Here is a 576,716-nt window from a genome sequence, read left to right on the forward strand (position 1 = left end):
TCCTTACCTGCTCATGTTCCTCAGCCGTTTTCCTTCTGCACCTGCCATCTCTATTCTAAATCAGCTGCCAGTCATGAGGGCCCTTTTGTCTGGCTGTCCCTACAAAGGTCCCTGTGGCTTTGTTACAGCTATCACACCAAGAGCCCAACCCAGATGGCTACTAGCCTCCCATATTATATCCAGTTCACTGCTGTAAATAATTAAAGGAGAATCCACTAACAGAAATCAGCAATAGCTCAGATCACCTTTTCACCAATGCTTTTAAAGGTTTTCAAATAATTAGGAGCCACACCTTGTGCCTATAGTAATTTATACAAACAGTTATCCTTTGCCATTTCTCTGTCTGCTCCACCTTTGCCACATACTCTCCTTCTTCACTATTTTTTCAAAGCCCCAGTATGGGCAAAATGATACCTGCTCAGTTTTTTTTGTTGGTGCTGGTGGGTTTGGTTTTTGTTTGTTTGTTTATATGCAATCTGAAGTAGGTTAAGATCAAGGCTTATGGCCATACAGTGCAAGTAAGTCAGATAAAGCACCACTGCTGATAATAAGGAACACAGTGGTGATATCTGGATGATATTTTGGATGCTTTTTTTTCAAGTATTAACAATCTGAAGGTACCAGACAATTGCAAGATAATAATGTATAGTCATGAGGGGAAATTACAGAACTCTAATAATTAAACAGTCTTTCCAGGGATCTTTATGGCATGGAGGACTCAAGGTTCAAAGATAGTCTATGGCCAGGAGATGAACTCCTTGTACTGCGCACAGGAAAGCACCGTGTGTCCTCTGCAGGCAGCCCTTGCCATGGGGAAGGTCAGCAGAAAAACTGCACATGGATTGTCACTGACAAAGAAAATGATGTACATTTGGATTTCTTCAGGGCTTAAATATAGAAAGTCTTAGATGTGTTTCATTGTTGGACCCTGGCAGGCTGCTTCAGATAGAAGCTGCCAGTGTGGCCTCTTGTGAACTCACTGGCCAGCCGTCCCGCACTCCACAGACTCCTGAAGGCATGCAGGAAGGCAGGGAGCCTCAGGTGTTAACTTTAGCTTCAAGACAGATGTCCAAGGCTCCTAGTTCAAATCACTGATATATCGTTATATTTCAGCTAAGTACTGAAATCTGGGACACTGTGCAGATTAGAGAGCTACGTGTTAGACTGCTGGAATACAGTGTTGATGCTTTGGCAGTATTCTGAGGAGGGTAAAATGCAAGAAAAAATAAGAGATCACTTGTTAAAGTGACTGATTCAATTAACACCGGTGACAAAGTACAAAATCTCCCATTGGAAAAGGAAAATGGGAGGTTAGAAAGTAATTGGGTAATCTAGGTGTGTGCAGATTGGCTGTACCTGGTGAAATCCACCCAGCATGCTGAAGGATGTGGCTGAGATGATACTAAAGCTGTTTTCTTTCATTATAAAAGAGCTGTGGCTGAGCAGTGAACTTCCATGACACTGAAAGGGGGCAAGCCTGCTGCCTACTCAAGAGACAGCAAGTCACCAGTCTGGAAAAATAAACAATCAGACCATTTGTGGCCATCTCAAAGAACACAAAACAGTAACAACTGAGGGAGATTTGAAAAAAAATCTGCTCTCATCCAGCCCAAACAACCTAATTTCACATTACAAGAAGCGGTCAGATTACTGCTGTTTCTCAAGTTGCTGTCAGCAGAGGTGAGTGGCATATGCTTGAGCCACCCCGTTTGCAAAGAAAACGGATGCCTATAAGGAAAGGTATTAATAGTTATATTTTTTCCTTGCAATTTGTAGGAGGTAAAAGGGGCACAGAGAAAAGCTGGTTTTGTTTTATTTTGTTTTGCTGCTCCTTTTACTTTAGAGAACAGAAGATTTTCCATCAGTTGCAGCAAAGAGAAAGGGAATAACCTGATCTCCACATGTACTATTAAAAAGATAAGAATAGCCACAGCTCACTGTAGTTGGGGCTGATCTCTGGTGCCTGTGCTGTAATGAATAAGGCTGAAGGAAGAGGAATTCAGCGCAGTGTACTGCCTGGGGGACGCAGCTCACTACCAGATAAGCACCGAGCTCTCTGGATGCACCGGTAGCCTCCATGCACATTCAGCAAGTGTTGCTTTAGAAAACTCTCCCTGCCTGCTGTACAAGTGCTGCTGGCAGGACAGGGCAGCGGGCTGGAAGCTCGATGTTCTCACCATGCACCTTCAGCACCAGCGTCTTTAGGAAGTTTTGTTGAGCCAACGCTGCTAATGAACAACCTGCCTCGTAAAGAATACAGCCAAGGCAGCTGTAGAGACTGAGCAAGCAATTTGTTTAGTCTGGTACTGATGTTTCCATCCTATTATGAACTACCTTCCTCTCCCCCTGAGTTTCGTGTATCCTTTTCTATGGAGCTCCAGGCTCAGCTGGAGGCAGGAGCTCAGGCAGGGGATGATGCTGTCCTCTGGGGAAATGGTGTAACAGGGAAATGTGTGTGGCAAAACTTGACCTTTTGCATCTACCCTCTATTTTGCTCAGCAAATCTCTGTAAAATCAAATCCACTCTACAGGATTAGCTGGAAACAGTCTCTAGAGCTGACGAAGTCGAGCGTCTCTCAGGAAATTCCAGCTGAGAGCCGTGCAAGTTCTTTCCTATTAGTTTCAACTGGAAATCAGATTGTAAAACAAGAGTAATCCATTTAAAATTAGTCTTTGCAGATTGGTCTTCCAGCAGAAAATAATAGTAGCAACTGTAATCCCCAGAGACCAGCACAGGTTCCTGCAGAGCCTAGTGAAATTTCCATTAAGCAGATGACAATTGTCCTGAATTAGCCGTCTCTGTCATAGGCAGGGAGAAGCTCTTTTTACAGGTGCAGCCCTATCAATTACCAAACAGATCATTCAGAAAGAGGGGTTAGTGACTGGCGTTTAGGTGAGAAGTGGTGCTAAGCAAGCTGGATAGAAGCGCTTTATAGAAGGGAAATTGAAAATACGGAACAGGCTGCACCAAGGGGAAACCTGAAACAGGCAGCTGTAAGCAGCAACGGGCAGGAATAATGAGAGGTGGGAGATGCCAAGGAGCACGTTAATTTCCCATTGCTTGAAGTGTACCTGCTATAGGACTGCCTCAGTAACCCCTTCTGACCCCTACATGATCCCAGGTAACAGCGAGCTTTCTCCACTGAGCTCATTCACTGCTTTAGAGCTCATTCCCTTCTTCTCACCTTCTGCCTTTCAAATTGTTTTCAAAAGGTCTCCCTGAAGGGTGCTCGATCCGTCAGTGTCGTGTATGTTATCCATAGGGAATACCAGAGTGCAAACAGCTGCTTCTGCTCGCGGTATGCTCCTCTCTTCAGGCCTGCTGCTGATGACCTCTACAGTACATGTGTTGAAATCTAAAATATTTATACATTGGGGTGACACTGTTCTTCTAATTAGTGCAAATGATGTTCCGTGTCTTTCATATCATCTCCTGAGACAGCATATGTGATCAGCTGTAGTAATAAATTTGTTCTCTCTCCTTCTGCTGTGCTTAAAGCTGGCTTTATTCTTGCCTGAAAACCCTTCCATTTAGCACTGTCACATTTACTGAGTATCTCAGAGTAAAACTTGATCATGTTCTCTCCAGGGAACCAAGTAAATGTCTTTATAATAAGAGTGTTGCTAAAGCACAAGGAATAGTACAACACCCCCAGTGCTGTTAAGGTGGAAGACGTGCTATTGAGTTTATTTAGGACGCCACTTCTCAGATGCTGTTCCTCCAACTGATCTGTATGACAGCGGGCAGGGCGGTTGGAAATGAAAGCAAAATAAGTGATTGCATTAAGGTTCATGCTCTGGAAGGAGCTCAAAGCTCTGCACCGATTTGGCGTTTCATGAGCTTGAGCTTTCTCTTTGGCTCTGACCCAGGATCTGGCTGAACTCTCTCACTCCTGGCAGCCTGGAGCTCTTCCTTGGGCCCCTGCAAACTCTGTGATCGACCCTGAATAAAATGTGAATGTGCTTAACACTGCCAGGTGTCATGGGTAATATTAAATTCCCATATAACTCTCCAAAAGACCAAGAGAGAAAATAAGCAGACCTCAAGTGGATGCCATTCCAGCTGCTCATTGAAAAGCATTTATAACACTTTCCTCAACACTGTGCAAATACAAAATCCTCCTGTGAGTAGCCCTCAGAGGCTATTGCACGTGGCAGCAGCTGGGTGCTGCTGGTGCCCAGGGGTGGCTTTGATGGGCTGGCATGATGAGGCTGTGCTGCCCTGGGTCTGTGTTGTAGGAGCACAGAGGTGCTTCCAGACCTTTCGTTCTGTGGCAGGCAGTTTGCTGAGGTTGTCTGACTTCATCCAAAATCCATTTTTAAAGGTTGTGGTTGAACAGATGGATTTAAGTCAGCCAGGATTTTGCCAGTGATTCCACTTCTTCCCAGTTTGCCCCAGTTGAAGCTTTATCGGGAAATACAGTCAACCTTTTCCACACCCCAGATCTTTTCAGTCCTGCACTGGTATGTACTGATTGTGTCTTCATGGGTCAGGCCACGTGCAGCCGTAGCTGTGCAGCCCTGCTGGGATGCTCCGGAGGGCACAGGCCAGGGTGAGGAGTCGGGGTCTGGCCGTGTCCCTGCAGGGCCACCACGGGTCCATCTGCGCTGCTGGCACTGCTCACCCCGCTCGCTGTGCCAGGGACAGCTGTCGGGCGGTGGCAGCTTCTGGGCCACTTCCAGCCCAGGCCAGCTCTAAATCGATGATTAGGATCGATTTATTTTTTTTAATTTGGAATTTATTCTGCTTGGCTAGGTGGTGCTGGTGCTGGTTACAGCGACCAGAGAGAGCCAGGCAGGCTGAGCTAACCAGCCCTGCAGGTTTCGCTCTGCACAAATGCCTGTAAATCACAAACACTGGGTGTGTGCAGCAGTTACTCTAAACCACATCCCTGCTCGCTGCAGTCCTGACTGCAAAGGTCACAAAGCATGCAAATGAAGGCTATTTCTAATTATTATCCCTGAGTACAAAAGAAAAAAAAATCATGCACGCAATCATTCATGCAGAAGTGACAGAAGGAAAATATGTCTCATACAGAGTAACAGCTTCGGGATTCGCTTGACTTTGTGTGTGCATATGTAGGTGCAATGCTGGCTGGAAAATGCTTTTTCTGTTGGAATTGGTGTTGTTCATGGATTTGCTTCCTGTTTGTTCTTGACTGGAGGAAAAAAAAAAAAAAAAAAAAAAAGAGAGAGATTTCCAGTAAGTCTGAATGCCTCACTTAGACATCTTCAAAAAGAAGTGTCAAGTTCTCATTTCAAAAGAAAAAGTTTGGTGTGATTATCAGTCAGTCGTTTAAAAAAAAAAAAAAAAAAGAGTTGAAGGGGGGAGGAATAAGAAGCTGAAGAAAAAAAAAAAATCAAAAAAGAAAAAAAAAAAGAAGCAGCTGACCTAAAACTAAATTTGTCAGAATTTCTAAATTTGGCCATCTGACTGACTGATTCCCTCTTTCACACAGCCCCTTCGCAGAGGAGGTGAAGCGTGATCAAGCCATTCAGGGTGAGTCTTTCACTCAGAACTTGCCTGATGGAGAAGCCTCTGCATAGCACTGAGATGAAAGTAGGCCAATCTTTGCCCTTTAGAGAGACACCTGAAGCTATATCACTGAGAATTAAAATCTTCTGGGACTCTTCTCCAAGGTGGACAGATGGCAACTCCAAATAACAATAAAAGCGTCCTTGCCAAATAAATGAAGGACAATTAGTCACCTCCCACATAGCAGGAGACCCTAATCCAAGCAGCCAGCATCTGATGGGGACTGAAGAGAGATCAGACAAGCTGCTCTGAAGCTATACTTTCTCTGCAACATACGGAGGGTGGAATTTAGGGTTGTGCATGCAAATAACATTTTTTTTTTTGTTGTTCTGCAACTGAATAGCAAAATTGAAAATAAGAAATTACAACTTGGGTTGAATTCTAGGTTTTCACCTTTTTTCCTCACTGAAACAAGACTAAAAAATATTTACGTATTTACAACAGATCCCATTTATTTCATTTCACTCTCAGCCATGTAAATACACAGTCCTGCTAAGAAACACTGTTAATGTCCCTCTATCATTGCAATATTAGCAATGACAGTGTTCACTCAGGATGTGAGATACCACCACTGAATTTCCATAGCTACATAAGGGTCTATCAGTGTGCTTTTTCTAGGCAGGGCTCTTACCGTGGGGGTGTCCTGGAGCTTGCCCCACCAACATTGCTCTGTTTATTTGTATTTCTAAGCAGTTGCTCAAGTGCAGACTGCACCCAGCAGGCTCACTGGGAGGGCAGTCCCAGGGCATCGAGGCTGGGTGCTGGTCCATCCTGGTGGCAGCAGGTACATATATATCAGCGGTGCCAGGGTCATGCCACAGCTCTGAGCAGGATGGAGCCTGCAGCCATGTGGCACCACAGCCCACCACAGAAGCACAGAAGGGCTGAGGCTGCCAGGGCCCTCTGCAGCCCATCTGGTCCAATTCCCTGCTCAAGCAGGGCCACCCAGAGCAGGCTGCCCAGGACCATGTCCAGGGAGCTTTTGAAGATCTCCACAACCTCTCTGGGCAGCCTGTTCCTGTGCTGTCACCCCCACAACGAAGCGGTGCTTCCTGATATGCAGACAAAACCTCCTGTGTTCCTGTTATGTCCTTTGCCTCTTGTCCTGGCACTGGGCACTGCTGAAATGAGCCCAGCTCTGTCTTTGCACCCTCCCTTCAAGTATTTGTAGTCTCTTAGAAGTATTTTTAAGATCCCCCCTTAGCCTCCTCTTCTCCAGGCTGACCAGGCCCAGCCCTCTGCCTCCCCTCACAGGAGAGGTGCTCCAGGCCCTCACCATCTCGGTGTCCTCGTGTTGGACTCTCACCAGTATGCACACGTCTCTGCTGTACTGGGAAGCCCAGAACTGGACCCAGCACTGCAGGTGGGACCTCACCAGTGCTGTGTATAGGAGAAGGATCACCTCCCTTGACCTGTGGTGATACTCTGCCTAATGCAGCCCAGGACACATTAGCCTTCTTAGAGGCAAGGGCACGTGGCTAATTCATGTTCAACCTGCTGTCCACCTTCAAGCACCTCTCCCTGCCGAGGGCCACAGTTTTATCCTTGTGCCATACTCCTCCTTTTGCAGCTTCATTCCTTTGCTCTTCTCCAGCCCAAAGCGCTACTACCAAAATTGCTTCAGCTTCAAATTGGTCTGACCACATCACACCTGTAAATCCCTTCAGGCTCCCAGAGGCATCTGCATCAGGTTCATCGAGCCTACTTGTTTTCAGCCAACCTCAGGGCTATTTACACCCTGCTGTTGTGCCTACCCCATCCTTAAAGCATGAGCGCGGTCCCAGAACCCTGCCCCTCACTGCCCTTGGGGTTTTCTTCCATGCTGCTGACCAGGCTTTTCTCCTGCCACAGCTCCTGCTCACATCAGTCTCATGCCTTTCTGCCACAAGTGGCCACATTGCCTCCAGTGCAGTCTCATGGCACAGTTACAGAGACTTGTTTTGTTCCTGCCTCAGGAAGCCTTGAGAATTTCACTTCCTAGAGGACAAATCCTTCCTGTGACTTACCAGGTGCAGGTTAGGGCAGTCAGAAAAATTTTAATACATGTTTCTTGCACACCTCCACCCAGTTTTACTGCACCAACTAGTGCAATTTTGCACCAACTTCTCATGGAAAAATTAATGAGTGAGTGACTTCCCTCTCTGTTTCTTCCCATCTCCAGTTCTTGAGCCTACACACTTACCAGGATGGTGTTGTCTCCCAGTGTAGTGTCTGGCACAAAGGGGCTCTGATCTCCACAGATCTAAGTTCTGCTGTATCAATGGCTAATTAAAGTGGTTTGGTTTTGTTTGTTTGTTTGTTTTTGTTTTGTTTTGTTTTCCCCATATTTAGGACCCTAGGTATCTTGTTACTAACAGACAGCACTGTGAAATCACAGAGATTTTAGAAAATAACTGACCAGACTGAACTCATCAAATATCTTCTGACTTGCTTCACTTTGCCTCCCTTATCTGAACCGCATGGGTGGAATTTAGCTCCTCTATTTTTAATCCTGTAACTCAGACTTTGACCTCTTTACTGCAGTCACCCTGGGTTCCCTTTACAGTCCAAGAAGAGAGAGGCACTTTCTAGGGTGCAGTCTGCTTGGCCTACTTTTGTGGTCTTCTTTAGGGCAAGATGAAAGGGACCCCAGAAAAGTCTCTTCACTGACTATAAAGGGAGCCCTGACAATCATGCCACATGCCTACAATGTCAAGCAAAACTGAACCTAATGGCTACGAGATGCATTTTGTACACTGTTGTGCACACTGTTAGCTCTGAATAAGGGGATTATACATAGCATATGTAGTATGCTATATTACATATGCACTATATGTATATAGTATATAATAGCATGGCCACGCATTCACATATTACTAGGAAGATAATCAACAGTGGCAATTTCCATTGTAACATTTTTTTTACTGTTTCTTAGATGAGAAATCAAACCATTAAAAAGTGTTTACACCAGTCTAGGCTGTGCAGTGTATATATAGATTTGTAGGACCTTGTTCTTGGGGGGGGTCTTTGCAATTATGACGTTGAAACTCAAGTGTCAGCCATAAAGCCAGAACTGCACTCAGGGGAATCTGGCTCATGGCATTTCTTTAGGTCTTACCAGGGCTGCCCAGCAGCTAGCTGGGGAGGACAGCCAGAACTGGAAGCACTCTGTACTTGCAACATCCACCATAAATTCATTCCTTGCCTGGGCACAACTTCCACCGAAACATTTGGAAGCAAGGGCATCATGTGTCAGCGTGAAAAACCAGGCAGCCCCCACCCTTTTGCCATAGCTGACCAAAATGAGGTCTGGAGATTTGAATCTACATTTGACCCTACATGTTGGTCATTTGATGCTGAGATCCACAGTATTCAAAATTAGTAGCCCCTGGATCTGACTGACAGACCCTGTTAGCCACAGGCTACAGTGCAGCTAGTCCAAAGCTGGAGTTGAAATGTGCACAAAAGGGATTAAAAAAAAAAAAAAAAAAAGTACTAAAAATGGTACAGCCTGTGAGAATCAACCATGCTGGTGCGCTTATTGCAGAAGATAAGAGGGTTTTTGAGGAGACAGGCCACTTACACCCAGACAGTATGTGCCCAGACAGTAGCTCTGAAGAAGTTTTAATTTTCCAGTTAAAGTCACTCTGAGAGGAAGTAATTACTTGGCTTCTTCTTTTTTTTTTTTTTTTTTCTTTTTTTCCTTCAGTGTTTGCCTGAGAAGAACCAGGATCCATCATGGCAGGGGACACAGGATGGATTGCACAGGTGAGGGGAGAGTGCAGTCGTGCATCTAAACCAGACACAGGCATCTGGGAGTAGGCTCCGATATCACCAGTCCATGTAATTTATCGACAAGGTAACGAACGAGAATGGACGAGAGAAATCTGCCACAGGCATTTTTCAGCATCAGTAAGCTATTCAGTCCTGAGCACAAGTACTGCAGTAATGCCTGTGGGTGCAAGCAGCACTTTGTGGTAGATGATTCCATTTGTTTCCTTGAATTGGAGCTCTAATTAAATCTGTCAGTGGTTCTCCTGCCAAAGATCTGCTGCTACATCTGTGGGCAAAACCATATTAAATACCTTTCAGAGTCTGTAGCATTTCATTGATCACGTTTATAACGGGAAGGTAACCAGGAAAAATACATCCTGTTATCTTCACACCTAGGAACATGATCTGATAGGCAGATCCTTAAGTGGATCATTTTTTTGGCAGTGGGTCTTTCTGTATGGCAAATGAAAGTATCATGAATAATCTTAATCTTCCAGTGTATCTCTTTCCCACGATGAATTGCATTAAAAATGCATGGCAAAATATTTTCTCTTTCTTCTTAAGAGTCATTGTAGCTGCTTTATTTTATGCTCAGTGAATTCTGCAGAAGCTATTCTGCTATCCTTCATGTGCTGCAGTCCTGGTACTCTCCCGCACCTTTACAAGAAAATTGGCCCAGCTGTACTGCATTTCTTACTGAAAACCCTGGAGATCAGTATTCTCCTGGAGCACCCTCTGGAGATGAACCCAAACCATCCATCAATAGCTCGCTGCAGTTAGGAAGTGGGTTTCTCTTCAGGAGCAGAGCTTCTGGGGCTTATTAGCATTTCCCCTTTCTATACATCTGGCTTTATGCATGGTCTGTGAAAGATGAATAGTTGGTGCTTCCACCTGAATCACTGCGATACGCCGAGCTGCAGCAAAGCTGCTCAAAGGCAGCTCCTGCTTAGGCCTGGGGCTTGCCGAATACTGTCCAGCACTGCACTGCCAGGCACGGAGTAGCCCTGTGTGTGGAGTTAATAACAAGAAGATATGTCACTTCAGTGTCAAACAGAACATTGGCTGAACACTCGGGCTTTAAATCACAAAGGCCTTGGTGAAAAATTGCATGATAAATCTTAGTGATGGGGAGAGCTATGTGGTTAGCATTACAGCTGAAGGCAAGCAGGGCTCGGATTAAAGTGGTTCAAGTCCATGGATGTTAACAGAAGCTTTTCCATGGGCTCCAGAACCCCTCCAGCAGGTCCCATCTTCTCCCTGTACCAACACAGCAGAACATGAGGAATCCTGCAGGGTGACAAGTGTCTGGGCAATAACTCCCTGCCATGCTGGACAAGCAGAGTGACACAGGGCACCTGCACAAATGTTTTTCTTTTGTGAACTGAAAGGTTACTGGCACTTACAGCAAGGCATCCGTGAGTGTAGGCGTTAGACTGTGCCCCATGGTGGTGGTGTTGGGACCACAGCATCCTCAGGAAAGTGCTTGTGCTGTACTTACTGCACTCAGAAGGCTTTTATGTGGCTGAACTTGCACATTATGAGTTACTCCCTTCTTGGGAGCTTGTTTTGTGGCATTGCACAGGCTTTCTGGCTTGCCCATGCACTTTCAGGTTTACAACAACCGTGCAAGCAAAATACATACAACTGGAGCCCAAGGCTGGCCAAGGCGCCGCGGTTGTCTCCTGTATTTAGTACCTCTGGGGATATCAGCACACGCTGGCAGTCCCCAGCATACCCAAGTGCCTGGCACGCTCCTTCTGCCCCTCAGGGTCACCACAGGTCCCACAGGGCCTCCAGAGCAGCACCTGGGGCAGCGGGGGGTGCAGGCTGGGCTGGTACATGGGGAAGGCACACGAGCAGCAAGAGCAAACCCAGCACTCCCACGTGGCCATGGCTCGTCCCCAGCAGTAATTAGCTGCTCTTACGCCGGGCTGTGTGCTTGCATGTGAGCCCAGACGTGCTCTCTCCAGAGCAGCAGGGAGGAGAGAGGCAGTGCTGTGAGCTGGCTCCTGCCAGGGAGAGATGGCAGGTACAGACACACGCCTCCCGCTGCAGCTGAAGAGGCTGCTGATATATAAATAAAAAGATCTCATCTCTTAGGGGGCTGAAAGCATACTGCCAGGTCAGGCTATTTGCAGGGTTAAGGCAGCTTTGCACTGCTCTGGCTGATGCTCAGCTTCCTTGCCACTCCAGCTAGCAAAGCACGAGGATGCCTGGCTATACGAGGTAAAATCCTGCTGGTACCCTATAGCAGGTGCTCTGAGGGCAGCTCTGGGGAGTTCATACTGCCCAGAAATCCTACATTAAGCCAGAGCTATGGTCTGTTAAAGACATCTAAAACACCACGGGGTCCTGAGAGCAAAGGTCTGACCTGAAGGCTGTTATTTTCCCAGTGCAGCAAGCACGATTATTGTTCTTAGCTGGCCATCAACGATGCAGACAATGGATCGGTGTGTCTGGACAGCAGCTGTTACCATGGATGGGACCAATATGCACCTGCCACGGCTCCGTGTTGTATGAGGAACAAGAGCGAGGCACGGAGGGCTGCACGTAACGTGTCCCCTCCCCACCGTTCCCGGTGAGAGGTTACTGGGTTATTTATTCCAGCATCTGACGCATCCCACTAATCCACGGGAAATCAATCGGATCAGCTGGGAGAAGGCATCCAGCGATGACAGATCGAGTTAATGGTCTTGATCGCCGGTTCAGTGGCAGAGGCCTAATCTTGGTGCTTCTGCCCTGACATGCACAATGGAGCACACGTGTGGAGCACCGAGGCAGGCGAGGTAAGCACAAACACGCTTTGAACTTCTCACCCACCTGTCTGGGTGGGCTGGCGCTGGGATAAATGCTTTTACTCCATTTGCTACAGAAGGTCAGGACCGACAGAATGACGTTTATGTCTCCTGCCTCACCTCACCAATAGTGTTAGCAACTTACACACACCTATTTCCTGACCAAGGTACATCCATTTCAATTCCTGAGATGTTCAACCTTCAGTCATGGCTCCAGATATCTCAGGACTTTTCACATTATCACAGGTATCTAAACACCAGTAATGCCAGAGCTCGGTGCTGCCATATTCTGGGTTTCGTGTTATTTAATGTTGTGTTAATTTAAATATTGTTTAAGCTAAATGTTTAATTTTCTTTTTCTCCTTCAGCACTGACACCTTTGTGCAAATGATGTGGTAGAGATCTTTGTAGAAGATGATGTGGTATTACAGTCTGTGTCCTCTATTGCAGACTTCAAGGTTTGTTCCCCAAAGAGCAGAGGAAAATTTTCCAGTCATAACTGGGGATGTCTTGAATCTATTTATTTATTTATTTTTATGGGAAGTTAGGATACAGAACCCCAATCCAGACATTTAAAGTCTCATCTTTTAAAGACTTGATCACTTCCATGCTGCTTTACCTTCAATTTATCCCCACAGCTATTATCCTTCTCTAAAACAGGCCTTTGCATGTGAACAAAAGAAATATTAGTGAGGTAGATGATATGGGGAAGGCTAGCTAGATCAGACCTTAATATTCCATATCTAATCCTGTGAATATTGTGTTTATTAGGTCCCATATGCTCTGCTAATTCCAGCTTTATTCATAATACATGGCTTATTTCTTAGGATTAGGTTTAGATAACGATTGACAGTTCAACAAACAGTGCGCTGAAGCAGCCCAGCCCAGCAGCTAGAAGTGGCTTCTCCTGACTGGATCGTAAGAAAATATTTATCCTGCTTGATCTAAGTAATTGAAGCTCTCTGTGATGAAAGTTTTAGCCTCCTAATGGGACTTGCTTATTTGCAAGGCAATTCCTGATCTGCTCGTGCTGACCGCTTCACCTCGGTGCGGGAGGACAGAGCCCTGCCCTCCCCCCGGGCCCTGGGTGACATCCTCCCCACAGCCATCTGGTCCCCAGCTCCTTCCCTGAGCCCCCTTTAAAGGCTTATTTTATCCTAAAATAAGCTTCTTGGCTCACGGATGCAGCAAGAAAGAGCAAGAACATGGTTATTAAACAAACAGACAAGACACAAGAGCAGATGAAGTATTGGTTCATTTACACATCATCTAATTAGCTCATTTTGTCCTCTGCCATTTCCATCACATGCCCAGGCAGACGTTACGGTGCTGCAGCTTTTTCTTTATATTCATAGCTTGCAGGATGGGTTTTTCCTTCTGCTGGTTCATCTGCAGGACATTCCCACATGCCCACCGCGAGACCTTGTGCATGCTTTGTCCAAGAACAGCCACCACCCTCATAGACAGGGATGGAGGATACAGTAAGGTGGCAGGATAACAAGAATGACAAAAAAGGTGAATATAGAAGTTTTATCCTTAATTCCCATTCCATTAACCCTACTTTTCCTGTCTGCACAGCTGCCTGCTTGGACTTTCACCTTAATTTGCAAGTGCAATTGAAAGACACCCATCAAATTTGTGAGGAGCCTGTTGTGGCCTTGTTCCAAGGGAACTGCTTGATGTGGAGGTGTGTTTTCAAGTTTGACTTATTTATTGACTTTAAGGATTTAGAAAATTATTGAAGTGTTCTGATATCATCTGGTTTGGCTGGTGACAAGGGAATTTGGAAAAGATTAAAATTGAACGAAGGGCTTTTATTATATTATGCAAAGGAAAAGCAAATTAAATTAAATCACAACATGTTGGTGGTTTAAAAACAAAGACAAACAAACAAAAAATCCACCAGAAGTCAGCCTAATCTTTAAATCATATAGATTATACATGTAATATGCTAACAGGGCCTAGCAAATATGTTAATTTCTCATCTCTGTACACCTAAAATACTGATACACAGATGTTGCACACATCACACACTTACAGGGGGACAAAACCACAACGTGATGGAACAGCATTTTGTTTTTTTTGGCATCGCTGCGAGGATTATGGTGGGGATGCTTCCTTTTTGGTCTTTGATAGGGGCGAGCTTTGGCTGCTCTGGTTTCTCAAGCTGATGAATGGTTGGAAAATTCAGTCCTGGAGATCTTTGCGCCTGGGTCTGTAAAAAAGGGAGCTGACGGATGGGTGCCAGAAGGACAGAGACAGTGATGGGTTGTAATCCAGGCCATCCCTCAGTCCTCTCTCAGATTCAGTTTAAACCAGTGGGAAGGCTAAAGATTTACGGTGGGTTGGGACTGAAGCACACTGGTGAAAAGCCACACAGCCAGGGTCTGCACAGAAGACTGATTTCTCTAGGAAACCAGGCTGAAATCATAATTAACCAGGCAGCACTTCCAGGAGAGGCTGTGCCTGTAGGCTCTGCCTGTGCTGAGTGCTGGCTGGATGCCCTGGGGCTTCATTATCATGGAGCAGAGCTGGACCCCCCCACGTGCCCCAGGTACACACACAGGCAGCCGGACACAGATGGCTCCAGCACAGAGTCCAGCACAGGACGAGAGACACAGCAGCCACCGTGACACGGCTGTGACAGTGGCTCGGTGGCCAGGCAGAGCTCTCCACTAGCTCAGGACTGGAGAGGCAGCTGGACCTTACAAGCAGCAGCGTGTTGGTGTGTGGAAGGAGGAGCAAATAAATAAATAAATAAATAAATAAATAATAAAAATAAAAATTAGCAAAGATGTTGTGAACAGGCTGCTCATCAAGCACCCGAACCCTGGAAACGGTTTGCAGTCTCAGCTGACTGGGACAGGATTGACCTGATGGTTTCTGTGTTTGCAAAAGGGCCAGTGAGCACAGCAGGCTGCGGGTCTGAATATTCATGCTCCCCAACCCCTCTGCCTGTCAGCACAACTAGCCTCTTTGGTCGGATGGGCTGGATTTCTTTGCAGTAAGCATCAATGGCAATATGTTGCATTACTATTGGAAAAGGGGGATTGTGGACTTGATGGGGCTTAATATTAGAAGACTACAGTTTAACTTGTTTTATCTCCTATTTTTAATCAGGAAACAAAGCTGTGACCTTCATACATAATGTCACTGCTACCTGAGAATCACAACATCCCAAGGATGACCATGGAGCAGGCATAAATATGTATTACAGGTATTACAACAGCAGCAAGTGCAGACACTTTGATAAGATTCAAAGGCTAAGGATTTCACTGTGGGTTCCTCTCACTCAAGCTTAAGCATGGCTGACAGTGTCCAAACCATCAATTCCAGGAACACTTAGGGCACAATTCATCTGTATTAGACCTGTTTTGGGATAACGTGAATCCCACGTGTCTGTGTGCCTCCTCTAACTGAAGAGACCTTTTAGGTAAGTACCTGAGAGACAGAGCCCACTGGAAATGTCTGACTTTGGCTAGGTGCACCCCACCCCAGGTGGAAAGATAATTTGAGTCCTGATAGCACAAAATCAGGGGAGGAAAGGAAGGTAGGAAGCAGGGTGAGGTTTGGTAGCACTCCTTCAAGCTCTTCTGTTATTGGTTTGCCTGGCTCTGCTTGAGTCAAACACAAAAAGCCTGCAGTGCCCTGGAGAGGAGTTGTCCTCTGCACACAGACCAGGAGATGCCATGAAGTCACTGCCTGGGTTTTTGTGAGCCCCATATCCCCTCAGCCTTCTCACTCATGAGGTTTAAACGAAGGCAATAAGGCTGGGGCATGAACCTGGGGAGGTGCTCACAGATGAACTCATGCTTACTCCAGCCGCTGCTGCTCACTGCTGTGGTCTTCCCAGGATTTCTATGGCTCAGGCACTTCTTGAAAAAGGATTAATTCCCCAGATAGAGCCCAAAGCCTTTTCTTTTAATATACTTTTAAAAATAAATCCTTCTTGCAGTGCAGTCCAACAGCTGCAGGCAGGACTCAACCCTGATCTGACTTTCTGAGGACAGATTCCCCCCTGCAGAATACCTGTAATTCAAGCATTTGATTTTTCCCAGCAGGGCATCATTTCTGCAAATGAAGCCTATTTGTCTAATGAAATATCAAGAAGTTCACACAGGGTTGCAGAGCAGGCATATAAGGAAAGAGCTTTCAAATGAAATGCAGTGCCAAGAAAGATTTAATTGTCATCACTGTACTATACATTAAAAATAAAAATAAAAATAAATAAAAATAAATAAAAATAAAAATAATAAAAATATAAAAGAGAGAGAGAAATCACTGCAGGTACAGGCTGTATTCATTTCCCAGCAATTGCACAACAGCAAGCCTGCCTCAGCACTCAATAAGCTCCACTTGGCACTAATTGGCACCCTTGCTGGCAGCTCTGCACAGAGGGGATGGGGTCTGGTGGCCATGGGGACAGACCCGGTCCCACAGCTCTACAGGGTGCCGACGGAGTGGGGGGCAGCGTCCCAGCCCCCTTGCACCTCTCGGGACTTCTGCAAAGGAATTTTTTCAGATATGGAGGGAACAAGTGCATGCACAACCATGCTGGTATCAGATGGGGGAATGGTGCCAAGAATCTGAATGCAGTTAGGAACTTTGTAATGCTCAGGGACACCTACTCCTTTGGTACAGCAAGCATGTAGATACCTGAATAGCTCTGGGCATATGATCCAGTGCTTTCTTCCAAGGGGGCCTGAAGGAGTGGGCGAGTTCCTCTTTATCTCATCTACTAATAACATCCCAGATGATCACAGGGTTTTCTCATCCTAACCTTTGCACTGGTATTTTCCACATTTACTTCCTGTGACCCTCCCCTTCTCTCTTGCTGTTTGCTACTGCATGTGCTTCTCTTGTCCCTCAGGGAGTTAGAATTTTTCACGTGGAGGTAACGTTATTGCTGTTTCTTGAGTCAATCTTCATTTGGGATCACCTATGTTCTTCGCTTGGCCAGAGATCAAACCAACAACCCCTTCTCTGCACCTTTTCTGTACCAAATGGCAGATGGTCCCAACCCGACATCTAGCATGGTCATTTAATGAAGAAGCCGGGGGATTTTAGAAAATAAATGAATAAAATTGTGAGATTTCTGATTTTATTTATCTTTTTTATTTTTCAATCAATAGCTAACTGAGCTGAAAGGGCTGGTATGGCTTGTACTTTGGTCTCACATTACTTGTATCACCCAGAGGCCCAGGTTTTAGCCAGAAGGCCCTCTGGTTGTAAGGCTCTGGGCTGAGGTCTTACCTCAGACATTCATGATGTTCCCATTCTCATTAGTAGCCAGTTCTTACAATTTCTTACATAATTTGTCTATTCAAGGTATTTTCATTTTCATTTTTCATTCAAGGTGAGTTTTCATTTGGCTTAGCAGTAGTTGCCACAAGCACTGTACCACCAGATAGCCCTCCAAACCCAAATCCTAAAGGAGGCTTATCTGAAACTTATCCAGGGTGGCTGACTTTCTGTTTGTTTGTTTGTTTCTTGGTCTCTGCAAGGTTCAGAGCATGCCCAGCTATATGATTATCTAAACTGACTTAGCAGGTTTTTAGCCCTACCCCCAGCAATGCAACAGGAGGGATGGGAATGCTCCATGGCAAGGCTGTAGTCTTCCCTCTTCAGTTCTTTCTCCATTTTTGCAGAGACTCAACCACTCTTTGGACTATGAAAAGTGGTTCCCTTTATGAAAGGGTTTTTAAAGCTGGGGAATAAGACTGTGAAAGGTGGGGAGGAAAAGAAAGCAGGGCACGTATAAGGGAGTCATTGCTGGAGCTGGCTACAGACTCCTAGTCCAGGTTGCCTTCCAACAGCAACCTCGGCTTTTGGAAGAAGCAGCATCGTGCACACAGAAGCATTCTATCAAAAACGTCAAGCGGTTGCCAAATATTTTCCAGCCAAATCCAGGTTTCGTTTCTGACCTAAATAAATAAATAAATATTGAGAGAAATGTTCTCATGGCTATAAATTATCACTGTGGTAGCTCTATGTAACTGCTGGAAAAGCAAACTTATAGGTGAAGGATATCTGGCTTTGCACAATACTGTCACTTTGTGAAGGTGTCAGCAATAAAAATGCCTGAATTGTAACACAAATTTCTTGCAGCAAGGCAGAGGAGCAAAATCTGATTGCCTACCGGTAAGTAAGCATTTTATTTTTGTTTGGAAATAAGCATTTCCATTCCTAATCACTATGTGTGCAGAAGTGCTGAGAACAGCTAGCTTACTTCTACAATAAGGGGCTTCTCAGGAGTGGACAGTCGGTAGAACAGGAAAACCACTTAGCATGCATTAAGACTTGTCTGTGTGCAGACCTGATGTTTTAGATGGTCAGAAGGGAAGAACCTTGAGAGAGATGGCCTCAGTGTCCCAGCAGTAACAGACTTGTTAAGAAGCAATCAATGGGAGCTGGTTTATTCTTGGTGTCTCAGCATTAGTGGCTCCTCGCTGGCCTTAGCTCTGCCTCGGGTGTCCTGGTGATAGCTCCCAGTTCTGGCAGAGGGCAGCCCCATCCTACTTGGCCACTGTTCTGCAGGAGCTGGAATGTCCCAGCTGCTTTTGGTGGCCTCAGGGAAAGAAAAGGGACAGGCAGGGACCAGACCTCAGCTCTCCCATTCCCAGAGGAGGCTCAAGTCACCAGCAGTGGCGATGACATTTCAAGGCGCTCCTGTCTCCTTGCTTCCCATTTCTGCTCTGCAGTGGGAAGGTCTCTACCGTGTCCTCTGCTGAGCCTCAGGAGCTGCAGTTCAAGGCCAGGTACTGCCTATGAAAAGGTTTAAGATCTTCAGGCCTCTGGTATTGGATGCCTATGCTTTCAATCAGGCATGGTGTGTTGGAAATGATACTAAATAAGCAATGATTTCTTCATAAGTATAATAACCATGCTGGCAAATCATATTTTGCCTTTAAAATTGATAGTAAACACATGTAATGCATGATTAGCTTTATTTATTGCATGTCCGTAGCACTAGATGATACCGAGGCTATTAAAACAGTATCAATCAGACAGTGCAAATAGTTTATATTTAGCACATCTCATTTTAGGTTAAACAGACTCTGCTCTCAATTACCCAGTAATTACCTAGAGGCATGAAGGCATGTATGCGGAGCCACAGCAAAGCGACTATGTGAGCACTGCCTTACTTTGCTGTTGATAAACTTCATTTTGTCAGGATTAATTGGCAAAAAGGCTGGTGATGAACACACAACAAGCACAACACTCAATAATGCTTTAATAAAGCGAGGGAAGCAAATGTTTTCCATCAAACCTCTTCAGCACAGGAAATGTGATTAATTAGGCACATTCATCTAATTACTGTATGAAGTCTCAGGAGGTAAACGTATACTCCAAAGCAGATATGCTGGATGTGATTCCAGGGGCTAGATTCAATTTATTTATTTTTATGTGGCATTTTTATGTAAGCATGAAATAAGCTCTTTTTTTTAAGGAGAGATCTTAACTGTGATGGGTTTCCAGCACCAGATCAAAGCCAGTCTTAATCAGCAGCATTTGTCAGAGTTCTTGCTTCAGAGTAGCCGTCTGGCTTTTCTATTACTTCAGTGTGACAGAGCATTATGAGAAAATGCAACCACCAAAATGCTTGCTGAATGTTAGCTATGTTTTACAAGCCGTCCTTTGCATTAAAAGTGCAAGCAGTGCTAGAGTTGCTTTTCTAATTAGCACCAGCGATCAGACAATATGAGGCTCCAAATTGTGTGCGTAAGAGCCGGGGGGCCGAATCCCCCCCCAGCCGCACAATGCACCTGTGTGTGGGGTCGCATGGAGAAAGGCTGAAGGGGACGGGACATGCAGCATGGACAGTCATGCGACCACAGCAGTGGCTTTCTGTGGAAATATTTGGTGGAGTAAAGGTGGGGAGAGGGAGAACAAAGATATCAGCGAGGGGAAACATCATCTTACATCCCCTCCACCACTATCAGCACTGCTTCCACTTCATCCCCTCTCCCACACCCACAGGAAAACCTATCTGCCTGGCACCTGGAGCATTAAGAAGATCATTGCTGGGCAATCCAGCCCTCCATTAACTACGTAAATACCCACAGTCCAGGGAGCTTTCCTTCCACGCCACTAATGTAACCAACGTCAGCCTTGCTCACCATCACAGGTCCTGCGTTTTTGTCTCACTAAACCCCTCTGTGCCTTGGTCTTCACCAACGTACTCGCTTTAGTGGTTTACAGCAGCCTAGCCCGTAGTGCATTTAAAGTCAATAGAGAGACTCTGCCTGACTTCTGTGGGCTTGGATCAGGTCCAAGGGAAATATTTTCCTACTTAAGTAACTCTAAAACAGGGCGATCACACCAAGGAAAAACCCCTGGAATGTTTCTTTTAAAAATACGTTGTTGACAACAGAGAGCAAAGAAATCCAGGCACTGGGGATATATTTTTTAACGTTGCTTCAATCAAATGCTTGAGAATAATGAGATGCTTGCAAAATAAACCTTTTTGCATTTATGGCCTTCCCTTTTATGGGTTGGGGGCGGTGGGGAGAGTGCTGAGAAATTCTGCTCTGAAGGGCAGAGCTGAGCAAAGCAAGAGCTTTCTCAGGCAGCCTGGCAGCCTGCTAGCTTTCCTTGGGGGGCAAGCAGAGCAGAGGGTGGGGACGCCCCGTGGTGTGATGCTGCTGGTACCTCTCTTTTTGGTTCCACATCACTGTAAGAAGCATCTGCCCCTTTGGTGGGACCTCACTCACGGCAAGACTTGCACCTACCAACGGGCTGGGAACCTGAGTGTTTCAGACACAGCCATGAGGCCACTTAGATGAATAAAGCAGAGGTGTCCCCATGGGAGAAGGCAGGGCTCTGTTTGGCCTCTGCTTGCTGACAGCAGCCTTGGGAGGCTCCCACACACCATGACCAGCTGATTGCAGTGTCGTAAATGCACCACAGGTATACACAGCAGCAGCAGGCAGATATGCCCGTGGGTAGGTGGGTATCTGAGGTGGCTCCCGTAGTCATCCCTCAAGTGTAATCAGTACTCGGTGCGTAATGCTGTGTCGCATAACGCAGGCAGGATAATGAGCACTGCTTCGGCAGAGGGAGCCCAGAGGCCTCGGAGCAGCTGTCCCAGGACGTGTGCTGGGTGGTGCCAGCGACAGCGGCTGGCCTGATGGGGAAACCCCTGTGGTGCTCATCAAGAGGGCAGGGACAGCCCCTGCCGAAGCCCTGTGCTCCTGCACCAGGCCTGAAGTGCTCAGGGTTGGCCTTCAGGCAACATCAGAGAAACGCAGGACTACACAAGTATCACAAGATGTGTAACTACTGGGATTTTTGTTTAGGGTGACTACACAAAAGTCTTGGCATTGGAGAGCCTGAGACCACCTCTCTGTTCTCAGGAAAAGGAGAGGCCTAGCACAAGCTTGTCCACCTTACTTTGTAAATCAAACCCACATGTAGGTCTCCCTCAGGCGTGGTTAAGCTGTTGCCTTCCATTATAGCATGTGTATGTTTGTTTTGGCTGTGTCTTAGGATACCAGATTTTGGTGCATCCTGCTGCGATGTGCAAACCCTCTGACATCTCTGTTCTAAAAATAAGCCTCAGTTGCTGCTTCCCTTTGTGTGCTCGTTGCTGATTTTGTTTTCCACTCTGTCCAGAGGTGGTGGTACTTCATGAGTGGCCAGGGCCTGTAAAGCTCTCTGGGTGGACCTGTGTAACGTGATGGGAAGTACAGACTGGAGTAAAATATGTGAGCTACCTAGGAAACAGCTATGAGAGAGAGTGATCAAATCCCCAAAAACATGTAGTGGGAGGAAAAGTGAAATTGTAGGACAAGATCTGTTGTTCTGAAAGCCAGCACAGGAAACAGTGCTTTGAGATAAATGTTAGGCAGGCACTGTCTGCCTCAGACATGTCTCCATTCTTCTTAGTGGCCTCTTTTGGTCCCAAGGTGAGGACTTTCCTCACAGGAGTTGCCATTGAGCTAGGTCACCAAGAGGGAAGCCAAAGGAAAGAAAATATCGTGGTCCAAGAAACTGGGGCCTGTTGAACATGTAGTAGAATGGAGGGAATTATAACAGAGCAGGTGCTGAAGAACTTGAAAACACCGAAATAGCAGTTGCTATTCCCACCATGGGGACATCAGGTGCAGTCCTGGCCATGAAGGAGGAGTTGAAGGCTTGATTGCAGCCCTGGAAATACTTCAAAGTTGGCCTGCAAGACGTAGGAGATGGTCTATAAACTCAGACAGCAGAGACCAGCTGGTTTCCTGCAGCTGAGGCCTGGCAGTGCTGGGAAGGACGCAGGGGCTGAGAGAACGTGGGCCAGACATGGAGGCCCCTGTCCTGGACTCCAGCTGAGCTCAAAGGCCAGCAGGAAGAGGTCTGGAGAGGAGACACGTCATGTTCAAAACCCATATTCACATTTCTCTGGTTTGCATCAGCTTCCTTTTCACCACAGCTGATGGGGCTGGTCAGTCACTCACACAACAGAAAGCACCCTACCTGTCCTTACAAATGCATCCTCTTTCATTTGTCCATATCCCACTGTCACAGTTTCTGAAATACCCACCAGCATATGGGCAAAATCCCATTCTGATGAAAGAGATTAATACACAGGAGAGCTGTGAACTGAAATCGAGCTGAATGTGGGATTTTGGAATAAATGGAATATCTGAAAAAAGAAAGGATTAGTAAATTCTGCTCATGCCATTGCTAAGGTGTCTAAAGCAGCAAGTTATTTCCCCTGCATTGCTAAAGCATGCTACTTATTAAATATATCCTACCATTTATGTGCAGTGAGAAATGGCTAGAAAAGTGCTTGTTTTCAAAGTGCTGGTCTGAATGAAAAAGGAGCACATTTTCAATAAAAAACATGTCGGAGGTGTCTCACAAAGTCTGGAAACAGATTTATCCTAGAATTAACCACGGGCTACCTGGGGCAGACTCCTACTTTTTGTTCCCTTTTCATGTGGGGCTGAGCAAAGCAGATCTTTGACAGAAGATCTGAGATACTGACAGAATGTGAGGGCCATATGGACCACAACTTGACTAGGAGTTTGAAAAAGGCATCAAGGACTCAGTGCCCAAATCCATGTGATATTTTTGAGATCACTAACCCATAATGTTAATTCCTAAAGCAAGAAAATTACAGAAAGGTGTTTGTGTCTACTGTAGTGCAAAGCCCACATTGCTCATGTAGTTCTTCCCTAGTACAAAAAATGAATAATCATGCCTGGTGGAGCAAACATTTCATGACCATTTGGTAAATACTGAGCTTAGGATAGCAGGGGAAGATATACATACGACAAACTACTTCAAAATCCTAGTGATACATCTGATCCAAAAGTAGACAATGATTTGTCGGGGCTTTCTATTCCCATAAATTCAGAAGGACAGGGATCCATTTCCAGCCCAGCAGTTCAAAGCTGAAGGTGTGCTAAGCTGGCTTTTTGACATTTGAGAACAGAAGCTGTCTTTGACCCAGCACAAGAAACAAGATTAGCCTTTCCAGATTAGAAGGAAAATATTAGTGAAGCACCGGAGGGTTCACTGTGGGGGTCTTTTTAATAGCAGCAGGCTTGGATGATGATGTTGAAAGTATAAGCTGCCAAGTTTAGAAAGGAGGATAGATGAAGTATCAATTTACTTATTGCTTATGTGCCTCAGCTGATGGTGAAATGCTGTTCAGGACAGACTGCTATAAAACAAGAGTTCTTGGAAGAAGGTTGTAACACACAGTGAGAGTATCTAAAAGAATAAAAGGAAAAAAATAAATTCCTGTATGAAAAATTCTGAAGCCTTCAGCTAAATGCATCTGCCAAAAGAATAGGAAACATGAAACTGGGTGATGTGGCCCAAAGGAAAGAGGGGACTATTGCTAATATTGGATGTGCCTCAGCAGAGATATAAGACATAAGCAAAGAGTTTGTTATCATTTGCAGGCCTGTTAGTGCTCAGAAAACAGATTTTCCTCACATTATGGCTGTTTTCTACTGATTCAGTACTTTGCCTTTCACCTACTGCTAGATCTTAGACTAACTAAAGGCAGATTTCTTACAAGGCCACACAACTGTATGTGCACATTAGTCATTAGCTCTGGAACTGCATTGATCTCTTCTTTTACTTTTTTCCTTGAGCTATCTCGCTATCATCCATGGTGAAATTTTAGGACACGTTTTTCCCAAGCATGGTGTCTGTAGAATTTACCTCTATTAATTTCAATTTGTTTGTTCAGTGGAGGATATCAGACACTAGATGTTAGAGATTTAATCCAGCAAATGCTAATCCACCAGATCAGGGTCAGAGAAATCTGCACCACTTTGGCCCGAGCCCTAGAGAGGGCTCAGTTTGAAAACGTGGGCTCCTGGCATCATGCACTGCACAGGGATGTCACCTTCCCTGCTCTGTGATGTGCTGAGCCAGATCTCCCCATAGTTTGGCTATTCTCCCTTCACAGTGGTGGAGCTACACCACTTTAACAGGAAATAAGAATATTGTCTTGTATATGACAATTTGAGCTGTTAAAGGTACACAAGTAAGCAATTAAAAAAAAATCATATATCTAATTTTTGTTGCTTACTTGACTGTGCACATGAAAAAAAAGCAGTATTGGACATCCAGGATGGTAAATAGCAATGTGAAAATTTCCTGGAAAGTCTGCTGTTCTCCTCCCAGAAACCAAACTGACATAATGTTGTACATTTGTGGTCTCTTTTCTTCTTTGCTCAAGAAAAATCAAATGAAGGAAGCACAGTTTGATCTGAAATCATCTACGTTCTTGCTCCATCCAGCAGAGCTCTGGCAGTTCACACAATTGCAGCATCGCTGGTCTTGCCCTGGGTACATGCCCTGCTATGGGAAATGGGCTGAGCTCTGGCTTCATCCTTCGTGTAACTCACATGCAGATGTAGCAGGTTTTGGTGAAATGACTTGAATTCCAAAGAAGCTTTTGCACTGAGGGGCTCCTTTTCCAGAGCACTTTCCAGCAATCAGTTTACAACAGCATCATGGATTGTCATCACTTAATGATATATTTGCAATAGTTTTGCCCTGGAAATAGGGCTGTCTGTACCAGCCCTGGTTTCCCTTTGTACAGCTGCCAGACAACATGCTCCCCTGGCAGCTTTCCAGCCTCGCTCCACTTTCTGAGAGCTGCAGGTATTCAGGCTAAGCCTCGCCTGCTGTGCTCACTTCTCACACTTTATACTCACTCTGCAAGAGTGACTGACCACTAAAATAAACCTGACAGGACTTTTTTTTCTTTTTTCCTGGGAAGTGATTCCGGCCAAATTTCACTTATTGCCTCACAAACATGGCCTTGAACCTTCATCCATCTATTTATTTGGTCAATAGAGGAAGAAAAAGAATAAATAAAATTAATAATAACAAAAAAAATTAGACATCAAGATCGATTCTGCCTTTTTTTTTTTTTATCTTTTCTTTTCAAGATAAATTTATCTCCAAAGTTCAAATAAGCAAGTTTCCTCATGTTATGGAAATAGGGGAGCTGTGCTGAATTGCTCTCTTCTCCCTGCTTGCCGGAGAACAACCCCGGTGTCTCCTGGCCTCTGATAAGAAAGCAAGCTCTAAATCACCAGGTAGCAGTTAAGATAGGTGGATCAGTGATACCATGACTTTCATGTTGCTTTTAATGACACTGACGGCCTTGACTTTCTGTGCCCTCCTCGCGCTGCTGTAAACCAGCTGGGAGCCTGGAAAGCCACGAGCGATAAGAGCCCGGTACAGGGCAGCACCTGCCTGTAAGGCTTGCCCATGTCAGCTCCGGCAGTCACAGCTGGGTTGCTCAAAGAAGTGGGAAAAAGCTGGTCGAGTACTTTCTGACAATGTTTTCATATCTGGAAATATCACTTAGTCATAACCGCAATGTCTGAAGTCGCCGATTCTGAATAAATTTCTTCTGAAAAGCAAATAGAAACGAGGCATTGCTCTAAGATCACTGTGGAAACATATCAGGCTGGAACATTTTGAAATGGAATCTGACATTTTCAAATACTTTGAAAGTGGGAATACAAAACAGAAAAATGAGAGCTATGAGGGAAAAGTTAGATTTCAGATGATGTTGTACAATCCAGAACAAATAACACCAACGTTAGTGTTACCAGAAACTCCAGAATTATTTGTCTTATTATGGTTTTGAATTTTCTTTTAAACCTGAAAATCTTGGGAAACAGCTCTAAAAATGGCCAGGCAGTAACCTCTTTGCATTTGTATAAATATATATATATATATATATATATATAAATGTATTTCTCTTTTATTGCTTTTTTTCATCTGTTTTCCTCTTGCATGCAGAGGATTCCTATTTTCCATGCTGAAAAAATAAATTCAAATTGCAGTTATTTAAGAGAAAACTTACAGGTAACTCTAAATGGAGGCATAAAGTGAAAAACATGATTTTTCTTCAGAACAGTTTGTTTTTTGTCCTCAGTGTATTTCTTTAGATTACTGAGTGAGTAAAAAAGGACATCCAAGGTAAAGGGACAGGGTGACAACACATCTGAAGTATGGCAGTGACAAATCATCTCCAAATTACCTCCTCCTCACAGAATTCGCCTTTGTTTTCCAGTGCCTGGAGAAAGAAGAAATTTGATAACATGAGTAAGTGGGAAAAGATTATCAAACGCACTCCAAAAAAAATGAACTGTGATACCATAACTTGCATGTTAATAGATTTCTGGCCAAAACTGATGCAGTCATGCAATGAATGCTGAAATTTGAGGAAGGCTGCATGTGACAAGGTCACCAAAGGGAGGCTGTTCCATGGGATGCATATTTCCTGTGAGTCCTGGTATGGAAGAGAATTTAAAAAATCTGGTATTTCTGTGGCATTTCCCATCCTGCCCCCAGACTGCTGCTCAGAAAGGAGGAGAGGTGAAAGGAAAGGCAGAGATGGTCTGGCTGGAGGGAGAGTGGATGTTTCTTCCAGCCTTCATCCCACAATGAAAAAAAATTAGTTGAAAGGATGTTATTCAGTCTTTAAAGGGAACTTAGTGCTTACTGTTAGTCACAAAGCAAGCCTGGGAGAATTCAGGTTGCAGACAGAAATGCCATGCAAACTTAGGGTGCCAGAATACAGGCTATCCAGTTTATCAGCTTGTACTCTAGTGGCTGCAGACAGCAAAAAAAAAAATAGCTGCCTGCAGATGTTTCAGCAAGTAGGCAAGTGCCCAGATCAAGTTTTTACTGTGAAATTATAATTTTAAAACCTGCTGTCACATCTATTTGTAGATCATAAACAGTAAGAAAGTCTTCAAAAAAAGAAGAAGAAAAACTGGTGGTATTTCAACCTGCCTACTTATATTTAAAGCAAAATTACAAAGTAAAAAAGGGATTTATCAAAACCATACTGTTGGTCCAATTCCTCTGCCTTTGCTGCACATTCACCATGACATTTTGGGTCACAACTGATCAGTTTTGCCTTTTTGTTTAAGCACAGTTTTCTTGTCCCGCGCTAACCTGTTATTTTCTCAGTAATTTCCCCTGTGTGCCTCAGTCACACTAAAGCAGGCAGAACGCAGACATTTACAAAGCTTGTGTGTCCACCCAGAGGCTTTCACAAGGCAGCTGTTTAAGTGTGAGAACTGAATAAGGGTTTCCAGGAGCAAAGTCATGGACAAAATCCTGCTGTGGTCCCCTTTATCTCATGGGGCCATGGTTGCCCGTGATGGCAATGTGGGGTCCCCCCTTCCACTCTCCCCTTGTCACCTGTGTGCACACTCCTGACCTGATGGGCACCTGGGCTTCAGCTTTGGGGTGGGCTTTGTGGCCAGGCATCAAAGCAATGTCCAAGCCAAGAGGTGTCCCTCCCTGTCCAAACCCTGAGCTAAACTCTTTCCTTCTTCCATGCAAGTGCTGAGCACCACAATCCCTCTGCCTTCCTCTGCACTTGGCAAATGTGATCAGCGTATTTGTATTGATCTGGAGCATTGCTGCAAAAGCAGTTTTGCTAGCAAAGCTCTCCAGATGCAAAGAGCATCTCTCCAGAGGCCTCCTCGTTGCTTCTTTATCAAGCATTGGCAACAGATTTTAACCCTCAGGGCCCTGTTAGCCAAGGCTTCTGTAAAGGCTGTATCAGGACACACAGGCCATCTCTCCTGCTGAAGCGCAGACACATCCTGGCATTCATTTCAGACAGTTCCTAAGCAAAGGCTTCAGAGGTGGCTTTGCAGTTAGGTCCCCATGAGGAGGATGGACACTCCCATTTCCATCTTCACTGGTGGCACATTCTTCATAAAGTGCCCGTGTCTCCTTGCAGCCCCTGGGGAGACTTGGGAAGTTGGCCACCCTAAAACAAATGGTATGAGATGCCGTGCTTCTCCTAGGCAATGAGGTGCTGTACATTGTTAATTATTTTTAGTCATGAACCCTCTCTTAGACTGAAGTTCCAGAGCAGGAGATAAAGAGATAAGAATATACACGTACATCACACCCAGTAGCAACGATGACAATATGAAAGAAATGGTTGGCCCAGGTTCAAATCTCACACTTTTCCTGGTCTGAAGCAGCGATTTTAATCCATATTTCTCTGGTAAGCACTCCAGTCACTGGACCATATAGCCTTTTATGACAGATAAAATTTCCATGATAGTTGCTTCACTGCACATAAAAGAAATAATTACATATTAAGCTGTTAGCATAACAAAAAGACTGTACAGCTAGATGTTTAATCCCCTCAGCTAGGACAGAACAAAGTCTTTGACGTCCTAGCTAGAAGTGTGCATTAATAAACTGTCTGTGTATTTTGGAATGGGGGAGACCTCCACCACTCCTCTCCAACAGACACTGACTTTTTTGGCTACTTCTGCCATCACAGTCAGCTTCTCTTTGCCCTCCAGCACGAAGTAAAAATAATAATTAATTAATGTAATATATTTCTCCCTGTAAATTCACCATGAAACTGCTCTGCTGTTGCCAATGGCCAGCTGAGCACCATTTCAACAGCCAGTGCTGAAACAGCCACCACCTCTGTGGAAGCCAGGAAGGACCATTCTGCAGATCCTAATGTTGCTTACTGTTATTTCATTACAATTGTATGGTTTACCAAAGATAGTGAAGAGTGAAGCTTGAAACGTTCAGAAGAAAATGAGCTCTTTCTCTTACTTGAATTATTCCCGTAGATTATTTCCCGTGCTTGTAGGACTGGTCCCTCTCTGGTCTCAACTACCTGTAAGAGGTGCCCAGGGGCATCACTATCCTTTCTTTCTCAGACCTGCCTCTCTTAGGTTTAGTGCAAAACCTCTGCACTTGGCTCCCACTGCCAACAAGGGCTCCCAGATCCAGCTCTGCCTCCACCAACACATAGGGGAAGGACTCCAGGACTCATGGTGCTCCCAGGAATGTATGAAGCCATCACACAGCCATTTCAGCCAGATTGCTTGGTCAATGAAGACAGAAAAGCTGGAGAGCCCAGAACACAGCAAAGGCAGGGGAGCATGAAACGTGCAGAGGCAGAAATTGCCTAGTGCTCTGCAGCTGATACTCCCTCAGTGACTGCCAGCACCATCCATCTCCCGTGTCATTTCGAGTCCCTCCACATCTGCCCTCCTGCCCCTAGACCAACCACAATCATAACTCCCTTTGTAAAAATAAACTTTAATGAGCAGTTATCAAAGCACGGCAGCCTCGGTTAAAAGAGGAGCAGCTTGGGCATCGCTGTTCGTGGCCGGCCAGACAATTTCCCTGCAGACAGAGAGGCAGAGCCCTGGGCGCTGCACTCACACCGCTGCCCCATGGTTCCAGGAGGTGTGACACTGTGTACCCAGGTGTGCCGGTCACCACTGTGGCCTCAGCTGCTTTGGCATTTCTTTCTAGCAATGTTAGCTTCTAGGGGGGAGGAACAGGGGAGAAACCTGCCTGCTTGCCTTCAGACGTGTCAGTCATTGCCCACAGGCTAGAGATCAGCAGCAGCAATGGCATCCCTATAATCCTGGCAATATTAATGTGAATAAATACCCCAAAAGGCAGAGCTTCAACATAGGGGTGATGCTCAAAGCACCTGTGTCGTGGGTTTGCTTGCGTTTTTTTCCCCATTTTTTAATTTGAAAAAAAATATATATATATACCTTTAAAACTGATTTTCCCTGAATGCCCAAAATAACAACGACCAATGACCATATTCAAATGAGTCCAAAGGGCCAGCTTTCCAGTAAAACCATTTGCAGCTCCTGCTCAGCGTGTAGTCATTAAGATAACTTTTCCAGTCAGTACCTTAGGTCAGTTCCCCTGTAATGGAAAGCAGCATCTGTGTGTAGACAAAGCAGGTTGATAAGTTTGGTCACGTCCTTTGTCCCTTCCAGAGGCAACGATGATCTATGCAAAATTGCAGGCTCTCAGCTGAAGGGCATTTTTGTCAGGCTGACGCAGAAGACCGTACCACAGACCACTGTCTGTCTGAACACTGAGAGAATAGACATATAAAAATGAATAATAAGCTAGGTGTTTTCCTCTCTTTGCATAAATATGTATCCCAGCACCACGGCTCTCGGCACATGGGGACTGCTGATGAATTTACCCTTGCCAGTCAAGCTGACATCCTGTTACACTGGAGGAAATCATTTCAGGATATGTTGAATTGGGGTCCATTCAACTTGAATATGTTACTCATGTTTCAAGACACACTTATATTTACTGATGCTTTTTAGATGGAGAACTACCCAGTTCAAGGCTACCAAAGAAAACGTAGGAAACTCCCCTAGATGCAGTCCAGTACCAGACTCCATCCTCCCCAATACTTCTTGAAGTCCTCCAAATACCTACCACAAGATAAAGAGCAACGTTTCCACTGCCAGTTTACCAAACGACATATCTGAACTCCCACTAACCCTGCGAGCAGAGGAGGAGCCCAGCCCCGTTCCCTGCACACTGAGTCATCGCTTATGATTTTGAACAGGAATGGCCTTTCCCCATTCTAACATGTGAATAATAACATCTGCTTACCTCACAGGCATGACAGCGGAGTTAAAACAGGATTTATTAAGCCTTTCAAAGTCCTTGGAGAATAGGAATTAGAGAACTACATGCTGATCCAGCATCAGGCAGAACATTTATTTTTTGAGGAAAAGAAAACAAGTTTCTCTGTCTTATGGTGACATTAAGAACTCAGCTGAGATGCTGTGAAAGCATGAAATGCACATTTCTCTCCTAACAAAAGTCTTCCATCAAAGGATCATAAAAAGACAGATCACTTTAACCAGTGGATGAGATAAGACAACTGTTATGGGTTACGAGCTTATCTCACAATTTCCTTGGATTTGTGGGTTTAAGCTGGAATTGGAAATGCTTTTGGATGTGTGTGTGTGCAGAAATATGAGCATACTGGCCAGAAAAAGAACATTTAGTGGGAGCTGCCAGCATCTGGATGACAATGCAGCATGCAAGGTACATTGGAACAGATTCATACTCTTGTGCAATAACTTTGTTTGGGGTTAAAAGGGGGCAGAAAAGGTAAACTTCATGGAAACTGTGCTATGTGAGTCCATGAAAAGGTCCTGACAGCCTTGTTTGCAAGCTGCCATTTGAGGTTTGTTTAATACGCCCTGCAGAATACCCACTAGGGTTATTTTGCCTGGGTCTTGCTCTCCCCAGCTGCCTTTAACTTTCTTCAGGTGCTCAGGGAAGAGAGATTTCCTACAGGCAACTTCTTACACCAGGATCCAACATCTCTGGTGTTCTTCCCTTCTCTGCTCTGTCTTCAATCTTGCCTGACTAAGCAAATAATGATAATGTTATGAATATGCATAGCAAAGGCACAGTCGTTCGCCCAAGGTCACCTCACTGCAGACCCTCCTGAGTGCGCTTCTCTTTCCCAAATGTCCCTCGGTTTCTGCAATGTGCTCACCTCTGGGAGGAGAGGCAATGGGACCAGGGTCCGTAGGGATGTCCAGGACTGCTAGGAGGCCAGGCATGTCCACAAGGAGCTTCTGCCATGCAGGCATAGCACAAACCCTACAGAAACCTGGTTTGTGTCCTTAGAGATGGAAACTTTGGATGAAGAGAACTCAGGTAAGGAGTCCCCACTGGGTTCTCCTTAAAACAATGCCCTCACCACTTTAGCCTTAACATAACCTGGTGCAAATCATGCCCAGGGGACCAAAACCTTTTCCAGTGAAACGTGTAACTCCATCTTAGCAACAGGCACCCTGAAACATGCTGTCAGTTCTGCAAAGCTTGGGGCTATCAGCATCAAACTGTACACTGTCCTGGCAACTGCTGAATACCTAAAGACCTACAGGGGAAAAATGGAGGAAGAGGGGCAGAAGTTTGTGAAAAAAATAGAAAATAATAATAATTAAAAAAAAAATAAATCTATTTTGCATAGTTCCTGAAGGGTTTCTATGTGTTTAAGACATGTTCATGCCAAGCTCTCCATCTCCACAGGGCTACCTGTGCTAGCACGCCACAGAGGGGCAGGGGATGGGTTTGATTTGTGCCAGCTAAGGATCTACCTCCACAATATAACCCAATGGACTGGGCGTTTGAAACCAGTCTCAGATCTGATTTTAGTTCTCCATCTGAATTCTCCTTTGTTTCACAGTGCATTATTTTATGATTTCCATCTTCAGCTTGTTATTAAATCAATGAGTTCAATATCTGCTTGTAATACATGTTTGATGCATGTTTCTCATAAAGTTCCATTTACAGCTGTGTAGCATGTAAGGCATCAGTTGTTCTCACTTAGCATGAGGTTCCAGTAAGAGGCAGCCAGGAATACAACATCCATCAAAAAATGTCTTTGATCTCTGCTGGCTGAATCAGTGATATCAGCCTTGAGGGACTGGAGGGACCCTCTACCAACTGAGAGACTCCCAGAGTCACAAAACCTTTGTAAATAAAAGCTCACGCTGTCTGGTGATGATACGGTCTGTGCATGCTTTAGCCACAGTACGAGCGCTGCAAAGAAAAGTCCTTGATGCACAACAGTAATTTTGTGGCTTTCCCGATGGAGACAGCATGGCCAGGGCTGGCCTTACCACATCACTTGCTAGAAATTCCCTCAGGTCAAAGGGACCACGTCGCACAATCTGATGTGGCCATATGTGCTGCACAAAGCCTTTCCTGTTCCTCACAACAAGAGATCGCTGCCCGCAGAGTGGGAGAGGAATGAGAGCAAAACTTCAGGATGAAAGTTGTTTCTCTTCTCCCTCTTTTCCCTGGCAGGGGTTGCTGTGAGCCATTTTGTCATGCAGCACGGTGGGGCAGAGGGTGGCAAACACCCCGGTGAGATTGGTGCTCGTGCGGCTGCAGCACCTGGGAGATGGGCAGGCAGCAGGGATGAGGGCGATGGGGAAGGAGGGACGGGCATGTGCACAAGAACCCAATGGAAAACAAGACATCATCCTGCAGCCAATGCCTATAGCGTCACGCAGGGGCAATTCAAGGGCTGCTGAGAGCTAGTCTCAACTCTTGCATTCCCAGCTATTGAGTAATTGCCTTTTAACATAGCTCAAGAGAGTCTGAACTCTTTTAACACAGATAAGAGTATTCAAGAGCACATGTACTAAACCATTTTCTACAAACTTGCATATGCAATTATATTTAAGCAGCCTGTTTTGCACCTTCTGTTCGAGTGCACAAGTAATCATTTCTGACCAACTCCTCAGACCATGCGAACAACAATTATTTGCATTTCTATAAGCCTTTCCACTTGGGCATGTCTCCACTTGGTCCACAAGTGAAAGTGAAGAACATTTCTATTTACTATATGATGATGCTCAGCAGAGAAATTTTTCCTGAGCTGATCTCAGTTAGACAGAAACAAACTTAAAACCTGAGCAGATCCTAATTTATTTCTCTAAAGCTTTCATATTCTCTGCAGTCACTGACTGAGAGAGAAAGCATTTACTCAATGGAAAAAGGGATTCATTTACATTGATTGGCCTTTCCCTCCCGACATACACATCGTGTAACGTCAGGGTACACTTATTCCACACCAGTAACTCACAGCCCTGCCACAGTCTAAGTGCTCTTTCCCATTTAATTATTCAGGACATCAGGATGGGCAATGAGCTTAAAAAATAAATAAAAAATCAGAACGATCTAAAAAGAAATGAATAGTTTTGTCTTATAGAAAAAAGTAAAAAAAGTTAAAAAAAAAGAAAAAAAAAAAGCCTTGATGTTATTTTTATTTAGAAAGATCTAATTCTGACTATGCAAGCTCAGTCCTTTAATTCGACAGACACCTATAAAAGAAATCAGTGTCATTAACATATAGGCTAATGCTATTTTTTTTCTCCAGAAATCAGACCTGCTTGCTGTAACTGAGGTAAAAAGAGACGTGTGAACTACAAGTTATTTTAAAATGTGAGAACGGAAGTGAGGGATGGGCTGGAACAATAAACGAGCTGCTTGCTTAAAAAATAACACGGGAGGGAGTTCACTGTCTTCGTCTCCCGGTCACATAATCCGGTGGTTGTTTTAAACAAATTAGAGCAGACTGCTTTCTTTCTGCGCGTTCTAGTAAAACAGCGTTTTCAGCCAGCAGATATTCAATTTTCCTGGCTTGTTTTTGGATTCCAGCCATGTGTGATTAGTGACCTATTTTCACTGCAATGAGATCAGCTATGTTTGTAGCACCCTGAATCAGCAGATTTGTCCTTATTCCTGGCTCTGCCTGCCAGGGTGTTGAGCCAGGACAATTCTCTAAGCGTGCTGCCCTGCTGTCTCTGCACAGACCGATACGAAGCGGCATTTAGTCATCGGGGAACCAAACTGGTACCTGCCGGGCCAGGACCGTCAGGATCCATGCTGTACAATCAGCTGATCATGCTGAACTCGAAATTAAGTTTGTCTAATTAAAAGGGACTAAGAATAGAAGAAACCTGTGCTGTTAATGGAAATTATAATCCTTCCTGGATAATTTTGTTAGAAAAAAACAGAAGGAAGAAACAGCAGTCAGAGAAGCATCCTGGGGCTTTAGCTTTAGAGTTGAAGCAATTCTGGTCACAAAGGCCTGTGGCAGACCCTTATGTCTGCACAAAACATGGATCATATTGAATCAGAGAATCATAGGACCAAAAGACCTTCAAGATCATCAAGTCCAACCATTAAACTGATCCACCAAGTCTCATCAGCAAACCATGTCCTTTAATGCCATGTCTATGTCTCTTAAATACCTCCGGGGATGGAGACTTAACCCCTTCCTTGGGTGGGCAGCCCATTCCAGAGTTTAATCAAATATCTCAGAATCTGCCAGTACATCATTAATTACAATTTCCTAATGCAATTTTGAGGTCACCTCCTGAGCCTTCTACTGCTGTTTGCAAATCCTAGCACTGGGTCTGTGCAGGTTTGCTGGTTCTACTTGGACTGACTGAGTCAGGGCTGATCACAACCACACAGGAAAATTCAGACTGGAAGTGACCCCACAAAGGCTGTCAGGTCCCAGCCCCTTTTCAGAGGGAGGACAGCTGAGACTGGGTTGCTGAGGACATCTCCATCCAGTTTTGGTGACTCAAGTACAGATGTTAAGGACACCACATCCAGGACCTGTTCCCCTGGGATGGAGTCTGTTTGGATTAGTGTACTTAAAGATGGGTCTGAAATAAATTATTATATAGAGAGAGCCTTAAAGGAAACCTGACTGCAGCTCCTTTTCACTTAGCCCTGCGTGTGCTGGTGCCAGCAGCAGCGGGTGCTCAGCTCTCCAGGACAAGAGGAGTTGTCAGCGAACAGACAGCCGTCAAAACCCATCCCCAGTGAACAACCACAGCCAAGGGAAGAGAAGGAAATAAAGACAGACAGATTTCCCTCCCAGCAGCCAGGAAAAGGAAGGAGATCAGCAATGGCTCACATCCTGCCTTCGGTCACTTCTTATCCTGCGGCTGTTTGCACAAAAAGAGGCTTCAATGGGATTAGAGGACTGCTCCTCCTCTAAACTTAAACCCAGTGGATCACCTCCAGGTTGCAGTGATGTAATAAAAGCTGAATTTGGTCTCTTGGTCTGAAAATTATCACTGGGCATCACCTGAAGTGTCCTGGCAGTGCTCAGAGGAAAGACGAGATGGAGTCATCCCCAGCAGCTCTGGGGTTTCACCGTGTGGCTGTGTGATAAGGGCCGCCCTGGTGATGGGGCCTCCATCCAGCCCCTGAGGAGAAATTTTTTGCACTTTTTGCTTTCACGGTGAGTGACAGGTTGAAACACTCACCCCCAGGCCTATGCCAACAGCATGGGATACTACGAAAAGCCCAGCTCCTTCAGAAGCAACGGGGATGATTGAATTGAAGGAAAGACCCCACGGACTCACTGAGGCAGATACAGCAGGGAGGGTGATAAGAGCTGTATTTCAGGAGGTGTGCTGCGGGCAGTACACGCAGCATGGACAGATACCTCATGGTTTAAAGCCTTTGCACTGCTCCATGCCACTTCACCTTCCTGCTGCCACAGACCTTGAGGCATGCCCTTGAGCCTTTGCATGCCCTGTACAAGCAGCTTTGTGGTGAGTGACGTGCTCTGGCTTTCCTTTGGGATACGCCGTAACTGCATTTTAGCAATTTCTTTGTTGTTTGCTGCCTCCAACAGGATTACTGGGAAATTTCCCTGGGTGAGTGACAAAAGGCAAGCAACAATAGGAGCAGCTGCTTTTTGTACTCACAGAGGAGGGCAGAGTGGCCCTGGAAAACAGCAGATTTGCAAGGAAGTCAGCTAGAAATCAGCACGGCTCCAAACCAGAAAGTATCTCCCTTCACGGCTGTTTGGGCATTAACGATATCACTGCGTAGAGGCTAATGAGTAACAAGTCGCTTCTTTAAAATAAACCAAGATGACGCCTTCATTCCTCCAAGGTCACTCTTGGAGGCTTCATCCCTGCGAAAGGGCAGAGGGACGAGGAGGAGGCTGCTGGGGCCACCTCCCAGGCCAAACCTCCTCTCCAGGCTGGCTCCGTGTCCTCACACACCTGCCAGCTCCCGATCTCTGGAACCCGAGTGTGAAGTGCTGCTCAGGAGCTTCGCTGAGACCAACGAAACCTGAGCCTGGGCCTGAAGCTTCGGGAAAGGTCAAGCGGATTGCTGGGAGCCAAAAAAGCAGGGGGGTGCTGCTTAACTCGGAGGAGTGCGACTGCTAAGGGCAATTCCTTCACGAGAACCTGCACATGTGGAAGGGCTGGCGTGCACGTGTGTGCTTGCACACATATCCACACGTGAAATGGGGAGATAGATGCAAAGGCTCTAGGCAGGGGCGTGGGCTACCCATTGTCTTCCTTGTGAGGGACGAAGCAGGGAGATAAAATTAAACGGGATTTCTCAGAAGTGGAATAGGAGCAGCAGCCCCTGGATGGATGAGGCCAGCTGCGAGGCTCAGCAGGAGCTACAGCAGTGCCCAACCCCAGCAGCACAGCTCCTGGCCCACGAGACCCATCCGTCACTGCGACGATTCTCCTTCAAAAAAGGTGTTACGTGGAGAAAGGACTTCTTCATTTCTGTATTTAAGTCTGATTTTTCCACTGTGTAAGCAAGCTTGAACCTAGGGAGACGTACTGATCTCAGCATGAAGGTGCCTGAGAGCTGTGTGTTTATACAAGGCTGTATTTAGATTAAAGTTTTATGACCTCTCAACATACACCAGGCTAAAAATAACGTTAAGCATATGTTTTTTATCACGGTTAAAGCTGTTGCAACAAACTCCTTTCCACCCAACATCACACCCAGCTGCTGGCTGTTACGTTACACGGTAACTACATTCGGCAGAAACAAAAAACACTCCTGGTCAAATGGGATGGGAAATGGAGACTGGACGGAAACTCCAAATCTCCATGAAGTCCATGAAGGAGGACACCACGCCAGGGTTGTGACATTTACTCTGCTGAGTGAGACACAGTCAAAAGGCTGATGCCAAGAGGAGATGAAGCCCAGGGCCTGATACCCGGTCAGGGAATGCTGTAGGATGGGATGGGGCGAGATCCTCATCCTGGGGATCACCAAACATGTTTTCTGTCCCTGCACCCTGGCCCAGCCCATTCCACTCAGCAGTAAGGGAAAAACAGCTGCAGTGCTTTCCATGCTGGGAGCTGGGGGACGACTTGTTTCAGGCTATTGCGTGCCTGGGATATTTGGAAGGACAACAGTGAAGAGCAGGAGGAAGAGGAGCAGGTTCTGCCTTCATGGGTGCCTCTTCACACGACTGAAGAGGCATGAAATTATATTAGTGCAATGAAGAATCAGTCCCCAGACCCAAAAGCATCAAAACTTTGGAATCAGTGCAACTTTGGCTAGCACTGCTGGCTGGCCTGCATTGTCAGCATTGCCCAGCTCATGCCCCTGGGTCTGATCACCCCCAAACTCATTTCCAGGAGATGAAATGTTTAGGCTCCGGCCTTCAGCTCTGAGTACCTTTAACTATGTCGTAGTTTATTTTGAACACTGCACAGTAGCAATGAGCCAACTTGCAAGGCTTTCCCGTGTTGCTACTTACCTGGGAAGGGACATTTGTCCCAGAGAAGTAAGAAGTGACTGAGGACTGTACGACAAGCACAGCAAGGCTATAAATGTATGGAGAAAAGGGGTTGAATCCAAGGTCAGACACTCCAAAAAACCTCCAGTGACATGCATTTCAGCATCTGACTTGCAAACTTGGAACACAACCAATGCTTCTGTTTTGTTAGTAGGAACAGAAAAATGCTGTTCTTCACATCTTTCTGTTCAGCTTAGATGTGACAGGACAAGCATTTGACACTTTGGCAGTCAAGCAACAAAAATAAGAAGTTTATAAAGGAACTGCTGACACAACTGCTAGCGGTGCTGCTGGGCATCCCTGTAACATGGGCGTGCATCGTGAGCTGTTGCAAAGGCTGCATCCACCCTGGTGAGGGCCCACTGCTTATGCCCATGTTTAGGCACATTGGCACTATCTTTGTGCTACTGTCAGCTTTGGAAAAGCTGCTGAGAATATCTTTGACCTTAGTGTATCTCAAGTTAGAAGCTAAGTGGAAGCAGGCAGCTAAAGGCTTTCAAGAACCTCTGCCAAGGCTAAACTCACAGCAAGAAGTCAGAAGTGGTTTTGTACCTTTACTGCATTTCCAAACATTACTGGTGCCCCTGACAGTCCTCACACAGTCATTCAGAAACCAGCAGATGAAAGCCAAGTAACACAGCATGAAGAAACCCCTCTGCCCTCAATCATCTCTGAGCTAAAATGCAACAGTTGGGGCATGTTTCCCAGCACCAGCACTGGGACATGCCCTGATTTTCCCCATCAGAAATTTCCTTTTCATAGGAGTGGCTACCAGCTTTGCAATGCACAAGCTTCAAAGGTAATACATATCATTAATCAGATATGTATGTAGCTGCTATTCTGTTCACTTGGGTACCAAGCTGCTTTGTGTCCCCTCCCTGCATCAGCACACCTTGGGTAGTGCAATGTTTGCTGTAGGAAAGGCAAACCTATACCCACAGCAAGCAGTCACCAGGGCCTCTGCCCCACCACGGCACAGAGCAGGGTTGCTGGAGGGAGCAGCAGCCAAAATGGGCACACATGCACAATTTGCTTCAGCCCTAACTGGATTTTGTGTGCCACATTAGCTGGCTGTTTGCTCCATCATTCTCTCAGCACCTCTTCATTTCAGCTCTACTTCATCCCCAGCCCTCCAACTTGCTCTAAGTTATCTCCATCCTTTCCATATTGCACATCTCGTCTAGCCTCCACCTTCCCAGAATAAGAAAAACAACAGGAAAATAGCACAGCCATTACCACTGCCTTGTGATGCCCCTCACTTGGCTGTGTCTCCTCACCCTTGTGCCCGGGTTGTTATTGCAAGGGACAGGAACTGTCTGCAGCACGCTGCTTTTACAGAGGGGTGCAAGCCCAGCTGCTCCCATTGTCGTGTGTATAATAGGCTCTTTACCAGCATTGGTGCTGGATTAATGGCTTTGGGAGTGTTAGTCAGGACAGTCAGCTATTTTTATTATTTTTCTTGCGGTACATGGGAATTCCAGCCCACTCATCAAAGATCCCGTTCGTCGCACAGCTTCCCACACTGAGCAAAGGCAGGCACCGATTCCTGGGCTGCGTGGGTGGAAGCTGTGCTGGAAATTACACGCTCTCTTCACATCCGACTTTTTGTTTTTCCTAGGAAAACAAGAAGAAGCCACAGATTTTTGGTCATTTCTGCACACATAGAGAGAGGCACACATTCAATGAAAGGCCTCAAAAACACCCAGAGTATGGCTGCTGCCTGCTTGGAGCTATCTCTGGTCATACTGATGAAGGCTTTGGTGTGGTTTGGTCCCATGTGCCACCACCTCCCAAGGGCCGAGCAGGAGCCATCAGGACTGAAGACAGCGCTGGGGTTTGTGGGCTCAGAAAGTCTGTGAGAAGATTTCAGGGGGATATTTGTGTGTGTGTCTGCATATACATGCATGTATATATATATGTAACTGTGCCAAATGCTACCTCAAAACCTGATATTGGAACACACCTACTTCAGAGCATGCTTGTAATACACTTCTTTAAAAGAAATCCTCACACTCTCTGTATTAGTCTGTTATTTTTAGCTCTGTAAGTTCAGCTTTTGGTTTTCTAAGGACCTGCGTGGCATTTTCTCTTCCCTCCCCCTCTCTGGGAGCTGATAACACTGAATTATCCAGGATTTAGGTAAAATGCCTGTGTGACACTTTCTGTAAAGCAGCTGGAAGGAACAACCCTGGCTTGTCCTCTGTCAGAGGGCTGTGCCGGCGGGGAGGACAGAGAGATTTTGGGGTGCCACAGCCTCAGCACCTCCTAATCTGCTCCACACCTCTCAGGCTTCGACTGATATGAAACATAGCCTCGATGGGCCCACTGGAGCACAGCTTCCAGCCCCAAACCTCATCTCCATCTTTCCATAAAGTAACCCAGGGAAAAGGGCTGGGTCTCCTCTGTGCTTGCGAACCCAAATGAGGGCTCAGGGCAAGGACCTGCTGCGACCCCAGGAGGCTGCAGGCAGAGAGCAGAAAGGGGAAAAAGACACAGTGAGGGGAAAAACACACAGCCAGGGGGGAAAAACACAGTGAGAGGGGAGAACGGGGCCTTCCCCTGGCTGCTGGAGGCATCCTGCCATCAAAGAGCGCAGCCTCCCGTGGAGAGTAAATGAAAGCCTCCTTCAGAGGGACTGACAAAAAATAATTAAAAAATAAATAAATATGACAAATATCTATCTATCTATCCTCTGCTGCTCTGTTTGGACGTGTTTTATCGCCCGCTTTCCCTCCAGCGCTGGCAGCGGGCGCTAGGGGTCGCCCGGCGCAGCGGGAAGCCCGGGGGTCCCGGGGGGGCTGCGGGTGGGTCAGGGGCTGGCAGCCCCCGGCCTGCTCCTGCAGCACAGGAGGCCAGGAGAGGTGCAGGACCCCCAGCCCAAGCTCTGGGGGCATCGCCGCCTGGGCAGGTGTCTCCGAAGGACAAACCCACCGAAGGTGCTCGTGATTCATGAGGCTTGGACCGCAAAGCAAGGGGCACCTCTATGGGACGCCTTCCCCCACACCATTCCCCCGCTGCTGCAAAGCCAGGGATGCAATTTAAGCCAGGTCTCCAAATGAGGGTCCAGCCGTGCTGCTCGCTTAGGGCTCTGTTTGCCCACAGCCCCCGGCCTGTGCCAGGCCCCGAGGGTGAGGCAGAGGAGGCCGGTGTCATGTATAAGGCGCCTTTCTCACCCCACACCGGCCTGCAGCAGGGATCGTCTCACAGCCCCGTAGTGCCACGACGTCCCCTTGGATCCACAGCCCACTACCTCACACACCACCATCCAGTCCCACCTGGGATTCACCAACCTGCTGAACCATGTGTGGGGCACCAAAGCTGGAAGACGCCACCTGGCTTGGAAAACAGATGATATTCTACATCTGAAGACACCTCATAAGGCCCGCTGGGTGCTAACCCACTACCATCCCATATGGCATGCCATCCACGGGACCAACACCTCCCTGCCTCCAGCCCCATCTACACCCAGCAGCACAGTGCACGCCGGCCACCAGCAGCCCCCCAGGGCACAGCCCTGCGGTCCCTTGACCCTATTTCTAACCCCCAGCCCACACTCGAAGCACTTGCTGGGTTTTATTTCCTTCAGCAACAACACCGACTCAGTTTTGTACCAGTGCAGCACCACACCTATCCCTTCTAATTAAGAGACATATTTTCGTAGAGGGGGTGAAGCAAATTAAAACAGTAATTAACTGAGAAACAACTCGAGTTGTTCTCTTAATTCCCTATGCGCTGGGCTGAAATTGTGTTCTGCCTTCCTACAAAATTACACGTACCACATCAAAAGTAAACACTTAATCTAATATTCTAATTGTGTTTTTAGATAAACATCACAGTTATAAATCATTTTAATGAGCACATAAAAAAGAAGCAAATACCACATTAACTTTTCATTACCTTTTTAACATCCCCCGTGGATAATGCAATTCGTTTATGAGTATAACAGCCCCCACTATTACATGGTGTTGGTACACAGAGGGATGAAATAATGTAGCTTTGGGAGTGGTTAAGGTGTTTTAGAATAAGAAATGGCCACGGCTTGTTGATCCACTGGTTGTAAAAATAAAGGTTATGTATTGTAATGAAGAAGACTGAGAGGGAAGCATGGACAATTTGATCCATTAATTAAAAAGTAAAGTTGTTTTTTTTTTTTTTGTTTTTTTTTTTTTTTTTGTTTGTTTTTTTCTTTTTTTTAATTGCTGCTTTCACACAGGAAAGGATTTAATAAAAGGAAAAGTGAACAGTAGAAACTCAGGGAAGTCAACTTTTCTTGACAAGCTATTACTCTAAAAGACGCTCCTGTTACAGTCACATAATCAAATACATCCAAAAAATCACAGTTCAGGCAAACTAAGCATCCCAATGGGTGGCAACCTCTTAAGCAACAGGAATTCAACTGCCTTCAGAAGTGTAGCCATATGCTTCTGTAAAGAACAGAAACATCTGGGGAAAAATCATGCTGTTCTTTAACTCAGCAGAATTTCGACATTGACTTCAAATATGGTCAGGATCTGGGCGGTGTTTTCAGTCCTCTCATTTAGAAAAAGATCCCTCTTCAGAGTATTTGTTTGATAGTAATAGATATAAAAAAAAATAAAATAAAATGAAAAAAAAATTGGTTATCTGAGCAAAAGTAGCTAAGAAGATTCTCTTTCTTTGGCCTGAAGTAAGTAAATATCCCATGCAGCCTTCCTACAACAGTACATCTATTGTTTCTGATCTTACATAATTTCTTTGTGTCTTACTCTAAAATTTATGTTGCAATATTTGTATGGGCAATAGGATTTCACACAGAGCTTTGCAGTAGCTGTATCAAATAACAGCAATGGTGAAGAAAATAAACTCTTTCACCGTATCCTAATTTATTACGCTTGACTGAAATGGTTTAGAGCCATCTCTGAGCCACACAACCAGTAATTCTCTGCTTCACAGACAAGACATATTTTCCTAGATATAGAGTAAAATTTTTATATAATGCATAGAGCATATGAGCCATCCATTACCTGGTACCTCTGAAACAATAGGATGGAAAGCAGCCAGCATTAATTGATCATCCAACTGTCCAGTTAGTCTGTGTGGGCAATTTATGTCAGCTGCAATATAATCATACTTTGAAACATTTTCCAGAAATAAATCTCCCATATAAAGGGAGGCGGCTGTCTTTGGGAAAACTCTTTATGTGCAGTGATTTTTCCAGCTACAGCACTTGGGCAGGACACGAGCCAGGTTCAGCCCCCACTGAACAGCAGGGCTGGTGCTCACATACAGACGCACCTGGCAGAAGGGCTGAGTTAATAGGGCCCCATATAATGTTCCTAAGATGGGTTTCCAGCAAGGCCTGGGTCTCTGGGACCAGAAGAGTCAGTAATCAAAATTATTGCCAGCCTGTGAAACCAGTGGTTCAAAATCCACCTTTGATGGACTTCCCCACTGCAGTGCCTGGCTCAGCAGGGCTCAGTGGGCAGGTGAGCTTGGGCTCCCCAGGCCTGGTGGCAGCAGCTCATTTGGCTGAACCAGGCACGAACCAGCTGGCACCCTGCTGATCTCCCTCCTGCATCCCAATCCAAGGCTTCTGGGCAACGTCGGCTCCTGCAGCAGGTTGAGATTTTTTTCTTTCCTGTATCTCAACTTTCTAATCCACCAGAGCTAATATATTTACATCAAAGACAAGCTGCCTCTTAAGTTTTCAGCCTTCATCTCAATTGTTTTTCATCTCGAAAGAACTCTTCCTTTTGAGAAGCCAGCCTTGGAGCATTTGTCAAGCTGCAGGGTGACAAAATGCTCTGCACAATGGAAACTGGGTCAATGGTTCAACACTATGTTTTAATGGACACTTGCAGCATGTCCACAGAAAGTCACGGTTTTATCTGCTAGGATGTTATAAATAATATTTTTTACTGCATATGGAAGAATGCAGAAAAAATGGATTTGTTACAACTGCAGCACACATCTTCAGGAAGCCTCAGCAGGAGCGCTTGTGGGGCATACAGAAACTGTGTAATACATGAAAAATAATTACCCTTCTCCAGCTTCTCCTTGCTGCTGCACAAGACCCTGAGAGCCGGTCACCTCGGTAGCCTGAACAATCCCAGCTAAGCCTTTGCAATGACAAACTCATCCTCCCACGTGTGCTGGTAATCCCAGCTCCCTCCCTCCCTTGCACACACTCCTGGTGCAGCACAGCAAAGATGCTGGCTGCGCTGCAGGCAGCATCACCCAGCCCACAGCCTGCCTGCAGGTGAGGGCAGTGGTGGTCGGTGTGCCTGCAGAGCTGCAGGGCTTTACCTGTGAGAACATCAGCCCCCTGACAGCAACCTGCAGGAGACCCCCAGCTGGTGCTTCTCTCTCAGCCCTATGCAAATCCCTGCAGCTCTCCAGATCTGTAGTGGCTGAGAGCCTGCTTGCAGCTCCCTCCAAACCTTCCCAATGTAAAGCTTCACGTGTTTCCCAGCATTGTTATCTAGCGAGCAAGCTGGGGGGCTTTCTGTCAAAACGGCTTTATTTTCTATTTTTAGCCTGGCTCCCTGAGGACACAGGTCTTGAGCAACCATGCTGCAAGTCTGCCTTTTCCCCCTGCATGCACTCCAGCATCTTTTGAAGCTATTAGTTGTTTCAGCTGTCTCTGACAGGAGAGGCCTCAAAGATACCAAATTCCTGTGAACTCTGTGAAAGCAGGCAGCTGGGCTGACCACAGTGACTAAAAGACAACAGGAATCCAATTGTGGTAGTAAGCACCAGAGACTGACTCCACATGGGGCACAGCTACCATGGCAGCCCCAAGGGCAGGGACAGCAAGGACCCAGACTCAAACCTTTCCAGGTGCTCCACTGCCACACACACGCAGGGATAGCAGGCAAACATGGCTCTGCTGCTCTGGGGAGTTGTTCCTTTACCAATGTCTACATAAGCTGCTCCATCCTGGCCTTCAATTTTTAAACTAGCCCATCTTTTCCTGTCTTCTCCCTTTTCCTTGCTTTTTCAAGTCTTTCCATGACTAGTTTTTTCATGTCTTTCCTCCTCTAAACTCTAAATCCTCTAAATTCTGTTCTCTTATTATTTTGTCCTCCTGAAAATCACTTCTTCACCACGCAGTACTGATCACCAGGAGAAAACCTGGTGGTGGCAGGACCATCTTGTTCCTCCAAGACTTCTCCACTGACCCTTTTTCCCCATTAAGATCATTTAAATCTAACAGGAAATTACAATTATGAAACTTAGGTGTAAAATATGACAGTATTTCTTTTCCTTGCACCCTAACTCAGACAGAGGCTTCAGTTTACCAGTGGTTTTGCTGAAGTGCAGGAAGACCTCTACCTTTCCTGGGCCTCCCAAGAAGAAAAGATTGCGCTACACAGAATTACAGTCCCACAGCTCCAGTATACAAAGGCTTGAACATGGGTATTGGTGAGAAGTGCCACTTGAAACAGTACCTGGGGTCTGAAGAGGTCTGCATGAGCATAAAGTTGGACGTGTCCGCATGGATGTGTCTGAATGTTTGATCTCCCTTGGCTCCTGAGATCAAATTGCCACGTGCACTTGCCTTGTGCTGAGCTCATTGGTGGCAGGCAATATTCTGGAGTTAATTCCCTTCCCTCCTCCCATCTCCAACTGTTTGTCAAGCCTTACAGGGATATTTGAGGTATTTTGAGGTTCAAGCAGGAGTGGTGGAGGCCAGGGAGAGCCACCAGCCGAATCTTGTCTGTGCATGAATAAGAACTGCATGGGTTTCCCACCAAGCAAAGCTGAGCAGCAGCCTCTACAGGATGCATCCTTAGTCAGGCTGAGGCTCAGCTCTCCACTGAGTCCAGGAAACAAGCCAGTACCACCCCTGCTTTGCATGGCAAGCTGCAGGCCGTGTTCAGAGTGTGCTCTCCCTGCTCTGAGAGGACATAGTGCAGAGCTGCTTAAATCACTTCTGCATAGGGGAAATCCTACTGGTTTCCAAAACAGCTACTGAATATGCGGTGCCTCTGGACATCACTGGGATCTCCTAAGTGATCTGTTCCCTGCGTGTGCTGAGAGGGTGTGGAGGGTTCAACTGAAAGCCCGTTTCACCATGGCACCAGTGAGAAAGGGGAGAAAGGGTTTGTTCTGCATCCCTTTGCTTACTCCTGTCTTTTGCTACCTCCTCGTGTTGTCCCAGTGAGCTACAGAAAGTGGATGCCTAACTATAAAACCTGCATTTGATCCAGGATTGTTTCCAAATTGTATTTTCTTCATGCTCCTGTCTACAGCAGAGGAATTTTCATACTTTAACAGGGGCTCCTTATCTTTACAGGAGAGCCCAGCTACCTAACTAGCAAAATATAGGGCTGTTATAAAACAGAATAACTGCTTGACTGCTTATCTCAAAAATAATTTACTCTCTCACTAAAGAGGCATATAGATGCAAGATGGGAATTTATTTACAGTTCATGCCTGACCTTTTTAATGTCTGGTAAAGTCATGTTATGGAACTGTTTGAAAATTTATTGTCCCCATTTAGCAACGCTGACATTTTGTGATTATTGGCTCTGCAAAATCTACTGGCACTGTCAGGCAGAGAAAGTTCAGAAATTGCTTCCAGGGAACAACAGACCTCTGATTTTTAGAGTGCTGAACACTAACAGATCCTTTTTATTGCATATTTTTAATCCCCACAAAAAAAAGGGAAAACAAGCTGCAAAGCAAAGCTGAAAAAGGAAAGGAGAAAAATACCCTTGATTAAACGCAAATCAGAGCAGGGCTTCACTCCCAGCTGGTTGAAGTCAATGGTAAAAAGCATCATTACTTCAAAGCAAGGACGACGGTGTCCAGGAATGCTCCGAGACCGGTTCTTGTGCCAGTTGGGCCTGGCGGCAGGTGGAAAATATCTCGGAGAGGGCCAGCTGGCAGCGGAGCAGCCACACGTGAGCTCCAGGCTCATGCGGGCGCTGCAGGCGAGGAGCCCCAGCCCTTAGTGCCTGTGAAACGTCCCAAGTGCTCCAGGCAAGCCAGCAGCCCCCCAGCAGAGAAAGAGATGGGGACAGACCCACGGGGCTCCTCAAATTGCCAACAGCAAGTCATGCTGTCTGTACGTGGCCCCAGGGGGTGCTCCTCAGTGGGTGTCACAGCACTGGTGAGGTCAGGCCACTGCACAAGTGAAATAGCCATAAAATTGTCAGTAGGTAATAGTTTAACATGGCACTCAGGGCAGTGTTGAGAAAGCCTTTGCCAAGACACTTCAGTTGGGTTCATGTACAGCAGCAAAACATTACAGCAACATAAGTACTCCATTAGAAGGTGTTGTTCTTTGTCCTGACACCTAATTTCTCATTTTTTCAAACATTACCAGTCTTACTTTGAAAATTCATCTTTTTCCTTTTATTTTTTTTTCCACTTAAAGCTACAAAATATTGACTTGTTTGCAAAATCAACATGGTTTGGTACAATAGCAAAAAGCTAGCTGTTACATCAAAGTGCCCTTAAAATTCTGATTGATAGTGATTCATAAAACAGGCAAATGCACAGTTAGCTAAACAGCTCGTCATTGGAGGACATGGGGTTTTCAGTACACTTATATTGCTGTAAAACATTTAATGAAACCGGATTTTAAATATATATATATATTTAAGAATTGCAGCTACAAAAAAAAAAAAAAAAAAAAAAAAAAAAAGATTTACAGCCTTTCAAAGACCCCATTTCGAAGCCCACTTTGTTATCACAGTTGCAAACAAAACCACGGGGTACACCAGAGACCGTGGCAGTGTATGACATGAAATATGTAAAACTCTGCAAGTGGAAAAATTGTGCTTTACACTGGTGTGAAAGTTCTTAAACACAGTTATTTAGAGCTAGCCAAGCATCACAGTGATTTCGTTGAATTATAGCGGTCTTTACAGCTGTTCTTTTAAATGTAATGACTGATCTAATAGAGTGATCTTATAAAGTGTATTCAGTCATCTGAGGTCCAATGGTCTAGACTTGGCTGTGCATCCAGTCCATTTACAAGCCGAGTTGTTTTAAGTTAGTCCTTCTGTCTTTCTTTCTTCAGGCTTCAGGAACTCGTAATGGCTCTTTAGTTACTTCTAATTTTATATTGTTACTTGGGATAAGACGCTATGTGTCTCCTTCCAGAGAAGACCACGTCTGACTCCTGTGATTTTGACATTTTAATGACATTTTAATACCTCTCATTATTGCTCCAGAGATCATATAAGTTAACAGAATTATTTCAGCATGTTAAACAATTTTTGATAGCCAAAGAGTTCAAAGAATGTGTAGACAGAGGAGCACAGACTACGGCACGTGGCACGTAGCACTGAAATGTCTTGGCAAAGGCTTTCTCAACACCATCCTGAGTATAATGTAAAACTATGTAACTGTTACCTACTGCTAATCACGTAGCATCTCTGCTGTCTGTATCTTGGCCATGTATCAGCTCTGTCAATGGAAACGAGGAAATGACTTGAGTGGCAATTGGGTTAACACATTCATACATCTCTGAGCACACCGGTGCTGGAGCTGCCATGGAGAGTTTTGCTCACCCTGCTGGGGGCATCGTGACTCTGCCTGGTGGCATCTCAGAACGGCGATGCCATTCTGTGATGCCACCATTTCTAGTGGCAGTCATGCCCTGGTTGGTCTCTCTCGATGCAATGGGACATGAAAGTCACTCTGCTAAGTGCACAGCAGTTGTGTTTCAGTGGCACACAAATACCTGCAGTCTTTAGCATTGTTTCTGCCTCCCTCCCCACTCTGCGATGGCTATTACCTGAAATCACCGAGCAGATTTTATTTGCCTCTAGAAAATTAAAAGGCAAAAGCTGCACTGTACTGTAACAGCCGTGGCGTGATTGAATTAAAATGCAACAGCAGCTAAATAATTATCACGTTACTCCATTAGTCCACATTCATAAAGCAGAGTTATCAGCACTCAGTGACTTCCAACAATTATTTTAAATGTTTTTTTAAATGTGGTAATGGGGAAAATTTATGGAGTGTTTCTAAAGCAGCTTGCTTCTGAAGGACTTATTCATCAACTCTTCATTTATTCCTGTATTAACATTTGCAAGTCAGCTCTTAAGGAAATTTTGCATATTTCCACTCATAATAAATAGCATTTTAGAATATGAACTGCTAATGACTGAATGCTGTTTAGAAGGGAGACGCGTTTCGGGCAGTCACTCAAGGAAAATGCGTGTGTCAAAACCAAAAGAGGGTTCCCGTTTTCAGGGAAAACAGAAAAATGATTTGACCATTTAATGCCAGGGGCAGAGCCAAAGTGGCCGTGAATGAGCGGACTTCTGTGCTTTCAGTTAGCCTGGACACCCCCTAACAGGGAGATCAGAGTTCCTGATCTCCATACGTGAGTTGTAAGAGTAATGCCAGAGTTGCTGCTCTTATAAAAGAGTTGCTGCTTTTATAAATGTCCCTTCTCAGGGGCAGGTAAATGCTGACAGTAGGGCAGCGATCGCCAGCCCAAGGAGGCAGACGCCTGGGTTCTCCAGCTCTGCTTTTGCCCACGGGGAACGAAGCAGAGATCAATGGCAGAGGGGAATCCCAGGCTGTCTGCGATGCACTGCTTACTGCCAGTGCTCCAGGGCCAGGAGAAGCTGAAGGTGATGTGACGGGGCCAGGAGAAGCTGAAGGTGATGCTCCGGCTTGGCTCTGCTGGCTGCCATGGCAGAGGCAGGTGCCAGCTGTGCAGGAAACACTCCCAAGCATGCTCAGTGCCTGAGGACCTGAAAGTGCACAGCATTAACATTTGCTAATTCGCCCTGGCGAGTATCCCTAATGAGCCAGGGAGCTGTTAGAAAATGCCCAGTGCTTCCCGACGGTCCCACCAAACACATCGAGAAGTCCAGATACTTGAAGAACCAGGGAAAAAATGTTACAGGATAAAAAAAAAAAAAAAAAAAAAATCAGTGAGCAAAATACTGTGCATTCACAGAGGCACTGGTGAGTTGTAAACAGGCAGAGATGAAATTCCAGCTTCACACTCAAGTTCGCTGCCATTTCATAAGGTGCACCTATTCTGCACTGCTCTCCACAAGAATTGCTCCTTTTAATGACAAGAATGATGCACGGGTTTTTTTTTTTTTTTTTCTTCATCAATCTATACACTGCACTCCCTTTAATTAGCCGGTATCCTGAATCAAAATACTTGCACTTTGATGAGCAAAAACGTAAGGAGAAACTCGGTAGGTGAAATAGACACAAAAATACAACTAAAGAGCATGTTTTAACCCATTGGTGTTCGAGGAGATGATTACGGATCACAGTGTCACAGGGTTCATCCTGTTACTTTCTACTTTCAATCTCTGAAAGTCAGGCTTGATAGGGAGTTCGGGATTAATGGCAAGTGCTCTTTGCAGAGCTTGATCCTTTTCCCACTGACGAATGACTCAGACACCTCTCACCTTTGAAGGCCTCCATCCTGCATTTGCTATCTTTCATCAGACTGTCCTTGAGCAGGTAGAAGGAGCCCATAGCCATGTTCTTCCTTCTTGAACAGGTGAGACACAAATATGTTATAAATATTTACAGTATTTCATTTCATCAGCAAAACTACAAGGACTGATTTAATTATTTTTTTTTTCAGTATTTTCATTCCAGCCAAAACATCCCAGTTATTTTTTTAAGAGACAGAGGAATTTTTCATCTCATTTGTCATCTGTATTGAGCAAAAAAAGAGATGTTGGTTTATCAACTTAAAGTCTTTCCTATTCACATTTTCTGAATCAAATGTTACTTTTATTCTACAAGCTGACAAATCTCTACTTGGGTTTGTTGCAATGTTGCTTTACTCTAAGATTAATGGAAATCAATCAACGAATTTTCACAAAACAAGAAATCTGCACTTTTGAAAAAATAAAAAAATTAAAAAAAAAGACACTTTCATATGAGGCATGCTACAATTATCCATAAATACTGTAACATACCTGAATGAGTTTTTCTTCATTCACAATAGAGTCAGTTCTATTCTCTGTGTACGTGATGTACCAATGCTATTGATGAAAATCTCAGAACAACACATCCAGGAGAAATTTTGACGCAGCTGCTCTGAAAGCTTAGATTTCAGTGTGGACTATTGCTTGAGTTTTGTTGCTGCTATTTACGCCCACAATAGAAAACTTCAAGCATATTCAGCTGTCCCGTTATGCCTGCTGCAGCGCAGGATCCTTATGGCTTTGTCTACACTCGAACAAGCATGGCCAATAACTTCCGACTTCATGCAAAACCTCAGGAAGCTGTTAATTGTCCAGCATCTGATCAGATACAGGGGCTTGCTCCAGGTCCCACTGCAGGCATGTTTGTCACCATTTTTCAGCAGAGATAAAAGCCATATTCTCTATTTTCACACTATTTTCATTCTTTCTGCAAAACGCACATCTCAAATTGATTGCTCCATTATGAAGGATTAGGGAAGCGGTGCACGGTAATAAATCACTTATCCCATTCACAGAGTAGAAGCAATCATAATAGGCTTAAACTCAGCTAGGGGAACACGACTAAATTTTGTGCAAATGAAAATTTAGAAGCAAGGTATCTAGAAAAGTGAATGTTGTAAGAACTTGTCCAGTTTTACAGAGGGGATCGCAAGGTGTAAGGTCATTACAATTGAAATGCTTTGGTCAATCTTAAAAAGCTGAGCAGTGAAGATTTGGACCTGCTTGTACTTGTCTTTATCTGACTATTGTCAGTCCCACGTGCAGGCAACACTGTGCAATGCCAGCGTGGCCTCTGTGGCTGGCTGGTATGGAGAAAGTGGGGTTTTATTTCAGATAAAACACGATGGAGTCCCCAGAGCTAGCCCAGGGTGGAGGGAACATCCTTCTGGCCAAACACAGACACAAACAGTGCTGGAAATGATGCACCGGTGTGTCTCTGCAAACAAACAAAAAAAAAAAACAGGGACTATTGCACTGCTCATGGAGTATTCACATTAGCCTGCATACAAATACTATTTAAAATATATCTGATGAGGGTCTGTTGTGTAGGGAAGGAGGACAGGCTATGGGGGTCACTGACAAAGCCCTCCCCTCCTTTCTGCTCCAGGAGCCTGGCTCGTTGCTGCCAGCATCCTCAGGGAGGCACGCTTGGTACTGCCCCACGGGCACCGACACATGGCAGCACCACGCAGCAACGTCTCTGAGCATTACAGCAGGGGAGGAAAAATGAGAGGGAGCTGCAAAATAACACTGTATTCAAATTCAGCAGGGAGAGGCACACTGGCTGCCTGGAGATGGACGTTTCCCTCCGAGGCTTGTGGCTCTTCTCAGAGAGGGGCTGTGGGCCAAGCAAGAGCGCAGGGTAAGAGGCTATTGAGTTGTGTTAGTTCATTGGTTTTTAAATCCTTTTTCTTCTAGAGTCAGCCTGTGTTCCTCCTTTTGAAGGAAATAAGCCTGGTTTCAAGCCAGCTGGCTATACACTGCACACCAGAGGTCACAGCTTCCCATGGGAAGGCTGGCACATACCCCCACCCCAAAATGGAGCTTCTTACACACAGTCGGTGTTTATTTTTCCCTCCATTTTTAATTCATCTACTTTTGAGAAGCAATAAATATGCACAGGACAGGAGAGTGATCACCCCTTCTGTTGGGGCATTCGGAGAAGAAGGTTCAAGTCCCAGCTCCTCTCTGTCCAGTATTTAGTACCTAAACACGAGAAGTTAAACAGAGTAGAACAGCTGTAGTAAGGCGTCTTGAGGGATACTCACCTCAGAATAATGTACAATCTCCTGTTTAGGCTGCTAAAACGTAAAATCTTGGTTTGAATCAACAAAACCAGACTCAAGCTCTATGGGATGAAGGAGGTGGTCTCACTACTGGCTGTGACTTGTTTCTGGGGACGTTAATAGAAATGTGACATGCTAAGCTTTATTGCAATGCATGAAAATATGTGAAGCCACAGAAAATAATAAAGAGTTTGGTTTCATTTTCCATCCTTCTCACAGTAAAGATCTTTCAAAGATTATTCTGGATTTTTAGTTTTCTAGCAGAGGCACCAAGTCAGAAAAACATCACATCTCTTTTAGCATTGCAAGAGCCTTTGTGCAATTAAACATGGGATATATTTTCATTTAGTTTGTACAATTAACCACTTTCCACGTGAGAGGTAACAAAATATGTCTCCATTTAGAAAAAAAAAAAAAAAAAGGAAGAAAAAAAAAAAAGAAAAATCATGTAATTAAACATGATAAATTACTTCATGACAAGTGTATCTCAGCCACAGGCGATGCTGTGGAACAACTGACCTTTCTGCCAGTAACACCTACACCTTGCTCCCCTCGCTTTCTTTGGCATGGGTAGGAAGGGGCTGCTTGTCGTTCTCAAGGTTTCCCTGGCAGCCATTACCATTTCAGTTAACAATTTAAAATAATATTTTATCTCCAAATGTTTTTGTTCATAAAGTACTAAAATCCAGCTCTTCTCTTTCTTCAAAGGCTGTCATTAAACCATCGGCAGGTTCCCGACGAAGCAGATGTGGCAGTACCTCTTGTGAGCGACGTCTGAATGAGAGGCTGGGCCCAGCGTTCTTAATTTACTTAATGTGCAATTTGATAAATTCCTATCAGCCAGCTGTCCGGGTTATAAAACAATAGCACTCTGAAGTGATTTTGCAATAGCACAGGGAGAAGCCTATGAAGGAAATTGCAGTAGCAGCTCTGCTAATCAATATTTCCATTACACTAAAGAACAAATAGCTGTCTGATTTTTGTGTGGAAAGTGATTTTTTCGGTTTTACCCTTACTTGCACATGAATTTAATTCTGGACAGGGCAGTCAATTTTCACTTCCAGACACACAAAGTAAAGCTTGGAAAGGAGCTGGGGGTCCTACTGGATGCCAAATTGACCACGAGCCAGCAAAATGCTCTTGTGGTGGAGAATACCAGCGCCTCCCAGGCTGTATCAGAGAGACTGCTGCCAGCAGGTCAGGGCAGGCAAGCCTTCCCCTCTGCTCAGCATGGGGGAAATGCACTTGGAGAGCCTGGTAAAAGAGAGGCATAAACATACCGGAGAGAGCCAAAAGGCCACTGAAATGATTATGAGCTTAGAGCACCTGATGTACACAGGGTGCAGGTGAGAGAACTGGGGCTGTTCAGCCTGGAGATGAGACATCTCAGCTGGATCTCATCTAAATATGTAAATACCTGATGGAGGGAGAAAAGAAGACAAAGCCAGCCTTTTCTCAGTGGTGCTCAGTGACAGGAGAAGGGGCAACTTGTACAAATGGAAATAATTTAGAGCAAAAGAAAAAAAAAATTATTGTGAGGGTAGTCAGGCACTGGAAGAGGTTGCTCAGAGTGATTGTGTGGTCCCCCCATTGGAAAATTATTCTGCAAACTCAGCTGAACACAGCCCTGGGCAACATGCTCGAGCTGTCCCTGCATTGGGACCCTCATTGTCCTCCTCTTTCCACAAGCCTCGCTTTGTTTCAAACAACTAGCACAACAGAAAGAAAAAGGAAGGAGAGGGAGAATAAAAAAAATAAATTTTTAGAAGTTTCATCTTAATAATTAGCATTTCTGGGTTGGAGCATACATGCACAGTTTTCATTACCACCACCAGTTACGCAGCCCTCCAGCGCCGCACACTCATGCTGTGGGTGTGCAGTGCAGCTGTCGGTGCAGATTTAGGGACATAGGAAACACTCTAAGGACTTGATTCTCCACTGTGCCTTGCATGATCCTTGCTGGGGGCTCCACAGAGAATTATTCTTGATGTCCCATTCCCAAAGGACTTGGTATCACCAGTGTGAAGTAGCTCCTTTGCTGGTGATATATGGACATGTCCAGGAGCACCCCATCTCACAGTTCCCCACAGCCACACATGTGAACTTATTAAAACCCCAAAAGCTGCTGTCTGTGGCTCCACAGCAACCTCATACAACCTCAGTGTTTCTCCTCTGGCTGCCTCTCTCCCACCAGTAACTCACCCCCTAATTCAAGATAATCTTTGTTGTCGAGTCAGCGCTGCACAGCTGACTGAGTGGCCCAGGCTGTAAGAGCTGAGCCAGATAACCTCTGCAGAGACAGCAAGGGGAACCACATTTTAGTCTCTAGCTGGTGCAGTTCCTATAACTGTCATGAGATTAAAGCAAACAACTGATTTATAAAGTGAGAGATAATATGGAAATATGATTCTCAGAAATAACCGACACAGTTCACAGAAGGAGCAGGGCCCGTTTGTTACCCATCAGTACACACCGTGTGTATTGATAGCCTCTGTGGCCACACTGGGACATAATCTGTTCAAAGTCACACCGAAGTTAAATCAAAATAGATACGTTGATTAAAGCTTGTCAATATAAATTGAAATTTAAAAGAAAGATTTTTTTGTCCTACCTAGAAAAATTAATAGAATTATGTACTGGATAAATCAGGACTGACCGAGTCAGATGCTCCCTAGAATATGTATTAGCAAGGAACAGACCCTGGAAGTTCATGCTGAGCCCTCACTTACACCCAGGAAACCTCGATTCAGGCAGTAGAACTATAAAAACTGCAAATAAAGGCCCGTTTGGCCACAGCAATGAAACGTAGCCTCTTTGCTATTACAGAAGCAAACTTCTTTCTAAAGGCTGTGATGCAGGCCTTGTCAGAGAGGATAACCACAAAATAGCCTGTTTTTCTGATCCATTATGGCAATTCTGATGTTCCCAAGTGAGAGGAGTGGAGAGCCTGTAAACATGTCATCAAACCAGGGGTTACGTTTGTTCCTTTCATTTCCTAGTTGAACTGCATTCAATTGTTGCCACTGGTTACCAGTGGGAACAGTTTCAAAATGAATGGTAGTTATTAGGAAAGAATTAAAACTTCAAATGGACTGCCTTCCCATTTACTTTTAATGTTACATGAATGTAAGGAGAGTTGGTTTTGTGCTCTTTTTTTTTTTCCATTGCCAGATAGACACAATTTTTAAATAAACAATTTATGTGTATTCTGATATTTGCCATGTCACATAAGACCACCAGGATAAGAGGATACATATGAAGCCTGAAAATGCTCCTCAGTACCTGTTCCTATAGCTAAAGCTGCAGCCAAGAGGCTTCAAGCAAGCCATTTTTATGACATTCCCTGTAGCTCCATATACTTTGCTTCTAGAAACATCAGACATATGCTATTAAATTGTCCTGGTTTCATCTGGGTTAGAGTTAATTTTCTTCCTAGTAGCTGGCATAGTGCTGTGTTTTGGATTTAGGATGCTAACATACCGATGCTGTACTTGTTGCAGAGCAAGGCTTGCACAGAGCCAAGGACTTTTCAGCTTCTCACACCGCCCTGCCAGGGAGGGGGCCGGAGGTGCAGCAGGAGCTGGGAGGGGACAGACCCAGGACAGCTGGCCCAGGCTGGCCACAGGGATGTCCCACGCCGTATGACAACATGCTGAACAATAAAACCGGGAGGGTTGGCCAGGGATGGGTGAGGCATCAGTCAGCAGGTGGTGAGCAATTGCATTGTGCATTGCTTGCTTTGTACATTTTTGTCATCATTATAATAATTAACTTCCCTTCCTTTTCTACCCTGTTAAACTGTCTTTATCTCAACCCATGAGTGTTTACCCTTTTTCCAATTCTCTCCCTCATCCCACTGTGGGGTGGTGGGGAGTGAGCAAAGTGGTTAGCTGCCTGCCAGGTTAAACCACAAATAGAGAACTGGTCCATGGTAAGTACAGACCAGTTAACTACTGCATATTTTATATATACATATGATATACATATGATATCATATGTGTATGATGTATGTATATGTGTGTATATATATATATATAACATTATATATATACACACAGACACATATGTGTGTATATATATATAATTTTCCCTTTTTGAAATAATTCCTCAAAATATTCCAGGTAGTCTTTTCCAGTTCAGGTGCGTCAGGGAGTAGCGCTGGTGCCCTTTGCCTTTTTCATCTTCTGACAAAGGAACAATATTGAGAGAGTTATTTTATGAATTAAAAAAAAATACAGTGTTGTCAAACTGAGCTGTTGTTAACCAGTATGGTTTCAACAACATTTCAGCTAGCATTTTATTCAGCACCATAGAAGTCATCCTTGACAAGCTGTTCATACTTTGGCATGAACAATTGCCTCCATCCAACTTCATTGTAGTTTTGGAGCCTTAAGTCCAGCTTGTTTCTGTGAGGCAAAACTTGTAATTGAAACCAGGTTCCAGCAAAAGCACCAAGTTTTAATAGCAGCTTAAACAAACTGAGCACTGGCAAATCCAGGCAGGAGGACAATCTAAGACTGTATTTGTAATTGTAGTTTAGAAATGTATACAAATACTACTTTTCCTTTCAGTTTCTAATTAAATACATATGTTCCAGCATGCCTTGCCTTTCCTCAGCCCTACCAAAACAATCTCAACAGGCTTGTGAGCTCCTGAAGCTGCTGTTAGCTTACACATGCTGTTGAGTGACAACTGCTAGGCAAGTGTGTTCTCCAGCTGTTCGTATAGTTACGTTGCAGGTTGTGGCTCCTTCGAACTGGGTGCATTTTGCTGTGTAGTATTCCTCTGGGTCAATGCCATTCCAGAAGGGAAGCCCCAGTTCTACGGCATAACCAAATATTAAGGCTGGGGGGTTGTTGGGGTTCTTGTTTGTTTGGTGGCCAAATTCTAAAACAATGTGTGATGAAACTGTGTTGGCTAGACCATTAAAAATAAAAATTAAAAAACCTTGGTAGTCATGTTAACTTACAATAGAAACAAAACTACAAGGGCATTTTACCTGCTTCCCTTCTTTTCCCTCTTAAAAATAAGCAAACAAAAACCACCAACAAAAATAACTCCAGACATGAAAAGCAAACCAGTGTATTATTACCAAATGTTAGCACTTTTAGGAAAGAAATGAATATAACTCTGAAAATGACAAACCCTACTGACATACCAGCCTGGTCCCCAAAACCCGACACCTAGTTTTGGCAGGCCTCTCATGTTAAGAGCCACCATCCCCGTTACAGCTGCGTACTGAAAGTGTGGGAGAAGGGAAATCATGAGCAAGGTAGAGGGAAAATACAGCATTTTGTCATGAAATCTGCTTTATCTGGTGGGGAATGCAGCTGATGGTCCCCTCTGCACCTTGCAACAGTGCCAAGGCCACCAGGCCACCCAGCACCTCACTGCCAGACTGGCATCACCAGGCCCTTCACCCACCTGCACAGACCTGCCCAAACTCTGCAGTACACAAGCGAAGCTTGTAAATGACTCGAAAAAGTTTTGAAAGTCTTCAAAGGGAGCCATTTATAACAGGGAGTTTCCATACTTTGGCAAGAAAATAAAATGACTAGATCCGTTTCAGACTCATTCGTCAAAAACCTGAAGTTTCTTATTTGTGGAGAACTTTTGCTGTACTTTCTCCCCCGTTTGTTTGGCACTTGTTAATGAGGTTTCGGCGCCATCTCCTGGAAGAAAATAAGTAGTTGGAGTTGCTCCTGAAACTCAGCTAATTTTCACCCGTGTCCATAGAGCCAGCCAACACGCAACACGATAAACTGGCTGGACAGGCAATAAACTGTATTATCAACCTTTTTTTTTTTTTTTTTTTCTTAGCAGCCATACTGTAAACTGCCACAATAAACACAGAGAAAGGATGGAGAGGTTAATCTCAGCTATAGCTTAGCCCTTTGAGATGAAATACTTAACACTCCATTTTTAAGACAAAGGCAGGTTCACCATTAGAGAATCAACACTGGGAGAGCAGGGACCCACTCTCACACATTTTGCCATTTGTTGATCCAAAATAAATTAAGGGGTTTCTGTTTAAGCCAGATGATACAAAACCAGAGGGTCCAAAGTACTAATATTATGATGAAATTGAAATACCATAGATAAATCATGTTTTAGATTTACGCTTGATTTCTTTTACAAGAAGACTGATAATTTCATAGCAATCAGGGCATTTTCATATAAAAATGCTCATCAGTATATTATATATATATATATTTAATATTACTCTGTGATTTTATTTAACGCTTAGGAATGGAAAAAATATTCAAGATTAGTCATTCCTTCAGATAACCGAAACAATTACCAGAAGTACAAAACTTGTATCTAAGAAGAACTGTATCTCAAAAAATCAAAATGTTGAAAGACTTTAAAAACAGAACAGCTCACCTGTTCTCAGGTATACACACATACTAATGTGTTGAATTGGAGAGCCACTTGAAAGGATAGAAAATATCTGAATGACTTATTAACAAGCATGTATTTTAATCCTGCATCTATGTATCATGCTAATGCTCTTAGGTACCTCACTATATTCACAGTGCATTCTGAAAACTTTGTTAGGGGGCATAGAGAATGTACTCATCACATGAGGTCAACACTGAAATTATCATGAAGAAACTCTAGTTGTTCCAAGTATATTAACATTATTTGTGAATTATCCCATTGAGTGGGATTGTACCCAGTATACTTATTACAATTCTAAAATTGCCAGAGGAACATTAAAAAATATAGCTACAGGATTAAATACTATAGTTATCTAAAAGAACTTTTATTTCATTAAAAGGCTTCAGGGCTTGATATTTAAAGCTCTTCCTGAAAAAGAGACAAAATTATAGCTTTTTTATGATCTAATCAATGTAAGATGGTAGTCTTGGGGCATCAGGTTTCCCTCTGGAGAAATGGTAGTTTTTGCAATCGCTAACATTTTATTCATAAAACTGTCAAATTGGCAATATGGGACTACAGTAATACCTTATGCACAATGCAGCATCCTGCTTTTGAGCACAGATAACCTTCAGCACTGTGCTGCATTTACCAACACGATAGCATATTCAGTAATACAGCCAAGTGGAAACATTTGGAGTTTTTTGTTGTTGTTGTTGTTTTTAAACAAAGGGCATTGATGGCCAATGAGCAATGAAGACAGACTTCACACAGTAGACTTCTTCAGCCACACCATCAACAAGCTGTAAGAACGGATTTATCCAAAGCTGCTTCTGATGCTCTTCTCAGATACTGTGCTTTTAATAAACCTATTTCTACTATTCTGTCACAGAAATAACTGGTCTGCAAAGCAGAATGCATTAACTATGACATCTTTGTAGTCAAACATATTATTCCGTATGCAGTCCTCAGACATTTCCTACGGCTCCTCTGTTTCTGTAACATCAGCTTTGTCAGAAACGAATTCTGTTTTCATTGCTATAGGCTGAACTGTGGATAAAACCGCAGAAAAGTATGCAAGATTTAACCAAGGCAAGCAAGGCTGTTCTGTAGTGACATAAAGCAAACAAACATTCACAATAAAAGATGTCATCGGTTTACAGTCCTGAAGAGCATGTGTTTGAACATTTCTCCTGTAAACAAACACTGCAGCAGCACAGAAAAAAATGTTGTGACATTTAAGACCAACTTTGTAAATAAATACTTAAATCTTGTATTACATTCTTTGCCCTTTCAAAGCACTACCCAGACAGTTTGCTCCTTCATATGTTCAAATATTAGCTCTAGTCTACAAGAGTAGCAGGGCACTTTCTAAGAAGAGAAAAGTTGTCTCCAACATTTAAACAGGATGCTAAAGTCTGCAAAGAAATCTATTTTTTTAGAGCATAAGCATTCACATTTATCCACCAGATCAAATTAAAATTAAGGAGAGGGACACAAAGTAAATGTCCTCCCTCTTCACCACTTCCAAAAGCAGAAGATAGTCGGTATAAGACTAAATTTCTGCAGAACGTTTTAGTTTATTCTGGTTTTCGCACTAAGGCCTTAGGTGTGCATTTATTTATTTATTTATTTATTTATTTATTTATTTGTTGTTGTTGTTGTTAGTGGTGGTTTTTTACTTGCTTTACACAGCAGCATTTTAAAGTTTCCTTTGTGGAAAATGGATTTAATTTATTGCAACAGTTGAAAGTACTATCAACTCACAGTTTTAGTTATTCCATCCTGTCAGAGGAATCACTTAATTTTATTATTTGAGGTGAATTTTCCAGAATGGAATCAATGAAGCAAGCAACTTCTTAAAACGAGCATTCCCTTGAAAATGTAATTCTGCACTTAGTATAAACATAATTAAAAAATATCAAGAGTACTGCATTCTTGCAGCAAACTGCATAGACCTGCAAATTAGCATAAATCCATTATCTCAGGAAACACAAAGCTCCCTTCCATCTACCTACCTGTTGCAATGGGAATCAAATGATCGAGATGGCATGACCAGAGTTTTTTCTGCATGATGTTGTTCCCATCTTTCAGCAGCATACATGTATTTTGCTTAAAAATCTATTCAACTAGCCTTATTAAACATTTTCCTCCTGGTGTGCACCAAATAACAGGAAAAAAAAATACCGAATTGTTATATTCTGCAGAGTTTTCTTGAACTCCTATAGGAATGCCTAAACCCACCGATGGACCTCATCTTTCCTGTTCTTCAACATGATCAAAGATGCATGGAAAAAAAAATAAACCCAGTCAGCCACCCAACTGCTTCAGCACACCAAATCCTTCTGCAAACTCCTTCTCCTTTAATCAAAGGCAACTCGGATACAGCGGAACACCTGCTTCTGATAGTTAAGCTATGAAAAGCCTCAGAGCAATAAGACTGGTAAGAAAAAAACACAGGCCAATAAATATTAACCATTTGCTAAACAGCAATCTAACACAAATTCACATTCGTACGTGACGGCCTGCCCTTGTGCTCCTTTGTTCATGGTTCAGCCACCTAACAGACCTGAAAGAAATCAGTCATGGAAAACCAGAAATTTTACACTTTCAGAAAATTCTTTGTCCCTATAATAGCCCTTGATGATATCAAACTGTTTCAGCCCTGAATACATTAACTCAAACTTTGAGAAAGCATCATTTTCTATGTATATAAATAACATCCCTTGATTTTTGTGTGTGTGTGTGTAAAAAATAACATAGAACAATTGAATGCACAAGGCTGAAAGCCATTCAACTGCATTTCTGTTCTTGACTGTTTTCTCCGGAAGACTAACAAGGCCAAAAAGAAAGGACAGTCCTACAAAAAAACAAATGTGACAACACTATGGAATTACAGAATTGGAGTATTCCTCTCATTTTAAAAAGCTGGGAGTAAAAGAGAGGAGCAGACCTGAAAAATTGTCAATTTCTTTGAAAAGGACCTGCAATTAAGGTCACTGTTTCTCCACATATACACTCCTAAATAAATAAATAAATAAATAAATAAGAACAGTACTTAATCTTTTACGTCAAACAAATTTTTCATCCTTCACATCTGCCACTCCAGAGATAAAAATATCCTAATATTTTAATGTGTGTTAAATTGCACCTCAGGTTCCAAAGTTGGTACTGAGAAAGCAACAGTTTGGTGTTTTACTTTGGCTTTACTTTGCTTGAGCCAGGGGTAAAGGCTACAGACACTTGGTTTGCCTAGTTTGAAGAAAAGGAGGCAGCCTTGTGGCTCTCTGCAACTTCCCAAGGGGAAACAGCAGCCAAACACTGGAACAGGCTTCCTAGTGGGGTGGTTGATGCCCCGTGCCTGCCAGTGTTCTTGGGGCATTTGGACAGTGCCCCCAGTAATGTGCCTTAACTTACGGCTAGCCCTGAAGTGGTCAGGCAGCTGGATTGGAAAAATCTTTGAAAGTCCTTTCCAGCTGAGCTACTCTATTCAGCTTGCCTTGGCAAGGTACTGAAATCAACTCTCATCCATCTACAACCTCAGTTCCACAATTCTAATGCTGCTGATGAGGTGAGTTTTGTAAACAAGTCAGGATTTCCAATCAGAGATGTGCGCTTTCAGTTTGCAGCATTAGTTAAAAATAGGACTCAGTAATCTTGTTGCTTTAATTTAGCATCTTCCTCCTAATATAGACTCCCTTGATCATCTTTGCATTTAGAAAATTATGCTTAAGTTGATTGACTGCTGAGCTTGACTTTGAAGAATCAGGATCATGGGAAATCCCATTTTTTCTTTTTAAACGTTAGTTAATTCCTACCTACCCTTCTGTCAAATGTGGCCAATGTTGCAAAATCAGTTACCTGTGTGAAAAATCGGTAGCTGCATAGGGAAAAGAATCAAAGCAGCAGTTGCCGTGCATTCCCCCAGCAGGCAGAATTCAGCTGTTGCAACACAAAGCACCTTCTTCTGACCCAGAGCCATAGCAGGTGTGATGCTTTGTGCAGTGCAAGCACTAAGAAATTTAAGGGAGAGGAGAATTTTTTCCATGAGACTCCATGCCTTTAGTTGTGCTGCACATGGAACATGGTTTCATTTTTGCCCTTTGGTATGTTTTTGAATAGGATAACGTGGAAATGTATATTTTTACATATATATATATCACTTGATACTCTAAATTACAGTGAAGTTTAAGTATACTCGTTTTTCAGTGAAGTGGTTTAATTACAAGCTTCCTCAAAAATTGGCTTCAGTTGCATTTAAGCACAGCGTCTCCCTGAGAAATCCCTCCATAAAATGGAGATTACATGCAATTCCTGAAAGAACTATTTCCATGGACAATGGAAGTGCCATAGATATGGGAGATAAACCTGAGCCTTACAGCAAATAATCTGAAAAGACTTCAAGGAAAAAAAAAGTCTTCTAGAGGACCTGAGATTAAAATACTGGGAAGCCCCAGAAGGGTGGCACCAAAATAACAGTAATCAGATGATTAAGAGTCCAGTCTTTTCTCCGCTGAGGAGAAGAAAGGCTGGAGGTTGGAAGGAAAGCAGTCACATGTGAATGTTTTTTTTTTTTTTTTTAATTAAAAAAAATGAGTGAATTGGAAACTTAATGTACTACAGGAATATCTTCACAGCCCTGAACCAAGTGACATGGTTTATCTCCTAAAGCCTACAGCAGCAGTAGTGAACTGCCTCCAAATTACCAGGTGGGAGAAATCCACAGATAAAGTGAAAGAATTTCTTCAGAATAAATATAATATTTAAAATACAATTAAAAGAACTTAAACCTACTAAAAAGGCTTTTGAATATATAATTCTGTAGAAAACCTGTGGAAAACCTTTTATTTTTTTTAAAAGGAAGCAGCAGGGAAAAGAAATTAAACCCCGAAATTCCAGGATCACAGAAGTTCACAGCTTGCTAATTACTTCTTTTCTTCTTCTGTATTTCCTAATCTTCAAAAACAGGATAAAAAGGCAGAAGCTTTTATTATTTTTTTTTAATGAAAATATTTGCACTTTCAGATAATTTTTGTTTTTCTTGGTGTTGCATTTCAGCTGACATCTGCCTTCCAGCCAGCGTCTGTGTGGTTCTCAGAAAAACACTCTTATGTCTTCTCCAGTTCAGGGTTAGGCTCTAAAACACAATACACAGACCGCAGAAATCCCTTTGTTTGTTCTGGGGGACGGATGACCTTTGTGGAAGGCAGTTTTATCCTCAGCAAAGATTAACGTGGAAACATTAAAGCCTCATGCATGGAAAAGAATTTAAAAAAGTCTAACTCCTTACTGAGACCAAACTGCCTGATGCCCACCTCTTGCACAAAACTTCCCCATTTCAACACTAGTCACAAAGATTAATTCACTTCATTATGGCCAAGGAACCAGATTTCCTTCTCCTCCTCAAACTCAAGATACAGTGAGAAATTAAAAAACTCAAGATAAAATGAAAAATCAAAAATTGATACTGATGAAGAAGCTCAGCTTTAGTGTAAAAGAACATTTTTGCTCTAATCCTTGCAGTCACAAAGCCTGCCCGTTCATGTTCAATACAGCAGCAAGCAAAGCTTCCCATCTCACATCAAGGAGTAAACAAGGGCAAAAAGAAAGTAATAAAGTGACCAGCAGTTTTCAATTCTCCAGGATTAATATAAAAAATGGTAACAGCAAAGAAGTACTTTTTACCTGCAGCTTAGGGTAGCAGAGAAATAAAACCCAGAAGCTGCAGGCTTAGCTGTTTTGTCTTTGCAAGGAAGAACAGGGTGAACATAAGGAATTATTCCTCGTGTTATTACTAAGTTACATTCAGCCAAATATAGACACAAATATGAACTTTTAAATCACATTTCTAGTTTGGGTTGATGTTAGAATGATCCTTCATTTGAGAGAACCAGCGCTGCTTACATGCATACGAATGAACCTCATCCAAACAGGAGTCGTATCAGAACTTGTTTCATTTCATTCACGTAAATACAATCTGAAAGCAGTTCAGCTCTGTCAACTGCTATATTAGAGGCAACATTTGGAAGGAAAGTTAAAATCAATTTAGATTAAAGTGCAGCAAAATATATAGCTAAATTATGTATATACGTGAATTGTGGTTTTGTGTTTTAAAGAAAATACCTCCTCCGCAAGGATGGCGAGATTTTTCATAGAAAAATCAGAGCATGCTGAACAACTTTTTCTAGTAAAAACTTTAATTATGCTTGAGATACAAAAATAGTTAATGGCAACAAAGGCCAACCATTTCTATATTATGTGTGAGGTTATTAAATTCTCTTGATTGCGTCTGTTCAAAGTCATGAAAAGTACTGAAGTTCTAACCATACAAGGAATCTTTAAAACAAAACTAAAGTTCTGAAAGGCTGCTCTTAGCATCATTTTGCACTTCATTTTCAGACATTTATTGCCTAAGAAACAGCTAGAGGTATTCCTGACATCACCCTTAGCAGAACTAACTGAACCTAATTGCACTGAAAACATAAATACATCAGATTTACTCAAACACACTTGACAAAGTGGTGGAGAAAAAACTCTGCTCCCCCAAGAACAAACACCTAAAGTGGTCCAGTGAACGTCAATGGAATCTGAGCACCTAACCTAGTTAGATTTTATAAAACCAACAAGCAATTCCAGTAATCATGATGCAGTTAAAACCTTTATAAGGCTCTCTTCCTGCCTTGCTGAAATATCCACAGCTACTTGGTGAGAATCCTATCTTGGAATTTCCATAATTTACAGAAAACTTGAATCAACTTAATTCTTCTGTGGATTAATGTTGATCCTTACATTCCCACCCGCTTCGTAAGTGGTCAAGTAAAAATTACTCTCCTGTAAGAAAGCATTCACCATGTGATACATCTCAACCTTCTGTTCTGTCGTTAAGCTTGCTCCTCTGTACTGTACTGTAAACAAAGCGAGTATTATTTGGATCCACGACACAGGCATTACGGCAGCACTAAGCACACGCATCTCAACCATGAATTTAAGTATCCTGTTTACTTACCATTGCCACCTACTCCTTTTACATGATTTAGCCTCACATCTCATGTTTACCATACCATCCTCACACTTAGCTTTAGGTCTAGAAAACATCTTAATGCACTCTGAAAACTTAACACAAAGGAAATAAGATTAATTTGACAACTAATTAGCACAACAGATTCTTAATTAGAAGGCCTGAATATTGCTGTAATTGAAGTAGATGAGTTATACAGCAGGGGAAAATGCACCTAATTCACAATGCTTTTCTACCATATGGTTTCTCTCTAGAGTCATCCCATACTTTTTCATGACATTTAGATATGTTGGTACAATTAATTTCATTTATTTCTACTTCTAGAAGACAATTGTTACATTAGTACGACGACTTTGGAGACAGAGAAAGCTACAATTTCAAAATTTCTACAGCATTAAAATTGTCACTACTGAATGAGTTCATAGATTTCTTCTTTCATGTCCTTTAATTAAAGTAAAATGCACCAATATCTCCCCTGCGTTCCCCAATCTTTAAGTGTGTGAAAAATTTGCCCCCGAACCCAATGCTCACAGGAAACTCTCTGAAGACATAAAAATGTATGTGTGTTTAGTTCAGTAGCAGCTTCTGCCACATAGCCATGTAACAGGCAGGTTTCCAAAAATGTCAGCTAACCAGAGGAAAACCAAGTTCAGATTTAAGAGAGACAACTAGCCAACTGCATTAACCAAATAATAACAATTTCAAGGCAGTGTTTCCTCATGTTTTGGTATTAAATTCTAAAATCCAGTTTATGGAGGTACTGCTAGCTATTGCATTCTGGTCCCCTTTCAAAATACCTCAGCATATTCACAGCAGATTTTTTTCCCTTTTAGCTTGTTTTCTAACATTTCTCTCTATCTCTCTCGTCTTATGACTATTCCCTGTTCCCTGTCTTCCTAGAATACCAACGACAGTTGCAGCACTGTGATCTACTGCTGCTTCCACGTGCCAGAATACCTTTGGATAGGCACAGAACGATGCTCTGGCAATACTTGCCAGGGTAACGCCATACATTAGTGCCTTAACAAAAACTGTCGCACACAGAACAGGATGTAGAAGGCACTGAAGAAACCTCCTTTCACACTTTTATAACAAAGGCCGAGTTGAATCCAGAGTTCAGCAGCCATTGAACAGCTATTGTTCTTCTCTGCTCATTTTACCTCCAGCTCATCCTATTTCCCTCCGATCTTCTCGTTTGTCCACCTCAGTTCCAGGGGATCCAGCCTTTGAGATTGAAAAACCATGAAAACTGCAGAAGCTGTCATATTTGCTGCGAGTATAATCTGCAGGGTCATGCTATTGGCAGTTCAAAAACCCAGGTTAAAACAACTAACTTTCATTCCTCCCTTCCTGTATGAATGCTTTGTATGTTAAGATACCTGAAAACTGCACTGATACAGTAGCACTTATTTTAACTGGTATTACGAATAAACTGCACATGCTGTTTTACAGACAATATATATATTTGTAAATTTGCTCATGCAAAATTAGTGTGCACAAGGATATTTGTTTTTTAATCCCCACACCTTTAAAAATGACATTTATGTCTGCTTTTTTTGAACTGTGCCCAAGCCCTCTCTTTAATATAATAAATCTTACACAGAATTTATCTGCCACCCAAACCAATTTATGAAGATGAAACAAAACGAAAAAACGAATAAAAAGTTATACAAAAACATGGTGCACCTGGATGCTTGATTCCCACCTTCCCCCACACACACCTTTTTTGTTGTTGTTTACAAGTAGAAAGAGTGAATAAAAGAAAAAAAATCATGGTCACAAAATTTTAACATTTTAATCCTAAATGTTACAGGGCAAATGGATGTTGGAACCTATTTCCATACACCATGCGTCAACTTTTAATTCCCAAATGTGGCCAAATCCACTAAAACAAGAGTGGTTAACAAACTCTGGATTATGGAAATACATTTCTGGAATAAATGCTAGAAAAGCAACAATGGGAAAAGCCAACTGTCTCCATAAAGGTAAATAAAGTGGAACAATGTGTAGATTAGATACTTTTTCTGTTTCTTACTCATAACCTGTCAATTCAGTGCATCTTATGGTTCAACATAATGGTCCCCATTTTGGGCAAACATCTAACTAGTGTCCATTGATTCCAAGTTAGTGGATGATGAATCTTTTTGGATACTTTCAAAGATGGCTGCCAGCTCAGGGTTAGAGCTTATCTGTGACTGAAATTCACTCATTAATGGACTCTTCTCTGCTTCTGGAATGGTTAGAAGCGCTGCTACTGCCCTCATAGCTGATCGTTTGAGTTCATCTTGCTTTTCAAACTCCTGTTTCACTGAATTTGCCTTGACCTACAGAAAAAAAAAAGAAGCTGTTTGAAGATTTAGCTCAACTTTCCCTCTACACCCACCTTAACACAGACAGCTTATGAAGATCTACTTCCTTCCATAGCTTTGGACAACTTTCACAATAGTTTTAAAGGTCTTAAAATGTGTACTTTTTAGCAGACTTTTTACCAGCAGTTTAAAAACAGACTGAAACTTGAACACTGAAAGTAAGCAGAAAAAAAGCTGTGAGTTACCAAGACAATTATCAAATTAAAACAATTCTAGCAGCCAACCTCTAGCTAAGGTCAGTAAACAACATTGAAATGGTATTAACACTTCCAGCCTCCAGAGAATAGAAATTTTTGAAAAGAGTTAACCTTTATTAAAAAATTGATTAGTCTTGTTTGATTTCAGTGATAAAAACAAACTATTGTTAAAAGCAGTCAAATTTCTTGACTCAAAAAATAACAGATTACAGTATTGAAGAAAAGTAAATTAAGCATTAAATCACTATCAGAGTATGTAGCTGGATCAAGACAACAGTAGGTATAGGAGGAGACCAACTGTACCAAGAACCAAGAGTCTCGTAACATAAATGACAAAAGGAGAAAAAAACAGCACCCCTTTACACAGCCTCCATCCTTCAGCACATGATTTTTGACTGCAATAACATCATCAGAAGTCAGAAAAACCCTCGGTACCCTCAATACTTTCACAATTTATAATGAAATGAGACAAGTTGTCCATGTGGCAGCTAGATTTTTAAGGCATAAAAGGAATGTCAAAGAAGTAGAGGATTTTAAAAAGAAGCTTAACAAGTTTACTCTTCAATTTGTAATTTAAGGAAAGGTAACACACATAAGGGCTCATATTATTTGTATTATTTTACCTATTGCAAATTATGAACTGCAATTCAGGAAATGCTGCAGCAATACACCTAGATTCTCAGAATTGTTATTCATACACAAATTTGTTTATACTCCTGTAAGATAATACTAAGTAATTAACAAGCAAAAGTTAACATTTAAAACAATACCTTAGTTGTACATGTAGCACGCAAAGGTTCAACAAGCCTATCCAATCTCTGCAGTACTGCACTTGGACAAAGGGTAGACAGTCTCACCAACATTAAGAAGGTTAGCATCTAGTTTGAGAGAAAAACAATCCCAAAATCAGTTATGCTCAGCATGTGAAGAGAAATTCCTAGAATGCTGTGTAACCTTTCACAGCAACACTTTAAATATTTAGCTATTTAAAACTTCTTTAAACATATCAAGTAGTATTTTTACCATTTCAGTCTATACACTATTTAAAATATTTTTACTGAGTCACTGTGCGTACACACACAAAAAAAAAAAGACAGCTAACCTTAATATCATAGTGGTCCTTCAAGCCATCTTCAACATGGTTCAGGAATTCAAATATATCTAGTCTATCCAAACAGCTATCCAAAAGAGTATACATGCACTCAAAAGCAGCTTTCCTTATGTCCAACCCATCATCAACTGTATGCTTAAATGGTCCCATTTCCACCTGTTGGCAAATTCAAAATTAAAGTTAAGAAGTAATGTATTTAGAATAACTAAGTCTACTTATGTCAGTTTAGCCCTTTTTTTCTTAGTTAACATACCTCTCTGATCAGTTCCTTTCTGACTTTCGTTTCATTGTACAGATGAGGAAGCACAGTATCTAAGAGGTCCCTTATTAATGATGGTTTATTGTGTGCAGCTGAGTTAAACGTCACTAGGGCTACTCTCCTGACATTGAGATCTGGGTCTTCCAATGTTTTCAGAAAATCACCTGCAATTGTGTACAGAAACAGATCAACACATTCCTAAGCTACCAGAAGACAAGCCTACTCAGTACATATAAATGTAACAACACGTCTCTCAGCCCACCCCACACTCAGAGCATTTTCAGACTGGACATTTTGGAGTTCTATAGCACTGCCCTCGTAAAATAAATGCCTGAAAGAATATATCATTTTCATCCCTGATGTTTAAAAGAACTGAAAATTTAAAAAGGAGGAAAACAACAGGCTGTAAACAAGTAAACTCCATAACCACAATAAAAAAAAGGGGGGTAAGAAAACTGAAAATTATTTTTAAACAAAACTAAACAAGATTTTTGCAGTACTACATCCGAATAGTTTTTGACTGTATGAGTATTCAATACTTAGTAAATACTTCCAGAAACCAAAGGGGCATGGCAGCTTTAGTGGAAGAGGAACAGCAGGAGGAGAAACCCACAAGCATAATCAACCAACTTTATATACTATTAAAAACTACTTAAGGTTAGTGATGGAAGTAACATACAACAGCTGACAACCCCTTCACCATAAATAAAAAAGCTGCTCTCTACCAAACTGTTTTTAGAGATGAATCTTCCTCTCCCCAGTACATTCAGCAGTATATGCAGCTTTGTACAGATTTTACAGTGTAATCATATCCACTATAAAACTAACATTCACCATAGCATATTAAACAAATCTACAAGACTATCATACAAATGAGCATTGCAAAGCTCCCTCATAATCAAAGTTCTGGTTACCCAATCCCTGTAATAACTATACATGCTCCCAATAACTTTCAGACCACACAGCATTACAGAATCACAAGGATCCACATTTACAAGTCACCCAGCATTCACATATATACATATTTTAAGTGACAATGTCAAAGATTTCCACAACTACCCTTCTGGTTAAAGACAGTACCTTACTACAACAAACTGCTATAATTCAGCAAGAGCATGGGAAAGGAAATCAGCCGTTAGGCACCATCCTAAATACCCTAGCTCTTTGTATTCTTTGCCCATCGCAGCTTCAATACATACCGCTTTTATCACACATCTTTTACTACTCAGAATTCAAACACACTAGAATTAATACAAACATCCGCCTATTAAGGAAGAACCTGGTAACTGTTGCAACAGCTAACATTAGCAGCTATTTCTGGTACCTACACAATATTTTTTTCTGAAAGCACAAAGAACACATTTTCAATGCAATTTTATCACTGGAAAACTTAGAGGTTGTCACTAAAAGCGAAGAACTTACCTATGCAGTTCTTCAAGAGTGGGTCTATGGGTTGTGGATGATCAGAAATAGTGAACTTAACAGCAGTAACCACTGAACTTCGTGCATATGAGGATCCTAATATGAAATAAAATAATGAGTATGTAACAATAAAACAGCACAACTAAAGCTTTTAATACTAAGAAAGCTGAAAAATAAATGTTACTTATTACTTGCAGTGCCATGTTACTTTCACAGATGCACTGGTGTTGCATTTTAAACAGGGGGCAACAACATAATATTTGTAATAAACATCTTCTGTCACAGAAAACTCAAGTAATGAGCATATTAGGAGACTTTTTTAATTCATCTCACACAAGCCTACAAACAACTTTCCTTTGTGCTTTCTTCATGCACTTCTACTTTACATCATTACAGTTCTTGATGTGAAACTGATTCATGAATTATACACAATGATTCCTCTTAATACTTACAAATTTTAGAATTCTCGTCCAAAATTAGGAATATTGTAGTTTACTTAAAAATGTCAATGCATTATAATTAGTCTATCAAGCACTGCTGTCCCTTTGTTGCCCATGCTCTTCCACTTAAGTTTATAGCTTTGTTGAATGTAACATAATTAAATAAAATACCATACTCATACCAAAAGAAAGATTATAAAGTAATTCCTGTTATGTATGACTAACATCCTAGAGCAAAATGGATCTAAGCTCCATGTTGTTCCTGGTGCGGAAGCAGGGAGAAAGAGCAAAAGTGGAGTATCACAGAACTTATGCAAATCACTTGCAAAAACAAAACAATTTATTAACAGATAGAATAAGGCCATTTGCTACAACATACACAGGAGTTATTACTACTCACCTGATGCCAAGTATCCCTTGAGTCGTGGAAGCAGAGTCTCTGGGTCTATTAAAGTAAGCTTGCCCAAGCATTCAGCAACAACATTCCTTGTACCCTCTTCTGCACATTCGCAGTGTTTCAGAAGTAAGGCCCAGATGTTCTCAACATATGGCTTGAGACCAACCACTGATGCAGAGCTAATTATTTCTTTCAAGGAATGAAGAAGAAGGTATTGCCTCTTAGGTTGGCTGGTTATTTCTTGTAAGACAAATGGCAGATACTCAGGAAGATTGCCAACACTAATACTGCCTAATGCGTAAGATGCTGCTGATTTGACTTCTTCGCTAGGAGAAGAGAATGCTTCTAATATTACAGACTTCAGCTCAATTTGTCCACTTAAGTCAATGTGATGCCCAACTTCCCCAAGAGAAAGCAAAGCCAGAAGCCGAATGGAATCCGTGGACCTTGAGTTCTTGACATCTTGAATGAACTGACCTACAACAGCTGGTCCTTCCTTAGGGCAGGCTCGAGTAAGGGCAGCCACACATTTGGCAATGGAATAGTAAGACTGCTTGTGAGTAAGTGCTGTGCTCTGAGAGTACACTGGACCCGTTAACATGCGCAGTAAATCCATATAGCCTAAATTATTTGTACCAGTCACAACTAAAGCTTGGAAAAATTCTAGCATGGCACTAAGTGCTCCACCCTGGAGTAGAGGCGATCTCACCAGCCCAATAAGTTCGTTGAGAATGGACCCACTAATCTTTGACAAGGAGGAAGGATATACTTTAGCCAGTGTTGTCAGAAAACTGATGGCCATCTGCGACACATGCATATCACTTTCACTAATAAGAGGTGGAAGCTCGTCCAGGACAGCGTCAATCATGGCAGCTGTCAAGCTGTCACTGTAATTCTTAATTAAGATATCTAGAGCAGAAAGAGTACCCAGTTTCAAAGCTCGTTGGTTCTTTCTCAAAAAAGAAGCAAGAATAGGAACTCCTTCCCCAAGGATTGGTCTCAAATCTATCTTCAAAGGAGAACCAGCAATCAGTGTCATGGCCTTCACGGTAGTTAACCGAGTGATCTCATTCTTCAGTCTCTCTAGGAAGATCTGAAGTGTACTAGGCAGGTCTGTACCCAAGCTGTCACCAAGGCTACAAATGATTTGACCCATGCAAGATATTGCCCTTTCTTTCACTTCCTGATCAATGTCAGCAGCCTTTAATCTCTTGATTGTACAAGTAAAGAGATCTTTGATGTAAGGAGTAGCATCAAAGGAAGAAGGCTGGTCTAAAGGACGAATGACCTTCACAAGCTGTTGGGTAACCAGAAGTGCCTCTGATGTTATCTTGTAAAACGGGTCTCCAACACAAGCTACAACTGGAGGTACCAGTGCTTGAACGTGAGGATGAAAGACTTGGGGAGAATGATTGCAGAGGATCACATACAAACAGGACAGAGCATCTATCTTCAGATTAGAAGAACTTGATTTGTCATTCAGTGAAAAAATTATTCCTGGAAGAAAGAAAAATGTACTTTTAGGTTAGGGTATTTATATTCTGTTAGAACACTTCAAAATTTCTGAACGAAGATAGCTGTAACTGTGTCAGGTTGGGTGCAGGAAAACATTTCTTGAATGCTTCTAAGCCCCTTTCACCACTTTATTCAAACAATTACTTTTCAGACTTTCTCTGCACAGAGGACCTGGGCCATTTGATGGTTTGTGATGTCTTTTCTTAATTATAAAGGTAACCTGTACCCTTAACTTTTCCAAATTTACTTTTCCTTTTTACTTCAAAAGTCAGCATTTTAGGCTACAAAAGCTAAAATATGGGCAATATTTTTGATGTAAGAGGGCAGCGTTTGATCTTGCAACAAGAGGCAAATCAACTTTTCATCAAAATATAGAAGAAAAATGTCAAACTTACAGCCAACGCTTGTTTTCAAGATTAATGGATATGTGTCACTAAAATATTTATATGGTTTCACACAGTAGCTGATTATGTTGCCAATTTCTTCAAATAGAAGCAACACTTCAAAGCTTTTGTAAAAAGCAGGGTGAAGATTTTTCTATTTAGAAACTTCATAACCAAGTTGCCAGTAAATCTTTAGGTTAATAGTATGTTTTTCATACCTGGTACAAGTACAGGAACATGTTGTGTTAGGGCTCCAGGTAATACATTTACTAGCTCAGTCAGCATGTTGAAGCAACACTGACGGGTCTTCACACTTTTCTCCTTCATTTGTTTGTGCAAGGCTTTAACAATGTTGGGAACCTGTAACCATCACACATCTGTTAATTGATTCAGTAGCTGACATTTCTTTCACCTTTGATCACTGGGGGATATAGAAGGCTAGGACACATTTTTCTCTATTTCTGATTTCTCCACAGAATCGGAGTTGTTATATAAACAGTAGGAAATGAAGATTCTAAAAGAATTGGTAACCATAAAAACAGCAATTTAACTTCAAAAGGTGAGATGAAACACATGAAAACTAGGTTAGCACTAATAAAACTATATAGAGCAACAACTGAAAATTTAGTCAAATAATTAACTTAAAAAAAGGAAAATGCCATTTGACAACACTACCCTTTTTATTCTGCAAATAAAACGTTGTAGCAAATCAAATTTTATCTTTATCGGTAGACTTTCTGCCTACGTTCTAGAGTGCACAAAAGAACTACTTTGCTTTGGTAAGGTGGCAGAACTACATAGGTCATACAACTTTTACAGGTGAGAGTAAAGAATAAGTCAGCTAAACACATTTGCATGAGCTAGTAATTTTTGTTTCCAAGACTGCTGTACTGTTCTAGGCTAGTTCCCGGGCTTACAAATTATTACTGTAGTACTAAAAGAGAGAGTAATCTACAAATGACAAAAGTATGGCACAGTATATTTCAGGAGCTATCCATACAAACAGGACAACTTCAATGTGTCTTCAACAAGATAACAAAAATGTGATGACCAACCTGACTCTGAAGCATTGTCAAAGGTGTTTCTCCCTGCTCCATTGCATCAGGATCACAAAGCCAACTTTGCACAGGTCGAGTTTGTTTTAAAAGAGAAAGATATGCATGAAAGACATCTGCTTTAACATTCTCTTCACGCTCTTTGAATCTGGCTATTAAAGCAGGAGATACAGTTTTGTAGAATTCTGGAAGCATTTCGTGTCGTGTGCTAACAACAGCATCCAGACATTTAGCAGCTGCACGCCTCACTTTCCAGCTCATGTCATCATCATCACTATATTCATCATCGCTCCCTTAGGAAAAAAAAATGCATATGTTCAAATCTAGACAATCACAGCATCAAGTTTTATTTTAAACAATTAATAAGAACACTCTTTGGTTCTTTGTGTGAGGCACTCCAAAGTAACAGGTGGAAAAGTACGTTACAAACCATACATAAAAGGCTTCTGAACTGCCTAAATCTTAAGACTGATTATTTTCTCTACCATTTTCTCACACTAGTCTTACACATGTATTTATTTAAGCTGCAAACTGGACAAGGTGGTTCCCATCACATTTACAGCCTGACTACTGATTTAAAGCGTGTTCTTCTTTTTCCATGACATAATCAAAAATGCAACAGCTACTAACTGATCAAGATTCAACAAATTATTCTATTCAGTTCTTTCTAGGAATACATCAAACCAAATCATACCCAAAATGACCACAGAAAACATACAATAAGTAATACAAATTGATTAAGGCAACAACTACGCAGCTCATTCAATCTTAAAGTAATAATAATGTTATGCTCTGGGTTCAGATTATATGTATCCAAGTTTTCATAAGCCTTACATATGGCAAAGAATTTAGCCACAATATTAACAATAAATACCTTCTATTTTTCAGTCAAAATCATTTATCCTAACAGAAAAACACCGAGTATCTTTCAATTTTCAATGTATTAGATTGTATGCATTAAATAATGATATTTTATATATTGGAAGTATTAAGAAGTCTTTCCCATGACAAATATGTATTTTCAATTCATTAACCAACACATTTCTTACTTCAGTTCAATCATCCATTTTAGATGCTGCTAGCTTTTACCATCTCATTTTTCCATCTTTCAAAGTATTTTAAAGTATTTCTCTTGTACTTTACATTCACCACTAGAAGTATTTATCTCCAGCAGTAACATCCAGTACTTTTATTGTATATTTATATTTAAATGAGTTCATATGCTGTTTTTAAACATATCTTAAAAAATGAATTCAGAAATATACAAGCCATTCAAATACTTGTACTTATTAGCAATACCACCCATTTTCTCAGACCACTGCAAGTTCACAGGCTCTTTCTCTCCCCCTCACCAAAAACCAAACATACCTTGATCATCATCATCACCACCATCAGCATCCATAGCATTTTCATCTTCGTCTTCATCATCATAATTGTAATTTGGATCATAGGTAAGGTATTTAAGACAAATGTTTATAATAGTAGATACATGAGGATAAACTTCTTTAGGACATCTGCATAGTACAAAAATAAAAGTAAAGTGAAATTACCTACAAGAATTTAAACATTTCTACCTAGAAGATGAAATTATCACATCTTAAACTCTGAAGATGTTATAGCCAAGGCAAGTGTCATCAAATGCATCCATCTGAATCTGTACTTCAGAAAGGACCCAAACTACTAGACTGGAAGATTGCACAAGACCAAGACATGCCTTTGGATATCAAGATTTTGCTTTTATCCCTCATCAGTAGTGGACAGCCTGGCACAGTAGAGTTTATGAAGTGCAGACATACGTGTTAAGCATACTGCTTAACATTTAAGACAGTTATAGGAACAGTTCCAGCTCAAAGCTTGCAAAAATACATTGTACCAAGGAGACTACCAGTTGACACTTAGAAACAAAAAGTACACAACACATAGGTACATCACACAGGTACCTGAGAATTACTTACCTCCTAACAAAGGATTCGAAGGCTTGAATGCAATACTCTCGTAGTTCATCGTCATCTACATTACAAAACTTTACAACCAAAGGAATTATTTTCTCAAGATATTCACCTGATAAAAGAATATTAGCAAAGTCATTATTCTCATCTAAAGAACTTTTTAGTTACAGATAATTTATGTAATTTTCTTACCTATTCTATGACCTGCTTGCCTACTGATAGCAGCAATACACTGTATATAGGTCCTAGTTGTTGACATGGAATCATTTTTAGACAGCTCTGTCAACAGATGTTCAATGAGGTCAACAAAAACCATATTGCCACAACTCATAACCAGGTGACCAAGAGCAATGATGGTTCTTTTCCTCACAGCAAGTCTGGGGCTAGTCAGCTGGGGGAGCAGACAGGTCAGAATTGAAGGATGGAAGTTAACAAGCAGTCCTCCTTGCCTTAAAACAGACAAAACACAAACTCAAACCAATTGAATCTAGGTAACTTTGTTCATATACTCTACCAGAATTATTTTAAATATTTTCAAAACATCACAGAGATTACAATTAAGTTTTTAAACATTCCAAAGGCTTAAACACAACAAAGGAGTTTAAAATATACCTTCAAAGCAACAAGCATTGAAAATTAGCTTAAAGCTACAGTTCTCAGAAGATGAAGCAATAATCAGTTTATCAACCAACTTATCTTCAATACATTAACTTTTTTTTGAAAATGAGGCTTCATCTGTACTTAATATCTTGCCATATTTTTTTTAACTTAAAATAATTTATATTTAATATTTGAAAGATTTCAAAGTTCAAGCTTTAAGGAGTACTTTATCAGCATTCACCAGCATTTCGGAAGAGGGACGTTTACCTGCTCAGCATATCAGCCATGATATCCAGTGCCTCCAGTTGAACAGACACGTCTTCCTGCTTGGCTATAGCACTAGTGAGACGCCCTGTGATCTTTTTGCAAACATTAGCCGCTAATGCAGAACCTGAAAGTACAACAAAACCTCAGCGTTTTCGTAATGAGAAAATACAGGTTTTAAACACCAGATACCCTTTGTCACTATGAGAAGCTGAACATAATATGAAGAAGCTTTCACACCCAACAAAACAAGCTTGAACAGCCAGTTGCTTTGCTAATGTAAAGTATTATGCTCTGCATTAGAACTGGAAGACTACACAGAAACATACTGAGTAGGATAGCTTTAGATTCAGAAGGTGAGCACAACAGAAAGGACACTGCTTTTGGCAGGGCAAGCAAAGGAAAGTGAAGACCAAGACAAGTCTAGAGCAATAAGTAAAAGGAATATAGGTAGAAATAAAGGAGTAACTAAAAGGTAAGGGGAAGCACAGAAGTAGATAAAGCTACTTCTAAAGAACAGCTGTAAAATGAAACAGGATTGTAGAATGATTTTGCATAAGAAGCTACTTAAATCTATTTGAAATACTGCTGCAACATCTGAAAAAAAGGACAAAATATATACCCAATGTATTTTAAAATTCAAGTTAAAATTTCTTCACTGTATCTACGTAGGTTCCCTCCACCATACACGCAACTCCCCGCATCGTTTAGTGTAATATTGGGAAACAGGGAAACATGAACTGCTTCACAACGGCTAGCACTCATCTTCATTTGCATTAAGTTTTCTGTTTTTTTTTTTTAACCCTATTTTTGCAATCTAAATGTGTAATTAATATCAGTCCAACCTGTATTAAATATAGTTTGTTTTTTTTTATACTGAAAGATTTTGCTGTCTTTGAGCCTTACATGCAGCTGAAAATCTGCTTTTGTTTTGTGTGGGCATATAAAAGAATAATAAAAGCTTCAAGTGATTTATTTATTTATAAGTTTTTGCATCTCACCATTACCCGATAAATTCATAATTTCCTTGTGGACTTCCAATAGAGGATGTCAAAATCAGAGGGTTTGGTGTTTTGTTTTTTTTTTTTTTTTTTTTTTAATTTAAGAAACCTCAGCCTCTAAAAATTCATGTCCAAAACCTTTCTAATCACTTTTCTATTCTCATTCATACGGTAACCTACAATATTAGAAAACCACTTGAATAAAAATGTAACACCACGATGATGAGCTATTCATCATTAACATCAGCTTTGGAGTAAAGACTGCACTCATTTAAAACTGCAGGTAAGCACTGCATTAATTTAGCAGGCAATTGTTAGAAACATTGGGTACATTCCAAAACACTTACCTAAACTGAGACAAGAAATCAGATCACTGAAGAAAAATGAGTTACAATCAATTTAAAAGTATACTATCAACCAAAAAGCAAGATGAGATTTAGCTGTGCTAGAGCCTAGAAACATTCCACCACACAATTATTAAGATAGGAGCTTTTACACTTGATTTGTTATACCAATGATTGAATACTGCAAGTTAATTTTCCCCATCCATACAAATCTTCCGTTCAAAAAAAAAAAAAAAAGTTTTTTAAACCAGCAAAATCTGTGAGTACAGTCACAGAAGAAAACTGAAGAATATCTTGAATAGCAAGCTCCTTACCGCTGGAAGCTGGGGGGAGTTCTCCAATCACAGTTTTAAGGCCAATGCTTGAAATGTCACGTAACTGTTCTTTATCTGAAAGCATGTTTGTACAGAGTGTATCTACAATGGTCTCCACTTGATACTCCTTTACTTTACTCACCAAAGGGCCAAGGCTGTATAAACAAAAGAAAGGTATTAGGCTTGTAACCTTAAATAAAACCCTCAATCCTTCATTTTATTTCACTATTTTATTTGAAGTCACAAACTTTTAGATTGGTTTTGGTAGCAATACAAAGCAGAATTTTTAAATCCAAAAACCTTCAACTGGTTAGGCTGAGAAACTCACCTTACATCTAGTAACAAACTACTGGTTTAGTTCATCTGGTTTTTTAATCCATTGATGGAAACAGTTTCTGCGTAACTCTTCTGCTTCACAGTCTCAAAGTCTGAGTCCCTCTTAACTTCATCATACATAATGCCCAGAGTTATAACTAAGTTACCTAGCCAGAGACACCAGTTCATGCGTTTGACCATCAGTGTCCGTCCACACAGTTTGGACAAGTAAGCAAACTTCTCGATTACTGCATCTTTATTCTAGACAACACCTGGGTTCAGTCTGACAGACCCATTCTGTCTCAGAGTGCCTTAACTGAATGCAAACAGTGAAATAAAAATCAATGACTTGGTCTTCATTTACAGACTCCAAGCACCCCTTTACACACTGCACTTGGAGGAACGATAAAAAACATCACCAAACTTGGGGGGTTTAGTTATTCTGTTTGAGAATAAGGACAATTTTTTTTATATCTCTAGTCACGTGTTCCCATTTGTTCAAAACACTGAAGCTGCAGGTCTCTGGTGAAGTCTAGTTCATCTGTCTCTCTGTGGCCTTAGATGCTGCCATCCATCTGCTTTTCTTTGCTTTGTACTGGTATCAAAAGTATTCCCACGTTCTTGCTGTGTTAATGCATTTTCTCACCGTGTTTAATTACTATACAATACATGATCTGATTACATCTATTAGCCACTATGCAATAAAAGTAGTTATGAAAAAAGACATCATTTCAGTACTCAGCAGATCCCATAAATTAATCAAAACTAACATCAAGAACCACAATACAATTAGTTCTTCTCTAACACAAAAGTGGTAGTGTAAGCACTTGGCCACAATCACCAAAGTTATATTAGCAAAACAAGGAACACTACGTTGTAAAAATAAGTTACTTTATAATTCCATTCACCTGTGAAAAGGCTCCATAAGAACAAGACTTCACTCTTTTTCCCTCTCCACTCCAGATTTGCTTACCTGGTTTCTCCCTAAACTTTTAAAACACCTGCCTTCAAACCACCTCAGAAATGGCAAATCAGTTTTGAAAGACTTTACCAATTCTTTTAATTTAATTCCACTCCCCCAAACATGTTACATTAACAACAAACATGTCAAATTCTGCAGAATGAGTATTTTAAGCTGTGTGTTCCATTTAAAAAACAGTAGTCAACTTGCACAAACAGTAACATCTCTGAAAGACACAGCTCCGTTGTTCTACGAGCTTCTGCACGATGATCTTGCCAGCTGCTCTCCCTCTGCAGGGAAATCTATCACATTACACCCAATCAAAGCACGCTTCCTAAGGTAACATCAACACGAGGTGAGATGCAATAGGAAGCTCGAGTTAGTAAGTTTCCGCAGGCTTCAGTTTTGGACTGACCCTGACAAAAGCAAGGGTTGCAGACTAAGGAACTGCATACAAGCCACACAGGAGAACAAGCAACGGCTTGAGGCAAAAATGGAGACAGCAGTAGTGAGGACCATCTACAGAAAACATGGGAACCATGAACTAGAAGTGTAGCTCACCAGCAGAATTCACAGAAACACAGATGCATCTCGAGAAAAGCACTATTTAGTTTTTCTTCCAGGTCAATTAAAGGGATAATGGATAGCACACTGTCTTAATCTGGAGCACAGACCTTCCCCGGGTTATGTTTTATGGCTGATCTAGATGTCCCATCAAGAAAATCCTACAGCCTGATTCACAGCAGCATCTCAATGCTTTTCCACCTATGATACATGCTTCAGCTTGCATCACCATCAAATTCAACCTGAGCTACAATAAGAAGGCACAGAAGGTTTTCAAGAGATTCTACATGCACCCTCAGTGTGAACTTGGATGTGTGAGATGACTTTTGATATGAAGGGCTCACCTAACTGGGTTATGATTTCAGGAAGTGGAAAGACTTGAACAAGGTTATTATTTCAGAAGCATTTTTTAGAAGCTTAAACTTTGTCGCGATGTCGTTTTTGTGTACGTTAGCACCCAACTCGCAGTGCATGATCCAAGCAAGCCTGTGGAAGGGTTTCATCAGGTCTGTGTGGTCTTCTGCTGAGACACCAGAGCGATCAAGTGGCTTCAAGAGCTGCAGCAGCCTCCTGCTGCAACCAACAGAGCCAGAAGCCAGGGATGTTTCTGCAGATCACAAGGGAGGATCCAAATCTTTTTTTTTTTTTTTTTAATCTGCCCTTCAACACCGTACACAATGTACACAGACAACCACTCTACAAACCACAGATATAAAATTGAAGCATATGGAAATAAGTGTATGAACAAATGCAAGAAAAGGAGCATCTTTAAGCCAATTGCAAACCAATTCTATTAGGACTACGTTAAAATACGATGCCTCCATATAGCTTTTTCCCTGCACTGAACTTTAATACTGCATACATCTGCTTTTCGTTAAGATTTATTCTAGCAAAGCTAACAAGAGAATAAAATAATCTCTGCAGGCTTAGTAAACACTAACTTTGGAGAGCTGAAACCAAACTGAAACCCTACAGGAAAAGATGAACAAACTTGTTATCAAAGTAACATTAAGTGTAAGGAAGCAAAGTTTAAGTTTTCAAAAGCCATGCCACCAGTTACTACAAGTACATTGGATTTTTGAGGTTGCAATGATTGAGGGCCATATTATTACTGAAACATCTGAAATATGCATAAGTTTTACAAATAATTGCACCATCTGCTTGTAAAACAGATTAACATAATTAACAACAGAACAACTTCCAACTAGAAGTATTTGTCTAATCTAAATACTTGTCAACTGTCAAGGCAGAACCCTGGAGTAAGACAGACTGTCTTCCCATATTCAGAAAAAAAATAGTATTAAAAAAGTTGTAATGCATTAATTTATAATTCAGTTTTCACTGATCAGAAACCAATAGCAGCTATCAAGCTTTTAGAACAGCTCGGTCACAAGTAAGTTTGAAACAAGGGTAGGTAAATTTCTTCTTCCCTAAATTACCCTCTCAAAGCATTTTACTGAAACAAAACAAAAAAACAAGCCCAAGACACTAGGGAAAAAGGTGGGATGAGAACTTCCAACTTCATAAATGTGATTATCCAATGTAATAATGGAGTTGCCAGATGATGGTAGCGCAAAACCCCGAGTAACAAATAGCAGCATGCAGTGCTAGTAAATGAAGAAGCGCAATACATGATAGTCGAGTTGTACTAGATTACTGGAAGCAAGCAATCTAGATGCAAAGTATTTCCTTTCAGTGATTACAGCAGGGAAAAAAATGCTTTGGCTTTATTTCCTAAGATTCTGAGAGCGATTCTGAATTAAAAGAGCAAGTTTCATATTTAAAAAAAAAAAAAAAACACTGGCACTAAGTCAACCGTACAAAAGAAGAAATAAAAATCAACATGCAAGCAGAAATTCTGTCCAAGATATCTGGCAAGATACTCATCTGTCAATAAAGACTATTACTCTGAAAGCAGATAGTCCAAAATCTAAATCAAGATATGCCACTCAGGCAAAAGCTTCCTTTAAGCCTAAATCATCTAATTCCCACATTACTGTATTATAAAAACCCACAAGTATTTTAAGACTGAAAAAACACCCCTGAGTCTTCATAATCTAAAGGAAAAAGTTGCTGTATATGTATTGAGACAAGCACACAAGACAACAAGCGAAGCAGTCTGTCTTGTTTTACTGGAAATGGGTCTGGAGCTGAAGCCTAAGTCTCCAAGAACACAGCTGGATCCTGGGTTCACCACTAGCTAATAAAACTGTCAGGAAGGCAGCTGCAGGGGAACACGCCAGTGACCCATCGCATTCAGAAGGAAAGGCTCGAGGCAACAGCATTCAGCATACAGGCACTCAAGTCAGTTTAGGAGCTCAGTACTGTATTTGCCAAGACAGAGCAAGACAACCCCACTCTTTTATTACCTTGCTGGTACTGCTGGGGAGACCAATTTCTGGATTGTTTTAGCAGTGAAGATCTGAGGATGCGTACCTCAATTCTGAAGAGCTGTCAACAGCAAAATGTTACCTGCTATTAATTTTACTTGTCAACCTATACATGCTTTGGATTTTCTCACTGAAATGCAACTTGGCCCCTCGGACCTTATTGAATTAACTTCTGAATGTACAGTCAAACATAAATTTATTCATTTTGAAGTTGTATATTTTACTGATTCCTCTTTCTGGATGCAGCTACTGTCCTTTCGACTTTACAAGGGGGGAGAAAAGAACAGTCTAATAAAACAGTTTAGAAGCACCTACAGGGTAAACACAAACTTGTCTGTTCCAAATTCCTCTGAAACTGTCTTCTATCCTGTCTCTGAGCATCAAGTTGTCCACTCCTGCCACAAAAGCTTCCAAACACACTCCAAGTTCCCTACACCTTTCACACTTCTTACTGTCTATGTCCTCTCTGTCACTCCAAAGTCACCCTTTTTCACCACATAGCTCCCACCACAGGATGACTGTGGGCCTTCAAAATCATTGTCCACCTGATCTGGTCACCCATTTTCTCCACTCTTAAAAAAGACCATGTTCCAACAGCCCCAACTAGATGCCAGACACAGATTTTAGAGGGAGCTAGACGGGAAGACTAGGCTTAAACTTCGAAGACTGCAGGCCAGTGACTCCAGCTGGATTGAAAGGCCTGAGATCTACAGCTTTCACTCTAGGATAGCTAGCAAACATGGCTCTATATGAGAGGGCAACAACATACACCTTCCACCCCTAAAGCCTGCTCTACGTGCCCCCCATTACTGTTACCTTTCTTCCCCATGTCCACAAGTCACAGTAGCAAGAGCTAACTGTCATCAAAAATGCCCAACAGAAGCAAAAGGCAGCAAGAAAGTGCAGACATGAAAAGCACGTGCAATAACTTATCTGTTACATAAAGCAAACTTTTGCATTCAAGCACTATGTGTAACTTACGTTATGATAGTAACCACCGAGTAAGTTCCAACGTCTTGGCACCAGTGGTCTGTCACTATGTTAGGCAAACCTATGAGTTTCTCTTTCAGTGGCAATACTCATAACACCCTGCCCCCATGAAATCAAAACGTTGTTAGCACTTGAGGCACAGCACCTACAGAAAAAGCCCTGGAACATGCTTTTGCCAACTCCCAAGAGAATCGTACCTACTCTTTTCCAGGCCTTCCTTCACAAAGTGTAACCTGCATGGTTTCTCTCCTTGCCACCAACACCCTACTCGTGTCATAGAGCCTGCTCAAAATAACTGCAATTTGGGAACTAAAAAAAAAAAAAAAAAAGGCAGCAAAAAGCAGCATAGACGAAGCATATCTACCAAAAACATGCACTGCAATATTACACTTTTTTTTTTTTTCCAGCACAAATCTTCAAACAAATCTGACATGGAGGCCAACTCCCCAAATTAGGTCAAAGACCTTATGATTGCCCCAGTGCCATAAACTGAGGAAGATTGTAAAATGCTCTGCAAAATAGAATGAATTGCAGAGATGCAGCTATCTTAAAAATAACTACATAAAAACTACTTTGGTATAACATTTCTAGAAGGTTCCGCATGCAGGTAATTTCAAGAGAAGTGTTAATTGAGATACCGGCTGATATAGGATGAAAGGCATAAAAAGAAGCTCTTTAAGTGCACAGAAACAAAGATGCAATGGAACGGTTTCTCACCTGCTTCAGCAGGCAAGCTTACTCCTGCAGAAATGAACAACCCTAACAGAGCAGCCTTGGTTAAAAACCTCAAAACTCGAGCCCTAAGCTGGCACCATCCTTTAATTGAGGGCCAGCGGCAGTACCAACATCTTCACATTCCAGCTAACCACCTCCACAGCTGCTAAATCCCAGAAAGTAGGGATTCAGAAGACCATATCCACAACCTTAATCTGGTCATGTTATTGTTTCAATCATGAAAAATGAATACTGCAGTCTTAGGGTAATTTTTAGACACTGCTATGAGCGAGGACAATTTCTCCCCCCCAGTACAAAAGCCCTGGCAAGTTTGTAGATGAGCATCTGCCAACACACAAATTACCACCAAGAATTTTCTCTCAGACACAGATAGGCCAAGCCATCCCTGACTGCATCCCTGGAAGCTGAAACATTTTCTCCAGCTGCTCAAAAAGCTCTCAGATTTCTCCACAACCTGATTTCACTCTTCAACCAAGCCTTCCCATCACTAGCTCCTCTTCCAGAGCACACCGCTGGCAGTCAGTGGCTATGCACAGCACCACTGCACTGCTCTACTCTCACTGCATAACAAACTGTTTTGCAAGCAACGCAAGCACAAAGCACGTAAACAGAAACGATCACAATTCCAAGGTATGGCAACCATCCACAGCAGTCTGAAGAGAGTAAATTCCCTGTGCGTTTCAGTCAAGACTACAGTCCAGAAAGGTGTGACCACAGAATCTGTGGGAACTATTTTGCATCTATAACGCTTCATACCCCAACAAAGTATTGTAAACAGAAGCATAAACAAGCAGATGTACAATTACAGAAACATTAATATAAAACCAAACCTCAGCAACATCTCAAAACTACAGGTAGCCCTCAGAGTAGCAATCCCAAAAGACAGCAAACTCGCTGTCTATTAATCAAAAGCGATCTGGTTGGTGAGATTCCAGGTGGCAATGTCAGCCCTCTTTTTGCTGATATGAAGATCGCGTCTCCTGCTTTTGCAGTTTGCAAAGATTTGCACAGCTCTATGAAAATACACCTCCCACATCCCAGGCATCTGCAGCTGACACCATCTTTTTACGCACCAATGACGGACAGACCGTATTTCCACCAAAAAAAAAAAAAGTTGCTCCAGAAGCGAAAACACCTAAAATAACGGGTAGGATGCTTAGTTTTTCAATGTAAATAAAGAGAAACTAAAATAATCAGCCCAGAAGTTGGTCAGTTAGACACATTAGATTATCAGTTAAGTAAACACTTTTTTTGCCAATGTCTGAAAACGACAAACTACTGAAGTGACATAAGTCACTCACACAAACACTTGAAATTACAGTCCATAGAAGGCGTTAAACCAGACTTAACCTGAATTAGCATCTTCATTTCATTATTCATTCCTCTTAATTCTGATTATGTTCAATAAAGTTGACATAGCATTTGTAAAAAACACTACCTTAATCTTTTCTGGCCTTTCAAATCAGGAGATATCACTTACAGACCTTATTGTTAGCATCAGGTTGCAAACTCAGCTTATCAAAAGGAGAAAAACTACTTCTCCTTTTTTTTTTTTTTAATTGGAGGTACGTTTTCGTTATTAAGTCCTCTTTGATCTTTTCCTTTTCATTGAAAAATCACATTTTCCAATAATTTGCATCCAACTTTCCTTAAAGTCAACAGCCCCTTCAGCTGTCTATGGAAATAAACAGCAACTATAGCAGCATCTCCTTTAAGTTGTATACATCTGAAAATAAAAGTGTTCATAGCATGCCCTCCCTGCTAGGAAGAGGGATGTCATCTCACAACCAAATGTAGGCTGAAATTAGTATGGCTATCAAAGAAACACATTTACTTACAGGGAAGAGTTAAAATTCACAAATGGAAAATAAATGTATTTGATTCAAATCACCAATATAGCAGGATGTATAACAGTGTATTAGCACAGCATCCAAAACACTTTAAAGCTGCTAAACCAGCTCAGCCACACAACATATGTGCATCATCCTGCTCACATTAATGACTCACACTCGCAGCATCAGGCAGGGTTCCCTACGTTGAACTACTGCCCGGAGAAGTCAGGCTGATAAATGCAGATAAACTACAGGATGACAAGGGGAGGAATCACTGGAAGCAGTTACTTCAATCCCACTTTTCTATTTCATATTTTGAGATATATACATATACGATGAATGATTATTTATTTTAAGTTTCAGGAAGCTTTTTAGTGTGAAACAATACAAATGTATCAGTACAGGTTTTAATGGCAGAGTATCACCCCATAAATAGCTACCAGACCGGGAAGCAGTTCATCCTTAAACTGCAGCACTGAACATAAGGAGTGATTAATGGCAGTTTGGGCCAGCAGAGCACTACCAGCAGCGAAGCACAAACAATCCAGCCCACACTCAGGCAAACCACACCGCTTGTCTAATCCAGATGCAGGTAACCTTGGATAGAGCTACAGGCAGTAAAACTCCCGCCACCACAAGGTGCTCAGGGTACCTTTCAGGGCACTACACAACTAGCCTTAAAGCATGAATGGTGTAAGAACATCCAATAGTATTTTTTACATTGGCTGACTGTAAAATAGCTTTTGATCATCAGAACAAAGAAGTCCTTCAGAAAAAAACACAACACACACTAAAATATTCTTAAGACAGACAAGGTGAAAAAACTGACCTAGTTTGCATCTACTGCCTGAAATAACAGAAGTTTGATGACTACACTCCTTTCTTCTCTGTAGGGTCAAAGCTGGCTGATTTTTAATGCAAGAGTATTAAATCAGTTTATTTATTTTCATTTTGATTCAGAGATGAACACCACAACCATCTTGCAAGATAGTTACCCAAGTATCCATGAACTCTCAAGCTGTTCAGCAAAGACAAACATGTTTTATCCTATCCAAAAGCAGTATGATATAGCTGAAAGGTTCAAAAACAAAAACACCAGTGTGCTTTGAAGAGATAATGAGAAACAAGTTCATCAGCATTTTAACCAACAGAGCACTTCCTATCCAAATGTGAAAGAGATTAGTGGATAAGGCAAAACTTACTTGTTACTACACTTGCATAAGAAAAAAAACATTGCTTTATGACTGCTCTGAGTTACTTCAAATCTTCTCTGTTCAGTGGCATCAGTAACCAAACCTTGAAAGAACAATCCTCCTTGAAGAGATTCTTTCCTTTTTAAGGACTGATCAGTAACATTGCCATTCAGTGCTTCCATGGACCTAGCTGGAAGATTCCCCAACGAATTGCAAATCTTTCTTCCCCCCAAAAAAAGCTGTCTCAAATACAAATTCAGCAGGACAGAGCTTTCTGTGTACTGTTAAGGCACTCCTATGAAAGGGAATCTATACTTGAATGGGTCATCAAGCATCAGCCTGATGAAAGTTCCTGCTGATAGTCTCTAAAGAGCACCAGAGCATTTAATTTAATAAGGTAATCTAAACACAGTTTATGCTTTCCTCAGCTGAAAGTGGCAGCAAACACATAACAGAAATACACAAATAAAGAACAGCAACACAAAATATTTTAAAACCAAGAAGTAGGGGAAAATAGACTGGCCAAATCTAAATTAACAAATTAGGTTCCTACCTAGCGTTGTAGCAGATCGAAAATCTAGTTTAGATCATCTTAAACTGCCTTAAACTACAGCTCAGCAGTGCTTCAACCTCTCCTATCCTGTACTCCCAGTATTGTTGCTACCAATGCTCATCTGAATGTAGGAGGAGAGAGCTGAGCCAGAAGAAATCTAACTCCCCGAACCAGTCTACAACAAAACCAGATGCACTCAAGAAAATGGACACAGAGGGGAAGAACATCAGAACAGCAGCAAAATTAGCTTAGACTGGCTTAAAACTGTGACAGAACAATACTGTGAGTCTAAGTTACCTGAATAAAAAAGTGCCTTTTTACAGTGGTGTCACTGGCCCCTCATCCCATCTGCATCCCCTTCCCTCCCACCCCCCAAAAAAGCGTATCTGCAAGTGATGAGAATGCCAAAAAAGTTGATACACTCAAGGTACAAATTCTAGATGAAAGCTCACAATTTCCTGTGAAGTTTTTCATCTTGTTTCTTGTCCCCTTACAAGAAACTTAATGCTGTTCTTTAACGCTGCTTGGATTTTTTCTAAAAGTATTCCAAACTTTAAATTGATTCTGTCATTTTAATTAAATCCAAGCATTTTATCAGTGTGTCAAAGCGAACTTTAAAAATGGAAGAACGGTTAATAAGAAAAGCACAGGCCATGCCCACCTGCACAGGCAGCTATCTATTTTCCTCATTCTCTTTCCTTTGAAGTCTTTAACGTTACCTGCACTTTAGGTCCAAAATCCTAACCTTGTCATTAAAGATTGTTACATATACACTGCGTGCATTAATCTGAATTTCAGGGTAACTTCAGGCTATGCATTGTAGATGAGTGCTGCATGTATGCTGCAACCATTTTTTTCCACAGAACGTTACTTTACAAAAAGCCAGCTCTAAGCCCGAGCCAAGTTTCATAATAATCTACTTAATACTTTTCATGCATGTGTCTCTTCTGACTGAGCACAGGCACCCTGCTTCCAAGCCAAAAAACTTAAGCTGTGCCACAAGGTACTTTGACGTTTTAGGGCTTTACATTCAAAAGCAACATGTTGGTTTGTGTTGTTTAGAAAACCTGGCAGGAGACATGTTTCAACAAAACTGCAACTCTTATAAGAGTAGTGAAAAAGTTGTGATAATTATATTATTTATACAGCTCACAGAACATTAAACTTTGGCTGGAAACTTGCTACTCTCGTATTAGATCCTCTGTGAAAGGTTTTAGTTATCACATAAAATATTTCAGAAGCCAAAGCAAGCGCCTCTTGTAAGTATATAAGCAGATTTATGTACGCACAGGCTTTAATTTTCTGCTTTGTTCATGTGATGGGTCAAATTGTAAAGAACAAGCTGAAACAAACTAACTGAGCTAGTCACAATGTGAAACTTCTTCAAAGCTGTCCCAAACTCTGCAGTGGTACATTTACTTCAACACATGCTTCACAGAACCTGAGACTCAAGTAGATCAGATGGGATATTTAAAAAAAGATCATGAACAAGAAATATTCTTATCGGAACACCAGGAGCTTCTTAACAGAGATGCCCTCCTTATAGGAGGCAAAAGGAGTCAGAAGAATTAAGTACAAAAAGTCATAATAAATGTAGCACCTCTTCAAAGAGGTGGAACACAGCCAGAAACACCACACCACAGGTAAAGTTAAATAAAGGGAGGAAGAAACGCCACTGAACCAACAGAAGCCTCTGAAAAGCAAGTAACTGCACCCTGACCCCATAAAACATCTGCGGTTCCTGTAAAGCACGTAAAACCATTCACACAATATTTCAAATGCTAGTGAAGAGGTAAGTTCTATATTTGATTAAAAGGTAAATACACAGCCTTGGTTATGTTATTTCTGTTTGAGAAAGCAGATCATGGTACTGTAGTATCGGAGTAGTTTTCGCAGTTAAATATCAATGTGGCAACTATCTAGGAACTATGATCTTGAAAATCTATTTAGTATTCAAGATTTATCACCAGAGAACAAGTACATCGTTCATATACCTTCAGCAATGACTGCACACCATATTTGTCCCCTTAAACCCCAAACGTTAAATTGCAACGTTGACAAAAGATAGTTCTGTAAGAAGCTATGATTAATGCAGACAACCTGCAAAGGTTCCTATGTGGACAACAGATTCACGTTTATTTTGCATAGCAGTGGTCCTTTATTTTTTAATTTTTTATGTTTTTCAGTCAACAGATGATTTTTTACATCACAGAGAAAGAATACATACCATTTGACAGCTAAGTTCTGCACCTCACCATTTTTATCTTCCAGTAATTTCAAGATCATCTTCACCACCTTCCTTTCACTGTCATCATCCAGCTTAATAGAATCTTTCTGTAGTTCCGTCATCAAGTCATTAGTAGCCATAAACCTGACAAAAGAGAGTCAGATAATAATTGCTAAAGGATATATATGGGTCATTCAGTGCCCTACAATTCAAGATTCTCAGTTTCCACTATTTGTTACCAAATAAACCACACTTAACATTGGATTAGAGTTACCTGCTTTGTGATACAAGCAGCATTTCTTCTACTTATAAAATAAATAAGGAGAAAATGTCATTTTAAATTACAGTTTAACTTTTGGTCAGATCATCATCTTTCCTTGGTGAAGACAGCTCCACATTTTATTCCCAATGTTTACGCTGCGCTCCAAATAATCTCCAGCAAGAAAACTGACGCTTTCCCAGATTGGAAGTAGTTCTCTCACTAGCTACACAATTTTTTTCTTAAGCAAGAAGAATAATACAGTTTTTCAAACATTCTCCCACAAAAATAATATGCCAGACATCAACAGGGAAATAAAAGCGAAAGCTATGATTTATAAATTTCTCATTTTGTCTGTCCAGACTGGTTTGTTTATAGTCAGACAATGGCCAATGATGTTTATCCAGCCCTCAATCTAGGGCATGACATTAAAGTCTAAAATTAATTTTTGAGAGGTCAAGAAAACAAAATCAGCTTTCCTATCAGTTCATTTAGTATTCAATACCACCATCACACCAACCAATACAAGAACATACTGAGAAATGACTTTCCAAAAATACTTCTTTTATGCCTTTTGTTTCTTTTCCTTCTAAAGTCTGTTTCCCAATCTGTTTTCCTTTCCTAAGCGTCCTTTCTTCTCAAGAAAAGTAATAGAGATGCCTTACTCAATTACAAATCCCAGGGGCTCCAATGTCAATCCCAGCCCCCAGACAAAAATGGTCTGCTAATTACACAACTAGGGTTAACATTTGGGCTTCCGACACATCAGCCTCAAGCAGCCATCGCCTAAGCTCAGGTCATCCTTGGAAGGTTATCTCCACCGCCTGACCTGCTCGATATTTCTTTATTGAGAATGAAAGCCAAGAGCACCTAATCTTAATGTGCATCACAAATGCCAGATGACTCCCCTCAAATAATGGACCCCAACTTATCCCGTCTTGTAACGCGGCCGTTCCAGTCTAACAGTCTCAAGGTGTTTCTAACTAAGATAAGTGAAGCCCTCACTCATTCTTCATTTGCTCCAAGAGTGCCGCCGAAGCAAGCCTGTAATCTGACAGGAACCAGATGTGTGCATAAACAGATGATGGATGTGAAAGGCACCAGCCTGTACAAAGAGCAAGGGAAAAAGCTACTTGAAAAGTAAAGGGAAGGGGCAGATCGGACGGGAATAAGGGCATCCACAAACCAAGCAGCACTAAAACATTTAAAAGCCATCTCCATGACACTGCTGTATTTACCTCTTTTTCTTAAACCTTAACAGCCTCCCCTCACTTCCTTGGGCAATAAATCCCGTTTCCTAGCCTTCTGAGTTCACATGCACTCATCACCTACTTGTGACAACTTCCTCTGCTAAGCAGAGCTTGAACATCCTCAGCTCATCAGCACTTCTAGGCTTGGCTACAACTGAGGAGTCCTCCTGGCGGATTCCTACATTTAAAAAACAAAATACCCGAACCCCACAGTGGCATGGGGAAGACTGGCAACTCTGAATTGAAGGAGCTGGTATTTAGCAACACAGTTTTGAGTGGTGTAGCTGTGGCCTTTGACCAACTTTACGTGGTGCAAAGCAGCAGCGCATCGGTAGCTCCTCGCCCCTTGTACTCGGGGCAGCCATCCTCTTCCTCCTACAGCCCCAAAGTAAACTGCCACCTTACATCACTGCCCACTTCGAACTGAAGTTTCCACACAATAAATGCCACAAACAATTGCATCAGACAAGTTAGTTTATCCAAAAAAAAATGTGGATTAGAATTTACTGTGGAACAGTTACTTGAACTGTGGTTTGCAGTCAGCTCCCTGGTATCAACAACTACACCGAGCCCCTTCAAATACACACAGTCTAAGAATAAATCCACTTATAATTACTAGTACTAAGAACTATTTTATCCATTATGCAAATACATGATACATGCAGAGGTTTCATAAAACATAGTATTGCATAACAGCCAGTTTGTAGAGGTCTATCGTCACCCATTTTACCGTTTCTAATACAGGATTTTAATCTATGTTGTTATGATTTTTAAGTATTTCAGAATCCCAAGGTTGTTCAAAGCCCCTGGAATGGGTGATCTGCAGAGTATGCTCTCCTAAAGCAACTACAAAACAAGTTTTAACTACACGCAGCTTGGAAAACAACTTACTACAACCTCATCTGATAGGCATAGCCTCTCTTTTATGCAAAAAGTTTTAAAATCATTGGAAATCAATACTAAGAAGCAAATCCATCCCAATATTTTGTAAGACATCCTTCCCATAAGCACTAAATGCAAAGCTCACTTATTCACAGAAAAAAATTAGCATGATAAAACTAAAAAAAATATTCAGAAAACAGTTTGAATCTATTTTTAAGCGTAATTTAAATGACTCAGGCAATTCTGGTCTGCATCTTTTCAGACTAATCAGTTTTCGTTGTTTTTCTTTTTCTTCCCCGAAGTTTCTAGCCTAAACTCTCCTGGTAACATCATACTAGAGAACCTGAAAGAGATGGACAGAAAAAATACATACTTTTATCGTGCCTGTGCTTCAACGGTTTTGACAAAAGCCAACCCTATGGGTACTTAATCATGGCCTGTTTTTTTTTAGATTTTAATATATTAACAAGAGGCTGCTTTGGACGTCACTGTGTCCTTTAACTACAAACTAAGAACTGTAAAGGTGCAAAAACAGAAAAAACGCCAAGTGCGTTCTATGACTTTTCCCTACCTGTATTGATCCACTCTCTGTAACAAATGAAAGCTTCATACATGAATTCCTGGGTACGCACAATGCAGGCAAAGAAATTTAATTATCTTTAACCTAATGGTTTGTTAGAGCCACTGTGTAAGTGGTCTCTTTTTTTTAGTTGTTTTTAGTTGTTTAGTTGTTTTAGTTGTGTGGCTTTTAGTTGCTCTGCTATTTCATTACCTGATACACCATCTTTTGCATTTTATCTCCTGTAACCAAACGGTTACTCCAATAAATAGTAACAGTCTGGTGACAGATCCTAAGCTCCAAAATACATATCCCAGTCCCGCCTTCATAAAATTTAACTGGACTCCTCTTTCTGGACACACACAGTTTTAGAGGGGTCCTACAGGAAGGCTGTGGAGGGACTCTTTGTCAGGGGATAGAGGAATAGGACAAGGGGGGATGGCTTTAAAGTAAAAAAAGGTGGGTTTAGATTGGATATAAGGAAGAAATTCTTCACTGTGAGGGTGGTGAGGCCCTGGCACAGGCTGCCCAGAGCAGCTGTGGGTGCCCCATCCCTGGAGGTGCTCAAGGCCAGGCTGGATGGGGCTTTGGGCAACCTGGGCTGGTGGGAGGTGTCCCTGCCATGGCAGGGGGCTGGAGCTGGGTGAGCTTTAAGGCCCCTTCCCACCCCAGGCTCTACACGGCGAGCCCAGCACCCCCCTGCCCACACCCCGCAGCACCCCGGAGCCGTGGGGGTGTGAGAAGCCGAGGCCCAGGGCCCCCCAGGCCCGTCCGTCCCGCACGGCGCCGAGCAGGCCCCGCTCCTGCGGGCTCCGCGGGCCTCGCACCCGCCGCAGGCTGCGGAGGCCGCGGCTCCGCTCCTCAGCGTGAGTGGAGGGAGAGGAGAGGGGAGGGGAGGCCCTGAGGCGAGGCGGGCCGGGCCCGGCGGCGGCTCCCACCTGAAGTCCTTGTCGCTGGACGTCATCTTCTCCAGCAGGTTGGAGATGTGGTACGAGGCGCTCGCCATGTTGACGGGCCCGGCCGGGAGCAGCGGCGGCGGCAGCAGGAGGAGGAGGAGGAGGAGGAGGAAAGGGGAGGGGGGGGGAGGGGGAGGGCGGCGCCTCCCGGCTCCGCTCGCCGGGGCTGGGCCTGGGCCTGGGCCTGCTGGGGCCGCCGCAGCCCCCCGCGCGCCGCCGCCGCCGCCCGCGATTGGCGGCGCCCGCAGCCCCGTGACGCCGCCCGCGGACGTGGCGCCGAGCGGCTGCGCGCCCAGCCCGGGCCGCCGTTGGAGGAGGCGGCGGGAAGGGCGGCCGCGGACTACGAGTCCCAGCGCGCACCGCGCGCGCGGCCCGCCCGGCGCCGTTGGCGGGGCATGGCGGGAGTTGTAGTTTTGTAGTTTGGCTCTGTTGGGGGGGGCGGCTCTCAGCCCTTCAGGCCCTCGCGAAGCCGCGGCTGAGCGCGGGTTTGAATATATCTGGCAGAAGGCAAAAGCAACGACATGAAAACGCGTTTTCCTTGCTGAATAAAAGTGTGTTTCTGTCTGCCCCCCTTGCAGAAAGCTGCCCCAAAAGGTGCTGCGAGTGCTTCCAGGGCCAAACAGAGAGATTTTTTTCATATCTATTCACATCACTTAAACGCTCACAACATAACCTCAGCAGTAACCTAAACACTCGGTTCCCCAGGAACAGCACGGCCTGGCCTCGGGGTCTGCCTTGGCGCAGGCCAGACTGGGCTGTGGTACTAGCACCGTGCCCAGCAGGCCTCCTGGGTACGGGGGAAAACAAGTTTTTGTATCCGTAGCCAAGTCAAAATGCACTTTGTTACTTGTTTTTGCCTCCCTCGCTGCTGTACATGTCAATCTCATTGCTTTTCTGGGCAAAGCCCGTGATCTGTCTGCGTGTGGGTGGCTGATAGGAAGTGGTGGGAGAGCTGAGGAAGTGTTTCCATGTGTAAAACAAGGCAGCCCACTGCAGGCAGCCTCCTCGAGGTTCTTACTGAAATAAAAGAACGTGAAATAATCTTAATCCTCCTTCTCAGTTATGCTTATGTACAGCAAGACTAAAGAAATGCTTTTTTTGTTGTTGTTGGAGGTTGATATTTAAAAAGAAAAAGATTTGAACTAAAAACAAGATGTCCTTAAAATACGCATTTTTAGGTGCAGCTTGCAGGCCACCTTTCACAGCAGCTGAAGGAAGGCACGTGTTCTTCATTAACTGAGCCAAAATCACGAGTGGCTCTGCCATGGCCTGTCACCCAGGCACCTTGTGCAAACAACTGCTTCGGAAGACACAGACACTGCCATTGTCTGGCTGCTGGGCTGGAAAGAGAGCGTGGTGTGCATTGGTCTTATTCCCCAGAGCAGCTTGGTGTCAGCTTAGTGCTGTGCAGCAAAAATAAGGGACATAAGGAGGTGGACAGCGTGGGGGTGGATTGGTGACACTGATGGGGGGTAAGGATGGGTTACAGAAAGTGAGAGTAGTCGGGGAGAGGAAGAGGGAGTCTCAAGGAGAAATGGGGGACCATTGGTATGGGCAGGGGAACTGCAGTGAGGAGAAGCAATCAGAAGGAGAGGTGGCCCTTTCAAATAGGCCATTCACTTATTTGACTTGGGAATGCTTGATTGAGGGTTTACCTTTGGAGAGGAAAATCATTTACTTCCTTTTGCTTGAACACTTAGGCTGGCTATTCAAGGAAGCCAGCTGGAACAGTACAGATGAAGATAGGCTCGCTCCTGACTTGTTTGTGACAGCTGAAAACAGCTTATGATGTCTGAATTGTGATAACACTGTGCCACACACAGAAAAACTGTACAGCTTCTCTTTGAAGCACCAGGACAGAAAAAGTTGAAACACAAATAGTTGTCATTTGGCACATCAATTCATGTTTTGCCATGTGGACGTTAGCACCATTCTAAATCACTTTGGTGACAATGACTTGTGAGCATGTTACAATTACAAGAAATGATTTGTTTCTGAGATGTCACCTTGTCACATCATCGCTTCTCACGCACTGTTGGACAAGACCGTTCTAACCTGTTCTTTATTTACATTCATGACTTTGGTCCTAAGTGGGGATCAGGTGGCTAGGGGGTGGTGAATGATCATCTACTACAAAAATGTTCTGGCTACATAGTTACCACGGTGCATGTTATTGAATAAGCATGTGAAATGAACCAGATGATAAAAAATGCTGTTATGGGAGAGATCTTTTATGTCAGCCCCTATTGTAGAATGAAGTATGGCTGGTGTTCACTGGAAGCAGATCCATGCAAGTTGGGAGTTAAGTTTTTAAATTAATATTGTTTCAAATTAGACACTAAACTGAGATACTTCCCACTTTGGGAATTCTACAAACATTCACTTACAGTAAGGTTATTCATGCTGAGAAGAAAGAAAAAAAAAAAAAAAAAAAAAAAAAGGAAGAAAGAAAAGTAAATAAAAAAGTAAAAAAAAAAAAAACAGTTATACAAAACAATTCTGCTCCAGTTCATGCTTCTGACTGATTTTGTCTTGTCCATCTTTAGGTTATATTCCCCAATTTCCATCTCAGAGATTCTATTCCTGTCAATTTTCATGTTCCCAGAGGTATTTTAGCTTGCTTCCTTCTCTTTATCAATTTTTTTCTGGTTGTTCATGTTGGGGTTTGGCATCCTCATGCACAAATCTCTTCCTTAAAGATTCTTCAAGGGCAGGAGAAAGATAGAAATAAATCCATAGCATGAAAGTCACATCTGCCTTCTACTCAAAGGGATTCTTAGATGGGAAACGATCTGCATATCCTGAGATAATACTAAAAGTAGGAATTTAGTCTTCCATGTGCAAGATGTAAATATAACTGACAGCCTCTAACACATCCAGGATGCTTTGTGATCTCGTACATTTTAAAAATGATTTTTAAATCATTTAAAGTCGTAATTCTGCTACTGGTTTCTGTACCTCAACCAGCTTAGCCTGCCACTACTTAAACCTGGTTTCATATTACTACCAGAAATACAGGTCATCGTGGAGGAAGTCAGAGTATTTTTTTTTGTTGTTCAAGCACAATTATTACAATTGGGATTCAGCTATAGTAGATGCAATGTTCCAGAGGAAGTTAGACACACGTAGAGGCTAATTGAGAAGAGATTTTTTCCAGCTGATAGCAAACAACTTCACAGATGGAGTGGTACTCCTGATCTGTTCCCTGTAGACAAGTGTATTAGATGCTCTTGGTTCATTCACAAAGATAGCTGAAAGCTTAATTAAATGCAGGAACCTGAAAGGATTTATCTTGCTTTATACTTGCAAATGCATTCCCCAAATGCTGAAGATGAGAGAAGAGCACTGTTCGATTAGGCATTCATTCACCTCACCAGAATTTGAGCCCTCACCAATTTGCTCTTTCTCTTCACACAGGAGTTGTGAGCCCACAGCCAGGAGAGGAAATTGGGGATGTGCTGTGTGTTCATATATCAGCATGTAAAGAGCTATACCACACAGCTTCACTAGGCTTAAAGGGACTCCTTTACGATGACGAATTTAAAGCTGGTTATCAGTTTTTACAGCTGGTTTTGGGGAAATAAAAGGAAAATTGCTGTTCCGAGTCAAAAGCTGCACACTGCTGTAAGCAGATATTTTGAGCTAGAGAACCGTACAGTCCTGGTTTATCACTTAAATAGGTGACTGACTTTGTACATCTGAACTATTAATCTTGAAAAAGATACTTGGGAAGGAAGACTTCAAAAATGGAGTTGACTGATTATAGTAACAAACCACAGGTGGAGTCAAAAAAGTGATCTAAAGTAAAACAAGAAAGAAACTTAAAAAGGGATGCTATGACTGTTTAACTATGAGCAAACAAATTGAAAAAACATGCAGTCCATGGCAGACCAGTCATATGGGTGAATGTGTGTTTCAAGCACTGTATTGCATTGTATAAAAGTTTTTAGTTAAGTTTGCTTTTTTAAAGTTGAAAAAATTTTCACATGAAACTTAAGAATCACAAAGCATCTATCCAAAAGCAATTTAAAGCATTGCTACTGTGTTGAATCTCACTTGAGACTGTTTCATTTTGGGACAGCAGAAAACATTGCTGGTCTTATTTATGAGAGATTTCTACATGCTTGCCAAGAAGAATAAGTAATATATGTAGTTGTAAACTGTCTGGCCTTTTCTTCCTAACCCAGATAATCCTCTTTTGTAAATCAAAGTAAAGCAAAGCAAACTGTTTGCGTGTCAGATTCCATCAGCTCTAAGAAGAGAAAGACTGGGAAACAGTGCTGAAAATAATATATGTATCCAGTTAAGTAATGGACTGAAGCAACTGTCAAATGGACTGAAATTGCCTCTCTAAAAGAACAGAGCTCCAATAGCATCTTCATCATAAGATTGTCAGGAAATATAGTATCTTGAAGGAAAAGAAAATAATAATGTAACAGTCTTCTGACTAAAATTGGATAAAAAATGGAGAAAAAAAAAAAAAGCTAAAAGTAATTTACTTTCTGCTTCTTAAACACTGCACAGCTATTTGCAGCATTTGTGGTCAACAGGTTTCAAACATTTGCCACACACTCACAGATAAAAACTAAAATGAAACTTTCAAATAAAATCTGACTTGATATACGAGACAGATATACGAGACTCCCAGATGTTTACCGTTGTATTATTTCCATGCCAAATGAACTCAGCTTAGAAAACAGAAAAAAAGTCATCATGACTACCCCTTCTGAAAATTAGTCTGGGTTGTTTTTCTTTTTGATTGACCATTTGCATTTTCATTCCTTACCATAACTCTAAATGTCTGACTCCTTCAGAGCGAGTTATGTTTCCCTTTATGTCAGCACACCCAGCTTTCTGCACATAATGACCTCAACAATGCTTGTACTGGAGACACTTGTCTCAAGTAAACTTACAAGCACTTGCTTAATCAGAACTTCTGATATTGAACAATACTGTTTGTGTTTCAAAAGTGGTACAAGTAGGAATTATTTGAAGTGTGTTGACTATTTAGGCTTATTAGAACCAGAGACAGCCATGCAATGGATTTTGCTTCCTCTGGATCCCACATGTCAGAAAAACCTTGACTATCGATAATTTAGAAATTTGTATGTTAGCACATTGGTTAATCACAATATGAGCCAAGGTTTGATAAAGAGTACATAAAGGCTCATCTGTTCCATTTCGTAGCATTTTAAAGCACTGCTGTTAGCATGTTGATTATTGCCTAAGAGTGCTTCATTTCAGGACAACAGCACGTGCCATCTCCCTCATGTATGAGACTAGCAGCAAAATTAGCGAAGATGAAGAAATACAAACTTTATTATTCCTCCATGAATCAAGGTGAAAGAAAGGGCTAAAACTAAATCAGAATGAATAAATCTATTGAATAGAGCTTAACTTGACCGAATCTGATTCCTTGGAGCAAGATTGAATCATCCATGGGATCAGCTAAGGTGAAATGACTCAATGATGCTCTTCTCTTGGAGCAGATGATGCCCTTCCTTGACCTCATTAGGGTTTTACTCAAACTCAGCTAGCTCAGCCTCACTCGTTTGGGTCAAGAATATTTTGCACTGGAGGCAAGGCTGCTGAAGGGGCTGGTGTCCTTCAGGCATCCTTCAGGTTTGTTGACTGTTTGGCATACAGGTTGTGGTACCAGAAAAGACATGGACGTGTCTGGTCAGCTCCACACTGAAGGGCTTTGTGGGTGTCAACAACCCCTTGAATAGAAACAAGAATTGTTTTTATTTGCAAATTCTCTGACCATTACCTGTTGAACCTTGGGGCCTAGTTTATTTCAAAACGATTCTCCTCTCTATATAAATGGTTAACTACATGTTTGTGTGCTAAAATTAGTCAACAGAGAGAGATTAGATATATATTTTTAAAATAATACATATTATTAGGCTATTCATATCATTCTAGGATTAGTAGCTATGCGTTGTAACAGCAGGGCATAGTCTAACTTTAGGATCAAATGTTTGAACTTGTTAGAGACACCATTAAAATTTTTAAACCCTCTGGGCATGTGCAATTTCTGTTCTATTCATAATGAATATGTATAAAATTGAGTAGGTCTGACAAGTATCGGTGGCTTGCTTGTGAATTTATGTGTGTGAATAGCAAATACAAAACAAAATATCAAAAGGAGCAAGAATCTCATATATCTCATATGCATTATTCAAGTGGGAGCAGGCTCTTAAAAGAAAACATCCACAATTAGTTTTAATACTTTGGAAATAATTACATGCCAGTAGGAAGACCATATATCGAAAAGAATATGTTTAAATTTCAAAACAATCTTCAGAGATACCTCCTGTTGTTTCGTTATCTCTCTGGGGGTTAATGATGCCAGTACTTCGCAGTGAGAAGGCATTTTTAATAACTTCTATCAGAAAAGTCAACCCATGCTGCTACAGCCTGATCCAGAGGAATGTCATTTCAAAAACAAAAACAGTTCTACAAAACTTTTCAGTCTTTTTATGCATTGAAACGCTCAGTCCTGTTACTTGTGTTAGAAGCATCTCCTGCCAGTCACAGTCAAGGTGACCTACTTGATTTTAATTTATTTTTTTTATTCCATTTTGTGATACTGCCAGTTAAAGGGCAAAATTTCATCTCTGCATTCAGCTGCAGCGATACCAGATCATGGCTTTGTTCTGTTATCATACTGCAGAGGCCAAAATTAGACCTTTTTGGAAGATTTTTATGTTGCTAGCCAGTTCTTCAGAAAGTGTGGAACTAATATATTGTAGAAGCAATGTCATTTGAAAGGATGAGATACAGAGAGACAATTGTCTGCTCACATCTCACAAAATAAAGATGATTTTGTCTCCCAATGCTTTCTAAGAATATCCTCAAATTCCGTTCCTACAATATTTCTGGAGGCAGTGATTTCTTTGCCAATAGAAAGAAATTTGCTTATTTCCTTTTTGTCATGTACCTGATGTTGTCATTTACACCCATGCAGACGCAGTGTGAAAAAGCTGGTGGCATTTTGTGTCCATTTTGTCCTGATGTGAGTTGTGGCACTGTCTGCAGCTGTGGTGGACACGGAGGGAAGGAAGATGCAGTTTTGCAGCATGGCCTCCACCCAGCAGTCATCAAGGTGGGATGAAAAGACAGGATCCCTGTGAAAGCAGGAACTAGCATCCCCCAAGCTCTTCTCCCTCAAAACCTGTGCTGCCAAGAAGCAGAGAAACAGATGGAGAAGCACCTACGGTAATCTGCTAGCCTCGGATGTGGCTGAGTGATGTTCTCTGTTTGAGATACAGGACATTTTTACTTCCACGTTTGCTGTTTTGATTAAACCACGGAGGCTCGTTGCTCTCAGGCCCTCTTCTCACGCTGCCTCCATTCCTTGCACTCTCTTTCACTCCACATGGTGTTAACAGGGTCATACTAGGAATCCAGCAAAGGCCAAGAACAGTATGAGATTTATATTATGTTAAATTTACACAGCATCAGCAGCCGAGCCTGAAAGAGAATTTTCATTATCCCTTAGCAGCACACAGTCTAAGGCATGTAGCTGAGAGGCTCTGATACCATTGTGGAGGAATGGTTTCTACATGCTTCAAGGTCAGCTTGTAAATATAGTTATTTTATTGCAATGGAAATATCCAATTTTAGACAAAGCTCAAGACCAGGACATTACCAGAAGGGCAGGAATACCTAAGATAGTCATTTATTTTTTTCCTGTTGAGAACTGTTTGTCTACAAACCAATGCAAAGTGTGTTTATTTCCAGAAGCCAACTCCAAAATTACATTTCTTTGTGGTGACTCATCTAGAAGTACAGCAGTGCAGTACCTGCAGGGCAGTCAAAGCAGATTGGCAGTGATCCATGGTATCTCATACCTCTGGGAGAGCAGCAAATCGGGTAACGTGGTTGGGTCTTCTGAGCCACCTTGGTTGATTCAAGGATGTCTTAAATAAGCCAAGCAATTAAGCTGTGGAAACTGATCGAATGCAGCATCATATCCCTTTGGTGCTCTTTTATTAGTAACCGCCTGGATGTCCAGATAGATAATTCCAAACAAATTTGCTCCTTTGAGTGATTAGATACTGAACTGGAATGAAAATCCATTTTCACATCAGTTGCTAAACACTGACCAAAAGAGCAAATATTATTCCGAACCATATTCTAATTTGGAGGGGGGTGATAAAAATTGACATTCAATGTAAATGTCTTTCAAGATAAAGCACTGGGTCATGTATGGGCTGCTGTTAGAAGAGAGAGGAGAAAAGAACTGCATGTTGCAATTACTTGCAGGTAGGAATTGCATTTCCTGCCAAGTAAAACATCTCCTCTAAAATTGCTCTGTTTGTAGTTCTGCCTCAAGATAACTTTTGCACCTGCTGCTCAAAGATTAAACTACATCTGTTGAAAGGAAACTGCCACTTGGGGTCACATTTGTTATCAAATGACATTTTTTGTTTATTTGTGTAGTGAGGGCTGCAGATTTAGAAATTCCCTCTCTTCATTTTGAGCTTTGCTGTAGATCTTCATCATAAAATATTTTTGGAGCCAGAAAAATGCTGAGGCTTTACGCTTTATAGCAGAAAATAAGAAAAAAGATGGTGTATTTTTTTTCCTAGATTTCTCTGCAATAATATACCTGTATTATTCATAATTCAGTCATATATATAATAATATTAATTTATAATCCTTATCCCAAGTACCAGTTCAGCATTTTTCTTGATGTGCATAAAATATATCATAAGAACAATACAAAAGTAAGAACCATAGCTATTTTTGAAAAATAGGGTTTATTTATGGAGGTGTTCCCCAACATATGTGTTTTAGAATATTTGCAGAACACTTACAATGTGGGTACTCTTAACATGAAATAATGTTCCTACGGAGAGGTATTTGGTGACAGCTGCAGTTCTTTAACTTTCTACAGGTCCTATTCAAGAATAATTTCTTTATGGAGATGAGCTTGGTAACATTCAGCAGTGGTGAACTGTAGAATTATCTACATTCACAGTTTTTGCTTTAGAGGATTAGCCATTAGAAATGTATCTGCAGGGCTTGGAAATTTTTTAATATGAAAAAGCCAACTAATCAGAGCCTTTCACAAAAAAAGCAAAGGAATAATGGCTGAATACACATCACTATTTTTAACAAACTGATATGAATCACTCAGTCCCTCAGTGCTGATTCCGTAGCGATACGTTCTGTTTTGACAAGATCATTCACTCAAGCTGTCTTTCTTTTGGCACTTACAGTTGGTGGCATACAGAGTCACGCAAGCCTAAGCTTCTGATCCTTTTTTCTATCAGGGTGTAAAATTGCTATGAAAACAGAACCAGGTGAAGATTCAGAATGGAACCTAGTGATTCAATGTTATATATTGTTGGACCCCACAGTCTTGGTATACGTTTGAGTTACTTCCAACTGAAATCCGCTGAACTTGCTATTTCATTTCATGTATTCGTTTTGTTTACCAGTAGTTTTCATGAAAACCTAGTACAAGAGGTTTAGGATGTGTTTACTGTAATTCATATGTTGCTTTAAGAGCCATCGTAATTTGTGCTGAATATAAATGCCTGAATAATAAGACTACGCTTCAAGGAATGGGAGCAAAACAGAGCTTCATCAAAAACTGTTCTCTGGATTGGGTGTCAAACTGTGTAAGAATTTCCAGGGTATTTCCAGTGATTAGGGAATGCAAACGAAGTGCAAAAGAAATGAATGTTGCGCAAAACGCTGAATAATATCAAGAACTGATGGAGTAATCAGCCCGTCTTGTTCCAAAGAGTTATTTTTTAAAAGCAGATGGAGAAAAATGCCACAATCATAGCCTATAATTCAAAGATGGAGGATGCAGTGAGAGCGATACTCCATTACAGTTCATTTTTCCTTTTTCACTGAAGATCAACAAGTTGAACAACAGCTGAAATCAGATTGTTATAGACAGTTATTGTTTCAGCTGTCATTGCTTTTTTATTATTTGCCATCAATTAATATTTTTGAGCAGCGCGTCTAGTCTTGATGTACTAAGACCTACTTAGAAAGGAATTGCTGGATGATTATTTAATAACTAGGGATTTAAACATGGGGAAGAGTTAAAGGAAATAATAAAACCAGTGTGCATGGAATCTCAATTAGGAAGTAGTTTTGTTTTGCTAGCAGGGCCACCCAAAAATAAAGACTGAAAGCAGTGGATGTGTTTTGTGGCCACTTGAGGCTGACAGAGTGAAGGTTCCCAATATGTAAAGTTGAATCACACTGGGTGCCAGTTGTGGTAGTTTTTTCTCTTGCCCATAAAATAATCTTGTGATTCCAATAATAAAAAAAACAATTTTACTCCAGTGCTGCAGTTTTATTCTTATCCCTTCAAACCAAACCTAAGGAGCTAATGGCACAGAAGATACGAGAATTATATATCACATTGGTGCGGAGTGATCTAATTTGCTCTGATGCAGAAGTCCTGAAGAAATATGCTGCTAAGGCGATCCAATCAGCTAGGGTTTATTCTTTTCCTGTTCTAGTTTAGAAAGCAAAAAAAATTATCTGAAAACTAAAGCTATGCCCTCCAGAGAGTTACCTTATCACCAAATCAGTCACGAATGGAATGCAGAAATCTTTCAGGGCAAACAGACATTGAATCCGTCTTGGTGTTATCTTCATTTTAGAGCTTCAGTAATGATATTTCAGAGGAATTCATAACGAACCTGCAAAAAAAGGGAGAGGCATGGATGTTTCACTACAATTTCATACATGAGTTACAACAGTTCCCAGACCGAGACCTTCCTCTCTAATGGTCATAAACAAACCTATGGCTAAAGAACCATGTCAAAAAAATCTTGCCAACACAGAGTGTACCTGAACACCCTGGGAGTTTATTTCAGAGTTCAAGTGCAAAGGTACTGAAGTGTGATGTTTCTTTCAGATGCTAATAATACAACCAAGTAGCAAGGTCTAGAAGTTTCAGTGTGTTCATGATTGGGTACTGTCTCTTGAATGTTTAGGGCAGTGATTTAAATCCAAAATAGGTCAACACAACAGTCTATGAATTTTGTTGCCATCTCAGATGTCAGAGAATTAGATTCAGAGTTTCTGGTAAACTGCTATTATATCACATATAAAATGTCCCACCATAATTGTCACCATTATAAGCCTCAGAGAAAAACATTGTATAGACTGGGGCAGTCATGAAGAACAAAACTCACATTATTCTTTAGGTTGTTCCCCACGGGGCAACAGATTTATGTTAAGGACTTTGGCTTGGAAGAGAAAAATAAATAAACAAATAAGTGAAAAGCCACTTGTAATGCTTCCCTCCTACAGCTTTTAGTACCAGCTTTTTGTTTAGCCAAACTTGGTCAGTTTTGTTTTAATATTCTTCATGAACATTAGAAAAAAACATTTTTGGGGTCTACATAGAATCACTAAATGACAGCTGAAAAGAAGCAACTAAGGAAATTAAAGCAAGAAATCGTTTTTTTTTTCTTTTTCTTCCCACTCAAGAAAATACGTTTTTTCAGATTTCCATTCTCTTCCATTCTTTCTTGGTAATAATTTATTCTTTAGTTTTGTGCAACAGGTCATTAACCTGCTTAACAGCCCTAAATCTAGATGTTTTCCCTTTAGTGAAAAGCAGTGAAAATCAAGTGGGTAAAATACCAAATCTTACTTTCACTTCATTTTATTTGATAGTTTAGGGGAATACATGATCCAGGATTTCTCTCTCACAACAGAAAATGGTAATTTAGCTGGGATTCAGATTCGGGACCCTTACTAAGTCTGCATACAGTCTTATTATCTGCTAGGTCTGATTATGTTCTGATTAATATTATCTGATGACTATGACCACAGGTGAGAAATTTCAATGATATTTTGACTTCCATGGCCACTTGACAGAAAGTAGGCAGAAAGTAGCACCGTGAAATTCTTGTCCATCTTGGTCTTTTTTTGCTAATCAGAAACAAGAGGAAAATCCATAAGAGGAGGATTCAGTTTCTGAGTCTCTGCCTCCCATATTTTATTCTGCAACATAAACCACGTGGGTTCTTAAAAGACAGGTTGTGCAAAGAAAGCAAAAGCTAGAGCTGTGCCTAAAAGCCTGGTGACAGTTCAAAAGCCCTCCTAGGTTTTACCTCTCTCTAATTTTAATCTTTTTTTTTTTTTTTTTTTTTTTTTTAACTAGGAGTTACTATTCTTAAGATATGTTAAGATTTTCTGTGTTTCCCTTGACGTGTTCAGTCTTGCTCTCACCTATATAGATGCTCCTTTTGAAATTCATAACCTGGAGGCGAAGGCCAAAACCTTTCTAGCTGTAGAAGCAAATGTATTCACTTTACTTGAAGGATCATAAAAACCCACCTCTTTGCCAGAGATGCTCACTGAGAGAGATGTCAGCCAGCGTGGCGTTCCAGGATTAATTAAGGAGTTTGTCTGCCAGACATTCTTGAAGTCTGCTTTTTCTTGTCTTATTTTTACTTTTTGGCATGTAGTAGTATTTCCATATTTATTAAATGCACGCTGATAATTACATGCAGAAGAGCAATTAGCAGCAGACAATTTAGTGGCAAAGAATTCATAATTTGAACTGTTTACCATTCAGAGATGACTGGAAGTGATGACAACTTGTTTCCAGCCCATTGGACTTCTCAGCTGTATGAGTGATGGGGCCCTATAAATAGATGCAAAACTGCTCCAAATGAAACTTCATTTCAGTGATATTGTTATAGTAGAACTTCCAGCTGAAGTGGCCATTTTTAATTCTCTGTTTCTCTGGTCTATCTTTGTATGAAACATAAAATCATACCTGTGCAGTAGGCAGTCTATCAGATGTTTTATAATTCAAAACCTAAATTCAAACCAGTGACAGATCCCTGTTCATTGTGGTGTGTTGAGTGACCTGTCCACACACAGCCTCCTGTTCTTACTAGAAAATAATCTGTGTTTCATGAGTGAGCATAAATTAAGTTTCTTAGTCAAAGAAACCCAGTGGTGTCTGAGATCTATGGAGGTTTTCTATACTTGTTTTAATAGAAACTTTAATTATCTGTCTGCAGGAGCATAGTTTTTCTGTTCCAAAAATAATATTGCAATTTCAAGCACAGTCACTAGACCAGAAAATGCAGAACTCCAATCAATCAGCTCATATCTGAAAGAAGGAAAAGATTTGATGAGTATTACAGAGAGCTCTTTCTGAATGAGTAGTTCGAGGAAAGTGTTTGAATGCCTTTGATCATGGACTCACCAGGAACCAGAATGTCTCACTTTCCTGACAGTCCTTTCAGCTTGAAGTGTTTCAGTCCATTTACATACGGACAAGAATAGGCACAGGCACTACCAGTTTTATAAGGGCTATTATCAAGTTCCCTTGTCCCCTGTGATATGCATCAGAGAAAAGATTTGAAAACGGCGCTGGAAAACCAGAAAGAAGGAGAATGCCTGAAAAATGGGAGACACCCCCCAGGTGGTGAGGCATGATTTCTTTCTATTATTAGGTCTTTATACTTTAGTCTGTTACTCTTTTGCTTTGTTTAAATTGCAGTTATGCAAAGTCACGTCTCCAGTGTAAACCTTGCTATCAGTTGTCACTATTTACGGTCATCCAATCCACCAAAAAAAGGCATAGAAAAGTCAGTACATTTCTGATTGAACTCAAGTCATCACAAAGAAATCTGGTACCCGTTTGTATAATAATACTAGGAAAGAAAAGACAGGTAAGGAACCAAGTTCAGAGATGCCTTTAAAACAGGCAGGGACAGAATATAATCATGCCAGCTTTAATACTCCTCTAAAAATCCACATGAATCTCAGCTGTCTATGTCAACCTGAAGACTTGTGGTGGCATCCTGCCCTTTCAAATACTGGTTTAAGGCTCATACGAAAGGGAGTCTGCTACCTACTGAGGAACCATTTCCTTTCAAATGCACCTGCCGTGTCTGTCCAGCCAAGTATTGACCTAATCAAAAGTCACTCAGTTTATGAGACCTGACGTGACTACGGCCTGGCAGGTATGGTTTGTAATACTTCAGAACTCAGCAGAAGAATACAAGTCCACTTTTTATTTTAGACATCCAAGCCTGAGCATGCATTTTGATTCACCATGAACACTGACGTTTATTATAAATAGAAATGCAGAGAAAAGGATCTGTTTTGAGGCTGTGGTGTTTTTTAGATTTATTTGCATGTGTAAGTGATTTTTCAATCTGACATAACAGGAAACTCTTGTTTGCCTTACAGTTCAAGTATAAGTATGATGAAAAGCGTCCCCCAGCATTTGTCATGAATATACACCACAGTGGCTCCATAAAGAGCTTTCAAACCAAAATCGGGGAGCTTGGGAAATCTTTTGTATGTCTGTACCTGCTGCATTGAAGACCTATAGATTGTGCTGCTCTTACCAGTGCTTTTACAGCATCAGAAGGCGTTGTAGCCGTCAATCTGTTGCATAACTATAACTGTGAGCACTTGGTTTAATTCCTCTGAAATCAATGCTCACTTTTAATTTGCTAACCCTAAGTCAAAACAGAAAAATCCAGAAAGACATTCGGGCAAGTTTGTTTTAAAGAGAAAGGGTGTGTTTCTTTAATAAAAATAATAAGAGACAAGCATGCAGTAACACAGTTAATACACCTACACAGAGGCTAGCAAAGCATAGTTAGACAGGCAATATTATTTATATTTTAATAGAGATTCCTGCCCTGTTTCATGGAGCATCCCTTCTGGTGGAGATCCCTGTTCTCCCTCTCACCCCCCAATTAATCTATGTATATAAAAAAAGAAGGGGGGGGGGGGGGAGGAATGGAAATAACAAAGGATCATTTGGGCATTGAAATGCTATGACTTCCCTGTCCTAGCCTGGGAAAAAAAAATTAGTCTTTATGATAGATTGCAGGAGTCCATCTGGTATGTGTGGGGCTAACAATCCTTTTCCCTTTTAGCAGGGAGACGTCTGTCTTTCTACAGAGCTCATTCTTCCCTGCCCGGCTGCCTGCACATTAATAACAAGGAAAAGAATCCGGTGATTCAGTGATTGATACCAGCTTATGCTAAACAATGTCCCCTCCTGTTTCCAATAAACATGGCTGTTCAAATAGATTATAGTGTCTCAGAGCACTCGCTCCCCCCCCAGCCTGCCTTAGATGTCCTTTAGCTGCTCCTTTGTGATGGTAATGAAACTAAACAGCATTTCAAAGCAGGCTTTGATTAGCATGATAACCGTGTAGTAGCTTGATGGTCAGCGAGGAGTGATTATCTAGCCTTCCAACACCAACAGTTTAGAGGGAAAGTTGCACAGAGTGGTAAAATGTATGTGTGTGTGTATAGCTTTATGTATGGGTGTGTTTGCATTCACATACGTACAGGCATAACTCAGGTATCAATAGCTACTGACAAGGTCCATTCATTGATATTCCCCCTTAGAACAATGTTTTCTTGATGCACCAGCTAATTACACCAATTTGCCACAATTTGCCTGGGTACTGCATATGCATTTAAATAGGGGACAGGAGGTGGCATTGCAGCAGAGCTCACTAATTCATTTTATCATGAAGAGCATCATCACACACTGGCCAAGCCACTGGGCATCACTGGAGGTGCTACGTTTGGAAATGGAGAACAGCAGGAAAACTACAGAAAGCCCACTGTCTAGAGAACCACACGGCAGCAGCAGTATTTCAGCATGGGCTGAAATTAAATGCCATGGCACTATTAATATAGTCTTCCAAATCAAATTATTTGAGACGATTTGCTTCAGTTGCAGCAAAGAGTTGCATCTCCACCAAAATGAACAGAGACGTGAGTCCCTGCTGGGAACACACCCCATTCTCCCTTATAATATCTATTCCTTCCCCCTGGAAAATAATTGTAGGACAAAAATTTATATCTGGATTGCATTTATCTGACATAGGTCATCATTTTAGGAGGTTATAATCAAACGAGGTGATGGAATAAGCAGTAGCCCATTGGCCATTTCACACTATTTAGACTTTACAATGCATGACTGACTCCTCTTGTTTCTTTTTCAGTTTCAACTTGCAGTTTCCTTTTTAAAAAAAAAATTATTTGGAGCAAGAACATGAAAAACTGTCTTAATTGAAATAATGTTTCCCCTGGAATTCATTTTTGTAATGTTTGTACATATTTTGGCAGCTCTTCAGGATGCCGCATGTTAAGCAAATATATGACAAGTGAAATTTGGTAGTCTGCAAATACTTAAATGCCAGAACATGGAGAAGCATTGTGCCATCTATATTTGCAGCATATGTATCTGACAATCCAAGCAGAAAGCAAGAGATGAGTAGGTGCTTTACAGAGGCAACACCAGATGAATTCAGCAGCATCAAGGAGCTGATCACTGTGATACAAAGCAGCATGTCATTACTGTAAGTGTGCTCAGCACTGGGGGCTGTGGTTACCACAGAGTAGCAAAAAGCCTTATGAAGAGGTTTATCTGCTTTAACACTAGAAATACAAACAACATGAATCCAATTCACACTTTGTAAATGTTTTTTAATTTATTGCTTATGTGAACGATTTTACAAATTTCAGTGACTAGACATTAAAATAGCAGATACAATTCAAAGTGGGTAAATTTAAGTCCAAGGACAAGAGCATGCCTGGCTGTGTAACGGAGCGCCGTGATCAAGAGATAATATCCCTTTATTCAGCACTAGTTAGACCACTGCTAGAATACTGTGTCCACTTTGGGGCCATACACTACAAAGAAGACATCAGTAAATGGGAGCAAGTTTGATGGAGGGCCACCACAACAGCCAGGGCTGAAGCACTTGCCCCAAAATGATGGATTGAGAGATGATGGCTTCTTTAGCCTGGAAGAAGAATGGCTTTTGGGGGATGTAACAGCAATATCTCCTAACTAGTACCAACTAACCCATACCAGAGCCTGCAGGGAAGTTATTGGGAAGCTGGGGCCATGCTCTTCCTGGTGGTGCATCAGGAGAACAATTGACAGTGGCCTTGAATTGATATAGTGGTAAATCTGACAGGCTATAAAGCAAAATATTTTCCTTATGAGAATAACAAAATGTTGGAACAAGGATGTTGTGCCTTCTCTGTCCATGGAAGTTTTCAAGACCCAACTGGATAAGGTCCTGGGCAGTGTGGTCATGTCTTTTTGGTGACCCAGCTTTCAGGAGAAGGTTGGACTAGAGACCTTCTGAGGTCCCTTCCAGCCTGAATTATCTGGTGATCCTGTGTTTCCCACAACACATAGCTCAGCTGTACAACTCCCTTGCAGGATGCTGCAGACACTGAATGTTAAATATAGGCTTAAGAAGCTGGACAGGGTCACCAAAAGGAAATCCACTGAATACACAGAATCTGTCTGAACCCCAAACACTTGGAGGCTGGGAAGTGTTAAGAGAAATATAGTAAGTTTGCTGTATTCTTCACTGAACAGCAGCTTATGGCCATCATCAGAGATGTTTTAGTGGGCTAGATGGACTGGCTGTCCATCTCCCAAACCATTACAGCTCTTTTTGTGTTCTTACTTCTATAAAATACACCATCAGCATGATCTACTGTTTCAAACCTAAAATTTTGCAGAGCTTTTAATTACAGGGAAGTGCAGTTTTTAGAATGTCATCCACACCCTTGGAAGGAATAGTAAAATAATGAGGCTTTTCAGTATATTTTTCAGTCAATTTTCATAATGACAGTATTTCGGAGGGAAATTGAAGATTGTAGCTTGTTACCAGAAAGTACCAAAAATGTTGCACAGAGATCTATTTTTACTTTTTGATTTTTTTTTAATGTTTTCAAAAGTTCAACAAGTTCATTCCAATCTGCCTCTCAAGGTCAACCATCTGAATCAATGATCTTCTTAGCTCCACCAGTTCTGATTTTTGAATAAAATTGTAATTACCACCCTTTTAAGCACCAGCTGTTCTATTGAAACATGATACTGGTGGTGTGCTCAGTCCTGGTGGAAAATATCAGTGAGCTGCTCTTCACTGAAGCCTCCTGGCTGATTGCAAGGAGCATTTATGGGCACAGAATTAAAGGGGCCACAACTGGGTCCTGAATTTGGAAGCCTTCAGGAGTACAGTCACCTTCCTTCTTTTGTGAATTATCCTGTTCAAACATGGTGTTGAACGACCACTGTACTCATTTCATACAAAATAATGAAAAAGAAAGTGAAATGTAATAGAGTATAATATGCAAAGGGGTAATCTGTCAGTTCATCCACCAAACCTCGAGTGCCAGTCAGTGCACAGAAAGAGAAATGCTTTTGGGAAATGTTTATCTCTAATTATTTAAGAGCACCCAAAATGTGTACCATCTATATCAACAGGAGACCTGGTTAAAACTTAAGGTGAAGGTTACAATATACATAGGGTAGGATACAGTACTGGAGCAGAGATCGGTCTTGGAAAGAAAAGCTTAAGAAGTGCATTTATAGTAGGATTTGAAGGAGAACTGAAAGGCTGATTGGCACAGGAAGTGGCATGGGAAAATAAAAGCAAGAGGTGGAATTTGTCTTGGCAGAAAAGCAATGTTCCACTATTAGGAATGCCTGCAGGCCAAGAAGAAAAAAAAACAACCACCAACACGATGCTGAGACTTAATGTAGCTTTCCCAACTGCTTGAAAGCACAAATCCTACACAAAATATGTCCCAACACAAGGATAGTTTTATCTGTGCAGAGCTTTTCTGTCACAGAGGGGCCAGGCCAGCACTCGCTCATAGACTGGGCAGCACAGGCGGGTGAGGCAAGCGGAGTGGTCAGGCACTGGGGCACTGGCTGCCCTCTCTCCCGCATCAGATTTGTGCTTTAAGTGTCACACAATATTATATTTTCCTTTTTTACCTCTGTTTTTATAAGAGGTGAGCATGGCTGGGGTTAGCAAGGTGCCTGAGGAGCAGCTCCTGCCAGGGCGTGTGGCACTCGGCCTGGAGGACGCGGGGCAGGCCGCTTGCCACATTGCTCACAAAACCTGAGGCACTGCGGCAGTGCCGGCCGACTGGGCACTGCTGTAGTTTCCCATATTAATTATACAGCCTTATCGCTCTCCAAAGCCAGGGAAATGTCCATGCTGTCATAAGCCTTTAGGTAGGAGGACACTCGTCCCTCTGCAGCGCGCTATCTGCAATCGCAGTGCCTGGCGAGCCAATGCGCTCGGTAAGCCTCTCACTTCCACAGCAGACCCGGGGCTGTATTTATTATTCCTGCATGCAGCACACTGCCAGTCGCCCCATTAACTCGTAAGGTCCCAGCTCAGGAAGGCCTTTATGCGCTGAATGAAATCTCTCTTTTCTAATGACAGCATTTAGCATGCAGTCATGATCCCTAAACCTGGCCTGAGGAAGGATTTCTCCCCAAATCAGAGACAAGTGGATGCCTGGATCAAAAAGGCAATACAAAAGGAATCATGAAGGAATGTGAAGAACTATTTTATTTCTTCTTCCTTGTTACTCAGAAATTAATACAGAAAAGGAGAAAAGCAATACACGTATGTTTCACTGGGAAATAAAATTCAACTGAATAGAGCTACCAAGGTTATTTCTTTTGTGCCGTGTCCCTCAGTCCCCAGTTGCAGATATCTGTAGTGAGAATTATGTTTTACTGGTTCTGTGTATAGGACCTTTTACCACAGTAGCTCCTGATCTCATTCAGGATCTCTAGGCATTCCTGCAGGACAGGTAATAGTAATTGGGAACAAGCACGGAAGTTATTAACACCTATTAAGAGGCCTCCTGTTGCTCATCATTAAGACAGCAGTGATGGGAAATTCAGAACGTCTGTATGAATTATTAAACACAGACACACAGGCTGGGGAGCTCAAATTATTGCATTAAAGATCGTGTAAGAGTCAGAGACTGCGTATTTCTTTTTAGAGACGCTCATTTTGTCACTTCCTCAATATTTGTCCTTGCTTTAAACAGTATCTTCAGGGTGTTGTGCTATGATAACAGCGGCTGATCAGACTCTCTTGTCTTGAAATATGCGACTGGTGCCTCACATCTCCAGACGACGCTGCTAGAGCAGCTGAGCACTTTCAGTTCCTATTTCTGCACTACACCTGGCTTCTGCTGGCCAACACTAGGCTATTTAATCTTAATATTTCATTGAATTGGTGTGTTAGTAATACATCAAAGGCTGTGTCTTAATGAAATGCATCAGCAAGACGGAGTCATGGCATTTGAAGGCTACATGAGCAGAAATGGATGTTTACTCCAAATGGAAGAGGAAGCCTGATATCTATGCTGCTGGAAGTTAGAGGCTCCAGCTCTGGAGTAGGCGAAATGCACAATATACATTTGGTGTTATGTGAATTTCAGAGCTGGTGATAGACATGTAGTCCCAGTCATCTGGCAGGGATTCATGGAGCAGGCAGAGGCTGCTGCAACCAAGCAAGCTTCCATATGCTGCCTTGTCTCAAAGCTAGTCTGGAAGCAAGGAGAAAATACTCTGTCGTGGCTTGGCATATTCTCGGCTTCACAGCCAAAAATGCTGGTGGGCTTTGTGATTTGCATCTAATGTGTGGTAGTAGAGTTTTTTTTTTTTTGTCTGGACACTGGGCTGAGACCACCCAAGTCATTCCATATAGGTCACAGGGGGGTCTTTAGGGGCTAGCAGTCCTTGGTCACCATTGAGTAGTGACTGGTGTCAGAAACAGAGTTCAAGGTGAAGGATCTCTGTATGCTGCTGCCTGTGCTTTAGGCTCCTGATATTTTCTCAGAACACCACAGTCCAGAAAAATAAAGACCCCAAATTAACAAGGGGTATTTCATTAACTCTTGTTCATGATTCATTTTTTTTTCTCCATAATAAATCATGATTTGTTTGCAGGAGTGTCCCCCCTGCAGAAGCAATAAAGGGTTCTTGTCATGTTTTATGACAAAATGTGATTACAGGCATACCATATTTTGATTTTTCTCCTTGAGCAGATTTCATACTTTTTTAACCTCTCTTCCTGTTGACGTCATTTGATATCTGTATGCATTTATCTCTGAAAGCAGCTCTCACAGAAATCTAGGAGAACTCTTTTCCTCCAGTGTCTTAGTTTATACATTACTTACAGATGCAATACACAAAGCCTATTCTCAAATGCAATCTGTTAGGCTTGCAGAATGACTGATCAAGCTGTTGGCTCAATTTTCTCTCTGATCATTTAGTTGATAAGGTAAATCTTGACTCAGTCAGATTTTCTGTGGTGGATCGATCGAGTGATGGAAGCTGAATACTGTATTTTCTCACCCAAAGATACCCAGGGAAAAAAATCAGCATCATGACACATCTATTTTGGTAGATAGTTTAAGCTCTGAAGCTTGACTTTTATCAGCTATTAATATCCATGAAGAATAACTGCATATCAGAGTAACAGCATTTACACTCAATCTGCTGTAGTGTAAATAGCTGTATAAAATGCACAGGAGATATGAATTGACCCTGGTGTGTTTTGTGCCAGTGGCCCACTACATCAGTGGGTTTTACTGGTAAGGGATTTTGCATAAGATTGCCTACAAATGACTGACAAGTGAAACACTCAACTAATAATAGAAATCAGTAGAAGAACTTTCTAGCCCGAGAATCACATTTTGACTTTTTCTGTCTAAAATGGATTTGATTTCATCTAGACTAATTCATTCCTTATTAGTAAGAAGAAAATAGAGGAATTACTCTCGAGGAAACATTAAGGAAAAAAAGAAAGAAAGAAAAAGGGGGCTAAATTTCTAAATGTAAAATATACCCTTGGACATGATTATAGTTGGTCTCTTAACAGTAAGAACATGCAAAAAAAAATTGGAGTTCTTTTCAACTCAACAAAACTGAATGGCAATCAAATGAAAATCCTTGACTTCCATATTAATCTACCTCTAGTCTGCCTTAACACAGAATGTGCCATCAACCACTGAAAACACCATTGAAACTGTACATTAAATTCATCAGCTATACTATAAGGCATTTGGAGAGTATTTTTTAAATCACGTTTGCATAGTTTATGCATTATTCTTTTCCTTCTTTAAAAAGTTGGCAAATGACTGACGAATCCAGACATTATCCACTCTTTGCATAACTTCTCACATTTTATTACAAAATATCAGGAATCTTTTGGGTCATTTTGGATCCAAGTTCCTTCTGAAAACAAAACTGTCCTTTTTTGGAAAAGAAAAAAGTTCCTGGAACGTTTTATTAATTGTAATAATTAAAAAAAAAAAAAAAGTTTTTTTTGTTTCCCCAGAGATAATAAGAATTGTGTAAAGATAAAAGACTGCATTTTAAATCTTTTCAGTGAAAATGAAAGAACTTAACCAAATATAGGTTTCAATCCACTGGTTGTGTGTACCATAATAAAGCTTAGCTAGATGTAAAAACTTTCTTTCATTTCCACTTCTGCCTTCTTGAAATGTGACATTAATAAATATAATAACTAAAAATAAATATATATATTAATAAAAGAAACAGCTTGCTTTTTCGTATAGGAAAGATTTCAGAAAATCAAAAATGTGGTTACGCAGTCTGAATTTCTTGATAAGTAAAGGTGCTTGAACTGCTGACCACTCTAAAAATCGCTGAGCCTCTTCTTTAGTAGATATTGCTTCCTCATTCTCTGTTGCTTCTCATCTCAATGACTGCTATGTGCTATTAAATCTGTCAAGGTTGGAGTTGTTGCCAGTAGCTTTTCTGTATCACATCTCAATGTTACCAAAATTAATAATCCTGCCAATCTCAGGCACATTTGCTTTTGTTTACCTCCATGGCCAGTTTTCTTGTATGCATCTTTGTTTAAAAATTCCTCTTAATTTAGAGGGAGCTATGAAATGGCAGTGTATAGTTAAAAAAGATGTAGTACTGATCGAACAGAAAATATATTATTCTGCCTTTAAGTGGAATGAAAAATCACCATTCTTATATCTTACTCTGTACATTACTGACACAGTCTTCTGGTGTGATTATGTTCCAGCAAAACCTCACCCAAATCTACACAAGATTGGTTGTTTATATTTTGAACCTTAATACTGGAAAGGAAATATATATATATATATATATATATAAATATACATTCTTATCATTTTTAGGCATTTGTGGAAGTCTCTGTACAAAATGGAAAGGAGCTCTCTTATCTGCTCAGACTGATGTACGAAAAAGCAATATTGCCTGTGGATATATTATCTGGATAAAATAGCCACTTTCCAATATTGTGGGTAAAGGATGATAGTGGTCATGATATTCACATGCCTGTAATGGCCTGCATTTTGCTGATACCTTTATTTAAGCACCAAGCAGAAAGATGAATCTTCTAGTTTCTAAAACAATGATGCTGTGAAGCGGTTGAGAACTGGTTTTGGCACATTTCTTCCCATCACTCTCTTAAATTAGTCCCAAAGTCTTATGCTTGCTTATTAGGCTTATAAATACAGACTGCTTCCGTTCTACTCTGGCCACTTTCCACAATATTGGCAGGCTTCAAAGGATGGGAAAGAAGAAACATGCTGATGAAGCCTGCACTTTCTGTGAATCTGTTTCACTTATTGTAGCCTTTAGTTCATACAAATTTCAGCTGTGAAACATTTGCTTGTGTAGCCATCATATCACAATTTCTCCTTCTGCCCCAAATCTTTTCCAGCTCCTCCTTTATTTTAAGGTCTTGCTTGTGCCACATCTTCTGTGTGTAGAGTGAGAAACAAAAATAAGTGTTTATTTGCCAGTGTCTTCTGGATTTGAAAGAACTTAGCAGCTAAACCCTGCAGTTATCTGTTGGGAAAATAGTTGCCACATTCATTTAGTTCAGAAACGCCAAGTACCTTTCCTGAACTGGGGGCTCCAAGTGTTTCACAAAAAAAGCAGCTTGGGGGTTGTACGCCGAATCCTTTTTGTGCTGAAACCACTGAGGATGTTATTCACTTCAGAACTAAGATACCCAAACATAGATGTCTGTATATGGATGTCTACATGGATGCCCATGCAGAACTACTTGAGATGTTTTGAGGCATCCACACCATGATGGTAGATAAGAAGTAGGATCTACAGGAGACTGATATCATAGGATCATTTAGGTTGGAGAAGATCTCTAAGATCACTAAGTCCAACCATTAATCATTAGCCAGAGTGGTGTTCTTCCAGAGAAGCATTGGAAGGCCAGGAGAGATGTGCTAATCTATCTTAGCATCATTCCCTTCTGTTTAGCACCTTTCTAGCCCTCTGCTCTGAAATGGGCTGGATTTCCTTCTCACAGCTCTCTGGCTCTGTTGATTATTGAGTGAGATGTGTCTCTCACCTGTGGACACTCACATCTGGGTGTCTACATTTAGGGTTGATAATCTGGAGCTGAATTCCTCCATGGGACTCACCATCGGGCCCCCAGTTTTAGCACTTTGCACCACATTGGGTCTGCCCTGTACCAGTGGTGCAGGACAGGGGGTTCTGGAGTAGCTGTAGTAGCACTGTGTTCAATAGGAAGACTACAAATATACAGTCAAGGAATTTGGTTGTGAAACACGCAGATTTAGAGTATAACCATTGCTTTGAAAAACAGACAAGTCTTAAGGCAGCTGAGTATAAATCGAATGTGAGCAAATCTACCTGGACTGGCTGTTGCAAGTTAGAGGCATCCCTAAAGCAGGTTGGTCCTAAAGATTTGGTGAGAATTATTAGCCACTTTTGACATTTTTGTTTGGTTGGTTTGTGTATTTTTTTTCTCCCCTCTTTCCTCAGAGCCTACACGAAGTACAAATTGCAGCACCCAAAGTCTGGACCAGTGTCCTTCTTCAGTGACTTCAGTGTTATTGAGATAGCAGGCTCTAATGATTAGGAAAGCTATAAATATAAAAATAACCTCTGTCACTGATATATTTAGAAGTATTTATCCTAAATTGGAAGAACTGGAAAGTATATGTTGACTGCCTTGAATAACATTTGACAATATATTTACATTTCCCTTTCACACAATTTAACTTCAAAGTAACGGGTAAGAAATAGCAGCAAGGCTCATCTTGTGACAAGACAGATTTCTGGCCATATGTACACCATCACTCATAGACATCCAAAGGGGCTTTGCTAGAGTTAATCTGACGAGGAAATACAAGAGCCCAGCATGCACAGAGAAAGCCGTTCAGATCTGGAAACGTGTATCTGCACCAGCGTGGCACTGCCCTGAGCTAACATCCTCTGCAAACACGTCTGAACTGCCCTGAGCCTTGAACTGCCGTGTCTGCACTGCCTTGGGGTACGGTTTGGGGACTTGCTAGCTTAGGTTTGCTGTGACTCAGGTGCTCCGTTACGTGGCAGGAACCTGGCCTTCATGTCTAAGCGCAAGCCTACAGAGAAATTTCAGACGTGAGGCTCCCCTCTTCTTTTCTTCAGGACTCTAATTCTCTTTAATAATATATATATTTCAAACAGACTTAATTGCTCTGGTACCAAACTGTACAAATTTTAACATATTCTCTAAGTCGTTTTTTGACACAGACATTTGTCACCACTCTAATGTCCGGATACACAAATGCCTGATGATGTCACATTCACTGTCAATTCATTTAAATATTTTTTATATCTATATTCATAGAAATATGTGTATAAGTAGTTTAAGTAATCTTTCTCTGCCACAACCAGTGTTCTGCTAAGTGTTGTTAACTGATTCAGCACTATTTCCAGGAGATTTTAAAATTCCTTACTTTGTGTAGCAGACTCAACTGATGTGGTCCATTTATTCCCCCTCCAGTACATTATCTCCTGAATGTAAAATGAATTATTACCTCTTCTTCAGCGTAACAGTGCATTATGCTCCACGGAAGACCCAAGACTTTTAGTCTACATTCCCACAAAACATTCTTCCATTACGTCTGGTTGTCTCTAATTATACTTACTTCACTAACTGGTCATTCACGTTGCTCTAACAGTATTAATACTTATATACTTGCACAAAAACTTTATTGGCATGGTTCCCAGGGGATGTTAGACTCTGAGGGCAAAACTCACTCCCATGCAGCTCATTTGCCAGCCAAGAGAATGCAGTTTGTGTGTGATTTATTGATGCATGGCCCAGCTGTTCAGTGTCTGCCTAAGAGATTTTCATCACGATTGCATAAACCCTGGGTGAAACCTAGCTGCTGTCTCGCAGAAGGAGTCCCATCAGCCTTAAAGAGTACTATTTGCGTGTTAAGTGTGTAAAGCTTGTGGCATTTATGTGAGAATCACTTTACTCAGCCCTGAAGTGGGAAACGTTTCTGACAAGACATACAACTGCTACTTAACATTTCAATAGATACTACAGAAAGTTTAAGATGAGGTGTGAAAAATAACATATTCCTATAAAACTGCAGTGCTGTGGTAGACAAGATTATTAGTATCCTCTCTGAAAATACGACTTTATTATGCTAATTTGCAGTAAATATATCCAAGTCCCTCTGAAACTCATGCTGTCATCTGTGAGTCAGAAGAGAGACTTACACCTCTTGAATCATCAGCTGGGTTTCCAATAGCATATGGGTTTTCCCCCTTAAGTACAAGGCAGCCCAATCCTGCTTAGGTTGTGATATCTGATTAAATCACAGCTTAGGGCTTACACAATAATTACTAACAACTTAATTATTTCACCTTATATTTACCACACTGCTGCCTTTCCACTATTTTCTCTACTCATGTTTATTCCTTACCTTTATGGTTAGAAGACAAAACCATCCACAAGCTATCCAGCTTGTGGCCATGAAACCACCCCTGTTGCTTATCCTTTCAAGTTTCTACTTCTGGAGGAGACAGAGGAGTGTTGCTCAACATATGGCTATCATTAAGTTAATAATCTTTTGTTTTGATGATGATGCTGAAGGGGATTGGAAAAACTTTTTTCCAGAGTTTCCAGTTAGCACAGCTGTTGCCTTAGCTACTGTGTTGGTTTATTTGTAAGTAAGTGTATCGATTTTATATTAATCACGTTATTGCACCTATTCAATTAGAAAATCAATACATGTGTTTTGCAGAAGTCACTAACAGTTTGGAAAGGGTGAGCTTTTTGCGAGCCACTTAGAGCTATCTATCATACCCACCTGCTATGCATCGCTTGTTTTGCATTTTATTTACATGATCCTTTCTCCTGCTACCTCCATCCCAGTGTTACCCCAAATGGGAAGGTCTTTTACTGGCTTTTCTCTTTCATATTAACAAAAACTCAAGAGAGAAGAAGTCAGAACAGTATTCTGGTTTGGGATATGTGGTAAGTTGGAAACCATTAACAGGGTGAGGGGCATTAAGCCTAATTTATATGTCAAAGCCCTGATTTGTGCAGCAGGGCAGCACTGAGTTTTACACCATTGTTACTTGCTGGAAAAAAAAACAAAAACAAAAACAAAAAAAACAAACGGTTTCTTTCAATTTCATATCCACATTTGTAAATTCATGCCAAAAATTGAAAATAGCAGGAACTGAAAACAATCTCCTGTTGCTGCTGCTTACTCACACTGTCCTGTAGCACTGGGATATCCCACGTACAGGGCTTAGGGCTCCTTGAGGTGCAGAGCCTGGGAGTTAGGTGGATGTGTGAGTCCCCAAACTGCAGGGGCAGAGATCTGTGATGATCAGCCAGGTGTGGGTGCAGGGTTTCCCTTTCCTACAGATGTAGGAGTTCCTAAGTTCTGGAGGAGGGTCCAGCTTTGCCCAGGACCATCCCATTTTCCCACTTTCCAAGCCTTGGGTGAATGGCAAGCGAAGGCAGATAATGGCCAGGGTAGGGCTATGGACAGTGGACAGTCATTTTAATCCTGTAGAAGACTTTTGCCAGTTTGACATTACAAGAGAACTTGTTCAAAGTTCATTAAGGAGCAGCTCTGTCAAGCTCTGGGCACGTGTGAGGTCCCTGTCAGCTGGGCAGGTAGCAAAGACCACACAGACACCTCCATTTGGGGTCCTCCGGGCATGGCAGCTTGAAGAGGTGGCCATAATTATCTGGGGTCTACCTTCAGGCTGTGGTATCTCTCAGCAAGGAGTGTTCCTTCCCTCTTTGGAGGAGGTGCAGCCACACAGCCCAAGTCTGTCCTGCTCCTCCTGGTGACTGCATTTCTCTAAATACTTTTACCAGCAAAATTACACAGGCTAAGAGTCAATTCACCTTTTGATTTGTATGCATGCATATATAAGAGCCGAGAAGGAAGACAGGGAGAGCCAAACTGTCTGCACACACATTAATTTCTTCTGTCTCCTTACAAAATCCATTTTGCTAACCGTGATCTACCCTTTTAAATCCATGCAGACTGTCACAAGTTGCTTTGTACTTGTCAGCATGCTCTAGCTTGTTGCTGACCAGTGATATCAAATCTTCTGCTGTATCAATGTCAGAGATTAAAAAATCCTCATTTTTCCCCCCTTGAATATCTGCATTTTTTTAGAAAGGTTTTGTTAGCCTATTTTTGGTTCTATTTTTTTTTTTACTCCTCTTTTAGACCATCATTTTGAACGATCTTGTCTTTTTAATGCTCATTCCAATGGAGTAGTATAAATATTTTATCTTAAATGTATTCCAGCAGAAGCAGAGTGAACATTAGCTGTCTATAAGGGTTAACCCATTAGTGAAAAGGATGCCTGATAAATTGAAAGCGTGGCTCTTAGCCAAGAGGGATCACTATATTCTGAGCATTCGTTTTCATCCTTAGGAGTGGCAATTCATGTTGCCTGTATCAGATGTGATACAGCTTCTGAAAGAAGCAACCTTAGAGGCAAATTCAGTGCATTGCTCTTCAGAGAGCTAGCCTCTGACTGTATACGTGAATTAAGGGCATTGCTTACTTACAAAGTTATCATTGTATCTGAAATCATAAATTGTAACTTGGAAACACAGAGAAACTGTAAATAACTTTAAAATAAGTCAGATTCCATTTTCAAGGTATGATGTGGCATGTATATAAATGTGCAATTTTAGGAGGAATTATTTATTCAAGTAATATATTAAGCACTGACATATTTTAAATATTCTCAGCCATAATTTCTTCTGCTCTGAGTGCTAAAATCAGTAATGAAGGCAGGAGCCAGATGCCTTGATGGAGCTGTTAATCCAAAAACATTCCCATAACCTCAGTATGGATAAGAACTGCTAATCAAGATTGTTGGAAGTGAATCTGCCATAGAACAAAATATAATTTAAGGGTAATTAAGCAGCAGTTAACCTTTCTCTTTTAAAATAAAATAAAGATTCCACGCTTTTTTCTTTCTGAACTCACTTTTCTTTATCATGTCTATTGTATAGCTCTCTACCTGCAAACTTTAATTGATGAGCATTGCATTTATTTTCATTGTGTATCATTGACATTGGTGTAAACATCTGCACAAGAGCAAGGAGCAGAATCTGGGGCTTTGACAAAGGCACGTGATAGTGAGCTTATCATCACAATTCTTTCCAAAGAAAAAACATGCAGAGCTCCAGTGCTAGTATTGCGTTGATGTACAGGAATTGATGGCAGATCACGTTGCTTGTGGACTACAGACACAGAAGGTTACAGGGCAGCATTGTTGGGCCTTCATTTTCTTAGCTATGATGTTAAGACCAATTTTTAGACACTTGTTTGGCACATGGAATCGCTTCAATTTTCTCTAGAAAAGCACTTTATAAATTCAAGTATTGCAGAACATGCTCAGACACGAAAATCATAGGATCTGAAACATCTAAACTCTGCATTGCTGACATGAACCTATTGTTCATTACGGAAAAGCTCTTTATATTTTAAAAAATATGGAAAATTAACGTGTGCCTACAGTTATGGGGGATGCATTCACTTATACATATTTCTTATATTTAAATTATATTTGTAGATTAGGTCCAGTAGGTAGGATGTGCTTATTCTGAAATAGGTGAAAGACAACATCAGTATTAATTTCAAGATTTGCTAGTGGATGTTTCCTGTTGTTGAAGGAGGAACACATTTGTTGACACTTTGCAGAATACAAAATAATTTCCCAGCAAATGCTCCTTCTTTGTTCTGTTTTCCTTAAATTTTTCTGGCATGGAGAAAAGCATGTCAGCAGCTCATGTAGAGCATGCAAGTAAGATTTATTTTTCCCAGTGTGATTATGTACTCTTGATATTTCAGCAATCTATGGAGAAACATCCTGTATATTCATGCACTGACTTAGGAAAATTATCATTCTTATTGGTTTCCAGCTGTTCAATAGCAATATAGACAGATCCACAAACAAATTGTAATCACTTTGGGCTTATAATTCATCATTCATTAGAACAGCCTTCTTGTTTTTCTTTCTCTGAGACCAGACGAGATTTGCAAGTTTGGCAAATAAATAGTAACAAAATAGTCTGAAATAAACTGTATTATAGGAGGGAAATGAAAACTCCAGAACTAAAATGCCAGTGACAACAGTTTTCCAAGATGTTTTACATAAATATCTGTTTTCTAATTTATTTTATTTTATTATGCATCCCAAGAGTTGGAGCATTTTCTAGGGAATTTCTGGATATCTGTGATACCTTTCCCATTTATAACAAGACCCCAAAGTGGCCAGAAGCTAGTGATGAATCCATCTTCATCTCCTCTTGGACGAGACCATCCAAGTACACCAAACTGGCTTTCAGCTTTTAAATACAGTATTTTGTTTCAAATGAAACTGCAGCTGTAAACTTTTTCCAAATAGCAAGCTGCTGGCTAAGACAAGGTGTTGGTGCAAGGGTTTGCAGACAGGTTCCCTGTTTTGCCTGCCAAGTGCCTTTTTGCAGTGTGAGAGTTTCCCTTCAGGCCTGCTCGCAGTCCAGCAGAGACCTCCTGGGCTGTAAGAAATCCTGTCAACTCCTCTCCCCCTCAACCCCACCCCACCTGGCCCCTAGAAGAAGAATTTCCTTTGGTAACCTCCCAGTCCTGGATCCCCTAGGGAGCTGCTTCTCCTCCCACAGAGCACTAAAGGGAGATGCCATCCCTGTGAGCAAAGTAAAACAAGTGTCATCTTTCTTGTCTTGAAACAAGCACAATTGCATGCTCATGACATAAGAGTCATCAGAGCTGCACATCTACTACACAGGCAATTGCTTTTTTTGCCAGCTGCCTTTTATCCAACAGCAGAATTCACGACTGGTGTAAGCTACCACAAAGAAAACATGATGCATGCGGCAAAGAAAAAGATGGAATAAGATGTACTCTGAACTTGCTGTACTCCTAAACTTGCTTTATCATGGCAGCTTGTTCACTTTTTATCTTTCATACAGTTACAGTTCCTGTGTGAATTGGCAATTGCGACCAGTGTTTTTTGCAGCAGCACCTTAAAGATTTGTTGTTTCAGTCACAGTAAAGCAAATCCAAAAACCTCAGCTTTGCAAAGCCTCCAAAAATTTATGGCAAGCTTGTGTGCTCTGTTTTTAAACACGGGCAGCAATATCCTTTGGAGCCCTCCTGTACTTAATGTGGGCAGTGACTATTTACTCACAAATGCTCTCTATATGTCTAAGCACAGTAGCTGGTGTGCAGGAGCTTGACAGAGGTGCTCCTATTTGAAAACTAATGTCCAAATTTCATTGGTAAAGGTCTCCTGGGGAGAGGCATGGAAACAAGCAATTCCCTTATTTGTTTCTATAGGTTTTGATCCTGTGTGAAATCGAGAAATCTGTAGCACAGATCACTATCACATAGTCCTGGCAGTGGCTGCTACTGCAGGAGGTGGCTCCTGCCCTCACAGACTAGGGCTAGGGTTAACATCCTCTGCTCTCGTTGAATTCAGCCAGAGGCAGCCAGCAACCTCAGATTCCCCTCCTCAGAAGCCTTGTGTGGTGAACTGTAACGCTGGATTTGTTTCAGAGGTCTCAGAGGCTATTGCTTTGGTAAATCTGGTCTTGAGAAGAGTGTTTTCCCCCAGTGAGATACCAGCCAGGGAGTCATTAGGGTAGACTGAAGCATTGCGTTTGAATTGCTTAATAGCTAATTGGTGGATCTACCCGTAGCCACAAAGGGTTAGCTGCAATTTCTGAGCTGGTCCTATTAGACTTTATTCAATGAGACACTTTATTGCATTATAAAGCCACAGATCCCCCTGTTTGTGAAGTTTCATCTTCTTTGCTCCATTGTTGAGACAGTACCATTACAGTGTTTTGGTGTCTGTAATCTGTTCCATGGGTCACAAATGTGCATCAAAGGCTTTTTTTTTTTTTTTTTTTCTTCCCCAGTCAGTCTTTGTTGTTACAAAGGCTTTGATAGAGTTTATGGTATTTTTGTACAGGAGCCTCATAGGAGAGAAAGCAATGAATAGGCTGGAAAATAAAAAGCTCCTTCCCAGGTAGCATAATATTGTGCTACCCTCAATTTGTTTCACAGTGAAAATTACTAGCTAGGGAGTTTTATTAAAATATTATTTGATATCAATCTCCTTATTATATTATATGAGAGAAAGTTCAAAGTGATGTGTTTGCGTTGGCTGCCATTGAGGTGCCATTTTCTCTGACAGGCACATGTTACTCGATTATCATTACCCTGCATTTCTTCATTTTCTAGGCACTATTATACTAAACAAGCCAACCAACCAACCCTTAATAAGGTTTCCAGCACTGAAAGAGGCTGGGCAGCCTCCTCCTGCTCTTTCTCAAAGGGAACTGAGAGCACCCGGCTCCATGCAGGACTCAGCCTATTCTGAGAAACAACCAAGTAGCCCCTAACTGTTCAAGTTTCTCAAAAGTATATTGCTATTTTAATGCTGTTGGTGGTATTTTTCCCCTAAACATTTCGTCTCTGTCATGGCAACAGCTACTTTTAGTTCTAAGTTTGTTTTCCTATCCTTCAAGTCAAAAAAAAAAAAAAAAAAAAAAGACAAATTTGAAATATACTCCCTATAAATGGTAAGATCACAATTTTTAACTTTTAGTGACTGTGAACAGTTACAGCAGTCATTTGTGAGCTGCTTTGGATTTCATATGCAAAGGTAAACAATTGATCAGACTAATTACAGAAAAAGAATGAAGAGAGGCACCTAAATGTTCAAGACAAGAAGCAGCAAAATTAGCATTCCCACTACCTATTTAAAAATCAAGAAGTAAGCTAAAAATAATCAGATCTTAACTGGGCAACAGGGGATTGATCCTTCAGTTTTCTCTGTACACTTACTTTTAATAGGCTTGCACGAGTGCAAGTCTGTTTGGATACCTGAATGTTCAAAGTCTTGATATTAACAGCTAAATGTTTTATTATCCACATCAGGGCTAAAGGAACAGGCATTTAAGACCCTTAAATGTAACCCTTAACAAATGTACCACAATTAAATATACTGGAAATAAAATATAGTGGATGCAAAAATAGATGTTTCCCAAGTGTAACTGGAGGATTACATACTCTGGTCAAATTAAGAAAAGACTTCGAAGTGCTGTAGAAATCCAATATTTCTTTTCAGAGTGGCCTGATCAGCAAGTAAATTACAGTCAACCAAATTTAAGGAAAAGAATACATGCAAGTCTTTTGCTTATATAAGTAAAGCACAGGATCTTCATGGTTTTTATTAAAGATGTTCCTCCACACAAGTTCTGACTACTGAGTGATTCTTATAAATCTTTATTCAACTTGCATGTATTTATAAGAAAACAGGACAATATTTATACAGAAAATAGTGCAATTGATTCATTTTAGGAAGGAAATGAATATTTGTATGACATTTTTTTGTACCTCCTAAGTCTGAAAAAACAGCAGTACTGCTTAGTAATGTTGAAACTTTACAATGAAGTTGAAAGATGCTGCTGGCTTTAGCTCTGAAGTGGTACTACTTTACGCGGGCTGGTTAAGACAAGGTGTGTACCATCATCTAGCTTAAGAACAAAAGGGTTTATAAATGGATTGTTTTTATTATCCAGAAAACACACCTTACCATGGTCCAGAGGAGAAACATACATAATATACCCAGAAGACAGATATTTCATATTGGTTCACTCTATACCATACGGTTTCTTTTTCTTTTTTTCAGGTAAGTGTATGAATCTCTGAATGTAACTGTGAGCATTGCTTTACATAGAACTTGCTGGATTTCCTAATCCAGGAAAGCACTTTTCACTAATCATATTATTAAAGTTGTGGTTTGTTGCACATCCTCTTCTGGATTGGGGCTGTTAGCATTGATTAATAGTAATAATTAATACTAAACTGCGTGTCTTCTTTGTAGAAGACTCATGATAAAATACTTATCACAAGTCCAATGATCAATAGACTTTCCAATCCTAATGTTATTTGAATGATTTAAGCAATTTATGTAAGACAACAGTGTTTTCTGATTTAAAGTATAATTGTAGGTTTTCTTCCTGGTTTGGTGCAAGGGTTATAAACACATTCTCTAAGATCATTACGTTACCTCAGACACCTTAGGAAAAGCTTCCCCCCGATCAGCTAAGGGTTCTGTATATTGTAGGAAACGCAGAGAATAGTATAATTCACATAAATTTGCATTAATTATACAGAATTCCCTTAAAAAGACTATATTTAATCTACATTTCAAAAAAATGAGTGTGAACAACATTTTTGCTGATGGGTAACCTACTTGAGAATCAGCTTGATGGCTGTTTGTTATGGTATGTAAAAATTAAAAACCTTTTCCCTAAGATTTGGGGCAAAACTTAGAAACTGTAAACACATCTAAGACAGCTGTGGTCCCGTTCTCAAAAGACACTCTGAGGGTGTCTATGTTGCCATGTGTTTTCGTGTACCAACTCACCTGTTTCTGCTGGCACTATACCAAGCTCTTCATGCTTCTAGTGCAGAGCCTGCTCTTACCTTTTGAGAGCTGTCCTCAGAGAATCCCAGGATGGCTCAGGTGGCTTTTGAAGATCTCCAAGAAGGAGACTCCTCAGCCTCTCTGGGCAGCCTGGGCCATGGCTCAGGCATCTGCACATCACAGAAACCTCCTCTGCTCCAGTTTGTGCCCTTCGCCTCTTCCTGGCACTGGGCACCACTGGAAAGAGCCTGGCTCCATTTCTTTGCACCCTCCCTTCAGATATTTATAGACATTGTTAAGATCTTCTCTTCTCCAGGCTGAACAGTCTCAGCTCTCTCAGTCTCAATTCCAAAGATTTGGCTTTAGGGATGCTGGGGTGTGTATTGTGTCAGAGCTTGGATCCATTCTAGGAAGTATTTCTTGGATTATTGTGTAAAACTGAGTCCATCTTTTCTGTCCCTTTTAAGAGTTAATGGCTTTAACTCAGCTATAGCCTTACTCGAGGCACTCCAGAGACTGCACACTGGTTGTTTTCCTTCTTTCCATCTCACTGCTGCTCATTCCAGCTGCCCTCTGTGTTAGCTCAGAGCTCATACAGCAGGCAGATGTTCTGTGAGACGCTGGAAACCTGAGCTACTTTTTGAGTGGTGGAGTTCAGAGAAGGTAACACTACCAGCAATGGGAATTCCCTCACACTGCAATTGTTCTCACACTGCAAAAATTAGCACTTCTTGTACAAGGTGTGTTCAGGAGGGGCACGATCATACCAGCATGGAAACCTGGGATGATCAGCTGTGGCTCCAGGAAGCAAATCTATTTCATGAGCTTGCCCCGAGCCTCCAGGAGTGGGACATTTATGCCCTGCAGTGGAACCAGTTGCCCCACAGAGCTGGCTATGCTTAATTGCTGTAAGTTCATGGCTGGTTCAGCACCAGCGAGTCATTATTTCTCAGCTAGTGGGGATGTGTAAGACAATCAATCGTGTGGCTTGTGTGTGGATAATGGGTATAACTAATGTGCCTGAAATAGCAGCTGGCTTTCCGATAATGGGCTTCCCAAAGTGTGCTGAGTGTCATTAATAGTATTCATGTCTGCAGGTCGCTTGCCAGAAAAAGTAAGTAAATGCATTTATCAGAATTCAACACAGACAAGCATCAAAATGAAACATGCACAAAAGGCATTGAAGAACGTGTATCCACCTTGGGAATTTCAGGGGCCAAACCCAGTTTCTTTTACATGGGCTGTTCTGTTCTGTGAACAAGGAGCACACGACTGCTGGCAGCAGGACTGACACCCTCAAAAGCTCTCTGCCCACACCCAGGCTGTGTGCAGAGAGCAGGAGGAGTGAGCACCCCAAGAAAAATCAGATTGCTGAAGTTTGCCTCTCTCTGCAGCCACCGTGGCTTATAGGCAATGCAGTCTGTGACAGCACACTAATTATATGTTTGGTATAAATCCAAGTCATTCTACCAGTGTGAGTCTGGCTCTACAGAGAGCAGCACTTGCAAAAAAACCCAAACCAAAAAACAACAACAAAAAAAACATGCTTAGGTTACCCATAGCTCTTATCTACATATGCAAGGATTATCAGTTACGTGTCTGCTCGCTCTCTCTCTCTCTCATTTTCCCTGTCCTTCCCAGGAATCTGCCTCAGATCATGGAAGACAATGGGAGACAGAAAATACGTGACTTGTCCCTAAAGAAATGGAAGCAAATCCCATTCCACTATACACAGTATCCTTGACAATAACATTCTCATTGATCTCAATGAAATCAGAAATCATTCCCTGTAATACCTACATCAAAAAATACAATGAAAGTCAGTTGTCACAGCATAGATTTGATTTCTACCAGCCCAGATGTTCTTTAGCCTTTTCCTAAGCCAGCCTCATTCTGGGGTGCCTCCCAGTCCATTATTTCATGCACACCAGTCCTGAGTTTTTAACTCTCCAAGATGTTCCCCAAAATTAATTCCTCTCCTGCTGCAGGCCTTACCTCCTCCCTGTAGAAGAGCTTGACTGTGCTGAGAACCCTGCTTGAGAAATGAAAGTGTCAGGGCACTGAGTTCCAGCACCAAGTGGTGCAGTGAGCCTGGGCCAGGGGTGCAGAGGGCTGGGACCAGGGGCACCATGTTGAGCTGGGGGCCAGGCACCGGTGACCGATACCTCAGGGACTGATACCTTACTGTTTACATATTTAATGACCTGGACGATGGGAGAGTGTGCATCCTCAGCAAATCTGCAGAAACTGGTAGGAGTGGGTGATACACCAAAGGGTTCTTCTTCACTCAGAGGGATCTCGACAGGCTGGAGAAATGGGCTGACAGCAGCCTCATGAAGTGCAGCAAGGAGAAGTGAAGAGTCCTGCCAAGGGGAGGAACAACCCACAGTACAAAAGAGGCATGGACATGCTGGAGAGGGTCACAAAGATGATTATGGGCTTGGAATACCTCACATACAGAGGGTGAGGCTGGCAGAGCTGGGGCTGTTCAGCATGGGGAAAAGGCTCAGGGTGGATCTCATCCACTTCTGTAACTACCTGATAGGAGGGAATAAAGAGGATGGGGCCAAACACTTCACAGTGACAGGACAAGGGACAACGGGCTCCAAGTGAAATGCAGGAAATTCAGTGTAAGCATAAATAACAACTCTCTTTTTCTTACCATGAGGGTGGAGGAACACTGGCACAGGCTCCCTGGACAGGTTGTGGAGTCTCCATCCTGGAAGGTGCTCAAAGCCCGACCAGGCACAGTCCTGGGCAGCCTGCTCGGGTTGATCCTGCTTTGAGCAGGGTGGTTGGACTGGGTGATTTCCAGAGGTACCTTCCAACATCAACTGCTGTGTGATTGATAGTATTTTTCCAGGAACAGGACATATGCAAAAGATACTTTGGTTAGATGCAAATCAGTTTGCCAAGGCTGGGACTGACAACACAAAATACACAACATCCTCATTGCCAGAGGTGGGAATGCCTGCGTATGTCAGTATGTGAGGTCTTTTAGGGATCTTTAGTACTGTCAGTAATTTAGACACATTGCTAATGTGAATGTATTGGTTAGGGCTTAAGTTACATCAAAAATCATTAGGTACCCTCAGATACTCAAAAAACAGATTCCTAAAACCACAGCTACAGCCCATAAAAGTCCCGCCTAGCCTTATGGTTATTTGTAAGGCTGCGTCTACCACAACTCCCACCAACCATCATCTAGGTACCTAAATTTCTGACGCTGAGCCTACACAGAATCCCTGCCAGCTTGCCAGAGCTAATTGTGTGGGTGCACCTCCCTAATTCTTAAACCAGCCTGGGACTGACAGCCCAGGTAGCCTGAGCCTTACCCTTCTTTGGGCCAGGCTCAGGCTTCCTCCTTTTCTGCTGAAGGCTGCCGCTGTGCCAACATTGGAGATCTGGGGCCACAGAAAGAGCAGATAGAAGGAAATTTCCTCTGCTCTGTGTAGGGAGGACATCCCCAGTGAGGCTGGCAGCAAAGGGCCGCAGGTCTGTGGCAGAACGCCTTACTGCCTTTTGTTAGCAGGTGTTAATAGAAGTGTTAAAATGCGTCTAAAAAAATCAATTGTTGGTATGCTTGTGTCTCATCTAGGAACTTTTTGATCTGGTGTTCTGTAACGTGACAAATATCTTTCGAGATAAAGCACCTTTTTCATAAAAGGAAAATAAAGAAAGGAAACATAAGGACAGCGTACAGGGAAGATAACACAGTACAGAGTGCGTCTCCGTTTTGTCTAGTGCTCCGCTCTGACAAGATTGGTATCACATTTTTAATGAAATTACATCACATTTTAATGTGACTTTTAAGCATTTATGCAACCCTCAGCAGGAATGTGCCAGTCTCAGGTATGCATTGGTGACTGGTCTATTTAAAAGGACCAAAACCCACCTCACCTTCCTCCCAGATGGCACAGGTAAATACTACAGAGCTGAGGACAGTGTGGTAGGCTCGGGCGTTTTCCATCTGTTCAGAACAATACGGACATTTCTGGGGCTCGGATGACCAATAACCTATAGAAGCTGCAATCTCTTGTTATTACCACAATTATTTTAAAAGGTCATTTTAGACTCTTAGCACCTTCTCAAACTTTTTGTAACCACAAATATGTACATGAACATGGATAGTGACTTCCAATTACTGAGGGAAAAAAAAAAAAAAAAGAAAAAGCAAAGTTTAAAAACCTAAAAGCTCAGGCATCTCCTGTAATTTAGAGGTAATTACTGGCAAATATTTGCAGATACTGAGAAACTTTCCAGTCCTCCAGCCCTCAGTTCAACCCATCTGTATATTTCTCCTACTAGCTTTTAGGGAATAAATAAGAAAAAAGATATAAAACAAACAAACAAAACAAAAATACAAACAAACAGAAAAATTGAATCTCTTCTTTAGAATGTTTCACAGAGCAAAACCTTCCCTTGGGCACATTGTACTTCTTTTGCTGTTTAATTCCAGTGTGCTTTACATGTGCTTCAGATGACATCCATGCTGCAGTGTCAAGTGAGAAGAAAGGTTGTCTCCTTGAAAATCAAGATTCGACTCATTTAAAATCCTCTGAGGGAAAAAGCTGTGGACAGAAAGGAGCTAGCAGGAAGTTTATATGCTGCTGGTGTGATGTATTCACCATTAAATGCACATCTAAATCAGGTGACCGCTCTCTTCCATTACTAGCATTGGGATATGCAGAAGCAGTTGTTCAGTGTGAAACAGCTCATGTGAGTAACAGAATGCAATTAAATTAACTTGAGCCAGGCACCCATGCAAGCTTTTCCTGTAGCACAGAAATGGGGAATTACAGAGTGTCATTGCTTAAAAGGATTTATCTGCAAGGTCTTGCATAAGAGAAGCATACATACTCCACTCAAAGATGTGAATATTGCTAGTTATTTAACATGTAGTATGCTTATTCCTGAAAAGCCAGCAATATTTAGAAAAAGGAGAGTTTATCCCTCATTTTGAAACACGTTTCTGGAGCAAATTCAGAACAGCAGCTGGAATTTTATGACTCCCCCAGGACCTTGAAGAATCCCACATTCAGTCCTAGAGAATGTTTACTCACTTTAAAAGTGATGGCAATATAAAAAAATAGCTAGAAAATGGCTTGTTGGAGGCTGGAGAGTAGGGCAATCTACTGCTTTATTCCTTTGACCTGCAATTTTGCACAACTCCAATGCTGGCAAAAAGTCGATTGGAGGATCTGAACTACAATGTTAAGGCTCAATGTTTGTATTTTTTTTTTTTCTGTTTATAATGGAAAGGCTAAGAGTAAAAGCTGGACATCAGAGGCAGTGGGTAAGATTTAGGACATGGATGACACACAATCATCTGAAGTTTTATTTAATTCCATAACACTTTAAAGCCCAAGTTTGCTGTAAGAAATGGCACGGGTTAGGAGAATAAGTGTCAGAGCACGTTTTTATAATGCAGCTTCTAAAGCAACACAGCCTCTAACCCACTTCAGTGCTTTGAAAACCATCTCCTTGCTGCGTATACTCCAGAAACCCTTGGGACAATTTTTAGCCCCATATCCTCGTGTGGGTGCTTGCAGTGCTGAGCAGCTGCAGGGTGCTGCAAGCTCGACTCCGGGCCCTGTTTCCTTTGCACCTGCCTTGGGCAGTGCAGCTCTCTGCCAGCACGCCCCAAAGGCATCTTCTGGAAGCTTTGCCCTGCAAGCAACGCATCTGGCTGAAGATCTCTTATTTTAGAGTGCTAAGACATTCACAGGCACACTCACATTTCTTTCTGTAGAAATACCAATGAGAAAAACAACATTTTTTTAAGTAAAGGGATATCAAAAGAAGAATATGACTGTAAATATGTCTCTTCTTGAAGACAAGGCTATGGTTCAAGGATGCAATAAATCCAAATTTAGCACCCCCAGTGACGAGACGAAACATTCACGTGTGCATCCTGATGAAAACTCAGCCTGCCAGCTCTAAGTTGTTAAAATGCTTTCAGTTTGGTAACATTGTGCCACTGGTTTTTGTTTTGATCCGTTATCAGCTGCGCTCTCACAGACAGCAAAACCAGCTCCATGTGGTATACTCCAAAATTCAGCAGGAGCCCAGGATGTGCCTTATCCAGGACATGGATCACACTGGTCCTGCTCGGTGCCCCTGCCACGCACGAATACAGCACTGCTGCTGCTGAAACCTCGGCCTAAGTGCAATCAAAGAAAAGCCAGTCACTGCAGCTCTCATCAGTGGGATTTTAATCAAGAGGCTTTCATGAGCACCAAGACGCACATTTGCTTTATGCACTGGCACCAAGTCAACATGGAAAAATGCTGTGTCAGGAAACTGTCATCATGTTTACAACAGAAATTAAAGTCAGGAAACCCTTCAAATTTTCGTCTGAATGAAGGGCTCGCGGATAGTTGTTTGACCATGTAAAATTACTTAATTTCTATAAATACGAGGAAATGACAGGCAATGCAGAAATAGTCACAACATAACTGGTAGGCACAGTGAAGCTCATATAGCAGTCCACCCCCAGAAGTGCCTTGAAAAAAAATAATTAGGCTTCATTTACACTGCTATCATTATTTAGAAATAAAATTCAAACCCGAGACTTTGAATTTTACAGTAGCTTTAAAAAAAAAATAAAAAATTAAAAAGAATATTTAATTGCTGTAGCATTAGCCTGCTATTAGGACATGGCTGTGTAAGAACCAATTTTGACGGTGAGAGTTGAGGTCTTTTGGTCCAAGGGTTGTAAGGCACCGGCCAGAATAATGCCAGAAACCTGACCTGTCACAACAGCATCCTGAGCCCTGTGTGGTGCAGAGTCTGGGTGGGCCTCAAGTTGCCCCAGGGGAGGTTCAGGTTGGAAATGAGGAGGCATTTATTCTCAGAAAGAGCAGTCAGGCATTGGGACGGGTTGCCCAGGGAGGTGGTGGAGTCACTGTCCCTGGGGGTGTTCAAGGAAAGGTTGGACGTGGTGCTTGGGGACATGGTTTAGTGGGTGACAGTGGTGGTAGGCGGATGGTTGGACCAGATGATCTTGGAGGGCTTTTCCAGCCTCAGTGGCTCTATGATTCTGTGTGACCCAGGGGCTGTGGGTGCTGTTCCATGAGTGCCCGACATTTTGGGAGCCCCGCGGAGGGGCAGGGCCCCCCCCAACCCCTCGTTCCCTCCAACAAGTGACAAGATGGTGCAGGCGGCAGCGGGGCTCCCACCCGCGCCTGGAGCGGGGACAAGGAGCCGGCACAAGGAGCGGGGACAAGCACTGGGGACACGGAGCGGGGCCTCCCCCTCCACCTGGCGGCTCCCCCCGTCCCTCCCCGCGGCCCCACCTGCCGGGGCTCCTCCATTGGGGGCCGGCCGTCCCTCCGCGCCTCCCCCTCCCACAATCCCTCCTCCTCTCGCCCCTCGCCTGTCCCCGGCTGAACCGGGGCGAGCCCTCCCCGCTCCCTTTCCCCTCCATCCCTCCGGCTCCGCCGCCTCCTTCCCCTCCCTCCTTCCCCTCCTTCCCTCCCTCCCTCTGGCGGCGAGGCCGCCGCCCCATCCCCGAGCCGCCGGTGGCCGCCGCCGCCGCGCCCTGCCATGAGCCCCCCGCCGCCGCCGCAGCGCTGAGCAGGACGCGCGGAGCCATGCCGGGCTGGAAGAGGAACATCCCCATCTGCCTGCAAGCCGAGCAGGAGCGGGGTGAGCGCCGGGGGGACGGGGGGAGGAAGGGGAAGAAAGGGAAGGAAGGGAAGGAAAGAGGGAGGGAGCCAGGAGGGCGGGCGGGGGGCTGCCGGTGCCCGCTGCCCCCGGCTCGACGGTGGGCGCCCCGCGGGGACGGGCGACCTCGCGCCTTCCATCTTGTGGGGAGAGCTGGGGCCGTGCCGGGCTGTGCCGAGCCGTGCTGGGCTCTACCGGGCTGTACCGGGCTGTACCGTGCCGCCCCGGCAGCGACAAGTAACTTTTCTCCGCGGTGCCGCCGCCCCCGGGCCGGCCCCCCCCGGGGTGACTCCGTGAAACTTCCCCGCGTGGGGCTGCGAGGGACCCCCCCCGTGTCACCCCCCGTGTCGCCTAGCCCCCCCTGGGGGCACGCAGGGCCGGGGTGGAGGGAGGAGGTGACCCCCAGCAGGGGCATGGCAGAGTCGGGGGGCCCACGCGTGCTTTGGGGGATGGAGGTTGCCCCTTTTGTGCTGAGTGGGTGCGGGGAGCTGGCGTGGGGACCCCACTTCTCTGCCCTGCCGGGGGCTCAAATCCTAATTTTGGGGTTGTGCTGTCAAGAGAAGAAGGTGGGTAGTGGCTGGTTGCTCTTCAGAACCGCTTATGGTGCCAGAAGGGGAACTTTGTCCTCCCCCAAAGAGGGCTTCCACCACCGGAGGTTGTCGTGCCACTGCTTTTTGGCCAGCCTGTAAGTCAGAGGGGAGAAAGGCCAGCTGGTGCCCCACTTGCATGGGGGAACTTTCAGGTATGCCTGTCCTCTGCCGTCACCCGTTTCTGGCTCACTGGGTCCACGACAGTGCGTGGATGAACCATGAAGTAGGACTTTGATTTAGGATTGCCACCTTGCTGGGGAGAGAGCTGTCCTGCTGGGAGCAATAATACCTCCAACGCTAAAAACGAGGGGGTTTTGTTTGCTCTGTGCAAAAGTATTGTGCTTTCATGTTGGAGGTGGAGGTCTGCTTTGGAAGTCCTGCTCCTTGCTGGCAAATCCTGCCCGGAGCGGGAGGCTGATCGCAGGCACATGACGTAATAAAAACAGTGACTGAAGGGGCGCAGGTATTTCGGCTGCGAGAAGCTAGATCTCGCCTCTCTCCTCTGTGAATACAGTCATTGCTTAAATCCCTGGTCATATTTCTCCGTGTCAGGAGTCTATCTGTGTGGCTGAGCAGTCACAGAAAGAGGTTGGAAGGCGGTTGTCGAAACGGATCAGGTGCTTTTACAGATGGGGAAACTTTAAAAAGGGTCTCATCTGTACACGTCAGAAAGTGCAAAGATTTTTTTGCCTTTCATCCCGCATAAAGGTTGTGCCACGAGCTGCACCATGCAGGCTTGTCTTTATTGCAAGTAAAGGGTGGTAATGGTTTTGCTCTGCTGGGTTTAATGCCAGTCAGAATACAGATTTGGTAACAGTTCACGCCTGCTCATATTTTCTATTTAATCTCTTTCATCTGCATTTTGAAGGTGGATAGATTTATATTTTAATACTCTTAGCACTGATGCTTTTCTTTATTGTATTTCCACTGTGCAAATAAAAAAACAAACAAACAAACAAACAAAAAAAAAAAAACAAACCTCTGGTGTGCCTAAGTAAATGATTACTACCTAAAGTATGTTTCACTGTATATTGCTCAAGTTTAGCTAATAATTTAGCAGAATTCCAGTTACGGGAAATCTTCTGCTTTAGACTTGAAAAAATATTGAATGGTCAAAATAGTTAATCAGCACTGAATTTAACTGTCCTTGGGTATAAAGAATTGATGAAATAAAGCTTTCAAACTAGCCAGAAAAATGGCCAGCGCGGTAATGAAATGAAGGTGCATCTTTAGCTAATGTAGGAGTTTAGTATGGCATTGAGTTAAAAGGCAATTACAGATACAGTTAAATTCTGGTTCAAAGCCAGTTGTGCTAACATCCCCCTCTGCTGTTTCTAGAAAATATTTCCATTCAGATGCTCTGCGGAGCACTTTCCGTGTATCCTGCTGTCAGAAGACTTCTGCGAATGTAAATGCTGTTATTTTAGACAAACATCATAGCCAGCTTTTAATGTTCTATGGTTTACATATGGAATAAGATTGGGTATAAAATATTCAGTAATAAAACTTAGCATGCAGCCTTAACTTCAAGCCTGGTTGTAGACGTGGTAGCAGCAGGTTTGGACTGAAAAAGAAGAGTGTGCTGGGAAAAGTGCTATGAAAGGTTCACCACGGTGAGCCACAAGTGGTTTGTACAGACCATCTTTTCTCAGCCAGTCCTTCCTCAAACCTCGCAGGCTTCCTTTTAGCCCTTTCCTGGGAGCTCTGCTTGCTGTGCATGTGCCTTTATAGAGCCCACGGTGCCCCTGGCTGGGGAAAGGAGAGCGGTGATGGGCACTAAGAGGAGAGGTTTGGGAGGCAGGAGGGTTTGCTAGAGGGGCTGTGTGGAAATCTCACTGTACAGTCAAGTGTATCCCTGAGGCACGGCAGCGTAAAGGGCTCTCTTGGTGCTGATGTTCTTGTCTCCATCTCCAAACCAAGGCAGCATTGCCTTGGGGAACATCTCAAATGCTGCTGTATCTCCCTCGGTGCTCAATTCGTCTAGTGCTTTGGAAACAAGACAGTGGAGCTGCTGCAGCAGCATGTGTCTGGTGCTAGGGTTCGATTCAGAAATGTGGAACTCTGTTTTGATGGGAAGAGCTGTCAGGATATCACACAGAGTGATACCTTCTGCAGACACACGAGGTTTGCTCCAAGTAGGGTTATTTTAGTGTATCCTTATCCTTGTTTGCCTTTGCCTTGCTTCGGAGCCTCTTGTCTGTGTTGATGCTTACCTCAAAAAGTCCTTCACTCAGTCCGTCTTTGCTGTTCCTACAAGTCAGGTGCTGAAGTGGAGGTTATCCAAACGCTTGGCAAAACGGGTATTTTGCTAATGGAAATTGGTTGGTTGTGCTGAAATGAAATAAGAGAGCCACAGTCAACACTGTTGGTTCACCTTGGCAAAAATTGGTACCCTGGGTGAAGGAGAATAATACGGGTTAATGTTTCAAGCTTTGCCAGTGTTGGAGATGGAGCACGTGTTCATCTGTGGTGAAGGATTTGTGGGAGCGTTGTGTTATTGAGAAGATTGTTTTCCAAAGCGTGGCAATCAGCGCTATTTCAACGAGTATTTTTAGATGTCTCCACTGCGGAAATTATGTGGAATACTGGTGCCAAATTAAAAAAGTACAATTTCTTGAGATACTCAAACCGTATTTGAAATATGATGTGGATGGCTGCTTTCTGGGCACACCTCAGCGGGTTTCTCCCACTGCCTCCGTGGTGAAGCAGTGCTCTGCAGTGGCTGTGGTGCTCCTGGATGCCACAACCACCGTTATCGCAAGGAATCTTTTCCTTCAGAGTTCGGGAAGAGTGCTCTCTGCTGAGTAATGCAGCTGTTGCATGTGGCTGATGCAGTAAACCCTGTCATTTTGACATGACATGTAAAGGCTCACCGGTTTAAGACTGCCTTTAAAATTCAGGGCACATCACCTCTCCCCCACTCCCCCCATTTTCTGCCTAAGATGCTAAATCAAGTCTTGTTATAAAGCACCTAAACCACTTTTTGAGGTGACATCTGAGCAAATACTTTGAGAAGAAAGATGTTCCTTTAATTAATTTTGTTCAATATCCCTTCCAATCAAGTTAAATGAAGGCATTTTATGGAACTCCTGGTTCAAGCTGATAGCTGATTGAGTTTGACAGGAGTACAGAAAATAATATTTGCATATCTCGTGTTCACTTCAGGGCTGCTTGGTATCCCCTAACATGCGTCGTTATTAATTTTAAGAATGCATCTGAGTATATACTTTAGTCTTGATGATAAAAATAGATTCCAAAAAAAAAAAAAAAAGGATTTACTTTCCATGGCTGTTTTGCCTTTATTCTCAGCACGGCAACCCAGTTATGTTGAGGAAAAAGGGAAGAGTGCTTTTCTATTTTCTGCTCGTCCATCTATCTTCCTGATTCTTGACAGACTGGGAAATGAGGTGAAATTTAGGGAACATTTTAGAAGTGTGGATTTGAGGATTAAAGAGTACGCAAGTAAGTATTTTGTGAATCTCGCCTCCAATACAAAAAACTAGCGTGTTCTTGTGGAAGATGTTCTGACAACACACATCCATCTCTGGGCTTACTGCCGGGTGAGCTTGTCTGCTCGCTTTAAGCTGGAAGAGAATCGGTTCCTCAGATAAGGGAGAGATACAGGCCCATTACTGGCCTTAATTGTGTTATTGTGGTTCAGCAATTTACATCCGATCAAACGAGGCCACTTTAACAGAGGATATGCTTCATCTTCTTTCCGGTTGGAAGTTAAAAAGTAAATATTAGCTTAGATTTCAACAGAAAAAGATGAGGATAATTGTTCCCTGTCTATAATCTGACACGTAATAAGTGGGTCCTCAGAAGCTGAAGAAAGCATGCGGGAGACCCAGCACTTGGATTCAGCTGACAGATTTATAAACTTTGGGATGTCAGGAAAGTTTGGGATTACAGATATTGTACGAAGGCTTTCTGTATTTCTTTATCTGCTTTCTGATATGTGTCATATGCCTCCTGAAACATTGATGTACCGAATTGGATGGCAGAAGATGAGCATACAAGGGCGGCCCTAAGGCTCAGGGCTGGCTGTTGGGGGTGATCCCCACTCTGTGGGGAGAGGTACTTGAAATAAAGCCCCCCAGTGAAGGCAGTGCCTGGTTTTAGAGTCCAGGTACTCCTTGGTACCTACTGAGTGAACAACTGGGGCATTCGGTCAGTTATCCTATGCACAGCATATTGTAATTGCTTCTGTTTAAGGTTATAAAGTCATGAATAATGGTATTAAGGATGAAGAGAACTCGCTGCTCTGGCCAGGTAGGATAAGATGGCACTGCACACCTGGTTTTCATCAGCATGCAGAGGACACAGGCAGTGTTAATTTCTTCATTAATTCCCTCAAAACCAGCCGGGAGGACCGAGAGGGCTCTAACATGGGGATGGGAAAGAGGCAGTGATTGCTCCCTAGTGCCCTCTTAGCATGAAAGGAACTGAGAATAACCAAAAGCCATCTACATCTTTCATGACCTGCCCGGCCCCCTTAACAGCACTGTATGATCTGTGATATTCAAATCATTTGGTTACTTGCAGAATCTTTAGGAAGCTGCAGTCTTCATTGACTGCTGGGAGACAGCCAGCACTTGTCTCTGGGTCATAACCAAGCTTTTTTCCCTCTACAGAAAGCTGATGTGAAGTACTGGTTGCGAATAAAATTTTTTCTTTGTTTTGCCTCTGAAAACAAAAAATGCTTTTGCTAATGTTCATTAAAAATGGAGAGTTAGATGGGGTCTGGGAATTCACTAGCAATGAGCGATGATTTATTGATATGGCTGCAAACAATGTAGCTTTCCTCACAGAACAGTAACACTTAGACTGGGAAGCACTACAGATATTTGCCACTAATGGCAACAGGGTTGCTTTTCCAGGTGCCTGGGAGCTGTGCAGGGTGTAAGCTCTGTGCTGATACTTCACAGCAAAGAGTAACCTGCAGCACAGATGCAGTGTTGGAACCCTCAGCCATTTAGAAGCAGACGGCTTTCCTTGAGTCTCAACACATGCCAATTTAGCTCCACTACGGGCCTTTTTTTTCTATGATTTAAAATTAACTGAGCTCGGAGTCCTCCATGAAGAACTGCCAGGTCTGTGTTGCTGTAAGGTGGCCGAAGTGGGCCAGCCCTGATGGTCCACGTCCTCCGAACTGCTCGTGTCTCATCCCTGTTTAATCATGCTGGTGCTTATGAAAGAGGACGCACTGAGTCAGCGAAGGGTCTTATGATCATGACTGTGAAATTCGATGTTGTTTGAATGTTATTCCCAAGTCATTTGAATTTATTTCTGTCGAAGTGACAGAGCACCGTCTGTCCTGACTCTGCAAAACCAGACTGATGAGATGTGCCAGCATCCTGTGTGGGGACAGGGTCATCACCTGCTCGCTGTTTGTTTGGCAAGATGAGCATAACCCAGTGCAAAATTTGGGGTGAAATTCTAATGCTTATACTGGGTACAAATAATCTTGTTTACTGTGTCACCCTACTGATTTTCCTTTCTTTCTCTTCCCATTGGCACAAGCTGTACTGAGTAGCTGGGCAACACAAACTGTTCTGGCATGCCCTATAGTATGGGCAGCCAGGTTTTCTGGTTCTCAATGATGCTGATGATCTAACACTTCAAAAAAAGTCATTTTCAGTGCTAATTCTTTTTTTTTTCCCCCACTGATTGCCACATTGCAGCTCAATTGTGATGTGCAAAGTTCTTTCCTCACTACTGTAATAATTTAAGAAAACATTAGAAGGAAAAAAAAAAAGTATTTATTTATTTATTTATTTACTTTTGAAAATTACCACAGGAATCGAGGAGGACAGGCATGACTGACACAATCTCCATCTGCTAGGAGCATTCTTTCAATTCTTGTTACCAGTGAAAATCACCACTCTGACTGCACAGGGAAAGCTGCAGGGAATATTTTGGTAGTTTTACTTTTCTCTTTACATATTGGAATCCCACAGATGTTAGTAAGACAACTGTAGAACTCCCTAAAGTTGAACTCTTCTCTTAAAACAACATAATTTCTTTACTCTCTGAGATGTAGTTAAGGAATATGATGTAATAACAAATAACTCTCAACAAAATGTATTCATGAATTGTTTTACCAGTGGGATGAGACTGAAGTTTTTGCCCCATTATTTTGTGGGGAGCCAATGTATTATTGTATAACTGACTGTGATCGTTTCCTTGTTAGCAGACAGTATTTTTGTATGTTGTAAGGTATTGCCAGGATGTGTTCTCCTGGTAACTGTCTTTCACAGGAAGAAAGGCACTACATAAAATGCTTCCTTTCATCCCTAAGAAGCTTTGTGCTAGGTGAAGGTACAGTGAGGTATGGTGTCTCAGTCCCACGCTTTGAAATGTGAGTTAAAACCACCACGCGTACATATAGCAAATAAAATGAAAAACATAATGGTGACTGGAACAGGCGTTTAAGTGAACCAGAACTTAGAAAAGTTTTCACATTTTAAGCTTTTTGTTTCTACGGATATCAGCTAGCACGAGTGAAATGATACCAGGTTTTCTGTAGTTGCCTGCAATGGTATTCCAGAGTCTGAAGTTGTTTGTTTGTCCTCTTCTGCAGCAGGAGAATATTCATGAAAATACCTTTTTCAAGCAAACAAATAGTCCAGTAACATCTATCAGTGTGCAAATCCCTTTACAGTGGTCAAAAATGTCTGTGGGATAACCCCTTGTAGGCAGCAGGAGGGAAGGTGCATCGTGTCCTTGTGAGCAGTGGCTGTGTGTGGCTCAGGGCAGCAGCGTTGGCTGGCAGGGCTTACTGAAAGCTGTTTTTGAAATGTGAGTAATACCTCTGGACTGGTTAGATTATATTTTTCTTTTCTATTTGGTTTATCACCTCTGCGGACCAGATACAGTGTCCTTTGTACTGCTGTTGAAAGACAGAGGCAGCACTGCAAGCTCATCTTTCTCCCCCAGCTGCCAGCTCCTTGTTCACTAAAGGCCTGGTGGTCAGAGGTGCCACCTCTGTCCTGAGAGTTGTTTTTTGGCATCTGAGCTCAGCCAGGATGGCTTCAGCAAGTGAGCAAGTGAACTGCATCAATTTTCCTGCTATCCCTTGCATTTTCAGAATCCACCTTTAAGACACAGCTAACTGGCAGAATAATTGTCCTCGCTTGTCCATCCTTAGGCCAGCGTTGTGACCTGAGCCTGAGATGAGGCTACAGTGGAATTAAAAGACCATTTTGCTACTTGGACACAAATTTTAAGTTCAGTGACAAACAAGTATTTGGCTTGGATTTGAGTCAGGAATTATTTACACAACAGCCGGGCAGAAACTACAGTGACAGTCACACAGAAAATACTCTGGGGAGCGAAATTCAGTGCCTGCCGAATGGATGCGGCTCTCCTGAATTCTGGAGGTTAATTTACTTGTGCCAGCAAATTTATTGAGCCCTTGTGTCTCTTAGTGGAGGCCATTTATTAGTCCAAGGTCTCTTCTGAAAAGTCAGAGAAAAAGAGTGCTAAAAATATGTTGCCTCCTTCACATATATTTCCATGAGTTGTATTTCTTATTCTTACATTTTCTGGTGGCTTTGTAAATATCCTAGTATTTTGGAAAGTGGTAAGATTTGGGCATAAAGCCTTTTCAAAATAATGTATTTGATGAAGTTTCCTGTTTTGTGAGGAATATACCTGTAAATTATTATTATTATTGAAACCAACCAACCAGTGCATGAGATACAGGCTTTAACTAAGTTTTCTTGTAGAGGCTCTATAGATGTGGTGATCTGGTAGGACCAATGAAACGAATCTCCTCTCTTCCCAAAACGCGTTCTGAAATTATAATTTGTTGTGCTTTTAACTTCACCTCTTACTGGGGCTGTTTGCAAAATGTGCAGGAGCCAGATAAACTTGCAGGATTTGCATGTCAAAACTGAAGCAGTTGATGAAAAGCTTTGAGCTGGGGTGTGCGTGTCTGTATGGAGAGGGGAGAGAGTTTTATGGGCATAGAAGAATGAAATGGATGGCATAAGGATAATTCAGTGGCTTTAGTTGTTGCTCTTGTGTGTCAATAACTTACTTAACTCGGGAATATTAGTAGTAGCAAGAACCCCCAAACAAGCCGCTCCTCACACCTCAAGCACTAAGTGCTTAAAACACAGCTGGTGTTTTTTGTTGTTGTTGTTGTTCACGTATGCTTATTAAGTTACACACTTTTAACTTAAATATCTACCATGTTGTCCCCAATTTCAATATTGTATGGTTTCAGTATTCCCAAGGTTTCCTGTCATTACCAATGCTGACAAAAACGCTGCACTAATTCAGGCTTTTCATACGGGCTCTCTTATTTCTTGTCTTATTTGAATGCACTAACCCTAAAGTTTTTGGAATTTCTCATCTGCCTAAGGCCATGCTTTCACATGTCCGCAGATTCAGGCATGCTGTGGTACCTGTGTTTGTATTTGTTTAAAGAAATAAAAACAAGTAAATCCAAGCAAACAAAAAACATCAGGGATGCTATTATATATTGTATTAGCTCATCATTCTGCTTAGTAAACACATCTGAAAATGCATCTGCTATTTGTTTAAATATTTAGTGTGAACTGACTCTTGCTTTTCAGAACTCTTTAATATGAAAAGAGCCTTAATTTTCAGATGACTTACCCTCTGCCATTAAATATAAATTTTTCAAACCAAGGAAAAAGAAGGTTCAGCTGCTGGCTATAGAGCAGTTTATTTTCTGCTTTCATCAAAGATCAGGGTCATAGGAAACTAGTTCCTGAGTCCATACTGCTATATGTATGTTTCTTTTTACTGCTATATGTATATTTCTTTTTTGTAAAGGAATTTAAGTAATTTTAAACAAACACCTCTTGATATTTTTGAGATGATTTCCTTGGTAGGTGGCTTAAATATAGGAAACATATAGTTGAATTATGGAGTTCCAGATCATCTGAAAAAAAAATATCTTAATAGTCTTTCTTTTCCTTCACCTTACAATATACATCAGGTTAGTTTTGTCATTTACTTCCTCTTCCATCACTGTTTGCTTTTTTTGTGATCTTATCAGGGCAGGAAGTCATGTTGTTGTTGTTTTTTTTTTTTTTTCCTGATCTTTTTCTTTGTAACCAGGCATATTTAAATTATTTTTTTTCAAATGCAAAGACAAGTTAGCCTACAAAATAGTATGATGGGCTTGTTCATTGAATCTGAACAACTTTTTGGGGTTTAGGCTGATACTGTAATAAAAAGCACTGAAAAATAGTCTTCAGTTGACTTGTCTCAAGTGTTGCTTATTCTTTCCTTAGTGCTAGCTGCCCTTAATAATGTTGTGGCTTCTGCTTATAATTTGTATGGTTTTGCTTTCTATTACTAAAATGAAAATTCAGTGTATTTGTGTGAAGCTTCTAAATGTTGTAATCAGCAACTTCTGGCTTTTATGTGATTAAGTGAATTTTCCAGGAAGTTTATAGTGCATTGTATATTATTTCTATGCAATTAGGTTACTTGGGGTTGTAAAGCTATACACGTTTCAGAATTTGCAAGGTTCAAGTTATGCATTTTGATTATGTTTAAAAATATACCTTTTTGTGGCACGCTACTGGCAGAGTACAATAGGGAGCATAGGTGAAGTTCTGCTCCTGAAGTAGCTCTGAAGCTGTGGGCTGTGATAGTATTCTTTAAACCGGACAATTTTTAGCATATTGTAATGAATTTGGGCGTTCTGATTCAAGCTCAGAAATCATCTTATTTGCATGTGCATTTTGGTTAATGGTCAAATATTAATCATTTTGCCTCCATACCATGCTAAGGACTAAAAGGGAAAACAAAAAAACTTGTCATGAATTGATAATATGTTGGAGATGTTTATCAGCAAAGTAGGCACTTGAGAGTTTTGAATGAGCAAACACTCTTGCATTGAGTCCCTGATACATCGAAATATTTAAAAATATGTGTTTTTCTGGACCAGATCACAACACTCAGTAAACTGCTAGGCTCTATCTGTAGGAATGGATAATGCACATCAAGGCCAACAACAAGTTCATTTGATGATCTTAAAGCCATGTTTAAGTCAAGGCCACTGAAACTTTTGCTGGTTAAGTGTATAGATACTTGAGATAATCCTTTTGAAGTCAATGGGCTTAAATTTAGGCTTATAACTTACATGCTTAACTGGATCAAAGGGTGATTATAAAAAGAAACACTTTAGTTTGTTTAATTAAAGATCATTCTCCATGATAGGAATGCTGGTGGGGGGGAAAGAGACAGTAAAAAGGATTTAAAATGTCATAAATGGTCTCTCTTTTTAATTAGATGTTTTGTTTATTCTTGTTTTATTTTTCCCCATTGGACACATGTCCTTCTTTGGTATTCCTTCGCTTTTTCCTCATTTTCTCTGTTGGAAGTGAAGTTAAACGTGTTTAACTGTAAGATGCTTCATGTTCTTTGTTTTCTGGTGGAAAAACATCTTTCCATTACCATTCATTGCAAAATGTCACGTTGTGAATGCAGGTAAGAGACACAGAATGTATACCTGGAGCCAGCAGTTTTATTACCAAAGGTGACATGTACCATTTATTACAACAGGTTTGAGATCTTGGTGCATTTTCAGTTGCCTGAGTCATTATCCCAAAAATGATGTTATGTACTGTAACAGGAAGGAAGATCTTTGGCAGAGTGAGAACATTGAAGGTTGTTTTTTCCCAAATTTATCTTCTGTGTGGATCCTAAAAAAACACAAGCATTTTCCCTTTGCCTGTTTAAACTAAATAGCCCTTGGAGCTGTAGTTACCACTTCACAAAATAGGTTAGCATCTTGGTTGAAATCAGTGAGAATTTCCTGTTGAACTTGTTGAAAGTAGGAAGTCACTCAGTTACCTAGGCTGTTGTCATTTGGGATGGCTGCCAGTTTTGCATCATTGTTTTGGTTGCTGGACTATTGCATTGGATGAAATGTGAGGGTAACACGTTGAGAAAGAGGGATTTATACACTGCAGCTGTGGCTGAGAACTGGCCTTGAAGCAATGCTGTTTTGTGCTTTGTATCTTAATTCCTAGGCAGTTTAAAATATATATGGTCTGGGATAATCCTTGCTACTTTGACTTTGCATTCTATTCTCTCTGTTTTGAGAACTTTCAGATGTATTGTGTGTGCTTTGAAAATACTTGCCACCTGGAAAGTGTTACTGATGTCTTAGTAAAAGACGTAGTAAAATTTCCAAAGAAAGTCAAAAAACACCCCCAGACAAATCCGACTGTTCTCTGCTCCGTCTGTTAGAGAGACAAGTTTGGGTTCATTAGTGTGTTCCAGCTTCAGCAGTGGTTTATAAACCCCAGACTTCCTTCCTTACAGCCAGGTAGGTGGCATTTTTGTGAGGAGGAAAAAAAAAAATAAATTTAGACAGAGGCGTTTCATACAAGATCACAGCAGAGGTCTGCTTTGCAGCTTGAACTCTCTCATGCCTTGTTCTTAAGTCAGCAGAGACCTTACACAAACTGCAGTCATTTCTACGTGCAGGAATTCTACGAGAGTTCTCTTTAATAGTTTGTTAGAAAATATGACTAGAAGAAAGAGGCACTTGTTTGGGCAAAAAGCTCTGCCTGTGTGAATTAAATGCATTGTAAGGGTTCTACATCCATTTGCTTATCCTTAGGAGCAGGAAGCCAATGTCAAATGGAAAGTATAAAATTTCCACTCTATATATGGAGTAAGCTGAATAATTATTAAAAAAAAAAAAAGGCAAAAAAAACAATATTGCTCTGCAATATGACACTATTGTAAATCTTTTGTAGTGTTCTCTATCTTTCCAGTCAATTAGAAGAATAATATTCTCTGTAATAGAAAAGGCTTGTGTACATTTGTCTCTAAACAGACTTCAGCGCTGCAGTGGTAAGGCTCATTGGTGTGTAAGTCATTAAGCCATATGCATATTTGTGTGTGTGTGCTAGTTCTCTGCTCTACTAGCACATCTCCGTGTGTTTATTGAAAGATTCCCTGAAAAAAAACTCCTTGAGGAACGTCTTTTGAACTTAAATGCCCAATCAAGGAGGAGAGTGTCATTATTTTCATAATGAAGTCACCTTTCCCCTTGAACAGAGGTGCTGCATAAAAAGCAGACAAAAACAAGAGCGCTTGGGCTTATCTGATCTTCCAAGAGCAAGTTTATGATCTGTCATTGCAGTTTGGGGGCTGATAATCTGTGAGCCCAGGTGCAGAGGTTGAGGAGCCTTACTAATTTATTTTTTCATGTAAAACCAAGCATTTATTTTCAATCCTGTAAAAAAAAAAATAAATCTATTCAACTATTGTTGAGATGTGGATGTTAAGGTGCATAAACAACTACAGCAGAATAATACCAAATTTGTATGCAAGAGATTGATGTAGTTGGTAATGTTCACCCTTCCTCCTGTTGTCCCTGTAATTTGGACTGTGTTGGAGATACTTTGGGAGATTGGTCACAGGCAACTTTGCTGACTGATTTACTGCTGATTTTTTCTTAAGATTCATGCTTTACTGAGCTTCTAGGGCTGTGTTGTCTTGATGGTGATGTACTTAAATACCTCAGCTGCTTCCCCAGTACTGTGTAGCACAATGTATTTGCCATTTGTTTTCTCTCTGACCTGAGCAGGTTGTGCACACTTTCCACATGACCACCTTTCAGCTTTCCTCATGCTCTGTGCATCCTCTGGTATAATAAAGTGAAGCAAATACATATCTATTTTGACATTGGACTCTGCATTCAGCTATCAACATCATGTTCTGCTTCCTTCCCAAAGTGACTTTGGAATGTGTTTTTATATAATTGATCATTTCCTTGGTATCTCAAGGTTGCTGTGAGTTAGGGAAGTTATGGGACGAATTTGGATCTTCAAGGCAAAGTGCACGCTCAATGAAAACACAGGCAGTTGGGCAGAAGCCTTATTAAATTGGGAAAAGAGTATTCCAGATTGAATCATGTTTCTCCATATGAAGCTTTACTATAAAGGGGGGAGGAAGGGGGACAGGAAGGAAAAAAATAAATTAAAAAAAATGAAAAAAAAATTTGAAAAAAGTTATACAGCAAAGAGGGATCATGCTATACAGTATGCAAAGATATGAGCTAATATTTGCCTCTTCAAGGAAATACTAACAAAATGTCACTTTGAGTAGAAAAAAGCACATCTTAAAGGTCTAGTGGTTTCCTCGTTTGCTTCTTTACATAGAGTATAGACTGTGTAAACATAATTTGAGATTCAGTGCATGAGCTGTTTTGCAAAAGTCATGTTTCTAATTTTTATTCACTAAAATTCAAATTAGGTTATTTAAACTTAGGAATCAGCAAAAATTCATGGGGTGAAATTGTTTGAAACTGCTTTAATTATTTCTCATGCCATAATGCAAATGTGATTTTTTTTGTTGTTGTTGTGAAGTATTCTAATAAACATCATCACAGTATACATCTGAATATTTCTAGCTATGTTAAAATGAGGTATTTTAATTTTTTTTCCCCAGTGTTGTAGGTAGCCCTAACTGTACCCCTAATTCATCTGTAATATTTTGTGTTTCTATGTGTTATGTTAACCCTGATGTCTTCCTATGTTACTATTCTTTCTTTAATGGCTTCATAATATTTGTTTCCTTTAACAATCTTCAGCTATTGCAACACATCTTTTGTTTGCTTTCTTTTCTTGTTTTAAGAGAGAGGAGAGAGAGAATAACATTCAAACAGGAACACTTTGTTTTCCACGTTCGCTGGAGCAAAGATCCTTCTGATCTGCTTTGTCCACGACCAAGTCTGTTTTTTGGTGCTTCGAGGCAATAAACTCTGTACTAATAAAGCGCAGGGTAACCTGCCTCTTGGGGATACTGGTTAGAAATTTAATATTGCTCTGAAATGTGAGAATCTGTAGCACATTTGAAGTCTGTTAATATTTTTTTTTTACTATTATAAAGTGGATGTGCTTGTCATGTCTACAAATGCCTGGTATAATTCTGTAAAGTGGTTTTGCATGGGAATGCAATTCAGTGTCCAATTCTGCACTGTGTGAAGAAAGTGCTCGTGTTTTTCCTCGTTAATTCTGGTGAACGGTCTGTTGACCTGTTCTCAAGAAAGCCAGAGGTCATCCACTTGGGTGTGCCCTCACCTTTGTTTGTCTTCATCAGCGTTGTCCGTGCTCTGTGTTGGAGAGGCACGCTCTACGTGCTGCTTAGGCTGCACGTTGCTCAGCCTTTGCTGCCGCCTGTGTGTCTTTTCTGAAGCTGGAGGAACTGAGGGCAGACTTCTCGGTCCCAATCTACCTCCGTTGTACACTTACACTTCTCCAACCTGCTGTTCACAAATCCCTCCTTCCTCCTGCTTTTGGACCACTTGTTCTCCGAGCAGAGCTCTTCACTGGGTTCTCAGCAGAGCCTCTACTGTTGTATTACCCATCTGTTCATTTTCCCAGATACCTGACGTTGCTCTTCTCATTGTTATCCTTTAATACTTTTTGAGTGAGCAGGAAGCGTTTTAATCTCATCAGTTATCCCTCTTTCATGTCGGTTTTCAATGTTTTATGTATTCTTGCTAAAAAGTTCACTTTTTTTTTCTAGTTTAAACACATTCTTAGGCCGTCTCGGTTCCTTTGAGTTGATGAAAACCTAGTTGTGGAGTTGAGGAGAATCTGACTTTATCTATGAACATTTAGTGGAATTTGGTTAAACCACTATAAGGCTAACCTTGTGTTCCCCCTCTCTGTGTCATCTGTGCCTGCTTGTGTATTAACCCCGTAACCTCTTGTGGTCAAAGAGTGTAATTTATGCTGGTCACTTAATATTTTTCTTATCCTTCAAGCTAGAAATTTGCTTTCTGTGGGATGAAAAGTAGATTAATTATTATATTTTAATTTTATCATGGTCAGTTAACTTAGCTGCTCAGAAGATGGGTAAGAGAAGGAGGCAAGAGAAGAAGGAAGTATTTCTGCACATGTATCAGAGCACAGAAAACCTGTAGACCTTTGAGTACTCATCTGTGGGTTCTTGGCTTCCAGATTTCTTGCTGCTAACTTGGAAGTCATTCCAGCCAGAGCTGCAACTCTAGCTGCAGATTTTGAAACTCTCTGGCTGGGAACAGGGAAGCCCTGAAAGCCCAAAATATTTCCAAATCTGAAGCATGAACTCTGGAGTCTCTAGTCCCTGGCTATTCTGGATGGCAGAATATCCTGAAGCTATGGATCCAGCAAGTCAGTGTGGGAATGATCAGAACCCACATGCAGTTGTTTTTTTTTTCTGTAATTTGCTGGATTTTAAACTGTAATTGTAAGCATCAATAATAATGTTAATATCACCATCAGGAGATGGACTTAGTATTTGAACCTGGGAGTCTAAGTTCAGTGGCACTGCAGGGAGGAGACGGTAATAGAAAAAAAAACACAAGGAAACACTTTAGTGTCCACTTTTCTGATATAATCATAATGATGAAGGCATTAACTTATAGTAGGAAAACAAAGTATAAAAGACCACTACTGTTCTAGAAACTGGAGCAGTTGGAGTTGTCCATTTGGTATGTTCTGTGGTCTACTCACTGTAAGCAGGGTAGATGACTTGATGTGCCTTGGAGCAACTTCTAGACTAAGACTGTAGACTGGTCTGGTTGTTATGCTGTAAGCCATCTGTGTGCATCGTGAGTGCAGCAAAATTGTGTGCAGCTGTTGTGAAGCTACTTTTTTGTCTTTAGCTGGAGGTTAACTGCTCTGAAGAACACTCGTGTTCAGTGGTGGATGAAGCTGAGCTGCTCTGGCAGCTTTCCTGGCTTGCACGTTGCTTTGGAACAGCAGGGTGGAAACCCTGTTGCAGCCACAGTATTAAAAGTTTAAAAATTTTTGTGAGTAATTATTCATGGAAATGATTAATAAATCAATGTAGTGGCTTGCATGCATTTTGATTTTACTCTGCAGCTGGTTTCCACTCTGGCCTGGTTTGTAGCCCTAAGGATCTTGCCTGACAGTACTACAACACTGACCTCTTCTTTCAGCAATTTAGTTGGGAAGGAGCACGGCCTTGTTAGCACCCAGCAACAAGAGGATTTTCCAGTAGTAGCCACAAAGCTTCCTGAACAGTTTCAACTGTTGATTAAGATGTCAGAAGGTTGTTTCCAGTTGAGGTTCTGTGCCTATGATTTCTCATCCTGGGACTTTTTTCCTTGCCTTTTTTTTTTTTTTTTTTTGTCTTGCTGCTTGCTAATAGCAAAGGCTGTCTGAGCCTCTCCCCCTTTTCTATCTTACCTGTTCTTTTCTTTCTCTCTTTCTTATCTTTATTTCCCCCACCTCCCTCTATGCTTGTTTCTTCAGGTCTACCTTGTTTCTGAGTTATCCCTTTATACATGCATTATAAACAAATTGCACTGTAATGATGAGAACAACAAGCATACATCTTATTTAGCTTGTTTTCATCTGGATATATCTTATGACTTTTTCCCCACCAGTACAGCAGTTTCTGAGTGTATGGTCAGACTGATGCATCTACGTAGAATCAAATAAAAAAATTTCCAAAAAAGGACTAAAAAGGTCACTTTGTCTGGTGTTATTCAACCTGTGGTACATGAATCACTGCGGGGCCATAGCTGACTACAAAATGGTCCTCAAAACAATTATAAAAAATGCTCCAGGCACACGCTCCCACACTCAGCAGGATTGTGTCAGTGTGTGGGCTGGCACAGTCAGCAGTTGGCTCCCAGCTGCTGTCCAAGACTCATTAAAATGCGTATTGCTGGACAGTCCAGAATTCATCAAAGTGCCGTTGTTTAACTCAGATGTTAGGTATCCCTGGTCTCAACTTCCAGATGCCAGCTCAACAGTTGAATGTCATATATAGTTAATGATCTTTTTGTCAGGTGCTCTTGACGTATGTATGTGACAAAAGGGTAAGTGTGGGTTCCTATCCAGTGCCTTGGCAGAGTGATGCCCCAGCCCATTAGTTTTTTGCATCCCAAAGTTCATGTGTGCGCGATGATGGATTTATGCAAGATCTAGAAAGGCATGTAAGTATTTTTTTTTCCAAGTGTCTGAGTGGTGCTGGTGTTCCACGGAGGACTGCCAAGCCAATGAAGTGCTCCAGAGTCCAGAGACACGCTACGTTTTATCCTAAAGGACCTACCTCCCTTCTATCCAAGTGCTTTGTTTCAGCATGTGTAAAACCAAGTTGGATTTTCAGTAGGCATCTTGCTCAGTGCCTTAACCTGTGTAATGCTAAGGGCCTGCCATCTGTAATTCTGTAGGCTGCCTTTCACTTCCAGCTGTGCAACCTTCCATGTATGTGCTGCCCTAAGGTACTTACTGGCAACGTCTCAAGGGTAGAGTTGTTTTTTCCCAGATACGTGTGTAGTTCTTAAGACTGTATATCTTGGCATGACTGAAAATGAATAATTTCTTTCAGGCCAGCCCGCATTTGTGGTTGTGCTTTGTTATTGTTTTATTTTTCCAACTAAGTATAGCAATGAAAAACTCAAACGCCTTTTTGAAAGGTTGGAAAAGGATGGAAATTTTCAGTGATTGAAAAGGAGCATGTGGTCCTTTGGAACGTAGGGATACTTGAGAACCAGTCTTGGACTGCATACAGATAATGTTTATTTTAACATCATCAGAAACTTGATTTAAACATGGATAAATTGCTGTGTGTAGATTCCAGAGGAAAATTCCAAGTCTTCCCCCCAAAATAAGAGAAGCCAGCAGTTTGTGGGCTAGTGTTTAGACTTGATGCAGATATGAATCAGATAGTAACTAATAAGCTGTTTTTTCACATTGATATGTACCATTAGCTGTACAGTTTAAAAATAAACCATTTCCATCACAGTTCTTTGTGTAGGCTGTGGGGTTAGAGTGCCTGAGGTGTTGGACTTCTCCATGAAATTTCCTAATAGGAAGTTAATTTGCAATGCTTACCACTGTGGTTGATGGTAAGTGTCTTGGCCTGGCAGGTAACTTCAGTTTTCACTAAGTCCTTGTGGAAGGCTTTTTTCCCTGATGTGATAAAGAGTTGTGGTGAAATAGCTTCCTCTGTTGGGCTAGTCTCCTGGAAAGCAAAGACATAAGTCAGGTTTAGGAGGATCTGGTGTGCTTGAGGTGTCCCTGGTCAGGCAGGGCTGGTGCCGCTGCGCTTTAATGTCGCCTGAAGGGCAGACTGTGGCTGTGCACAAAACCAGGCCTGATGATCGTGTGGTGTTTCACATCTGAGGATGTCGTTACTCAGATGTTAAGAGAAGGTCATGGAGTTTGGACAGTCAAGAACTGAAAGGTTGGGACCTGTGAGAATTGACCAGATGGCCTAATTCTGTCCCCCTGCATGCTGTCATTACAACAGTGAGTATATGTGTATGTACGCATTACGATAATTCCCATTCCCCTTCAGCGTTGCAGTTTGCCTCTTGGATGAATAAAGTTCACTACTGATTTCTCATGTCATTCAACATGCAGCAGCAGGCATTTTTTTTCCCCCATTACTGAAACCTCCATCACTATGCACTTGCCTTCAAGATTTTCCATCACTCTCGCTGCTGAATGCTTACCCCTTCTGGGCCTTGTTTCTTCAACTTCAGGTGCTCTCAAAAGTAATTTTCATTAAAGGCATAAGTGTCTGTTATTTTGGCTTGAGACAACTAAGATCATCTGTATTTTTTAAGTATTTTATATTACACAGCTCTTTATGGAATATGAAAACAACGGTGCTGCTGCTGGGTGTATGTGGAGTCTCATTTTCAGGAAAGCAACCTGACTGCTTCAGATTCACAATTTTTTGGATTAAAAAAAAAAAAAAAGTGAGATTGACTTAAATGGCTTACTAATAACTCTAGGACCTCATGGGACATCCTGTTATTCTGTATTGTCTTTCAAAAATATATTGAATTCCAATTTGAAAGCAGATTACTTTCTGTTTGAATCCCATTTAATTCTTCTGGACTCTGATAAATCCCACTGAACTTCCTCACTTGGGGTTTAGGTTCAGTCGCATAGCCTCCTGCATGCTTCTGCCCAAGCAGTGACCTCGGCCTCTCTGTGATGTACATTTGCACAGTAGTGATAGAAAATGTTGTATTTTTCCCCTGGGAGTTTGTTTTGCTAAACAAGCCGAGCCCTTCTAATCTTCTGCATTGCCAGGCTTCTCTTCCATCCTTCTCTGCTCACGCAGGCAGTGGCTGGGGCTGTAAATGCACATGAGATCTAAGCACAGCCTGTAGATCCCTGTTGTCTTCTCACAGCTGCAGAGCTCTCTGGTAGAGGCAGGGCTATGAGCCAGTTCCTCAGGGAAGAATTCAGGCATTTTAACAATGGGAACAATTTTCCCCAGAAGTATGAATAAAAGATATTTTCATAACTGGCAGTTAAAGCAGGCTAACAGTGTGTGTATTTTCATTCACATAGTGGGTGGTGACTCGTTCAGGTGCTATGACCTGATGGTGTGCCCATACCTTGCTAGCAGGGATGTGTTTCTGTCTCTGTGGCCCAATGTGAGAAGGGGATGAGATATTCTGAGAGGAGGTTTAATATCAAGGGGTGAAGTGTTGGAATTCAATTTAGATTTTGGGAGGTATGTGCTGTTGCCTGCTCCTCCAGTACTGGCTCCTGCATTTTGGACTGAAACTTGCCACATGCTGGTTTGCCTTGTTTACACCCCCTGTTCCAGTTGTGTTCCTTCTTTCTGATCCCAATTTCAGTCTTTTCTTAAGTATCCTGGGGCTACTTGGTTAGTCAGAAGAGAAGGCCATTCTCTTTAAGTCACTCAATCTATCTCTTCTAGAGAGAAACCTTTTTCTGACCTTATCTCCAGTACCCATACCTCAGCAACTATCTGCTGCCTTTCTTTGCCTTCCTGTTTGTGCCTCCAGGCCTCCCTTCTCCTACCACCCCACTGTTTTTCCTGTCTTTTCCCAACTCTGTTTTTGCTAGTCCAATGGTAGCTTCTTGCTTGATCGAAGTTTCTCCTTCCTTGCAGCTATTAGTTCCCCATCACCACCCCAAGTCCCAGGTTCCTTGGGCAATCCACCGAATTGTCTGTCTGCTTCTGTCCAGCTCACTGTTTCTTGCTCAAGGAAGTCGCTGCCACCTCTGGCTTGCAGTTCAAGTCTCCTTCTACTGCAAGTTGCAGGTTTCCTTCTAAACAAGCCATTTGTCTACTCTTAAAACAGTTTCAGACCTTCTAGTCCGATAATCAAATTTTCTTTCTATCCCTATACTTCTTTTCCATACTTCATTTCCATCCATGCCTGGTTAATAGTTTTTTCCTTGCCCCTGTCCTGACAGTTCTTGTCCTATATTCTTCATGCTTGCTGTCAAGCTGCTGTTGGTGGTCATAATGATCATCATATTGTGCATGTTTTAACACCTGCTTTCTGCATTATCTGAATGTAAAGCTTTTGGCAGTTAAAAGGAAAAGTCTGTTTTTGTTCTTGTAACCTTGGAATAGGATGTGCTTATTCAGATCAGGGCTAATATTTGCTTATATATATAAGATCGCTGAGAAAATGAAGTGCCAAATTATTTCTAATGAACGTGTACAAATAGCATGTTTTATGATTAGTTTGGTAACTGTAGTTAAATCTGGGTAACTTTCCATGCTATTCTTGTGATGCAAATTTGGAGTCCTTACCTTAAAGTGTGTAAATGGGAGGGCACTTGGAAGAAAAGACACAGGATGCTCTGAAAAAAGAGGACTGCAAGTATATTCACTTACATTTCAAGTATGATGAAGTACTTCTAAATATCTGACCCTTTCAGTTTAAATGAGACCAGTAGGAACAATGGTCGCCCAAAGGCAAATAATTAGCACAGATTTCAGTCCAGTTAAGGTCTGGCAAAGGAACAGACACCTGCTGAAGTCCTGTGCTGTGAGCAAGTAGCAACTGCAATAATAGGTAGTACTAATAAGGAAAGAGTTGCAGTAGAAAATAGTTCCTGCCAAGTGGATAAAAGCTTATCCTTACTGTACTGGAGGGATATAATTGAGAGTGAGGTCAACTGATACAAATCCTACAGTCTGTAGATTTTTTTCCTACATGGTAGGGTGTAGGAGTCAAGTTGCCTCTTCCAAGAAGATCCCCCTCTTAATATTCAACAACATTAAGAAAGCAAACTGCTGTGGAAAAATAACCACACAGGTATTCTTACTTTTATCCTCTTTCAAGGAGAAAGCTATATAATGCAAAAAAAATGCTTTCTGATAAAGGCCAAAAAAATGTAATTAAAATTCTTGACATCCAAAATGAGGAGGAGCTGATAAAGAGCCCTTTTAGTAAATATTTTCCCCTAGGATCCACAAAGGAACCTGGCATTACTCTCTACTTTGCTTTGGGAGGATGTAATTAAAATAGAATGGGAGCTTCTGAATAAAACAGGCAATGCGTGAAACCTTACAGGTTTGAGGAAGAAAAATCCGTTTCATATTCATTTCCCTGAAGTATTTGGAGCAGGGGCTTTGCTCACGAAAGAAGCTGCTATACCAACTGCATGAGCAGGGAAATTTGTTCTAGGAAATAAATAGATAAATATTCAGAAGTTCTCAGGAGAAATCATGTGGTATCAGCTACTCTCTAGACATCATTAAATTCTGCATATTTTTTCAGGGCTCTGAGTCTGGAGTTCATGGCCACGATATACGTGAATGAAGGTGCAGGACAGGATTTTGTTGCTTGGTCCCACCAAGTGGTAGTGCTCACTGACAGTGAACTCTCATCACCCCAGGTGCTTGAATCTTGGCACTGATATAACTAAGTAAAGTTTTGAAGACCTTCAGGCTGGAGTCAACTGTGCTTGAAGGGAGGTGGAAATCTCACAGAAGTTCAGACAAATTTCATGCATATTGGAGACTGCACAGAGCAGATATGCCCAAATTAATACATCTGTAAAGCAGTCATTAATATAACATATTTTATTTGGCAGGCTGATGCCTGGCATGCATGGGCTAGCAGTCAGCATGTACATAGAGCCAAAGAATCGTCTAGGTTGGAAAAGACCTTGAGCATCATTAAGTCCAACCACCAACCTGACCTGCTGAGTCCCATTGCTAAATCATGTCCCTAAGCTGCACATCCACTTGTCTCCTGTGCCTCCAGGGATGGGGACTCCACCACTTCTGGCCGCAGCAGGCACCATCCTGCCCCATGGGGGTGCTAAAAGGGATGTGGAGATGAACTTTGAGTGTGATATGGTGGAGAAGTGTCCATAGTGAGGAGAGGGGCAGAGGGAAATGTGGGGGAGACTTCATCAATGAGGAGGAGAACTCCCCTGGTACAACTGGTGGCGTTACGTCCTACAGCTGCCAGCCAGGTGTGCTCTCTGCCTTTACCACAGGTCTCTGTGGTCTCTCCTTCCTGTTTGGATTCAGTTTGTTCTTTTTTCCCTAAGTTGTTCTTTAATTTAGGATTACGCTTCTAATTGACCATTGTGTTGTGTTTATTGCGTGCGCAGATTTTTATAAAGGGCATAAAGTCAAACTTGCCTTAGCAAATAGCAGTAGTCAGACTGCACTGGGTATGTTCACTACAAGCATTCCTTAATTACCGTATATACTCTTCTTTTTTTCTTTTCTTTTTTTTTTTTTTTTTGTGCATGCTCCCCTTTCTGCTATTCAGAGCAAAGCTGAGTAGTGATTACTTCCTGAACAGTTAATTAATGTCTTTTTTCTTCTCATTGTTCAGGATGTGGCCGGTGCCTCATTTACAGCCAGCTATTCAAATGCTCTTCTTTGAATTCAGAATTACGCATTTTGTCATGAAATCTGTGGCCCTCATTGCAACGTTATGAGACTACTTAATGATATTTTATGAGGCTAGGTAAAACTGTGTGATTGTCCTCATCACATTAGTGGCAAACCGAGGAACAGGCAACTTAAATTTGCCTGCTAATTTGTGTGGCCTTTTCTGAGACTTCCGTTGTGCTTACCAGACTGCAGCATTAGGTACCAGTTTCATTCGCTGCTCCCATTGACCTCAGCTGCAGGCTGTGGCATACTGAATTAGATACTCAGGAAATAAGGACTGCGTAAATACTGATGGATCTGAAAAAAATGGTTTAAGCTACGTAGCAACTTACTACAGGTCAGAGACTCTTCAACCTCTTAAATCCTTTGGCTTCCTCCTGCTACTTATGCACATGCATTTATCAGCCCCCAGAAAATTTCAGCAGCCCAGAAGCTGTGCAAGTGTTTCCCATTCTGCGTGACAAGCACATGCTCATCATTTCCTGCCTTCTCCCACTAGCTCTGTTTTGTTCCTTGTTCCTTCTGACCTGAATTGTTTCTCCAGTGGTTCCCAGAAGCACCAACAGAATGGATTGACCCTTCAGAAACGTTAGCTCGTAGACATCATCAGAGCTTCAATGGAGGTGTGCAAACGGAGAGCTGTGAGAGCTCTGTCTGATTTGTCAGACATTGTCACACAGGGTTTTTGATGTCTGGAAAGTCGACCTGATCTCTAATACAGAGATTAGCTCTGCAGGTTTACAAGTCTCTGAACTTAAGATGAAATATCTGAAATTTTCAAAAGAAAAGGTAGCAGAAAAGAAATTTAATGTCATATGAAACACTCCATTTGCCTCAGAATGCCTATCCTGTATCTAAAAAATAAAAATAGAAAGAATTTGTCATTTAAACCTGAATGCGGTATCATGAGAAGTTTCAGCTTAACCAGTTAAAATCCAGCAAAGTAAGAGGCACATAAAGGCAGTGTCAGATGTAATAATTGGCACTGATGATAATTAGAATAAATACATATATAAATGCTACAGTTTGAAAGACTTTAGTATCTTAGAGTGGATTGGCTTTTCCTGCCACCTGAGGAGCGGATACCCATGACATCTGTCTGGCTTCATAGAAGGAGAGGTGAGGTAGAGTTGGTGTGTCATTTACCAGAAAAAAAAAGGAACAGGGTGCTTCTTACAACAGCATTAATTGCCCCTGCAGAATGCCAGCTGCGTAGATCACAACAGTGCACTTGACAATGTTTCGTGTGAAGTTACTCTCAAAGCTGGTGTATCTTTCTCTGATATATATGTTTCAGGTAGTGGTTTCTGGAAAATGATCCTTCAGGTTCTCCAGCAATGGAGGGTGTGCTGGGAAGCTGAAATAAGGAAGAGGTTGGTAGTAGAAACAAGTGATACTGCTGTAAGGAGAGAGTATGGCTATATAGAAGCTAATGATAATGAAGACGCTTTTTTTTCTGTATTTTTTTTTCGTCCTTGTTATTACTTGAGCAAGCGTAAGCTTTTTATAATATTGCAAAGCAAACTTTCCAAGGTGGTCTTTACACTCAGTGCTTTGGTGTAGGATGGTCAGGCAATCTAACCTCATGGAGGTTAGGCAATCTACATGGCAGGTTAGATTCTTCAGAAAAAAACTTGTTCATTGAAATTGTTTTGGAATCTGGGCTCTCTGTGAAGTGTCACATTTATTTTTCTTCTTTATTGCTTATTTTGTGCAGCACAATGTTTAATAAATTAGATTTCTTTCAAAACAGCATTTATTAAAAAAATGGAGGAAATGCAAAAAAGGAAAACACTTCTTGTATAGATCCTACCCGACTTTCAAACTTTGAACAAAATAGAGCACTGCTACAATTTTGGGGCAGTGAGCTGCTCTGTCATACAGCTAATTTAGCCCATGCATGGGTATTTTGTCTGAGAGCTGTCTGCTTTAACTTTGGCTGTCATCCTTGCTTACTGCTGGTAGTTTGAGACTAGAAAAGCTGCAAACTCAGCGGGCCTTGGGTTTGCGTTCACAGGCTGCAGGTGGATTGCCGTGTTCTTGGACTGGCAGCCAACTGTGTAGCCCGTGTGCTGCTTACAGAGCAAGTTACTCGGTTGAATTAGGTTTTATTTTTGTAGTGGCTAAATGACAGATTCTGCTTCTGACATTTCGATCTCTCCTTTGGGCAGGCTTTCTTGTGCTATTCTACTCCAAATCCTCTTTCCTAGGCTTCTGCTGGGCTTTCTTTCACCTGCCAGCCTTTGTTCTGCTAGGATCTGCTTCGGCAATTCAAATTTTGATTCTTCTCTTTTTCTTCAGGAAAAATAGCTTTGAAATTCATGTTTTCAGCTAACTTTACTTTTTTTCCCCCACCTTTCTATTAAAGTCTGCACTGGAATAATACCTTACTAATTCTTCTCTGCTTTTTTGTAGTTTTTCCATTGCACTAAGGAAAAGACTTAAAATCTGCCAGAAGAGCAACTTTATTAAGATATTAAAGATAATCTGTACGTCACTTGAAAAATAGAGATCTCAAGCTTTAAATCACAATTGTGCTATGGTGAGCTTCTTTCCAATCAAGTTTCCTTTTGATTTGACTTCAACTGCTAACATGTGGCAAAAGTTCACGTTGAATATTTTCTGAAAATGAGCAGCAGAATCGTATTCAGTCAATAGATGATTCCTTTACATTTTAGTTTGTGTACTGGTTGGGTATGTAAAATTGGGTTCAGTTGTGGCCACGAAATCACCTTGTTGCTCTTGTGTTCTTTTAATGTAATTTGAGAGTCCTGTATATTTCTTGGAATTAAGAGGTTTGGGTGGTATTTAGAAGTGATGCCATTCTCCTGCCTCATACATGATTTGATGGGAGTGCTATCTGAGAGTAAAGCCTGCCTGAAATATCAGCTAGTACTACACATTGATAGGATTTATTCTTACATATTCTGAAATCGATTGCTTGCCATTTATAGAGATTCACCTAATCTGAAGACAGAACGGTTCATCAATTCCCAGCTATCTCCATCATCACACTTAATGATAGAGACTGCAAATGAAATGTTTTAGTGTTTTAACACAATGGATAGATTCTCACTTGTGGTCAATATTTGGTCAATTTGAGTATGTGCATGCATGTAATTTTTTTTGTTAAAAGGCTTTTAGTGCAGTACTGCAATAAAAAATAGGATTCTGACTATATATGCAAATAAATGTGTGCTCACATGCACACGTGTAAGTACATATAAAAATTATTTACTTGCGGGGGAAAAAAGCTGCTTCCCAGTTACATTTTTGTTTCTTAGCTAAGAACAAAAATTTACTGGAAATGTAGTGTCAGCAAACTCTATCTGCATTTTAGGATGACATGAACATATTGCTTCTTATAGGAATGACATTGTGCCAAGGCTTAGTCTTGGTGCTAACCTTTTACAGGACTTCCCATGCACTGCTTTGAGGTACATGGTCTTGTGTTTCCCACTTTTTTTTTCTCCCCTGTAAAGTAATGGATATCTCCACAGCTAGTTTGAATTAAGTAAATACTTTGCTGCCCGCGAATACTAGTAAAAGAATTCCAGTCCTCTTGTGTTATCTTCTGTCTGAGTTTTTACAGATGCCTACAGTTACTGACCACCTGAGAAGAAAGTGGAAGTCAAGATGAGAATAACATAAAAAATGTCCAAATGAGGTGCAACATAGTTTAGATCCATACATGCTCCTTTATCGTGCTGAAAGTCCCTGTTATCTGTGTTTGTACTGGAGAACTTTGGAAGATGATTTGTCCCAGGGATAGACATGAGATTAGTAAATATTAGTTCTTGGTTCTGTGAAGCTCTGGAAGCCTGGACCAGCCATGGAAATTAATTTCTCCCAGTTGTTCATCCAATTTTACATGCGGTGAGCTTCAGATTGTATTATAGGGTGTCTTCATTTGGGATTTAGAGTGTTTTGGGGTGTGTGTGTTGTTTGTAGGAAGCTTTATGAACAGTAGGGCCATATTTATTGTTTATTTTAAATTTAAAGATATCTTAATTGCGATTTTGCCTTTATATTTGGAAGTGGGAATGGATTACTTTTCTTAAGATTTCTTATCACGTATGTGTCTTATCTTCTTACCCACTAGAGCTCTTACTTTACCAGACTTGATGTCTGTTTGTTGAAAGCTGGCGTCAATCAGTAGCCATTGTCTTTTAGACATGTTCTTTGAAATGCTGTCATTACTGACAGTGAGTTTTGTGAGTGCATATTTCCAGTTTCAAATACTCATTTTTTTTTCTTTATTACATGTTTACTTGCAGGCATCTGAATTGTCTGACTTCCCTGAACTTGAGTTTGGATTTGCTGATTCTGTGTCTTTGGTCTAGACTCTGTCCTTTTAAATAAAAGTAATGAAGTGCTGCCATGAAGACATGGTTGCTTTCACCAGGATGGGAGAACTCTTCTGCTCCTGGAAGTTTTGCCTGAGGTGGCTCAGGTATAATTGTAACGTTTTAGATCATCGTTTGAAGTTCGTAATGTGCTTTCTACCCCATTTCCCTACGTACTGAGAACTGTTTAAAAAGAAAAAAAAAGTGAAATTCCATCTCTCCCTTCTCTGCTTTATTTGTGGCATTGTCGTACATGATTTGGGGTTTTAAGTGTTTATTGGAACAGACTCCATTTGAGTCATCGTGCTTGACTAAGGTGGATAGGCTGTGTGCAAGGAAGGAGGTTTATCTCACCATATGTTGGTGTGAGAAGCTACAGGCTGGGTTTCTTCCATCACGCAGGAGGTGGGCCTTGGGCAAAGCAGATGTTTTGTTGGAATTAAATCATAGTGATTTTTGACGTTGCTATCAATAATCACCGATTCAGCCATTTGTAGAGTTGAGTTTTGTCTTGCTGTCCAGTACTGTGTAAGGACTATAGGCAACACTGAGGCTTCAAGTCCCTCAGCTGAAAATCTAAGCTATTATGAGTGCACTTGTTTCTACAGGGTTAAAGGAGCTGGACCCCCTGCTATGTAAGTGGGAGTGCAGGAGGATTCCACACATCCGTGCCTCATCTGTTCTTTGCTCTGTCAGCTACATATGCATTAAGAAATCAAAATGACACGTTGGTTCCATGCTGCTGTTCTGTCAATAGCAGAAGTATCCAAACTGGCATTGTTTTTCCATTTCTCATTTCTCCAGCTGCCCCTTTCTGCTTCCCCTGAGAAGGATGTTGGTCTTCCTTGTTGTGGCAGTCCTCATTTTGGCTCTCCTGTCTCTCTCTGCTCCTTTGCAGATGTGTGGACAGGTTTTCTATCACATAACCTAACATGATTATAATCCTGAAATTATACTCGGAATGGTAGCGGTCAGATCAGAGCCCATTATTTCATATGTGACACCAGAGTCATAGAATATCCTGAGTTGGAAGAGGTCCACAGGGATCATAAAGCATGACTCCTGGCTTCACACATGACCACCCAAAAATCAAAACATATTAAGATTTATTCTTTTTTCTCCATGTGCATAGGCTTTCATAAAAATGATTTTTAACTTTTTTTTTTTTTTCAATCAGCCAATATTTTTACTTCCATGACTAATATAAGTATTAAACAAGCCTTGTACTTCACTAGTCATTTTTTTTTCCTCCTGGTTTTATTCAGAATGTGATGAGTGACTTGGGTCTTACCACAGATCTGCAGAACTCTACTGGTGACTCCCCTCTGAAAGCTCATCACCAACCACTTTTTCTTAATCTTTTCAAACAATTTATCCATGTAAGGGTAAATTAGGAACTTTTTTATTTAGCAAATGCAGAGGTTGTCTGTCTTTTTCTGTTGTTGTTTTGTTCACATGGTGTAGCTTGAGGCTTGTGATTGTTAATGATGCTTCTGTAACTTCTGGAAATTGCTTCGTACTCTAATACCTTTTTTATCAGAATCTATGTACGCAGCAGTTTTATTCAGTTATTCATAGTAATTTCCCCAACCCTTGTAATTTCCTGAATTAATCTTTTCTTTCCCTCGTTATAAAGAAGTGCCTATACACCACTGCAGATCAGACTAAACATATTCAGCTTTTCAGGCTTTCCTTTATAAATCCATCTCTTCCCTCACTTCTCCTGTCTTGGAGACTTCTGTCCAGGCTCCAGCAGAGCTGCGTGTCCTCTTCCATTTCCAAGAAATGCATCCCAGGTCAGTATTGCACGATACTCTGGAACAGCAGCAGTGCAGGATGAGTCACCTCGGAGGCTGATGCACTGCCTGCAGTGGCTGGTACCAAAGGCTTCAGGGTTAAAGTCCCCTGGACAAATAAACACACATGCAGGAGGTTTTTCTTTTTTTTTCCTAACCTCAGGCTACTAGTGATCGGTTCCTGTCTGGAGCTTCTGTCATTGGCAGAAATGGAAATGCTTGATCCCTGCCAGAATTGAGCTGGGTGATGAACAAGTTCTGGTATAGGGATCCTATAAACTCTGCCCAGGGCTCTGGAAATAATTGCTGATTAAACTTAACTTAATGGTTCTGTGAGGGTGGCTGAGTATCTGTTGTTTTGTTCTGCCAACCAAAACTTGTATCCCTCCTAATTTGGTTACTGGAGTCGCAGCATGTGTCACCTTTGACATCTTTCAAACACCAGGTTTTTACCTGCAGTTTCTTTAGAGCTCTATTCTGAAGCACAGAAGTTAATCGTGAGTGGAGATAGTGTTGAACCAAAAAGGATTTTGCGTATCAAAATGCTTTGTAAAAGTGGATGATTTGGATGAGCTCCTGCAGAGCTAGAAGTAGATCTCCTACAGGTTCTGCTCATGGGTGTCTTGATGCACCTTGGCAGCTTTTGTCACCTTGCAGCTTTGGGTGGTCCTCTTTGTGGGTGGTGCTGAGCCTGCAAATGCAGGAATTAAGGGTCCTGATCTTCTGTCTCCCCGAGGATTTGGGGAAAAACAAGTGGCAGGGTGGCAGTTCTCTCTTGGAAGCTTTAAGCAAGACCAAACTCACTGTGCCATACATGCAAAAAGAGCCTGTTCCTGCAAACTGGTTACAAAGAGCAGGTAAAGAACAGGCACAAGTTCTGCTACTGCCTTTTGTAAGACAGATGGTTGAAGCAAAGGGTGACCTAAGGATGTGTAGCTTTAGACTGGGAGGCTGTATGAGGGGAACAGAGGAAGCTCCAGCATTCGGTGTTGTAGAACATGACAACGGTAAGCCCAGTCTTTCATGTATCTCCATTACTGGGGAGAAAATAAAGACGTAAATAATTAGCTTTCACTTGAAAGTTATTCTAATGATGTCCCTGCAATGTGAAAGGCAACAAATTCCATGCTTCACAATTAAGAAATATTTTGAGCAGAAGTAGCTGCAGCAGCAGTGTATGTAAGATGCTGTTTTCCAGGCATGGACACTTGTTAGAGGCTAGCTTGGAGCTTGAGGTGTTCGCTGTCTTACATCCTCAGGCTTGGTAGAGAGGGCATGCTTTATTCTCAAGGCAGTAAGGCTGCAGCTACACGAGGTACAGTATGATTTGTCTCTGGGGAAATTAGTCCACTCATCTCATCAAGAATTGATTCTGGCAAGCGACTGGTAAATGTTACGACACATTATTGTCTTTCTAATACATCCTCTCTCTTCCTCTTTTTATGTATCTCTCTCGTTACGTGTGCGTGCCTATAAAATATGTATGGTGATTTGTGTTCCTAAACACGCTGCAAGCTAATGGTATAATTCACAAATGACAAATGAGCATCGGTTCTAAAACGGAACTGATCACTGTGGCAGTAAGGATTTAGGGTGGGAGGCGCCGACATGAATCACTTTGTCGGAAAAGAAGAAATATCTGGATGCAAACAGCATTTGGCAAATGATGAGTGGAAGTACAGCAATCTGAGCGTAGGATAGACGAGGGCTCAGTTATTTTTATTATTTTTTTTTCAAGTTTTCTGAACTGTTCAGCTGCCACTCTTGTAAGATTTCAGAACATCATGAATACTTTGTGTTTTCTCCTTTAGGTTGTTGCCAACAGCATTAAAAGAATCGCTGTCCAAAATTAATTAACTTTTGTTTGTTGAATCTGTGGCGTGGAATACAAATGTCAGTTTTATTCAGACAGAAAGAAAGATTCATCTCCAGGCCATAACTGATTTCACCCTGGTTTAACGAGTCATATATTTCCACTCGACCTGAAAGAGATTTTTTTTTTATAATCGCTTCAGGCCACGTATAACCTCATCGTTTGCAGCAGTGCAATTTAATGGATTTAATGTAAACTACTTGAAGCTGTTTGATGATATGTTTGACCTAAGCACAGGAAAAAAAAAATCACCAAAAAGCCATTTGCCTGGCCTTCAGATAAAGCAAAATAGGAGATACAAGCCAGCACGTATGAAGTAGTCTTGCATGGCAGAGCTTGCCTGCTCTGCACTGGCAAGTGAGCTGCATGGCCACTGCCTCTTGCTTGGAGCGTGTCCTCAACCTCCCTCCTGCGGGGCCACGGCTCCCTTGGGGCAGAGTTTGGGGGACTTTTGGTGGCCCCTGAGCTCAGTGTCCTATTCCCTGGCTCTGCTGCCCTGCTGGGACTCCACACACACTCTCCTTCCCTGCTGGAGACGAGTGACAGATAATTCAGGGTAGCTTTCTGTCCTTTGTTTTTCAAAGCTGTGTGTAATCTTCACCCGGAGGGACAAAGCTGATCAAGATATGTGCTGTGCGCTGCAGGTGGAAAGAGAAAATATATCGTCCCAATAAAACCTGAAAGCTCTCTAAAGCATCGCGCAGGTAGTTTTTCAGTGAAAGTGTGAGGTGTCTGTAGGACATGTGGGCTGCCGGACCCAAACAAGATGAGCTGTGTGCCTCGTGAACACTTAAGTCATGCCACCGTAGAAATGTCTGTATTTGGCACCTCAGCACTTTTTTTTTTTTTTTTTTTTCTGAATCTGAAATTCTAGAAAATATTTTAATTCTGTCCTGTAAGGATGATTCATTCTGCAGTAGTGAGCTGTACATTTATATTATCCATTACTTTAAAACATTTGTTGCGCTATTAACTAAATAAAATACTTAAACATACTGAAGTTTGTCTGAATTCTGTGCTCGTCAGGTACCTGTTGCGGACTGAACACCAATGATAGAAGCTGTGGTACCTACTGCTGCAAGCTATTTTACGTGGACTGTAGGGACTTCTGTGCCTTGCTTGGTTCTCCTCCAGTTGGCAAGACTCATAACATTCTAATCTACTTTAGGAAAAGTCAGGATGATTTACAGCTCAGAGCACTTGGGTTGTAACAGTGCTGTTGCAGCAATGAAAACCTTAAACAGCTGAGTCAACGTACCCAGCCAAAGGGGAGTAGCAGTTGTCTAACGCCATCCACTGCTTCGTGTCTTACACTGTGGAGCCATGGAATATGCAAACACACTAGCTAATGCAGACTAAATTTTCCTGCTTTATTTAACACAGATTTTTAAAAGCGTTTAAAATCCTGTTGTGTTTTTGCTGTTAAGAAATACATTTTCTAAAATGGCAGCAGTGATGCAGCAAAACTTCCAGGCAAGGTAGCTTTTGTGGGGTGTTCATCTTGCTTTTCTGCATTCCCTTTCTCATTAACGAATCCAGAATAACTCCGTTTATTTGGATGAACTTTACATTACCTGGTGTGACTTGAGATCCCTTTTTACTTGTATGTAATTAACATAAAACCTCAAACTGAAAGTATACAATGGAGTGTCTCATCACAAAAGCCAGCTAACTGTAAAAGCTGATAATGTTTGTAAAGCACGTTAAGCTCCCTAGGTGAAAGGTACCATAGAAATGCAAAGTATTAAGTCAGTAGTTTAATTATAAGATAAGAAGTAATTGAAATTTTCCAGCACAGTTGCATGTAGAAGACAGTCTGGTGATTTGCTTTGTAATATTTAGGTCAGTGAATTGAGATGTTTTTCTAAACCCTTTATGAATATTCTCTCGTTTAAGTGCATTGCTCGAAGGTGTCTGATACATTTATTTGGCTGGCTGATGCTGCAGTTTAAAAATACCACATTTCAAGTAGGCAGAGAAGAGCTGCATAGAAACCTTTGAAATAGCCAACCTTCATCCTTCAAAATGACATTTATTGTGCTATAATAATTGTAGAAGTACTGAATTTGCTTCAATTGATTTTTTTTTGAATAGTATACTGCTCGTTTAATACACAATGCTCCTAGAATTTTAATCTCCGTGTCCCTCTTGTGGTTCATGATTTAGTGCAGATTTCCCCGGAGATACTTTTCCTTGCCGTATGTATATCTATATAAAACCCGACCGTTTTATCGCCAGTACTAAATCCCGCTTTGTGGCGCTTACTGTGCTGTCAGAAGGAACAAGTCGTAATTTGAAATCGGCACTTTTATGTGACGTTAGGTCCTGGAAACTTCTGCATTTCCACAGAAGTGGCACGTAACAGCTGGATGGCGTCTTTGCGGTGGGCTGCCCAAGGTAGCCCTGGGTGTCGCACCGTGGCAATGCCCTCCCTGTCACGACAGTTGTGACACCGGGGCCTGCTCTGGAGCCTGCAGCATGCTCTGGCAGACGCAGAGGGAGTTCCCTGTGTGGTCCCTGGCAGCTTTTATCCTCTTGCTGTCATGCCAACACCACAGGGCCAGCCAGGAGCTGTCCTATGTGACCTGGCTGGTGGGAGGCAGAAGCTAAGTGGAGGCCGCGCTCTAAGTGAAGTGTGTCTGCGGTTTGGTTACGCCTTGGTTTGGCTTTGCTAGAAAAAAGTGATAAAAGATTTCAAATTTTCTTTCATTTTGCACAGTAATTCTTTCTTCAGAAGAGGGAAATCTCCTCCTTTTCCTTCCTTATCACATTGCGTTCCCCAGTGATTTAGACGAGCTGTGTCCTGCGGTGCGCGGCTGTGACTTGCTGCTGCAGCACCGGTGTTTGTGAAGGTGTGCCACCAAAGTGAGGCTCCAGAAGGTGCTTTCGTGCACTTCTTGCTGTGGTAAAAAGCCAGTCTCTACACTGCAACAACCCTGAAAGCATTCAGAGTTACAGGGAGGCCTGACTTGGACAAAACTGGGCCTAAACACAACTCTTGTAAATAGTGAAGAGCTTTCCTTTTAAAAATTCTACTCTGGGCAGAGGACTTGTAATTGTGAAACTGGAATTTGAGAACCAGGTGGAGTTATTCCTCTTTGAAAGCTGTCTGTACAGCTGTGGGAATTTATGGATGAATTTAATTTTGAAAAGGAGCATCTCCAGGCTTCTGGAGTAGTGGAGAATTAAACAGACTCGCTGTGTGGTGGTGTTTTTTTTTTTTTTTTTTAAACCTGAAGTAGTAGGACCAAGCGTGCCAATCTTGTTTATTATTTTCGTAGAAAAAGATGATGGCCTCTGTTTCTCCTGGTTGTACTCAGATGCGATTATGCTGGGGAGCATATGCTGCCAACCTCACAGACCTGTTGCAGCTCATTGCCTCTCTTCTGTAGTAGAAAGACTGAGAGGAACATTGATTCTCTGAAATATGGTCTGTGGCGCTGGTTGTCCTCCAAGGGATGCAAAACAACTTGCTTTGTACAACTTCTCTTCTTCTTGGGGATGTTGTAGCATCAACTCTAGGGAGGAGAGTCTGTGTCTTTGGCAGGAGGTTCTTGTTTTCCCAGTGCTCCAAAAAGCTGGGCTAAGAACTTGTAGATCTGAAAGTGTGTGGTTTCGTCCTAAACATGAGCTACCAGGGTTCTTTGTCTCATTCCACTTCCCTTCTTGTCTATGGCAAGGCCACAGGAGTTAAAAACGCATGGCCCTTCGGCATGGCCATGGCTCTTTGGCATGGCACACGGGGAGCGGATAACTGGCAGTCATTGTATTAGGCGTGGAGAGGGCACAGTACTTGTAAGTGTAGATTACTGAGCCTATCAGCAATTTGTGTTTTGCCTTATGACTTAGTAACGGCTTAAAAATATACTTAAACGATCTCTGTTGAATCCTGCAAATTATTTTAAGATGGACTCAAATGTAAGGATGTGGCAGAGGCCCACACTTCAAAGAGGAAATGTATCAAATGCACAAGTCCTGGCTTTAGCCATGGTCAAAGAAAAAAATAAGTTGACAGCAGATTTTTTTTAATGGTAACTTTGCTTTGACAATCTTCTGATTTCTTTCTTACCCCTATATTATGCTTTGAATGACAAATCTTCCATTATTGTCCATGCACTTGAATTATTTGTTTACATGTTCATTTTCCTTAATTTTGTGGTGGCCCTGTGTCAGTAGGCATTCAGGCAGCAGCTGAAATTTTATTGCCTGCATATACAAATGAATACTATCATGCTTCATGGACCGTGAAGTTTGGATTGTATCTAGTAAATGAGTAAATGGTTTTTATAAATAATTAGTCTTCTGCTTAATTACAGGACTAGATTTTCCAGCACATTTCTCATGTGATATATGTATATGGTGATGCTGTTTTTAATTGAATGTGGGAAATAATCAGCTTGCTTGAACTTTTTAGCTGATACCACCTCATCATACAAACTGTAGCTGATGAATTTAATTTGCTGTTTACTGAGGTATTGATTAAATGACTGAGAATTCCTTGGGAGAAAGGAAGTTTTTTGGAAACTTACAGTGGTGCTGGTCTTGATTGTACTGGCGGAAACGGCTTTCTAAATGTTATGATGACTTAAATAGTTTGGTTAGAAATAATAAAGCCAGTTTAATATTACACAGTATTTTTCTGTTGGTGATAGACCCTCTCTACTTTGGCTTTACATTCAATTTACTTGCAAAGTAGCTTCTGCTTTTTGCAGGGTACTGGAAAGCTAAAACGCAATGCATTTACTTGTAGGTGTTTCATCTCAAGTTTTTCATTTATTTAACACCCCTCCACCCCCGTTCAGTTAGGAGCTTTTGCTGAAAGATCTATAGACTGGAAAATGGCTCAGTCTCTTATTTAAAAAAAAAAAAAATAATTACCATTTGTATTATAGAAACTCATGAAAGAATAGCAGCAGCATTCATATCACTAAGAAGCAGGCAGAAATCAAAACATTTCTTCCTCAAGGAGAAATTTTGGGCAGTGTCCATGGCACCTCACTGCTTACAAAGCATGCCAAAAGCCTGGTTTCATAGCTTGTGGAGGCAACCCACAAAGGCAGCTTCTTTGCATCCACCCCGACATCCCATTAGTGTCCCCAGCTTCCAGTGCACACCCAGGTGGCTCTGCCCCATCAGCTCCTTCTTCAGCCAGTGTGTGGTCATCTCGAGATGACCAAGTTTCGTTGTTGTACACCCTGTATGTATTTTTTTTCCTTCCTTTTTTATCTGTCATTTTTGAATGATGGAGTATATGCCTGTAGGATATCTGTTTACGTATGCCAAATAAATCAAGAATCATTTTAAATTAGAGTTGTTCATTAATAACTTTTGCTATAACCTTTGTAATAAATACTAAAGTAGAACTATTTTTTTAAAGGCTATGGTCTCATTTAAAGTTGTGATTTAAAAACAAAAGATTTTAGTATGCTTTACTAAAATAGAATTTTGAAATAGAATTTTGTTTTGTGAATAGATTAGTGTTTCAGGTTTGGGATGTTTTCTTCCTTTAAGTGTCACCTACTGGTACTCATGATGTTTGCATTGGTAAAATTGGCCTGTCTTCAGAAAATGATATGGTAGTAGGTATATGCGTCTGTGGATTGCAACCCCGATAAAGAAAAATGAAAAAAAAAAAAAAAACACAACATGAAGTGAGCATTTTGCTAGTTTATTTTTTGGATAAACTTGTGTCCCATTACTGATCTGCATATCCCCTCCCCCCCCCCAAAAAAAAAAAACAAAAACACACACACAAAAAAAAACCAAAAACACATATTAGAAGGACTTCCTTGTATTTTTTCCCTGTATAATATATATTATACACACATTAGTATTGTATAAATAGTGGGTTTATTTGTTTGTTTGTGTTTTAGTTGCGTAAATGCACTATTGATCCCATGTCTGGTAGAAAAGAAAAAAAGCTGGTTTTCAGGAGGTGCTTGTCTGGCAGTGATTTTACAGTTTGGTTTCACTAGTCCATGGAGTCTTGTGAGTTTGCAATAAGCTGTGAGTTTGCAATTAGGCTGACAGATGCTTTGAAACTGTTTCTGAACTTGCATGCTCTTTACTTTGAGCGAAACTGTACCATTTCAACAGTAAGGGTGCATATTCCTTACGCTAGAAGTGTCTTTTACAGATTTTATTCTGTTTTTCTATGCATCAGGTTTTTTGAAGCTCTAGATCAGACTTTTGTTAGTATCCAGAAACTTTGCCTGTGGATTTAGTGTGCCCTTTCTGTATTAACTTTATTTCTCTCTTTTCTCCACTGCTCCAGATTCATCTCTGTCATCTTCACATCCCTCATATCTGTGTTATCCCTAGGCTTGTGCCTCTGTCTTAACACCGTCAAGCAATCCTGGCTTTGCTTCTGGGGGATTTTCATTGCCCTCTACTCTGCCAGCTGCTAGAAACATTGGCGAAGACCTTGTCTCAGAGACTGTTCACCCCATTATGCAGCACAGGATGAGATTCTTAAGCTGTCAAAACCTATCTGTTAGCACTTGCTGACTGCCTCTTTCAGTGATGCTGCCTAGTCATGGCTAACGGGCTGAAAATGCAAACATTCAGAAAGGTAAATAGCAGTGGTAAAGTGTAACAGTTGGCCATCTGAGCATCACAGCTAATGAAGCCTGATTTCATTAGTTGCTTGTTGCCCCCTACATAACACCCTGGAGGAAGCAAGAGCTCCTTTTCTCCCAGCCACATCCTTTGCACATCCCTTGTACCAGCGGCGGTACCTGGGTACGTGCCTGGCAGTTGGCTGCTGCCAAGCAGTGCTTAATGAGCAACTCTGCAGGGCCTCGTGTTGGGTGGAGGCATTAGCTACTGATACTTCCCAGCAGCTGATTTGCATTAAATTTGTAAGAGCATAATTATTTTGAAGGTGTTTTTTTTTCTTTTTTTTTCCCTTTTAAAATTTGGCTGGAATCAGCTGACAGACTTAAAAAATGAGTGGGCAGATAATGTGATAAAATAAGCTTAATTTCCTTAGGAAATCATATGGATAATTTAATTTCCTTTTTTTTTTTTTTTTTTTTCCTCTAGAGTTCTTAAGTTGTGTAATTCAACTCATGTCACAGTGCCAGCAAAAAGTTCTAGTACTTGGAAGTCCTAATTCACAGGTATGGTGAAAAATTGTTCCACCTCCTAACTAGGTGTGATGTTTTGACCTTTATCATCCATCTTGCTGCTTTCATTGCTCGTTTGAGTAGTCACTGACACAGCTAAGAGTGGAAATGTCCCACTTGGTGAGGTAGAAAATTAGGCAGCCTTTAAGTGCAGATGCATTATATTAAAAAATAAAATCTGCATCCAGCCAAACACCTTGTTCCTCAGGAAGAAGGTATTGCTCATTTGCAGCATATCCCTGCATTTAGTGTATATTTGAGAATTTCTGCTATACCTCATCAGTAGATAAAAATCTTAATGCTGGATGCAGGCAGCAAATCTCATCAGCAGAGCTTTGGAAAGCATCAGGAACAGGCTGGGGTGTAAACCTTGAAGATCTGTACAGCTCAGACTTGAGAGGGAGAGGAAGTCTTCCTGTAACATTTCTGTACTGTGTCTGATAGCCTGATAGAAAATGACATAACCTTCCTTTCATCATCTAAAAGAAGTCAGCCACAATGAAAATGCTTCCCTTGTGGAAGTTGTTTTGTGAAAACAAACTGACAAAAAAAATTGCTTTCATGTATGTTTATCCTCTACATATCCTCAGTGTCCTGATTTGCTCAGTTCAGTAATCACAAGAATTATTCCTGCTGCTTTCTTACTGAGGGTCAAGTTACTTTTTACGAATAGCTGTAAGGAAACTAAGCAACTCTAGCTTCTTACCTTCTGATAAGTATCTATATGTATAGTGTGAAAGTTGCAGCACCCAGATTTTTATTAGTCACTTCACTCATTGACAGCTTTTGATCATAATTTCATTTCCAAGCGGATGCTAATTCACTCTCTCCAGGTGAAGGTAAGGCTGCACAAATATTTAGCTTACACCACAGGACGTTGTATCTTTAAGGTACGTTGCCACTGATGGTAAGTGCCTGTGTGAATAGATTTGACCCAAATGGTAAGAGTAGAGTAACATTATTGTACTTCCTGGTGATATTTATCATCAGTTGCAAATAACACTCTAGTATACTCATAGTTGCTTGTTTTTTTGTGGCTGTAGCGCCAGTATATTGTGGAGTATCCATACCCTGAGATGTTTATGGTCCGTGGGCTCTCTGACAGCATGGACAAGCTGTGATGTGAAGCCTGGCTTTTTGGAAAGAGACTGCAGCTAGTGTGTGACACACTATTCTGACCTTGTATGGCCTGTGGGCAAGTTAACCACACTTGTTATTTCTTTCTTCCTTGAGGGGAAAGCTGTTTTCATCTCTTGGGACGTGAAGTCAGCTTCTGAAAGCTTACATTAACAGCCAGATCTGAACTATAGTTGAAGTGGAACAAAATAATGTGTTTATGAACGACAGAGAACAAATATAAAGGGGGAAAAAAAAAAAGCATTTAAGCTCAAATTGCTCCTATGTTCTGGACGGATGAAGGCACCTTACCAGTATTAGGGCACCAGGGTCAGCGCTCACTGACCTGTAACAACACTGGTGCTTGTAGGGCATGGTGTAAATGCACCTGGTCCAGGGCAATCCCAGACAGGAGGGCAGGCTGGGAGAAGAACTCATTAAGAGTGGCCCTGCAGAGAGGGACTTGGGGGGTCTGGTGGATGAAAAGCTCAACAAGAGCCAGGAGTTTGTGCCTGAAACTCGGAAGGCCGACTGCATCTTGGGCTCCAACAAAAGCAGTGTGTCCAGCAGGGCGAGGGAGGGGATTGAACTGGGTGGGCTTTAAGGTCCCTTCCAACCCAAAGCATTCTGTGAGGCAGCTACACAAGCTTGTTTTTCGCTGTGCATTTTATTGTGAGCTATGGCTCTGGATACTTATCCAAGGCAATAAAGTTTAAGACACAGAACCAGAACAGCTGGTACTGTGGCAGCTGCAAACAAATATTTAGGCCATGAGTTTTTAAACAGCAGCAGCAAACAGGCTGTATTTTGAAAGGAAGGCGCTTAAAACAAAGCATGAGAAAATTGCTCCTAGTTTGCCCAAGGATGACATCCCTGTGTCTCTTGGAAATTGTGCCGTCTGGTCGCAGCTTTTCAAAGCAGTTGGGTTTGCAATGGTTCAGCTGCTCGTGCCTGAGCTGGAACAGCATCCTCAGCCTGGTTTCAGTGGGGAGGAAGCTGCTTTGCCCTCGAGCAGGTCTGTGCACTGCTCCGAGTTCGTGGCCTCCTGAATGTCCCTAAGCAGAGCCTGCTCCACCTCCCATCCCCAGGGGCAACTCGAGGAGCAGCCACAGCAGGGCTGGGTGTGTGCGGGGCCTATGGGCTGTATGGATTTTGGGAGGGTCAGCACCCATGGGGTGTGTGCAGGGCAGGCAGTGCCTTGTCAGCTCCCCCCCAGTTCACTCGCTTGAGCAGATAAGCCCTAATTGCAGAAGTTCAAAAGCAAGGGAGGGATTAAAGCTGCTGTCAAGCTCTGGTTTGTTCACTGTCTGTGTCCATCCCTTGAGCATTTATGTTCTCGTCTTACGACTTCATGGAGGAATAACTTTCTTTATAATCTTATCAGAAGCAATGTGTTGAGTTGTGCTTTTTTTGTTCTCTTTTTTTTTTTGGCAGTATTTCTTAGCAATCACTTTGGATGATGCTTCGGTGTGTGCACAACCACCTCAGTTTTCATCTAATTCAGATGATTGTAGCTGGGGCGTTGCAGAGAGGTTTGACTTGCTTGCAAACTTCAGTTTCCCTTCGGGTTGCAGAAAGCTGTATTTTCTCAGGCAGTTGGGTTTTGTGGCTGTGCAGAGCTGTGTGTATGGCTTCCCTCTTGACCATGGGTAGAACTGTACGATCTGTTGCTTGGGGCTGTACGTGCTTTGTTTTTTATAAAGCACACACCAGCCCATGGGAAGCCTGCATGGGCTCCTACATCTCTCCTGGAGGGCGTTTTGCCAGTAACACTGGCAGAAGTGCCAAGTTGGCAGAGAAACTTAAGGTGAGTGTTTTGAGGAGCAGTTCACCTGCAAAACTCCTATTTTATATGCCAGCTGTAGTCTTAAACCAGTCTGTGGATGTTTTTGAAATTGTTGACCATATGAACTTCCAATAATAAGTGGAAGCACAGGAGACTTTTTTTCCTCTGTTTTATCGGCTCCTATATATTGACAATTCACTTCAGATTGTTTTGGTGAAACTGACTATATTTGATAAACCAATTTGTTTAGGTCTCAGAAATTTGACAAAACTTAAGGGCTATTAATGATGAGCCAAAAGCTCATCTCTTTCTTGTTTTTCAAATCACTTGGCCTGGAGATACAGACCACAGTTTTCAATGTTTGGTGAGACAATCTGGTAGCATAACCACTTCTAAAAAGCCTTTACTAGCTGACATAAGCTCAAGAAGATATGAAGCTTCGTCTCAGTTACATTCAGAAGAGCTTATGGTGGTTTGGAATATGCTGAAAGTGAAGAGCAGAGCTGGTTTTCTCACCGGGTAACACGTACCCAGAGAAGAGAGTGGGGGAGCGTGAGAGAAGACTGCAGGATGGGATACAAAGTATGTATACATTATCATTCAGTTCTGCTTTGGTACTTTTTTATTAGTATTATTTTTGCATGTCATATACTAAATATATGGTAATTACATATTTGGAAATGAAATGTGTTTTAATATCCTGCCTGAAGTTCTCTTTGGAGGAAAAGAAAGAAGGTAATATTGTTAGCATCTTGGTGATTTGGTTTCAGATCTAGGCATTGGGGATATTGCTGCAGAATCAAAGGTAACACACAGAGTAGACAACAATGAAGCAAAATCAGGATTTTCATATTATGGATTTCCTCTTGATGTTCCCTTTATGCAATAAAGCTGAAGAGAAATGAAAAGGTGCTTAAAACTTGATTAGCTAATGCAACACAGCAGTCCAAGTTTACTAGGGTATTTATTCCAGTCTCTGTTTAAGCATGAGAGCACAATGACACTCTTTGGTATTTGCAGTAGAGACAACATTTTGTTCAGTATTTTCGTTTCAGTTTAAGCAAAAACTAATTTTCCATTGGACAATCTAATTTTCCATTAGGCAAAACCTAAAGCGTGTTCAAAGTTATTTCTAATTGAAACAAACTACTTTCTTGTAAACTCCAAAAGGTTGAAAATAGGATAGCATCTACTTTACAAGCTTACTGCTTGCTTTATAAAGCCCCAGGCCAGCATATCTTCCCTGCTCTTCTGCTGTGCTTTGCAGTCACTTGTGCAGACTCACGGGTGAAGCCATATATTTCCCATGGCATGGATGGCGAAGTCATTGATGACACGTTGCTGGCTGCCCTTGGGGAACACGGGCTTGCTCCTACTAGTTGCATTGCAGGGCTGTGCCTCAGTAGCTTTCTTTAAATAAACTTTAAATTTCTTTTAAATAAATATTCAAATTTCCCTTCAGTCCCACTAAGATATTTTTTGTTTGTTTGTAACTGAAACTTTAAAAGTGTTGGGAAAAACTGTATGTATTGTAGCTATGCCTCCTGAGTCTGTGATGGAAACTATTGTTTTTGTCAGCATTTTTGCATTGATTGGTGCTGAGAAACTTCTTATATCCAGCAGACAAGTACCTGGAAGACTGTTTGATTTCTAAGCTTATGATTTTTCCCTCATTTTTTTTCCTTCTTCTCTTAAAATCCAGTCAATGCAAACACTTTTTTTTTTTTTCTTATGTAACCTGTGCCCTTTTGTAAAGTGTACATAATGTAAGGAGTGGGAAGTTCATTAAGGGCCAGATATTTGTACCGCTGTCGGTGTTTTCTAGGATTCTTTGTTTTGTAACCTTTTGCTAGTCTTTGCCTCAAAACATTGCCCCCTCATGGGCATGGGATCTCAAGATTCAAGAGAAAGGTTCACTTTGTGTTTTCTTGGATCCTTTTTAAACTCAGTGACACTCTTCTGCCATTTAATATGTTAAATTTTCCTGTATAATAGGTGCGTATAGCATCGTTATTCTTCTTTGCTGTAGTGCAGCATTTTTGGTTTCACTGTTCTAGCTATCACATAAACTTTCCAGAAAAATGCCTGCGTTGCAGTGTTATTGAGGCAGGTCTGTGCTGACCTGTTAATTTTTGTGTGTTACTGGACTGCATTCAGTTTTTCTCCTAATGGTAAGGAATCACCAGCTGGCCTTCCCATAGTTCATTATTCTTTATGGTACAGTAGCAAAGATTTAACTCCACTGAGAGGGCGAATGCTGGAATTAGATTTGAGTTGTATACTGATAAAGCTTACCGGGGGTGAGAGATTTGTCTTTCTTTTAATAAGGTAAATGCAATTGCCTGATTTTTCATACCTAATTTTTCTGCTTTGTTTGTGGAGGTTGAATTCATGGCCACGATGAGAGGCAGTGTGTGTTAAGTAAACAGCTAATAAGTAGGTGGAAAAGCATATAATTAATTTGGGAAAATCAGAGTTTCAGTAGCACTGAGCCTTGCACACCATCATTTACTGCAGTACACTTGCATGCAAGAGGTAAATAACCATTTAAATTCTCAGAGCCTTGGCTGACACTAGAGAGCCTTCTCCGAGGTCTGGAGGGGAAAAAATTCAGGATGTTGATTTCAAAATACCCCTGTACTGACCAAGGTTGCCTCATCAGTGTTTGGTTTGTTGGCTCCCAGCATTACCAGTGGAAAATCTTGACAGCAACTGGGAGCGTGTAGGTAATGCACCAGAGCCAGTATATGGCATATGTCTCTCTGGTTCTCTCTGAAGACCAGCTGATCAGTTGCACGGTTGTTACTGGGTGAGCTCGGGCAGATTTATCTCCTGTTGCTTCCATTGCTTTGCCAGCAGGGTTTTGCTTCTGGAAAGGGCAACTCCAGGCCTTCCTCCTCGGAGTAGGCCCGGAGCCTGGCTTCCCAGCCCAGCGGGTGCTGACCTGCAGCCCCCACACCATGGCTGTGCCCTGCCAGGAGAGCTTCTGGGCCACAAGCTTCAGTGAAGAGACTGTTCCTTAAAACACCACGGGGATTTGGCATCCCTTTTCCAGGGGGCTGGCTGGAAGAAGGCAGCTTCCTGCCTTTCCTCCATCAGTGTCCTGATGGCTTCACTCAGCAGCTGCATGTCCATCTCTTGATGCTCCCCAAGATGTGGTACAAAGCTGTACCACAGCTTTATAACATATATATAATATATATATATATTATATATACATATATATGTGTGTGTATATTTAAATCTGGTATTTCCCCAAATACTTGAGAAAGTGTCTCAGGTGTTTGATGAGGTGAAGTGGTTGGCAGAACAGCACTGAGAACAAGGTGGGCATCTGTGAACTGTCCTGTTCTTTTGAAGGATTAACAGGGAAGGTGGGAGGTAGAAGAAAGCTCTGTGAATCTCATCCAGCCCTAGATTGCACCATTTCAGTTCTGCTGTATAGTTTTCTTCTTAGCAATTTCTTATGAAGGATCTTTTGCATTTTGTTTGAGCGTATTTCTCATCAGCATTGGTGAAAGTGAAGCATGAGAAGTGACAGGATACCAGATCCCTGACGTAAGTCTATACATAAGGAAAGTCATGTTCTCCACTTTATAGCCATATATAAAATATATGCGGTGTATGTGGAAATTTATTTCTAAAGTGAATAAAGGCATTTACAGTGAATAAAATCTATATTTCCTCTGATAGTAAATTACTATAAATGACTCTCTGAACTGAACTGCATTAGTTTATATCATTTGTTACCAAATAATATGTTCTCCCTTGGTAGAAACGATATCATAAAAGCCCAAATTGGGATAATTTGATAGTCGTGAACCAGAAATAAATTAAACCTGACAAATCTGTCATAAACTATAAGTTTTAATAGAAGCTTAATCTAAGCTTTCATGACTTTGTCAGAACCAATAATGTACAGCGGGGAGTTCTAAAAGTGGCTGTATCATAATGCAGAATTGCAAAGGTTAACAGATCTTTAAGGCCCAGATGTGAAGTTGTGTATGCATTTAAAAATGTCCTTAGCAGAAGACATAGTTTCTCTGACTGATGAAAAATGCTATTTGTTAATGTTTGTTGGAAAGTAATGTTCTTTTACCACTAATTCCATAAAATAATTCCTTTATTGAAATGCAGTACTAGATGACTAGAGAGAATTTTGACCTGAAGCAAGTAACAAACATATTTGAGCTTCTTCCCCCGAAATGTCTGTTGCACTCAGCGTGATGTGTTTTGTGCATCGTATTTGAGAAGCCTCGCTAAAATGCAGTGATTGTAATATGGGTTTGGGAAGCCTGAATGAATTCCCAAGATTTTAATCAATCATCCTCGATCTTTCTGCCCTGTACGTGCTATTTTCAACTCTCTCCCCAGTGGCAACACAGTTCCTTTTTTCTCCTCCCTGTACACCTGTAAAAATTATTTCTGATGAAATGTCAGTGCACCCTCATAATTGATCAGGCAGAAAAAATGTAATTTTAGCAGAATGAGACTTTAAACGTGGCACTAGAATTCTTATTTCATAGATGATACGCGTACAGAATCAAAGGCATATGTGATGGACAATATATAGAGACACTGCGGATATCACACCTCTGTAGCAATCAGATTAACAGAAATATTTCTGCAAAAGGAATGCTGTAGAATTGTGAAAGCTTTGTAAGAACTTTTCTCCCTAAAAGTCAGTACAAATTATTTGACTTCAGGGAGGATTATGCTGAGTTAAGTCAAAAGAATAAATTGTTCTAGTAAAAAAAATTGTGATCCACCCTCCCCATTTGGAGGCATCTCAAAAGAGAAAAAAAGCTCTTTCAAAGAGCAAAGAAGGAAAATGTAGGTCTCATCATGATTCAAGAACAGTGATTGTGTGTGTGTGAGAGAGAGAGAGAGGGAACTAAGAATTGAAGTTTTGTACCAAGTAAATTTGACATCATTCCCTGGTTGCAGTGAAAGTGTTGTTGGTATTGGCTTTTACGCATGGGAGGAATTTTTAAGGCAGTCCTGATTATATTAAAAAAAAAAAAAAAAAAAAAAAGCAAAACATATATATTGTGATTTTATCTGTGAACATTCTACAGTCACTGACACAGTTATATTAATTTAAAGAAAAAAGGTAAAATAAAACTGAAGTAGTAAAAATTAAACTTTTCTGCTAAAGTAGAAGTTAAACATGGTTCAACTTTTCCTCTTTTTTTTTTTTTTTTTTTTTTTTAACAAAAATAAAACCTCTTGTGTACCTCAAGGAGCAGTGTTTGTTCATTTCTTTAAACAGATTAACTTTCTGAACATTTAAACAGCATGTAATTTGCTAAATTTGCTCATGGGGTACACTGTGACAATTACACCCTCTTTTTTTTTTTGTATGTGTGCTGTAGAAAGAACTATGACCATCTTGATTCCCAAATGTGCTTCTTGGAAAGCAAGTAATGTTAGGCATTTAGGAGATTTATCTCTGAATACTGACTAGATACCTGATGTATAAAAAGACTGTGTTTCTTCTTCCTGTTCTCCCAATAATTCTTCTAATGAAAGAAAACTTTCACTCATTAACAATGTTCCATTTGCTCAAGGTAATCAGTTTTGCTAAGGTTGTTCCAGCTCTGGGTAAGATTATTTTATGAGATGTGCTATTGTGTATGTGTATTTTTTTCCCCAGTTGATATATGACCTGAAGCCATAATATTTGTTTTTCCATTTAAAAATAAAATGTCTGAATTTCTTCTGTCAGTAGACTGCTTGTAGCATATTAAAACAGCAATAAATATTTTTTCAGTAGACTTGAAATAGCACAGCAAAATGTAATTCTGTGTTGATCATGACAAAAATGTCAGTATTAGAAAAGAAAAAAAGTATAAAAGTATTTTCTTCTCTTCCCAATAAATAAATAAATAAATAAAGTATCTTAATACCTTTAACTGTAATCGCAGTCCTCTTTGTTTTTTTCACCTTCTGCTTCAAAGGGACCAAAGGCAACTGTAACTATCAGGAAGACATACATGGACCATTTTATTTATTAATTTTTTAAGTGTTTCTTCTGCAGGACCGGGGATAAATTCTGGACTGAGGAGGAGCTTAAATTCTGATGGCTTTAAACTACCTTTGAACGCTTCTGTGTTAAGAAAAGGAGGACGTCAAGAGCAGTTGTGCCCGGGGTTTCAGTTCCTTTTTCCCAGGGTCTGTCTGCAGTGCTGCCTGCAGACTGTGTGCTCTGGTCCTGGCTCAGGGATGCCTCCTAACACCTCCTAGCATCTTTCTGAGCACCTCTTTGTACGATAGACACCATATGGTTGTCTAACACAATATCCATGCTGGTTCACCCCTCATACAACTGGCAAAGCGTCTGTTGGAATGTCTTTACATTGCATTAGCGGCATTGCTGATGGGTGAGGCTAAAACTAACATGAAGGTCACTCCTGACAGGTAGGGTTTGTTGATGCATCTCTTATGGAATCTCAAATGAGAATGCTCCAACTTGGTGAATCTGCTTATTTCAATGTTTTTGTTGTTTTTTTTTTTTTTTTTTTTTTTTGGTAGCTCAAACAAATATGAACTGTATTTCAGATATTCATGTATTCCATGTATTTTGCAATAGCTATTATTGTTTAAACAGAGCACTGAGACCTGTGACCCATGCTTATACATGCTCTTATTGTGGATGCTGCAAAATTACATGGAGTCATTTTGGTGATTTATTCCAGTCACGTGCCCTGCAAGAACTGATGAAAAATATTTTTTGCGAATTGGGCTTAGGGACAGAAGGAAGCACTGGTGGGGAGGTGGGAGGGAGGATGCTTTCTGCTCTGCTCTGTGGGGCTTTGGATAGTTGAGACTGTGAAGAAAGGAAAGATCTGAGGGCAGAGACAATAGCAAGAGCCTGAGACTCTTTGGAGATGCTCTGCAATTAAAATTGGTTCCCATGTTAGTTAAGAAACACCAAGACCTAAAGGAATTAACCTGGTATTTTTTGGAACAAGACTTCATGCTCTTGTACAGATGGGATCTATGTATCAGAACAGAATTTATATATATATATAAATATATAAATATATAATATATAATATATAATATATAAATATGTATATTTATATATTATATAATATTATATATTTATATTTATATATAATATAAATAATATATAATATATATAATATATAATATTATAATATATAATAATATAATAATATATAATTTATATATATAATATAAATAATATATATATATATATATATATATATATATATATATATATATATATATATATATAATTTAACCAGTCATCCTTGGATAACAATAAGTATTAAAGCAGCGTGCTTTAGAATTAAGCTACAAAGCTACAATGGGCTCGAGAGGTCCCTTCAGACCTCAGCCATTCTGGGATATTCTGGCTTTTTACTGTAAAACATACAGTAAGTGGAACTCCACCTCCCTTGGTGTTGGGGAGGAGGAAGGGATGATGATGTATGTTTACTGCAGCCAGTGAAACCAGTCTACTGCTGAGAGCCTTTAGGGGTAGGCTGCATCCTTCTGGTTATAAGGGGACAGAGACATCTACTTACTCTAAAAATGCAGGCATCAGTCCTGGTGTCAGTAGAATAATAGGTGGGACAGATGTTATATTTGTAATAAATTCATAAGGATTTTTTCTTAAACACAAATTTAGTCAAATGACTTGTGAAGCAAACTGTAAAAATCATATATGTCAGACATCTGGCTTGTGCATAACTTTTAGTTTACAGTTGGTGTTTTATGCATGACAGCAAATAGGTGATCATGATTGAGAGGCTTTCAAAAAACATCAGCAAAAATTACAGGTTTCTGAAACTAATGGTAAGGGGATGAGTTATTTATCATAATTGGTGTTTTCTCAAACTCTTTAATGATCATTTCTAACACAGATACTTTACATTTTATTTTAGGCTTTTAAATCTAGTGATTGTGAGGTAGGATGTTAAAAGCTTAAGTTGAAAGGGATGCAAGGGGCATTGGGCTGCTTGATCTTTGTCTTGTTTCCTTGTTTGAGAGTTTGTAACATTCAGTAAGAATGTTGTAGAAATTCATTTGATTTTTGTCACCTGCTTTGATTACCAAGGATATAATGAAAATCTTTACACGATCTGTTCATAATGTCAATGACCAAACTGTTTTTTTTGTAAGTGTCTTGAATAATCATTTCCAGATGGTATTGATGTGACATATTTTAGAGGGAATGGCACCAACTCTGAACTTGACTTTGAGTTTTACAATGTTTGAGAAGAGTTTTGGTAAGGAAGGAGAGAGAGATCCAGATGTCTGTTGAAGAGTGTGATCAGTGTGGGTCTTTTGAGAACACCCAAACTGAACTTTAAAAAAAAAAAAAAAAATCAAGAATTTTCAGTTCTGAAGACTGGAAGTGGTTTAAAAAAGTGATTTAAAGGCTATTCTAAATTACCAAAAATAGTTTCCAATTATCTAAAGACTGTTTTAATGAGAGTTGTCAAGCACACTTAGAAAAGCATTGTCCCAAGGGTTATATTAAGATATAATTCTTGACAAGACTCCAACAATGCATTTCTGTATATGTGGAAACAGAACAGTACTCATTTTTTTCTGTACCTCTTAGAAACATTGACATGAAATGTTTTGGATAAAATCTCAGCTGATGGTTAGACTGTGAACAGAGTAGTTTGCTAAGCAGTATTTAACATAGTTTAGAAGCTTAACTGTTAAACAGTTACAGAATCATAGAATATCCTGAGTTGGAAGGGACCCATAAGGATCGTCAAGTCCAACTCCTGGCATCGCACAGGTCTGCCCAAAAGTTTAGACCATTCAGAATAGATCTTCACTGAACTTGAAGCAACTCAAAAATTAAATAGATAATCACTTGTCAAGTTCCTGTAACTTTATTTGGTGATTTGTCTAGAAACTCTTGTATAGTCTGTGTAGGAAAAACAAATAAACAACCCTTAATCCTTCCCACCTGTATGAAAAAATCCCCTAGAATTTTCATTAATATGCCAATACATAATGGATTTAATAAAAGAAATAACCTATCTGAGGATGAAGAACCAGAGCAAATTTATATCTGATCTATTTAAAAATGTTCCCTAAACATTACTAATGAGAGTAGTGAACAAATAACATGTAAAAAAAATGAGTCGGAAATTCCACTAATGTAAGACAAAATTAAGCAAGTGATTGAGGCACTCTGATTTAGAGCTGCAACAACTGATGACTTCACTGTAACCTTTTAAAAATTGACTTTAAATTTACTGGCTCTGCTACAGCTTAGCTTGTTCAGTTTTGCTTTGGCAAACTTAGATGTATGTCAGTGACGTGACTTGATGTTTCTGCTGGTTTGATAGTCAATGCAAAGAAATGGTGGCTGTTAAGGGTTGCTGGCTATTGCTCTTAAAGGTTTGTCTGCAGTTCTCAGGGAATGAGTTGGGTGCTCTGAGAACTATAAAAGGGAGAAGTCAGGGATTGCTCTCCTGACCTACCTGTTGCTCTCTGCTGACTCACCAAGGTTGGATGTGTGATGGAGAAGAACCATGGGCTGGCTGTCCCTGTGCTGGCCTCCTGAGGAGCTTCAGCCAGTGGGTTTGCTCTCTTGGTATCCAGCATGCTCAGATTTCAATTCAGCACTAAGCATGGCAGGTGCTTCGGGGCTAACTGAAAGTTAAAGCTCATTATTGAAGGCATCGACCAAATGTCTTCTGACCACTGCCAGGCATGAGGCATCGGCCACCTAGACAGTCTGTTCCAGGGTTTGACCACACTCACAGTTAAAATAAATAAATCAATCAATCCTAATTTGTTTGTTTTATTTTTGTATAGGTTAAGCTACATAGGTTATTTATATAATGTAGTGATAGGAAATTTCGGTCTGGAAGGAGAGACTTAAATTCAGTGCCTTTCTCAACAAAAGTGGTTTTACGCTAAGGTGAGGTGCTAGATTGTGGCAGAGTCATTCCTGTCTTCTGATAGCGAAACTGTGCAGGAAAAAGTTACTCAAGATTGATAGAGATGGAGAAAATTTAGGTGTGGAAGAGAATAACTCCTGTAATCTAGTGTTGTAGAGAACTCAGTTGGAGGAGAATTCTCAAATGTTGATATTTTCTTCAGAACTCCATTTACCCGATTATAAGCAGCAGCTGCGTGAATTGTATACATTGTGTTGGGGATTGGTCTCGGGTATCCCCTCTTTCGGCAGAGTGCCTCTGTCACTAAGCTACAAGTTGTACCCTTCTTTGGATTGGCTCTCAGTGGCCCCATAAAGTTTGCATTCCACAGTGGGTCTGAAAGTGTGATATCTTGCTGCAACTGCTACCTGTGCTCAGCTCCTGCCTTCCTTCCAGGTTTGGACAGTAAAGTGGTGGTTGTGACCCTCTTCTGGAATGCCACTGTGTTGAGGTTGGGTTGCCCCATGTTGACCCAAGAGCCATTAGAGGCTCTTGTCCTTGCCCTGATGAGAGTACAATGTGAACCCTTTATTGAATTTAAAAACAAATGAACTAACAACAACAACAAAAAGCCTTAGAATTAATAATAATAATAAACCAGTAACCCACTGTCATTAAATGGGAATAGTCCCATTGCTTTCATTAGGTTTTTAAATGGGCTTGAGAGAGTCATGTTTAATGAACTCCTTGCTGAAGAAGCAGCCTTCCCACAGCAGTGCTGCATGCATACCTTTCTGGAAAGCTCACTCTGGAGACCGTAGCTGCTGGTTTTGGGTTTAATTGTGGTCTGTCTTTAGTAAGCCAGGATGTTAAGGTGATTGGCAGTTGGTTTTAGCATTTTAGCACATTTTGGGTTTTTACATTTTTATAACACACACACCAAAATAAAACAAAACAACAACAAAACAGAAAACTCTGACACACTGATTGCTTTGGAAGGTTTTCTCCCATTTTAATGTCTGCTATACTTGCATATGCTGACAAGTGTCCCCAGGAAAAGGAGAGTGTTAGGAACTGTCTAATTGTGATGTTTCCACAACATGACAAGAAATCAGAACCTATATGGATGCCGGGCCTCGGTGCAGAGCAGTCGGCAAATAGACAGGAGTTGGGATTGTGTTTAGCAGTGATGGGAAAGCAGAAGGTAAATTTTACATGCCCATGAACAATAATATGGGCCAAACCTTTTTGCAGAACCTGGTGGGGGATAGAAATAGTCACTGTCCAAATGTCATCTAGTTTTACTTTCAATCTGCTGGCCGCTTGATTCTGTGTAATTCTCAGCTGCTCTGAGAAGATGAATGAGAAGTGGACGTCACTAATCAGGGTGACTTCTGTGGTTTCAGTGTTTCCCTATTACATTTGAAGCAATGATTTTTGTTTATTTTATTTTTCCCCAGTACTTCTAGCTTAAAAAAATAAATAATAGAAAATGGGTTTTGTATCCTTTGAGGCTCATGGCTTTAGACATCTTGTCACCTTATCTGGAGGGACTTCAGGGCCAGTTATGTGTTTTGAGAGACTCCTGGCAAATCGGAAGTGGAATATGAATGTCAAACTTATTGGTTCTTGATGATATAATTAGCAAGTTAAACTCCACATCTGGGTGGGACTGTGAAGAAACTGAAGTTTCTTCACTGAAATTGTACCAGTTCTGCTAGTTATAGTAGAACTTATTCTTAGAGCAAAGTTGATTGTGTGGGTAACCTGTATCATAACCAAATCCATCCAGTCTTGGCTCAAATTGAGAGTAATGCTCTACTACATGGAGTCGAAACATTCCAGGTACTGAATACAGCAGTTAACAGCTGACTGCATCGAGGGCAAAGCTGAGGAGGCAGGGATAGACTATTTTTATTTATTTGTAAACAAATAGCTCTTGCTCCACCATGTCTGGGTTGCCTGGCTGGTGGACAAAGCTCTCTTTACCTGAAGAATCACAGAATCAGAATCACAGAATTATCTAGGTTGGAAGAGACCTCAAGATCATCGAGTCCAACCTCTGACCTAACACTAACAAGTCCTCCACTAACCCATATCACTAAGTTCAACATCTAAACATCTTTTAAAGACCTCCAGGGATGGTGACTCCTCCACTTCCCTGGGCAGCCCGTTCCAATGCCTCACAACCCTCTCAGTAAAGAAGAGTCTCTCCTAAGAGCTGTCTCAAAGTAAAAAAGCTGTTTCAAAGTAATGGTGGTCTAGAAGACTAGAAGTAACTACTAGAAGTAACTGGGCTGTGAAAAACAGGTAGGGTCTTTGGGGAAGTAGGACTCAGCCTGTCTTGTTTGAGGCAGAAGACACCAGTGGGCTATCAGTGATTCAAGTGCCTTTTATTCATGCTCGTGTCTGACAGAATTGAAAATAGAAACTGTCAGCCTCCTGATTGTCTGATTATGTAAAACCATCAGCAAAACAAAACAGGTATGATAGGATTATGTATGTGCATATATTTTGCTTGGGGATATTTTTATAAGGTTTGTAAGGGAAAAAGTTCACTTTCAGCTTTAGATCTGAGTATTTTGGAGGCAGAGCAAGAAAAATGCTGACAGTGTCTCAAACATATAACGCATGTTTTTGATGCTGTTGCAGATTACAGTGGTCATTTTTGAGGCTGATCAAAATCTTTAAAAATAAAATGCTTCTTAAAAAAAAAGGATTTTTTTTTTATCAGTTCTGGTCTGTCTCTGCAAAATATGTATTAGAAACAATTCATGCTGTTAGGGAGGTACAAATCCACATCACTCTTGTTAACGTTTGGGGCTTGGAACTCCATGTTCAGGTCTAACAGATGAAGAAATAATTACGAGGCTGGCAAGTGGCATTAATATAAATTGGGAGAAGAACTTTTACTTAAAACAACAACAACAACAAAAACCAACAACAAAACAGTGTGTTGTCAGTCAGGAATAATTTTGTGCTGAGTATATAAACTGGCAGCTTTACTTTAGGTACACCATTTAGAATGACTGAGTGATTTCTTGAGTATATGACCCTTAAAATTCTTCAATACCTATGTAAAAATAAGAAAAAGAAAGCTATCACTTCTCACTTTCTATTTATATATTTGTCTGAAATGCAGTTTTAATTTTTTAAAAAAAGTAAAGCTTTTTGAAAGTGAACTTGGGTAAACACAGTGCATTGAAATGCCGCTTGTGAAAGTTCTCCGATCATCAAAATTAAAGCAAAAAACATTTCACAAGTTGTACTTTGCTTATTTATAAATACAAATGACTTTATTTTTTCTCTTTCACTCATCAATAAGATTTAAACCTGGGCACCTTTGTAGCAAAAGTGCATGTTGTTAAACCTGAATTACTATTTTGTATGCACAGCTCTCTTAATGCTGAGTTACTGATGACAGACCTGGCTTGGATGAGCCTGTTTTCCCATAGACTCAGTTTTAATCATTTTTATGAAAATGAAAAAAACAATTTAACATTTCAATACAAAACACCATTTATGCATACTGAGCAGATTTTCCTGGGAATGGGTGTTGAGAGTGATTTTTACTCCCATGACAGCCCAAATGACTGGGCTGTATGTGAGGGCCCAGCTGAGCTCAGTGCTTATTTTGTTGGGGCTGTAGTGCTGTTGTCCTCTGGGAACTTGGATGGGGACCTGGGAAACAGAAGGGTTAGTCCTCTTCCCCTGGACTGTCCTTGGTACAAATGTACACAGCCCCTGCCTTCTCATGAAACGTTTCTGAATTTTAAGCCTGAAAGACTGAGCATGACTGCTACACTCATGACAGCTGTGTTACCATGTGCCACTCTGAAATGTGATGTTTGTTAAAATTAAATTTCCTGAGTATCACTGAAAAATTCCCTGGAAGTTCATAGTGATTTTGGCCTTAAGACATGGGCTTATCTGATCAGAAGTTGTTCAAGGACTTTGGTGAAAGAAGAAATCAATGTGATGGTGTGAGATGGCACTGGGGAATAGAAGCTTTTTTACTTTAAAAAGCAAAACCAAACAAAACACCCAAACCAAAAACCCTCTTCTTACCCTTCCAAAAAAAACAACCAACCATCCAACTAAAAACAAACAACAACAGCAACAAAACCACAAGCAATAAAACCCATGAAACACAAAAACCAGCCTTTTAGTGAGTTAACAGATTTTATTTCTTTAGGGTTGGTCACTTTTTTTTTTATTATTATTTTTTCACTTGTAGTCCTCTTTCGAGCTAATAGATTGCAGCAACTATTTTGTGCAGTGAAGAATCCCAGATCTCCAGCGTTGACTATTTTAGAATACTCTCAAGTGAGGGATTGTTAAGAGTAGGGGCTCAAAGCAGCTGCTCAGCCAACTGCGAATCAATTTCCCTGCAAGTGCTGCCTGGTCCCCAAAGTTATTTCTGTACAATTGCAAAGACACCAATTTCTGCTCTTTAGATAAACTTTTAATATGCTTTTCAAACCACTAGTAACTAAGACAGGAACAGAATTAGTTGGCCACATTGTGCTAACTCTTAATATTAATAGGGAGAAACAGATCATATAGGAAAAAGGAAAGACACAAAGCACAGGGGAAAAAGAAAAAGCAGACCCCATGATTGTCTTCTTTATTTATTTTTTCCTCCCAGAAGTACCAAAGAAGTTTCACATGAGAACCTCAGGAAATCATAATTCAGCTGTTACGTTGTGCAAGCTGAAGATTATTTAATGGATATAGGGCTCTCTTGCAGACCTTTCTGAGTGGAAACGGCTCTTAAGTAAGGTGCCATCTAAACCTTTTAGTTTTACGTTTGTATTTTCTGTTCACTGGCTGAATGATGAAGTTTTGGGATTAACCTCTGCAAAGGATCTAAGACATGAACTTTCTACCTTGCCAACAGAATTCAGCAGTGGATTCCTCTCTTGTTTGAATTAAAGAAGTAATGTTATTCATTAATAGGAGGTTAATTGCTATTATGTACGAGCCATAAAAGGGGACAATTCAGATTGCCGAATGAATGTGTTACTTTCAGGCGAATCTGTATTACAGTGTTTGCAGCTGTGCTTTGTATCAGTAAAAGTGTGATTTTCACAGTTTCAGAGTGGAGAGATTTTGTCGTGTTATTGATTGAAATAACCTTTTTTCAGGAGCTTCGAAGTCAGGATGAATTGCTCATTCTCAAGACCTGCTTGTGCTGGAGAGCAATTCTTTGCTTGGAGAGCAACTGAAAGTCTGCTCAGGCAGACAATGACAGGACAAGGAGGAACGGCTCTAAACTAAAAGAGAGGAGATTAGATATAAGGGAGAAATTCTTTACTCAGAGGGTGGTGAGGCCCTGGCACAGGCTGCCCAGAGCAGCTGTGGCTGCTCCTTCCCTGGAGGTGCTCAAGGCCAGGTTGGATGGGGCTTTGGGCAACCTGGGCTGGTGGGAGGTGTCCCTGCCATGGCAGGGGGGTGGAGCTGGGTGGGCTTTGAGGGCCCTTCCTACCCAAGATATTTTGTGATTCTTTCTAGTCATGTAAGTCCAACTGTGGTCAGTTCTGTGTTTCCACTTACTTTTGCAGGAAAACAGAAGTAGTAAAAACACAGTTAATGCAGACCATATGTGAACTGTGCAGTAAGAAATTAGTATTTAATCCAGTCACCTTTGAAATTTGTAAGCTGGCTTTGGCTAAGAAGTCAGGTTAGCTCTGAGTAACAGTAAGCCAAGCAAAATGTCCTGTGAAGGGATCCATGTCTTGTGCTCACAGGCACGCTTCTTCAACCACAGACTTTGCAGAAAGGTAGGACCTGGTGAAATCATAGCCTTAGGGCTGTCTCCTGTGGGTAATATTTCTGTAGTGCCAGCACACATATATAAAAATGCCAGACTGGGATATCTTTGCATCAGGTTTTCTCACGTGATGGGTTATAGGATGCAATGAAGTGGTCTTAAGTTGCACCAGGGGAGGTTTAGATTGGACATCAGGAAGAATTTCTTCATGGAGAGGATGGTCAGGCATTGGAACTGGCTCTCCAGGGAAGTGGGGGGTCCCTGTCCCTAAAGGTATTTAAGAGACATGTGGACATGACATGACATTAAGGGACGTGGTGTAGCAATAGGACTAGGTAGGTCAGACTGATGGTTGGACTTGATGATCTTGAAGATCTTTTCCTACCTAGACAATTCTTCATTCCACGATTATTACTATTTTAGCCAAAACAGTGGTTTAGTTAACAGAAATGTCTTCTGGAAGAAAACAGCAATACTTGTTTAAACAACTTAGAAAAGTTGGCTTCTCAAATGAACTACAATGTATCAATTTATAAATTTATTTTACAGCTATCCATTTAATTTCCCAGTTGTGTTTCTGAGGCTCAAAGGGGGTATCAGGGCACAATTTGGTAAACGTATCATTGCTCTTTATCGTTTTCATCTACAGGTTTTGTAGAGCAAAGGAAGTACTCTGCACTTTCTAGAGCATTGTTAGTTTCTGTCTTTCTTCAAAACCAGAACTGAGTTCCCTCTTGTGGGTGGCATTTGTGCAATTTTTAGTGACACTGGCTTGAGAGAGGTGTGGAACCTTTGTTTTTTGCTGAAATGCTGCACATGAAGACTTCCAAGAAGTAAAACTCAACTGTGATATTTTTCAACAGAACAATTTAGGTTTATCTATTTTCCTTGCTTTGCTCACAAATTAGCTATTCAAGATGTTTTGCTGCTCTAAAATTTTCTCTGTAGAGAACATTAATTTGCAAGCAGCGTTGGTAATTTAGCAGCATACATTTCATGGTTGGCAGGGCTGGTGTGACTCTGGAGCAATATTTGTACCCTTCTATAGTTATTTCTCCACATGTTCATTTTGTAATTGATGGAATATCACAGTGGGCAAATCAGATGCGTTTAATAAGACAGCAGCATCTTTCATCACTTCATTTTTTTTTTCCCTCAATGCTGGCTGCTGTTGCAGTGCAGACTGGAGAATTCCAACTTCCTCCTCCTTGCAAATCTGAGACTAGATGCAGTTGTTATAGAGTCAGGAGAGTTCAGCTGCAGTGTTATTAACCACATGCAGCATTGCCAAACCTCCAAGCATTCAAAACATTGCAACGTATTGTAAAATTCATTTGCTGTTTGAAATCTATGTACCATTTTCTGAGTGTGAACAACGTTCTTCAACACTGTTGAGAGTGAGAAAATGAAAAGTTAAGGGTCACCTGATCTGATAAGAAATTTGCTTGTGACAAAATTATAAGAATTATCTGAAATACTACAACACAGTCTCCTGGGATATGAACGTTTCAGTTCATTTAACAATGAAAGATGCTGAAAATGCATAAGGCAGTAGACTGAATTCTCCATCCATTTACTGGAAGATATTATGTTTCTAGGGACTAGTTTTCAGAAGACTAAATGCTCCTGACAATGGGTTCACGCATGTGATTTCAGACAGAAAGCAACATGAATGTTGTTGTGGTACTCATTTGCACTAATGAGAACATGTTGGAAGATAAGAATGGACCAATATTGCCCACCAAAAAAGAACAAAACACCTTTGCTTTGTGGCACAGTGGGAGAATTTCACGTCTGGAGGTTGCAGCACTCAAAGGAGCTGCTGCACCCTTGGGAGCTCCCCAGGGTTGTAATGAGACACTGCATTAAAAAGTTGGCTGTGTTTCCTTGGCACTCGCACACTGGTGAGTCATGGAGAGAGGAACTGTGAGAACTCAGGTAGTTTTAATATATGCTTATATGAATAAGTGGTATTTACAGGTGGTTTTATTTTATTTTATTTGTTCATTTTTCTTTATTGGTAGCTCCTTCTAGCCAGTTCTATAGTCTCTCTAGTGGCAAAATCTGAAGTAACACATATATACTGTAGACTAAAATGAATTTTCTAGCCATTCAAAAGGCAGGTCTTCTTAGGTTTTCAAGGAAAGATAAAATTCTCTTGGGGAAAGGAAGGGACATCTCAAGAATCTGGTAGGTCATTTGATAAGGGTAGGGTAGAAGTATCTACAAATAAGGAAAGTGTCTCTCACTGTATTATTAATTTCTGTGCAGTCTGATGAAAGTTATGCTCAGAAGTATTATCCCAAAGAATTACTTGAACATTTCATTGGTTGTCTCCAGGGACAAACACTTTAAAAAAAATAATAAAAAAAACAGGTGTTAATGACTGATGTTGTAAGCTGAACAAGAATAAACTGAAAAGTGGCAGCTTTCTTAGTCTGTGGCATCATTTGTTATTAATGAGGGAATGCAGTACAAACTCTACTAATTTTTAGTTGAAGAAGATTCGTGTAAACTCCAGATGTGACCAAGAAAATCAGCCTTTTTTTTTTTTTTTTTTTAACCTGAGAGCTATAAGCAGTGGTTCCCTATGGTCTTCTTTTATTTCTTTATTCAGCAGCCAGAAATATGTTAGCATACATCTGTATAGCCTTTTAAATACATAAAGAATAGAATATGCAGTTAAACATCAGTGACAAAGTTATGTACTGCAAGACAGCTTATGCTCCAAGTTTTTAAATAGCCATCCTGAGTTTTTTTTTTCTGAGTTACTTTGCTGGTTGGAACAATTGTACATAAATGCGCAGCAGATGGCGCTGTGCTGTAACCGAAGAAAGCGTTTTGGGAAGGAAAAATGTGTTCGTTTAGAGTTTGCACATTTGGACTGAATTCATATGTTCTCATAAACAAGGAAAGAAGATTAGACGGCTGACATGTTTTAAGGCAGACTTGCGTAAACTTGAGTAGCATATATATCAAGGAAAGCGTTGGTGGTTCTGCAGCAATGAAGTTCAGTGCTGCTTTCCCGCTGATCCTTTTTTGCTTTCAGCCAGTTTTTAGCACTAAACGCCTGAAAGCTTAAGGGTTACTGAAGAACAGCAGGGCTGGAGTCATGCAACACACAGAGCTTTCCTCCTCTACCCCAAGGCAGATCAAAGTGCAAAGAAATTTTAATCCTGAGACTCCACAGTGGCTTCATCAGCTGGGTAGGAATTGTCAGGAGATAATGCGGGGAATTTATTGTAAATGGTTGAAAATTAAGCTAAAGCTACCCCAAAAATACACTTCTGTTTTTTTTTGTTTGTTTGTTTGTTTGTTTTTGTTTTGTTTTGTTTTGTTTTTTCTTCTCTCACTTCAACTGTTAAAATCAATCATGAAGATAGCTTTGTTACATCCCTGAGCAATCTAATGGTGTATTGATATATATATCAATATTAGTTGTCTAAATCCCTCACAAAAAATTGTCAAGATAATTACAGTGTAAACTACTTTCTAGCTTTGGGGTGAGACACCTGGTAGATACTGACTTAGTCAAGACTTTTCTTATATTTTAAGACAAATATACTCAGTGACTTAAAATCATACAGACAAAGGAATATGCTGAGGCATAGAAAAATTTTCAGATGCTGGAATTGGCTGTGTCAGACTAGTAATAGAAAACTAATATTACCATTATATGCCTGAATTTTTTGGCTCTAAGAATTGTCATAACACGTGGAAGTGAAATGTCTTCTCATTGTACATGTGTCAAATCATCTGAAAATTTCTATATCTTGCCACTCATCCAGAAATGAGCAAGAAGCTTGTGAAGACCTAAAATCATAGTGTCATCTAGGTTGGAAAAGACCTTCAAGATCATAAAGTCCAACCGTCAGTCTGACATACCTTGTCCCATCACTACACCATGTCCTGTAGTGTCACATCCACACGCCTCTTAAATACGTCCAGGGATGAGGACTCCTACACTTCCCTGGACAGCCTGTTCTAATGCTTGACCGTCCTCAAGCATTGAGGATGACCACGAGATGTGTGGTCTCACCAGTGCCGTGCATAAGGGGCTGATTGCTTCCCTAGTGCAGCTGGCCACGCTGTCTCTGATGCGGGCCAGGGTGCTGCTGGCCCTCTTGGCCACCTGGGCACACGGCTGGCTCATGCTCTGCTGGCTGTTGGCCAGCGCCCCCAGGGCCTTTTCTTCTGACTGAAGTAGTTTCTGCTGACAGCACTGCCAAGAAAACAACACCACGGTGTATGTTGGGAGTGATTTCTACATGACTTATCAGAAGAGGCTTATGCTGTGCATGGAATTACTTCTGTGTGGTAGCCAGAAAGTCAGAGTCTGCTACAGGAAAATAAATAAATAAATAAAAGGTGGACTACTAAATGAACGTGGTGAAAAGCTGTGCTAAAGGACTATTTGGAGATGTGGGAAAAACTGAGGCTCTAAAAATGTGCCAAAGGGTGAGTTTTATCAACAAATGAGAAACAAATTTAGCTGCGAGGACAGACACTATTCTGTGAAGGTGCTATTATCTCCCCTTCAGTCTTTTTCTTCCCACAATCCCAGCCTGTTTGAGAAAACAGACGGATCTCGTTGTTCAGTTCAAAGGAGAGAAGTAAGTGAAATATGGATGGTTAAGAAATGGCAACCCTCAAACTTTACTTATTTGAAATTTAAAGATTTTCCCCACTTATATGTACATAGCGAAGGGGCTTGATAAACCTGGGTAGCTTCACTGAGGATAGTGAAAAATTAGTGTTATCAGGATTCTGTTACCTCACTGGAGTTTGCCCTGTCAACCAAGTGTAGCATTGCCTACCTCTTGTAGTGTGTCAGGCTGGGCTGGTGGCATTTTGTGGTGCAAGGTGACCCATGAAGGATTCAAAAGACTCAGTGGATGCAGGTTTTCTTTGTCATTTACACCTCAAAATTGGGAAAACAATGTCAATATTATGTGTATCCCATACAAACAAACTTTTAGAGGGTTTGGTGACCTCAGAGTAATTTCTATGTGATGCCTTCTCTCTTCCAGAAGTAGACAGCATCCCTGTGAAAACTTGGAGCTACAGCTAATGAGCCCTACATGTGAAGCTTTGTGGTGACGCAGTTCAGCTGCTGCTGCTTTGTTCTGCTGCTTTCTGAGGGGTCTTGAGTCAAGCCTTGAACACGTCTAGATCTTAGCAAGTAGAATTGAAATGAGGGAAAAGTGTCGTTGGTCTCTTCAGAGCTCATGGGCCCCAAGCAGAAATTGTCAGCTGTTTTGAATGCTGTTAAATTTACCAGGTCCCATCCTTTGGTTCATCAGGAACATGCCCTGTGGTCCTGTCTTGGATTTAGGGATAATCTGATTTGGAGGATTTAGAGCTCTTGGTGTACTTTGTAATGTGCTATGGGGTTGTAGTTCTTAAGTTCACTTTAAAGTAGTAATTCTTAAATTTACTAATGAGCAAATCTCTTCATGTTTCTTATGATCCTTCTTAGTGTTATAAGCAGAATTTTAAGCATGTCAATGAAAGGTGTTTGACTCTTGTACATTTAAATATATAGGAGTTAAAAAAAATCATTTTTAAAGATCAGTTTGCTTCTCTGTCATGCTGAAGCAGAAATTTGAAGTGGAACGTGACCAAGAATGTGGTGAATGCAAAGAATTAACTATTTGTCATTGATAATCACGGGGTGGTACAGATACGGTCTTGTAGGCACAGCAGATATTTCTTACGAATGTTTCCTTCTGTGCACCTTAGAGCACTGCTAAAGAGATTGAGTCAGGCTGTGCTTACAGTGAGTTTAATGGCCTTTCTTGTTAACCGAAATGGTGTGTGATGTTAATCACGAAGCACTCCTGAGAACACTTCATTAAAAATTGACAGTGATATACATGGGTAGGTTCTTGTGTGTAAATCTATTAGTGAATTAATCAGCGGCATGATGCTTCGAAGGGACACTAAAATGCTTTATTGGTTTGCTGTTCGTTGCATTGATTATTGGGGCTCTTCTGAATGTATCCCTCCGAGCGCTGCTGCTTCTCACTTTGTCATGGCAGTAGTTAAATGACGTTTTGCTAGTTCAGCGGTCTTTGCCACACTGCATTTGTTGCCTTTAACTGAAGGTGATTCCGTTTTACAAAGTGGACATGATTCACTAGGGAACGGAAGGTACTGATAGCACTGGTGGTCCGCAGTACTTTCATAGTGAACTTGTCTTCACTTGCAATTCCTTCTCATATAAAGTACTGTTCTTTTTGTCTTTGAATGTCCTAGATGATTGACATACCTGATCTTTAGCACATATTTATGTAAATGGGTAACATAAGACATTTTCGGCATGTTTTCTTTTTGAAGGCGTGCCTTGCTGCTGATCAGCTGGCATGCAGAAATCCTGCCCTCAGCAAGTTCTGCCGTTCCTGGACTGGAAAGAGCTGGCGACTTCTGGCGGGGAGGATGTAACACTGTGCATGATGTCTGGGGCATGGGCACTCCTTGAAGCAACCCGAGCAGCAGCCAGATGATGTGATGCGATGCCCCTTTCAGGCTCACCCCTCCTCTCTGAAAACCAGCAGCTCTTGCGTCCCAGAGCAGCAGGCAGGGACAGCTCTGCAGTGTGTGCAAGAACATGCTTTTCCTTGCGGCTACAGAAATGATTTAGGGAGAAGAAAAAAGACCAAAAGTGGCAGAAACAAAGTACCTGTCCACTGTCATTTGTTCAGATGTTTTCTTCTAAACCTCCCAACTCCTTTTGCTGAGGAGCTAAGCGGTGTGCTTTTGTAATTCCTCAGGAGTGTGATGGAAGAGTGCAGTGAAAGGGGCTGGAGCCAGCTGTAGGGTGCCAGAGGGCTCTGAGCAGCTGCTGGGGACCTCCTGTGGATCCCAAGGTTCCCCGTGGATTCCCCTGGTCTTGGGGGAATCCCTCTGATTCAAAGTCGAGTCTCTGGGAGAACATTCTTAAAAGCCCCCTGCTCTTGCTTGTAATATGTGAGCAGACAGCCTCAGCTGTTGTTTTATTTATTAACTGAATATCTTGAGGAGTGGAGTTCCTTTTCTCACACAAAGCAGTATATATTGAACAGCAAGTTAAAAAATAGTAAATGATTTCTGCTGACCATCTGACAGGGACAGGTCATTTATACTGATGTAACTTTGTTTCTTTGTTCAGGGCTCTTCCTCTTTTGAAGAGGCTGTGATACACAATAAATCAGGTCAGCCACATAACTAATCGGCTGTGAATGGAGGCGTAATTTTCTGAAGCAGGAAAAACATACTGAAAGACTGAAGACATTCCCTGCTTGATCTGAGTGGGAATAAAAAAAAAATGCTTTAGTGAAATTTGATATAAAAATTCTGTAGCCTTCCTGCTCTCCCAGTGTTGTTTCCCCAAAGATTTTTAAATGTCTATTAAAATAAAATGCCTGTTTGAATGGAAGCCGATATAGATGCATTAGATACTGTGATGCATAGCATGTAATATATTATTTGAAATCTATGGAGTGATGTCTGGCTTACAACATTGGAAATGTTATATTCACATAGCTGTTATCTCTCCCACCTTTACTATTTTTTTTTTTTTTTGTAACTTGAATTCAGGTTTGTGAGATTTGCATGACATTGATCCTTTCCTTGGGCAATGCACAATTTCATAATTCAAGTGCGACAGCTGCTGTAACCATCATGCCAGCTGTCCCTGCAGATGCTCAAAAATCTACAGCTTCTCAAAGATGTCTGTGTATCCCTGGGGTAAGCTGTTTTTCCATCAAGTAATGTATGAAGCATCTCAAAAGGGTCACTATGCTAGCAGTTCTCTGCGTGTACAAGGCATGCTGCTTGGTTTTTGTCATTGTTGTTGTTTGTTTTGTTTTGTTTTTGTTTTGTTTTTAAGTAACATTTTCCAATCAGGGCACAAAGCTCTGTCCAAGGTAAATGCTTACAGTTTTAATGGGGAAGCCGCACAGCCCCATTGCAGTCCAGTTGGTGATGTTTCCAGTGTGGTGAACTCAGATCACCTCTTTGGGCTGGATGGGTGCTGGTCAGCGATCCTAAAAGTGCAGGCACACTGAGCACCAGGCTGTGTCTGCCTACCTCCCCGGCACAGATCTAGCGAGCTGGGGTCTGGCTGAGCCGAGCATCTCCGTTTCCATCCTTGCACTGAGGGCAGTTGCTCTGCTGCAGTATTTGGATCCCTGAATCAGACCAGTTTCATTGTTGGTTGTGGGAGCTCCGTGAATGATTCATGGTTTATTAAACAGGTCAAAAGACTTTTCGGTTCATTACATTGAGGAGTACCTTGCATTCAGACTAGGCCTGAGGACATAAATGGGTAACCTATGTTACTTGAACTGGTTATTTTGTATGTATGTAACAAAACCATCTTTTGTTTTGGACAATATCCAAAAAACGAGGCAAGCTTTAAAGCATTTGTTTTGTCATGAAAGAATAATAAGTAATGGACACCCTAAAATAGGAAAGCAGTGGGGTTCTAAATCTGCATCCACAGGCTGCGCGTTTTATTGCTTCTGTTCCATTACAAAGAAAGTGTCAGTCATAAAAAGCCATTAATAATGCATGCCTCCAGAGACTAACGTTTGTCAGAACAAAGACTTGGAACAATGATTGTTTTTTCTCCCCTTCCCCTGCTTACTATATGGTTGGAAAGAGGTAAATAGGGATTGTGCCTAAATCTGTCCCATCTGAAGTGGAGATAACAATGGTGGTTGTGAGGCTAAGATAAGTTGGAAAGGCATCCTTCTCTGTGACTTGTGTCCTGTATCCTACTACCTCTAGTGGTTTGATCTTGCTTTGTTTCTTCCTGGTACATCCACTTACCTTTTGGGATCCTGGGAACAGCCAGAAATCATTTTGCTCTGCTGCCAACCACCCGGGCAGTATGGTGGGTGTGGGAAATGGGGTGGTGTTTTTTGGAGTCTGGGTAAGGCTCTGCCTGGAAAACACAATGAGAGAGAAGACAATTTATTTCTCATCAGCCCCAAAATTATAAAAAGGATTATTTTGGAAATGTAATTAGAAAATTAATTGCTTTTATGTTTTTCAAAGTGCCATGCCTAGTTCCAACCATCTGTGCTTTACAAATGTAGGATTTTCATTTGGGCATTCTTGTAGTTGAAGAAATTGTTTATCTAGGTGACAGGTACAGAAATTGGTTATCAAATTATTATACTTCTCTTTCAAAAGGGTTTCAGGGTAATTCATTTCTTCAGGGAAACATGTTTTCATTTTTTTTCTTCTTGAATGAAGTAATTCAGAATCAAAAAAAATATTGATTTTAGAGGAACAGGGAAACAATGTGTGAAAAACCTCAATTTTAATAAAATAAAATAAAATAAAAAATGTATTTTATCATTTGTTCACTCTGTAGAATGGGGGCAAAACTTGACAGTCAGGGCAAGTCTTAATAACTAGATTGTTGTTTTTCTTTCCTACTTTATTAGTAAATTATAGATGTCAGCTGAATTCTTGCTCATTATTTGAAGAGTAGGTTTTGATTTAAAATTTAGAAACAATTCCTTAAGATTGGAGGAAAAAAATCCAGTTTATGAACAGAGGTTAAATTAAGAACAATAAATCACATCCTTAGAATGCTTTTCATCTTAGGACCAATGCAGATCAAAGTGCCACTCTGAAAGATCTTTGTAGCATAGGATAATTATTTTATTAATCAAACTTTGCACTTATGTCAATTCTGCAGTTGGTGATGAAGGTAAAGTAAAACTAGGGTATGAAACAGTAAAATGTATTCTCTTCTGAAAATAAAGCAAATTTTGCCTGAACCTATAAGTAGCTTGGAGCAGGATTGTTAAGATCCAGATCTAAGTTCCTGAAAACTGTGCTGTTTAGCATTTCGCTGTGATGCATTATAGACTGAAGGACCACGTTATAAAGTTTGCCTATTGTTTTGCTTCCAAGTTTTCCTCAAAGGTTTGTGAGTGTTCTTATCAAAGGTGTTGTTTATTGATACACTTCAAATGATGTGGTTCTTTCTAGAATGGAAATAATCAGCCTTTCATTGCAAATGGATGTGAAATAAGCAGCTTTCAGGAATAAACACCTCAATTTTGCTTCAGTTGATTCTAGTTTGCAGCAGCTGTTTGTCTCTTCAGGCAAAATCATTAAGATAATTCACTTTGATTTCCTACACAAGACATATTTTTAGAGTTACACCTTTTGATTCCAGCATTACCATAGGGCTCAATATGTCTGCAATGATTGGCATCCCCTGTATGCTCTCAGCTGCAGCCTGTGGGCCTACAACCTTCCCTGCTCCTCGTGTTCATGGATCTATAAGGTGGAGATGTGTGCTGCTGAGTTCACGTACAGGGCTGTGGGCTGCCCCAGGTGCCGTGCTGGGGGACCTGGAGGATTAAGAGTCTGGAGAGAGCAGTTTGACCATGAGCTCTGATCCCGGTGCACATCTGTCTGTTGTCATAGCTGTGCTAACCAGGGGTTTGTCCTCTCAGAGCCTGGTCTGAGCTCCACTTCCAAACCCCTCATGTACAGCTGCCAAAGTCCAGGCTGCTCTCAGTGGGTTATCACCCATCTCCCCTGCAAAGCCAACCCTACCTTCTCTTCATCATAACCCATCTTAATCACTCATTACTCGTGTTTATCGCTTCCTGCTGGCTGGAAGAATGAAACGACTGCAGATGTTGGCACAGAGAGTTAGATTCGTAGAGGGAAACTTTACTACTGATTAGTGTGATATCAGGCTAATGGGGGAGCTTCTCAGAGTTAAGCTTATTTTTATGGTTTGCTTTCATAAGATGGGATCTTAATTCTGCACCAATCCTTATCTCAGTACTGGAGAGTTGCCATTTGCTCAAATATTGGCTCATAAAGCATAAAAACTGTTTCATAAATCTTCTCATTTGCTTTGTTCTGGGTACTTGTTTTATGACAATAACTAACCTTTATATAGATATTTACGGCAGTGGGCAGGAAGTCAGTTGTGGTATTATTGCCACAGGGACAGCGAAGAAGCCTTTTGATTCCTCTCTTGAATTCTGTGTGAGGGAAGAGAAGTGAAAAGAAAGAACCAGGGCTGCAACCGTAAAGAGAAATGTGAGTTTGGGAGCATTTGACCTTCATGTCATGTGGCATGTGGCAGAAGTGGTGTAATGGGGTTCCTTTAAAAATTCATAACATTGCTACTCGGAGGAGTAATTTGTCAGCTTCTGAAGCCAATATGCCTTCTCTTGTAAGCAGTCTTTGTGTCCCTTCCTAAACAAAGGTAAGCAGTACCTGAAGGAGCAGGAGCATACAGTTCATCTTTCAGGGCTTCCCTGTTTGAGGAGCCCTTCAGAGACTGAATGTACACCTGAAATCAGGTTTTTGACAAGCTGGGAGCTTAATGTCCTGCTGCCTCTGCATCGTGCCCTTCAGGTTGGATTTCTATTCAGGAGAGGCATGTGCTTAAGAAGAAAACCTGTAGTGCTTTGTGTTCCCCATTAGTCGGGTAGCACAGGGGAAGCATTGTCCTGGTACGCTTCAGCAGGCTTCTTGCTGTCCTCAGGGAAAATGCTGCTGCTGTTGCTGCACCAAGGATCCTGCCAACGAGGCTGCATGGAGATCTCAGTGTTAATAATACGAAGGCAATAAGCCCTTGAGATTCAGCTCTGTTGCTGCTCTCTCTGGCTTTAGTGAGGAGCCACTCGTGTATTTGCTGTGACTTCAGAGCTGCCTCAGCATTACTTACGTGCAGAGTTTTCACGGGAGCTTGGGACTTGCAAATGAGGTGGGTTTGCCTCCATCTCCTCTGGACTCATTTTCACCCCAGTTCACCTACCCGTTTGAATTTTATGCGGCTCTCCCCAGAGTATTAACCAGAAGATTTCTGGGTAAATATCTGTGTGAATAAACTGTTTTAGAATCAGTACTCTCCCTAGCTCACCAAAAGCTGATAGCACAGAGCTCTTTCCCCAGTGGGATGCTCATGGAGTTCTGGGAAAAAAAAAAATAAAAAAATAAAAAAATTGTGTCATTTACAGCTGAAGGAAATTCTGTGTCTCTGTGTGGACCACTGTAGTTTCAGGACTGTATGTGCTTTTACAAATCTAGAGTTAATGGAAACAAATGATTGCTTTCCGGATTTGGTGGCTTTGGAATATATGAGAAGTAAACAGCTCATCCAGGTTGGTGAGTCTCTGATAGAGAACTCAGTTTTGTCTGTAACATGCAGCCCAGGTGAAATTTTTGAAGAAATTGTATTATCTTTCAGAAAAAAAAAAAAAAGGCCAACAACCTAGAATTCTACAAGTGCTGCCCCAAATATATCAGATGTGAACAGGAAGCAGAGAGGACTGGGTATTTGTACATACCATAGTGGTACTCCGGGGACCCAGGAGTTGGACTCGATGATCCCTGTGGATCCCTTCCAACTCAGATGTTCTATGATTCTATATATCAGTGCGAGCTTTTGTGTGAAAACAATGATGGCTGAGTACAGCTTAGTCAGATTTTTTTTTTCTTTTTTGCATGTTTTAATACACATATGTATATCTGCTGGAAATTAAATTAAAAAAAAAAAACAAACAAAAAACACAGCACATTGCTTTTGATCACTCAGTGCCTCATTCTACTGCTGTTGATGACAAAAATCACAGGATCGTGCTCTGAACAGCTTTGTTTGGATTCTGTGTGTTCTAGTATAGCTTCTACATAGATTTCTTGGACAAAGGCTGAAGTCTTAAGGTTTTAGCACTTTTAGTTTAATATTAGAAACCTCCAACTTCTTTTGGAAACTTGTACTCTGGTTTAATTGCTTACTTGTAAGCTCTAACTTTAGAATGACATGTTTCAGCCACGTATAAGGGAAATTTCTACCAGGCAAACAAGGTTGTTTGAAAAGGAAAGAAAAAGATGTATTTTTTTTTTTCATCTATGAAGTTTAGTAGAAATGACATTACATAATGGTGGGTGAGAAGTCAGGTGTTTCTGGTATTGTTTCATGCAGTCTTTCCAATGACACCCTTGCAGCAGTGCACAGTGGGCTTTATGTGGTAGATTGGGAGCTGTGGTGAAACTCAGCTAGAAGGACAGTTGAGGTGGTAATTTGGGAGAAGCAAATGAATGTTTAGGTGCTAATTTGAAGCCATGAAGTCCTTTCATACAGACCTTCACCTCTTCTCTCCCAGCACTTGATTTCTTCATGCAGTTCTTACTTTGAGGGCACATTTCTGTGGCTGTGCAGGATGTTCTCCCCATCTTTAGGGGCATTTTGGAGGCACGATGGATGGTCACATAGATGGAATCCAGAAAGCCTCCTGTGGTCCTTCTGCAAGAGCAAAGCCCTCTGAGAAACCCAGGTCTCACACAGTGCAGCTTTCCGGGGGAAATGGCCGCGTGGGATCTGCTCTCTTTTCCTGTAAGCACCAGGGTGGTTCCTGCCAATGATACCATACGTCTCCTTTTAATGTATTTTTGCCCATTCCTGTGCTCTCCCCCTTCGTAATTTACTGTGAGGGCAACTCCCCCAGCCCTGAGCAGACGTGCCCTTTTCTTATCCTGTGGCAGCCATCCTCTGCAGGTGGGCACGTCCTTCCCCTTTCCTCTTTAACCTTCCCTGCTTTATGTTTTTTCCCTGCTCTGCTGATTTTAAGATTGAAGAAAGCACCTGAGTCTGGCAGAGACACTGGGGAACGGGTCAGGCACAAGATCCTGCCTGCTTACGAAGGGCTTTTGCGGCGACAGGGCTTTTGTCTTTTTCTGAGCCACATGCTGTGACTTTCCTTGATGCTGCACTTGATGTCCTTTGTGCAGTCCTGGCTGAGAGCTTTTGGCAAGTTATGACCATTATGCAGGGTGGTGGCAGCCCACCAGAAATGCACTGAATGATGATCCCTGTCCCAAGGAAGCTCAGGGAAAATGCTGTGCACTGGGGGCTCACACAGTGCCCCGTCTTGGCTGCCAGCTTTTCGGCAGCAGCGTGCTGCTCCTCGGGCTGATGGCCACGTGAGTTCCCCGCACTGATGAGATGTGACTTGGCAGGCAGCTACTGGTGCTTGCATCGAGTTTGTCACAGGCAGTGTGCCTCACTGCTAAGCAGGTGCCCCAGCCTGCTCGGCTATCTCAGCAGGCAAACGGAGTGAAAGGAGTAGGAAGAAAACACTTGTGTTACGGTTGTGTTTGTGTATAAGCAAAGGTAGGCACATCACACAATTAATGAGATGAAGGCAAGGCTATGATTTTAATTGTAGTCTGTGCTTATTATGGATGCACACATACCATGCCAGACCTTTGCCACCTTTTCTTCATCCCTGAAGATCTCCACTGGGCCGTGACCCTGGTTTTGGCAGAAACTTCATCTCTGACTTGTTGATTGTGGTTCACTGGGTGTCTTGCTACCCTGAACACTCTTGTGATCCTAGTAGCCACTCCTAAGCAAACTGCCAAACGAAACACTTGAGGCATATGTAGTAGTAACTACAAGGCCAAAGCCAAGCAGATGAGACAGCTGTGGCCAAACCAGAACATGCCCAGGGAATGATGGAGCAGGCATCAGAGAGAAGGGGGATATTAAACTAGCAGTGATGAAGCCCTTTCTTCATATGTATTGGTGCTATTTTAATGTGTCATTGACTTTTTTCTGTGTATTACAGGAAAGCATGTGTTTACAAGCCTAGCAGTGGAGTTTAAAGCTGTTGTTTTTGTACCAAAACGAAGAATGTCAGACATTGTGATTAATTTAAGTTTAATGTATTGCAATCAAACATTTGGAAGATAGGTGCAACCGCTACCTTCTCATTTTAGTAAGTCTCTCAAAATTCAGCATGTTCTCACTTCCTCAGTCTTTTAAAAGCTAGATTTCTATCCAGAAGTCACCTTTTGGCTTTTAACTATAAGCTTCTTGGTTCAGTTTGAGCTGTACTTTTTTTTTTTTCTTTCTTTTCTTCTGTTTGATTCTAGGGTTCATAATCACCACTTGCATCTTCGATACCTATGAAAGAATGAGGGGAGCATTAAGAACATAGTGGGGGGCTGTGTGGTTGTTGGATGGTCAGGTATCATCTTTCAGGAAAAATAACATTAAGTGACAGCGCTCCTATTTTCTTGCTAGAGCAGATTCATGCTGTTAGATGTATCTTTTTTTTTTTTTATTTTCCCCTGTTTTCTTGAACAGTCCTCCTAGATTTTGTATCGTTGTGTCTAAACTCAATTTATAAGGATGTATCAGAACTTCATCTTTTTGTTTTTTTAAATTGGAAAAAAAATACAATTTCTAGAAAACTCCAGAGTGTCTCCCAGTACATGTGTTTTTAATATTTTTTATCATTTTATTTCATAAAGTTTTTTATTTGCTTGTTTTTACATGGAGGTCCTTATATTGAGCTAAATGAGTACCAGGAAATTGGTTATCAATGTTGAAATCTTTGATTTGTGGACTGCTGAATTTGAACAGAATCTGCCTGGACTGGTGCAAATGTCTTGTGGGACTTCTCATTCAATGACTGTGACCTGATTCTTCATGGCTGGACTCATCTTTTGACTTAATTTTACTTCACTCCCTTGTATGATACACTTTTGTGTTCAGCGTAGCCTGTCCTGTGGCTGTAGTCTGGTCTTGAAAAATACCGTCCAAGGTAGAATGGGATGTGAAGCATTTGAACTGCAGCTCCCAATTTGTAGGTGGATGTGCTGGGGGATTCAATGCTGAAGCAAACAGAAGGAAGACACTCTGGAGAAGGAGGTGAAGACTGATGAACCGAGGATGACAAATTTCTCTGCATGGTCTGTGGAGGAAGGCAGAGCTGTCTTGGCTCAGAGCAGACCAGATGAACACCCACTCTGAAGCTAGGTCTAGTGGTGGAGGTGTTCTCTTGTATTAGTCAACTCAGAAAACAGTCATAACTGAACTTATTCTTGCTAAATAAAGTTGTTACCTAAACTAAGGCATCTTTCCACTCTGTCAGAAGTCTGATGAAGTGGACAAAAATAAAATCAACAGTCTCTATTTCAGATATTTCTATGATCAAAAGGTTACTGACTACATCGTTGTTGGAGAAACATATCCAAGCTAGCATTCTGCTGAGTGCAGCTATCTAATAGTTGGCTCTGATGTTACTGCTTCATATTTTTAATGACAATTCTGTATTTATTTTTAAGTGCCAAGACCATTTAGTAAAAATGAACTGCTGGTGTGCTTTTTAACTAAGATGCTCATGGATTTTGCTTAAATGAGATGGTGGTTGCAAGGTTTAGCTCTGCAAGAACAACTGTGATTGAAATTTTTGCAAAAGATTTTTTTTTTTTTTTTTATTCTGGTAAATGAGTTTCTCCAACAGCGATGAAGTCAGTAACCTCTCGATCAAAGAAATATCTGAAATATAGACTGTTGATTTTATTTTTGTCCACTTCATCAGACTTCTGACAGAGTGGAAAGGTGCTTTAGTTTAGATCCTATTTTAATTTTGACAATAATTTAGGAAAGCATCTCCTAGTGATTGTCACCTTTTTCACTGTCAGGAGGGGACAGTATGTCTGACCTACTGGAGAATTTCTGCTCCTGTCTGAGAGTGATTAATTCTGTGTGTGGGCTAAGCAGATGTCTTGGCTGGCAGAGAATGAAGAGATGGCTTGGTTCACCATTGAACAAATATTACATACTTACATTAAGACTGCATTGAAGGAATTTTACTTGATATTTCAAAATGTTAAATATTTTGGCTCCTAATTTTTCAAGAAGAAACCCAGGAAAGCTGGGCCTGTGAGTGGGACGATGTGTCCCCATGCGACCAAGAGGTCTTCGTGAAGAAGGCACACCAGCGAATGCTCTCATGTTCCCCCGGCTTTATTCCCTCAGCAGTTCTGATGAATTTTGTAATGCTCTTTTCCTTCTTCTGTTTCATAATTCATACAGTAAGAAAAAATTCAAGAGCCAAAGTAAAAGTTTCATTGCCTGATGATTTCTGCCTGATAAGTTATGCAGGTGTGCATGGGGATACTGCTACGTTAAGTTGTCTGGGCACATTTGTAGTGTGGGACAGGGGACGCAAGCAGGGAGCTGTGTGTTTCTCAGACATGGTTGTGGCTGGCGGGCACTGCCTTAATGGAGGCTGATTCCTTCTATGTTAGATCAAAGCATTCCTGGACAGGTCCAGAACAGGATTGTCAACCAGCAGTTCTAGTTTTGAGTAAATCTTTTTGTTTAAAAAATCCTTCTATCCCAGCAGAAAATGTCTCAACCTATGGATAACATGCCTGGCTTTGCATGTGCCATCACAAAAGCTTCATTTTGCAGTGCAGGGGTTGGCTGGGGCCTGCCTTGATGAGCCTTTCCTGCTGTAAATTGCATGTAGGCTTGTTTCATATAAGTTCTGATTGATTTGCATCTTAATTCCTGGTACGAAAGCTGTTTGACTTTTGGGAATGAACCTTTCATCTCCATTGCATTACAGTTTAATATTCCTTTGCAAGTTAGTTAGGCATAATAGGTTTTTTTGCTGGTGGCATTTCTGCAGAAAGCCATATGCTCCCTTTTTCCATTTCTTTCTCTCTCAGTGCCCATTTTTGAGGTCAGAAGAGTTTAAATTGGTTCTTTTATGTGTTTACCTGAATCTACAAGTATATGTCGTCATTCTCTTCTGTGTACTGATACACAGAACACCACTTACATTGCAAAGCTATCCAAGTAACTTTTTATTTTTCAATGGTCTTGGGAATCTGGAGAGGTCCCAGTTGGGTTCATGAACCCAGCTGAACATGGGTTGATGAGGGGTAGGTTCTGCTTAACAAATTTAATTTGCTTTTATGATAAGATAACCCATCTAGTTGATCAAGGGAAGCCAGTTGGTGTAATCTTTTTGGATTTCAGTAAAGCTTTCAACACAGTTTCTTATAGGATCCTACTGGACAAAATGTTCAGCATAAAGCTAGATAAAAGCATCATAAGATGGGTGAACAATTGGCTGACAGGTAGGGCTCAAAGGGTTATGGTAAATGGGGCTACATCAGGCTGGTGGCTAGTCACCAGTGAGGTCTGCCAGGGCTCCATTTTAGGGCCAGTTATTTTCAACATTTTCATAAATGATTTGGTTGTAGGACTGGGAGGTGTTTTGAGTAAGTTTGCTAATGATACTAAACTGGGAGGAGCAGTTGACTCTGTTGAGGGTGGAAAGGCCTTGCAGAGAGATCTGGACAGATTGGAGAGCTGGGCAATCACCAACCACATTAAGTTCAACAAGAGAAAGCGCCGGGTCCTGCACCTGGAACAGGGCAACCCTGGCTATATGTACAGACTGGGCGATGACACGCTGGAGAGCAGTCCTACAGAAAGAGATCTGGTGGGTTTGGTTGATAGCAAGCTGAAGATGAGCCAGCAGCGTGCCCTGGCAGCCAGGAGGCCAACCGCACCCTGGGGTGCATCAGGCCCAGCACTGCCAGCCGGGTGAGGGAAGGGATTGTCCCGCTCTGCTCTGCGCTGGGCGGCATCACCTCTGGCACCGTGTGCGGTTTGGGTGCCACAACATGAGAAGGGCATAAAACTGTTAGAGAGTGTCCAAAGGAGGGCAACAAAGGTGGTGCAGGGTCTGGAGGGGAAGGTGTATGAGGAGCAGCTGAGGTCACTGGGCCTGTTCAGCCTGGAAAAGAGGAGGCTGAGGGGAGACCTCATGGTGGCCTGCAGCTTCCTCATGAGGGGGTCGGAGGGGCAGGCGCCGATCTGTTCTCTTTAGTGACCAGTGATAGGACCCAGGGGAATGGTGTCAAGCTGCAGCAGGGGGAGGTTCAGGCTGGACATCAGGAAGAGGTTCTTCACCGGGAGGGTGGTCACCTGTGTAGACTTGTGTGATCCTGACAGCCCCTTCCTCCAAAATCTGCCTTTCAGGTCATCAGGTGCAGCTAGTGCTTCAGACAGACTTCTCTGTTCTTAATAGATCCTTAGACTGAAATTCCTGCCTCCAGTTTGAAGATGCTTTTAATATAATCCCATCCCTGTTGTTAGCCATCAAGAAACTTGCAAACTATGCTTTTTTTTCTTTTTTTTTCTTTTTTTTTTTTCTTCTTCCATCTCTTCTCTTTTAGGGGTGGTGTTATATAACCACCAAGGACAGGATGGATATGCCTGTGTGATAGAATTACAGTTAAAAAGATGAAAAACAAGAGATCATGCCTGAAAGCTTAAAATGGTCTCAAAAAAAAAAAAAAAAAAAAAGGCAATATAACTTTCAAACAAATATTTTTTCCTATACTATATCCTTTCTTCCCTGACAAATTAATTCTTTTTGACAGACTTGGCAAGTGAGCAAGTGTCTCCAAGGCACACACTGAAGCTGCTTCATGAATTCATGTTACAGTTTTTCTGATATTGTTGCTCTGCTCAGATGGTATTTTTAGCTTTATTCACACCTTGATTTAACATTTTTGCGAATAAGATCATTTTGTTACCCAGTCCAAACCAAGTTGCCACTTAGTTTTTGCCAGCATTATTGTTGTCATGTTTCCCTTAAAGAAATGCTTGCAGGAAGGAGGCTTCCTAGAAGGAAGCTCTGATTTCAGAAATATTTAGGTAACAGTCTTTCTCCATAGCTCAGACCTTTTACATTGCAGTTTTATGATATTTATTTTTAATTGGAATCCTTTGTTGAGAGAAGGGTAAAATATATTATTTGGTTGATATTTATTTTGACTTTTGTTGTTGTTGTTATTATTATTTATTTTTTGTCACACAACTTTCCTCACAGAATATGGTTTTGGATCCAAAATTTTAGGTGGGAAGAAATAAGATCCTTCCCTGACCTGCTCACAGTTCTGTCTTGTGTGTAGGACTGTTGAGGAGAATATGTTCTGGTCTAGGGGGGTACTTAGTAGCAAAGATAAAAAGCACATTAAAAATATTGTACAAGGTGGAATTTCAGATAAAATAACTTTTTTTTTTTTCCTTTTTTTCCCAGTGCTAGTAGCACAGTACTTTGTTTCCTGTAAACAGTGTCATCTCAGGCATGTGAGTCCCCAGTTTCCCAGCACCTCAATATCTCCATCCTCTGCAAATCCTCTAACTGATTAGTAAACAGTAACAGATCACAAAGCATCACCAACACTTCCCTGAGATAGCAGGCAATGTAAGTGTTCTCCTGGGGTGTATTACACCTTAGAAGAAGGGAAAAGATGCAAACAGGTAGGATAGGCAGAGAAAGGTTCAGTGGTGCAGACCCCAGCTTTTCCCCAGCTTTGCAATTCATTTTAGGTGTTGTTTGTTCAGATCCTTGTCAAAGCCAAATAATGAGGGGGAAAAAAAAATCTGAGTATTCTGCCTCAGCAATGCATTGAGTTTGAATGTTAAGCACTCCTTTATCTCTCTGAGCAATAGACTGCTGATTGCGTCCAAAAGTGTCAGATGCCTGAAAATTGTTTTTGAATAGTCCTTCCTCCACTGAGGAAGCACAGACAATTTTAGCAGCAGCTGCTCTGTTTTCTGGTAAAATCCCAGCCCTTACTTCAGTTTCTGTCTCGCATGAGTTAGTTCTGCCTTGCTGCCCATGGTGTAGCTCAGCGGAGGTGCAGCAATTTGCCCTGTTTGGTGGTGGTGGTCCCTGTTGCTCCTCTTAGCTCTGTGCTTGTGTGAACTCCCTGCTGATTTTACCTGAAGTTGTTCTTACAGAGCAAGAGCCAAGGAAGCAAAGAAAATGAATCTGCTTCGAAGACCACGCTGAAAATGACCTGAGAGATTTGAGTTGGGCAGCCTTGATAGAGCTTCAGGAAGAAAAAAAGTCTACTCAAGAGGATGTGATAATTGAGAATTTCAGGTTCTTTTTGCAAAGAGCAGGTTGAATTGTGTACGTCAGCTGCAGTGGCAACAGAGAGAAAAATAAAAGAAAATTAATTTAATATAGTAGGTTTCGATGTTCCTTCCAAAATGACTGCAGTCTAATAACAGAGAATGTCTTTTCAAGTGGCAGATGGCCACATTAAAACCACAGCTGTGTCGCCATTTCAGAATTTCTATAAGGCACACGAGAGGAGGGGCCAGCTGCCTATAGCATGGGCAGTGGACTTTTGCAGAAAAGCTTATTTTTAACCTGGGTCTGATCCCTGACCTGGTTTGGGGTGTGACATCCTAGGTGGTTCTCCCAGTTGAGCAAAGGGTGTTGGGATGAGAGCTGTGGGGAGGGAGCGAGGAGCTTGGGCTGCTCCCCCCAACCGTGGCACCCCCAGAAGCACCTGTGGAGCCCGTGGGTCTGATTCAGCATGAGTCAGGAGCTGTTGTCCTGCACCCAGGCGAGACAGGATGCTCAGCAGCATCTCCCAGTTTCTGCTGAGCTTTTATCAGCTTGCTTAACCTTTAACTTGAGAAACACATGTGCAGCTGCATACCACCCTGCTTTGGAAGTTTGCTCACCTCTGCACTAAGGGAATCGGAAGACTTTGAACTAGAGATGCACTTTTCTTGGGCTCAAAACAGCTGTAATTACACTTTCAGAAGCAATGTCCTCATCTAATGAGTACAGTTGTTGTGATATCTGGAATATTTATTCAGGAGTTAAAGTCTTGCTTTGTAAACTTAACTAGCTTATAAGGAAAGTAACCTTTGTGCTCCTTGAGTATGATCTACCATGAGTCTTCTTGAGAAGAAAATACGTGCAGAAATAAAGTTAAGGTAATAAGGAAAGGTAGAGTCTTCTTTTTTATAAAGTTGTATGTCAATACACATACACTCACATATAAAATTTGGGTACCAAGGTTAGGGACAATGAGTCATGGTGGAAAGCAGATTTCAGAGGCAGTGGAGAGCAGAGAAGTAGCAGCATAACAGAAAGAATGAGATGAGGGAAGCGGCAGTGAAGAAGTGAGCACGGAGGAAAGTACAAATGCTGGAGGAAATGCCTAAAACATTGAAAACAGTATGGCCAATTACAAGAGTGAAACTGAGTTTGGAAGGGAAGAAAGATCGCTGAAGGATAAGGAGTAGTCAGGCATTGGGACGGGTTGCCCAGGGAAGTTGGTGGTGTCATCGTCCCTGGGGATGTTCAAGGAACAGTTGGAGTTGGTGCTTAGGGACATGGCTTAGTGGTGACAGTGGTGGTAGGGGGTGGGTGGACCAGGTGATCTTGAAGGTCTTTTCCAACCTTAATGATTCCGTGATTCTATGATCCTATGAAAAGGTAAGGATGGCTGAGAAAGTTTGGAGAATTGAAAGGGAGAAAACAAAAAGATGTCATCTGTAGTCAAGTGAAAGACAAGTGGGATGAACAACACAGGGAAGCAGAAACAAACAGATTTCATATATGAAATGTTAAACAAAATTATTGGAATGCTGAATAGAAAGACAACTGGAGACTATGAAAATTCAAACTATTGTTTCCAAACATGACAAAACATCTTCCAGCGCATGCACTTACTGTTTGTATTTGAATGTGTTTGTAACTATTAGGATTAACTTTTAATGCTTTATATTTCTAGCCTCTTGGGTGGCTTTTTAGGTTCTTGTCTTTTGAATAGACCAAATGCGTAGGCATTTATTTTGATGTTATTTGGAGCCTTGCATTATTTTCCTTGCAAGTAATTTCATATTTTCCATGTTGTTTAAAAGATACTATTCAATGATTTTGCAGTCGCAAGTGTTTGAAGTCACTATAAAAGCACTGCAGATTATTGAGACTGATGGATCAACAGCGTTCTTTTGTCTGAGAAATGAGAACAGCAACAAACCCTCTGATCTATTTCATACCTCTGCAATGCAGAGCTAGCCACAGACTACCTCTGTCTGATGACACTTTTGTTTTTACACTTAGAATATCTATTTAGTAGTCTGGGCAGTTTCTCAGAATTTTCTTTGTGTAAGTAATACAAAAAGTTTTACTGTTGTTAATTTAATCCCACTACTGTTTTCATACCTCTGCTGGTGTAGTAGGATGTTTAGCCAAGACACAAGAACTCATAAATTAACAGGGATATGTAATTAAAGTTTGTTAAACGCTGTGTTCAGAAGAGAAGTGGTATTAGCTTAATCCCTTTGCCAAGCCAGTGCAGCAGCAATTGTCTTGAGTTCCCCGTTTATTAAGGAGTATACTTAAAAATAAGCTAGGCATTGGTATCATCCATCTGCCACATTATGAAAAGCAAACTGATTTTATTAGAATGAACAATGTAAAAATCTAGTTTTTCTTGTTGTCACATGCACAAATTTATCTTTAAATTCTAAAATAAAATAAAGAACAGTAGTTATGTGGTACGTATCATTACTCAGAAAGACTGGGAAGTCTAGCTATAGGCATCGTTCTGTCAGTAACTAAAAGTCATGATCAACACACAAAAAATTTGCATTTACAGGCAAGCCATAGCACAGAGTAGAATACCTCTGGAATTTAGCATCTACAAATATCGTGTTTCCCTTATAAGTTTATGCAGAAATTCCTTGTCTTTAGGTAAATATTCATGCTAGAGAGAGCCTCTGCCAGACCTCTTGGTACTTCATTCCATTTGTTGTGTTTAGAATAATATAATTATTCTTTTCTGTGAACTTCTGAGTGTTATGTTGTTCTCTGTACCGTTATTTAAACTTTTTGTAACTCCTGTATTAGGGAACGGGTGAAATTAAAAGGAAGGCTGCCAGTTGGTCTTCAAAAATAAAACTTACAGAAATGATTGCAGAAGAAGTTATAATAAGCATAAAATAATAAAATGTTTTTCCCATTATATTTAGTGGAGGTAACACGTTTTCACCGTTGAATTATCACCGGCGTCATTAATACATTATTTATAATGATGATGAAATATTTGACTCAGATGTAGGGAATTGAGAGAAAAATGACTCATTTTCAGTGTATGTGGTTTCATCCAAGGCTTCTGAATTTTTGATTTTGCATTGCACATGCATTTGTTCCTGTTTCCTAGGTAACATGTTTTACAAAAGCAATTTTTTACCATAGTAGAAGTAAGAAAAGTTAACCTCAGATAAGTATGGAACTATCAAAACCTTATTAAATCTGAAGCTTTTAAAATCTAGATTTCATATTTCAATCAAAGGTCTCTGTGTGCATGCCTTTAGATACATGTGGATGGGGTATATAGACATACATGTTTGCTTAATTTTAAATTTCAGCAGAATTGTTAATTTCTTTCATGTTATACATGCACACTTCCAAGTTTAAAGAACGTAGCAGTTTATGCCTTTATTCTGTGAGGATAATAAGTATATATGTGTATTTTATATATAGTTTGGTGAGATAGTTTATGTCACTAAAACTAAACAACAGAAAGGAGCTAGATTTGTAATAGATGTTTATATTCATGTGGAGATTTCAGGCTTCTCAAAAGAGAGCATTCTGTTGTTTTCTGCATACATGAAACTGATTTTTTTTTGTCTGGTGAGGTGCGTCTAAAGAACTTTCATCCTAGTTTGAGACTCGTGCTGAAGTATTAAGTATAAATTGAACTGTAAAGTTGAAATACTTTCACCTGCTTCATTGGATGAAGGGGAGTAGTGGCTTTTATAATGAGTGATGAAAGAAGTGTCTTCAAATGAAAAGACACCGCTGGCCACTATTTCACCCAGTATTCATGTATTTTTCTTGCATAAAATGTGACAAAAACTATGGATCTCGATCATACAGGCACTATTTATCCCTTTAAGCTGACAAAATCAGTCACATTGGGTAATTGGTATTACTGTTACCTTTCATGTAACCACTGGGTTAAATGCAATCAGTTCCAAGCTCTTTAATAATATATATGTTTCATGATATGTTTACCAGTGCTTTATTTAGAAGACAAAGTATTGTGTCTTCACCTTAAAGAGAGTCAGCATCAGTCTTAAGTCTGAAGAGGTCCTTTAACTTTTTCTGAGCATTCAAAATGATATCCAGATATGAGAGAGGATGGTACATAACTTTCTGACTTGAGAACGTGTTCAGTTCCTTTATTAGAAGACATCAGTTTAATGCTTTTCCTCTGTATACACCATCAGTGGCCATTAGACTGTGTGAGATACAGTTCAGGGCTTTGTGATCAAACTTCCTGTGTGAAATTAGTTTTAGAAAGCTTATGGGTGATCAGCTGACGGGTACTTTGTCCTCGTGTTTAATCTTTTTGGAAGATCGACAGGCAAATTCTCTATGGGATGTAACCAAACTTCCTCTGTCTTTTGAGATGCTTCCTGGTAAGGCCTTGGAAGTTAAAAAGGGATTTTACAGTTGCTCATGATTACTGTGCACTGTGTATTCCTCTGTCACTATACACCGTAAGTCCAGTATTCAGCAGAGTTTCCAGCTTCGGCTGTCAGCCTCTCTGGGAATTTTGTCAGGGCATATTGGAAAATGTTATTTTTTATGCTGACTATGGTGACCTTCTCCACTCTTTCCCACCCCATTCTTCATCCACTCAGATATCTAAAACAATTTTCTGAGATTCAGTAGCAAATTTCAAAGTATGTAATATCGCACACTTATTTATGATTGCAATCTGTTAGCTAAAATAAGCTGTTCATGCAGAAGAGGAGAAAATGCATATTCTGTCTGAAGATTTCTTAGTACCTTCCAGTCTTCAGAAGTGCGGGAATAAAAGCTGGAATGATCCTCTGGAGATTGTATAGTCCATCTCTTAGCCCAAGGCACTCTCTTTGTCATTCCTCACAGACGCTGTATCACAGAGAATTATGGAATAATTTAGGTTGCAGGAGGTTGCCTAGTCCAGCCCACTGTTCAAGGCAGGGCCACCTTCAAAGTCAGATCAGATTGCTTGGGGCCACATTCAGCTGAATGTTGAATAACTCTGAGGGTGGTAAGTCTTCTCTGAGCAACTTGCTCCAGTGCTTAACCACCATTATTATGAGCTTCTAACCCCTTCCATCTAAATGAAGTAGTTGGAATTTCCCTTTTCAGCTTGTTTGTTGCCTTTTGTCCTTTTGCAGTGAACTTCTGAGAGGAGTCTGATGCTCCCCTGTTTGTATTCTCAAAAACAGCACAGCACCTAGATTCTCCCTTTGTCTTATTTTTTAAGACAAAACAAATCTGGGTCCCTCAGCCTCTCTCCATATATTGCATAATCCATATGCTGTAAATAGATATGTTAATGTTGGAATGGAACATAAAGGGTTGTAGGGTTGTAATGTATAGAAGTGAAAATATTGGATAGCAGTGGATGCAGAAAGATTCACATGATTTGCTTCTCTGTTTGGGCATTGGATCGCTAATTGCAAATCTTAGCATAGCTTTCCAATCAGTTTTGTGCTCACCCTGAGAAAGGTAAGCTTTCTTTGAGTGATATATATTAGTTGTGAGCCTATTCATCATAGGTAGCACATGGCATCGGTTGTGTTCTCTTTGTGTGGTTTGCTGTCTTGCTGCTGATTTCACATGATTTAGCCATGAGAAATCCAGGCTGGCTGTTTTTTTTGTTGTTGTTCTTGTTTTTTTCCCAGTTGTTTTCAAACTGTTCTGTTTCTTTTTTTGCTTTAGTTTTCACATGAATGGAAGTTTAATGCCAATTGTGTAAAGATGCTCTTCTTCCTCTCCTTCCCTCCCTGTCTCTTTCTTTTGCTTTTTTTTTTTTTTAACAGTGTAGTTGACCTTTTCTAGTTGTCTTACATCTCTATGAGTTCTCAAAGGTGACTAATAACATCCTTGAGATTGTTAAATTGTTGTCAGCCAAGTTATCGCTTCTCCATTTGCAACAGTGGGGATGATCTGCCTTCTGCAGATGTAGCAGAATTGCCAGCAAATGTTGAGGTTTTGTCCAGGACATCAGCAGTGTAGCCCCTTCTCTTATGTGAGGGTACCATGGACTCTTTTAATGACCACAAATGATTGATCCTTTGGTTTTAAGTCCAGTTTTAAACTAATAGAAGAAGTCTGAGTCATATTAGCTATAACCGTGAGGGGGCAAAACAAATTCTCTTTGTGCTTAATGGATGTTGATGTGCCCTTTAACAATAAATACGCATGGGTTTGGAAGAAGGCCTGCATGTGGTTTGAATATTGCATTTCTTCACTTGCAGTCAAGCCATTAACATAATTTAAACATCCTTCTGCGTAAATTTTTAAGCAAACACACACAAGCATTAGCATAAACCCATTTCTAGACAACCCCCCGCAACTCTGTGCTGCCAATTTAATGTTGTTTCAAATGCTGTGACTTTGCTAGAACATTCACTACATGCTAACTTGCTGAGAGTGCAAAAAAAAAAAAAGAATAAACAAAAGAAAAACTTGAAAATGTTTTTCCTTGGCAAATAATTGCCAGTCCATGTTCAACTCCTCATGGTGGATTTGGGGTGCAGGTACCCACTGCCACCCCATGAATCAATGTGATGCTTGGCTCAGTGATGTTCTGTCATTCACAGGGCACAGTACAAAGAACAGAGTCCAACATGAGTACTTCAGCTGGTTTTGTGAAGAAATATGGATTGTTTTTTCACCTTGTATTTTGTGAATAGGTATTTATTTTTGTTTTCTTGTCTTTTTCCCCCTACACTTAGAAAAAAGGATCATCATAAATGGTGACCCACTCTGTAGTTTAGCTTTTCAGTGCGCCGAGATTGTAGGACTCTGAACTCAAAACAGTTACTTGATGAACTACAAAATATTGCCATTGTAAGACTTCAAAATATTAACCTAGGTCTCAAAAGCTGCAGAAGTGGAAAAAATGAGGGAGAAACGGTAAGTGCAAAGAGTATGGGAAAGGTCTGGCTTTATTCCAATTTTGCCTATTGACTTGTAGAGTGTCTTTAAATTACATTTTCAAACTTTTGCTCCTAAATTTTGTATGCTATAAACGTATACTGGAACTACAAATTGAGATTCTCATTTGCTGTAGTCCAGCTGGTGTTAGAGCAGCTGGTCAAGTATTATTACACATACAATACATTCAACAATGTAGCTGTGGGCAGCAATGCCTCCAAGTCCGTTCTCAGTATCGTCTTTTCCCTTTAACCTCTTGGAAGTGGCATCAGAAGGGATTCTGGGAAGATTGGCTGCACTGGCCAATACAGGAGACATCTTATTAAATCTAATTTAAATCCTCATTTCATAAACTTAAATGTAACTCGTAATTTTTTATCTTCCCCTCAAGAGGTTATTAAATACACTGTGTAAAATAAAAGATATGACTACTCATAAATCACTAATGCATGTGTGAATGTAGGACTTGATTTCAGCCCAAATGGCACACATAATATTAAAGAATAAAGAATAGTCTTCCAAAACCAGATGGTTAGTCATTTTCCAAAATTAGTGGCTGAAATTCTTCCATTCCTATGTTCCTTAATTTAAAAAAAAAAAGAAAAAAAGAAAAAAAAGAAAAAAAAAAAGGCATGTGATAGTCATCAGTTCAGTAGCACATATACACTGTATTAGAGCTGTCACTTTTTAAAGACAGAGAAATGAGTAGTTTTTCTCCTCCAGCTCTTGTATGCTTTACTTTTGCCTTACCTGCCAAGTCTCAGCTTTTGGACTCTGTGCTCATGTGTAACAGTTGATGACATCAGGAAAAAGAGAATAAAAGAGTGAATCCCCCTAACCTGTCCCTGCTGTGTGGCAGACACGTGATTTCTTGTAGGTTCTTGAAAAGGGTTCCCTGAAGCTTGAATTCAGAATCCAACAAAAAACTCCTTGAAAGTTGATGAAGCTTTTCCTGTTGGCCTAAGTGGCAGGGAGGTTGGAATTAGGTGGTCTTTAAGGTCCCTTCCAACCCAAAACATTGTATAGAATCATAGAAAGTTCACAAAAGTCAATCTGAAGGTCAGAGTAACCAAAATATTATTAATAATAGCATATATATACACTTATTAGTGAACAACAGACAGTCTGGTCCAAATATTTTGCACTTTATGTCTAAAGTCAAACCATGTGTTTTAGAGAGAGGAAAGTCCTGACTGCAGGAATAAAAGGAAGTGTGGGTCAACATGCTGGGCAGTGGTCTTCCTTTGTTAGAACATGGGCAGAATGGACTTCAGTTTAATTGTCTGGGGAGTCTTTATTTCAGTGGAGTTGTATGAAATGTGGGAAGTCACCGATTTGGATGTGTTTGCAGGATAGAGGTGGTAGGGCTTTCGTAATGGAATCACTAGGGATAAAAAATAAATAACCAGGTAATACTCAAAATGAATTTTTGTTTCCTTTTTATGCTTTTTTTTTTTTCTTGAAATATATGAGATGCTTATTTTTAACTTCCTTATTAGTTTACAGTAACTTACAACTGTTTGGAGATCTTAGATCCTTTTTAAAATTTCACAATTTTAATTCAATTATTCTCCTTATTTGACAGTTAGACCAGAGTGCATTTTTATTCTTTGCAAAAATGAGATTGAATGTATTGACTGAGATTTGAAGTGATAATGAATTATGATGTCTTGTAACTGAGCAGAACTTTTAAGCTAAGAGAGCTGGGCCTGGTTAGTGTGGAGAACAGAAGACTGAGAGGGGACATAATCAACGTATACAAATATGTGAAGGGAGGGTGTCAAGAGGATGGAATCGGACTCTTTTCAGTGGTGCCCAGCGACAGAATAAGAGGCAACAGGCACAAACTGAAACACCGGAAAGTCCGTCTGAATATGAGAGAATACATCTTTACTGTGAGTCTGACAGAGCTCTGGCACAAGTTGCCCGGAGAGGTTGTGGAGTCGTCTTCTCTAGAGATATTCAAAACCCACCTGGATGCCATCCTATGCAACGTGCTCTAGGTGATCCTGCTCAGCAGGGGGTTGGACTAGATAATCTCCAGATGTCCCTTCCAACCTCAACCATTCTGTGATTCTCTTATCAGATAATAATAACTATCCCTTGAGTAAATAGAGTTGGAATTTTTCATTTCACTGTGTAGACTCTATTCATGTCAAAAAAAAAAAAAAAAAAAAAGAATAGAATTTGATGTCTGTGTACTGTAACAGTCATTACCTTCACACACAAAGCTGTATATTTCCAGTGGCTTCATAATAGGAAAAATTATGTTAGTTTTGTCAGTGTATTAGAGCCTCCACAAAAATGGCGTATAGGTTTACTTTTTGAGTTTTTGCACTACAAATATTTGTAGGAGTACTAAACACAAAGAAAACAATCCTTAGCTTCTGTATTATCTTTGTATTTTTAATTCCCAAACTGGAATTTTTTCATGGTAATTCAGATGTCTGATCGGTTAATGCACTTTTAGTGACCCTTACTGATGATGCAGTTTGTAAAGTTATTGTAAAGTGGGTGAGGAGTCCTTCCCCCTGAAATTGGAGTAAATGTGACTTAACTTTGCAGTTGTGCAAAATCGGTAACAAAGTGAGTAGCAAATTAAGCAAATTCATCCATCTGTGAAATATTTCAAGGTCAAACCTTTATTGGCTACAAGATTTCTAACTAAAAAGACAGAGGATGACAGTACTTACAGTTTGGTAATGTTTGCTTACTGAGCGTGAAATGAAATTTAACAGCGCGGCATGTCTACATTTGTAAATTTATTGTAGTTGTTTAGACTTCTTGGAAAATGAAATGTCAAGCTATCAGCTTCAGCTTCCACAATGTTGTTTAGGTCCAACGAAGAAGTTTGTTTTCACTTTTTTCTTTTTCACTTTTTTCTTTTTCTTTCCTTTTTTTTTTTTTTCCTTCCCTCCAGCATGAGGGAATTTCACCCATGTTTTTCTTAAGTAAAACAAAACTTGTGGCACAACTGCATCTGTAGTTAGTATGGGACAATACTGCACAGATGTGAGCATCTTACTGGAGCAACTGTTAATAATCATGATATTCACTATTCAGCTCAGTGGACAGTGCATAAATTTGAGCTCTTTGAAGATTTGTAGATTGAAATCCTAAACTGTAGAAGTACAAAAAGGCAGTGATCTGCACTTGGAGATTCCAGGTCCCCTTCCTGGTTGTGCATGAAATAATTTTCAGGCAAACCAATTCCAGGACTAGAGAGTAGGACAGTAGATGGTAAATACCTAAAAGAACCCCTTAACCTCTTTGAAGGGGTTAAACTGAGACCTAAGTTTTTTTGTTGTTGTTTGCTTGTTTGTTTTTTGTTTGTTTTTTAAAGGAGAAAAGAGAATTGCAAATTCCAAAATAGTTTATTAAAGAATCCTAAATGTCAGTCTGTATCGTGTGTTACTTGTGTTAATCTCCGTACAAGATGGTGTAAAACTAGGGAGAATTTATGAGCATTGCTACACAGTTGCTTCAGCGGTTCTGAGCAAAACTTTAATGGTTGAGTATACAAAATAGAAATATTTAACAAATCATCCTGTAAAATCCACATCCAGTCTGAATTTTCATCTTTTAGAAATGCTGTCTATAGATATATACTGTTATATATATATATATTGATATATCAGTATATATCAGTATATAGTATATATATAGTATATATATATATCAGTATCTAGATAGATAGATAGATAGATACTATCTAAAATACTGAAAATGCTTCTCAGCTGCAAAGTCTGCAATAAATTACAAACCTTCGGGATAGTGAAGACAACTGCATTGGTTTTGTACATTGATTGTTATGGTATAAAATTTCCCTTTTTTTTCACCTTTTGGTTAGTGTTGGTGACGACTGAAATCTTGGAGTAGCTTGGTCTTGTATATTGAGGTGAAATTATGAACTCTGCCACTCTGTTATAAGAAATATGGGACTTGCTTTTTGAGCAGTGCGTTCACCTCCTGTGTCTTTCATAATTAAGCAAAAGGAACGCTATATGCTTATTGATATGCACAGTTTTGATTCAGATGTCAAAATACATTGCAAGGAGTTAAAACTTCAGTCATATCAGTAGCAGATTGCCGAAATGATAGTTTGTTGACCATGAAAGAAACAAGATGTGAAGACAAAGATCTGGTAGAAGAGAACAAGGAAGAGAGAGTGAGGAAGAAAATGTTTTACACAGGGGAATAAAATGTTTTTTAGGGATGACTTCTTGAGAAAATTGTGGTGTTTGTATTTACCAATGAAGAGGAGGGCTACAAGAGAGGAATTAAATAAATCCTGAAGTACAAAGCAACATCAAAAGGGAGTTTAAAAAGTTCTGTATGTTGGTTGTTTTCACTTGTTTGTTTGTTTCTTCACTGTTAAGTGCCACGGGACATAAATTTTCAAGTACTCTCTTGTTTGGGGAATGATCAGCTTTCAAGAAGAAGAAACCTCAATTACCCTATCCCTTCTAAAATGTGTGTTAAGGTCAATATCTCATAGCACTTTGCAAACAAAACCAGAAGTATGATATGTCCCGTATCATTGCCCTATGAGTGCTGAACTAGGCACCACTTTATATTTGGCCCCAGAATTTTGTATGGCAAAGTTATTAATGTATGAGTGAATTTTCAGCAGAATTAGCAAAAACTCATGGCAGAAGTGGGCGAGTTTCACCCACTCAAGCTCAAGATGTAATGCATTTTTTTTTTTTTTTTGTCTGTGGTTTGCCTCTTAATGTTCAAAACCAGGAATATCAACCTCATGGAGGAGGACTGAACAGACAGTTTTGGAGCTTGTATAATTGCTTTGTATTTTTTTTTTTAGCCATTTAACAACAGTATAAAGATTTTCTGGTTTTGTTTGTTTGTTTGTTTTTTCCTTGAGTGGATGAAGGTGGATTTACAGTAGGAAACAAATTACAATCTGAACTGTAGAACCTGCTCTGTGCCCTTGGAATGGGGACAGAAGGGAAATCAAAGCTCATCCATAAAGAGGTGTCAGTAGTTCTCATTTTCCAAACTGCTGTTTGGCATGAGGGAGATGAAGTACCACACTAATGCTCAATGGGCCTTGCTATTGTACAGGAGACTTGTGGATGGAAAGTGTGATACTTCAGCTCTGTGGACATGTAATACTCGGGTCTCATTAATGTGAGGTTACATGTGAAGTTGTCCTTTTGCCTTTCAAGTTGCTCTGCTAGTCTTTGTTCTTTACACTCAATAGGTTTTGCAGTTTCAGATTGTGCAAGGATGATAGGAATTATTTAAAGCTCAAGATTCAAAAAGAGAAAGATTGTGTGAAGAGGGTGTTTAGAGAGAAGGAGAAGGGTTAATCCGTCTGAACAACTGGATTCTTCATTGCCTTCATGTTATGTTGGCCTGTGCCTCTAGGGCAGGGGACTCCAGATGGATGGCTTAATTTGCATATATATTTACATATTCTTTAGTCATAAATTCACATGATCATAATGGAAAATTTGCCTGTGGCTGTTTTCTTTTTGTTGTTGTTGTTTGCTTGTTTGTTCTTTGGCAGTTGAACAGAATTTTATTCTTGTTAGAGCTCACCTGCAGTAAAATCTTTCTATTTATCCACTGTATCTTGACCCTGATAAAACACAGGGGGCTCAGGATACAAATCATCTTCTGGGTGCCTTTTTTTTTTTTTTTTTCCCCCAGAGGGGCTTTTTCATTGCTCTAGTTTCCTAGTTGCAGTCTTCCCTGTCAGATTTCTCTCCAGTTGCTCATCATTTGAACCACTCCTTCAATTTACTACACAAATGGAAAAAAAATAAAAATCTTGTTGCAATAACTCATTCTTTGATCGAAGAAATGCACAACTTATTACTGGTAGATGATTTCAATAGTGATGCATAACAAGGTTTTCATTGCTACCAAATGATTACCGCTATTAAATATGAGTAAGAAAAGACGTAGAACACCCATCATGGTGTTCTGTGGGAGAATGGGCATTCCTCTGCACCAAATAGTTCATAGATCTAAATTTTATATGTTATCTCTGATATGAAAAACTGATACCAGACAGAAGATGGATAAAGAGGAGGATTTATATCAAAGGTTATTTCATTTTAATGTTACATATCATGCTGGTCCTTTGTGTTTTAAGATGAAATCTCTCTACACCCTTGGAAGTAGGGTGGGATAATCTGTGGGAATACCTCGTGTGGGTGTGAATGTGTGCTTCCACTCACTGCGCAATGAGACTGGCCCAGGGCTATGGGGAAGAGTCTCAGTAGGATAGGATGCATCTATAGGAGGATGCGCGGGAGTATCTTTCACAACCATTTTTGCTTATCTCCTAAGGTGAAAGAAATGAAACATATTTAATGTTACATAATAAAAAGTTTCTAGCATAAAGTTTCACATGGAAAGAAATGTCCAGGGATGGATTCTTTTTCAGCCTACTGTAATTCTCATGCATCCAGGTTTGGGGCTTCCACTGTCAGCTGAACCTCTGAATCCCACCTACTTCCATCCTATTTGGTGTGGTACCCTATACCTTCTATGTTCTGCAGGTATGCACCTTAAGAAAATATTTTCATGTTTTAATGTGAGAACTTCATTTCACATATCTGCCGGGTATTTTTGTTTTAGTGAGCTGTGATTTAATTAATTATTTTTTTTCCTTTCCAGTATTCTACATAGATTTTAATTATGGTTAGCATTGCATTATGCAGTTTCATAAGACTGGAAAATTAGGAAGATACAGTTTTTACTCAGTGAGGAGGATGCTTTTTTCCATATGTTTTTCATAGGTGGTTTGAGTTGGTTGCATTATACAAAAAGCAGACAGAAGCACAGTATGCAAAACCTTGGTAGTGTTCCCTCTAGCCATTTGCTACGTTTCTTTAGAAAGATGAAAACACCTTTAATTCAGACTTTCTCGGAGAATTATGTTCTAGTTTTAGTATTTTAAAATATCAGTCTACTGCACGAGCCCTTAAGGGGTTTTAAATATAGTTAGAGTAGTACTCTGTTAGCTTTTCTTGTAGAATGACTATTGGTGTCACAGGATGTTAAGCAAACTCAAACTTCTTTTTTGTACTTAATTTTACCTAGGCATTTCTTTCATAGTGGTCAAATTAACATTTGTTTCTGCATATTTGTGTATTCTAATTAGTCACTCATTTCAAGCTAAATAAGCTGGACAGAAAGGAAGAAAAATAGAATGTATGCAAACTGTTTCAGCTGAATTGAAGAAAAAAAAAAGAAAAGCTTCTTTTCCCTGGAGCATACATTCTGCATGAAATTCAACTTGACAAGTGACCCTTTTAAAAGAGTGCTACAAAGATTTCTCAACATTGTCGATATTCGAGAGACAGCCTTCTTCTATTAGACCCACAAGCAGCCCCCCTACTCCCTCTAAATGAATGTAGCTGCTTCTTCTACTCTTTGTGTTCTACTTTATCCTTGTTCACTGCACTGGCATTCATGGTTTTATGTGCACACTTCTACATGAGAGAATGCTTGCAAAAATACAAGCCATTGGGGAATGTTAATGTAATATACAGGTGATACAATACAATGAAATACAATACAATAAAGAACTCCTCCAAGTATTGTTGGCAGGTGCGAGTCTAATGAAAATTTGTGTGTTCATGTAAAGAAAAAAAAAAAGTACAGGAAGATTTGCCAGTTAATTTACGAATTGGTGACAGAAAAGCTGATCTCCAGCTCTTAAGTCTTACATTGGAGAAAGGAAGAGCAGTAAGAAACAATGGTCTGTGACTGTATGCGAGCAATGAATAACTGAGAGTGTGTGAATGGCTTGTGAAACTGAGTGTAATGCATTAAAATCAGAGGAAACAGAGTATTTAACAGATAAAAAGTATCCTGTCTCTAAACTAAGGGTGGTGGATTAGCAGTATTGTATCACCATCCAGTTCTCACATAGCTTTGTTCCACTATGACTATTACTACTATAGTAGTGAAACTATGACTACTACTACTGTAGTAGTGAAACTACTACTAGCTATTCTTCTTTTCTGTTGTCAAATGAGAGATGTACAGGGTAATTCTTAGTGTCCCCCATGGTTTCAGTGGTCTTCACGAGCATCTTTAGGAGGGGCACAAGACTTGTGCTCAGAAGCATGTTTCATACGGGGGTTTCAGGTGGTGCTACAGGATCGCAGCTGTGGTAGGCCGCTCGCTCGTCCTTGCCCACTGTACGTGGCACTGCTTGTACAGATGTGAACCTTATGCTCTTACAGCGCTTAATAGATTGTAAACCACAGGCATTTGATGATTTTCAACTTGAGCAGCTCACATTTTACACCAAGATATTTAGGGCAGATTTTTGAGTGGAAAATTGCAGCCTTAACATGAGCAATTATGACATGTAAACAAACAGCTGCTCTTGGAAAACTAGAAGGTCAGGCAAGATGATACAGTAAGATGAATAAAGGGAGTAGTTTGGGGAAGTTCCTTTGTCTGTTCTTGCTGGTTTCCAGCAGATTATCAAAGACATCTCTCAGTTGAAAGAGATCTAGAGAAGAAAAGGTCTGTTCCTCCCTTTTGAAGTTTGTGGTATCTTTATGGTTAGCAGTTTGAGGGAGGAGGGAAAAGAATCACTTTCTATACTCAGCCAGCCTCCAAAAACTGGTTGTATACAGCATAATTTTTGTGTTTTGTGCTGTGTATAATTCCATGTATTTTCCAAGAGAGTAACCTGAAACAGGTGGGTTTCTCCAGCTGCCTCTGTATGCTCTCGTGGGCGGTCGCATCCCAGAGGGATGCCCCCTGCAGAGAGCTCCCAGGGGCTGCTCAGAGAAGTAGAGACAGGAACAGGAGTGTTCCTCTACCTAAAATAGTTTCTCTATACCAAAACATGATGATGAATGAGATGTAAAATACCTGCTTAATACTGTCAGTATTTGCTGCCAGTTCCATTTTGTATTCCTGGTACTAAATTCTAGAGAGGCTAGCTTCATATTTAGGCTCTGGTTTCAAAGCACCATGTTTGCAAGCCCAGTCAAATGGAAATCCTTGTTAAATATTTACTACCTTAGTGGCTTATCCGTGGATATCAAAACATTTTTCCTTCCTATTGCTTTCCCCAAATGTTGGAAAAGTGCTGTGGATGATGGTTGTGTCATCTGTGAAATTTTACCCAGATAACTGGATAGCTGTATGTGTGCAAGTAAAAAGTTACATGTGGATATTTTAGAAGATGAGAGACTCAGTCTATGCTGTAGACACAAAGGAAAGTCAGTGCTTAAATGATGACATTGTCCATGGCTACAAGAGCATTTATGCCTCAGCATAAGTATTTGTAAGGGACAGTGTCTTAATGGTATATTTGTTTTATTATTGCCGCGAAGTCTTCTCCAGTAGATCAGTGACCTGAGACAGATCCAGTTTGGCAGAGCTTCTTGGTAATACAAATTAAACAAATTACTTATGAGAATGGTGAATGTAAATATTAGCTAAACGGTGTCACTTGGCAAAATGCTTACTAGGCAAATCATGCTGGAGACAGCATGATAATCCTTGCTTCTTCTAATAAAGCCACCTTGGAAGTACCAATAAAGCACTTTCTTTTACTGGAGTAGCTGTATTCACTGAGAATGATGAGCCAAAGAGCTTCAGACATATTTACATTGCACTTCTGTTGTACCACCAGAAAATTGAATCCCCAAATTCTAGTTCAGAGGGAGCTTCAGAATATCAGCTGACACCTAATCTTATGCTCTCTGGGCATCATTATCTTATTCTCTTTGTCATTAAGGGATGAAACTCACTGTCATCTCTGATGTTTTGCATTTAAAAAATTCTAAATCCAATATTTTCTTTCTTTACTCCACCCACAAAATCAAGATGCCTTTTTGAACTGTTGTATGCATCTGGTATGTTTCTGTTCTTTTATTCATTTTCAAGTATGAAGTTGCAAGGTGGCCGTGAAGGAATGAACTGTGTGAATCCTGAGCAATGGGGAGAGCAATCCTTAGCTTTTCTTTAGCTTTCTTTTTTTTTTTTTTTTTTTTTTTTTTAACTACAGTGAACTGTGTTTGTGAAACTGAATTCTCTGCTTATACATCTGAAAGTAGGACTATGATAAAATATTTACAGGTATGACATGAGGAGTAGCTAATGAATGTCTCCAGTGTTCTTAACAAAGCAGTCGAGGCAGTATGTAATGCTTATGAAACATAAGTTTTCAGTAATCTCGGTAGTAAAACAATATTTTGACTGGTATTGATCTGCAATACCATTGCATTCAGTTGAGGTACATCTTTCTTTTTAAATTGCCCTAAACAGCAAAGTGTTTTAGGGAGGGAAAAATCCTATCAAAAGCTCATGCTGTTCTAGGTTTAAAAAGCGAAATGCTGGCATCGTTTGTCTCTGCTGGTTGCAGTCAGACAAAAGGAAGCGGGTGTATAAATTATGTGCTGGTAATACAGCTCATGGGTTAGAAGCCGTGGGCAACACCTGCTTCTGCCCCTTGGGCATGGCAGAGGGAGCCTGACCTCTGCGGAGTGGCAGTGGATGGGCAGAGCTGCAGGGTGCGAGCCGCTGTTCTCAGCCCAGGAGCTGGCTGGTGCCCTACACCATGCCTACATATAATGGGGTGGCAGCTACTGCCTTTGGGACTGTCTGTGTGGTTTTCTTATGACAGAAAGAATGGAGTCTCTTGGGACATACTGAGGACAGGGGAGCCTGTAGCCCCTGCAGGAGCTGCTCGTGCAGCAGCGTGTTGTTCGACCACCGTGGTACCATGCACAGGTGGATGCACTTGGTGATAGCCAAGTGTTTGCATCATTTTATTTATCTGCTCTCATTTACGGGGAGGTTTAAAAGGAAGAAAGTTTTACCTTCTTCTCCCTTGTGAAAAGTAGCTGTACCGCTTTGAATTGAATTTATAATTTAACTTTAGGAAACAGGGATGTCTGCAAGACTTCTCTTATAGCTGAATGTTTCTGACACCTACAAATAACTTTTTGCACAGCTGTCAGGGAGAGCACTCTGCAGGAGCAAATACAGCATCAAAACAACATTTCCATCTCTGCAAAGAGAGATTTCTGTCTCTGCTGTAGGCTAAGTCTTTGTTTGGTTTTCATGTTTCATGATACTAATTTAATGTTTTTGCTGGTTGGTGGCAGAGCGCAGAGAAGACACGTGACTTGAAACCTTCAGAACATACAGTAATCTGCTCTTAAAGATCCACATAAAAAGTTTTATTACTTTTTTTTTTATTATTTTTGGTAATATTTCTGCAAGTTCTTTACTTTTCCAAAGTTGAAAGCTGTATGATAAAAACAGGCACATACTAAAATGTAGCTTCCTTGCAGAAGTTATACTAAAAATAATTCTGTACCTCAGGGTGTTCATCAACTGGCAACAGCGGTGGCATTTTCATAGGGGAAAAACAGGGGCTGGTGAGGTCAGGGAGGATTAGTGCATACTCGCACGGGGAGCTTGGTAGGTGCTTTTGTTGTTTGGTTATTTTTTCTGGCTAAAATGGGTCTTCCTGACTATACTGTTTTAAAATACCCGGGAACCTGGAACAGACCCAAAAGAGCTCCAACTTCTTCAGTGTGTGTTTGTTTTAGGACCTCCAGACAGCAGATCTAGCTTGCCTCTGCTGATAACTTTCACGTGCTTCAAAACCAGAAAATCCCAACTAAATTCTGATCAATCTCTGTCTACTTCTGTTGCAACAATGATAAATCGCAGTCCTGGTTTATGCTTCGCTTCTTTTAAAGCTTTTAAAAAAATAGTTCTGCTGTGCTCTTTGCAAAGTGACAATTCTCACTGAAGGGTCTGCATCACCAGAGACTCATCCCACCTCTGCATGCTGCTCATTTTCCAGGTGATGATCCTGTAAAATGGGTTTCACAGGAGGACTGTCTGATGCCCTCGTGCTCACAGGAGCTGCGTTGCACCTCCTGCCAGCACGGGTGCAGGTGAGGATGGATTGACTGAGGTGACTGATGGATCCCAGGCTTGTGCTGGTGACCAGGAGATGTCCTGCTGGACTGGAGACTTTGCTTGGCTTACAAGACAAACTATGGTAGATGGCACAGTGATGAGATTTGAGCAGGCTCTGCCTTTGTTTTTGAGTGGGAAGGAAATGATATCAGGTGCATGCATGAAATTCCTGCCTTATCTCAGGGAATGCTGTGGAATTGGGACGTGCAGCAGGAAAAAAGAGTGAGTGCCTCATCAGGCTTTTTTCTGGTCTCCTCCTGTGCAAAGCACAGTTTGCCATACCTTAATTTTAAAGTTTTAAAACTCTGCTAGGATTTTAAATGAGTGTGGCACAGTGTGCTCATGATGTGGCTCCCTTTGTTTGCCTATTGCCATAAAGCCCGGCCAGCTCTATAAGAAACCTGTCTGCGAAGCGCATTTTAATGTTTAGATCTAGCAGTGATTAGAATACCCTAATGCCCAGTGGGTATATGTGTCATTTTTTAACAGCTGCCGAGCTTTCTCCCTGCTGCTCCAATTAACACGTTGAGCACACGCTTGCCGGCAGTGGGCTGTGTGTATGGATTAAACCACTCCGCTATTTATCCACCCGATGTGCCTGATGCCAGAAACGGGCCGGCCTCTTTCCCGTCATAGGACAGATGAAATCAAACGGGGTCCCGAGCCCGTGAGGGTGGAAATACGAGGAGGGATTTAACTGGCGGATGAAAACCTGCCTTGCCTGGAGACGTGGTTCAGTCCATTGACTAACATCTCTCCCCGCCTCCCAGCCCCTCTTCAAATGATGGAGACAGAGGGCAGCGAGCTGCCGGTGCTGGGCTGCCTCTGGCTGCCAGGCACAGCTTTCCAACTTTGTTCTGCTTAAAAACTGCTCAGAACCCTGACTTTCTCCTTCCCCTTCATTTTTTCCCTCCCTCACCTATTTCCATGCTGAAATATTCCAGTCGGTAGCTTTGATTAAGTGTCCCTCCTCCCTCCCCCCCCCCTTTTTTTTTGTAAAAAAAAAAAAAGGAAAACAATATGCTTTCTAGTCCTAGCTGAGGTAAGGGTTTTTTAATGGTACCAGAGCAGATGGTTGGAGGTTGCAGCTTTCCTTGAGTGCTTGCTGTTAATTCATGCTCGGGCAGCTCTTCGTGAGGCAGAGGGCAAAGGGGGCTGCTGGTGGGTGCCGCTGAGGAGATGGAGCGCTTCTTGGGCTTCGTCAAGCAGATAAGGAGGTCGAGAAGAAGAAAAGGCAAAAAGTACCGGCCAGAGGAGGATTACCACGAGGGTTACGAGGATGTCTATTATTATGCCTCAGAGCATTTTCGAAGTAAGTGCTTTGCCTAACCTCTTTTTCCTTTAGCTGTGATAAATGCTATGTTGTTAAGATTAAAAAAAAAGGGGGGGAGGGGGAACAACTAAATGCAAAAAGCCCAAACAATATTCCCCATTTGGTGGAATCTGAGCCTTGTGCAAGTATTAAAGCATTGGCTTCCTGTTATAGATTTATCTGCCTGTGACTGCTGATGAACAATGCAAAACAGCTGAAGTGGCACAGCAGCTCCCAAAGTAAGCAGGGTCTCTAAACCTGCTTAATATTTCAGGTGCAGTTAATTGAGGCTGACTGCTGGAAAGCTTTTGTTAAAACACTTTTGTTTTGGAAACTGATCCGCCGGTGGTCGCCCTTGTAGGATGCCTTTGTACCATGGATATTTTTAAAGCAATAGAAAGGCAGCGATCACTCATCGTCGGTTCAAGTTGATGATTAATGCGGGTTGCTGAGCGAGAGTCAGCCCTCTGAGCCTGTGCTGTGACCCAGGCTTTTCAGCAGAAAGTAACTCAAGTGGGCTCCTTTGTTGCAGCGGGTCCAGGCTCACTTAGGAGGCATTGAGGAGTGGGTTTTGTGGGGTTGCAGTCACGTGGCTGCAGCAGCTCGCTGCGAACCAAAATACACCGCCTGCTGCCAAGTCCCTTCCCAAAACGTGCCCGTTCGGGTCTGAGCCATCACCTGCCAGGCTTTGGAGCTCACACCTTGCCATCCGCTTCAGCCAGAGGAAGGGGAATGCCCAAAACTGCCTGTGGGGACACCAGGGGGTGTGGGACCCTGCCCAGTGCACAGCTCTGCCGGTGCAAGGTGTTGACAGCAGAGCCAGCCAGGCACAGAAATGATCTTTCTAAAAGGGTTCTGCTCTTCTGGCCAGTGATTTGGGAGCTTTGCAGTGAAGCCCTGCCTTTTGTTGAGCAGCTGAAGTTTGCTGCACATTTTTTTTTTTTTTTAATGTACTCTAGGAGTAGCTGTCACATCCTTTTTGTGTCATCTGGTTTCATGTCCATTTTATGGAAATAAATCATAAGAACCTCACGTTTGTTTTGAGACAAAATAATGAATGTGACTGCTTTACAGCAAGAGTTCTGCTGTTCTGTGGAAAATACTGAAGGCAAGGGATTTTCCTCTTGGTTTTCTTTGCTTGCCTATCTCTAAAAGTAAACTAAAGTAACGTGATTGATTGTTCACTGGGTTTCTTCCTTATACTCTTTATTTCCTTCCATTTTTAAGAAAATTTACTATGCTGATAATGTTTATGTTGTTAAGACTGAGTTCTTATACGAAAAGACCTATTTTCAGGGGCCACTGCAGTCATAACAGGTAACATTGGCATAAAATACATAAGAACGAAAAATTTAAAATCTGCTTAGCACTGAAAAACATGAAAATGATATAAGTTAATGAAAGCACGTGACTTTTTTTTTGCTTTAATATGCAAATCAAAGGAATGTGTCAAAGCAGGATATCAAAGTATTTCCCTAGCTGATTGTTATTGTTGAAGGTCTTTTAAATAAGAAAGCAAAACCCCTCCAAAAACTGTCACATGTAGTAAGGATTTCTTTAATGTTGATTAATAAATCATTACTCTTGTCTTAATGTAAGGAACTAAGATTGAACCAGATGTCTAATAGGTTTTTCATTTTATTCTACTTTGGAAAAAAAGGATATTACACCCCTCAGCCTGGGGAGGTCAGAGGTATTTTCGACTGGATGACTGTGTGTCAGGTTTTGGAGCGTTGTTATATTAGTGCTCAGAAAAAACAGATTGAACAGCCAACACAGTGCTTGGTCCTGCAGAGTTGGATTCACGAGGAGTTAGCAACTTCTCCCAGTTACTTACACAGAGCACGTCACAGGAGACTCGGGCCGTGGAGATGTGTTTGTTCATCACCCACTGGGGAGCTGGGAGCCCGTACAGAGGCACCACATCGAACACAATCGCTCCTCAGAGGTCCTTTTGTCCGCTCCTTCCCCACGCTGCTAGTGCATCGCTGTTTTGGTCGGATAGGCGTGGTGGCTGCTGAAACCAGCACACAAAATGGGCAAAGAGGCTGCCAGAGCTGCTATAATGCTCCCTTGAAATTGGAGACATTTCACGTAATGGAGACAATGAAATGTTTCATTCGGAATTTAATTATGGTCTGGTGTTATGCTGTTTACAGTGCAAATTTAGAGTAATTGCAGAGCTTTTACTAGCCCTTCCTTCTGTACTCATATGCTTAGAAGGATGTGTGCTTGAGAATAGGGTGGTATTTCTCGGTATGATTCTCAGGATATCAGAGCTAATGAAGTCAAAGACCTGTTGTTCATTCAAGTGCACAGAGTAGGAGCTTTTTCAGATTTTGTTTCCTCTCTCTGCATTGTCATCCGTCCCTCCTGAAGGGTCGTCTTTTATGAGCTGTGTATCCAATTAGCCAGTGCACTTGAAGATTGTCTGAGCCAATTGCTTTATGGGCCTGTTATCCTCTCATCCCCCCATGCGTAGTATTGCTTAGGGTGTTGTAGGGAGACTGAATTAATGTAAAATGCAGAAAGTACATTAGAATAACCAAAGGATCAAACGGAAACAAAACAAAGTTATAAATAGAACAGGCCTCTGGGAATCACAGGAAAAAGGTGACATTAGTTTGTCCTCAGCACAGTTGTGCCTGGGTACTGTAGCTCCTCTCGTTAAGTATACTCTCTTTAATCCTCTGAAGCTTTGCCACGGAGGACCAAAATCACAATAATACTGGGGAGGAGGCAAGAAAGGTGCAGTAATACCTAAAACTCCCTAAGTAGAAGAGACCCCAGCTCTTCAGTCAGACGTCTTTTCGCTCGGGCATTTCATTCATTCATTAAGTGGATAGCCTTGCTTTGACACACAACATCAGCTCTCTTCTCTTCCCTGAGAGCCTCGTACTGTGCTATGTAGTGCTGGAATAACTAAAATACTAATCTCAATACACAAACACTTATTGACATTAGTAGTGCAGGTGTCATACTCCTTTCGCTGGGACTTTGCACAGTGAACATAATGGGCACCAAAAACTGCTGCTGAAGCTACTCGGATAAGTTGGTGCTATCACAGAAAGTGCTTTAAAAAGTGTTATATTTATCTCGTGTGGCATTATGGCACTACCATTCAACCTGTTCCTTTTAATGAGGCTTTGGGTGAACCAGGCCCCTGTTAGACTATTTCCAGGAGTGATAGCAAACGGCGGGACTGTTGTGTGGCAGAGCTGCCTGGCCCATTTCCCAAGACAACATATGTCCTTTCACTGAAGGCAGGATGCTGTGCCAGCACCTTCGAGTTGCAGCCTGGTCTTGAGCAGGAAGGTGTTTTTGGAGCCAGCCTGGTCATCTCTGACCAAAACAAATACAATCCCTCCTTCCCCACTCCAGGCTGATTGTAATGTTAAGTCTTTATTTTGCAAAATGTTTGAAAGGTTTTGGTTTTGTTCCAGTTGAACAGAAACAGATTTTGGAGGCTCACAGGTAATATAAAATATGGTTGTCACAATCTGCTTGGGCGGTTCCAGGGTGTGTTATTTTGAACACGAGCTGGGAATTTTTGTCTCATTTATGTTGCTTCTGGTTTCTGTCATCCATTTCTTCCTGAAAGATACTCAGTTTTCACCTGTTTCTCTTCTGTTATTCTTCCCAGCATGATGTCAGCAGCATATTCCATTGGCATAAAGGTTTTATCTTCTGTCTTGGTCCCATGAAGATACTAAAGAATGACCCCAAAAAACAATGTGTAAACAATTCTACTAGCAAACTCCCACTAACCCAAAAGGTTTTTTTTTTTTTTCTTTAGCTCTACCCCTTAAAATGTTCCATGTAGTCACCCACAGTTAAGCAAATAATTTTATTCTAACCTTTGTCAAGGACTTGTCCATGTCATTTGACAAGATTACTGATATATTAGATGAAGTAGTCTGCCGTAGGGTATCTTTGGTCATGTAGTATTTTTTCTCTCACCCCTTTTATTGCAATTAATGGTTTTATTTTTTTTTTCTTCAGTGTGTTTTGAAGTATACCAAGGTTAGACAAATACAGCTGTTTTCTCAAATCAGTAAATACTTAGCTCACTTTTATCTAGTTGATATGCTATCAGATGTGATAGATTAAAAAAAAATCTTTTAAAATTTATCGTTAGAGCTGTGATGCCTTGTATTAATTCTTCCACACTTCTTCTGTGAGAACCATCTGATTCCTCACTTTTTTTCTTTGAATTTGCCTCCAAAATGTATGTGATAATTTTTCCACTTTCCATTAGTTGTCCCATCTCTGTCCCTGTGTCTTCACTGGAAAGTGAGGGTAAGGTATTTGACTTCCTTTGTGTCCCCCAACTCCTAGCCTAGCAAATCAGGCGGAAAGGAAAACTGAAAGTTTCATATAACTCAGAATTGAAGATGTCCTCTTTGTTGACTGAAATCAAGAACAATTAGTTAAAATTGATGTTGAATGTATGATACCCTGGTTGTGATTATGTCAGCAGAAAAGCACCACTTGCTCAGATTGTGCATTATTCTCCAGCATGACTCAGTGTTATGGTGCGGAAACTCCCACAGCTGCCAAAATCTTCCTAACAAATAGCTTTGCATTTCATAACGTAAGTTGCTTTAAAACTGTGTTGAATACTGATAGAAGAGGCCTGATACTGAAGACAAAACAGCAAGGGAAGTAATACACCTCTGGCTTCTTGATGCTGTGGCCAACAACATTCATACTTGTCAAGATTTTCTCCATTTTGTAAAGTGGCACAAATAGATCTTGTTTGCTCTACTCTCGTAGATTTGATAGAGGTTGTAAAAGAGTTGATGGTTTTATGAGTAGTGTGGTGACAAGGGCACTGAATATTTCTGTCTCAGGTTGCATAGATGGTAATTGATCTGAAGGGTGAGGAATGCAGGATGACAACTGCTTTTCATCTTGCAAACTGTGTGCTGCTGGTCTGCCATACAATTAGATGTCTTGTGGTACCCAGGTGTGCTTCTGGGCCGCTGCTCCTTCCATCACAGATCATGGCAGTACAGTAAAATCTCAGCTTTCATGAGACTAAAGGTAATAAATCCATTTGTTGCAGGCTATAAAAAAAAAAAAAAGCTTGATAACCTGAGTGAGCAGAGTATATGGCATGCCTTGAAACCACAACAAAAATAATCTTTAAGAAAATAACTAAAAATTATTAAAGCTTCTTATTTCCTTGCACTTAATGACTGTTTCATGATTGTTGAACCCTGGAGATTTGTATTAATGGATTATAGTTCATCAATATTTCTGTCTCTTTTCCATATGTCACTTTTTTTCCTGTGGCCTGAGTAGCCCCAGCACCAGCAGTTTAGGTGGGATGGGAAGGGATGGCTGTAGCCACAGAAACTTTTGCTCTGGTCCTGTTGTCAGTTCGCAAGCCGTGTGCAGTGATGAAGGAGATGACTCTATTTGAGCTTTACTGCTAGGGCAGACAGTACCAACTGTCCTGTTCAGAGATCTGTGAATGAATCAAAAGAGGTAGCAAGGTATTGAACTGTTCTCTCTGCATCCACTTGCAGGCTGAAACCTCATCTGTGCAGCTGCCAATTGTAAAATTTTTAATTAGTTAAAATACAGGCACTCTTCAGGTAAAGGTGTTGCACCCTCCTGCTGTTTCTGTTGCTTTTTAATTTTCATGTATATTAAGTTCTGCATTCTTAAGCAGGTGGCCATTGCATCAAACGCAGTTTTGTGTATTTATGACAGCCAACGTCTTGCAAAGGGTCATTTGGCTTCTGATGAACTCTGTGTGTGTTTTGGAGGTGACCACTTCTATTTGCCGTCTTGTTTGTCACGGTCATTAGTGAATGTAACTTTCCTAGAAAAACCCAAGAAGTAGAGAAGAATATTCTCACTTTATGGTTAGGGAATTAATAAGAATGGGTTATAAAAAGGAAAATGATAACAGCTCTTGAGCATCCCTTGAATTAATTCAGGTCTTCCAAGCCTTTAAGAAATATGCATAAATTAAATCTTATTTTACTCATTTCCTGTTTCGCATTAGTTATAAGAGTTTGTAGCTCTTGGGATGGGGCTCGTGTTTGTATACTCAAGCTATTTGGATAGTAGCTTTAGCTGCCTTGTATTGTTTACATAAATTCAAAGAGAATTAAATTGTTTTCTTCACTTGTGCAGCCGCCAGTTGCAGGGTCTGTTGGGGGACACCCAAGCCTCTGCTGCCCTGCAGCACCAGTGCAGTGCATTTGCTCCAGCCAGGCAGATTTGTGCACAAGTGCTGGCTTTGGTGAAATGTTTGTCAACCATGAAACAGGCGATACAGATTTTACATTTTTTTTGGTAAAGCAGTGGTGAAACAGCTGGTTTAAGTTTGGTAGCAGTAGGACTACTTTTTTAAATTACCCTTTGTGGCTCTCCTACAAGTGGCCCTTAGGCTCCTGGGGCAGTGCGGAGCACAGATGGTAAAGCGTTGCTTTAGAGTTACTTGAGCAAAACTTGCTTATTTTACTTTAAGTCACTGAAATCATGAGCCATGAGTTATGTAATTCTTTGCACGAAGTGTAAACTCTTCTCCCTGCTAGCAGCTACAAGTGCAGAATTTCTGTACTACTTTTCTTTTACTTTCAGGTCCTATCCTTTCTTATTTATTAAAGATCTTGACCATCCCTGCTCAAGAAATGTATTCTTTATGGGTCTTTCTCCTCTTCTAGTGGTGGCTGCTATGAGACTGCACCTCCAGTGTTTTAGAATTGAGTAGGCTTTATATTTTAGTGTGTCTGGAATATCTGATATTTTGGGTTCAAACAATGAAACTTAGAGAGACTTCAACAGACATATAGCTTCTTACTTCCTGAAATAATATGTGTAAGTTCATGTGTTTAACCATGGATTCATCAATTTGCATCATGAACATCAAGTGATAAGATTTTGTTCCCCCTTGGTTACTCTGAAGTGAATAAAACATCAGGTTTTATGAAGTAAGATTAAAGAGAGAGGTAAAAGCAACTACTGAGGTGTCTGCTTTAATACTGGCCATCGGTTCCAACAGAAAACTTCAATTAGTGGAACTAAAAAGGAAACAACAATTTAAGCTCCTTGCTGGTGATCTTATAAACAGTTATTGAATTATTGCTGTTTTTATTTTTCAGTAGGCCACCTCAGCAGCTATAATTAATCATCAACATGTATATAAACACCTGCTTACCGTAGCAGTATTTGTAAAAGGCAAATTTTATAGTCATCGTCATATGTGCAGAAGTTATTAAGCAACTTCATTTAATGTTTTTCAGCAGAAAAGAGCAGAGCTGGGAGATGTTCAGAGGTGCAGACACAGGAGGGGTGAGGCTGTAGCTGGCTGCAGGAGTCTATGCCCACTCAGCCCCCATCTCCACCTTCCTCCTTTCCTTGATTTGGAACTGTGCTTGTGATTACCTCTGCATCTGGACACTGCCAAATTTTCTCAGAGGGTTTTGTAGTTTTCCTTTGAAAACCAGACAGTTATACACAAGTCGACATGAAAGACTTGCAGTTTTGAAGACATGCTCAGAATTTAAAAGGCACCAGAATGAAGGTTGCCTACAATACCTTAATTTGGCCTGTCTTAATTAAGGACTGCAAGCTCATTTTTTCACTGTAATTGTGATGGACTGGCATGGCACCGTGCTTGGGCCTTTCCTCCTTTACTTTGTGCCTGGCTCAAGAACTTGAATTTACTGATGTTGGGCACAAGTGGCTGTAGCAGGCCAAGGGAAGCATGGTTTGTATATATGTAAATGATATAAGCCTACCTACTCTGAAATTTCAGCCATAAGGCATCTCAGGCTGGGAGCTTTAAGTTATTGCATGCCTTTGATGATAATCTCCCCGTGCTCTAGTTCTCCACCTGTGAAATGAGGTTAATGGCACCTCTCCTTCACCGGTATGCCATGAAAGTAAATTAATGTTTGCTAAGCCCTCAGATGCTATAGCGATGAGCATCATAGAAGAGCTCAGGAAGAAATTAATGTCTGTCCTGAGAGAAGGGCTTGAATAATGTGTGGGAACTAAGGTATGGAATTATAGTTTGAGCAATGAGGGGAAAACAAGGTCTTGAATAATTTTTCAGGTAGTCAAAGTCATTCATTTGGGGCATTACATGAGACAAGGTCTTGTGAAAGACAGGGAGATGAGGAAGTTAATAGTTATGTTGTAAGGCAAAAGAGGGCAAAACTAAGGTTTGGCACTTGGATTTTTTTATTTATTTTTTTAATATTTTGTGTGTGCACACTTGTGGTAGAGAAAGTAGCGCAGCAGTTTCTTGACTTTTTTTGCATGGAGTGGAAGTTTCACAACAGCATATTATGGGCATAATACTTGCTGTAAATGAACCAAGACCTCCTTGATGTTGTGATGGTGAGTGACATTTGGGTGCGTGGCCTCCAAATCTGCCTGCATGGGTAGCGCTTTGGTGCTGTTTGTCGCAAGACGGGTGGTAGAAGGCAAGGAAGGAGAAGAGAGATTAAAGACAGCTCTGGGGAATATATTGTTTGATTGAAACCACAAAAAAGAAAGCGAAACCAAAAGTAGACAGATGCTGTGGGAAGCATTAACTCAGTAACACGTGTTCTCTGATTTGGTCCCAAATGCACCCTTTGGCTGTGTTTAACAAGCTCTGTGGTTGCTCAGGTCTATGCCTTTTTGATATCCTTGTCCTTCTCCCAGAAGGGGGAAACTCCTCACTCAGCAACATACCTTGCTGTTGTTCTGTCAACTGGTAGCAACGCTATTTAAAAATAAAATAAAATAAAGATTCTCAAAGTACCACAAACAAATGCAGTAAATGATGAATGGTACATGCACAGATAGATATTTTAAATACACAGTGTGACAGGTTTTGTTTTATTTTGTTTTGTTTTCCCTTTTTTTTTTTTTTTTCTGCAGGTTAGAGTAGGAGGTAATTTATAGCTCCGATGACCTGCTACCTGTGCTCCGTTTGTAGAAGCCCAGTAGAAATTGTGTAGTCAGCAGCACCCTTTTACAGCTAAGTCATAGCACAAGCTGTGGACTGCAGTGCCAGCTGTAGTAGCGCTGAATGCTTGGAAATCAAAAGGGATGTGTGCCACGCTGTCTGGGAGGGACATCACATCTGACAGCCTACTTGAGAGGAAATGAGAAGATGCCTGTGAAGGAAAGTTGGGAGGGAGCCTGGATCTCTGGCAGAGCGCTTCAAGCAGAAGCAGTGCTCAGGTCATTTGTCAGGAAATCTAAACACCACGTCCAGTGGCATTTACAGATCAGAAAGCAAGAACACGGGTTTTCCATTGGGTAGTAGTGGAATTTCAGGTGGCAAGTCATCCAGATGTTGCATTTCCTTTCATTGCTAAAAGGAGAATGGGGGTTGCTGCTCAAATGGAAAGACCAAAGCTGCCCATGTGGTTAGAGCTGCCTGTGGATAACTAAATCAAGTGGAGTGCAGAAAGACTGCAGAGCCACTGGTCTCTCTTAAGTCCCTATGAGTTCAGGGACAGTTTGGTTGCCTCTGAAGTGCTTCCTCTGTAACTTGACCACATTTCACCTGAGGTTTCCAGACTTCGAGAGAAGCTGCTCAGGAGTTCCCAGCACATTTCCATCAGTTGCCATTCACTTGTTGCTATACCCTGCTTGGAAAAAAAACAAGTCTTCTCCAGCTTAGTGCATTAATGATTTGCTTACATTTTTCCTTGTATACTCTAAACATAGCTACGAAAATGTAGGTATATTTAAATGTGTGGGATTTTTTGATAACACTCCTCTGCTGTCCCGTTTATCGTGTACATCTCTGGTGGCTTGTTCAGGCAGGGAGTAATGAGCGCTGCGCTACAAGTGATGGAGGAGAGCAGAGAGGGAAGGGTTTCTGTACTCAGAGAAATAACAGCCATCCTTTTAAAATACCACTGCTCCTGAACATAACACGGGGGATTTAGAAGGTACTGAACATTACCACTTTGTTACTGGCTCCTTGATTCGGGTGTCGCAATTCAGTGTTTGCATGGTTCTAGAGCAGATAGAAACCAATGCCTCTTTCTAGCTTTTTTTTTTTTTTTCCTAATTTCCCCTTACTTCACTAAACTTGGACTATTGTAAGGTATCTGAATGGCTGCAGATTTAGCAGGACAAATTAGGCATCACACAAATTGTTTGCAGAGACTTAGCAAAACCACGCAAGGTTGCTGTAGCTGCAGCCCGGAGAGTTGGTGGTCCATTGTGTCTCGCAGATAATTGCATTCCCATGGCCACGTGTCTTTTAACATTGTTTTCTTCATAACAGATAATGATCGAATTTTCTTAGCTGTTGGTTTAAGAGTCTTAAGAAGGTGTAGTGCTGCTCGTATAATTATTCAGAGGCTTACATCAATGGAAGTAGAAAAGGCGGCAGAGGTAGCTCGCTGTTCCATTGTGTAAAAATAACTGAAGTTTAGTTTATGGGAAATGCTCAAACCCTATATCTTGCTCAAAACATTTCATTGTTAAGACAATATTTTAAAGTCTTTGAAAGTAATTGCTTGGAATTAATTATTACAAAGCTTCAGTATGCTGCTATTTTATGTCCTGGTAAATCCTCAGTGGATTTAAAGGTAAGGAAAATGTAGTTTTGATTAGTGGTCTTTCATCTGGTGATAAAATGAAGTCCTGTATGATAATTAATGGATAATAAGAAGCAGCAGTTTTATGGCCTTAGATATATCTAAACTCACTGAAATGGAGACGTGAAAAATAAAGAGAAAAATTGGACCTGATTTTGAGTAACCTACAGAAGGTTATTAGTAAACTCATGATCACTTCTCTGTAAACAGCCAAATTTGTTGTTAAATACAATTCATATTTTGTTGGTATAAATTTGTATTTTTTTAAATGCACAGCTAAATTGAAAAAGAATCTAAGAAACCAGCAATACTTAAAAATCTGTGATAGTTATGTGAATTGTCCTGACTTGATCTTCTGCTTACCATAACAGTGGTAGGAAATGATCACTGCTTCACAGGATAACACTAGTTTTTTTTTTTTGTCTGTCAGGCCCCTGGATTTAGCTTGTGGCATTTGGAAATTTGGAAATTTTAGAAGTCCAGACTAATGTAGTTACAAGAACCACAGTGTATTAGGTGGTCATATTAAAGTGGGAGAACACACACTGGTATTAAATTCAGACACACCTAGATCACCTTGTATTGTGGTATCTTTAATATAGATACATGTGTGTATATTTATTTATTTATTTATTTATTGTCTTGTTTGTTTTCCGGAAGTAGAAATGATTTTTCTGAATTACAAGCCTGGAGCCCTTTCTTTTTTTTACTTATTCTAAATTCCTTTGAAGTACTGAAGTGCAGCTATGGTTAGAGTACATCATGGATTTTCAATATAAGAAAGACTTTTTCCTGCATTTCTGTCATGAAATAATTCAACAGTCATATCACAAAGGGGAGGAAGGTAGCATATCCCATCTGTGACCACTTTAACACTCAGTCAAGCAAGGGAAGTATTATTTTCCCATTCTGAATAAAAATGCTGGATGCATAGAGTTGTGTGTGTCCTGTATTAATACAAAATGGGAAAGTCCTGTTCTTGACCTACAGTATGTCTTTTTCTTTGAAAAAGCACAAGCGACTGGTGTTGTTGCTGCCTGCTGCTCTTTTTCCTTATTTATTTTAGCTGCAATGTGTGTGCTGCTCAGCAAAACGGAAAGAAGATGTGACAGAAAGCCATGAAGGCTGCTGATGTGACAGAAAGGCTCAAGTTTGCAATGTATATGGCCTGCCTTTAGGCATGACCCGAGGCATCTGGGGATGCCTTAACTTAAGGCTAAGTGAAAAAAAAATGTAAATAGGAAGCTGTCCTGGGAAGAAGCCCAGGAAGTGAAATTCAAATAGCCTTTGCATAAGCAAATTCAGCTGTTTTATCCAGTGATTGTGGTTAGATTTTAATGTGTTTTTTTTTTTTTTTTTTTTTTTTTTCCATGCATCTTAAAATGCATGGGGAGATTTATTTGTTTATTTATTTATAACCGCTGTGTGGGAAAACAAAGCACTCTCAAAAATACGTCTGCAGTGATTGCACTTTTCTGGCTGTTGTGTTTATTTTATCAAGAAGATTTGTAGAGTTGGCAGTGGTTTTGCAAGGCTTTATATTGTCTGGATTGTGCCTTGCTGTAGGCCAGCTAAAAACTTGGTCCTGCGAGCACAGGGCCTGTGAGTAATTCTGTTTGCATGAGTAGTCCCGCTGACAAAGGTTAGTTATGTTTATACGGGTCCGTAGCAGTGAACCCTGATGAAAATGATGCATATGGCTGGAATAAAATGGTGATTCTAAGAGGTCAGCAGTTTCTTCCAGATGTTTGTCTTGTGTTTCTGTACTCTGTTCCACTTTCTGGCAAAGAGGATATTTTGACTGCAAGATCAACAACCTTGGATCATTTCCCCTAATATAATTCATAAGCATGTGTTTTTTTCTTCCATTTTGTTTCACAGGTGAAGTTGTTCAGACTTCAGAAACAAAGCCAGTTGATTAGTTCTGCATTATTTCATTTCAATGCATGATTTCAGCCTTGTTCATTAAAGCTGAAGTGGAAGACCTGGATCTGAAGGACCTCTGTTGACAGGAACCACTAGCCTGGAGCACAGAATTCAATAATCATTGATTAATACAGTTTACTGCTGATTTCTTTTCTTTGAAAAAGGCAATTATTCTTGCCAATATCTTTTATACATGAGCCTTCTCTTAGAATTTGAAAATTTTAACCTGTAATAATAAAAACAATGCTTTAAAGTGCAATATTGTGGAGGAGGGGAGAAAAAAACTGAGGCTTATTTAATACCAATCCCCAAATGTTGTTCCACTGAAGCAGAAGGAGTAGATAGATTTATTGTAGTAAATATTAAATGCATTAAACTGCCTGTCAAGTGCATTGATTATTTTATTCATTTGGAGGTAAATGGTTTCAGGTACAGCTTTAGAGAAGACCTGGCTGCTGCTTTGTGCTATATGGCATCCAGTTATTGTTAAAGCATCCAAGAAAGTGAACGTGTGCTTCCTTTGCTACTAGAGGCCAGCAGGGATACTGAAGTTACAGTCTGGGTTTTGGACAGGAGATAAGCCTGTCTTTGTACGGACGTAGAAAATGCATGCACGGCTACATGACAGCTTGAGGTTTTTGACAGAGTGTAAAAGATTGAAAGTGGCAAAAGAAGCTGTATTTTTATTTTGATATTGATCTCTGCTAGAGCAGCTCAGTGTTGTTTCTTCAGATGTGTGAAAGACCAAAAGGCTGTGCAATGAAATGGGCTTCTGAGGTGCTGTCACTGTGGCATAAACCATTTAATTCTGGAGCTTGGGGTCACAACGCAGGCAACAAGACACAAAGGATAGGTCTCTGTGTCTGCAGTCACACTGTAGTTATTCACAGACCTGAGTGAAGGTAGCAGTGATGCTTGGCAGGTGGGTTGTGGCTTGCCTTCCTCTGAGCTTGTATAGTGACAGCAGTTATTAGGGGAAAAAAAACACATCAGACACTTGTTCTTGAAATTTAGACTCACATATGTGTGTCTGTATATGTGATTCAGAAATCTTTACTTTTGAACAGAAATTTACTTCAAGAACTGAATGTACAAAATCCCCTTATGCTGCTCTTCAAGTGTCAATAAGCCACATTTCCAAGCAGGGAGACGATTTGAATAGTAGACGAAAAAAATGAGCAACTTCCCTAACAGGCAAAGTTCCTCTGTCCTCGAGGGCTATGACCACTTCAAACATCTCTGGGTTTGTATCTGCAAATTATTTCCCAGCTCTGATTTTTTTTTTTTTTTTTTTTTTGGCCATAGGGCACAGGAGAATACATGTGTAATCAACACAAAACCATATTGTGTGTGTTGGCGACATCTCCCTCGCAGGCCTGTCCAGCAGCAGGCTGCCTGCTTGTCCTCGGGTAAACACTTCTGTGCCTCCAACGATCTGATGGACAACACTTGGCAGTAATTTCTTCTACTGTTATTTACTAATAGCTGATAAAGAGTAAAAGCAGATCTTAGCCTGTCATGTCTTGAAGAATGAATGAAGCACGGAATAAAGTGATTTATTTATTTATTTATTTATTTACCTCGTATTTTCAAAACTTTACTATTTTACTATTTTATTACTTCCTTGACAGCTTACGTATCTATGTTTATAGTGGGAATTGGGAGCTGAGGGACTGTGCGAGCAGGCCCCATGGATGGGACAGCGCAACCTGCATTGACCAGAGCTGAGGTCCCCATCACTTCTGCCCTCAGCTCTTCCAGGGCCATCCCAGCATTAAATCCTGGGGATTTTTGCTGGGTTTTGGGGGAGGCTTTCTAGGGATGCTTAATCCATGCCCATCTCTGCTCATTAGCAGACATCAGTACTGTTCTCCTGGGTGTACCTTAGCACCACATCTGGCCTCAGGCCACAGTCTCCTTAGGTACCTCAAACACAGCTCTGGTGAAGACAGAATGTTTTGTGGTTTCTGTTTGCTTTAGTTTATCTTGACTTGCTGATGGGTCTGGAGGCTGAGAAGAGTTTTGTCTACATTAGATTTTATGAAGCATTAATTAGTACATTGAAGCTGATTTTATGAAGCATTAATTAGTACAAGGTTAGTACAGAGTAAGAATTATTCCTAGTGAAGATGTCTCTTCAGAAAGTCTCTTTGCTGCAGGGAAGGAATGACTCTTCCCTTTCTCCTTTCCCTTTCAGTCCAGCAGAAACTGGGATGTAGATTTAAGTCCATGCAAATGAATGCAAATAGGCAGGCTTTCTCCCCTCTGTGTAATGTTTTCTGTACTGAACAGAGTGTCTCGATCTCAGGATTGTCAGTCTGCTCTGGGGAAAAGGTTTGTGACTTTTGGATAGCCTTTAACTCTAGAAGCCATTCAAATATGTGTAATTTTGAAATTACTGAAACATGCCAGTTTCTCTGCAATTTGTTTTTAAAATATTCTAAGATTTAAAACTGTCTAAAAATAATCTCAGCATTTTTGGTGGAAACTTTGTTTTTACTAAACCACTACTCTAGAAAATGACAAAGACTTGATTTCACTTCCTCACTTTATTTAATTGGAAACCCACACATGGAAAAATGTGACAGAATGAGATTTGTTTCTAGGAAAATTAAACTAACTGGCCCACATATGTGCTAAGGGGAGATGGTTGGATGGTCTGAAATTAAATGAGTTTGGAGTGCTGCTGTAGCAGACGTAAGCAGTGCCCAGCAAAAGGACAGGGCTTCCTTTCTTCAGCAATGTCACATCTTGGTTCATTAAAGGTCTCTTGGGCCAAGATTTTGTTTTGTGTTGTTTTGTTGTTGTTTTTTCCTAGCTTTTCTTATTGCTTCGAAGCTCAAGGTCCACCAGCTCTTACCCTGCTACAAGTTTGGTCTGTGGCTGCTGCTGAAAATTTTGGTCATTGTATGGCTTGAGCCTGGAGGAGGCTTTGGTGGGCTTGGTGTGCTGGGGGTGAACGTGGCTACTATGTGTGGGTCATGCCTGGGCTGCTACAGCTCGAGTGGCTGCAGGGACTGGGGACAAACTGGATCTGCTCCCAAAACATGTTAGAAGCTTGTGTCCTGGCCTTCAGCATGGCTGTGGGCAGGCCATATCCCATGGCACGGCTGCCTTCTTTGCCATGGCCTGGTCTATGGTCTCTTTCCCCAGAAGCTCTTTTAGAGGGTGGGTGCTGATGACACAACAGTTCCCAATTTTAGTCTTTTTGGGTCAAGTCAGATCCCACACTTACTTAACTGGACTTTTCTTCAAGACAGGGAAGAGTTCATTTAAAAATACTTACAGGAAAAATGAAGTTTCACTGAAAATGATGAAGGGAAAAAAACTAAAGTGGTTAACTTTGAATGCCTGCAAAATATATTTGCTTTTTTGTTTACAGTCATAAAATGTTCACAGCTGTGAGTCTGTTCTTGTCTAATTAATACTGGTTAGATATTGGTTATTTCTACAAAATCACTTTCTTTTTTCTTCTTTTGCAACAGAGGTAACTACTGAACTAAGGGAAAAAAGCAAACAAACCGCTTTGCAATTATTATATTTTTCACCTTGGATATATATTCAGTGTTTTGATTCACTCCATTTCCTCTTACTAAACTGTACTGACTGATTGAGTAGCCTGAATAATTTATACTCATCTGCATGTGTTTGTGCCTGAGTTTTGTCTGTGCTTTTATATTTGTGTATATATAGTTGAATTGTCTTTTTGAGCAGTCTGCATGATTCTTATTTTAACCACAAAAAAAAACAAATCTGGGCATACCAGATGAAAATAAGTGTAAATTCAGTGACTGCACAAAACTGAGATGCTGTTTTTGAAAACTTAATGTCAGGCTACGTAGGGAATACTAAAAATATGTAAATCTGTTGAACCAGGAATAGCTTTATAATTTGGGGGGAAAATAGTTTGGGGTCGGTAGATTAAGTGAAGTATGTCTTAAATAATGTAATTGTTTCCAAGCAACTCATGCCAACCATCAAGGGTAAAGTTAATTTGCTAATGGGAATACTGGACCCTTTGAAAAGCCATTTCAAGCACCAAGTATGTTTCAGAGATTTAATAATTAATCAAAGTGACTATATTAAATGTCAGTGAATATGTCCTTGCGTTGCTATCATACCTCGCTCTCAACATGAGTTTCCAGGCTCTTAACGATAACACAGGGAGATCTGTAATCTGATAGTAATGCTGGTGCACTGCGAGTTAAGATACCATCTTGAATGTTCTTGCTGCAAATTCTTAAGCTTGGACTTCAAGGAGTGCTTAAAACAGGTTAACCCATACCCACATCTTGAATGGAGATTGCTTTTTTTTTTTTTTTTTTTTTTTTTACCTTCGTCAGGGCCAAACCCAGATATATAGGGCCAGATCTCCAACCCTGCTGTCTCTCCCACATTGCCTCTCTAACGCAATAGCAGATGTTGCAAGGAAGATGCCTTGGCTGCAGAGAGCTGCTTTTAGCCTAGCGAGGTTGGCTGATAGAGTTTGGCTTGGAGGTTTCTGGCTGCGAAAGGGGCATCTTGTGCATTAGTTGCATGTTTAACTATTCACGAGGTTCTTCCAGTTATCCTTATGCTCAACTGCAGGGCTACATTTGCTGAGGAAGGGCATAAAACCAATGTAATATAATGTTTGTACACGTGCATAAGTGTGCATTGATCCACCGGGACATCAGACATTGTAGTGCAAGAAATTTCCAATAACTACATGTGATACAATTAATAATCTGAAATTGCAATGTACAGAATGTCTTTCAATGACTACTGTCATGGAAAAGAAGTGGATCTTTTACACTAACAGAGGTCTCTCCATAGTTGTGTCCTGTTAGTGGTAGTTGCTGTGCTGCAGCAAATTACTTGATGTGTGGGTGTACACACATGCACACACTTGAGATATTTTAAGAAAAGTCTTCCGGCCTTCTGGGAAGAAAAAAATCACTCAGCTGCTGAAAATCCACTTACATGCAGGCCAGTGTGCTGTCTAGAGTGGCTTGCAGAGCTCTCTAGAGCAACATTAAATCACTGAACCTTTGTTCCAGCTTCTTTGTAATATCCTGTTTTTGAGAGGGGCAAATATTTGATGTTTTTCAGAGCAAGCATTGAGAGTGAATATTTGTGCAATGAAGCTGGTTTATAATCATGCGGTAGACAGGTGAGAAAGGGCATCAGAATGTAAGATTCGGTAGTGGGCATCACACAAGCTTGTGGTTAGTCCTGCTGCTCGAGGGAAGGTCCTTTGGGCAGCAGGGATACTGTGTTGAGAGGATCTGTGTGGTAATGGGCTAAAGAATGCTAGCAACTCTGCATCAGGAGAGAGCATTGCTTCCTTGGGGACTCGAGTCGCTCAAGGTGAGCTGCCATGTCGTATTTGGTTGTTATTTCCCATAGCTCCTCAAGTCAGAGATGGCAGTCACACAGCTTGAAGCCTGGAAAAAAAGAAAACCCAAAGTTCTAAATGACCAAAATTATCAAAGGTCTGGTATCAAAAAAGACAATGGCTTTTTTGAAAAAGAAAATTAAAAAAAAAAAAAGAAGAAGAGTGTGAAGTTTTTTTAAAAAGGCAAATTATAAGGTAGAATAATCTATGGGGGCTGTGATTCCTTCCTGAGCTACCTTTTGAATTCTCAGAAGCTGTATGCTGCTTTAGAAACAATGTGTGCCTGTGAGTGGTTGTATATAACCTTATATGATTAGTGTTTATTCATTAAGAAGAAAACGGTAATATGTGTAGACATGAGAACAGTAAAACAGCCAACTCATGAAGGGCAATATGGAAAATACCAAAACACAAATAAACAAACAAAAAAAAGTAAAAACCATGAATTACTTTTTTTTCATTACCATACTTACTAGTAGATTGCATTAAATATATTGAAGGTTAGGCTTTTTATATCTAAGAGGATACTAAAAGAAGTGATGTAAAAACCTTTGCAACATAAACGTTGCTTAGACTTAGTGAAAAGATTGCCTGAATAGGAGGACCTTGAACTTGGTTAGAGTTACTGCATTTATTTCTGCAAAGCTTGATGTTCATCACAGATCCAGTTAGTCAATATGCTTAAGTAATGAAATAATTCCTTTGGTTGTACAGCTGTGTGTCCCGTATCTCCCATGAGTTTTTGTTCATAATGTTGATTTTCCAGGGCTTCACAAAGTTGGTGATTGTCTAATAGAAATTCCTGACTACTTTGTATTTTTTAGTAGAGACAATTCAAATATAGAGGTGTGTTTTGTCTTTTAATGGTGAGGCTGAGTCCCTTCTGAGGGAGCCGGTAGCTGCTCATCCCTTAGACGCGGGATCATCCATCGCCTGCTGGTGCACGGACATGGACCAACACGGGGCTGCTGCTGCCCAGCCAAGCTGGCTGGGCTTCGCCCAAGAGGGCCCTGAAGGATGAAAGATGGCCAGGATGGAGCAGCTGGTTGGGTTTATAGGCCTGGCAAGCCAGAGCTTCAGCACTGCTGCACTACTTGAATGTGTTGCTCTACTTGAGCAGTATTCCCATTGTGAAGAACAATTTTGTGGTGTGAGAAATAAGAAGACACAAGACTTTAAGTTAAAAAAAAAAAAAAAAAAGTATGCACATTCAGAGGCAAAGAATAAACAATTCAATTCCACGTATTCTCTATGGTCTTAACGATCAGCTTTTACATAAGTTGAGTTATAGAGATGGACACTGTGAGCAGGTTTGCAGAAACCAAAGCTTTTGTTGGTAATGAGGTAATCTTGCTAGATGGAACAAGAATTTTTAGGGTTTCTTGAACACTAATTTAAATGAAATTATCCAATAAAGAGTAAGAGCCAAGAGACTGCTGTGTATGTATCTCTCTCTAATTGAAAGCAGACTCTGGAGAGGTTTATAAAAATATAAACAATGCAGTGATTTTAATGTTAGTGGGCAAGAATTAGTAGAATGCTGTAAACCAGTATTGTTTTATCACTGAAACTGTGCTGTCACTTCAGGCTTTGAAAGCGTTTTCTGACTGGGGGAAATATTTTTCTTCCTTTGCTGAGAAATGTCTCAACTCTGGAGGCAGTAAGAAAATACACTTAAAAAAGGCAATTAAATATTTTGATGTGACTATTTAACAAACCTAAAATGGAAATAATAGTGTGTGTGTATATATATATATATATATTTTTTTTTTAAGTCTTACTCTGCTAGAATTTCCTATGTTGCAGAGATGTTCAAATTCTTTTCATTTTGCTTTGCTGTAATCTGGGGATAACATCACGTGTTTGTGCAAGATTTCCAGAGTGGTAAAGCAGAGATTCAAAGACTGAAAATTATTGTTTGCTCCTATTTCTGCCCATAATATTCACTTTTCTGTAGTTTTCTTTTGCAGCCACTTAATGAGCTGTCCTTGTTTTTGCCAACCTTTGCTGTAAAATTAAGAGAGAATTAAAAACGGACAAAAGTATCTGTCATATTAGAAGTCTTGGAAGGGATCTTGAAATGGATTTAGAATATTAAGCTATTTTATATTTTATATAGTTGTGTTCAGGTACGTCCACTCGAGGAAGTGCAGCACAAGCAGCCTCATTCTGCCCATGCTGTGCTGATGGATATGTGTGAGCCAGCCTCACTGTGCATGGCTGCGGTGAGCAGGGTCTCAGCAGCATGTGGGGTTTTGCCACTTGGTTTTGCTTTCCACCCACTCCAGCAGATGCATTCAGTGACAGAGCAGAGCCTGGGGCTCTTTGTTCTCATTCAAGTAGCTCTACCCTGGGTTTCCCTTCAAATTTCACCCTTTCTTCCTGTTACTTTTCCTCGTTATGTATATTATTATATCTGTTCTATGTATCTAGATTCTATCTACATGCACATATATATAAAGAGCATTAATACATAAAAACACAGCCTCTCTCCTCTCCCTGTTAGGAGGAGAAGGGAGAGCTGATGGCTGCATGCCCAGCCCCTCAGCAGCACGGTGCTGCCTTGCACTGAAGCGTGAAGTAACAGAGAGGCATCGCCCGAGTCCTGGCTGCCACGCGTGACGGTGGCTTTGCCCTGAGAACATGTCAGAGTGCCTTGAGAGACTCTTCTGTCAGGAAGTCCTCTGGGATTAGTTTCATTTCCTCTGAGCGTTTTTCCTTTCAATCACCTTCATCCCTGCTTCCCACGTTGCAGGTAGAGGAACTGAGTGGGGAGATGAGTTGCCAGGGGTGCTTAAGCTACAGCAGAGCACAACATCCACCTGTGGTCCAGAAGGAGCTTGCAACCCATGGCTCATGTGAGCAGCACCACCTCTGTGGGGACATGTTTTGCATTTGCCAGGTCAAGCTGGGCCGTGGAGCTACAAAACAGAGCCAGGTTCTGTTCAGTGTGGTGCACTGTGACAGGACAAGAGACATTGGGCACAAGCTGGGACACAAAAGGTGTTCAGGCAGCACTTCTGTGCTGTGTGGGTGCCTGAGCGTGGCACAGGCTGCCCAGAGAGGCTGGGGGATCTCCTCCTTGGAGATCTTCAAAAGCTGCCTGGATGTAGCCCTGAGCAGCCTGGGCAGGGGTTGGGCCAGGTGGGCTCCAGAGGGCCCTGCCAGCCTCAGCCATCCTGGGACTCTGGGAAAACAAAGTAAACAAAGTACATTCCCATCCCCATCCTTTTCTACTGAGTGTCAGAAACTGTCAGGGAACACTTTCTCCCTCATCTCCTTAGAGACCTCCCTGGATGTTTACCTGATTTCACAGTAGCCCTGTTGAGTGGTGGCTTTAGAAGTGGTCCAAATAAGCGAGATGCTTCCAGAGGCAGTCAGTCCTTTGTGCCGAGCATTGCTGTAGGGGTTGCTGGCCTCTCTGAGCTTTGAGGGACCCTATTCACCTCACCAACTGAATTGTATGGGCATGAGATGGATTTATACACACAAGTTTACATGTACAATGCAGCTGTGTAAATATGAAACTAATTTTTTCAGTTCTCTGTACAGTGGGGATTGTTTTTTCAAATATGCCACATAAGTTATAAGCTCTTACTCCTTTGCTCTATGGATTCTCCATCAGTTGGGTTTGGCAGTGCAAGTGTAATGCTGGGCTCCCATTGAGCAGTTGTTTCACAGTCTGTTTTGGAGAACCAATGCTTGTTAAAGTGCAAATATTGCTGCTGAACTTGTGTGACTGGCTTTTCAAATAAAACTACAGAGAGTAGAGACTAGCACAGATAAATTCCTGTGCAGTTAAAAGGGGAGTTACTTGTAGGTTTTTGTTTGCTTTTCCCCACATTATAGTCGTTGGATACTACAGCTACCAAAGCGCTCATTACTGCATGCTGAGAATTGAATTCCCTCTTGAACATCCTTCTTCCCCTCCAGTGACCTGTTGGACTTGACCGACTCCTCAATGTTAGCTCCATCAGTAACAAACTTTCTCCCTAACTTGCTAAGTTGTGGAAAAAGTCCTAAATGACAGTGACCACCCACTTCAAAGACAGTGCACTGATGGATATTGCTATAAGTATGACCCAGTAATCCTTGTAGAATAAAAAGTCAGTCAGTCCCTGATGAGTAGTGGCCATTTCCTCCTGAGGATGATCTCAACAGCAGCACCCAGAAAGAAGGTCTCTAGAGTTATTTTCAGACAGAGGAACTGTCCTTAGACACTCAGCTCTGATAATATGGAAGGCTGTTTGTAAGGGGCAGAAGTGAGGAAATGATCAACCAAAATCTTTGTAACTTCTATTTTCTGGAAGCATTGCAAGCCAGCACTTTGACAAGACGCTGGGAGAAAAAAAAACTCACATAGCTGTGGACTCGAAATTCTGACATTTTGAGTTGACACTGAGAATCAAATGGTGTTGTGAACTAGATGCAAATTTCAAAGGATTCCCCAGGTACATTTTTGAAAGAAACTGGAATGTATGCACCTCCTAGTGTGGTTTGTTGGCCTGGAAACAGGACTGGACCCTTTGCCCAGTTGAAGTTTGCCCAGCTTGTCAGTATAGGCAAGCTTCTTAAAGAAGCTTGGGTGAGCTCTAGGGTGTTCATATGGCCTTCATACTCTAGATACTGGGAAGACTCAAGCTATTTTCATACAGTAGGTTAGCCAAATGGTGGACTAGTATGTGCTTGGAATCAGGAGGCTGAAATAGATGATCCCCAAACGTTAGTCTGATGTATAATGTATGTTCCAAGATGCTGCATGCGAGCCTGTGCTTCCCATATCATCTTCCTGTTTGAGGCTAAAAAACGCAGTGCAAGTAATAAGTCTGCTATCACTTGTCAAAACAAACTCCTGCAGGTTTGCTGTCTGTGTGCATTAAATTTCAAGACAACACTGCTACAACCCAGTGGAATTTTAGCTTTTAAATGAATACAGTGAAGAAAAATTTCTCAAGGTATCCCCAGTAGAGCTGTGTTAGCTAAATCCATACAACAAAGAAAGGTAACAATATATTTAAACTTCAGGGGATAGTTCATTTTATATGACACTTAAGGTTGTCTGTCAAAGACATCATAAAATTATTACTGTGGCTGAGAGAGCAGGAAAGTATGTGAGGTTTTTATCCAATTGTAGCAGGACTCTTGAATAAAAATATTAATTTGTTCATGTGTTTGAAACATTGCATGCAAAGACGGAGCATAATGTGGACTTCAGCTCTGATGTCCAGTGTATATGATCACCCATAGTCATTGGGTGCAGGAGGGTGTTATACTGAAGGACTGCCTTCTACAGCCAATTACACTGAAATCCATGGCATTTTCAGTCCTAACAAGCATGAAGAATTTATGCTATTTTCTGTGCTTTCGAACAGTTGAGAAGGGACAGTGTTCTGAATATTTTTATGAGAAAGGGTCCAAGTCTGTTTGTAAGTATCTCTGTCTGAAAGCCTTCATCAGAAATGGGTGATGTGACTGTACAGGTATTATCTCCTGTGTCCCTTTGGGGCATTCAAGTCAAAAGCTGTAAACTGAGGCCTTTGTCAGGACTGCCAGGCATCTTAGTAGTAGCTCACTAACACTTCGCAAACACTGCACCAGGAAGGTGGCTCAGCAATAAGTTAAGTTGGAGAAGCCAATACTGCAAAGGGAAATACCCACTAAAACAAAAATGTTCTTTTTGAAATGCAGAGCAAAACAGATGCTATTTCTCATTCCTTCTGGGCTAGCCATGCCTAGACAGCGTCTCAGTTTAGTGCACTGCCTATCAGATCTAAATATGTTATTTAAAAGACAAAGGATATATAATGTTGTAAACTGAGTCTGACAGAAATATAAAATTAAGAGTTTGTATTTAGGATATCACTTGTAATGTGTTGTTGCTCAGAGAGGGGTGAAAACTGGGAATACCAGAGTAAGGCTGGATGTTTTATTTCTGATTCAGATTAACAGCTGCCCTTCTGACATTGACAGAAAGAGAAACAAAAATAATTGGAACACCTGTTGTTTCAGCTCCTAGAGCTACTTGCCGGTTCCCTAAAATGTTATGTCCAGTTAGCACTTAGTGCCTTGCTTTTTTTCTGAGAAGTGGTGCAAGCTACATCTCTCTTTTGTTAGCTTAACCCAGTTCTCACTTGGCGCTCAAGCTCTATTGCAGCCCATTAAAGGTATTATCCGTGATTCAGTTACTAATGCTAAAGTATCTACCAGTTCTCACAAGAGAACTTAAAAATTGTTAATTTATTAAGTACTCCAGATGAAACACATTTGGGATTAATTTATGACTGGAGAAATGGTTATGCAGTTACAATAGATACAGGCTGGGAAGGCGAAGGGAGGCTGCTGCTCTTCATGTGAGAAAGCTGGGATGCATGGAGCTCTGCCTTTGGAGAGGATCAGTGGGCTGAAAGCTTATGGGTCAGGATTGGAGCACAGACCAATGTGGGTGATGTTTTGGGTGTCTGCTACTTACTGACTGATCAAGAATAAGTAGATGATGCCTTCTTCAAGCAGCTGGAAGAAGCCTCACATTTTCAGTCGCTGGTGCTCAGGGAACTTTAACCACTTTGTTATCCGCTGAAAGGGCAACACAGCAGCACACAAGCATTTCAAGAGGTTTCTGGAGTGTACAAATGATGACTTCCTGGCTTAGGTGGTTGTTAAACTGACAAAGACGGATGCTTTCTTGGAACTCTTACTTTCAAACAAAAAAAGAACTCATCAGGGATGTGAAGGTCAGGGGCTGCAAAGATACGGCGATATGGTAAAGTCAGGGTCATGCGAGGAAGGAACAAGACAAACAGAAACCCAGGCCTGGACATCAGGGGAGCAGATTTGAACCTCTTTGGGGGCCTGCTTGGATTGTGGTACTGGAGAGAAGGGGTACAGTAAATTTTCAAGGATCACCTCCTCCAAGGTCAAGCATAGACCTTCCTGACATGGAGAAAGCCAGGCAAAGGGGGCAAGAAGGCATGCATGGTTGATCAAGGAGCTCCTGACTAAACTGAAACATAAAAAGGAAGTATACAAGAGGGGCAGGAGGGACAAATGACCCCATATATTGTCTGCATTCAGGAATAGGGTTAGGAAAGCAAAAGTCCTTCTGGATTGAATTGGTGAGAGAGGTGAAAGACTACAGGGAGGATTTCTAGAGCTAAGTCAGAAGCATAAATATGATCAGGGAAGATGTGGGGTCTTTACTGCATGTATTAAAGGTGTGACAGGGGGCACAGATAACACTGAGGTACTCAGTGACTTCTTTCTCTGGACTTCTGCTGTCAAGACTTTCCCTCAGGAAATCCAGGCCACTAAGACCAGTGGGAAAATCTGGATCAAGGAAGACATGCTGCTGGTGGAGGAGAATCAGGTTAGGAAACACTGAATGAATTGGATGCACACAAATCATTGGAGTTCTGATTGCATGCACCTATGAATGCTGATGGAGCTGGCCAGTGTCATTGTGAGGCCACTCTCTATTGCCTTTGAAAGGTCACGGCAATTGAGAGAGCTTTGTGGGGACTGGCAAATTAAAAAACGTCACTTTTGTCTTCAAGAAGAGCAAGGTAGAGGTTATGGGGAACTACAGGCTGGTCAGCATCACCTCAGTCCTTGGAAAGGTGGTGGAACAAATAGTCCTGGAAACCATTTTCAAGCATCTGGTGGACAAAAAGGGAGTAGTACGCATGGGTTTAAGAAGGGGAAACAATGCCTGACCTACCTTGATAGCCTGTACTGTGAGGTGGTAGCTTAATGGATGAGCAGAGTGCAGTGGATCTTCCTGGTTTTGCCTTTTTTCTTCCTTATCATCCTCAAGGAGAAACTATTGAGGTATGGATTAAGTAAATGGCCTGCAAGGTGGATTGAAAACTAGCTGAACTGTGGGGCCCAGAGGGTTGGTTCTTCTAATCATCACTGCCAAGTCCAGGGCAAGGTCAGCTGTAAGTGATGAGGCCAATACTGCTTAATGCCTTCAATGACAGGTCAGAGTGCATGCTCAGCACGTTTGCTGCTGACAGCTTGGAGGAGTGATGACTACACCACATGGCTGTCCTCCATTCAGAGGGATCCCCACAGGCTGGAGAAGTGGGCAAAGAGGAATCCCAAGAAGTTCAGCAAGGGGGAGGGCAAAGCCCTGCATATGGGGAGAAGCAGTAACAGGCACCAGTGCACACTGGAGCTGGCCAGCCGGAAAGCAGCTTGGTAGAAAAGGACCTCGGGGTCCTGGTAAAGAGTCCAACAAAGGGCCATAAAAATGACTAAGGGACTGCAGTGTCATTCCTGTGAGGAAAGGCTGAGAGACCTGGGGCTGTCCAGCATCGATAAGAGGAGGCTCAGGGGGATCTTACCAATGTGTGAAAATCCTTCATGTGGGGTGGATGAGGAAGATGGAGATGAGCTCTTCTCAGTGCTGCCCAGTGACTGGACAAGGGGCAATGAGAACAAAGCAAAATACAGAAAGTTTCACTTAAAAGCAAGAAAAACTTCTCTTAAGTATACAATGAGAGATTGCCACAATAAAATATTAACAAATACACAGTAAGTAGACACCTTAATAGTATTGCTATGTACAATTGTGCCTGTAACAATTTATGGAGTGCCTTGTCAAGGACAAGGAAGTTATTAATCATTGTAAGTAGCAAACTGATCTTGGTTTTATAAACTCAACTGAAAATAAACGCTCAGCAGAAAATGGGTTGAATTTTTTTTTTTTTCTTCAATTTTGCTGTTGCGCCAATTTCTGCTGTCATGATTTCAGCAGTGTTTGTCAAAAATGGGAATGATTACATCCTAAATACTGTCTGGAAGAATATAAAATTCAGCAGTCTTGTGACTGAAGGAAATGAAGGTATCTTGTGCTTGTGTGTGTTACTAGCAGAAAAGGAGTACTAACACCCACCAAAACTTATTTTTCAATTGGCTGCTATACATTACATGTACATAGTTGCTACCCTAATTATTATTTAATTTTTATTTGCACTGATTATTTATTTTTAACATGGCAATTTCCTTTAAGTAGTATATATGTACTTCAAAATTACGATTGTGTCATAATGTAGATACGAAGGGTATAATCTCTGTGTGGCAGAGGAAATAATTCTTAGGTCATGTGTAATAAAATGTGAAGAAGAAGGATTAATGTACCTCCATGCCTACAGACTACAAAAATGATTGTAGCAATTTCTAAGCGAAGATGTATAGGAGAAAGCAATTCTTTAGTCTAGGTCGTAAAGTGGCCTGTCTTTTTCTAGGATCTTGACTGCTTAACATAAACACTTTTTTATTGTGTCCATTCAGTAATAAAATCTTGTCTCTTCTAGATGACAGATTGGATGCAGATGATGAACTCCTGGATAAAGTATAATACCAGAAAACACTAACATTTCTTGATGATTTATTTTTCTGCATTGTGTTATGTCTTGTTTTTATGATGTTAGATTGTTAATTATATTCCACTGGTAAATAGGTTACTGTCAGAGCTGTCTGGTACTTATCTTCATTTATCTGTCTTCAGGGTATGAACTCTACTAAAAATGAGTAAAAGAAATTATTTGTTCAATAAGTGTGCGAGTGTGGTATGTGATCATGGTGTGTGGTCTTATATTCTGTCTTTAGAAGATAGGTGAAATAGTGATTGTAAAAATGACATGTAATGCAATCAGGAGAATACAACCAAGGCAGGATTTTATATGCCAAGATCTTCTTGACCGAGGTTGGGTGGGTATGACTTACATTTGGCTGTCAAATGTGACTGGCCTGTGTTTGAATTTCAGTGCAAATGCAGCAGTGGTTGGAATATCCATAAATGCAAACCATAAGAGAAAAACTTGAAAAATGTGTAGCACCTTGACAATAAATGCTTCAGAAAATGAAAACTGGGCATCTATCGCAATTTATTACTGATTTCTGTATTTTGAGTTTGCAAAGCAGAAAAGCCATTTTCTCTTGCCATCCTCCATTGCACATCTGCACCTTCATCTTGGCACAATAAGTAGTTAAAGCTCCAAGTAGCAGGCTACCCATCAGAGCCAGCATTTGTCTTGTTAGGGAATGTAAGCGCCTGCTGTACTACTTTATAATTTATGTCACATGAATAGAAAAGGAAGACTTAGCAAGTTTTAGGGAAAAATGGAAAACAAACCCTTTGGTAATCTGAGAGAATAATGTGTGCTTAGCAGATGGCGATGTCGTTTTTGATTTGTATGTAATTATTATTCAGTTTTAGGTGGTGCTTATGTTCCTTGCTCCTGATGAGAAGATTCATTTGTACGCATCACTATTATCTCTTTTGACGTGCGCATTAGTGACATTAATCTGTGTTTTATTTTCTACAGCAGTAATAATGGGGTTGTCTTTCGCTAGCTTTATTATGTTGTCGTGCTTTCCGAAGTTGTCCCCATAATACAAAGGCAAAGTATAGCGTGGGGATCCATTGTGAGCAGAGTACCACTTAGTGCGCGGTGAGGCACTGAGTCTCATCTTCCCTACTTCCTCTTTGCCAAATTGTGGTGTGCTGTCCTTACTGGTGGGCAGGCAGACGGATGCTTCTTTTCCAAGCAGTGCAATTGAAAAATAGCTTATTAAACCTATTTAGAAAGAGTGCGGCAATAGGAGCTTTATGCTTTTGAAAGGGACATTTAAATCATCTTGGCAGTTTATTCTAGAAATGCAAAAGATTGTTTGGGGGTAGTTAAAGATTTATTCACTTGACGCTGGACTAAAATAGCTTCATTACTTTCGGAATATGAGCTGATAAAATGACTCACTTAGCTGAAATCATCCAAATGGTGTTCTTCGGGAGTCTTGCGATCCTGTTTGCCTTATTACCAGATGCTAATTGGTCTTGTCAGACTGCTGAGGAAAGTTGGGGTGCTCTGCGCGTGTGACACACGCTAGCTAGCACAGTGTGTGTGTGCGTGTTTTGTTTTCCTGTCATCTTGGATTCCTGTTTTTGCCTCCATGTTATACACTGTGTGTATTGAAAGCATTCCTCTGTCTCTAGTCAGAAGCTATTTTGGGAATTTCTATGAATAAATAATATTTAAGCTTACTCATCTGATTGTAATACTAACGTAGCAAAACACATGAGGTGGAACATAAATGGAGGATGGAGGTTCCACCTGGAGTATTTCTACTTCTCTGCTCATGTTCTTTGTCTTCCTGTTTTGATTAAATATTTTATTTGAGGCAAATACTGCAGTGTATGCAGAGTAGCCATATAAAATAAATGTAGTAATATTAAAGGCTGAAAGAATAAAATTCATTATTTTCATTATTTCTAGCCTGCATACTATCCTTCATTTTTCCCCAGCCTCTTTCAGGAGAGACTGAATTTTGTTTCCGTTGTAGTACTTGGAATTCATTCTCCATCAAACTAAACCTCCGTCTTTACACCTGACTGAGTTTGAGTCATGGATACTTATTTGGGGAGAAAAAGGACTTTTCCTTTTCATTGGGATGTTGCTAGAAACATTGTCCATTGCTTACTGGAATTTAAAAAATGAAGGATTGGAGGTTGTGACTCTTACCTGTCAGTGAGTGCTGAAGGTTTTCCATTCCTATTGATAGCTACAAGTCTGTAAATAGGGGTGAAAAAGGGAGTGATCTAGCTTCTATGTGGTCTCAGACCATACTTTTCTTTTCAAGAAAAGAAGCCACAGGATGGTATTTCTCTCTGTCTACTCATTAATATTTTCACATGAACTGTCAAGGAGAAGATTTTGCAGTTAGGATGTGATAATGCCATATATTCTCTTTTTTCAGTGAAGAAACTGAGGGCAAACCTTTTCCTAAATTTAAATGACGTGTGAGTTTTCCTGGACTTCTAAAAATACAATTTAAAAAAAAAATTGTAAAAATACAATGTTTTTTCTTGTTTTTATACATTTTTTTTCTTTTTTTTTTCTTTTTTTCTTTTTTTTTTTTTTTTCTTACTCTCTAGTAAGGCTTCCCAAATCCTTCAGGATTGTATTGAAAATTAAAGCATGATCTTGTTGTTCTTCATTTTTTGCAGCATAGAGTGCAAATGGGAGAAAACAGTTTAGGGTGGTTTTGTTTGTTTGTTTGTTTTGTTTTGTTTTTTGTTTTCTTTTCTCAGACTAAAGAAAGGTCTTTTTATTTTGCAGGCATTCAATCCACAAACAAATAAGTCTAATTACTTGTTCATCCATGTGTTAAACTATGTGGCACACTTTAATGTTCCTGCAGTTTTGAATTTACTTGTCTGTTTAAAAATTGTGATAAACACCTCTTTATATTGTGACTACTTAGGAATAGGGTTATATTCATTTATGGCAAAACCCTATTGACTTCAGTGCTGTCACACCAAGAGTAGTAACTCCTTATATTATTGCAGAATCTCAATTACTGGAGTCTTTGCTTGACAACATTTACTACAGTCATTACTACCTTTACTTACCTTTTATCCTTAATGTTTTGCTTTACTGGAGCAATAATTGGATTTCTTGGAGGCATAAGCAGTTCATCTTTAGTAGAGTAACAGTAGTTTCTAAAAAAAAATTGCTCACTATCTTTCTAGTGGAAGGAGAGCACTATTGCTGTTGTATAGAATGGATCCATCAAAACTATCCCATGTAAAAGCCCTATGACAACCAGCCACAAACAAGAGTAGTAAGGCTTTGTGCTGGATGGAGAAGTACATATTACGACCTAAACGTAGAAAATAATTTGATGTCCTCTAGACGAAAGTATGGCTTTTGGTATTGTGTGTCTAGAAAGATGTTTTAAGCAATTGCCTCAAAGATCATTCTGTATGTTTTGTTTTTCATACAACATGTTTGAATAAGCAGCAGAATCATTAATCTCTCTCTTTTTATTTATTTATTTATTTTTTTTGGTCTTTTGAAAGGAAAAATGCTGTTTTTATTGAAGATCACAGCAGACTGTAATTATTTGCCATCATTGTGCATCATGTGTGCAAACAGTCAGGTACTGAAAACATTATTAGAAGTGAGAGACTATACTGAGGGTTCTTTTTTCCTAAGAAGTAAAATGTGCCAGTACATTTTCACGTAAAAGCAAGTAAAATATGCAAAGTATAAAGAGTCCTTTTGGTTAACAAATAAAAAACAGGCAAAACACAAGTCAAAAAATATCCTATTAGGAAAAAGAAGGTGAAAGGCTTTGCGGGAATAAATTTTCAAGGGCCCAAGAGAATGCACATAAATTCATCATGGAAAGGTCCCATACAGGGGGTCCACTGCTTGGCAGAGTGTTGGGTGCTCAGCTTGCAATGTGCACCCATGCGGGGTGACTGCACAGTGTTGTAGTACTCCAGGTGTGCTCAACCTATCACCCTTGCAGTGTGTTTGCATGTATTTGTGTGAGAAAGCCTGGTCAGAAATACAGACAGATATTACTATCATCTTTACAGTTTCTAGAATGGGTTAGAGTAGAATGTAGGTCCCACAAACAAGGGAAGAGCCATGCAGCACTAAGCTCTGTGTATGTAATTAAACAACAATTACTGCCCTAAAGACATCCTTAGCATCATTTGTGGCATGGGAGAAAAAGAAAAAAGGGAAAGATAACAAAGAGCCACTGTTCTGGTGGAGCTGTAAAGTTTTCAGCTGTAGTTTTGGTACAATTCATGAATGGCTGGTCTGGGGGTGAAGGGTATGTTTCAGACCATGATTGCATGCTTTCATGAGGATAGACTGCAGATGTTGTTACAGAACTGCTGGATGAAGGCTGCCTGTGAACTTACTATCATTAATTATAATTGTACTGACTATCAGTCCGTATCTAATCTTGTCATTTTTGTTGGAAAACTGCTGAGCAACTTCTGGTAAAGCCACTCAGGTAGCTTGAGATGTCCGTGACTAAAGGCTTTGATGGGTGACAGAAGTCTAACTGATAACATTTACGAACTAACTCTTCAGAGTGGTAATAGGAAATGTCTTTTTTTTTTTTTTTTGATAAAGTTTTTCTTCTAATCCATCCTCACTATTATTGCTGTAAAATCTTTTGCCCAGACCCCAGCCTACCGCAAATTATATGAAAATCATCTCTATCTGTAGATTCTTGGTGTCTTTGAAATTCAGGCCACTTGGGCTTTGGCAGCTAGATTTACCACCCCAATTCTAGTCATCCAAAACCAAAACTTACACTCGGATAGTATTTCTTCACTGAAATTCTTGCCCTCGTTTTTAGTCTTTTGGGTACATGCTTTTGAATAATAACAATATTTTAATGGGAGTTGATAATAAACTGAAACCTCTTCTTGGCACGGCATTCCCCTGTGCCCTATTTTCCCCATTGTCTGAAATGAATGGGCCTCCTCTCCTTCCGTGCCCTTGCTGAGTAAGCTGTTGGCTCTGGTGTGCTTCTTACAGATTGCTTCAGCTAAAGGACATGGAAGAGGCACGCTCTCCCCCAGCTGTCTCCTGGGAGAGAATAAAGGGGCTACTGTTGATAAGAAGATGAACTACTTCTGTGTGATCATTGTTTTTTCTCTATGCACACATCTTCAATTGTGCAAACCATAGATAGCCAGAGTTGGTCTGTGGTCTGAATCTAGTTCACAGGGCTTTAACAAGCCATGGCAAGACAAGGTGGGCAAGCCAAACAGAGCGGTTGGTTGGTGTGAGCAGTGATATGGGGCATCCAGCAGGTTCAGGAAACTTCCCACGTTGCCCACCTTTCCTGGTAGGCTTCTTGTTCAAGGATACCACTTGGATAGGAAGGGTGAGTCTGAGCAGGATTGGGGCTGACAAGCAAGTTCCTCAGAGAGGGATGGTCTAGGCTGCAGTAGCAAAACACATTTGTTGCGCTTGGTACCATCTTCAGACCTTTGGTATGTTTTTGTAATGCACAACTATCTTCCTGCACAATTAATTTTTAGCACAAAATTCACTAGTGACTGGATGCTTCTAAGGGTGACATGGGGAGCAATGGTTAAAAGGAAAGATGGAGTTGATTGAGAAAGAAATACTGAGCATGGAAAGCCTCTAACTATTTTGGCTAACCTGTTTTCTGGCTTGAAGTGCCCTCATAGAGCTCTGCTGTGCATACAGCAAAGTTAATATGGCTTTAATGCAAAGCTTGTTTTCCTGAAGCAATAGCAAAAAGCCCACAGTGATAAGGCATTTTATTTTTGTTTGTTGCTGTTCAGCACAGTAGAAAGTCATTTAATCTACGCAACTGAAAATCATTTTAGGCTTAGCAGCATGTTGAGACAAATGATGAAGTCTTTAAAAGCCTCATTTTACTGGAGAATAACCATCCATAACAATTAAAGATATTAAAAAAAGCTTTCCAAGAGGCACAACAGAAATTTAGCTTACAAAATTGATAATAAGTTGGGCTTTTTAGTTATGTACAGTTTTGCAGAGAGTCTCACTGAAACTTCAAAACCACAATGAAGATGAGATAACACTGAAGAAGTTGGCGGGGTTTTTTGTTTTCTTACTCTTCCCTTCCTAGGCTGTCATTTCAAATAGGAGTTATACTTGGCTCTCCCTATTCTTTGTTGCTTTCTCTACTCACTTACATACAAATATCGCAGTTCATTCGATTTTCATTTTGAATATCTCATAACTCTTAATATTGCCTCCATGTTATTTGTTTCTCTGAAAAAGAAAAAAAAGACAAAATGAAATATAAATGCATTTCTTTCTATCATCACGAGGAGTATGGTGCTTGTTAGTCAGACCTATGCTTTGCCTCATAGTTTCTTTTTTTTCTTTTTGTACTACTTGATAGTTTACTACGATGATATGTATGTCGCTATTTTTACTGTTGTGTTAATTAGCTATTCATGTTCATGTGCTTTTATATTTTAATGAATTCCCATGGGTTTTGGGTCACCCCACAGCCATTGGCTATGGCCAGCCTGGTTCATGCTTGCTGTTTGGAAGAGCTGTCATGATGCATTGTTGTGGCCAGATAATAGCTTGCATCTGAGTCTGTTCTGACAAGCAAAACTAGATGGAAACATCCATACTGTAGAAAATAACTTAGAAGTATATATATATATAAACAGCAGCACATTTTATCTAGTATGTTTCTTCAGCTTTCACCATGCCTTATACAGTCTCTCCGATTCATGGTTTTCCCCAGTCCTGCAGTCAACAGAAACTTTTCCAGATCCCTCCTTTAGCATCACTCATGCTTGCTAATTAGAAGGCTCTGTTACGTCGTTTTTATTCATAGCAAGTAATCATCATTATCAGGCCAAAAGCTGCCAAACATTTTATGATGACTGTTTTCTATTTTTACCAGTGTCAATTCCCCAAGTTAAATTTGAGGTCACCCCGAGTTTTCACCTTTCTTTCATCTCTCTTTTTTCTTTTTTTCCCTTCCCCTTTTGGAGGGTTTGTTTAGTTTGAACAGCTACTGGTTCACTATAAATGGCATAAATGTAGACTATGTGTTTGTAAATAATTTCTATAATTTATAGTATACAAGACTGTAGTAATAGTACAATTGTAAGTTTTTGTTGTCTGGTGTGATACTTCACTCAGTTTTAATGTTCCCCCTTTTTCCTCCCTTACACCCTCATCTGGACAGTGTAAGGCACTGTGTACATTTTTTTAAAAATTTATATGTGAGACTTAAAAAAATAATATTAATTCAAGCTTATTGCTTTCATTATTTTGAGAATTATGACTTCCATGAGTAGTTCCAAATTGTTCCCTGTTACACTTACTGAACTCTACGTATTGTGACTTTGTGACTTTACTTAGGTTTATAATAATATAAATTCACAATTTTGAATTTTTGAGCTTTTTCACAGAGTTGTGGAAAAAAAAATCCTTCTTTGCTCTTCACATAAGATGGCTCCTCTCCTCTTGCAGCTCCTTGTAATGTACTTACTTTATTCAGAACTCATCCTGTTTCCCATATACACAGGTCACCCTGATGAAATGATTAAATTGATTTCTTTAAACGTCCTGTCAGTCAGCTCAAAAAATATTAGCCCATTACTGGTTTTTATTTCACTGTCAGATCAGGAAAACTAACTAGGCATATTATGGTGGCTTTCAACACTCTTTAAAATTTAGGATTTTCATGAGAGCCATTGCTGGAGATCTTCAGCATCTCTGTGTTTTATTTCACTGTGGAATTAAATCAATTCCTTCTTCAAGCCATCTAGATTGTTTTTTTTTCAGTATAACTGCAAAATAACACTTCAATTTTTCAGTGTGCTTGATCTTCATAAATGAAATGTTAGATGAGTTTTTGCGTCCTCTTTTTTTTTTTTTTTTTTTTTCAAAAATGAGCTTCTTTGATTTTATTTGAGCTATAAAATAAACCACCTTATAAGTAGACAAAGAGAGAGGGGAAAAACAGATCTCTAAAGGAAACGGGTATTTGGTAAGTTAGTTATGCTCAATTACAGAAGTATGAAAAAATGAAATGCTTTCTTAAAAAAGTTTTGCTGTCTGGTATACAACATGCAATTCAATTCTTTATTAAACGTGAGGAGACAACAACGGGTACTTTGCTTCAGTTTTGTAGAAAGATGGGGACGTTTGCATATAGAAATTAGTTGCATATTTCAAAGCCCTATAATTGTTTTTCAACAGTATTTGTTATTTGTATTATTAGTTAATTTGCCTTATGCTTAAATTATCTATCCACATCTTTGCTAAAAAAAGTAGAAATGCAATTTAAAACCTTCCTGTATTTCAGTTCTGCAAGGCGATATTCCTGATGCGATGGTTCAGGTGTCGGTGAGCTTTCCAGAGTGCTTGGTCCATAGACAACCTGGGACCAGCATTGCCTGGTGGTTTCTTTGCTCTTTCCTGCCCATCCCTGGGTGTCCATTTGCTGTCTCCTGTCTTGCATTATCCTGTGGGCTTGTTGGGGCTTACACACGCTGTATTTTCAGCATAATAGGTTCTGAAACATAATTTGGCTTCTTAGATTCTATGGTTAGCAATAATTAATGATTTTAAATGGTAGTGTAGTTTCATCAGGTGTACTCAACCTTCAGGTGTGGCTTCCCAGAAGTGACCTTCATGCGAATCCCAGCTCTCTTTTCTGGGAAGTGATTTGGCAGTGCTCAGAGTGCCTCGGGTTTGTACCAGTCTGACTGGGCTTTCACCACCAGGACCTGCCTGCACTGTTTTGTGAGGACATCATGGGATGGTGGGCAAAGAGCCCACCAGAACTGCAGCTGTCAGGAGTGGGCCGTGCGATTTTTCTTGTGGAATATATCATTATGCCTTGTGGATGTCCCGAAGTGATGTGCTCGGGGTCACGCAGCTGTGGTGGATGCAGGAATAGAGCTCTGCTCTGTCAGCTGGAGAGTCTTACTCACTTGCCTTTGATGCACAGAAACTAAAAGAAAATTAAAATAGGCTTCAGGAACTGGAGGGGGGAGTGTGAACCAAATCTGGGCTGTTTGTTGTGGGAGAGGGAGAGAGAAGAAAAGCAGAAAGGAAGTAAGAGATGTGCAAGTGAGAGGAGAGGATGGGGCAAGTATCGTGGGGTTGGAGCAGGCCCAAAATGACAGAACTTGGAGACCACAAAAGCTGGAGCAGTCAGCAACATCTGAATTACACCTCAGCAGCTCCTGACATTTGCATGGAGGGCAATGCATTAGTAAAACCCTTGTAAATGAGTAAGTGTACATTTTGTGTGTGCTGTGAGTGGGAATCCTTCAATGCAGACAGCAGCGTACCAAGCTGCTGTGCACCAGATTCAGAGCTGAATGAGGACAATAAATAGAGGCTACCTCAGAAGTAAAGATACGTCCTCAGTCTGCATATTTCAGCAAATGTATGACTGGAGGAGAAATACTGTTTTTTTCCAACATCTTACACCGTAGGATAAGATTTTCTTTATGATGTGTGGTGATAGTTTTGGTCCCCACAATACCAGGATGGCTTACACTGTATCCACCACATTTGCAAGGAAGCAAACAGGCTGTGCTCTCAGTTACAGCAATGTGAAAAACAGATGAGCTGTTTTGGGGTGTCAGTTCCAAGAACTGTGGGGTCTTTCTGTTTGTTTTTATTGTTGTCGTTTGCTTTTAATTATTTCTTTTTTCTTTTTACTAGGAGGTTGGTTTCTACAATCTATCCTTAATGCTTAAAAATGACATTTTCAGCTGCTCAGTTATTTGAAGGTCAGGGTAGTCTGTCAGATGAGCTGCTAAAAGTGACCTGTGACTGATCTCGTGTCAGTTCTACAGGGATACTGTAAGAATTGTGTTTCCACTTTCAAGTCCCAAATCTTAGCACTTCCACTTTTCCAAACAAGAATTAAAACATCCCCAAAGGAAAAAAAAAAAAAAGCCAGCTTTAAAGTCCAATATTTTCATTATTAGTTGCTTGATATTTTATAATGCAGTAGTGTCTGAAGGCATGAATAGGTGGAGATGGCTGGGGCAAAGTGTGCTGCTGGTGTAAGAAATGACAGTCTTTGCTCAGGACAGTCAATTATCTAATGGGCAATCTTTTAGCAGTTTCAGATAGTATCTGTGGAAATGGATGAAAGCAAAAGATGTAGTGTTAAAAGGCAGCATTGCTTAGCCGGTTGGTAGCAGTCCTCTTCACCACCAGTGCTTCTGCTTTGCCAGGCGATGCTTTAGGAAAGTTTCTCTTACTGAGGATGCTGGCAGCCTCAGCCAAGCAACAGGGAGTGAATTGCCTTCACTGACCGGGTCTGGGAGAGCACCAGTAACCGCTTGGGTTCTGTGAGAACAAAGGAGGCAGGAATAGAAGGTGGGAAAGGGGGGAAAGATCCTGGATCCCCAGGATGCCCAAGAAGGGAAGAGCTGACACTAAAAACCATTCTGCAACACAAATGCAAGCCCCAAATGACTTTTTCAAGGGAGACCAGGGGAAGCACTTGCTTTTCCATGGCTGTAGTAGAAGATAGTTTCTTCCTTCCTTTGTCACTAGTACACCTCTGTGATGTGCTGGTTTTGGTTTGGCCATCAGATAAATGAGGGAGGCGTAGGATGGATGTAGGGATTGGCCCTGAGACAGGTCTGCACAGTGTGAGATGGGATGATCTGGGGAGAAAAGGTGAGAAGAGAGAGCATATTTCAGAGGGAGGTGAACATGATGAGAATTTGAAAGAAAGAAAATGAGAAATGCTTGTTCAATTCACACACGATGTGACATGAAAAGAAAGGAAGCACATGGGACAGGAGGAGAGAGTAATGAAAGAAATGTACTAAGTTACATTACAAAAAGAAAAAAAATAATTCAGTTGCTGAGTCTAAGTGTAGTGAACTATAATTCTGTATAAGGCCTGGAAGAAAGAGAATACATGCTTAGAGTTTTAAATATTATTGCTTTTTTATGACTACTGTTTTCTTCAGACAGTTAAATGAAATTATTTGACAAAATAAAAAGTTTCTTTCAGGCTGAGACTTGTGTGCCAGTCTTCACCACAAACGCATTTTTAGAGTTGGGTTATATAGAGAGATAAAAATGAAAATGCTGAGGCAACCTTAGGTATGGTAATGAGAATATGCCTCAAAAATAAAAGAGAGATTTTATCGCACTACATCTTAGGATCTTAATGCATCATGTTTGCTCGTTGAATAATAATTTTTCATTCATATCAGTTCTCTCCTTCCCTCCTCTTCCTGTTTTTCTCCACCTTTCCTCCCAGCCTAAGAGGACTTAACCAGCGCTGCCTGCTTCTATTTCATACAAGTGTCCTCCAGGGCACTTTACGGGAATGGTGCAAGTGCTGCAGTTCCCAGGCTAATTGCTCTTGAGCTGGCATATAGGTCATCACCTAATCATTCCCTTTGTCTTCTTTCCAAAGAGCTGAAAAATGTACATTGCTGCGCTGGGGCTTTCCAATGGCTGCGGAAGGTTTGTCACAAGTCAATGTCAGCTTTCTGCACCTGCAGCGTGGCTTTTTGCTCTTTGCCAGGCATAAATAGCAGGTGGTCTCCCTTATAGGAATATTTTATGTAAGTGAAGCTTTCATGTTTTAACTTTGCTCCTGCCTCATAAATCCCAGTTCAGGCAGTAGGCAGCTCCTGTAACCCCTTCTGCTGGGAGGTATCCTCAGAAACACGCAGCAGTGAAACAGCTTTCTGCAACTGCTGAGAGTAAAACTCATTGCTTAGCTCACATGAGAAAGAGCTTTGTATATGTTGGGAACTAGAACTCTGCTGAATCAGGGCTTGTATGATTGAATATACGTATTTTCTTTCATTTCAACCTCATTCTCTCTAACTTGAGAGAAAAAACTGGATCTACTCTCCTTCACTCAGCAGTCTGAGTGTTCATATGGCCCATGCACTTGAACGAATGAACTAAAATAATATAAAATTTCCTGTTTTAACTGGATTTATGAAAATCACTAGCCACTGTATGTTAGACCGACATTTTCTTTCTTACCACTAAGAGGGAATGAGGTGTTCTTCACTGCTGTTTTGCAACCTGGGCAGCACAGGGGCTGTGTCTACGAGGCTGCAGGTTCAGGTGTTCAGGCATTTATACCAGCTGCACATGGCTGTAGCATGACTGTGCTTTTCCTGATTCTCATTAGCATCCACGGGAAGGCCATGCAAGCTGGTTATCACATCATCTTGGTACTGATAATAGTGAGGCGATACAGGGCTCGACTTGTAACATTGCTTCTGAAGGTGAGTGTTGTTCCTGTTACCATCCTAGTGCCGGCTTTGCGCTGCCAGGGGCTGGCTGTGCCCCTTGGGGCTCTTTCAGGAAAGCACAAACACCTGCAGCAGTGCCCGGCTGGGGACGGGGATGATGTGCTGATTTGGAGTTTATGGCCACCCGCCCTATCCCCACAGGAGGGTTCCCACCACTGCCCTTCCCCAGGGAGGGATTCCTCCAACTCTGGAATACCTTTTTCCATCCAACTGCGTGGAAAAGGAGCCACTTGCAGCCTTTCTCCCCATTTTGTGTCATTGCCACAAAAAGTCTTCCTAATTTAGCAAGGTAGACACAGCAGCTGTGCCTGGCTGCAATGCTTTCATTAAACAAAATCAGAGCTTATGGTATGACATGATCTATCACCGCTGTAAAGCTTTTTATTGAGGAAAAGGTACGCAGGGAGTGGGAAAAACAGAATTGAAAACGGGGAGCTCACATGGTCAGTGTTCAGGGCTTTCTGGTGAGAGCATTTTCTGCTGTGCATCCTCCCCTGAGACAGTTGGACTCAATGGACTTTTGTTATCCCAATCAACCTACTTCCAAGGATTAGGAAGGAAACTAAAAATATGGACAAGAGTGAAAAAGAACAGGTCAAAGGTGTAAATGGTTTCAAGTCAGGAGTGTCTGTTGAAATTTATCTCCGAATATTTAAGGAATTGGCTGAAGCAATCCTTGAATCATTCATGTTTTGTTTTTTAAGAAGAGGAAGAGAGAGAGAGAAAGGACTAGGAAAGGGCAGAGATGAATGCTGTCTCTACCAGGGAAAGAGGAGAGGGTGTTGAGAGTTACAGACCAAACGTGAAAAAGACAGCATAAATTATTAAATAATCTGCAAGTACCTAGAGGGTAGCTAGGGAATACCCAAATGGATTTGTCAAGAACAAATTGCGTCAAGCTATTCCAATGTCCGATTTTGACAGAGTAAGCGGCAGAAATGCTAAGAAAGAAGTACTAGATGTGATCCATTCTGACTTCAGTAAGGCTTTTGACACTATTTCACTTGACATGGTCCTATGTAAACCAGAAAAGTAGTCTAAATGATGTCTCTAAAGCAACTTCTGAAGTACTTGAAAGGCTGCAGTTGAGGTTTAGTTATCAATGACTTGATAGTCTGAGTGGTAGGGGTCAGTTTTCTGAAGGGCTCTGTCATGTGCTTTGGTTTCTTTGATATTTCTTTTAATGATTCACACAATGAATTTGAGTACACTTAAAAAAAAAAAGTGGATGAAACTCAACTGAAAGGGGTTCTGAATGTTTTGGAGACAGGACAGGATGGGAATATAAAATATTCCAGATAAATTAGGATAAGGGTCTGAAATGAGTAAGCTAGAAGTAGTTAAGTGTGGAAGCCACAGCTGGGAAGGAAAAATGAAATGTACAAATGCAAGACAGGAAATAATAAGCTAAGCAGCTGCGCTGCAGAACAGAATCAACGTTCATTTATAGTGGATGACAAATTAAGCAGCTTAGTGGTGTGATGCCATTGCAAGGAACACAAGTTTTGCTGTGCTTTAGAGGGACTGTATGCCCCAGGTGAGGCCACTGTGGATGCTGTCTCCAGTATTTGGGTACCACACTAAGAAAGAGGTAGGCAAACTGAACGCAGGAGTGGAAATGAGGATTGCCTTAGAGGACGTGATGCAAGACAGGTCTGAAGGAATTATATTTTTTTACTTGAGTGTAGGAATTCTCATTTTTTTCTGGACTCATCAGTTCACCTAACATTGCACTGCTCAAATCAAATAATACAGTGTTTCCAGAGCCACTGGACTAGATCCAAGGAGGGGCAGAATTAGCACCATCTGAAATTACAGGCTATGAAGCTGTGGAAAACAAAAAGTACTTCAAAGAGCTGTACAGTTCATGGAAAAACTTTGAAGAGCTTTGGGGTTTGATTGTTTTTTTAGCAGGGGAATTTGAATTCTTAATCCAACACTGCTACTCCTACTACTTCTTCCCCACTGGAATTAATGGCACTACATATAACCTTGCTATTCAAACAACCCCTAATTACGATGTCAGAGTTAGTTTGCCTTCAAGGCTCTCCCATAAGTTGATGCTGTGCTGCCTTCTCTTCCTCTTGCAGAGGAGCCAGTCTCAACCTTTCCCTTGCCAGTTACTCCCTTCAGACACCTAATTCTATCTGGCTTCTCTCTTGGTATTTTCCCTCCTTCTTGTAGTAAAAAATCCAACTCAGATTCCCAAAAGTTGCCATCTTGTTTATGTTCTTTAGAGCTCATACATCGTGAGTCATGGTGCTGTGAGTCGGCACAGGTGAGCCAAGCCCAGTAACAGAAGAGACTTTGCATGAGAAGTTCCTTTCATCCCATCCAGCATGTGAGCTCAGCAGCCGCTGCTGTTGCTTTGTTAATGCACCCGTTTCTTTCTGTGCCACGCTTTGCTTCTGCTTGTTTGCTGTCAAGACCTCAAATTGGTTGGTCATTGAGCAGTTTTCCACCAGGAAAGCCTGGAAGACTTGGACATCATCTACCAGAGCCAAGGGCCAAGGCTTTGGATCTAAGGTCAGCAAAAAGCCAGCTTTATTGCTGGTCAGCCCATCAGATCTCCTGCTGTATGGACTGATGGTGCCTGGTGGAAACCGTCCATCTGACATGCAGGATTTTGAGGCCATGTGCGATTGCCTGCCTTGCAGAGCAGCATGGTATGCACAGCTGCTTTGCACCGCTCTGTTCTACCACGAGATGTGTGGAAAACTCTTCTCTGGTTGTAGCTGAGTTTTTGGGGGTGTTTACTGGCTATGGATTATGTGGGAAGTCTGTGTTCCACTTCCCGGCGTTTTCAATTTTGTTGGGTCTCATGACTCAGAACATTTTTTGTTCTGGGACTGGAAGGATAGTTATTGTATGCTGAAACCTCTGTATGGCATTCTAATGCATTACAGTAATTATTAATAAATAAAGTGAAAAATGTATGGGAAAAAAGAATCTCTTAAGTGCATCTAGCAGGAAAAAAAAAAGAATGACTTTGAAAAGGCAAAATAAAAATGACTTTGAAAAGGCAAAACAAAAATTGATGCACAGTTTAACATCAAAGCAGATTTTTTCCTAGAGTTCCATATAAAATCTACTCCTTCAGTATTTGTTTTCAGAATTTCTAGTTCTATTTCAAACAATACCTTGCTGCATATGAAATACTTGTGGCACATTTTATAATCCTGATATGACCACAGAATGATAACAAGCTGTAGTAACAGCTATATTCTGTAACAGAGAATGAGAGTGAATATTTCAGACGTGTTCAGACTCAGTAAGTTTGAGTGCACCCTCAGTAAGTTTGCAGATGACACCAAGCTAGGTGCATGTGTCGATCTGCTCGAGGGCAGGAAGGCTCTGCAGGAGGATCTGGATAGGCTGCACCGATGGGCTGAGGTCAACTGTATGAAGTTCAACAAGGCCAAGTGCCGGGTCCTGCACCTGGGGCACAATAACCCCAAGCAGAACTACAGGCTGGGAGAGGAATGGTTGGAGAGCTGCCAGGCAGAGAAGGACCTGGGAGTGATGGTGGACAGTCGGCTGAATATGAGCCAGCAGTGTGCTCTGGTGGCCAAGAAGGCCAACGGCATCCTGGCTTGTATCAGAAACACTGTGACCAGCAGGGCCTAGGGAGGTGATCGTCCCCCTGTACTCGGCTCTGGTGAGGCCGCACCTCGAGTACTGTGTTCAGTTTTGGGCCCCTCGCTACAAGAAGGACATCGAGGTGCTTGAGCGGGTCCAAAGAAGGGCGACGAAGCTGGTGAGGGGCCTGGAGAGCAAGTCCTATGAGGAGCGGCTGAGGGAGCTGGGCTTGTTCAGCCTAGAGAAGAGGAGGCTCAGGGGTGACCTTATTGCTCTGTATAAGTACATTAAAGGAGGCTGTAGTGAGGTGGGGGTTGGCCTGTTCTCCCATGTGCCTGGTGACAGGACGAGGGGGAATGGGCTAAAGTTACGCCAGGGGAGTTTTAGGTTAGATGTTAGGAAGAATTTCTTTACTGAAAGGGTTGTTAGGCGCTGGAACGGGCTGCCCAGGGAGGTGGTGGAGTCACCATCCCTGGAAGTCTTCAAAAGACGTTTAGATGTAGAGCTTAGGGATATGGTTTAGTGGGGACTGTTAGTGTTAGGTCAGAGGTTGGACTCGATGATCTTGAGGTCTCTTCCAACCTAGAAATTCTGTGATTCTGTGATTCTGTTTGCTGCGCTCAAAAGTAGTGTTTCTGAACCAGCTGTGACTGAATCACTGTGGCTATGTTTTCTCCCCAAAATAGTACCCCTCTCACCTGCTAGTTCATTTGGGTTTAGTTTAAAACCTCTAGAAGTCTGCCACTGACCCACTGGGAATTGCACAAAAGTAGTAAGTCTCCCAGTGCTGGGAGATGTGGAAGCAGAGAGGTCTCTTATCGAGTGCTAAATGCACAAGAGAGGTGATTAAAAAGCACAAGGGAGAATTTCTGCGTTCACTCTGTCCAACCCTATTTCTGTAATAGCATGCAGCTTGTTTGTTTTGTTGTTGTTATTTTTTTTGCTGTTCTTCCCCCCCTGGGCGGGTGGCAATGGCTGCAGTGTGGCACATTGCCGCGGGGTGTAGTGAGGAGAGCAGGGCCCCATGGCAGCACTGCATGGTCTGGGGGGAAATTTGCTCAGTGCCACTTCCTTGGCTGTGGACACCAGCTCCTTGCAGGAGCTCACCACAGCTAACAGAGGTGGGGACGGGCTCAGATTTCAAGCAGGTGCTCCCTTGGCCTTTCCACTCAGGTGGCATTTGGCCACCCAGGACATGAAAGTGGCTGGGCTGCTTATATGGTTGTATAGGTCCTGTTGTTTTCACCTAGAGAAGAGGTTGCTTTCTTCTGAAGAGAACTTCCTGTAGATGGTATTGGTAAGCCCATATAATATGAATCAGTACTTTCCAGAGTTATAAGTGGTGTTGTTCACTTCTTTGCAGCCAGGTACAGCTGCACAAGCCCAGAGGCTGCGGAGTGGCCAGGTGCCATTTTGTGGGGCCTGGAGGATCTCACTGCTGACTGTGTAGGACACGAGGGAGAGGGGAAAGCCTGGTGCCCACACCTAGAAACAGAAAATGATCATATTTGATACAGAAATTGAGAAAAAAAATCATCAGAGATTCCCTGTGATGCCATTTTATAGTCCATTTCAGAATACACGCTTATATTAAATATCATTTGACAAATGCTGCTTAAGCATTCAAGGGCAGCTGCTTAAGCTGCCCTTGGGATGCTCAGTGTTTACCAATGTAGTTTATTATAGCTAATGGCAATGCAGGTGCCTTTCTAATAAAATTGTAGCACTGCACAGAATTTTCCTTTCTCTCATCTGATTTCTTCAGATTACAACATGCAGTCCTGTTTTCTTAGATTTGGCCTGTCTGTGCTTAAGTCTTTATCCCAAATATTTACCTCAGAGGGGTCTGTCCATCAGCATCATAGCACAGGCAGCGCTGAACCAAAGATGCAGTAAAGGAGAGCTGTCTGTGGTGCAGCATGATGATTGCCATGTCTTGCAGGACTTCTCCGGGTCCTTTGATGCAGAAGGAGCTGCAGAGGTCAGGCAGAGGCCTCGCTGAGGTGGGGCTGCGGGCTTTTAATCTCAGAGTTGAGGCTTCTGTGAAAATTCTTCCCTTAGAAATCCCCTTCTTCTGTCTGTTACCAGGCAGCCACTCTGCTTCTGTTTCTCCAGAGGACACACACGTTAGCATACTTTGAAGGTAACTGACTTCGGTGGGATCACCTTTGGCTTTCTCGGCATCATCCCCGTGAGAGGCCGAGGCCGCCAGCCCAGCCAAGCAGGCAGAAACGCTGAACTTTTCCTGCTGGGGCTTTCCACTACCAAGCAGGACTAAAGGTAAAGGTTGAACCTTCAAACTCGGTTCCTATGGAGTACTTGTGCAGGGAATGACAAGCTGATGGACCTCTGGCTTTAGTAAGGCCCCCTGGGAATGGCGTGGCTGAAATGTTGAAAGTGCACTCCATGTTGCCTTTGCAGAAATCTTATTTATTTTTTTATTTAGTGCCAGAGCTTCCTGCTGCATATAACTAGTTGAAAAAGTGAGCCAACATCTTCCAAGACCTTGCGGCCAAGTTGGCTGCATCCCCTGAATTGCCTTGAAGTGTTTGCAGGGTTTGCTTTTAATCAACACTTTGTGTCACTCTCTTAAATTTACACTTGGGCTTTGACTCTCTCGTGTAGTCCAGGGATGTTCTTTTCAGGGCTAGTCCTTGCATGTCTGTGAAAGGTGACAGCTTTCACTCTGTGTGTTTTAAAATTATTGACATTTACTAGCATAACCTAGAATAGTTTCTAGTTAGTGAGTTACCTCCTTGAACTAAAATTAAATTTGTGAGGCTTCTTGGGTCTTAAATGATCTCACCACTACCCTCAGTCTCCTTTCCCTGTTCCCAACCTCCATTTGCCTTTCTCTATTCATTAATAGCCTTCCATTAACTTGATGATGCTCACAAAGTCTTTGGAGGTTTCGCTGTGCTGACATGTCAAAATAAGAATGGTTTCCGTTCTTTGTGAGCAGGTGGAGTTTTCAAATCCTGGATAAAGCTATGTGAGAAATCACTTCGTATTGTTAATCAAAGGGCAAAGCAGGGTTAATAATTTCTTTTCCATTAGAGTGGATAGATTTCTTTCACTCTTTGACACAAGCAGAAAGGAGAAGGGAATTTTGGTGTAGGGCGCCATTCTCCTGATTTTAAAATCAATGTTTGTGTCTCTTCTCTTTCCCCCTAAACTATTCAGACTTAATTACGTTCTTCAATTAGGAACATAGGATTTATATGCGTTATCAGTTATAATTAAAGAAAAGTCCATGGTAATTACTGCCTAATATGCATTATCATTCTGTGTAAATGTCGAATTCTTGCAGACAGCCGTATAGAGTCAATTTAAATAAAAGATGCTCAAGATTAAATTCTTCAGACTTTTTCAGTTCCACAAATATGAATCATTTTGGCAATATATTTCTTGGATTTAAAAGATGACTGAGCTAGACGAGACAAGTTGTCATTTATAATGCATGTTCTGTTTTCCCCACACTCTGGTTTTCATCATTCCTATGTGTTCCTTCTGCAAAGCTGCTGTGACATTTTGGTGCAGAGTTTTTATTGACTTGAGAAGATTAACATTTACTAGGACCACATCCTAATTTCTTTTATGCTACACAGTGATGCCATCTGTAATGGAACACGTTTTTGAAATCATAAACATAGAAGTAGTCAGCTTCCTTTTTAAATGACTAAGTATCGTCAGGTTTAAAAGTCACCATTACACAAAGATGTTCTCTTAGTGAGAGTGAGATTTTAATTAAAACTGCACACAGCATCGACGCAGTGCTGATGACTGGAGCATGCTGCCCTCTGCCTACAGAATTTAAGAAATGTGCTTTGCTCCTCTGTATCTTCAGCACTGAAGATAAACCACTGCAAAGCTTGCTGGTGTTGCCGTGGTGTAGCTTTGGAATTCTGTCCTGCTATACAAGCTTCTTTGCAATATGTTAAGAAAACCCTGCTTTTAAGATGTTCTGTGTTTTTACACTTTTGCTAAGGCTGTAATGAAATATTACAGTTTTCTGGGAAAAGTACCACCTTTTTGCTATGATGAATGAGAGATCTCCTTACCCACCTGTAGCATCTCTCTGTATAGAAATTAAAAAGCCCATTGTACTTTCTGAAAAAAAATGAAAAATGAAAATGTCCTCAGCATTGTAGCCAATATTCCCTTTCTCTCAATAAAGCAGGACTGTGCCAGTGGAAACTGTTATTGATCAGGATGTGCCATGTTTGCCTGAACAATCAGCATTCTAGCACTTCCTCTTTTTATTTCCTATATAATGCTTTAATGCCTTCTGGGGTAATAGATTTATAAAATCCCGTTCTTTTCTGTTTTGTTTTGTTTTGTTTATATAAATGCCTTCTTGAAGAAACATTCAGAGTTCAGAGCATTTCAATAAAAAATTAAGTATGCATTTCTAGAACTAAAGTAATAAACCAGAAAAAAAAAAAAAAAAAACAACAACAAAAAAAACACATTATGTTTTTCCCTCTAATTGTTTGGAAGGACAAGAAGTGATTCTGTGGAAATATAAAGAAAAAAATACTTTTTTTTTTTTCCCTCTTTCTCTCTTTATATATATATATTTAAAGCCTAATCTCAGATTCCCATTTTACCAAAATCAAGGGACCAGACGTACCATATTTGGTGAAACTACAATGATTTTTATTACAATTTTGTATTTAGCATAAGACTATGAATGATTTGCAAAAGTTTTAGTTGGGCAAGAGTATCAGCCAATTTATGATTATTGAAATAGGGTTTGTAGAATCAGGCTCATAATTTGAATAAGTTGGCAATATTCACAGATGAAAACAGTTTTTACTGTGTGTGCAGATCTGTGTCAGCAGATCACCAAGCATACAGATGAATGTTTGGGTGTTTGTTTATATCATGTTCCTTATAGCTAATGCAAAGCTGGTTATTCATTGTGTGATTATCATCACACTAGAGGGTTGTGTGATTGTGTCTACCACGTATGTGCTTCAGCATATAAAATAAATGCTTTAGGAAGATATTTTGTGAAACACTGCAAATAGTTGTAAAACATCTTACTGAAAATAGCCATACAATGTTTCTATTCCTTTATCAACTTAATGACCGTACTCCTGTGTACCTCTGTTGGTACTTCACAATTATCTTCTAAGATGCAAAGTCTTGTAAAATTCTGTGGAAGGGTCCAGCTCCCAGACTCCTATAATTAAGGGTCAGTTTTTATTTGAAAAAGTAATTTTCCATTCTCCCTCCAAAAATAAAATATATCACTATGTGTTCAAGAACCAGAAGGATACAGAGACCTAGGCCTGCCACTTAGTATATCTTAGAAGTCCAGAGCTGCTCTGAAGATGGGAAAAGGAGCTCTGTGGTTTCATCTTAATTTTTGAAGAGTTAATTGTGGGTTTGCTCCTGCAGCACTGGGGTGCACCCATAGCTTTATAGTTGTAGTCAGGCTCCCTGGCCAACACCTGTCTGGTAGGGATTTGTGCCCCTGATGGGGTCTGCTTCTAGACATGGTGTTCTGCTGGTGACACCAGATAGCCAAAGCATTTGGGGTCACCAGGTCTCAGCTATGCTATGCATTTCCAGATGTGGGTGTTGGCCATCCTACAGTGAAACCAACCCATGCAGCCAGTTAGGAAGAAGCAAAGGACCATTTAAGGTCCTTTGCAATGCCTTCATTTGGTGAGCTATTTCAAGTCTTGACCTCCACGATGAAGTGTTTTTGGAAATCTGGCTTACTGGTTGTGCTTATGGGAACACTTCTCTGTGAGAAGGCATTGCCCAGAATTACCTTCCCATGTGTCCCAACATCTTCTCTGGCCTACCTTGTTCTCACCTTGTTTGAAGCGTAGAGAGACTGCAGTCTTTTGAAGAGCTGAAAGGTTCGAACTGAGAGGCAGGCTGTAAGGATTTTTTTGTTAAAAAATGAAGACAGAGTAAGTAATGGGCCTGTCTCTGTGACAATAATAGCCTGAAATGAGGCGGGTTGGTCACATCTCCCAGCTGGGCTGGGCCCTTCCACCCCTCGTTCAGGCAGGGTGAGGAAGGGCAGGCAGATGCTACCGGCACTGCAGCAGCTCCGAGCTCACTCATGCGTAACTCTCCTCTCTCAAATTTCAGAGGAAAATGCAAGTAATGATTTTCTTTTGAGAGAGCTCCATAAATATTTTAAATGAAACTCAATGTACTATTTCATGAATCTTACATTATTTATTTTAAGGCCGGCTTTAATAATGAAATCTGAAAGTTCATATGGAGCAAAAAAGCAAATAGAGCTCAGTTTCACTTCTGTGAACATTAATGTGCAAACTACAATTAAAATGAGTAACGGATACATATTCTGGGCTTATCTGGAATTTGTTAGGAAACTTCTTAGTTTCTAATGTACCTCGGTGGCAGACACGCAGTGCAGAGCAGCCTTTCACAATTAGTGGGGAAGGTTTTGTCTGGTGGTGTTCATGTTCCTTGTTGCCTTGTGGAGTGTGCATGCCTCAGTGAATTTACAGCTTTTATGTCTTTTTTTTTCCCCTCGTCCTTTGAAGTGGCCTAAAAAGACTGAGTCTGCTTTGTAGGTTTAGTCAAAAGTTGTATAGATCGTGAAAGTTTTTTGAGTAGGAAAACACCAGCTCTTGCCAGTAGAGGGAGTGGACGAACACCGATTTGGGCTTCACAGCGATGCAGGGGGGAATCCCGCAGCGTGCAGCATTTGGACTCACCTGTGGGTCCTGATGGACGTGCTCTGTTACCTGTACACACAATCTCATCTTTTTCATATTCTGAAGAGATGTATTTTCTGATCCTAAAGAATATTCTACGGTTTTATGGTCATGGATGAAAAAGTTAAAAAATATATCACTGTTATCACATTTCTCCCCATTTTCTTAAAAAGGGGGGAACAGAGGTTGGACAATTATCACCTTGTTGCAGATACAGCAAGCAAGAAGACTTTTCAGTATTTTTCTGTAATTTTGTAAATATAGGGATAAAGCAAAATAATCAGTTTTCTTTCTTATTGATTTCTATTCACAGATTTTTTTTAAACCTCCCAAAGATCTCTATTAAAAAATGATGATGATGATGATGATGATAATAATAATAATCGTGCAGGTCCTGGTCTTTGAAAGAGCATTGTCACAGCAAGCCCTGATGCCGAACTCCTAGGTATCAGCATTCACACCGATTTTCTTCTCCTTGCTAATATATGTGGTCTTACTGGGCGACCATTATCAGTAACTGTTTTACAAGTCTCGAATGCTTGTAGTTCTGCCACTTGCAGTGACCTGTCTGGGTACTGCGATAGGTAAGGCAGTACAATGGGTTATGGTATTTAGGGCAGAAGTATGTCCTTGCTGTTGCTGCTGTATTTGGTAGTCTGCTCAGGCCTGTGAAGGCATGAACAGTGGAGGACGATCATTGCTCTCCATCTGCTGGACAAATCTGGCTGTAAGCTACCAGGTGGGATCACTTCCTCTCCACCTTCTAATCAAGGGAGAACCACCCTTTTTAGGGCTGAAAGGTTGCAGTTGTTCCACATTTGTGACTTTTTACACTTAGTCTCTTGGTTTTTTTTTTGTTTGTTTTTTTTTGTGTGTTTTTTTTTGTTTTGTTTTGTTTTGTTTTCCTGTGATATCTGGGAACAAATTGTCTTGTTTTTAAAAAAAAACACAAATGCTTCATTTGGAATAAATAAAACAGTCTTCATTATGTTTTATCACAAATTGTTTCCTGTTTGTCTTTAAGTAATTGTTCATCCATATGTTCATCACTCGGTTTGTCTTCCAGTCACTGCTCTGGCTCTGACCGAACATATCCCTCTGAATCCAGTGGTGTTATCTCAGGGCATGTAGTATCCTGGGTCAGGGGAGCTAAGGCATGACCCTGTTGCAGGCTGTCAAGTGAGTGTAAGGAATCATTCTGTGCAGGTGGAACGAGTCTGCGGGAAGAGAAGGGTGCCTGTGTTGGTGATGACAGAGCCAACGCTGAGGTGGTTTCAAAAGCTGGTTCACACTCAGAGATTTGAAACATTTCCAGACTTCTCCGTTTCATTTTTCAAACATGGACTGATCTTGGGGTTTCAGTATTGGCTTTCCAGTAAGCTCTCAGTGCAGAAACATCCAGATGCGTTTTCCTCTGGTGTTCCTTCAACAACCTGAAACTGAGAGAGGCTTGACTATGGAGCTGGAGAGCTTTGTTTAAGCAACATCCAAATGATACTCAGACAGGACCAGTTTTAAGAACCTGACTAGACTTAAAATAAGTAGATGCTCCCCCAAAATGTTTTGTGTTGAATGAAGTAAAATGGAGCTGACTTCCCTGAAAGCTTGCCTTTTGCACCCTGCATGGAGAGAAGGAAGCATGTGCACTGCCAGGCATTTGCAGCAGGCTCACTGTTGCCTTCTTTTATGGCGCTTGTTTAATAATCTAGTCTAGCAGAGAAGTATGGGAAACAGCTCTTAACCTTGAAAGCCAAGTTGGAAAAAATGCTGTGAAAAGGATTTATATGGTGACAAATTTAACAATCCACTGAACTTGTTTCTCCTGAGAGATGAACTGTTAGACCTCTCCAATAGAGACATGGCATAAATGCCTGAAAAATGTATGCTTTCCTTAATAATTTTTAGAAAAAATATTTCTTTTTGGCCAAGTTTTAAAAGTAGTAGGAGACCTATTTTTTTCATACAGAAAAATTTACAACAGCTACTTTTAATTTCACTCAATGGCGTTTTTTTAGTGTTTGAGCTTCTCATCAGGCTTGTTTTGTGGCTGCCTCTCTTTTCTCTCTTCTTTCTTTCTTTTTTTTAAGCTGGTTCATTACTGACTTAACTTACATGTTCTCCCCACTCCTGAACGAACCACATGGTTCACAAGCACTGAGGGAGGAAGGAAGGAAGGACGGAAGGAAGGACGGAAGGAAGGAAGTTGTACATTTTGTCACCCATATCAGACACATGCTTTAATATTATGCAAAGAGTGAGTTGCCCAGGCAGGTGCCCTGGGGGTGTTCAAGGAGAGGTTGGACATGGTGCTTAGGGACATGGTTTATTGGGTAATATTGGTGGCAGGGGGTCGGTTCGACCAGCTGATCTTGGAGGTCTTTTCCAACCTTAATGATTCTACGAATGGAAGGAAAATAACAAAATTAAAACATAAACAAAGAAGCAGACAAAATATCACATCAAAACAAAACCTAACCTTTTCATAGTATTTCAAAGCAGTTTTAAAAACAGAGCAAACATAAAAACACTGTAGGCTTTTGTGGAGTGTATATAATATGGGTTGTCTGCTTAATTCTAATAGTTAGATCACATAGATCAACAGCAAGACCTTTTCTTGTTAACAAAATGATTCATTAGCTTTTCCAGAAAATGACTTCCTGCGTCTAATGCGGCTGGGTTGAGTTTTGAGCAGGCTATTAATGTGCATCATATTGTAGCTTTCCTTGCACTATTATTGTAACTTTTAATTGAGGCTGTCTTTTACTACACGAGTTCTTACTGCCATTTTGCTGTAACTCATTTCCTTGTAATTAGATATCTGTCCCATCTCTGAAATGCAATTTTCTTTGTGCTGGTAAATGCACAGCACAAGTTACACATGAGTCCTTTTACATTCGGTAAAAAACAAGGATCAGAAACTGGTGGCCCCAAGGCAGGATTTTGCAGTGCTTTAAGCACTGAAAGGCTGGGGCTGGGACAGAGGTGGCGTGGACTAAAAAGAGGTGAATGCTTTCCCTGAGAGGCTGAGGATGAATTGTGAGGATCTGTCGTTCTGGTTCATCCCTCACCATGCAGCCAGTGCAAGTCAGAAATTGAAGGGAGAGAAAAATCCCTTTTCTGTTTTGGCAGTCTCTCTCTGTTGAATGTAACAGAAATGAGCTTGTTTGTCTCAGCATGACAGTAAATGGAGAGGAAAGGATGTGATACAAACCATCATTCAAATCCATCACTAATGGCAGAGCTGGCTTCCAGGGCCAAAAACGGGGCCTGCTTGCAGCCTGAAGGATCTGGTCCGGGGGGACAGGAGACGATGCAAAGCACACCCACACAGCCCTGCACTCATCCTCGGTCCTGCGTAGCGCCCAGCTGCACTTAGCAGGTTTGGATTGATGGACTTGAGAAGGAGCCTGTCCACCAAAGTGCTGTTTTAAATGAAAGGCAAACGTTTCCAAACTGACAGTATCTTTGAGCTAACAAAAAGTGGCTTTTTGTTAGCGAGGCATCAAATAACTCTACTAAATGTACTGCTCCAGTAAAAACATGTAACAGGTGTACTGAAGGATGCGCCATGTTATAACTGTACGGCTGTTATTTATTTCCACGCTGAAGCTGAAGGTGTTTAGTTCAGCTGTGATTTGTTTCTGGTGCTCGGGCATAAGTTTTCAAGTGGCCTTACACAAAGGAGTAGAGTTGCCTCTTAATTAGTATTGAACCTTCTGGGAAAGGACTGCTGACTCACTGTGTAACTCACTGGTGCGCCTGCTGTGTCATTTGTCATACACCACTAAGCAACTCCTAGATATTAGAAACCATCCATCAGTACCTCCCTCAGCTGGATCCAAACTGACAGCTTACGAATGAAAGCCTCCCAAAATCAAAGTCAATCTTCTGAGCAATTCAGTCCCTTGAAACAAATGTTTCATGTGGAATAAACTGAATATTAATGGCGCTGGGAAGAATCTGGTCTTTAAAATTATCTGTACCTTTTTCTCTTCTGTCTCTGTTTCTGCTCAGAGTGACTGGATGTTCTTCTGGTTTGCAGCTCTCTGCAGGGTTGAGCTCCAGGCATTTCAGTGTGGTCTTACCCCTCTTCCAGCTCCTCTTCATCTAACAGAGCTACAACAGAAAACGGGGGCCTTGAGTCCTGAATCCAGCTGAGGAGATCTCGAGGTCGTGGATGGGATGACGGATGCATCTGAGCGGCTTTTGGAGGTGTCAGGGTGCAGTGTGGAGCACCATGGCAGTCTTAGCAGGGTGCTGAGGTCCTGCTCTGGTAGCTCGCTGGGGATGGGTTTCCTAGGGCAGCCTGCTGGGTGCCAGTGGCTGCTGCCCAGGCCTAAATTCCTCTTTCTCAGAACAGAAGCACGTGGAATCGCTTTAAAGCCATTTGAATCCTTTTCTGCTCTGTAGTCTGGGAGTTCTGTGGGAAGGGGTTCCCTCTGTTTTAAAGGCACCTTTCCAGATGCCCCCCAGGTCTTTCTTGTCATTATAACTTGGGAATATCACAAGTCTTAAGTACAAGTTCTTTGTGAGACATCTGTTGTGCTTCTGACCATCTCCGTGCTGAAGCCTACTACATTACAGCTTTAGTTTGTAAACTCAGCCCTTTTAAGGGAAAATGTCAGTGAATATGTTTATTCATACAGGCTTCCAGATGTTGTGTCAAAGAGCAGGGCCGGTAGTTCCTATAAAAGTAAGTGGAAAAAGGAACTTGAGTTTACCTCTGCTCGGATCTTAAAGGGGTACAGTAAGTGTAAGGTTTGTTGCCAGGCTTTATTTTTAAAACAAACAAACAAAAAGTAATTAAATGTTCAATGTTGATAGAGGGTCCAGATGCTTTATTTTTAGGGGATTGTATTTTACAGTTGAGGTTTAAGAGTGTGTTTATCAGAGTAACTGATAGGAACTGAGAAAAAACAGGTGAAATGAATATAAACAAAGTACTACAAACTTTATGAATGTTGCTTAGTTCTCCTCTCAGCTTTTGGTGGTAGCATCTTGTGGTAGCAAATTCAACATTTCAGCGTTCCAAGCAGTTCTTCTGATATCTGCTTCATCTTTCTGCAAAAGGCAAGGAAAAGATTAATCTGCACCTCACATGCAGGCAAATCCCAAATTTGTCGCCTTAAAATAGATGCAGGAAGAGGCCAGGGAGAGCAGTCAGTGGGAAGAGCAGCACTGCTTGCCTGGCAAAAGGCTGTAGATGTGCGCCATTTGGAGACCCCAAAAAAGTGGCAAAGTGTCTTTGGGTCATCAGCTTTTTGTAAATTCACACATTTAAAATGCACAGCCTGTAGTGAGCACGTTTGTGGAAAATGTGCTGCCTCCGTGTGTGGGTAAGTACATATATGTAGATTAATATTATTTTTACTTTTTACACTTATTTTGGAGGAAATTTAGAATCTTCATTGAAGGCTTGTGTGAAAATGATGTCACTAAGCTGTAGGCTCAGTTTAATTTCTGTGAGACATAAATTGCCATAAATGAAACACCTCTTTCAGCAGAGTGCTGTGTTTCTAATTAAAAGAAATTCAAGGCTGTAGCATCTTGCTATGGACGTGCGTGCAGTGGGTTAGGATCTGCATTAGGACATAACTTCAGGAAGGTGTTTCCTTTCGGTGGAGGCTCTTCATATCCAAATGAAAGCAAGGAGAGAGAGGCTATTTAAATGTTTTTACATGGTATTTCTTTGAACTATGTTAGCGTTGTGTGTCTGAACTTGATGAATGTCACGATGCTGGGCCAGTGACAGCGGCCGCTCGGTGAGCGTGGGCTGCCTCGGTCGCATTTGCTGGCAGTGGGTCTTCTCCCTCCCAAAGAGCAACTCTGCCGCTCAACCACCTCTACATGTCTGAATTACCTATTAAAAGCCCGTGCCTTTAGGGGTTTTCCTCCTTGACCTGGGAGGCGAGCCGCAGGTGCAGTAGGCGATGTTGACACGAGCAGCTTGAGTCTCGATTCTGGCCAAGGATAGGATGAATCTTTAATGCCTTCTGCTTGAGCTGCATTGCGTTTTCATGCATCATGGAAAGTGCTGCATTCAATCTTTATTTAGGTCTTCTTATCAGGTGTGAAATGAGCTGATGGCGAAATCTGCAGTTCCTTCAGATTTTTAAATGATAGAGATAGATGGCTGTAATCTTCTGTCATTTGACTTGATTTGTACCCCTGTGTTTTTGTGCCCCAACAGAAATAATAGGGATTCAGATGGTAATGAGATGGCATCCAGATGCACGGCACACACGCGCATACGCACAAAATATTGATTTAAATATGTCCTGACAAGCTGGTCAGGCAGCAGTCTCAAGGAAAGGAAACTTCTGAAGTGAAAGAGAAATAATGACAATAATGAAGAGGCAGAACATTGATTTTAATGTGTAGCAGCAGTACGGAGATCTGGGTACGATGAATCAGAAGGGGGGAGCTGGCAGAGGCACACTCTGTGATTTGTTGCATACATTTGTTTCCATTTTTATCCATTAGAAGCACTCTGAGCATTCAGATGCAGCTGAGAGGTCTGGACTGGGGAGAGGCGGGGAGGGAGCTTGGGCTGTTAAAGCTATGATAGGTGGTGAATTTATATCGGCTAGCTTTCTAATTTCCTGTTAAAAATGCTGAGGCCCCTCTCTCCTGGCCGTATTTTGAAAATAAATAAATAAATGGCACCGTTGCCATCCCGTTTCTGAATTCCAAGCAGCGGCTCGGGAGCGTTTCCATCACCTCAACAGTTTTATGGAGCCTTCCTGTAAGGCGGCAGGTCTTGGACGTTGGTGCAGTACCATTAGCATATGCCTCTGCAAAATATTTCATCCTTTTGTGACTCCCTTTTGATCAATTAAGTTTATGTAGCTCTTTCCAACTAAGTTCACAGAGAGAATCCGTACACAGCCTTCCCTTTGTGGCACCAAGTTTATTTCCTTGCTGAAGTGCAGCAGCTGGTGTGATGCAGACTTAAATGTACATTGGGAAAAAAAAAAAAAAGGCAAATACTTTACAGCGATTTCTCTGCAAGCTGGTTTTCATAAAGGCCATGACACGTGAACAAATACAAAGAAATTCAAGCTTACGGTATTGCCAACTTTCTGTCTTTGAGTGTGACCATGCTGTTCTCTGGTGTCTGTAGGTGCAGATAGGGTTTGACCTTAAATTTGAGCGGAAAGATAAATTTGTGCCATGCAATATGTCAGTCTGTTCACTTAAGAAGTGGGGAGAAAAAAAGAGAGAAATCGATTTGGCTGCTGTCTTGTCTTTAATTTAGTGCTGGTTTCTATAAAAATTCTGTAATGAAGTAACTACTGAATAAGTAATAAAGGGGAGGGATTTCAGGTTTTGAAGATAATGAAGCCATAGTTAATAGGCAGTATAGATTTGTAAATAATAAATTCTGCCACAGTTTGGAAAATAATACTGAGTTAATAGAAGAAATACTAGTAGTTGATGCAATACTGTGGTATGGTTGTGGGTCTTTCTTGGTATTTGGTGAATTTAAAACACTCGCAATATAACAAAAAGAAAATACCTCAAAATGAGTTGGTTGAGAACACCCTCAGGCATCAGCTCAAGGGTAATAAATGCAGTAGCGATTTAACAACCTCGCTGACTGCTAATAAAATTAACAGATGAAATTAGATAAGGAGACTTACATAGAGTGGAGGTGTGTTCAGTCTTTAAAACAGCCAGAAATATATAGTATGCAGAAGAATATCGTATGACTTGGCAAGTTAATGCATCTATGGGGAAACAATCCAAAATATGATGATATAATGTGAATAGTAAGCTGGGAAAGCAGTGTTGCATAGAGGGACTAGCAAGTGTGGGCAAACAGCAGTAAAACTTGCTCTATAGTAATAGCAGTGACACTTGCAAAGGACTTACTGATGCTATACCAAGAAATGGCATGTCAAAGGCACAGAGAAGTAACTGCCCCTACGTGCAGGCCTTTTGGACTGCCCTGAGGCAGTTAAAGTAAATCACGGCTGCTTCCCTTCTTGAAATACATGAGCAAACAGAAAGGGTTCAGTAAAAAGCAGAAGATGGATTTCAGGCCTGGGCTATGAGAAAAGATTAAAATTTGTGTGTGCTGCATATCTGTATCCAATTGATAATTAGGAGAAGAGCCCTGCTCTTCTACTCCCAGCTCTATGGAGGGAGGCGACAAATTTTAAGGAAAGTTTTGAAAGGCCAAACTTATTGCAGAGCAGTGTGGAAAATAAGGGGAGAATAGAATCAGTTACTATGAAATTTTCACAGAGATGTATGGAAATATCCTCAAAGTGAAGAATGCCATGTGTCTGACCAGGGGGATGGGAGCTGTGGCCTTCAGAGCAGCGCTGTGGTGACAGAGGTGTGGGGTGGCCTCCCAATCACAGGCCCATGGCTTGAGGTGCCTCCGGGCTGGTGCAGGCCGTGGCCTTCCTCAGCTTGTCACAAATTCCAGTGGGCTTTGTTTGTGCTTTGAAAACATATGTGCAAGTAACAAGGATTTGTTACTACTAATTGATAGTTTACGAGTGATAAGCTTGCAGTAATCCAGGAAGGACGTGTTCTTTATAGGAAGACACTCTTTTTACTTTTTTTTTTTTTTTGAGTTGTCTTTTAAAGTGACAAAAGGTTTGTTTATATTTTTTTGGTGAACAGCACATTTTAGTTTTGTAATGTTATTTTTTCACATTGTTTTGCATCTGTATTTAGCTGCCCCCAGTTTGCTGCTGATCCTTATTGTATATAATATCATGTGTGCCTTTGGAGATTACAATCTCCAAAGATTTTGCTCTACTCTGACCAAAAAAAAAAAAAAAAGACAAAAGCTGGTAAGCGTCTATACAGACTTTTAAGTGTTAATGTTATCTGGCCAGGCTTCAAACTTTTTGAAGAGTATTTTAGAAGGAGCTATTAAAAATGTGATAAATTGCAGTGGGGCACCACTAAAGCACTGATGATCCATGGAGGAATGGCACTAAAGCAAGCTTGAGGTTATCAACCTTTCACTTTTGAGACTTACGTTACAAATACTTCAACCCCTTGTCTAGAAACCTTGCCTTCATTTGTTTTGCTAACTGTTTCCTGATAGCAAAACATGATGATAATTTATTTTCAGTCGTGCACGTTATAGATGTTCTCTTTTCCTGACATAAATAACATGCTTTGTGCTACTCTGCGCATACATTTTTGGCCTTTGTTGCTGTGGATCCCAGCTCTTGATTCACAGCAAAAGGGACAGGATATGTGGGGCTGGGGGTGGATACACAAAACGGTTTGTCTGCCCTTGAAATGTCTGCGTTTTGAGAACGCAGACATAATAGGACAGTTTTTCTAATGTATTAGGAATTTAAATTGGAAATATATATCATAGAATCATAGAATATCCTGAGTTGGAAGGGACCCTTAAGGATCATCAAGTCCAACTCTTGACACCGCACAGGTCTACCCAAAAAGTTCAGACCATGTGACTAAGTGCACAGTCCAATCTCTTCTTAAATTCAGACAGATGTATATGAATAGTAATAATACATTTGATAAACCATGACTTATATTTTAATAACATTTTATTTGTATAGTTTTCATAGTTGTGCAAAAATGATGAGTATTTTAAGGATGAAAATAGCCAGAAGACTCTTGAATCCATTTTTCAATGTTGTCCACGTCTTTTGTTTAAAGCAAGAGGTTTAAAGTAGATACAGACAGCAGAAGGCCATCCCAATATCATATTTTGCTTCATATACTTTCTAAGGCAAGAAAAGGCATGTAGGATGTTTGGTTACTGCCCATGTAAGGAGGATGCAGCATCCATCCTGTCATTTGATCCTGTTTCATCAAGTCCAGTAACTGATGTTTTGCTAAGATGGGTATTCCAGAAAGGCAGGCAGGCAGGCAGGCAGCGCCTCCGAGGGGAACCATTTTGATAGTTTTATCTGTTAGTCAACCTCCCTGTGAGAAGGTTGTGATTAGTTCGAATTTTACTGGCTTTGAGTGCTGCTTCTATTCCCCTCCCTTGTATTTGATGGAGAAGCTCTTGAGCACTCAACACGTCCTTCCTGTGACAGCTCTTACATGCTGTGTAATCAAGTCACAGTCTAAACTCTTTGGATAAGATATTATGCTTGCTAAGTCTTTCACTACACAAGGAATTTTTATTGCTCAGACCACTCTTGGTACTCTCCTGTGTGCCCTGACTGTTTTTTGGCCCTTAGAAAGCAAGCAGGCTGAACATCCAAACCAAATAAAATCCCAGTGTAGGTGCTGGAGTTGAATATTGGCTTCCAGTATGGGCTTTCTTATGTAAGGCAGGTAGTGATCTTGTCTATAAAGGTACTCAGTCTTCCCCCAGTTAAATATGCAATGATTGCATTAAGGCCACTCTCACAGTTGCCATTCATTTACTTATCTTTAACAGTCTGCTCAGTCATTTGGAGTCATCAGATTCCAGGATAGGCTCCCTGGTACTGCAGCTGGGATCTGTGTTCCTTGTTCTTAGGCCTTGTATTTGGATGCTTAAGTTGGTTTGGATGAGCCAGGTCCCAGCAGACGTACGGATTAAGCTGTGTGACTTTTCACTAAACAATGATGATAAAAGCGTTTAGTAACACACACTGGTCCTTTTACAGTGTGCAGTATTGGGAGATAACCAAGCCAGCTCTTATTTGGCTGCCAGACAGAGTCTGGTCGTAGCAACACAGAATTTGTTTAGACTAACTCACTTTATTTCTGAGCCTTGAGCTAGGCTAATAAATTCAAAGTGTGCTGTGCTGTGTGGTGCAGCAGTCCCTGGCATGATGTAGGTGTCTGCAGTGAAACACAACACCAGTCTCTGTAGATCTCAGTTGTTATTTCTTGATTTCTGATTGTAGGCCAGAGGTTTAAAATCCTTTAAAAATGTTACAGTTCAGCTGGTGATCCAAGATGTCTTAATTACACATTAGTTCCATTTTAAAAATCAGGAGCCACCTAAATCAAAGACTTGGGATTGAAAGACTGTACAAAAGTGTCGGTGATGCTGGCCATATTCGGTGTTATGCTGATGTACAACAATATGGCACTCTTCCCGAGACTCCAAACCTAAATGAGTTTGCATAGCAATGTGAGGAATGAGCCTTCTCAATTAGGTCCATGGTTTCAGAAGATGCCAAAGACCTGGTGTGCATTTTAGGCTTCCCATTTAAGGCCTGTTAAAGCCATGTTTTCATAACATATTTTTCATCAGAACACAAAGCCAGAGGAGATCACTTGGCCACGGAGTCACAGATCACCATGCAACAGAAACAGAGTCCACAGCAGTCTGTAGGTTACTGGCATTACTGAATGTGGCACCAACCTTGCAAAATGCCAACAGCCACAGCACAGCACTAAAAAGGGGCAATAGTGAGGGAGGACCTGAGGACAGCAGAGGGTTTACTTGCTGCAGAGGAACCAGGGAGGCATAGAAGGGCTTTCTTCTCACTTTGCAGGAAAATGTCCTGCAAAATGACTAAAATGTGAATGTGCTAGTGAGGTAACAGCCCTATCCAACAAGCATGTTCTAATCAGAAGAGTCAGCACCAATTTTTCAAACTGAAATCCTTTTTCTTACTTTTTTTTTTTTTTTCTTCCTTTTCCTCATTGTTTTTTTTCCCCTGTCCTTTATATCGGATCAATTTTTCGATATTTTTCATTATCTTTGATTTTCAGGCACACCAAAACTGCTGCTCAGATGAAATATGGTGGCATTTGATGTGGCTTGGGAAAGTGCAGTGGTCAGTGCCAGCTGGCTGGCTCTTTGTTGCTCACTCCACAGGCAAACATCGGGTATGTGGCCTAATTTCAGTATGCAAACCCACTCTCAGCTGGAAAAGCAGCTGCTACTACGTCTTCTTGCAGCTTGCACACAGGTAAGAATGCAGTTGTACCAGTGAATCAGCTCTTCCCTCCATCCTGCAAAGGCTGCTGTGACTTGGAGGCCACAGGACATTGTCAGTGGAAATTCTGCTTGTGCCATCTCTTCTCTGTGCTGCATCTCCAGAGCTGCAATCTTTCATTGTCACCCTTTCTGATGGTATCTTGAACAGAAAGGCTTGCCCATGATAACTTTCTGAGTTAATTCCTAAAAATCTCCTGCAGTAGGTTAAACGACCTCGTGTTATATTCTGGTCTCATCCCTCCAAATACACGTTTTATTTTCTAGTGTGATATTCCAATTTCACAGCTGCTAAATAGGTTGATAAAAATACGGAAACAAAGCAGTATAGCTAGAGAGGGGTGTAATTATTCCACTTTTGTTCAAGTGTTTTCAGTGGAATCACAATCTTTCTTTGTTTTTAAATTAGAATAAAAACAGCTGTTTTCTACTAAGTGTAAGAGCGTGTCACTGCTTCTAATATGGTAATTTTGAGGAAATGCTTAACTGCGCTTTGTTAAAAAACGATGTAGCAATAGGAAGGTCAGCCTTTTGACTAATTGAAAAAGCCTCTACAAAGTACAAAGCCTTATAGAAACTGTAATTACAAGAGTCTTTAACCATGTACTGCAGCATGTGAAACTGCTTGTAAGAGAGTCATCCTTTAGGTTTGAGATTACATTAAATCCCGGAGACTGTAATTATATGCTTGGTGCTGGCAGGAGCCCATGCTGGGTTGGTTGTGCTCATTGGACAGGGTCGTTATTTGCTGTTCCTCTCCCTGAGATCTGTAAGCATCCTGGAAAGGGCACTGCAGCTTGTGACACCTATTCCTTTCCATAATTCTTTTGCTCGGAGGGTGCACAGATCATTCTTGGTTTATTTCATTATATTTTTTAAAATGATGGGTTCTTCGCTAATTATCAGTTCAGAAGGTACAAGGACAGATTTTTTGTAATACTTCCAAAGAAAGCACTCTTTTCCCTCATCATAAAACAATTCAGAGGAAGAGTATATTGACATGTGTACATACTAGAAAGGGAGCTATATCTGAAACGGCTCACAAGCTATGGGTTATTGAAAAGACTTCTTTCTGAATTAAATCTCAACTAGTTTGTGGGTATGCTGGAAATTACCTTTGAGCGACTGCGACGTACTTGTGCTATTAAAAGTTTCTCATTTTTCTAGTACACGCAGTATCTTCATATTTTATGATTCTCTAAAGTCCCTAATTATTTTTAAACAACGATTTTCAGCTAGGAGAGCCTGAGAAAAGCTGAACAGCCTATTTTGCCTGCAGCAGAAAGGAAGCTAGGAATGAAGAGTCAGAATTGTGCTACATATCTCAAAGGTCTTTTGAGGACAATGTCTCCATTCCAAGACATCTCTCAACCTTGTTGTATCAACATAGCTTTACTGAGAAGGACAGCTTTAATTTTTGCCAGAGATTCACATGGACTGGTAAAATAAAGCTTTTTTTGTGAAGCTCTGGCATGGGATTACTGTGAAGGATAACGTAGGGAATGCTGTTCCTTATGCTACGCTAGAGGGTAGTGTGTACTGGAGAGTTATTTTCATATAGAAAACATACATGTTTTGTTTCCTTTATACTAAATTACGCATTTTATAAAATGTCATTAAATCAGATTTTTCTTAGGAAATCAATTAAATCATTATTATTTAACTGTATGATAAAACAGTTCAGTAGAAAACCATCCCAGAAATATTTGCTGATTTTACCACCAGATGTTTAATACCTGCTGATCCAAAAAGGTTAACATTGCCTGGAGCAGATGAACTAAGACTTTTCTATCCAGAACCCCCTGAATAATAATAATTATTATTATTATTATTTTATTATTATTATTATTTATGAATCTGTTCATGGGCAACCAAACTACCATATTTATACAGTGCTAGAGCACTTTTGGCCTTAACTCAGATCTTTAATAGATCTTTTTGCATCATTTGTTACCACTTTCAGCACACTTATCTCCAGACTTTCCAACATGCTGCACCTTTTGCAAGAAATGTTCTCCAGCAATGATCCTCTGAAGCCTGCACACCTCTCACTACTTTTAATGATCTGTGAGACCTTCTGCTGCAGTGTTTTGGGGGAAATTGTCCAACAGTGTTGCAAAGGCGGATAGAAGATAACTGATACAGATAGAAGATAACTGCTGTAGTTGATTTAATAAATATGTAAATTTGAAATACCCTCCAAATTATGTGAAGCCGACAAGTTGTCTGTTGATAATCTGAGCATTGGCGAACCACAGGATGCTTTATTGTTCTGTACTTTTTATTCCCTCACTCTGTGGCGAAGAAGAGGAGTCTTTGTAATAAAACAGCATCCATTGCAAAATGCTTGATTGACTGAGTCTGCTGCTGCATGGGAATACATCTCTCATCTGTGGGATGAAAAATGTTCAAATTTTGTTTTGCTAAGATTGAGATTCTTTATTTTGTTGCTAGCTCATGATTGATATAAGAATGTATAAAATACACTAGTGGAAATGTTTGAGTTTTCAAAACAGAAGCATCCATCTGGTCATTTGTTATTTTCAGAACTAAATTAATTCTCTTTTTGCATAAAAATCTGACTTTTAATTTGAATAATGTGATAGATGCCAGTGGAATCTTTTAAAATGATGGAACAAGATATTTCATTGTACAAAACCTTCATGAATTCACAGTTCGAAATATTTCATTTCAACTTCCTTATCCAGATGGATCTGCTAGATATCATTGTTCCTTCCTGACACATAAAACATTTGATATCTGTACGTCTTTGTGGTTGTCCTAATGTTCTATTGAGGCTGTAGTTTGAGTACATCCTTGTCTTCATTGAACGCCCTGCAGTGGCTTTCTTAAAGGCGTGGGTTTTCAGTGTACGTGGCTTTGACCATGTGTGGTACTCCATCAGCATTGTGCTTCAGAGGGGTGAACCCATGAAGAAAAATATGAGCATGCAACACACCAAAACAATTACGAAAGCTCACAGGGACAAATTCCCTGTAAAGTAAAAGGACAGGGAGGGATGCAACTGGCATACCTTACCCAGAAAATGTTGTTAAATAGAACACAGACATTATAGTGCCTGCCTTATCACACAGAAATAAGCTTCTTTCATCTATTGACCTTCTGCTGAGTACTTGGGAATATAAATTCAGTTGAGAAAACATTTGTGTATAATATATATCTAAGAGTTTATAAATAACCTTACAGTCTGCTAAAGAAAAGAATGAGTGCAGCAATAAAAGTGATAAAAATTCATGCTGCCGTCCAAACGGAGCGAAGAGAAAAAAGATGTTTTTGCAGGTAAGCCCTGAGAAAAATATTAGTAAATTGTATAGCTCTTTAATAAATAAGGAAGAAATATAATTAGTAAAGTCTTTATTTAACCCCTGCTGTATAGAATGTATATTTTCACTACGTCCAAAGGTTTTGGATCTCCTTATGTTCCATTACCTACTCTTCACCCCCTATGTGTGTTTTTTTTTTTACTTCCTTCCTTGTTTTTCCACCTCCAGACCAGAGGCCATCTGCAGAACTGAATGCAGATATCTCAGAAAGTGATGGCTGACATTTGGAAAGTTCAACAAAATCCGTGATGTGTTAAAAAAAAATATGTACAATTAAGAATACCTGAGGTGTACTTAAAGTAATTTCAGAATCAGGACTTTGGGAAAGAACACTTCTGGCAATCCCGATGATCCCATCCTGCAAGAAGGTGGTAAAACCACGTGCATCATGAGTAAATATTTTTTTTCCCAATAACTGTATTGCTTTTCTTGAACTACAGAAAATAGGACAAAAACTGCAGCAAATACAATATATCATTACAGTCAGTGTTGTACTTGCAGTACAAAATCTTCGTCTTATGAAATCTTGAGAAACTCACATCTGCACATGACCTCTTCTGGTAAGGACAGAAAAATTGTCTAAAGAAGCATAAGCAAAAATAATCATATTGACTTGGTTGCAAATGGCTATTGCGGTGCTTCAGAGGCTATTTAACATGCATCAGTAATCCAGAAGTAGTTGTAAATGGTATAATAAGCTTTTTGGATCAAGGACCACATCTTTTCTCTGTTAGTGAAGCCTTACTTGACCAGGTCTGCAGGTGTTTTTGCCATATGTGTCACAATTTCTGTGTTGTTTTTACAGTTTTATACAATTTTACATGATAGGATTGGAGCTCAGCATGTCTTCACACAAAGGGTTGATTTTTCTCCTCTGTCACAACCTCCCAGCTGTATGAATGCGCCTGGTTTTGCCTCCTCTGAGGCAAAAGGGGGCTGAACCAGTGTAGGTCATGGCACCAAGTCACAAAGGCAGGCAGTGAGCAATTTCCTTCTCAAGGCATAGATGCAACCTCTTGCCACTCTCTGCACAGCAGGAATCCTCAAGGATGTCAAAATCACGCTCTGAAGGACAAAAAAAGACAAAAGTGGATGTTCAAGCCGAGAGCTACTCACTACAAACACCTTCCAAAGGGCAGGAGGAGCACCCCAGGCTCCCCAGGCTCCAGGTGACTGCAAGGTTACGCCAAAGAGGTGGGAGTGGAGATCTGCCTGCCTGATGTAGGCAGTGCTGATGCCGCACTTCACGCTGTCTTCCTTGGCTGTGCTGACTGGGAAAAGTCAAAGAACAAACATCAGGGCAGCTCAAGTATCTTGTGGTGTCTTCTGGTTACTCTAGAGATAAAGGGAGTCGTTTAAACAGGTTGATCTGTGTGTGACAATGTTTATGGGATCAAGGACAGGCACCTGGCAGGTGAAAAGAGAGTGATAGAGAATCTGGTCCACAGAAAGGGAGCAACAAGTTCAGAGCAGTTTCTGAACGAGATGTGAGAGAGGCCGCATGCTGAAGTCATAGACTTGTTCTATCAGTTTTAGCACAGGAGAAGAAGAAAGGAAACTGGGTGATATTGGTATTATTCATTTCAAGTCCTGTTACCTGAGCAGGAGGTGACAAGAAGGGATCATTACAAAATTTCTCTCCAAAAGTGCATTGGTAGACAGTGACCTCTTTTCTCGGCTTCATCTTTATGGGAAGGACAAGAATGTGCAACTCCTTTCCCCCTTCCTGTGGGACAGTCCAAGGTCTCCTATGTGCTTCCTGAACCTCGCAATTATACTGGCATGATCCTCCACCTTCTACCCTGGTTCATCCCTTCCCAGAGGGGCTGTGGTTACAAAGCCAGCTGCAGGTGCACCTGTCAAACAGCTGTGGAAGCTGTTTGCCACAATGGGCACCACCAGAAGCGATAACGAGGTTGGAGAACTGATAACTTGATTACCTCTATCTGGTTTTAATGACAATGAAATAAAATCAATTTTCACTGGGCCTGTCTGGGCAATCGCAATTGTGCTGATTGAGTGTTTCACCTTTGCCTTTGAAATACGGCGGCTGCTGTAACCAATAAAACAAAAATAAGGAAAACAATTACTGTAATAGTTTGTTGGAGAATGTTAAGAGCAGAGCTGCTGATGCAGCACAGCCTAGGCGGGGAGAAAGAAGCTGCTCCATGTACAAGGCAGTCCCTAGCTTCTGGCTTTCAGCAGCTGATGGTAGAAAATGTTCGCCCTAACACCAGATTAAAGAGGGTGGTAGATAAAGGATGTCAGAAGATAAGCTAACCAATTTTGGGATGGAGGCAAGTGAATGGGACAGAGAATATATGAACACGGTGTTAGGTACATCACCCACGTGAAGCAGAAGTCTTGACAAAGAAATAATTGTCTGTTGTTTTAAAGGAGATTATCTGATACGGCACGTGGGTTTTATGCATAAATCTGACTTGATGAATTTTATACAGTTTATTTTTGTTTGTTTGCTTGGTTTTAGTATCAATGAGGAGTTTTGTCTGGGAGGCAATTTTTGGCTGCGTAAGGATGGGATGGAGCTCTCGCTTAAGCAGTGCGTTTCACTTCATTATTTCCTGAATGAATTGTTAAAGGCGGGTTAATTTGCTGTCTGGATAGACATCAGAGTGTAAAACTTCTGGTGGGCTGAAGAAATCCTTCAACACGTTACAAATGGTGCCATGTTTGGTGCAATTAATTATGAAGTAAATTTTAAGATGCACTAAAAGCTGGTCTGTTCTCTAGCAAGCAGGGAAGTCCTGATTCACGGTGTGCTTTCCATGTAGCATCATTTTATTTATTTTGGTGTGATCAAATGCTTGGCGGTCCTGCCCCCACACACCAATCTATCACTTTCCCTCTGCTCTCTCCCTCCCCCTGTGGTCTTTGCTTCAACTGCTCTAATATACTTGTCTGTGATTGTCAAAAAGCTTTTCTGCTGATAAAATCAGGATTTTTCTTTTCCTCTCCCCTATGTATCTGTGAGATTAAAGCTTCATTGTGCTTTGATTAGAACGTTTTCATGTTCAATAGGCTCCTTCTCCCCCAGAACTAGGATTTCTAGGGCTTGTGCCCTATTTATTCCAAGGCAATGGTGAGGGAAATGAAAGATAGGAGGAAACAGGCAAAAATCGCCACCTCTGCTGAAACGTGGGGCCCTTCCTGTGGCACAGAAACCATGGCTCTGTCCGTGGCAAGGGGATGCGAGGGATTGCTCAAGGGCCCCCGCCGTTTTGTGCGGCGGGCTGCTTTGTGGCTTTTAAAGAAATCCTGCTTTGTGAGCCGCCAAGCTCGCCACGCAGGTGGTGGCAGCGGTCGCAGCGAGTGGCACAGCCGCGCCGGCTGACACGGAGCTGATCTCTGCATCAGCCAGGAGGAATTAAGCTTTGTCACTCCCCGCTGGGGCTACCTTTCTCCTGGCATGTGCGCAAGGAATTCGTATGCTGCTGCTGCTGCTGCATTCGGCAGAGCAGAGCCCCGCGTGCGCCTTGCCAGGGAAGGCAGCGAGCAAGAATGATAGCTGTCTCTTTCAAATGCCGCTGTCAAATTCTGAGGAGACTTGCGAAAGGTAACGTGTTTTCCTTCTTATTCATTTGGCATCCCTGGAGCAGCCTTCCCGAAGCACAGCCCGATGCTTTTACTTTTCAATACGACCAGCCTTACAATTTACTGTCAGATAACAAAGAACTCGGGATACGGAGAGGGTTGGGGGCTCTTGCAGCTAAAATCCTTACACGTCCCATGCTGTGCTTGTTAGCCAAATAGGTTCATGTTTTCTCTCTTTTTTTTTCCTCAGTTTGTTTTAATTGCTAAAGAAGGATTTTTTTTCTTAAGTGCTAAAGTTATTGTGGGATGTAATTGTTCTGTATTTCTGCAGACCTCTCAGAGGAGTCTCTAATGGGTTAGTGCATGCTCTGTCTTACTACAAACAACTGGCAGTGATATTCAGGACCTATATACAGGGTGACTTTCTGTTACTGAATGCCTTTCACAAGCTATTTCTATGCATGCTTTAGATCCCAGAGCCAAAAATGTTGTATGAGATGAGGTACAGATAGCAGCGTGTGGCTTTTTTTTTTTTTTTCTGGGCTGCACCAGCAGGTCACACTTGTGAAGTTAATTTCCCCGGTAGAGTAGCGTGTGTTTTCTGTTACTGTAAATCTTTGTGGTCTCCAGTTTTAGCACTCACAACTTTAAAATACTCCTTGAATCTTCCTGGGAGTCCTGGATGATTGTTAAAGCAGCTGTGTGAAAACCTGGCTGGATAAGACACCTTCAGTCTTCAGAAATGAAAGTATTTTAGGGTTTAAAATAACTTAGATATATCTGATTTATTTGTTTTTTTTTTTTCCCCTTCTCTGTGTAAAAAGGTTTTATTTGGGGGTTTGGGCTTTGCATGTGTGTGCCTGTGTAAACTTCCTACATTGTAGTAGCATTATGTGTGTGCAAATCAGAAGCTTCTGGTTTTTAGCTTAGGTGCTGTGACACAGTTAATGGGCATTCCTGTGCAGCTGTAAACACATCCATATGTAAAGGAAACTGTATCAGCCTAGCTTGAAAAATCAGAAATCCGTGAGTATTAATCAATAGAGCTCAAAATCAATTAGTATTTTATTTTGGAGAAGCATGAAAGAGTAGGATGCTAATACAATGAGGTCAGTCATGGGAAAAGAGAAAAAATATTGTAATCAAACTTGTATAATGCATTTTCCTGTTCTTTAGATTGCTGTATAGGGACACATTGAGAACATACGAAATCAAATATTTATTAAGCATCCCTTCCCCTGTAGATTTGCTTCTCTTTCAAATCTGTGCTGGGTAATGTCTCTTTTTCCTCATACGTTAAGAATGTTTCTATTTTGGTAGCTTTATTATACATTTATCAAGCTGGATGTAAGCATTTTTTCTTTTCCTGGTTTGTGTAGCGGAACCTTTTTGTGTTCTGATGTCTTCATAAGACAGATTTGGACACTAATTTACTCCATTGCTGATGAGAGTTGTTGTTCCACTTAGATACGGTTTCCCCTAGAATAATCAATATTCTTATACATCATAGCCATCTTAATTCTTTCACACTTCCATCATCCAGCAGAACTCAAGCTGGTGGTTTTTCCCTTTGAAATGATCTTAACTTCCTTTGAGACTCCTCGCTCCTTCTGCTTCTTCCAGTAGGAACTGGCGTGATGCTATTTTTATAATTTTGCATTAGAGAAGTTTGTCTTACGCTTGTCTTACTATTAACTGCCCATAAATACCCCAAACAACCTTGAGATGTGCGTATATTCTTCTGTAAGCTTCATTCACGACAGATTTGGGTTGCTGTCCTAATTGGCAGCCTCCTGAGTGTTCACCATTTTGAGTGCAACCTTTGTTCTTCTGGGGAACTCCTGGGTGTTCCTGGGCCTTGGCTTTTGCATCTCAGGCACCAGCCACAGACTGCTCAATGTAACTGGGATATTAGAGGACACTGGTGGACTTTCATATTATTGGCGTGGAGAAAATTTTCTTGCCTGTAGCCTGTGTCAGATGGGAGAGCCCCTTGCCTCTTAGTCGTAGGGTTTGCTCCATGCTTTATTGTTTTCCCTCAGTACTTTCCCCCAGCCTGCCTCTGCTAATGTCTTTTCTTGTACACTAATCCTCTACCTTAGTGCAGCTGCCCCAAATCAATTCTTTATTATCTTTCAAGACCTGCCACATTGAAAAGAAATAGGAAAGAAATAAGTAAGACACTTGATTAGTGCCTTGTGTTTTTAATAAATGTTATACATGCAATTAATTGTACATCACAAAGCGGAAATCTTTGCTTTCATTTATTGCACATGCCATTTTTCATGCCTGTCTTGACAAAGTAAGCTTGCAACTTCATTTCTTGCTCTTTCAGATAAGGATGTAAACTGAAATGTCTCATCTGGGCAGCTGGAGGTTCTCCAAAAGCAACTCTTCCCAGCAGGAAGACGTTCAGGCAATATTGTGTTTTACAACAATTACGCTCCCCTCTTCCTGTGCTTCATCTTAACCTTTCAAAGCAAAAGGCAGAGTTGTGTCTCCTTGGGTTGCTCCACACGCTCAATTCCTCATTTAAAAAGAATCTCAGAAAGTAAAGTCTCCAAGTTTGCTGGGTGAACTTCAAAGCAGAAATACCCTGTCTCGGTCTCCTTTTCCCTCAGCAGAGCTCCTGTTTCAGCGCCTGTCCCAGCGCCGCCCTTAGGAAGCACCCCTCCCCTTCTCTCCATTTCCCCACTGCATGCAACCCCTTCTGTTTAAAGTCAGCCAGTCTGCAGACATACCAAAATCTGCCCAATTTTTTTCCTCACCGTTTGCCATTGAATAAATGACCCTGCTTTCCTTCTGCCACCATCAGCCCATGCATCCCTTCCGTGCTGTGTTGCCCCTTTGGGTACAAGGGCCGCTGTGTCTGCTGAGGTTGTTGTGCATTAATTCTTTTTCTATAGTGCCATTGTATCAACTCCCATGCTTAGGGAAAAATACGTAGCAAAAATACACAGTAATTCTTCATACAGGAAACTTGAAACACTACGAGATTACTTCCCTTGATGTGTATTGCTCTTATCAGTACCTCAGTTTTGTGAGCCTTTATTTTGGAGCTCAATAGACTTTTGGTAATTTAATACCATGTTACCAACCTTAGGTGAAGCTCCATACTTGTATCTATTAATAAGCAACCGCGGACAAGAAGTATTACTGGTTTTGATGATGCAATTTTCAAGAAGGATGCTGTGCGAGGCGGTTGTCTCATCCTGCATGAGACATGATTGAATTCAGATCTAGTCTGTCTGGCTAAGAACCAAAAAAAATCTGTTTTCTGTTCCGTGCGTTTCAGTTACAAGTGTTTTTTATAGTTAAAATGTTTATGGTGAATGGTGAACCTATTTTCCTTCATGTGTAAACCTCTATTTTTACCTTTGAGATGATCTATTGATGGTTTGGTCTCTTTTTAGCTGTGATTATTGATATGTAGTTGGAGATAATGTTTGTATATATATTTAAGCAATAAATATTGAGGTAAAAGTGGTTAAGCAGTTCTGAAGAGGAAAAGGTATCTTCTCTACCATACAAGCTACTGAGGTTTGCACTGAGTCTTTTTTTTTTTTTTTTTTTATGTTCTCTAAATTTTTTATCACTTTCCCCTCCCAAAACAGCAAGGTAAGCCAAAAACCATACTAAAAATCTGAGGTGGTAGCAGTTTTTATAGACCCCCCTACGAGAAGTATCAGGCTGAGAGAGAATGGTAGCTTATATTTGGGGCAGTGAAATATAATTCTTCCCTAGATTTATTTCTGTAGTACCTTGGGCTCTGAGAAGCGTGCTGTGTGTACCAAAGAGTCTGTGGTGATCACTTGCATTTAATATAAGTGGGAAATTGAAATCGTACAATTTATAGTAATTATGTTAAGCATAGCAGTGTAGTACAATGGTGAAAAGTTGTTGAAATATGTAAGCCAGTCAGATTCGCAGCTAAATTAGCCACTTTATAGTTTAAAAATTGCCTTTCAAGCAGTGCATTACAAAGCCTTGGCTGTCATTATTTATGTGTGGACAAGTTTGTTTTTCCCTTTATTAGCCCCAAGAACAGGTCATTTAGGAAACTGTGTTACTTAGTCTGTCTACTGAAAAAATGTCTCTTGTTAGAGGCAGGAATGCATTTTTAAGCGTACTCGGATCAGTGAAGTTATTCTGGATATTATTATAATGGAAACAGAATGAGAGCTCTCTGATAAAGCCGTCAGCTGCTGTTACACAGTGAGCAGTGTGAGGAGCTGAGTGGTCTGCCTTTCACCCATCATGGCTTCATAGTGTATCTTCAAGATAATTTATCACCTGCTGCACATTCAGATCACTTCTGCAGATATAGATTTTTATGCTCCCAATATGTTTCCAATACAGTGAGACGAAGCAAAGCTAAAAGGCGGGATGGTGCGCTCCAATTTCCAAGATGATCAGTTATCTAAAGATTGGCTAGGGGCCTAAAGCATCAAAGGATGAACTCTGAAGGTAGCAAACTGGATTTAAGTTATAATTTGCTTTGTGCACAAGCAACTACAAGGAGAACAAACTCAGAGACACTTCAACAGCATAAAATGAAAATGATGTTAAGGACTTGAGACTACATAGTACCTTTTTACAAACTTTCTGGTGTTCCAAAGAATCAGGATACCTAAGTCACCTTAATCATGACAGCAAATTACTAGCTTTGTGCATGCAAATGGGGTTTTGGCAATGTGCTTTGAGGTTTTTCATGTTCAACACATGCTTACCCAAGTTGTCCCCATTTCAGATTTTGTTCCATTGTATTTCTAAAAGCAACTTCTGTATTTTTTTCTGACTTAGTAATCAAACCGTGTTGAATGAATAAAGAGTGGAAGCAAAATTTGGGAACTTTCCCTGATATTTATGTGTGGGAAGTTCAGGGCCAACTCCAGCAGTACAGCCCATCCTCAGCGATGGCCCTCATCAGCACGTGCTTCATGAGAGGATACCAGGGATCCTGAGGGGGCACCCATAGACAAGGCTGTCAATAAGGGACGTTTCACAGTTGACGTCTTGGAATTTTGGAACTTCGGATCTTGGAATTTTTCTTTTGAAAGACTGCTTGTTGGATTTTAAAAAAGGTAGGCAAAGAGTGGCCCTGTGCCCTGCTGTATGTCCCCCTGCTGTCAGTGGCAGTCTAGTGTAAAAGCCAGGCCTCCTTGCTCCATTTTCTGCATCAGTGGAGCAATGGTTGCTGGAGTTGTTGGAGGCTATGACAGAGCAGAGCAGACTGCGTGATTATTTCCCTTCTAGATTTTTCATCCATCCTATCTTTTTATCCAATCTTTTTTTATTTGCACTTAAGAGTGCCTTTAGCCAGGATTGTTTTAAAGATGCTTTCAAAGGGCATTATGATCACTGACGGAAAGAGGAAGAGATTAATTTTTAAGATGTTCCTTCTGTAATTGCTGTTTAGGATTTCTAGCACAGGATATGTGTAGAACAAAAGAAGATTTATTACATTTAATGAGTATTAGTTGTTTGCAATGTTGTCTTTTTGTTAAAAGAATTCTTTGAACGGGTAAGAAGAAAGGAGGAAAAAAAGGTTTTCTCTTCTCCAGCAAGCTGATGGCAGTTCACAAGTTCAAGCAATATTTCTTCACCGCTAATATATTCAAGAAATGCCAAACTGTTTATTAATTATTCAGGATGATCTGAAGTACAGCAGCATACTAACTAATCTATGTGTAACTCTGACAGAGAAGATAAACAAAAATACTTCCCAGATCGAGTATGTACTGCTCACAGTAGTAGCACCACTGCAGCACCACTGATGGCCTGGGCACGCGTGTGCCAGGAGCAGTGGGGAGAAATTCTCTCCCATTTGGATATGCTGACATAATTGCATGTAGATGCCTATAAGGTGTGAAAAGAAAACCCCAAGCAATTATATAGAGAGCAGCCGTTAGCTATCCGATATCTATCAGATATATGGAGCTGATATCTGATATGACAGCTATGATATCTGTTGCACATATCAGAAGTAGAGATCATTTTAATGTTTTTCCCCGCATGTTTAGATTTGCAGAAACTGGGTCAGTTAACACAAATTCTTGCCTATTTTTGGTGAACTGAATTCTGGCTGAAGGAGTTCAGCAAGTGTCCTTGACTTTGTGCCTTGTCCCTACAAGGATGAAGGGCATGGCAGAACTTCTGCCCTCACAAAAGTATTCTGAGGAAAATGAGGGGGGAAAAAAAAAAAAGATTATTATGTAGTAGATTGTAGGCTCTTCAAATATCAAAGAAGCTATTCAAAAAAATAGTTTATTGGTAAATGGATCCAGTTGTGATAGAATCAGGCAACCCATTTGAGCTTTAAACAGTGGAACCCCGTTCTGACTCTGGGTGGTATTGGCATTGCTGTAAGATAGAAGTGCAATGCAAATGTTTCATGAATTTATTTTCAGTGCTATCACTGCATCAAATAGTTCCAGCAGATAGCAGGGAGCAGAAACTCAGAAACACCCAAGCATTTTATTTCTATTAGGAATTAAGTACAGATGAGTGTCCCAGCATCACACAGAAAGCCTGAGGTGGACCGGAGAAAAGTGCTAAGCAGGAGCCCATCCTAGGTACAGTGGGATATGGGTTGAAAATGGTGCAAAAACATATATCCTTGCATTCTCATGAGAGCAACCAAGCTAATTCTGTGCTTGTCTGGTGCCTACAGGAGTAAATTTGAGTGAAGGTGAAGTCCAACCAAGAAAGGAGAAAGGGTGGCATGGAGTGGGAGACAAGAAATGGTACTCGTTGCAGGCCTTTGCTTTGTGGTGGGGCACTGCTGAGGATCAAACAGTAGGGATTAAAAACTGATCACTTTATGCAAATGTTTTACCAATATAAATTCAAAGTCTCTGATTATTTAGTAGTATTCATGTAGAAATTTTAGGAAGGTGAGGCCTCAGGTGGAAGCAGGCTTTAATTCTTCATGTTCCTGTGCATGACAGGGAAGTATGTGCTTTAATGTGCTTTATGGATACTAAGGTTTGGGTTTTGATAAATCCAAGATTCCCTGTCGAATAAGAGCATACCTGCATTTTTAGGCAGATTTCTGCTTTTTTTCCAGCCTAATCTGTCTCCCAGCATGACTCCAAGGATTTGTGCCCAGTCTGCACTTTACAGCCTCCACTGCTGTGGCAATACTGATGTGCTTAGTAGGCACAGCATATAAAAGGGTGAGGTTTTTTTCTGTCAGTGTAGGTTATGCCACCCCTTGAAACAGGTAAAGCACTGGTGGAGGTGAGGTTCTCCTGCCCTGCACCCTGGGAGCTCCACCGGCAGAAGGCTGTCCAGAAATGTAAAATTTTATGCAAGCTGTGAGCAAAAAGAAACTCTTCAACTTTTTTTTCCTCAAGTGAAAATCTGATTGTTAACTACAGAAGAAAGTAGAAGTTTTATATTCAAATATGTCACCCCAAGGAAAGGCTTTCAGAAAGCTGTGATCACAGAGAGAGGGGCAGGTACATGCGTCTCCACTGCCACCTCCATATCCCATTCCTTGAACTGCTTATCTGCAGGTTTTATTAATACTGCTGGGAATGGTGTCTTTAGTAGAAAAGGAAGCTTTCCTGCAAGTATGTTGTGGCAGAAAAGGTACTCAAGATTGGACTGATTAAAAAGATTAGGCATAATTGTATGGGGAAAAATGTTCCTGGAAATAATGTGTCACTTACCAGGCCTACTCTTTCTTAGCTTCTCTGTTGAACAGAGAAAGCTGTTTAGCAAAGAAATACCAGCTATTCAAGTGACTGAATTACCATAGCGTATTGGTAAATGTCACCAATAAAACACAGTTTAAATCCCCAATACTTCTCAAGGAAACATTTACACTCTTAATGAACTAGAATTTGATAGCCCCGAAACCCTGGCAGAAACCATTTTTGAAATCTACACTTCTTTTTTGGACATCAGGCGTGTGTTGTGACCTGTCAGAGAGCAGTACAGCTCTGCACAGATATTGTAGGCACGTTGTTCTCTATATCATAAGCCAGATGTTAATAACAAAGATGAAATTTCATACCACACTGTGAGGCTTAATTTGATATATCACCCTCTTCTCCCCAGTAGTCCAAAGGAGGGCAGCTTTTGAGTATTTTAAGTTTTCCACCAAGAGGGTCAATGTGTTTTTTTTCCTTTCAGTAACATGTTTGTGTACACGTACATAAATTTCTGTAGACCAAAGATATTTTGATGTTGTTGCAGCACCTGTGGATTGGGAGTCCATTTTGTTAAATCTGTGCATAATTTATCACAGCTCTTGTTCCACTGAGTTAAATCCAGTTAGTAATTGAGAGAAAACATGACAAGCTGTGTGATATGTAGTACAAGAGGTACTTTTCCACCAGGCCAAAAAAAAATAATAATCTTGGAAGTAACAAGAAATTGCAAGCTTCAAAAACAAACAAATGTAAATGTTGAAATTCATTGCTATTGTCTCAAACAATGAGAAGGAATAGAGAAAGAAGTAATTCCATGATGAGTTTTATTTTATCAGTCTTAAAGCATTGCAGAGAAGTGTGGTTTTGGTGAGGGAGGAAGATGGAACTTGGTGAGGAGGTCCTTGGGGACCGTCCAGAAAATTGTCTAGCTGCCTATCAATTGTCTAGATATCCATCATCATTCTAGAGTGGTGTTAACACAGCGATAAAAGTGCCTGGCTGCCACTTTGACATGACACTACAGAGTTCCAAAGGCAGAAAGGAGCCCTTCCAAGTGCCAGCAGCAGCAAGTGGAAGTTAGGTAACACTTCAGGAGACTTTGCAGAAGATCTCAGTTCCATCTTCTGCACTTGTGTTGTGGTCTACGTCAGGGCGGTTCACATAAGGCCAGCAAACCACCATCAGCAGGAGATCCTGTAAATGTAAATCTGAGATTCACCTCTTAAGTGCATATGCTATGTAATATTGTGCAGCAGCTGCTCTGTGTTGGCTGACAGCTGCGTGGAGATGGTAACTGTAGCCTCAGGGAGTAAGACTGACTTCTCTTCATTGCATCTCTGGCAGTAACACAGTGCGGAGATCTCCTTTGTCCAGTATAACAGCAAATCGACAGCCTCTTTGCACTTAGTCCCTACAAAAACATGGGTTATCTGACCTTATTCTTCATGGGATTCATACCCTCACAATTTTACACAGACTGAGAGCTTGGACTGGTTGGTCTTGGATGTGATATACTCAGTAGTGGGCTTTGCTGCCATCTTCAAGAAAATGGATGCTTCTCAAGGTAGCCATAAGTCAAAAGAAACTGTCAAAAGAAACACCTCTACTCTAGTCACAAAGGTAGTAAGAAGTTAATCCAGGCTATTTCTTTTTCATGGTTCCTTCCCAGTTTATGAAAGCAATGTCTAGACTTTTTCTGGTTTCTGTCATAGGACATCAGGAGAGGATGGATCTTGTTGGTTCCAGCATTATCCAGAAGGGCTATATAGCATTTGAAAGGGGTTTGCATGGCATGGTTGTACATATGTGTGAGTTTGAGAACTCCAGGTCAGTGTGCAGAAGCAACGGTTCAATTTGTCAGTAGTTCAAGTGATGCCCTGGGGAGCAAAAAAGGTGACTGAAGTGCACCCATAGGACACTAAGTGTGTATAGGTACCTTTGAAATTAATTTGACAGATTCTGCTTTCTGCTATGCTTACTTTTAAGACAGAGAATTGGATAGTTGGTTATGTCAAGAAACAAGGATTCTTCTTTAAAAGTCAGGCTTGTAAAGAGGAAAAATATACCAGCACTTGGTGCTTTGGACTTCATGAGATTTTATGTTTAATGGAAATTTGGAGCCCAATAGCTAAATACCCATTGTGAATAAAATAATCTGGTCTTTTTTTGTGTGTGAATTCTTACTTGTTGCAATTCTGACCTTGGTCCAAATTGGTCTTGATACTGCTGGAAGATGATGGATAGCTGCCTAGGAAGAAATGGGCCAGTTAATTCCCACTCCATTGTCCTACAGAAGGTACCACTCAGCACTGCCGAGCTTCCACTCACGTGTTCATTCACTGCTTGAGAAGTTTCTGTGCTTCAAGTATTTCTCAGGAATTTCTCTGGAGCCAAAAATTACTTTAATGAGCTCCCTCCCTACTTATATTTAATCATAATTAGGCATAGAGCAATGAAGTAAGTGCAATTTCCTCTGATCTTTTCACAGCGAGTGCTACTATCCATGTTAACATAAAAAGGAAATAGCAGAGGGATGATACTGGGAAAGAGACTCCTTTGTTTTGGTTTGGAAATAAAGAATGGGGCAAGGTAGACAGCAAAGAGGAGAAATAGAGCTTTGAGTGCTGGCATGTAAAATGGAAAAGGTTTTTGTAGACCGGTGATATTCATAATCATGTGTTAGATTCTGAAGTTTTCTTGAATTTTCAGGAACATCTTTTTGTTTGAACAGCTTTAAATATAAATTCAAGTTTTATGGGTGCTTTTCTTTTTTCACTTTTTTTTTTTTTTTCCCCCAAACTGAAGACTTTTGCACTGAGGGACTTGATCAAAGCCCACAATCAGCATTGAACTGTTAGCAGAGTTTACCAAAACCCGAACACATAAGCACAGAAGCCTACACTCTTTATTTCCTTAGCCTGTCCCATGCTGACTTTTTTGTGTACACATACCAAAGGAAAGGTAAGCTTGATAAAGAGTTTGAAACATAGTTTCAGCTGGATGATTTATAGTTAGCTGGAATAATTTTTGGATTACCTTTTGATATATCGATATGGTTTTCTACTTATTTTTCAAGCTGATGAATAATTATGTTTCCAGTTGTCGATAGAGATTTAACAATATGCCCTAGTTTGAGAATCAGAATATGATTTACTTTTTCTGCTTGGATATGAGGATGTGATGTTCACTGTGACTGGTTTTGAAGAAAGAATTAAAAGCAATTTGAACAAAGCTCATTCTCTTCCTTTGACTGCAAACAAAATGTCTTCTCATCTAATGTGTTGTCCACACCACTTGTCTTTTGGGACTTCAACTGCTATGATATCTGGAGTTTATGAGACAGAATACCTGATGATGTCAAAAATGATGGTGAATAGCAAAAGAATAGACTAAAACCAATTATAGTTCATAAACCAACTTTAGGATTGAAAAATATAGGTAAATGTTGACTACAGAGCTGAGGACATCACACCGACTGACTGTTGCAAACTGTTCACAGTTTAGAAACTTAGATGGAAAATTTCTATATGATTTCAATGAAACTCAATTTTGTAATGCCTAGTGACATTGGAAAAATTCCTTGCATACACTGAATGAAGAGAAAAAGGTCAGCTTTGCAAAGCTGCAGTAACTTCTGAAAATAATTCTAGATCTAGAGACCTGCGTGGTTGAACTGAGTTAAAGTAGCTTAGCTTAAAATATTAAAACACCTGAAAAACTTTTAAAAAAAAAAAAAACAAAAAAACACCGAGGATCTATGTATATATATATATATGTATGTCTGTAAGCATACACATGGATACACACACATACAAAGACTGTTAAACTACCAAAACCAAAGCTTAAAAAGTAATTCAATAATAGTTCAAATCCCAAGTAGTAATTGTGGGGAAAAAAATAATTTGAACAATATAAGCAGGAATAATTCTAAATTTTAATTTCCTTGAAAGAGTGAGGTAAATCTACAGTCTAGAACAGTAATGTTCCCTGCAACCTGTCACATTTGCATTGTTGCATACCTGTATGCAGAAGGATCAGTATTTGATCTGACTGTGGAGATGAATTTTTAATACACAGATTGATGCATGGTTAAAAACAGAAATACTGTGGTATAGAGTATGTCAGGACACTCAAATAGTCAGTCTCGAATTCCTGACTTTAAGATCTGAAGACCAGAAGATAAAGAAGTAACCACTGTTGTTCCAGTTTGTATAATAAATATGAAACAGGTAAAATAGTTTACAGTACATATCAAAAGATGAATAAAGTTGTATTCACTCCATAAACACCTGAAAGACTTTGACAATAATAGTTAATGTTCTTTCTTCAAGAGGATATTGTAGAAAATGTATATGCTACATACTTTATAGAGTGGATATCCAAATTATATATCCATAAAGTTCAGTCACGTATAATAAACAGTCTCAAAACCTTTCCTGAAAAAGTGTGAGGGTGAAGGGGAGGAACGCATATGCACACCCGATGGTTTTTTTTGTTCAGATGTTAAGATGAACAAAATCAGACCTACTATTTGAAAATCAATGTTGTCTTAAATAGGAAGAATAGCTAACATAGCCTGTGTGAGTGAAAGAGAAAACATGGTCAGATTAAAGCTGCTTCATCCTTGTTTATGATGAAGGTGTCATCAGGATATTCAGGAATGCTCCTGTGCAGAATGTGAAACTCCTGCCCACGTTATTATCTGTGCAGCTGAAATACAAAGAATTTATGCTAATTTATTCTCTCTGCTGGTTTTCATTACAAGGATTTTTATTCATGGTAAGCCTCTCCTGCAAAGGGGAATAGTCTTCCTGTAAATGTAGGTTTTGTGACATGAATCCGCGGGGACTGTCTGTCTGATTTGGAGTTACTAATGGATTCAGCATATTACTGGAGCATTTGCTCATCTAATGCCACCTCCTTGAATTGTGAACTGCATTAAGGTTTTGTTCTTGGCCTTCTCTTCAAGTGCTTCTTTCATGGTATCTGTGCCAATGAGCACATCCAACTCTTGTTTCTCTCATTCTGTTCTTGCTAGTTCAGAGATTGATTTTGAAAGCATTCTGTGTAGTTTCCTCAAACAAGGTCTGTATAACCAAAGTCATAGGTGCAAATGCTAGATGCCTGAACCCCTGCTGCAGTCAAGCCCCAAATGGAAGAAAGAGATCATGTGCTGAAAGCCTTCAGTAAAGAAAGAAAAGCTGTCAAGGGCCTGATTGCAGTATATCAGTGTTAGATGGGCAGCACAATACAAGCACTGCTAATCTGAATCCCTGTTTTGGGGAGGAAATGAAGAAGCAGGGGTGTAATGAGATGGGGGTCACCAGGTTGCTCTTTGTGCTGTCCAAGCCCCCTCCATGCCAGTGCAGGAGGGAAGGTGGAAGGAGGAAGGTGGGTAGAAACAAAGCCTGCTGGGATGTATGCTCATACCTAAAATGAAGCTCAAGTTTTTCTGTAATGACTTGACTATGTGGAAGTATATGTGCCAGTGCACATATATGCTGACAACCGTGGTGGGGAACACAGGATTGAGTGACAGGACAAGCTGTGAAACATTTGTGAGACTGAAGTACCAAATGGAAAAGATAACCTAGGTGCAGAAAGATGAAGAAGAAATTCTTCTTAAACTGCAGGGGCACACAAGATGTAGATGGAAAATATATCGAAAAAACAGTTCTTGCAGTATTGCAAAAAAATATAGAAAAAGTACAGGAGACCTTTTTGAGACCAACTTTGAGGAGGGAGCTAAGGATGTTGGTGTAATTGTGTTGTATACGTCCTCTTCAGAAGATGCTCAAGCATAATAATTAATCACAACAAATAAACATAAAAGAGATCCTTTATCAACAGAAGGAAAGCTACATAAGGGGAGCTAGTTTGATACTGGAAGCCAAATTATAGGAGTTTAAAGAAAACTATTTTCTTAAGCCATATGGCTCAGGAAGTTGACTAAAAGTTATGGGTCCAGAAATAAGGAGAAAGCCATGGGCTGAAAGTGTCTGAAACATACTCCTGCAAGATCCTGTGGTAGAGGTTGTGGTCTGGGGTCTGGTGGTGTAAGCTGGCCTGACTGAAAGAGGAGAAAGAGCAATGGCCTTCCCAGAGGGTAGAGGGCTTGGGTGAGATTCAGGAGGGATTTAGAGTCAGTGGTTCTCACCTGAAATGTAGCAGACCTTTGGTAATAGTTTGGCTGAAAAGCCACATCTGCAATGGAGACAGACTGGGGATTGAGCAGCTACCTGATTGTTAATGCTGGGAGAACATTTGAGCTACTGCTATCCAGTCTGTTGCGTTCAGTATAGGACAAAAATAATAACGTGGATTTTTGAGAGGTGGTAATTGGCTGACTTTTTCACTGGATGATCCCTAGATCATCTCCAGCTGTAATGCTGCAGGTAGTGGTGTAACGTAGACATGATAATTCACCATACAGCCTTAGCTGGAGAAATGCATTGAGAAATGCATCAAATATGCTATTTGATAGTTTTAAATCTATAAGAGTTCTGCTGTCCTTTGTCTTTTAATGCCTTTCTGTTCTCTAACATGTCACATTATTAAAGGTCACTCCTATATCAGGCTGTGGTTTATTAATGTTAATAAATTATAAGTGGATACTATAACAAGTTGTTAATACATGGTTACGTTGATCAGCATTGATCAAGGGTCAGCAAGTGTATTTCTATCAATGGCTTATAATGTTTTAAAATACTTGTTAATGATGTGACGAGTATCTGTCAGCTAGGTAACTCCTGAAAAGTATGTATAAGCAGTGCCATAGCTTGATGTACTGCCTGACTTTTGGGGTGTTTTGTTTTGTTTTGGATGCCTTGACTTTGTAAGACCCTTTTTGTGTGGAACTCTGCAGGTTTTGATGGAAACTTGTACTGCTTGGCTGCTTTTAGAAACTTAGTTAAAATGTTACCTGCTTGAGAAATGTTGGCCTTAATTTTTTATTGAGGGTGGGGGTAGGTTTCAGCAAAGCTTTTGATATTGTTTCTCACAATATCTTTCAGGACAAAACCTCCAGCATACAGCTAGATAAAGACATGATACAATAGGTGAACAATTGGCTGACAGGTTGGGCTTGAAGAGCTATAGTATATGGGTTTACACCAGACTGGTGGCCAGTCACTAGTGGGGTTCCCTAGGGCTCCATTTTAGGTCCAGTTCTCTTTGTTGCTTTAATAAATGATCTGCATGCAGGACTGTAATGCATACTAAGTGTGCAGATGATACTAAATTAGGAGCAGCTTTTGACTCCCTTGAGGGTAGAGAAGCCTTGCAGAGATATCTTCAAAAATTTGAGGTCTGGGCAGTCACCAACAAAATGAAATTTAATAAGAGCAAGTCCCAGATTCTGCAGCTGAGATGGAGCAACCCTGGCTTTCTACAGACTGGAGGACGTCAGGCTGAAGGGCAGCTCCACAGAAAGGGATCTGGGGGTTCTGGTTGGTAGTAAGCTGAAGACAAGCCAGCAGGGTGCCCTGGCAGCCAGGAGGCCAACAGCACCCTGGGGTGCATCAGGCCCAGCACTGCCAGCCGGGCGAGGGAAGGGATTGTCCCGCTCTGCTCTGCGCTGGGCGGCCTCACCTCCAGCACCGTGTGTGGCTTGGATGCCACAGTATAAGAAGGGCATAAAAATATTAGTGTGTCCAAAGGAATACAACGAAGATGGTGCAGGGTCTAGAGGGGAAGATGTATAAGGTTGAGGTCCCTTGGTTTGCTCAGCCCCGAGCAGAGCAGGCTGAGGGGAGGCCTCATGGCGGCCTGCAGCTCCCTCACGAGGGGAGCGGAGGGGCAGGCGCTGAGCTCTGCTCTCTGGGGACAGTGACAGGACCCGAGGGAACGGCACGGAGCTGGGACAGGGGAGGGTCAGGCTGGGGGTTAGGGAAAGGCTCTGCACCCAGAGGGTGCTTGGGCACTGGGACAGGCTCCCCAGGGCAGTGGTTATGGCACTGAGCCTGATGGAGTTCAAGAAGCATTTGGACAATGCTCTAGGACACATGGTCTGATTTTTGGGTGGTCCTGTGTGAGGCCAAAAGTTGGACTTGATGCTCTTTGTGTGTCCCTTCCAACAGGATATTCTATGATTCTATGATAATTTAATTTTTGGTTTTATATTCTAGCAAATGATGGCTTGTTTCAACTATTTGTCAAGTCATCATAGTGCAGTGTTAGTACAGTATTTTCAGGAGTGAAACAAAATGCATGCCACTCATACCTCTGCTGCCTAGCTGGTGTAAAATATTTTTATATACATATATACATATAAATATATATATGAATGTATCTTTTTACTCTACACAAATCAAATGCCTTTCTGACCAAACTCTTAAACTGTCAATCTTCAAACCTTAGCAGTTACACTTTTTCATCTGTTTTTATTTGGAACATCTTTCAGGTAGCTGTATTTCAGATTGATAGCTTTTTTACAAGGCAATAGCTTGGGCTACCAGTGAGAATTGTTAGTCATCACTTTATGCGCTGAAGTTACACATACAGTTTATCCTTCTGTTGTGACATTTTATTTTATTTTATTTTATTTATTTTATTTTATTTTATTTTTTGGCTGAAGTCATACACTTTCAACAGAAACTCTTCAATTATAGAAAACTGGTAACTTCATTTTTGGGGATGGATCCACTGCCACACTCTTGATATTCCAGTGAGTTGCGTGTATTTTCTGTTCAGACATGATTTAACAGATCCCTTGGTGAAATTGAATTTTACTTAGTGTCCCATCCTCTTAATACATTCTTCAATTTGTTCTTGTTTTTAACTGGTATTCCTAGTTACAAGAAAAATTAAAGAAGGGTAAGAGTGAAGAATGGTGAGAGAATCATGGGATTTTGACTTTGTGAATGTTTATATTTCATTTTTGAAATAACAGAATTATAACTTTTTTTAGAGGGGAAAAATTAGAACTATATGCTGTAAGGCCTACAGAACATCGCTTATTACTGCACACTTTATTACTGAAAGTTGGTTATTTGACAGAGAGCAGTTGGTTTTTTGATTGTTTTTAATTTTATTTTGTTTTGTTTACCTTTAGGGTGATTCTGTTTCAGTTTCTTCTTTTTGTATCTGAGATCTTCTCTGTTTAGTTTTTAAGGATTTCTTTGAGTATTACACTTTCCTTTGTTACTCAAGGGAACCTCTTCAGAGCAAAATGCTTCTTGTAACTGATTTCCCAAATCCTGAAGTAGTGCCAAGGCAGTAATTAATTCAAAATAGAATTTTTTTTATTTATTTATTTTTATTTTTTGTGTGTGTAAATGTCAGCATTTACAGATGCCAGCACTTTTTTTCTAGGTTGCTGTACAGATGATCTCAAATTAGCAGATACTATTTTTGTAGTATAAAACTGGCTGATACTTGTCCCTTAAGGCAAATGTGGTAATATGTTAAAGTTAAAAGATGATAGCTTCTATGGGCTGCATATCCTCATTAATCCTCTACAGACGTTTTCTCCCTTCTCAAAATAACCTTGAGTTAGGGAGCAGGTCCCATTTACATGTGTGAATTGTGGAAGCCTCGTGTATTGGACAAAATACAAGGGAAACATGATTAATAGTGGTCAGGGCATGTCCCCACATCATCCTCAGCAGTTTCCATAGACTCTGAGCTGCTTTCCAGTCATCTTTCTTTTTCCATCTACAGATATTACAGACAAACATAATGGATACAACCATAGGACCATGTTGCAGCCACGTTGCAAAAATAATGTTATGCCTGTCCTTCCTGTATTTTTTTTTTCTTAGAGCCTTTTAAAGACAAGGGAGGAAATGTTACCACACTTAGTGGTAGTTTGCATCTGACTGGGGTGACATGATTTCACCTTGGCATTAGAATGTGAGACTTCTGCACTTGTAATTCTCACTTATTTGCTATTGAATTTGATTTTGACCTCTTTTAAGTTGCTGCTTTTCACTTGATATGTTATTTGTGGAAGACTCATTCATCGTTTCAGTTATTAAAGCCTTATTTCACTTGTATTTAAATGTCACACAGTATAAAGTAATGTCATTTTCTTGCATACATGAAATAATTACTTTTTCATACATAAATTTCAAAGCACCATTCTGGCATATATCATTCAGAACATTTCAAGACATATTCTTCCAGGAGGATAGAACCAAAGTCATATTTCAAACTAGTAACCCAATATTATTTTTCTAAAAGCATTAGTAAATTTGCAGTGCTTTTGGTCAAATTGTAATATAAGCGTACAGTTGTATTAAGCAATCAGGCAATCGGGAATAGCTTTACTTTCCTGGAGGATATATACAGTTATCCTTGTATCACCCCAAAATTTTATACTGCTTATTTCATTTATTTGCTGCCTGCTAATTCTTTGCTCAGTAGTACATTTTTCTAATCCAGTGCCAACACTGGGAATTGTGTAAGTCAAGAGTTGAAAGAATGGTGACTACAACTAACAAATTGCTGCATTAATCTTTTTAAGGGACATAACTGGAATTTAAGATGAGAGGAATGATACACTGCATTAAGTTAAACCGTGTTAGTAGTTTTACCACTTCTAAAAAGATGCGTGCATGATTATATCAGTTTAATAGACTAGTGCCAAAGTGTGGTTCTCTCTTATTTTTTTACTTATCACTTTATTGTGGTGCTAGGATTGCCTCTGTCAGTTTGTCCAGTTGTCTTTTTTTTAATACATTCGCAATGTGCAGCAAGCTCCTTCTTCAAAAGTACAAAGATCTCTCTCTCTTTTTTTTTTTAATAGTTTTAAAGTAAGCTCAGTTTTTTATACAGTCTGATATGTAATATACAGAGGGAAAATACATCTGATAAATTCTTCACAACAATGCATCCTCTTAATTAAAACATGAAATGTAGTACTGTAAATGTTGGTATCAATTTCAAAAGAAAAGAATTGAAAGGAATTGAAAAATACTGCTGAATATATTTGTATTTTGTGTAGTTTTGTAAGTTCTTAAAAAGCAGGAGTTGCTTAATAGTTTAAAGCCTGCAAAATTGCTTTTTTAGTGGAAAAAAGAACTGATGGAAGCTGGGTAGGCTATTGCACTTTCTTCATCTGCACATTAAAATGTAAATTCTCACCTTGGATTGTATAGAAAGCCTTTTCATAGAATTAGAGTTAAATTAGGTGTGACAGTTGATCATGATTAATCACCAGTTCTTCACTGAAATAGTTTTGTTTGTCAGTGTTGAAAAACAGGATTCTGCAAGGAGTCATGCAGAGTGGGAAACATCAACTGCATTTTTGTAATATCTCAAAGACAGGAAGCGTGGCAAGTTAATGCATGCTTTTGTATTTTATTTCAAGGTGACAGTGACCTTTCTTCTGATATTTTAAAAACATGCAGTGAGGTGGGGAGAGTCCCAGAACAATTTTGGTTGAAAGACGGCTGGTAAGTCAGACTGTCCAGAAATCATGGACTCAGAGATGTTTCATAGCCTCCCAGTCTTGCTGGGTGTAGATACCAAGGGTAAAGGAGAACTATTAAGCTGGGTACAGGTGTAATTGGATGCAGAGCACTATGAAAGGAACTGTGCTTTTCTGAGCATCCTGACAGTTATAAAATCTGTTCAAGGCAAAATCAGTCCCAAGAACAATGAAAGAACCTTGAAAAACTCTCTCTATGCCCCTTCACGTTTACCTTTGCATCTAACTTTAGAATGAACAACATGGTAGGAGAACTACTGAGAGGGTCGGTCTCTACCAGCTAATCTTGCTGTAGGGCTCATGCTTGAAGACCTTTCTCCTTCTGTGATTCGCATGTTTGCAAGGACTTAATGGTTTCTCTAAAAGCCAGTTGAAGAAACTCTCGAAGACTCGATATGGAGTTTTAGAATCAGGCACTCTTTAATTGCAACACTGGGCACACAGGGGAGCGCTCCACTTAGCGTGCATGACGAGTTGCTCACCTACAAAGGTTATATGCAATCAGAAAATACATATTCATTAGATTTCCAATTAATAATTAACATATGCTGTTTCCTGGGACTCATTAAAATAAGTACGTGTCCCTGACACATGTGCATTTGTTTCTATTGTTGGTCTTTTGGAGTCTTCTGGTGGTCATCAATAGCCTTACTCACTGTGTTTGCTGGTTGAATTCGGTTCTTGTGCGTGCTCAGGCCATCTCGTTTCTTGCCTTATTGTTTTAACTTTGGCATGTAATACTGAGCTACGTCGTTATACATCCAAGGACATATGCACACCATGAGTTCCTCACCTAATCTTCTGAAACATCCTCAAAGTCTGAATCATCTTGTTCTCACTTTGAGAGAAGAGTATTTGAAAAAAAAATCACCCCTGTGAAAATACTGCTGCAGCTTTCATCTTAACAGAAATAGTGGAACTCATTGGGGAAGAAAAAAAAAACAAAAACAACAACAAAAAACACATTAAAGCGAGTATTGACAGTATTGTTATTAAAGTGTCAATGTTGACTTTTTAAAAAAAAAAAAAAAAAAGGCATTTTCTGTCATTCCCACTTTGTTTCTTTAGAATTATGTTGATAGTGTGACTCTGATGACTGTGTTAACAACTGTGAAATGCAGGTCATTACGGAGATTAGGCTGGCAGCCCGTTGCATCGTTACTGCCTGTCAATCCTCTGTGCTTGGTAAATTAGGGAGTACTGCAAGAGATGTAGCTGTATGTTTTAATATTTCTTGAAGACTTCCCAAGGATATTCTAATAAGCTAAAACAAACATTTCTAACTCTGCAGTAGGGTTCTCAGTGATAGAATACGTAAGCATAAACCCATAGATTCCCATTGCCAGGGATGATAAATGAGAGTGGTTGAAGTTCTCATGCAAATGTAATTACTGGCAGGAAAAATAATAATAAAAAAAAAGTTCTTCATTATGCAGTCTGCCTTTGTCTTCTCTCTGGCTTTGCAACATGATGCATACGTGCATATTATTGTCTTTTGTATTTGTTGATAACCTGTGTACCATATTTATGTGGATATTAAACAGTGGACGTGCATTTTTGGCCCAGACATGGATGAGTATACGCACAAACACACACACAAGGATGCACATGCCTACTGTTATGTTTCTGAGCGTCCTGAGAGATACCGAACTTATTAAAAGTAAAAATTGGCCTCAGGTCAAATCAAACTATAAGGAAAGAACCTTGAAAAACTTATTTTATGACACCAGTTACAGTTAGTTTCTGTTACTGAAGCACGTGTTGGCCACCAAACCGGTCTTTGGCATGTGGCAAATGTCGTTAAAGGTTGGACTTGATGATCTTGAGGTCTCTTCCAACCTAGAAATTCTGTGATTCTGTGATTCTGTATTTGTCAGCCCTCAGGAACTCTCTTCCCACCTCTAGTGCATCCAGTCTGACTGCCGTAGCTCAGGCACTGCTACGTCATCAGGGTCCTGCAGTAGAAAAAAATACTAATGCCTGTAGATCAGAGTAAGCTATGGCGAAGTATTTGGTTTGAAATCTAATAAAAGTTCCAATTAGGGGCTTCTGCAAGTCATACCTTAATTTGCAAATATTCTGTGGTTTTGGCTTTTCCCACTTTCTTGAAGCAAATTTCTGTTGTAAGAAACAGGAGGAATTTTAATCTGATTCTAGTGAATTCAGGTTTTCAAAACCTTCTGATCAGAAGATCTCAAGTTTCACACTTATCTCCTTTAAAACTTCAGGAGGCTAGGGTATGATGCATACCTTAGGATTTCTTTTTTGCTCTTATTTGAGATTGACAGTTTTGTGAATACAAAAATAAGCTGTTACTTATCCTCTTTTTAAATGGAGATATGTTTTCATTATTTATTTCTTCTCTTTTTTTGTGTTTGTCCCAGATGAGATTCTTCGTATTTTGTTGGCAATTCAGGCTTCACCAAACGTTTGCTTCCAGAAAGAAATTTTATTTGCAAGGTCTATAAACCTTGAGACTGTGCTATGCTTTTAAGTCTTTTAGTGCAAGTCTCTGGAGGTTCTACTGATAAAGAATTGGCAGTGATTAAACTTTTCCCATATTCCATACAATGTTTAAATAATAAGCTCATTCTAACCGTTTTTACAGCTTTTTTTTTTTTTTTTTTTTTTTTTACTGCTTTTAAAAATGTAGGCAATGTCTAAGTATGCACTTGACTGCATAACTTGAGGCATCTTCCTTATAAAATAATTTGTACTTCCATTTGGTCTAATAAATAAATTGTTACAGATCCACACCATGTTTAAGATTCAGGTAACTGCTATTTTTAATTTGCAGCTCTTTCAGGTATTATGAGACCTGTCTTGACATGGAAGTTATGGTTTGCTCTCTCTGTGGAGTGTGATACACCTTCAGAGACAGGTGGCACTTGAGCAAGGTCTTCTAGGGGCACATTACGGGAATCTGGAAACCAGAAGCCATAATACAAGTCTCAAAGTAGGAACCCAGTGTTGCTGTTGAGTTTATCCTTTGGGCTGTTTTGAATCTTTTTGCTGCTATTTCATATTCTGTGGCGCAATAAAACACAAATGCGGTTTCAGTTGGCATTTGTCTTTATAGAACATGGCAGATGCAAACTGCGTCCCTCAAAGGTTTAAAGTTCGTTGTTGTTTTTCTTCATAAATGTTATGTGGAAATTTAGCTGCCAACATTCAGCTCTGTAGGATAAGATATAATGGAAATGGTGTCCTTGCCAGTTTAAAAATCCTTGCGAAGCATTTCTGAGTATATATTTGCATAATGAAGGATAGAGGTATTCTATATAATATTTTTGAAATAATTTTGCTGAAGTATAGAGCTGTTAATATTTATATATAGAATTTAGACCTCCCCTCTATTTCAGGGTAGTATTTAGGAAGATAAAACTCAAGTTTAAGCTTGTGTACACCTCACTGACTTTGCTATGATTAAGTACTGTGCTGAATAATGGAATTCCTCAGCTACCTTCTTTGGAAACACCTGTGTTGCTGTCGTTTTGTGGTCATGTTCAATTCTGAGATATTTCAGTGGAAAAGGGAACTTTGCTGTGTAGACTATTTTTTTAGCCTCATCACTCTAAGTTCTTTAAGCACTGGAGATTTAAGTTGTGGTAATTCTCACTGTGACATCCTTTATTAACACACAGTAATCCCAAGAGAGGGCAAACCCAAGTGTTCTGCATCAGAAAAAAAAAAAAAAAGAGTAGCAGTAAGTGATGCATCCTAACAACCAGAACTTTTTGAGAGATGTATTCGTGGGTGGGAAGCTGTCTTCTTGGCCTCTTAGGATCTGCAAACAGGTGGAACAGTCAAAGACCAATAAAACTGTCTTCTGAGCATTATTGGAACAGCAGCTGGGTATATTCCCCTGGTGTAGGTGGATCAACACAGAAGCCACAGAAGTCATCTGGCTTGCCATTGTTAATGCAGAGCTATCCACAGTGTGTATGGCTCTGACCATGGGTGTACTGATGGCTAGAAATAATATCTAAACTGTAAGAAGCTCAAACCCAGTGAAAAGAAGAGGAAATGTGAGTATGTTTTATAACTGTGCTTATTAAATACAGTGTGTTTCCTTTTCATTTAAAAAATGTAGCTATTAGTTTTCCTTTCCATTTTTCCAGTGGTGAATCAACAGAAGAGAAATCCTTATCTAAGGAACTTAGAAAGCTTTGTGGTTCTTCTACACCGTTCAGAGTTAGCAAATGTCCTTCTTGCTGGGTATAAAATAACCCCTCCCTGGAAGTATTAATCAGCCTATTCTTACACCTTTGTGAAGGTGCTGAGTGCTTGCAGTTTATTTTATTAGACATCATTGATACTCAGCATTAATGGAAAGCAGTGCCTCTGGTGCACATCTTGGTGGCAGGCATTTCAAATTAGCCATCTGGGTGTAACTACAGGTGTTGGAAAATACCAAGTTAGCCCACTATGACATTTAAATATTTGAGGTCGGATTTCTTGAAAACAGACAAAAGATGGAAAAATTAAACCGCCTGTCACCTCATCCCATCACCCGGATTATCACTGATTAGGATATTGTGCTGTCTGTCAGTTTTTTAATGGGGTATGACCTAAGGGTATGACCTTATATTTGTTGGTGGAAAACAAGGTATTCTGTTCCTTTTTCTCTGGCAATTTGTCTGTCATGCGTGATTTCTTTGTTTCACTTAGGTTTGGGTGGAGGGATTTTATTGCTAATAATGAAAGCGATGCTCTAATACCATTTACAATTCACTGGGATAATTAAAAGAGTTGCGAAGCTGCTTTGTACCTCTTTTAATTCCCACTGGCTTGATTAGTCACACATTCACTCTCCTATCAGCTGAAAAAGTGATAATTACCACAGACTTCATGAATAAAGCTGGGAAAACTCTTTTTTTGACAAGTCATAAATTTGCTGAGAAGCAGAGTTTGATAGGGATCAGAAGTATTTGCATTTTCAAGGATGATTATTGCCAGTAGTTTTGACTGAAAAAGAAAGATGATTTCCCCAGATGTTGCAGTGTCTTGTTTCAGCATTTTCAAAACTAAATCCTTACTCTTTTGCTTCAAAATATTTTGAAGCTCTTTACTTTAAAAAAATGAGCTTTCCTGAGAGAAAGAACATTTTTAAGGATTAGATAACTTGAAAGTAAAAGGGTGTTTTTCATTTTGGATTGGAGTGTAAAGTTTAAGATTGCTCCAAACCAGAATTTATTATTTATGTTATTATTGTGTTATTTTGCAGCAATATCTGATTTATTTAATTCAAGATCCTCTCCCCCTAGATTTTTAGCTTTTTTGTTGTTGTTTGCTTTGAGTGCTCAAATGCGTCACTAGCCCAGCTCTAATCTAGGATTTCTATGAAAATTCACTTGGAAGTTTCCAAATGTGTGTGGTTTATGTTTCAGAGTATATAGAGCATCTCCACATAAAAGAGACAATCCCGTCGGAATATCTTATGGGAATATGATGTGTTACCAAGCAGCTGTTTTACGTTGGCAGTTTTATGAACACGTTCTGTGAAAGTCAGATCCAAGAAAAGATTTATCGCTTCCTACGATTTCCTAGCAAGATCTGCGAGCCACAGATTTGGGATCCTGATGCAAGTGTTTGTAGAGGCTGAAGGATGGGAGCCAGCAATGCAGCACCGCTGTGGTGTGCGACCCTGCCTCCTGAGCTGAGCTCTGGGCAGTGGCAGGGACAGCTCTTGGCAGGTGAGAGGGGACAGGGACAGCTGTGCAGCTGGGGGGTTTTGAGAAAATAACACTCCAATGCTCTTCCCCTTTCTTTTTGCTGTACTGCCTTCGCAGCATATTGCTATAGGTGCTTGGCTCATAAAATGAGAAAGAGTTGTTTAAAATCAAGTTGGTAGGAAAGAGTTAAGCGTAAGGAAAAATATTTCCCTGGGCTGCTGTGGTAAGCAGATGTGTTTGGCTATTTATACTCTTGATTCTAAATAATGCAGCCTTATCTTTCTTTAGCAAGATGATGCATAGGTGAACAAAAGGTGTAGGCACAGCTTCAGGCGATGCTGAATCTGATCCCTTTTTCTGCTGCATCACACCAAGCCGAGTCGGGGGGGCTGCAGACAGGTGAAGTCTCTTGGCCTTTACAAATCTTGTGGAAAATGAATTGGCCACATCCATCTTGAATGAAAGCTGGAGTAATTGCTCTGATCCGCCACAGATCAGCCTGCATTCGTTCAATTGAGCGGTAATTCTGAAGGTTAAAATGATCGTATTGACTCTCGGTTGTAATTGTACCCCTTCTGATCAGAGAGCCTTTGAAAGAAAACGAGACGTCGGCTTATGTAGGTCTGCACGATGGCCTCTGAGTATGACTTCACTGGGTTACCGCAGGTGTGCAGGTTTTAGCTGTGAAGGATGCAGAGGTGAGTACTCCCTTCTCTGCCCAAATCTGAGCTTTTTCCTGTGTCTGAGAGCATCCTCGGAGCTGCTGTGAGGTGGGGTGCATTGGTTGGCCTCTTCACTGTTACCTGCTGAAACTATCAGGGTTCCTTCCAGCTGTCTGATTCAGGGGACATAACTTCTTCTGGTAAGCAGAGGTTCTTGCATACCTCGCCAGCCCATGTAAAACGCTTCTAACCATGTTGTGCTAACTTTCCAATAAATAATTTTCCTGTTTAACAGCCTGTGCACGCAAAACTGTTCAGATCTCCCCAGGAAACAGGCAAATGAAGCTGTTACAGGGTACAGTTCAGACGTATTTTGCTGTCTATTCTATTTTCCTGTTGTCTAACACAATGTTTTGCGCCTGCATCTCAATTCTGAAATTGAGAACATGTGGAGAGAGAGAGAAGAAAGAAAAAGGTGCCGTAGCATACCAATTAGGGACCTGCCAAATGACTGTGTGCTGCTTGTACATGTTTGGGGAACGCCAGCGAGCGACCTGGCGGGCAATGCAATTTATGTTCTTGCCCCTTTGTACTTCTCATCTGCCATCTCCCATCCCAGGATGCAGTGCCCCTGTTTCAAACTCTGGATTTTCATTTTCGACTTCAAGGCACGATGAGTAGGTAGCACATACTGGGGAGGTGACATGGATTGTTTATTTTTTGCAGTTACGAAAAGCAGAAGCGTAGTAAATATTGCATGATATTCTGATGAGTACCAGGAAACTTCTACACCTACAGAAATAAATTCCCTGAAACAGAAATAGTTGTGTGTCAAGCGTTAACGCGCAGGCTTTGTATGTGCCTCTCCTGTGCATCTTTGCTGTGCGTGCCTGGAGCTGGACACCGCCACGCAATGTGATTCTGTTAGAAACCAAAGAGGCTGAGAAACTCAGGGGAGGACACAGAATTGTTGCGCTGTGTTCTCTGGAGAAGCTGTGCCTTGAAACAGTTGTAACAGCAGCTGTTCTGTTTAGTTGCAGAAGATGAAGGTGCTCCTGCACCCACTGCTGTTTGTGCCACCCCGCTAGCACAAAGAGTTGGTCACTTCCCAGTACTGGAGAACATGGTTTGGAGAACAAGCTTATGCCATGTCCTGCTTTTTCCCTGAAGGCTGCAGGATGAGGCATCCACCTGCTCCCTGCTCAGGCCAGGCTGAGGTGGGTGAACGGCACTGTTTCCCAGATAGCAAGGAAAACGAGCTCCCCTATCTGTGTGTGCCCTCAGCTACCCCCATGCTCCCTCTCCTGGGGTGCTCGTGCTCCCAGGTGCTGCTCCCCTTGTCTGCAGAGGTGAAGCCAGCTTCTTCCAGCTGTCCTCTCCCCTTCAGGCTCCATCTCTGGCTGTTGTCGTGGCTCGTTCCCTTATTTGCAGAGTCATGGGGAAAGACACTGGCAGCTCATTTGTTACCAATTCCCATGTATTGCATGAGAATTACCCACACAACTGTTTGTGTGCTGCAGCCAGCTGGCACAGCCCCGCATCTGCTTACATCGATGCAAGTGTGGTGCATAGCAAAGTACAGCACCCATTTCTTCATCACGTATCTGCCTTCCCTCAAAGTGCAGGAATGACTTGTTGTGGTTGTAAAGGTCCTATCTGTAAAAGTGAACATCTTTAGGATGGATTTTCTCCTTTAATCAGTTCAGAATTTTATTGGGGTTTGGGGGGATTTTTGGAGAGTCTCACTGTGCGGTACTCTGTGCACCCCTACTACTAGTAGTGGTTTTGCTCATTCCTGGCTAACCAAGCAGTCCATGCTTTCCAACACTGAGATACGTGTCCCTTTTGAACAGACATTTGGTACATCTGCTGTGATAACTCCAACACCTCTCTGGCCAAATCTCATCTTTTACACACAGCTCATCCACTCTGGTACCTCATAAGAGGCTTGACCCATCTCCTCTCCATCCCAAAAGTACAAGCAGTTCCACTTTGTTGTGCCAGCCCAGTGCCTCATTGCCCTGGGGCTGGGGAGGGGACACCAGCACCTCTCCTGCTCCTTGGGGCAGGGCTCAGGACAGCCGGCCACCCCAGGGACAGTCTCCAGCCTCGCTGAGGACAGCTGCAATGGCAGTGATACCAAGCTGCTGTTCAGAGAACATCCTCAGCTTTAGTGTCTGTTGTGGGGCCACCGGCAGTTCCTGCACCGCACCATGTGCGTCAGTGGCTTTCACAGCTCTGCAGCTGAGCAGCAATGGGCACCTTTGTGCATCTTTTAATTTCTTTTCATGGGTTGTTTCCCTTGTGGCTCCATGGAACTGGCAACATGACTCCAGTTAATGTTGCTGTTCATCACTGTTCACTATGGTTGCCTTCAAATAAGTCAAAGGCTTAAAAAAGGGAAAAAAAAAAAAAGTCATCTGCTGTGATCCTGTAATACTTGTGTAGTACAAGCCTCCCGTTTCCCTAAATGAAAGAATTAATCCTATTTAAACTTGAGCAGCCTGCAGATAAATATTGATCTTGATTTTAAAAAATGTTTAGTAATGGAAAACTGACATTCTTACAAAAATGTTACTGAAAGTCAATATTAATGACCCAGAAAGCTTTTTGGCTAGCTGTTGAACTGAAGTCATCCAGACCTGCTGATATGGAACTGGGAAACTTGCTAACATTGTTTAACATAATTCTAAGTTATTGTTGGATTAGAAGCATGATGTTATCATCATCATGACATACTCTATGTCATTCAGCATTTTCTCAATTATAGAACAGAAATACTGTGTTGTTTTTTTTTTCCATTAGACTTGGTGATAAATGTGACAATCCCAATTCATACCTCACAGAGGTTTTGTTTTGATTTGTTTTTGATTCTGCTAATCACAGGCTTTTTCCTGAGTCCTTTTGCTTCTTTTAGTTGTTCTCTACAGCTGATAGTTCGATAGTTTATGGTTTCTGTGCATCACCATCTACTTTCACTTTCTTCCATATCAGGGAACTATCAGTAGGTCATAAACTAGTAACAGCATTTCTTGATGGTGTCATCTTTTAACCTACTGTCACTCATGTTTCCTTTGACCAAATTGCTCTTTCCAACAAAAGTCCTCACTACTCATTTTAATTATGTAATCATGCTTTTTTTTTTTTTTTTCTCACCCCAATATTTTCTATTATCAGCTTAAATTTTTCCCAGCACACGAATTCTTACATCATCTACTGTCTTCCACACAGGTTTCTACTTCTGATGCAGACACAACTTCTTCTTTTCCCATCTTCAGGAATTTCAATTTGTTTCCCAAATCTGCCTTTTGTGCTAGATAAATATTCACTTGTTTTCTTGTTCTCTCTAGCCATTCTTCCTTTTTTTCCCCCTTTTTTAAATTTTATTTTTTTATTTTGACTAGTTCTATCATCCTTTTATCATCCTGACTGACCTATTTCCTGCAGGGTTGTCTCTTCTTCTGCTGAGTTATCAGCCTTTTTCCTTGATAAGATGGGCAACAGTCCCGCACAACTGAACCCTTCTGCCTTTGAGGCTGCTGACACAGCTGTTCACTGGGGTAATCTTGGACCGAAGGGAAGCCTAATAACGTTTCAAGATCAGTGGCAATCTAGGAGGATGTGCAATGGGGAACAGATGTTGCATTCGGTTACTCTCCCCAGTGCTTCCCTGTGCTGGCCGACATTTCCAGTTCATCCGCATTGGGCCCACGCCAGCTGGCTGCCATCCAGGCGCCCATCTCTGCCAGACATTTGTCCAGCAGGGGATGGAAGTGCTGGGCAGGGGTGAGAGGTGATATATCTTGTCACGACAGAGGCATGGTGGCCTGGGCCTGGCACGGAGCACAGTGCCCATGGGGGCCGGGGCTGGCAATGGAGTCACAACCAGCGCTTCTGTGGGGTGGTTGGGGCAGGGAGGGGAAGGGGCAAGGGTGCTGGGTGAGGAGGGGCCGTGCCACCTGGAGGTCTGCATTGCTTGGGAGTGGCTGCCAGTTCCCAGCTGCAGGGAGTTGTTACTGAAATCCCCTGATCACTACAAATTGTGCAGGCCTCCAGCAGCCTTTGAATGGTTCTTCTATGCTCCTGAGGGGGACCTCCCCCTCAAAAAAGTCTTAAGTCTGCCAGAGTTTCCTCTTAATATCAGCAAATCAAGTGTTCCTGTCACAATTTTCAACTCAAGGAAAATCCATATCATCTGACTGATGGAGGTGTGCTGTTGAACCTTCCTGGCCTTGGACAGAGAGGCCTGGAGATGAAGGGAGTGATGGCACAGGCCTCTGCAAAGGCAAAAGCCTCAGTTAGAAGAGCTGGAGGTCACCCGAATAGGCACACTGGTACCAGAAAAGGCGAAGGGACAACCATAAGGAAGGACCATAAGGAAGGATCAACTGAAGGGCTTTGGGGACGTGTCCACTAATAACCCATCTGTCAGGCTCTAGAGCAGGTCTAGAGCCTCCCTGATGGGGGGAAACATCAGGTGTCCCCAAGCTCTGTGTGGGTGGGACAGAGAAGGTTGCTGATGTCTATACAATGTGCTTTTTGAAACCTTAGAACATGTGAAAAGGCTGAATCCTTAGCTGCAGAGCCTGGGGGAAGAGAGTTGGGGCTTAAACTGCTGAACCTGCTATGAAGGAGAAAAGAGAAAAGGAAGCAGAAAAAAGCAGGAAGAGGATACAACTGTGAGGATAGTTGTAGGCTTTCTGTGTTTGGTCGTTGGTTTTTTTTGTTTGTTTGTTTTGTTTTTAATTGTTATAATTCCAAGTAAACCTCAGACTGCTGTTTCAATTAACCGTGGAAACATTTAGTTGTGCCCCACAGTCAAAGCAAGTGGAAGCTTTCAACTTAATAACTTTTTTAAATGCCAGTAGAGAAACGAGCAGATTGTCTCCAATGCCACAGGTCATCTTCCAGCAGCTTCCCTTCTGCATGGTACCGCAGGACAAGGACAGAGCTTTGCCTTGGATGACGTGAGCACTGAACACTTCTCATCTGAAGACAGCAAAATCATTCCTCCTCTTTTTGCTGCCTCCCAAAGTCTTAATGCCGGTTGCTCAGAAGGACAGCATGGCTCAGGTCCTCCTCGAGCGGGGACTAATGGGCAGCACAATGTTCATAGCCTCTCCTGTCGACAGATAGTGGAGAGTTTGGTGGTGCATAGTTTTGCTGTCAAAGGTGAGCGCTGCTATCTGCCAACTTTATAAATTCACTTACACGCTGTCGTACACACCCGCTCACTGCATCTGCAGTGAGGCTAGACTCATGGTTGCTGCTTGCTGACAAGGTTGTTGTAGATGAAAAGGAGAGGAGAAGTACAATAGACATATTTGGTCTAGTTAAAAAAAGATCTAATAATGCGGATCTATGAATACCATTTTTTTTTTTTGAAAGCTGCCTCGCAGCAAGTTACTAAAATTTGATTTTATGACTCTGTTGGTCTAGTGTGAATAGCAGTTAGTGTGATTAACTGGGGAGCTGCCTTTAAAAGCCAGCCCAGGGAATTGGGGCAGTCTTCTTTCCTGCTTCATGCTCTCATTCCTGGGGAGAGGTGATAACTAGATGTCAGAGATGAAGGCAGGCTAATGAGGAGTGTATTTGAAGAGACCGTAGGGACGTCAGAGATATAGTTATCTCTGGTAGCTGTCGAAGGGAAATTTTAAAATACCATTTTTTCCTAAAAACATTCTCAGCAACAGATATCGCCTACTTTCAGAGTGTCAGTTTGTCCCTGCAGCCTTGAGAATTTCTGCCCTTTTTAGTGAGCGCTTCAGATAGCTTAATAGAAAATGTGCCCACTGGGGAGGGTAATGTCACCTGTCACAGGGGGAAACACAGTGCTTCTGGATGGCAGTTACATTTCTAGTCCCAGTAAGCCATAAACTTGATCTCTTGCTTGGGCTTGTGTGTCTGCACGCATTAAAAATTAATAAGTAAAACCTGCAAATGGCATAAAATGCAGCAGTCCGGTTGTGTCATGGGTCACTGTGAAGCCACGCTTCCTTCTGCACGGGGTCTTCTCTTTCAACGCAGCTCAAGATCTCCGTCCTGTTCAGAGCCCTTCTGGGAGGACACCTGTAATTGCTGCGGGATCGTTTCTCCTTGTCACCAACTATCCTCAGCCACCTTATCTGACAGCAGGGAAATGCTCAATGACAAGTGGAGCCAGCCGTCAGGTCGCAGTGAATTGAACCTGGAGTGACTGAACTTCTGCCAGAGCTGGAAGTGATTGTGGGCTGCTGCACTTCATGCACATACCCACTGAAGAGTTAGTTTACCCAGAGCAGATTTGATAAGTTCATGATAAAATTCCTTGATAAATTGTTGATAAACTCCAATTAAAAAACTATCTCTTAGCGAAATCAAACTATTTTCCCTGCACGATATTGAAGAAAGAAAGCAAGAGAGTAATTGTTTTGTAAAACCTTAGTAACAGGTCAGATGATGTGCTCTTCTGGGGGCATTTCTGAGGCCAACTAGAGCAATGAAGTATTCCATCCTGGGACTTTATTGCTTCAGTTTTAAGTGCATTGTCTCATAACTGGAATTAACCATGTAGTCCTATCCTATGGAAAAATGGGGACTTGAACTGTGAGGATTGCTCTACAGACAGTTTAATTGTTTAAATGGATTGGTTTCATGTTTATTTTGTTTTTATGTTGCTACTGATGCCACGGTTCCTTTCTTGATATTAGCCAGTTGATAAAGACATAAAAATGGAGGGGGGGAAAAAAAAAAGCACAGATCTTACCAGATCTTACTCGTTACTATGTAGTTAATATGAATATTTCTGTTCATGTATAATCTTGCTGAATTTAGGCTGTCATGTTGAAGGTGATATTTAGCAAAATCCTGTAGCTAGAACTTGATAAAAGCAGCTGTTATATTTAAAATTAGCACATAAAATGTCATTAAAGTAATGATACAGGTTCACAGAGTTGCATTCTGAGTGCTAATCATACTGTCTTGTAGATGAGTCGACTGCTGTGCCTTACTCCATGTGTACTTCATGGGTTTGGACGATTGGCTTAAATTAATTGTTTAGCAGACTGGAGGTGGTAGAAATAGGAGTGCAGAAATGGGTAATGTATCACATCTGCCAAAAAGCTGACTGCTGAACCCATCAGCTAAATTAAAATTTCTTTCTCTGTCCTTGATCTTTGTCAGGTATAAAGCATTTCACTCAGTGGGATGTCCTGAGGATTTTCGGTGTACTGATTTGAATTGGTAGAGGAAGAAAAAATTACGATGGACTAGGGATATTAAAAGTCATATGGGAAGCTAGGAGACTACCAGGGTGGGGTGGTTTTTTTGGCAAACTAAAATAGCAATAAAAAGAAATGATGATTGACTAAATTTGTCTAGTGTGGCTGTAATTATAATCCTTGATGGCTTTTATCTGTTCACTTAGCTGAGATTTTGGGAAAGGAGTCAGTCACATCAATATCTGTACTGTTACAAATGTGACCTACTCCACCATTTATCAGCTTTCCAATTGTTTTTCATAGTACAGTAGAAAAGGCTGAAATTTTATGTGACAGGCAATGAATTGCAAAGAACCCATAAATAGTTAGGAAGTCTAAATGTTAGAGTAAATTTGGGCAAAAACATGAAATTAAGTAAGTAAAATTGTGAGAATTGAGAAGCCACCACCACGGGGTTATCTGTCTGTGGCTCTGTGTGGAGATTGCAGCCTCTTCCTGTTGAGGACTTTGTCCTTTAATGCGCAAGTTTTAAACTGTGCATGAACACACATCAAATAAAACCTTCCAAGGAAGGGATGGTAGCCCACACATCTGGGAATTTCAAACTAGATCGTACGTTTATATCAAAATGCTTTTTTTTGGTTACACTGGGAAATCATGATATGACATAGCTCTGCGGAAAAATGTATTTGTGGTGAGTCTGTCTTGATTTTTCACAATGCATTTAGCAAAAACAACAACAAAAACAAACAAACAAACAAAACCACCAAATAGACGTGATCCTGAATATCACTCCAAGAAATCAGCCCCCATCAGGTAAGCACCCAATCCTTGTTTAAATGTAAAGAATCCTACTAACTTTAAACTCCCACTGCTTTATGTTGGGCTTTAATAGGCACAAATGATCCCTTAAATTGACGTAGTTTTTAGAGCAGAGGCTTAACAAAAAGTGTTGCTTTTGCTATTGGTATAGTAGCCCATCTGGCTGAACTGAGATACTATCCTTGCACTGTCAATGGATAGAATAATCCCTTAGTGCTTAACTTGTTTTAACTTCTGATTTGCTTTGAATAAATCTATTGCTAAAGCATAATGGGAACATTTTATTCTTCAGCACCATTTTTATTGGAAAGAAGAACATGAAATAACTTATATTGTTTGCATGAAACATTGTATGTATATGGATCTTGGCATGAACTTGGGGAATAGACACTGTTTGATCTCTGAAGTCATTTTATTCAACTTTTAATTAACTTTTTACATGCAAATCTCTACCAACTTTTGTAATGGAGGTGATGGGAACAATCCTAAGGCTAATCTAATCCCTTGGAAAAAAAAAAATCACATTAGAAATGAAAAACTGTGCAGAACAGTGGTAGCTAAAGCAATAATTTATGTGCTGAGGCTTTATGTTCACTTCCTTTTGTCTTCAGGTTGTCATTGACACTTTTATATTTTTATTCCACCTGCATAATGCCAGCTGCACCGCTGCTATTGTTATCTGTGCTCATCTGCTAAGGAGAATGCTAAAGAAAATACCTGAGCCAAAAATTCCTGCCATGTTTGACAAAGTATTAAAAGTCTTGTTTCCCAAAGTCCATACCTTGTTTTCAGTTCCCTCTCTGTTTCTTTGGGCTGGTGACAGCCAGCTCTTCCTGCTGCCTTACTCCTGCGCAGATGGAAACCAATGGGGTAGGGAGTGGGGCAAAGCATTAATTCCTGCTGGGATACCTGTGTCTTGGTGTCTTGTCCAGTCAACTCCTCCAGTGTTTTCGAATTTGGATTTTTCGCCATTAGGAGCAGAAACTGAAAAGCGTTGGTTAAAATCTTCATCTTGAATTGGTCTATAGCTTCTTCGTCTACAGCTTCTGATTTTTGGGTGGTCCTGTGTGGGGCCAGAAGCTGGACTCTCTCCTCTTGGGCCCTTTCCAACTCAGTACATTGTATGTCCCTGAATATTGCTATAGGGTATGGCCTAATGTAATTAGGAGAGGAAATAGAGCTTCTTATAGGAGCTTGAGAGGGGATTGAGAATGAACTGAGAGTGGGGTTGGTCTCTTCCCACTCACCCCTCCATACTCTTCCTTCTTTTCCTTTCCCTCTACAGCCTGATCCAGTTTTGTTTGCCTCTTCTCACCCTCTTCCTTACCTGACAGACTGCACTGCAGGCATTTACTGCCTGCCATGTTTTCTGTCAGACCTCATCTCCTTTTTTGCTCTTATTCTGCATACGCTGTGAAAATACAGTGTCCCTGTGGAGGGGAGAAGTGTGGACACGAGCAGCAGGCATGATTAATGCTGTTCTGGAGCACGCAAACCTCAAGCCCTGTTTCCAGCCCTCCCTCCCTCCTGGGCTGAGCCTGCAGGAGTACAAGGTGCAGGCTCTTCTCTCATGGAGCTGTTTGATGAGAAAACAACGTTTTTGTGATAAACTCTGAGCCACTATGGGTTCCAGCAGCCTAGGGTCAATCCCACCAGCTCAGCTCTGCCCTACAGCTCCCTAAAGGACAAGTCTGCTGGGGTTCATGCTTTACAAGGAGATGTCAGATGACTGGCAACTTTGAAAACCAATAAACATTGTAGACAATGAACTTGTTATTTATTAGCTTAAGGCAAGAAGATAGGAATGCTAATGGGATTTTTGTGGAGCATGGGAGGCGAGAAGTGCTAGGGAGATGTTTTATAAGCCTCACAAAAAATATTTAGGCAGGTCCTATATTATGGATAGTGAAAAACAGCTTTCTCTGCTGGAAGATTTCTTTTGGTATGTTTTTTGCATGGTTATTTTTCGAAGTGACTGATGGAGCCCAGGTTATTTGTAAGATAAACCTTCCTAGACCTTTACATTTCAGCAAGCAGTCTCCCTTCCCCCCTACAAAGCAAGACTTTAGACCATACAACAGGTTGTATTAATTTATTGATGGATTGATGGCAAACTGTGCCAGGGCTTCTCTGGGTCCCCAGGAGGTCCTCCTTCTCTTCTGTGCTCATGCAGCACATTCACTGCTAATTCTCATCAGCAGCCTTTGCTTTCTTCTCTCCCATCCACTGCACCCTGCCCTGATGTTTCCTGTTAAGCCAAGCCATCACTAGCCTTAAGCAGCGATTTCTGGGGTTCCCAGTGGCTTGCTTTGCTGTTCTGGTGATCTTAATGAGTGGGTTCAACTCCCTCACACTGCAGTAAAGTGCTTGTTTCATGCAGTACAGAAATCATAGCTTAGATCACTGGCATTTTTTAAAAACACCAGTAATTTTTGGAAATAAATACCTTAAAGATCCAACTTTTCCTGTGATTTATCAGACATCTTGCCCTGCTTATTGATGTAGGTCCTGTCACCTGTGTTTTCTTGTTGATTTGGCCAATAAAATTACAGCTGTGGTGGCGGTCCAATCTTCTGGTCGACAGGGGTGGTGATGCTGGCTATACGGATGCCTCCTGACATGGTCAGTAAAATATTACTGTCCTCTGGATCTCAAAGCTACAGCAAGTAGTTGAAAACACTTCTCTCTCTTCTTAGGAATTGTAGTTTTGACATTTTCTGCCATTTCTTGTCTCGAGTGTTTCTCCCTGCCTTCCCAATGAGGCAGTTTACATGAGCTTGTACAGTATTCTGCACCAGGCTCTCCCTTTAGAGATTTTAGATAATGAATAATGGATCAATTTTGTGAAATAGCAGTGTGGCCGATTTCATTTAACTTTATTTTTTTCAGGAGTGTACTGCAGATGTATTTCATTGCCTGCATAGTGTTGGCAGATGTTAATATATTCAGCACTTTCCTGGGTCAGAAGTCTCATACACTGCACCCTAGTAATTGCCTATATTCTCTTCTGACTGCTAAAATCAGTTTGTATTCCGTTGGTTCTTCATCATAAAAATGTGGACAGTGCATAGACAGTCCACGATAGAATGATCTCGACTCTGGTGTCCATCCCCTTGTAGCTCTGCCAAAACCATGGCTTGTTTGACCTTCAGGAGCTGGCAGGTCCTGTAGGCTTGTTTGAGCATCTGCCCTAGATGCTGTCTTTCTGTATAGTCCATTATCTGATACTGTGTCTTGTTTGTTCACTCTATTTTTAATGCATGAGCTTTCCTGTTAATTTTAATTGCTTTCTTCTCTCTGTTTTGAAATCATGTTACAAATTGAATCAGCCCATCGTTAAAATTAAGCATGGGCACACACCTGCACACCCACACATTATTAGTATTAGGATGGATATACCGTTGGCCATACACTGGTAGCACAGAAAAAGATTTAATAATTATCACAGCATTATCTCAGCAAAGATTTAATAATTATCTCAGCATTACCTAGGTGTTTGAACAAACAGATTAAGAATGAAAAAGTGAAATCTGTGTCTTTTTTCTCTGCGCTCATGATCAGCCATTGGTTAATGCTGTCTTCATTCCTAGGAGCTTCAAAGCCAAAGCTGTAGTGAACGTGCAGCTGTGAATTCCCAGAGGAGAAATGGTCCTGGTTAAAAAGCTTGGAGGATTGGTGCATGGGAATATTTAAAATGACCTTCCTATCTTCTTGAAGGTTACAGGAGCATAATTTGTGATGAATATTGCACATCCATCTGTATGTTTCTTTATAGCTGTATTTTCCATAGCATTACAAAAAGCTGACTCTGGCATGGGCTTTGTTGCATGCAGGCAGAGATGTGGGCAAGCAGTTCTAATTATTACCATTTTCCAAGATTTTAAGAATACTGCAGACAATCAGCTGCTTGCCCCAAATAAGCTTTGCGATTTAATAGGACTTGGGAGGCACTGACAAATAAATAGTATTTGACAAATTAAAAGGCTTGTCTTCGGGAACTGGGTGCATGGATAGAGCAGAAGGCGGCCTGGGCTTAAAGCGAGCTTTAAGCAAAACAAATGTGCATGCATATTGTTTTGTCAAGTTGACATCCCTTTTGTTACCCTGCTTTGTTCCCACTCCTAAAAGTGCACGGCACTCTATTTCAAAAGACTCTTCTTCTACGCTGTGTTCAAACTTGTCACAGTTTCCAAAACCAGCCAAGTTTTGCTGATAACCGAACTTGGTCAAAATTACCATTCGGTCTTTGTGGATATATAGAGTAACCTCTTCCAGGGTAGGGGCTGAAAACAGGACATTATTTCCCAAAAGCGTGAGGAAGGTGACAGGTTTATAGCCTGACTCCTAAATGAAGTGCGTTCTGGAAGGCCAGTTTTTCACCAAGCCTGAGTTATGCCAGTTTGGACTAAGATGTGCTACATAGACTACAAATAATGTGGGGCAATCCTGCTAACGTGCCAATATAAATATGTTGACAGTGGTATAATGTTTATACAACTCATCGTGGCAGTGTTAGAATTATTTTATGTATCAAATAAACCTTGCCGGTGGGATTAAAAAGGGTAACTGAGATGCCATAAATTTACACAACATATTACTAACACACGAAAGTATTCTTTACTCCTAATGCTGTCCACACCAGAGTTACCGTTGTACAACTTTTTGGTTTAACAAAATAATTTTACTCTTCACTGAATGGATATTTCCATACAAAGTCAGCATGTGCACCGTGCTTTGGTGACAAGACCAGTCAGCCTTTGTGGTAAGTCATGCCCAGTAGAACTGGTAGGATCCTAAAGCACTAATCGGTGTGATTTCTGGAAGTATAAATAGTTTATGAGAGAGGCTTTTATAAGGCTTTCCAAAGAGAAGAATATAATTGGGCGTAATAGAATGACAGTTAAAACAAAGGAAGAAAATTGTAGATGGATGGAGGGAAATATTTCCATCAGTGAGAGCTGATACATCCTGTGGAGCAATCTGCAAAGGAAAGCAGTGGAGATCTCATCACTAGAGACACTTACAGGCACAAGGAGGTTGAAAAACAAATGATATAAGTTACTGCAAATGGTGTTAGCACAGCACAGCACTGCAAGCTGCATAAGTAATGTCACGGTAAAATTACCATTTCTAGCTTTTGTCTTTGAACATAGTGTTGTGACTTTGCTTATTCCTGTTGTTTCTGAAGCAAACTATACTCCTGTTTTCTATGAAGTGCGATGTTTTTTACTTACTTTTAATGCCACTTGAGTGGCAGTCTTTGCTGTCTCAGCTCCTACTTCTGTCATTGCCTTTCTCCAAAAACGCACACAACTAGCTTCTGTATCCCCGGTGTAGAAGTTCCTATTTTGACATCCTCTTTTCCCACCATCTCTGACAACTGTAATGCCAGCAGCCTGCACAGGTATTCCTCACCTGCTTTACCTTGTGGTTTGCACAGGTAGAAGGTGGTAGGTGTCTTCCCCATAAGTACTGCTAGAAGATCATAATCCATATATATACTGGTGGGAAAAGGAAATATATATATATATATATATAGTTGTCTTGCCAGCCCAGCAAAATCCCTTGTGGGAGGAATAGCTGGACAAAGGATTGCAAAGGTAACATTAAAGTCACTGTTAGGTTTTAAAAATATCTATTCATAGAAGTGTTTTTCCATGAGGTGTAGCATTAATGCAGCCTGATTTTCTGGCCCTCGGTTACTGCCTTGGTCAGGTCTTGCTCTTTTACTCAGTTCCCTTGCCCTGTAGGAATTTTCATCATATTCTCAGCATTTGTGCTTCCCTGTCAAATTTAGTGCTGTTTTTCTTTGAGGGATACTGATTTAGCATTGTTAAACAAGACAACTGAATATCTTAATTATTAGAATGTCATAAAGAAAATTGTTTTCAGGTATTTATTTTTTTTTACAAGTTGTTGTGTGGTCCCCTCACCCAATGCCAGCGTGTGGTAGTACGTAAGAGTGATGTGATGTTCCCGAACACACATGCAGAGACACACACACCTTTACAAGACCAGGATGCCACTCTTCCCAAGCCATGAGATGTTCAAAGCAAAAAGTGTATTTTGAATATCTGGAAGTGCTTCCTGTTGGTGAGATCTGTGTCACATAGAAATTTCCTTTCAAATTTAAAGATGACTTTCCTTTAAGGCTTACAGTACCGTCATTTAGAATAAGATTGTCTACAGAAGTTATAAATACAGAAAAATCCTGTCTCATGGAGGTAAAAGAGTTAACACCCTTAGTTTCTTTGAGCTTTTTCAATTTCCCAGCTTTTTCAGTTTCTAGCTGCTCTGGTTAAGCCATACTTCACTTATGTATTATCCCTATATTATTTCCAGTAACAATAAACAAAAGCCCAAGACAACAGAGTGAAACTTGCACTGAATCCTAAAATCATGTAACGATTCAGTAATGATTCTGTTTTATGGCATTCAAGTTTAATCCCTTAACAAATACTTGATGCTGTATAAACAAAAAGACATATTTATCAGATTTGAAGTAGTTTGTGGTTAGGGTATTATATAAATTGGATTACTTCTTTATTTGATAATCCACTGAAGTGAATCTCACCATATGCTCATATCTCTTGAGACATATTTTCAGCGTTCAGCAGACACTGAGTGTTTTGGATGTTCTTAGAAAGTTCTGAATTTTCCTGAGCAAAACGGTTTTGGAAGGAGAGCCTCACACTTCGCCAGCTAGGAAACCAAGCATTTCGACTCGGGTACCTGAGCACAGTCTTAGGAAATTAACTTTGGACAAGCAAACTTGGAGGACATTCAGATCAGTTTGAAACAGCCAAGCTCGCTGAGGTATTTTAACTATCAATAGGAAATAGATTCGCAGTTATGCATAATTACAGAACCCTACTTCCCTTGCTTGTAGATTAAAGCTGAGCTGCTACTGTAATAAGTAACTGCATAATTCAGAAAACAGAGAATTAAATTTACATAAAGTATAATAAAATTGAATAAATTTTCACTTTAGAGAGACAACACAGTTATTCATTGGATGTTATAACTGTTAAAATTAAGTTTGTAGGAAAACCAAGGGGTACTCTGCTAAATGCAGGAAAGGAAATTACCAGAGCAGCAATAATAACTCTTCCTTCTCATAATTCGTTCGTGTCACACACACCAACAAATGTTACTTATGGAAGCATTTGAAACCCTATGCTTTCTTAATAAAGACTGCTGGAGTGCACTGAGCAGAGAATTTGATAAGAAAGGATTAAGATTAAGTACATTCATATTTGTCCTACTTGGAGCCTAGTTCACTAATCACTGTTTTACATACAGCTCTTAAGAATTTGGAGGTATTTCTAAGCATTACTTTGAAAAGCAGCATTGCCATTTAAAGAATCCAGATTCATTGTAAGTGATCGAAGCCATAGCTTCCTGTGAAAGGAACTTGAAAAAATGTTATTCTTTTGCACCAGTAGGGTAAATTAATGCTTTCTTTCATGGTTTGAGCTCCCGTAACAAGTCTGAATGGGTTAGCACGTGGGCAAAGCAAATTGTTGACATATTGTTGTTTCGTGAAGCATATACGTTCAAAATCTGTACATTATACATCTGCTGAATGAACTTAGCCAATTTTGTCTCTTTTTTCAACTGTTTATAGGCCATTGCACTCTGATGTAGCTGTGGTGGCATCGCGGTAACCATGAACGTTCCAGAATGTTAATTTTTCTTTAGACTTTTGCATTATTTAAAAGCAAATCTTTTAAAACATCCTCTTTTCCAAGGAAGAATACATTTTCTGAGATTATTTTTTTTTTGCTGTTGTCAATGACAGTTACTAAGGATGAAGTTACACCAAGCTAAAAACATTTGTGCCAAATCTTCCATCAACAGCCAAAGTAAAATTCCCACTATTCATTCCTGCGCAGCAAATTGCATTTGTTTTATCTTCTCAAGTCTGTTCAACTCAGAACAAACTTATAATTCAATTTATTGTAAAACTTTTCAGAGTTTTACAATTGTTAGTGACCTTTATAAGCTTGAGTTATAACAACAGCAACAATAAAGAATATTATTATTTTTCATACGATTCAGTTATCAGATAAGGCCAGTTTATTTTTTTTTTTTAAGAGTTTGTGCTTGTATATATCTTCTGATTGTGTCTGTTACTGGTTACATTGATTGGAGTATTACATAAATATTCAGTTACTTCTTGTTCAGAATTATTTCATTTCTAAGTTCAGAGAAAAAGATTTGTCTGCTGTCTTTAAAAGAAGTTGTCCCAGCAGGAAGAGACAGGGCAGTCTAGAGCTTCATAACTAAGCTCCAACTTCTCTTCTGATATTTTTTGTTTTGGTTTGGTTTGGTTTGTGTTTTTTTTCCCTCCTCTTTCCATTACTGTAGATTCACCTGAAAATTGCATTTTTCAGATTTATTAGTGCAGAGAAAATAAGTTCAGGCATTTTTACCAGGAACAAAGAACTGGAATTGAGGAGATGAGTTTGAGAGATCAGAGGTGTTTTTAGAGTGCTCCTGACAACTTTGCCTTTTATATTTTTATTGGTTGGTAACTCACAGAACCACACAAGGGATCTCAAGTTCAGTTTGTCTCTTCTGCCTGATCCAGTGCAGGGCTTCAAATTGATTTTAGAGGAGATAACTTTAAACTATTTTACTATGTATGACATATTTAAAGTACTGATGAGAGAGAGATGGAATGATTGTGTGGCTGTGAGTCCAGGTGCTCATCTATGAACATGGACTGAGACTTGAGTCTCTGCTCTAAAGTCTGAGCTTAGAAGAGAGTACATTCCTGTAGGAATGGTTATAAAGTTATACTGAGATTCTGGGCATGCCTCTACACTTTTGAGCTTCTGAACCACAGACATCAGGAGATATGTATTTATTTTTTATCTGTGAAAGCCTCCAGCTGCAAACTGTGGGGATAACCAAGGGTGCTGTAGCTCAGTATTTACCAGCTGTCACAGGTATGATACTGTGCCAGAAATGATGCTTTTAGATAACAGTAAGCTTATGCCATTTAAAGATGAAATTTAGGTTAAGTTTCAGATAAATGAAGTATAAGAGCCTATGGTATTGTGTGCTGTGCTAGCAGGATTCATAAAAATCTCTTGCTTTTACTGAAAAAATATTCTTCACTGTAAGATTCAGGAGCGAACAGGATATTGCAGATCTAGGAATGCCTGAAGCAATACATGAGACACTTGTGCTTTTAATTTTTGATAAATAAACTGATCTTCTCAGGGATATTCTGTCTGCCATAATCATCATCTTGACAATTTGGCACGTCGTCATCTTCTGTGTTGGAACATGATTCTCTGCTAGTCTGTGATGTGTGCTACCACAAAGAGTGTGAGCAACAACACGTGCAGATAGTCCTACGTCTCCCATACACTGAGCAAGCTGAAGGACGTACTTTTTTGTGGAGTCTTAGAACTCGCATTAATTGCTTAGGAGAGGCACAGTGAGGAACATATGAGCAACACCTCAGGACTGGATTCTGGTCTGCTTAGGAATCACTCTAAAAAGGTTTAAGTTTGTTCCTCCCTTGGCTAAAGAATGGCTTATCCCGTAACTAGACATTGGTAAGAAAGTTGTTGAAGAACAAGAATGATGCCGCACAGGATTATGACATGTTTGGTTGGTGACATTGTTGGTAGGGGGATGGTTGGACTAGATGATCTTTGAGGTCATTTCCAACCTTAATAATTCTGTGATATTTGTTGGGTTCAGTAGTTATCACCTGGCCATGCCTCAGCAACAGGAAAGATCCTCTAACCAGGTGTGAAGATTGGCATGGAGGGAGTGCTTGTAGCCTTTACCCCATCTGTAAACAACATTCTTGTGTCAATAGCTTTCACAGCCGTCTTGAGGGACACACAAGTGGTTCAGTGGCCATAAACCTCCCCATATACCGAATGCCTGGACTGGACTGTTGAAGAAATATCTTCAGACTTTCCTTCTGTTCCCTTTTATGTGCCCCCAGTTGGTATCGTTCAAAGGATATTAAATTGAATATAGCAAACATCTAAAGATTACATATGGTCATTTTGCTAGCACAGTCCCAAGCACTTACATACTGGACAATGCACATATATATAATCTTTATAGGATTATATTACTGTTGGTTTGTTAGAGTGTAAAGAGCCCTTAGTCTTGGACGGAGGCTCCCCTGTACAGCAGGGGCAATGCAGAACGCTATAAATGGCTCACAGCGTGGTCCTTAACACAAAGAATGAATCATTCAGTTACAGGGTGGAGATGCCAGCTGGTTAAAAATAGGCAGGAAAGTGCAAAGAGCTGCTTATCTGCCTCATGGGTCACAGCTGAAGGTGGTAAGCCTACAGTAGTAACTGCAAGCAGTAGGGCTGCTTGTCTGTCCACTTGATCACTACAATTGGAAGAACTGTGGGCAGAGCTTGGAGAGGATGATGTGTACTGCCACCAGTACTTGGGGCTGTTGCTTTTGTGAGGACAAGTGTAAAGAGGATCCAAGATGCTGATTTGGCTTCACAGGTTAGGAATCTCATAATGGACCTTCGGGATCACTGCTGCACTCTGCCAGGAAAGGGGGGCAGTAGCACAGCAGGCAACTTGTTTGCTATCACGTTTGCAACTGCAGAAAATACTTAAGCTATGATTTTGGGGGTAATGACCTCTTTAACAGTGTAAGAGGGTTTGTTTCCTGTAGTAACTGAATGAAGAGATCTGCTGGCATAGCAGTCACCTCTATATTACACACCAACTCGATAGACATTGTGTATCTGGGGCTGGTTATTCTTTCACCAGAGAAAATTGTGGGGGGGGGGGGGGGAGGAGGAGGAGGGAGGATAAAAAAGGATGTAATGAATCTAGTTCCAGGACTGTATCCACAGAGCTACACTACTTCCAGTGTCATAAGCATGGACACCCACGGTGTGCTCCTGAGGAAAGGGGCAAAGCTGGCACGTTCAGAGGTCCCTCCAGCACACAGCTCTCTGCTGGCTTGCTCCAGTCAGGGCTTTCGGCTTGAGATTTATGCCTCCAAATCCAGCCTGTTTCTCCCTCTGCTTTGTGTGTGTGGCTTCTTAAATATATCACATCTTTACTTAATTTTGAGTTACTGTCGCCTGCTGGAGCATGCTCCGAATCCTTTTACTCCTTTGCTTTTTGAGGGTGGTGGCTCTCTGGGTTGGGTTTTGTCTGCAGGGAGTCTCTGTGCTGGAGAGGGGGAAGCTGGAAACACAAAGCACTCGGACAAATCCCTCTAAGCACTGATATCAGGAGATATCATCAGGAGAACATTTTTGCATGTTTTAAGATCCTCCCTGCCAAGAAAGGTCCCCTCTGGCAGGTGGGGGCGTAAAGTAGAATTTGATTTATCAATTCTTATGACCATACGTACAACTTTGCTAATGCAGACAAAAAGATTTCTCCCCTTTTTGACAGCATGATGGGGTCTGACATTTCAGGGCTACCAGGGCTCTTTTGTCTCTTTAGTTTACTCTTAGTCTTTGGGATGATGTCTACTTCTGTATCTATCTGCTCTTCGTATTAGTCTTCTATCTCAAATAAGGATGCTGTCTGTATTCTTTCTCTAGGTGATTATATTTGTTTTTTTCCTTTGCTTCTGGGAGTTCTTTACACCGTTTTTTGGTTATCCTGGGCTGCAATTTTGCTTTTAAATGGGCATTGAAAGACAATTCTTTCCTGGCCTGGGAACTTCCAGCAATGTGAAGCTTCCCAGTCCACCAGTGAGGCAGTGGCTTGTTGTTATACCCCCATGATGACTGGACATATTTTGCCTTAATAGGGGTTCAAAAGTTTGTGAAACAGCCATTGGGGCTCCTTTGTTTTCTGTCAAAGTCTGTAGACAGATTAAGAAATGTAACATAATTACATCCCCACAGTACCTAACAGTACATACACTGCGTAAATACCTGACAAGATTTCAGCGCTAATATACATGGACTAAAATGCTAGCTTACACAGCAGTCTCAGTTTCCTGCCGTATCTGTCAGCTGGTATGTAAAAATATGAGACTTTTTGCTCAGGGTCCCTTGCAAGTAACTTGAATGTACACTGACCTTCCCTCACCGGTGCCATTAACCAGCAAGATTTGCAGGCTTGTCCTTCTTTCTGAATTCAGGATAACCACATGCACTCCCACTGTAGTGCAGTATTGGGAAAATCCTGTTCCAGCAAAATATTGTACCTGATTTATTCATTTGCTCTTGACAAAGATTCAATGAAAAAGGCCTAGCTGTGGAAATTCTCCTCTCCTTTTTGCCATCTCTCCAGTCTGATGGAAATAATGCATATGTAAGGAGTCTGTCTAGGAGAGAGCTGTTTTATTCCTTGAAGTTGATATATTTTTCACAGGTAGAGCACACATGCAAATAGGGCCCAAAAGTCATCACCATCCATCGGTTCCTAAGAAACTGTGTTATGTTTCCTGCCCGCTTCTTAACAGAAAAATGCATGTCTCACAATATCTGCTGTCACATACGGCACCTGCGAATAAGGAGTAATACATGTGACATCCAAGCCATGTTATTGATGATCCCTATATTTTTTTTGAATTGATATAATTTAGCAAGGTTGTCTGGAGAGCCTTAGCCTGAGTTCTACCTCAACTATGACTCTTCTAGGAAAGAAAAAAGTTAATCCTCTTAGAAGCTCTTGTTCGCTTTTTTTTTTTTTTTCTTTAATGAGGGTATGTATATTCTGCATATGCAATAATATTAGCTTTTCCACTTACCTCAAATGGAGAAATAAAGGCTTATACATCTCCCTTTTCCTTAACTTGTGTAGCTGGGTCTATGTTAATATTTCTTCATGCTCCTGTTTATTATATAGCTGACAGCTTTATTTTCTTCAAGTTTGTACCAGCATGCAGTATAGTCAAGCCTGTTACCTTCCTCCTTGTAACAATGCAGTTCTAAAGCAATGAGAGTTAATTTTACGGTAGAAAAAGCAATGATATCTGGCTGTAGAGGGATATTTTACCAATATATTTTCTTCTTTACTTGCTGCACTTTTGGTAATGTGCATAGCCATGCAACAATCTTTTGCCCTTAAAAAACATTAGGTATATTCAGCTTTTTTTTGTTTCAACATCCACCTAACAGAAGATGAGTTCATTGTTGAAATCATTTTTTAATGCCAAGCAGCTCTTCCAGTCACTTCCTTCTGAGACCTGGCTTTAAAATAAATTTTGCTTACCAAACCCTTATCTCACTTGAATAGAAATGGATTGGTGTCTTTGATGTGAGTTTCTAAAGGAGTTTGAGACTTTACAAGACATAAATAGTGTAATCAGCAAAGAAGGCTTATCATGTCCAGAGCGTTAGCTGAAAAGAAAACCTGACTCTCCAGAAAATGTGGTTCCACTGGATCTCAGGATGCAGTACTGGGTCTGTAGTCTTTGATGCACTAGGTACTCTAGTCTTTGATTCCTTTAGTCATTGATCTCTTTCAAGCATGTATTCATGCACATGCTAGAAGCTGGTTGGTCTTTCATAACCTGATGGAAAAAGATGTAAGTAGAAGGATTTGATAATGCTTTAAAGTGTTTGAACATTTGATTAAAGGACAACCAAGACAGAAGCTTAATTTCTTGTGATTCCTTTCCTTTGATTGAAGTAATAAAATACACACTCTTATTTCTTCTCTTCAATCCCCATTTTTTTCTCGATCTTACAGCTTGTCATTTTTAAAGCTACAATGTAGTTGATTTTTTTCCCTACCAGTCATCCTATTCTTAGGAGGGATGTAGAAGAGACTCACTTCTCCCTGATGCTGCCTTTAATTGATGACTTTCTTCTTGTCCCACCAGCAGCTGCCTTCAGGTTGATCAGTAGGTGCTCCACAAAGCCTCCGATTTAGACACAGGCTGTCACAGTGCCATTCTTTGGTATAAATGTGCTTGGCCTATTTGGCAACATCTCTCTGAAGTTTTCTCCAATCATTTGTTATGACAGAGAAGGAAGCATCCTCTGGCAGAGGAAAAGGAAAAGGAGCATCTTTACAGCCAGAATATTCACAAGGTTCTGGAGGTGTTTCTTTCCTGATCAGGGATGTTCTCTCTGCTACTGGAGTCTTTGACACATGAAGCTTCTTAACACCAGGAAAAGGAAAGTTTGTGTGGTTATCTGAAAACCAAAAAGGCCTTTGTATATTCAGCCTGTCATCAACTGAGCATTATCTCTGATCTGAGTTTTACTCCATACTTCTCAGCTCTGTTATTCAGAGCCTTTGTGATTGAGTCAGAATTCAGAAATATCCATCCTCATCCAGCTTACAGCAACTCTTGTACTCTGCATTGCTAGTTCACACAGTAATTAGATTTAAAAATTATACTGTTTTTAACACTATATTTATCAGTAACTGAAACTGTTGCTTGTTTCTGTTTAGATGAAAGTCCTTACACAAAGTCTGCAAACCAGGCAAAGCCACCTGATGGAGCATTGTCTGTGAGGAGACAGAGTATTCCAGGTAAGACTTGCTTTGCTTTTTATAACATGTGACTCGTTTGTGAACAGCAATGTAATACTAATCAAAATTAAACTAGTTATAAAAAGCAAATGACTTATAGTTACCACTAAATAATTTGTAAGGAAGGTCCCATATAAGGAGTTTCCACGGTTAGGCTTCCTGGGGCTTTTAGTATCAGGAACATCTCTGCATCTGCCTTTTGCAGCAGATTTCAGGCATTGATCACAAAAACCTTCTCATCAGAGGCTCACATCTTCAGGCCTTGTGAAATCCATTCTTTTATATCTAGTTTTGACGGTGTAGGGAGATTGGCTCATATTTCCAACACTGAGCAGTATGTCAGAGTTCTCATCTTCACATGGTTTTCTGCCATGCATACACCATCCTTGAGTAGTCTGTCATCCTGTCACACAAAGCTGGACTCACCAGATCAATGGGCCTTCAAACCTGTGTGTCATATAATTACTTCAAATGAGTCTGCAAATGATGCTTGTGAAAAGCAAGTATTATACACAGCAATCTAAAGAGGTGTTCACCTCATGTATAATTTTAGGGATCTACTAATGAAAACAAATGAACACTGACAAAGGTTGTGCACAGGTGGAATAACTGATGCTGCCATTCTCAGCTCAACAGCAGTAACCTCTGACTGGAAGGGAAGATGTAATGCAACAGAAATCAGAAACTGTAAGGTCGTGTCACCCACCTTCTAACGAATAATGTTAATGTTCCGTGTGCTCCATGGCCTTGTTATTAAGCAAAGTCACACATCTTTCTGAGAGCTTATGGATACAAGGGATGGAGCTCAGACTTACACCATTGCCAGGCTCAGATTTCATCATAATAACTGACATGTTTCTGAAGGTCCAAAGTACACATCTCGTGGATGTTTTATGTTCAGGTGCGTGTGCATGTGAGAGAGAGGGAGAGGGAGCAGGGAAAGGAGAGTTGGGTGATTTACTTTCGTCTGCTTAAAATATCCTAGCGATTTAAAGTGATTTTTATTCTCATGGTACAATCATAACTGTTGCAAAATTACTCAACTACGGTGTCTATTAGGCATTTTATAAGGAACTCTGATTACACAAGCAACAAACATTTTTTCTGTCAAGTCAGTAAAAATCTAGATTCATTGTTCTTCAGAGTGAATTAAGATGTCTATATGGGGAGCTCTACACGTAATGCTTTAGCTCATGCGTCTCTAATATTTAACTTACTGTCTTTTTTTTTTTAATCTTTCTTTTTTTTTCACCTTGAACTTACTAGCTGATACTTATGAAGTGGTTACTGTATTTGAGAGATACTTATGCTATGGTCTGAATACAGACTAAAGTTCATGATTTCATATAACATTATGAGAACACCTAATGATTTTCAGTCATATTCTTAAAGGAGAAGGTTTGATGAAAGTTGTACTGGTGTAATTTTTCTTTAGATCGTTTGATAAAAATAGAAATGTCAAATGCTGAGTAGTCATTGTGACTATTAATTAATTTATTTATTTATATGTTTTTAAAGCTCCATACTCTGGAAGTTTTGTGGTGTATTACAAATAAATCTTTTCTGTGTGCTGTACATGAGTCAGAGATACTTCAGAGAGACAATACTGACAAGTGTCTGGTGAGATATACTCTTAAATTTCAGGTGTTCTGAAAAAAAATTATCTAGGCTTATGTATGTTCTTCAGCTTTCGATACTGTGAAGACATCTATCTTCATGCCTTGTTGCATCTTTAGTGAACCTACCAGGGGTGAACCTACCAGGGGTGGTGCCCTGCTAGACCTTCTCTTCACAAACAGAGAAGGACTGGTGGAGGATGTGATTGTCGGGAACAGTCTTGGGCAGAGTGACCACGAAATGGTGGAGTTCACTATTCTTGGCGGGGCCAGGAAGGGAACCAGTAAAACCACTGTATTGGACTTTCGGAGGGCTGACTTTGGGCTGCTCAGGACACTAGTTGGTGGAGTCCCATGGGAGGCGGTTCTGAAGGGCAGAGGGGTCCAGGAAGGCTGGGCGCTCTTTAAGAGGCAAATCCTAATGGTGCAGGAGCGGTCTATTCCCATGCGCCCAAAGATGAGCCAGCGGGGAAGAAGACCAGCCTGGCTCAACAGAGAATTGTGGCTTGAGCTTAGGAGAAAAAAGAGGGTTTATAATCTTTGGAAAATTGGGCAGGCCACTAAGGAGGACTATAAGGATGTAGCGAGGCTGTGCAGGGACAAGATTAGGAAGGCCAAAGCTCGTCTGGAGCTCAATCTGGCTACTGCCGTTAAAGATAATAAAAAACGCTTTTATAAATACATCAACACAAAAAGGAGGACTAGGGAGAATCTCCATCCTTTACTGGATGCAGGGGGAAACTTAGTTACAAGAGATGAGGAAAAGGCGGAGGTGCTCAATGCCTTCTTTGCCTCAGTCTTTAGCGGCAAAACCGGTTGCTCTCTGGATACCCAGTACCCAGAACTGGTGGAAGGGGACGGGGAGCAGGATGTGGCCCTCACCATCCACGAAGAACTGGTTGGTGACCTGCTACGGCACTTGGATGTCCACAAATCGATGGGGCCGGATGGGATCCACCCAAGGGTACTGAGAGAACTGGCAGAGGAGCTGACCAAGCCCCTATCCATCATTTATCAGCAGTCCTGGCTATCGGGGGAGGTCCCAGCTGACTGGCGGCTAGCAAATGTGACGCCCATCTACAAGAAGGGCCGGAGGGCAGACCCGGGGAACTACAGGCCGGTCAGTTTGACCTCAGTACCAGGGAAGCTCATGGAGCAGATCCTCTTGGGAGTCATCATGCGGCACTTGAAGGGCAAGCAGGCGATCAGGCCCAGCCAGCATGGGTTTATGGAAGGCAGGTCCTGCTTGACGAACCTGATCTCCTTCTACGACAAAGTGACGCGCTGGGTGGACGAGGGAAAGGCTGTGGATGTGGTCTACCTTGACTTCATCAAGGCTTTTGACACCGTCTCCCACAGCATTCTCCTCAAGAAACTGGCTGCTCTTGGCTTGGACTGGCGCACGCTTCGTTGGGTTAGAAACTGGCTGGATAGCCGGGCCCAAAGAGTTGTGGTGAATGGAGCCAAGTCCAGTTGGAGGCCAGTCACTAGTGGCGTCCCCCAGGGCTCGGTGCTGGGGCCGGTCCTCTTTAACATATTCATCAATGATCTGGATGACGGCATCGAGTGCACCCTCAGTAAGTTTGCAGATGACACCAAGCTAGGTGCGTGTGTCGATCTGCTCGAGGGTAGGAAGGCTCTGCAGGAGGATCTGGATAGGCTGCACCGATGGGCTGAGGTCAACTGTATGAAGTTCAACAAGGCCAAGTGCCGGGTCCTGCACCTGGGGCGCAATAACCCCAAGCAGAACTACAGGCTGGGAGAGGAATGGTTGGAGAGCTGCCAGGCAGAGAAGGACCTGGGAGTGATGGTGGACAGTCGGCTGAATATGAGCCAGCAGTGTGCTCTGGTGGCCAAGAAGGCCAACGGCATCCTGGCTTGCATCAGAAACACTGTGACCAGCAGGGCTAGGGAGGTGATCGTCCCCCTGTACTCGGCTCTGGTGAGGCCGCACCTCGAGTACTGTGTTCAGTTTTGGGCCCCTCGCTACAAGAAGGACATCGAGGTGCTTGAGCGGGTCCAAAGAAGGGCGACGAAGCTGGTGAGGGGCCTGGAGAGCAAGTCCTATGAGGAGCGGCTGAAGGAGCTGGGCTTGTTCAGCCTAGAGAAGAGGAGGCTCAGGGGTGACCTTATTGCTCTGTATAAGTACATTAAAGGAGGCTGTAGCGAGGTGGGGGTTGGCCTGTTCTCCCATGTGCCTGGTGACAGGACGAGGGGGAATGGGCTAAAGTTACGCCAGGGGAGTTTTAGGTTAGATGTTAGGAAGAATTTCTTTACTGAAAGGGTTGTGAGGCATTGGAACGGGCTGCCCAGGGAGGTGGTGGAGTCACCATCCCTGGAAGTCTTCAAAAGATGTTTAGATGTAGAGCTTAGGGATATGGTTTAGTGGGGACTGTTAGTTTTAGGTCAGAGGTTGGACTCGATGATCTTGAGGTCTCTTCCAACCTAGAAAATTCTGTGAAATTCTGTGATTCTGTGATCTCTGGATCTTAGGACCCCTAAAGTATAAATGAGATTTGGCTGGGGCAATAGTAAAAACAGTAAAAGAAATAATTTAAACTTTTTCATGCCCTGACAAATTGCCATTCTAGCACAGTGGATATTGTGGGTTTAGATACATGAATACATTTATCAGACTAAGCAGTCTGATAAAGTCAACGTTTGAGAGTTTACTGGGGTTTCTGAAAATAACTCCTAAACTTTTATATCACTTTGGACACTTAGAAATTTTGGCCTCACATATTATAGATAAGCTAGCACCTTGTAAATAGCATCTTTATCTGTGCACAGATGTGCAGATGCATTGTGGCTTGCCTTACTAGAGATGCAGACACATCCCACCCAAGCATTTTGGCAGCAGCAGGAAGTCCTAGTATTAGCAACACTAACTAGTTTGAGGCAGTAGCACAGCTGTTTTTGGTTTTGCTTGGGGACAGGATCTGAATGTTGACAGTATGTAGGTCAGCTCTGAATAGTTTCTGAAATGGAAGATGCGATCCTTTGAACCTGGTAACATTCTTCAGGACTTGGATGGAAAGATGTCAGCTGGTGTTACCATCAGTGATCAGCATACACTCTACACCGCATGGAAAGCATTCATTGCTATTCCCCTCAGATGGTATGCCTGATAGAACATTACCTTCCCAAAAAGCTTTTTTTTTTTTTTTTTTTTTTTTTTTTCAAGCTTGAAGCATGGCATTGCCTTTGACAATGTAGCTGTTCAAGCCACTTGATGCTCTGTCACTCCTGAGGCATGGACTGCAGATGTCCTGTTCCCAAGGAAAGCTCTGGTCTGGCCATTAAAACCAAGAGAACTTTTATTAGTTTGGTTTTTGTTTGTTTGTTTTTAGAAAGGAAGATGATCCTATTCTGAGCTTTGCGCAGGTTCAAACAGTCCATTAATAAATGCTAATAAATATATATTTCCAGGCTGCATGATCAAAATCTTCCAGAGTAGCATGAGATCAAGTCATCTCCCTGCGCCTGGTGAAGGTTCCTCCTTGTGACCTTTATATTCACTTAAGAGGATTCCAGTGCTGCTTCCTTTGGCCAGGTGCCAGCAAAGGAGCTTTTATTGCTGTGGGATCTGAAACTACCATACCGACTGTAAGCCCCAAGATGTTGTTTTTATCCTTCCATGTGTAACTGTACTGTAAGTGCAGTATCGATGAGCAAAGACCAACTGCACAAAGAAGTAATGTAATTCTATAGAGGTTACATGGTTCTCAAGCTTGGTTTATTTTACAGGGGAAAAAAAAATGTTGAAATAATCATTTTATAATTAAAGTCAAATGAGCACATACTGTGAAATCAGTGCACTGAGTTTAATTCCTTTCATCCCCAGAAGCAGGGAATAGATTAAGCATCTCTCTGGAGCAGAACTGGCTTGCTTAAGATGCAGAATCCATTATTCATGTGATGAGGGTACATGTCATATTTATCATGTCTTCACATGGCACAAAATCAACAAGCAACAGATCCTTTCAAGGGGATTTACAGAACTGGTGAAATTATAGTTAATTCAAATTATATGCATTAATATAATTGCAGTTGGAAACCTGGACTAAATTTTGCAGATGTGTAGGTGTTGTAGTTTTATATATATATATCTCATATACATATTTGATTGTTCAAAACATTATTTAGCCTTACAGTCAGAATTTCCTAATTATAGAAGCGAGGCTTGAGGTAACATCAACATGACAAGCAGCCTACGATGTAAGAAACATATTTTCTTCTCTGAATCTTCAAATTTAGACCCTCACCAGCATATAATGAAATGTTATTGCTACTCTGCCCATGTAGTAGGCTACAGAAGCTGTAGGGCTGTATACTGTGCCTCATCCAGAAAGCGATCACTGTTTCAAAATTCACAGGTAAGGCCCTTTCCTCAAAATCACAGTTGCAGTTAGAAACGTCTGCCATTTAAAAATAAAGTACCTAATACTCATGTTATCCCATCCCTAGGTTTAGGTGGCCATGGGTTCCTGGACTATCCCTCCTGCTTGGCATGCTGAGCGTCCAAAGCTGTGCTTGGCATGGAGGAAGGTTTGGGTCAATAGCACTCAAATCAAAGATGTGTTTCTCGTGGTCTCTTATTCCTGGGGGGGCTTTACAAAGGACATCAAATATTCCAACGGTAGTGATAAAATGTCAAGAGCTAATGACACTGTGAAAGAGGCATTTTGAAATCCAGACTGTAACAAATGCCTAAAGATAAGCCTGTTCTCACTGCCAAATGTGGACAGGCCTGAATAGCTGTTCCCACGCTTTCCAGCCTAAAGTCCAATACCTTCTTATCTGTTTAAACAATATGGAGAAATCTGTCGACGCTAATGCTGTGTAAGTTGTTCACTTCATTTGTTTATGTATTTGTCTCTTTCCAATTCACTCGCTGAAAACTGGAGAGGGGTAGAGGAGAAAGAAATGACACAAGCATAAAAATAATTTCTTCTTCAAGAAAAAGGCAATACATCTGAAGCTGATTAATTTTTTTCATAAAATCTTAAACAAGATTTTAATTTTGTTTTTGGTTCGATTTTGTAAGTGCTTTTTATTGAGTCTAAGAAATTTCTATTATTAAAGGAAAAAAACGTAGTCAAAACCCTCACAAATTTTAATGAGCTGAAATGTTTCAGCTTCTCTTTGTTTTATTTCTGTTGGCTGAAACCATGAGAAGTTTCAGTTAAATCCTGCAAATAGCTTTGGTTGGGTGAAAATGGTATTTTTAAGGGAAAAGCTTATTCGTACCCAATCTATTTGACGTTAAATTAAAAATAAAACATCAGCTTCTCGCATCTACTGATTCAGACATCTGCGCTATGGGAGACTTCTAGAAATGTGAAGTATTATGGCTTAAAGTGTTCAGGGGTTCAAAACAACTGTAATGCAAATCGCGTGCTGGTACAGCTATTTGAGCTATCTGTGAATCTGGAGATTTAGCCTAGCTGGGAGGTTTGCAGTGCTGGAGCTGCCTCCCTCTTAAGTAAATTCCTGTTCAAAGACCCAGCACCAAATAACTAGGAGGCGTAGTGGGAATATTCATCAAACAGAAAAACTTGCCTTTTTTTCTGGGGAAGAAGAACAGCACCGCTGCCTGCCTTCTGCACTGCTGAGCACACCCAGCCAAAGGTTCTTCAACCCTTGGCCCTCACCATGATGTTGTCTATGACCCACTGTTGTTTCCTCCTCCTGTTCACCTCCTAAGACCCCCCAGGAGTGCTGCACCTTCCCAAAGCTTACCCCAGCCACCTTCTGCCCCACAGTGACATCTCATCTGCTGAACAGATATTACAGTGATGCTACAGAGTAAGAGCACGAAAGTCCAAAATAGGTGTTAGAAAATATTCCCTTGACGTTTTCTACACCATGGAAGCCTGTGTTTCTCTCTAACCAGTAATTATTATTAATATCAGTTATACAATTATATTATTAGATATTAATTATAATTATTAAAATGTCATTTGCATGTTTTCTATGCAGTTGCACAGATGTATTAAGAGGTCAGTTGTTCAAATAGGTCACTCTGCTCTGAAGGAAAATTGTCGAGACTTTCACGTCTGAAATGAAACCGGCCAGATTTTTCAGTTCCTTTGTACCTGCATGAATACTGCACCTTCTTTCCAGTCTACCTGATTCTTTGAAGCACGCCATAATGCAGCTTTCCTATTTCAGCACTGTGTTTGATCTCAAAAACAGAGCTAGCCACCTAACTGAAGGGAAAACACAGGACGAATGTACACAGGATGAATGTGCATCTGCTCGGTGGTTCTAGCTCTGGTATTAGCAGTTTTTTGAGGAGTTTGGTAACAGAAGTTTAGTACAAAAACGAGATGTTAACCCAACATAATTTTAGAGTTGGCCAAGTTTTGAACTACTGAGCTAGAAGGGCTCACATGCAAGCCAAAAAATTGCAAGGTGCCTTGCAAGGATAATATTTACAGAGCTGACAGCAAAAAATAATTACTGTATGATGTAGTGTCCTCTGTAATGACTTAGGACACAAAATACTCCTAGGAGAAGTCAAGTCATAGTAAATTCTTGTAGTAACAATAATTAATGTCCTGGGGATTTTCTGTCTCTGCAATGCTTAAATATACAATGCATGTGGCAGTTGAAAGGAGTGAAGCAGTTTTCTGCTGGCCATTGGCTCTGAACACATACAGGTGTCATCTATCTTTACAAAAACACCAAAGTATTCCTTTTCCCCTCCCTGACCCACAGCTTGCTGTGGAGCAAATGTTCCTGTTGTGTCTCAGACTACACCAAAAGATAAAAAATATCTTGCTATAAGAAAGCAGGCAAAGGTTGTGAAGAGCTAAGAAAATAATTGAGTGTTAAACTATATGCAATACTTGAGCTGCTAACATAAAATTGCAGTAACTGAATTTAACTTTTGTGTGTAATATGCTATAACTTAAGTGAGAAAAAGGTCTATATAGCTTAACGTAATACTGGGATACATATTGTGTATTATTTTTCTTTTACAAGATAATCCTAGAAATAAGGGAGAAATATAGAAAGTAATACAAGGAGATAGCAGGAAATGAAAAAAAAAAATCCACCTGGATTAAAAAAAAAAATTATGGACTTGTGATGTGATCTGAGGATAAAAGTTTCATTAAATGACATTGCTCAGGACAGAAGATGACACAGGTTATTGCCGTAGCCCGACTCTTAAGATCTGAGCCAGTTACACAGTGACTGACAAATCTGATGGACAAATGACCTCCACAATGAGTTTGGGTTTCCTCTGTGATTAGCAAGACAGCGCATATTCAAAACCAGCTGTTCTCGTGTTTGCATGAGTTAACCTGGTCCCATTCCTTCTGCACAGGCCCTTCAGACTCCAGTGTTAGTGAACCATAGGTGATAGAAATGATCCTGTCTGCTTTTTGAGGGAGTTCTACTAATTTTTGACTTTCTGAGCCCTGCTAAGGGGTCAGAAGGTGCCACGGACAGCCACCTTCTGCAGCAACATGCACACAAACCCCACATCACTAAATGCAGAGCCAGGAAGTTGAAACACGCATCTACAATTTTTTTTTTTTCTCCATTTACATTTGTCTCATTTTATTTCCTTTTTAAAATCAACACCGAATGCTCAGATTTGCCATTGAAGATTTCCAGCATTTGAAATCCATTAACAATAACCTCTGCAGTCACACATACCATAGTAAATATCTTGGGTGATTTCCTAGAGAAGCAAATTTTCTGACCTGTGAAATGCAGATTACAAAGTAGTAAGCTTTTCTACACTTGAGGCATTTATTATATCTGCAAAGTCATTTGCTGATTTTCATGTTTGATGAGCGGCTGTAGTTGCTTTATCATTTACAGTCTTCCTTCTTCACTGGGTATTTGTTTAACCCACTGGAGGTTTATCAAATGGTCTGTGCAGCATCCCTCAAGGCTGGAAATTCTTGAATTTGCTTTCACTTTTAATATCAAAAGAAAAGAGTTTGCTTCCTTATCCCTCCTCCCTTCCACCCAAATAACTTTATTGGAATGATTTCATATATGTCATTCATGTAATCATGTTTCATACACAGATGAACTCAAAGGAAATTTCTCTCACAGAAAATGAAAAAAGCCCACCGAGTTCTTACCTAAACTAGATTGCTGGTGATTTATTTATGCATTTTATTTACAGAGCAGCAACAAAACATTACCATGCTAATGCTTTTCAATACTGAAAAGGATTAGAAGAGAGATCTAACTTCATTCCTTTCATGATAAATGAGAAAGAAAATGCATTCAAGGCAATAATGAGGAACATGCACTTTTTGAAGTATCCAACTGATATGAGACGGTTGTGATGAGGTCTGAAAAGTTAAATATCTTCAAAATATTTTCAGTTTTATATAAATGTTAATTATGGGCATGGCCGATAGCCGTATTCATTGTTGACAATACTGAACACCTTCATTTATGTACAATTGGGTTTAGTCATATATAATTTTACCAAATGTGGGGGTTTCAAAATATAATACTCTAATATATTCCTGCAGCATCTTTTCCCAGCGAAATCAGTTTAGCTATTTGTAGTGTGATAAAGATAAAACCCAATACAGTATCTCTAAGAACATTAAAAAACCTCTTGCAGCCATTTAGCCTTTGTACACACACACTTTAGGGCAGAGATAGCAATTTTGAGAGAGGGGTTCTGTATTCAGCGAATGTGCTTGCAGCCTCTACACCATCCTTTACTTCATTGTACTCCATTGACTGTCTGTTAGTTTGAAGTCCAAGTCCTTGCCTTGCTGTCAGTATGTCAGTAGAGCCTGGGACCTGAAAATTGGTTGGGGAGCATCCATGTGTCTCTTGTGGTTGGGGGTCCCATCTCCTGGGTGTTTTTCAGTGTGACTTCAACATACTTTCTGAACCCACAAAGGGAACGCATCCCTGTGATGGTTGGCTTCATTCATTTTAATCAAAATGTTAGTGATTTCTGTTGAAAAATTATTCTTTAGAGACTTCAGTTGGAAGAAGGAGCAGGCTGTAGAGGCCAGGTGAGGAGGGAGAAACCAGGAAACATCAAGCAGATAGGAATAAAGATGATCAAGACTAGGCTGAAAGAGATATGGAGGCAGTCTTTGAAAGGGAAGGTCAGTAGGCTGGGTGAGTTTGGAGAGTGAAAGGAAAGCCGTATGCTTCTTAAAGGTCATGGTGAAAGACAAGCACAGTGAGGTCTGTAACCATGTGCTTGGGTAACTATCAGTCAATTCTTGGCTGAACACAAGACTCATCAATCCCAATAACCTCTGCTGCCCACCAAGAAGCTGTGAAACAACTTTACTTTGACTGTCTCTCACGGAGAGGAACAGCTGATTACAGCTGATTACAACATTATCCTTGTTGTTTTAGGTAACTGAGTAGCTAAAGCTTGATATTGACCTCTTGAAGACTGCTACATTTGCACGTGATAGCAAGGCTGGGATTTTGGAGAGGGGAAATGTGTGTGTGTGTGGAGCTATCTTCAGAAAAATGGTATTATATGAGGAGAATATTCATGAGGATGCTCAGGTTTCTCAATCTATTCAGAAATTAGGAAATGCTGTGTTAGAAATTTTTCATGCTTTATCATTTTTCTCTTGGGTGGAAATCTATTTAGATATTCTCACCTGAATTATTATCAGTCTGATATTGGTGCAAAAATGTCGGTTCAACAGAAAAACTGATTTCTGTATCATTTAGCCGGGAGGATCCTCCTGGATCCAGTATCACCAGAGAGGAAGAGTAAGCAGCAAACCTGTGCATGCAGACTGAGTCACCAGATTCAAAAGGAATTGAATAAATGAATTGGCAAGAGATTCACAAATAAATACTACAACGACTGAGGAGCAATGTGCTGTCTAATACCACAGTACTGGATGATGGGAAGTGTAGCAGGACTGGACTGTACAAAGTAGCCAAGCTCTCAGTGCCTCCTTTTCCTTCTTTCTGTGATGGAACAGGACTAGATGACATGTTAGTCTTCCCCAGCAGAGAGAAGTTGAGAATATTTTTTATCATTTACAGTTAGATTATTTTATTAATACAGTTATAGATAATTAACTTGCCTTTTTTAATGATGTTCCTCATGTATTTTCTAATACTTCTTTACCAGAGTTAAATGGATGCTTTCCATCATATTTTTTTCTGAATCTCCCATTCAGTTTCTGCAGCGATTATAAATTCAGGGCATGAAGATAGCAAGGGAATAATATATCACCTCCCAAGATAACAGCTCTGTCACACCAAAATATGCTGTCCCAGATCTGGATAATAGCTTGCCTCTTCTTTTTGACTGTATCAGTAGCTCAAAGCTCTCCCAGCAAACCTTGATTTTAACATCAGAATCTAATACTTTTTATTTTTTTTTTCTTTTTGTCACAAAATTCTATGTCCATTTGTCTGATGTGAAGTAGTTGAATGTGTTTCATGTTGGTAAAGAAATGGCTGTTAATTTGCTTGCTTAATAGCATTTCCATGCTTTCTCTTAAAATTGAAAGAGACAAATACATTTTGATGCTTGTGCATCTTTCTTAGCACACCCCTGGTGTGTGGGGCTGACAGAGGGATTCATTTGTGCCTCATAGTGTAGAATAAAGGAGTTAGACCTGTTTTATGTAAAAGCCATAAGACCACTAATTACCTATAACATCACTACAAACTAGCTTTTGTTTTCTCTGTATTTAAAAGTGCAGTGGTAAGAATAAAGAGTTTATCCTTTCAATTTTTACTGTACCTACTGTGAATTTACATGCAGTTGCTGGGCCAGAAGAGACCTTGGTGGCCATCTGAACAAAGCATGTAACTTCCCTGAATTTACTTATATTTACTTTTTTGCATTTTGTATTTAAATTATATTTTAGAGTGACATTTGTCATACTTATATGATGCAAAATCCACCACAGCCTTTTGTGGTCAATTAGCTTCACCTTTTTGTTTTCTTGGCTGAATATGTGTAGATTCTGCTTCCCCTCATGATAGAGTCATCTTTAATTAAAATTCATTTCATCCTTTATAGGTACTTCATTATGAAATCACCTTTTAATCTTCCCCTTGTTAAAGTAAAGAGATTGTGTTTCTGGGGTCTTTTGGACCCGGTCACATTTCCCTAACTATTCTGAAACCTCTTTTCTGGTTCTCCAGCCCTGTCTTTATTTTTTTAATATTTTTGTTGAATCATGTCACAAGAACAAGGTAAAGTATCTGAGTGATGGTCACTAAATATAAAGGAGTGCTAAGTGCTGTGTAAAACTGTCTTGTTTATATATTCATGGTTTGTATTATTCTGCCCAGTGAGGGGTTTGATAACCTACCAGGATTCCCAAATCCTTTCTGTCCACATTAACTTCATAGTTAATTTACTGATACACTTCTACTCATATCTCTGACATTTCTAGAGTGGGAGACTTTATTAACTTTCTAGGTGAAATATAGGCTAGTAGAATGAAGATGTTTATCTTTTTTATTTATTATCCTTGTCCACATAAATCTTGACCAGGTACCATTCCCACTTTCTGTCTGTGTGGTCTTGGGAATCCACTAATGTTGTGTGAAGAAGCACATAAAGAAGGCTCTTCAGAAAAGTCACAAAGACACACTTATTAACAAGCTTTTCTGCTTCTCTTTTTTTTTCAAGAGTACAGAAAGAAAAAAAAAGAAAAAAGAAAAAAGAAAGAAGAAAAAAAGAAACAGAAAAAAGAAAAAAATATATTTTCATAGGAGAAAATAGGAATGAGGCCAAAATAGAGAGATTTCAGTGCTCCTATCCACAGAAAACATTGGTGGAAGGACACTGAATATCAATCCAGGTGTGAACAAGTGCCAATCTTTAATGCTAATTGATTTTATCAGCGAAGCAAAACGAGCCAGCTTAATACTTAACTGGTAGACAAGATCCTGCCAAGACCTTCTTCCCATCTTAGATGACATTGTGGCCCCAAATACTTGTCAGATAAATGATACAGAAAATGAGCATTGACCTCCATGGTAGAAAAAAGTAATACCATAGAAAAGTACGGGACACATGCTGCAGCTGAATTTTAGGTATCACTGACAAACCATGAACGATCATACCTGATAATATACTCTGAATATTGATCTCCAGAGTGGTGCTTCTGTAAACTAAAGTGAGAAGTGAAAATTGATAGAGGTCATATAAGGAAATCTTACTATTAGATCAGGACTGCAGGAACATAGACCAAATCTATCAAAAATAACTAATGCTGCAGTACAATTGAAAATAATATTTTTTTAAATAACATAAATGGAATATGTTCACATTGGAGTAAACACATACTTTTCCAAAAAGTTTTCAGTTTGAGTTCTTATTTGTTATTAGTTCTAGAAATGAAAATTAAAAAAATTAGTAAGTGTATTTGAAAGTCATTACGAACTTGTAGCTATAAAAACAGATGCCTAGTAAGGAATTTCTGTAATTTTATGATGAGAATGGTAGGAAACCCTAATGAGACCATTAAAATCCAGGAGCATTATTCCTTAGCTGCTAACAAAAAGTAATGGTGTAACACAGAGTATATAGTGGATGGGAATGTAATAAAAAATCATCGAGCTTGACTTACTTAACCCCACACCACTGAAAACAGACAAGCTGTTTTAAGGAAGATAGTCTAGATTAAGTACTAGCCAATTAGAATAATAGTTGGGCATGGTTATAATGTACAGTAAAATGTGCTTTTCATGGCTTGAGTTAAAGGTATTTGCAGTTCATGAGTATTTTTGACCAGTTCTGGACATGTTTTATCATCCCCATTTTCTCTGTGTAGAAAGTTGGAGTAGGGTCTAGATCATTGTATATGCAGATCCAGTACACATTTTAATATATCTGCCACACTATACAAATAACATTGACAGTAATTGGCACTGTCAACATCTTTTGGGGATCAAAAGACATCAGGGCATCTTGTATTTTTCTAATGTGTATACATTTTAAAATGTTGCAATGTCAAAACAATACTAAATATTCTTACCAGACGGTAGCAGTTAGCATGGGGTGGGTATCTCTCTCTCCATTATGAGTTGGAAGAATTGGGAATTAACATGACTGCTGCGTCTTAAGTAAAAGTCATCATCTGTCCTGGGTCTTTAGTGGGGAAAAACATGATGCTTGTGCAGAACTGTAATGGCCTGAGGATTGTCTGCTCCAGACTTTGCTAAACCAAGGAGGCAAAGAAAATCTGGAGCAGAGACTCTTGTTGCAGGCGTTCTGTAAGATGTGAAAACTAGGTCTTTCCTGGAAAATGTTCGCAGCTGTGTTGGTCGGGGGTATGAATTTTGCAATATTTCTAAATGAGCAGAGCTTCAGGGTAGGTATGATGACATCAACATGGGAATAGTGTCTCTCTTCTTTTGCTTGACAAATTGGTCTAAATTTTATTGTTTTTATTGTTGTTGTTGTTGTTGTTTTGTTTTGTTTTTTTCCCCTGTTATGACTTCATGTCTGCCAGAGGGTTTGACATTGTATCCACACTTGTATAGTCATGTTGGGGGATTTTTTAAATGTAAATCTGCCCTTAACAGAAATGTTTTTATGGGTTTTTTTGGAGGTGGGATCTGCAAAACATTTATGCAGAGCAAGCCTAGAAGAAAAATTCACAGAATAGTTGAACATGCTTTACAAAAGCTAAGGAAAAAAAAAAAAAAAAAAAAAACAGGACAAATGGGTTTACTGGATAGTTTCATTTAGGCAGAGGTTACCTCTGCCATTTTCTTTCAGTCAAAGAAATTGTGGAGGAGAATAAGCTAAATTGTGGGAGTTATGGTAGAGCCTGTCTAGAAACTTTTGCTTTCAGTGATTCTCGAGAATGCTCCAGGTTAGATAAATAGCTCTGTGCAATATTAGATACCAGCAGCATCCTCTCCTGCTCTCCTATGAAGGATATGAGTGAGATTCATCCTAAGAAATCCAAAATTGCACCTATTTTAGTCTGTTTTAATGAACTGATTATTTCATGTGTATGAGTAAAAATGGATCCTAGCCAGACATTTTGTTGGCATAAATCTAAGTCTCATAAGGTGCATTAAAACTGGCATGATATACTCTCATTAACTGTGGCAAGGTAAGTGAGGTTATAAATATGGCAGAAACACTAAATGTGCCTGCATGTTTGGCATATGGCATGCTTTATATGTACATCCAAACTATAGGATAGGCTGTAGGTTAGGAGGAAAACTGGAAGCTGTTAAATTTGAGTACCCGATACAAGTTAAGGACTGGAGTGACATCCTGAAAGATTTCAGAAGTTACATCTGCAAAATTTGAGTCTATAATTAGATTGCCAGTCATTTTATTTGCCAGGAACTAATGAATTAAAAGGAAACTAATGGTTTTTATTGTCAAAGTATTAATCTGACATAGAAAAATGAAGGCAGGGATCAGTTTTTTAACTATCAAGTCTAAATCATGGTGCTTTTCTGCATTAAAGCAGCTGAAAATAGGAGCCATGGAACCCAGCTATTTTAGGTTAATGCATTTGGTATCATATTTGGGACAGGCAAGCAATGTAAGATTTATGCAGTCGTGATTGCTTTAGTCATGTGACTGAACCTATCACAATTTTTCAAAGCAATTGAGCAGTACAGTAATACAACAAAAAAAGAAGATTTGAACACCAGTCCTTTCGGGTAAAATTAATGCCAGTTGCAGATGCCCAGTGCCTGATCACAGGCTAACACATGCAATATTAATGTGTACTAATATGACACCAGTTCAATTTCTATGATAATTGAGACATACACTGGCAATTTAGACAACAGAGAAAATCATATAGGTGCATTCTTGCAGCTGTGCATTTTACTGTTTCACTGCAGTGATTTGTTCAGTAAGCTTGACTACATAATAAGTTACTTCATGCAAATGAATGCATCTGTCTTCATTCCTCTTTGCCATTAGTTCATTATGCATACATTAAACCTGAGGGAATAAGTACAGAGATTGATTAGAGTTACAGAGCACAGGTTAGCAGCTGAGAAACGCCTGAATTATTCCCGTTCTTTCTTTTTTTTTTTTTTTTTTTCCTCCTATTGGCAAACTTCTCTACCAGAAATAGTAAATCCTTGTGGATTTTAAATGCTTTTTGGCAGCTAAAGTTATCAGTATTCCTGTGATTCAGCAAATGTTAATATAAGCCGGTAGCTTATTTTGTAGTTCTTCAATCCTGCTTCTTCCTTGATTTTGACAATATGTTTTCTTCATACTGAATATTGAGCAAGTTAATGGTCCTTTTGTCAGAGGCATTTTTTTCTATTGTAAACACTTAATAAAAATATTCAGTGCATTCTACTTGTCAGTAGTTGTTGCATAGTGAATTCACCCCTAAGCCATTCTTATACCTAGTTTTATATCATGATGAAGTATAGAAAAAGGATGAGTCATTATCAGACCACTTCTTAAAATATTCATAGCTCTGCATTCTTTCAGCATGTCTTTGAACTACTGTCTTCCAGATGTCGGCATTTCTGGGGCTGTGGTTTTCCACAAAGGTAGAGAGTAAGCAAACCATAAACGAATCATTGATCACTGAGTACAGAGGGCAATAGATAACTTCCACAGGAAGCATTCACTCTCATTTTCCAAGGGTCGTCTAATCTTCCACACAGACTTTGATAAACACATTTGTCATGCTGAACCTCCCTGCATACTACAAAGTAGAAAGAGTGAGTGCATCGTTCAACTGCTCATTAGTCCAAGTATTAGGAAAGGTTTCCCTGGCCCGTTCCTCCATATGGCACATTTGCTGCATGGAATTTCAGTCTTCGTAATATATATTTGAAAAAGCACAATCCATCTTTTGAATGTTTGCACAATAGTTTATCCAAAACTGTGACATTGTTGCTATATTTCTTCTGTTTCTTATTACTTCAGTTTTGCCATGACACTAGTGGTCTTGGCTCCATGTCATAAAAAGGAAAACTCATGTTTTATATCAACTATGATGTTACATTATGTAACAACTATAGACCACAGCAGGCAACTCAAATGATCTTAAGTAAAGAGAAATGATGACTCAGATGGAAAAATGGGTTCTAATGGCACTATTGCTAAAACTCAGCTGGTAGCCACAGGTTAAGAGGATAATGAAACTTTGGAAGGAGCTGGAAAATATACCTTAAATGACAAAAACCTAAACAATTCAGGCAGTTCTTAATCTAAAATGGAAAGAAGATTAAGGGCTGATGTGATCAGAGTTTACAGTTATGTATCTGCAAGGAGATTCTGAATGTTGGTAGTATAATGGGGATTTGGGATTGAAGGCTTATCTGCTCAAATTCAGATAGAAATTACCAGTGTGAGTAGCAAATTTTCCATCACCTGGTGCTTTCAAAACTCTGTTGGATATCTATTTAAAAGATACGCTGTAGCTGCAGTTATTTCTATATCACATTTCTTTGCTTATGTCACTCAGGAGATTAGGGAGAGAATTTTTCTTAATGGTTCCTTCCTGCCTTGAGATACACAAATGGAATCGATTCTGTAATCAATCCTTCCTGATTCATTTTGGTAACCGTAGAAAGTGGAGAAACTAGAGCAGTCAGGCTGCACTTTTGTGAAGAGTGTCACCTCTGTACAAGCAAACGCTAATTAGCCAGAGTTCTCCTGGTGGTAGTTTCTCAACAAAGGAAATAGGAAGCTGGACGTGAATCCATCACAATTATGGGAAGAAGTTCTGTAAATCAGAATGCCGCATCAATGTCAAAGCTCTGTGCTGTTCTACACTGCAGCATTTCCACTAGCAAGGGAGAAGCATTACTCAGGCCCTCATCCAGCTCAGACAGGAATGGAGAGGAAACTAATGTTGTAATGGAGCTCTGTCCTTTCTTCATCGATTGTATCTAACAGAGACACACACACACAGAGGTGTCCTGGCAAGCAATTTGGAAGCACAGGCCCTTCTTCACTTTAAGACTCGGTCACTTATAGCACAAAGCAAAATTTTCAAAAGGAGACACTTTTTATGTGGCCTACTTTGGGACATACAGATTTGAGGTAACTATGGATTTAAGATCCAGCTCAAAAGTACCTTCTACCCATTTCCCACTCAAGCAAAAAAAATGATAGTGTGTGGAAGCAGAGAGATTTGATTTTGAAAGGCCCTGAAATGAGTATTGAAGAAGCTGTGAATGTTGAGGCCACTGAATCATTCATCACTGTGCCTTTTCTGCTGAAGTTTCCACTGTCCTTCCTGCAGAAACCTCCAGCTTGACAGGTTGGGGTGTCCCAATGTAGAACAGGTCCTTATCCAAAGGTAAGGAAGTTGCAAATGTTCAAGCAATGCAGGTGGCAGTCAACATACATACTCTCCTGAAGAAAGGCATCAATGAAAGTACTAGAAATTCATAGCTAGCTCAGAAAATAAGTGTGCTGTAACTAGAATGCATTGCTGAATGAGTTTGATATTTGCACTGTGTCTTTATTCCCACCATGGTGCAAGGTAGTGGCACTTTTTTTTTTTTTTTGTAGATAACAATGAAAAAAAAAGTTTTATATTATATATGATTCTATTGTTCCATTGATTCCATTAAATCTCCATCTTCTTAGATTAATATATTAAAATATTCGTATTTAACTGAAGACAGATGTTTTAGTGGTTTATAAATTTATCAATAATTTTCCCTCTAATTGAATTTCTCTGCCAAGATTTGCTCAGGGATTATGAGTTGTAATTCTGTCATTTTGACACTTAAGATTTAAGTATATGTTACATTCTAAATCCATTTTAATTAAAATAAGTTGATTGTTCTTTCATATAAGAATTTGAGCTTGTAATTTGATTCTTTACCTATAATAGGAGATAATAAAACTTGTCTTGTATGTTTCCAATTTCTTTCTAAGCAGATGTTCCGTACTGTATTACATTCCATGTGTCTGGACATCTGCGCAAATTCAGAAAACAGGAAGCACATAAGCAAAAATTAAAGATAAGAAAAGATACCTTAAAAATAAGAACCCATCCAAATAGTGTGGCATTTTTAAATATTTCTCAGTGGCAGTGATTTTGCCTTTCCCCACCACCATATTCTCCCACACAGTCAAAAACTAGGTGGACTAAAACAAAAGTTTATGGTTGCATTAATTTTATTCCTGTATACATGTAAGCCTTGTTCTGAGCCATCTCAAGAAATGTAGAGAGGGTAAGGCATGTTTGTTTTTCTGACTGTGTGGCCTGATGCTTTCAGTCCTTGATATGTAGAGTAAAAAATAAACCACAGAGAGAAGAATTACAAATTGGTCACTGACAAAAATTTATAGTAGCTCCAGCTATTAGAAGAATCAGATGACACCATCTGTGTTGAGATTACTCAGGTTAATCTTTTTGTATGCTCAGTATCTGTAAAAGTAATGTGATGAATACTTTTAGTCTTCTAATACTAGAAAGTTTGGCTTATTTTATGTACAGACACACAGTCTTGATTTGCTGTTTTCTGGCATTGTTGTGCAACCCAACCAAATGAAAAAAGCAAACAAAAAAAAAAAAGCAACATATTACAAATTCGTAATTCATTATGAAATTTCTGTGAACAGAACTATCCGGTGGGCCAAAAAACACGTTGTTCCCTCACCACTCGTTTTGCCTGGAGAAGCTTCTATCCATACGGGTGGGCCATCCAGCACCAACCCTAGTCTGCATAGCCACTGCGGTTAGTCCAGAGAAACCTCTCTGCTTCTTGTACTACTGTTTCCATGGACCACTTTTCCCTCTAAGTTCAAAGCAGCCCTTTTTTTGTATCCTCATATGACACACCTCTTATCTAGGAGAGGTGAATTCAGACAGGAACGAGACGCTGGCTCTTGAGCATGTGCCTTTGCTAGCATGGCTGTGCTACAGCTGGAAAAGCACTTGGACTGTTTGTCATAACCGCACAGGAGGCTGTGGGATGGAAATGCTATGCCTTGGTAAGGTAATAATGGTTTAACTCTGGTCACTATCAAAACCAAAATGCAGTTCTTCAGCAGCTGATTGTGGGTTTTTCTCTGTCACAGTTACCAAGAGTATTATTGTTGTAGGAAGAATCTGACAGTCTTGCTAAACATCTCACTCTTGAGATGTAATTACTGAAGTTACTGTGGTGTTGTTCAATAACCATGTCATATATCGGATAGCAATACACTTATGCTAACAAATTGATGCAGTTCTTGTCACTAAGAATGAAGAGGCTTGGTGGTTATTTGATTTCAGGTTTAGGATATTTATATTAATTTCTAATCTGCTGGTGTATAAACAGAGTTTAAAATTTAGTGCTTATGTTAGCTGCTAAATTGAAGAACATCCCTGTTGTATACCTCCATTTTGATTTAGAGAGAGTTAGCTGCCACGGTATCTGTTTCTGTGCCTAAGAATATGAAAAACATACCCAAAACCAAATAGTGCAAGAACTAATTCATCGGGGAAGCAAACCAGATATAAGCTATGTTGCCATGTCCTATAGGCCTAGCACTTTCAGTGAGTTATATCATCACATCCTCTATATTGCGGCCTGCAGTTGCTCATAAAATATCATTATTTGCTTTCTTGTATCATGCTTAGGTCAGACAACAGTCAAACTTTTTCCACTTTATAAATGCTGGTGGAAGGTATTTGGCTTTTAGATAATGTTTCCAAACGGTGAGGTTGTATTGTAGACTCTCCTACAGTTCAAAAAAAGAAAAAAAGAAAAAAAAAAAAAAAAGATTGTCTAGTGTACTGGATATTAAATTATCGTTTTAAGTATTGTATTAAGTTATTGTGAACTCCTCCAGGATTGACAGCCAGTCAGGAAAATGGAAACAAGGAGTGGAGCATTCATCATCTATTGACATCCCTCTCATCATATTCAGAGCAATGCACCTACCCAAAGGACTTAAAACATTGAGTAGATGTGATGTCCCCAGTATAACAAACTGCTGTCTGTACCTTAAGAATTGACTTTATCTTTATGTGATTTCTTACTAAACTGTGAGATGCCTACTGGAATGTAAAGCAAAATGTTTCCTCTGCAGAATTTCTGCTGACATACAGGTAAAATCCATACAAGGAGAGCACTGACTGTATTTTCAACAGACTTACCAATTACTTACTTATTGATTATGTATGTCTTTTGGTAGGAAATGGTCAATAACTGTAAGTTTTCTTTTATTTTTAGGTTAAGTTCCATTTATGCTCTGTCCTGGCTGAGCTGAACAAATTCATTTGCTAGGTAGAGGATACAGGAACTTAACCCAAGTGTGTAGATTATAGACACTTTCTTGGATTTAAAAGTGAAATTTTCACAGAAGGGAATGAAAAAAGACACACAGTATCTGGGATGAAAGCAAATGTTTTTCAATTTTACTTCAATATGCAAATTAAGATATAAACTTGTAGGAATATAGAAAATAGATAATAAAACTTTTGATTAAGTGTTCTCTCAGCTTTCAAATGCTATTCTGGGAAAAATTCTTTTCTGTATTTTAGTATTTAATTTTCTTTTTTGAAGAAGCGAATGCATGCCACATTCAGAAATCTCATGAGTCATCTTATTTTCCATGCTTTTTATTCATTAAAACATGTTATTTACATACATCAAAATGCAGGAAATTATCAAATGTCTGATCGTATTTAAAATTCTAGGAGCTTCATCATGAGCTTCACATTCTTGAAGAAAGGTTAATTTGACATAATGTTTCTTGGATTCTACTTACCTGCAAGTTGTTCCATTTCCTCATCTTCTTACTGGGGGATTTACCTAGCCATATCTGAGCACAGAATCACAGGATATCCTGAGTTGGAAGGGACCCATAAGGATCATCAAGTCCAACTCCTGGCACCACGCAGGTCTACCAAAAATTCAGACCATATGACTAAGTGCACAGTCCAAACGCTTCTTAAACTCCAACAGGCTTGGTGCCGTGACTACGTTCCTGGGGAGCCTGTTCTAGTGCACAGCAACCCTCTTGGTGAAGAACCTCTTCCTGATGTTCAGCCTGAACCTCCCCTGTTGTAGCTTGACACCATTCCCTTGGGTCCTATCACTGGTCACGAAAGAGAACAGATTGGTACCTTCCCCTCCACTCCCCCTCATGAGGAAGCTGTAGGCTGCAATGAGGTCCCCGCTCAGCCTCCTCTTTTCCAGGCTGAACGGGCCCAGTGCCCTCAGCCGCTCCTCAGAACATCTTCCCCTCTAGGCCCTTCACCATCTTTGTAGCCCTCGTCTGGACACCCTCCAGTAGTTTCACATCCAGTCTCCAATAATTTCACATCCAAGCACTACATTATTTTTGAAATTTTCTTGTCCTATTTTGAGTATCCCGATAGTCTCCTAGGTTTCATATCACAGCCTTGTTATGCCAGCTGACCCTGCTGGAAGTCAGGCACACATAGTTACAGTATTGCAGCAGTGGACCTAAGAGAAGCATTCAGACCAAGAATTACAAAAACAACTAACAGCGTTATGTTTTCTTCTGCATTCAGCTGCTTTGTATGCTCCACCTTACAGGACTGGAGACTACACTAAGCTCTTTGGAGCAGAAACTTCCATTACCATGTCACATCTGCATGCACGCACAACCACACGCACTTGCATGCCCCACAATGAGCCCATCTCCAGTGCTCAGTTGCCTTCCTGAGCGCTGTGCCGGAGGTAGGTGGATGCCCGCAGAGCTGTGGGGCAGCTGGTGCAGCACAGACCGACATTTGCCCAAGGCTGCCTTGCAGCAGCCCTGGGGATTGTCCCAGAGTGAGCTCTGTTTTGCTGAGTGCTGCTGGAGTGGTTAGTGGTTGGGAGGGGAAGAAGTTCTCAAGTGCATTTCTCAAACTGAAGTGTAAAATGGTATTGATTTGGGCTTTTTATAGACTTGGGAACGTATTTTCTCTGAGTGGTTTCATTTTAGAACAATTCACTTGGTACATATCATGGAGCTGTATTGCAGGAGTGGCGTGCCGGTATCTGATGCTTCATAAACTGTTGTGGAATAAGAAAACATTGTTTCCTACGCTCATGTTTTATATTCAGTTTGCAATTAAGCAAAAGACTTGTAAATTGAATTCCTGTTTCCCTCATAAATTAGAAGAGATCTGGAAATAACTTCTTTGACTTTCCTTCTGACGCTGACTATGCTAATGCTGTTAGCACTGTGGGGGTGCATGTGGGAAAGAGCAGGCCCCAGAGCCTTCTAACGAACTAGGAGTTTGCTGGTTGGTGTAAGTAATGATTTACAAGTGAGCTGACACGTGAAGTATGGTTTTTAACCCACAAAGAATAACATAGCTTTTTGTTAACTAGGGAATAGAGACTGACCTCGTGTTATTTAAGGAATAGTGCATGTGGATGCAGTTGCTTGTTAGAGAGGTGTTTGTAGAAGTGAGGTGGCCAGGTTGTTCTGATATTGGGCCTTTTGATTATACTCCTGTGGGGTTAGTCTATAATAATAATGTAGAAACAATACAGGTGAGTAAACATGTAACATATAGCATTAGAAGAATAGAAATCATGATTTAAGAAAGCAGTGATGAAAAATGGAGAGACTGGGTTATCAAGTGGGCCTGTTTAACAGCTCTTCTAGGGTTAAGAGGCCCTTATAAATAAAATCAAATTAGGTAGATTGATTTGTTCCTGTTATGGTTATATACAAAAACAAACAAACAAAAAAACAACAACAACAATGACAAAAACCCCTACAAAGCCCTTCAGAGGGGCAAACCTAATGCAACTGCTGTGTACTTTTAGATGACCTCATCTGTTAGTTAGCAATAAGCATTTCTCACCGCCACCCCTTTGCAGTGCTGGTACATCTTTTTCTAGAAAGAATGTGTAGAGGTCACAGTTCTGTTGGCAGAGTTACACAAAAACCTGTCAGAATAGATGGCGAGAAGGAGGTAGCCTGGTCATTAATTTCCATGCCAGCAGTTGCAGGGAACTGTGTAATCATTAGCTAGCTTAAAACACTCCGTGGATCATCTGTTCCGCATGTCACTTCAGGCAGCAGAGTATTTCCCAGCACTGGATTGCAAACTCAGAACCTATTTAAAAGATCAAAACACAGCAGTATTATGCTATGGCAAAAGATAAGGCATGCTGAGTGCATTGCTGATGTCCTCTATACGTGCTCTAGCAAGCTATTTGTTAAATAGATTTTCAGATGGTCCTAAGAAGCAGATTGTACTACTGGGTACTTCAAGAGAGGAATTCAGTTGGGTAGTTGGGGGAGGGAGGGAAATTCTCCTTCTGAATCCAGATCTCATGGTGGAGTAAACCCTGAGTAAACCATTAGGACATACCAGCCAAGCACCTGAGGCTGTAATGTGCAGAATGGGTGCAACTGTGCGGTATTTTTGGTTGCAGTAAATACAATGCCTGACTCCTGTAATCACTGTGAGTACTTGCAGTTTTTTATAAAACTGAAAATAGCATTTTGTTCCATAGTGTCTCCTACTGCTATGCAACTTGTCTATATGCTCAGGTGCAGGTGAACACATCTGTTCTTTCTGAACTGTCAAAATGCCCAGATGGGAGCAAACATTTATTGTGGAGCTCTATAGTTTCCAAATGACACTTAAAACTTCTTTTGTGCCAGCCAAGTTGCATGTGCCGGGTAGCTATGCCTCTCTCTGCATCTGATTGCAAAGGGACATGTCTTGGAACAGTATCTCAGTCTCTTATAATCTGTTTTGTTATAATACACATTCCACTTTTGAAATACTCATTTCAAAGTTTAGGACAATCCATATTGCTGACCTAATACGTTGCAGAATTTTGTCTTAGTAGAAGCTTTATAAGCCTAGCAAAATCCTTGTTCAAGCACTACAGTCTTGCTGTACAATGGTAGAAATGTGAATAACTGAGGTCCTCAGCAGCCAGAAAGGAAAGAAGAGCCTTTCAGCCATCTAGAATGGAGTGAGAACATTCAATAGGGCAATGCTATGCCTCCAAAAGATGCAGCAGTTCACCCTGTTAGAAGCACCACCAAGGTTGGCAGGATACTCCACCAGGTCTGTAGGCACTTCTGAATGCTTTTCTCTGCCTCCCACCATTACCTCTGCACTGCTCAAGTTTGACAGTTTCTTGTTCAGGGCAGCTGTTCTTCATCTTGAATTCAAGATATATTAGGTCATATAGGAAAGGTATTGATAGACCCTTGCTGCCGTTGGTATAGTACTTATTCTAGATTTTTGATGTTTCCTGGTGAACATATGAATGTATATAAGGAACTTGCTTGTTTTGTGAGTAGCTTTCTATCCTTATATCTTGTGCTGCCATGGCAAGATTGCTAGCTCAGTGCAGTGCTGACATACTGTGGTTTGTAATGTATGCATGGTGTTGTTTGGATTTGACCAGTTCACCTAGAGACTGCACATTGGTGCTGTGAAGGACCAGAAAGATGAATGATCTTTCCGGGATGTCATCATTTGCAGGATGAATCTGTAGGATTTTTTGTATTTTTCCAGAATATCAGGGAAGCTGGTAGGTCTTCTCTGGAAACGCTAGACATGAGGGATGAGTGTCTTGTGCATTTTGAAAGAGTTCTGTGCATATGCGGATTGCTATGTCCAGCCATGTGCAATAAGGCCAACTATTTCTGAGTGGTCAAGGCTTTCCACTGCAGATGACCTGCACGAGCTGAGGTTTGTGAGATTAGCTTGGCATTTTTCGAGAATGCTAAATGAGCAAACAGCATGAAAGCATGTCCCAGACATCATGTGAGGGAAACATTATATACAACTGTGACTGTGAAAGACCTTCACTTTATATCTGTTCTGCAGATTTTAGAGTGTTACTGTGGATGTCTATTTCTGTACGAATAAGGAATAAAACTGTTAGGTTTGATACACTTACTCTCCTTCCGGATTCTTGTTATATCCAATTGTTTGGATTAACTCTGACATCTGTAAGTGGCCTCAAATTAAGTCTGAAATTTTTTAGTACTATTATATCATTGTGTCTTTTACCCTTCTATTCAGTTATCAGCTAAGGTAATTTATAAAGCATAGAGTTCAGAGGGAGAAACAGAAAAGGAGAGGAATTGTGGTGTGTGTTTTTTTTATGTGAAACAACTACCTTTGGTTCAAGCGTTGCCAGACTTTGCATTTATTGGCTCTGCATAGTGTACTAGCACATTGGTATAGTTTTTAATAACCTTTTACAGAGTATGTATCTTGGATTTGTCTATGTGCAGAGCCTTGTGGACAGAACTTTTGAATTGCAACATAAAAAATCTCCAGATGTAGACGTTATTTCTTATTAGCACACACAATGATTTTCTTGGGAAGTAGATGACATTGTAGAAAAGCAACATCTGTGTTACCGTTTAATTTAATAATGCCAATAATTTTCTTTCAACAGAGGAATTCAAGGGCTCAACAATAGTTGAATTAATGAAAAAAGAAGGCACTACCCTAGGGCTTACAGTATCGGGTGGAATCGACAAGGATGGGAAACCAAGAGTATCCAACCTTCGTCAAGGAGGAATCGCTGCTAGGTAACCACATTTCAGGCCACAAAATACATTATAAGATGTGATTGCTTCAGAAATATGTACCGCATCAGAAAGGTCACTAACAAATATGTGACTAGATGCATCTGTAATGGCAGCCCATCAGACTGGAGAAGCTCTGAAACAGCAACAGCTGGTCCCCCTCTTCCCTCAAGGCTTCTTTGATAAAAACTAGAAATACCAATGAGATATTTGAAAGTTGTCATGAGACTAAACAATAGAAATTCGATTATTATTTATTTATTTATTTATTCATTCATTTGGTCCTTTAACAAAAATCTGAGAGAAAAAGCATGAAATACTGAGGGGAAAAAGTATAACAGAAATAGTAAATAACTAGTAAAAAAAAATAGTAAAAAAAAATAATAATAAAACATAGCTACCTTGCTTACTACTACAGAGAAAAATAAAACTGTTATTCATAAGCAAAACAGGTCAAGATTAAGTTAAATCATTCCAAGTAACTGAGCAGAACATATGCTTTTGAGCTATGGCCTGTCTCCTTTAGTTATGATGTTAGTTGTGGAGGCAACTGTTATCTAAAAAAAAAATAGTTCTGGCAGTATCCCAATGAGAGAGACAGAAAGATGGGGAGATGAAGATGTTTTCCCAAATCCTGTGCCCAAACCAGCCAAATCATCCAACTACTATATTGTACAGCTGGTTTTGTACATCAGAAATTAATAATGCAACAATGTTCTTTAATATTTAACAAACTAGACTAGATTAAGTTCTTAAATGCCACTTTTTGTTTGAAAGGTCAACTTGTTTTAATCTAGATGAATGGAAAGACTCTTTCTTGCCAACACTAAACAGTAATTTAAAGTATTCAATTAGTTTGGTCTAGCAGATCTGTTTTTAAGAAAAGGAATATGTGCTTTTTCTTAGGAGTGACCAGCTGGATGTTGGTGACTACATCAAATCTGTGAATGGAATTAACCTGACCAAATTTCGCCATGATGAAATCATCAGCCTGCTCAAGAATGTTGGCGAGAGGGTTGTTTTAGAAGTGGAGTATGAGCTCCCTCCAGTCTGTAAGTAAAAGCAGAGCAAACTGAAAGCTATGCAGAATAAGAGACGTGTTGTCAGCACTGAGGTGGACGTGCTAGTGATCTTCGTTTTTGCTATTGTTTTGCATATAATTTTGTCCTTTGGCTTATCACAGTGTGTGGAAACAGTACAAAAGAATTGTCAGTGCAAGGAGATGCTCTCAGAGGTGTCTGGGTATTTTAAGAGCATTAATACAGCCAATGGCAGAGCTGCATCTTGTCAACTTCCACTATTTTTTTCCAGTTTTCAATACTGGGAATTAGATTAGATAGATTCCAGGGCAAGACAATCCTTCTTGTTGTAGTAAGATCTTCTGAGATGAGACCAATGAATATCCATGTGTTCTACCTCTTTTTCTTCCTTTTCTCTGTTTGCAGCACCTTATACTTTCCCAGATGAGCAACATAGTTTGAGATTTTTCCAGTCTTTTCTGACATTGGTTTTAGGCAACACCTCATTTCTAGAGCAGAAGACCCAGTGGGATAGGTTATTAAGGACAGGTAGAACTGCAATAATTCTGTTAGTGAAATGAAGACTTCTTGCTGAGCAGGATTGCCTTCAAAATACAAGCGTATGTTGTCATCGAAGTCACAAAGAGTGCTACTGAATGTCGTCCTTGCCTCTTTCCTTTGCCCTTTCTTTTTATATTTATGTCTGTGACTCTGTGGGAGAAAATCAGTGGGAACAGAGGCCATCAGGTATGAAGTAAAAGCTAGAATAATGGTGAGTTAGAAACCTGGGGCCTGAAATGAAGGAGTAAGTGACATGTGGCACCAAAGGGACTGAAACAGCAGCCTTTAAAAGACTGCATGTTCTTTCATGATGCTCACTGGAGGGGAGAAGATGTCGTTTTCTGGTGTTTGGCCAGAAAAAAAATGCAGAGCTAGCTAGGAAGCTCTTGTCTCCTTAAATAAAGACTTTCACTGCAATAGAAGCCAAAAAAAATCCATCAGTCTTTTTGATGGTGCTCAGAAGAGAATGAACTCCCCACTGGATTCTAGCAGCTGGAGAGTTAGTCTAATTACATATTTGGTTGCTTTTATGACCTCCTGACAATCGCCTTAATATGTTTTGAACATTCTCTGTTGATTAGTGTTTGTTTACGGTAAGAGAGCTTCATGTTCAAAAATACAGTATTTGAGGTAATGAATTCAGCTGAGTTCAGAATTATTTTACTAGAGGTGTCGTTGGTGTATGAGCATTATTTGTTTTGCACTTAGTCAAGTGGGCTTTCTTCAGTATCACCGCTGTTGGCGTATGTGCCACTCTTGTCCACAGAAAGAGGATTTTGATATGGTAAATTACAGGAGCAATCATTAACCTTTTTTCTGAGTCCTTGAAATTTCTGACTCCTTCATACAAGCCTGGCTAATATTGTGTAGATAATGGGCAGTTAAGTTGTTCCCATTAACTTCTCATGAACAAGCTAGACAAAGTGACATTTTAACATGAAGTTTTGCAGTTGGTCACGTAGTGCAGTCCTGGCACCTCCTTCCCTACCCCATACATAAATAATTGCTGCTGCTGTTCTCACAGTTGCCCCCTCAGAGAGAGGGCTGTTTTAGTTTCTGAGTGGGGAAATGTCAGTACATTAATAATGATGGATTAAACCTGGCTGAGCACTAGTAATCTCACTCTCCCTTGTGTTTCCTTCCCTGCCTGGCAGTGTTCACAGCAGTAGGATCCAGCTTCTATTTTCAGCACAAGCCACCTCCCCACTTCAGACTGGAACATTATCCATGTCTGCCTTGCATCTGCCTCTTGTTGCTAATGGCTAAGGGCTTTTTTCACCTCCCAGGCTGAGGTCGGGGTGGAAGTACAGCCACCTGAACGGTTGTTGCTCAAGTGGAAGGATGCTGCATGCTCTTCTTTGCTGCTGAACTACAAGCTTTGTCTCCAGTGGAGGCCACAAGCCACATGGGGCAGATTAGCAAGTGCAGATTCAGCTTGAGCTGTGCACTGGGCCACTTTAGGTTGATAGGAAAGCAGGCAAGAGTTATCATCATCTCCCTGCAATTTGGTCCTTTTCTGTCAATAAAGGGTTTCTAGCTGAAAAGGGGCAGCATGCACATTAATAATGCTATCCTGATCTTTGAGCTTCAGCAGAAATTACTGCAATACAAAGCAATGCTTTGAAGTGTCAGATTTAGCCTGTTTTGCTAAGAGATTGAGATTCATTTGCTTTCACTGGGTTGTTTTTCTGGTTCCCTCTGGTAACTTTAAAAACTGCAGGTCATGGTCAGCTGAGTTTAACAAGGTATTGAAAGAGTCCAGGAAAAAAAAAAAAAAAGTATATTCCTGCACGTTTCATGGAGATAAACACTTGATCAGAAGTGAGAGTCCCAGGCTAGGGAGCACCCAGAGGTGGGAGGATCTGAGGGGGCACCAATTCTGTTTGGGGTCACCCATGGGCTGGCAGGGTGCACCTCGCCAGCTGCATAGCCTGTCCCTCAGGGCATCATAACAGGGACAGGCAAAACTGGGATTATTACAGGGTGGAGTATTAAAGGACATAAGATTTCATTAGTCCTGCACCTCACAGAGCATTTGTTTTATATTTTTGTTGAGGTTTTTGGTGGTGGTGGTGGGTTTTGTTTTGTTGTTTGTTTGTTGTTTTTGTTTCATCTTTGTGTTATGTGCTATTTGCAGTATCTTACTAGAAACCTAGAAGTTAATGCAAGTGTGATTTTGCCCAGTGTCCCTTTCCCTTTGGAAAAAGAAGTTCCTGCACTCTGCCAATGTTTTTCCTGTAAAAGCTAACAGTGAACTGGCTGTTGGTCTCTTAACAGCAGTGGTTTCAAATAATGTAAAATGGATTATCACACCCAAATGTGTTGGCTTGTGCATTAGGCTTCTCACCTCCCAGCCCAGCTGTGCACCACTCCTGTAGTGTTTACAGAGAAAATACTGACTTGACTAGAAGTCAGAAAAATTTTAAACTCACTCACAAATGGTGAGGAAGCATGTTACATTTTTAAAAAGGAAGAAATAACAGATTTTTGTAATACAAAATATTTTTTCATCTCGACCTAGCAATCTGATATTAGCGAAACACCCCAGAAATCTTGACTGTCTCGACTTTAAGCAATACAAATGTTGTCATGGCTGAACAACCAACTACATAGGTAGCTCTGAGAATTTCATTTGTCATCTTTGTGTTTCGTTGTGTATTCCCATCTTTTCTAGCGCTCTTCTGCAACTATAAGAAAATAAAATGATGCCAACATTTAAATAGTAAGGCTTAAATTCCTCAGCTGTTGTACATGTCCATGGCTCTTTTTGTAAACCATTGGCAACCTCCAAAGTATCTGGTGCAAAATTCTCTCAAAAAGAGCATGAGCTGTAGTTAATTACAGGTCTTCAGTCTGATTGTTCTGTTAGATCTTTCCAATAGTAGGACCACAAATACAGCAACTAATTTAGTTTGGAAAAGATGCAAATCTATATGCATAATCAGGAAAAGAAAATAATGGTGGAGTTTTTTGTCTTTCTTTATTTTTTAGCTATACAAGGATCGGGTGTCATCTTTAGAACTGTGGAAGTTACTTTACATAAAGAGGGGAACACTTTTGGGTTTGTAATAAGAGGTGAGTTATTAAATATGAATGGTCTGTATTTTTGAAATCAGCAAAAGAAGCAAAGTTTTTACAGCACTAAGAAATCATTTCAAGATTTATGGCCTACAGTTTGTAAAAAATCTTTGTGATTTATGTATTATATCTTCCATACATTACCGTACTACTTTTATGAACTGATGTAATATTTGTTTATGGAACAACAGTAATTAATCCGCTATGCCAAGAACATGACAAACTTCATTTCATGTTACGACCAGACTCTGCTGCCACTGAAAGCAGCAGGAAGCTGTTTTATTCCATAAAATAGTAGTTCTGAAAAAAAAAGAAAAAGAAAAAAAAAGATTCACATATACACTTTCTATAAATTAGGCATGGAATCTGATTAAACCTGCTGGCAGCCTGAGGTATATAACAAAAGTATTTTCTCTGACTTAGAGAAGAGAAGAAAACATGCAGCTGTTAAGTAATATACCCCAGTGATACATTATGGGAAGTGTATTGGTTTCTTCAGGGGAAAAAAAAAAAAAAAAACGAACCAAAAAAAAAACAAAAATGGTGTAACTGTGTTGTGGTGGTTTTTTATCACTTCTTTAATATATAAATTCCTTAGTGGCTACTCATTTTTTGGAGTACACACACAGTACAGGTGTTTTATTTTCTCAGTGCAGCAAACATTACAGAACAGTAAGTTTTCACAATGAGATCAGATTTCTAAGCAGTTTCTAAGAAAGGACTACACCTTTAATAAGAATCACTCTGTAAGAAATGTTGTATAAAGTATCATCTATACCATACATTAGGTCAATTTTATTTCAAGTGAACATCAGTGCAGATTCATATGAATGGCTTCATCATTTTTCCTCCTTTTAGCCCATATGTAAGTGTGCATGCTGCAAGTTTTAGACTTACCTCTTGGAAATGAGCTTTCATAAAAAGCATAAAATGAAGGTGGGTTTTCTCTCACTTTTCTCTTTCTAGGTGGAGCACATGATGACAGAAATAAATCTCGTCCTGTTGTAATAACATGTGTTAGACCTGGAGGGCCTGCTGACAGGTACAATTCATCTTTCTCTGTAATGCAAGTGAAAGAGAAATGGAGAAAAGTGAATTATTTGGAATAGAAGTTAAGACTTGGAGTGAAGTAGATGTATTCAAACCTGAACCTTTGAAATTCATGATTTATGTGTTTAATTTTAAAAATAATAACAGTAATAGGAAACTACAGAGGCTCGGCACATCACAGTGTGGTGTGAACTTTAATTAACAGGCTATCTTGCATGTTCCACGACTACCCATTAAACACTTGCAAAAATTAACCTAAACTAGTTAGAACAAATCTCTGTATTAGGTCAAAGAACAATCTTTGCAGCCATCAGACAAGTACTGAAGCTCTTAATTATGCTTTTTAAACCTAACACTACAATCTTTTTCTCTCACACTCCAGACATTTATGTGATTGGGTGTTGTTTTGTTATTGTTTTAGAACATTTCTTCATACCTGCATGCGAGTTCACACATGAATTCACCTGGAAAACTTCTGAGTGTAGGTTTATGGTTTGGCCCAATGAACATCTTCCTTTTGTAATGCCATCTTGTATCTGTATAAAGGAAAAATATTCACTTTGTGTGTAATTTTAATTCATATTTTCAAAACCAGCATTTGTGCCCTTAAATCTTTAAAGAAACTTAAAGGGCATTTTTTTAAAGGAGATTGATATTCTATAGCTTATGTTGACATATTTGCCCTTTGAAGCATCAATTGAGAAGCAAACATTTTGAGAGAGCTTTCGATTTTTATTCCTCCCTTTTTTCACCACCCTCATCATCCCTGCCTTCTTGTTTTTCTCCCTGATTAAGTTGGCAATGTTAGTACTCCATTTTCTGTTATAAGTCTGATCATGTTATGAGATAAGCCTAGGAGACAGTGTACGTTTATAAGCAAATTGTTTTTAGGTAGGAAGAAAAGAAAAATTGAACTATCCAAGTAGGATATATTTTTGAAGAAAATCAGTAAATGGACATTTGTATTTTGCAATCTGTTTCTTCACCTGCATGTTCGTAGTACCTCATACATATTTTTCAGCACGTATCTGTGAGGGACAGCGTTTATGTATGTGTGAAAGCAGAGTTGTGTGGACGAGGCAGAAACAAAGCATATGTTGACGCAGAAGCTATACTTGGTTGTGATTTAACATGACTTGATTATTTAGCTATGTGTTAAGCTGTTTTCCAATCGCTGACTTTCCAATTAAAGCAATTTTCTTTCCACTGTGCCCTCTGAACGTTCTCACTGTCAACGTAAATGTTAAGTCAAGAGGGATGGATGTCAGAGAGGGTGTGAGAGAATCGTTTTGCATAAACAGTATTATCTCCAAATCAATTTATCTTATATTAATAAAGATCATTCCTTTAATCTCCCTTCAGAGAGGGCACAATCAAACCCGGGGACAGGCTGCTGAGTGTTGATGGGATCCGACTGCTTGGAACAACACACGCTGAAGCTATGAGTATTCTCAAACAATGCGGACAAGAGGCGACTCTGCTGGTTGAATACGATGTCTCAGTAATGGGTACGTTGAGAAGTGGGGCTTTAGTTCTGGGAACCATCTGTGCTGTTTTGCTGCCTGTTCTTGATGAGCTATTTTAGAATTGATTGTGATTTGTTATGCTCCTAGCAGCACTGATATTCTCTTCCGCACCGTATCATTAATCTTGGGTTCATAAAAAGGTGAGCAGTATTTTACTGCAATTTAGCATTCTGACATGGTTTGTAGAGTGAAACCATAGTGTGGATTCTAGCAAAGTAACTTTTCCAGTGACTAGTTTGTAATAAAGGTTAATGAAGTGTAAGCATTTCTATGTCACATGGAAGAGGGTTTACTTGCCCATACAGGAATTCTTTCACCTTTTGCCAGTGCAGCTAGGTGGCCAAGCCATTATAAAAAGTGACAAAACTGCCATATAGTGGGAAGAAGAAAAGTTGTTAAGAAACATAGAGGTGGCAAGTCATGACTTGAGAAATGAGCTAACAGTTCATACAAACTGCTGCTGAACTCACTGAAGGTATTGGAGGATTTTTGGAAAGTCAAGGAGAGCAGGTGATTTTTCACAACAGGTTTGGGAATGAGTTATTTCCATGTGCTGTGCAAGGTGTCATATCCCCTCCACTTTTGCAAGACAGTCAAAATTGGTGGCAGCAAGAAATTGAAATACTCACCAGTCAGACTAAAGCATTTCTTCTTTGTTTGGGGATTTTTCTGTTCTATTCCTCCTCAGTTCCACAGTCAGATTTCTAGCCTAGAAGGAAAGTGGCCTCCTAGGAATTTGTGAAATAGCACTGTCAAACTTCAAAGCACTGGAAAATATTAACACTTAGAAGAATAATGTAAGATATTTGTTTATTCTGGAAGAGCTCTCTTTGTTCTCTCCAAGACACAGATCTTTTTTATTATAATATATGTCTGTGATTATTTAACTATCCATAATGGAGTGACAGGTTTGCATGGTGTCTGGCAGTTCTGCTGGACATTCATGCAAGGTTCATGTCCAGAAATGTAGTGAGAGCTCTGCATCTGGACAGGAACCTCCCATGTAGTAGATGAAATGCAGGTGATTTTGTAACCTGAAGGGAATAGAATTTAGCTGTTTTCATATTTTTTTGTTGTTTTTTCTTTTTGAAGATGATGGATGACTAAATATTTTCTATCATCAGTGTTAAAAACAGATTCTTCAAACTCTGCCTTCTCTATGAGAAAGATCTCGTTGAAATAAACCCCTGACTTTGGACAGCCACAGTTTCCAACTAGTCTTTAATTTTAGAGAAAACTCAGAGGAAACCGAAGGAGGTGGAAGAACTTGAGACTTGTTGAGTTGTAAAGAAAAAAAAGGAAAAGGGAATCAAACACTGAAAAATTTATGGGATAGTGGTCCTGCAATGTCACCAAGAAGAAATAAGGAGGGATCCAGTAGGCTCTCTGTCTCATGCATTATGTTTTTGTTAGATTTTATCTAACCCCCAGTTGTTTTTTACTTTTTCAAACGTGCACACCATGCATTGTTTTCCAGTGGTATTGTGAAAAATTTCGTTGGGAGGCTTTCTTTGCTTTTTGCAGTTATATTATGAGTAGACCATGTCCCAAAGGCTGAAAATCACTCGTCCTAATCTATTCATTCCTGGCCCTTGAAAATGGTGTTGATCTGGATCTTCATTTACTACTACTCAAGTCAAAGTTGTGAGCAAAATAAAAGGGAGGATATGAACCATGACCAGAAATTTAAGAATTAGAAAAATGTTACTCTGTTCTCCATCTCTTCTGTTACCCACAAGATAAGATATTTGCAATGCCACCTCAGGGTTGATATGAATATAAAAAATAGGCTAAAACTAGCGGAATAGTACTAGATAAAATGGCTTATCTGTACTGTTGCCTGAAACTGGTTTGGTAGTTTAGCGTGCTGAGAGCAAAGAAACAATCCAAAAGTTCTTTGAGAGCTTGGTCCATTCTATAGGGTCCTCCTAGAATAAACTTTCAGTGACATATCTTACTCACAGAGATACAATTGTTCCATTATTTGCTTTAAAATCTTCTCTTCTGTTAGCAGATGGCTACATCCTATAAAGTAGAGTTTCATGCGACCAGAACTGGAAAGAGCCATAAAATATATTCTGATAGCATGAAATTGGAACTTAATTTGAAAAGGTTACAGTAGATGAAGAAAATAATCCTGAGCTATTTTTCAGCTACAGTCCTGTGGTGTGTAACTGACTTTTTATACTCCTGTAAGCATAAGCTGTTTCAAAGGTGCTATATTTCTCTAAGTTTTGTTCCTTTGCCTGAAGTCTTCAAGAGGTCATTTGGGAAGCTTGTACATTTTATTGGTTCTGGAACCTAGACAAACTGGAATAGAAGAAAAGCATCAAGGGGTTCCATACAGGGTACATAAGTGTGTAAATATTTTAAGAAATGTGGCTAGTCCCTCTGAACTCACTCATGCTTGCTTAAATGCAGTCTCAAGTATCTTGCTCAGCTGGGTCTTAGGAAGTAAACTTGTTGATTCAGCATCATGAAGGAGATGTTTTTAGCTTTTCTTGGTGTGTGGTGGAGGCGATGGTTATTTTGTGTCTTTTTTTTTTCTCCGACTTAGAGAACTTTCAGTTTAGTTAGCCAGATGAATTCCATAATGTCTTATATCATGGAGTGCATAAGCTTTACATCACACTTATCTAAGAAATCAGGGCTTCCTAATAAGAAAATGTGTTTGAGAGATCTTTCAGTTAGAGATAAAAATCATGTAGGAATGACTTATGAATATGGAATGCAATGATAATAATAAGCTGCAAACAGAGATTCACACTTCCCCCTTCTAAAAAGAGAAATATAAGCTTATCACTACATTTATGTGGAACAAGAGCAGAGGCAGTGTGCCTTCAGGTTTTCTAGAAGCTGCATTGATGCTCCTGGGCTGTCTACTGTCTCTGTAGCTGGGGTTGCGTAAGTTCAACTTGGGTTGAATCTTCCATATTTACTCTGAAAGTCAGCATTCAGAAAAGTTCAAAGGTAATGGCTACCTTTAAAGGTTTAAAGTCTGGCCTATAACATTTTTGCATAGCTCTGGTTCATCAATTTCTGCTGTTGAGCTTTTGAGCAATCTACTTCTTACATTTTGGATATTATTGCTGGGGTAATCTTTGAACCAAGAATCCTTTAGTTAAACAAGACTATTAGTCATGGCCAGAACTTAGGCACAAACTTAATCTTTTTATATTTTTCTTATTTATTTTTTTTTTAGCTATTTGCGTCTAAGAGACCCAAAGTCATTCTATCTCATCTTTTCACTCTGTGTTACTTAGTTCAAGCCACATGTGCCCTTAATCTTCAGAAATGAAGGAACATATTGCTCATTCTAATTCCATATGTTTATCTGGCTTATTTAACGATTTGTGCACTTATCTGAGCCAGAATACACTTACTGTAATGTGGCACCCTGTAATAGTTCTCTGCAAAGACGGTCAGCTGTTTTTTTTTGTCCCAAGCTACCTGCATCACCCTGACATAGCACCACCACTCCACTTTAGCTAGAACAGCATCCTCAGTTTTCTGAATTCTGTGCTTACCATTCATACAACTTTATTGAATGGAAATTATTCTTGCAATCATTTGCTAGTAAATCTGACAGCAGTTTGACAAATACTGTCCAGCTTTTTGGCTCTTTGATTTCACACATTTAAAAAAAAAAAAAAGGCAGTAACAATTTTATGAGAGTACATTTACAGAAATCTGCCTCACTCTCCAATAATTCTGACAGGAATTCAATGCCTGACAAGAAAAACACTAGGAAAAGGAAGCACGCGTAGTTTAAACACCAGCTGATATAATCTGTGATTCAGCGTAGACTTCCAGTAATTTTTGCAAGACGTTAAGAAATGTGGGAGAAAAAAAGAACCGTGTGGGCTGCCCCTTAAGTTGCATAAAGCAAAATAACTCAAGCATACCCAGAGCTGTGGAGACCTTTAAGTGTTACCAGGTTTTACAAGACCAAGGAACAGGAGTCATTGCACTCTAGCATTTGACTGTAGCTGCAGGTCTCCTGACTGTCACAGAGCAATGGACCGAGGTGCTTTGAAATTCTAAATATAAATGAGTTAGTTAAATCTTTAGAGAAGAGTTCCTCTTCAGAGACAGATTGAGAGAAAATTCTGGTGCAAAGACAAGGTCATAATAGCTCAAGTTGTTGAAGTGTTACTCTACTTTAAATACTGCTACACAAGCACATACTCAAATTATGCCAGAAGACAATGAATGAAGTTGAATGTGCCAGTTAGGAAATGTTACGGTTCAGATTGTCTGCTCAGTCTCTGTCCAGCTAGGTGTGCAAGTAATGCAGTCACGAGAGCCACATGGGAGAGAATAACCATATGCAGTTACTCATTACGTATTTTCTTTCTGTCTTCGGTACGTGGCCACAGGCTTATGAAGGGCACCATGTTAATCCTTGGCTGAATGCTAAGTCATTAATTTCCTGATTTTTTTTTTTTTTTGAGGCCTTAGTCATGCTACAGTGTGTGTGCTTCAGGCAATATGCAGATCTCAAGGAGACAACCTCAGTGTCCCAAGGTCATTCCAAATCTGTAGGCTCTTGATTAAGGCAGAGGATGACGTAGACATCTCTCTCTCTAATAGCTGCAGAAATATCCACTCACAGATATATCACTACAAAAACCATGTGGGTTTTTTGGTCTCTTCTGGAGGCCAATGCACCATCCACATTCATGCCGTGCAAACTAAGTGGACGTTTAGGTCTATGTGCTCTATAATGTCAGTCTCCCATTGTACTATTTAAGTTCTTTGTTTATCAAACGCACTATTTGTGCTCTCTGCTGTCAGTGCCCAGATGCCTGCATCAGGGCCATTAGTATGAACTGACAATCAGCAGTGAACATGCACAATAAGTGAGTTCTCTCTCTCTCAGTTGTGCTAGCTTGTTAGGATTTCATCTAGAGAAAGACACATGTTGGGACATGACATCCTTGGCACCAGAAAAAGCTTTTTCCTTTGGAGTTGTCTGTGGCTTTTTTTTTTTTTTTTTTTTTTCTGTCTCTTTCTGCTATCAAGTTTTATGACTTTCAGGACTGCTTTTTCACAATAGTCAGGGGGTTCTTCCCTTTAACCCTTCATCTCATGCTGCTACCAAATACAATACATACTGGTTTCACTGAGTCTTGTCTTTGCTTATAAGTGGACCTGTCAGGCAGGCAAGTTCCTACGTGCTTGCCTGCTTTAATCTACTCTGCTTACATGGTTTAAAAGGAAAACAATACCTTTTTAACATTTCTTAAGATAAATGGATGGCATAGATACCTAAGGTAAATACTTACTATGGTTTAAACAAAGATTCATCATTTTGGTCTTGCAACTTCAAAACCCCGTTCTTGATTTGTCAGTGCTTTGTGTGATGAAGAGATCCTGCCATTGACTACAGATATTGAAACAATAAAATGGTTGCAAATAGTGACTGATTTAGTTTAAATGTCCTCTCAACCTTTATACAAATTGTGACAGGGAGAAAGAGAATGTGGTACTTCAAAGCAGCACCGAGTTGTCTTCTCAATGTTATTTGACCTTCTTTCCTTCCTCGCAGTTTCCTCTTTACTCATTACACAGCTCCCACCCAACTCATTCACTTCTAGCTACCTCAAAACTTAAAATGCTTGTCTTATGGAGGGGATACTTGTTTCACCATAAGGACTCCTGAGTAGTAAAAGAGGTGTTGAATCAGTCCTTGTAAGAAAAGAACGTGTGTATATGTCATACACTGTAACACTCTATTGCAGTAGCAATGTCAATTTCTTGTTTCCCAACATTATGGGTTTTTTTGGTGTATGTATGAGCTTATATCTTCAACAGTGTTTACCGTACATTTTTATGTACTATTCTCTGTTTCTCTGTGGGGAAGAGGTCAGGGAGAAAAAACTGTGTGGTATTATGTCTGTACCCAAGTAGTTCCTCAAAAGAGTGAGAACGATTAGGTCTACCAGTCTGCTCCGTATTATTTGCTGGGACCAGCTGTTCAGCACCATACATACGTGCTTCCTGGGGACCAAGCAGAAAAGGCTTGAGAGACATAGACCAGTGGACTTCAAATATGTTTGCTGACAGCAAAGAAGCATAAAGGTTCAGGATCCCACGTTCCTTCATGTCTCTTCCTGTCTGTTTCATGCAAGTGTGACAGTGTTTTGTTTTTTTTTCCTCTGTTCTTTGTTCTTATCCTGGTTCCTAATTGCATTACAATCCCTTTTTTCCAACAGCTGCTTGAATTTCCTTTCCTTACTGACCAGATGGAGACTCCTTTTCTAGAAATTCCTAAATCCCCATCGTGCTATCTCTCTTCTTACAGCCCAATTTTCTCTTCTCTTTTGCCAAGTAAGCCTTAGGTAATTTTCCCACATACTTCTTTTTTCTCACACTACTGATTTCCTTCCATAAAATCCTTTTCCAGTTTCTGTGCCCACCCCTCTTTAGCACTTCCTCCCATCCTTGTCTTTCAGCAAACCACTCCCAAGTTCCTTGTACTACAGCTTCTTTTCAGATTGATCACCTTCTCCCCTCGGTTCCTTTCCCATGTTCCTCCTCTTCTTGCTCAAGAAGTCCAAGTCTCCCCTTCTCCTGACATTCCTCTTGACTCTCAGAACCAGATCTGTCAGGGAATGACAACTCACGGAGAACATGACTTTTCAGTATAAAGTCCACAGAATTTTCTGTGTGGGGATAAAGTAGTACTCTTTTCCCTAATGATGCTCTCAGACACGGCTGACCTGTTTCAGCTGAAATAACTAAGGGAAGAAAAAAATAAAGCCTGAGAGAGGTAATTGTTATAAGAAAAAAAGAAATCACACCAACTATTTAGTCCATGCATGGCCAAGTGGTAGGTTTTAAGTAATTAAAATCAAGGTGTTTTATTGAGAAGTGTCAAACAATGTTAAGAAGAGCTGTGATTCCCAAGGATGTTTGCCCTATAGTGTTTTTTTATTTTCTTTTCTCTGACTGGTCATGATTTGTTGTTACAATTTGATAGCCATGTTGCGACTAGATAATTACAGAAATTAAAGGGGAGTCATCGTGTTTTATAAGTATTTCATAAATCTTACAGATAATACTTTCTTTACAAACTTCTTGATCATCCCTAAAGAGAAATAAATAGAGTTTAGTAGAACTATATAAGTTACAAATTACTCTAACAGGTCCAATTAACATTTCTCTCTAGTGCTTTTGAAACCCTGGCCTCATTAAAAGCAGCTTAATAAACATTACCTTGTACAGGAGAAAAAACTGTAAAGGTGAAATGAGATGTCCCTGTAACTGAAAACTAAAAATACAACTTAATTGTCATAAATTGTAAGGAAAGGGTATGTGTGGGGTATTCTCTTCCAAGTTCCACTTCTTAAATGAAAAAAAATTCTGCGCTGTCTTGCTGTTTACTGAGAGTAATGGACAAATTTGTCTTCAAAGACTTGTCAGGAAGGTGAAACCTATACTTGAATGCAGTTAGTCTAACTAGTGTACAATTCAAAAAAAAAATAGTCCGAGATATCTAATATATTTCATGATGGGCATTCATTAAAGTAAAGCCTTCATAATCCATTGTGCTATCTCCTCACAAAGCACATGGTCTGAATTTTTATGTGCTAATTCAAAGGTTTGGATGCTCAAAAGGAAGCAGCCTCTGTCATAAAAAATAAAAACCATTCTGCTTCATCTAGTAATTATTTAAAAATAAACAATGGGAAGAGGAGATGGCTGTAACAAGCTGTCCTCTGCACCATCCAGTCAATAACCCTCCTATGTATATGTCTTACTGGTTTGTTGCAAGGAAAGCTTTTTACTCTACTTTCAGTGACTGATGGGAAAATTATTGGTTAAATCTTTCCATGTTGCATGAGGGCTACCCAGATGTAATGCAGTGTGAAAGAGAATAACCATCTCTGCTCCAAGGTCACACCTCCTGTCAGCTGTAAGTTAAGTCAAGAGGTCTTTCATTAAGTTGGTTTATCTGTTATTTAGCATGTTGGTCAACAGCAAACTAATGAGAATAACGAATTATCCCGATTTGCAGTGGTATGAAAAAAAAAAAAATAATTGAGCAGGTAGCTGAAGTACTTAAAGTCAGAGAGCAGGTGTGAAAGTTTTACAAAGAGGATGATAATTAAACTTCCTGGAGATTAAAGGATCTTCTGCATGTGCTATGCAATTCAATGCAAGAGAAACATGGTAATCAGAAAAAATCCAATTAAAAAAGTTCAGCCTTGGATTTGGCTTAGTGGCATTGCAGTCATCCAAGAGACTAAGGGACAGATTTGATTTTCTTTATATCAGAGAGAACTTGGGCTGTAACCCCAGAAGCTGTGTCTAAAAGGGCCCATCTCTGAGGAAAGAACAGCAGCAGCAAAGGCACCATTCCTGCCTGTGTGCCAGGGAGAGGAAAGCACTCAGAATCTCCCAAGACTCTCCCTGAGGGAAGTGTTTGAAAAATCCAGAATCAAACTACTCCATCCTTTTGATATTTTTTTCATTAGTATGACTGTGCCTGATGGGTTAGGTCAAGGGGAGAAAACCCAAGAATAACTTCACTCGTTTCCTGGAACACCTTTGCTGGGCATGAACTACGAGGTTAAATTTGGATGAAGTAGGGCAGATTTTCAGTCCTTTTTACTAAGGTTCATGGTTTATTTTTCATTTTACAGAACTGAAAAAAGGTGGATTTTTAAACTATGAATATTTTTAGGTATTTTGCCTAAATATTAAATGTCTCAAATCAATGGCCTTTTGGTGCAAAACTGGTATGAATGTGATCTGAAGCAGATCCTTTGAGACTGCACTACCTAGTATTCATCATGTGGGAGATGTGTACTGCTCAGAAAAGATAGTACTAAGGCTTGTGAGCTGGAAATACAGGTGGGGAAAAATCAATGTCTAAGCTGAACGAGTTATCTTGAAATCAACAAAGATACTCAGAGATAATTGCACCAGTGGCATTTCTTGCAACGTGATTTTGTTACACAGAATTGTACTTCTGAGGCTGTTACTCAGTTGTACGATGAGTAAAATGTTCTACTCTCTGTGTATTTGTTATTTGGATCACATTCCCCTACAGTAATTCTAAAAACCCATAATAACCTGTCTTTGCATCTTTTTCTAAATACATGGTTACCATGCTTCGTCGTTTTTAAGAGATCATTTCACAGCCTATGAACTCAGTATTTATAAGCATGGTTTGGGGAAACAAGTTGATAAAAATTACTCCATGTGTTAGGCAGTCTTCAGCCAAAAATGCTATTGGATTTGATTTTTATTATTTTTTTTTTAATCAATTCATTGGTGACTAGTGGTGTTTGACCTTCTGTGAGTCTCATGCTTTTCATTTGTAGGGAAACTGGCCAGAATATTCTGACAGCTGTTATCAATTGGTCATGTTGCTGTTACAGTGTAGATGCTGGAGGACCTTAACAAAATGATGTTTCTGTCATAATTGAATCTGCATTCAAAATAAAACAAATGCAAGCAGGTTTCATTTGAATCTTACCTGCTTTCTTCTTGGGGGAAGAGGAGGGGGTGGGAGTGGTTTTATGAAGAGTGCTTATCCAGACCATTCACAGGTTTCATCTTTAGTTGCAATTCTGACTCTAGCAGAAAAGTCATGGCTCACTGAAGCCAGAAAAAGTGCTGAGCCCTTCTGAGGAGACGAGCGGTGAAGGATAAGACAGCTTCCCAAGGTTGCAGGTAAAGCTGTGGCAAGCAGAAGCTTTTTCCTTCCTCTTTTCTGCCTCCAGACATTTCTTCCCTGACTGAAAACTGAAGTTTGACACATCAAACCCACACCACTGCAAAAGCAGTCTTCCCTGTAAACGAGTCAAGTCAGGTGGTGACCCAGACCCTCAGGTTACCTGGATGAAATTGGAAGTAGAACAGGGCTTTGCCAATCGACAAAATTGACCATAGGGTATCAAAGGCAATGAGGCTCTGGGGATAACAGAGACACACCGTGGGAGAACAGAAATAGTGATGATATTGAAGAAGGAAGGGCTTTTTAGGATGAGTTTTTCTCTTGCCTTACACAGAGGTGTATATAAACCATATTGCCTCTGAATTACGGGGTTGTTTTCACTTTTTTTCTGGCGTATACTCCAAAGGTTTTATACATGAAAAGATGGTGTATGTACACCTTGAGGCAGAGCTTTGGGACTTGTTTCATGTGACTTAGAAAGTGTCTCCACACTTTCTTTAAAAACTCCTAGTTGGGTTTTTCTTTATCCTTCATTTTATATCCAAAAGCTATTGCTGATTCAGGTCATCCTGCCTGAGTTTTTAATTGAAATCTGAAGGTCTCAAGCAGCTTAAAAAAAAAAAAAAAAAGAAAAAAAGGACTGCAAACATACTTAGCCTGTGGTTTCCACACTGTCATTAATATGTGTCTGACACAACCTTTCCAATAACTGGAAAGAAAATCTGAAACAAACTATCCCTGGAATTCCTCCTGCCATTTTTTGGCTCAGGAAGCCCAACAACAACTTAATAACTAGCTGTTCCTAATCACAGTTAACATCTCCATTCAAAAAGATATGCTGAATGCATGTATTTAATGCCCTTGAATTGGATTTTTAGCTAAATGTGTTGTTTTATCTTGATTGAATAGAGTCTGCTAGCTGATGTTCTCTGCTGAATTTAGTAGTTTTTGCATGCACTTGAAGCTGGATCTAATCCCTAGCTACTGCAGTGCTGCAGAGTGCTGCCCTGAAGCATTCCAGATGAGAACAAGAACTACGGATCCTTAGGTGAGCCGTCTGTTGCCTTTCATGAAGTTATCCAAGGCCTGGCCCAAGCCTGTTTGACTCAGGAGAAGGCCTCTCAATGACTTCAGCTGGGATTTAAAATAGGACCCAAAGGAGAAAAATCTAGCCCTTGTCCTACATTTGAAGAGCTTTGCCATTAGGAAAATAAACAGTGGAGCTGAGCTTCTTTGCCCCCCTATCAGTTCTCCCAAAACAGGGACCCAGTCGATACCAACCAAAATGTCTCATGACAGCATAAGAGTCTTCTAATTTTAGCAGTGTTTGCACCACTAAATCAACGTGTGTTTTTTTTTTTCACTGCCAGAGCGAGAGTATCTGCTTTAGGGATTCTACAGCCAACTAACTCTGAAGGGTACAGAAGACCTGTGTTATAAGGAGCTAATTCTGGTGCACGTTATTTAATAACAGCACTGCTTCTGCTCATGAACAGAGGACATGCCAGGCCCACTTTCTCTTTACCTCTTTACGAAGATCTTTCTTTTCTGGTACTTTAACGTTATTGTGGGGATGGGACATACATGCATGAAATTACTGGTTTTGTATTTTTTTGCTGGATTTGTAGTCATTCCCAGTTTGTATCTAGATTGTGGTGAAACTCTCAGTCTTATTGCCTGCAGGAGGAACTCTTAGATTAATAACCACTGTGCATTTCATTTGGTTTGCTTTTTGGCTTTTGCACAACAGACCAGATTTCAAATGTTGATGGTTGGTGTTATAAAACATGGGGAGGCATTGGTGCTGCTGGTCTGTCTCATTCAGTGATTCTGCTGTTCTTTAGCTGGATAGGGAATGTGAGAGAAGCATCAGCTGCTATGTTGAAACTAGAAAACAGCTGCAAAAGAAAAGCAAAAGAGAAAAGATGTGTCCTTTCCGCGCTTCGTTATGAAACCCTTGCAGAAAGAACAGCCTGCTTGAGACTTCTGTAAACCACCTCACAGTTAAACCCACTAATTTTAAGAACTGTTAAAACTTCAGCAGTTTATGCTGAGGTTTTTCTTGTGGCCCCGTTCCAGCTTCACCCAGCTGTCTATATCTGAATTATTTTTTTTAGCATTTTCAGGCAAAATCGTTCTGCCATTTCCAGGACTGAGTTTTAAATAAAGCTGTTTTGCTTATGAATGAGAATGTTGGAGAATCTTTCCTTTAGGATGATGTGTCTTTTCGAAGCACTGGTACACAGACCTGTACTTTAAAGGTAGTGGTTGCAGGAAAGAGAGCTCTTTTCAGGAAAGTCTCTTCTGCTGCTTATCCCAATGAAAATCCACCCAGATGTAGCTACATTTTGAAGTCTTTGAACAGGTACAGCTCAGTGTGCTCAGGAGAAGCAGCATTTTTGATAACTTTCCCAAGAGTTTGCATAAATCAGGGCATGGTTTTTCTTGTCTTTGCAAAGTTTCTTTCAGTTCAGCTCTTCAAGGACTGGAAATGCAAGAATTACAGATGCCCATATAGCCTTACTCAGAGTCCATGCAGCATATGTATTATGGATACAGTTTTTAGTTGGAATATTGCATACAGATGTCTCACATTGGTCTCTCCAGACTAATAGATGCTTTTGACCTTCATTTATTTGATCCTCATTTGTTTATCTATGCAATGGGGAAAATACCACGCTTTTGCTCTGAGGGGTGGTTATGAGACAAAATCATTAATAAACTTGGGTTGTAATGCAGCACTGTACAATAGCTCCCCTGCCCCATGTGCTCAGGCCAGGATGAGAAGAGTATTCAGTAATTAAGGCATGAGAATGAAAGAAAAAGGAAAGAGTTTGGTGCTATTCATGAAATAGTCCCTGTCTACCGTTTCTGCGAGGCTCTTTAAGAGAGAAGAATATGTGAATAAGTAATTAAAGAAGGAAGGTAAAAGTAAGTTCATCCAGGCAATATTCATTTTGAGGTTCGTTAAGTTTAAAGTGCTTTGTGCCCACATGGTGACTGTAATTATTTTCCTTTTTTCTCCTTTTAGTATCATTCTGTAAGTAGAATGGTCTGTCCTTTTTTTTTTTATGTGCATGCGTTTTTATAATGATGTATATATGATGTTCCACTTATTTTAATCAGCTCCTAATTCTTTTTTTGTTGTTTTTTTTTTTTTTTTTTTAATTATTATTATTTGTTTGTGTTTTACCACTTGTGTAAGGACAGTATTTCTGTTAGGGTCAGCTCAGCAGTGTTGCCTTCTTCTGAGCACTGTGGCCTCTAATTTTTCAAGGGCTTTACAGCCTAGGTAAATTGGGGTTGGAAAAGGTAAAGAGAGGGGAGGGGAAGGAAGAGGAGAGGAGAAGACAGAGAAGAAAAGTGAAGAAAAAGACACACTCCTGGAAAAGGTTTTCCACTTTCTCTTTTTCACATTCTCTCCTTTACTCAAATTCAGTAATTACTCGATCTGTTTACCTCACAAGTACTGGAACTTCTTCAAAAAGAAAAAGACATCAGACAGGGGCATGAGGACCTGGAGTCCCGCCGAGCCTGGCAGCAGGAACTGGCCTGGCAAACAGAAAGGAGGAGCCGCACAGGAGCCTCGCCAAGGGTGACCCTGGCAGCAAGCTGGGAGCTGAGGCAGAGGAAAGAGTGCACTTCTCACTGCTGGGATGCTGGCGCTTATGAGGTGCTGGGGTTTCTAGGGTTTACTGCTTGGTTGGAGCTTTGAGAAAACAAATACGGGAAATCATGGTGTGTTTTTTTTTTTTTTTTTTTTCTGGAAATGTATGCTGCAGATAACAGGGAATATTGAGACCATCTTCTTTTACTTTAAATATATGCATGCTCCCAGTAGTCCTGTTTCTGTTTTACCCAGAACAAGCACTGGGAAGGGAAAAATTGGAAAATATGCAGACAACAGGTAAGCAATCCATGATTATTTGTGCAATGTGGGACCAAAGAGCGTGTGTTCAGAACTATGGCTTCTGTGTTGGGTTTGAGGGTGAATTACCTAAATTACTCTTTCTCTCTCTCTCTCTCTTTTTTTTTTTTTAATTTTTTGTCAAACTGCTCCTCAGGCAATACTAAAGCAGAAAGAGAGGGCAGTTAATAAACTTGTTTTCTCTCTCATTCTGCTTTAGTTTCATTTTATGAGTGGCTGGCATCAAATGGCAAAATATTCTATGCCCTTTCTAGCAACCCCAGAGAGCTGTAAAATTCTCACTCTGCTCCTTGGTGCATTAATATCAAGGTCAGATCTCAGCCCCAGCCTTCTGCCTGGTAGCATTTCATACAGTGGTGGTGCCAATGCACCAATTATTTATAAGACAGCTGTGCTAAAGCACAGATTACTGAAAATAAACCACAGGTTTTGGGGGGAGAAATGGTACAAATATACTTACTTGTAGCATCACAAAATTCATATTCTCTGTTATGGGTATCAATACAGAGTCTCAGTTTAGGTGGTTTTAGTTGGTCGGTTGTTGTTTGTCTTGGTTTCTACTCATCTAACAGACCTTGCAGAGAACTGTTTTAGCCATGTCTGAAATCTCCTGCCTATTGAACCAAACCAAGAGCATGGTTTTCAACGATAAAAGAAGTACACTAAGAGTCAAAGACTGTGGTTAGCACCTGTGTGGAGGTTGCTAACACATTCAAAGCAATCATGAAGGTATGAGACAGCATGGCTCAGTACAGAAGACCTTGATCAAAGTCTTGTCATGCACCTCAAGCACGCCAGGCAGCCCAGCCACACAGGAGCAGAGCTGTGCTTGGATCTGTCGCCTTGCTGAGAGTTGCTGTCGAAATCCTGGCACCTTGCTCATGTGGCTCTGCTGGTTGCAGGGCCTGAGCTCTACCAGCTGGGTGGGGAGATGGAGCTGGCACAGGGAGCTCCATACCATAGCACTGCACTGCATGATGTTGGCATGTCTTCTATTGCCTTATCTGTTTCATGTGCGTGTCAGCTCTTTTATCAAGATGTCCAGACTCTCCAGGGCATGCCTTTGCTCTGCAGCTTCTGGGATTATCCAGTACATCATTAGCATGGTAGCTCCCTGGGTGGATGGAAATTCTGTCATCTCCACACAAAGTTTGGGTGTTTGCAGCATTCATTGCCATCTGTCAAGTGCTGGCAGTGAGAGGTGTTGCACTCTGCAGACTTCTGAAGAGAATCCAGCCCCTCTCTAATTCTTACTGTTCACATGGGATGCAAACTTAGGGTCATTATGGCAAATAGATGTAATTTGTAGGTATTGCAGCACTTAATAGTAGTGTCTACTTACAAGCACACAGATTGACAGACATAAAATGTGACACCCCAGCTGTTTCTTAGTTTGCAGGCAGAGATGCACATTATTCGTCCTTATTTGTTCTATTTGTTATGATTAATTGGGGACAGAATCGTACAAGAACAGGGCTGTTTTGAAGAAATCCAAGTTCTGGTGTATTGTAGTTTCCTGCCCTACTTGCATAATAAAAATAAGCGTGGGGAAGATCTTTTGTACATAGGTACATATGCATCTGTGTAGCTGTATCTATGCCTTGTGCGATGGAGAAAACAGTGCTTTGTTTTGCAGGGTCTCAGCAGAGGAGCTTGCATATTATTTGCAGTGTTTTGGAGGTCTGTCTTAGGAGATGGGTTTAAAACATTACTGTTTCTGAATTCCTTTCCTGAAATACAGCACAGGCAGAAGTCCATGCTGTCATGGGGGGGGGGGGTTGATTTGAGTCTCCAGTAGTTCTTTCAGTGCCACGTGAGTTTACCATGAAGTAGTCAGTTTTCAGGTATCAATGGAAAGAAATTGAAGAGCCCGGGCTTAACCGGAATGCATGCAGACTAGATCAGCTTCAGAATCATCTATATAGGCTTCACCAGCCATGTCCCCTCTGTTTTAAGTTCAGCAATAGATAAATCAGGTTTTAACAGGGCGTGTGAAAATAAAGATACATATAAATGGAGAGATTGGGATTTAATACTACTTTTGGGTGTAGGAGAGACCTAGTAAAAAATAAAAGACGTCTGAGCATGAGGCAGTGTTAGTGGGAAGAAAGAGTGCCCCAAGACTTGAGGAAAAGTCTTTTAAGCAAAAAGGGCTTAGGCAGGCCTTGGAGTCTGAACATGAGAGAAAATCTGAGAAGAAAAGTCCACAGGCAGATTTTGAGTACATCCCCACCCACGCTGTTTTGAGCACTTTGAAGGCAAGGGCGGTTCTTAGCTGGTTAGCAGGCATTTCTGAGCTGAGAAGGATGATGGGGTTAAGGTTGCAAAGTATGAAATTAGGTAAAGGCAGCTCTTAAGCTTTTGATCTGAAGAACTTGAGTGCATTAGAGGCATATAAATGAACTGCAGGAATTAGACGAGAAGAGGAAAATGGAAAGATTGTGCCAGCCAGTTGACGAGAATATGAAATTGCTTGTGCATAGGGGAGGAGATAGACGATGCATTCATTTAGAGAATAATGCCTCTATTTTCCATTCTGAGGCTCAGAGATCCCTCCGATTTCATTGTCACTCATTCTGCTGGCATCCTCTTGAAACTATTCCTATTTCTTATTTTAAAAATCTGATTATTCTAAAAGTGAGAGGATGTAAAATGTCATTGGTGTGTTGTTTTTTGTTTTTGTTTTTTTTTTTTCTTAACAGCAATTTCATCTTTTTCAGTGGACTTTGAGCTTTCTTCCAATTAGTAGCCCAGCAGCTCCAGTGCCATGCTGTTATTGGCAACACTGATTCATTTATTTATTTATTTATTTATTTTTACATACTGTTTTTGCCCCTCTGATTCCGGCTGAGATGGGTAAAATTAGAACATCTGTTGCTCACTCTACAGCGCGCCTGAAACACATACATACTCCACAGCCAAGGGAACACTAGGAGCGCACATATTTTATGCAAAGTTGTAAGTCGGGCCTTGGAGACTGTCACTGACCCTTTGAACAAGAACATTATTTAATTTTTAAACAGTTGTTTTATTATTAAAGAAACTACCACCCTCACTTCCCGAATATTGCTTGCAGTGTATAACGACGGCTTGCTCTGTTCCAAAACGTGTTTTAGAGTAAAGTCTCACACGTCATTAAGCTTATTAATATTTTCTGTATTCCAGTTCTCAAGGGAGAATTAGAAACACTGTCAATGACTTTGAGCTTTTCAGCCATCATTATCAGAGCTTGCTAGCTGGCATTGATTCCAGTTTTCCCAAAAGATCTGAGATGAAAAAAGGTTACTCTGCTAAATGAAGCATGAACAAAGCCAGGGTGCAAACATTGTGCAGTATAAGTAGAACAGAATGCCAAGGCCAGTACTGCGCTTCAATACAGTATGTGTGGTTTACTTATGACCTTTATAGTCACAAAAGTCTGAGGAATCAAATAATATTGCTCTGAATGAGTGATAATGGGCCTACCTAGCTGTAGGGCATCTTCAATGTTGCTCCTGTGCCCTTTAGACACTGCAGAGGTTTTATTCCTGCCTCTTCCCCTGCTGCTGCTTTCCTTCTTGAAACCATTGACCCATGATCCCAATCTCAATTTCTTAATTAGATCTTTTAAAGAAATTTGTAATTAATGTTCCCTTTTTAGCAAAATGGGGATTAGGGATTTGTTGAGATCAAATTATCTCTGAAGTACAAGGAAAGAGGATTATATAAACAAGCAGCCTCCCACCCCCAAAATATTAGTATTTAAATAACCATCAGTCAGCTGTGTGTGTGTTAGGGAGACCTAGGTAATCATCTAGTTGGTGTTAAATGGGAGGGAGGGAGGGAGCGAGGGAGGGAGGGAGCGAGGGAGGGAGGGAGTGAAAATGCCCCTAGAAAGGAAAGAAAAAATGCTAGCATGACAGCCTAAGATATATTTTAGGAAGTGTCTGGTGTTGTGTGACTTGGTGCATCCAGAAGTGTGTTTTTTCATCTGTTTGTATTTATGAACTGGTGAACAGCAAATGTGGGGAAGGAAAAAGGTATCAGTGGAGAGAAGCATGCACGGAGAGAGGACAGATGTGGAGAAAAGCCTCCCCACTCCCAGCAAGTCTTTCTTTTGCACAGTAAAAAGAACTAGCCATTTCTGAGTTTGATTCCTGTTTCCCTTGAGACCATGGAAAAGATGGGCAGTTGGCAGAGGTTGACCACCTCTCACTGGGTCAGCCTCAGAAAAACAAGAGAAGGGAAGTAGTGGGGTCATGGTATTATGAGTGTCAGTATCACAGGTAGGATATGATGGTGCCACCACTGGACTGTGAGTTTGGACAACGTTAAGGGTATCAGTCATAGAAAGAGTGTTTCAATGGACACAAAGAATGCTCTTTTTGAGCATTCAAAATTCATTAAAAAAAAAAAGTCCTTAAGAATACAATAAGCAAACCACATGGAAGATGACAAGATTCATTAAGTGTTTAAGATGCTGTTTGACAGTAATGAATACTTTGTCAGTTAAGTGAAGAAAAGTGGATGTGAATGCATGCAGAATCCCTGAGTGCTTTTACAGTGCTCCATTGTTAGCTGAGCAGTGCTGTAAAGGGCTTTGCAAAATAGACTAACTGGAGACTGTAACTGCTAAAGCCGTGGCTTTTAGAAACAAAATTCATCCAGTCTGTTAGAAATTCTGCCTAGCCTTTGGGCTGGTTACCCAGGCTTAAATCTGTACAACTGGCCAGGGATTTTAAGTGCCCTGTAAAAAATGCATCAACTTTGATTTTCACATTTCAGCACTGTAGTTTTCCAAAGGAATGGTAAATACCACATTCCTGATCATAAACCTATGGGATGTCTGACACCTGAAATCCTGAGCCTTATCTAGAAAAAAAATCCAACTTGCTATCTGTGCGTTGCAAAACTTTTGTATGAAGGGAACAAAAAAAAAGGTGAGGAGCAGGAGAGAGCACATTTTTGATCAAGAAAAATTATTTCTGTGAAATACTGGCTGCTCTTGTGACAGGATTGAGACATGTTTAGATATGTTAATGCATTACTACAGAAAATTGAACCTTTGCAATGGGAGAACTGTAATGTTTGAGGAACTGTATTTATTTACCGATCTGAACCAGTGCAGACTTGCTACGTACACATATATACATCACATGTATATATGTATTTTACTGTTTTCTGTCAGAGAATCACAACAACATGGACCTGCTCTTTTCACCTGTTTTTAAGGTGAAAAAATTGTTAGTCTGTGAACATGTAATAGGGAAGAAGCTCAGCAAGAGGAAAATCAGTGTGAGATAGTAAGTCATCCACTTCATTCTCACTCGTGTTATTGGTAGAAGATACAGCAGCATAAAGGCAAGATCAATAGCAGTCTTGTGGAGAGACTGGTTCAGCTACCTCTTTAGAGACAAAGTCTGTTTTGACATACTTCCTCCTTGTCTGTCTCTTTAAAACCACTCAAAAATATTTATTTTGGTATAACTTCTGAAAAATATAAGAAAGCACCAGAAACTTTCCAGTTAGAGAAGTGTGAAGCAGAGACAGTAGCGACAGGGCTCAGTGTCCCTACAAGAACACGCTCACTGCATGTCAGTGCTTCCCAGCTTGAAGTACCAGAGGCCTTAGGGGGAAAAAATACGACGTCATAGACTAATAGAGTTTAGTTTCCCGTGGATTTAGTGTCATTGTTGATTGCAAACTATGATTGAAGCTTTTCCTGTTTTAGGGCATTTATAAGCACTGTTTCCCATGTAGGTTTTCTGTTGCCCAATACAAGCAGATCGCTTTTTGGCCTGTCCCACTGCTGGAGTCCTAAAGAGGTTTTCTGTCCTCAGGCATCCACCAGCTGTTGAGCTGGACTCAGCAGTTAAGCCATGAGGATAGGGAAGAATTAGTAGCTACATACATTTTTGAGTATATGAACAACTACGTGTAATGTGGTCATGAAGGCTTCATTTCCATTTGGAAATCAGACTAAAAAATGTTTTTTTTCAACTTTCAGAATTGTTTCTCATTATCATTTGAGGTTGTGACAATATTTATTTTATCTAAAACTTTTTTATGCATCATGTAGTATATTTATACAACATAAAAATATATTTGGAATAAAAAAATAATAAGAAAAACCCCTTGTTGCCGGTGGTTAAAGCTGTCAAATAAAAAAGGTGTCCTACTAGCTAACTGAAGAAATGTATCAGCATGCGGAAAGCAATGCTTCTTCCTCTGAGAGGTTTTAATCAAGCCTTGTGTACTGACTGAGATGCAGTGCCCAAAAGTGAGAAAAATTATTAACAGAATCAAAAATCTAGAGCGTTTTTCATGCAAGCATTCATCAGTATATCTTATGTAATTACGTAGCCAATAAATCAACATAGTCTGTAAGTGCTTCAGTCATGGTGTAAATATCTTAATGACTGAAACATCTCCACACATGAATAATTTATACCTGTATGATTCATTTTTCATACCCATGCTTTACTTCAACATGATAAACTAATCCTTCTCTGTCAGGGAATGTGTGCTTGATTATTGCCCTCTGATTTCTCTTCCTTGTGTTTATTATCCACAGTTAGACACACTCCACTTCTTCTCTTCTGGTTGCTCTAATGTAGTTATCTTATTTATTCATCCTGTCGGCCTTGGTTTGCCTTCCCAGTGCTTTTTAACAGGCACCTGGGAAATAACGCTGGGGCATAAGCTGATTGTGCATTTCTCATGTAACTCTGGAGCAGCATCTTGAAAGATTTACTCATTCTTGACATATTATATTTGAATATATAGTTTCTACTCCTCTTCTCAAGGCGATTGCTGCAGAACAAACTTGTGACAGGCCAGTAACAAGTTGAGCTTTATCATTTTCTGGATCCACCCGAGTTCAAACCTTCGTCACAGTACTCATGACAACTGTCCTTCAAGTCTTCTTCCCATGTGTTTGTAAATATGAGCTTGTTTGTAGTCCCAGAAAACAATGCAATATTCAAGAAGACAAATGTTCCTCAGCACAGAAATTGGAATTGGGAATTCTTAAATTCTGCTCTGCCACACGTGCTTTTTGGCTGCATGCAAGTCGCTGTATGCATCCTGCCTAGCTTAGACACTTACCCAAGGCATCTAAGACAGGATCTCAGTTGCTGTGACTGCCTCTTTTAGTCACTAGAGAAAGACAGGTAGCTGCTAGGGTCAGTTCACCCAGCTTTGTAATCCTTTCATACCCGAAGCACCAGGCATGAGTGCTTCTGGTGGACTCTCTTCTGGGATTGCAATGTAAGGTTTGGTTCAGATGTGCAGAGCAGCTTATTTTGGTGGTGCCTGTGGAAGTTCAGCTTTTAATAATTCATTCCTAGCTGGGCTCAAAAATAAATCATTCAGAATTAATGGGCACTTTCAAAAATATTCCTCTTCTAACCCTCAAGTTTCTAGCTCGAAAAAAGGCAACATGTATATAAAAATGACTTCAGTTCTTGAGGGAAAAGGATGTTCTATAATTATTAACTGATGCTTTAGTGGTATTGTATGTTACTCCATCCAGGCACGTTTTTAATTTCTATATTCAGTTTACCTACATTACTCTCTAGCTAGGAAGTGCACCTTACCTGAGAGTTAGTTAACAAAGGTCTCATTATACAGCAGTACGCTGCTTCACAGTCTTTCTCTTCTGTGACAGAATTACATTGCTGGACTAATTTTCTGGGTTTGAGACTGAATGGAATACCTTGCTATCTATCTTCTCCTTACTTCAGCTGCATTTCTCTTACAGCTTCTGGGAAATGTTGCAGCTGAACATTTTCCTTGTATTTTATAACAGGCTCCAGTACTCTGTGAATACAAATCTCTCCTGTTCTCTAGTGGGGCATTTGGTAACTTTATGTCTCTACTTATACATTTTCCCTTGTTCTGGTTGTAAGCACCTCTGAAGGCTTCTGCTTTCTTTCTTCAGTGTTTGGTCAACTACTGTCGGTGACCCATCATAAGGAAGTACTTTATCCCATGACAGGATACCACAAGAATCTACTGCACAACCTCCCATGCATTTTGCTTTAACTCCTACTATTTCTGGTTTTCATGCCTCCTGCACTTTCTCCATTTTCACCTAAATTGTCCTATTTCTTTGTAAGGGATTTCTGATGGACCTTTTCTTCACCTTCATTGAATTATTATAACACCTGTCCATCTTCCCCTTCTTTTCTGAAAATGAATTTATCATCCTTATGTAACCTCTTTAACTCAGTTCATTTTTCAGATCATCTACTTTCTTATTAGTTTTGCTTCTTCAGCATGCCCATTTTAAATCTCATGTGGTTTTTAGCTTCAGTTGTTTAAAAGAGTGATTCTCAAACGCATCCTGGTCCTCCATCCTCATCCATCTCAGATTCTGATGCAGTGAACTTCCAGACATCTCAGATTCACAAACCTCTTGCTTTCATCGGTTTCAACATTACAAGTTGTTACTTGATATTCCAGAACTGATGATACTCCAGAGTGTCTTTATGTGGCATGTTGTCTGGGTAGAGAAATAGAATAGCAATAGAGATTTTATGTGGGAATGAGGTAAATAATGCAGTTGGTATAGTACTAATTTTTTGTTGTCTAATTTTAACAGAGTCAGTAGCAACGGCATCTGGGCCACTACTTGTTGAAGTTGCCAAAACTCCTGGTGCTGCTCTTGGGGTTGCACTGTCTACTTCGATGTGCTGCAACAAACAGGTCATTGTTATAGACAAAATCAAATCTGCGAGTATTGCAGACAGGTGAGTGTGACAAAGAGCTGACACTGCAGTTCCATACATCCGTTTTATTTCTGTTTTTGTTTTGTTTGTTTGTTTATTTGTTTTTTTAAATAACCCCCTCCTTTTTTTTAGATGAACTTGACCGAGCCAGATGCTATTAAGGTTGCTAGGTCTTAAAATTAGCACTTTGTCAGATCATTGTTCCATACTGCGGAGTTTAAGAATTCCAGGGCACCATTTACGTTACGTTCACAGAGTTTTCAATGACATAAGCCAGCCCCAATATAATACGTGCCTGTCTGTTTGCACTATGCAACACAGAAGTTTAGAGGCCTACTCTGACTGTTAAATGTAATGCTGCAGCAGAGATTAGTATTTAAAAAAAAATAAATACCCCACTGGAATTCTTAAAGTAAGCCCACAATATGGAACAGCTGTCAAGGGAAGTTAATTCTGAGGCTTTGCAACCTTGAAGTGTTCTTTTAGAATATATTGTTCATTCTTGTGTTACAGTGAAATGGAACTTCTTATGTCTGGATTTTCCTATTAAAATTTTAGAGTACAACTGAGGTATTAGGAAGACTGACTTCTGTATTTTGAAGTTATTTTGCAGTATTTTTTTGTACTTCATTTAAACTTCATTCTACTCTATTAAGGTCAGATTGTATGTAAAATTGAGGGAAAGAAAAAGATAGATATTTTTCTGTAGTGCTCTAAAACACTGTGGGATTTTTTTGGGGTGTGTGTGCGTGTGTGTGTGTGTTTATACATAAACAGTATGTTTCTATATACATACCTATATCTAAAAACTCCCTAAATATTACGTTTCAGCAGCAAATTCCTCCTGCATGTTCCCAGTCACCCTACCTTGTAACTCCTCTTTGACGATGGTGCTTTAGGTAGCACCCACTTGTAGCAGTGAGTCTACAGCTCCTCTGTGGGCTTTTCCCTACAGTAGAAACTTTGAGAGTGACGGCCATTGATCCAGGGGTGTTCTCCAGTTCAATGGTGCAGGATGCTTTAATTTTCTCCCTCTGTTTTTTTCCCATTTCACAGGGGGTAACCAATTAAAGGAGCTGTCCACTTGACTGGTACGTCGGGATGCTGACTGCTGTGTTTGCATTTCTCAACTCATCCAGTAGCCAGTCTCTTGAGTGCAGCAAGATTTAGCAGATAGCCCCCTCCCCACCCCACTCCTCAAGTCACCATGCTAGCCCTGGTTTCATTATTTGTTTGATTACTGCATAATTTCATCATCATTTACAGCTTTTGTACTAATTAATGTTTGAACTATAACTCAAAAAATGATGAACTGGGTGCTTGTGTGAGGGATATGTGACCAAGTTATTTGAGTCTCCTTAAGCTCTTCTCATTTTATTCTGCTGCCATTCACGCATATTTTAGTAGTCAGCTACCCCATTCCAGTTCTGTGAGTTATGTCTCGGCATATACTGTATTAACTGAATTGTTTTTAAGGTTCGTACTAATAGATATAAAGTCTGACCAGTGACAATGCCTACAAAACACAAATCTCTCTCGAAAAAGAAAGAACACGCTCATAGTTGTCATGGCCAGTTTGAAGGCAGTAAAACTCACTTTCCCAGCAGAAAACATACCTGATCATACGGAGTTTTTCCCCTTTTGTGTAGATGTGGCGCATTGCATGTAGGAGACCATATTCTGTCCATCGACGGCACCAGCATGGAGTACTGTACGCTGGCAGAAGCAACGCAGTTTCTTGCTAACGCAGCAGATAATGTCAAGCTTGAGATCCTCCCTCACCACCAGACACGGCTAGCACTGAAAGGCCCAGAGCACGGTAAGAGGATCTGTGGCACCTAATACTGCTTTGTTTTCCTGTCTTTGACTTTTCCTGCTCTTGCTGAATGGCCAAGAAAGCTATGATGGCAGTTATGCCTGTAAATGTTGTTTCAGCTCCCCAGGTTATGCTTCCACAGATTCTGAACAGCTTTGTGTTTTCTCAGCCTTAATGCACCCTCTGAGATTCCTACAGGTAGAGAGGGAAATATTTTACTGAGAAAAGGCTCTGCACACTTGTAAATGTACACAAAGACACCTGTTGACTCTACTGCTGCAATCACTGAGGGGGGCAACTGCTTTGATTCTTCAAAGTAGAGCAGGGAGGAAGGGCCACTGATAACTTCTTTTCAGCATACTAACTTCGTAGTCTGTTATGACAACTTCAGTAATAGACTTGTTCTCTCTCAAAATGCTTCAGATATAATTATTTTCTCCTGCGTATAGCATTATTACTTATTGCCATAATATTTTAAAAATACTTCTGAGATTGCTTCATGGGTGCATTGGTAGTGCTTATGAAAAAGGATTTGGGAACAGTTACCTAGATGCTAGCCCATTTTCACTCTGTTATTTATTTCATACCGATGTGCTTGAAGAGAATGGTTTTCCATTTTCAAGTCAAATATATATAAAATGTAATCATGTTTGAAGATGGAAACCTCCTGTCTTATCTTCTAACTACTCCTGAAAAAGTGGTTAATTCACAGTATTCACAAATTCAATCTAAAATATCATGTTAATGGATATCAAAGAACTAACAAGGGTTATCAAATAGAAAACAGGTACCTGTGTTGCAGCATGAACCAACACTTGCAATTTCTGAACCTGTGATATTGTGCCTCTGCCTCCTGTAGACCAAGACAAGATTTCTGAAGCCTAGAAATTTCAGTGATGATAAACGTTCTTGGACATCTGTCTACTATCCAGACTGTTCCTGGAGAAGTAATTCTCTAGTCAGTTTGTCAGAGTGGTGAATATTGAGCTAATGCTGAGGAGACACTAGTTTTGTCCTAGATCAAGGGTGTAAAAAAGTAACCCCTCTGATACCATTTTATTACATTATTCAGTTGCACATCCTTCCCCTTTTTACTTAAGCTGTTCAGAGGGGTAAGGGAACAGGGAGTGGGACTGCAGAAACAGAATGAATTGTAGAGCAAATTTTGAAATATAATTCCATCTATTTCAATTGTAACAGTATGCTACAAGCAGATCCCTCATTTTTATAACAAATATATCATACTTTTTTTTGGCTATTTAAATAACCTTTGAAGAGTGTTTCTTTGGGGAAGATCAGTACCAGGGCCAAATATTTGTTTAGTCGATTGTATTTCCTGAAGCACTTCTCTGCCTAACCAAAATTTAAAACAAATTGATGCTGTTAATGTGCTAGTCACCTTCAACTAGTGTAGGTGCTTTGATAAGCAATGCTCTTGCCATGCCAAGCTTGGGAACTGGCCATTAAAAAAGCATATCAAGGGGCTCTGCAAAAACTACATAAGCACATCTTTTGGGGAGAAATCTCCCTAAGGTAATAAAGTTGCTTTCTTAAATAAGCCAGAGTAACTAGAATGTTTACAGCCCTTCCCAGCCCCTCACTAGGTGGTGCAGCTCCAATATCACAACCAATTCAAGATGTAACATGCTTTATGGAAGCAAGTATCCTTTTGGAAACAACCTTCCATCAGGTGTGGTATGGCCTAGATGCTGCAGAATTCGAAAAGCTCCCTTTACATGTCTGGGATAAGCTGAGTCATTAAGGCTGTATCTGTTGAGCTCAGATATTGGTCTTCTGGGAACGTGATAGGAATTTAAAATGGGCAGGAAAGTCAGTATATAAAATAAATTGAAATTTTAGCCCTAAAATAAAATGGAGAACACTATAAAAGATCAGTGTGGTTTTTTTTCTTTTTTTTTTTTTCTTTCTTTTTTTCCTTTTCGCTGTGCTGCTAATATTCATTTCTCTTGCTGCCCCATTAGTTTTATGCTGGCTGTACACAACCCTGGGTTGGAATAGCTCAAATTACCAGTAAATTACTACTGTTACACACGATAGGATTTCCTTTTACAGAACTTTTGTTGAGCTGGGATTATCTTTCAACAAGCTGAGCAAACTGAATTTGTGTACCTTCCTACTTTCTAGGACACTTTTATCCCTACTCTCTGTATGAAAATAAAACATGAAAAAAAAAAAATCAGAAATTACCAGATGATTTCCTGCTGGAAGCAGTCTTTTTAATCAAACAAGGCTCACAGCAACTTGAAAATAATGAAAATCCACCAGGCCACATTGTTCTCACCACATTTTAATTTTTACACCATAGTTGAAGTCCAGAAATGTTGCTATCTGTGTGCATTAATCAAAGAGACAATTTCATTTGAGAAAATGTGGTAAGCCTGTTAGATACATAGTACTGTATCAGGCTACTGCTACTGTTCCTGGGATTTTTCTTGTTTGACATTAGAGATTTTCTAAAGCCTATGAGGTGGCCAGTAGTGGTGTTGGGTCTCGAGTGCTGCTGCCTGGTGCTGGCATCATGTGCCTCCCTTCCTGGGAGCCACCCTTACCTCATTTGTTACCTGTTGAGGAAAATGAATATAGAAAAAAATATATTTTGGTGCAAGCACATAATCAGAGCTGCTCCTGAATGGCAAGGGCAGGGGGTGCCCTCAGGGAGGGACACAGGCCCAGGGCACCCCAAGATGGGGCTGGGCCTGGTTGTGCCAATGGCCCCAGAACCCCAACCACTCCATGAAGCCACAAGGATGGGTTAGGCCTCTGTACACTCCCTTCCCTCATTGTCACATCACCCATGGGTTTTTAGTCAGAGAAGGGTTAATACATTCTGACAACCAATCATTGCTCCTGTAATATGAAGTGAAACAAAACTATAGCTTTTTTTTTTTTCTGGCACTTCATGGTGCTTTCTGCAGTGGCTTCCATTTTCCCCTTACTCCGTCTCATGTAGTAAGATGTGAACACAAATTGGGCCCCACCTAAACTGACAGACTTCATGCTACTGCAGAATTTCGTCATGGGCTCGGTATGTGTATGCAGCCCTTATAGGTGATACAGCTCATGGGCTGAATACAGCAACTTGTTTCACAGTATGGGTGTACCCTGCAGTTTTTTGAAGACAAAAAATCAGTGAACAGTTTATAATTTGCAGTCTTCCTTTACAGTTCAGCAAAGACACAGCTGTGCTGAGTTTAATGATGACCAGACTTTTTACTGAAGGGCGGCTTCGGTCATTTTCCTTTAATATTTGACACATCAGCTGAAATGCTTCCCGTTCTCTTGGTAAATGCTGGCCTTCACCTTTGGCCTATGCTGGACTCTCCATAATTAGAATCAGCAATCAAATCTGGTCCCAAATTTTATCTGGAAGAGGCTATTTTAAAGTTTCAAAGATGGAGAACTTAAAAATTGCACATCTAAATAACAAGAGCCCTAGATTTTTGCTTTATTTATTAATCAGGTTTCAGGATAGAATTTTTGTGTTGTGGCCCAGGAGGACGTTTGTGGCACAGAATAGCAAAATGCCAGCAATATATGCTGCCAAAATTAAAATGTCAATGCAGTAAATTGAAATGACCAGCATGTAAACATCGCCATTGTAGGCACCACGATGTATAGTATCTGATTTTATTTCTTAATGTCAATGAATGCAAGCAGAAAGTTTAACTAATCTTCAGTTAATGGTTATATATGATACCTTCTTAGTATTTTCTAAAAAAATAAAAGAATCTCAAATAGATTCAGTACTAATCTTTTAAAAATAATACCAGAAACTAAACAGACAAATCAGAAGCATTTATTCTAATAAGAAATATCTTTTTTGTTCCCAAGTTAGCACCCCTTAGTAAGAAGAGAAGACCAGATTATTTATTATTTCATTTATTTTATTTTCAGTTTGTTTTAATTTGAGGACTTTTTGTTTGTTTGTTTATGTAATTCAGTTACCTTTCCCTCTTCTCTGGTCCTTTTGTTTTCTGATTTTCTGTCATCCCTTCATGTGGGCAGTGAAGGTTCAAAGAAGCAACAGGCAACTTACCTGGGATTCGTGTGCCAACAGCCACAGCAACCTCCTCACCTACCACCATTATAACACGTACCACCCTGACCATTGCAGGATGCCAGCCTTGAAATTCCAGAAAACGTCTCCTCAAAAAAGCCTTCGTAATGTTCCATGCTTTTTCCTGCTGACATATTCTCTCCTCCTTCTTCCTCTTCTTCCCTTCCCTCTTCTTTCACTCATAGTTTTCTCATTTCAGGCACTAAAACCTTTTCAGTTTTATGGATGCTACACTTTTTCATAGCCATGCCAAGGTTATTTCTGACATTTTATGCCTGTTTTTTACTATAACAAGGCAACCTTTTTAGACAGGAAAAGGCTTGAGAACTCTGGATGAACCTGTTTGTTTTTTTCTTGTTTGATTGTTTGTGGGTTTTTTGTTTTTTTTTTTTTTTTTTCCATATGAGTAGACCATTAGATTTGTGTAGTATATATAAAATACAATCTTTGAATGCAAAGCATAGCCTACAAATCTTTTGTCAGAAATTACCTACTACAAAAAGGCATTTCTAAAATCAGTGTAAATAGATATATTGGTCTGTATTGATTCATGAATGTGTTAAAAAAAAAAAACAATTTAACATACTTCTCCTAAAGTGAGATGTCTATTATGAATGTAATTTTTGTTTCTACAAGACTTCTGTTAGCTCCCAGCAGATATTTTCATGACATGCTGGCTGTACTTCTATCCAGGGTCACCTATGTGGTTTAATGTTTTTGTTATCAGAAATGCACAAACCATTCCTGTGCATCATACGCATGGTTTAATTCATTGATGAGTTATAGGCATGTGCTGCACTGAGTGCTGTTTGCCAAGTGTTTGATTTCTTACAGCAGCTTTGGTGTCTTCATCCTTCTCTCCTACCTCCATGAGTGCATACAGCCTGAGTTCCCTGAACATGGGGACCTTACCTCGCAGCCTCTACTCCACCAGCCCGCGTGGGACAATGATGAGGCGGAGGATGAAAAAGAAGGACTTCAAAAGCTCCTGTAGGTGGTAACAGCAATTGCTCAAAATGTGCAATGAATGGGTGGAGGAGGGGGAAGATACAGAAAAAAGAAAAAGGTACAAAGTACCTTATACTAGGTAGAAGGGAAAACAATTGGCATTTCTGTTAGATGTGGGGAAACAGCAGCATATTAATATTTATCCAATGCTAAAAGGAGATAAGCAGAGGCCATATGGCTGAACTCTTTCATCTGAAATATATAAAGCAGTATTGTCTTCAGACAATCCTGCATTGGTTTGTCATACCATTATAGAAGTGATTTTCAAATTCCTTTTCAGACTCTTCCCATTTTCATTGGGGAATAAAATTCATAGCTGAATAGTCAAACACAGATTGCTGGTAAGCTCAACTATCCCATTACAGAAAGAGAAGAGCTTGCTGTTATATTTTACAGGTAGTTTTGATGTTAACACCTACACCACAACCTGTACAATCATTTTTGTGAGAAAGAGTGACAAATAATGATGAACACTAAATAGCCTTGTTTCTGGCCACTCTCTTGGATTCAAAGCATGAATTTCCCATGAGCCAGTAATTTCCCAAGCCAGGCTGGATATATTTCAGTCTGTTCCACTTGGTATCTTGCAAAATATTCACTGGGCCGATAAAAGTACGGCTGTATCAGTGCGATGTTTCCTAGACTCCACGTAAGGGCCATGCCTCCTTCTGGCTTGTCTGTCAACACGTGATCCTCAGGGCCAGCATCAGCTCAGTTCTTTCAGAGCACAGAAGTACAAAATGCAAAAATCTGCTACAGCTAATAATGCTCACAGGTTCAGTCTGGAAAAATGAGCTGCTGCCCCATATTCAAGATTTCCCATGGTCATAGCAAAATCTGGGCAAAACAGCAGCCTCCAACCAAGCCCAGTCACTATGGAGTTGAGAAGAAACATTTGAGAGAGGAACTGAGGTCTTGCTTTCTTGCAGAGTTTTTTTTTGTTGCTTGCTTGCTCTTATTTCTTTTATAAAGCAAATATTTTTACATAACTTTGCCTGTAAGTACATTTTTTTAATTTTTAATCTGATCAGCCATTTATCACTACTCATGAAACATTAGCTTCTAATGCATTGTTTGGGGTCATGGAGAGATAGTGTGCCCATCCGTGCTATGGTATCAGTAGGGATCCAGCTTTTATGTGTCCTCACATGCATATGAGAAAAAGTAGTAATTTTACACTAATACTAATTGCTTTAAATAGTAATATAATGCTGGATGCAAATTACAGTTCTTAACTTCTGCTGTATCATAGCAGTTCCATACAGCAAAGAACTGATAACCCTGAAAGCAATTTTACTACGATTATGGATCTTGGAGACAGTTGTTACTTCTGTTGTTGATATTTCAGACATTTTTCACTCAAGGAGGCCTTAACCTGCAATGTGTTTTCCTGCAAAGTCTCAAAGCAAGGCCAGTGACATTAGATTTCAGTGGGACAGTCACAAAAGCACTGCAGCCCACCTCAAAGATGAGAATCTGCTATGATTAAGCAAATCTCTGGCTAGGAGATACTAGGTTGAGGCTTTGTTGTGGGGTAGTTTATTCTGCATTTGCCTTATTGTGAGGTCTGGATATACAGCATTACAAAATGTGTGGAACTGGCCCCATTACTGGGGGTGGGATGGGGTGGGCAGAGTCTGTTTTCACTATGAGCAGTGACTCCATCAGCAACCCTGAATCAGAGCTAGCTTTAGAGTAACTAACAGGCCACCCAGGCTTGCTTGCCCTTTCTGTGAGCTTGCTTTTCAGCACACGCAGAGTTCCTTCCTGCTATTGCTAGACTTCTACCTGTACTTGTGACTGCAATAACAGCCAGTTTAAGAGAACCACACTGGACTGAATGTGCTACAAGTGACCATGATAGAGAAAGACTGGTCCTGTACCCTTCCACCACCCATCAACAAGACTTGGAAAACTTTGCCCTCTCCCTCTGTGGGAGACTCGTGAGAACCAGGTAGCACTGACTGCTGTCCTTTTCATAGAAAAGGAATAGCAAGTTATCTTAATTTCAGTGATCCTTTTATTTTTTTAATCCTTCAAGGGTTTGTTTGTGTTTGTTTTTTTTTTTAATGTAACTTAATAAATCCTTTGGGATATCATTTGGCAAGAAAAGGATGTATTGATGAAGGGTGCTATAAAGTTTGCATTGCCAATTATTTAGCAAAACTTGCCTACATTAGTGATCATTCCAAAATTTATGATAATGAAGCATAATGGTACAGAGTGCTACAACACTTTTATGGCCAGGAGTTTGCAATTATTGCATTAATTATGCAGATCTTTCCAGACGTGGCTGTAAAAATTGAAAGCATGCTCTGCTGTCACGTGCTTTATTTGTGCCACTTGTTTTCCATCTTTATTCTTCCTCTGCTTTTTTTTTTAAATTATGATACTCATTGTGAAAATATTTATTTTTTTATTTGGTTAAAGTTTAAATCCTGAAGTATTTTGTAATAGGTTCATAATAGTACTTGAAATTCAGGCATAATTTTATACCAACTTACATGATAGTTATTCAGGCTGTGTAGAAGTTTTCTCAGCACATCCAAGTTAGCTACTAGCAAGAAGAGAAGTAAACATTTTGGGTTTTCCAAGGTTCAAAGAGGAGACTAAATATTTAGCTTTGATGACATCTTGTTCTGCTTCTCTTACAGCTGCAAGAATAAAAGTAAAAAGTACATAACCTTCAAATTCAAGACTATGATTTACGTTATGAATAGCATATAGTAAACTAGGCCCCACAATTGTCACTAAGAATTGGAAGCAAAGAAAAAAAGGGTGCTAGGATATGTCCCATAGCAGCAGCAAACAGGATTCACTGGGGCCATTTACCCATTGATGCGCCCTTTTTAAAACAATGAGAATCCTTGCAAAGGCTGCTTTGTGGTGTCTACAGCTTTAAGTGCATCAAACAGCCGAAAAAAATGGGCAGTGTTTCTTGCCACAGTCATTGAATTATAAATTCCAGCAAGCGTGAAGTCATGTCACATTTTATAGAAGCTTGACAGAAAGCTTTTGTTACATGATTCAGGAGAGTATTTTCATCTCTGCTCCTTTTGGTCCCCTTTTTGTTTCATTTTCTTTGGGAGTAGGAGGGGTTCCTAATGGTCCTAATGGTTCAAAGTGTCTAAGTGGACACTTACAAGTGTCCACATCATGAAAGTATTTGTCAGGGAGAGTTTTAAATCTCATAAATATTAACGATTTCACAATATGAATTAAAATGTTAACTGTCCTAAAAGTTTAAATAAATGTTATGAGACCTTTAGATTCTTGGTAGGGTATTAGAAGAAGAGTAACAAGTGCACAGCAGAGTAGGAATGGACACAAGCGATAGGAAACAAAGATTCAGCTAACAAGGAATTGTTGTATGATATTAAAGAAAGCGATAGTGGAACTTTTCTGAGCTTGGATGCTCTAAATTTAGAAATTTCTGGAAGGTGGGTTAGGGGATCTATTATTATTGACTTTGAATTATTTGTTTTAGTTATATTTTAGCTGTCACAGTATTGAGGGCTGGAGAAACCTATTTTCTACATGCAGTAAATGCTAAACCTGATCGCCATTTCCGAGAATAGATTAACAGTATTAATATTTGTATTTGGGTATGAGCATATACTACTCAGTACAGATAAAGGAAACAGTAAGAAGGATGCTATTGAACAAAAGAAATAAGAGTATTCTTACAAAGGAAAATGAAAATAAGACATGAGAATTCACAGTAATTCAATAAGGAGAAGAGAACTGGTTTCAGAGTCAAATGTATTACTGAAAGTAGCTTTTCTGGGAGAAAACAGAAGCTCATGAGTTTCGGCAAATGAGACTTCTGCAACTTTTGGAGTCAACTTTGCTGACTGGTGCCACATTAATCACACTTGATACTATTTCAGAGCAGGTCTAGTGCTTGTAGCCTCAAAGAAAGGAAAATATTTATAGAACCTCTGACATCTTTGTACAGCTGTGCTAGTATTATCTATCAGGTAAAAGAAAGGACAAATTTTTCTCCATACCTTAAGAAAAAAAAAAAAAAAGAAATTTAAGCTATCCCTCAGATAAACCATGACTTTTTATGTAATTCTTGGTAGCTAATGCAGGAAGAAATGGGTCTTGAGGGACTTTAGAGGTGCAGAGGTAATAGCATAGGTTTATAACGTGAAAACATTCAAAATCTTCATCACTAGAGGGTTATTGTTACAATACCAAAACATTGCTTTACTGATCTGAACAGATATTGAAAAAAATCTATCTTATCTATCTTTCTGTGTATGACGTAATGAAAGACAGTAGTCTGTCACTGGGAGAGTTCAAGCAATGGTTCAAATTACTTTTAGGAAGAGGTCAAAAAAAAAAAACCACAAAGGTTTCTTTCATAGATAATTGCATTGAATCCCAATGTTGTTTTTATTCTGATTTGTTCTGTAACGCATCCTATTCAGAATGAGAATAGAGGCAGGGAGTAGATGTAGAGGAATCTTGGAAATGCAGAAGAAGCTGCCAGGGTTTTTCAGAAAATGGTTCGCCAGTTCCTTTGAGAGACCCCATAGAAATTATTTTTTCTCACAATCTCTTTAGAGTTGCTGATTGCTAGGACAGAGATGCTAGTTCAACTTACATTACCCAATTAGCCTGACATATTGCTGATGTGTAGTAAACATGTGCAAGTTGATATAAGAAAAAGGCATCCCTATTTCTTGCAAGCAAGCCTGGAGCGTGTGCTTTGTTGCTAAGAACAATACATTGCTGTGAGATGTTCAGAAGTGCTCCTGGGAATCAGCCTGAATAACAGCTGGGGTCGTGCTTCTAAATCCCTTAGCTACTGTGAAAACTCTGCCCATCCATGCCTCAAACTTAATGCAAACAGAATTCAGGGATGTTTGGAGGTTTTTGGGGTGGGGGTATCAAACAAATGTATTTTGCTCAATACGTGAACTATCTTTCCGTGTTATAACCTATAACCAGATGTTTTCTATTCTCTTATATGTCATAACTGTTTATACATCATTTATAAACTTCAGCCTAAATTGAATTTTAAAGGGCTGTTTTGTTGACTAGGTTTATTGTACAGATCAATTTTCTCAAAGAGCAATGAAATTTCTGCTGTCCGTGTATGAACGAGTGTCTTTACTCCTGGTCTGCTCTGTTTTATAGTGTCTTTAGCCTCTAGCACTGTTGGTTTGGCGGGGCAGGTCGTCCACACAGAGACCACAGAAGTAGTGCTGACAGCTGACCCCATAGTAGGGTTTGGGATACAGCTCCAGGGTAGCGTGTTTGCTACCGAGACCTTGTCTTCTCCACCCCTCATTTCCTATATTGAGTCTGACAGTCCGGCGGAAAGGTGAGGTTCTTCCAGATAACTGCTAAGTGCATTTTGATGAGCATTCCTTGGGGTAGTTTGGGCTTGTTGCTTTTGATTTGTGCTAAACTGCAGGGCGTTGCTCAATGGAAGCGTGTCAAGTAACAAACTGTCTGTTCTGACAATGGTACTTCATGTGCTTGGTCAGCTGTAAGAATGACAAGCATCAATGCTTTCATCATCCAGAATCCTCCAGCAGGAGACTAGAAGCTATATTCATTCAAAAACAAAAACAAACAAATAAACAAAAATCAAAAACATTGCTGAAGTCAAAGCAGCATGCCATGGGGGGAAACCGTATCCCATTCTTTAATGTTTTGGTACAGAACGAAATCTGGGGAAATACCAGAATCGTGACTGGGAGGAGCTGGTTTACTATTTGTTTTATCTCAACATTACAATTGCATTTTTATGCTTTTGTATGTTTTTAGTCATGGCATGAGTTCATACAGAGCAGCAGTAGTTGCACAGGCAGCTTCTAGGTGCCATTGTAGTGCTGCAACACCTGTAGCCTGGGGTGAGAGGTGATGTCCATGGGTGGAGTGGAGGCATGAAGGCTATGCCCCCTTTGTGGGTCCTGGCACACCTAGAGAGCTCAAGCCATGCTGGCAGTGCTGATAATGTCGGGGTGCAAAGGGGCAGCAGCAATTTGGGTTGTCCTCAGGTGCCTTTGGAGCTGCTCTGCCACTTCTTCTTTAAGGCTAGGTTGAGTGTGTCTTTCATTATTGGTATTACTGGTTCTGATAACATGCATGTCTGATTATTTTTATGTATCATTGTGTGCCAAGGTGTGGGGTCCTGCAAATAGGAGACAGAATAGTGGCAATAAATGGTATCCCAACAGAAGACGGCACATTTGATGAGGCCAATCAACTGCTCAGAGACTCCTCTATCACCAACAAGGTCACCTTGGAAATAGAATTTGATGTTGCAGGTATGAATGTACTGTTATTCTGTCTTGTAAGAAAAGCAAAGGAATAAATCCTAAGGATATTGCAAGTGTTAGGTATCAACGGTGGGGACATTCTTCTCAAATACACCATTCAGTTTTCATGTGACCTGCTTGAAACATGTGTCTTTTTGTGCAGCTTTCTCATTCCACTTAGCCCTGCAGCATGTTTCAGAACACAAACAGAAATGACAAGTCCTTAGAAAGATCTGGTGACAGTCCTTCCTCTAAGTTATTTCCAGACAAATTTCTGCCCTGAGATAGAAATACTCTGATGAGTCAAGACAAATCCTCTACAGGACAGCTAATGAAATGTGTTACTAGACAAAAAAGTATTATAAAAGGGTGGGTAAGCAGAAAAGTCTGGAGAGTTTAACTCAGCACTATCTTAAAAAAAAAAAAAAATTAGAAATTGAATTAGTAAAAATCAGAAAAGTCATTGTTAATGTTGTTGGTGAGCCTTTATCATTACTAATATATTTCCTTTCTTCCATAATGTGTTTAAGCATACAGAATACATCTATATAATCACAAATTGTGTAAAACAAGCACATACAATTCATGTATGTGCATTACCCCACTAAGAGTAAAAACTTTTAAGACTTATGTGCTTATCTGAGAGTAGCTCCTTTGAAGTTATGACAGTGTTGGATGTGCTGTATTTTCCATAGTGCAGTTGTAGTATAGTATAGTTATAGTTGTATAGTTATTGTTAATGGTATTATAAATCATGATGTCAAAAGCAGGCTAAATGTTCTTAGTATAATTCTTTGTGGTATTTTAATATGTACATATCTAGTATACTGTAAAAAAAAAAGGTGAAATACAATTTATGCATCTGTATAAATAGGAAATGGAATATTAAAAATTATGAAAACAAAATAATGGAAAATTCACATTTAAATATGCCTCAAGTCACAAGGACAATAAGGTTTGTGTTTTGGTCCCTGGACTTATGTTCATCCCATTTGCTCCATAACAGCAGACTTATACTCATCATTGGACTCTCCTGCCATATATATGTTTATGTACTTAAATAGCTGGAATTTTAATTCGCTCTTCTTCAAGCCAACAAACTTTTGGTAGCAGCGGTGTGAAAAGTCAGAATTCAGTGCAGTGTTGTGTATTTTTTTTTGTCTCAGTCAGCTCTAGATGCCTCTTCATGAGTGCATTTTTGATCTCATTTCTTCCCAGTAGATGTAAAATCCATGGCACTTGCCTTAGCAAATAGTTAAAAATGTATTAGATCTACAGCAACAAAAGCCTGAAATTCTTAAGACTTGATCTCCTGTCCTTTTAATTAAAACCTATCTGCCGATGCTAACGTTTTCATGTGTGCTCACAGAAATTGCATACAAGCTAAAAACATGCAGTCTCAGCTGGCTGCTTGTCTGTGCAATCACCATAAATTCAGTTAAACCTTAAAAAAATTGAGTTACTGTGAAATTACCAATAGAGATATAAATCATACTTTGTATGTCCTACTTCCTTCACTTCAGCACCCGTGTTTCACCCCTGACTAGTGATGTTGATGTGATTTCATCAGTTTACATGTGTAGTTCCATTAACTCAGAATTGCTGTGTCATATAAATTATCTATTTTTTATTTTTATTTGTATTTTTTTTTGTAGAATCTGTTATACCAAGCAGTGGAACATTTCATGTCAAACTACCAAAGAAGCATAACGTGGAACTTGGCATCACGATAAGTTGTAAGTGGAAGTGCTTATTTTTAAGACTGTGGTGATGGGATAATCTGCAGATAGTAGGTCCTATAGTTGTAGGCTTATGCTTATTTTGGTGTAAACTATTTTTTTTTTTTCTATTTCTAGAATGGGGTGATTAGCAGTGCTCTTTCCCTGATGAAATATTACGCTGTGACAGATTTCTGTCCCCCCCCCATAGCAGTTAAAGATGCCAGAAGTTTGCCAGGCCGAAAGCTTGACCTATTCCTTCATGTGTAACATATATTTAACTCTCATTAAATCTAATTTAAAAAAAAAACAAACAGGTAATTAGAATTAAGCACATGTGAAACTACTTCCATAGCTAAGAAAGGTGCAAGCAAAACCAGTCATGGCCTGTTGCAGAACCCTACTGACCTCAAGGGTTCTCACAGGCATGGGAATCCACATACAATAGGTTGTGTTCTGCTTCAGGACGCAGTTTGAAGATACATCCTCAACCTGTACAACTTGTGGACAGTCCTAAATGTGCAGGTCACGTTGCAAAATCTTCTTTCACCAGGGGCTTCAGAGGTGGTTGAAGAAGGTAACAAGGGTGTGCATTAGTGTAATTCTCAAAAAAAGTATTTGGTATTTGTTTGAAATCAAAATGTTTCTTATTTGGGGATCAGACAGTAAAAGCTCTGTTAGGACTGGGTTTTGATCAGGTAAGGTCCAGCATACCAAGTTCATCTTTTGGTGGATGGAGGAGCAATCTATATCCAAGCTAACAGACTTACATTCACTGTACATAATACCAGTGCTGCATCTGGCCTCACTAAAATTATTATTAATTTTTTTTTTTTATGGTAGTGGCCTTTCTAAGCTAATAGTCTGTCTTTGGAATTATTCATGTATCTTGGGGAAAGATTGTGCTTTGACTTATATTCTCAAATCTTTTAGCAGCACAATGGAAAAAAGTTAATCAAAAATACAGCAGGGAGCTCAGTGCTAAGAATTACATCTAAGGAACAAATGAAAGACGTTGCAGACCTGTTTCTTGTGTCACAGACTTGAATGCATAATTGTTGGACTCCCTAAAATGTGGTGCTTGAAGAAAATTCTTTGGTCTACACGTATTTATGCAAATGAAAATATTGAGGAAACAGAAAATGGGGAGAGAGGCTGTTTTATATAAATATTCTTAAAATCAGTCATGATTTATAGGATTACAGTAAAAATACTACCTTTCTAGAAATATTATTTGTATTGATTTCTGGAATTCAGGACATCTTGTACTTCTATTTGACTAGAGTAATAGACTGAATGGAAAACTGATGTTCCAGAGATTTAGTGTTATTCACTCTTCCAAATTTGGCATACCTTCCTTACTTGGAACTTAATTCCAAAAGTTTGTACTTCATAAAATTAGTGCTTTATGTAACCAGAGGAACACCTGATTGGTCTTGGCTCTGTTCTTCTGAGTGTACTGCAGTATCTTTAATATGTAAATTTAATTATCTGTTATATATAATACTCCCAGGTGCTGGTAGTATTTAATGCATATAAAATTTGTCTAAGATTAGCCCATTGTTTGATTTTAAAGCATTTATACTATAAACTGAAAAAATGTAAATTTCCTTGGTAAAAGCCTTGAATTGCTTCATTTCTTACTTGTTTTTCAGTACTTTCCTCTGTTCTAATTATCTCCTAAATGAGACAATGTGATTTGCAAAATATAAATGTTTTCTATCCATTTTGTCCAATTTTTTTCATGGTATTTTAACATATTAGCATCTCATTTTTTACTGATATTGTCAGGAAGCAATGTGATTTCTTTGAAAACTCAAGGGAGTTGCTATGACCAGGCTTAAACAGGGTTGCTGCAGGAGATCACATTTGGACTTGATCTGTTTAAGTGCTAGTGCGGTTCATCATCTTTGTTTTCAAGGCTGTGGAGTTAACAGTGAGTGAGAAATTCTGTCTCTATCAAAACATTTCAGAAAATACATATTTTGTTTTCCCTATCCCGTGTGTAGTTTGGTGTTTGGTTGACGAAGTCAGGAAATGACTAAAATAGACAAGATAGGCACTTCTTGTCAGAAGAAAAGTGTAGGGCTCTCCTCAGGTTGGCATCTGAACGTATGCTTAATTTTAAGTCTAGAAATTTTTCTAAGTTAGCTGTTAGGAGGCAGATATCCTGGAAGAGGAATTTATTTTCTTTCTTTGTGTTTTCTTTGGTAATAAGCATCTAGCCTTCCAGCTGAGTATTGAAGGCATATCTGAGGTGGCACGCAACACTCTAGACAGTCTTTGGGAAACATGAAAAGTAATAGGGGAAGAGATTTAGCTTCTCTTAGTTCGTGATTTATTAAGTCCCACCCCCCCCCCCCCCCCCCCCCAAAAAAAAAAAAATCAAAACCAAAACAAATCAAAAAAACCTTTGATAGTAAAAACCCTTATGAATTAAGACAGATTCAAGTTTCATGAACATCATTAACACTGTTAATGTTAATCCAATGTGCTAAGTTTTAAGTAGTGAACATCAGTTATGTCAGTATTAATAAAATGGTCTTGCCCAATGCTGCCTTAACACATGGACTGAACTTCTGTCCTCCTTTGGCCTTCCCTTATCCCTGCAATATATACGATCAACTGTTCTTCCCATTAATATCTACCTACTTCAATGAAGAACTTATTGAATAATTTGAAGACAAGTGACTATGCATTTCATGCTTCAGCTACCATCATTTTCACTCTTACTTACCTGGTTGAAGCAATTAGAATGTCTCAGTTTTTAAAATTAGGTCATCCAAATAGAGTATGACACAGCATGTTGTGTGTGTGCATGTATAGTTGTGTTCTTATAATAGAACCATTCCACAGAAGGAGAGCTTTCTAGTAGATCTAGTAGTGTTCAAATCTGTTTCAATATACTTGCCAGTGACATTGATTTTAAACCATGTAATAGAATATGGATTTCTTTTTATTTTTTTCAGGATAAACTTTTGTGCAGCTAGGTACTTCTACATAGACTAGTATTTTTTAAATAAATTTAATTATTTCTGAGAAAACTACTTACTAATCTATTCTGTTAATTCTAGTTAACAGCTCCTTTTGGACATTAGGGCAATACCCTCAATAACTTTCAACTTTTAGTTAGCCTTGAGGGCAGTTTGACTTGATGATCTTTGTAGCTCCCTTCCAACTGAACTATCCTATCCTACTGTCATTGTGGGTAAGTAGGGTGACTTTGTATAAAAAACATTTTTTTCCATCCTATGAGCTTTTTCCTCTGCAATTTGTTCAGAGTTTGATCAAACTCCAAAACTTGAAGCCAGGCTGAGTCTAGTAAGCAGATTATTACTGGGTAAGATATCCACCCAAATTCTCTGTTTAACCTGCAATGCTTTATTTTTTTGTTTCCTTCGAGTTAGCAGTAAAATAAAATAAAAATAGCAAAATATGTGTTTGGTTGGTTGGTTTGGTTGTTTTTTACCTAATAGAACAGCTAATCTACAAATCTAACAATGTTTCACTAAACTTGCTTCTAAGTAGGGACTAGAGGCAGGCAGGCAAAGTGTGCCTTTACTAGTATGAGTAGGGTACAGGCTGGGAACTGAGACCTAGGACCATAGAGTCATTTATAGAGAGGGAGCTTGCTGAAGATCAAAGTTCCAGTTACAACACTAAATTTACCACTTTAGGCACTCTTCACTACTTGCAGTTCATCATACGGACTGTGTAAGATGTCCACAGGATCTCAACAGTAGGTACACTAAGAACTGAATCGGGGGAGAAAAGATTTGATCTTTGTTGGATGAGGAAAGAAACCAAGTGGATAGCCATAACAGGGAGATGGGAAACAAGGGAAGAGACAGAGGTGTGATAATGAGTGCGGGGTGTTGGGACTTCCACAAGAGGGCTGGATATGGGTGAGCCCATAAGGTGAGGAGAAAGAAGCAGGTGTGACAAGGAACTGTTATGGTGGGGGAAAAAATAACATCAGGGCAGCATGTGTATGAAGCCACAATGGAGATTGCAAGGAAAGAGAGAACTGTGGGAAAAGGATTTGACATGGACTAGGAGCACAAGGGACTGGAGCCCTTCCCAAGACTTCACCTCAGGATTCCTAATTTACAGCATCTTCTAGTAGAAACAAATTTCTCATCTCCCTCCCTGCCCCTTCCAATGTGATTCTGCCACCTGGATCTGCATTGTAAATCTCAAGGTTTTATGCCTGCTTGTGGTCTTGCAAGTGTAGGTTTGATAATGTTTGATATTGCTTGTAATTGTTTCTTTTTTTTAATCAAAAATAAGTCTCAAATTAAACAAAAATGGACATTTAAGGCCATACAGTGTCACTTCAAACATCTTGTGCTAATTCACAAGGATATCTTTTTAATTAAATGGTCAAATATTGCCTTCTCCCTGGGATTCTTCCTTCTCTGCTGTCTGAGGAGAAATAACAGTGCTGTGTAGCAAAGGGGATGAAGGCTGCATAATGAATGAAGTGGAATATTGCAGAAAGCAAAAAGAGGTGATCTCATGGTCAAGATAGTTTAATGCTACCCCGGAGAAATTAGTTTTTTCCTTTTCCCCGTGATAGAGTTGTGCTGAGATGCAAGTCATTTCACAGGGAAAAAGAGAGATGGGGAGAGAGGGAAGAAAAAAAAAAAAGACACTTTCCACAGGTGTCTGCTTGATTTTCCAGAGAAAAGTTGAGATCCTGGGGTTGCACTTGTCAAAATATTGAGTGTTTACAGCTGTTTATGAAAATGCCAGTAGTTGTGCTTAACATAGAAGCTGTTATATACTACAAGCTGTTGTGAGAAATTAGGGCATGGGTATCTCAAATTGCTCACTGAAAATTGCCATACTTTGACCGAAAAGTTCCTGGGTTTTCCTTCCTCATCTGTAAACTGAGGATCATAGTACTCAGTCTTTTTGTGGGGGATGGAGTCTGTTTGCCAGTGTTTGGGACCAGTCAGGCTGTGGTGATGTGCAGTACAAAAGTTCAGGAGGGAATCGATTTTCTCTCTTCAACAGAACTTAAATAGTTTGTAGTATGTCATGAGTGTTGAACAACTAGAATAAAACATTGAGGAAAAAAGAAAGTGTGGTGTAGATGCCTATTAAGAGCTTGTCGGCATAGGAGTATTAATTTCACACTGAACTGCATTTGCTGCCTGCAAAAAGACTTTAATCCAGCAGGCAATTAATAGCACAGGGTAAATGACAAAAATGGTGCTGGTTCACACTTGTTCAGTTCAACAGTGTGGTAATTACACGTGCAATATCTTACTCCTTGCGTCCATGTCTACACTGTGGATTCACATTTTGAGTTTCATCTCTGCCCTTTTTTGATTTTTCTCTTCTTTCTTTGGAATAATGAAGGACTGTTTGGTTTAGTACTGATAGTTTTTGTGAAAGCAGTTTAATAAAAACTGTATCAATACCCAAATTTTAAACTGCGGGCACTGTAAATGCATATGACCTCAGGGATTTGTGAGTCAACCCAGAAGGTCAAAATCTAGCATCTTAGGGGGGGGGGGAAAAAAAGAGTTCACCAAAGTAATAATTTTAAAATTCTAAGAAGGCACCAAATGATGAAACAAACCCAGAGTATTCAAGTAAATCTTGGAACTGCCATGTAAAATACATTTAACCCCACAGTGTGAAAGTACAAGAAACAAGCAATGAAATTTATGCATCTGGCAAAAAGTTAATTTCTGTTCTCAGATTGGAACATATGCACTTCTTGAAAGCCTGCTGCTTTAGACTAGTTTCTAAAAGTTCTTGAGAGTCTTCATACTTCTGTGTTCTGTACTTTCAACACACTGCATTTGAAATATGGCTTCTCAGCAGAACTTACACAGTTCCTGTGGACATTCAAAAGCTTTCTTGGCCAGGGCAGCTGAGATTAACAAGATCTGTTAGAATATTGTGTTGGGAACGTCATTATTCATACATCTTGGGCTTGCCATAGGAGAAGACCTCATTTTCCACCCAAGAGAAGAAGCATGAGTTGCTGTAGTGAATGACATCACTATTTTGTAGGTGATCCTCCACCGATACTAGTAGCTTTTTGGTGATTGTCAGCTAGGCACTGGAGCTTAATGGAGAAGTACCTTCTGCGTGTGAATGCAGAGGCCTCAGCTGGCACAAGTCAGAAATGCCTTAGGGCAGTTGAAGAGCCTCAGATGTGTGAAACCATTGGTACTTTTAGTAGAACTGACAGCCTTATACCAACAGCAATGTTTTAATATCAGCATGCTCTTCTATAATGACAGTACCAAGAGTCAGTCTGTGTTCCCCATGTGGACTACCTCCTTGCCCCAGCAGCTCTAGGTAGTATCCTTTCTGACAGCAGGCAGCACACTATCCTCTAAAAACCCCTTTTGTCATCCTCAAGTTCTGAGCCCACTGCTTGCCTTATCAGATCTTCAGTGTGGTCATCACCTTATCAGCAAGTGCATAAATTCTCCAAAGCAATGCAGTCAATGAAGCTTTGCCAAGAAGCAATCCTCTGGAAGCAGTCACTGTTGTCTTCTGCCTCTGGGGTAGTACACTGCTTCCCATACAACCAAAAGTCAAGTAAAATTGCTAAGCTAAGCAGTGTTGTGAATGGCTTGCACAACTTGCCAAGGTAAAACTTGACACGTACTTTTGCACAAGTTGTTAAAAATTGCAATATCTGTCATTGTAGAGTAGAGCATCCTCTTTATCATGATGGACAAAGAGCGAATAGAAAATTATATCACATACCTCTAAGAAGAGATGAGTTAGGTGGGCATGGAGAGGTCTGCTGAGGGGTTTACTGATTTGAACATCGCTGGAATTGCTGTGGTTCTATCCCCAGCCCAAAGTGGGGAAAGGTCCACAATGCATAAAGCTGAGCAGCAGAGTTAGAGGAGCAAGGTTACTCATCAGAAGGTCCATATGTTTACTTCAGAGGAATCTGTGAGTCACAGTGAAGCAAGCATCCGTGTGATGCAAGCTACATCACTGCAAAGTTGATAACTGTGTATCAGCCCAGTGGTATGTGTGGCAGTCATCCACAGCATCTGATTTATCAGGAAGGAGATAGCCCCTTTCTCACCCAGTCAGCACCATCTTCATGCCTCCGCCGTAAGCACTGAATGAGACAGTACTGGGTGTAACGAATGTGGTGTAGCCCACTCTAGAAATTTAGCCAGAACTGCTCTGTTGGTTGGGGATCTAATAAAACATGATTTATGACTGACAGAAATATTCTGGCAAAAGGTCAGCATCAGTAGTTGTGCTGAAAGGTTCTGCTAACAGAAGTCTTCCCTTGTGTGTTGTAGCTACACAGCATTTTAAGATGAATCACTGAGCTTTGCATGTTTGAGTCCTGGCCAGAGCCAAAATTCAGACATCTCAGGTTAAATTTATTTTGCACTGGTCACCTTTAATTCTGGCATTTTCTAATTTTTGAGAAATAGTATTTAGAGTCTTAGTAATATGATGCTACTGTTTGTATTCATGTATGTATAGTGTAGGGGAAAGAGACAAATATAATGTAGGTAAATCAGTATTTCTTACACACTATTTATGGGTAGAATCAGCCTATGTGCACATACAGAAATTAAGACTGATGCTTGTGTCTATTCTTTATTACAGCTCCATCCAGCAGAAAACCGGGGGACCCTCTGGTTATTTCTGATATCAAGAAAGGAAGTGTTGCTCACAGGTAAGGCACTCAAGCTCCCAGTAAAAATCTGTTTCTACTGTATCACCAGCTACACTCAAGTTAATCAAAGAAGCTTGTAAGGGACTTCTACTTTTATTTAGTGCACAGCAGTTATGTGCAAAATGTATAAATAAATAGCTGTTAAAGAAATCCATCTTGTTTCTGTATTAATGATTAGACAGTGTGAAATACTTTGCTTTAATGTTGCTAGCATTTCATGTAAGCTTGTTTGCTTGTTCACAGAACTGGGACACTGGAACTGGGTGACAAGTTGCTTGCAATAGATAACATTCGACTTGACAATTGCTCAATGGAAGATGCTGTTCAGATCCTTCAGCACTGTGAGGACCTTGTAAAGTTAAAGATCCGCAAAGATGAAGATAATTCTGGTATTAGCAATGTGCCTATTACAATTCTTGTGTATTTCAGTGTTTTTTTAGAACATAGGTTTATTTTTTCACATTTAACTTTTAGTGAAATGGTTTTGCTATACATTGATTTTTGCTAATGCTAATCAAAAAGGGATATGGCTTAGGGATATGGTTTAGTGGGGACTGTTAGTTTTAGGTCAGAGGTTGGACTCGATGATCTTGAGGTCTCTTCCAACCTAGAAAATTCTGTGAAATTCTGTGAAAAAGCATCAAAGTAGAAACAAAAAAATAATCAATACATTTTTGAATTATCTCAGTGGTATGTCACCTTCAGGAGCTGTGCTGTAAAAGGAGGTCTTCAGTTTTCTGGAGACACAATTTCCTTTCAGGTGTAAACATACAAGGTTGATCTTTCTCTTATCAGCATATTGAAATTTTCTCTGGTTTTAAGATTGGAATCATGGATAGCAAAGCACTATGGATACATAGTTCTACAGCAGAATGGGGCAGTGTTTTATCCATAAATACAAAAGCTTGACTTCAGTAGGATTGTTCACGTGCTTAAAGGTAAGTAGTACTTCACTCGCTGTGCTGGATGGCTAATGCAGGAGCCACGTACGGTCAGCCCAATGGAGTTGCGATCATTTTGCACATTTACATCTATTAATATTCCTGTATCTTCCCAATTACGGATTCCATAAAAGCAAAATTTCTACCTGGAGATAATGAAATGAGTTCTGCTATGCACTTTAGTGGCAAAGGATATCAGACAATTTTAACTACCATTACTGTTGGGATTTATATTACGGCATCCCATAAAGGCACATACTGTAGATTCATTTGTCTTAAGCTCTGTACAATCCCACAACAAAAAAGCACTATTATTTCAAATCAAGTGTAACTGTTGAAGTGATGTTTAGAATCGCACTAGAATGCTCTTTTCCTTTAACGGCTTTTGAAAGCAAACAGTATTTTCTCAGTATGATCAGTACAAAGGAAAGGCGGATTAGTTTAGCACCATGCGCAAATTGGCTTTCAGAAGTTAATTTTGATCCATCAAAGAGAATGGCTGCTGCTTGGCAGAATATTGTGGTTAGGCCCCTGCAGGTGGTGAGGTGGTGTTTGCTAAACCTGATTCCTATATCTTGGAGAGAGGCTGGCCTCACTGGCTGTACATCCAGAGAGACACCTGCCTTGACAGTTGCTTTGGAAAACTGAGAAAAACAGTTACCTTGTGAAGAGCAAACTGCAAATACAGTTGGTGGAAGTTTAACAGGAGAAATACCTGTAGAAGGCAGTTTGAGTTTCCTCCTGCATGTGAGGAGGTCCATCTTTTAAATGTTCATGGTATCTATGATCGCTCCTTTACTTTCTTCCCATCGTTTGGAAGACTGCATCCCATCAATAACCCTGTAGAGAAATTGCCCAAAGCCTGTAGAAGAGGCATGAGTTAGAGTCATGTAGAAGTAATAATTTCTCACACACTTTCAAACACGTGTGGGTTTTTCCTGCCCCCACCCCTCCTGTGGCCTAAATATCTTTCCCAAACAGCTTCTATTTCCACTGAAGGTAGTATATATTTTCTGTCACCATCACTGAAATGTGGGTTTCAGTGTCCATCCATGTAAAATAACATCTTTGCTTTCTTAGGTGTAGCACACTGTGGTAGCTGGTACAGATTTTAGTCTGAGATTCTTTGTGGTTTTGTTTTACATATTCAGGTTGGTTATTTTACAGTTGCATTATCTGAATCACGATTCTTACACAACTACAGTGCTTTACGTAGATGTGATTGGTGTAGCTGAACATATTTGAATGGAGATGGACAGCTCAGAGACCTGCTGAACAGAATTCTCAATAAAAATGGTTCTTATAACAGTTGAGTAGTGTCAAAGTGTAATTTAAGACATCTATAGCAGATTTTCAGGTATTTTGAAAACTTTTAAATTTTGAAACCTAATAAAACAAAAGCCTGATGCTAATAGATGAGTAAGGATGGAGCACTCCAAAACAATTTCTAAATCAGAAAGAGAATAAGATTTTCATATTTGTTGGCCTCCCACAGCATTCATTTTTGAAGAGGGAAAAGCAGAAAGCAGGGTTTTCTTCTTGCCTAGGTTCTCATTCTCTCTTTATCTATCAAACCTTTTCTTCTGGTATTCATATCAGTGTATTTGTAGCTTCTAGCTCCTATTCTGTCTTCAGTTTTTCCTTCTGCTCTCTCTCTACTTCTCCCTTCAGCAGATGATTTTATGTAGCTCAAGTCTGTGTCCCTCACAGTCAACCATGCACGTGAATGCAGCAGCAGGGTAACACATTACGTGCTCCCTCAAACTGTGCTCTTTTTTGCACTTTTTTTTTTATCAGTCCCATGTTACTCTAAAGAGCAAGAGACTAGTGGATGGAACAGAAGCACTGCAGCACAGAGGCAATATAACGACATTTCCTTAAATGTGATTTCAAAGAATTACCCACATGCATCACTACGATAAAAGAAAGAAGGATAATCTCAAAAAAAGAGACCCTAAAAATTTATAATTTGATTGCATTTCCTTCTCAGATGGAAGTATGTTTTCAGAAGAAGTTTGTTTTCAGCAATCTTTCTCTCCTTTTTTTTTTTTTTTTTTTTTTTTTTCCTGCCAACTTCCAATTCTGAGGATTTTATCTCCTGGTTAGCCTAATGGCAGCTACCCTTTTTTTGAATATCAGAATTCTCTGCTTGCATGGCAAATCTGGTCTTCATTGGGTATTCAGGCCACATACAGGCCGTATTCTTGAATAGTTTGCATTTGTGTTGTCTGGAAAGAACAGAAGAAAGTAATGTAGCAATTTGACATTTGTTGCATTTTACCATTAATTTTCTTAACTAGGGCTATCCAGAAGAAAGCCATAATGGGCCAGCCTCCTTTCCAGTCATTCACGGAGATCTATAAACTTCCAACTCTCTTGTGGCAGGACTGCTGCATAATTAATATCTTCGTCTTCACTTACCACTGATAACAGAGAAACATTAGCATTGTGTCAACCCTTAGCAAATACTGCCTGTTGTATTTTCAATTAGCTTGGTGCAATACTTTTCACCCTTCTGCTGAAGTCTCACAACATGTCATTGCCATACCTGTGTAAACATTATCTTTAAGTCTTGGGGGATTTGTCATTGTCCCATGAATGCTGCAAGAGGCAAACAAGAGCTGCCACTCTTCTGCTGCACAGTGGCACTCACGTGCTGGCCCACCAGTGGCTCCCAGCAGGGTTGTGGGTGTTGGGTGCTTTTGGAAACACCATGTCCGATAAAGTGCTGGTGGTGGGAAATGTGCTGAGGGCCAAAACACTGTTGATAATGTCCCAGGTAAGAATACAAAGCCAACAGTAGCCACGAAAATCCCAGTATTCTTTGCTGAATAAATACTGCTAATTCTTCTCTCCTTTGAATATTGTGTGTACTGTTTCCTTTATGTCAATAGCAAGTGGGAAATGGGAGGGATGGAGGGTGGGAGGAAAGTAGACCTACATTTTCTTCAAACTGGGAAAAGACAAAATAACTTCAAAGACATTAGTGTCTCGCCAGCTCTGCTGACATACCGCATTCAGTGTTAGAAGAAAGCAACTCTTTGAACCTTTGCTAGTGATGCAGGTTTCTTTTTTCCTCTTCATTTTTCCTACCTACAGGAAAAAAAAAAAAATGGGAACATCTGAATTTTCTGACTTGTCTCAGGTTAGTTTTGGTCGCAGTTAGAGAATATGCATCCTAGATGTTTTCTACACTCACTGAGCCGTTAAAAATGTCCTTGCCCACAGATCTAGGAAAAGTTGCCTGTCAGGCCAAACACCCTGGCTGAATGCCAATAGCATAAGATGGACAGGGGAGCATTTGTGATGGTTCTTTGTTGAGATTAAAATTTCAAATTATGTACATTTTATGTAAATAATCAAAAATAAAAAATCTAATGGAGTTATTGTTCAATTTAGTTGGTAATTCAGAAGCTGTTTTTGATTCAATTCTAAAAGCTTAAAAATTTGCAATTAAAAATATGGGATATATTTCAGGTTCTCTTACTAAGACAGCTGCTTATCTTATGATGACTTTTGACCTTTCCACAATTTTTTGAGAAAGTCTCCTTTTAGAATTTTTAAATTCTCTTTGGTTTTAAATACCCTCCATTTGGTTCAAGGAACAGAAGAGTCCTGGTAGTTATACAATGATAGTAACATGTTTCTTCTCTAATAAAAAAAAAAAAAAAAGCCTGAAGTCACATTTTAATAAGAAAGAAGATATTAAGATTTTAAACAAAGTAAAATTCAGTCCTACTAGAATGAGGACAATTGTTTTATTGACTTCAATGTAATCAGGTTCTGGCAATAAAAAACAAATTGCTCAATTTTTTTTCTAAATAATCCAGCAGAATATGATTTAGAGGTGTATCTGAAATATAATCCTTTGAAAATGTTGTTTGATTACCAGTCACTAGACTGAATGTGTTATTTTTTTTCATTCCCTTTCATAAGAAACCAATTGCATCCCCTTGGCATTTATTACAGATGAACAGGAGAGCTCTGGAGCAATTATTTATACTGTTGAGCTCAAGCGCTATGGTGGGCCTCTTGGAATTACAATCTCTGGTACTGAAGAGCCCTTTGATCCTATAATTATTTCCAGCCTTACAAAAGGAGGATTAGCCGAAAGGTAAATTGGAAAGAAAATTATTTTTAAGCATTTTTTTTGTCAAGGTAAAGATTTATTTTGTTGACCTAAACATGCTAATTTTCATGGTTTAGCTGTTTATTTTGTTTTTAATTCCTCAGATCTGAGTTCATAATCTTTTTGCTGATATTTTGAGATGATTACAAAGTTTGAGAGCACGAGGAATATCCTAACAGATGTTCTTGCATATACTATACAAGTCAAAGAATGGATTGTGGTCCTTATTGTGAATATGATTGAAAAACCTGTGTAGTCACAGGAACGTTTTAGCAGCCTTTTAAAAGTGGTAGCCTTGTATAGTAGAATAGGTAAAGAAAGCTCTTCACATGTCTAACTTTGTCTGAAAATATTCTGCTCATAGTCCACACACGCCACACCTGTATGTGCACTTACATACACCATAGCTACCATTACCCGAGGAGTAGAAATGCTCCTCTTGATAAATGATGGATAGAGAATGATGAAAAGGCTAATGTTTTCTGTCACTTGTCATTTTTAAAAGGTAGAGTCGTCATAACTAGTCCCTTTGTTGGTACTTACAAAACATGATAACTGTGCTCAGCCAGAACAAATTGTGCATTTACACAAAGAGAATTAATTTTCTTTTTATGCTACAATCCATCCTGAAAACCACACTGGTGAAATAGCTGGCTACTTGCTCCCACTGCCATTATCTGTTCTGTTGTGAGGCTTCTAGAAACATTACATTAATTTCAGGATTTATCGAGCTGTCTGAGAGTATTCTTAAACAGGTGGGCTGCCATGAATATCATCCATAGGTTATTAACTACTGCAGTAACACAGAAATCCATCTCTCCACGCCTCAGCTCTGCCATTGTCACTACAACAAAGGTGACTTGCTTTAAGCATTTCTAACAATAGGATTACTCCATAATGCAGCTATGAAAGCAGAATGGGAGTAAGAGAGACGAGACGTTCATGCCTCCAAATATGCAGACAAATTATCTTTGTTGCTTTTTGTGCTGCTCTTCTAATGTTTTACTCCTCTCTCTCACTGTAGAACTGGAGCAATTCACATAGGAGACAGGATCCTAGCAATAAATAGTAGCAGCCTGAAAGGAAAACCTTTGAGTGAAGCCATTCATTTATTACAGATGGCAGGAGAAACTGTGACTCTGAAAATCAAGAAGCAGACAGATGGTGAGTATGGCCGAAGCAGCACCAGTGGTCTGTAATGAGTGTTTTTACAGATTAACAAGCATTTAGGCCATCCGTGGAAAAATGTCATGTCATTAGTAAAAAGCATACTCCTAGAACTGCACTAAAGCAATGACCACCTCCCACCCCCCCCTTTTCTTATAATCCTATTCAGCTACCAGTCCCAAGAAATTTTCTGTCCCTGTGGGTCACATAAATGAACTGAGCGATGCTGAAGATGAAACCTCTGCCGCACAGAAATCTGGCAAACTCTCAGACATCTATTCTACTACAGTCCCAAGTGTTGACAGCGCAGTAGAGTCGTGGGATGGCTCTGGTATTGATACCAGCTTTGGAAGTCAAGGTACTCTCAAGAATGAAGTCAGCATTTGAAGTAGAAACTGTTGACTTCATGGTTGAATTTCCTTTGCCTTAAAGAGAATCTTATTTGTACCAAGTTTAAATCTTGTGCTTTGTAATGTGCTGGTGTCTCATTATGACCACACACCTTGCCAGGCAGCATGATTTCTTACGCTTGGCTGGCCTCAGATTCATTCTTTTATGACAATGCGGTGTGTTACAAAGCATTTATCAATACGTTAACAGGCTTTTGTTAGCATTTCTGACATCTGAATGGCCAAGTCCATAGCTCATCCGCAACCAAATGAGTTTATCTTTCTAATATAGATCAATGCAAGGCGCAGAACACTCTGAAGGTGTTCATGAATTTGGTGCCCATGTGCAGTAATTTTAATGGACAACAGATTTATTATAAACTGCTGAAGGGGGAACATTAGGTGTTACTTACGATTTGTAAATCTGTTTCTTCTTCCTCATTCCTGTAGCATGTACACCTAACTTTCAGCCCTCAAAAGCAAACATTCTGTTTAAAGACATGGTTTTCATTAACTCTAAGTTTTATGCTTCTGTTTGACTACTGTTTTGATAGGATTTTCAGGTAATTCCATTTTAATTTGTAGAAGATTAGACAGATTTATTCAGGCAGTGAGGAACTCAGTCATCTTGTAATAATCTAGGTAACAAGTAAAATAACTTCCACACAGCATCTTCTGTTTAACAGACTTTAAAGTGATTATTTCCGTAGTAATAATGGTGTGCCCACTCCCTCGCAGATATTTGAGCAGATAGATCCTTACCTCAAATAATTTTTTCTCACTTGCTCTGGTTTCATACATTCTTGCAACTCTTATTTGTCTGTTTTTCTGTGGCTTTCTAGGAGCATGGGTGGTAGCATGTTGTCCATGGCTGGTGGACAGCTGAGTTGTGTGAGCAGTGCCCAGCAGATTGCCCATCCAGACTGAAGTTCTGTGCTGGTTATTTTCACCGCTATTCTTCAGTGTGCCTGCTCAGTGATAATACTGGTGCTTTTTTTGTAAAGCCAAATGTTTCCTTTGAAACCTGCTGAGCTACATGAGATCAAGAAGCAGCTGATGTCACTGCTAATGGCCATTTTTTCTGGTTTTTAATTTTTAAATATTTCTTAGACTATATATAGACTGCATATATTTTGTCATTGACATTCCTTTCAACAGGATAGTCTCAATACATTTCATTAAAACTCCATTTTTCAGCATTTTACTTTTAACTTACTGTTACATAAACATTTTATTTAGTACTCAATGTAATGAGTTAAACTCCTCCTCTATAATTTGTATTTCACTGGAGTTAGAGTTGGGATGAATTTGCCTCCTCTTCTGTTTTTAACAGTCTTAGTCAGCTTATCAAAATAAATAAATCAGGTTAGATTGTCTTCTGATTTTTCTAAGTCCTAGGGAAAAATATTTCTGAAAAAGTGCCAAACTGATGGCTCTCATTTTTTGACTGATCTAATGATTTCTGGAGCAAATTATTCAACTGTGTAAAAGACAGACCCAGAGTCCTCTGCTAAATCCTGATCGTTCAGACTTCATGCCAAAAACTAAACCAGTATCTCAAACCGTATTATTTTTTTCTGGCTCCCCTAAGAAAATCAGCCCAATCTCAGCTGGGTACAGAGCACTTCTCTTAAACAGCCTGAGTATAATCAGAGTTGCACCTTATCCCTTGGTGTGGCACTAATGTGACCCATATTTCTACTAAAGTTCATTCTGTCTTGACCTGTCAAGCTGAGTTTGGCTTCTTTCCAAACCTTTCTTGGCATAAGCACAGACTAAGCAAATTGAGGATTTTGGAGAATGTTTCTGGAGCACCAGATAATGCTTTATCCTATTAGTTACTAATTTAATGCTGGTGAGCCATCCTTTCTCTCCTTGAATTAACACCCTGGTTTGTACCTTTGTCTGGTGCATCTGCCTTGGTAATCTGGAGCCTTCCCCACACAACAGTCCAATTTTCACAACCAAAACCCTTCCTAGAATTCAGGAGTGTGATAATGTCTGCCAGTTAGCTGGAGAAAAACACACAACTCTGTAGTTGCATGGGATTTGAGGGAGACAAGTCTAGAGTGATTTATGGAAGTGAATTGCCCTCTTTAGAGAGGTGACAGCAGTGGCATTTGTTACTCATCAACAAAACTGATTTCCTAATCCACTATGCACATCAGAAAAGACCAAAAGAGGAATATGTCAAGATGAGAGATATACAGCAGCTCTACCTTACCGGATTTTGCATACCAGATCAGTATGAAGTTGTGAAAAATAAATCTGTGTATTCTTTCTGATACATCACTTGCAAGCCAGAGTCTTGTCAGGTTCCTACTTGGAATCCAAATTACAGTTAATTCGGTAAAGCTATTGAGCTAATACCAATGTTGATTTTATGATATAAGCACACAGGGGAAAAAAAATAGTGCAGATGTCAAAGCCACCTGATGCCACTTGCATGGTCTTGAAACATTTGGAAACAGGTGATAGAGAAATCTCTGTCTGCAAGATGAGCTTTCCAGGGGTGTCTGTTTGTCCTAGGCATGTGTGGCCCTTGTAAGACTTCAGAGCCCTGGTGAAATGGAGTAGCTCAGCTAGGAACAAGCCCCCCTACCCAAACACGCATGGTACAGAGATTTCATGTGTTGGCCTTTACATAAGGCAGCACAACCATGCAGAGCAGAGCTGGGCTGTGACAGCAGTCCTGAACCTGTATTAATGAGTCCTTGACTCTATGGTGCCGAGACAGTCACCCTCCTTCCTCTTGTGGCATTTAATCCAGGTAAAGGTCACTCGGGAGCCTCTGCACCATGCCAGCTTACGCATCTAGATAGCCATGATGCATATTAGCTGGGGGCATAATTGACACTAATATGTCACTAAGTTTTAATTACATTGCTTACATTAGAAAAGTACTAAGAGGCAGAAAAATCTGTCTTGTCTTGTCATCTGAAAATGGTTCAGGTTTGTTTGTTTCTTTTAATGCATCCTTGCAAACCTTTTAATAGGTCTGAAGCATTTTTTTCCTTAATAAATTAGGTTTATTTATGGATATTTTACACATGACCATGTCAACACATGGCTAATATTCATAACTACTTATTCACTAATATGAATAATTTCATGCATGAAGTCAAATTGGAAATTGATAAACTTGGGAAAAAGTCCAGCACAAATCAGAAACAGCTGAGACACGAAGAGTAGGAAACCTGTGTTGGATATGTTTAAGATTTTACTTTTGACTGGCTTTCACAGAAGCAGCTCTAGAGCACCGATAATTTGGGGCATAATTTAGGTCATTTATTCTTCTAAATATCTGAATATGAGAGGAGAAGTGAGGTGAGAGGAAGCAATTATAAGTCCACATTCAATGTCCAGAAAACCTAGCTTCAAAGATGTACTTTTTTGTCATTAAAACATATACAGTAGCATAAGTATATAATTCTCCTTTTTAGGACCCAGCTATCAGGCCTCAGGATACAGCTTCAATGCCTATGAATGGAGGAGTCCTAAACAGAGGGGCAGCTTGTCCCCTCCAAGCAGACCACGAAACCACCCATTCCATGACCCAGTACTGAGTGATGAGGAATGGGACCGACCTACAGCAAGCAGGTAAGTTCCTGTACAAGTTTCTGTTTTGTTATTGGCAGCTGTAGCAGTGCCTCAAAAAGGGACACGTTGTCTAGAATGAAATTATGTTTTTCTAACTCAGCTGTAGCAGCCCTTCCTTTACATATAAGATACGGTATACTTTATGAAACTTATCAGAGTAGATGAATGACATTTGTCAAAGATTATGATGCTAAAACCAAGGCATATATTTATTATGAGTTACTTAAAAAATAAAAAAAAATAAAGTAGGGCATTCCCTTGGGTAAGCTTCAAAAGTTAATTGTTCTGTTTTCCACTTCACAAAAATAACCCTATAAGAGGAAGTGGACAAAGACAACCAGCATGTTATTCTTGTCTTCCATGAAAATTCTTCATTTTGGTTTTGGCAAAGAAGCAGGTATTACAGCCTTCTTCCAGAAATGCTTTAGAGCTCTGCAGTGGTTCAATGGCAGCAAAAGATGCAAAAAAAATGGAAATCTCTTATTCTCTGTTCTAACGATGATCCAGCAGTGGAACCACTACAGAGACCTGGGTGATGATTCCTGCCCAATAAGTGCTTCCTCAGACAAAGGCAGACAGACAGCACAGAAAGATTTCAGTGCTCTTTATACCTGTTGTCAAGACTTGCAGACAAGCACATCCTTAGTTAGAAATACAGTTTCTTGTCATAGCAACATGACAAGCCTGAAGTCTCAGTCTGTGACAAATTCAAGCTTAGTACTACAGAAAACCGTTCTTAACGGTAACCCTACTGGATAAGGGTCCTTTAAATTTGTGAATCAAGGCAGGACTTAGATGACAATGCAGCTTTTCAGGAGCTGAATGCTAAATCCTCTGATAGAGCAGCTTGCCCAGTGGCATTTTGTCTGTAGTCAAGTCTGCCAAGATGATAGCTGAGATCTGGGCAAGTGTAAATACTCACCCTACTCACCCTTTACCCAGCTCCTTTGGTCCCTACTGGCCAGAAGCATATCAGAAGTTAGTGGACAACATTTAATAAAGGAAGTGAATGTTGTTTTCTTCATACTTCCCATTCTTAACAAGTTACTGTCTTTAATTTGAGAACAGTAATTTTATCCACAACACTTGATGGTGCTCCTATACCAAGTAGTGGAGAATTGGGAAGGGTACATCTGTTTTTCCTGCCTGTTAAGACGGGTCTCCAGAAAAACACCTCTTCTCTGCCCCTAGCTAAGCATTCTGTCTTGTTCTCTAACACTAAAAAGTAATTTTTTCTTACCTTTATTTTGTGTAGCACAGCTTCCAAGAATATGTGGCAACAGAAAGAGACTGAGACGTTGGGAGACAATCAAGAAAACCATTTAAAGCAAACTTCTGTAGAAAGGTCAGGGGGAGAGAGCATCAGGAGCGTGAAGAAAGAGGGCAAGCTGTGGAAAGGTGCCTCTGGTGGGCAAAGGAAAGGTGGGGGACAGCTGGAAGAGTGGAATACTCCCAGGTAGGAAAACAAAGAGTGCACAGGAGTGAGATCCAACTGGGCTGGGGCAGAGGGAAGGGAGAGAGGGAAGAAAGTAAAAACAGTTAAAAGGAGAAAAAGGAGAAAAAATGGGTGAAAGCAGAAGGCACATCACTAACATGCCACTGAGTGACAATGACAATTCAGTTGGCATGTGAGTGAAACCAGAGCAGAAACTGCTCTGTAGCCTTGTTTCTACCTACCACTGACAGGTAGGACAAGTCAGTTACAGTTCCTGCTCCAGGGAAAATGTTTTGCATTTTAAAACATTACCTACAGGAGTGAGCGTGCCAGATCCTAGAATACTATATCACCTCCTGATGGAAGAAAAAAAAAAAGCGGGGAGTGGCAGGGGAACACTCTGTCTCTTGCATGTCAATAAGAACCAAATCACAGGCACCTGTGGTTTCTGTCCCACTACCTCTACTTCAGCATTTTTGTGTATCTAAATTCCTGATGGCTCTTTGAATGAGCATCCATTTGAGAACCAAATTTATTTGTTACAGCTCAAACAATATTTCACATGACATAAAATCAATCTCTCGGGTTTTGTTTCAGGGAAAACAAATTAGATGAGAAATGATTTGGAATCTTTTTTTTTTTTTTTGATGCAGCAGCTCAGCTACAAATCAGTTTATTAATGTGGCTATAATGGAGATGAAAAAGTTGAGCATTTCACACAACAAGAGACAAGACTCAGGGAAAAATCAAAAGAGGAGGTGAGGGGACCCAAAAGAGGAATTGTTCCAGCCAAAAGGAGGTCCAGACTTATAGGCATCATCATTTCAGGTTTCACTGGAGCCAGAAGGAATGGAGATCCTGTTCTATAAAGCCCAGCCTTTGCCGTCACCGGCATACAATCCTGTTCATTAACTCAAGCTCCATTCTATGTTACAGTATTAGTATCCAATATAAAGAAGGTATTGGATTGGATTAATTTGTCAATGTTCGATGTTAGCAGTTAAAAAAAAAACTACTTAGGTTGATTGAAAGAGCTAATTTCAGAAGTTAAAGATCTTTCCAAAACCATGTTTTAAATATTTTCTTATCTTGCCCGGGAGGAATTGCATCTGTGCTCTGAGTAGGTATTCTCACCATTTCTGTCTCTATTGCAATATCTCAGCAGAGACACTGACGCTAGCTGGAGAATCATTGCAATAAGAGATCCAGACGGCTGGCCATTGCCTGCCTGACTGATCGTAGCTGTAAGAAAGCATCTCTGAGGCAGAGTATCATGTGGGAAGTGTTCAAGCTGTTGTTGGTTGTGCTGGGCAATTCCTCTATTTAAAAGCTATCATGTTAACAGTGCTGCATTCGTGCTGTTCTCAGTAATACACAGTTTGTCAAGCAAGGCCTCGGATGCTTCCATGACAATGTTTGCTCTGTTTATGTTAAGCTTCGCTAGCTGTGGTCCATGGGCAGCTGCTCCAAAGTAACAGCTTGCTGCCACCAAAAGGGCAAATTTTTGTTCTTTCCATCCCTCATCCCCCTGTGCCTGTCACATCAGTTGGTACGTAAAATGACTGGAGCAGTTTCTGTTGTGGCAGTCAGGTGGGGTAAACTGATAATAATAAATGCTGCTTAGACTGAATCAGTTGAAAACACCACCACCCATCTTTTGCAAGATGCTGTTTGCCAAACTGGGACTCTTTTCATGTTTCCTGAGAGAAGTCTGTGAGGTTGAAAGCGACTGCCAGGCTGTGAGAAGACTTGTGTCCAGGCTCTGCATGTCCAGCGACCTCCCCACTCTCCTGCCTACCTACCGTAACCTTCTGTCATTCAAGTTGCAATCTGTGGCAAGGCACATGTGTAAAATATATTTTCAAGAGGAAAAAAATAAAAATAAAACACCTTTTTTAACCTCTCATTGTAAATCTAGCTTCGCAGGTACCCATGATAACACCGAGGCTGACCAGGAGGAAAACTTCTGGTCTCAGGCTCTGGAGGATTTAGAGACCTGTGGCCAGTCAGGAATTCTGAGGGAACTAGAGGTAGAACAATCTTAACCTTTCTTTCCGATTATAGAGAAATATAATGGTTTTGGTTTGGTTTACATTCATTTTATTTTCTCCTTTTTTTCTTTTAATTTGCACTAATCACACCAATTCATTTAAAAGCTTTAACCCCTCTCCACAGGACAAGGCTGACAGGCGTCTGTCTTTGAGAAACATGACTCTCTTGGTACCTACCCTTTACGTTTATATTTTTTGCTTGTGCAGCTGCCTCCCCCGCCCCTAACCAGAGCTATTTTTCTTTTGTACAATGCAACTGAAATTCTATAAAACATGGTCACCCTAGAGCTTTGGACTTGTAGCTTCTGCTGTGCATACCACTGGGGCTGTCTGCACAGGCAGCAAATGGCGCAGAACTTCCTAAGTGGGCACATCTTTCCTGCAGCAATGCATCCCCTTCTCTGATGGCCGCTTTACGCAGCTTTTCTGAGCATGTTTTAGGTTGTCTTTTAAACTGAAACTTAATTTGATTAAGATGAACATAAAAGAAAATCGTCTTCTCGAAATTTTGGCTATAATCTTACTACGCTGAAAAAAAAAATCCTGCTAATGTGAGAAGTGTTTGTTATACAGTAAATTCTTCGTGATGCAACAAATTTCACCCTGAAATTTATTGCAAATCTAACCGTGCTTCATGTTAGTTTGTATGTGGAGTGGGGTTGGGGAAGAGGCAGAGTAAGTTTGAGTCTTTATTTTTGTAATCACCTTTTCTCTAAGTTCTCTTATCGGAACAATTAAGATTATACTGCCACTTAAAGCTGTGGGATGAAAGGTCCTAAAATATTTTCTTTTATGTTCTTTTAAATTCCTGGAGCTGCGAAACTGGCAGAATCTCATTTTCATTTTTATGTTACATGAAGTCCTGTAGCAGCCAGGAGGAATGTGAATGGCATAACTGGGTGAAAGTCTTTCAGTTCAGATTAATTTATTTCCTTCAGATTTATGGCTTCTGTATTGCATGTGTGGGTAGCAAAATGTGATTCTCATGTATTTGTTATTGCAAACCAGAGAAAAGCAGGAGAAAATGTTATATGGGTTTAATTCCGTAGTTAGATATGGTTTGGTACCACAGGCTTCTCATGCAGTTTTCAATATTCAGAGCACAATAAAAGGATATGGAAGTAGGTAATTCAGAAGTGGAAATGGATCATTCAGGATGACCAGAATTCAGTTACTTCAAGAGGCTGAGTCTTCCTCAGCCTTTTACAAAAGTGAAATTCAGAACTGCAGGTGCTGTATCATTTAGAGCATCATCTTCTTGCACAACCCACAGATCTGAAAAGAAAGCGAGACCAATTCAGTGTGACAGGATGCTGAGAATGGCGATGCCTCTGTTTTATGAAGTACCATCGCGTAGTCAAGGACTCCTTCTCATTTTTCATTTCAAGGTCTTCAGCCAAAGAGCAAAGAAAACTGTTGTTTGCCAAGTCCTCCAGCTGCTTTTGCTCCATCAGGGTGTAATATCTGTCATTTCGGAGCACAGGAGAGACTATTAAAGCTACAATAGATTGCCTTGTAGTGAAAGTAGTGCTGGAGCTGGGAGAAAGACGGGTGACAGACGTGGTCACCAGAGTCAGAAGCAAACATTTCTTTGCCTGTTTTTCCCCTATTTTTCCCCACTTCATTTTCACTTCTCATTTTCAAGCAGGCTGCCTGCATCCTGTCCCAGTCAGAGTTCAGCTTATGGCCATTTAATTTCCCATTTCACTTGTCCATCAGTGCCAGGGAGAACAAACAGGCAATTCAGTGTACCCCATGCTGTCAGCAGCAGCAGGCTGCACCGCTGTGTGGTGGCAGTGCCAAAGCACCTCCACCTCCTGTTCCCTGGAGCAGAAATTCTTTCACAACAGAGGAGCCTCCTTGCTGTGCACGAGTACTTTTCCTATCAGTCCGTTCCACCCAGTGGATGAGATGACTCCTGTTGTCTTCATTCAAGATTTCACACTCTGCATCTTCTTTCATGTAACATAAAAGGATAGCTTTTACTGAGACAGGGGGTTGTATCTCTGAGGTAATAGTGCTAGCTGAGGTAGTTACTCTTGCAATGTGCATTTTTGCATAATGCACATTATGCAAAAGGTCTTTCTGAGCAGGGAGCTTACCTGTGTTCAGTTTCCCCCATTCAGGCACTGTCCCTGCCAGTGCTGAGTGTAGTGCTGCCTTCACATTCTTCTGACTTTTTTTTTCCACCTTGTCTTGTAAACATCCTCCTATAGATCTAATTCCAACAAATGTAATTACGCCACAACTTACGTGTCATTTTATTTACATGTCAAGTGTTTTAAAGTAAACAGTTATACTATGCACTCTTCAGTCCTGCCTGCCAGGACACTAGCTTAGCAGCATAGCCATTCCAGTGCTCAGTATTTTAGTTGGAAATGCCATCTGAAAACTTTTGCCTGTAGGGTTTTGTTACTGTTGTTGTGTTTTGTTGTGGTTCTGTATTTTATAGTGACTTGCAAGCAGATTGAACATCTGTCTTCTTGCCTTTTGCTGTGCCCTGAGTGATTGTGTTTTAACAAAAAATAGAGAAGTTTTTCTTACTGCTATGAATTAACCACTTACTTAACCCACATTCTGTGTTAAAAATTAACCTGTTCATTAATGCTCTAGGCCACAATTATGTCAGGAAGTACAATGAGTTTGAATCATGAAAACCCACAACCTCGTAGCCAGCTGGGAAGACAAGCCAGCTTCCAGGAAAGAAGCACTGTAAGGCCACATTACAGTCAAACTACTCGTAGCAACACATTGCCATCAGATGTGGGGAGAAAGTCCATGGTTATGAGAAAATTTAAGCAAGAAATGAAAGAAATCATGTCACCAACTCCTGTGGAGTTACACAAGGTCTGTAATTTTTCTTCTGACAGTTTCGAAATAATATATTCAGCATAGGGAATCTAATTATGTATGGCAATACAGTAAGCACTTTTTATAATGGCTCCACAGATGTAATTCTGGGGCCATGCATATTAGTTCGTACAAAAACATTAATGATATATCCTTATGGGGAAAACAAACAAATAAGATGCATCCTTGTCTACTATTTACTTTTACAACAAATCCTCAAAAGGGACTGCTCTTTTGCAAGGAGGATCCACTGGTAATTTGAATTGACAATACCAATAACTCATCTCTGCAAAATGTGTTCATTAAAAAAAAAAAAAACAAAGTTTAATCTCTAGAAAATACGTTTCTTTAGAAAATTACTCAGGGGGGGTTGGGGCTCCCATTGGTCCTTCTTCAAATTAACACTCATTTTGAATCAAGTACATGATACTCAATGTATACAATATAGAATGTACTTCAAATTAGCTATTGTTTCACATCTCTTTATAATTCCTTTGCTATAAAAAGGATTTTAAAATTTCAGCCTATGCAACCTTTCACTGGTCAAGACTGTTGAAATCACATGGTGTTAATCAGGTGGCTCTACACCCCAAGGAAGTAATGGATAAATTATCTTTAAATATGCACAGTAAATGCCATGCTGGTTGAAATCTCAAGCCCAGTAATGCCATAACAGCAACCAGATCCCAAAACTGTGGGGAATGTTACAATGCTCTTCTCCTTGATGGGAATGAGCATCCCATCTCCTGCACCATCTTCCTCTTAAAGGTCTGAGTTTTTCCCAGAGAGGTGACAGAAGCATGGAGAAATTTATTTTAAAGTTCATGTGTTGTCACTCTCAAGAGGGTTGGTTTGCTTTCTAGTCCCTGCAGGTTTCATAGAATCACAGAATGGTTTGGGTTGGAAGGGACCTTAAAGCCCACCCAGCTCCAACCCCCTGCCATGGCAGGGGCACCTCCCACCAGACCAGGTTGCCCAAAGCCCCATCCAGCCTGGCCTTGAGCACCTCCAGGGATGGGGCACCCGCAGCCTCTGAGTTTAGTTCACAGTTCATTCAGTTTAGCTTAGTAAGGTAGTGTCTCAGTGAGTATGTGCTAAACGAATGTTTATAGAAGGTATTGGAGAGTGGATCTTGCATTTGGACAATGAATAAATTGTCGATGTAAGTAGTCAATAGGGTGTGTTGTGATAGTTTTAAGCTATTTGTATTTCCAGCTTGATATGAAGTGATTAATGGGGTTGGTTGCTGTGCTCAGCTTTCTGGAGTGGAAAGTAAATGTGAGATAGAAGATGAAACTACACCAGCAGGCATTAAATGGTGCACTCACATTCGGCAAAGATACTTCTTTGGATTATAAAACCAGCCTTTCATGATTGATGAAACAAATCTTTTGCTGGAGAGGAAGTCAGCTCGCTGCTAATGAGTTAGCGCTGTATTAGAGCTGGGAGCTCTTAAGTATTGGTCAGTAAAAAATACCTTGTGCTAGAGATTTTTTTTTACTATTTTTTTTGTTGTTGTTATAAAGATTGCTGTGATCTTCCATTTGAATATTTTTTGTGTTTTGATGAGACAATGTACCTGCTTTCCCATGGTCTGCTGAAGTGATGTTGAGTTTGCTTACACTGTTTGTTCTGTCATGAAGTCATTTCCTTTCTAAAAGTCAAACTTGCACTATAGTTTCCAATCTTTAATCCAGTCATTTAAGAAAAATAGAAACCTGTGACTGGATCTTATGGGCCAGTTCACTAAAGTATGTTTATACCCCCATGATGACACAGGCAGGTTAACCCAGGCATCATGGGCTGGTTTTATATTTATGCTTATCTTAGTAAGTTCTTCCTGGTTAGTTTTCTTACTGGTTCTTGTGTAGCTATGTGCTTTTTACTTTCTCTTCCCTTAATTTTTGATATAGACATCTAGTTTAACATGAATAACCTGTTCAGTTTCTATTTCTTAAGGAAAATTTGTCCAGTCAGTTTTCCAAAACAGCTGCAGTGCCTCAAGAATGACTGGGAATTCAATGTCAGAGAAATTCCTCAATTTAAGTATTTTTTGTAACAAGTTTTGCTGGCTAATGTGCTCTGCCCTCTTGCAGGCAAATGTCTCAATCATTTGGGCCTCTGACATGGCAACAAATGAACTAATAACTGCTTTGGAAAACTGTGATGGTATAAGCAGTCCTTGAAATACAAGCTAAGATAGAGCTTGCTTAAGACTTACTTCAGTGAGACATTCAAGCATGTCCACAACTGTACACTGCTGAGTTTTCGTAGTGCCTTCAGCAGGACAGTGCAGCTGCTTATTTACTATCTCAGTGCAATGATTTTGCTCATGCGTTGAGTCAGGACCTACGTGCCCTACAGATCAGAATTCATACCTTAGTTTGATTACAGTGGGATGGGCTGACCAAAGAAGATGTTCCACTGTTTTTCATAACCTGACTGGGAGAGAGCTACAATGAAATATTGTAGCTCTCATTGTAGCAATATTTCATTGAAGGAAAAGCCACACATAAAAACCAAAATGCATAAATTGCTGGTCTAGCTGTATATGGTAAGCGAGAATAAGACTGGATAAGACTCCTCAGGCTATAAACACAGATGAGTAAGTTATGTTACCGGCTTGTCCTTCTCAGATGCGTACTTGTCAGAAGGGTAACACAGCCCTGAGAATTATTTTACTTAATGCTGCAAACCTTGCAGCAAGTTAACCTGAATTCATCACTGCTATTCCTTAACTTCACTGCATTGTATTCATCAAACAATTATTTTAACTACTTTTGTCCTGAGGAAGCTAGGATTGAGACGTGTCGTACAGATCTCTTAAAACATTTATCCTAGATGGTTTAATCAGCAGCATTTAATTTAGCTGAACACCATATCGCTACCCAAATTGAATTAATGTCTTTATTTGATTTTATCTACTTAGGTAAGCATATAGATTAATGTTTTTCTTAAAATCGTAACAGACCATTTTTAAAAGTTGCATAGACCAAGCATTCCTCTGAGAGCAAAAATATGCTCAAGACATAAGATAATTTTTCAACATTATTGCTGCAAGTAGGCATTAACCTAACATTACCATTGGTTAAAATTTCTCAATATCTAATCTATGCAAGACATATAAATTTAAATTAAACATTTTTCCTCTAGAATTGAGAGGGAGGAGAGGCACAGAAACTAGCTCAAAACCTGTAAGCCTCTGCTTAAAATTTGTAACTATTTAATTGCTTATGAAATATGAATTAAATTTCCATTTCAGCTTTCCTTTCCCCTTAGGCTCCTAATGCAAATTTAAAAGTCTAACAAATCATCTACAATTGAGATTTTGCTATTGAGGTCAAAACTTCCAAACAGTTTTGATCAAAGTGCATATAATACATAGGAAGATCTAGGTGTTGCATGAATTGCCTACAACCTCATACCCTCCAGATCTGCTGCATTAGTGGCAAATGAAGATGAGAAAGCTGTGTGGTTAAGGCTTTGCCCATATTCATTATTAAATAAAAATCAGAGTATTGCAGGTAGCAGTGTTTTTTTTTTTTTTCTCTGAGATTCTCTTTTAGAAATATATGCTGCCGTAAAAAGAAGTAGCCCTAATGCTAATGTGGAATGGCACTTCTGTAGACCTGCAGAGCAGAACTTGTGCATATTTTGTTTGCTGTTAGACCACATACTAAGAATAGGAAAAAAGGCAACACTGTCCTGGAGCATTTAACTAGGAGCACCGCCTGTAGTGCCTGCAGAATTGTTGTCCGCTCTGTCGTGGCTTTGGCAAGGTCTTGACTGTAACAGAGTGCCCAGTTTGGGGTCTGAAAGATAAAGAGGGATGTTGTCCTACCAAGCAGAGCCCAGAGAAAAACACTCCTTGTTTCACATAACTGCAGAGGAGAGAATAAAGTGATTTCCTCGTTCTTTGTGGCTAGCAGCAGGCTTAAGTCTCAGCAAGGGTGATTTAGTTTAGACAGAGGGAAAATAGCTGAAGCACTGGAAGGGATTACTTTAATAGACTGTGGGGTTTCCATCAGTGGAGATTTTAAGAAGCAGGACAGATAAATGTCTTTCAGAAATGGGTTAGATGCAGTTGATCCTGCCTTACAGCAAGAGTAGAGCCTAAATGACTTCAGAGAGGCCTGTTTCGTATGCTTTAGTACTTCCTCTGAGGTTGGATCCACCTCCACTTAACTCCAGGGCCTGAAGGAAGAGGAATGAGAAAAGGAACGAGTGGGAAGTTCCTTTTAAAAAATGGTGCCATCTGTGCCAGAAGAACAGAGTATTTTAAGTCTTGTCTCCTCTTAGGCCTTGTATCCTGGTTTTATGTTTAGTTTTCAAGGCTTCTTTACGAAGCAGTTAACAGGAAGCATTCCTACCCTTCATGACAGCGTGGAAATTAAGTTATTTATAAGAGGATTTCTGTCTTGGTACAGTGCTAATTATTTTTACCTCATGCCAGGAAAAGCACACAAATCTGTCAATTAACAAAATAAATCTCCCTCCTTCTTTATTTTTTGTTTTCTGGAGGGGGGAGTGAGGGAGCAATTGTTTTTAGTCTTGTGATACTGTTCATCCCGTGGCACATCCACAGCAGCTTCAAACATACTTCAGCCCAAACCATGTTAGATGGGCTGTGGTATCACAAACAAATGCCTCTGTGGATAACAAATTGTTGGAGGTTTCCCAGAGTCCTGCTGACACCAGCTGTCGATACAAATTAAAATCCTTCTCAGATGAAATATATTGAATTTGCAGATGGATTTGTCAGTAGGTGAAATGCCCTTTGACTCTTAAAATGCACGCTGAGATGGATAATGAAAGCTTCACTGACAAGTTAGGTCAGGGGAAAATGGGAGCAAAGACAGCTTAAGCTCAGCGGTCACTGGGAGGTTTGAAATGGCAGGTCACAGCCTGAAACAGAGAACCCGTCACTGGAAAAGAGAAGGCCTCCAGCTTAATTAACAGGACTTTAGGCATGGCTTTCTACTTCACTGTACTGTACGAAGGGAGGAAAGCGAGGGAAGAGGAAGAACAGGTGTGAAAGTCAGGGTGAATACCGTGTGTGGATATTTGTGCTTACTGCAGCATGAGGCAGAGATGTTTTCACAGCAGCCCAGCGATGCTCCATCCACTTGTACAGACAAAATGGTGCTGTCGCTACAGCAGCTGGTCTGCGCTCCTGATGTGAGAGAGAAGCAAGAAAAAAAAACACCCCTAAAGGAATAAAAAACTAAGTATACTTACAAAGAAGTTTCTGAATTCCGTTCGATCAAAAAACTAAAATAACAAAACTGCCTGCAAAGCACTAATTCTCTGAATGCTTGGAAACCTCCTTCTCCTAACAGCTTTAACTTCTATGTCCTGCTGTTGAATGGCCGTCTCTTACCTCTGTAACTAACACACCTGCGCTAACACAATTGGTTTTGTGCAGAATTCCCCTCCTGTGGGTCCTTCTGTAGGAGCCGTGTTTGTGCTTTCTTTAAAGTCTGCATTGTAACTCTTATACTGAGCACTGCTGAGACTGGGCCTTGCAGGGCTGGCCATCGCCTGGCCGAAACAAAGCAGGCTGGCTGGGGATCAAGGTGCCAGTGCTATTTGTGCCCTGTGGCAGCTCCCAAAGCCATGACACAGGTGATGGTTTGGTTTAGGCCAGGTCTTTATTACCGCACATCAGCCTTCACCATCAAAATCCCCAAATGCCAAGTCTTGTTAGCAGCACTCACACTCCTGCGACTGAATTGAGACTGTTGGCTGCAATTAAATGATCTGTTCCCTGTGGAGAGATTATATGGATAGCTTTCAGTTAATTTCTTACCCGTGCCACACAAAGCCTCATCATTTGGGAAGGAGGGGGTGGAACCTGTAGCTTAAAGTAAGCTCAGCTGATTTTTACAGCCTGTTTTAGACTAGATTCAGACATTTGGGGCAACTAATTATGCTCTCAGAGTCAAAAATGGAATGAGTGAATTGCAATACATGTTGTTAAACCCCAAAGCCTACAATTAAAAGAATTTACTGATTTACTTAAGAGACACAAAACCTAATTGGCTGACCAAGCTAATGCTTTGTACTTGGGTATCCTGGTGACTAGAGAACAGGACAGCAAAAGAGTAAGATTCTGAAAAAAAAAATCATGCCACAAAACATGGCATAGAAAACACGTTTCCAGCTGTTAAGTAGAAGTGAAGAGCACTGCTTATTACTGAAGGATAAGGAAGCTTCTGAGATCCTTAATATGATGTAAAAATGGGGTCATCTCCCATATAATACTAGAAGTACCACATAGTAGGTAAGTGGTACCTCGAACATGAACTAAGCCTAGGAAGGAGACCTGCCAAGTGCTTATAGAAATGTGGACGTGCTTTTTTTTTTTCCCACCTTATCATCACATCAAATTACCTCCGCAGGTAACTTTGTACAAGGACACTGATGGAGAAGACTTTGGGTTTAGTGTCTCAGATGGCTTGTTGGAAAAAGGAGTGTACGTTAAAAACATTCGACCAGCGGGCCCTGGCGATCTGGGTGGTTTGAAGCCATACGACAGGCTGCTGCAGGTAATATTTCTGGCACCACACGGGTTTGGCATGAATGGCCATGACGTACAGCAGCGTTTTTGTAAAAGGATTTGTAACCATACTGCATGGTGTCTGGGTATGATCTGGGTACTCAGATGTGCGTGCAGAAAACTGTATGAAGTTGTGTCAGCACTCATTTGGAGCAACCTTATTATCTGTGTTGCTTATTATATTTTCAATGAGGAGCAGTATTGCTATTTTTTATTTCTGCTGAGAAAGGATGTGGGGGAAATGGGAAGTAGGAAAAAAATTATCCTAATTGCTTTGTGCCACAGGCTGTATAAATCACTTAGAGCCTAGATAAGGCAGCAGCACCTCATGGTGATTTGGGCTTTTATGCAGTAGAAGTAAGAGTAGATTTTTCTCTATTATGTCACATTTATAGAAACAAATTATTTATTTCAGAACTTCAAAGGAGACATAAAAATGCTTACTGGAAAGTTAGAATTTCCCAAGGCATTTCCAGATGGATTTGTAATTTTTCCTGTTCTTGATACAGACTTGAAAATTGTTTCTGTGCTTAATCCAAGCTGCTGATCGCCATAGTTGTAATAGCGTAACACGGAGTGCCACGCTTAGTGCAGTGCCAAGTTGGCTTGTGAGGGAAAAACTTATTTATTGTCAACTAGGCCAATAGAATGTTTGTGTATTAATAAATACCAGAGAAAACATAAACAGAAGCTTCAGATGTGGGCCATGGCATTTAAATTGATGAATACTGTGTAAGTGAGAAAAATGATGTGCTGTTAAGTATCATACATGTATATGGAACAGGCATTGTGACTACTGACAACCACTATCACTGAGGCCAGTAAGGCCATTTTAGCCACATTCCATTAAACAGGAAGTAAAAAACTTCATTGATGTCTTCAGATCAGACAGATACCACAGTTAAATGGTCTTTTATCGGGCTGTTCTCTAGCTGCAAGATTTAAGTCAGCTTTCATGGTCTCAAGGATGAATCTGTCTTGCGATTGTATTTCTTTGTCTTAAAGTAATCATGAAAATCAATCTTCTAATCGTTCAGGTAAACCACGTTCGCACCAGGGACTTTGACTGCTGTCTGGTTGTGCCCCTCATCGCAGAATCTGGCAATAAGCTGGAACTGGTTATTAGCAGAAACCCACTGGCCTCTCAGAAAGGAAGTGCAGACCAACAGCCTTCAGCAGGCGGGGAGTGGAGTGAGCAGAACAATGCCTTCCTCCAACAGACTGGACATGCTAATGTTAACACAGAGGCACGGGACCCTACAAATACATTATAGCAGAAAATAATTTGAGTGGGACATTTGGTAATAAAAGACAATTATGGTGCTAAATCCCTTTAAGATTTTTCTGAAGATAAGGCTCAGACACAATATAGCACTAAAAAGCACAGGAGGTCAGTCTGTCTGTCTCAAGGCTTATATTAGTTCATGGTCACGTTTTAAAAAGTTTAACTCTTTGTTAAATCACTCCATTTCTAAACAATCTGCCGTTAGCAACAGTACCTAAGGGCATTTTTCCCCGAACAAAAAAGTGGGGAGATGTTTAAACATGGTTTAGATGTACCTTTCCCTTCATCATCAGCTGCTGTTTGAGGGAAAAAGCATGGAGTTAACTTCTCCTAACAGTGGTGTCCAGGTTGATTTTTAAAAACATTTTAGCAGCAAGTCATTGTCTGATGGCCAAGGAAGAATGGTGTGCTGGCACCACGCTTTCTTGTTAACTGTCTAGCTCTGTAATTATGGGGACCTTGATTCTGCTGGCAAGAATGGTATACTCTTCAGACAAAGCACGGTTTAGATATTTTAACAAAAAGTGTTTTTAGGAAGCTGCAGCATGTGGTGAATGTTACTCCCCAACAACTGTGGTAAATTTTAGTAGCTCATATGTTATTCCCTATGCAATGAAATAATTAATGATAGGTCTTGCAACATGTAAGGCTTTTTAAGCAGAGACTTTTTTTTAGTGAGATTGAAAACCTCTGAAGGAGGATTACTGATGAGTAAAATTGAAAAGAGTTTAGACAAACTAGAAAGGTTTTAAAATAAAATGGATTTTTTTTAACTATGGCAGTGGAAGATTGATACAAAAGCTCCTTAATGATCCATAGCCCTGTAAACTTCTACTGTCGTACACGAGCTTTTTAAGTCAAACAATTTATTGAGGGGACTAATGTCCTATTTAATATACTTTGTTTTCAGCCTTCTTTATGATAAACTTACCCCCTACAACACGTTTTTAGAATTTAAAATTGTAAATACATTTTACAAACTTCACAAATTCTCCTGGCTCCCCTCTCCCCCCAAGCAATAAAATACTGCCAGTTGCTTTATATGCTCACCAGCAGCTGCTTTGGTTTATTCCAGTATTCGAGTTGTTATTGGTAATTATTGTTCTTGGTGAATATAAAGATACTGGATTTGTACATTTGTAGAGTCTCCACATCTAAGCAATCACCTAACAGAGTTGTTTCTGGTCAATTTAAACTGTTTAACTGTATTCCCTATTGCTGTTTCCAATACATAAACAAGCTCACCCTGCACACACAAATATGTCTGATTTATATTTCAGCACTGCCAGAAAAGGTCAGAGTAACATTCAATGCTGAATCATGTAAAAAAAAAAGAAAAAAGTCCATGAGTCACTTAAATATGTATTTTTATTTGTAACAAATAAGTATTAAACTGTAAAGTATTTTTGTACAAATTTAATACTTTAATAGCATGATATTTATCGTCTATGTATGTTTTTTTGAAATTCAAACTGTTGCAAATATTTGTATGGAAAAAATGTATAAATTGAAATAAACAGTGATTTAAAGACAGTAGAAACGAGGTAGCATTTTTCTATTTTACATGTAGAATAGCAGTTTGAGTAAAAAAAAAAAAATACCATGATTATGTTCATGGTACACTTTTTCCTGCTGTATGAGTAAAAAAAAAAAAAGTTTGTTAGAAGTACACAAGATCTCTTCAAATTTAATTCCTCTGAAGCTTGTGTAAACATTCATCTTATTTAACCTCATACAGTGCAATGTATCAAATCATGCAGCACACAAACACGTGTAAAAAAGCAGCATGATATTTGAACCCTAACTTGGAATGTTGCTTTTGTTCCCAAGATCATTAGCAGCATACGGCTTTATAGGGTAGAGCAACGATGGCAAGTTTTACATCACTCACAAGTGCAAAGTGGGAAAAAAATTCTGTGGCAATGATTGCAGCTTTTGTTTCTTGTTATAACAAGATTAAAATCCATAATCCATCAAAGCTTCATGCCCATAATTCTGCCACATTACAAACAGGGTAGTTTAGATTTCTCTAAACTATTTTTTTGACTGAAGACTGAAGTGCAACTTTGGCACATCAATAATAGATTCTAATCGATGCTGCAGCATGAGGAAATAGATAAAACTTGGTATGGCTACAGTGTTCAAACTACGAAATGCCCATGTATTATTCAAGGATACTTCTGGATCCTAAAAGAACTCTAAGTTCCTTCTTCACCAAAACAAAAGACTGATAAGGCTTTTGATGACTAATGCACCAAGGAAAACAGATCTACTAAAAACAGATCACTGAAAATATAAAAGGCTCACTTTAAAATAAGCAGTTCTTAGAGAAAATACAATTACAGGAAAGCTTTTGAAAATCATCTGCATACCCAGCTTCTCCATGCCAAAAAATCTTGAACAAAATGGGTGTATTCGTAAAGAGGATAGTTAATTGTCTGCTAGCTTTTGAAAAGCTTCCTAGGAGTTACATGTTGCAAACTTAGACTCTGAAGTCTGGAAGAACCAAGTGGGGATTCTTGTACTATTTGCTGTGAAAACAAACAAACAAAATGTTAATCAGAGTTTGGAACAGATCTAAAGTACAGTAACAGCATCAAAAAATAAGAGCTCTTTACCCGTGACAGATATTAGATACAGTAAGAAAAAAATAATCTGTTAAGCATGTTTGCCTGTATAAAAATAGATCTACTTCAATGAAGACATTGTATGTAAATGTGTTATAGCAGATCAGCTCCTAAAAGTTGACTTCTGTGCACAAAGAATAAGCTAATAAAGAGTGTAAGCTAGCCACTAGTTCACAATTAGTAACATTTAGTAACAAGATGTATAAATTTACTACCACTGAAATTATAACCAATTTTTCCCTGTTGGTCACGTTACTCTGAGAAAATATCTGCCAAACCTGACTGCTTCACAAATTACTGGTCATCTTGAAAATTTTAATATATTTAAACTTTGAATACTTTAAAAAGTAAGGAGATACTTACAGAGGATGTTTTCACAGCATCCCCAGGATTCTCTGCATGATTTCGTTGTCTTTTATACGGACTTATCTTCTGCTGCGAATCACCCATCTGCTCTTTTCTGAGATCTGCTGACTCTTCTTTAACCGGGCCAGTGCCAGGTTCAGATGGGTTGGGAGCATCCTTTGTCAGGGTAGAGGAGATTTGTTCTGGGCATGTGCTTGTTTCTGCAATTTCCTCTCTCAAAAATCTCTGTAAGCGAGTTTTTCTGGGACTGCTCTTGTTTTTGACTGCTCTCCTGAGGTGCCTCTCTTCGGCTATAACATAGACACGGCAGCGCCCTCTGGTCACGGCTGTGTACACGTGCTGCCAGTGCTGACGCCCAGGATTGCCAACCACATACACCACAGTTTTTTCCTCAGACCCCTGAAACATATTTAAAAACAACTTATAAAATGAAGATCTCCAGCGAGTAGTAAAAAAATAAGAAATGAAAAGGACAGCTTACAACAACAGACAAGTTGGAGACAGACAGGGACACTCCTGACAGTATTTTCTGTCCTGCATTCAAGGAATTTTAGTTTTGAGAGAGCTTTGATACTTCCTTGTGAAAATACAGTGCATTAGCGAGATAAAGGCATGTGAAAGCTTTATCACCCAATAGCTTTGTTTTGCTTCAGTTTTTACCTGAAAAGTGTGAATAGTTTTGGCCCACGCATGTTTTATATGGCAGAGCTTCTTCAGAGCCTTGTACTTCACAGTGAACGTGGAGCCGTATGTGCTGCTGATGGTCAATAAGCGCTGTTTATTAATTTCTACATCCTAAAGAAATAAATAGCATAAGAACACTTAGCAGTAAGCTTGTACCAGCAGTTTGATCAATATCTATACTTCCACACGTGTCTATATGCTACCTTTCCATGGTATGATTGCTGCAGTGTCAACCAAGTGAAATAGCTTCAGAACACACTAAGCCCAAAAGATTTACTATCTTTCACTGACTATCTTCAAGGAAAATACTTTCACTGTACAGGGTCTACCCTGACTCCTCTTTAGTATGAAAAAAATCCAGGAAAGGAAGTTTTAATACCCAGAAATTTTCAATTACCTTAAGACAAGATGAAATATTTACCAGCGAGCCCATTTAACCATTTGTTGCCACAAATGAAGATAAGCCTGCCCTCTTCCACCAACCCGATACAGTCCCCAGGCACAAATACTGGTATTTTCACTAGATCCTCTGCTGAGTCAAAACAATTCAATTCACTCAGGTGCTGAGCAGAAAAACATAGGATTCTGTGTTGGTGTGGGCTTCCTTCAGCTTAGTTTTCTACTGGGGGAGAACTCAAGCTGTAACATCAGCTTTATTCTTCACATAAGACTATGTGCCTACATCCAAAATACTGTGTATTTCATTTACAATACATTTGAGTATTTACAGAATTTACAACCAAAAAAAAGTCACAGCACTGAACAAGACCAGACCATCTGAAACTCATTTTACAAAAATGCCCAGAGATTTATTTTTAATTCTCTATTACATATCTGCCTCTTTCCTGTAAAAGGGTAGCCTTTCACATGATAGGTTTTTAGAACAACTAGGTATCTATTATGGACTAAACTTTGAAAATTGCTTTGTTTTGAGGACTCAGAAAGGATTGGATCAGTTACCACTATTTTCTGTGCAAGTTCCTTCAGCAACAACTTACATCTGTTATGAAAAATATATCTCCATTGCACAATCGTTTGCCATCCTCAGCAGTTGCTGAACTGAGGGTGGTTTCTCCATTTCTGCATTTATGATCCTCTTTCTGATCAGGTTCCTTTCCAAAGCCATGGCCTGGCAAGAGATCCTTGAGATATGTATTCCGTGTGCAGGAAATCTTGTCATCAATTTGAAATAAAAGTCGTCTTTTATGGTCTCTAGGTCAGAGAAAGAAAAAAGTGAGAAATGTATTTACTACGTATGCATTTACTATCACTTAGTATTTCTGGTTATAACACTTTCAAAAACAAAGTGAGGTTCTTCAGGGTAATAATTGCAAAACACTAGCTTACCTGGTTAAATGCTTTGAATAGTGTTGACAACAAAGCTCGTTTATTAGATCACAATCTTGCCTACATCACAAAAAAATAAAAAAACATGAACAGACAGATGATGTACTTAAAGAATACTAAACGTAAAACAATTACATGCAATGCCACATTAGCATAATAATTAAAAAGCAATGGAAAAAAGTTCATCTTAGCCGTGACGACTTTCCACCAATGATTGAAAAAAATCATTAATTCAGAGTTCTGAAGATAAAGCAGTAAAGGAACAGTTTTGTCTAAATATGATTGAAAGTGATGTCTGTGATGCATATTTAGATTAGTTGGACTTAATTTTAAGACAAAGAACAAAACTAAAGCCTGGATAAAACCTGTCTGTGTATGTATTATAACTAGACAGAAGAGTTGGTTATTTTATATACTTGCTTTTTAAAGACATGGAATTTTAACTTTTAAATGCAGATTAAGTACTTGTAAATATCAAGGAATCTTCAATGGAAATCATTAATAACAGTATTGTACCAGAATGCAGAGATAAACTTGATTTCAAAATACTTCAATATTCACAACAAAAATGTGAATCATGGACTCACAGAATGGTTTGGGTTGGAAGGGATCTTAAAGACCACCCAGTTTCAACCCCCCCCACTATAGGCAGTGACACCTTCCACCAGACCAGGTTGCCCAAAGCCCTGTCCGTTATCATTTCGGTGTTTCTGTGAAACCACCTGTATTACTGATGGTCTGTGATGGTTCACATAATCACTGCTTGATATGTGAGTGAATCTTTCTTGAGAATTTGTTAGAGCCACACATCCTGCCCTCCTTAAACGACCAGTACTGTGCTTCCAAATATCCACATTACATATCTAGACCTGGCCCTCGTCACATCTTCTGCCATTTGATTACAGCCCACCTGTCACAGAAGCATGCCTAAACGGTAAGGTTAAATGTTCCCATCGTGCGCCCTGAAATTCACTGCTGCTATGATGGGATAGATTTGAGTACAGACCACGTAATGTCATCTCAACTGTCTCTCATCAGGTTAAGGTGCAACACTGTGTTTTGTGGGTTCCTCCCAGAGCTGAGCCCTCACCTGTTGCTTCTGAAGAGCTCTGCCTTGTTGCCAACAGCACAGCACAGGCTCTCGGAGAATTTACTACAAAAAGTCACCACTCAGTCCATCCTTCATTTACTTAGCATAAACAGTACAGATGAACATAAACACAGAGTCAAAAAGCATGGTGCAAAATAACAGAAAAATACATAGAAAATTTATAGAAAAATCTAGCAACTCTCCACAAAGAGACTGGGGGAACCAGAAAGCTTAGGAGAAGACACCTGGTCTGTTTTTCTCTCTAGTAATTTTTATGATATTGTCACTAGTCTCTCCAGCTCAACATATTCAGCTATTTTTAGATAGTGGCTGCTAGCAAAGATTTTTCAATGTCTGCCTACGTGCTCTTTTACCTTCTGAAAGCAATGAACTGTGATTGTCTGGCATCCTGCAACCCAGGTCCTTCTTTAAGTAAAGCCTTTATGGCACTTTGCAAATCTGATTTAGAAGACATAAAAGATAAGGCATAAAAAGTTGAAGAACAAACAATGTAAGAAAGAAAAACATAATTGAGTATGAAATCACTTTTGCTGCTTCAATGCCATTTCAACTTTTTAAGTATGTACGCATTTACACACACACACGTATATATTATACACACCACCCAAAAAGCATCATTCAGCTATCCCACTGTCAAAATGGGAGACGAGTATGATATGGAAGGAGAGAAATGCTTATTTCTCTAATAAACAGCTTGTATTTCATGCAAAATAAGTTTTTTTTTTTACAGTGCATGAGAGGTATGGATAGACCATTATTTAACCACAGAACCATACATTTAAATTTCCCAGAAGAAATCCTTTTTTAGTGTTCTGTTAGCTGAGTAAGTTACTAGAGTAAGATGAGTTGATAATATCCACACTATTATTTTTTTCCACATTACACTGATGCATACGAAGTGGAGACCCCTCAATCCACTTATCCAATAACAGTCCAAAAACAAAATGAATTATCCTGACCCCAAAACATCTTGAATGAAATAGTGGTGTCCCCTTTGCTTCCAATTTCTTAATTTGATTCTAGAGTTGAGATTACATGCCTACAGCTGGTCTTCACTCAGATGCTTCACTTCTAAAATGTGTAATCTTTTAAGGTTTGACAGCTCCAGCCACAGCATAAATAGACATATTATATTTGATGGCACTGGTTGAAGCATTATCACACCCATTTCAAAATGTAACTGGTGAGCTCTACAGCGTATCCTTTGCACCAATGGCTCTTGCCGTGTGCACTTAACTCAGGCAAATCTCAAAGGATGGATCTAGCATTTAAATCTATACCTCAAATAAAATGAAAAAGACTAAAATCTCCCAAAAATGTTAATTCCAGCCAGACAGTCTTTGCTTTACAAAAGGGAAGGTCAAGATCACAAACTGAGTGTACACACTTACTGTCACTACCCCCACCAGAAGGTAAAGCGATAAAAATGAATTTCTTCTCAGGTTTCGGCATTGTCAGTGCTTTATTCCAACCAGAAACTTCCAGCACCTCATCAAATTCAGGAAACTTCCGCTGCGAGATTCTTCACCAGAGCAATGGAGGGAAAACAGGAAAAAAAATTATTTCCAGTTAAAGGATTGCATCAGCCTGAAGTTCATCATTCATAAACTTTTTCTCATATATTATACGATACATACAGACTGAAAACAGTGTTACTAATTTTGAATAAGAAGATGTAACAGAAGCAGTACCATAGATTCAAATCTTTATGTGCTTTTGCAGGTAAAGCACCGTGTCTACTCCAAGAATGCTCCTTACACACAAAAGGAAATCCTACCTTGTTGCATTGTCTACAATTAGTTGTGATTCAGCTCGGTGATTAGTTCGCAGTTCCACAGAAAAGCCTCTTGGTTTTAGACTCTCAAAGATATCAAGTAGCACGTTTCCAGGGTCTATACTTGGTAGCTGTCTAGTATCACCTAAACAGAATGCAAAGTAGGCTTTGTGAGGAGCAATAACAGAACATTTAAAAAAAAAAAATGTATTGGAAAAAAAACAACCACTGAAATTAATAAATACTCAACCCTCCACATCGTACCTCACAGGATGAGACTTTGGAATCACAAGCTTCCTCAGTACATTTCATGTGAAATGAAACTTCCAAGTATCTAGGAAACTTTGTCTGGGGAGTAAGACTGTTCTGTAGTTTAAATCTTTCACATTCCTCTCTCAGTAATGCCTAACTAGCAGGTACAAATCACTCTGCATCATGAATACCAGCAGTGATCATATCTTATCCAAACACGTTTTGAAAGTTACACATTTCAAAATGAATGCCATAAATGGCATGCAAAAACCAAACTTCTAAGAAAGCAGAAAATTGACATTTTACACTTGTTTTCCTTTCTGCATTAAAACTAGTTGATTCTAGCATTAAGAGCCCCAAGGAACCAGTCATCTCACATCTGACTCATATACTGACACTAGCTTCTTTAAATTTAAGGAAATGAGAAAAGTTTCTCGGTTGCAAGATATATATAATAAGCTATCACGTGGAAGTCATTATACTTAGAGAATCTGACAAAACACTACTAAATAGATAACAGAGATACTGACACTTTCATCCTGACAGATGAGATAGAAAACTGTTGAAGAGTCCAGTCGACCTGACCTGACTTTATGCATAAGCAGAAATACCCAAGTGCTTTCTGTTACAAGTTACCCAATGTAACTTTCTGGGTATTTAAAGACCCATCAAGATCAGTGGCAGCTGTGATAGTTACTCTGTATATTGTGTATTATTCAATGTTGTATTATCTTAATTATTTATTTCTTCCCACTTACCTAAAATAATAAGTTTGGCAAGCTCGGCATGCTCATATAAGAGTTTTAAAACTAAACTGAGAACATGTACAGACACCAAGCTTCCTTCATCCACAATCAGAACTGTCACAGTAGAAAACTTCCACGGGAATTCTTGTCCAGTCTGTCTCCATGATTTAAAACTATAGATGATCTAGAAATGAAACAAAATAAATTAAAAATATATTAAAAGTAAGTTCTGACACTAATGAGCTGAGAAGAACTGCTTTTTAAAGGTAGCCATAGCATGGTAGAACATCTTCTAAAAGAAAAGTTGGAGCAAATAATGTATTTGTGATGATTGATGTATGATTCCCCAAAATGGAATGATGATTTTCAAATGCTGACAAGCAATTGAAAATCATCAAAAGCATTACCATTAATAACTAAAAACGCTATAAGGAAATTTCAGTAACAAGTTTTTTTTTAAAACAACAAATAATAACACAAATTTTAAAAAGAAAATCCTTACCTGATGCAGAGTGTATGCAGGAAGCCTGGTTTTTTCACTCAAAAGGCTTGCTGCTCTCCCTGTAGGTGCGGTCAATAGTATGTTCAAACAATTCTTTGTGCCAGTGTTCTCTGACTCCGAGTGATGATCAAAGGTGCCCCATTCCTCAGATGCGTCCAGGTCTCCTTCAAAGTCCTTAGAAGCAGCTTCCACTTCTTTTTCTACCTGCTTTAAGTGACTAAAAAGGCAGCTAACAACTGTGCTCTTCCCGCAGCCTCCTTTTCCACTTATGATTGTGACAGGATTAGAACAAATTTTTTCTATAGCAGTCACCTGATCTATATCTACCTCTCCCTTACTTTGGGTGCCAGCTGTGGACTCCGTCTGTGGATTTTCACAGTTGTGATTGCCTGGATTATCTTCCTTCAGGTGTTCCATTTCATGAGCCGAGACAGCATTCATTTCATCATCTGCCGTTTCTCCTGACGTCTCAAAAGTGTTAAGTATCTTTCTCGCGTCAACATTCAGTTGCCACGAGCAGTTTGACAGCAGACGACCTATATACATTGCAATGTCTCTTTCAGATTTGTAAAGATGAGGCAGAAACACGAGTTTTTTCTCCCTGATCACGATCTTCTCGTCTTTCAAAAATTCAAGAGATTGCCAAGCGTGCTCAATGGACATATCTTTAGATACAAAATCAGTTAATTCATCTTGATCTTCATATGTGTGTCCCATTTCTCTACACCGTTTCTTGAGTTTATCGTACAGAATTAACGCATTCTTCTGCAAGTCAGGAATCTGCCGGAGGAGACGTTCACACTGACGGAAGGCTTCCCATGTTGCCTCACAGTAAGAAAGTTTCAGTTCCCTGTAGGTAATCTTCTCCCCAAAAAGAATAAAAGCAAACATATTTATTTCAGATATTTTATTTTCCCTCTTGCTGGATAACAGTCCTTTGAGTAAATATAAATTGCAATTCAGAGAGTGGATGGCTATAAAAGCACATGTATTTTTCACACTGTACATAATGTTTTTCGAGCTATATGAGAGCAAAATATAAAAAAAAAAAAAAAAAAAGGATGGAATGGTAACTCCTCTCTTTCTGCGTAAACGAGAAACTTTAAAAATCAAAAAACTCAGAAACTATAGAGAACTTATGTGCTCCTAATTAGCATGACTTCAAGATGCAAACTGCAGAAACATAGCACAGGTAAGACATTAACCAGAATATTATATCCAGTTTGGAATATCATGATACTTCAAGAAACACATGACCTTTACAGAGACTAGAGAAAAACAGTGAAATACTGAGACATACAAAAAAGATGAACTGTCAAGAAAAAAAAAAAAAAAACATTTAGACTTAAAACTGCAGTGAGAATGCAGATGTTGTTATACAGAGAGAGAGAAACAAGTTTAACGTGCATCAAGGAATAGTCAAATAATACATCAGTAAAAGCTTTTTAAAGGAAAGGATGTGACACACTGGAACAGATTGGACAGATTGCTGAGTCTCTGAAATTGTAGGTCTCTAAAGGCAAGTCAAAACATCTGTCAGTGAAAGCACTGGAGGGCTGGAGCTGAGGGATTAACGAATTACATTTCCGAACTATTAAACTTTACCTCTCATTTGAGCTACACGTGTGGGTAGGTGAGGTGCAGCAGCAAAGTCGCACAGCAAGTGTAGCTGGTGTCAGCAAAGGAAAAGAAGGTAAACAGCAACTGCAAGTCCCATTATTAAAAAACACTAGACTCATACTACTTCTTACAGCATAATTTATCTACCTTGCTATGAAACACAGGTCCTGTTCTATATATTAAGAGCAGGAAATCTCATTTGCTGGTATAAAGCTGAAAAGTAGAATTGAGAGTAGAACTGAGCTTTTAATTAGCTTTCTTACATTTGACCTGATACCTCAAGTAAATACTTGAGGAATATACCTTAAGGAATTTTCTATTCTTTAAATAAAAGACAAAACAAAAGGTTGTAACATGATCACATTTAAAATCTTTTGAGAAATTAACTGTAGGCCAACTGAGGAAAAAAATGGTAAAACTGAGCCCAGTAAATCATCCAGTTTAAAATGAGCTAGGCTTACCTCCTACAAATGCCCAGGTAAGAAGCTGAACATAACCAAAACAACACGGTATTCTAATGAAGATCAAATGTAACAACCACCACACTTTTTACCCTCCTTACCATTACTTACCCTGTTGAATCCAAGTTTCCATGGCTCATTCTTTAATATCGCATCCAATTTTGTTAGCATCTCATCTTGACAATGTACTGTCTCACCATCTGTATCATCGTTTCCAGTCCTTCTTTGCCAACTCACCATATTCAAAAGACAGCAAAAATGGCGTGGCAGAAGAATTGGCAAGAACTCCAGTATCATCGGAAAAGTCAGAGCTACCAATACTGCCTTGCCTGCAACTGTATGCACCATAAACCAAGAAAGTTTTAAGCAATATACAAAAATATTTGTAAAGGTAATTTAAACTGACTCTGGCTTTTATCCTTCTGTCTCCCCTGTATCCAAAGCATCTCTGATTTCTTTCACTTTCTTACTTTTTGTAATCCTCTTCAAATTCTTTTAAAGTCTATTTTCCCTGAACTGCCTTAGAAAAAAAAATGTGAACAGATATAAACTGAAACTAAATATACTCGCATGAAAAATACAAGCTACGCATTTAGTTTAAACTGCATATGCAACAGCCTGTTGTAGAAAGTCAGTTCAGACCTCACCACACCTGTCCCTCCTATTTAAAAATAAGTTTCATACAGATGTACAAAACAAAAATTAAAATCCAAAATAAAATAAAACAGAAATAATATTGGAGTAGTACAGGAATTTAGGAAAATAGTGCTCCCCCCTGGCTTTCTCAATGATCCCAAACTTAAGCTATGACTTTCCCTCTGTGGGTACCAGTCCGGGGATCTGCAAAAGGGGAATAATGAAACTAATTTCTTCTACACCTCACTTTAAAAACAAATTTTAGAGACTTTTACATGTTTTATCTCTTGGCAAGAAAAGAAGAAAAAAAAAAAGCAATTCTTAAGGAAGTGTCAAGGAAACTTCAGAACTCCAAATTTAAAACACCAATTTTTCTTGGTTACGTATTTTTTGTTATAACTACCTTACTTACAGAAATGCAAAAGTGAAACATTTCCCCTTTGAAGAAAATGATTAATTTTCAAGAGGAGAATCAAGACGCACTGTTGTTGGGTAAAAATATCTTCATTGCTTGAAGAACAAATTGTTCAAGTTCAAAACATTTAATTGACAATCAAAAAGTGACTATAGTAGTAGTAGCAACATGGCATGGAGGGGGATATTTTTTTTCTACTTCCCAATGATAGAAAAGTTTGTAGCAAAGTAATTTAAGTTAGATATTAGGGAAAAATCTGCCAACTACAAGAGCAGGGAACAGTATGTTTAGCCACACTGTGTAATCTTCTTCACCAAAAAAGAACAAACGTATTAGACAATCAGAAGTGATCTACATATCGCATTAAAATTCATGCAGTGAACTAGATCAGAGTTCCTCCCACTTACGATCCAATCTCTTTACAGTCATGAAAAGATCTTTAGTGCTAAGAACTTCTCTACCATTACAAAAACAAAACAAAAATCCTGAAGTTATAGAACTGTGATTTTTTTCTTCTCTTTACACGTGATTTGGAGCAAAGTCAGCTCAAGTCTAGCAGACTTACAAACTCTTTATCAGACACGATCTGTCCTCCAAAATAGTCCCCTCCATCTTTTGACCTGCCACTGCCCAGTAAGCCAAGTACTGAAGACTTCACTGACGTGCACATAGTGGTGGATAGACCCAACCCAACCCAATACAAATTTATGCACAGCTGCTGCTGGATTTAAAAGACCTCCGAACCAGAGAACTGAGTCCCATGGTACTGCTATTACCCAAGTGGCTCTGTACAGCACCACGCCAGGGTAGCTTCTGCCTGCATCAGCAACGTGGCATTATGGAAACAGACCATTAGAGCAAAATAAAAGCTAGTGCTGAGCACATGCCTTCACTTGCCATATTTCAGTGGATTTTGCACCAAACCAGCTACACAACAGGATCAGGAGTCCCAAACCATCTCTGCTCCAATGCTTCCACACGGAGATCCCCAGCCATACAGCCTGCTGATGGGCAGGATTATAAAACACCTAGGCAGCTAGGCTGTTCCGTGTAGCTGATCTGGACTGAGCTGAGGAATTAGCTGTTTGTGCTACAAAGAAGCAGCTGTACCATTTCTGAATACATATTTGCCCGAAAACCCATAACCACCATGTTTAAGCAGTGCTGAAGCCATTTTTAGTAAGTCTGAATAAATCAATTAAATCTACACCACTGTCTTTGCACCTATAGCACAGACAATTCCACTTTGGTAAGCCTACAGATCTCAGGAAAATCCTTGCATGTCCACCTTTAATCAGTCAGTCGTTCTACTGCCCTCAAATTTAAAAATGTGCAAGAATTTTTGCACGTTCAAAATTCTTTTGAATATACACTTCATATGAAGACATGTCAGTTTGAACAAAGTATCTTAGAGATATAATCATTAGCTTATAAAACTAACAAATTGGTACATGATATACCTACCGGATTTCAAAACATAGTGTAAGATATCAAAATCCTTGGTGTCTCCTTGTTTCTTCCCTGTTAGTGAATGTGAATATTGAAATTGTTTTAGTTTTTCTTCAAGATTTCCAAAACTCAGTGCACACTCAGGAGGAAGCCAAGTGAAAAACCGTTCTCTAAAATAATCAGGAACTTTGCATTCTTTAAGAAAGAGGGAAAAGACTTGTCGGTTGTTTTCTTCTATATCAGTTCGAAGAAAATATGATGGATATCCTTGCACAAAGTACTTTGACCCCACTTTTTTAACTTTAACATTAACTTTCCACCAAGGGCCAACTAATGGAAAACGTCCAACTGCTTCATGTTCCTCTTTCGAGTTCTCTTGTATGACAACTGAAACATTAAAAAGAAAAATGAAACCACTGTTATTGCCAGCTGTAAAGAATAAAAGTTCGGTTTAATTGGAAGGGGTATTTTGTTTTGTTCAAAGCTTATTTTTATCTTTTGTATGATAAGTTACAGTAGGAAAAGTAAAGAAGCACGGTTTTCATAAAATTCCTAATGTCAGTCTTTCCTGTAGTATTTAAAAATGAGTACATCCAGCCTCAGAAACAAGTAGGAAAATGGCTTCTCTAGGTGTGAGAGCTACAAAATTAAACATGTCTATGAATATTTATCAAATCAATTAAAGACACAAACATGTAGTTTAACACTATGACATTTATGCCAAGATGGTGTGCAATTCAATCCTGAACAACTTTGTCACAGAGTGTTGTACCATGGTGCCTGCATGCTCTTTGGACACATTTCTATACCAAGTATTTCCTGCAGCTGAACCAGCCAAAATTATAAGCAACTAACAGCTCCAAAATAATAACCTGTAACATTTTGCATGACCTGGCTTGCTCCCTCTGTCCATCCTCTCTCCCTCATTCATTTAGTAATACACAGATCCTCGGTGTTTGCAGATGTTAGGCCTATGACATTTTTTTCTGTGTATTTTCCCCGTGCTACCCAGCTGAATTTAGCAGGTTTTTTTAAACAACTTATGGATAAAATATTTCTACTAAGCACAAGTTGCTCCAATGTCACCAGCCTGAGTACTCGACCTAGGGAATCTTGAAGGCCAACTATCATGCCATGTAGGTTAAAAAAAATAAAATAAAAACATAATTTGAATGGGAAAACTTTATGCTTCTTTACTTTTGCCATGTGTGGTCATAGGACTGCGTGTGTACACTTCCTTCTGCTACCTGTGTGGGATTCACCACTACTTTGTACTGCTTTACCTTATCTTATCACAAAATCAGTATCTGGGGAGTCTGGGTTTGATTACTTTAAAATTAAGAAGGAAATAGGAATGATAGAAAGGTCTCAGCACCGGGGCTGCCCTACTCCCTCAGAGAGGCCTCCCCGGAGGAGGAGCTGGGCGCCCACCTCAGGACAAGGAGGGACAGGGGGGACACGGAGGACACGGAGATGGAGAACCGGGACCCGCCCGCCCCCCGCCGCCCCTCACCGGCCCGGCGCGGGGGCAGCGCGGCCGCCATCTCCCTCCCGGCGTCCTCCAGCAGCGCGGCCTCCGCCAAGAGCAGCTCCTCCTCGGCCTCCGCCTCCTCCTCCTCCTCCGAGTCCCCGTCCTCCGAGCCCCCGGGGTCCCGCCGCGGGGGCAGCAGCACCCCGCGCAGCTCGGCCGCCGGCCCCTGGCCCGCCGCCGCCATGTCGCGCCTCGCCCGGCCCTCCCGCGGTGGCGGCGGGGCAGGGGCGGTGACGGGGGCCAAGCCCGAGGCTCTCTCCCCCGCCTTTTTTATTTTTTATTTTTTTAATAATTTACACTGTAATTCCATGTCTCTGTACGACTCTTAACCACAAAAACTCCAAATAATAAAATAAAATCGCCGGTGTATCCTATTACACTTCGCCTAGCTGCCTCCCCCCCCTCCCTCAAATGCTATAATTCTGTGCACAGGTGTGTAGCTAAAACATTTTTCTGTCAGATCCTTTTTTTAAAACCACCTGTACTTCCCTGCATGGCAATCCAGCTTACTTAGCTGCTTAGTCTCTGTTTAACACTGCAGATCTTTGTCGTTTCTGAAACTTTACCAAAGAGTAGTTTTGTATTTTCTTGCACATCACTGATGAAAAAAAAAGTACCAAGCCGTATTGTGTTTAGCACTGATGGTCACTGAAGCCCACTAGAAACCCTGTGATTCAGTGATGGAAGCAGGTGTTTTTACGACCTGTTCCAAACTGGTTTTCACTGTTTAATAGTTAATATGATAATTTTGTCAGGTTATTATGTAGCATTATTATCTTTAACAAAATGTCACATACTTCTATTTCTGTATGGTCACCCCTATCCGATGATAGATCACAGAATCACAGAATGGTTTGGGTTGGAAGGGACCTTAAAGCCCACCCAGCTCCAACCCCCTGCCATGGCAGGGACACCTCCCACCAGACCAGGTTCCCAAAGCCCCATCCAGCCTGGCCTTGAGCACCTCCAGGGATGGGGCACCCACAGCTGCTCTGGGCAGCCTGTGCCAGGGCCTCACCACCCTCACAGTAAAGAATTTCTTCCAAATATCTGATCTAGAAAGCAGAGCGGAGTGGGAGAATCACCTCCCTCACCCTGCTGGCCACACTGCTTTTGATGCAGTCCAGGATATAGCTGGCTTTCTGGATATTTTAATCAAAGAATTAAATGAAGTTTGTTTGATTAGGTTTATTTTCAAAATAATAAAATTACTTCTGATTGGACTTCTGTTTTCATTTGCCTTCTCTGTAATTTTTTCATCTGTGCCCCATTGCAGCTCTTCCTTTGCTTTGCTCTGTGCTCGAGTCACACTGCGGGTCCCTATGGATGCTGCCACTTCAGAGAACAAGCACACAGGTTAACGGAGAGGCAAAAGGCAGTAGGTGCTCGTACAAAGACTGGGGAATCCTTCTGTTTTAAAACTGAGTAATTTGGTACTTTTACACTCTGAAATGCAACAGAGAAATCTTGCACTAAGTAATTTTGACAAAGCAGCTGTTAATTTGCCTGGCTTCTGAGATGTTGTCTGCAGAGTAGGTGTGCCTTTCAAAACAGTAACCCATGCTTTTTGTACATATGTGTTGGGCAAGTGGCATATATTAAAATACATCAAATCAATATACAATATATTTCATTTTGATCTAAGCTGAAAGAGACCTAATCCTTTTTCACATTGTTTCATGGCTCCTTCCCATATATGGTCCAGAACCTCCTTCATATGCACTGCCCAAGAGAGAAGGACCTTCTTTTTTGCCTCCTCCTGATCTAAAGATCAAAGCCAAAATTTCCTTAAGTGGTATATTCTTTATTGCAGCACTGGATGCATGGGGGATCTTTCCACCTATCGCGCATGTTCGAAGTGACAAACTATCTCATATTTATACAGCAAAACAATGACTATTCTATTAGTACCTATACATATTCATTACCTAACCCTGCCTACTCTCGCTTCATATGCTAATTAGCTTATCAGTCCTTGCGCTTGCGCAAAGCCTTCCAAGAATTGTGGTCCGGGGTCTTCGGGATGTGGGCAGTGGTCTTTGGGAGGAAGGCCATAGGTCTTCCTCATGATACACTTTTCACTTTTTGCTTAATCAGTTGTTTTCCAAGCTGTAAAAATGCTGAGTTGGCTTTCGGCCTAACTGAGGGTCGGCAGATAACAGGATGTCTCAGTTAACAAGACGTAACAGAAGGTTGACTCAAGTTATCTCAAGTCTCAGCCTGACTGAGGGTTAACAGACAACGGGATGTTTTCAAATAACAAGATGCTTCAACATAACAGGACAACAGATAACAAGATGTCATTTACTTTGTTCTCATTAATTTTTAACCACAAGATTTATTCTATTCTAAAGTGAGTCTATACAATATCACTCCCTCCCTACAACACCAAGGGGCCTCCACCTCAATCACATGTAATCCTTCTGTCCCAGAGCAGTTCTCTGCCACTTCTCCATCTCTGGAAATGCTACCAATGTTAGTAATGCCTATGAAAAGACAGACAGACACAAGTAAACACAACTTCATGCTTTTTAAAACCAGCTGCAAGTCATGAAAACATTGAGTCTTGGAAAAGTAGTTTTCAGTTCTTGTCTGAGTTAAATTAATAATACCATTTTAAATAATGTCATTCTTTTTTTCAGTCTGAATTGACAGAAAAGGGAATGACTCCTTTATATGACAGGCAGAAAACAAGTGACCTAAAAAGGGAGGCAGGAGAGTGGACAGAGACATTCATGTTAATCTAAAAAATTCAAAGCACTAGCTCACTGAAGTGCTTCACGGTGTTATACAGTGATACATTTGAAACAGAGCTTTAAGATACTTTTTGCTCATGAAACATCATTTCTGATTTAGCTTTGTATTTGTGTAAGTCAAACTGGATGTCTGAGTGTCCCAGTCTAATGAAACTACAAATTTAATGCTATATTTTCAGCAAGTCTGATTCTGGAATTTCCTGGTCTTTCTATAGTCCATGCTACAAATGCAGAATTTTTGCATGGCATCTTAGATTTCCACTCCTCTTTGTCATTTCCTTAAGGAAATGCTCTATTTTTTAAAGAGGGAAACTGAGGAACAGAGATACTGAGGGTTAGATGCATCCTGATAACGAATGTCTTTCTGTGTGCCCAGCTTTAGATGTGTAAACCCTGATTTCCAGACATGTCTATATTTGCTGCTTGGAAGAAGTAGGATTGATTTTCTAAAGCTAGATAGTCAAGTACTGAGAATTAGAGGATCCTTTTGAAAATTTGGGACTAAACGATTTTGTTCATCTACATAATGAAGCCAAGTTTAAGGCTTGCATCTGCTCAGTTCTCATCCCTCCCCTTACTTGATACTGCTACCCATGCAGTTAGAGAACATAATCTAAAGTAAATCCTTTATTTTATAATGTCAATGGTAAAATTAACTCTAGCACAAGAAAGATTTCACCCATGAAAGTCTTCTTATAAGTGTGAAAAATATAAAACTAAAAGAGCAGTTGTATAGATTTAGAAATTTGCAACACATATGTACAAGAAAAGTTTGTTTGGCATTTAAAAACAGGTGAACCTAAGGCCAGGAAATTCAGTCAAAAATTACTCTGCCATGAAGGTTTTAAATCTTAGTTTGAAAAATACTTTGAAATCTTAGATCAGCTTTGGGAACTGGCTTTCTCTCCATCATGTCTTTCTCTAAATTCCACCCCAAAAGCCAAGAACATACAGTAAAAGGAAAACACACTTTGACAACCCTATGATTTTACCTCCTAATGCACTACAATATCACTGCCATGATAATTCATGACTCTTAGAGTATAATCTGACATGACACTAAAGGAGTTATTACTCTTCCGTCCATGGGGAAAAATCTATTTATAAATTTGAACTCAATATTGCTGCTTTCAGCGGGAAAAAAATCCAAAGCCATAAAAGCAAATAGTCACAATGAACAAGAAGAGATCATTTGCACTGTCTTTTACTGGTTTGTGTCTTGACACATGGTAGCAAGTTTTCACTTAATCAAAAGTATGCCCATATAAATTTTCATCCTTTAAATAGGCATCTGAAATCCCACTCTAAAAACAATTTTCAGAAGATGCTGGCAGGTACCTTTTATGCCATTTATACACAGAAGGGTTTTATTAATGCCAGCCTCTAGAATTAAATGAGAAGGCTTCCTACATTTTTCAGTGTTGCCCCATGACAGACATCCCCTTTAAAGGGATGATTGGCGGCATGTCATTGAATCTGACTAGGATCAGAGGAGATCCTCCAGATTCAAATTCATCTGGATATTCATTTCCCCTCTGTAGTCTGGTGGGATTCAAGAGATTCGTGTCTGCCAAACTCCAAAAGCGAGTCTGAGTTTGCCATCCAGGAGCATCGACTGTAGGACCTCAGAGCATAAAAGTAGGAGCCAAGAGTAGCAGAGTGAGGTTTAAACTTTTCATTTCTCTTGGGATGGAAGGGTTTCATTGATTTTTCAGGATGCCATGGAGTAAACATCTCCACAGCAATGCTTTGAGGAAGTTCTAGACAACAGACTAGCTGCCTTTTGAGAAGCTAATTCAAGTGCTGAACCCAAACAAAAATGAGTCATCCTTGCTATTAATAACGAGCTTCCTGGAAGACAACACGAATCCCAGAAGTTGTCAGCTATTACTATCATGATCTAATAGTAAGGGTGGTGATTCTGGAGGCCCAGGGATCCCATAAACAGATGCCAAAATACAGAAGCTTCTGAAGGGTGGTAGCTAGTGGGAAGGGACTGTAAGTTGACTGCAGACAAAATAAAACTGTTACTTAACATAGTTTCTCATGTGAAATCTCTTCAGTTGTGTAATATTTCTATAGATAAGACAAAAAGAGATAATTCCATAGACATTGGATTTCTTTTTTCCCAGACAATGATTTCTGAAGATGTCTAAAAGACCATGAATAAGATATATTTGTCTCACAGGCTCTATTAAGTATTGAACTAGTAGAGCTTGAGTTGTGTGTGAATATCAGGGAGGAAGGGGAAAAAAATAGAAAAGATGATGGCTGTTGAAAGAACTTTGTATTACAGTGTACTTAATCATTTTCTAGAAGAGAGACTTCCAGAAAACTTGAGGATTGTAGGATAGATCCTTTTGCCCAAGACAGATGTAATGTTTTGTCTTGGAAATCTGCCAATATAAACCATACCAATAGCAATAATGTTGAACTATGCTTGGAAAACGTGCTCAACATTATCAGAGCTTTAGGAAGCAAAACAAGTTCTTTGCATTTAATTCAAAGCTCTGACATAGGACTGCTCCCTATTAAAGGCTTCAGAAGAATCTAAAAACCAACACAACCTTTTCATTAACCAAAACCTGATAAAACCTTGATGCAGTGTGCAGAGAAAATGCTTTGAAATAGATATAAAATCCTATTTTAAAATATCTGTTACTAAAATGTAGAGGAGAAGCAAACAGATTTAGTAATGTCATAAAGTCTACAGTCCTTTATATAGTCCATATACTTCTCCACATAGAACTTAATAATTAAAAAAAAAAAGTTCAGCAATTACTTTTATTCATGTCTTGTCTACTGTTTTTCTTGTCATAGTTTTGTGTAGTCTCTCAGCATCTTCTCAATTTTTGCCTGTAAGGACAAGAAAGAGATTGTTTCAGCTTTGCCTCGGGACACATGCGATTTAGAATAGAAGCCAGAATCACCGTATCAAACAGCAAACGACCAACTATTACCAGATTTAATCAAACTCTTAATGTGCATGTTTCTGCTTTTCACATGCTCAGGCTAAAAATGCTTTAAGAGCATTTCGTGTAGCGTAAGGCCACCTATCTTGTTCCTTGATGCAGCCAGCCTAAATTTCCTCAAAATATCTAGGAGGAAAATACCTATCTTTGTCAGCACGTCACAGCGACATCAGCTTGTGCTGCATCAAAGTGCTAAGTAGAGCGTGTTTGACAAACAATTGCATTTTCTCTTGATCAGACACGAGGAGATGAACTCAATTCAAGGGCCTATGGATATTAAGTGGGAGTAGTATTCCTGGGGAATATTAATCAGTGAGTTACTTTTGCCATGAGCATGCTGACATCAGGTACATTTCTGAGAGTTTTTCTGCATGGTTCTATGATCTTTCGTATAAGCTCTTGGAAACTAATTATTACAAGGATGCTAGGCTTTATTTTAAAAAGCAGTCAGTTTCCAGTCTCAAGTTTGCAAGAAAATAGGTACTCAGTATGTTCTGTTAAGCCCTTACCCGCATTTCTGTAGGCATTTATTTTCTTCTCAAAGGCATGTTAGATTGGTTTTTAAAAGCAAATTAAAGAATATTTTTCTTTTCTTTTTTCTTTTCTTTTCTTTTCTTTTCTTTTCTTTTCTTTTCTTTTCTTTTCTTTTCTTTTCTTTTCTTTTCTTTTCTTTTCTCTTCTCTTCTCTTCTCTTCTCTTCTCTTCTCTTCTCTTCTCTTCTCTTCTCTTCTCTTCTCTTCTCTTCTCTTCTCTTCTCTTCTCTTCTCTTCTCTTCTCTTCTCTTCTCCTCTCTTCTCCTCTCTTCTCCTCTCTTCTCCTCTCTTCTCCTCTCTTCTCCTCTCTTCTCCTCTCTTCTCCTCTCTTCTCCTCTCTTCTCCTCTCTTCTCCTTTTATTTGTTTTCACTGGCTGAGGGGGAAAAACAACCTTAATACAAAAAGTTTCTGGATAGAATGGCTGCTGTTTTTTATGATTAAAAGTATGTGTACAAAGAGTTTTGCTTAAATACATTACATTTATCCACCAGACTCCATGTCATGCATACAGGTTTTGTATCTCTCATGAGAGAAATCCAAAACTGTTATATAATTCTCCTGGAACAGATAAAACCTCCTTTAAACATGTTTTGTTGTGGATAATACTTTGCAGTGCTGCTTCTAAAACAGTATATAACTTGGTGGCTTATTAAAAAAAAAAAAAAAAAAAAAAAAAAAAAAAAAGACTACATTATCCCAATGTGTTCCATTAATGAAAAAGCTAAAGAAAAACAGGAGAAAACAACAACAACAATAACAGCAACAAACAGAAAACCAAACACCAGCCTTCCTGTGAAATTCCCCAAATGTCCCAGTGCAATCTGTAGTGAAAGTTTGGGTAATAATAACGGCTGTGTGCTTTTTCTTCAGGATCTTGCCACAATGAATGATTTGAAGAAGAAATCATTTATGAATTGTAGAAGTTTGTGTTTTTGCAAGACAATCCAGGACTGTTAATTTATCTTTGTAACCTACAGAGCTATGTTCAGTAATACTATTACTTCTACATTTCTGGTGAGCCAAAACACAAAGACCTAGTTAAAAATTTCAAAATTAAAGAGGAAAAATTCTGTCTTTTGCATGTTTAATACAGGAGGATCACAGAATCACAGGATGGCTGAGGTTGGAAGGGATCTCTGGAGATCATCTAGTCCAACCCCCTTCTCAAGCAGGGACACCTAGAACATGTTGCCCAGGATCACGTCCAGGTGGGTTTTGAATGTCTCCAGAGAAGGAGACTCTACAGCCTCTCTGGGCAACCTGTGCCAATGCTCTGTCAGCCTCTCCCTTACATTCAACTGGAACTTCCTGTGCTTCAGTTTGTGTCCATTGCTTCTCATCCTATTTCCAGGCACAACCCAAAAGAGCATGGCCCCATCATCTTGACACCGCCCCTTAAGATATTTATGTACATTGATAATAGTAAATATATCTTAAACACTGTTATATACTTGCTTATTTTTGCTTGTTGAGGTTATTTGTCTGATAACAGTGAGGAATTGGCACATTTTGGCTCATACCAACAAACATCGTTCCAGAGGTTGCCCAGGCCCTGAGTGTGTTCTCTCCCTTCTCAGTTTACCTTCAGGACCAATGTACAGAACCCAGTTGCTTTCTTTTCTGGTTCAGGTACAGAACCCAGCTGCTTTCTTTTCTGGTTCAGAGGTAGCCACTAAAGTTTCCCAAGAAAATCAATTTACGTATGTGCAGTTCTATTTTCCAGCTGTTTGCCACTGAAGGCCACTGCTCACATTAGCCATATAAAGGCTTTTTTATATTCAGACCTGGAAAATATTTGTAGCCACTTTCCTCCTGTTTAATTTTTAACTAGAACTTTTCTTGGATGAGGACTAAATAAAAATGAGTAAGGACTTTCACGGTCTGAGGTTTGAGCCAGCTTCCACGGGGTCCTTTGAGAGCCTTTCCAATTATTTCCCTTCAGCTGGACTCCTGAGTTTAGTTATTAATCTTTCTTCTTAAGTAAATCACTGTTGTGTACTAACTCTTTTTTGTTACTGCTCCTCCAAATTTTGTATACTTTCCTGGTAATGAATTTCATGCAATATTATTCAAGTGGTCTTACAAGCATAATGAGCAGATGGAAATGCTAGGATTGTGGCTAAAAATTGCTTAAATGCAAGTGTTCATCTTCTTTTGTAGCAACAAAATTAATGAATTGAGAGATTAACTTCTCACTAATTTGCCTTCTACTCTTTTTCCTCAAACAGCCATTCCCAACAGGTATTCCTGTTGGAAAAGTGAGGGTACCAAGGAGGATTTACAGAGAAGAAGGAATGGGGCAGGAACAGAGGAGAGACACAAAGAGTCTGGCATTACAGGAAAGAGCTTCACAAACTTCACAGTCCTCTCATTCATCCCACAACTGCTTTCAATTTGGGGTAGATAATAACAGACTGTAACCCCTGCCTTTTGGTTTTGTGCAAGGCACACTGGTACAAAGAGTTTGTGAATAAAAGAAAAGATGAGCGAAGTGGTAAGATCTTGTTGACTGATGCTGGGAATATTGGTCAGGAGGATTTAAAATCCACTGGGGTTTAATGAAAATACAAACTTCACTCTGTGAACAGATCCCATCCTAAAAACAAAACAAACAAATAAAAACAAACCGCCTGGAGAATGGAAGCAGTTCTGACAAGAAGGATATAGCAACTCTGAACTTAATAAAAAGTTAAAATGCTCATATAACACTGTGCTGGGTCATGCTTCTAATACGGATCAGAAGATACACCTGGAAAATGAATGTATAACAACAGCCAGATTGCTCAACCCCATTTTTATTTTATTTTATTTTTAGCATAAGGGAGAGAAAAATAAAGAATAAAGCTCCCTTTGGGGTCCTCACACAGAGTGAAAACTAAGTTTTCCAGACCGAAATGCCAGAGACATTATGAACTGGCAGAAATACGCTATGTGTTTTGGGATTGATATAGTGCTGCAGCTAATATCCTTTTCCTTTGGAAATGTGTTAGGTCTTTAGTGATCACTGCAGGCCAGGACTTTGTCATATCTGAGAAACAACATTATAAGATGATTTTTCAAAACGTAAAAGATTTTTCACTCTTGACTGAATATAATGAATTCTTCCTGGCCCTGACAGACCAGAATCTGTTTTCTTTACTGCCATGTTTGTTCCCTTCTTGTAGACACACAGTGATCTGAACAGGTAGCGAGTCATGAGCTCTGTTTTTTGTACCTCTCTTTCCTAGCTTTTGGTTGCTGTAGCTTTTGCAACGAACTTCTTATTTCTTCTGAAGCATAAAATTTGACATGACATATGGCAAATAGACTTCAATAAAATAGAAGGCTGTCTACTGTGGACTTCTAATATATGCAGCTTAGCCAAGATTTCTCTCATAAATGATGGAGGTTTTGCGCTGGTGGCTGTGGTCTGTAGTCTCCTTCCAGCACGGCACTCCAGGGTAGCCCCAACAACATGCAGAGCTGGAGGGATGAGGGCCAAAACAGACAAACCTGAGGGCTTACTTAACTGTAAGATGAAGGATTATAGGAGATGACAAATTATGGAAGGATGGGGGAAGAAGTGAGCATTAAAAGGAAAAAAAGAGGTCTTTTCTTTCTAAGGATGCAGAAAGAAAATGTTAAAAATAAGTATTAAACAAAACAAAGGAAGGTGGACTTTCCATTGCAGTTTTTCAAAGGAAAAAAGCAACACTTGGAATCTCCAGTCTTAATAAGCAACACTCTCATTTAGAAACCAGCTCCCAGACAGAGTTTTGATTAGCAATTATGAGCAAGTCTCCTTTCACCTACAGTTTTCCAGGGAGTAAGACAAAACGCTGAATGAATCCACAGGTAAATCCAAATGAACCTGGATTATGAATCATGATTTCTTTTGTTATGTTACTACTGCCCCAAAGGGCAATGATACACATATTCCATTGGGTGATATCTTTATATATAAAATTATTTGTTTAATAATACAATGGTTCCAGGAAAGCTTGTTGTAAGATGTAAAACATAAAAATATATTTATTGACTTGACACGATGTGGCAAAGGTTTTGTAACAAATGAAGGAATAATTTTACTCTTTCTTTTCCTTTGTGTATGAGTCTACTCAGGTAACAGCTATTCAGAGAATAATACACTTTTTATATTAATGTAATAGGTTTTAAATTTTAAAACTATTCTCACATATTTACTTTTAATTTTAAAGAGCTGTTCCTGTGAGACACAGTTGCATGACAAAATACTCTTATTTAGGTTCTAACAAAGAACAGAGTTTGCTATATGTTAGCTTGTTTTGTCCAGAGGTGAAAATGCCTGCTGGAGAGCGCCTGTGCTCTCCAACAAAATATCACAAGGCACATCACTTGCTCAAACTGTTTTTTTTTCCTATGAAGGTGTAGTAAGCATACTCTTTCAGAGCCCAGATAGGATTTCACCACTGTTGGTTGTACACACCTTTGTATTTGTCATTTGTTGAATCTGATATTAATTTAATGTGAGACAATAAGCATGCAAATTTATCAGGTCATTCTTCCACAGTGCATTTCACAGGAGAACTCAAATTTCATGTGTGTCTTTTGAACTGTGTCAACATATTCTGGTGCTACTAAGTTTGAAAGCAGAAGCTGTTTATGAAAAAGGACGGACTGTTCAGTGGCTTTAAGATAACCTTAATGAGATTTGAGATGTTTACCCTTCAACATAACACTGGTCAGGAACAGAATAGGTGTTTTTTTCTTCTTTCCTCATAATCGTGATTCCTTTCCTAATTATTTCCATTAGGACCTAAGTGCATTGATATATGGCTTGTATCACTATTCTACATCTTGATGAAGCACACATTTGCCCAGTTGCCACGGGAGTAAATTTGGAAAAATGTTGGAACAGAGAATTTAGACCGTGGTCAGATGGACCAGATGTTCCCAGAGCCCAATTGTTTCTCTTGCTCGGCCAGTCTCCACCCAGCTGAATCCAGAGCACTCATCTGCTCCTGTGCAAAGTCAGTCAGCTCAGTTCAGCAAACTTCATTAAGCTAAATTGCCTGGTTTTGCAATGACACAGATGAAGTGCAGTCATGCTAAACGTGATGAGGAGAGCAGACAGAACAGTTTGGAGGCGATACCTTTCTAAATTCTTTCGCTTTAAACAGAATGCCTGATCAGGGCCTACACACAGGGCATTTTGCCTGTCATCCTGAGTTGTCATATGGACTAGGGGAGAAATCCAGATTCATTTGAAACAGCTCTGAGTACATCAGTTTAAACATAGTTCTTGAATATGCCATATTTCTAACTTCTGTTATGCAAGCATTATTTTCTTCATTTTGACATCATATATCTGAACTATCTCTAGAAAATGAAATACCATCTCAAGGTAAATCACACAGTTTCTTATTAATGCTTCTTTATCAGAGCATCAAAATCAGTGCTAAGAAATCTAGCAAGTGGAGGAAATGGCAAGTCATTATTAAATTTATGAGAAGCTGGTTCATAAATCCTATATAATCACTTTTTCTGAGCTGACTTGGGAAAATCCTTTAAAGCTGCCTCATTCTATTTGGCATCTACAGTAGCTCAGTGTGATAGAAAAGATTTACCTTTCCCCAGACAACTTCCCAGAGCCCTTGCTTTTCAGCTGACAGTGAGGAAAGAGCTCACAGCTGTGTGTTTCAAATTAGATTACAAAAATTTGAAGGCACCTGAATTTAAGAAGAGATTAGGCACATAAAACCAAAATTACAACTCAAAACTCTTCTGTAATTCCCTCATTCTGGAAGCAGCTAAACTCTCTGGGTACCTAACTTATTTACTTCAAAGCTTCCTGTGTCTCTACACATGAATCTCCTTTATCACCCCTCCTAGATGCCTAGAGAGCTAGTAAAATTAAAGATTCATAGGTGTAAAGGAAAATGAGCAAGACCAAAGCCTGCTGTGGCAGTCTGGTTGGTCCAGGGAAGTGAGGTCTTGAGGTCTCAGTCTTGTGCCAAGGTCTCCGTGGACACCTTCTCCAACACCTATTTAATGCCAGACCAGGTCCTGAAGCCTCTCTCCTGAGCCGTGAGCTCCAAGCTGATGTGTGTGCCCAGCTCCCAAGAGGGGCAGGGGTTTGTGCCACCCATGGCTCTTGAAGTGCCTCGTTGGGGACTCCTCACTGGCCGCCTCCTCGGGACATTTTTGGTGACTGTCCCTTATGCTTCTTTCTTAGCTGGAGTAAGGAATGGCCCTACAATATTAGGGACTTCTGCAGCAACACAAGGAAAGCAGGTATTAGTGCTCTTACCCAGTGCTCACCTGGGCACAGGACGAACTTCTCTAACAAAAATGATAGCTATTCTCTAGGAGCCTTAGGTTAGCCAGCAGACCTATCAGACTGGGCGTGTTCCACTGTCCATATATTTTACTTTGATGACTAATGGCAAGCCATCAAAAAACCTGATGAGGATTAAATATTTATATAAAATAAAGAACAGTGTAAACAACAGAAGCCTAAATGTTCTGGAATGGTTGTCCTAACTAAATCAGCATTAGCTCTCCATTAGTGTATTCTGAGAATCATGATATCACATACTCGTCCTTATTGCTAACAGTGACATGTTCCTTCTTGCCTTCCTTTCCCATATCTGTGTTATTCTTTTACTCTGATTTCATACCTGACTTTACAGATCCCTACATGTCACTACATTTATATATAGGGTTTTTCCTTCCTGCTTGATTTAAAATAGCAGTTTTAAGAGCACAGCAGTTCCAAGGGTTGTTTTTTTTTTTTTTTTTTTTTTTTTGTTTGTTTTTAAGCAATCAGGATTACTTGTTTATATTAATAAATGAGAGACAGTTTTCTTCAAATGGTTTCCTCAGTCTTCTGTTGTCTCAGTTACAATTTCTCATAACATTTTCAGGGGTTGTGAAGAAAAACAAAGTTCACAATTGCTTGAATATCTGTAAGCATAGCAGTTCTTAGAGCAGATCTCTGCTTGAAACATGTCTACCTAAACCCTCTGTTTAATGCAATGCAATTTTTATTTTAGGGTTCTTGTTATATAGTTTATGGTCCTCTGCTATTAGAAAGAAGGTTTGGTTTGTTGTTGTCTTCCAACAGAAGAATGTTTTTCTGGAGATTTTTTTTTTTTTATTTTCATTGACATAATCAAGTAATGAATAGCAAAGGATACCTGAGGAAAACAAAAACAAAAAAACTACCAAATAAGAAATTCTAAAAATAACAGACAGAAAAAGGTTTAAGAATAAATTATCAAAAACTATCCGGAAGTATTTTTTATTGTAGTTGTTTATTTGTTTGTTTTCCCTTGGTTAATGGAAGAAAATTCCATTAAAAAAAAATCTTGTATTTTTTCTTATTTCACTTTCCTTTTTTTTTTTTTTTTTTCTCCTTTTGGAGTTTATCAATTTTATTTTTCAGCTTTTTTTCCTTTCCTTTTCAGGAATTGCACAACCTTCAAAACAGCTGGCATGATACAACACCAGCAATGTGCAAGTATAGATTATTAGGACCTTATGTAACTTTCGTGCTGAGTTCAGTGATCTGAATGCTCATGCTGTGAATGCAAATGCCATGTTCAATTTTATTTTCTGCTTCCCTAATGCAAGTATGAAAATTGCCATTTTCTGCAAACCCAAAAAGATCTGGCAAGGCCAAACTGCTTCTGGGCTCAACAGTCGCGGCGTCGTTTCAGCTTCCATTAAACAAATGGCAAGCGACTTAAAAAATTAAACACAAAGTTAATATTTCATAGTGACTTTGTGAAGTGGGCCTGGGCCGTCTCTTCCACCAAGCTGCACAGAAAGTGACCTCTCGTGGCAGGAGGAGATGCTCCGTGTCCCAGGGGTCCTCCTGCAGCTGTGCAGGGTCTCCTCATTCCTGGTTGAGGACAACCCTGCCTCGAGTGCCGCTTGCTTTGCCGGGGAGCAGCTTCCCCTCCATCAGCACCCTGTCTTGTCACATGCCACATTTGAGTCCCACACATGGATGAGTGTGCAGGAACCAGGATGCAGAGGTGGTGGTGGCCTCCTCGCTCATGGCGAGGGGGTGTTGCACCCACTTCTGGTCCTGTCAAAACAGTTGTTCCATTTTTTTGATTCCATTTCCATTACAAAAATAATGGTTCCCACAGTCCTTGCATGCCTCCTCTTCATTTCTTGCCACTTTTAGGGGTTGTTAACTGTTTGATGCCCTGATCCCCACTGGAATGAGCCCTGTGGTACTGTGGGGTTGTCTGAAAGGCAGTGGGGTGCTTGTGGATTGCAGGTCCATGGGGCCTGGCAGCAGCATTGTGCTTTGCCTAGCAGAGCAAGTGTGGCACTGGGGAAGACAATTACTTGCAAATGCAGAATAGGAACTGCACCTGTATGGTCAGTCCAGCAAATGGAGGACGTGTGTGTTTGAAGAGACCTGGAAGCAAAGAGCTTGCACATTCAGGAAAGCAGAGGGGAGCCCAGTGAGGAATGAGGTGCTGCTGCTCGGCACGTGGCCCCTCCTGCAGTGCAGAGGACACTGAATAAGCCAAGGCATCTCTGCTTTGTAAAGCTAAATAGCCATAGCAAAGCAGTCTCTGTGCCTTAAGTCCCATTTTATCTTTTCTGTGGACTGCACGAGCTCCATAACAAAATAAATAGCCCAGCAAAGGTCTTCTGGAAGGTTAAGTGTTAACAGCGTTTTGAGGACATTCCCATTTTCTCTGTGCAATTTCATACGTACACAGGCTTGTGCTGGAACTGCTCACCTAAAAACAGCTTACTGCTAAAATATTCTACATAATATGGGATAAAATTTTATAAAACATAGCTCATAAAATGCTGCAGAATGCCTTGCATGATACATGGCTGTGAAGCACATCTCATAAAATACTCTGAAACCTGTATCTCAGAGCAGAGGATAGATCAAACTCTGCAGCAAATGAACTTGGATGACACCTGGCTCTCACAGTGACGGGTTTATTATTGGAATCTGCTGTGCTGGTAGAGAGGAGAGGAGAGAGGGGAAGGCAGGGGGAAGGGAAACGTGGATTGTCATCTTGTGTGATGAGCTGGCCCCAGCCAGGGAATATTTATACACACACAGGAGCAGTGTGTTACTAGAAACGATTCCCAGCACAATCACCGTTTCAGGCAAGGATAAAAACAATAGAAATACTTCTCAACTGTGCAAAGTGTCTACTGGCTCCCTGGAATGAGGTAAATGCTATGTCTGCCTTCCAGTCTCATAGGAATACATACATGCATCTGTCTTGTTCTGTGCCTTCTAATTCACAAGAAGGAAACTGGTTCAGGCTCCTTCCTTGGGGCTGTCAGGGTGGATGGATGACAAACCACCATGGTCGTGGAGGGTTTGTGCTGGGGGAAAGATTCTGTTGTACAGGCAAGATCTACACCTCACAGAATAAATAGGTCCTGGTATCTGCCTGACCTCTACTGCCCTCACTGCTGCACACAGACATATTCAGCCCAGTGTAGATGTCCCAGCTCAGAATCCTACCTTTGGCAGTAATCTTACCATGAACGCACATTCACAGAAATCTGTTGCGTAGTCCTGAAGGTGTTATCAACTCCACAGTATTCCTGCAGCATTGCTAGTGGCTCGCAGGTGATCCCCCACCCTTGGCCACTGCCTTGGCAGAAACTTCAGGGGGCTTCCATTTGTTCCATCCCCCACTTTTACCACACGCGCTCTTTTTGCTGTTCTCAGCCCTCTCTATCATACTACCCGCACTCAAAAGCAGGGTCCAAGACCCCTGGCAGCTCCAGGCACCCTGACAGTTCACTGTGTCCCTCCAAATCCTTCGCTTTTTACACAGAAATGTTCTTGTGCTCCTGGGTCAGCACTGGGAGGCACTGGCAATGAGCACCAGAATTTTCTCACAGGGTCCCACATGACCTTTGGCATGCTCATCTTCCATGACAGCTCTGGTGGCTTTGTGGCAGGCTGGATACTACCTATTTATGAGTCTTTATTACTGCAGCTGCTATAGGCACTTCGAGGTAATGACAGGATATTAATCCACAATACAATACTGTGGTATTGGTGGCGAAGGAAAGGTAATTTATAAATAGCTGCATGAAAGATTGTTTTGAAATTCAGATGTGCACCACAGGCAACACAAAGGTAAAATAACTAAACTTCTCAAAGTCTTCTTTAAATACAATAGCTACTGTCTTAGGGGGAAAAAAAGCAGACATGAACTTTCTTACAGAGCTTTTCTACCTGTGTAATAATATTTAGAGTAGCTATTGAAATGCTCTAGTCAACTATTATCTGACTCCACAGGTAATATGGTAGCTTGAGGGTTCAATATTTCATTCTAAATGAAGATATGGAGACTTTGCTGGATTCCTGATCCTGCTGATGCTCTTGGTGCAGATCAAGGACTCCCAGCAGCTCCCTGAGAAGATAAGCTCCTTGAGGAGATGCTCCGTGACTAGCACACAAGAAACATGGACTGCAAGAAGTGCCCATGAGCACTGGTCGAGGAATACATCCAGAGTGTGATGGTGGACAGTGAGGTGGGAAGGTGGGAGCAATTTCAGGCTCAGGAGCATGCACAAGCCAGGCCCATAGCCATGCATGGAGAGTGTGCAAGTCACAGCCTCCCTCAGACCCACCTGCTTCATTTTATTCTGCAGGTCACCTACTCCAGTGGAAGGCGGGGTGCGATATTTCAGATTGATGCTTGGGTACTGGGACTGCAAATGAATGATTTCTCAGTCTTTTGCCACACTGCTACAGTATTTCTCAAGGTTTTATTTAGGTTTCTTTCTTTTGTTGATCCAGTTCTTCATCTAAGCTGATTTTTTTTTTTCCCCACCCCTTAAGGCTGACTGTATTCAATTCCAGTGCTTGATGGAAGGTCTTTACTTTGAATAGGTTAGGGAGATAATTTGCATTGTTTCTAGCATCTTTCCTAAATTTTTGCCTAATACTGTCCAGACTCTAACTGAATTATATTTCTTAGTACAAATCTGCAGCTGTAGCACACAGCTGTCTGTTTTTAAATCTTCTCCCCTTCCTGGCATGATGTCGTTCTAGCAAAGAGCCGCCTTATCCCTTGTTCTGTGAGATGGTTTGCATTTCTTCTTTCCTACCTACCTGACTCCTGTTTATTTCTTGCATCAAGTTGCCACATAAATTTTGATAGTATTTATTTGGGTTTTATAAAAAGCATTTCCTCCTCTTCTAATGAAACTTTCCTTTTAACACTCAGCTGTTAAGAGAACTTACCAAAGCCTGGTTTCAGGAACAGGTAGAAGAAGAGCATGCTTGGACAAAGCACCATGCAGAACATCCCCCTTGTCCTCATAGGTGCATCCTGCATGCTTTTCACAGCTCAGCTGCATTATCTTGATAGAGCTGCTGTAAGTGAACAAATCCAGGAGCAGCTATTGAACTGGACACAATGGGAATCTTAAGAAAAATCTTTCTCGGTCTTAATTCCCCAGGTGCAAAGCAGGGGCAGTGCACAAGCTAACACCTGCACAGCATCGCAGCACAGCAGAACAGGGGGCATGCACTGGGACAGGATGTGAATTTGTGCCTAAAAAGTAGTCCTCAGCAGGGATTTCCTTAGCTATCCCCAGAACTGCAGATACATGCAGCTTGGGCTGATGGAGAAAGGTAGGTGGTCCTGACACCAGGACTGGCTTGTGATTTCTTTTGGTGAAATAAGTGGTGAGACTTCAGAGTGTAACTTCAAAACACCATTTCATGATTAAGTTGACTGAGAAATATTTTTTTTTGTGTTGAAAAACAAGTTCAGCAAATGTACTGCAAAGCTGCTGTGTGTTCATGCGCCTACTCAATAGCTGTCAGAGGGGATTTTTTAGGATATCCTCAAGCTTGCAAAGATACGTATTTGGCAACTATGGCTGAGCAAAAAAGGAGCAAGTAACAGAAAGTTACAAGATCCATTGCTGTAATGGCTGTTTTTGTTGTTGTTGTTTTTCTGTTTTCCAAGATGAAGCAATTATATCTTCTCATCTTGCTAGTGCTATCTTGATGATAAATGATCTATAACTTTTTACTTTGTATGATATGATTTTCTTAAACCCCCATTGTGCTATAAGACAGACATTCATGCACACACAGACCTAAGAAAAAAAGATCAAAGTTGCCATTGATCGAATCTAAGCTGGATTTCTCAGCTTGAAAGACAGTCCTCAAAGCATTGCACTGTTTAATTGCATGGTTTAGGCATATCCAGCATTGCCAGCTCATCCTCTGAATCTATATCTATGCTGTCAAGAGGAATTAAACGTCATACAATTAATTTGAAGCTCCTGAGTTCTGAAGTTTTATTATTATTTTTTTATTATTTATCGAGAGACATTTTATTTATTTCATTTTTTCCATTTGAGTCACTTGGACATCACATAATTTCTAGTCTCAGGCTTTGTTGATGGTTCTTTTTTTTCTTTTTTTTTTTTTTTTCATTTCTCTCTTGCTCTAGAACGTCATCTTCTGTAACTTTGTCCTAGGCAAACCCTCCGGGGCTCCATTGTCACTTCTGGCACTCTGAGAGGCAGAGTGATTGACTTTCCCGACAGCTTTGTAAAACACAACCCTTGCACATGCAGGGTTAAAAGGTTCTCTGGTAATTTCTTCCTGCACCCTGCTAATCTGACAAAAGAGATCTTTGGCACCTGGGACTTTTGGTCGATTTTGCTATATTTCATTTGTGGTTGGCAGGACATATTGTAATTTTTAAATGGCTTTCTGAGGCCTCAAAAGCTAATGCTGATCTGTAGGTTGCTTGGCCTTTTATAGTGCTGAACCCATTTTTGGCTCCTGACTCAGAGGATCAATGTAACCAGAATGGGCGTCAGGGAACAAAAACAATGCTTTCTAATTTTTTTATTTATTTATTTTTTTACATATAATAAATTTTGTTGGTAGGGGAATGGTATGAATATAATACTTGTAGATATCTGTGTGACACATAACCTAGCATAACATTTTGACTAAGCAGGCGAAGACATGCCAACATCATGCATTAATGGACTAACCACTGGCGGATCTCAGGATGGAAACTGGGAACCTTTGGTACACAGGCCTAAGGAGCTCAGTGAGTTCTTTACTCTTAAAAGTGTAGGTGATAAAAATGGACACTTGCCTAAAAGTTACGCATTAGGTCAATGCAGCTAATGGTTTTTAAGTAAAGGATTTAGGGAAATCCTAAATCTTGCACTATGGAGAAGACAAGACTAGGTAACACAGTGGTCTCATCTGGCCTCCAGATCTATTCATCTCATTCCTACCCTGCTTGGAGAGCCTGGCTGACAGTCAGCCTCGCTGAAATCAGCACAAGCCTTGTGTTAATTTCAGCGGGTCACAGACTGATTTCCAACATCTGGCTTATGTTCCTTAGCTGTGAACTCTCTGAGACACTGTGCCTTGAGAGCCTTTGTCCTCAGTGTCACGTACATTGGCATCCTGGCCAACAGTTATTATTGCCAATCTGCTCACTTTGCTTTTACAGCTAGTGAAAGCTTCATCAGGATAAGATCATTGTAGCTCAATGCTTCTACTGATGCATTTCTGTGACTTTGCTGTTTCTCTGTATGGGTATAAAAATTAAGCATAACTATAGAAATTGAGGAAAAGAAGTGCGTGTGTGCACTGACTGTCACTGCATCTGAATGACTACTAAAGCATGGACTACAAGCCCACACCTAGATGTCCTCCTTCCCCCATGGGAGAGGGGATGGAAAAGTAGAGCCTAATAATCCATTTGGCCATTCTGACACTTCTGTCACAAGCCAGCCATAGGTGAGATGTCAAGCTGTCACAGTTCTGTGACATTGGCACACACTTAAGACTGGTCTGAAATATTAAGGACGTGAGAAGTCTTGCTGAAGTCAGAGATTACATATTTAAAACTGGCCATGTGGTTTCTCGAGCCTTCCTGGCCTGAAGGTGCCTTTGTGCTGTGCCTGTTGTTTAAACGTGTGCTGGCCACACATGAACCTCCCAGCAGCTCCTTCAGCATCTCAAAGGCTTTCTGCATCAGACAGCAGGGATTTCCCCTGTAGTATCCTTGTTGAAGCTCCCACAGTTGCAGCCCCACCAGTGGACGCCCAGAAGTAGGGCATGAAGAGTTTGATTGCTGTGACACAGACGGGGACCTGACCTGGACAGGTTTCTGTGACACCTTGTAAAAGCAACTGAAGCCTGGCCACGGCAGCGCTTGCTCCATTTTAAGCACAAATGCAGTTTCCACATTGCTAAAGCAGCTCTAAAGCTTTCCACGGCAGAAAAGGCCTGAAGCGTTGGGCTTCCTCACCCGTCTTTCCCATTACTCGTCATGAGGAAACACTTTGCTGTAGGCATCTATTTGTGGCCGTAGTCCTCCCACGGCAACAGAAAAAAAAACCTGCCGCAACCCAATTTTAGTCACTTTGTACACACCAGAGTCATCCAACAATTTATTCTATTTCCTAATCAGTTTAGCTTCCTTTCTGAGAGGTAAGTCCTTCCCCCGCTCCCTAAAACCCCCAAGCTTGTGTCGACTGACTCATATTTCATTGTGACTAAATTGATGCTTTATAGAAACTTTTCCTCAAAATATGTGAGAACAGGATACAGTGTGTGGGAGCACAGACCACCTTGTAAGACACCCAAATTAAATAAAAGTGCCAATTCACATCTAATGAGTGCATGCGATGCTGGAAGCTTTGCAATTACTTCTTCCCAAACTGGAAGAGGTTATGCAAGCTTAAAACAATCAGTTTATGCAGAATACCTCGTTGGCTGCCCAGGGAAATCTCAGAATTCTCCTCACAAATATAAGTAAGAATAACAATTATATATTAGTATAAGCCCTGTGCTGAAGTCAATGCACATTTTAAATTACTGTGCTTCATGATAATAAAACATAAAGAAATATGGGTAAAACAGATATTTAATAGACCAGCAATTGTATTTTAATTAGGCTGTGCATTTATAAAATGACATCAAATCATCTCCAGTGCATAATTAATTCTAAAAGGGCTATTTTATATGTATATTACTTGGAAATAATTCTGAACAAACTCTTTCTATGGAAGAAAATGTTACTGTGTGTTGTTCTTTTTTTTTTCTTCTTCTTTTTTTTTTAATCTTCATCCCTTTCTTTCCAGTGTTGGAACAAAGTGTGCTGGGGGAGGAGAGGCTCAGCAGAGGATCCTGGGGCTGGACCCTTGCTTTGCTGAGCACCGAGGTTCATTCTCTGTTTCTTGAATGCACTCTGCAAACTGTGCTGAGCAGTAGCATTATCCATGCTTGGCCACAGTCCCTAAAACAAGAATGTGGCTTATCAACCATTCCCTCCCATCACGAATCCCATACAACAAGAGGTGATATTTGTGGATGCAAACTCTTCTCCTGTTTCTCATCCTACTATTGGGCAGAGAGGATACAGCTAGGACCTTTAGTCAGCAAACCACCACGTGCTTCTCCAAATAATTGCTTCACCCGTGTCTTAACCAGGCCAAGGTGTCACATGAAGAGATGGGTATTGCAGCATCGAAGACATGACATTATCAAATCTGGCAGACATACCAAAAATGCCTCACAGTCTATTAAAACAAAAGAGATTCACTATTTTGTGTATTTTCCAGTGCAGAAGGAGTTGAAGTCATTTGGTGTCCATTCTAAACTCCCACAAGACGAAGACAATCTTGTTCTAATGCTACACTTGGGTAAAGAAGGTCATAAGCTCTTGGGGTGACAGGGAGCATGCTCTTTTTATGGCTAGGCTGAAGAAGTGACCCATTGCCAGTCCCATTCTGGGACAATTCTGATAGTTACTAACATGCTCTGCTGATCCTTAAACTACTTTTTCTGTCCTGCTACGGGAATGTGAACCCAAATATGCTGTGCTCAGGAGGAGTATTCTTTGCTCACTTGTGTGTTTTTGGAGGACAGAAGGGAAAGTTTTGGTGCATATGATTTTCTACAGGCATACTTTAACGCAGAAGGCTGAAGGGGGAAACTGAAAGAGTTCAAAGATCTTTGGCTGACTGGCAGTGAAACTCAAGGTATGGAGAGAATATTGAAGTGTCCAGTGCCTAGAAAACAATTATATGGAGAGACAAAGTCATTGCAAGTGGGAATAGAAGGAAATCTCAAAGGTAATTTCTATGACTTGGTGTCTTGAAACAGGACAGGGAAACTGCAGGTGTTCAAGAGCCCAGGAATGGAGCTGTGGGAAGCAGCTCTTATTCTAGTCAGGCTCTAGCTTTCTCCTCCTTTTTGCATTTCCTCTCTGATTTCCTGCATATCTGATGATGAATCCTTCTCACTTTTTATTCCTTGCTCAGTTCCCAAACGCCTTCCTTCTGTATTCTGTAGTGCCCTTTTCGTGATCTTTTGAATACCTTCCCCTTTCCTTTTTGGTTACATGTGATCACATAAAATAAATCAGCAAGTGGACAATTACTCATCTCAAAGGAGACACGAAATCACACAAAGAATGCTCTAGGAGATTTAATTCAATTCAAACACATTATCAACCCAAGGTAATTAGTTCCTATCGAGAGTCAGTAAAGTCATATACACAAATATATAGAAGCACACAATATTTGCCTGAATATATAAAATGTGGATATAGAAGGACTTCCAAATGAGATATGCACATGAGTAAATCATCCAGAAAAGAACATTTTCACTCTTCGATAGGCTGATGATTTGCTAATAACGTCGTTAAGCACATGGGCCCTCGTTAACAAGTCCTAATGAACTGATGGCACAAGAAAGAATTGCACGAAGACCAGGACTGGTGACAAAAGATATGATGCTGCTGCCACCTGAGGTTTTCTTCTGGAAATACAACCCTAGTGTGAAAGGCATTGATCAAAACTTGGACTGCAGTTGGAAAAGTGGACCCAAGTCTCAATAGCGGCAGAGGAGCCTCGCCAATGCAAGAAGAGACTGTCCTCATGGGCAGCCCAGAAGGTGAAAAATCAGGCAAAAGAAAATCAGCACTTATATTTTCTTAATGCATCAGATTCTTCCTTTTCGTTAGATGAGTATTATACTCTGCATTATAGCTCCAGTGAAGCAATCTCATCTATGTATGTGCTGGAGGAACAGCTGAAAAAGCCTATCACAGTCACTGAGATTTCCTAATTTTATTTTATTTTTTTCAGTTTGGGCAGGTACTTAAAATAAGCATACACTGGGTCAGTGGCTCTGAACAACACTGTTCAGTATCTGTCAGTAGTAGTGTGTTGTTAATATATACATGTAGTAAATAGTTCCATTCTAAATTCTCCCTCCAGTTGCTTGCAGCTTCCAAAATCAAATTCCTTCTTGATATTAAATTCCAAGTGCTTGGTCTCATACAAAGGAAGGAAGTAAATAAATGAATAAATAAAAATCTTTGGATATTAGTTCATGTGAAAACTATTCGTCTAGATTCATATTCTGTAAAGAAGACAGAAGTGATACTAAAATGATTATCATGAACTCTAGCTCAGTTCTTAAATTCATATAATTCAAAATAGCCACTAAGTTTCAACCATGGATGAAACTGAAAAATTCACCCTCTTATTTTGCAATGAATCTTGTGTAGGTGCACAACTCCAACTCACAGATTCATCCCATGGCCTCTAGCTGAGCTGAAATGGGGACCCCCAGTGCAGCCCCAGGTCACTTCAATGCCTTTAAGGCTGCTGGGAACTCTTAACAAAAGTAGGCAAGAGGACAATACTCAGGAAATTATTTTTACCAAAATATTTGAAAATGTTTTAATAGAGTTTAAAAGTGCTTTAAAACAGTTGCTTTCTAAATACGTGCCATGTCATGCTAACTCCTGCTGTTCTGCAACCATGTAAGCGTAATACACAGAATTTTTGAAAATGTCATTTCTGTGATGTATCTTGCTACTCTGCCACCTATGACAGCAGGGCTGGGTAGTATGTAAATACTGAATAGCTTTGGCTGTTCCTTTATTTAGGCATGTTTGGTAGGATAGAGAGAAACTGCCACTATAAAAACAGAGATGCTATAACTGTATAACTTTGTACAATACAAAAACTCTACTGGAAGAATGCTACTGCACAATGATAAATGACCAAAAAAAAAAAAAATCACATGATAAAAAATCATATGACAATTGCTACTTTTCTTCTTTCGAATATAGATGGGTATTCAATGAATTGTTTTGTTCTACAGGCTCCTTCTTTACATTCCCTCCGTCTAAATGGTCTATTTTATTTTTCTTCATCAAGTGCCATGCAGTTGAGTTTTATCATCAAAGTTAAGAAATAACCTTGCAGCATTTTTAGAGGGGCTGAAATTCACATTACTCTTTCTCAGTACAAAATAATGACAATATTGCTGTAAAAGTACAAATACATTTGCTATATAAAGACTCTTAAAACATTCTTTTTCTTACCTTTACAAAGAAGAAATGCTTAAAACAGACATTGAGGAGATTGGGCTGGTAAAAACACTGGCAGATAATGGAAACTGTTTTACATTGAGTTATGCTGGAGGATCTCAAAGCCCATTTATTCTTAGAAAAAATCTATTGCTATTGCAGGTTTCAATTATTGGCAGCAAGGGTTTCTCAACTAACGTTGACAGGGGAAATCCATTTTCAGTGTGGTTATAAAAGGATTGACAGAGACCTGGGAAATTATACACCATCACACATTTTGAAAGAGTGTTGAATATGCTTTTGTTCTGTACATAGCAGGATTAAAGAATTTTCGCCTCTTTACTGCCTGCTGCTCCTCTTACATCACAGTAATTAGGATAAATGATCTCCCATTTGACCCTCTTCAATGCCTGCAGTGCATACACGCAGTGTATAACACAGGTGTTACATTTAATCCCCAGCTCAGCAAAGCACTTAAATGTATGTTTTGTGACCAGATTTAAAGGTATGTTTAAAAAGAAACAGTTCTTAATGGCGCTGGTGAATTGGGGCCTTCGCACACTTTCACGGTCATTGCCCAAGGAAGCCATGAGTTAATGCAGACCTTTGGAGAGCAGCTCTTCCTTGGCCCCGTGCATCCCACATACAGTTGCAGCACCAAGCACGCTTTGCCCTTAGATTCTTCAGACACCCAGTTCTTGCTCCACAGGGGCGTTACTCAACAGCACACAAGTATTCATCTTCCTTCATGCTCCGACTTTCTTTGGGAATGTAATTTGTTAATATCTGCCCAGAAGGTGCTTACACAAGTGTTGTCCAGGGTGGAAGTCAGATAATGCATGTGGGATGGCCCTGGAGCCCCATGGCATTGCAAGATGGGCAGAACACAACTCCGTACATGTGCAGCCCCAAAAGAAAACCCCAAATACAAATCCAGATCAAATTCTCAGACCGAAAGCACTCTCTGGTCAAATTTTACCAGCAAACATTTTTCTTTGGAAATATATTTTAATGTAGTCAAGAATAGGATATCTTGTGTAGTGTAAGCAAACATTTTGATAAAGTCTGACACAAAATGGAATTGACAGTATTTATTTGTAAGTTAAGATTTCAGCATTGTTTTTTCTTAATATAGGGCAGAGTCATCATCAGCACGACTTTTATTGTACAGCAGTGTGACTTACAAGTCAATGTTTACTCAGAAAGGGCATGTTACACAAAGCTACATCAAGCAGAACAACTCATTCTTTGAAATACACCCATCCCGTTCAAACAAGCTTGGGGGAAGAAGCCTAGGAATAAGACATATTTTGAATCTGTGGTTGCTCAGCAGAAAGAAACAGCCCAGCATTTTATATATGCCAGAGTGGTCTCAGGAAAATCACTTTCACAGACAATATTTAGCAGCTCAGAAAGGAATTAAATGAAGCAAACAGTCATCTTAGGTAAATTTGTTACGAATTTGAATGTAACATTGGCTGATGACAGCACAGAAAAATAAGACTATAAATGAAAGCTTAACTTGAAATGTAACAGCTTTGATCTTTTTCTACAGTGTTTCAAGTGCAAATTGTCTTTTTACCATAAATAAATGTTTGGTGGATAAAGTCTGTAAGATTTGTTGGCAAAGATGCACAGCCACTGCTATAAATATGTGGGAAAATCTAATAGTTCAAATTTACTCCAAAGGTCAGCTGGAGTATAAATGTATTCTCAGAAAAAAAATTATTCAGAAATTTTATCATTCTCTTCTTCACATGGGCTAAGATTGCAGGAAATAAGTAAGTCCTCACAAAATATAATGACAGGAAGAGAAAAATGCCTGTGCTGTGACTGAATCCAGTTTCTTCTAACAAATTATTATGTGTTCTGTGACATAAATTCCAACCATTAACCACTTTCATAGGCATGAAGCCAGGAGAACAGCACTGCTAAGACCGGTTTCAGCTAACCCCTGGAATATTTTACTCTTGAAAAGGTTGCATTTTCTAGACAAAGAAGGTTTACATGCAGCTTGGCAAAGAAGTTAATGTGAAAAGGAAAAGCTAAAATATAAAATCAACTCGCAACTGCAAAGCTTCAAGTTCTGAATGAAAGAGTTTCCACTGTTTCTTCACATGTTTTGCCTATATATTAGCCAGGAAACATATATAATCAATATGTGAGTTACAGTGCACATATGTTCTTAAGACTTGTTAATGTGGGATGCAACTCCTCTGTCATAACGGGAAAATGCAAAGTCATTTACCTCGCTTACTTCCAATACTCAGGCCACAGGGGAATACGCAAGAAGCGGTGTGTCTGCCAGAATAAAAGGTAAAAATAAGCATATGCCATGGAAGATACCAAAGACTTTTCCTTTCGCTTCGCCTGGAGACAGGCATGAGTTCCCAGGAGTGCTCTTGGATTCGGAGTGTTTCCAGGACTGCTGTAAGAGATCCAATGCACGCTCTTGTCCATAATGAAGGGAAGTGGAATTTAAGGGAGACTGCTGTTCTGCAGCTTTCTGTGCCCTAAGAAGTTATACATCATGGGAGCACATACATGTTAATTAGCAGCATTTCTTCCACTGTTACATTTTAATTAGAGCTCAGTCTTTAACAGAAATCAGATTGACAGCAAGTCCCCCCCGAGAACAAGCACACAAAATGCCGTGCCTTGTCAGCTTCAAAAGCAGGGAGCTTGGCTTCTTAGTCATGACCACGAAATTGTAACAGACAACACTGCACAACAAAACCCAAGCAAATTATTATAGTATTACCATATGTGCATAAATTAAATAAAACCATGTGCAGATACCTTCCATCATCTCTGATGTCTCAATACCACTAGCCAATGAGCTATTCTTAACATCCTTGACGGCAAACTGCAAGTTAATTTTCCCTTCTTATTTTGTTCTGTTCTAAACATTTATCCTAGGGAGTGGAATTTCAAGTAATTTAGTTAAAATTTTCTTCCAATTAAAATCACACAGCAGGCTTCAAAAACCACACCAAAATAAACATAGATAAAATTAACACTTGGAAGGCTTGGATTATGTACAGAACCACATGCCTAGCCACGTGTGCTAGCTGGAAGAGATTTAGCCACAGTCCTCACCCAAAAAATGCACATTAGAGATGAAGGCACATCTCTGCTGATTCCTGCTTAATTACCTCAGCCCCCAGTCAGTATGGGCACGGTAGGTTCAAAGTCCCTTTGATGATTTATATTTATTGCTAAAGATATTCACTCAACATTTCAGAAAAGCTTTATTATTTAATATTGCAGTGAACACAGTGTTTCTTTTTCAGCCAGACCTTCAGGAAAGCTATAAGTATTTAAATCATACTCAAATCAGACCTCAGCATGACCAGGAAGTTTGAAACAGTATAGCTCAAACATACGCTGTTTCCAAGATGTTCAAGCTGCTCCTTAACATACTTTGAATTATAAGCAAGGTCAGTCTCTAGGCTTCTGTAATCTTAAGCACTGGCAAATAAAGTAAGTGAGGAAAAAATATATATTTCCTGAGTGGAATTAAGGAAAAAATGAGTGTTTTGGACATCAAGGAGGAGAAACACTCTATAATTATATGTATTTACCTATTATTAAAACGTGCATCTGTCAATTTTAAAAGCAACTTCAGCCTTATTTTAAAGTTATTTCTGCTATATATATTTGTGTTTTCACACACTTTGGACTACTTTAACATAATGCAGTGTTTGATCCAGTCCAACATTTCCATGTGAAATCTTTGAAAGTAGCAAAGGTAACCTTCTTACAGCTAGTACAGAACAAAACCACTGCCAGTAATAACAGAATATCTCATCGATATCTTCAGCCCTAAACCATTCTTTGGAAGACCTGGCTTATCCATCTGCTACGTGCACTGCCTGAGAAAGTTAAGACTGTTTCAACTGAGAAAATAAAGAAATGTTGGGCAAGACCTTAGTGTGGCAATTATCTCGTTTTCATGCAGCAGCATTATTTCTATCCTATACATTCTTTAAAAAAATAACAGCATATATTTGATTCTGAGTATCTCTTTGGGGACATCAGAGAACTTCTCCAATCACAAAGTTTTTCCTGAAGTTTTCTGCTGTATCACTGATGGTTTTAAGTTGATATGGGGGTGCAAGATTTTTCATAGAAACCTGAGCATTCTTCATCAAGCACCTATAGAATTAAAAGATCTTCATGGTTCTTTTCCCCCTTTCATCACTATTATTACACTCTTTACACTGCTTTGTCCACAGCAGCATGACTGCTGCTACTCCATTTGCTTCCCACTCCTTGCTGCATTCATGCCTGAGAAAACCTCCGACTGTGGGGCTGGACATCTTGGCGTAGCTCCGGCAGTTCTGCATGAAGGGAAGTTCCCTCTTCACCAGGGCGCAATACCTCAAGTGTCACTGGGAGTGTTATTTCATTTCTGATCTCTTTAAAGGTCCTCCAGTGATGCTGATATCAAACCGTAATTGTCAGAAAGTGTGTTCTAGCAGCAAAAGGTGCACCTTCAATCTTTCCTAAGACCAAAACAAGGTTTATGACAAAAGTAAATAATAATGGTGCATTGGTAATGCATTTTCAGAAAGAACCAATGCTAAGTATTAAGGCAACATGAACAAGATAGCATTATTGGGGTTTAATTCTTTATGTTGCCAAAGGTACAGTGAATGATTTTCTGTCTTTTGGGTGTAGACCCTTGATATTTCACAAAGACACCACAAAAGTGGTGTTGCTGAGTTGGTAATAAACATAGGATTTCTCTATTGCCAGAAAACTGACGAGGATTTTATTAATCAAGAGCTTTTCACATAAAAGACTTTTTTGACAGAAGAACACAGTCCCAGAGATTTACTAATTAAAATAGAAGTTTTATCCTTTGTTATTCCAGGATAGTGGTATCAGTGGTGTGAGACACAGAGGTAGACATCTAGTGCTTAGACTGGTGACTAAGAGCTGGAACTACAGTTTCATAGCCAAAATTGTGCTAAAGTTAGTCTGTCTTTAGAAATATCAGCAATATTGCCATAAATGGTATCTACATATTGCTGGATCACTGATGAATTAAAACATCTATAAAATTACAAAAATGCAGCAGTTTTATATTTGTTTTCTGTCCTGTGTAGAAGTAACAAACTTCACAGATGCACATGACAGTTAGCCTCTGAAGGAAAAGTCTACATTTGTATTCTGAGAACCAGAAGGCACTTAACATGAGTTTTGTAATTTATTGTTATCATGGGAAGCATAAATTTCAGGAAAGCATGTGAGCTTCTCAAACTATATTCCCAGCATCAACCTATTTACAGAAAGAATTTCAATGAGAATTATAATTATATGTGGGGCTGAAGAAAAACATCTTTTCCCACATCAGTGCTTTTAGAAACTGTCAATCAAAGCATATTTGAACATTTTTTACTTTAATGATGAGATTCAGGGGTGCATACTAGACTAATTGTTTCCTGAAAGAAAAAGGGGAGAAATAACCGAGTTCTATACATTTTTATCAGCACATCATTAGACTTTCACAGTCTAATGGTGTATTCATTCAATACCTTGGTGTATTCATCCCTCTGCAAAACCCAGCACAGCACAACCAATTACAAATATTAGATAAGAAAATGCATATGTTACAAATTGGCCTCTGGAAATCCCTTGTCTACAAATAGCCAGGTCATCATAACCTCCACTATGACTGTTACCCCAGACAGAATTCTTACCGCCCTGACCTCTGTCTGTAGAAACCTCTAGATGCGCAGCAGAATATCTGGCATGGTTTATACAGATACTGTATCTCTACAGTGCCTAGTAGACACAAGAGCATTCCCTTAACAATAACAATGGTATTGCTGTAAAAGCCATTAACACAAACTTAAATTAGATAAATGATGCACCACAGGGTACAGAGAATATTTAGGTATCATTTTCTAGACTGCAAAAATTACTCTTTATAAAGACAAAGATATCATGAGGTCAGCAACTTTTGTTCTTCTTAGCTCTTCAGTAAAACTATATCATTTTGAAAATGTTCTAGATGTGTATTTTGGATGGAGGAGAAGCTCTGCATTGGGATTTCTTCTCCCAGTTTTTCTCAGACAGGACTGACACCGTCAGCTGCTTCCTAAGTGCTTCCTGAGCCTAACAACAGCAGTGCAACCTGTCAAGTGCAGGCACATTTGAATATGAAGAGCAGAGCAATGCAATTTTGCAGAAGGTTTAAGGGAGAACTCCCAGCTCTAACCTCTGTCATCCACTCTATGCAGCATGCAGATGTAGACATGAAAATTTTCAAAGCATTCAGAGGTTGCACATGGATTTCCATCTCTGGACAAATCTCCTAGAAAGACAACGCAAAATACCAGCTACAACTTACTGATAACACAATGTGCATTTATTTCTGAGACGTGGGAAGCAATATTCAAACAGCTGGCAGCACAGCATGGCTGGGAAGCAGCTGATCCTGCAATGTACCTTGAGACACAAACTTTCACGCTGGCACCTGACTGATTATGAATGCCCTGGGGTGTGCCAGAGCTCCAGTTCTGCTGTGCAGGAACTAACAAGACTAAATTTTGCCCCAAATGACATTTTAAGGTGATACTCACATAGAAAATAGGCCAAATAATAACTGAAGCTGTTAATTTATAATTAGCTTAAGCTGCTCAATCTCCCTGCCACCAGCCATGGTGTTCCATTATCTTCCTTCTCTGATCCCATACAGCAGCCCTTGTGTAGTTCAGCTCATGCTGACTACGATCTACACATTAAGTTATTCAGTGCGGATTTATAACAAAATATGTCTGTCTGTTAAAATTTATCTTTGGAAATGTCTGCTCCTGAAGCTCTTCACGATGATGTGTTGCACTGTCCATCCTAGGTTAACATTCAGCTGTAAGCAAATCGTTGTATAAAAATCAAACAAGTGAACCAATTTAGAAGAGAGCAAAGCCATAATTCAGTCCCAAATCCCCAGGAGATGCAAAATCGTCAAAAATTACTACATAATGTTGGCGACCAAAGGCTTTTTGGAAAGTGAGACTGTAAATCCCACCTTTCTGGGATGAACTTCTGGCTCAGGCAATCTCAAACATGGCCCTATTCCAGACACTCAGAAAAGTACACCGATCTTCAAAACAGTCTGTGGAGGTGTGTGTTTTGCAAAGCATCCCAGAAAATTAGCATCTTAACTACAAGGCAGCTCTAGACCTAAGAGCAGAGGTGCAGCCACCAGCTCTAACACCTGGAGGGCACGAGCTGGGGAAGGAAGCCCACCCTGCAGGACTTTCCACAAACCTGGGAAACCCAGACTGCCTGGGCAGTCCTGGGAGTTTATGTCCGTACTGCATGATTTGTTTGCAATGAGCCTGCCTGCGTTTAAGAAACTACCCCAGAGGCACTGTAGAGGGCATTTGAGTCTGACTTTTATAAAGATATTGAATAATTTATATAAAATTATTATTATTATTATTATTATTATTATTATTATTATTATTATTATTATTATTATTATTATTATTGATACTATTATTATTATTATTAGATATTATTATTGTTGTTATTATTTTAATTTGTCAGGGGAGTTTATGGTGGGCTTGTCACCTTTTTTTGAAATTTTCCCTGGAATGAGTTGCATCACAGCCATGTAAAATCAGATATTTCAGTCCTGCTATTATATGAGAGCAGAGGAGTCTCAAGACTGAGATCCAGTACTTAGAAAGTACCTCCGAACAGATGCTTTGGAAACCAGCTGGCAGATCACTCTCTCCTTGTTAAACTTCTCCTTGAAAAAGGAGAAATTAATGTTTGAATATAAAGGGCTAGTTTCCCCCAAACATAAGGTTATCAGAAGACTAATAAATAACTATAAGTATGTTAATACTTTAGCAGACACATCTGTTCTTCCCTTTAGAAACCTCACAGAGATGATAAAGCAGAGATCTGCCCCAGCAATGATTTTCATTTGAAGTATTGCTACTAAATTCTGCCATGGTGCTTTCAAGTAACTGCACAACAGTTGTGTTATTTTGGCCAGGAATCGGGAAAGCACTAATGAGAGGGTTCACTTACAATTATTTTGCTGGCAGGTATTAATGAGTGTGTTTAATATTTTAGCGGAGAAATTAGATTTCTAATTAGATTAATTGTCTAATACCACATATTAGAATTAATGAATCGATCACTTTAATGGCTGACTCATTAAGATAAAGAGAAAACTGTCATTTAAAATCATTTTAAAATACATTTTTCTTGAGCAAGAATCTCTAAAAATCAAAAGCAGTATTGCATCAATGTATTAGGATGTAATACAATGCAGATGTGCTCCAGATGATGCGTGCTTACAGAAAGGTCAGTAAGATCTCACACAGATGACAATAGGCCAAATTTAGGGATTTACACTGGAAATTTACCTGGATCATTCAACTTCTTCATATAACTGCAAGGACTACATCATTCTGGCTGCTTTTCTGCATGGTCAGCATCACTCATCTCTAACACAGGCTTAAACGCAAACACTGCTGTCAAAAATATGTTCCCTTAAACTAAATAAATGTACTTGACCTGGTTTTAAACCATAGCAGGGGCATTTCACTCCCAGGTGGCAGCAGGCTGACAGACACCACAGAGAGTACAGATCTGCTGAGCACAAATCCATGCTGCAGCCCACTGAGCTCTTGGTAGTGACATCCTTGTGAAGAAGAAGGCACCACCATGGATTTTTTATTGAAGTGGACAACGTATGCTTTATAGAAGTAAAGCTACTAACAGCAGTCCTTATAGGCAAAGCCTGCAGTTGGAGGGAAATAAATAATTTGTTCTTAAATGAGCAGGGCTGCTGAGCTTCTTTCTTGCTGCAGGTGAAGTAGTGATGCTTCTGATTTTCACGTCACGGCATTAACACTTAGCATCAAATATTAATAGCAATTAATGTTATTAAATGTTATTAGCAATAATTAATTATAATCAATAAGCAATAATCCCTAAAGGCATTGGAAAAATCTCACCCTAATTCGACTTGAAAAAATAACGGAGTGATTTTTCAAAGGGGACATGCTTTGTCCAAAAATCTTCAAAAGGACAAACAGGGATGATGCAGATGAGAATGCTGAAAAAATGTTGAATTTAACAAAGATGATTATCCAGCCTGTAATCTCTGCAAAGGCATCCCTTACAAATGAGCAGCAGTTCTGAGGCACGTCTTCAAAAACAATTTTGAAAACGAACAATCAGCTGAAGATTCACTAGTGCTCATCCAAATCTCTGGCTGATTGCTAAAGCACCACTGTTCTTCCTGCTAGTTCGGGAGAATGTCAAGACTACAAGAGACTCACTCATGTTCTTAAAATAAAAGTGCTATTTAAATATTAATCAACACTGGAAAACACTCAGGTGAGAGACCTATTTTCAAGTCTTTTTCCCTTTACTGCAACCATCTGGAACAAGCGTGGTATTTAGGGATCTGTAGTATACTTTTCTGAACTTCTGTTACAAAGAGGTTGTTTGATGTGACATGGAATTGCTTTGCAAAGTTTGGAGTCATGAGCTTTTTTTCTGCCTCATGCAAAATAAGTAGTAACCTGGCATACACATCCTGAGACTTAATGCTGGTCTGCTTCACTAAATAATTAACCTTGTGAGTGAGTGCCACGACTCCGTCTTCAGCCCTTCACTTCTCTGCCCACGCCATCCCTGCCCTCTTTGCAGAAAGAGGAGGAAGAAGATATCTGAGTGAGGAGCTGAGGAAGCTTCAGCATATTTTGTGCCTTGTGCAGCCACTCCAGGCAAACCCATGGGTGCAGGCAGTGCCCAGGGGTGAGCTGTGCCCTCCCCAAATCCCGGCTCTCCAAGCACCAGTATGCAGCCAGAGCATGCCCAGAGTCCCAGGATGGCTGAGGCTGGCAGGGTCCTCCGGGGCCCATCTGCCCCAACCCCTACCCAAGCAGGGACACCCAGAGCAGGCTGCCCGTGTCCACGTCCATGTGGCTTTTGAAGATCTCCAAGGAGGAGACCCCACAGCCTCTTTGGGCAGCCTGTACGCGAGCTCGATCACCCACCCAGCACAGAAATGCTCCTGGTGTTCAGAGGGAACCTCCTCTGCTCCACTTTGTGCCCTTTGACTCTTGTCCCGTCCCCGGGCACCACTGAAAAGAACCTGACCAACAACAGGAAAGCCATAACTATTATAAATTCAGGATTTTTTTCTATTAACAGTGTACACATTTTTACTGTTGTTCCACACGGGAGTTCTTATCAGGATGCTATTGCGCTAGACGCTCACACAGAAATAAGCAAAGCTGACCCCATTTTTTCAAAATGCAAGGAAAAAAATGTTAAGAATTAAAGCTGTTCATGACAAAAGAAGCTCAAAGGTTTAGATAAACTAATTTCCAAGAGTGCACACAGGTTTTTAGATGACAGAATAATTAGCCATTACAGGTAATGTAGGCTGTCCAATGAAGATAATTAAAGCACATTAGGATTTGTATAGAAAGAGCAGATAACTGTTTTATAAACAGGCTCCATATGGCATTCACAAAATTCGAGCAGCTCTTGCTGCTAAAATTGAAACTGAACAAAACACCATCAAACTATCCATGGTGGTGTGTTTTGATGCTTCATTCAGAGAAACAATTCATGAATACTTCCCCCTTATTTATAAGTATAATAGCACTGCTATTAAATTGCTGTGTTTTTTTTTTTTTTTGCTTTGTTTTGTTTTGTTCTGTTTTCGTAATATTAACTCCATTTTAAAAAATCCATTAAAAAAAAAAAAAAAAAAAAAGAATAAATAACTTAAAGCTGGATTGCCAGTATAGCACTCTACATTTCCCCAAGATTTGGTGTTGTACATGGAGTAAAATGGTAAGGCTCTTTTCCTCAACCTCAACAGTTACTAAAATAACAAAGGTGGGATTATAAGCAAAACCAGCTTTCAGCTTGATCCATACCAACAAGTCTGCTCAAGAGCTGCTCACAATCCTTAGAATAAAGGTCAGTGCACACAGCTAATTTCCACTTTGTGCTCCCTAGCAGGTACGCTCATTCCCCACACATTTATGGACTTCAGAAAGGTAGTCCAAACTCCAGAAAGGTAGTGCCACCAGGAAGCTCAGTTCCTACCGACAACCCATTTCTTACTGCATCGGAGCCCTCCAGTGTTTCGTGATCCCAAGACCCAAATCTAACTTGCTGTGTCTCATGAACAACGCACACACACACATAAAGGAGTTAATCAAGTTATAACCCGGTGAGGTATAAAGAAGGAATACGTAATACAGATGGGATTTCACAGGATAATAAATAAATAAATAAAAATCATATGGCAAAGATGAGGGGTCTAGTAAACTACAGGAACGCTCAGAGAGGTTTTTCATCCTGAAATAATGAAAGGTTAGCCTGGTGACCTGCTTGCTCTTGGTAGAGCCTTTCTCATGAAACTGTACGTATTAAAGAAGATAAACTCTCTTTCCTTGATCCATGGATTTTAAAATTCACCATCAGGGGTTTTAGAGTAGCAGATGGAACATCTGTCCCTGACTTTCTTTGTTATTTTCCTGCCCTGTAAGAGCAACATGACATTTCTGTAGTTATTAGAGCAATTAAAAATTTAATTTGGAAGAACTTTGCCATTGTGAGATTGTCTCCACTTGTCAAGAACTTCATATCTTGAGTGTGAGGATAAATTCACAGTAAAACACGTTTCTTGAAATTAAGATTCTTCATGGTCACACAGTAAAACGATCCCTCTACCCTAACTAGCCACCTATTTTGAAATTAAGAGAACAAAGTTCATTTGGGGATAAATTAATGGGTGACAGCTGGGTGGATGCACATATGTAACCAAACCTCTCTCCTCTGCTTTTCCACGGTGCTTCACATCTGCACGGCACTGTTCTGCAAACAAAGTGACTGGATCTCACCTCCCTGCTGCCCCAGTGCCCCACGCGTGACTGCACACCCTGCATGAGAGCAACATGACAGGAGTCATGCCTCGTGCATTTGTCCGGAGCCACGTGGAGGTCATGGGCTTTGCAATCTGGGGAAACTGCTTTGTCCTGCCTTAAGGACAGCCGTGATTACGTGAAGACACACAGGTGGGTATCAAAGGGATGCTGCGAGGGGTCACTCTGGGAACATTACTCGGAGCTGCAACAAATGAAGGGGCTCTGGCACAATTATTTAAAACCAAACCTCTTGCTAGAAGCAGAATCCTGGCAGTGCTCCAAGTACCTTTCCCGAGCACCTCTGAGCACCAGATGGAATTTTTCCAGCAATGCTACTGATTATGTATAACAGACAAAAGGCACAGAAGAGTCCGTTTCTAGTGAGTTTCTAGTGAGAAAGAGCTTCCTTTCCCCATACAGGAGTCCAAACCAGAGCCTGGAGAACAGAAAGCTCTTTCACCCTGCACGCATGCAGAATGGATGCATGGATGGTGTCTAGCCGGTCCTAGGCAAGTCGCTGTGGGACTGCAGTGGTTTCAAATAAAAATACTGTGATGGAGGTATGTTTATGGAAACATCAAATACAGAAAAGAAAGGCAATGTAAAACATACTTTGCTTTTTATAAGGCATATTTAGCATTTTATAAGGTATACTTTCCCAAGTGAGGAATGGAAAATTGCAAAGACATTGAAAGCATTCAGCCAGGCAGAGGCTGTGTTATTAAACCTCAGTTCAGTACAGCCACTCTACAGCACTGCTCACCGCCCTGTGCATTATGTGTGTGCCTGCTACTAACAGAAAAAGATCTCAGGACAAGAATGATGCTGTCTTTTGGCATGAAAATTGCAGGGTTTATCTGTACTGCAGATGTAAATAATTTTCCTCTGCCATCTGCAGCAACCCTAACAGATTGTGCCTGAGTAGCGTCATTGAATGAATCATTTGCTGCTTTGTCCCTTGCCTTTCTGAATAAGCCCATTACTGTTCCTTGGCGGCTTACATCAGACTAACATCTTCCACACAGAAGGTTGGTGAGCAAAAGTGCAAAGGTGCACATGCCTGTTTCCTGCAATCTCCTGTCTCATAGCCTGTGCCTATTTCACAGCTTTCCTCTGCTTACACTTCAAGAAGTTTTCAACTTTTCACTCTGAACCTTCCTTACTAGTTTAAGCCACACTACCTCTTACTTGCTACTTTCTTCACATCTGGAGAACTGCAACAGCCTTCTATAAAGTATTTGAAGACTATTATGTCTCTCCTTTATTCTTTTCTAGGCCTAGACTAATTGCAAATTTGCTCAAGTCCATTCTATTGCAATGCTCTGAACTTTTCCATTTCTCACAAAGAAGTGAGACCATCCATCATTTTCATGAGGCTTCCAAATAGCTAGTGATTATCATAAGAGGTAGATAGCGCACTGTAGTTTCCAAATCCATTATAAAGTGTCAACTTTTTCCAGCCTCACAAAAGCACATTACCTATAGTGCTTAAGATATTGCTGAGCATGCATTCTTTGCTATCCAAATACATGCAGAAAGGCCCTTTTAATTCACAGAAGCAGAGAGCAGAGAGCCTCTCTGATTTGAAAAGGGGTATTGAGGTTCCAGTGAAGTCCATCATAATCTTGATAGCAAAAGTTCAGTTTTTTACTGAAGAAAAATGAAAGAGTTTCACCATATCTCAGCACCTTGGTGGTTCTCAGCTCACTTTAGGTTACAACTGCTTAATGAGGCTTGGGAGCAATACTGATAATGATCCTGTTTATCTTATCAACTCAAAAGCCTGAGGCCACAAATAAGCCCCTATTGTATAAATCCATTAATAACTTCTGCTCTACAAAGTGTTCTGGCCTGCAGTATCTAAACATCTAGCTGCTTGCATCCAAAGTGATGTTCCCCGCAGCTGACTCACAAATTGAGCAAGCAGCTGCTGGTGATGGACAGTGCCTGGGATGGCAGGGCTCTAATCGGTGATGGCTTCTAGGTGGACTTGCACCAGGGAGCACTGGTCACGCTGGCCAGTAATGCCTAGCACTGGAAGACCAAAGGTTTTCACAAGAAAGCAGGCAGCATAATTATTTCAAAACAGTTACTATTCAGCAATGCGAGCAATGCATAAATCTCCAAATTCGGGATTAAAGCTGACAGATCCTACTCTACAGCAACTAAAAATGCGAAATGAAATTTTAAAAACCATAAATACTTCCTGGAATATAAAGTAATGTTCATAATTTTTTATCTGTAATTGAAATGTAATATCTTAGGTCAGCTCAGTAGGAGAACTTTGTTCAAGATTATTTCATCACAGACTCACATAATTTATTTACTTGTCCCTTGAGAATCTGAGTACAGTAGAGGCAACTATTTTCCAATTTTTAAAAGTACTTTATTTGAGTTGAATCTTTTACATACATTTCTAAAATGTCTATCACTTCAGTTCCTTGGGAGGCTTTTGATAATATTCACAAGTCAAAAAATAACATTTTGTATTCCCCTTCCCACACCCCTGTTTTTTGTGAATCCCTAAATGGGAAATGCCATCTTGGGGAACTTTGTTGGGGACAATTCCACACATATAAAGGCTAATGGTACAAAATATATCTGAGAAACATTGAGCATCTTTGTGCTGTGTTTAATCGATCTGCATTCACTTTGAAGGATGAGATGTATAATTAGGAGAAAGCCAGAATCAAATTCTACTTTGCATGAAATATTTATACAAGGAAAGGTTGGACCTGGCGCTTAGGGACATGGTTCAGTGGGTGACGTTGGTAGTAGGGTGATGGTTGGACCAGGTATCTTGAAGGTTTTTTCCAACCCTAATGATTCTATGATATGATTCTAAGTCAAACATGGCTTTGGGGGTTGTACAGTGATAGTGAACATGCACACCCAAAGCCTTTTTTATCATTTATTGCTGAATGCTGATACATATTTGTAGCCATGGACTTGGTGAACGGTTTCCACATAGCAGATGGAGATGAATCAGAGGTGAAGATCAGTAAAAGGGATGATTTTCTTTTCAGTCTCTGGAGCTTCCCCTTACGACCTGTCAGACTTAAAAATAGCAACAGGAAATTGAGTTTCACACAGGCACAAACACATTTCCTCAAGCCATCGACAATCTCCAGCGGGGCAGACCTGGGCGGGCAAAAGGACGGCACAACGAAGGGCTTCTCACAGCAAACCCAACCTTGCTGTGATCCCGCAGCCTCCCCGCGTAGAAACCCAAACTCGGGGGCTCCCCACTTCGCCCTGAGGGGGCTCCCTGCCCCGCCACAGCCCCGGGGCCGCCATTTGGGGGCGGCGGGCGGGAAGGGCCGGGCGCCGCCATCGAGGCGCTCGGCGCTCGGCGCCATCGAGGCGCTCGGGGCTCGGCAGCGGGGCGGTGGCGGCCGTTGGTGCGTGAGGGGAGGAGGGCGGCGGCCATGGCGGCGGCGGAGCAGCGCTACCCGCGGAGCTCCATCGAGGATGACTTCAACTACGGCAGCAATGTGGCCTCGGCCAGCGTCCACATCCGCATGGGTAGGGGCTGGGGGCGAGGAAGGGTCCCCCCTGCCCTGCCCAGCCCGGCCCCTGGTTCCCCGGGGGCTCATTTTGGCGTTTCTGTGGGGTGTGGGGGGGTGGGTGTAGATCTGCTTACCAGGGGGGTTAAACCCTACAGCGATGCGTTTTGAAGCTCAAATCAGACCGGTAAAAAGTATGCGTGTTAAAACTGGAGTCTGTAATTAAATACAGTAGTTTAACCCGGAAATTGAGGGGGGTTAATTTCTTCTGAGGGGTGTTTTCAGGTGTTGTCTCCTCAGCTTCAGCGCCTGGGTGCTGTCAGGCCATAGCTGTGGCCTTGAAATGCTGCTTTGCTGTTCGCATGCAGGTCTTAAATACACTGAATACTCCTATATGAAATGTTTTCATCGCTACTACTTGCTGAAGTAGGTAGAGCATTGTAGTATACACCTTAGAATAAAAACAGTGTACGCAGCAAATTTTTTAGTAGACATTTCTGATAAGCAGGAGATCTCTCTCTATTAAAATACAATTTTATCTTGTTTGGAAATTAAAAGATGCCCTAGCAAATATGAAAGCGGTCTTGCCCTTAGCAAAACTGCTGACGCGTTTAGTAATGTGGGGAGAAGGGCAGGCCAGCTAGCAGGCTACCTCTGTGTATGTTCAGTGTGCTACAGCAAAGTAGGGTCTGGTCCCTCATAGCTTACAAATATATTTAATTTTGCCTGCTGCAGTAGCACTGCTGAGGTTAATTTAGCGTCTCTTAGCATGTGCTCTGAAATTCGTTTAATCTGTGTTGTTAAGGCTTGACTGATTCTCGCTGTAAGCCTATTCTTAGTTGCAGAGCATTTTACGTAATAGACTTGGTCTCCTTCCATTTAGAGTGGGACATATGTGTTATGTACCATATCATAGTGTCGTGAACCACTCTCTTATTCATGAATTAGGAAGCCTGTTAGCTTAATTTAGAAATTTCTTGTAGTAGCTTATATCTGTAGGTATCCATCTAGTACAGCACAAGTCACAAATGATGATAAATTATGTCTAACATGACAAAAGGTCAATTAAGTCGATATTACTGTAAAGGTTTCGCTGTTTAAAAATACTTACAGCTCTTTTTGTCTCCACACAACCTCCAAGCTTATCGTTTTTCATTTACATCCATTAGATACCAGGAACGTGATGAAGAATGCATACTTTTAGTATTTTCATAGTGAAAATAGAGATTGGATGTAGTTATAAAAGCAGTCTGAAATAAATCCTTCCTAAATGTTTTTTTATTATTATTTTTTTTTTGTCATCATTGTTGCTGTCTATATAACTATGTGCAAGAAAAAGTGTAATCTTGCTGTAATACTGTATTGGTGTTTTAAGGAAAAACAGCTTATTACTATTTTCTTACGTGTTTTTTCACTGAATAAAGAATTTCTAATAGTTCCATATCAAACAGAAAATTTGTATCTGATTTACTGTTGAACTTTATAAGTGTAAGTGAAAGTTGATTATGTCTTTATTTTCTTTCTTTTAGCTTTTCTGCGGAAAGTCTACAGCATTCTTTCCATTCAAGTTCTTTTGACCACGGTCACATCTGCAATTTTTCTGTACTCAACTGGAGTACAGGCATTTGTTCATGAAAGGTAAATACTAAAATGAAATCACTGTGTGTATCAGTGTGTTTAGTTTATGTAGTTGCTCTGGAGCACTCCTGTATGCCTGATCACACAGTGTTGTGATTCTATAATAGAAAATTTGTAACCTGATTATGGCATAACTTTTCTTCTGACATTTTTCTCTGTAGTTTATTATTAAAATGTATTTCAACTGCTGTTATTAAAAGTTATTTTAATCAGTAGGTTAGTAATAGTGTTTATTTGCATTATGAAAAGCTATATATTAGTGTGGAACATCTGAATTATTGATATTTCTTGTTTTATGGTCTAAATATCTGCTCTTAGAATCTATTTGGAATGTTGTTGTTTATATGTATTAGTTCCAAAAAGCTGAATCATTTCTTAATCCTCTCGCTCCTCCCCCACTCTTTGGTGTTTGTTTTTTTTTTTTCTTTGTCTCCTGAAAATTAGTCTTTTAAAATTCCTGTGGGTTTAGTTTTTTGCCTCATAATTTTCATGAGAAAAAAACAAGTCTCAAAATCAAAGTATGGTAAAAATAGGAGAAAAGAATAACTGGGGAAAGGAAGAAAGCACTGAGTCCAGTTTCTGTTTTCTTCCAAGTGCACTTGCAAGCTTTGCTTTTACTTTCACTTTATAGCCCTAATAAAAAAGGAGGATCTAGTACTATATGAGTTCCTGTATAAGCTGTATTATATACAGCAGAGGTTGTAAGACTACAGTTTTATAATTATATCTGTTTTTTTTAAATCATCCTGCTCAGTTAGACCTGTTGTGCTTTTGTGTTTGATTTTAGTCTAGTTTTTGCAAGGAGGGTTTCTTGAATGATTTAATTATAGCTATATTTGCCAGTCAGTCCTAGTTTTCTTTGGCATGGTTAGTGCTCATGTTTGTTGGATTCATGCGCTTAATTAAAAAAAAAACTACCAAATAGATAAATAAATAAATAAATAAATAAAACAATTCCCTGGAATTCTTAATATGCAAAATATTACATATACTTTAAAACTGTTAGTTGAGTTCAGATAGATTTTTCTGTTCATACACTTGATGAATTCCTGGGCAATCTATAGCTTCAGCATGAAAAAACTATCGTTACTTGTGGCCATACTATTTTTAACTAATTATGGTGATACGTTTTAGAACAGTTTTACTGTAAAACTTGCTTTACATTTACTTTGGATTTATGGAGCAGCATGCTTGTGTAGGTGATCACTTTAAAAGTTTTGTTTTATATAAACTGTTTTTAATGTCTACCAAGTATTTTATCTTAATTTTGATGACCTTTTTTTTTTTTTAATGAAACTTTACAGGCCTGCCTTGCTTTTGATATCTGTATTTGGATCTTTGGCTATAATCTTAGCACTGACCCTCTACAGACACCAGCATCCTGTTAATTTATACCTACTTTTTGGATTTGTAAGTATTTAAACATTTAATTTTAATAGCCCTTAGAATATCTTCGATTTTGATGAACTCCTTAAATCCAGCTAGTAGTAGCTAATTTTTCTTGTATTCCTTGGAAGATAACTCAAACCTTTATGAGTATATAGGGTATTTTTGGAGGTTCTATTCACAGGTTGTTTCTAGATAGCCTCCAGTTCAGATTTCTTCTACCACATTTTCGGGAAGAACATTAGAGCTTGAAATCAGATTGAGCAAGCTTTTTTTCTTTTGTTCCCCCCCTTATTTTTTTACGTCTATGTATGTATGTGTGTGTATGTTATGTGTATGTATATTTTTGTTCTGTTGTTAGTTCTGTGCAACTGCTCAGTAGGAGAGAAGGGGAGCATTCCTGTTGCCATATTTGTTTAATGGACAACCTCGAGGACAGGCCGAAATATAACCAGCCATATGTGTTTATTTCATTAATTGTTTTCTGTTTGATGCTAAATTCTTAAAATGTCTCCAACACAAGAAAGTCAAACAACACTATCCTCAAATTTCAGTCTCCTGATGTTGCAAAGCTGTAGATGTGGGCTAACTTGCCCCTGGGTATTTTGGACTATGTAGCAAATTAGTCTGATGAAAGGAAGTCACATCAGCACCATCAGAATGCGATGCTTTAGAAGCTGCCTAAGTTGTATTTGTCATAAAGTGGGAAGATAGAACCCACCCTTACTTACAAAGCAAAACTTAATTGTTACAGGGTTGTATTCTGACTCACTGCTGTCTTTCAGGACAGAAAGTAACAGGGAGTAAAGTAATAGTTTCACCACATGTGGTGTGGCAGTTTATGGCGTGACAGTTTTAAGTATTGCATTGTGTAGGAATAGAAGGATTAAAAACTGCATGTGATAAATTGGCTTAAAAAAATATCGGTTAAATGCGCTGTAATTTTGATATGATCTCTTGGTTCATGCCATAGATAGTTCTCTTGTTTTCTTGTAATGAAACTTAAATTCAAATTACCTTTTTTTTTTTGACCCAGACATCAATAGTACATTTGGTTTTAACTTAGCTTTATGAGTGGCACACCGGGGAGAGGAATAAGTTGACAGAGACACTTAGCTGTCTAGTAAGATATTAAGAGTGTTCAGTGAAAGTATTTCAAATATTGAAAAGTCTTGAAAAAGTGAATAGTAGGTCTGAGAAATGTTACAGCCCTGTTGAGCTGTTTGTAAGAAGTGTGATAAGATCAGTGTGTGCTCTGAGTAGAAGACCTAAATGGCAGTTTTCTGTAGTGGCTGTCTGTCATTCATTTTCACTTTATGTTGCGTTATTTTTATGTATCAGCAACGTCCAGCACACGATGACAGAACGCTTGCCATTTTCTTGTTGGAAATTAAGCATGTTATAATGTATAAAAATTTAACTGGAGAGCTAATGTAACACATATGGGGTTTATGTTACATAATGGATCGTATTACATGTGAAGTCTCCAAGTGTTTTGTTTTTTTTATCATTGTAATTATTTGTTTTTACTTTTTGTAGACCCTGCTGGAAGCACTGACAGTTGCTATTACAGGTAAATGATAGCCAACCTATTTTCTGGTTCCTTAAATGAATTGAATAATGAATCCAATATGTTTTACTAATTGCCATCTGAGATTCCTAAATGAGTTATTAAGATGATTAACAATTCCGAATGATAATGAGTTTAGTAAAAACCTGGGGAATCAAGAGAGGAAGCTGGAGTCTTGTCCAGGAGTGAAAATGTATAAACCTGAAGTGAGCTGTGCCATCCATTCTTTTGGAACAGCTAGCAGTGCTCATTCCTGGAAGGCACCTCTCAGCAGAGCTGATCTGCAAGTAAAATGTCCTCATCTCCTCCTTCATCCTCTGAGGGAACTGCTTTGAGTTTGGAGAGTTTTGTACTTTGTTCTCAGGGCGGTATGCAGAGAAGTTGTGCTATCACCTTGCACCATAGCTTCCATCGTAAGCTGAAACCTCTTCAGTGTGGTTTCAGGTCTCCTGCAGACAAAACAAAAACAAAAGTCAAAAATGTCATTTGTGGAAATGAGGTTAAAGAGGAAGTCAGATAGAAAAAAGTCTCCACCCACTTATATTTTCCTTCCTGCACCCTAATCAAAAAGTTCTAACAAATCAAGGCATAAAATAGCTCATTTTTTATTTTTTCCTCTTTTTTTTTTTTTCTGTGAGTATGGAAGATCTGTTCTTATCTCTATTTAAGAAGCTACAAATACTCCATAAACGTTAAACTTAGTGCAAAGGTCTGTGTAACATATGATTGTGATCTTGAAGTGCAAAGACAAGTTCAGGCATAATTTGCCTTTTTTGCTAACAACTCAAATTTTTTCTTGTCTGTGAACATTTAAATCTAATTTCCACAACAGGTAACTGAGCAAATACATGGGATAGTGTTCTTTAAGTGACAGTTTGCTTTTTCGGTTTATAGTGAGTTTCTACGATGTGTCCATCGTCTTGCAAGCCTTTATTCTCACTACTGCTGTATTTCTTGGACTGACTGCATATACCTTGCAGTCGAAGAGAGACTTCAGCAAATTTGGAGCGGGGTATGTTGTCTTATCTATGACTTTTGTTTTGTTAAGCTAGTTTTTTTTAATTTTTAAAGCAAGCTTTGCAGATATAACAATGAATACAGGTCAATAGAAGCTAACCTACTGCAAGGGAATGGTGAGGGCATTGTTTATTTTAAGATACTGATTTTATGCAGTTCTGCTCTCTTGGTAAGAAATTATTTTCAGCATAGCGCTCCTTATTGCAATAATGATTCTTAGAACCATATTACACTAGTTTATCTGGATTTTTCACTGAGACTGAGCTGTTTTAAGTATAACAGTAAATTTAGGATGTAACTTTTGACAGTTCTATAGAACCAAATTTTACTGCTGATGCCAGCAAACAGTTGGTATTGAAGAACTATGATGTTTGTTTACTGAATATATTGTGAGGAGGTTTAATACAAAGAGAGATTTAGAGACTTTAAGTAAAAATTAAAAGAAAAGGTATTGTTAGTGCTCACAGTTTAATTTTTATTTTATTATTTTTTTCAGGCTCTTCGCTTGCTTGTGGATTTTAATCTTCTCAGGTTTCTTGAGGGTAAGATACTTCACGTTCAAGGTCAAAACATATTTTTTCATGTAAATTGTGTATTAGCTTTGAATCCAACTAAAACATTTTGAATGCTCTGAAATATCCTAACAAAAAAAGTCCTGCCTGGGTCCATTACCATTGTAGATTATGTTTGTAATCTTTTAACCATTCATTTCCAGTTCAGATTTTTGTTGGATGCTGTTCTTGCTAGTGTAAAAGTGGTGTTTGAACTGACTGACAAGAGTGCTGTCAGCTGAGGTGCACTACTTGTCTGACAGAATGGGGAGGAGACTTCTGTTTTCATCAGATATTTTTTTGTTTAGTTTGTCTTCTGGTGTTACTGTTTTGGAGACCAGAGCTTGTTTTCTCTTAAGAGAAGACACTTTTTTCTTAGTTAAGAGATTGTATGACTGGGATGTACATGCAATAACAATGTTGAAGAGTCGTTGTAGTGTTGTATTTGTATGTATAAAGCAGTAAAAAGACAGTAGTATCCATGTTTTACGTGCAGCATATCTTTGTGCAGAGATTTTAATATTAAGAAGAAAATTAAACTTACTTTTTTTTTCTCTTTCATTTGCCTCCAGCTGTTTTTCTACAGCGAGACGATAGAGTTGGTGTTTGCTGCTGCCGGAGCACTTCTCTTCTGTGGATTTATAATTTACGACACTCATTTGCTGATGCACAAATTATCCCCTGAAGAGTACATACTGGCTGCGATCAATCTCTACTTGGACATCATCAATCTGTTCCTACACCTGCTGCGTTTACTGGAGGCATTTAATAAAAAATAATCAGAAGCAGCGAGGTTGATTATCACACGTATGAAGTTCAGTACCTAAATAGCGTTGGCTTGGATGATCTACAAAGAGACTGAATCTCTGTCGCTCTGTCATTCCATGAGTATTGATCCCTCTTTTTCGGGGGGCAGGGCTTTTCATGTCGCTGAAGTTCTTGTCTAGAACATGTATTTTATTTAGTTAACGTGGTGTAGCTGTTTCAGTCACTTTTTAAATTACTTAATTTGCACTCAATGTAATTCATTATTGAATTGTTTGCCAATTTCTGATTGTTCCAGAGGACGCTGTTAGAATGCCTCTGTCTGCTGTTGTGTAGCTGCTGGGAATGTTTGCTTTTGGGATCGCAAGTGGAAAGCATACAGGCAGCCCCAGTTTATGGGTGTGCAATGTGTTATTAAGTTAAAACTTGTTCTGGTTTTTGTGTGGTGGAGGGGTGGGCTGGCCGTGGGGGGAATGTTCTGTCAGATTGTTACACGAGCTGGCGGGGGACGAAGACGAAGGGGTTCGTGGTGTATTAAGGATTATTTATTGCCTGTCTTTGCGTGTTTGGGGCCATTTGAAGGCAGCCGCTGGCGCTTTGTGTCCGTTCCCCAATAAACTCGGCAGCCCGCAGCCTGCTTTTTGTGGTGCCCCTGCGCTCGGAGACTTACGGGAGCACCCGCGGGGGGGAGGTCCACGTGATGCTCCTCCGGGGCGCGCCGCCCCGCGCCTGCGCAGTCGGCGGGAGCGGCCTAGCGCGAGGGTGGGCAGCGGCCTCGTGCGCGGCTGAGGTGAGCGGTGGGGGGGGCCGTTGGGACCGTTACGGCCGTTGGGGGGGGGTGGGGGGGCGGCAGCGGAGCGCTAACGGCGCCCTCTTCCCTCCCCTCAGCCATGGCGAAGAGCCTGCGGAGCAAGTGGCGGAGGAAGATGCGGGCGGAGAAGAGGAAGAAGAACGCGCCCAAGGAGCTGGAGAGGCTGAAGAGCCTCCTGCGGGCCGACGCCGACGCCGTGATGGAGGAGGTGAAGGAGGTGGCGGCCGTGCTGCCCCCCGCCGAGCTCCGCCAGCAGCAGGGTGAGACGGGGACCACCGGGACACGCGGCACGGGCACGGCCCGGCCTCCACAGCCGCCCCCTTCCTGCCCCGCCTGCTCTTACCCTGCAAGCAGCCTGATGTACCGGGAGCTTTCTGCTGCTCCTCTGCTTTCCACCGCCGTCACCAGTTCTGCTCGGTATTTTCGGCCTGGAAAGCCAAATCTCTCTCCTCCAAAGCCTAAATTTGCTATTAAGTCAATGGATCTGCTCATTGGCAACCTTAGCTTCTTTCTGCATGGCATCTAGTCGCTTGTGGAGCTGGCTTAATAGCGTCTGATTTAAAGTATTTGATTTAAAGCTCCTCAGAGAGATCCCTTTGCAAAAGCATTAAGCAAGCAAGGATTCCTTGGCAGTTTATTCCAATCACAGCATCATCTTTGCTGTTAAGCTCGAGATAGGACATAACTGCCTTTCCAGTTTAAGGATGTTAAAAAAATGTGTAAAGCTGGAGCTAAAACTATTTTGTAGATACCTTATCATCGGTAGTGATTTATTAGTTTTAAATATATTGTGCCCTGGTATGGGTAACAAGGACCCTGTTTTTTTAATGCTGGTAATACATTACACGTGGTGCAGGACTGTGTGACATTAGCCACCTACAGGTAATTCCATCTTCCTGTCCATTCCTTGAAAAGGATGTAATCTTTAAATAATTCAGGAAATGGAAACAAAGGTTTTAAGTAGCTGTGTCTTGGACAGGAGTCAGAAAGACACAACCTCTTTCCAAAACTGCACTCCAGACTAAATCATAGCCCTTTTTTCTTTTCCAGTTTATGCTGTGTAAGCTGTTACGAAGTTGCCAATATAAGCTTTTTATGTGGGATGCAGAAGTCTCTTGAGACAGCACAGTAGGGATTTGAAATAATACTAGTCATGACTGTCAGTCACGCAGGCAGTTTTGTCAGTGCTTCAGGGATTAGGAAAGACAGAGAAAGATTACGAGTTTGAACAGCAGAGCCTATAAACTGTTACAAATGGAAATGGAGGCTGTATAAAACATAATTACCTGGTTAAGGGTAGAATCTAGTATGATTTGTAGTTTTTTTCTGTGGTTCTCATTTGTCCTGTAAACCGGCTGTAAAAGTTGTTCCTTACAATGGTTAGGATTGAATTTTCAAAATGATTTGGAACGTCATCAGCTCGCTGGTGCTGAAGCTGCAGGAAACATTGCTGTCTTAAACCTAGTTTCTGAATCAAGTGCCTGGTTATGTCATTCCTGCACCCCCTTCCGAATCTGCTGGCAACTTTTATATGCAGTGGCCAATTTCACACAGCATCTGCAGAGAGGTAGCAGCCTCAGAAATAGTTAGCTGTAAGTTTTGTGAAAATAATGCTATCTTCGAGAGGACTCTTCAGCACAAACTGTTTATGGACACTAAAAAAATTCACGTTTTGGAAAATGTTATGAAGGACCGAAGTGTAAGGTTTAATCTAGAATTTAAACTTCCCATAGATAAGCAACCGGTGAATAATTTTCCAGGCTTAGAAAGTATGTAGATGTATTAGGGATATCCTCCTGTGTTACCTTAAGGTATTTCTCACAACATACTACAAAATATTTTTTCCCCCAGTTTTTGTTGTTAGGAAAAAATAATGGAAGGTCTGGCTAGCCTTCAGTCAAAAGCAGTTTTGTAGATGTTCTTAAAACTTTATGGGCATGCACAGATTTTTCAACATAATCATACCCATTGAGTCTGCTGCAATTAACTGCTTTTACAGTTTTTTTTTTTCTTTGTCCTTTTCTTTATCTTTTCTCTTTTTAATCTTTTTGGTAAGTTTTCTTTACATCCTCAGACCACTTTACTGTTCGGTAACTTTCCTCCTCTTACTGATTGCTACAGCATCCTTGGGATTGCAGAGTGATGAAAATGTCACATTACGTAAACAACCGATACTCTGTCCAGGAGTATTTCTTCATTTAGTTAATGTTGCAGCAGACATTTATTATGGAAGTGCCTTTTTGCAGTTACAAGCCCGTTCATGTCACGGATTAACCTTAATAGTATGACAGGACAGGAATCCAGAGAAGAAACTTAAGTAGAGTTGTGTTCTATGTTTTTCCTTTATCTGTTCTGTATTTAGGGGTGGATTAACTTTAAAAGAAATCCATGAACGGTACCCTAATTACAGGTAAAATTACAAATGAATTGGTTGAAAGCAAAGTGATTTCATAGAAACCAGTGTGTACACAACCTAGTTTGTAACTTTGTGCTGTTATTTTGCTCTGATTGTTGCTCTGTTTGGGAAGCTTGGCCATCAAATAGCGCTGGCTTATTTCTTCAGCAGATTTTTGCAAGGTGTGACTTGTGCTGTGCTGCTTGGTGCTATGGATCCATTCTTTTGCATGTTATTACTAGAAGAAAAAACCTGATGCTGTAGCATCACACCTGAACCGCCATCTGATGCAGCAGTTTATATGAGCACCACCTGAACTGCCAACTAATAGTTTGGTTCTGCATTCTTCAGAACCTTCCTTTCCTTCATGTTTTAGCTCTTGCTCCCAACATCTGGAGCTTTGAGCTGGGACAGACCAGCTCTTCCGTGGCATTTGCAGAGCAGCAGTGTTCAGAAGGCCTTGTGTTTCTCTGATGTCTCAGGACTTCTCTGGAGCTGGGACTTTTTGGCTTGCTCACCCTTTGCAGGCAGTAATAAGTTTGCCCCCCGTCCCCTCCTTGTAGCCTTGTCTCCCTAAAACAGCCAGTTCTTGCGGTGTTAGCTAGGTGAGGGTGCTGTTCTTAGGAGTGACCACGTCACAGGCAGTCTTCCTGATCCTAGAGATTAGTCGTCTCTGCCTCTTAATTGTATTGAACTTGATCCTATGCTCACTTTTTGAGGCAAATGTATCATTGCTGGCTCATAAGTTATACGTTCCCTGCATTTTTCAGAGATTTTTCTCTTTATTCTTCTCTTTACCTGTCTTCATCTTCAACTCAATTTAACATTTAGAACTTTCTTGCATCTTAAACATTACATCATAAAAAGTGTTTAATTGTACATATGTTTCAGTAAGCCTATGGCTTCCTGTATGCTTGCAGCTTTTGATGGAGACCACACACAATGTTTTTAGACACAGTGTTGGAACAGATGGCAGACTAAAGAATAAGGTGCTTTGCCCAGACATAGGCCTTTAGGGAAAATTCTTCATATTTACTATCAGCTGTTGAAATTCTTGGGTTGCTGTTGTATTGGCTTGGAAACCACTTTCAATGTACAAAGCCTTCATCTCTCTGTCCACAAATACTGTTGTGTATAGAGATCTTTTTATCATGTTTGTGAATCTAGTAACAAAATAGCTTCTATGAAACTGATTCATGTATTTTGCTCACTATAAATTCCTTTCTTTTCCAGATGACTGCAAAATGGACATAGGTAATAAACGAAACAAAAAAACTTTCCTAGACGAGCATGGACAGTACCCAGTATGGATGCATTCCAGGCAGAAAAAGAAGCTTAGGGCACAGCGCTTAAAAGAGAAAAAAAAATCAAAGTTGGCCAAAGGCCGAGCCCGGTAGACTCGAAGAACTTTGTAAGATCATGAGTATTTTACTTTCCATAATAAATATCCTAAACAAGTACACGATGCTTCTGTATTTGGCCACCGAGTATGATTTATTTTGTTGCATGAACCTTTGAAGAGACTGCTGGGCCCGCAAACGATGAAAGCAATGCAAAAAGCAAGTGCCTTTGAATAGACTTAATGTTTTGTTATATGTTTTCTTGGGGAGGGGGAGGGGGATGGGTGTCATCTTTTATTTTATGGGTGCTATGAAGAAAAAGAAGCTGTAAATGGTTTTGAACTGTTGTCAATGTAATTTTTCTATTAGTAAATTTTACCAAAGAATTCTGTAAGCTCACTGTATCCTTTAAGTTCTGTAAAATAACTTCTGTCATGCTGATCTGTGTTGCTTTAAACATCTGGTGATCAATGAAAACAGCCTCTTAATATGTAACTTAAAAGAGATTACACACTGAAGTCAACACCAAAGCTTCATGAAACTTTCTTTTTAAAGTAAAAATCAAGACAAAGTGTTGGCGTGACATTTTTTTAAAAAATCACAAAGAGAAAGTTGTTGAAACAAAGTTTTTCACTATGCAACTGAAATACAGTAGGAGCTAAGTAATTGAAAGTAAAACTGTTTGATTCGTTTCTCGTTAATCTGAGTGAATGCAAACGCACAGACTGAGGAAGAAGATCTAAAACATTTTCCAAGTTTTATTAAAGTAAATGAGGATTTATTTTTCTGCATGTATTTTCAGTAGCTTTATATTTCTCTTAAAATGGCAGTAATCTATCATGCTTTACAATGTGGGCATAGAATAAAATATTGCAGGATTGCGTAACAGATGCCATTTATATGTCATTAGCTACAGTTGGTTGCATATTACTTGGCAATAACATGTGATGACAGATGCAAGAATTAGTTGCCCAGAAAGCCCGTGTTTTTAAAATGTCTCTCATTTCAAGGATGGAAGTAATTACAGTACCAGTCTTGCTGTGTATTGCCTGTTGAAGTACCCTGCATTGATGCAGAGCATAACCTTTGTACAACGTCACCCAAGGCGGGATCCACGTTCTGTAATTGCTCAGAAATTGTGATGTGTGATTACTTGGACATGGGAAGTAGGATTTAGCCTTTTAAAAGTAGTTCCAGTGGTATTCTGTACTAAAGTCCATTAAGAACTACTCAGCCTGAAAATTCAGTTTTTCTGGAAAAAATCAACCGTATTTTGTTTCGTTTTTATTATGATTGTTAAGTGTTGAGGGAAATTACTCGTCTTATGCTCAGGTGAAGCAAAGAACTACAAAGATGTTGTAGGACATACCAGTATATCATCTGTTTGCACATACACTGACAGCTAACAAGTCTCAGTAAGATGCGTAGATCAAAGTGTACCAAATTACAATCCTTTAACAACTTACATTTGTATTTTTGAAATATTTCCATGAAGTTGATACTATCTCTGCAAAAAAAAAAAAAAAAAAAGATGCTGCTTTTTATTTGTTTCTTTGCTTTATTAGATACTAGGGTCAAGATTTCATTATCAAATATTCTAACATTTACATTAGTACTATTTTAAATTTGATTAATATGGAGGAAAACGTTCATTAGATTCATCATTATTTTTATCTGGAAAATGGAAAGAGCTGTCACTTTGTGTTTCATTACCATTTTAATGCTGTTGGCTCTATTCTGCTTAATGTGTGCAGTGCTTTGGGGAGTTGTGGAGGGGAGTTTTTTAGGTTTAAGTGCTAACAATTTTTTTTTCTATAGAGTAAGCAGAGTGCTATTTCTGACATGCTTGTTTGTAAATCGGGTTACTTTCAAGCAGTGGCTGGTGGGAAAGCAGACTGCTTTTCCTGAGTGGAGATAATCAAACTGACAAAGTACTTCCATTAAACGTACGACTTCAGAGTTGGTTTATTTTCTTTCTCTAGGTGCACAGCCATACTCTGTCTCTCATCTTAATCAAGCCCGCCACTGCTGTACTTGCCTTATGCTCTCCTCTCTGGAGTTGTTCCAGTTCTGCCTCTGCTCTTTCCTCTGAAAGAGAAAATGATCTGCTCAACTGAATGCTTTTTAGATTTCTGCTTTTATGACCTAGCCCTGAGCTTTGTTGCACAAATGTATTAGTCTACTACTTTTGTGACCAGATTAGGGATTTGAGTCTCAAATGAGAGACAGCAGACCCCGCAGTCATCTTTTATTTAGCAGTTGCTTCCTACCAGCTGAAACAATACTGCCTGTGTGAGGTATTTCCTTCATGGTGTCGAGGATAAAGTCAAACAGGTTCACTTAAACTACAGATATTTTAAGACATCCTGTTTGATTTTTGAACTGAAGCAGAGGATAAGAATGGAATAAACCCCAGTCTTTACTGGAAGGCAGCTCCTAGCCTAGTACCACGTACTTCCATGTACTCAGCCTGACACCCCAGCTCTCTGGTGAGGCAGACCTCTCTGTGGGCCAGACAGGTTTGGAGGGCCTGGCTGCCTGGGATCTGTAATCCAGGCTAAGGCTCACTTGTGGACAGGCAGCAGTGCTCTGGCTAAATGTACAGCATGGATGTAACCTCAGAGGTCAGGTTACATGACAAACGCAGCACGGAAATTTTACCTTCTAGCATTTCGGCATATGCTCCTTGCTGCTACTGCAGTTTTGGATTTGGAATTTGCTTTAGATCTCTGAGTAGCTGTTCACACATCTATATGTGAACACGAATGCCATTTTTTTTAAATTGTTGAGTATTCAGCTTACGTTGCTGAATCTGAAACGTTCTGTTTGATCAGTTGATGAAAACCTAGTTCTTGTTTCTTTTCAATTTAAACATGATAAATTTTGGCATAAATACTTATTTTAAAAGCCCTTACATGGATTTTCTGAGTAAGCTGTCTACCTCTAAACTCTCTAATTATATCACATCACAATTTGTTGATCTTTATTGAGAAAGATTTTAGCTTGTCATTCTGGGAGAAAAAGTTGCAATTGATCCAACTGATGGAAGGCTGAAAGTCTAACTGAAATGACACTGGCATAAGTGGTGGGGTTTTCTGTACATTTTTTTCTCTGTGTGTGCGTGTCTAACTGCACTATTGTGAAATTGCTTTGTTGCAACTTCTACTACTGTAACTGTGCCACCTACCTCCCATGCCACCTGTGCAACCTGTTTTTCGTGGAGCTAGGAAAGGCAGGGGGAATACGATACAAGTTTTGAACTGCAAGTGTAACTGTCAGAACTGAAGAAATTAAATTCTGACGTTTTTTGGAAATGGTTGTGTATAAAATGTGTGTTTGTACAGTATAAAGACTTCATTAGCAAATTGCTAAATATCACATAGGCTGTTGACAGTTTCCTGACAAGCTGACAACGTCTGCACTTTAGTGTGCAGGACTTGGGTTTAAAGTGAGTTGTTGCAGATGCCTCACACTGGATGAATCAGAATCATTAGGGTTGGAAAAGACCTCCAAGATCATCAGGTTCAGCCACCCCCTACCACCACTGTCACCTACTGAACCATGTCCCTAAGCACCACGTCCAACCTTTCATTAAGCACCCCCAGGGATGGTGACTCCACCACCTCCCTGGGCAGCCCGTCCCAGTGCTTGACTGCTCTTTCTGAGAAGAAATGCGTCCTCATTTCCAACCTAAACCTACCCTGGCGCAACTTGAGGCCATTCCCTCTAGTCCTATCACTAGTTACTGTGAGAAGAGGCTGACCCCCAGCTCTCCACACCTTCCTTTCAGATAGTTGTAGAGAGCAATGAGTCTTCTCCAGAATAAACACCCCCAATTCCCTCAGCCATTACTCACAGGACTTGTGTTCCATGCCCATCACCAGCTTCGTAGCCCTTCTCTGGACACACTCCAGGGCCTCAATGTCCTTCTTGCAGTGAGGGGCCCAAAATTGAACACAGCACTCGAGGTGCGGCCTCATCAGAGCAGAATACAAGGGGACAGTCACCTCCCTGCTCCTGCTGGCTACACTGTTCCTGATCCAAGCCAGGATGTTGTTGGCCTTCTTGGCCACCCGGGCACACTGCTGGCTCATGTTCAGGTGAGTATTGACCAACACCTCCAGACCCTTTTCCTCTGGGCCCTTTAGGCCCAGCCTTCCAGCCCATTTTTATCCCAGCAAAGCATGTACCTGTCCAAGCCGTGGGCTGCCAGCTTCTCCAGGAGAACACTGTGGGAGACTGTGTCAAGGCCTTGCTGAAGTCTAGGTAGACTACATCAACAGCCTTCCCCTCATCCACTGGGCAGGTCACCCGGTCGTAGAAAGAGAAGAGGTTGGTCAGTCAGGAGTTGCCTTTCATGAACTCATGCTGACTGGGCTTGAATGGTGGTAATGAAGTTCCTGGGGTTGTCAGGTCACTTATTTCTGTTCTGGGACACCTTTTCTGCACTGTGTGGTCAAGTGGATTGGGAAACTAGTCTAGCTGAAATATACTTACAAAATTCCACTTTTCCTTTTTTTTTTTTTTTTTTTTTTCCTGTCTGGGACAGTTTACTGTCATACTGTAGAGAGAGCATTGTCAGTAGGAGGCAATACAAGACTGGGAACAAAGCTCACTTTATTAAAAAAAATAATAATAAATGTAGCCCTCCTTCTTCTATACTGGATATCTGCTTTTACTATGCTAACTTTTCATCCAGCAGCCTAAAGTGTTGCATAGCTTCTAGCGAATGTGATACGAGCTGGAAATTTGATTTTTATCAGATTTGTAGTGTGAATTTACCTGGTATAAATGATTATAGGATTACAGCCTTAGCAATGTGGAGGTCTGAGAGGTACAAAGGAATCTGCTCCTGTGGGTGGCATGATCTGAATCAAGTCAGGGCAGTGGTGGGGATGATGAGAGCCGGGAATAACAGCTATGAATTGCTCTCGACAGGCCAGGTTTTTGCCATCAATTTTGTCTTATCTAAGGGTGAGTTTCCATGGGAGGACTGAGCCATCTGATAGCTCACTGCTGCAGGAAGCGGCTCTTCTGCTCTTCTTTTCAACTTTTCTACCTCCCTTTTCCAGCTGTGCTGCCCAATTTGTTATTTACTGCTTTGGGAGAAATAGCTAATGGGATTTTTTTTTTTCTTTCCCTGAGCTAAAAGTGAGAGCGAATGGACAACTTTCTTCCATTTAACAAACACTACACACTTGTGACAACTCCCCTCTTCCCACCATCCATTTTCTTCCTATGCTCCATCAGTGTTCTGATTTCAACTTTCACTTATGAACAGCAGCAGTATTCAAAGGGAAGGACAAGGCAGAAGGGGAAGAGAATGATTTTTTGTACTGTCCTTCCTCCTTCCCAATTGCTTCCCAATCACTTCAACCTCACTGTCACAAATCTTCATTTTTTTTTCTGGTGAAAAATATATATTAATATAAAAATGTCTGAAATGTTAAGAAGAGTATGTTGTATGGAGGCAGAGGATTGTGTATTGAGTGTCCTATACAAAGTACATGTATGATGCAAGAACATTTTAGGTCTATTGGTTGTGGTTCTTGGCCTGGTGTTTGAAGCCTTCCAGTTAATTTTTGATGGTATTGCTTCTACAAGATATCACAGAACTCAGTGCAGAGTGGATCAGAGCCACGGTCTGCCTTGCACCTCAGTACAAAAGCTTTCTGTGAAGGTTTAGAGAGAGAGCTGTGTGTCAACAAGTTCTCACTCCTAGAGACGTAATTTTATATCATGATTATTACTACTACTGAACATCACTACCACAAATGCAAAATTAAGTTCATTTAAGATAAAGAATATATTCAAAAATATATTTTAAAATAAAGTATTTCTGAGACATAACTGAAAAAAACACAATACCTTACTTTTTCTAAACTTGTTGTACCTCCTGGAGGTGTCAGAGGATACAAAGAAGGAAGCCAGAGATGATGGCACCAGCTTTCATGGGCTGCTGATGGTGGAGCTGCAAACTGGCCTACCCCAGCCCTCAGATAATTGGGTTGTTTTTCTCTCATAAATGTTCTTAAGGCTGTGTGAGTTCTTGTGAAAACTGACACGAGATTAGACGAGCTTATTTGAGAGCAACTGCTGCTAAAATCTGGTCCATATCCAGGTAGTTCCTTGGACTGCTTATCATAGCCTCATAGATGGTTATAGCTCCCCATAGCTCGTCATAGATGGTTATAGCATTGAACAGAATAAAATAAAATAAAATAATAAAATAAAATAAAATAAAATAAAATAAAATAAAATAAAATAAAATAAAATAAAATAAAATAAAATAAAATAAAATAAAATAAATAAATTGTAATTCTTACACAAAGCACAAGACTAGGACCCATGGGAAAGATTCTGTTTTTTTTGCTTGTTATGTAAAATGAATACTATTTTGCTAAGCCCACCAAGTGTCCAACATTTTAGAATGTCTGTTATAAAGCTTTAAAAACAAACCAAAACCATTTGCAGTTTTTTCCTTAGCTAAGCAGTATGATGCTAACAGCTAACACGCGTCCTTATCATGAGCCATCAGTGCTCATCTCCAGACTTCTGTCCCTTGTTACTCATACAGACTTAGAGATGGAGAATTTTTTTATTTTATTTTATTTATTTATTTTTTCCTATTCTTTTTTGTCTAACTCCTCAACAAGCTCTTGGCTATGCAATGAGCAGTGAATCTGTGCTTCCATGACTGGTGATTGCCCAGTGATGGTGACGGGAGAAGGCAGAAGGAAAAAGTTTTCCAGGCCATACTTTCCCTCTGGAACAATTTCTCTGATCACTGCCGCAGTGGCCATGACATTATTATCATCCAAATTCAGCAGGAAAAGAAACTGGATTGTCTGTTGTAGTGCTCAGTGACATCACCTCCTCAGTGAGTGACTCAAGTTGAAGCGACACGGTTGCAACGAGCCATCGGCTTCAGCCCACCTCCCCATAAACGTGCTATTGCTATCCCTAACCAGACCATTTCTGGGCATTTTGGGAGAGATGATGTGAAGACTGAGCCTCTCCCCGTGGAGCAATCCAGCTGGGAGCCTGTCCTGGTGCTGCGGGTAGCGAGCCGAGCTTGCTGTGGAAGATGCTGCCCGGCAGATGGCACCAGCGCTAGCCGGGAGCCCGGGGCAGCCCTCATCCTGCCCTGCCGTGCTGAGCCACCCTGAACGCCTTCCTGGGGCAGGGATCGTCGTGAGGCATCGCAATGCAATGCCCCATACAGTATTTATTCGTTTTATTATATTTTTCTTTCATTTATTTACTTGTTTTTTAGCTTGCGCACTTATTCATTGCAGAAGAACGCTAAAAATTCGGTGGGGCTTTTGCTGGGGGTATTTCCAGCACCTCCAGGCTCACCCTTTTCCTAACTGTTAGGAAAACTGCTGAAATTTTGACTGATATTTTGTATCAATGAGGAATGTCATTTAAATGTGCAAAATCACTTAACATTTTTACTGGTAATCAGTTATCCTCTAAAAATACACTAAAATTGCTCCTTGATGTGAATGCTTCCCCAATCTAGGTTTTTATTTATTTTTATTTATCTATTTATTTATTTTTTTTCCCATAAACATACCTTTTTTCTCCAGAGATGAACATAAAGGAATCAATTTCTTTCTGGTATAGAGTGTTTTATTTTTCAAAGTAAGGTTCTTAAAAAGTAAGGTTCTTATCAAGCAACTGAGATGCCTTAATGAAAAATTCAGAAACTCAGTGAAAAGAGAGTTGTTTTATATTCACTTCTTTCCCTTGGATTTTAAAATCTCCACGTGGTGATTTCAGCTAAGGTATTGTGTCAGGGAAACCAAAAAGTGAAGTTGACCAGAGACAAGTAAAAACGCCTGTGTTGTTTTCATTGTCCAAATGTAATGATGTGCAATAATTTAAAACAGCAGTTTTACATGGTTAAAAATTAATTGGATTTTTAAAAATTCTAAAAGTAACCCTAGAAAAAGCAAAAAGGATAACTGTTTGCATTAGGTTAGAATTAGTTTTTAAACTGGGAAAAAAATAAGTTTTATATGTTTTAGCACACACACACAAAAAAAAAGTGCTTTATTTTTAGGAATGCATACAAATCAATTTTTGCTCATACACCAACAAACAGTGTTACAACAAATGCATCTATTCCTGCAGCTATCATTGAAGCTGAGAAAAAAATAAAATCTTATGTGTTTCAGGGATAAGATATAAACAAGACAATACAAAATTAGAGATAAAAGCATTTTAAAAGTTCAAGAACACTTTTTAATAAAGACATGGATATCCAAGTTTCTTTAAACAGTAAGTTATAAAACAAATACGCAGTGCTACAGTTGAAAAAAATGTATGGACTAACATTTAAAACTAAAAAATATTTAGGTTGTAAGAAAATAAATGTTGCTTAATTTGGAGAGATAGATTCACACTTGAAAAAAAAATGTTAATTTAGATTTGATTTGTAAAAATTTATACAAATAAATTAAATGTATTTTGTAACTAAATTGTCAACTTTCAGTTAATGGATATTCTGATGTTTCTGCCTGGAAACAAAGCTTAAAAAACAGCAACAATAAAAAGAAAACAACAACAACAAAACACAACAGAAAAGCTGAAGTCTATCATTCAGTAAAGAACAAAAAATTAAAATAAAATGTGCAAAAAAAAAAAAAAGCTTTTGCAAAACTCTTAATAATGTAATTCTAATTTCTAAATATGTTTGAAACAAAGCATTTTTAGATTATGTCCTCTTTAATTTACAAACTCTACATTTTAGGATCTTATTTCTGTCAGAAAACTCACTAACACACAGATATAAACCAACGAATGCAGCTCCTGGTCTGCCCTGATCTCTTCAGAGATTGTTTCATGAGAAACAGAGGACCCAGAGCTTTCATTTGCTTTTAGATGTAATGTGAATTTGCTGTGGAAGGAAATTAAATAATTTCCAAAATGATCTTTCCCAAGTATCTTTTTGCGTTAAACAGGGTTTGGATTCAGTGGCTACTAATGAATTTGGATATGTTAACAGTGACTGGATCATATCCAAATATGACTCGATGGGAAAGCCATTAGTTTTCTTCCCTGAGGTTACACTGGGATCCCATCTGGTGATTGCTAATAAATGTGGATACTTTCTGAAAAAGAGCTTGCATTTAGATTCTAGCATGAATTACTGGGAGCGCAGCTTCTTGCAGTTTCATTCATGCACTTCAGTGAAGCTGAATTTGTAATAACTTAAAACTTGATAAAAAGGAGCACGTTGCTCACAGGACATAAGCCTTCAGTTAATCTTTTTTGGTTCTGTTGCAATTATTTGTGAAATAGGATTGTGTTTGTTTGCAATTAGCAAATATGTAAAAATACCTTTGAGAAGATCAAAAGCAAGACCATTAAAAGCAATTTTATATTTGATTGTAACTACCAAGTGCTTACCTTAAAATAACAACTTTAATTATCAAGTGAGTGTCTGAATGGCTTTCCTCCTTAGTGGGATGAAATCTAAATCCTATTTATCTTTCCTCTGAGCCATTCAGAGCACTTAGGCAAGTCGTTTCATTTTCATATGTAATGCTAGGGAGGAAATCCTAACAGGAACAGAAACATATGTTTGTCTCAACAAAGAGGAAATGCTCATCTCTTTTCAAAATCCTATAACTTCTTGGAAAATACAGCAGTCTATTTAAAATAGTAAGCCTATTGACTATGTGCAGCCTATGTTATTTGTTAACACCACAACTATTAATTACATGGGAAAGATTGTTTTCTTTTGTTAACAAAAAAATCCGTTGTTCACTTTTTTATGTATTTTTCCTGACAAAACAATTATTAGCTGGTGGAAATTGACCCTATTTTTGATCAAAGGAGCAATTCATCTCATCCTGCAACCTAACTGCTATCTGTCATTGTAGAATGCACAGGTCTTATTTAGCTGCCGACCCCATCCAGGCATGAGAAAAGGGAGTGAGGGAAAAACCTATAAAGCCCAAAATAAAACTGCAGATTCTTCTGGTTCTTGTCAGTTTCAGTTACAGTGGGGTAGAAACAGCAGTAAATTCACTGGGGCTATACCAGATCAAAACAAGTCCGTTATAAATATCATTCATATAAACCATGTGGGACGAGAGAGAAACTGTCAGAATAAGAGAAGGGAAAATTGGTCTCTTCTGCACTTCAATAAATTATATGATGTTTTTAGAGATTATACCATGTAAAAAAAATAAAACTTAACGTATGCTTGCCTGTGCACATGTGAATGCATGTATGTGTGCATACTCACACAGTAGTTTTAACTTAAATATTTTTCTTTAACAAAATACAGAGAGTTCATTGACTGTAGATAAAACTTGAGCACCATATAAATCTAGGAGAAAAAGAGCTTTGAAGAAATGCTTCACCTTTTCCCCAGGAGTCAACTCAGTGACCCAACCTGCTTCTGACGGGGTGAGTGACATAGTCCCACCTGGCTTTGCTGAGTAGCTTAGAGAGCTGTGATCACGAAAGGTGAGGAACTTTAGGGCTGTTGGGGAGGTGATGACCAACATAAACCCTTGTTTACCTACACAGCTGATAGAAGAAGGCTGTTTCCTATGCTTCCCAGCTGTAGTTGAAATGAATAGTAAGAATCCTAGTGACCTACAATTTTACTAAGTTTTGTTTTTGTCTTTTTTTGTTGTTTTTGTTGTGGTGGTGGTGGTGGTTGTTGCTGTTTTAATTTTACATTTTGAGATTAAGAACTCACTTACATGAAAAGGCGAGAAATTGCCAGATGAAAAAGCACCTTCCCTCATTTACAACTTCAACAAGATCTAGAGCAGTGACTTAGCTACCAGAGTTTATTAACAAGTGAGATGTTAATATATATGTCAGTTCAGTAAAGCATAAATGAAAGAGAACATATGAGCAAAACCATAAACATTGTGATGACTACAGCTATACAATAAGAGAAAAGGAATATATTAAAATGGTGGGAGTATACCAAGCCAATTTTTTTCCACAGCAATTTTCAACTGTTTCTTTGCCTTTGTCCCTCGATTTCTTGCCTAGGGGAGCAGAGGTCGTTCAATTCTGCTGTCAAAGCCATGCATTTGCTATTTTAGGTCCCAAGTCAGCTAAACACATAGATACTTGTTTAACTTCAAAGGGGTAAACTACAAGCTTCAAGATAAGGTTGTACTTATCTTCTCAGCATAGATTGCTTGCTGCCTTGCAGGTCAGTCCTTAATTACCACAGGGAGTAAAGCCAGAGCCAAAGAAAAAGGAGATTCAATAGAAATCAGGAATATGGAAGGGAAAAAGTATAGAAATAGGACTCCTAAGTTCAATATGGTGAAGCAAAAGTACCCACTTGCTGCCCAAAACCTCCTTCTGTGTTTCTCTGTTGGGCTCTTGTGTTCACTTACATAATGATTGTGACATATCTATCTATATATATGGCTATAGTTGTGTTTCTAGTACAAACTGATAGCCCATCCTTAAGCACAGTCGGGAAACCAGAGCAGCATTCATTTGCTCCAACTTCAGATTCTTTATGTCAGACAGTTTAATCAGAGCTGATTATCTTTAGCACTAACCTTGAAGCTACTGCATTAATGGGGCTGTCTATGCCTGAAAGGCAAGACTATGGCATTTCGGGGGGAGGAAGGATATAAGGAGCAGCCAACCCTCTTCAGAGCTCCACCTGGATTGTGGATTCTGGATGAGCTGAAGTCTTTTGTTAGTCCTCAGTGTTCTGGGGAAGGACAAGATTCAGAATACATCTTGATGTGGAAGAGATTGATTTCAGACAGGTGTCTGTTCAGCAGCAGCAGATTCTGTCTCTCGCAGAGCTACTTATTGCTCCCCGTTTACTGTAAAGAATCATTAGACATCAAAGCCTAATGATCTCTATTGAAATTTGGGGTTCCGAAGCTTACTGCACAAAGCTTACAAGCTTACTGAAGCTTACAAGCACTTCTATTTTTTGGAGCTTGTTATTTTTCTGAAGTGTTGCTGTAAGGGTTCAAGTCAGTAACTTTTGCACATGCAGGTGTATGTAAAGTCTCAGGAGTTTGAGGGTTTCTGGAGCAGAGCAGAAAGCACTGGGCTCTGAACTGGGCTGGTAACACACTGGCAAGCCAGACCTAGACCATGTGCATTTGTACTGCTGAGGGATACAAGAAAATTCAGCTCTTGTGTTTTAGAAAATAAAGGAATAGTTTGGCAATACCTTTGATGGAGTCACGGCTCTAGTGACCTCGCTATTGCCAGGATATAAGAAACACCTCCCCTCACCAGTAAACATCCTTCCTGCCCTGCTGTGTTTTGGCTTGCAGGGGCAGGAGGATGAGGAACACAATCAGAAGTACTAGGGTGGCCGTCTATCCGGAGTTAAATCGGTGTGTGTGCACTGGGCTAGCATTGACAGCAGAAAAGATGTTCTGAGTATTGCTGAAATCTGAATGTATAGATTCCCTTTGTAAAGTAAGTTTCTACATCTCTTCTTGACTACAGATCATGAATGATATTTTTCTATACTTGTATTTTCGGCTGCAACTGCCATCCAGCTTCCTGAAGAAAAAATCTATAAGCTACTGCTATAAGTCACTAGGTGGAAGCATCTACCTTAATACTAGCAGTATGACTCCTCATTAGAGAGGTAAACTTTCAGTTCCTTTCTCATCTTTAATTTCTGCATCACATTACACAATGTCTTATTATCAAATGCAATGAAATGCAATACTGCTATTGTCTGGTTCAGCAAAGTACTTCAGCACAAGGCTGAGTCCATCCTAGGCCCTCACCCTGTAATGCTCGGGAATGCATTTTTTGTTGTATAACGACTTGCACCCAAAATACTTGCAGGGTTGGGGCTTCATTCAGTGAGACACACAGCTATGTGTTCGAGCTCATATGAGCAAATGCTTGAGAGGCTGAACAGTGATTTAGATGAGCCTGATTGCCTTGCAGACACCATTAGCAAAAATCTAGTGTGATGCTCTCGCAGAAGGCCTTTCTCTGAGACTCTTCTTTCTCTACCAGTATTTCCCATATCCTCCACACTGTGATTTCTCTTCTGCCTTTCCTCTCTCCACTCAGAGTAATTGATTGTCTTGCAGAAAAGTCAGGACGCCAACTATCTGAGAGTTGGGCAGATTTGAGAGTGATATTGCTGTGATAGGAAGTATTGGTCTTCTGCAGCATAGCTCTGTTAACCAGGTGGCCATGGTCCACATATCCAAAATTTGGGGTCCTGATTCTTCTCCAAAACTGCTCCTGTCACTGCAGTCTGGAATATTCACTGGAGATATGGGGCAGTGATGTTATACAAATGAGGAGACAAGTGGAGGAGGGCCATTCGGCTGGGTGTCTCAGTCTGGCACGTCAAAGGCTAAAGCTGTAGGGTGATGATTTCTGGATCTCTCCACGCTTGCCGAAAAGTCTACTGTACTCTGACTTCTCTCAGCTAGCTCTTTCTGGCTGGAGAAATGGTATAAGCATCTCCTAATCTACTTTAGGCAACAGCAGCAGGGCTAAATCAATTTAAACCATCTCAGTTAACCTGGTAGATTTTGCATAAAAGTGGATTAGCAAGTGCTGAAACTACTGCTTTGCCAGCAGAGCTCCACAGATGATAACCTCACGTGAAGGGACAGCTCTGCAGTTGGCAGCAAGGAGGCACAGCCTTCTCCGAGTCCTGCCCTTCTCAGCTGTGGCGACTCTGCAGCAGGAGGGCAAAGCAGCCAGACCCTCATCCAGCTCTTCCTCCACCAGTGAGATCTTCCCCAAATGCCAGCCTTTATCGTGAGTGATACGTGAATCAGAAAGAGCCGAGTTTGTTTTTCATACTGCAGACTGGAGCTTTGAGAAATAAACAAAAACAAATCTGTTTTTTAACTTGTTAACTGAACAGTTTTGATTTGAAAATCACTGACAGACGTCAAACGTGGGACCCCACAATGAAATGTTTACAGTGCTGTTTCAGAGAGGAACTGCACTTTGAAATTAAGTGAAAGTATGCGGGAAGTTTGCAGAGAAGGGCATGTGTAGGGGTAGAGAATTAAAGCATGATGGAGCCATCGGCATTCAGGGTTTAGGGAAAAAACTGGTATTCATATTCCTCATGTTTCTTCTCAATTGACAAGATGATCCCTTCCATTTGTGGTTATTGGTCTAGCTTTTGTCTTGATTTCCCTGTATTCTCAATTTGCCAGCTTTGGCTTTGTGTTATTTTCCTTTATAAATAGTACTAGTGAACTGTGCAGCTCTGCATAATTTATTGTGAAATGGATAAAGAAAATGATTTCTTTATGTTTTTCTTGTGTTTATTTTTTTCTTGTGCTAACATGTGCAGTGTGTTTCATTCAAACCGATGTATTATTTAGCATGGACTTGGTAATTGTATCCTAATTTGATGGAGAAGTGCTTAATTTTCCTGCCACTTTTTTTTTTTTTTTTTTTTTCTATTTAATTTTCGCTTGGAACAGCAGACACTGCTTTTTGTAACATAAATGAAGAGTGCAAGCTTCTATAATTTGACACTCAAGATTACTTTTTTAATAGAATCTGTCTTATTTGTCTACTTTTGGCAAATCCCAAATCTGACAAAGAGGAAGCTACTCTTCCAGGGTTGCAATCATATTTATAGAGTCATACCTCTTGTTTTATCTATGTAAGACTCATTTGCTTCTCAGTTCACTGTTTGTCACAGACAATAAGGAAAAAAATTAAAGGCAGCTAGATTTTTATTTTTAAATTCAAAAGTTATAAACTACAGAAAATTGGAAAAACCCAAGTAACAATACGGAGGCAGAAGTAATCTGAAGCACATTCAGTAGGCTGTAGAAGTACAGAAAACAGGAACATCAAGAGACACTTTGTGGAGATAGTTGGCAGTAAATGAGATGCAAATCTATTGTGTGCTATGACGGCAAAACTCCCTTTGCAACTTCGGTTTGCGTTTAAAGAGGCAGCATAGAGGAACAGAGGAAGTAATTCCTTCCTTGTATGATCACACCTGCAATATCACTTTTGTACTCTGGGCAAGGGATTAACAGAAATCTGTGGTCAAATGGGAGAATTGTTCAGAGTGGTGAGCATCAGAAGAGGGAAGCTGGTGTGGGGAGGAGGATGCGCAGCCAGGTAGCCTGGGGGTGCATGGAGCTGGTTTGGGGCCAAAGCTGGCAGCTGGCACAGGCAGCTGGCACAGGAGAAGAAAACCAGGAGAAATTTCCCTGAGAGCAAGTGGTATTAGCTTGCTGACCGCTCTCCCTTGGGAAGTGGCAGAAACCTCGTTGTTTGGAGCATGTGAAACTAGTCTAAACAAGGCTGTAATAAATGTTTGCTGGAGAACAACTCTCGCTGGCAGGGAATGCAGGATGACCTAATGGGTCTTTTCCATCTCTAGGGTCTATAAATAACAACAGACGATGAAGAAGAAGAAAAAAAAAAAAAAAAAAGGAAAGAAAAAAAAAAAAGAAAAAAAAAGGTGTGACGCTTACACATTTTTTTGCACGTGCATTTTTTGGAAAGCAAATTGCTTTCCTGTAACACAGAAAAAGCAATCTGAAATCACCCAGAGCCCTTCACTGAACCTCACCTAACACTGTTTCTCCCAAATGTGTTAGTAATGAACACACAGGGTGGGTGAAACAGGAGGGATGATGCCCGATGGAGTCCCACCACATGCGGACTCGGCTGGGGTTTCACAGCGGAGGCCGTGTGGCCTGGAGGCCTCCAGAGAAGCCTTCCCCTTGCCTCCACCACCACGGTGGGGAAGGCCAGGGCACCATGGCCGCTTCACGGGACCCACAGATGTGGTGCTCGCCGAGGGGTCTGCCGGCATGGCCTCTCTGAGGGCAGGGCAAGGCGGGTTCTCCACTGCAAGGCGGCCGCCCCAGCCCCTGGGCTGAGCTAGCACCAGCCCCCTGTTTAAACTGTTTATGTTCTCTGTCTCCTTGTGACTGACAGAGGTTAGGGAGCACTCACGGCCCCGCTGCAGGTCCGGGGCTGCGATAACATCCGGCAGAGGGGCGATGACAAGCGTGCGCTGGGGGCCGCAGCCTGTTCCACCCGCGTGGCTGGGCCCAGAAAGGTGTTTGTGCATGGCCTCCAGAGGGGTGGGACAGCATCTGCCAGGGCAATCCAGCCCTGCCTGGCCCGTCCTTCTTCCCCGTTGTGTCTGAGCACACCCTACAGCTTGGGGCACAGCTGTCCTGGTGCAAAGAGGAGCCTGTCCCACCTTAGGGGCCATAGTGTCTCCTTGGCCTCAACCTCCTCTGGTACATCGCAGCAGGGCGACCAGGGTTGTTCAGTGCACGTTATCAACCCGGGATGAGCAATATGCTTAGACATAGCCTCTCCCTAAGTCTAGTTTTTGTCCTGTTGGTCACCCCAAAAAGAAAGAAGAAGAAGAAGAAAAAAGTCACATCTATTTTAACACCATCTCACAGGACAGCAGATAAGAGCGCTGCACTTGCAGACTTGCTCTTTCCTTTTCACAAGGCTGCCTCTCCTCCCTCGCCTGTCGCAGTAATCCCGCAGGGCTGTTTTGTTTGGTTTGCTTGTTTTGTTTGGATTGGAAAATTCCCATTAGTTGTAGCTCAAAAATTGTGGCAGGAAAACTAGAAAGTGAAACCAGCCAGATACATAAGTAAAAATGAATGGTCGGCTTTTGTTATTTTTCCTTCTATTTCAGACAGAGCAGATGTCTCTCTTTTCTGCTTGACCCAGAGCCGACACTCCTCACTCAGGCTTTGTCCCTGCAGCCCGTGGAGGATGCTCTGCCTGCCCACTTTGCAGTGATGCTCCTGGGGTTCAGGAATGTGAGGAGAAGTGGGAGGATGACTGGTGTGAGAAAGGGCCCTGTACCTCTGCAGGGGACCAGGTGGGCAGGCAGGGTGACAGGGACAAGACAGCAGCAGTGCCCTATACTGAGCCTGAGCTGCTGCAGCCGTTTCCTCTGCCTGCCTTCCTGGGAGGATGGCTTCTCTGCTCCTAATACCCCTCCTCACATCCCCTTTTCCGGACAGATTTCCGGGTCCCAGGGCTGCCTACGCTTGGTCCCCTTCGCCAGGGGGTCAGAAGGGACAAGGTGTCTGCCTGCAGCCCCTGCTGTGCTCGTAGGGCTGTGCAACCCCAGTATGTTTGAGAAAGCATAATAAAACATAGGGCAGTGCTGAGCCACAACCGTCTTTGATTCATACTCAGTAACCACATGAGAGGATCTCATGCTTATAAAACTAAACTGCTTCAGCATTAAGAGAAATATTTATGAAGATACTGCCAGCACAGCTGACCTGCTAGTCTTCTGCAAACAGGCTGATTTCCTGATGTCTCCTCCCTCCCGCAACCTTCTTTTTTCTGCCAGGTTGTTACATCTCTCTTATATCAGCATTCTTCTGTTGTGTCTTCTCTGGGACCAGACAGGGCCTGTCCTTCACCCGCTGCATGCCACTGGTCCCCAGTCCCAGCCCCGCAAGCCTCTGCCATGCTGCATGGTCACAGTGGGCTCATTCTGCTTTCGTTTTCCCACCTAGCTCTGCCATAGTTTTATGTTATGCATTCCTCCTACCTCTCCTGCACCAGGGTGGTTGATTGCAGGGACAATCTGTAAATCTGCCTATCTTTATATGTTCAGATCTGCTGACTGAATGCCAGTGGGACCCTCCATTTGGTTTTGGGTTTGTCTCCAGTGTAGCCCTGAACCTGTAGCTACTTTACCAGCTCTGTGTCCTGCTGCTCCTCAGACATTGCACTGTGTAGTGGCTTGGGTTTTGTGTGTGTGGTTTTATTATTATTGTTGTTGTTATTATTATTATTTTAGGCAGTTGTGCCTGATCTACCACTCAGTACTCTTTTGCTACTGAGTTTGGCATCTTTGTAACTGCTGCCAAGAAATGCCCATAGTTTTGAGGCCACCAAAACCCACCTCCTTGGAAGCTGTGCCTTTGTTTTCTAGCTCATCAAAGCCTGTGCTGGCATCTCCTTCTAGGGCATGCTGTGGTGGGCAGACTTCACTAGCTCTTTCCTGATATGTTCTTGCCTCGAGCTTCTGAACATCACTGTGCTCAGCTCAGCTTTGATTGACTCCAGTGGCTTTCAAGGTGCCTCAGAGAAAATACCTCACATGCTCTGATTCTCATTCAGGGCAACAATTATGTTATACCCTTGGCAATGTCCAGGTATGCCAGATTGTACAAAGTGTTCCTTAACTTTCCACATCAGAATGCTTGTCTGAATGCCCTCCAGGGAGCTCTCCTGCCAGAAATGGAGGAAATAGACTTTGGTGACCAAGGAGTGATTTTCCAGCATTTTCTCAGGGCTTGACTGGGATTTAATGACTCAGTGGAGTTTCCCACAGCTGTTTGTGCTGTAAACATCTCCCCATGCATTGTGAGCTCTGTCACACCTGACCAGCAGACCCACCCCAAGGCTCACCTCCAGCATGGTTCTCCCTTTGTACTGACATTCTCAGCATTTCTCCCTATAACCCTTGCTGATGCCTTTTCTTCACAGATGTTGCCCTCAGATCCTGCCTGTTCATCTCAGGCCCTTCCATACCCACCTGCTGATTTCCTTACTCTCAAACTTTTACTTTCTTGCACTCCAGAGAGAGGCATGACCACATTTTGCATCCCACCACATGTGGCTTTAGGCATCTGAGCCCTAGAGGGTAGAAGCTTTCATGGGTGTCTCCCTTGCATAAGTTTTCTAAATGATAATTATAACAATATTGAGAGAAAGTGGCTAATAGGCTCTAAGCAGCACATAGATGAACTGAACCTTAGGAAATAAATGGGTAATAGCAGTGGTGTGTGTCAGTGGGCAAGGACCATCTCCCTTAATTTTGCAGCAAGAGAATGCAAACAATATTCAGTGTCACATACGAAACATTCAAAACCATTTTGTAAGACTGAATACTGGAAGCATCCCACTCGTGATAGTCACACATATGGGTCTCTCTGCAGAATAATATTTCTGAAGAAGATTTACACAATCCCTCAGATCTCAGAGAGCATTCCAGTGCCTGCTCAGTGTTTTACAGTTTCCCTCATGCTTTGTAGTTTGCTATTGAAGGGGTTTTAGCATGGGGTATTAATGTATACCCTTCTCCTACCCTTCTCTGAATAGGGGCTCTGTGCTCCTTTGGGACATAGAGCCTTACTTTGGAGAGACCAGCTGGGACCTGAAGCATTTCAAAGGTGAACTCCTTAATTAGATGTGTCCAGAAATGCCTAGTAAAGGGGTCCAAACTCCGAGCAATGTTTTTAGTTACTGCCAAACAAAGGATCAATCATAAAGAACCACCAAAGAGAAGATGCGTAACATTTGTGTTATGCAGTCTTCAGGATGTTGTAATGACAGCTCTGCAGCTTGCCCTGCAAAGCCTCACCGTGCACATTGCAGGCAGCGCTCACGTCTCTAACACCACCAGCAAAGCTCTGAGTGATGCTGCGGGGGCCAAGTTTCACCTCTTACCTTCAGTCTTAGAGTGTTGCTAATTGCAGAAAACAGGCCAAAAGTACAGATTTTTTCTTTTTTTTCCCTGCAAAATAAAATTATGGCCCTTTCGCAGGAGGCCCCAGAAGACCAGAGAAATTGGTTTCCATGGCATTGTGTGGGCTTCTACACGATGGAAGCCACACATATCTTTTGCTGACTTGTGCCCCAAGAGATTATGGTTTGGAATGTAAAATCGTTGACAGTAATATACATTGAACAATCATTTTTTATTAGGAGGTTGAATGGTAGCGGTTAACAAATTAATCAGGGAACGGGGATACAAACATATGCCTTTATAGCTTATGGCACGGGTTGAGCCCTTATTTTCTCCATTTAGTTGGTCTGTGTGTTTTAAAAGGAATAAGTTATATGCTCATCATTTTTCTTGTTGTCCAAGATCCCAGCAACAAAACAGTAGGGAACTCCCATTACACATTTCGGCTCAAAAAGTATTCTTTTCTGCTCTCTGTAAAATGCACAGGTCTAGTGATCCAAGTTAAACATTACTGGAATTTCACCATAAGTCAAAAACAATATTAATTTTGAGCCCACATATTTTTCTTCTGGTAGGGTATAAAAGTTTAAAATAAGTACACACTCCAGACAATCTGTAAATGGTAGAGAGCAATGGATAAAAAGAGGAAAGGAAAACAAAACAACGCACACTTTTAACAACAGAGCAGCAGCAATGTTGGGTGGTATGAACTTTTTTGGTATGATACCAGGAATGAGACTTCCCCCCCTCTGCGGTCTGGTTCAAAGGGAAGTTAAGGCTGGCATCGTGCCGCTGAGCAGTGGTGGAAGATTTCTGTACTGTACAAATCTGTACTCAGGATTACTCCTCGGTGGGAAGCGCAGGGGCTGTTGCAGACTATTAGAGTGGCACTCTGAACTCGTGCATCCCATCCTCCCTCGCTGCACGGGAGACACTGCGGTGCTGTTTATCTGAAGCCTAAAGACTGCCACAGCCATCTTTTTCAAATTAAAATGGCAATGTAAAGTTTTGTAAATGTTAGTTCTCCTAATTGACAGTGGCTTGTATAATTAAAATGAAATCACTAATATTTTCTCTTGTTTTCTTTTTTATCACTGAAGTTCATTTTTCAGTAACTCAGACAAGGTCTTCATTTTTATGAAGACCCATGCTGACCTCTAAATATCTGATTTTTTTCAGTGAGTGTTTATGCCCATCTGGTTTGAATTTAGCATTCTTATGAGTCATTTCACTTTGATAGGAACACTATGCTATAGAAAACTTCTTTTAATATTTTAACATTTTAAATCAAACACTGCATAGTGCATTACCTAAGCCCTGCTACAATTATGGAAATCTGTGGGTTACTTTTCTTCATTGGATGTTGCGTTTGCTCTTTTTACTAAATAAATGTTGCTCATACTCAAAAGGTCTACAATCCACATGTGTTCAAGTGTTTTACCATCTTTTGCTGCCACATCCTTTCCCAGACTTAATAACAGCCTTTTTGGAAACAGCCTCAGTAGAGGAAGGATGAGTGATTCTATAGGAAGTAAGGATGCTCAGCACTTCCTTACATCTGACATTTAACCCAGGCAAAAGCACTATATTTATTTTTCTATCAACACTGATTTTATTACTTATTATGCTCTTACTACATGCATTTCCTGATGTTAAAGATATAAGCAACTCTTTTGGGTTTTTCCTTTTTGCGGGGGGGAAGCTTTTAAATAGATATTTTAAGAAACTCAAAGTGGTTTGCAAAAGAAAGAGAAGGAAAAAAGTTATAAGGAAGCCAATGGAAGTACAATATTTTAGAGACCATTCTATTTCAAAATAAAATCTGAGTTTGCTGGTATGTTTTCTGAGTTATAACTGAATCGTCCCATAAAATGGAATGGGTGAGTTCCAACTGGAAAACAAATGGAATATTTTAAAGTATTATTTGTTTGCATTAAGTAGAAATATGTTCTAACAAGTTCAAACTCCACTTCCTTTCTTGACTATTTAAATACATTCAAACCTTTAAGAAAATACAAAATAAAAAATGATGTTTTTATTCTGAGACCCCCAACTAAAAGAAAATTGATTTCTGAGTGAGTATGAGTGAACTGCTTTAAACCAGATGAAAATTACAGTATGTGATTCAGGAAAAAGTAAGAAGGTTGTTTTTCCATAAACACAAAATGTTTAAGCACTCACTTACATTGAGCAAATGCTGAGCAATTTTAGAACCTATGTGTCCTCCCACATGTGTATGAATTAGACTCACACTTGAGTCTTTTCTTGGTTTGTGGCCCAATAATTTCCTTCTTTGAAAGGTCTGGTTTCCCCCTCCCTTCTATCAGGGTAAGTTAGGATTCAAGTAATGAAAGCAGGGAATTAATTTTCAAGTGATCTTTAGCAGAAAATTCATAGCCACAACATACTGGAGTTTCAAAAGGATTCAAAACATTCACTTTTTTATACCCATATGCTAGGGTATATTTAATGTTTTCTAGGTAAGCAGAATTGCTTGCTTCTGACAAGGCCTGTTCACTGAACAAAGCATGTTCTCTAAAGCTATGCGAATCAAAGTCATTATGTCTGTTTTATTTTTATTTATTTATATATTTTTTTAGATAAGATTTTTTAAAATGTCCATTAACAGAGGTTGAAATATAATCCCTCCATTTAAGCATTTATAATATGGTTGAATGATGAAGAAGACTTTTGTAGTTCGTGTTAGCCATACTATCATGGTGGAATAAAGAAAGAAGAAAGGATTTATTTTTAAGTACAGTTTAGAGGTGTACTGTTATCTGACTAATGTCAGGTTACTCTACTTTTAAAAAATACTTTATCTTCATCAGTCAGGAGAAATCCCTTTACTAGAAACCCTACTAAAAGAGAGACTTTTGACCTCCCTTTCCAAAGACCATTTCTAATCCATTTAGCATGTTACATTTTTCTTTCTTTTTTTTCTTTCTTTCTTTTTTTTTTTTTCAGTGTAAATAATGGAAAACTCTAACCTTTTAAAGAAATCTGGGTATATTATAACATTAAATTATAATTTTGCCAATTTTCGGTAATGTTTTTTTCACAGATTGATGAACTTTGTTTGTAAAGCTAAAAAAAAGTCACTCATTTTCTCAGTATATGTATTTTTGATGACTTCAGTTTCATGAGGAGAGTACTATCTTGTAAAAGACATAAGTAACATCTGTCATCTCGTGATATCCATGTATGCTCTCTGCTTTTTTCTTGTGAGGTTTAGTGAGAGCTAGCAGAGAGACCGCACTTATCTGTGTGCAAATTATGAGGCTGTTAAGCAAAACACATTTTGAACATCTGACATTATATTCTAGATGCTAGTCTGTTCCTTTTGGATATACCAAGTACACAATGGTACCTAAAAATGATTCACAATTAGTGAAGCATTAAATATATCCCTATAGAAAGTCATTTTATTGTTGACTTTGTATTTACTTTCCAGTGTATGAAAACAGAAACAGTCTGGGCTTGCAGTTCAGGCACTGATTGGAAATGCTGAAGAGTGGGCTCAGCTCCTGATTCTGCTAAATATCTGCTGTGCCATGGTGCTCATTATTTGGGATGCAAATATGCCTGCAGACACCTGCATGCACCAAACACTTTTTGCATCTACATTATGAGGCTGAGAGGCTTTAGTCAAACCGGGGAGAAAGGCTACCCTCATACTACTGCTGGACACTGATCCGAGCATGCTCTGCCCCGCTGGTGCAGATGGAGAGGACATTCCCCATTCACCAGCATCCGTACCTGCTGGATAAAGGCAGCAGAGGAAGACCACAGATAAATTTGCCAGTGCTGGCCCTCCACAGTCTCCTGGGTCTCAGTCACTCCCCCAAAACCATCTGGTCCTTGGACATGGTGCCAGTTTATCAAAGCTGATGTTGCCTACAGGTTATGTAATTAAATTTGGTTGAAACTGGCCAAAAGTTGTTTGTAGGGCGACTGACAGGCTGATGGATAGCCTTGTTGCATAAGCCTAGTTCCCTAAAGAAGCTGAGTTATAAAGGAGGATGATAGTACTTCCCAACCACATGAGGATTTTATGAGAATAAATACATTTCTGGTTGTGAGGTGCTCAGGGGATGCAGTGGTGGAGACAATGCAAATTCCTAGACAACTGGATTAATTTTAGCATCCTTTCTTCCTCTTTGAAGTTGTGTACTACAAAGGGTTACTTATCAGCTATCTTTGGAGCCAGTGACTCTACTGGTACAGACTGTATGTGTAAGAAATATCAGCAATGGATGAGGTGGAAATAGATTTTGTCTGCTGAACTGCTAAATGTGTGTGTGGCAAAACAGAAGAATTCCTGTTTATTTTTCCACGAGAAGAGTATGCTTAGATTACAGCACAAATTCCTTTCTCTAGAAAGTGCATCAGCTGAAATGAATCAAATATACCTTTCATATTTTTAATTGTAGTGTATTTGCTTTCCTAGATTTAAAATAAAATAAAATAAATTTGTGTGTGTAGCAGTGGGAATCACGTTGCACTTCAAAACAGAAACAGGTTTGGACCTTGGCAGCTCACAACAGGTTGCTTTTTTTTTTTTTTTTTTTTTGAACAAAGAGGTAAGCAGCAGTACATCATTGAAGGCTAGGTTCAGAAAGAAGCCTAAGCTCTTCCAACAGGAATCACAAAAATTTGAGAAGCTGCCCCAAGGCTGAGATCATCAGAGTGTGGTTACCCAAGTGCACATGTGGTGCTAAGCCCCTCATCATTTTTCCCTGTGCTGGGGACACACTTTGCTCTGCCCTTGCTGGGGCAGCCCCTTTTCTTCCCCCTCTTTTGCATAGCAAGGGTAGAAGTCATGGCCAGGAGAAGGAGCTGGTACATCTTTGTGCTCCTCAGGACGGAGGAAACCGGGTATCTGCTCCAGTATATTTTTATGCATCCTATCTAATGGGTTCTCCGTGCACAGAGTGGCAGGAGTCTAGGGTCCTCCAGTCAGACAGGGAAATTGGATTTGGGTCTCCCACATGATGGACGAGTGCTTCTGCCACTGCACTGTTGTATATAATAAATAAATAAATAAATAAATAAATAAATAAATAAATAAATAAAAACCTGCCCTTGCTGTCTGGCTTTGAAGGGCATAAAAAAGGCAGGCTTGCTCTGCTTTTCAAGGAGAGAGGTTAGCCTCCAAGCTCAGAAGAGAAGGAGCCATGGGACACACCTCTTAAAACCTTTTTCTTAAAGTGCAGTTCTTTTTTTTTTTTTTTTTTTTTAAATGGAGCACCTCCAAAATCCTCTAACTTCCCCCATATGCTGGAGCTCAGCACCCAGGGAAAGGGTCTAGACTCCTGTATCCACAACAGGCATCTCAAATTAGGTGGTGCGAGCCCTGGCACGCGGTGATTTGGCCCTGAAACGTCTGTGTTTGTTTAAAGAGCTATATGCTGAGCCAGGTCAGTGCCTATTGCATTAGTCATAACAAGCTTTCAAGATTATAAATGGGTAAAGTGCTGAGTAACTTGTGATTCAGCCTTATTATGATTTCTAAGTACATATTACTAATACACTCCCGGCTATTACACTACTTCCCTCCAGCTCTCCACCTACACGCGCTCCCCACACAAAGCCAGAGCTGTGAAAGCTCCATTTATTTTCGGTAGCTGGTAGGAAACGTGGAGTTTGCTCATCCTCCACTCAGAATTTCTACCATCATCAAAAACTCCCTTATTTTAAACTGTTTACTCTGTGCTGAGATGTTTTCCTTTGAAAACAGCAGTGACAGAAACCAGCCAGTTTCAGGCAAAGCTGCAGGTTCTGTACCTCCGTATGTGGTAATCAGTATTTTTTGCCTTTGTATTTGCCATGATTTATCCACGGGATTTTTAAGGAAGAGTGAAAATTGAGCCATCAGGTGGTTTCTGTGGTAGAAGCTTGAATACTTTATATAAAAAAAGACGACTTTGTTTCTTTTGGCATTATCTTAGATGAAGTTAATGGTGGGTGGAGGCTTCCCGGGAAGGAAATGTGTAGGGGTAAAAAATGAATTGTGGTGGGCCGCCACCCTGTAGGGCCTTGGTGGAAACCCTGAATAATTATCTGAATGTTTTGGGTTATGGATTTTGGGTCCTCAACCAGACTTCAGCTGCAGAAAAGCCTGTCTGTGCACCTTTCAGTTCAATAGAAGAACACAGTCTGGTTCTCCCCTAAAAGAGGCAGACCCTTACTCACTAGAATTGGATTTGATAAACGTTATTAAATAGAGACATTTGTTATGCCAATAAAATTCTCTTCTGAAGAAAGAAAGATTATTTGTGTGGTAAAAGTCTTCAGACTCGAAGGGCTGGGAGAGCAGGGGGGCAGGGATGCCAGGTTCAGAGGGGTTCCCAGTGCCACCTTCATGCTCCTTTTCCTTGGACAGGGCTGTGGTGGGACCCAAATGTGGAAGGCAGAGCCCTGTGGGTCCTGCAGTGACTGGCTGGAAGAGAACAGCACTTCCAGCTTCCTACATGCCTTCTCCCTCCCTCTCTCCAGGGGCTGTCTGGGGACCCTGAAGTGACTGAGCCCCTAATTTAGGCACATCAGTTAAGCACCTAAATTAGAAGTGACAAATCTGGGACCTAACGTGCAGGTTATATGCACGACAGGTTCCTCATTAGTTCCACTCCCTATTCCCCACTGCACTGAACGCCTCAGACCCCAGACTTTTCTGTTGTGGTCCCAGCTTGGGAACTCCTGCATGTGGCCAGAGGTGGCTCCCAGTCATGCTGAAATGTCAGTGCAATGGTGTGGATGAAGCTCTGGGCATGCTGAGGTGGACACCACAGCAGTTCCCCAGGCCAGGGGAAAGAGGAGGGCTGTGGGGTGCCCAGAGCAGAGCTGCAGCAATGAACCTGCTGACTGAGGACGTGGGAAATGCCGAAAGAGGGAGGAGAGCTTGAAACTTATCCTCTGGCAGACATACTGGCACCTCTTTTGGGGATGTGCTCACACATGCCTGCAGAAGTGAGATTCAGCAGGCAATATCAATTTTTAGGCATGAGCGCACTAATAATCATGGATTTATTTGGAAACATTGGTGCTGTGTCTCCTCTTTGGCAGCATGTCTCAGAGGCTTTCCCAGGAAGGGGGGAGAATTGTGCTCCTTCATTTGAGGATCTTCAAACTTCAGCTTCTGTGGCCAGGTGTGTTCTTCGGCCACCAGTTTTGGGCTATTCTAGGGCAAAACACCCTGCTGAAAATGCATGGAGATATGTAAAACTCATGGATCTGAAAGAAGATCCTGCTGAAGAGAACCTATTTCCTTAATCTTGCAGTTAATCTTCCTGTACTGGAAGTTGGGGATCCTGCTGGTTTGGGCCTTGCTTCCAGGGCTCTTGATGAACTTATTTTAATCTGTTGATAACGATAAAAACAACATGGAGAGCAGGGCCTGGGATGCACCCCATTTCTTTCACCACTCCCTGCTGCATCATTTCTACTGAGCTGCACCAGTACTGGCCTGAGGACACTGAGAAAAAGTGTCCAGGCCCCACCGGGAAAGGGGACACAGGGACACCTATTCTTCCCAAGGAGACCCATGGGATTCCCCAGACAGAGGGGCCTCAAACTCACATTGCCTGTCTCCCAGTGCCCTGACCAGCAAAAGTATCGCCAAGACTGAGGGACGTTCTCAAGTACCTCACTTGCAGTTGTATTTTCTGGTGTGAGGGTCATGCCTGGCAGTGACGGATTCCTATTGTGCACCTCAGCCTATAAGCAAAGGTGGCTTAGGATGGAGAAACATGGCATGTCTTTGTCCATGGAATGGAGATAGGTGTCCTGTCTTTGTGATTTGTAACCACAAGTGGAAAGTTCTACCAGCCCTGCTACGCAATGTCAGCATTATACCTCACAAGAAGAGTCCCATCAACTGGGAAAGACCTTCCCAACATCTGTCAAATGTAGACAAAAAAGAAAGAAGACCCAAACAAAAATAAAAATTTGCAGAAGAGCTTGGGGCAATGACTCATTTGGAGTAAATCCATGCAGACCTTGAAGGCGTTTGTGGTGTTGCTCCAGCACACAACTGCCAGTGAGCTGTGGGTGGGAGTGCATGGTGCAAGCCAGGATAAGCAGAGGGTGGTGCCCGAACCCAGTGTATCGGCAGGTACAGCTTTCAGATGACATCAGTTGCTTCTGTAAGGTAGGTGGACGGAAATGACTGTTACTTCCTGTGAAGAATGACCAGAAGAGCTTTCCATTTTGTAATTTTCATTTCACTTTCTTTAAATGTTTGGACGTTTTCCAGTATTGCCTTGTAGCTCCCATTATAATGCTGTTCCGAACAGAGACCTGTGTGAGTCACAGTGATGCCAAATTTAGAGCTCATCCTGGAAATGCCCAAACTCCTCTTTTCACTCTTTCTCCCGATCCCATGAGCACTACATAAGCTTCCTCCAGATTTTATCCTGAGGTCCTCACCATACCACCTGACCTCCTCTTTGTGGTGAAATCTAGTTATTACAAAACATCTTGACCTCCAAGAGGTTAAGCAGGCAAGCTTACATTAAATCCAGAGACATTTGGGTAAGCGCTTTCTGACAAAAACAGTTTTACGTATTTGCAGTTCAAGGTCTGGTTCGAAGTGCAGTTCATAGAAAACAGAAAGGCAAGAAATTCACATTTAGAAGTCAAAAGTTCACAATCAGGTTAAAGATACGGAAGGAAAAATAATGTTAATGGTCTTAAGCATGATTGTCTAAGGAATGTTCTCTGCCAGAAGTGGTTGTGTGCCTGCGTGGTACAATTTGACAATTTAAAATTTGTGTCTGTAATCCTGTGTGAGGTTATTTTTTGCATTACGGGAGTGATCGCAGGGCATCTTTGGAACTATCTGTGATAATGAAATAAACATTTGTCCTTGTGCTCTTTCAGGAGTGTGGCCAGAGCAACTGCAGGAATAGGGTACTGCAGGTCTTCAGAAAAGCTGCCTGTAGCCTGCTTTTCTGGAGGGCATACCACAAGGCTCATGTTGTAGACTGCAGCTTCAGCTGGAAGTGTCCTTCCTATACATGTAATTTTTTTTTAAGGTTTTGTTATCCTTATCTGCAAAATAATCAGAATTACAGACAACTTACAGACTGTGTACTCAGCTGGGCACCTAGAGCTCATCCTGAAGATAAGCTATATCCATCAGAGGGATTTGAGGCTCAGCCCTGCTAATTGTGTTGCTCTTTTATCTTGCTACTTTATTTCTTCCAGCTTTTTTTTCTCTATGGTAAAAATCATTACAGCATTTTTTGGACTAGTGCAGAGGTCACGGATCTATTTTTTTCCCACTCTGGTGTTACACCTATAATGTAAAAGGAAGTGCAGTCTTGTTTGAATTACCATTGTGTTGCATTTGGATGCTGTTGTGTCTGGTGGTCAAAGCAGTGGGAAAAGTAGCTCATAATCTGTGAAACACATGAACTACATTCCTGCGACATTCAGAAATACTTGGCAGAGAGAGAGTGTTGACTGAAAGGGAGCAAGGCATGGTTACCTTCCCGTGTAGTTTGCTTCGTGCTATGGTGGCTAAGAATGCTGCTGCATAGCAATTTTTAATTGAATTACTAATAGGCTAAGAGGCCAATTCCTTTATTTATTTATTTGTTTTCTGCAGAGAGGACATATTCATCACCACACACCTCTGCTAATTTCCCAGCAAGTAATTGACAACTTTTTTGAGGGAACTTCCTGAAGCTCACTGCAGGTAAAGATGCCTGATCCTTTACTAGAAATATCTTGACTGGGCCTTCAGCTTTTATTGCCCATTACAATGTTTATCCTTCAGGAGATCAATTGCTTGCATTGAAAAATGTGGCAGTATAATACTTCAGCTATAAACATCTTTTTTCCTTAATGAGGAGGAGAAGAAAACAAAACTAGTATTCTATACTGAGCCCCACTAAGACAGTTTGGAACACTTTATCTCGGTCAGTTTACTTAGCCAGAGGGTAAGTAAACCCACGGAGAGTATCAAAGGAAACCTTGAATCTCTGTGTACCCTCCCACCATGTCATAGGATGTGATGGGATACTTCCTTGTATCATGCCACAAAAACAAGTCTGGCAAGCTGCTAGTTTGCCAAAGTTCCTGTTATTTTAGGCATTTTGATCAGAAAAAAACACACAAAGCCACCGTTATGATCTGGTGCCCACGGAAGCCCTGTGCCAAATACTTTGTGATATGGCTAGAGCATGGGAGATGTGAGCTGTCTGCAGCATCTCACCGAGGAACAAAACTTTCCCTGCTGTGGTACCCAAGGCTGCAGTAGCAGTGGGCTGTTCCTGATGTTTTCCAATCTAAGGCAGTGTCTGTATTCTGGTTCAGAGTTGAAACACAAGTGCTGCATGGGTCTTAAAGGTAGGATGGGCTCAGGAAGCTTAAAGTTCATTCTTCTATCAGAACTCTGCACTCATTTCCAGCCCGCTACTTATATATGAAATTAATGTGTGTGTATATGAAGGTGATAGCTATATCATATAAAAATTAAGTTATAGTAGGTGTATGATAGGTGTAGTGTCTGTGTCCTTGTGAAAGCCAGAAGCAGAAAACCTCAGCACTTTGCTTATTCCTAGGGAAACTTTCAAAATGGCTTTTCACGTTGCCACATTCTTTGAAATGGTGAAACTTGCTCCTCAGTCACACAACAGCCAGCAGTCTTCAGGGCGTCAGCTGGCATTGCAGACCCAGTTTGCCTCTGGACAGTGGCCCACAAGCTGACAGCCTTTATCATGCAGGGTGAGACAGAGGCTTGATGTGAAGGGTGGGATGGTGCCAGGACAGGTGATGAGGCATGCCAGCCCTGAGCTGGCAGTGGGACAGAGTGGGAAGGCACGAGGGCTACAGGCTTCAGCCTTTCCTCACCTACTGACACACCAACTACCCATAGTAGCTTTGTGTTTTCAAACAAAAAACCATTTATTTTTTTTTTAACTATTCTTAAAGATAACTATTATTAAGTAACAAACTAGTAATTTCATGATGTACATCACTGTACACATTCAATGCCACCTAAACTGTGCTAACCTGCTATAATAAAGCTGTATATCATCAAGCAGATCACCCCAACTCAAAGCTCTGTACCTCTGGGCTTCAGGGACCAGATCTGGTAACACAGGTATGTTTAAGAGCATCTGTTACCATGGATTAGCAGTTTTATCACAGTGTCCAAGAGCTCTGGCCTTGGAGCAGAGCTGTGTTCCGTGTTGTACTCGGAGCTGCACAAATATGCTGGGATGTTGTCTTTATGCCTCAGCTTGATCAAAAAAAAAAAAAAAAAAAAAAAAAAAAAAGTGCCTGTGGGAGGAAGGTTTGTTTTGGCTGTAAACCAACATGTGCACAGTTTAATAACATACATCTATGTTCAGTGATTTCAGCTCTTATCTTTTAATTAGAAGCCATAGGACCCTAACCCAATTTTAAACAGCTTACAAGTGCAGATTTTATAGTCTTACCTTTTATTTTCTTTGTACTGAGGTAAAGTAGTGAGAAAATCACTGTTAAAGAAAAAGCCCTTAAAGTAACTACTATTCCTGAACAGATTTTAAGTTTTCCTACCACCTTTGAAGTTGCCATATCCAGGTCTCCCTTAATTAATCCTGGGAACAGAATGACTTGGCAAACGTGTGTTTTGCCAGTTTGGGAATCTCCATCCTTATGAGGCCTTCAATTACATTAATTAATTAGTCTTATATAATTCAATTCACGCAGCTGAATAGACCTAATTAAAAATAAGTACATTTACAAGCTATCTTGTTACAACAGCATTAAGGGTAATGAGTTCATTAAGCCCCGTGCGAAGGCATTATCAGGCTCAGCGTACAGGCTGCAACATGTTGAAGACACTCACAGCTGGGGAAAGGAGGCTCTGCCAGCAGAGATAGCCTATCTGCACCAAAAGCATTTGCTTCAAAGATTGTAGATAACATTGGAGGGCTTAACAACGGTGTATTTTCAAGATGTAAATATGAGTAGAGAGTGGGCACGTAAATTGCATAACACTCCTATTCTGCCCTCTGTACTGGATGATGGAAGCAAAGAAGTAAATCTAGGAGGTTACATCACTCCCTCTATTTCAAAAAAGTTTTTTGCTTGTAGATCAAGTACTACTAGTACAGGGGAGCCTGATTGTGCTTACTCATTAAAACAGTATCACAAACTGAAATAGCTACTGTGCACGCTTGCAGTTCGTCTGGGTCCTTGTTTTTGCGAGGTTAGTCCCAAAATGTTTGGCTGGTAACTTAAATAAATAAAACATGGCTTGCAACACTGTTGTGATGCTCTGCTTTTAAAATTGTGAACTTTTGAAAAACCTCTTTTAGATCAAAATAACATAAAAAGCTTTATGGTAATACTGAAAACAGTATTTATTTTATGATATGCAGGACCGATAATTGATTCTTTAAAAGTTTGCTGTGTTTTCACATGATACATTAAAATGTTATGTGCTGAACTGGCAGACACAGGAAATTTTTAATATGCTGAAATAAAATGTGCTTAAATAACCCTCCACAATACTCTTGCATTCTTTGCTTTGCTTATATTGAGAACCAGCCGTCACTTTTAAGTTTTAATAAGTTTCATATGTTTTGCAGAGGAACTGTGTTTGGTTAATTCTAACCTTTAATTAGTAGCCTCTGGATTGGTGTATACCCCAGGCACGGGGATGTTATTAGTGTGAACTGAAAGCTATGTGTGTTACTCCATAACAGATCAAAACAAACCTTGTATGCTCTGACAGCATTAAACCCCACTGAGACCTGGTGCAGGATATGGTTTTCCACTTGCAAAAGAAAATTGTAATTCACAAGCCTTTGCCAGATGTTGTCCCCCCAATACTTCAGCTTCATTACATACCTACTGAGTAGGTGGTCACCTAAGGTAAAGCTAAGTGTGCCCTGTTAGAACATTTGCTAGACTAAATAATTTCTCCTTTCTTTTTCTTGATTTTTTTCTTTTTTTTTTTCCTTTTCTTTTTCTTTTTCTTTTTTTCCTTTTTTTTTTTTTTTTCTTTTAAAGAACAACAACAAATATAGAAAGGATGTGCTGGTAAATGTCTCTCTAATATTAATAGAATCCTGCTCTTTTCTGAGAGGAATGCAGACCCCTGCTCATGATCTCTTATAGAGGGAAGACTTACAGGATTAAGGGAACCTGCTGAGGACTTTACTTCTGCTAAACAGTACCATTATAGATGCACACTGTACAGCCAGTGCTGTAGCAGCACAAAAGTGTGATGCAAACAGAGTAAAGAGGGCAGAAGATCATTAGAGAATACTTTTAAAATAGGGCAAAGAGGGTGTGTTTTGTTAAAGAAAGAGGTTTTCCTGGAAGCAAATATGTGTCACCTAAATGAGAGAATAAAGTGTATGAATGGCTGCTCACTCCTGGCTTTTTATTAGCGTGTAGGTAGCTGACACAAACATGTACTGTGATCAGATTGCTGTGATTTTAGCTGGTCTGCAAATGTCTGCTTTATTACTTGTACAAAATGAAGAAAACTATTTTGTTATTTTTTTTTTTAGAAAAAAAAAGTTAAAACTTTGCATTGAAAGGAGAAACTTGGACCAAAAATTGTGTTCAGCCTTTACCCAAATTTACCTGAGGAACAGCTTTGGTGGCCCTGCCGTGGTGTCCTTGCATACTCCCCTGTAAAAACAAAAACACCACTTAGATGTCATAAATGTTGTTGAAACTTTTGTGATCCAAAAATATAAGTGAGGCAGGATCGTGGACAAAAAATAAAGTTAAAATTAAAATAGTGCTCCTTAAATTGAAAACATGAAATAATTTTTAGACATAACTTCTTAAGCAATTTCATATAAATTCATGTAAGTAAAATGGGAGGTTTCGGTTTTAGGATACACAAATAGTTTTTGTTTGTTCCACTAGATTTTATAAGCGTGGCAAACAGCTATTGCGAGTGTACTTTATATTGTGAAAAGCATTAAGATAACTTTTAGAAATAAATTAAATTCTTTTCGCTTCTGAAGTTTTTGAAAAGGATTAGATAAATATTTGACTGAATGCTGCAAGTACATTACAGTATGACTATTTGGCGTCACAGACATCTTATCTCTTACCAGGTTAGAAACCAGCCTGTGAACATCAGACCTTCAGTGACATACTTACATGATCTATTTTTGACCGGGCTAATGTTGGCTGCATGATAAAGGGGCAGGTCCTGCCAACAGGTTGGCACAAGAAGCAAGTTAAGTACACATGCTGGTGGCACTATCAAAGGTGCTGTGCACTCACGTTTCCTTACAGGAGCAGCCCTGCAGAGCTGTGTCCGTAGGCAAGGCTGCTGTCCTGCAGGATCAGGCCTGCCTGAATGTAAATCGAGTTGCTCTATTGATTGTTTTGATGCTTGCTTAAGTAATTTCTCCTGAAATGTATGGCAGCAATTACATTTCTTTTGTAAAAAACATCGTGCAGATTTTGTTCTGTCTACTGGCTCCTCTGTCAGGAAAGTCAGTAGCCATCATGGAAGTGATTTAAAACTAGTCACACAGCAAGTCCTAGCTAGTTTATTACAGTACACAGGGTGCAGTATTGTTTCTTTGTCTAGGAATACCATGCCAGCATCTTGTTTTGAGAAATTATGCCATATCTGTTTTTTCACACATCTTGTGGTCGCTGGAATCACACTTTATGTCCATGTAAACTAGGAAAAGAACTTTTCTCTCATCGGCAAAAGCAAATTATTTTTCTGAATAAAAATTAAAAAATAAAAATAAAAATTAAGGGTTTCCAGAGCTAAATTTTTTGTGTGAACAAAGCAATAAAATTTGCAGGCCAACCTGAAAAGCCCTGAGGTTTGCAAATAAGCTTGAAAACCCAGGGTAGTTTTTCCTCTTGTTCTCCCTCACTTCCATTCCTCTTCCTTTTAATACATAAACTAAAGAAAACCTACCAAATTCTGCTCTAACAGCCTCTGAAATATATGTCTTTCTGTACAGGTCAACACTGCAGGTCATTTCTTTCACGTACATTATCTTCCTGAGATAAGACCTGGATTAATCTCTTCTTTAGGTGGGTGACTTTCAGTTCCTTGAGAGAAATCTGAACGGCATGAAAAAGGTTCTGGTCAAAATTGCAGATCAGCTGTAAGTTCACATCCAATTGCACAGGATTTCCTTTGGAGGAATGAATGAATGAGAGCCATTTTATTTGTCAATTACATTGTTTGCCTCCAGAGGATAATAGTCAAGCAAATTAATTAGTGAAAATAAGCCACAAAACCATCAAAACATTCAGGCAAAGCTTCACTCAAACTAACATGTTCAATGAAACAGAAACTTGGACTGGCAGCTCAGTGTTTTTACACTATTTGTTGATTCTACTGACAGCTTTAATCATTGCTGAGCTGACACTCCAGTGGTACAAATGAGTAAATAAAATGTCAGTTTTGCTTACGATGACATTGAACATAACTGTTCAACCTTGACAGGTCTATATTTGTAGACAAGAGAATCACTTCTTTAGGTTTTCCGGCAAGAATAACACAGCTAAAATCTGCACAGACACCGGCTACCACATACATGGCCTGTAACCAATAAAAAACAGTGATTTTTATTTTCAATTCTTGGAGAAAGAATAATAATGTATTTTTTTTTTCCTCTGGTCAGAATGACAGAGCAGCTGCAACACGCGCCCGGTTCCAGATACAGGAGGAGAAGCCCAACCTCACCGAAATCAATGGGAGGTTTGCTATCAGCTTCAGTGGGCTCAGCATTGGCTCTGCCCTCGGTTCGAGGGATTATGTGAAACTTTGTGTTTTTCTTCCAAAATTCTGTGTCAAAGGGGTTCTTTGTTTAAGGCATAACCTGAGTTGTCTGTCAAGCATGGGCCCCGATCCAGCAAAGCACTTAAGCACATGTGTAGCTTTGTTGAAACCAACGGGACTACCGCTTGCATGCTTAAAGTCACGCGTGTGTTTAAGTGCTTTGCCGGCCTGAAGCCTTGCAGAAGTCCTTTATATCATGTTGATTTCAAAGCACATTTAGTTATTACATCACCGTGCTGTTCTTGGCAGGGAATGAATTAATAAATGAGACAAGGAGAGGTCCGGCAGGAGCTGCCGGGGGAGTGGGACACTGCATTCCTTTCAAAACAAGGCCGTGGCAATAAGTTTTCGGGAGACACGAATCAGCCACGTAGGCAGTTGTAAATAACGGGCTGGGTGACATACTGCTGCCCCGTGCCTATTGAGAGAATGTATCGATACCGTGCACTTTGTGTTTTTAATCTTTCCACAGACTTGGTTTCCACCCGCCCTCCGAGGCCAGTGGGAGTCTGGTCTGTGGGAGAACTAACTGGCTCTTGCTCTCTGCATGGGATTTTTGTGCTATTTCTGTATGGCTGAAGAACAGTGCCGTTGCTTATACCACTCTATTGGCATGCAAATGCTCCACAGATGCATTAAAGCCAAATTTGCCTGCCTGAGTAGTAAGCATAGGGGTGAGTGGAGAGATGCTTATGCTCTCACATGAGCTGAGCTCTTCGAGAAAGATGCTTTGTGGCATCCAGGATATGGTGGCTGGCCCTGTGCTGCTGTTGTGATGGTGGGGGATGCCTGCTTAGGAAAGAAGTAGCTAAATGGAAAGGAAAGAGAACCCTGGGGAATAGGGTAGGAAAAGGCAGGCAGGTGTAGAGAAGAGGAAGGAGGAAGAAGAGGAGGAAGAAAGTAACAAAGGATTAACAGGTGAAAGCAATGTCCCTTTTGGGACCTCTCACCGGGGGACTGCCAGAGTGGGAGGCAAGCGAGGGAAGGGAGGATTCAGCCACACTTGGCCATGACAGCAAGAACGTGTCTGGAAAAGGGTGCCAGTGGGGGAAATCTGGGAATGGAAATTTGGGACCACAGAGATTCTGGCCTGTTGTTATCTGCAGAAGACATCAGTTTTCCCTTTGGTCTGCTGTAATTGAGTTAACTAAGATTTATATTGATCACATGAATGGAAGGGAACAACAAAAGCTATGGACGTTTCAAAGTTATCTTCACACACAATAAAATGTAGATAAATAGTACAAGTCTTGTACTTTTTCCCTTGGAAAGTTTCTTCTAAGGAAGCCACTGTGCTACAGACACTGACAAGCAACTGGAAGAAAAAACTTCCAGTTCTGAGGAGGCTGGGGGAAGAGAGGCCAAGCTCTCTGTTAGAGAGACTCAACTCCATATGCCTTTTCTGTTGAAATATGTGAAAACTTGGTAAGAAGAACAAGGGATTTATTTAACATTTCTAGGAGTTTGGCCCAGTTTCTCATTTCTCGCTTGCTTTGGATTTGTTTGCTTATTATCAATAGATTATTTTTATGCCATGCATGATCAGAATATGACAAACCATGTGATATAATTTAAACAAAGCCAAGCCAACTACAGTTTTGTAGTCTGAAAGGGGACGTGATTTAGATTATTTCCTTGAACTAGGACCCAATGTCCCCTTTGATGAAAGTTACAGGAAAGCTCTCAGCAGCAGCTTAAACACACACTGCCAAGCTCACAACAGAGAAGGAGCACTTGCACACTTTCCAGAGGATGTTTTGCATCCTGTTATTCCAGCAGCACGTGGCATTGCTGCTGTCATGTAGGCTGATTGCTACTTTTTATGGGAAACCTCATTTGGTGATGTGTTATAATCATTCATCTTTCTTTTCTGATGTGTACGTTGCACAGGGCTGGGACTTGATACAGCTTGAGGGCCTAATCCCAAGTCCCTCATAACCAATGATAAAGTAGCTGTGATTTCTCCGGGATTTGGATCAATTTCTCTTCCTGTAATTGCTAATATAGGAGGAATGTTATTTTTGCTGTGATACTTGCATTAAGAATCACAGCTATCATTTGATCAAGCTTGTTGCAATATGTTTGCTAGCAAGAAACTTAACTTCTTTGAAGGTTTTAAATCTGCTAAACCATCTGGGAAAGCAAAGATAATGCAAAATGTAATTTTAATGTATGTAAATGTAATGCAAGTTGTAATGCAAAATGTAATTTTAATCGATGTCAGAAGTGAACCACTTTTTACGATCAGATTCTTATCTGGAATTCTTATGAATAATGTACTACAGCTTTTACATTTCTTGTTTTAGGGCAGCTACTTCCTAATGACTCTTCCTTTGAAAACGTTTCAGGAGTGAGACAAGAGAAAGAAGACCTTGAGATAACACAACGCAGGATATGCCTTTTGTTTCCGATGCCTGCCACATTCAACCAGCTTGTCTTGGTGTGTGCCATTCTGCTGTGACTCTGTGCCAGACAAGGGTTATGCCTCCAGCCTGGCCTCTGCTCTTTGTCACTGCCCTCCTGCAGAGAGCAGCTATGACAGATGGGCATATCTAACATTTTCTTAATTTGGCTCTTTCAAACATCTCAATTTCAGCAATTTCGAGCTATGGGTCTTACGTAGCATGGATTTTTGTCTGCACGCAGGAGCCACCTCCTGCAAGGGAGACGACCCCATGCCCTTCTGTTTTGCCACCCCTGTGAGCTCCTGAGCTCAACACCCTGCCCACACAGGGTGTTATCTACGCCAGGGAATGACTGCAAGACCACCTCCAGCCATGATGGCCACAGGCAGGACACGGCAATGGCTGCTGTTCAAGCTGAGCCCATGGTGGTCTTGTCAGGCAGATGCTCAAAAGCCTAAAGACACCAACAAACTGCACCTTTTAAAAATCACTGAGCTATTTGACCTGTGCCACCAGAGAACAGTTATACATGAAAAAATTCCTTGGGATTCTTACAGGGGTTTTAACCCTCCACATGAATTGAGGCAAGTGGCTCTATTGAAGAAGGATGCCTGGAAACTAAGGTTAGAGGAAGGAAGCGTTAATTAAGGTAGGGATGGCAGTGCATGGACAGGCTGCGGGTAAAATTGACAGCACCTCCCAGAAAGAAACGGCTGCTATATGGCGGTAGAAATTAGGGAGGGCAGAGGTCTGCTGCGGGGGCCAGGAGGAAAACTTCTGCACCAGGACAGGGAGCAGGAGCACCTGGTCACTATTTGCTGCTTTCCTGCTCAGTTTGGCTGTTAGTGGCTTTAGTCACTTTTCAGAGATGGGATTTCTTCTGCATGAGACTATTTACTCCAGGTATATGAGGAGGTGACCCATTGATTATCCTCACGGACAGAAGGAACAGAAAGTCAGGCTTCAAGCTATTGCTGTGACTTAAGAAACATGCAAGGCTTTTGCCTCTGGACATAATCAAGTCAACGTGTTCAGTATTGGTTTATGCTTAAAAAGCAAAGTAAAAGCAGATGAAGTGTATTTATAGGCTCATCAGCCAATGAATGGATGAAAGGGAAAAAGAAATTAATGGGAAAATGTCAGCCAGGATAGAGGAGGGACTCACTGTGAAGTTCATGTCCAGACCAAAAATTTAGAGTTAATTCCAAAGACTGGGGTATATTGATTTACAGTAGAAGAAAAATTGACACTTTATCAACTTTGAATTTCAAAATAAACCAGTAAAAATAGTCTAGAGTGAAGGATATTCTTTTGCCAGACTACCTTAGACTGGGAAAGGCTAAGGGGCACTTAGATCTGGCCACCTGAAAATGTGTGGTTTTGATTTGAATCTCAAAATCTTACATAAGAAAAAAGTGAATGTAGCAAGCAATGTTGCGGCACCAAACTTTGGGCTTCTTCACATTCTCTATCCTCAGATAAACCTGGGTATAACTGTGAGAGAGATGAAGAGAACAGAAAAGTGGAGGAGTAAAATAGCACTTCTTTCTGTGTTTGTGCTTCTCTGCTCTGCTGAAATTACTGCTTTTGTATAGGCAAAATCTCATTTTTAAAATCTGTTTTCGGCAACATGAAATACAGGGACAAGCAGAAGGAAACAACAGCCTTGATAATTGAAATGTGAGGGCAGGCTAGTAACACAAGATACCATCACCGAACCATGCCTCTTTTAAAAATGATTTAGGGAGTTGAGAAGAAGACTTTACATTTCATAAAAATCTCATTGTCTGATCTAGTCCAGTATTTAAGAGAAAGGGATATGAGGAAAGCAGTGTAATGAAACCCAGCCCAAGGAGGCCAGACTAGAACAAAGGAGTTGCTGTTGATTTCGTGTCAGGCTTTGCCACAGTTTGACTGTGTGATCTGGAGCAAGTCTTTACGTCCATACTGCCATCAAAGGTGTGATTGCAGCTCATATAATCATGCCCTCAAGCTCTCTTTGCGTCAGTTTAGCCATCTGCACCAAAGCCATTGTATGCGTTTACCTCTTCTGAGGGTTGTAGCACGACTGACGTAACCAGAGTTTGCAAAAGGTTTTGTGGTCCTCTGATGAAAAACGTGGAAATGCAAGACACTGTATGTAACGTTTCTGTTTGTTGAGCCTACTGATCGAGGCATGTGTCTTGCTGCTGGAGGAATCCTCTTAATAAAAATCCAGTGCTCATCCACTTTCTTCTGGCTGCAAGACTATGGCTATGAATTGACGCAGGCTTAAAAATGCAAGCCAGAGCACAGAACTGAGCAATAATACATATATATATGTTCTTGGCAGTGCCTTGATGCAGATCATAACCACGATCTGTTTAACGAATGTATATTATTTAATGGTCTCATCCGGTGTTGATTTAAAAAAGAACAAATTGGAATATTTATGCTTAAATGGCAACTAGGGGAAGATGACTCAAAACCAAACCATTCCCTTAATTCTGGTAGAACTCAGGGCTAGAAACAGCCCCTTGAAATGGCTTTAAATGAGCCCAAGTGGAGTTTACACACTGGTGTTCATAATACAATTCATGTTCCAGAAAAGTAATAACTGAGAACACACGCGCAATAGAGGCTCAGTACACAAAGCTTGTAATGTATTATTTGCGAGGAATATTTCTTTAAAAATGTAGAGCAGGAGTATCGGTTATCATTCCCACATGGAACAAGTGGTGAAAAGGTTGTGGAAATCATTTTTATTGTTATCATATGTTTTCCCTAAATGTTGCTATAGGAGTAAACCTTTTTTGGTATTACTTACAATATGCTATTGTTTGACATCCAACATTACACTTATGTTTGAATAGCTTACCCTTGTAGCATCCTTCTTTTCCTTTGTTGATTAAATCTGAGATAAATATACCATTGTTTTCATGAAGGCTTAAAAACTATTCAGTCTCCTGCTGGGTGACTGAATATTAAAAGAATGGCAGGAGCAATCGTAGTGGAATAAACCACTCAGACGGTTGTCCTTTGGACTGAGCGATCTGGGTTGGATGCTCCAAACTGGTTTCTTGCAATTCCCCTGCCCCAGGATGGTGGGCCCAGCTCCTGGAGACACTGACTGCCTGTATGGCTCTTTCTGCTACTCCACTCCATTAAGAAGGGGGAATTCACAGTCTGAAGCAGGTCTACAGGATTTGAGGATGAATAAAACTTCTTAGAGTTCGTTTCATTTGCCATGTGTGGTCAAAATGAAACATCATAGGTTTTCTGTGAAAGCTGATCAAAAAGGTCCTGCTGAAAAATGTGTGTAACTTTCTTGCAGAGCGCATTTCAAGTTTTGGGGGAAAATGCAACTTAGAGGTATAAGGGAGGATGTCGTTTTCAATGTTCCATTTTTCTGGTTTTCAGGGAAACACCAGGAATCTTCAGAATAATAAACACATCTCTTTTGAATTATTATTTCTTCTTCTTCTTCTTTTTTTTTTTTTTTTTTTTTTTGGTCAGAAAATTTAATTCCCTGACCATGCATTGCCACTTCCATGTGAAAGGCATAGCATGTCGTTTAATTTTGTTCCATGCAAAAGGGCTACAGTAAGCCAGGCAGATGTCCTTCGCTATGTTCCAGCTGCTGAGAGACAGTCGAGTTCCGCTGATGTTGATGGACATAGGACACTTAACTTTAAAATATATTCACCTCTGTCAAAAGTTAAGAGGTCTGGGACTGCCTGCCATAAACCGTCTTTGCTATTCCCAATGTAAGAGCCCGAAGTGCTTTTTTTATGCTCACATAGATAAGATGCATAAACACAAAGATAAACAGACTTAAAGTAGATGTAGATAGGTAAAATAATCAGTGTTTTAAAAGCTCATTGAGTCCTCAAGGGCTTCAGAAGAGGCTGAGGCTGTTAAGTTTCTGGTGGGATCACTGGAAGAAGTGTGGCATCAGGGTTGTCACTGCATAACAGAATGGTTGGGGTTGCAAGGGACCTCTGGAGGTCTTGTCCCACTACTCATGCAGTGCCACTCAGACCTCTTGAAGATCCCCATGGAGGAGATCCCACAGCCTCTCTGGGCAGCCTGTGCCAGGGCTCAGGCACCTGCACAGCACAGAAGTGCTCCTGGTGATCAGAGGGAACCTCCTCTGCTCCACTTCGTGCCCTTTGCCTCTTGTCCTGACAATGGGCACCACTGAAAAGAGCCTGGCTCCATCTTCTTTGCACCCTCTCTTCTGGTATTTATAGACATTGACAAGATCTCTCTTGAGCCTTCTTTTCTCCAGGCTGAACAGCCTTTCCTTGTGTGGGAGATGCTCCAGTCCCTTTCTCATCTTCGTGGCCCATCCTTGGACTCTGTCCAGTATGTCCATGCCTCTCCTGTAATGTCCAGAACTGGACACGGTACTCCAGGTGCTGCCTCACTGATGCTGAATAGAGACGAAAGATCACCTCCTTTGACCTGCTGGCTACGCTGTCTATTTGGTTTATTTCTATCAACTTTCCTTTTGACATAATTCAACATCTAGAAGTTTGCAGTGTTCTCACAGGCAGCTGATTCTCAGATGTGCTCTGCTGGTCACACCTATAAAAAGGTATCCTCCAATACCAGTTTGTAAGTCAACTGCTGGTAAAAGAAATACCTCTTAATTTAGAAAACCTAACAGGGGAGGGGAAGAGGCAGAATTTCTAGATAATTTTATGGGGGAAGCCCAGCTTGTACAAGCAAGATGGACAACATCTGTCATCCATAGCAAAAAGGAATCCTGGATGGCTCAACACCAAGTCAAGACATCCGTCTGTGTAGGACACCTGGGATCTCTCCAGCCTGGCAGCTGCCATGGTCTTCTGGACACTGGGGGTCAGTGAAAGGCTCAGAAAACTTTAATGAGTTAGTACTTCTGGAAACAGCAAGTGGAGGTGGCACTGTAAATAATTTCCATAGTCATCTCAGAGAGAGGCAGTGAAATCCAAATGAGAACAGCCTGCCACGTGGCCCTGGGGAGATCATTTTATCTCTCTTGCTCTCCTTATCCCCTCATGCACATCTCTTGCCATGTGTCTGGATAAAAACCTTGGTGTCTTGTGTGACCATCACCGTGTCACTGTCCCTGGGGGTGTTCAAGGAAAGGTTGGACATCATGCATAGGGACATCGTTTAGTGAGTGATGTTGGTGGTAGGGGGATGGTTGGACCAGATGATCTTGGAGGGCTTTTCCAACCTTAATGAGTCTATGATTCTACCATATGGCACAGAGAGTTTCACCTGGTATTACCATAATTTTTTTGTTCATAGGCCAGGTCTGGTAACACATAACTGCGAAATAGCAGGAAAAACTCTCTGGGAACTGCCCTGAGACTGCTGCTCCCCCTCCCACAGCCTTTCAGGGGAAAGAAGTAACTTTGTGTCATGGCCAGCATTACAAAAATCTGCATTTCTGCAGCAGGAGTTTGCCATTTGCTGTGAATTACATGCTGCTCTGTTATGTGGGTTAGCATCCGCAAAAATGAGGCCAAAACCCTGTCTGAGTCTGCAATTGCACCTCGGGCTCAGCTGGATGCACATCATGCCCGCTGAGGTGTGCCACGGATATTTTATCAGAAAAACAGCCCGTTGCATGTATGTGCATTGATTCAATAAACTTACATCGGTCTTTAAAGGCAACTCACTTTCAACTAATGGTGCATAATGTCAAAAATATATGTTGTGTAGCTTACGTAAAGTTTTCATCTCATTTTCAGTAACCATTTAAACAGAAATGTTTCATTTTAGGTAAATGTTAACATTATGTTAAGCTGCATTCTACTTCTGTGTACTAACAAAGGTCATGAATAGAGTAATAAGTGTTTGAGGTCTGCAGGATTGCTTTGATGTAAATTCTATTTGCCACTGGTATTCTCCATTTACCACATATATCCCTGGAGAACGGCTTGCCTGCATAGCTCATAAATTTGTTATAAATCATAATGCTTCTATTACATCATTTCCAACCTATCCAAGCTAAAAGCACAATGCAATTTTTTTTCCTATGTGAAATTTCCAGTGTGGTGGCATATCTACTGCATAATAAATTCCAGACAGTCATTCTTTCATGGTATATCTAACGTCTGCATTTTGGACCCAATCTAGTTGATTACTGAAAACTGTGGGAGTTTGCCAGCGGTTACAGTGGGACCAGAACTGGGTCCCCTCTGTATCTAACTTTCCTTTGTTGGAGCAGCATGCTGTTTTGGAACTGGCTTCTAATGAGAATGTATCTGGATCTGCACACATCAGATGTGCTAATTGTCTGCTGAAATGCTGGTTTCGGTGCCAGCAATAAGCCCTGGGTTTCTAATTCAATGCTGTTTATTTTCCCTCATGATTTAGTGCCACAAAATTCATCTGTTACACTTTGTAACAATGGCAAATGAGGAAACTCTTGGCTTACGATGAGCAATTCTGCAATACAGCAAAATAATGACAGTGATGCACCGCATTTCTGTTCCATTTCTGTTATGTATACTTTCACCCCGAAGTAGGGAAGGGAATAAAATTATGTGATTTTATGTCACAATATTAACTGCACGAGGTATTAAATCTTGTTGAAAGATGGGTCTGTTAGCCAAGTGAACTGTAAAGCATAAACCTCCATTTGCAAGCACTTGTATACACAAGTTACTCTCCAGACATACATATTCCATTGAATTCGGGGGAATTATCCATGTGTATTCAGTTACTCAGTTGTGATCCCGTAATATTGGGACTTTGTTTGGTACAAAGCAGAAAGCTGAGATAAAACTGCTGTTTTATAATATTGAGAATTACTTTAGGCCAAGAATAGCAAATGCATCAAAGTCATAGTAAATCTTGTGCTCTAATTCTAACCAGGGGCATAATTTGGTGCTTACTTGCGAGTCTACCTGTCTTTCTGCTTATCTCTGACAATGATATAATGAAGAGGAAAACTGACTAAAACTGTCTGAATAACAAAATAGTATTAAACAGACATTCTGTAAAAATTATTAGATATGGAAGGATTTGCCTCTTTCATCAAGATTCAACTCATTAAGTAATAAAATTGGATTTTGAGGGGTTTGTTGTTTCAGGTGATAAAATGGTGGAATTCTTTTCAGGGTAGTGTTTATGAAAATAGGTTATCTTTTTTAACTTGAAAAAAATTGAATTATGATTCTTTAAAGCAAACCCATGACCTGTCTCTTGTCCTACTTGCTGCTTTCTAGATGTTTATTGCGGATGTAGAGCCAGGATCTCTCCTCCACTGTAGTCCCAGGGGACCCCACTGAATTCTCTGGGGCAACTGGGACCTACAATCCACACTTTGACATGGGGGCAACATTGACAGCAGTGCTGGTGGTTAATTACAGGTGTCTCTCCTCTGTCATTCCTCCTACTCTGCCAACCACTGCACTGTGGGCAGGCTGTTCATCCCTGCTCTTCTCATGCATCCCATTCAGTGCACATGCAGAAGCAGGTAGAACAATTTTTCAGTCAAAAATTCAGTCAAGCTGACCCAGGTAGTGAAACTAGGGAAAAAGCTATGACCTGCAGAGCTGAGATGATAATGAAAAAGACATACGCAGCAATGGGTCAATTAGGTACATTTTTGCCAGTGATTTCCCACATATACCCAAGCCCCATTTAAAACAGAAGTCTCCTATCAAATAATCCTTGGAAATTATTTAGTGTTTTATGGTTGCAAAGTATGGCAACGTAATACCTTTAATGGAAGCCCTAATAAACGGCGTATGCTGCGAAGTGTCTATGAACAAGCTTTATGGGGTGGGATTCTTACGTCACATGCTGTTTACAGTTATGATTCCAGCGAATGCCTTGGGGATGTCGAAGAGCATATATGGAGTTTTAATGAAGGTATAAAATGATAATGTTTATTTTAAAAGTATATTATCGCACTGAGAGAGAGGGAAGGGGAAATGTCATAAGTAATGAAAAGATTTATTGTTGCAAAGTGCTTTACAAGTGTTACAATATATTAAAAAATAGTGGTCCCCAATAAAGGCATTGGCTGCACTGGGCTATCCCACCGGCTTGGCAGCAAGCACCGCAAAGCCCCAGTGGCCTGGGGTGAAGCAGCAACGTGCTGATCTTCAGGCCAATGGCTTGTGCCAGTGAGCATCTGATCCGAAAGGCTGGCACAATATAGGGGCTGCGCAGGACTTACGGGGCATGTTTCAGTGTATCCCTCTGCCTTGCTGGAATCAACTGCTATTAACCGTGTTTACCCAGATCTTTCAAGCATGCCTGGTGCCAGACTGTAACCAGTCTCTAGTCCTCGGTGGAAGCCATTCTCTGCACATATTGCCAAGTTAAGGCAACAGCATGGGACTGCTTCAGCTGGAAATGTTTTAAATCCAACTCTGGTGTGGCTCAGTGTTCTCATCCCCTTCCCATCCCATACTATGCTGATCTCCTTTTTTGTTTTAGAATCTTGTTTTCGCAGAACCAGAAACATGATTTATTTTGCCTTTTAACAGTTGAAATGAAATTCCTTTACAACGTAATAACCATCCCATGTATAACCTTCCTCTCCCCAAAACTTTAAGATTCCACACTGTTATGAGACTATTCCACAACTGACGTATTTATGAGCAAGCATTTCTTGGCCATATTTGGTGTCTGTTTAGCTGCTTCAATATGTGTTCAGTCTGGACCTACTCGGCAATTGAGTGGTTGTTGTATGTGAAGAGCAATCACTTTACAAACAGCTTAGTGGAGGCTTTCCAACAGCACAGGAGAGTCGGACCACCGCCATTTCAGTATCATGTGCCCAACATGAAGGTGTTGGGAAGGTGCGTGTGCACTCAGGTGTACTGAAATTGGGATTTATGTATAAAGTATCCAGAGGAGAAGCTAAGAAATTATTGAATCCTCAGAGGAAAGCCAGAAATAATCTACGGACTTGAGTCTAGAGCTCCTCCATCCAGCTGAATGCCATAACTTTGCTACCAGAGCCATATTTAGACAAGTCCCTATTTAGACATGTCTGTTTAGACATGTACACGTCACCGGAGCCGCACCAACATGGATGAACCCCACACTGCAGCCCTCCTGACGGGCCCGGCCCCCCGGTGTGCCCCATCACACAGTGCATGGCCAGGTGCTGGGTGGCCCTGGGGCCATTGGGGAGGGGAAAAGGGAGGATATTTCTCCTGCTCTAAAAAAAAAAAAAAAAAGGAGTCTGGCTGAACTCGGCAGTCATCCCGGGAGGGTGTGGGTTTTGGATGGGGTGTGCGAGAGGTCTTGCCGGCAGTGACTGGAGATCATAAAGATCAGTGCCTTTGCTTGCAACACGGGCTCCTAAATCATCCGGGGAAGGCATCCGACAGCTTTACCCTAACCCTCCACATGTGGGATACCATACGTGTTTCCCCAACTATCATTTTGTAGGAAATACGAACCAGAGACTGTTGACCCAACCCTGCAGTGCCCTTCCATCGGCACCCCCCTGGGACAGCTCTGCTGGCACGGGCCCTAGCGCTGCCCTCACGCTGCAAACCAGCAGCCGATCCTTACCTCCCCGCTAGCCGGTCCCTCCTGAGCACGGGGTATCGGATGGCCCCACTAACGATGCATTTCATCTCCCATCACCCAGCTCCGGAGATCTTACAGGCAAAACTGGGAGGCATTTGCTTTATTCCAGCAGCACTCAGCAGATGGGTTTTGTAGTTAATGCCGAAGCGCTGCACCTCCTTTCAAACTGCTCCGTGACGTGACTGCTGAAGCACTACAAGACCGGCATTTACGATAAGGCTGAAATGTTAATATTTATATGCTGTGCTTGTTGGGATGGACTAATTCATTTTTGATTAAGAAGCTATTAAAGTGTTTTTCTAAATTGCCCCATACAGATTTCCCACCTACAACATGCTGTTCAATATTATTTCTTTTTTTTTTTTTTTTTTCTTCTCAATGCATGGCTTTGATCTTTTGTTTGACTTGTTCTTCACAAAAAAATGCTCATAAACCTTCACAGAAAGGTTCTCTTTGCTTACAGTTTTATTCAAGAAATATGATGGATCTGTAGCAAAATTGTTTTAGGAGCACTTAGGAGGAGAATTGTTCTTTAGTTGCTGACCACTGGAAAAATAAGTTCCCTTCCCCAAAGGTTTAGAAAAATGCTTTCAAATGTAGAAGAAGGTGTTCCGATTTTGGTTACAGACTGCACCACACTTTACAAAGCCTGGCTTTTTTAAGTATGAATGAGATTTCATGTACTTTGAGTCTTAAAAGTTTTCAAGAATGCCACAGCAAGTCCGTGCAAGTCTTTCTAAGTGCTTCCCTGGTTCAGAAAAGCACAAATCCTTTGGCTACAAACACGTCCCTGCCTGCCGTAACTGCAGGGTAGGAACCGACCACGGAGCATGAGGGTGAGAGTTAGCAATTTGCCATAATCCAAGATTATTACGGTTTTATTGCAGGTCTCCACAAATTACAGTTGTGTGTGGAACTAATCGTTTTCCCAAGTGCTGATACGTCCTCAGCTCAGAGGAACAGAATTAAAAGCAGAAAGATTATTTCTCAACAGTTAGCACTTAAACTGGGCTTGCTGCAGTTTACTAATAAAACCCAGGAAGAAAAGTTCACCGTATCTGTATTATTCTGTCTATACTGTGCAGTTTAATCCTTTTCTCATAACCTCACTTTTTTTTTGCTAGCAGCAAATAGAGTGGAAGTAGTAATGTAAACCTGGCATGTTACAGTGCAGATCTGAAGAGCTGTTGCTGTTGCATTTTTATGTTCAAGCTTCACAAGAGATACTGTTTGCAGATGCAGGAGAGATACTGGCCACCCTGCAAGGCCAAAGGAGAGCTCAGGCAAGTGTTTTTTTTTCCACTTTTATCCTATCCCAGAGCCTCTGAATTAAAGCTTGACCCAGGTCTTTGACAGCTGAGGCACAGCAGTGTCTAAGAGGACCTTACCGTGTGCTGTGAAAGCCAGCTCTTGGCTGTCCTGAATCACAGTTTTGGCTGCTCACATTGTCCAGAGATGCAAGAACCTCATTTGGTTGCAATACCTAATGTAGGTTAGGGAACATAGGTGCTAAAAGAGTACTCCTGGCCCAGGGACAACCACTGCTTTTGGGAAACACACTGTCAAGGAGGGCCTGAAGAAAGGAAGAAACATTTAAATCTTCTCTTTTCCAGGTGATGGCTCTGCAGGATGAAACAGGAAAGGACTGCTGTTCTGAAGTTTAGAAACCTTCCTCTGGAAATTGCTAGAAACATTTTTGCCTCCTTCTGAGTGCTGCAGTCTACTTCACAGAGACTGGAACTTGTATCTCACTGTGACACTCAGCAGGTTTGCATGATACCAGTGTTGGGACTGTCTGGAGATGTCGCCCTGAATTTTGCAGGATGCCACAACTGGTGACTTCAGGTGCATGCACAGCTGCGTATGCTCAGGGGGGCTGCCCAGGGGAGCTCCACGAGCCTCCAAAGGGGAGTGGGGTAGAAAATTGAGCCCTCTGCATTCGTCCAGGAGTCAGTGGACTCAAACACAGTTAAAGTAGGTGCCAGGTAAGAAGGGCTTCTCTAGACGGTGTAGTGGGTCATGGAAAAGTGGTTGCTTCCAGGGCCCAGGATGCCACGTTCAACCATGCTGGAGGGACCCTTGCAGCCCTGACTGCTCCCAGGCACTAAGTCCAGTGCTGCCCTCCCACTCCCTTGGCTCCTGCATGCTCGACCACACGAGCATTTCCACAGATTTCCCCTGAACTGCAGCATGGGACGGTGCCCTGATTTCTGTTGGGTTAGGCATTTTCAGCCAGCTCAGCTGCAACAGGAAAATGGTGGAAATGACCAGGGGAGAGGGCTTTGTGACTAAACCTCACGAGACTGGGTGGCCTCAACATCACATTCCTTCAGACCCTTCTTTATGTTTCCCTTTTGACTCCTAAATGTTCAGATCTAACTTATTTTCTCTTCCCCTCACCCTCACACTTCCTTTCTTCCACAGTTACCCTCACTCCCTTCTCCATTTTCTCCCCATCTCCCCGGTGAGGCCTGGCTTGCTGGGTGCTGACAGAGGAATCCCTCTGTGGGCCAAGCACCTCGACGCAGCCCAGCTGGGTGAATGGGCCCATGGCTTCGGGCATAATCCAAAACGTGCAGAGCTCATTATGAGTCTCTGTGTTTAGTTCAAGCTTTGGCCAGGGAATTAGGGGTGAGACTCAGGCCCACAAAGCTCAATGGGAGGGCTCCCACCTGCCCCCCGGGCTGTTTCCTGCCGAAAGAACGGGTGCCAACAGGGCTGTCAGCAATAACACAGGGTACAGGGAGGGCTGCTCGAGACTTTCATGTGCCCGTCCTTAAACTATACAGGCAAGGAGAAAGGAAGTGGCTGGAGATCTAAAATGAATTAAAAGAAACACTTCCTTTTTTTATTCTCTGGAATTTTTGGCTGCAAGGGTTGCTCAGAAGGATAAAAATAAAATAAAATTCATGGATGACAATAATGTCTGCATTTACACTAGTTGAGTTGCAGGTCATCCCAGTAAAGTTACAACATCTTCAGATGAAGTGTTTTCAGCACTGTGCAGTATAAATGCCGAACCTTTTCCTTCCTCTCCTGATATCGCCGATCCTATAAAATGAATAAAATACAGTTTCGATTTGTCCTGGAAAAGGCGCATTGCGTTACCCTAATATTCGGAAGAGAAGCTGTGTTTATTTAACATACGAACATTAGCAGACAGGCAGGACATTACGATCCATGGAGATCTGCACTTTTAAACTCAGGAAGTACAAATCAACTGATTTCTCATTAACCTTATCTCAGAAATCTAGTTGATGGGACATACTCTTAAGTTTACTCCTTTTTTGAAAAGCCTTTCCCTCCTCCAGGACCGGTGGTGGTGTTCCCCGCTTAGATCAAACTGCCAAAGTTAGCAATCAGGCTATCTGCTAACTACTTCTTGGATTAAGACATTCTTCTCAGATGGTTTATGGGCGGCTCCCCTCCCTTTCTACTCAAGTCCGGACCTCTGGTTTTTAAATTACACACTGTGTTAGGCATCTTCTCCCATCAGCCCATGAGATCTCTTCTCTGCCCTCATGGTTTCCTTTTATTCTCGGATAGATGTGTGCCATATGACTAATCTCCCTCCACAATTCATTTCTTGCAAACCTGTATCACTTTAGTGGTTTTCTACTGCACCTTTCTAATCCTAGCAATATTCTCCCTATAACAATAGAGTCAGCCCCTCGCACACGGTGCTCGGAAAGCACTCTCATCAGTGTGCTTGACACTGCTGGAATAGCTTCAGTGGATTTAAACATCAGGCCTATATACCCAAAGAGCTTGCTTGGCTTTCTGACAGCTGCCTAGCATGGTGCAGATGGTTTTAGTTTATTCCCCATTTACCACCAAATGATTTCCCCCTTAAAATTAATAGAAGAAAAATATTTGGAAAGTGATAGCTGGTTGTTAGATATTACTTTTAGTGTTCCTGTTCATATTTTTCTTTTCTTTCTTTTCTTTCCCATATGCGCTTGTTTCTTGTGATCTCGCAGGGCTGTAAAGTTATGATTCTGCAGAGGTGGAAGCACGATGCCGTGCCGGGGCAGCATGCGGTGCCGGCAGCAGCACAGGGACGGGCTGCAGCCACAGGGTCAGTGCCATCCCCTTCTTTCCCGTGGACGTGGTTTTGGGGCTGGAGAACATGGATGAGGGAAGTTTTCAAAATGCTTTCAAAGCGGTGTGCAGAGAAACCCCCCATTGCCCGTGGTTTATTGCTTTTGGGGACATCCAACCTCTCAATCCCGACCATCCCAAGGCTGGGGAGAAGAGGAGGCTTTTGATTCATACAGAATTGATAGTGTCTATTGAAATTAATGCCACATGGAGAAGTAAGCACTGTCTCCACATAGTAAAAGCTAGTGAGGAGTATACTGCAGAGTTCAGGCTCAGACTATGAAAATGCTTGAAGGCAGAACATATGTTTCAGGGGGTTTTGAAGATACCACAACCCATGAGATATCTATGGCAGCATGAACATGTTTAGTATAACCCATGAATGCAAAAAAAAAAAAAAAAGGAAAGAAAGAAAGAAAAAAAAAAACTCAAAAGTCTTGAATCTTTTCTCATACATATTGTGCTCAAATGAGTGTAACTGTGGTTTCTATAGGGTCATTCCTGATTTATACTCATATAATGAGAATACGCCTTTGCCTTCTGCCTGGATTTTGGTGGGATCTAATTTAGGCATTCAGAAGGGCCTTGGGAGCACCTGCCCCAGCTCCAGGGAAGTGCTGTCAGATATTGCCTCTGCATCTTGTGCACATCTCCCCTCTCCACCCTTCCGTCAAGGATGCTCCGAAAGTGTTTTGGCCGACTCCTTCAGTGGCGTATGGCAGAGTGCTTTCATTGATTTCCCAGAGCTACGCAGATTCACACCATCTGGGAATCTGACACAAAGGATTTACAGTAAAAAAGGTACATCATATTTCTATCATTTCCTGATGTTGTTTTATTATTATGACATCACGTTCCGGACAATGATAATTCAAAAGCCTCCCTTTATAGCCTTTTCACTAGGCTGCCTGTGTGGAGGTTCACGCTCCATTCAAAGACTCAATTCTGTAGTTTTTAACTCAAAATGGATCCAGCATGGGCAGAGCAGGTGCAGCAGGACTGAGCCTGGTGGCAGGGTTGGTAGAAGTGAGTATTGGCTTTAACAAAGCAATATGGACTATGGGAAGTGTCTGGCATGTTTTAATATGCTTAATTGTGATATTATCTATAGCTGAGGGATTCTGGTCAGGTTTGGGCTTGCAGTCCCCCATGTCCTGATGCTGTCACCTGCTCCAAATCAGGAAGAGCAGTGCTGATGAGCTTTTAAAGTCTCAGAGAAACTGCTGGCTCCTATTCGAAATGTCTGTCCTTGCTGTCTTTGATGCAAATGCACTCACTGACCATTGGATCAAACGAACACCTCCTTCTTTAGTATCAGCTTTCCTTGCAGGTATGTAATAGTACTGGATAACAGGATTTCAAAGCATGTATTATCTTAGTGCCTCTGATGTAACTGGGGCATCAAAGAAGGGACTGATGCACGTGAATAAATACTTCTAAGTTTTAGGTTTGAAAGTACCTTAGCATTTGATGAGCAGTGTTCAAGGGACAGGTATGGGAATGCCTTCCTGCTCCAGGCAGCAGGTTGTGCTGGCTCAGAGGGGGATGTTTCTGTCTATGCTGAATCCGTCCCTTTCATAGTCTGCAATCAGATATTTCTGTGAAACTGGGACTCAGAGCATGAAGCTTCCTCTGGAGTTTACGTGCCTAGCCTGTGCATGTGATGAAGACAACTGGCTTATCTTATTTTGGAGACACAGCTGGAAGGGGAGAGCAATGATTAGAGCAATTGCTCATGAGCAGGAGCTCTCAGCTCAGCAGTGTAATTGGAAACGACAAGAATTCGCATTTTTTTGAAGCTAGTTTAACATCACTGTCTCAGCTTCCTGAACAGTCAGTGGGGAGGGATCAGTGATTCATCCCACCCAGCTTAGACCCATATTTTAGGAAGGAGTGAATTAGCCTCTTGGCTGATGAGACCTTAGATGATGCATCTAGCTTTTAAATGACTAAAGCTTTGTGACACAGATCTCATTCTAAATAAAATAAAGAAAATAAAAAAAAAAAAAAAAAAGTTTAAATTGGTTACTCTTTTGACATTTATCTGGAAAAAACACTAAGTTTTCACCGACTCCAAACACTTAGGTTTACTTTTTTATTTACTAGTCGGTGTTGCTTCCTGGGCTCAGCCCTCCTGTGCCTGTGGGTGTTTGAAATCACACTGGAACCACAGCCTGGCTGCTTCAGAGCAATCCCCTCTGCCTTGTCAGACCACGAGGGCACCTGCTCATTTCAGTGATGTTGCCAAACAGCTCTCGTGCATATAGTGAGGGAAAGGAGTTTGTTGCAAAGGTTTGCCTTGCTGACATTATAGGAGAGGTCTGTCAC

At 40.5% G+C, this 576,716-nt stretch overlaps 5 protein-coding genes and 1 long non-coding RNA gene across 22 annotated transcripts; 3 read left to right on the plus strand and 3 right to left on the minus strand.

Moving 5' to 3' along the window:
* Positions 1-68,157: 68,157 nt before the first annotated feature.
* On the minus strand, positions 68,158-96,128 carry CAND1 (cullin associated and neddylation dissociated 1). Its single transcript, XM_068669265.1, has 15 exons — positions 95,875-96,128; positions 91,987-92,130; positions 80,227-80,381; positions 78,571-78,694; positions 77,896-78,152; positions 77,710-77,815; positions 77,123-77,268; positions 75,755-76,047; positions 74,918-75,059; positions 72,805-74,298; positions 71,965-72,060; positions 70,537-70,706; positions 70,275-70,439; positions 69,943-70,050; positions 68,158-68,930 (listed from the first exon to the last, which is right to left on the minus strand). The coding sequence occupies exons 1-15, from the start codon at positions 95,940-95,942 to the stop codon at positions 68,706-68,708; spliced, it is 3,693 nt and encodes a 1,230-aa protein (XP_068525366.1). The 5' UTR covers positions 95,943-96,128; the 3' UTR covers positions 68,158-68,705.
* Positions 96,129-137,834: 41,706 nt separating this feature from the next.
* GRIP1 (glutamate receptor interacting protein 1) lies at positions 137,835-457,597 on the plus strand. Of its 17 annotated transcripts, XM_068669281.1 has the most exons (26): positions 235,470-235,979; positions 352,371-352,451; positions 379,373-379,508; positions 380,412-380,557; positions 384,077-384,160; positions 385,130-385,205; positions 386,576-386,721; positions 408,943-409,090; positions 410,719-410,888; positions 414,912-415,067; positions 415,801-415,953; positions 421,120-421,306; positions 422,113-422,258; positions 423,905-423,985; positions 431,582-431,651; positions 431,895-432,040; positions 436,562-436,706; positions 437,746-437,885; positions 438,058-438,246; positions 441,721-441,877; positions 443,133-443,333; positions 445,231-445,342; positions 445,488-445,532; positions 447,977-448,210; positions 454,615-454,761; positions 455,810-457,597. In XM_068669281.1, exons 1-26 carry the CDS (start codon positions 235,847-235,849, stop codon positions 456,044-456,046), a joined length of 3,666 nt encoding a protein of 1,221 aa, XP_068525382.1. In that variant the 5' UTR covers positions 235,470-235,846; the 3' UTR covers positions 456,047-457,597. The 17 variants fall into 17 exon arrangements, with proteins under 17 accessions (XP_068525372.1, XP_068525376.1, XP_068525377.1 ...); XM_068669271.1 differs by lacking the exons at positions 235,470-235,979; positions 414,912-415,067 and adding an exon at positions 137,835-138,136 and having other exon boundaries at positions 415,798-415,953; positions 436,529-436,706; XM_068669266.1 differs by lacking the exon at positions 414,912-415,067 and having other exon boundaries at positions 235,468-235,979; positions 415,798-415,953; positions 436,529-436,706.
* HELB (DNA helicase B) lies at positions 457,408-471,803 on the minus strand. Its single transcript, XM_068669284.1, has 13 exons — positions 471,561-471,803; positions 470,063-470,434; positions 467,659-467,882; positions 465,467-466,327; positions 464,977-465,148; positions 463,970-464,111; positions 463,584-463,714; positions 462,546-462,630; positions 461,082-461,141; positions 460,733-460,946; positions 459,711-459,845; positions 459,048-459,449; positions 457,408-458,588 (listed from the first exon to the last, which is right to left on the minus strand). Exons 1-13 carry the CDS (start codon positions 471,760-471,762, stop codon positions 458,499-458,501), a joined length of 3,090 nt encoding a protein of 1,029 aa, XP_068525385.1. The 5' UTR covers positions 471,763-471,803; the 3' UTR covers positions 457,408-458,498.
* Positions 471,804-510,972: 39,169 nt separating this feature from the next.
* Positions 510,973-511,404, minus strand: LOC137849548 (uncharacterized). The gene is made up of 2 exons (XR_011091945.1): positions 511,268-511,404; positions 510,973-511,183 (listed from the first exon to the last, which is right to left on the minus strand). It is a non-coding gene; the product is annotated as an uncharacterized lncRNA (long non-coding RNA).
* Positions 511,405-511,414: 10 nt separating this feature from the next.
* TMBIM4 (transmembrane BAX inhibitor motif containing 4) lies at positions 511,415-518,813 on the plus strand. Its single transcript, XM_068669286.1, has 7 exons — positions 511,415-511,651; positions 513,162-513,270; positions 514,575-514,680; positions 516,196-516,229; positions 517,121-517,238; positions 517,740-517,785; positions 518,367-518,813. Exons 1-7 carry the CDS (start codon positions 511,555-511,557, stop codon positions 518,571-518,573), a joined length of 717 nt encoding a protein of 238 aa, XP_068525387.1. The 5' UTR covers positions 511,415-511,554; the 3' UTR covers positions 518,574-518,813.
* A 385-nt stretch (positions 518,814-519,198) lies between these two features.
* On the plus strand, positions 519,199-523,225 carry LLPH (LLP homolog, long-term synaptic facilitation factor). Its single transcript, XM_068669287.1, has 3 exons — positions 519,199-519,349; positions 519,448-519,630; positions 522,999-523,225. Exons 2-3 carry the CDS (start codon positions 519,450-519,452, stop codon positions 523,160-523,162), a joined length of 345 nt encoding a protein of 114 aa, XP_068525388.1. The 5' UTR covers positions 519,199-519,349; positions 519,448-519,449; the 3' UTR covers positions 523,163-523,225.
* Positions 523,226-576,716: the final 53,491 nt, after the last annotated feature.

Source organism: Anas acuta, chromosome 1 (genome assembly GCF_963932015.1).
Source record: "Anas acuta chromosome 1, bAnaAcu1.1, whole genome shotgun sequence".
NCBI lineage: Eukaryota > Metazoa > Chordata > Aves > Anseriformes > Anatidae > Anas > Anas acuta.

Coding starts and splice junctions, on each gene's coding strand:
- CAND1 (XM_068669265.1), bottom strand. CDS start 95,942: ATGGCGAGCGCCTCGTACCACATCTCCAACCTGCTGGAGAAGATGACG. Junction 70,707..71,964: donor ACTCTTGAAGAACTGCATAG/GTAAGTTCTTCG, acceptor ACACAATTGCAG/GTGATTTTCTGAAAACATTG. Junction 70,051..70,274: donor AGGACCACTATGATATTAAG/GTTAGCTGTCTT, acceptor CTCTCAAACTAG/ATGCTAACCTTCTTAATGTT.
- GRIP1 (XM_068669281.1), top strand. CDS start 235,847: ATGGAGCGCTTCTTGGGCTTCGTCAAGCAGATAAGGAGGTCGAGAAGA. Junction 436,707..437,745: donor AAAGGAGGATTAGCCGAAAG/GTAAATTGGAAA, acceptor CTCTCACTGTAG/AACTGGAGCAATTCACATAG. Junction 448,211..454,614: donor CTCCTGTGGAGTTACACAAG/GTCTGTAATTTT, acceptor TTACCTCCGCAG/GTAACTTTGTACAAGGACAC.
- HELB (XM_068669284.1), bottom strand. CDS start 471,762: ATGGCGGCGGCGGGCCAGGGGCCGGCGGCCGAGCTGCGCGGGGTGCTG. Junction 467,883..470,062: donor ACACTATGTTTTGAAATCCG/GTAGGTATATCA, acceptor TGGTGCATACAG/TTGCAGGCAAGGCAGTATTG. Junction 463,715..463,969: donor ATTGTAGACAATGCAACAAG/GTAGGATTTCCT, acceptor GCTCTGGTGAAG/AATCTCGCAGCGGAAGTTTC.
- TMBIM4 (XM_068669286.1), top strand. CDS start 511,555: ATGGCGGCGGCGGAGCAGCGCTACCCGCGGAGCTCCATCGAGGATGAC. Junction 513,271..514,574: donor CAGGCATTTGTTCATGAAAG/GTAAATACTAAA, acceptor GAAACTTTACAG/GCCTGCCTTGCTTTTGATAT. Junction 514,681..516,195: donor TATACCTACTTTTTGGATTT/GTAAGTATTTAA, acceptor TACTTTTTGTAG/ACCCTGCTGGAAGCACTGAC.
- LLPH (XM_068669287.1), top strand. CDS start 519,450: ATGGCGAAGAGCCTGCGGAGCAAGTGGCGGAGGAAGATGCGGGCGGAG. Junction 519,631..522,998: donor CGAGCTCCGCCAGCAGCAGG/GTGAGACGGGGA, acceptor TTTCTTTTCCAG/ATGACTGCAAAATGGACATA.